We start from the raw sequence: 481,090 nt of genomic DNA on the forward strand, positions 1-481,090 counted from the left end.
ACTACTGAGCCCGCGTGCTGAAAACTGCTGAAGCCTTTGCACCTAGAGCCCGTGCTTCACAACAAGAGAAGCCACCACAATGAGAAGCCCACGCACAGCAGCAAAGACCCAACACAGCCCCCCCGCCAAAAGAAAAATTTATTATAGACCTAAATGTAAAATTTCAAACTGTAAGAAGAGTACACAGGAGAAAATCTTTGTGACCTTGGGTTACAAAGATTTCTTTACCACAACACCAAAAGCAAAATTCATTATTTTTCAAATTATTCAAAAAAATTTTTGGTAAATTGGACTTAGGCAAAATCAAGAACTTTTCAAAAGACATTGTTAAATGAATGAAAAGACAAGCCACAGACTGGGAAAAATTATTTGCAGATAAACATATCTGGTAAAGGATTTGTAGGCAGCATCTAAAAAGAACTCTAAGTGTGATAATGAGTAAAGATCCCAATAAAAATGAGCACAAGATTTGAACAGACACTTCACCAAAACAGGGTGAAAATATACAGATAACACATAAGGACATGAAAAGATGCTCAACATCATTAGCCATCAGGAAAAAGCAAATTAAAAATCACAATGAGATCCCACCACAAGCCATAAGAATGGCTAAAGTTAAAGAGTGATCATACCAAGTGTTGGACAGGATATGGAGCAACTGGAACTCTCGTATGCTGCTGGTAGAAATGTAAAATGGTACAACCCCTGTGAAATAGCGTGACAGTTTTTTTTAAAGTTAAGCATTCACGTACCACATGTTCCATCAATTTCACTGCTAGGTATTTACCCAAGAAAAATGAAAGCATATAAGAATATGTTCACACAAAGACCTGTACACTAATATTCATAGCAACTTTATTCATAACTAAAAACAACACAAATATCCATTAACAAGTGATTAGATAAACACGTTTGGTATATCCATGTAATGGAATACTACTCAGCAATAAAAAAGGATGAACTATCGATACATTCAACAACATGTATAAACCTCAAAATGATTATAATAATTATCCTGACTGGAAGAAGCCCGACAAAAGAGAGTATATACTGTATGATTCCATTTATAAAAAATTCTAGAAAATGCAAACTAATCTATAGTGATAGAAAGCAGCTCAGGGGTTGCCTGGGAAGGGCAGGGAGGCAAAGAAGAGCAGGAGAGATTGACTGAAAGGGAAACTTGGGCCAGGGGTGTGTGTGGGGGGTGGTAATTGACGTTCATTGTCTTCATTGCGGTGATGGTTTCTCAGGTAGGAGTGTGTGTGTGTGTGTGTGTGTGTGTGTGTGTGTGTGTACATATATATGTCAAAACATCAAATTGTACACTTTAAATACGTGCAGACAGTAAAGCTACTTTTTAAATTGAGGTCAAATTGACATGTAACATTATATATAAAGCTATTTTTTTAAAAGGAAGAAAAAGCCCTGAGCTTGTTATTTCTTTCTTTAAACACTCTGTGCAGTTTGAAGCAGCTGGCCCCCTCCCCAGGTTTTATATTCCTTATTCTCACTATAATGATTTATCTCATCAGCAACCCTGTCCTCCAAAGCCTTGCCTTCCTCCTAGGTGACCACATGTGATAACTGTACGCCGTGGTGTGCTATGGACGACCAGAATTCTATCTCCTCATGTTAATAGGATCACTGTTGCCTTTGGATCCAACCAGGTCAGATATCCAACCTCAGATTCTCATTTCTTTGAGAGTCTATTGCTGGCCACCATCCTGGTATCCATCAGTCTATCGATGAAGGTTAATTACAGAGAACTGAATTCATAATTAACTGAAGCAGAAAGGAATGTGTTAAAAGTTGCTGGGGACAAGTTCAAGGAGGAAGGTGTCAGTCATTCCTGAATATGGGAATTACCTCAGTATGTGGGGAATGATTTGATTGTAGAATAATTAAATCTACATTATAGAAGTACCTTTTTAATGGTGTTTCGTGCCCCCCACAACACATAATAATTTCCCAAACCCTCGTCTTGTGAAATTTCTAGAAAAACTCCAGGGATAGAGAACCGGGGATCAATGGCTTATTCCAGGGATAATTCCCTGGGGTAGGGAAAGAACAAGGTAAACCTGGAACACCTTGTTGGGCTAGAAAGCAAAGAAGCCCTCAAAGATTAATGAGGACATGTCAAAAGAACACAGGACACTGCACATCTATAAGAATGGCTAAAACGAAACAACAACAAAAACTTGACAAGTTCACAAGAAGAGATTCCAGCCGACTCCAGGGTGGCTCAGGGACCCAGCCAGCTGCCGTGCAGGGAGACACCTCACCAGACAGCACCTGGGTATGGATCGAAGATACAGCATCAGCCTCCCTGGAAATCTTTGAGGAACCTGAGGAAAGTGTCCTGGTAGAAATCAGGAGCCCTGGGTTCTGCTGCTAACCTGCCTTGTACCTGCCCATGGGCAGGTCTTTTCCTCTTCTGAGCCTCTGTGTCCTGTGTGTTCAGTAAGGGGAGGGGGCACCCTAAGTGTTTTCAAATTGAGTTTTCTGCAGCCCTAGGAGCCCTTGGATTGCCTTGGGACACTGCAAGGAGAGCCAGGGTTAGGGGTGAGCTCCACCTAGAACAGTCCTGCTTTCATCTGTTTTATGTTTGGCAGATATAACTCTCAGTTGACAAACTCAGGAGGCACAGAAAATATCAATTCCTCTAGTTTCTAAATTTCTAAATTAAATTCTGACTCCCATGACCTATTCCCAGAAGCTGGATGAAATATTCACCCCAAATATTCTTGGATTTCTCCTCTCAGATTGTGCCTCACTTCCAGGACACGGGTGTCCACTAAAAAGCCATGTCTCTGTCCAGTGGTCTCTGTGAGTCCAGCTGTCTCTGCTGATTCTGTGCCACTCCTGGGACATGGGTGCCTTTTGGAAGCTGACCAATGTCCCCTCTGCCTTTCTCTTCCTCATCCCACAGACCCCTTTCTCTAGCCCACCCTTCGCCCTGGGAAAACTCTCCCTAGCCTGGGGGGATTCCCTTTTGTGTTTCTTTAAGACATTCATTCAGTCAATGCCAGTGAGTCCCCGTCATGGGTTGAACTGTGTTCCCCCAAAAAAGATATGTTGGAGTCCTGACCTCCAATAACTCAGAATGTGACCGGATTTGGAGAAAAGGCCTTTAAAGAGGTGATTAAGTTATAATAAGTCTATAATCCAATATGACTGCTGTCCTTATAAGAAGAGGAAATCTGGACACAGGTAGGCACAGAGGGAAGATGACGTGAAGAGACAGAGATGACGACCATCTACAAGCCAAGGAGAGAGGCCTGGAATGAAGAGTTCCCGCACAGCCCTCAGAAGGAACCAGCACTGCTGACACCTTGATCTCAGACTTCCAGCCTCCAGCACGGTGACAATACGTTTCTGGTGTTTAAGCCACTCAGTGTTTTGTGGTATTTGTTTGCAGCCTCGGGCTGCAGGAAACTCAATTTGAAAACACTTAGGGTGCCCCCTCCCCTTATTGAATGCAGATTCCTTCTGCCTCTTTTACTTCCCTTGCAAACCCTTTAAGTCCTCCTGAGCACTGTTAGCTCTCCTAACATCTGATTGAATGGGAGAAAGGGATAGGGAAAAACAAGTAAATATTTCATAGTTTCATTCAGCTACACATACACGGGCGAGCAGAGAATCAGAGGCTTAACTGCTTAAAAAATCACTAGGCTGATGAGTTGATGATTGCTGTCGTTGGGTGATGGGTCCATGGGGGTTCATTGGACTATACTCTCTACTTTTGTGTATATTTGAAATTTTCCATTATAAACCATTAGAGAGAAAAAAGGAGAGAAAGAGAAGGGAAGCATCACTGCACACCACTGGGCCAAAAGATGATGCAGGTGCTTCCATCTCTAGAGCTCCTCACGGTAGCATCTGCCCCTCTCCTTATCCCTACCAGCCAGACTCTGCTGACAGCATCAAGAATTACCCCGCGCCCCATCCCCAGCTGAGGCCACTGTCACCAGAGCCCGCGCCCAATTTTTAGCCTGGAGACTTCCTTCTCCAGCCAGGCTTCAGCACTGAGGCCTTTGCAGCCCTGGAGCAGCTGCAGCTGCACAGAGCAAGGATGGCAGACAGACCCTCCTGGATCTCAAATACACAGCAAACCTCATCACCACCTGGGCTGCCTCGCTGGGTCCTCTTGGATGGCTCCTCGCTCCAGCTCCTCTCTCTCCTTTTAGGAGTTGTTTCCCCTGCATCCTCTTATTATCACTTATCGTACCAAATAACTACCCCAATATTACTAATGATCACTCAAATTACATCCTGAGACACAGCTACAGTGCCTCATGCCCATGACTCCCCATCATCAAAAGCTCTCCCTGACCCTCAACTCTGGGGCAGGGTGAAAGAACCCATAAAAACAGTATTACTAGGGCTTCCCTGGTGGTACAGTGGTTAAGAATCCGCCTGCCAATGCAGGGGACACGGGTTTGATCCCTGGTCAAGGGAGATCCCACATGCTGCGGAGCCACTAAGCCCGTGTGCCACAACTACTGAACCTGTGCTCTAGAGCCAGCGAGCCACAACTACTGAAGACCGTGTGACTAGAGCCCGTGCTCCGCAACAAGAGAAGCCACCGCAATAAGCCCGCACACCGCAACGAAGAGTAGCCCCTGCCCGCCACAACTAGAGAAAGCTCGCGCACAGCAACAAAGACCCCACACGGCCAAAAATAAAAAACAAATAAATAAATAAATTTTAAAAACAAACAAACAAAACAGTATTACTCGTGGCATTTTAAATGAGCTCAGGATACTGCTGGGACCAGGGTCACATTACCCCTGGCACTAAGGTTAAGTAGTCAATAAACAGCAGCCCAACAGTTCTCAGCTTCCTCGTGCCCCTTTCAGGGGCCACTCTTTGTTTTCCCTTTTAATTCCTCTTCTAAACTCACTTCTTCCTTTAGAGCCCACTAGTGCTGAAATTTCCATTGGCAAAATGAGAAAAGGAAAATGGGCTTTTCATGGGATTGATTTAATGAAATTTAAGAAAACTGTCCTTTTATTTTAGGATTATGTTCTTCTTATTTTCTGGTCTTAAAATATCTTTTCTTCCATGAAGCAGTGATATCAGTGTACCGCAATATATAAGTTGGGGTTTAATTGCAGGTATAGCAGTCACTCTAGCTATTTTAAGAAGGAAATAATTTAATACAGGGATTTAGGACTTTACAAGATCGTTGGAAGGGCTGGTGGAGCAGAGGTAGGCTGGGCTTCTCGGAGAAACTCCCAGAAGAATCGGCCTGCCAGGAGCTCTGCCATGATCAGGAATCTGGGGAATCAGGGAGCCGTCTGCCGGCTCCAGGACCACATCACCCCCGGCAGTGATCCACAGATCCACATCAGCAAAAGGGATGCCACATGTTGGCCCCTTGACACACCAGAGCCTGGGCCTGGAATCTCTGCTACCGCCACCTCCGGGAAAACCAGATGTTTTTGTCTCCCCGCTAGTCAGGAGAAACAGCAGCAGCGCAGAAGCACGCGGTTGGCCGCGCACTGCCTTCTCAATCTCAGGCCAGGGCATCTGCCTGGCAGAGGGTGGGTCACGTGTGCACCTGGAGCTGTAAGGCCTGCTGCACAAAGGATGGAGCTGCTTCAGCCAGTCTGCAATTCTGTTGCTCAACTCCCACATTTTACTCAGGTGTGAAATCCAAAATTTCCAGTGGGCACAGGGTGGGGGTGGGATCAGTGCTCTAGAGCGTCCCCGTCAAGGACAGAAATTAAACTACTTAGATACGTTATCTAATAAACATAGGAAGAGGTGCTCCTCCTCATGAGTCACCAAGAGGATATGAATTAAAATCACGGTTAAAATCATTACTGCAGGGCTTCCCTGGTGGCGCAGTGGTTGAGAGTCCGCCTGCCGATGCAGGGGATGCGGGTTCGTGCCCCGGTCCGGGAAGATCCCACATGCCGCGGAGCGGCTGCGCCCATGAGCCATGGCCGGCTGAGCCTGCGCGTCCGGAGCCTGTGCTCCGCAACGGGAGAGGCCACAACAGTGAGAGGCCCGCGTACCGCAAAAAAAAAAAAAAAAAAAAAAAAAAATCCCTACTGCACACCCAGTAGCATGACTGAAAAGAAGAGTGACAACACCAAGTGAGCGCAAGTATGCAGAGCGAGGAGAGCTCCTGTTCACTGCTGGTGGGAGCGCATGCTGGTACAAACACTTCGGAAAATTGTGTGGCGGTACCTACTAAAGCTATAAGTACAGATGACTTCTGACCCACTAATTCCACCCTAATTCCATCAAATAAAAACAGGCATGAGAATGTTCATGGCATCACTATTCTTAAGAGCCCCAAACTGAAGACAGCCCAAATGTCCATCGACAGGAGAATTAATAAATAAGCCGGAGTACATTCACATAATGAAACACTGCAGAGCAATGAGAACCAACAAACCACAATTGCGTGCAGCTGCATCAGTGGACATTAAGCCAAAAAAGACAGACACACAAGAGCGCATTCCACGTGTTTCCAATTAAACAAAGTGCAGAAGCAGGGTCTTGGGAGTTAGCATAGCGGGTCTCCTTGCAGGTAGATAGGAACTGGTAGGGAACATGAAGCAGGTTTCTGGGGTGTTGGTCATGGTTTTTTTCTTGACCGGGATGCTGGTTACACACTGGGAATTTCTGTCTTGCTGTACACATGATACATGCACCTTTTAATGTATATATATATATACGTCAATTAAATTTACAAAATGAAACAGACAACTTAGCTTTCAATCTTTCCCTAAGCACCTTCCCACCCCCCACCCTGATAATAGTGATGGTTCCATTTACAGAACACCTACCGTGAGCCAGGCACTGCAGGTCACACTGCTGATTCTCACTATCTCTGGGCGAGGTGAAAGGTCATTTTGTGGATGAGGCACCAGAGATGAAGAGTAATTACGCAGCTTGTCCAAAGCCATCCAGTGGACAAGCGGTTGAGCCATGAGTCAAACCCACAACCCTACAGCTTGTGCCTTTCCCCTTCAGAAGCCCATTGCTCCTCCAGTATACTTGGTCTCTTCTCCTGGTCTGCAGCCTGGCTGGGTATGTGGTTCTTTGCCAAAGATTTGGCTGTCTCCCTGTCCCCTCCCCTCCATCCCCTCCCCTCTGCCCCATTTCCCCTCTGCAGGAAATGCCAGCAGCTGTCACCATCGCCAAACACCCTAGAGGGCAACATGCTGTTCCTTGATGACAAGCCCCAGGGAGCCACCGACCCTTACTGTCACCACAGGAGGGTGGTCTAGCATTCCAGAACTTGTCCTTGCCCTTGTGCCAGCCTCTCCTGGGAGCATCTGGGCAGTGTTTGGGAGCTCTGTCAAGCCAGGGCCTACAGGAGCAGGGCTGGCAGATTTGCACCCATGACTAGTCCCCTGTGACCATGTCTGGGTAGAGTAGGCTGAGGCCAGCAGCAGCCAGAGACCCTGGGTCCTCTCAACCCTCACACCCTGACTGGCTCTTAGAGGAAGTTCCTGATGCCCTGGGGAGGCCCCTCCCAGAAGGCCTCGGGCGTGGCCTGGAGGGCGAGCTCCTCCTCCTTCCCCCCTCGCACTGGCGATGTCAGTGCCTGGCGTCTGTGCGGTGAAAGGAAGTGCTGGGTGCTGAGCTAGGCATGGAACTGTAGGGGCAGCTGTGACAGAAAAAGATGGCGGTGTCCCTGCCCGCAGGTAGCTAACAGCCTTGGTGGTGACAGCACCTAACATTTGTCGAGCACTCACTGTGTGCTGGCACTGTTTCTACCTCTTTATAGGCGTTATCGCATTGAGGACTTAAAAGAACTCTTTGAGACAGGTACTCTGATTTCCGTTTTACAGATGAGGGAACCCAGGCTCAGAAGTTGAGTGACTTGCCTGGCAGGCCCTCTAAGCTGGCCCAGTCTTCCCCTCCCCCTCACGTTCACTATCCTTGTGTAAGCTCCCACAGTTTGAGCGCAGGCTGGACTTACCGCCTCACTTCTAATGACTAGAATAGGGTAGAAGTAATGAATGTTGCTTCTGAGACTGAGTTATACAAAGGCTGTGGCTTCCATCTTGGGCACACTCTTCGTTTTCTGGGATCACTCGCCCTGGGGGAAGCCAGCTGCCTGGTGGGGAGGCAGCCTAGTGGAGGGGTCCCTGTGAGTACATTTGGAAGCTGCTCCTCCCCCAGGAGAGCCTGAAGATGACTGCAGCCTCATAAGAGACCCCAAACCAGAGCCATGCAGGAAGCTGCTCTCACGTCCCTGACCCACAGAACCATGAGATAGTAAATGTTTGTGGTTTGAAGCAGCCGAGCGTAAACGGATCCTGGGGGGAGCTGTTACGTAGCAACAGCTGGCTAATCCCTTTGCCTGCGCTCATGCAGAGAGAGCTGGAATCGGGACCCCGGTGTGTCTGACTCCAAAGTCCCCACTCTTAACCGCTCCTGTTACTGCTTCCCCTGAGTCGTGGAAGGACCACATCAATGCCTGAAGTGAACTGAGACTGCCTAGAACTAATGATGAGTCTGGGAGCTGAGGAACTTAACCATTCTGTGCCCCAGTTTTCTCATATATACCATGAGGATGATAATAGTACCTAATTTCATAGGGTTGTCACGATGATTAAACAAGTTTATATATGTGAAGCTCTTAGAATGTAGTGAACATTCAAAAAGAGATAATATTAGTATTAGAGGAAATAATGTGTGCAAATATTGAATGAAATAAGATTCGGCTCAGTTCAAGCTCCTCTTAAAAATCAGTGTTCTTGGGGCTTCCCTGGTGGCGCAGTGGTTGAGAGTCCGCCTGCCGATGCAGGGGACACGGGTTCGTGCCCCGGTCTGGGAAGATCCCACATGCCGCGGAGCGGCTGGGCCCGTGAACCATGGCCGCTGAGCCTGCGCGTCTGGAGCCTGTGCTCCGCAACGGGAGAGGCCACAGCAGTGAGAGGCCCGCGTACCGCAAAAAAAAAAAGTAAAAATCAGTGTTCTTGTTTGCAAAATGGAGATAACAATATTGTCAGTCCTTGTCGTCAGGATTAGGTGAATTAGCAGTGTCTGGAATGTACTAGAAGCTTCATAAATGGCACCTGAAGCATGATGATCATGACTAATGTTCTAAGGGTGGCACGTGGAGGATAAATGACTAGTGAGTACTGTTGCAGTCCAGCCCCTGTTGACCCCACTCTCCTGAGACACCTCACATTCCCCTGCGCTGGGGTCTGGGAGCCGGCTGAAGGTGGAGGGCGGGATGAGGGTGTGGGCAGAGAGCCTGTGGTTCATGGGAAATCCATGAAGACGCCTAGACCTTTCTTCTGGTCCTTGGGAATGTGCTCCCTTAGAGCACTGGGCTGGCAGCTAATAGGTCCCTCAATCCTCCAATCATGGGATTATGTTAACAATCCCAAGAAGGAAATTGGTTCCATGAAAATCCCCAAGTCCCTGGGGCTGAAAGGCTTAATGAGTTCCCAGCACCAAGGACGCCACCATTTCTCATTCCAATTGATCTTTCTTGCGATCCCATGGTTTGTGTACAAAATATACTCCAAAAGAAATAAATAAGTAAATAATATAAAAAAAAGATGGGCCTTACTCTGCAGCCCTATGTGGAAATGTTTGAGAAAATGTGATGACCATCTTTGTTCAAAGATTTGGAGATTTGGGAAACATGTTTGTATAACTTTCCCAATTTGTCATTGAGTTTTTTAGCATAGTGAAGAACCAGATACCATAAAGAAAACACAAAACACGTAGTCCCCAAAATGATACCAGAACATACTTTTTAAAAAGTACAGGAACTTCCCTGGTGGTGCAGTGGTTAAGAATACGCCTGCTAATGCAGGGGACACGGGTGTGAGCCCCTGTCCAGGAAGATCCCACATGCCATGGAGCAATTAAGCCTGTGAGCCACAACTACTGAGCCCATGTGCCACAGCTACTGAAGCCCACGCGCCTAGAGTCCATACTCCGCAACAAGAGAAGCCACCACAATGAAAAGCCCACGCACCGCAATGAACAGTAGCCCCCACTCACCACAACTAGAGAAAGCCCGCGTGGAGCAATGAAGACCCAACGCTGCCAAAAGCAAATAAATAAAATAAATAAATTTATTTTTTTTTTAAAAGTACAACTGCAGAGCAACCCAAATGTTGCCTTTTTCACCGAGATCCAACAACGCTGGCTATGAACTTCAAGCAGGAAAGACTTGGATTGTGATCCTGTCTGAGGCAGATCACTTCCCGTCTCTGGATTTTCTCATCCATAAAGTGTCAGGCTTAGATCTATCACTGGTTTTCAAGTTGGGTACCTTGGAGCTCCTGGGGGTGCCCTGGGAGGGGTTCCACCCCCTAAAAAATCAGAGCTTCTCCCCTTTTGTTGGCCTCACATTTTAGGATTCAGATTCTGATTTTTTTGGAAAAGAGCTTTTCCTGCTTAGGGAAAAAAAAAAAAAGACTTGAAAGCTACTTTCTTTGGTCATCTCTAAGGTCCTATCTAGTTCTGGTAACATTAGAGTCTGTGTTCAAGAGGAGGGAAAGGGCGGTACAAATGGCATAGGAAACACAGGAGTCAGACTCAAAGGAGAACTTCTCTAATAGCAAAGAGCATGGAAGGAATAACATGGAAGGAGAGCTGAGGAACTTCCATTTGCAGGGATCTTTGAGAAGAACAGCAGAGGGCTTAGATGCAAGGAGGTAGGTGAGCTGATTCCACGGCAGGAGGATTCCACTGCCCTGTGAAATTCCTACATGGGCTGAGCAATTCCTGGATGGGGAAAGGCCCTGCAGACCAGAAGGCACAGTCTCTCTTCTACATTTCTTTCCTTCTACCTGAACTCACGTCTCCCAGCTTTGCAACCTGAGTCACACATTCAACAAACATCCAGAAGTGCCTACTACATGCCAAACCCAGTGCGAGTTCTGGGGATGCAGCCGTGAACAAGGCGAACATCCCTGCCCTCTCGGAGCCTACGTTCTAGAGGGCAGCACAGAATTTGACCTACAAACGGCAGTCATTTAGTGCCACCCATACTAGGGCTCCAGGAAAGAAATACAGAACAACAAGAACGATCGCAGGGAGCTGGGACCCAGGGGTTACTGGGGTGGGTCTTCCTTGAGGAGTGATATTTGAGAGAAAGGTGAGAATTAACCAGGTGGAGAAGGAAGAGGACCCCATCCCACAGAGGGAGCCACAGGGAGGGTCTTCCAGCCTTTCCCTCTGATGCACAGACGTGCTTCCAATTTCTACATTAACCAATTTGCGCCCTGGGTGGTCTCACTCTCTGCGTTATCTTCCCCACCTGTCCTCTGGTGCGTGCTTCTCAAACCTGAGTGTGCATCAGAATCAGCTGGGCGCTTGTGAAAACCACGTCCCTGGGCCCCGCCCCCCAAGTCCTGAATCCGTGTCGATGAGGTGGAAGGGGATGAGGCTGGGGGCACAGCACAGAGCACCCTGTGGCCTTGGGGCAACAGTAAAAGCGATATAATTAGTGTAGTCACGGAGCGTGCGGGTTCTGGAACACCCTCTGGCTTTATGTCCAGGCTCTGCCACTCACCTGCCAGGTCACCATGGCCCAGTTACTTAACCTTTCTGTGCCTCAGTTTCGTCATCTGTAAAATGGGAGTCCAGCAGTATTGACTTCGTAGAACTGTTGGGAGAAATACACAAGTTAATATACATGAAAAAATATGAACAGTGCCTGGCACATTGTACGTGTTAAATATTAGCTACTGTTATTCTCCATGGGTCGCCCTTGCGTTAGGGGCCAGCACATGGGTGAGTCACTCTGCATTTGGAGGAAGTGCCTCTGGGTTTTCATATTCCTGGGTCCCCAGGCAACATTGTCATCGAAGAAATACCAAAAGAAACCTACCCTGAGGTAATGCTGCCTGAGGGTAGAGGACATCCTGGGGAGACTTGGGGGTGTTGAGCATGGACCAAACCCCTTCTGCTCCAGGCCTTTTTCTCTCACCCTAAAGCCTCAGATCAGCTGCCTTGATTTCTATTTATTCCATATTGTCAGCTTTTACTCCGGCACCTGTGGATCTGATATCACCTGAGCACCTCTCCAACATATGGTCCCTCCCCTGTGCTTGACTAAATCACATGGTGTCAGGGGCTGCCTGAGAGTTCCCAGAACTCACCCCCTCATTGTTCAGAGGAGGACACTGGGACCCGTGGCAGGGAGGGAGAGAGTGACACAGCAGGGACTCTGTGATGTGGTCCTTTACAGAGTCCAGTGTACTTTCACCAAGCTGGTGCCTCCCAGTAGGAGGAGAGGCGGTTACCTTCACCCCTGGCCTTGGTCACGCCTCCACTGATGGTTTCCTTCAGCCCATGACTGGGCTCCAGCTGGAAGACCCCGGGCAGATACGGGGTCTGGGCAGGCATTGGAGCTTGTCATTCGGAGGAAGGAGGGGAACACGTGGTCTGAGGCCCTGGCTTGTCCTACTGGCCTGGCTTCCTCGGATGGAGCCCAGCCTGGGCCTGAACAATGTCCTCCAACCAGATGAGACCCGTCATTTAAGGGAGTTCTTGCCCTCAAGGGCCAGAGGCACTGCCACCTCTGGGGCCCCTGGGGAGCAGCCTGTGCACTTGGACTCCTTACTTCCCGGGACCACGAGGTGAGGAAGCGGCTGAGGTTCCCGCAGTGTCTGGCAAGGCGGCCACAGCCTCTGCTCTGCCCTCCACTGAAGCAAACTCAAGTCCCTTCAGCCATTTAACGAGCAGGGCAGGGGCTCCTTTAATCCTCCCAGAAACCCTGTAAACTAGGTATTATTTTGTCCCTATCTTATATGTCGAAGAGGCTCGGGGAAGTGGTGAGGGCAGAGAGTGGAGCAGGAATCAAACTCAGGCCTGACTCTGAAGCTCCGTGTTGCTCTGTCTCCAAGTAACCAGGCAGAGGTTGGGGAGGTTGGTGCTGGGCAAAAATAGAACCACACAAACCAATAACATAGGGCACTAGAGAGCGGTGGAGAGAAAAACGGAGATAAATTAGGGGGACTGAGGATCAAAAGAATGAGAAATTAAAGAGGAGAGGGAGAAATGACATCTTCTTTGTGTCCCTACAGCAGGGTCTATACAGCTGCTTTACACCTGCTATATGCAGATACATCCGGGTATAGTAGGAGAGAGACCCTAGATGTTTGAGCTACACATCCAAAACACAAATGAATGCACGGCCTGGTGGGGTAGCCTGGAGAACCTGCCCATCCAGAGGGAGAGCCTCCACCCTGACCCTGCCATGTGCCCTGTAGGACTGGGGCCCAGGGTTGCCAGAACTCCAGGGCATTTTTTCAAGAGAAGCAGGAAATTAATTTTTAAAAATGTGAACCCTCTTAATTTAAAAATGTTAGTAACCAAAACAGTTTAGCATATCATTTTAGAAAAGGAAAAAAAAAGCCATGTTCAGCTCACAGACTGCAGGGGTGCAACCTCAGCTTTACTGCACTTGTTTCCATGAGGATCTCACCGCCAAACTGTGAGCCTTTCCAAGGCTTCAGACCGCAGGAGGAGCAGTGTGGGCTGGGGGGATCGAGAATCGAGGGTTAGGAGACTGTGAGGAAGAAGCATCCAGATTTCTAGAAGGGAACAAGACTAAGCGAGACCAATGCATTGCCAAAAAGATGCAAAAGAGCCATTCTGCCTTTGACCCTGGAGGTGCCTTCCACCTGTTCTCCGCGGCCACAGCATTGCCAGAGCCCTCAGCTCCAGGCGGAGAACATGAAGCTATGGGCGCAGGAGGGCTGAGTGGGGCAGAGAGGGAGGGTTGTTTGGAGGCGGTGGGAAGCAGCTCAGCCTGGTTGCTGAGAAGTGAATCACATTTCCATGTGATGGGTGCAGTTCACACTTTGTAAGGGAACAGGGAGCAACCGGAGCCTGACTTTTCTAAATATACCAGGGAAGCCAACTTGCCTGGCTCTGAATCGAGATTCCTGACAGGAGGCTCGGCGAGCCCTGGGATCCCACATTTGCAGGCTGCATCCCAGGCTGTGCTTCTCCAATGAGGGGAGAGGGGCTGATGCTGGGAGCTGGGACTTCCGGAAGAAGCCCACAAACTTCCATTCTTGGTTTAATACCTGTAGGTACTCTGGGAAACCCTCACGGGCCTGGGTTAAGCTGTACCACCTCGGGGTTTCTGCGGTCAGAGGGGCCACTGGAACCCCACAGCAGGCCTCCTCCTCCTGTCGCCCTCAGCCTTCCCAGGGCTGCCTGGCACAGACCCCCCCGGTTGTGTCCTCCAAGCTTCCGGGTACGGGCAGTGTCCCTGACATCTTTTCCAGGGTCTGGGAGGGTCCATCTCCCCCGATTCTCCAATCTCCTTGTAAGTCTGCACCTGAAATCACAGTGTGGGCAGCTGAGGCTCTGCCTCCCTCGACAGGAAGCTCAAGTCCCTGGAGGAGCATGAAATCCCCTCACCGTACACCCAGAAGTGGCCTGCAGGGCCGTGCTGTGGGCTGGGAATGCGGGGTCCAGCTCTGCCACTGACCACCCGTGTTCCTGTCTCTCCTTGGACTCAGTTTCCGGACAAGTGGAGGCTGCAGGTGACGATGCTCTTCTGAGGCCCCTTCCGGTTCTGACATGTCATGGTTCCCTCGTGTACAACATGGGCTGGAGGTTTGGGAAGGTATGAGGTGGGTGGTGTTCAGTGACAGTTCTCCGTGGAGCAGGTGGGGCTGCTCATCTTCTCCTGACTTTGAATATGAAATGAAGCAGCCTCAAGCAGCTGGCAGGCTATGAGAAGCGCCTGGAGCTTTCAGCTTGATCAGCTGTCCTAATGCAGGGGAGAAGAGGCAGAGGTAATCAAACAAATGTAGGCTTTAGCCTGTGCACAGAGATGCCCATGGCATGTGGGCACACATCTGGGCATCCTGGGCACTGTAGGCCGGGCCCAGCCCAGCTCCGGGGAGGAGCTCTGGTCCTGAGCTGCTGCGGATAAGCAACCCCCAGGCTGTGAGAATTCCTCGTAACCAAACTCTCAGCTGTCATCAGCTCGGCTAATGAGAAGCGCCTGAGGAAAAGGCCGAGTCTGGTGGGGAGGTAGGGTTTTAAGCTCAGACCCCCAGGGCTCCGACTGGAGGTGTCAAGCAGAGTGCTGCAGCCTGGAACCCAGGAGGTGGAGCCCTTCCTGGACCTCCACCTCCCATTGCATCCACTGGGCTTCTCAGGGAGCCTGGTTCAGGGGGTTGCCAGGGGACCCAAGGGCACCAAAAGTCTCCAAGGAGCCGGCAGCTGTACGCTTTGAGAGACTATCTGGGTGGGGTACCCCCCGTAAGTCATCCTAAATGAACCCCCTGCCCCCTGCCAATGCCCCTGTGCTCCAGGGAGCAGGGAGACAGCATGGTGGAGGGAAACCACTGTGCGCTTTGGGATCTGTGGAATTTGGATCGAATCCTGCATCCATCCCTGTTCAGAGGCCAAGCCTGAACACATGAGCCAAAGCGGCAGGCCCAGCCCCTTCTTACCACATTGACTTCCTAAGTTTCTTTAAAGGACTTACTGGTATCTGAAACGACCCTATTTAATCATTTGTTTTTGTTTCCTGCCAGTCCCCCAGACCCTGGTAGAAGCCTAGGGACTGAGAATACAGTGGTCCACAAGCCCGGAGGAGTTCCCACCCTTGTGGAGTCTGCAGTCTTGACAGGTAAACAGGTGAGAAAAGATGGCAGTGAGAAATGGGAGGGAAATATAAGCACTGTCACAGTGGCCTCAGAAATTACAATATTGCATGAGACATACTTCACTGTTGCCTGAAACTCTCACTTAACGGGGCTCCTGGTTTTTTCTGGCTCCCTGGCGCTGTGGGAGCATCCAGGAAGTACACCAGGGCCGGTCCTAGGACCTCGGACAGGCACTTCCTGGAGGCCAGGCCACAGCCACTCCTGAAGGACACGAAGGAATTCACCAGGTGGAGAGGGAGAACCTCCCAGCAGAGGGAATGTGCTGGACAAAGACCAGGAGGTGAGAGCCAGGCGCCCCAAGGGCCTGATAGGTCTTCATGAACATGGGGTGCAGAAGGGTGGAGACAAAGCCGACACAGGTCGCAGAAAGTCACTGGGTCAGGTTCAGGGGTCTGGACGTTGCACCAAGAACAGTGGAGTTACTGCAGGCTGAGACAGAGAACGCGTGATAATACTTGCATTTGAAAAGGCTGTTTTGGCTCTGTATGGAGAATGGATTTGGGGGGAGGGCAAGCGTGGAAGCTGACAGCCGGTTGGGAGGCCACTGCTGCCGTCCAGCTGAGATGGTGGTGGCCCAGATAAGAGAAGAGGCAGCGGAGGAGGGACGTTGATAAATTCTATTGATCCTCTGGAGATAGAATCAATAGGATTTAGCGACTGATTAAAAACTAAGTGAGGGCCAGTGAGGGAGCAGAAGAGGGGAGATGACCCCCAGGTTCTTGGCTTGACCAGCTGGTGGATGGGATGCCATCCAGTGAGGTGGGAAAGACTAGGACGGGGGAGGAGGAAGGGATTGTGGCAGGGGGAGGCGGGGAGTTTCATTTTGGATAGGCTGAGCTCTGGGCGCTTACGGGATGCCCAAGTGAAGGGGTCTAGTAGAGCTCTGAGACGGATGCAGGCTTGAGTCAGAGGCCTGCAGTCATCAGCACAGAGAGGAAACGTGAAGCCGTGGCAGCCCTGCTCCTCCTCTCCAGCTCCTGCGTCAGACTCCAGAGGGGCCTGGCTGGGCGGTGACAGGGGGCACCGTGGCCTGAGCCTGATCCCTTCCTGAGCACCCAGTCCCATGGGCAGCCCTCCTGGGTTCTCACCGATGCCCAACATATGGGAAAGTGACTCTTGCTGCCTCATCTTCTGATTTCTCTTAGATGGTTACATAACATGTCTCAACTTTAAAGTGTTCACAACTGATTCAATTTAAAAAAGTAATGTGGGGGCTTCCCTGGTGGCGCAGTGGTTGAGGGTCCGCCTGCCGATGCAGGGGACGCGGGTTCGTGCCCCGGTCCGGGAGGATCCCACGTGCCGCGGAGCGGCTGGGCCCGTGAGCCATGGCCGCTGAGCCTGCATGTCCGGAGCCTGTGCTCCACAACGGGAGAGGCCACAGCAGTGAGAGGCCCACGTACCGCCAAAAAAAAAAAAAAAAAAAAAAAGTAATGTGGGCCAAAGAGAACATGTTCAAGGGCCAAATCTGCTCCGGGGGCTGGTGATCAGGGGCCTCAGATTTGAAGTAAGGAGTTAGGATGGAACCTTCAGGGTCAGGAGCCCTGAAGGCAACGTTCTTCAGAGTAAGCCCCTGGACCAGAATCCCCCGGGAGCTTGGGTGAAAATACAGCCCCAGTCTCTATCTCCAGTGATTCAGATTCAGGAGCTTTGAGGGAGCCAGGTATCTGATTTTGTCAAGTACCCTGGGCGATCCTTGATGCACTCAACCTGTGAGTCAGGGGGTTTTGGCAGAGACTTGAGCAAGTTTGGTCAAGGAGGCAGGAGGCAACCAGAGGAGCGGGCTGTCCAGAGCAAAGATCATTTCGAGAACCATGTTGGCTTCCTGGGAGGCATTCCAAGATCCCTCTTCATTCTCCTCAGCATGTCTTGGCTCCTTCCCAAGGAAGAGGAATGCTAATCTTTGTGCTCAGTTTCGAGATTCTGATGCAGCTCCATCTGCTAGCGAGAGGGAGTGGAGTCAATGGGCATCATTAGGAGGTTGGTGTACAGGGGTGTGGGTCTCTCTTCTGGCTCTTCTAGCCATTAGGTGGTGCGCAGAGCCAAATCTGCTCTTTCTCCCTGGATGCTTTCCTGTCCTTCCCAGCCCAGGCCAGCCTGGAGCCAAGCATGGTGGCACAGGCATTCCATCTGTGAGTACTTCTTCCCTGGAGATGGTGGTGTGTTGGGTCAGGCTTTCTATCACAGTGGTAGGACCTATGAACAACAGGGTGAGAGGTAAGCTGAGCAGGTCTCACGATTGCCTTTAGTCTGAGCTACTTCTCTTACTGGTTTAGGAAGCATGAGTGTTCTATGAGGAGCTTACCAGAATGCTCCCCTGGGGCTCAAGCCACAGTTAACCATTACACATTTTGTTGGCTGGTTCCCCCTTGTTTCTTTCACATACACCTTCATTAGAGATGCATGGAGAAAAAATGAGAGTTCTGGGCCAGGACTGGGTATTGCTGGGGCCCCCAGTCTACTCCAAAACCATATCATTATTTCTAACATCCAGCAGGTAGTACCCCAATTTCAACCGTACGACAAGGACCACAAAGCATACACTGGATTTCCTAACAAGGAGGTCACTAGTGACCTGGAACAGAGCCGTGTCGGTGGCATGACAGGAAGAGCCAGGCTGGGTGCGACGGGAAGAGTGGGAGGTGAGAAGCAGAGGAGAACAGGAGGAGAGAAGGTGGAGGGCTGGGGTCAAAGCCAAGATGAGGAGGCACTCCATGGGAAGAGACGGCAAAGAGGAAGTACAGAGAGGATGGGATGGCTGGAGTGAGATCCCTAAGTGTGTGTGTGTGTGTGTGTGTGTGTGTGTGTGTGTGTGTGTGTGTGGTGGAAACATCTAGAACACAAGGAGGGGATTAACTTTGGACAGGAGGAAAAGAAAAGGGTATGCTCAGTATAGGTAAGTCTATAGACGTGGTGATAGAAAGTTGAAGGAATTGCTACCTGATGGCACATTTCTCTGAAATTGGGGGTGTTATCCTGGGCTGGGAGTGAGTCAGAGGTTTAAGGAGGATGGAGTCTAAAGGGAATCATGGGCAGTGCCAGCCATGCAGCCCCAAGGGTGAGGCACAGCGAAGGGTAGCAGCTGGATGATCCCAGCTCAGGGTTTTGCCAAGAGGGTGCAGTGGGAGGGCAGAGGGGCACGGGGGTTCTGATAACAGTGAGAAGAATGGTGGAGTCTGGCAGGAGAGTCTGATGGGAAGCCTGAGGGGTCATGGGCAAGAGAGATTGGGGAACAGGGAGAGATGGGGAACAGTGAGAGAGCTGGAAGCTTCAGAAAGCCATGGATGGGTGTGAGCAGCAGAGGGCAGGGCATAGCCCCGGAGCTGCCCTGGCGGGGGGGGGGGGGGGCGGGCAGAGAACTGGTCCCAGCTGTCTCACTATGTGGCCCTGGAGAAGTCACGTGCCCTCTCAGAGCCTCAGTTTCCTCTGCACAGAGAGTGATGGCTTCTCTGGCTCCCAAGCATCTAGGTGGTGAGCTGACATGGGGAGGATGCCACCCAGAGCGAAAGGAACTCTAAGGCCTTGTCAGATAACAGGGCACACCAGGACAAAGCAGCCGTCACCTGGTGACGTTCAGGAATGAGGGTAAAGTCAGGGAGATGATTTCCTGACACCAGGAGCCTCAAAGAGGACATGAGCCTGAGTAACGGGCTGACAGCAGGCACTTAAACTGGGGTGTAGGCACAGGGGGAGTGACAGTTGGCTGATCCAATTTGGGGCTGTTGGTCCCAGCTGGGTCTTCTCAGACAGATAAGTTCACATCCACGGGTAGGCTCCCTTTAGACGCACCAGAAAGTAGCAAATGGTAGACTCCATCCAGGGTTGCTGACACCTGGGTTCTCAATCTCATGTGTAATTCATTACCTATTTGAGATGGTGGTTTATTAAAAACAAAAAACAAGGAAAATCTTCCCAGATCCCAGGCTAAGCCCTCGTGCATCTCTTTTTCTGTTGCCCCCAGGACATGTTAACATCCTCTGATGGGGAAAGCTGCTAACAGATTAGTATTTTTCATGGTGTTCAAGGAGCTCTAGCCCTGAAGATGTTTCAAGGATAAAGACTGAAAATAGCTTTCGAAAAGCCTGCAGTAGCACCCCATCTCTTGGAGAGTCACAAACTGCATTCAGGTGCAAAAAGATCTGAAAAGCACAGCAGGAGAGAAAACTTTGTTTCAACTTAAACTACAGAACCGCTCCCCCCAGCATATCCATACTCCCATGCCCTCATAACTAATATTCTGTGGCTTTCACTTTGACATACATTGGCTAAATAAACCACCTGCTGTAAGACTATCCCTGTCTGCCCTGGCACAGTCAACTAGTGTGGTTGTAGAGGCATTACGTGTGCCCTTGGTTATCTATTTGGTATGTCCCAAATCGGTGTCATTTAAACAGCTCTTGAGGAAGACTTTAAGGCTGTTAAAGAGACAATAATCCATGGCATGAATAGAAGTATTTTAAATCTATGAGAAAACTCACAGTCCAAGAGTCAAGTTAACTCACACCCACAGAGTGTACTGGACATGCTGCAGACAAGCATTCTCGGGGCCAGACACGGCCTTATAAGGTGGCCTGACATTTTTTCATGGCCCCGGCCACCCTCCAAAAATATCCACAGACAGAAGAGTGGGAACTGACCTTCCTGAACGTTTCAAAGATTAACAAGCAGGCTCTCCATTAAACAGGAGCACTAACACCTGCTTTACGACCAGCTCCAAAATCTCTCATTTCAAAGCCAGGCAGCCTGCAGGGTCCCAGCCGGGGAGGTCTCCCAAGGCGGAAGACAATAGCTGGAGCCTCAAAGCACGCATCCGAGCTGGGGTTTTTTGCTCTAAAAAGTGTTATTTCCTGTACCCCTCCAGAATATGCTTTAAGATCGGGCTGCCTTTAATTTATATGGACAAGAGAAATCTGTGACTAATTTGCTATAGTGCGCCTTTCTGCCCCTTCCGCGCCCTTGGACCGAAGCTGTGTTCCAAACGCCTTTGACTCCCAAGGCCCCGGATCGCTTGTGAGGTGCTGCCCTCCAGCGGGACAGCCCAGCTACGACAACACGGAGGCGGAAATCGCCTTTGGGTTTTAACCAAGTCCAGCATCTGGAAATGCATCTGGATTGCATCCACGAAAGTCAAAGATAGATGTGGAAGCACTGCCGTTGTAATAAGTCCATGTTCTGGAATTAGTGAACAGAAAACACAATTTCCAAACATAAGCAGATTTATGAAATGGGTACTAGGTGCTTAAGTACACCGCCTCTCACATTTTATTTTTGCTCATCAAGTGACTTTTAAGGTGAATTGCCTTTTTATGGGAAAAAAAGATTATTTTTGGTAATGAGACCTACCCCTATAACAATAAGGGGTATCGGGGTATCTCTCTAAATTTGAAAAAAAAAAAAAGATTAGTTTCTCACATGTTTAAAGTAAAAGTGTTGGTCAAAAATAACCCCAGACAGCTCTCTCTTCTAACTCTGGTTCCCAGTTGCCGGCAGGGGAATGTTTAATAGGTGTGGCTATTTTTGCTAATAGTTGTTTAGAACAGTTTCTTCACCACTAAACTGTATAACAACGAACCAGTCTATTTGTAGTGCTGGGATTAAAAAAAAAAATGAGGAATTGCAAAGCTAGTCTTCATTCTTGTTAAAGGGAACAGAACAACACAGCAGTATTTTCGGAACGCTGTGTGTAACAGTAGGTCTCTTAATTATACCAATGGTAATTCCTCAGGCTGGGGCTTATGCTAACACAGTACACATAATTGCCATAAAATATGACAATGACAAATTACAAAGCCCTGGCTGGTTTCCCATCACCACCCTAAGACTGAAAGGTTGTGTTTTCTGTGTAGCCTCTACTATTAAGTTTACCTCCGTTCTTCAATTTCAGTTGAAATAATTTTCTTTCTTTTCATAAATGAAAGCCTGTCTCCGAAGCAGATTAAACTCTATGTGAGGAGAGAGGTGGTCCTAACCACTGTGCTGGTAATGCCTGTGACCAGACAGTGTTCAGAAAGAAAATGTTCCTCTTTGGAACAAAGACCACGGTCCTGGACAACGGTGACAACTCTGAGAAAAACTTGGCAGACTCAGGAGGGGGCATGTCCCTGCTGGAGGCACCCTGAGATCACCCAGAGAAATAACTAGAAAGCGATCGGCACAGGGACGCATCAGCACTTTCATTATGAGGTGAGGAAATCTAGGGTCTAGTACTAGCAGGTCAGAAGTGGCTGAGCCGAGTACCCTTCTCAGTGTCTTTCTGCCCACCTGTTACTGTGGACGTCAGTGTGTAAAGTAGTGCCCAGGATTGCTCTGTATTTGGAGTTGTTTTCAGGAGGAGGTACTCAACCACTTGACCAAGTACTGGTTTTATTATAAGATGAACATTGCTGGGCAACAGTATTTCCCCTCTCCACTTACATTAGAAAAGTTAGATTAAAACACACACACACACATTGTAAGAAAAGGGCCCTCAATCTTTTACTGATTAATTTTTTATTTTTCTTGGTCACCTATATGAGGAATCTGTCTTGTCCTTCTGCAGCCAGGTTGGAGACTGGCTTGGTAAGCTTGAAGACTGACTGGTAGGAAGAATGACTTTTTGGAAACCTCTTAATATAATCTGTTTATTTTTCCTGTAAGTGTAGAACCATTAGTGAATAGCAGAAATAGATTTTAAAACTGTAAAGAAAGAGCTGGAATCCGTTAACAGAACTGTAACTCTTCCGTAATCCTACAACACCATTCTCAGGCCAATGCAGTGTGAAAAATCACTAGACTCACTGGTCAGTATTTCAAATCCAGGCAGGGCACACACCAGTTTATTTTGAAATGCAACACAGATCAGTATTTTATGAATACAACTTATTACTACATTATCAGGTAAAAACAGCTTCCAAATGCATGCATAGAAAGTTAAGCATAGTCTTTGAACTCCTTATTTCTAAATATACAAAAAATACATTTAAATTATATAATTTTAGTGAATCAAAGACTTATAAAATTACAGTTTTGGTTTTCCCAACATAGAAAAAATATAAAAATGACTATATATATGGTTGTATAATTTTTTACCCAAATTTCAAAGGAGCATTATGTACTGATATTGTCTTATAACGTTTTATCTGAAACTCAGAATTGAAAATAATTTGCAGGTTGTACCACATCAATGCCAACCTTTTATTATAAACGAATAACCAGAAACATGAGTGGAAGTGAGGGCACAATCTCTTCACATGCCTTAACGCTACATTGTCTAAACCCTTCCTGTCAGAAGTTTGCTCCAGAGGAACGTTTTCATCAGGAAGGATGTGCTTTATTCCATGACTAACTCTCCACGGTGCCTTTGATGATAGTCAGTACGTGTTAACCCAACCTTAGCAAATAGAACACAGCAAGATGCGGATTAGCAGCTCGTGTCTACAAAGCACTACCGCGTACCTCAAAGAATTTTCTGCCAGAAGGTGGTACCCGAAGTGGGGGATCTGAAACACCCAATCAGGTGGGGGGCTGGGCAGTTGATGCCTTTGACTGTGCCCTGAAATGAAAACGGTAAGTCTGACAAAATACCCACCAAAACACCACCTTCCTCATTCACACTTTATAAGAAGATGTGACATCTGGTGGGGTTAAATGTTCTCAATTCATAAGAGAACACCACCACTTCCAAAGAGAAATGAATTCATGTTAGAGATAAAGAAACCAGTTACTGAGAGAGGTGACTGAAGGACACGGTGGCATGGCTTACTTATCTTCAACGAGCATTTCAAATGTTGATGGACAAAAATGCACACTGGGGTTGAGACCCTTTTTGAGAAGGGAGTTGTTCGCTGCGTTCTTGTTGCCAAAGTTCAATTTGATGCATAACCACTATTTGTGACAGGCTGTTTTTCACAGTGACAAATTATAATAGAGAGGCCCGAATAAAAGCCCCAAGCCAGCAATCCTGGAAAACCTACATTTCTCATCCCATCTTCTACAACTATTCCAAAAACAAATGAAAAAAATCTTACTCAAATTAATAATAAGGCTAATATAACCCAAATTGATTCTATTTTATAGTAGAAATACATTTTTGGAAAAATAAAAAGAAAAAGCATGAAAAATAATCTTTCCCACATATTTTATTTATCAAATACAAGAATAGATTCTAATCTCAACACGCCCAAGTTAAGAGTGCTAACTTTAAGAAGCAGAATTTTAATGTTTAATTCAAAAATAATTTATTACACATCTACCTGCATTAAATTATAGGCTGCATATTTTCTTCTCATTTTCATCTTAATTTTCAAGCTTCTATGAAAATAAGCATTTAAAAATTAGTTTTCCATTACGACACTTCTAATATTAGCAATTATATTTTAATTGATAATCAGTCAGTTAGCTAGACTTTTACAGATCAACCAATTAAAAAAAACGGGGGTGAAGTTTGCACAAAGAACACTCTGTGTTTAAAATCTAATGCACATCTAAACTTGGGCTTTACATTTTTATCCAACCCTTTCCTGAAGAGCCTTAAATGCACAGTTTAGCAATTAAAGTATGGCGACATCATGTTAATTAGACAATGTCCATATGTCCAAAGTATTTCTTGGCTGATCCAAAATGTGGGGACAATACTACTTTTAGCTCATGACTGCCCAACTGGAACATTTCACTGCCTCTGGACTTACAACTTGGTGGGAATTACACAGGACCATAATTAGGAAAAGTATCCAAACAGAAGAGATGAATGAAAATGTGAAGGTAAAATAATAAGAGCATATGAACCCATTCCTGACTGTTCTTCCAGACTCCATTTTTAGAGTAACGCCTTCCGTGTGCTTTTGTTAATGGATTCTTTACTCCTGTGCGACTAGACTGGCGTCAGGTCCCTAAGTAAGAATTGCTCTTGGCAAACACCCTGCTCAAGGGTGTTCTGAGAATGGTACTGTGAAAGGTACTTGTCGCTGACTAGTGACTGAGCTTTCCCTTTCTGAGAACTGTCATTTTGTTAAAATATGATTGAGGCTGAGCCCCAGATAAAGTAGCTTCTCTACAATATACACATACTTATTAAATTCAGGCACACTTCGTAGTGGCAGGCAGTAATGACTCGACTGAAAACAAACAAAAGGGTTCTAGCTGTTTTCTGATTATAGGCACTACTCCAAAGTTTCACAGACATATATACATTGTATAAGTCATTCACTAGATAGGGGGGAAGGTCCCAGCCATAACTTCAGAGCATTCCAGAGGACAAATGGCTTCCAGCATGCAGTCAAGCACTTTGAGAGGGAATGCTAAACACACTGCAGACTGAAACATAGCTGCTGCAAGCTGGGCACTGAGCGGGCACAACTTCATTACTCAGACTGTAACGCTCAAGTATTTAGTATTACAGATCTTTATTTATCAGACACATGAAGGAAACAGGAGGATAAAAAACGCCAAACCCCTTTCCAGCGCCGTCATAAGTACTGGGAACTTCTGGTGGAAAGAACATGCTGAGATGGACCAGCAAGGATGTTTTATGTAACAGCTTTTGTTTTGTTTTTTATAAAATCCCAGGCCCACGTGACACTGGATTTTGGTTTTTGTTTTGTTTTGGTTTTTTTTAGTATTTTAAAAAAAGTTCTTACTTATTTTCTATGAAACGTACTGGGAACAGAAAAAGTCTGCAGCATCTTTTGTCATTGGAAAGTTTGTTTCTGGGGGTGTGCAGGAAGCAGGAATTATTCAAATTTCTTGTGTTCTTCAGTATGAGAAAGGACCTTTCTTCTCTGGTGTATCATGTGGAAGTATAACTGGGGAAAAACTGGAAAGAAAAGAAAGAATTCATTAAGGAGATGATTTAAAATCACATGTTCTATGTAAAGCACATGGACTTGAGGTCCTCTCTGACTCTCTGACCACTTTCTCTTTCAGCAACTAAGGAAGGTAACAAAGTGGGCTTGGAGAGAGAGGAAAAACACAGAGGGACTGACTTTCCCGCTTTAGCCGAGGGGGAAGGGTAGTGTGGACTGGAATGACAGACACTACTGACATTACCATTACCAATCAAGATGCCACAGAGCCGCCAAATGATACTCTTTACACTCTCTCATATTATCTTCACATTTATTCTCTGATTCCCCAACAACTAGGGGAAGAATCTAGTGATGGAGTTATTATTCCTGTTCACAGAGGAGGAACTCAAGCCCCAGAGAGGATGGGCGCGTGCCTGGGGTCTCACAGCACATCACTGACAGAGTCAGGACCAGGCTCAGGGCTCCTGACTCTTAGTCTCGGCCTCTCTGTTACTGCACTGTCATCAGGGAGGATCTCCTGAAAGTACTTCCAGAGAAAGGCTGTTCTTTGAGTGGGAAGACTGAAGAGGGGGAGGAACGCTGTGACATTTGATCTGAACACCACTGAGCGAGGTCTGGATGAGGAAAAAGTCCATATGAAAAGCAAGCCCTCAGGCACCGGAGATTCTGTTCTTGGTCATTTAATAGATTACTTTAAAAAGGACTGGTTCTCAAATGAATAGGGTGGTCCTGCCTCCCTAGGGAGTCTTTAGAAATGCGGGTGGGGGGAGAGTATTGAAGGGGGTAGATTACTGGCATTCAGCACAAGGGGCCAGGAATGCCAAAATCCACAAAGTATGACAGTCCCCCATGACTAAGAACTGTGTCATCCCAAATGCTTATAGTGTCCCTGCTGGGAAATGCCAGTTTCAACTACCTGACCTTCACAAGGTCACTGTAAACTGGGGGTTCAAAAACCATGTGAAAAACTCCAGTGAGATGGTCTTGGATGTACACTATCCCTCCTTCCCTTCCCAACCGCTCCAATCTCTATTTTTTAGACAGTAACCTGTGTTTTGGGGGAGGTAATTTCTACTACTGCCAACTCTCCTCTCACAGTTTCTTCCTTTTTAAATGAATTCCAAGTTGGCCAAATGTCAAATGATCCTCCCAAAGTACTCCAAGACATCAGTGGGTGTGTGCACACAGATCTGACAAACTGCAGAGGAGGCCCCAGTGCCGAACTGGGCTGCCATCCACTCCACTCACTATTTGCAGGCAGGAAGTTATTCACAGAAAAGACCCAGCTTGTGCATAAAATTCAACAGTGAGAGAACTATTTTGGTATGAAAGCCAGAAAATTTGACAAGCTCTATAATCTAAAAACTGGAAGTAAAGATATAATTAAACCATAAGGAATGCTAATTGTAATCATTTGAAAATGTGTGGCCAGTCACATTTCTACAGACCTACTTTAGTAAAGGGAAACTTTGAGGCAAAGTACACCAAGGACTTTTCCACTGGCTGCATTAGTTATTACGCCACTCATAAGGTGGCTGTAGCCCCACAGGCTCTGAGGGAGGACAGCGATCCAGAAGCCATTCATTAGGCCCTTAGTGGCAGCAAAGACGGCCAAGTACACCTTCTTCATCCCCCAGGCAAGGGCCTGCTGGCTACAGAGGGTCAGGTCAGAACTGGAGAGCCGATATGGCCCTTTCATTTTTTTACATCTTCCAGAGGTTTCTCAGTGCTCAAGAGAAAGAATGTGTGGGGGAGGCCAGGAGAATGGGGGTACTTGGGTTGGAAATTCTCTACTGCTCTGAGAGTGACTCCCTGGTGACCAGAACTTGGGTGACACTGTCTCCATCTCAATTACCCACAAGTTCACACTGAATTCAACTACAGTGGCTGAAACAATTCCAGATGCATGGCTACTGCTTTTAACTACACTGAAAATCTCCACCTGCCAACGGGCCATTTAGGAGTCTACCCTCTGCTCTTACAGCTCAGGACATGGAGGGTGGAGATGGCGGCTGTGCACGTTATGTGTGTCTGGCTTGGTGTGTCGGAGTCGGGGTAGGGAGCTGTGCGTGTCACTGGACCCACCTTCCTGTAAGGAAATGGGCTCTCTTAAGACTTGAAGGCTGAGAGCAACTGGAAATGCTCTGCTTGGGGCAAGTTTCTTCTGCTCCTCTAAAAATCAGAGGTGCGGTTATGGTTACTGACAACGTGGAGAGTGCCCTGCTTCTTGGCGCCCTCACCCTACTCATTGTTTCTCATTTCTCTCAGCCTTTTTTTTAAGGCTATAGCTAACTTTCTACAGCCTTTTTAAGGCTATAGCTAACACCCCTATAGCTAACTTTCACCAATTTGCACAAGGATGGGGGGAGGCGATGTAAACAGGACTTAGATGTCTACTGAGTCCTGTGGATACTGTACATATTCATACTGCATCTGCAGCAGAGGAGGAAAAGAGCATCTTGCAAGGGACTCCAAAGCACCTCGATATGAGAAAACTCCCGTGGCTGCGGCTCATGGGCCACACACAATACGGGCTATGTGTGCACCAATGCAACAGCAGGTCAGGACCATAATGAAGAGGCGCTGCTTTATGTAAGATATGTATATCATTAACTCCCCATTAAAGAGGGTTAAAAGAAACGTAAGTTGTAGAAAGGAAACCAAATTTGGTAAAGAAAGCTGCATTATCAACAGCAACCTCTCCTAACTCTGCATTTTCTTCTCATAAATACCAAGTTTTGGAAAGTTGGAAATGTGCAGCTGGCTGGAATGAACTGTACAAACTGGTCTCAGTATTAACAACCTAAACAACTGAAAACATTCAGGGCCATTGGCTCAGGCCAGAAGCATAGTGAGTGCCAGCAGACACAAATATGGCCTGCATGACCATCCTGACCGGGGTGGGGAGTTAGGGATTTGGAGGGAACCTTTTAATCCCTGTCCTTGTTCTACAAGAGTTAAGCTGCCTTAGAAATGAAAGAATACAGCTTTTAACCAAGCCAAGTTCTCTTATCAAAAAGAGGCTGAGAATGGAAGAAGGGGGAAGGATTGAGGTAAAAGCAGACGTCTGTTGAGAGGAGAGCGCTGCCCTACTCCCTGTAAGACAGCTGGCTCTAAGGTCTGTGTTTTCTCTCTTTTCAGGCCAAGAAGGACAATCGCAGAGAACTGGGCTTGTTTTCCTTCAGGAATCTTATCATCCTATCCTCCTGTGCTTGACCAGGCCCCTTCGCTACGCTGAGAGGTCAGCAGGCAGAAGCAAAAGGCTGGGCAGCACTGCTTGCCCACCAGAGCACAAAGAAGACTCCGAGGTGCAGACAGACACGGGCTGCCCTGGAGAACTGCTCCTGGAACAGAGTCCCTCCTCCTCTTCCACAGACAGAAAACCTTGCAGCAACTCTGAGGTAGGGGCCCCAGATTTCTGACAATGACGCAGCACCTTGTTATTGGTTTGATTTCATGATATTCTCCTTGCCCCTCTCCCAGTTACCCAATACAGCATCTATCGCCATTCAAAGACTTATGTTGAATTTAAATAAATCCTGTGGTGCTCGCTGGGATATGTGTTAGCCTGGGTGTGGCAAAACTGCAATTAGGAACTGTTGCTCTAGAGACTGGGAACGAAACTCTAGGGGAACAAAATTAGAAAGGTGAAAAGCTCTAAGTTAATTTTTACTACTTAAATTTTTACACTCTTCCATATTTATCTTTTGTTTGAAAATCAGCTACCTTTTACATTGGAAGAGAGATGGCCTTTAGCCACCATGGTTCTAGCACCAGAGAGGAGGACTTGATCACTAATAAGAGTAGAAAATGAGTCATGTAGCAGAACTGCATCCAAGAACTTCTCCAAGATAAACGTTCACATGAAATCGGGGTGGGCTTTTTTTCTCACAACGCATGAAATGCAATTTTCCACAGGGGGACACAAACATGTCACCTATGATTGTTAAGATGATTCATTCTGTGGGCTGAAGAAAAATCCAACCCTCCAGTCTGAATTCAACCTGAGGTTTAGGGGAGAACATAGCATCTCTCTCACAGACTAAAATAAGATTCAGAGTCACAATGCCTATGGAAGTAGCTAAATGAGAAGAAACATTAATTTTACGTGTCCTTGGGTAAAACAAGATCCTTTTGGATATGTGGAAATCAATCATAGGATTGCAACTGAACATCAGAATTTGAGAAAAGGAGTAAACAACTCTTCCTCAGCAAACGTGACTCATTTCAGAGAAGCCTCAAACATGGCTTTTTCTCTCTGTTCATGTGCTGATAGACATGTTTGATTATCCATATATTTAAACCTTCAGAATTATTAAAATAATTGGAAACCATCCTGAAGATAACACTATGTCCTATTCAGATGGCTCTGTTTATTTCCAAACAAGAAAGTAAGAAATATAGAAAAAATAAATTAATCTATTTTTATTTTATTTGTTTCTAGTTAACTATCAATTCCTTAAAAGTGAAGTAACTGTCTATTTTGATACAGTAAAAATGTAAAAATCTCTTTACAGTGTTTTTCAAATACCACAACAAGCAGTTCTCAAGAGACAGAAAAACTCAAGGTAAGGTCTTTAATGGTTTTCCACTCAGTACTCTCCTCCAATAGACAGTTAACCTATCCTGGAATTCACTGTTTAAAACACACACTGAGAAGGACTGCATTTTGGCAGCTGTATTGAGAAGGGTTCATCTTTATTCAATTACTACCAGAGAAAATTCCCTCTGACAGTCGGCATTCAACAAAAACCAAAGCGTTCCCAATAAATTAGATTTACGGTGTAAAAACAACCAAAGGCATTTCACTCTAGTTATTCTTGAGCCAATTTCTGAAACATAAATAAATATATGCATAAACATCTACTTACTTGGAATGTAGGAGATCATTATCAGAATTAGGAACGCGTAATAGTCAAAAGAGAAATTGTATTTGTTAGGTAAACTGATGGAGTATAGGCCAGACTGTCTGACAAAGGGCAAAGCGGCATATATTGTGAGCAATTCTCCTGACACTCCCATTGGGTACAGCACAATGAAAAGAGTGTACCTAAAACAAAACAAAACATTCATTACTGAGGTTCGAAGCCAGCTTTAGTAGAAAGATGCACCCCCACCAATACTGATTACTTGGTAGAAAGCTATCGTTTATACATCTCCCTGTTTACCCACTGCTTAAATTCAGGTTTTACAAGCCAGTTTTTGAAAAGGGCCAAAGCAAGTATGCTTCTGAATGTTCTAAAAAAATGTGTTTGGTCAGCCTCAAAATTTGGCCTAAATAAACAACTCTTCAAAACAACTCCCTAAAATAATTGAGATGATGCCAAATATTGGTGAAGTAGGGGCACTGAGTCATGGTTTATACTGAAGGGTCCTGCCTCGTGGGGTGGGGGTGAGTTTGGGGGGGAAGGTGTCGGAGCATGGTGTCTAGGAATCCCTACAATCTACACCAAAGTCTGGTCTGTGGACTGAAAAAAACAGCACATCCAACGTGTGTATACTGCTACAACTTTTCAAATGTCTGTACGTGCTACTGTGAAAAATAAAATATATCCTAATTTTAAAAGACATTAAAAATTTTTATGATAAGCCTTTAGTCATTACATAATTTTCCAGTCAAAAAAACTACAATTACTATCACATGGGTGACTCCACACAATTTTTTTCACTTTAAAAAAAGGAGTTCCTCAGGTTTCAAAAACAATTCAGAGAGGTTCATCCTATGGAACTAACGGGAAGCCATTCTGAGGTGTAAGTATTGCTAAAGACATCATCAGCTCAGATTCTAAAAAGCCTTTGGCTGTTTGTGGCTGACAATAAATACTGGGCTCTCAATGTCCAGGTACAGGAATCGTGCTGAGAAATCTGTGACAAAAGAAAGACATGTTCTCCATTGCTACCTTCAGCCACGCTGAGGAGGATGGTGGAAAAGGAAGACTCTTCCATGGGCCACAGAAGACAATGGACAAAAGAATCTTTCTCTAATTGTAAAATCAGGGTTTGGTCAATAAACTTTCCCTATAACCAGGATAGACAGCTTTCACAAGTCTGCCCAGCTTGGTTAGAAACTGCTATATTTTTCCCATTTTCCTAATACAATTGTTTATTGAAAAAAAAGAAAAGAAAAAGGAGAAGTTCACATGCTTGAAATGTTGGAGACATTTGGTTTATGTCTCTGTTTAATCACTAGACTCATAAATTGTCTAGGAACCATCGTTGCGGAGCACAGGCTCCGGACGCGCAGGCTCAGCGGCCATGGCTCACGGGTGCAGCCGCTCCGCGGCATGTGGGATCCTTCCGGACCAGGACACGAACCCGTGTCCCCTGCATCGGCAGGCGGACTCTCAGCCACTGCGCCACCAGGGAAGCCCCCCAAGGACAATTTTGATCCTTTGGCTTTGTCACTCCTTCCTGTAGTCATTTCTAACTCAGAAAACTGCTCACAACTGTGTCACACATTAGTTCAGCTAATTAGATGAACTATCAGCCTTTTACACAATTCATAACAAATATTACTGCTAAAAATAATCAAAGCAAACTAAACTGATAATATGCTAAAACTGCCATGTAACATTTGTTATTAATTAAAAAGTAATTTAAGAGTTATCTTGTTGGCAAAATTGAGACAAGAATTGGACTTGGTCCAAAATCCATCAAAATGGCAGAAGTTCATCAGTAAAATTTTCTATGGACAAAAAATGCATGGTATATCAAATCTCTTTTGAATAATTTAACTGAAAAGAATTGATCCCAAGGAAATAAGTAGAGATAAAAAATTTTAAAGTGTTTCTATTAAAGTTATGTACAGTCACTTATTCTGATGAAGTCCACAGACCAGATTTCTACCTAACCCGTCTCACACAATTTCATATTTATTTACTTATTTATTTATTGGCCACGCCGTGCAGGTTGCAGGATCCTAGTTCCCCGACCAGGGATCAAACCCAGGCCCACAGCAGTGAAAGTACCAAGTCCTAACCACTGAACCACCAGGGAATTCTCACAATTTTATTTTTAGAAATAAAAAATAGTATTTAGGCAATAAAGGAAAAATACAGTGATAGATCACTTCAAAAGTTAGTCTTCATTCCCTGTACTTCTTTACCTGGCCCATTTGATGAGGTACGGCAGATGGTTTAATAGACTGAATGTATAAAAGGAGTAACGGATAATTTCTGTGATTGTCCAGGCAATAACAAACAGGAGGACACTGTCTTCACTCTGTACCTGTAGGAAAAGGAAGACAAAAGCAAAAGCAAACACATAAAACATCTTAACAAAGAAGCACTCACCATGTGGGGAGCCGAGTCCCTCACCCCCCTTACAGAGCTGGTGGGTTGAAGAAGTCGACACAGCCCCTGGTCTTTATTCTCAATGGCCATAGCACAGCACAGAAAGAGCTTACCACATAAAGGAACACATGCATGCCTATGACAACAATTGTGTAGAGCCAAGTGAGAAGGAATGCGGCTTACTGATGAGTAAGAGAGACAGGGAGGGGAAATTATATGAGCTGTAGCCCACAGGGAGAAACACACACGATGAGTGAGTTTCTGCATGTTCGTTTGCTGACCTGATGTGGAGAATGTGAACTGGCGTTAGTAGGAGCCAAGAATGGTTAGGTAAGATGGCAGAAGGGTGAACTGGTGGAAACCTTGGGTTCCATTAACAAGAATTTTAATTTGATTTGCATGACAACTTGGAATCCAAGGAAGTTTCAAAGAAGGGCAATATAATGATTAAAACACAACTGAAGCTAATTCCCTGGGCAGGATGAATTCACGTGAGGGAGTCTGGAGACCAGCTACGAGGCAGGGCCCATTTATTCTCTCCCACTGGTGACTTCTGCCTCCATGAGGCCTGGTTTAACTCAAGGATTACAGAAGCTTCCATGCTGATCACAGGAGGTGGCTAAAGCCAGAAGAGCTTTGGAATACTTAGCCTCCTCTGAAGTTGTTTTCATGCTGAAAAAAATATATACTTTTTTTTAACTTTAAAAAAAATTAATTAATTAATCAATTAATTTATTTTGGCACGCTGGGTCTTCGCTGTGGTGTGTGGGCTTCTCTAGTTGTGGTGCACGGGCTGTAGAGTGCATGGGCTCAGTAGTTGCGGCATGTGGGCTCTCTAGTTGCGGCATGTGGCATCTTAGTTCCCCGATCAGGGATTGAGCCCGGGCCCCCTGCATTGGGAGTGTGGAGTCTTAACCACTGGACCACCAGGGAAGTCCCCAAAACAATATACTTTAAACAGAGCTCCTTACGTATGTTTTTTAGGGGATGTTCTCACTAGATGCCTTAGACTGCAAATCTTGCATGAAAATTTATTACCGTGGTATTAACTTTCAGCACCCCCTCTTCCCACCCCAGCTAGGTTATGATGATCCTTGGCACTTGGAAACCGATAATAAGAAACAACCTTGCACACCAATTCACTTATATTTTCTTACATCCGAAAAGAGCAGTTAGAGAGTTGAATGTGAATAAGAAATTCCACTGAGGAAATCAAACAAATTTCAATTACAAGATGGATCGTCTCTGTCTTACTCCTAACATCTAATACAACAAAGGTATGGCATTCTAACCTTAACTTTTGCTTCTCTGCATTTGCAATGTTAATTTAGCACTTACATTCTTCCTCAGAAAGTGTACATGGAGTGATCCACCTACACAATGAAATAAGTAGTCATTTACATACCTATTAACTAAATTGCTCTCACAAAGAATTTCATAAATCCATAGTTACTACCCTCTAAAAATAATAAGAATTTTATACTGTCAAGAGCAAGGGTACTTTTTGTTTTCCTGGCACTCTTATATTAGCCAAAGTAAAGCAAAAGTTAAACCCCTCTAAAGCTTTCATGTTTCATTTTTCAGTCTGTCCCCAAATCCTTGCTTAAAAAACCCATCTATACTAAAATATAATTTCAGAGCACACTTTGCTTTTTGATAGACTTTGTAATCCTCCTCATCTTAAGGAGATATGTTTTTACAGCTATGGGCTGAAGCCCTCCTTAAAGACCTTTGGGTTAAACAAGAAGTTCTTCTAATATTTTGCATCGTAATCGTCTTGAAAGCAGCGAGCTTGTTTTATTCATTTTTGATTCCCAAAAGCACTTTGTGACTTTCTCAAGTAGGAGCTCAACAGATATTGGTAAAGCAAAACAATTCAATCATAATCAGTGGCCTGCTTTTTGATACCTGATATTAGTTTCTACGGAGTCTTAGAGGCCTTCAAATAAGGGAAAAGCAAACAAAGAAGCCCCCCCCCCCCCGCCGCCTCCCACTCTGATCCAGCCTGCAGGTTATTTGATTCACTGTCCCACTGCCCCATTAGACTATAAACAAAAGAACTGTAACAAACTCAGACTCAGGATGAATGTGAAAACAGTCTGTTCCCAGAATCCAGCTGTGAAGACCATGTCACAATTTTAAAAAGACTAAGGATGGGGAAAATGATCATTCTGTACAAATGATATCTTCAGATCAATAGGAAGTACAACATGTTATTAGGGAGGGGCTCACATAAAGTCAGAGATCAAGCTTATCTAACTTGCAGATAACTATCCAATAACACAAAATAGGGGTAGAATGGAATGAGTTAAAACCAGGAAGATCAATGAGCAGGTTTGGGCTAGGTTGACCAAAAATGTCTTGAAGCCATGTTTCAAAGCTGCATGTTCACAATCATGGCACACACGGGGGAATGGACCGGGGGCAGCCTGGCTGGCCAGGAAACCTTCCTTTGCCTGGTGCGGTGAGCTGCGTGTTAGACCCTCCACACCGTAGACAGCAGGTTTCAGCCCCCTGCTCTACAAAGGGAGAGGAGGCGTGGGGAGTGGGTGGCTTGTGTAATTTAGCCAAGGGAGTTTACAAAGAAATTCAAGCTGCAGAAAACAAATGGGTGCAAGAGAAAAACCTTTACAAACAAATAGCATCATCTGTTTGCTTGAAAAGGCTCAGGGAGCATCAGTATATGAAAAGCTGTCATTTTTATTACATTCAAAGAAAAACAGCTGGTGCCACATAAGAAAATCGCTATTGTAGAAACCCTATTCTTCTTAGCATTTTGGAACCTACTGCTTACCACTCTGGTTATTTCAAAGAAATCCCCTGATCATGCTTTCTCTGGTAGGTGTTCTTTCCTCTTCTTGATACCTTTTTCATTTGTGAAGAGAACAGATTTTGGTAAAATCTCGGAGGTGAGAACTAGAGCCTCTTCTTGGCAGAACTGTGAACAGTATGTTTATCTCAGTCTCCTCTGGTTGCCATAATAAAATACCATAGTCTAGGTGGCTCAAACAGCAGAAATGTATTTTCTCGCAGTTTTAGAAGTCCGAGCTCAGGGTGCCAGCATGTTTGCTTCCTTGTGAGGAACGTGAGAGAGAGAGGGAAGTTCTCTCTAAAAATATGTAAAAGGTATCATGTGCAAGGATATTAGTGCCTTAGAGGCATGAATCTCATCGTGAAGATCCCACCCTCACGACCTCATCTAAACCTAACCACCTACCAAACGCCCCCCCTCCAAATACCATAACACTGGGGGACTTAGGGTTTCCACGTATGAATTTTGGGGGACACAATTCAGTCCAAAGCGTCGTTTCAGACCAGGTGTTGGCAAACTTTTCCTGAAAAGGGCTAAACAGCAAATATTTTAGGCTCTGTGCCATATGCGGCCTTAGTCAGGTATTCTTTTTTGTTGTTTTTTTACACGCTTTTAAAAATGTAAAAACCATCACAAATTGCAGGCTACATGTAGCCCACAAGTCAACCCTGTTTTAGATTCATTTGACTCCCCCAACTTTCCCTGTCTGTTAACCTCTACAAATATCATTCTTCAGCCTTCCTTTGGCAGACTCTGCGTGTGTGTGTGTGTGTGTGTGTGTGTGTGTGTATGTGTTGTGTTTTGCTGGGGGGTGGGGGAGGCAATATATCTATAACCAATGGACGCTGTGGAAAAAGGATGTAGTCTTAAAAGAATACATATAGGCAAGTTTTTCATGTTATGTCATCTTAAAATCTTAGTAATCTCCTTATGTTTGTGATAAAATATATATAACTTAAAATTTACCATTTTAATCATTTTTAAGTGTATATTTCAGTGGCATTAAGTACATTCACCATGCTGTGCAACTATCACCACCATCCATTTCCAAACTTTTTCATCATCCCAAACAAACTCTGTACCCATTAAATAATCTCTCTCCATTTCTCCCTCCCTCCAGCCCTTGGTAACCACCACTCTACTTTTAGTCTTTAAGGACTTACTCATTTCACAACACTGTAAATCAACTATACTTCAATTTAAAAAAAAAAAAAAAAGAACTTGCTCATTCTAGGTACCTCAGTTAAATGGAATCATGCAATATGTGTCCTTCTGTGTGTGGCTTCTTTCATTTAGCATAACGTTTTCAAGGTTTATCCATGTTGTAGCACGCATCAGAATTTCCCTCCTGTTAAAGGTTGAATATTATATTGTACGTAAATACCACATTTTGTTTACTGACGAACATTTGCATTGCTTCCACCTTCTGGCTATCGGAATAATGCTGCTGTGAACATGGGTGTACAAATATCTATTTGAGTACCTGTTTTCAATTCTTTTGGGTATACCTAGGAGTGGAATTGTTAGATCATATGGTAATTCAATGTTTAGCTTTTTGAGGAACTACCAAACTGTTTTCCACATTGGTTGCACCATTTTACATTCCTACCAACTGTGCAAAAAGATTCCAATTTCTTCACATCTTCACCAACACTTGTTATTTTCCTTTTTTCTTCCTGACAGTAGCATCCTAATGAGTATGAAGTGGCATCTCGTCGTGGTTTTGATATGCATTTCCCTAGTGACTAGAGATGTTGAGCATTTTTTCATGTGCTTGTTGGTCATACGTGTATCTTCTTTTGAGAAATGTCTTTTGCCCATTTTTAATTTGGGGGGGAATAACCTCTTTTTAATAATTATGATCACAATAGCAGTAAAAATAATTATACCTAATAGTTACTGAACTCATACTACCTGCAAAGCACTTTCTAACATACATTACCTCTTCGAACCCCCATTTTACAGATGAGGAAAGTGAGGTTTACAGAAGTTGAATCCAGGTCTTGTCCCAAAACTCTGAACAGTTCTGACTTGTCTTCTTGGGCTTTAGACATACACACACACTCCCCTGTTGCTGTGGGGAGAACATCTCTCTTGCAATTGAGGATGGGGAGGTGAGGGAGAGGCATAGAGATGGCAGGTGTAAGAGATGGCTAGTATGGTTGGAAAATCAGTGACATGTTGTAAATAAGTAAACTGAGCAAATAAATCAATATATTAAAAAATGGACTTCTCACTGTTGGAATAGGTATTTACAAACACGGAAGGGAGACGCTAGAAAGAACACCAAGATGTTGAATTGTAATTGGAGGAATCGGTATGAGCTCATGATTTTATGTGTGCGTGTGTGTGTGTGTGTGTGTGTATACACATATACACATACAGCGATGTAAATACTTTTAGATATACACGTGTATGAGTATATATGCATATAGATGTATTGATACATATATGTATATAGTAGCTTTCTCTACTGAGAGGACCAAGAAGCAATAACATCCCAGTAGCGAGGAGCACCTCAACTACCAGATCTTCGTTCCTAAATATACCATCCTCCACTAAAAGGAACCAGGCTCCTTGGCATAATGGCTGATTCCAGGGCTGGGGCAGGGGAAGTACAAGATGATTCTGGAAATCTTTTTATCAGAAAGTAAGGAAATGCTCAAACAATGATGAAGACAAGTCAAAAGGACAAGAAGAAAGGGTTCCCACTGACCAAATCACAGACAATTTTAGCATCAAAGTAAATAACAGATTACAATCCACTGGATTATATAGGAATTCACAAGTCCAAACTGATACAAATAAAATAAATAAATGAATAAATGAGAGAAAGGGAAAGCTATTCCTTACAGTAGGATGCCAACTAATACATGGAAAAGAAATGACATAAGTAGAGAATCACCATTTGGTAGCCATCACAGAGGTGGCTGATAGAGACCAGGAATCATTCCCGAAAAATACTGATCAATAAAACAGGGAAAATGGTGACTTGAAGGTGGAGAAAGCTGGCAGGCACCAACAGAAGCAGGTGATTGAGGTCAACATCACCAGGGGTGGGATGGGTATAGTCATGGTGCTGCCACCTCATGTGATACCCTGAGAAGAGCATGGCACCATTTCTCTGGTATTTCTGCCAAGAATGCATGGCTTGAACTGGTTATGAGGGAACACTGGATGGATCTAGGCTGAGGGTCACCCTAGGGAAATTAAGGCCTATACTCTTTAAAACTGTTAAGGACATGAGAGACAGATCAGGACTTCTTAGTCTTAGACTGAGGGGTCTAAAGAGATCTGACAACTCACTGTATATATGGCAACACCCATGTTTCTCCTTTCCCTGTGTATCCTGGTGCTTAGCACAATACCTGGAGCATAGAAGATACTTAGCAAATATGTGCCATCCAGGAAGGGAAAAAAAAGGACACTTAGTTTAGACAGTTAGTGAAATGTGAATGAGGCCTGCGGATGGGACCATAGTATTGTATCAGTTTTGGCTTCCAGACTGGAGGGTTGTTATGCAGGTGATGTAGGAGAGTGTATGAAACATGTACTTGGGTGACAGGACGTCATGTACAGCTTGCTCTCAAGGTTCAGAAAAAAATGAATGATAACGGGTAGATAAATATAGAGGAACAGGTGACAGGAACAGGAACAAATGTAGTAAAATGTCAGTAGTCGGGGAATCTGAATGAAGGAAACATGAGAGTTCTCCGTACTGTTCTAGTTCAAATTTTCTGTAAATTTGAAATTACTTCTAAAGAAATTATTTTAAAATATCACCTGACAGCTAAGCAACCACTTTGGGGACATAATTAGAAGCAAACAATATCATCTGGTTTCTATAAATTGCTTTTGATATGAAGCCGCTAAATCTGCTGGAAGAGGCGGGCTCCATAACCATAAAAGAAGATACAAGAACATTTATAACGAAGACTACCAATAAGAGCACACTTGAGAAGGAACAACAGGTTTATTGCTGATCCTAAATTTGTATCGACATCACTATTGTCTTACACTGTAAGTACCCCAAGGGCAGGTCCGAAAACTCGCTTTGAAAAGGGGGTTAGGTTACTTAAGAAGCAAAATCAGACTTTCAATAAATGCTTTAGATTAGGATAATAATGATGATTAAGATAATGATAACTCCCATTTAGTAGGGCTAATTATTCCTTAAGTATGGTAAAAGTAATTATGTCTAAATTTTCACCAGCTAACTGTGAAACCATTTTAGTAAGTATAAAAGAATTCATTCCTATGGGAAGTCAATTATATCTCTCTTTTAAAAGTCAATTATATCTCTGCTTCAGGACATAGAATTCAACACAGTTGTGTAGAAATTTGTCACTATAATTTTGGGAAAAGATTAGGTTACATTATAGCTAATATGTACCTAACATTTATTGAGCACTTACTAAGTGCCAGGCACTGTTCTAAATGCTTTATATGTATTAACATATTGCATCCCCAAGACCACCCCATGAGGAGGAACAACAGGGCCTGGGAGACTAGAACAGCTCCTCAGGAGCTAAAACAGCTGGGCAACGGAAGCGTGACATGGTGCCAGCACCCTGTCTTTCCCGCCTTGTCAGTTATCCCACTCTACCGTACTGCTCAGTTCTGCTCCTGAGCAAGCCCTGTAAGGGCAGCACCTGTGATTTCTCCTTCCCATGCTTCCTAGTGCTTAGCACAATACCGGAGCAGAGAAGGTACTGAATGAGTATTCTGACCCATCTGCAGCCTGGCCTGCATGTTCTCTGCCTTGGTTGGAACAGCCTTGGGTGAGGAGGGCAGCTCCCCAGGGAGGGTGAGGCCACAGGGCTGCTGCCTGGATGGTGACGTCAGCAGAAGGTTCGGGCTGGGGCACTGGACAATTCTGACGACAATCCTGGTCCTTTCCATAACTTTCTGAAGCTTTTTTGAATAAAAATGTAACTCAGTTATCTGCTTAAAAGGAATGGCATCCTTGACAAGAAGTTGAAATGTAATAAACAGTGACATGTGGTGGTTTTAAAAAAAAAAGATGTCTGGATTAGCGTCTTTTCACATGGTAATTTCATGTGTAAAGTGTCCTTCATGATTTAGTGTTTATTAAAAATCCATGATAGGATACACGGTAAACAAACCAGAAAATAATATTCCTTTTCTATGGAAAATGCAAGTTATATATTAATGTTCTTCCCCTTTAAAGGAGAAAAAAATGTGCATCTACATAGATTTTTCTTAACCTATAATGACAAAGGGAACTGGTTAAAAAATTATTTTCATTACAACACAATAACTAAGGACTAATTTTTGATATGGATGATGGCCTAGTTAAACGTTTTGGCCTACGAAAACAAGTCTTGGTCATGAAATTAACTTTTCTGAACATGCAATGAGAAAAATGTATAAGCATGCGGTAAACAAGCAATGCATGATCAATTCTATATTTATGACAGACATGCAGGTCTGAATGCTAATATGTTCCCATTAGTCCAACTTTAATGCTACTATCTGCTCTGCCCATTTCCTGGGAAACATGAAGGAAGAGTGGCAGGTTCCTACCACTAGCCTCTTCTCCAATCATTGCAACTCTTGAATTAAACAGACCTCCAGGCTTCCAGGCTGCATATCCTCATCTCTCCCAGCCTCAGCTTCCTCTCATGGAAACTGAGGCAATATTTGCCTTTGCATGGTTGATGTGAGGTCAGAAAAACCTATCAAATGCTTAGTAAAATGCTAGCCATTTAATATACAGCAGTTATTACTATTATTCCATGAAAGAAAAATTCAATTCAACAAATCTGTATTAAGTTTCTACTATCTATGCTAGCCACTGCTGGGACCCAGTACAGGTTGGTGGCTGCCTCTTAGGCTTAATTAATTACCAAGATGATATTTTGTTTGTTGTTGTTTTGCTTCCTGTTGGTAAGTGTTAAAGGCATTAGCCTGTACCAACTCTGGGAGGTCTAAGGATCTCACCAGCTGCTAGCCTTTCCCAATGATCTTCCTGAGTTCTGTTTGATTTTCTCACCTCCAAAGAGCACATTATTAACTGAAAAGTTTTCATGCAACTATTTCCTTCAACCAAACTCAAACACGAGGACTGCATCAGAATGGGGTCATAATTAGTCCCACCTTGATCATACATACCCAATACAGTCTGAGTATTCTACGAAGCAACAGTCCTTTAACTACAGCAAGACAGCCCGAGAACAGTATTCCCAGCAGTAGGTTACTGTGGCCGCATAGGGAGAGCTGGGGCATACTCACCCCACTGTCCGCCCCAGACCTCTAAATGTATCATCCTAGAGTGCCTACCCAACACTCTAGAGGGGACAGGATTGATCACTGTCAGAAATGTAACTGACATGGTCAAAAGAACACAAAATTGGCAATATACACTGTGAAATGTCAAGGTTCTTTTGTTCTATGATGGTTTAAGAATTGCAAAAATGTCAGTAAGACAGAAAATAAAAACAAAGGCCCCAATGAAAACAAACAAACAAAGAAAAAAAACCCCAAAGGTTATGAATACCATCTCCTGGAGCATAAATATTAAAACAATGTCCCATGATCCTGGTCCACAGATACTTTGAGTTTGTACAGTGCTTTAAAAAATAGTTGAGCCAGTTTTTTAAGTTAGAGATTTCACATTAGAAAAAAAAAATCTGTATTTCTGCTTTTTCTTAAAAGAGCGACTGCATAACACTCGATCGATTTGCCAATCACTAGCTGAGCTGAGCACGGCCTTTCTTCTGAGATGATGTACACCCTCTAGTCATCATATTCTGCTTGAACTTTCCTTTAACACCCACCTGTGGCACAGACATCTGGTGCCAACTGATAAGCTCTGCTACAGATGGCGAACTGCTACACAAATGTAACATGACTATTTGAAAAACTCCAAAGTTTTAAAAACTATTAAGTAGTATATAAAAACTTGGTTAATTTGATTAGTTTTTACACTTGAAGCTCTCAACATACACTTCTTTGAAGCAGTAACCTCAATAAAAGATTCCCTAAATTTGACCTAAAAAGACAGCACCAATGCAGAAGGCAAAAGAGATGCATGATTATCGGATTTTGGGTTATCCTGGTAATTTTTTTGCCAGAGAAAAATATAGTAAAGGGGAGAAGATGCAATACAAACGATTATGGCAGCAATTTAGAGAAAAGTCAAGTTAAAAGTCTTTAATGCATCAAGCCTAATAATTAGTCTCCTCCCTCCCTTCCAAATGCAAGCACACCCTCAGCATGCTTCCACACACAACCACACATGTGTATCAAGTCACGTCTTACAAGCTCCCAAAGCGCACCAGGGTCACTTCAGACTGGAAAAAGGTCCTCTCTCTGGAAAATGCAGACGACTTAGTAATATGCTTTATTTTATCCACGATGCATCACAGCTTTTAAATGAGAGCTTCTTGACTATATAGGGCTTCTTGATATGGGTAGGTAAAAAAGGCTATTGAACCCTCTTCCCAGAAGCAATAGAAATACACTTCATATATATTTCACAGGAGCAGGGGGATAGGGATGATTTCTTCAGGTTCCCCTGTCATCTTCAAGATTCCCACTGAGACCAGTTACCTGCTGCATTCACTGTGCAGGTCAACTATCAGGAGACTGAACGTACTGGTATTCTTGTCCATTTATATATTTTTAATTAAGTTATCTAATTCTCCATATTAATGCTGAAAATACAGTTATACTGAAAAAAGCTACAGCATATAAAGGACCGATTTGGCAAAGGAGCAGATAATTTAAGAGACAGTTCCTCCTCCTACATATTAAAAAAGTTTTCCAATGAATATTTATCAATGCTTTAAAAATGCCACTCATTGTACCGTGGAGCACAGCTGTTTAAAAGCAGTTTATAGCTAATAATTTTTAACTTTCCTTGACTTTGCTGACATATTTTAGCAATGCTCACGATGTATGCCACCAGCTCACTTTTACAGTGTGAAATGAGAATCTCTGAGCTCACTGGGATAATAATGTTGACTATATTTCTATGGTATCTTTGAACTCAAATGGGAGAGAAAAGGCCTGTGAAATGGTTTTCAACAAAGGCATATGTGGGACATGTTATCATGGTGAATCCACTGCAAAGGCCAAACTGCAGGTCTCTCAAAGGTAGGGTCTATATGGCCTCTTGCCTCACCAGTTAATCAACTGCTACCTCTGCAAAAGATGAGAATACCATCCACACTGCTTCCCACACCTGCAATCAGGATTTTTATGACAATTTAATCTAGAGTACTAAACAAAAAATCCCCAGATTTAAAGAACACAGCATACCAAGTATACCATATAAATTTCCTTTGGCTACTTTTTTTTTTTTTTTTGGCGGTACGCAGGCCTCTCACTGTTGTGGCCTCTCCTGTTGCGGAGCACAGGCTCCGGACGCGCAGGCTCAGCGGCCATGGCTCACGGGCCCAGCCGCCCCGCGGCATGTGGGATCTTCCCGGACTGAGGCACGAACCCGTGTCCTCTGCATTGGCAGGTGGACTCTCAACCACTGTGCCACCAGGGAAGCCCTGCTTTTTTTTTTTTTTTAAATCACACAGTCATGCACATATGAGATAAAATATATGGAACCTAACTGACTGAAATAAAGAGAATGGTAAATAATATTACACTGAACAACTACAGCTACACTGTCCGATACAGTAAACTCCAGTCACATGTGGCTATTTAAAATTAAATTACATTAAAATTCAGTTCCTCATTCACTCTAACTTCATTTCAAGGGTTCAATATGTGTTCACATACAACTAGTAGCTACTATATCGAACAGCACAGACACAGAACATTTCTGCCATTACCAAAAGTTCCTTTGTACAGTCCTGGGATAGAGGAAATATCCAAAAGAAAAATGCTGGTAACCAACATGTTTCTATCACTATACAGGACTATACAGTTACCCTTTTTGGCTTGAAATAAACACCTGAATTCACTTCACTTTCAAACCATGGGTGAAAACTGGTTTGAGTGTCAAATTCACTTATTGGTAACTCTCCACTGACTGTACAACTTGACAGCACACTTCTATGACACAGGCTTACTTCCCTGCATTATTTATTCTTCAACTCAAGCTGATGACATATAACCAAAGCTGAAACCACTTAGGCTCCCAGCCTGTAAATCTCATCTCAGGTGCTTCTTTGGGAAACTACTATTTTACACGCAAGGTAACCTTTTTTTCTTTCATCATTCTCATTCCTATTCCATGACAGTTTCCTAGTGCCAAAAGTCAGACATCTTTGTTAATCTCAGGACTCCAAGTATCCAGATTTGGCTCTAAACAGGCTTCCTACTATTTCTAAGTAGCAGCAATTACATATATTAAGATACTACCCAATAGTATGAAAATGTCTTATGCTTGAAGAAGATTCATTCCAACAATGAGCTTCTGTGTCAGAAATTCCATTATCAGAAATAGAAGGAAAAAAAATTAGGAGGAAAGTAGGAGACACCACTGATACATCCAGAACGTCAATTAAATGGGGGAGAAGCGTTTTAGCATAATATTTTAAAAGACTAACTGAACTGTAAATGCACTGGGAAACCCAAGATCTGGAAGTTCTGGGGCAGAGGGAAAGGAAGAAACCAATAGTGCTCAGGCCTGAAAGGCCTGGCCACCTGCAGGGCAGTCTGGACTGGGCAGGCTGGGGCAGGTCTGGCTTTGAGTCCCAGAGGAACCTCATAGAGTGGGGCACTTTCCTTTGGAGCTGACAGGTCAGGCCCTGGGCCTTCCTGCCCTGAATGACATTCCCCCAAATGAAGATAACCGTGCAATCTTCCAGGGAGTTTGTCTGGTTTAACTGCTCCCTCTCGTGCCAGAATTGAGGAATGGGAATGGATGATGTCAGATTTAGCCCTTGGGGTAAGAAAGCAAAAGAAAAGGTCCCGAGAAACTTCAAGTGTGAGGGTGTTTGTGGGGCAGGGTCACCGATGGAGGAGGGTGCAGTGGAGGAGAGCCAAGAGGAGAAAAAGATTAACATTAAACACAAATGAAACTGATTTCCTGATTTTGCTGGGCCTGGAACCTATTCAACTATTAACTGACAAAGGGAGGCTATGTTCTTGTAGGATGTAGTGGTAACACTCATTTGTATGGTTTAAGATGTTTTATTTTATTTTAAACACAACTGACTTAATTATCAAAGAACAGAGTATAATACATTTTGAACAAAGGAATGCCACTGAAGTTTTCCAAGGACTACAAAAGAACTAAGACAATGGGAGAAAGATGCAACATGGAACATCAGAAGTGAGCCTACACTGAACCCAAAAGGATCTAAATATTTTGCAATATTTTGCAATAAAATTTTTACACATGGTTCAAGAAAATGTTGGAAAGGGACAGAAAAACACTGAGGGAAAAACAGACAACCTGATTTTGCCAAAATCACCTATGCTAAATATATTCAATGTCAAAGTGAACCATCCAGCCTTGGGAAAAGTAACACTATCTTTAAGTGTCCATTATTAACAGATGCGGAAGTGGCATTAAAGTACTGCTACAACTGTCTTGGAGTTGTCTAAAGTCTGACAGTGTCTGATTAGCAATCAAATAATGAGGCTCCCCACCTTTAGGAGAGGTGCTAATTTTAAAAGTGAAGGTGATGCAAATCCACCTACAGAAATATTTAAAATAGAAAGTAAGGGAACAGATGGAGTAGGGTGGAGAATTTTAGACATTTAGCACTCAAGGGGCCAAAAGATACTGAATGTCTCCCAATGTCCTTTGCTAACTGAGATGGAACGTCACTGTGGAAATGGCCTGGGCTAGAAGACAGTGGCGTGGCTTCTGGTCCAAGCACAGTACCCAAGGAGGGAACAACGTGCCCCAGATGCAGCCTCTCAGCTCCTCATCTGAATGATATGGATAAGAAGGTGCCCTTCCTGCCTAACCGAAAGCCCATGTTCATGGATGGCCGTTAGGGACAAGGAGCACGTGCAGCCACAGGAAACATGCTAACAAGAGAAGCAACCTCAAGAGGCAGCAAGAGCATGAGTGCACCGCGAGCCCAGCTGGAGGACCCAGCAGAGAAGGAAAACCTATAATGCAGCACAACAGGAAAAGGATCATGGAGTATCCTCCAGGAAAACAGTCGTGGAGTATCGGGGACACCACTGTACTTAGTCCTTTAGCTTCCACAAGAGTGAAAAAGGAGAGGAAAAGAGGAAGAAAAAAAAAAACTGTGTGGCATCTATGAAGGAAGTAGCAATCCTTCTGAAGTGAAACTGCTTTATAAGGGGTTTCAGAAGCTGCTCAGCAAAAAACTGCATGCTAGAGACCTTGATTTCTAAACACTGCTGCCTTGTTTTCACGTATTCCCCTCAGTTAATCTCCACAAAAACTCTGTGAAATGAGCAGGACAGATACCAGTATTACCATGTCACAGATGAGAAAAACAAGGCTCAGAAAGTTCAAGTGCTCTGTCCTAAGCCACAGGGTAAGTGTCGAAGTGCACACTCACCCACTCCTCATGAAAATGATGGCTGTTAAGCCTCCATGTTCTAGAATACTGAATTGGACTTACCTAGAAAATAACAAAAGTGTCCAAGGAAGATGACATTTCTTGAGAAAACCGAAGAAGAGAGATGTTTGCGCAGTATTTCCTTGGGTGGAAACGATAACAATCTACCTGGAATAATGAATGATCTACTTGGTGGCGCTGGCCAGGCAACAAGAAGCACCTGCCCAGGATGGAGCCCTTCCCTCCAACTCGCCCCCCAAACAAATGATGCTTTAGCTTCTTTAATGCCATGGTTTCAAATCTGCCTCTGACTTCAAGGTGGGCCCCTCAAGCTTCCTCTTACATGCAAGTGAGCCTCAGCTCCACAGACACTAGATTTTGGAGAAGGCACCAGAAACTCCACAGTCCCTCCACTTAGCTGGGTAAGGGAACTCCAGGCTTTCATTCTCTAAGAATGAGACTATGGCTCTCAGATTTGGGACAGAGATGGTGAAATTTGGTTAGGTCTCGAGGAAACTAAGCAGAAGTGGGAAGTAAAATCAAGAAAAAAGAAGGGCAAATAAAATTACAGCACAACACTAAAGTTTCTTAGAGCATTTCTCAAACCTTAGAATTCATCAAATTATCCAAGGAGCTTAATAACAGTGATGATTCTCTGTCTCCACTCCCCAAAATTCTTTATCAAATGTGGGGCGGGGCCTGGAAAGTGCATTTTTAAGAAGCTTTCTGGTAATTCTGTTCCAAATAGTCCATAAACCCCAGTATGAAAAATAGTCTTGGAATTTTCATGGGGAAAGGCCAATTAATTGGAGAGATTTAATCAGAGTGTCCTAAAATGAGCACTAAAAAACCAGAGAAGCACATGGGCAAAGCGCTGCAGAAGAGCACCCAGGGCCTACAATTGATTTTGTACATTTCACATGTAAACGATCTGAGTGGAGAATCATATGCAGGTGGTGTGACAGAACCGCTGAAGAGGAAGAGTGCTTCTGGGTCTGAGATGGGGGTTTTCAACTCCACACGGGATGAAGAAAGTATGGTTAGCACACAAAAATAAGGATGTGTTTACATCACATTTCTAACCGGTGAGAGCAAGTTCTGATGCAGTGGGAAGACTGTGAATTCAGAAGTCTGCTTTTCAACTCTGCCATTTGACAGTCATTTGCCTCTCTAGCTTCCAAACTTTAAATGGAACTACAACCTACCTCAAGAGACAGTTGTCAAGAGTGGATAATTATAACATATTTTAATAAAGCCCTCTGTAAACTGTAATGCCTCAAACAACAACAAACAGCATAATGGTATCTTTATCATAACTGGAGGTTACTAACTTTCTTAAACACTGATGGCAAGCTTTTTGTAGGCATCTTGCTGAGAAGTTAGCAGAGACGGCAGATTAAGTGTTACAGAGCCCAGTGGCATGCCAGAAAGAAGTGGGAAACAGCTGACTGGTGAAATCAGGAGAATTTACGGAGCATTCCAAAGGAATGTGGGCAAACATCCTTTTCTCCAATGGTGGCAAAGGGTGAGGAAGAAAGGAGAGAAGGCTCAGCACTCCAGAGTATAGTCTATTTTACACAAATTACCGCTGGTAAGGTGTCGAAGGTGTTTGTTGCGCTTAGGCTAAAGTCAGCGAGAGCCCAGCAACTTCTTACTCAACCGCTGCCCATGCCCTGGGACTTCTGCTCCAAGAACATGGCGATCTTACACTAAGAACTCCGGAGAGGATGTGTGTGGGCTTCTCCAAAGAGGGCTGGGCCAGGAAAAGGGACAGTGGCCTACCTGTGTGTCCAGGAATCTGGGGCTTGGCTTAGCTACTTTTGGACAAGGAAGAATATGTGCCCTGTGGACTTGTCTGTTTCTGAAGGGGGGTCATAGTGAGGGACAGAAGGTGGCATCTCCCACTGCAATTCACTCTGAAAAATGTCAATCTTTTTTCAGTTCAATGAGGAGACAAAGACACAGACCCAAACAGAGGGTGAGGGGAACAAATGCCCATAGAGGCCTGATGTGGCAGTAGCAGTGGGCAGCCTGGCTAAGGAATGGGAAAGAAGCCAGTTCAGTTCTGGAGGTCAGGTGGGAAAACTGGAAAGGAAACAGGTTAGCTAGAATTTCTGATTCCCTCCTGTATCCCTCAAACCCTATGTCCCACCCTGAGCTTGTCTGTTTTATCAGAAATTTTATTTTGCTTATATAAAAAGTCCATTTAAAAGGAAAGAAGTGGGAAGGTTATTTGCTCTGTTAGGTCAAGAAAAAGCTTTTGAGCATAGAGACATTTTTTCTTTAATATCCTGCTCATCAAGGTGTCCTGCTAGTGATGGTGGGTCCTTATACATCATTAAAGAAAACCATCCGATCACCTTTTAGTTCTATGATATACCTGGTGACATCTACGTGACTAGCATTCCATGCAGTAAAGAATTATAATGACAAGTAAGGATGCATGTCCTAACAGGCGTCTTAAAAGAAAATATACCTCAAATATGAAAAAAGTAGTATCTAGTCTTAAAAGGTATACAGGCTATACCTTAGTACATCATGTACAATTACAGAAAACAGGGGAATGAGCATAGAAAATATAAGCAGGCCAGAGAGGGTGGAACAAGAGTCCAAATCCAAACGTAATGCTATGAAAATGAAGAACCTGTGTCCACTTTAGAGGGAAATATGATGTAAAAACAAAGTGAGAATGAAAGTAGAGTACTGTGAAAAGAATTTGAACATTACTATGAGAAAGTGATATATATTTTATGAAGCAGTTATTTCTGAGGTCAATTTCCCTATGCATTGGTTATGTGATTCCCACCATTAAAATAAACAAAGCTGGATATAAAGAAAATACAGATATTTTAAAGATGTTTCGGTAAAACAGAAGAATGGAAGTTTAACAGGGAAGCCATATGTAATGTTGTATAGAACAAACTGAATTATAGCTAACACGAAACTCTACGCAGGAAAAATAGCCTTTGGCCAAGAGAAGGGGGTGAGGAACAGGTCACAGACAGCAGACTGGCCTCTGAAACGCCACAGCAACAGCTATTAGCTATTAGCAACTTGGGGTGGGCCAGGAGGGAATCTACTGCCATAAACAAAATGATGAATGGGTTCTTTTCAAAGAAAAGGGGAATGAGGAGAAAAGAAGTGTGATCTTGGAACAGCAAATACTATTTACGTGAGAAAGGAGTAAGTCAATTAATCAATAGGGTATATGTGAAAAGAAGAGGACCCAAGAGGTGACAGAAAGACAATAAAATTTACTACAGTCCTAAGAAAATGATATGTTAACAATAGTAGAAATTGGGTAAGTCTGGTTGCAGAGAAACAATTATGAATATGCAAATCTAACAAGCATATAACTTAAATTACTGTAAGGCTCAAATATGACACTACCTGTGAAACCATCTGTTAAATGTCAAGTCTGTGCATCTGTCAGGCAGGAGGTTACTGAGGGCAATGGGCAGGTCAACATAGCTGTAATCCACAGAGACATTTAATAGCTTTCTAATCCAAGCTGTCTTCCTGCTCTGCCCAGGAAATCCTGGCAAATGTCGGTAACAGCAATATGGTAACAACTGCTTAACTTGAACTGTAATCATTTTTGATTTACCTGTCTGTCTATCACCCTGTTTGTCAGAAGTGCTAATAAGCAGAGGAGTGGTTTTTTTTTTTTTTTTTTTTTTGCGGTACGCGGGCCTCTCACTGTTGTGGCCTCTCCCGTTGCGGAGCACAGGCTCCGGACGCGCAGGCTCAGCGGCCATGGCTCACGGGCCCAGCCGCTCCGCGGCATATGGGATCCTCCCGGACTGGGGCACGAACCCGCGTCCCCTGCATTGGCAGGCGGACTCCCAACCACTGCGTCACCAGGGAAGCCCGAAGAGTGGTTACTGAAGCAGAGGAGAGGAGCAGCAGAGGTCATGAACAACCCATCACCTGGAGCATTAGCTCCTGGACACCTAGGGTCTGACTCTACTGGCAAACTGATTAAACACTCCAGAGTTGAAAACGCTCTATCTTCATTTAATTATCGAAAGTACATAATTACCTATTTAAGAATATAAATGAATTACTATTAGGAAGAAAGTTTAAGTCACTTAAGACTATTGGGAAATTAAAAATTCGGGTTGCTCGTTAAAATGGAAAGGACAGAGTGTATACACAAAAGTAAAGGAGGAAGAAATACAGGTTAAAAATGATTTATAGAAAGAACTTTGAAACCAATGAAAACGATAACTTTTCCTGACTCCAGAAACAAGAATGAGGTCAAGGGGCAATATGCTACATTCGGATTTACTTGCCTGTTTTTGACTTTTTTTTTTTGTTTTAAGAAATGTGATTACTCTAAAAAGTGATCATGTAAAAGTATGAGATTGTTTTACATTCTTCCTACACAGAAAGTGTCGACAGACATCTTCAAGGAGTGAAAGAGCTTAAAAGAAAAAGTCTGTGAATCTATAACAGAAACAATAACTTAGCTTAGTCAATTTTGCTTAAAAACTCATTAGCTATGTGCATTTTTCTGTATGTATATCATACACCAATAACAAGTTAAAAAAATCATTAGTTAAAATACAAATGAAACTGTCTAAGTAAATTCTGAAAAACAAAATGTTTTGACAGGGATTTCAGAGTAATAGAAGACAAAGAAAAAACCAGAATAATGCTAACGGATTAGCACATTTCATGAGGCTAAAGAACCCAATAATGCTGGTGATAAGTTACTGGGACTGGAAACCTGAAAACTGAATCTTCCTGGTGGCTACAGGTACTCTTCCTCACGATGACATTAGCAAGTAATAACTGACTTTTAAAAAGCCAAAAACATACTAGAAAACAATTCTCTTCCCTGATACCAGAAAATGAAAGCTTAGTTGTGGATTTACACCCATGGTAAATCCCTCCAGTTCTTACAAGAAGCATCCCTGGGCCTGCCTGGGTATCCACCACTCCAGACCCCCAGCAGAGGGTATCCACCACCCCAGACCCCCAGCAGAGGGTATCCACCACCCCATATCCCCAGCAGAGGGTATCCACCACCCCAGATCCCCAGCAGAGGGTATCCACCACACCAGACCCTCAGCAGAGGGTATCCACCACCCCAGACCCCCAGCAGAGCGTATCCACAGATCCCTGGGCCTGCCCAGGTATCCACCACCCCAGACCTCCCAGAATCACTAGACTCAGCACACTTGGGAATTCCATTAACCCTGGTGGGCTGGGTGGAAACAAGTTTGTTTCTCCTGGTCCTACAAAGATTGGACTGTTCTGGGAATGCATTAATGTCTCTCACTTCCACAACGGTCCCACTACAAGGATGAAGATGTCCAGAGTTTATGGTGCTTGATCCAAACAAGAAAGCAGAAAAATATAACTGAGGTGCAGACCACATCCATACCAGCCCAATCTTCAAGGGAACTGAGATTTCAGGACTTTGTGTAATAAGTCTTCTCTTCACAACACTGCATATTTGGGGTATGTTTCCCACTAGTAACCCAATTCCTACAGTACGAGGGATTTTTATCTGGGCTATACTGATATGACCTGGAGTTCCATCTTTAGCCATAACACACATGTGAGAAAGAAAAGTTGACTAACATTTGTTAAAGCTGATAGATTTTATTTTTGTCAATTTAAACACTTACCTCTTTGACGCTATGTGTTACTGCCCATATTAAAAAAACTCTTGACATCACCTGGAAAGAAGTCAGGACAACAGAAGATGGAACAATTCCTGAAAGAAATTTTAGGATGGGTAAATAAATGTATTGTACTAGTTTCAAAATGTAATATTTTCTAAAACATCCAAATTTTAATGTTTAAAGCCAAAACTATCATGAGCAACTGAAACTTATCTACATAGACTATGTTTTTCTATGTAGTCAATATTAAAACTTTTTTCCTCCCTCAAAACAATAAAATTGTTAATGGCAATAGCAAACCACAGAATCTAGGTACCTTTCGTAGGCCTTTCAAAACCACTTATACAGGTAGAGAAAATAAAACCACTGCTTAACCTTTAAAATTAGACATTGAAAGTTCCTTTTACAATACGCGTTTCAAAAATGAACAGGCAACTATGGAAGGAAAATCAATGGTATTTGTGTCACTGGAATATTGGAAGCTCCTGGATATCAGACTTGATATGATATACTATCTAATGGTTAAATTGGCATCTTTTATAACCCACTTGAAGATTCTGCCAACAAGTGGACAAAATCAAAGTTTATATACCATTTCTTCTTACCTTGTTCTTAACAGTAAGCATTGGTACAATTATCTTCACAATGTTCTCAAGTTATAACACTGGAATCATGTTTAGTTATTTCAGATAATCATCAAGTTCTGCTAAGTTTACATTTCTTTGGCTTCTCCCTTCAGTTCCTACAACCACAATCTAGAGACCAGCCACCACCATTATACAAAATTCTTCCCTCCTTTAATTCATCTTAAACCCAGCAATAAGTCATTATCTGAAAACATTCTCCTATCTTTGTTAACTTTACACTGGCAAGGAACTGCTACAAAAATAAAATCTGGAAGCAGAATTATGGGTATGCAGTCCAGCAGCCTCTCCACCATTTCTCACTGGTCTTACTGCTCCCAGCAACTAGACTTAACAACTTTCTGGACCTGTCAAGTTGCACGTGGGCAGCTCCACACCTGCCAGGAACCCCTCATCACGGGTTGTAAATTCTTCTTCCGCTTTAAAACTAACCTCACCTTCAATACATTCAGTGGACTATCCCTGATCAATTTTCATTCTTCTAAGCCCTCTAAAATACACTCAGACTTCTAGACATTTATATAGCTGGACAAACTACAACTTGCCAAAAGGCCATGTGCAAATCATATAAAGCTCTATAGGTTTGGCTATGAAAGAAAATTATATCTTAGAATGAGTTTTAAAGAAGATCTGGGCTTTGAAGAGGTAGGATTTGGTTCTCAAAAGCAAGTAAAATGGACATGTCAAGCACAATGTTTGGCATATAAAGATGCTCAATAAACCTTTGTAGAATGAATAAAAGAAAAATATAAATGTACGGACATATAAATCAATGGAATAGAACTGAGAGTCCAGAAATAAACCCTCACATTTACAGTCACTTGATTTTCAACAAGGGTGTCAAGACAAGTCAATGGAAAAATATTTATTTTTCAACAAATGGTGCTGGGACAATTGGATATCTACATGCCAAAGAATGGAGCTGGGATACTTTCTTACACCATATATAAAAAGTTACTCAAGATGGATCAAAGACCTAAATGTAAGAGGTAAAATTATAAAACTCTTGGAATAGAGTTATTTACATAGATGTAAATTTTGTGACCTTGGATTAGGCAATGGTTTATTAGATATGATACCAAAAGCACAAGAAAAAAAAAGGGCTTTATCAAAATTAAAAACTTATGTGCTTCAAAGGACACCATCAAGAAAGTGAAAAGAAAACCCCCAGGTAGGAGAAAATATCTACAAATATATATAATAAGGAAATATATACAAAATATATAAAGAACTCATAATTCAACAATAAAAAAAACTACACCATCTAAAAATGGCAAAGAATTTGAATAGACATTTTTCCAAAGAAAATATGCAAATGGTCAATAAGCACATGAAAAGGTGCTCAGCATCATTAGGGCAATGCAAATTCAAATCATAATGAGATACACTTCACGCCCACTATCATTAAAAAGACAGATGATAACAAGTGGAGATGTGGAGAAGCTGGAACACTCATGCATTGCTGATTGGATTAGAAAATGGTGCAGACACTCTAGAAAACAGTCTGCCTCAAAATGTTAAATACAGAATTACCCTATGACCCAGCAATTCCACTCCTAGGAATATATATACCCAAGAGAAATGAAAACATATGCCCACAGAAAAACTTGTACATGAATGTTTGTGGTGGTATTCATATTAGCCAAAAAGTGTAAATATTAAAAATGTCCATCAACAGATGAATGGATAAATAAAATGTGGCAAAGCCATATAATGGGACATTAGAAATAAAATAAATAAAAAGTAATAAATAATAAATAAAAGGAAATGAAGTAATGATACATGCTACAATATTAATGAACCTTAAAGCATTATGCTGAGCGAGGAAGCCAGTTACAAAAGATTACATGTTGTATGATTCAATTTACATGAAATGTCCAGAGCAGGCAAAATTATAGAGACAGAAAGTAGATTAGTGGTGACCTGGGACTGGAAAGTTAGGAAGAAAATGGAGAGTGACTGCCAATAGGTACAAGGTTTCTTTTCGGGGTGATGAAAATGTTCTAAAATTGATTATTGTGATGGTTGCATAACTGTAAATACTGAACTGTACATTCTAAATGAATGAATTGAATGATATGTGAATAAACCTTTTATTTAAAAATATGTACGAATGAAGTACAGAGCCTGATGATATAATATGTAATACTGCCAAAGAGGCTAATTAGTGAGTCAAACATTAAGTGTATATACTTAGCCAGATCGCATTTCAAATAAGAAAAACTAAAAAAGATCGACAAACAAAAAGTTTTCCTAAATGAGTTATTAAGCACTTGCCACTCAAGGAAAGATCACCACTCTTTCTAGCTTCTTTTTTTTTAACTCAAAGGCCAGCTCATCACATAAAAACATGATTTATTTTTCCTTTTATTTCTGCTCTTTCTTTTTTTTACCACTGAAACAATGGGCTAGACTGCTAATGGTCTGAGCAGTGCTCCAGGGTTGCTGCTATATTTGGGCAGGGATCAAAAAAGTCCAGGATCTGGGGGCTTCCCTGGTGGCGCAGTGGTTGAGGGTCCGCCTGCCGATGCAGGGGACGCGGGTTCGTGCCCCGGTCCGGGAAGATCCCACGTGCCGCGGAGCGGCTGGGCCCGTGAGCCATGGCCGCTGAGCCTGCGCGTCCGGAGCCTGTGCTCCGCAACGGGAGAGGCCACAACAGTGAGAGGCCCGCGTACTGCAAAAAACAAACAAAAAAAAGTCCAGGATCTGGACCTCAGATTTCCAAGTTCAAAAATCTAATTTTATGCCACTCACGAGCAAGAACTAGGCTCTTGGGAGACTGACTCATTAGTCAAATCCCAGTTATTAAACCAAAATGTCAATTTATTCACTTGTAATAAAGGCACAGCCTTTGTAATTACTAAATGTCTGGGCTTTTAGAGACCCTCATCTAGGGGTGCTTTTTTCTGCTGTCAAAATCAGAATGCTTTGTAAGTGTGACTTTAAACAGAGGCATTTGGGAGATCTGAAGATGAATATCACAATTCAGTTATATACAGCTTTATTAATTATCCCTTCTCTACTATAAAGCTCCCTTTTCTAGGAAACATGAATATTTATATATGTTTCCCTTTCAAAAGTGCTAAACAAAAATTATCTGATTTTTTCCTTAAAAGTAAGTTTTGGTAACCAAAAACAAAGATTTACTTTTCTGGTAAATTTCCCATCAGTCTTTTCTTCTAAGTATATTTTTAAATACAGTTCAACTTCTATTGTTTATACTCTTTGTGGTTTGCTTTTCTCATTTAACATTTTAAGAAATTTTCTATCTTACAACAAACATATTCTCCAAAATTTTTAACTTGATTCATAATATTCCTTTGAGTTGAATATGTTTGCTTACCTATTCTCCTTCTGTGAGACATTTAAATTGCTCCAATTTCTTGACACTATAAATGAAGTAATGCAGTATTACAAATAACACTTAAAATTTTTTGAGGCTTAGACCTTTTTTTTTTTTTTTGCGGTACGCGGGCCTCTCACTGTTGTGGCCTCTCCCGTTGCGGAGCACAGGCTCCGGACGCGCAGACTCAGCGGCCATGGCTCACAGGCCCAGCCGCTCCGCGGCATGTGGGATCTTCCCGGACCGGGGCACGAACCCGTGTCCCCTGCATCGGCAGGCGGACTCTCAACCACTGCGCCGCCAGGGAAGCCCCTTTAGACCCCTTTGTTAAAAAAGGATTATTTCCTTGGGACAGTTCCCAGAGGTATAATTACTAGGTCAAATGGCATGAATGCCTTCAAAGCTCTTGAAATATACCGCCAAACTGCTTTCCAAAAAGTTTGTATCAATATACACTCCCGCCAGCAGCATAAAAGAGTGCCTGCTTTAGCACAGCCCCAGAAGTGAATTTAAATCTTATTAAGTTAGAGAATAAAAAGCCGATCGATGCTTTCTAATTTGATGCAGATGCAGAGATGTTTCTGGCTTTGCCTGCAGGTGCTTCTGCATTCCCTATCCAGGGAATCTACCTAGTTAGGCACCTGAATCTCTTCCAAGTGATGCCATCCATACCAACTCTCACTTAGCTTCTACAGCATATGAACCTACCTCAACCAGTCACCCAGCAATTAGCACTGCTGGCCCTCACCTGACAGCCCAATCTCAAAATGCCTCCTCTAAGAGATCAGTAAAAAGGCCAGTGGGAGGAACGAACCCTTTCATAGGGAAGATCATATGAAGTCCAGGAGCTCCAAGTTTATCCTTGGATTCAAGCCAGACAAACAATAGAGGGCCACACAGATGAAACATATTATTTTAGCTCTGAAAAGAACTGACATCACTGAGTTGGGTTTATTGTTATCATCAGGTCGGTTTCATAAGAACTGGTTAAAAAAATATTACCTTATCTGCTGTAGGAGTGGTATGCAGTGTAATATCCACCCTATCACTCAATGCCCCTTCTATAAAGCCTCAAGTGGGAAGTCTGTTTAAAAACTTAATGTTAAGAAGTGTTTGCTCCTCTCCTCTCCTCTCATCATTTCTCTCCAATGATAAGAATTATATAACTCAGTTGCCCTTTTCAACTTGATAGTCAGAAAGTTTCAAGCCAAATATGAAGCATACTACAGTACTATATTTTGTGTTTAAGTTACCACAAATCCTTGTGGAATGAGGAATACAGATAGGTAAGACAGACCAGATCCTCTTTCTTTTCTAGACTTCTTACAGTCAATCCCACTGTGTTAACATTTGTTATACCATTACCCTTTATTTGAATACAATGTTCATTAACAGCATGTTCAAACTACCCAAACCGCACATTTTTTTTTATTGTTGACTGCTTCAATTGGTTTTTTCCAAATGACGGAGAGATTCTGCAATTTTATCAGTAAGCTATTACTAGATCAAAATTCATTCAAAATGATTACTAGATATCTATTATTTGTTAATTTAATTCAACAAACATTTTTGGAGTACCTGCTCCGTGCCAGGTACTGTTCTTCATGCTAGGGTTACAACAGTGAAGGAAATGCCCCTGCCCTTGTGAACTTACACTCTCAGGCTATAACTGATTTACTTTGGGATAGCTTTTATTTTTAGCACGTTTTCCCTGAAGTTGATGTGAGGCTACTAAACATTTATAAACTGGAAAATGGCATGAGTGCTTCTTGGTTTCAGAAAGATATCTCTGTCAGCAGTGTGAATCTTTGGCAAGGCAAGGTTATAAATTGAGAAACAATTATGAGAATTTATGTTGAAAAGGCAGTGAACTTTTGAAGCAAAACACTGGCAGATAAAAGCAGCACAGGCACTTGTGTGAGTGCACATAACAAGCAAAAGCTGTATAAAGGGGATTCGGCAATCAGGTTCTTGTTTCTCCAGAACCAGGGTGCTCTGAGGACTCTCCAAACAGTTGAGCCCTGCAAAGCTGAGCAGCGCTAGAAATCCTCCCTGCCTGGTGCAGCCCTCACATGGGCCAGGGTAGTGGGATTGGGAGACTGGCGACATATGACCAAGACCAGTTGAAAGTTAAGTACAGGAAAGGCAACACAGGCTGGGAGCAGAGTAGCATAGTGTTCAGACGGAGCCCACTACCAAAGCAAGAAAGGACACACAAAGTTGGGGCCAGAAATTCAACTAAATGATGGAAATTGAAATCAGAACCTCCCTACCGAAATTCCAAATCCACGAACTAAAAGTAATAAACATTAAATAACAACAACAAAAATCACTAGCAGCAACCAGAAAGGAATGGGGTACAACTTTATGCCATATATTTTAAAAAGTGCTAGCCAAGAAAGGATTATTGCACACCTCCTGCTTTGTTCCCAACTCCCAAAAAGTGATATTGGTGAATCAACAAAATCGCAAGAATTTTCACTAACAGGCCTAGATTGGGAGAGAAACACCAATTTCTGACTGGAGTGTAACAGATGTGGAGGCTGGAAAGTGATGGGGAAGTAACTAACTGGGAGCCACCTCACAGATGCTAACTAAGCCTTTCAGACCCCCCAGAGTTGGAAGACTGGTACAAAGTTCCCTATGAGGACAGGATATACTTTCTACAGGGTTGAGGAATCCCAGGATGAAGCGATTAAATCTCAGAAGAGAAGGAAGAGCTCACCTGTTTTTAAATAAGTAACTCGTTCACACTGTTCAAAGCTTTTAAAGTATAAAAAGATACACAGAGAAAAGTCTCCCTCCCAGTTCCATCCTACTACCACTCAGGTGCCTTTCCTACAGGCAACCAATTAATTTTTTGTCTATCATTCCAGAGATATATTTTAGGTATACAACAGCAAATATGTAAGTCAATGTATAAAGATATATTTATACACACTCTTTTCCCAATTTTTTCCACAATGACAGTCTTTTCTTCTTTTAAAAATATCCTGATGATCTTTCTATATCAATACATGCATACACTGTTTTAATTACTGAGGCTTTATGTTTCAATATCTGTGTACTCTCCTAAGCCCTACCACCATGCCCTCAGCATGTAGAAAAATACATAAATCAGGAAAACCTTCATCCTTAAACTGTAGCTTAGAGGGGAAGACAACTGAATCTTAAATACTGTGGAAATGCAGTCAGGGAGGATTCAGTAACACAGCAAATAAAATGGCTGGACAGGGCTGCTTGCCCTTTAGCAAGACGAAAAGACATGGCAACCATATGAACATAATGCAAGAAAAAAACAAAAATAAAGCATGCATTGACGGCAGGAGGAGAATTCAGATAGATTCGAAGCACAAGAAGGATCTGAGGCACCACTGCTGGCTTTTAAGATGGAGAGGCCATGTGCAAAGACTGGAGAGCAGCATTCAATTGCTGAGAGCAACCTCAGGCCAAGAATCAGCAAGGAAACGGGACCTCAGCACTATAACCACAAGGAACTGAAATCTCCCAACAGCTTAGAAGCAGATTTTTCCCTAGAGTCTCCAGATAAGAACCCAGCCCAGCTGATACCTTGATTTTGGCTTTGTGAAATCCTAAGCAGAAAACACAGCTGAGCCCACTCAGACTTCTGACTTATAGAACTATGAGCTAATAAAGAGGTGCTGTTTTAAGCCAAAAAGAAAAAAAAAAAATTAAATCAAGAATAAATAAAATAAAGCTTGCATTGCATTTAAGGGAAAAGTCAAAGATTAAAGCAACTGGAAGGAAGATAATAATTACAGAAGACAAAGACCATCCAACACAAGAATAATTGTTATCCCCAAAGTAGAAAACCCAATATATGGAACAGAAAATGTATTTAATGTATTTAAGTACATTAATGTATTTGGGTGTAATCCAAGAAATGAAAGAACTAAATCTGTACTGAAAGAATACACTGTATCTCAGAAAACAACTGATAGTGAATAAGTAAAACCAAGAACTTTCTTGGTTAAAAAAACAATACTTTGGGATCCAGGAAAAAAAGCAAGTTACCTACAAAGTGGCAAGAAAATCAGCCTGGCTTCAGACTTCTCCACAGCAACATTCAATGTCAAAAGACAATGAAGCAACACTACAAAGGTCTGAGGGAAAGAAAGTATGTTCAAGAATATCACACCCAGACAAGATGTCATTCTAGTGTAATGGCAAAAGGTAGACATCACTAAACGTGAATGAACTTGGCACATAATGCCTATGTGACTGACCCCGAGAAACACATGCTGTCAGAAATTCAGCCAAACAAGATACAAATCAAAATAAAGAACTCAGGAATGGAGAAGTCATGGCAAAAGGGCCCATAGTAGGCAATGAATCCATTCATATATAACACTAAGACAAAACAATTATGGTAATTATGGTTATAGAACAGAGTGTAAATGCTTATAATATTATTAAATTAGTAACAATTTAAAAATGGAGTCAGGGAAGAAGAGATAGAAGAATTAAGAGATATTGCCTAAAATATTGCTAAATGTAATTCTAATCTAAATTTTTCATAATCTTTTTGTTAAACTTTAAGGGGCCTTTTAGTAAATAATGTATCTCTCATGGTTAAAGGTTTTACACCATATTCTTTTTTATAAACTCAATAATTTTAATGAAAAACAGCATGTATAGCATGAGCTATATAACTTGATTTTTCTTTTTTTTTTTGTTGTTGTTGTTGTTGTTGTTGTTGTTGTTGTTTTGCGGTACGCGGGCCTCTCACTGTTGTGGCCTCTCCCGTTGCGGAGCACAGGCTCCGGACGCGCAGGCTCAGCGGCCATGGCTCACGGGCCCAGCCGCTCCGCGGCACGTGGGATCTTCCCGGACCGGGGCACGAACCCGTGTCCCCTGCATCGGCAGGCGGACTCTCAACCACTGCGCCACCAGGGAAGCCCATAACTTGATTTTTCTATCCATCTACTTTTTCTTCCTTATATTAATATACATGTGAAAAGAATGCTCCCTGGGATGATGTTTATCTAATATAAATGACGATTAGCACTACTGGTACAATTTTTTTAAAACTTTATGTACCTTTACACATTGTTTGAACTCATAAAAAACATGAGTTAAAAATTTAAATTAAAAATCATCATTCTTAACAAGAAATGAAACATCTGACATCAGCAAAAGATAATTCTGGAATTGAATTAATTCCAATCTTAAATAGGAATTTTCTTAAATATTTTCTCTTACAGTACAAGCTATTCTTAGGGAAACAAAATATTTCTGGCCAAAATGAAGAGAAAAGTGGGAGTATGAAATTCAAGGAAGAAGATTACTGGCTTCTTTTGTTTTTTAAAGAAGGACTGACAGAAGATCAATTTTCTTTTCTTTTTTTCCGGAACATAGAAAACTGGCCATGCCTCTTGGGCTTGCAGCACCTGACCCCCCCAGAAAGCAATTTTCAATATATTTATCATAACCACACTTACTTTATTGAGCTCTGACAAAAGAAATTTGTGTCTTACACTGAAATCAACAGCAAAATTATGGTATTTATATGATAACCTCTGGATTTATTTGAGATTGGCATTTCGAAAAGATATACTAAACTGTAAGATGGCATTACATTTTGTGTTAAAAGGATAATGTTACTAAGTGCTTATTTTTTACCAAATTGAAATAGATATAAAGGAGAAGCATAAGAAATCAGGTACAATGATACTTCATGTGTCTAGCATTGGGAAAAACCGTGTAGTTCGAATGAAATCTTTTCCCTTTATGTGACAAAACTTTAAATACAGAGGTGCTTCTCACACTGGGGCATGTATACCCCAAATATGTGCTTTAGGGTCCAATCCAGCGACATGCTACTAGCAGTCAACTTACTCAAACTCAACAGTATGAACTCAACCAAAAGAAAATAAGATAGAAAAATACATTCATGCGGGCAACTTTACCCAGCATTTCAGTGTGAATGTGTGCACCGGAGTGAGTGGTGGTCTCGGTCTCCTGGCCATGTTGATTGTGATTTTACTGTACAAAGATAATATAATATTCATCTAATGAGGCCCCAAATGCGAGCCAATTATTTTATCCGGCATTCAAATGAAGGAAAAGTAAACACTTGCAACACTGGAGGGAAAAGTGCCTGTGCTGGACTCACTGAGAGTCGATACTAAGTTGTACTGTTGTATGAACAAGTTCAGGTGTTTTTCATTGGAATTTTACCTCTACATAAGCAATTCCACTTTAGAAGACAAAGCCACAGGATATATATAATGCATCTTCATGGTTCATTAATTTTCCCTGAAATTCGGGGGGGGGAATCCATTTTTACATTAAAACATAAAGAAGGGGACTTCAAGTGTTTCATATTTATGGCAAGTTATCTGGTCTTTACTCTCAAACCCCTGGAGAGGAAGTATACTCCTCACAGATATTAGGCAGACTTGAGAAAAGCTGGAAAAGCACTATGATACATAATAAAAATATAAGGTAGGAAGTTGAGTGCATGGAAAAAGGGATAGAAAAAATCTCTTGAAACCATGGGAGAAATCAATACCTAAATGGATGTGGTGAAGGCCTGTACACTTGCTTGGGGCAGAACACAAACTTGGCTTAGAGGTCCTTTATGACTAATGTAATGAGAGAAAACAATCCACGTGTAATTTCAGTGTACATGAAAAAAACAGAACCAAGGGGCTCATTTTTGTTTTGTGTTTTTTTTTTGGCCGCGCCACTGGGGCTGCGGATCTTAGTTCCCTGACCAGGGATCAGACCCACGCCCCCTGCATTGGAAGCGTGCAATCTTAACCCCTCGACTGCCAGGGTAGTCCAGGGGCTCGGTTTGAGCATGTACTTATACGTAAAATGGCTTTGACTACAGTAGTAGTTTCAAGTTTACTGGATGTCCTCTATACACTTTTCTGTTTGCTTTCACTGTTTCCTGTTTCAGATAGTTGGCTCTCAGAGTGTCTGCCACTAGCTTGCTCTTCCACTTAACTGAGGTTCTTACATGTAAAAAGTAACAATAAACTGGCTTTAAGAGATCCAGAGGCCTCTGAAGGAAATGAGCTCTGGAGGGTTTTATCAAATATCCAGAGGCTTTCTTTCATTTGTTTGTTTACTTTTGGGGTCTCCATTTTTTAACAAAGTTACTGGAAGTCTAATCTCTGAAAGAGAGCAAAATATAAACATTAAAAAAATGACACATTTCCAACCATTCTGAAGATAACATATTATAAAAGGGTGACACATTTTGAAAAAGATGAAAACATAAAAATATTAGAAGCCATTCTCAAAGAGGACACAACAAGTCAATTATAAGTCATGGAACCTCACTCAAACCTCTGTATTATAGTTAGCATTCCAATAGCAAATTGCCACCTGATTAGTTTTACTGTTCATAGAGCTGTAGGTGTTTTAGATCAGACTGTTAAGTGCAGCCTCGAAATAGGGATAGTTCATATATATTTCACCAGCAAAACGACATCATAAGCTTTTCTTAAAAAAAGAAAAGATTTATTAGTACCTCTATTTTTACACTTACCAAGTTTTGTCTTAATATACTTATGAAAATTCTATTATGTAAAGCTTTTTCAAAAGGCTGAACCCAATCTGATTGTCACTTACTGGAAATAACAGAAGATTTAATGTCAAGTTTGAGAGTATAATCATTTCCTTACTACTTGAAAAAACCAACAATCACAGGATTTCACTTAAGCAAACCAAGAAATACACTTCTGCTAAACCATGTTTTTTCTCAGAGTTCTACCAAACCCTGTGAGTAGGGAAGGAAGATTGAAGACGAAGTTTAACCTTACTAGAAGGTTGTGAAAGAAGGCTTTCTTGGGAAAGATTCTTTATTTAAAAGAGCAAGTAACCATAAGGGTTATTTAAGTATGGTGATGTTTAGCTAAGAAAATCTTGGCTGTCAGAGTTGGAAAGGATCTAAGAGATCAAGTTCGACTCAGTTCTTGATAGATGAGGAAACTGAGGTGTGAAGAGGTAAAGAGACTTGCCAAGCTTACATGATAGTTGAATACAACAAATTAATATTAAACAAATTTATGTTTAAAATTTGGTGGTTATTCACAAAGAAGGTTAATTATTGGTCAATATGTAGCTATAAGAGAATTAAAGTATTAGCAACCAATACGACAAAAGGTTAACATTCGAAGCATATAAAGACACAATTGTTTTTGTCTTTTAAAAAATCAAGACCTTAATGGACAAATAAGCAAAGGGCATAGTAGATAATTCACATAATAAAAAACATAATAAACAAACATGGAAGTATATACAATTTCATAATTAGCAAAAAAAGTAAGAAACAAGAGTAACCTATGATTTTTTATGATTAACTTAGTGAATATTAAAAATAATCCTTTGCAATTCAATTTGGCTTTTTTTTTTTGGCCCTGCCCTGCCCTGCAGCATGTGGGATCTTAGTTCCCAGACCAGGGATCAAACCAGCACCCCCTGCAGTGGAAGCACAGTGTCCTAACCACTGGGCCACCAGTGAAGTCCCAATTTTGCAATATTTTTGTTAAAAGAATCTTCATACTCTTTGAATTAGTAACTACATGTGAAAATGTATGCAAAAGGCATAATCCAAAGACTAAAAAGTTCACATATCAACAGATATTGGTTGAAAAATTAATATTAAAAAATGGGGGCAATCTAAACATTTTCCACTGGGAGGCATGACAATACATCTAATTCAATGAGATATTTTGTAATTTAAAAATATCAGTGAATACTAGATAAACGTGAAACACCCTGTCATATCAGAAAGTAAGGACACTAAAAAGGTGACTGAGGTTCTATCATAAAGGACTCGGAAGACAATCTGAAGATGCTCCCACTGGCCAAAGATGGCCAATTTGAGCATTAAAAAGAAGAAATACAATGGACTGAAGCACACCGGATATGTTAAAATTCATGAGTTCATGATGATAAAATAAGAAGCAAAGACCTTCACTGTCCCTTTGACACGCTCTGATTTGTGTTGTATGGAGGAAGGAGTATGTGTGTGCGCGTGCACGTGTATATGAACATGCATGTGCGCGTCCATTAGTATCAGTGCCTGCCTGAGTCAGGAAAATGACATCTCTGGTTCTGTATGAGGACAACGGTGTATAAAGCAACATGAAATGCTAGCCCTCATTTTGTTTTAACTTACAGACTAATGTCAATTGTTCTCAGAACGGGATTTTTTCCTCAAAATTGAAACTTTTTCCTTTTGGGTTTAATGAAGTATTGCTAGTTGAAGCCAGTCTGACATGGTGACAGAGCTGTTAGACTGATGAGAAGTGTTGCTGCCTGATTTAAAGCCAAACCCTGAACCCTTTTAAAGAATAAAAAATATTGTATATGGGAAAAAACCCCACAAACTTTTACTGGTTTTCTTTAGAGGATTCTGGGAAACCAACACATTATTCTGAAAACTGGTAAAGGGAAAAAAATCAAGCTTGAAAAAAAAGAATATATATATCTTGTTATGTCACAAGAACCTAAGGAAAGCAGTTTGGGAAAGGGGGAAGGGAACTGGATAAGTGGAGAGCCAGGGTGGGACAGGGGCTCACTTTTCACTGTATACCCTTTAATGAATTACCTATTTGAAAAATAAACTCATTTAAGTATCACTATAGAGATTATGTAAAAAAATGGAAAATGGTTATATTAAAGGGAAAAAACAGCAATCAAACGGTAGCCACTCTGATTTTAATAATGTAAAAACCGTATATGCACGTAGACCAGGCCTGGAAGGAAACACAGAAAAACAAAATTGCTGACTAGACTTGCAGAATTTAGGGCATTTTTTCCTTTACATTAAAATGAATTCCCTTGTTATATTTACAATGTTATTTGTCCAATAAATAATGTTAAGGTGGCATTTAAATGGGAAACATAGTGTTTTCACTCTGTTACCCATACTTGTAGGAAAGCCCAGATATTTGAACCTTGAGCCCATAATCAAGGCACTAAGAACCATTTGCAGGCAACTTGACTCTTACTGTAAGCAAGAGATCTAAGAAGGATAAAAGAAAGGGTATACTGAGGGCTGTTCATACAGTAGATGTTAAAAGTACAATGACTCTGCCCAGCTCTATTTCCCATTCCTGTACTAATGCGGGGGTGGAGGCGGGGGTGGCATTCACTGAGTAGGAGGCCAGCAGAACATGGAAAGAGCCTGTTGACAGCGCATAAAAGACACACACTGAAAACGCTACTTGCAGGAGGAGTCAAGCTTGTCAAAGTACTGCAGAGGCTGGGAAAGTGAAGAGAAGAGAAAGAGCAATTATAACCTGAACCTAACAATTCCTCAGCTAAATTTAACTAGAGAGGTGGAATATATCTACAGCTTGAAAATGATAGGCAAATGAATGTTCAGGTACAAAAAGGCCCAACCTACACAGAACTTTAAAGGGTCATTGTAAAAAAAATTTCTATTTTCATATCAATCATCTGCTATTATTCTGAATATATTTCAACTGTGAATCCCTCAAATAAATAAATGGACTTAAGGAGGTATAAGGAAATCCTAGGCTCAGAGCAAAACCTTTTATTTCTTGTTATAAGTCAAAATTAGTAAGGATTTATTAATGTCAAGCTTTTCCAGAAACATTACTTTAAAAACTTTTAGCTATGAATAATGAAAATTAAACAGTCACTTCCATTTACCTTTTCAGGTTTGAAATGAAATTATTTATTCGAAGCCTTCCAAATTTTTATGTCAAGAGATATATCAGTTAATATACTTATTTACACTGAACTGTGTTCACAAATAATTCCTAAATATATTACTTAAACACCTAAAATACATTATCCTAAAAAACAAATACTTTATATGCATTAAAATATATATCTAAAAGGTAATGATAACTATTTCTGGGTAGTTAGATTAAATTGATTTTTACTTTCCTCTTTACGTCTTTCAGTATTAGCTGATTTTAAAAATAATGTGCATGTTTCACTTTTATATAGAAATAAGGTTATTTTAGAAATAAGGCCTTTTCACTTAAAAAAAAAATCACCACAACATGATTTAATAGCCACCATATTACAAATTCTGTTAAGAATAAAAATGGGTAGAAGTTCAATCAAAACAATGTATAACTGTTTCCACACACAACTGATTTACAATTATTTTAGCAAAAAAAAAAATCACACGTAATCAAAAATCTAAGTTGCAAACAGCTTTTGGAAGAGTTTATTTATTCAGATACCCCCTATTCTAATAAAGACTTTGCTGGGAGGAGTTGATCATATATAAAGTCATTACTGAGATGTATGATCACATATATTACTTAGGGGTACTGAGATTTATGACCATACATATTGTCTAGAAGTAAACCAATCTATGTTTTTGCTTTTCAAATCCAACTTTAAAAATATAAGGCAGATTAATTATTCACATCAAGTACTCTAATATCACTATATTCTGTTGCCAAGTGGATGGACTCATGCATTGCTCTACTGGCTCAAGACTTGAGCAACCATTCAAATCCTTTGTGGCAACCACTACTGGTTGATTATTCAGTGTGCATTTTCCTCACTTCCTTACTAACAGAGTACTGCTCTTATATGGAATAGCAGTGTACCCTGCTAAAACACTAGCTTCTTTGGAATCCCCTGCAGTTGGAAGAAGCCATGTGGCACAGTTCTGACCAATGAAAAATAAACAGTTTCTGGAAAGCCTTGCTGTGCAGCCACTTTCTGCCTGTAATATGACATGACACCACATAACTCATCACAGCCACATTATAACTACAGGACCACACGCACCAAGACAAAAGTGACACACTTCCGTGAACGGTAGAGCAGAAAGACAGATTTCTTGTTATACGTGAAAAAGAAACTCCTATTTGGCTAACGCACAGTAGTCAGAATTCTGGCACGTATAGCCAAATGCAATCCTACTTATATACTCTTTCTTTTGCAGTTGAGAAAATGGACCAAAAATCTGAAGGGAATTTGAGTAGACTTAAGAAGTCAAAGTATATCAGAGTGCAGGACAAGGTAACACTTTTAAAAAGAAGCTATTCCAATTACACTTTCCAGTCATGAAGACTAATGGCATCTGTAAGAAAGATGGTGAAAGTTTGGTGTAATATTTTCTTCTGGTTAACAATTTCCTAAATCATCTATAAACCAGATTTCATATCTCAAAACAAAATCACAAATATTTTATGTCCAAAAACAAAAGCAAAAAAATCTGCTCTCTTTTGCAATTATGACATGTGGTATTCATGAGCATCTTTTAAAAACATTTTCCTGGAGCCAAGAATGTGGCTTGCCAGGTCAAGATCTACCAGATATAACTGCAGTATTTACTGCAACATTTAACTATCATAAATAGTTCATTGCCCTTAAATGAATCATTTTTCTTTAAGTGTTGGAAATGTGATTACCCTATTCCCCCTGCACAGATTATTTTAAGGAAAAAGTCTACCCATAAGCACCATACTCTAAGCAAATCACCCACAGATCTAAGAGGAAAATGTTATATGAAAGGAGATAAACTCTAGAGAGCTAGGAAATAGTATTTTACTTGATTCTTCACAGTAAACAAAGTACTATGAAGAATCACTTTGTTTTGAACTCCAAAGAAGTTTAATAAATATTTATGGGCTGAATGTGTGAATGAACCCTAAGAATAATCAACACAGATCCCATATCCCAGAGCAGGTTCCTGTAAAGTTTAGGAGAAACCCCTTTTGAGGTTAGAGTTTCAGAGTGGAGAGGGATACCATTTCCTCATGGTGTGTCATTATGAAGCTAAATCTCTCACAGGCTATTCTACTACAGGTGGAATCTACACCGAGTGTCACCAGCTTATTTTGCTCCTACCATGTATCCCTGAAGTACCTGCCCAGATGACCAGAAACTCTGTATTAGGTGCTATCTGTTAGACCATGATTTACTTTAAACTATATAGAAGTAAAGGGAGAAACAATTAGGCTATGCTGTTGCTCAACCTACAACAATAATACAAAAATCTACTATTAATTGAGAGTACTCTATGCATCAACCATGGTTCTACATCCTTTACTTATATTAACTAATTTACTTCTCACAACTCCTATGAGATAGGTGCTATTATTTTTCTCTTTCTTTTTTTTTTTTTTTTGGCCGCCGTGTACAGCATGCAGGATCTTAGCTCCCCGATCAGGGATTGAACCAGGCCCTCAGCAGTGAAAGCGTGGAGTCTTAACCACTGGACCACCAGAAAAGTCCCTATTTTTCTCATTGTATAGATGAAGGGAACTGGGGTCCAGAGAAGGTAAGTAACTTGCGCTAAATCACACAATGAGTAAGTGGTAGAAGCAGAACCAAACCCAGGCAGTCTGGCTTCGGAGTCCATGCTCTTAACCACTAAGCTATACTACCTCCAACTATAGGAAGGAGAAAATCAAGCAAAACAAGCCCGTGGATGGTTTTAAAATATGCCCACAAATTCTTTGATACTCCTCCCTTTAAGAGGTAGCCTACTTTTCCTCCCCTTGAGTGTGGGATGGACTTAGTGCCTTGCTTTGAACAAAAAGAAAAAGGTAGGAGTAATAGTGTGTGATGTTAGGGACTAGATCATAAAAAGCACTGTGGCTTCCTCTTTGCCCTCTCTCTTAGATCATCCACTCTGGGGGACACTAGCTGCCGTTTCATAAGGGACTTTCCAGCAGCCCTATGTGGAGAGGACCAAGTGGTGAGGAACTGAGGTCCCCTGCCAATAGCCATGAGAGTGAGTTATCTCAGAAGCACATCCTCCTGCTCCAGTCCAGTCTTCCGCTGACTGCCGTCCTGGCTGGCATCTGACTACAACCACGAGAGGCTGAGCTAGGACCTCCCGGCTAAGCTGCTTCTGAATTGCAGACGCACAGAGACTATGAGAGAGGAAATGTTTGTGATTTTAAGTCACTCAGTTTGGGGGTAATTTTAATGTATCAATAAACACAGAACCTTTCATCAGAACCATATTTTCAATATAAAACATTTTAATACATTTTGTGTAAAATATATAAAAACTTGTATAATTAATATGTGTAATTACATAATTACACAAATTGTATAATTACATAACTATCTGTAATTATATATAACTATATGTATAAGCACATATAATGTACATGTTATAGATATAAAATATATACCCACATATATGTAACTACATGTAATATGTAATTATATAATTATATGTAAGTATAAATTAAGTAAAAAATGATTTTGAGTGTCTGCTCATTCCGTGGAAGCAGTAACCATTTTAATCACTGCAGAAGGGTAGAACAACATATCCCCAATGTCCCTTCAAAAGCTACTCTATTTACTTAATAAAAAATTAAACAACATATATTAAACATATATACATGTAGAAAGATTATTCCTGCCTTATATCGTCACATACTCTTTACTTTTCCTCTTTTCTTATAAGTCAATAAAGAAATAATACATTCCAGCTCCAAAAATCTATCATAAGAACAAACTGTCTATTTGATTCCTAACAGTCTATTTAAGGTGCTAATTTGCCATTATTTATAGACTTGATTCCTTTCTGAGAAGCTGTCATTAACAGAATAACTTAGGAGTTCAAAACATTCTTTATTCAACTCAACTGCCTCCTGGAATTGTTAGTCATACATCTCAAGGTTACAACTATGAAGGCTATGAAAAAGAGCCACCATTACATACACCGAGATTAGCTGACGCTCACTGATTGATATTCCGTTAAAGCCCTCATTCCTAATCATTTAGGTCTCTTTTATCAGATTGGAGTCTTTCTGAAGGTGTTTCCTGCACCAATGTTTTAACTGTCTGTGGCTTTCAAAGCACTCCAGAGCTGTCATTTGGAAACCCATGTATGCCCAGAAGACAAGGGAAAGAGAGAAAACAGTGAGCTGGCTTCTAGTCTAGAAGTATTTGATACTTTGTCCACACCATTCTCCCTGCTTCAGGCTTTAGAAATGGTACTCTGGCCTCAAGCTGTCTCATCCTAACTCAAATTCTCTAAAGGAAGAAGAGTAGAGGCATGACCATACCTGGGCAATGAGGGCTGAGGAGAGTCTGAGAACAGGAAATGCAGGGGGAACAGATTAGGACGAAAGTGGAAAAAGAAATGGAGAAAATGAGCAAAACTGAAGAGGCAGGAAAAATAGAGGGGAGGAAGAAAAGGCAAGGAGGAAAAGAAGGAGGAGTAGAGAGATTTCAGAGGAAGACATGAGAGCACAGAGAGAATAAAAACATGGAAAGGCAAAGAAACAATGTTCCTTCAAGGAAAAGAGAGCAAGTGTGAGAGAGAGAAGGGTGTGGGGGGGATAAATGGTGAAAAAGGCAAAGAAGCGGGGGAGTCATAGCTTACCTCTAGGTCTCTCATTAGGCAACTAGTAGAAACTGGGAATGCCACTAACAGATCCAGAGAATAAGAGAAAAAGCAGGTCTGAGATAAAATGATGACTTAAACTTTATACATCTTGAGTTTGTGGTGTGCATAAAGGAGCCAAGTGGCAATGTTCATCTGGGCAGCTGAGTTGGAAACTCAGAAGGCTGGTGTGGCCCAGAAGAGAATATGTGGGAGCCAATGAAGCTATGGGGAAGGTGTGGTGAGGTCAAAGAGGGAAACTGCACAGGGAAGAAGAAGAAGGCTAAGGACCAAAGCCCAAGTACACCAATATTTGAGGGACATAGAGAGAAAGAAGAGCCCGTGAAAGAATCTAAGGACAGGTGCAGGTGACCTAAGCCATAGGAAGAGAGCTAGGAGAGGGAATGGGCAGGTGGAAGAGTGAACTGAGAAGCAGCAAGGGAAGTGCTGTCCTTACGGAGAATGAGGTTTCCATTAAGGTAAGAAAGTTGAGGAATTATTCTGTGAAGACAGAGGTGAATTTGCTTCCAGTGGAAAAGGGTTCCAAAAAGCATTGTCATCTCTCCTTCTGTGCTCCCATACCCCTTTGAACTTATCCTTTGGGCAAAACTTTTGTCACACTCTGCTTCATGCTTGTGTCCTTGGCTTGAGAACAGGATGGGGTCTGCTGATATTTGTATTCTCGGTGCTTAGTCAGTACAGTGCTTGTCACCTGGCACAAACTCAATAAATGCTTGGAGGTTTTCTGAAGGGCAATGGGAAGTATGCGTTAGTAAAAGTCTTAAAATACGATATGACCTTTGACACATTTCTATAAATTTATCTATAGAGACTAGTCACAACTGTGTATAGATTTAGCTACAGATACAGTTATTTGCAAACTTTATTCAACAAATACAGCATTGATTAAAAATCACAATGTCTACATAATGAATACTATACAAGCTCCAAAAATTTTTATTGACCATCAATAACAAATAAACCTATACAAAACCTAAACCCTCAGCACAACTAAAAGATATAGACAACTACAGACTCAAATCACATGTAAGTAGAACTATAAACACCAAATTCCAGCAGAGCCATGTCTTGAGCCTCTACTGCAAATCTTTATGGAAAGTGAGAGTCTGGAAAAATGGCATGTTAGCAAGAAGAGAGGAACAGAGGGCTGAAATTTGAGGTAAAAATTCCCCCAGGAAGAGGCAGTCCACCCTAGGTACAAAAGCACTGAGAAAAACACTTCGTTGATTAGACTAACGACAGAGAAGGGAATTACTTAAGTCTGTGGGACCCAAGTGGCAATTTCAAAAAGGCATCACTTCTAGGGAAGAAATGGGTAAAAGGGAACGGAGAGATGTCTTTTAGTGAATGGATGGTGAAGGAGGAAAGAGACAGGAGGAAATCTGCACTCCTGTAACACAAATGAGAGCTCAAAACAATTGACAGGCGTACAAATCCTATTCCTACTGATCTCCTCAAACAAAAGGCATCCTTTGAAGAGACTGCACTTCATATGTTTACAGATAAAAGTGTCCTCAAGCTAGTAATCTTATAAATCAAACCAAACTTCCAACACTAGCCACACAATGAATACATAAAAGCAACTTACAGTCGTACAAAACTACTATCAGAAGAAAACAAAAAAAGAGGATCAAACATTTTAGCTAATGAAAATGCACTCAAAAAAAAATCACAAAGGAAACTTTAACACAACACTCCAAACTGAATATTATTAAATAAGCATTTGAGTATATGAAAAATTATTTTTAATCAGAAGTTCAAAAACTAAGAACAGAAATGGACCAAACCAGGCAGAAATGAAACAAAAGCTGAACTCAGGACAGAAATAGAAGAGAAAGACAAAATGATATCTGACCTAAGGACTACCTAAATTTCAGGTGATCAAAAGAGAATACATTCTCTTTTGTTAAATGAATACATTCTCTTTTGTTAAATGAAAATTTAACAAAGGGCACTGAAGAAAGGAAGCAAAACAGCGAAGAGAATAAAAATGAAATTAAAGTAAAAGGGATCAGAGAGAAAATGGCTGAAAAAGAAGGGAGGCAAACAAGATCTAACATACAGATATTTGGAGCCCCTGAAAAAAAAAAAAGTAATGAAACAGAACTAAAATTTAAAACTATAATCCAATAAAACTTTCCAGAAATAAAAGAAGGCCTGAATTACATATCAAAAGAGGCTACTAGGTACCTGGGAAATTGCCCTGCAACAGTCAACTCTAAGGCATATCCTAGTAAAACTATTAGACTTTAAATATAAAGAAAAAAATCCTCAGTGATATCAGCAGGTTGGCAGAATAGGATTTTTCAGCATGAAACATCAATGTGAAAAACTATCCTCACAGAAACATCAATTTGAAAAACTATCCACACATTAAAGTACTTTCACAATAGCTAAGGATTCCAGGTGAGAGATTACAGCACCTGGGTGAAGCACAGAAATAAGAAAAGACTCACTGAAGACCAGAATAGGAAGGATGACCTGCATCACCCTTCACCATCAAGCCTGGGTAGCATAGTACAGAGGGAAATACCCTCCGATGGGGGAAGGAGAGTGAAGTAAACACCCAATTTCACCACAAACTCCAGCACTAAACCTATCCCTGCAGCCCCTGGCTCCAGTCCAGCCCTCGGGGCCCCAGGCTCCAAGCTGGCCCTAGTGCCAGGCAAACCTCCATGGCCACCAGCTCCAGACTGGCTTGCATGGACCTAGGACCCAGGTCTATGATCACAGACCCAGGCTCACTCCAGTGGCAGACTGGCCCCTATGGACCCAGGATTCAGACACACCCCAGCGGACTCAGGCGCCAGGCCCACTAATCTGCTGACCCAGGCACAAAGCCAGCTCGCCTGAGGACTCCAGCAGCAAGCTGACCCACAGACCTCATCAGATAGCCTGCCCAGAATTTCTGGCCAGGTCGACTGGTGAAAAGCTTTCCAAGCTGAAGCCAGTTTATAAAAACAGACGGCAATGCAAGGCTAAGGGCATGAATAAACAGGGAAACATGACACCATCAAAGGAACAATAAAGTACTTGTAACTGATACTAAAGAAATGGAGATCTACAAACTGCCTGACAAAGAATTCAAAATAATCACAGAAGAAGTTCAGTGAGCTACAAGAAATGCAATTAGATAACAAAATGAAACAAGAAAAACAACACATGAACAAAATGAGAAGTTCAACAGAGAAACAGACATCATAAAAAAGAACTAAATAGAAATTCTGAAGCTGAAGAACACAATGACTGAACTGAAAAATTCCACAGAGAACTTCAAGATCAGACTTGATCAAGCAGAAGAAAGAATCACTGAGCTTGAAGACAGGTCATTTGAAATTTGTCAGTGGAACGAAAAGAGAAAAGAATGAAGAAGTGTGATGAAAGCCAATGGGAAACCATAAACTAACCAATACATACATTATGGGAGTCCCAGAGGAGAAATGGGCAGGAAGAGAAAGAAATTATGGCATTATTTATTTAAGGAAATGATGATAGAAAACTTCCCTAATCTGGAGAAGCAAACAACATCCAGATCCATGAAACCCAAAGAACCCCAAAGAAATTATATATACAGAGATCTTCACTGAGATACAATATAATCAAATTATCAAAAGTCAAAGACAAAGAGAATTCTGAAAGCAGCAAGAGAAAAGCAACTCATCACAGTCAAGGGAATCCCTACAAGACTAACAGCAGATTTCTGTTAGGCCAAGAGACGATGATATATTCAAAGTGCTGAAAGAAAAACAACCCCTGCCAACCAAGAATACTATATCTAGAAAGAGTTTACCCTTCAGAAATGAAGGAGAAATAAAGACTTTCCCAGACAAACGAAAGCTGTGGGAGTTCAATATACTAGACATGCCTTAGAAGAAATGCTAAAAAGAGTTCTTCAAGTTGAAATGAAAGAACACTAACAACACGAAAACATATGAAAGTAAAAATCTTACTGTAAAGGTAAGAATATTGTCAAATTCAGAATATTCTAATACTGGAATGGTGGTATGTAAATCACTTTTAACTCTGATATGTAACTTAAAAGACAAAAGTATTAAAAATAACTATGGCTACAATAATGTGTTAAAGGATACCCAACACATAAAAGATGTAAATTGTGATACCAATAACAAAAAAACATGGGTGAAGTAAAAGTTAGAGTGTAGTTTTTGTATGTGGTCAATGTTAAGTGGTTATCAGCTTAAAAGAGACTATTTTACTATAAGATGTTTGATGTAAGTCTTATGGTAACAACAAAGATAAAAACTATAGTAAATACACAAAAGATAAAGAAATCAAAGATACCACTATAAAAAAAAATCAAATCACAAAGGAAGACAGGGAGAGAGGAAGAAAGGAACAACAGAACTACAAAATGGTCAGAAGGCAATAAACAAAACGGCAATAGAAATAGCACCAATAATTACTTTAAATGTAAATGGATTAAATTCTCCAATCAAAGGACAGAGAGTGGGCTTCCCTGGTGGCGCAGTGGTTGAGAGTCCGCCTGCTGATGCAGGAGACATGGGTTCGTGCCCTGGTCCAGGAAGATCCCACATGCCGCGGAGCGGCTAGGCCCGTGAGCCATGGCCGCTGGGCCTGCGCATCCAGAGCCTGTGCTCTGCAACGGGAGAGGCCACAACAGTGAGAGGCCCGCATAACGCAAAAAAAAAAAAAAAAAAAAAGACAGAGAGTTACTGAACAGCTTAAAATACAAGATCCAACAATATGCTGCCTACGAGAGAAACACTTTAGCTTCAAGGACACATAGGCTGAAAGTGCAGTGATGGAAAAAGATAGTCCAAGCAAATGGTAACCAAAAGAGATCAGGGGTGGCTAAAGTACATCACACAAAATAGACCTTAAGTAAAAAGCTGTCACAAGAGACAAAGAAGATCATTACATAATGATAAAGGAGTCAAATCAAAAAGGATATATTAATTTTGATTATATACACACCCAACATTGGAGCACCTAAACATATAAAGCTGATAACAAAATTGAGGAAAGAAATAGCCAGCGGTACAAAATTAGCAGGGCAAAAAAAAAAAAAAAAAAAAAAAAATTAGCAGGGCACTTCAATACCCCACTTCCAACAATGGACAGATCATCCAAGACAGATCATCAATATGGAAACAGCAGACTTGAACAACACTACAGATCCAAAGGACCTAACAGACACACAGAGAACTTTCCATCCAACAGCAGCAGAATACACATTCTTTTTCAAATGCACGTGGAACATTCTCTAGGATAGATCACATGTTAGGCCACAAGACAAGTCTTAACAAATTTAAGAAGACTAAAATCATATCAAGTATCTTTTCCAACCACAACAGTACCAAGCTAAAAACCAATAACAGGAATAAAATTGGAAAATTAGATTCAAAAGGGAAATAAAAAAATATCTTGCGACAAATGAAAATGAAAACACAACATACCAAAACTTATGGGATGCAGCAAAAGTAGTTCTAAGAGGGAAGTTTCAGCAACAATGCTTACATTAAGAAAGATCTCAGCTTCCCTGGTGGTGCAGTGGTTAAGAATCTGCCTGCCAATGCAGGGGCACAGGTTCGAACCCTGGTCTGGGAAGATCCCACATGCCGCGGAGCAACTAAGCCTGTGCGCCACAACTACTGAGCCTGCACTCTACAGCCTGCAAGCCACAACTACTGAGCCTGTGTGCCACAACTACTGAAGCTCATGCTCCACAACGAGAAGCCACCGCAATAAGAAGTCTTCTCACTGCAACAAAGAGTAGCCCCCACTCGCCGCAACTAGAGAAAGCCTGTGTGCAGCAACAAAGACCCAATGCAGCCAAAAATAAATAATAAGTAAATAAGTAAATCAAAAAAAAAAAGATCTAAAACAACCTAATTTTATACCTCAAGGAACTGGGAAAAGAAGAACAAACTAAGCCCAAAGTTAGCAGAAGGAAGGAAATAATAAAGATCAAAGCAGAAATAAACAGAGACTAGAAAAACAATAGAAAAGATGAATGAAACTAAGAGCTGGGTTTTTTTTAAAAGATAAAATTGACAAATATTTAGCTAGACTAAGAAAAAAAGAAAGAAGACTTAAATAAATAAAATTATAAATGAAAAAAGAGGCATTATAATGATATCACAGAAAAACAAAGGATCATAAGAGACTACTAAAAACATTTATATGCCAACTAGATATCCTAGAAGAAATGGATAAATTCCTAGAAATACAACCTATCAAGACTTAATCAAGAAGAAAGAGAAAATCTGAGCAGACCAATAATGAGTAAAGAGAGTGAATCAATAATCAGAAACTTCCCAATGAGAAAAGCCCAAGACCTGATGGCTTTACCAGTGAATTCTACCAAACATTTAAGGAAGAATTAATATGAATCTTTCTCAAATTCCTCCAAAAAACAGAAGAGAATACTTCTAAACTCAGAAAATAAAATAACAGGCCAATACCTCTGATGAACACAGATGAAAAAATCATCAATAAATACTAGCAAACCAAATTCAGCAGCACATTAAAAGGATCATACATCATGATCAAGTGGGATTCATCCCTGGAATGCAAGAATGGTTCAACATATGCAAATCAATAAATGTGATACACCACATTAACAAAATGAAAGATAAAAGTCATATGGTCATCTCAATAGATGCAAAACAGCATTTGACAAAATTCTAAACCTTCTCAAAAACTCTCAACAAATTAGGTATAGAAGGAATGTATCTTAACATAATAAAGGTCATATATGACAAATTAACATCATAGTCCATGGTAAAAAGCTGAAGGCTTTTCCTCTAAGGAACAAGACAAAAATGCCAACTTTCACCACTTCTATTTAACATAGTACTGGAAATCCTAGCCAGATCAATTATGAAAGAAAAAGAAATAAAAGGCATCCAAATCAGAAAGGAAGAAGGAAAATTGTTTTTGTTTGCCAATGACATGATCTTATATATAGAAAACTCTAAACTTCACCCCCCCTCCCCAAAAAAACAACTATTCAGTAAAGTTGCAGGACAGGAAATCAACAGAGAAAAATCAGTTGTGTTTCTACACATTAACAATGAACTATCCAAAAAAGAAATTAAAGTCAATTCCATTTACAATATCATCAAAAAATATATAAATATTTCAGAATAAATTTAACTAAGGGGATAAAAGATCTGTACACTAAAAATTATAAAACACTGATAAAAGAAATTGAAGACACAAATAAATGGAAAGATATCCTGTGTTCATGGATTGGAAGAATTAATATTGTTAAAATGTCCATACTACCCAAAGTGAACTATAGATTCAATGCAGCTCCTTTCAGTATTCCAATGGTGTTTTTTACAGAAATAGAAAAAAAAAATCCTAAAATTCACAAACACAAAGGACCCTGAAAAGCCAAAGTAATCTTGAGCCAAAAAAACCCCCCAAACAAACAAAATACAATGCTAGAGGCAGTATACTACCTGATTTCAAAATATACCATAAAGCTTCAGTAATCAAAACAACATGGTACTGGCATAACAACAAACATATAAACCGGTGGAACAGAATAGAGAACCCAGAAATAAATCCACACATTTATGGTCAAAAGATCTTTGAAAAAGTTGCCAACAACACATAATGGGGAAAGGATAGTCTCTGCAATGATGGTGCTGGGAAAACTGTATATTCACATGTTGAAGAATGAAACTGGACCCTTATTTCATGCCATGTAAAAAAAATCAACTCAAGGTGGATTAAAGACTTAAAATACAAAATCTGAAACTGCAAAGCTACTAGAAGAAAACATAGGGAAAAAGCTTCTTGACATTGGTCTGGGCAAATTTTTTTGGATATAACCCTCAATGAACAGGCAACAAAATAAAAAACTGACAAATGGGATTGCATCAAACTAAAAAGTTTCTGTTCAGCAAAAGAAACAATCAACAGAATGAAAAGACAACCTACCTAGATATCTGCAAATAATATATTTGATAAGGAGTTAATATCCAAAATATTGATATATGAGGAACTCAACTCAATAGCAAGAAAACAAATACCAAAACAGAAAATGGACAAAGGACCTGAAAGGGCACTTCCCAAAGGAAAACATACAAAATGACCAATAGGTATATGAAGAAAGCTCATCACTAATCATCAGGGAAATGCGAATCAAAAACCACAATGAGATACCACCTCACACCCATCAGAATAACTATTAAAAAAGCCAAAAGATACCAAGCGTTGGCAAAGATGTGGAGAAAAGGGAACTCATACACTGTTGGTAGGAATATAAATTGGTATAGCCATTAGAGAAGATAGTATGGAGGTTCCTCAAAAAATTTAAAATAGAATTACCATATGTTCTAGTAATGCCACTTCTGGGTATACATCCAAAGGAAATGAAGTCAGTATCTTGAAGAGGTGTCTTTACTCCCTTGTTCATTGCAGTATCATTCACAACAGCTAAGATACTTAATCAACCTAAGTGTTTACTGATGGATAAATGGATAAAGAGAACATGATACACACACATATATTATCCAGCCTTAAAAAAGAAGGCTGTCATTGCAACAATGTGGGTATACCTGAAGGACATTATGCTAAGTGAAATAAGCTAGGCAAGAAAGAGAAATACTCCATGATCTCACTCATAGGTGGAATCTAAAAGAAGTCACACTCATAGAAGCAAAGAACAGAATAGTGGCTGCTTAGAGCTGTGGGATGGGGAAAAAGGGGAGATGTTGGTCAAAGAATACAAAGATTCAGTTGTGCAGGATGAATAAGTTCTGGAGAACTAATGTACAGTATGGTGACTGTAATTAATAATATTATATTGTATACACGAAATTTGCTAAGAGAATAATCTTAAATGTCCTCACTACAAAAAAAAAAGATAACTGTGAGGTAATAGATATGTTAATTAGCTTGAGTGTGGCAATCATTTAACAATGTATATTTATACTGAAGCATCACCCTGTGTATTGTAAATATATATAATTTTTATATCTCAATAAAGGTGGAAAAACAGAAAAATTTTTATGATTTTCAGGTAAAAAGAAAAAATATCTTTTTTTTCCTTTTGGCTGCATTGCATCTTCATTGCTGCGCATGGGCTTTCTCTATTTGTGGCGAGCGGGGGCTACTCTTGGTTGCGGTGCATAGGTTTCTCATTGTGGTGGCTTCTCTTGTTGCAGCGCACGGGCTCTAGGCACACGGGCTACAGTAGTTGCAGCATGCGGGCTCAGTAGTTGCAGCACACAGGCTCTAGAGCACAGGCTCAGCAGTTGTGGTGCACGGGCTTAGCTGCCCTGCGGCATGTGGGATCTTCCCAGACCAGGGATCGAACCCGTGTCCCCTGCATTGGCAGGCAGATTCTTAACCACTGCGCCACCAGGAAAGTCCCCAAAAGACAAAATATCTTAAAAGGGCAAGATATTAGGTTGGTATCAGACCTCCCAGGAGAAACACACAAGCAAGGCCGAGTAAAGAACATAATGAATGTCAAACTGGAAGTTCTGGCTAATGCAGTAAGACAAGAAAAAGAAATAAAGTATACAAATTGGAAAGGAAGAAACAGAACTATCTTTATTCATAGATGGCATGATTATCTATACAGACCTACCCAAAGAATCTACCAAAAAACCTCCTGGAACTAATAAGCAAGTAGAGCAAGGTTGCAGGATACAAGGCCACTACATAAAAAGCCAATTGCTGTCTTATATGCCAGCAATGAACAACCAGAATTTGAAAAAAAAAAAAAAAAAATTGTAGTAACATCAAAAAAAGGAAATATTTAGGTACAAATCTAACAAAATAGGTACAGGATTTTTACGTGGAAAACGTCAAAACAATGATGAAAGAAATCAAGTAAGATCTAAATATGTGGAGAGCTAGTCCATGTCTGTGGACTAAAAGACTCAATATTGTTAAGAGGTCAATTCTTCCCAACATGATTTATAGATTCAACACAATATCAGTCAAAAATCCTAGGAAGCTACTTTGTAGATATTAACAAACTGATCCTAAAGTTTATAGGGAAAGTCAAAAGACCCATATAATACTGAAGAAAAAGAAGAAAGTTGGAGGCCTTGTATCTATTACAACCAAGACAGTATGGTATTGGAAAAATAACTGACATTTAGATCAACAGAACAGAATAGAGAGCCCAGAAATAAACCCATGCAAATATCTGATCTTCAACAAAGGCACAAAGACAATTCAATGGAGAAAGGATAGTCTTTCTAATAAATGGTGCTGGGACAACCGATGTCCATATGTGAAAAAGTGAATCTAGAAACAGACTAGACATTTTTCACAAAAATTAACTTGAAACAGATCACAGACCTATTTGTAAAGTGTAAAGCTATAAAACTTCTGGAAGAAAACAGGAGAAAATCTATGTGACCTTGGGTTTGGTAATGAGTTTTTAGATACAACACCAAAAGCATAATCCATGAAAGAAAAAAATTCCTTCATAAAAGCAATTTTTTGGTTTTAAGCTGGTTAAGTGTAAAGTTGGTTGGTTTTAAGTTAAACTTTGGTTAAGTTGGACTTCATTAAAATTAAAAACTTCTGCTTTGTGAAAGAGACTATTAAAAGAATGAAAAGACAAGTCACAGACTGGGAGAAGATATTTGCTAAACATACATCTGATAAAGGATTTACATCCAAAATATAGTAAGAATTTTAAAATCTTAACAGGAAAACAAACAACTCAATTAAAAAGTGGGCAAAAGATGTGAACAGAAATCTCATCAAAGAAGGTATACAAATGGCAAATAAAAATATAAAAAAATGTGCACATCATTTGTCATTTGAGAAATGAAAATTAAAATAAAGGAAACTCGGACTTCTCTGGTAGTGCAGTGGTTAAGACTTCAAGCTCCCAATGCAGGGGGCCTAGGTTAGATCCCTGGCCAGGGAACTACATCCCACATGCATGCCGCAACTAACAGTTCACATGCCACAACTAAGGAGCCCGCATGCCGCAACTAAAGGAACCCACGCGACGCAACTAAGGAGCAGGCGAGCTGCAACTAAGGAGCCTGCCTGCCATAACTAAGACCCAGCACAACCAAATAAATGAATATTAAAAGAAAAAAATAAAGGAAACCACTGCATATATACTATGATGGCTAAAACCCAAGGTAGCAACTGCTGGTGAGGATGCAGAGCAACAGGAACTCTCATTCATTGCTGACAGGAATGCAAAATGGTACAGCTACTTGGAACAGCCTGGCAGTTTCTTACAAAAGTAAACAGTCTTGCTATATGATCCAATAATTGTGCTACTAGGTACATAGTCAACTGATCTGAAAATGCAAAAAAAAATTTTTTTCCCACACAAAACCAGCACACAAATATTTACAGCACCTTTATCCATAACCATCCCAAACTGGAAGCAAACTAGATATCCTTCGATAGGTGAATGGATAAACAAACTGTACATCCATACAGTGGAATATTATTCAGAAATAAAAAGGAATGAACTTTCAAACCATGTGAAGATATGGATGAATCTCAAAAGCAGATTGCTAATTGAAAGAACGCTGTGAGGCAGGAACTGTTATTAAAATACTAGTGGAAAGATGTTCACTATGAATGAAGAAGAAAAAATTCCTTTCCTAGGAAAGCTGTACAAAACTATAAAAGACATACTACGTCATACAGATATTCCAGATATTCCAAAGTGTTCTTGCTTCCTTCATTAATACACTATTTAGCATTCAACTCCTGCTGTGGAATCATACATCAAAGAATTCTTTTGCTAAACTTTCACTTTTTGGTTCAATGCAATTAACTCGGTCACTAGATGGTGTTTCCAGCTTTGCTGGACTAATCTTGCTTTTGAAGCTAAGAACATAAGTGGAAGGTTTACTGACTTCAGACTGTCACAAACCATCTGACCAGAGATCTTCTGAAATACTTTCTTTGTCTCTAGCTTTACAATTAAGCAAATTAAGGTAATTTTTAATTTTAGAGATACCCTGTGCCTATAATTAAGAAATATTTATGAGATAATCTCCAGGGCAATGCAGGAAGTTTCAGCTTTTTGTTACCTAAAATATTAATGATCAAGGCATGAGAGAGCGATGGAAAAACATCCACTTCTCTTTTCTCTCTCTCTTTTCAGTTTCAGCTATTGATTCATCACTATTTTTATTGGACGTCCTCCAGAAGTCCTTACCTTCAGAGTGTCTCCTTACTAATACAAGGGTGCCATCTAGTGATGGTCATGGGTAAATGTATGCCATAGAAAGTGTGTGTGTCCATCTCCCACCCCAATTCAGTTTTCTGCTGGGGCTTTCAAGATGCATTGAGAAAGCAAAATAAACAAATGGGACCTAATTAAACTTAAAACCTTTTGCACAGCAAAGGAAACCACAAAACGAAAAGAGAACCTACTGAATGGGAGAAAATATTTGCAAATGATATGACTGATAGGGGTTAATCAAAATATATACACAGCTCATACAACTCAACATCAAAAAAACCAAACCAGCTGATTAAAAAATGGGTAGAAGAACTCAAGAGACATTTTTCCATAGAGGACATGCAAATGGCCAACAGACACATGAAAAGATGCTCAACACTGCTAATCATCAGGAAAATGCAAATCAAAACCACAATGAGATATCACCTCAAATCTGTCAGATGGCTATCATCAAAAAGAACACAAATAACAAATGTTGGCAAGGATGCGGAGAAAAGGGCAGCCTTGCACATTGTTGGTGGGAATGTAAATTGGTGCAGCCACTGTGAAAAACGGAAGAGGTTTCTCAAAAAACTAACAGACCTACCATATGATCCAGCAATTCCACTTCTGGGTATATATCCAAAAACCCCCCAAAACACTAATTTGAAAAGATACGTGCACCCCAATGTTCATAGCACCATTATTTATAACTGCCAAGATATTGAAGCAACCTAAGTGTCCCTTGACAGATGAATGGGTAAAGATATGGTATACATATACAATGGAATACTACTCAGCCATAAAAAAGAATGAAATCTTGCCATTTGCAGCATCATGTATGGACCTGAAGGGCACTATGTTAAGTGAAATAAGTCAGACAGAGAAAGACAAATACTGTATGATATCACTTATATGTGGAATCCAAAAAATGCAATAAACTAATGAATTTAACAAAAAAGAAACAGACTCACAGATATAGAGAACAAACTATCGGTTACCAGTGGGGAGAGAGAAACAGGGAGGAGCAGGATCAGGGTTGGGGATTAAGAGGTACAAACTATTGATACCATGTATAAAATAAATAAGCTATATGGATATATTGTATAGCACAGGGAATATAGCCAATATTTTATAATAACTATAAATGGAGATAACCTTTAAATTGTGAATCACTATATTGTACACCTGTAACATACAATTTTGTACATCAACTATACTTCAATAAAAAATGCACTGAGAGGGAAAATATACTAAATCTATCAATACTATACTTGAAACAAGTTTCCTAATACTCATACATAGGTATATTTAAACATCTAGCGCATCCTCCTTTTCTATTATTGCCCAGATAACTGACCATCTCTGAAGCTACTTCATAGTTAGTTTCATGGAATTTCAGATCATCCAGCTGAAAGGAATGTTAGAGATTATCTATTATCTAGTCAAACTCCTACTTCTTCAGATGTGAAAACTAATGCCCAGAGGGAGGATGCCTGACTTGCTACACAGATAGTAGTGTTTCCAATGGGGTTGGTCTGCCTTAGCTTGGTTCCTGATGGACTGGAAAACAAGATAATATTACCTTACCGAGAAGATATTTTAAAATATCTCAGTAACAGGCTTCCATTCAAACCAAACCCCTAGCTGTTCCTGCAAGAATGGCAAAGGGTAAAATTCCCTGATCTAGGCTCTATTCATGGCTTTCCCTTTTCCAACTGGGCACAGAAACCCTCAGGGATTATGTTTTGCCCACTAATAATCAATGGAAGAGCTGCTACAGCTTACTGAGTGCTTGCCAGGTGCCAGGCAGTGTGCGTGAGCTCTGGGTAAGCCCCTCACCTTCCCTGCTCAGGCACGTTGGGCTCCTGATGAGCATATGCCCTATTTGTCCCTTCCCTTCATCTCAGTACATTCAGTCACAGCCAGGAACAACTTACGGAGCTGGATGTTCCAGGCAAAGGGACATTTTATGTACAAAACCATGGAGTGTGAAAATGCAAAGTTTATTCAGAGAAAGTGGCTGAATCTTTGGGTATGAGGAGCAGAAGACGCAGGTGCTAAAACTATCTTTCTTTCCTCTTCTCTCTCTGTCTAGAGGGGAGGAGGCAAAATGTGATCAGGAGGCAACAGAATAATCAAAGCGCCAAAGTAGAGGGAGACTAAGCTAGACTGGTCTGAAGGGCTTGGCTGATTTGGGAAAGATTATGAACATGGTCTTGGTAGAGTTCTGGTGTCAGGATGCTGGGAAATGACTGTACTCAATAAATGACAAAGACAGAATAGCAAGGAGTTGACCAGGCCTCTAACCTCCCCACTGCACCCAGACAGCCCACTGCACCCAGACAGCCCTCTAGGCAGCAGACACAGGCCGGCCTGCTGGGAAAGGTTAAGTCCATTTCCCCACCTCAAAGGGCATCTCCTTCCCCTGTCAGTACTACCACTAAACATGCCCCCAGGCAGAAAGCAATTTCTGAATCTAAATCTGCACCATTTTGTATTCTGTAAGCCAGGAAAACTGGCTTGGGGAAATGGGTCCCAGGGTTGAACACACTAAGAACAGGGTGGAAGAGAGCCAGCAAGGTCCATGTGACCCTGTGTCAGTTCCCACTAACAAAAGGGGACATAGATCTCAGGATCAGAAATTTGTACTTTGGGAATATGGCTATTTTTATACTGTTTGTACTTTTGATACTCATTCCCTTTTTGTTCTTTCTCACTTTTGGTAAAGTTCATTTAAAAAATGTCAACTAAGCTAAGAGGCACCAAAGAAGGCAGTTTTGTTTCTGTGCCCAGCCATACCCATGAGGGCTGGGCGCAGGGGTGAAAGCAGAATTCCAGGTGAGCAAATCTGGGGGAATAACTCCTTTCCTCCACAATGCTTTCCTTCCAGAGTTCTCTTCTGCTGCAACACGGAAGGTTCTGGGTCTGGCTTTAGTAATATGTGAGGGCATGTCCTTCACAATATTGCACTGTAAATGAGTAATAAAAGCTTGAACCTCTGGGGGGCCGGGGAGGGGGGGCGGATGGGAGGAGGCGTTGCAGTTTGGAGAGGATTTAGTTCATTCTCACTGGTGGGAGGGATAAGATTTCTGGTAGGAGACTGGGTCTTCTGGTGCTTGTCTCTCCGGCAGCTGCCCCTTTCCTCCCTGGCACCATTTGTTACTTAATAAAATCAGTCCGAAGCAATATGCTACCTATTAATATTAGGGTGATTACAAATTTCTTAAAATTAATTGTTAAGAAATAATTAAGTAAAAGGTATCATCAGTTTACGAGAGGAGTGCAAGCTGGAATGTACAGCAAATATTTGAAACCACAAATCTAGGATACCTACGTGAAAGGGCTTCTGTCCTTGTCTGTTGATGATATCAGAGTGCTAATACTCAACTTCAGACATAATACCCTCTGGGCTATGACTGAGATCCTGTTCTACAGTTTTCAATCAAGAGAACTTCCAAAGTTATTTATATTGACAGTAATTTCCAACACAAAGGTTCACCAAACACACAATGTTACATCTTATTAAGAGTATCATCAGGGGCTTCCCTGGTGGCGCAGTGGTTGAGAGTCCACCTGCCGATGCAGGGGACACGGGTTTGAGCCCTGGTCCAGGAAGATCCTACATGCCGCGGAGCGGCTGGGCCCGTGAGCCATGGCCGCTGAGCCTGCGCATCCGGAGCCTGTGCTCTGCAACGGGAGAGGCCACAACAGTGAGAAGCTCGCGTACCGCAAAAAAAAAAAAAAAAAAAAAAAAAAAGAGTATCATCAGTTCTAGTCTCTCTACCTCTAATTTCTATCCCAACAAAGTGGGGTAACCATACTCTGGAGTTAGCTGAGAACCACCCATATCCAATATGCCTCTTCCACAATCTAATCTTGAGCACAACACAGAAAAACAGGTAATACTTCTTTCAGTACAAACTGTACCATGTGGTTAAAGAAAACCACAACTCTTCTTTGCAGTCTTGTAAAAGACATGTCTCAACTGGGTTTTTAAATTCTCATTTCCAAAAGGAAAAACACTGTGTAAATAAAAGCATTATGAATTTTGGTCTGAGGGCTGCGACCACAGTGTTTAAGAAATCTTATCCCAGAAAAAGACAAATACTGTTTGATCTCACTTGTATGTGAAATCTAGGAAACAAAAACAAAAAACAAAACTCATAGATACAGAGAACAGACTGGTGGTTGCCAAAAGCAAGGGGTGGAGGTGCGGGGAACGGGTGAGGGTTGTCAAAGGTACAAACTTCTAGTTATAACATAAACAAGTCCTGGGGATGTAATGCAGAGCATGGCGACTACAGTTAATAATATTGGATTGCATATTTAAAGTTGCTAAGAGAGTAGACCTTAAATGTCCTTATCACAAGAAAAAAAATTATAACTATATGAGGTGATGGACATTAAACTTATTTTGGTGATCATTTAACAATATATACATATACCAAAGCCTTATGTTGTACACCTGAAACTAAAACAATGCTATATGTCAATTATACCTTAATTAAAAAAAATATGTCCCCAACATGTGCTCAAAAGGGCTATCACTTGTCCCCTTTCCCTCCCTGCAAAAGAAATCTTGTTCCTGCATTATCAGTGGAGAGCAAACAACCCACTTTAAAGAAGTTGGGACATGGAAACCCATTTGGAAGGACAGAGGCCTGACTTTCTTACAGAAATGAATCCCTCACGTGGAATTTTAGTTTACTATTTCTGGAGGCTATTTTTGCCAAGTTGCATTGTCACAACCATGGACAAGAAGCAACTCCAACCCATACTAAGAACAGGTGGCCCTGAAGCACTCACTTACACAGAAATTACAATTTAGGAAAAATAAGAATATGGAAGAGTTACACTTATATAAATCTAAATATGGAACATTACATTAGGGACAGAATAAAACTTTTAACATTCTATGACATTATTATTGTTAATAATAAGAACTATCATTTTATTGGGCAATTTTCAACATTGCTATATCTTAGACATTAAGCTAAGTGTTTCTCATGTGTGTCCTCTCGTGTTTTCACAACAACCCTAGAGGTAGGTATTATTATCCTCCTTTTATTGAGGAAGAAATGAAGGCACACAAAAGTTGAGTTACATCCTGAAAGTAACAGCTAGTAACCAACCCAGGTCTGACTGAGGTCTAGACTTCTCATCAACAATATGTAAACTAAAGACATCTCAAGGCATTAAAACAAGTTTCTAAAAGAACAAGCTATCACAGTGAAAAGTTTCAGAAAGCAACAGGAAAATAAACCATCATTCCAAAAGTAAACTTAAGTCGTATGAGTAAAAAAATAAAGGGTTGCCTTTAGGCTAATGTTAGAAACAGCCTATTTATTAGTATTCTTACTGATTTTTTTAAGAAACTGAAAACATTTTGAAACAAGTTTCAGAAAATTTCACCAGAATTTAGTAAGATTATGATCAAAAGTTCACTGAGCTCCCACTAGGAGCCATGAACTGTTAGGTGCTGGGATACAGAAATCAATAGGAGACAGTTCTCATTCTTGGAAAAATTCAGTGATCTTGGTGGGAGATATAGGTATAGTGACAGACCATAATACATTGTGGAAAGTGTGATAACAGAGTGAGTTGCAGGGTATTACAGAAAAGTGAGGAATGGTATGTAATCTAGCCAGAGGGTGGTAGGAGAGTTTACTGGGGGAAGCTGCCAGCTGCAGGGGATGGGCTACCACTCCGGCAGAGCACAAAGCCTGGGCACAGACCAGAGGCAGGAAGTAGTGCAGTAGTATGGGGGGCCGGGGGGACACAAGAAGGTCAGGGTTGCTGAAGCACAGAGTGGGAGGCAGGGAATGGACATAGGTAAGGCTAGGGAGGTGGGCAGGGTCCAAATCATGAAGATGTTTAAACCAGCGAAGGGTTTTAAGCATGGAAGTGACATGCTCAGAATCATCCTTTAACTCAATCCCTCGAGGACTGTAAGCATGGATTTGGAGGCACACAGCCACAGGTTCAACTTCTAGCTCTAGGGCTTATTAGCTAAGTGAACTTTGGCAAGATATAAAACCTTCTAAGCCTCAGTTCTGTCAACCGTAAAATGAGAAGTAAGTAGATTATGAATGTAAAGCACTGAAACATAGTAAATGCTCTTATTATAATGATTGCTCTTATTATTACTAATATTAATATTATAAACCTACAAGTTCAGGGAGTGTGATATGGGAGTCCAGATGAGACATACTCAGACCCTGAACAGGGCTGGAAAAAACAGGACAATCTGAGAACTATTTAGGAAACAGAATTGAGAAAACCTGATGACCACCTGGCTATGGGAGTATGGGGAAAGGAGAGGAGACATCATGGATGAGCACTAGGTCTAGAATGGGTGACTGAATGGATCGTGGTTGGAAGCTGGTGGAGCACCTGACAAGAAGAAGGAGGCTGCTGAGGAGAAGGAGGTGGACATCTAGGAGTGGACATCCAGGAGCTCATGGGGTGAGTCTGGAGCCTGGGGTGCGGGTGTGGCTTGGAGTTAAAGAACTGAGGGTCTTAAGTACCTCAACCCATGAGAAGGGAAGAGATCACCCAGAGGGCCTGTTCAGGCAGAAGAGCAGTGTGCTGGGCCAGATATTGGGAACACCCACAATTAAGGGGCAAGGGGAGAAAGAAAAGCCCCCAAAGAAAGAAAAGAACCACAGAGGACCAGAAAAGCCAGGAGGGCTCAGTATGATGTAAAATAAAAGAACAGGATGTCACAGAGGGGGTCATCAGTGGTACCCAATGTAGTTGAGAAGTTCAGTACATTCCAAACATTAAATTCCTCAGAATTTAACAGAAACTCGTGCTGATTTTAGACCAGAGGGCAATTTTAGTAGGACAAGGGGTACAGAAGCACAACTGCTGGGTTAAGGTATAAATGGGAGCGTGGAAGTGGAAAGAGTATACCAGAAATCTGGTAAAAGGGATGAAGAGGACTTATGTAGTAATGAGGGAGGAAGGCAGGGTCAAAGGTTAGGTTAAAAATTATTTTTAGGATGGAGCATTCTGAGCATTTTGTGAGCTGAGAAGGAAAAGGCAGATGACAAAGGGTGATGATGCAAGAGAGAGAATCACTGATGGAACAAGGTTCTTGAGAAAATAAGAAGGAATTTTAAAGTCCTGTGTGTCAGGCACCAAACCAAGACCTAGGGACACCTGTCCACAAACCATCAGAGGGGAGTGTGACATAGATGCTACTCCTCGGAGTGCATCCTGCCAGAGGCGCTCAGAGGGGCGCCCATCTGAGTGTGGCTTTCCTGAGCCTGAGCCTGTGCCTGTTCACCTCTCTGCTCCCACCACCCACCAGTGTCTGGCCCCACCTGGTAGGCATTCAATCATGTTCTTGGTATGAATGAATAAATATACTTGTCAGAAACTTTATTTCCAGGGGTAGAAATTTTATAGAGGCATGAGAATATATTCTAAGACAGATAAAAGGAATTTGTGTATTAAAATACAAGGCAATATTAATTAAAATAATAATACACATGCTTGGAAAACATGCATCTAATAAGAGCTTTGTACGGAGGCAGCTAAAGGTTAAGAGAGGGGGGAGACTGGGGGCACAGGGTTCAGTCATATGGAGAAGGCCTGAACTGGTTCCAGAACTCTCTCTGGCTGAACATATCCCCCAATCTACAAATTTAAGCACTTAAGAAGGGACAACTTTTTCACCTCAAAACTCTAGATAAAGGACTAAAAAGGAAATGTATGTAAGATTATTCACTAGCTGAAACCCGTTCACCGTAAAATAAAGTCAGTCAGGTGGGCTCTGGCTCAGACTGGCCAGGTCCCAAGTGAGGCTGTGCCATTTACTGGCTATGGGACCAGGTCCCTTGACCTTCTCTGGGAAAGCAGACCACATGACAAATGAGTCTCCAAGCTCCTTGCAAATCTCTTGCTTAAAGGTGCTAAAGCAGTTTCCTAACCTTCTGAATCACGTTCCTCTGAGAATCTATGAAAGCTATGAATTCTACCCACCTTCCCAAGCAAACACAGACACATCCATACAAAATTTTGCAAATCATTTGAGAAATCTCTGATTGTAGACCTCCTCCTAGTGAGAAAATAGCCGAGGTGCAATTCTTTATAAGGAAGATGTTTGTCTTCCTTAAAAGTAATAGAGCCCAGGTATCATAGTGATCCCTTTAAGGCCCATGGTAGAGAGTTTGCTGTGTGTCCACCTGAACCGTAAGTCCCCTCATCTCTGAATTCCCCAGTGCCCCGAATATAGTAAGTACCCACTTAATTTATCCATTATGTTGATCAGGGCCATAATGGTTTGAATGCATAGTTCTGGAGTTTTCAGACTTTTGGTGCTTCTCAGTGAGTAGCAACTTCAAATCCTCCGTTGGAGAGACAAGTCCACATGCACAGCAACCGCTATGGGTTTACTCCACAGGGTCTATCAACTTTCCAAAATTGATTTCTGCTTAGAGGAGTCTAGTCGCCCCAGACTAGAAGCTATGCCTTAGTTCCAGAGCAGAATTTGATGACCCTCCGCATTCCCCAAAGAGGAATCACATTGTATCTGCTTTTAGCAGAAATCTCTCACATTGATATAACCCTTTGTACTTGTACATTCCAATCCCTCTCACATACATTAAATATTCATCTGAGAGGTAGGCAATAAATGCAGTACTCCATTTTAAAAAATAAGGAAAGAGAGTATAACATTTAAGTAATCAGAGAGGGCTTTCAACAGAGCCCAGCACTCCAAGTCACATTTTTATAAATATGCCAGGTGTTTCTCTATTTACCCTTGTACTGAGAAGGCAGGAGAGGCCTCTTTAAATTGACAAACAGCCATGGCATTTAATAAAGTGTTCAGTGATAACATCTAAATAGTACCCATGATTTTAGAAACCAAAAGCCTAAGCAATTTTATATGTAATGATTAAATAGGTTAGTTTTTCAATGTTCAGTAAGAATCTAATCAACCTATCATTCATGACTTAAAAAAAGAAAGCAGAATCCACTCTACATAAGTTGGGGGGCAATTCCATACTCACCTACTGCACAATGTAAAATCTAGAGAGAAAAAGGGGGGAAAAGAGAATTAGTAAAGATCAATAATATTATAGTTTTATTTCATACAAACTAGCCTTTCAGAAGAATAGAGCAGTGTCTGCCAGCAATACTGAATTCGAAAAATGAACATTCAATTTTTAAACTTGGCTACAGACTATTTAACAAAATGTAAATTCTAGTTCAGTTTTTTGTTTATTCATTTTTAGTTTGTGTATCTATGGAAGATTTCCTAAGGAATAAATCTTACCCAGTAGTTTAGCAAATGTCAAGGACCTCTTCTATAATACATCAAATGGTAAGAGCAGCCAGTGTACAACAACTCCCATGTCCCATTTGTACAGAACAGAACTATCACAGACTATGGAACACAAGATCAGAAGAGCCTTTTCCTACCCGGCAGGTCCTTCAATGCAGACATTTATTCTACAAAGCTCTACCCTTGGACCCCATCTTATCTCATTCTGTGATCTCATTATAGGGGTATTCCCAGTCTAATCTCTAACCCCAGATTTCTTTGAACTCCAGGCCCACATTCCTTTGGACATCTCCATCTAGGTGTACCAGCAGCAACTCAAAGATGGCATGTGGGCTTCCCTGGTGGCGCAGTGGTTGAGAGTCCGCCTGCCGATGCAGGGGACACGGGTTCGTGCCCCGGTCCGGGAAGATCCCACATGCCGCGGAGCGGCTGGGCCCGTGAGCCATGGCCGCTGAGCCTGCACGTCCAGAGCCTGTGCTCCGCAACAGGAGAGGCCACAACAGTGAGAGGCCCGCGTACCACACACAAAAAACAAACAAACAAACAAAAAAACAAAAAAAAAAGATGGCATGCTTCAGCAGGAAGCTCACCCCTCCTTTCCTTCATACCTACCATGCCTCTTGATCACCAACCCCCCCCACTCTCAGATTCAACTGCTCTTTCCTTTCCTTCACTCCCAAGTCAAACAGGTTTCCAAGTCCTGCCAATGCTTTTGGCATGTATTCCCCAGTTTTTTATTTCCAGCGCATGGGTGAGACTGCTATCTCCTCTCCATCTCAATGGCCATCTAACCAGCCAATTAGGTTCTTCCAAATCCCCTTCCAATTCATCCTGTATCTGGCACTGCTTTAACCTGGGTGGTGGTAGTAAAAAAGTAATTTGAAGCCATCTACAAGGTTGATTTAATGACCAAAGCTTTTCTGGATGATAAGACCTAACAACCATTGCAGTGCATTTTGGAATACATTTCTCAAGCCGTCATTGTGTTGTCTGAAACTAACAATAACCCTGGCAGATGGGCAGGACAGATATCTCTACTTGCAGATGAGAAAACGAAGGCTTAGAAACACTGCTCAGCTTCACCAAGGTAGTAAGTGATGTAGCGGATCAAGAACCTAGATTTTATTCCTACTATACTGCTTTTTGTATCATTTCACTGTACATTAGTTATACCTGAAAAAGCTATAACTTGACAAGACTTAGCTCTATCTAAAAAATGCCTAGCGACTTCCCTGGTGGCTCAGTGGTTAACAATCTGCCTGCCGGGCTTCCCTGGTGGCACAGTGGTTGAGAGTCCACCTGCTGATGCAGGGGACACGGGTTCGTGACCCGATCCGGGAAGATCCCACGTGCCGCGGAGCGGCTAGGCCCGTGAGCCATGGCCGCTGAGCCTGCGTGTCTGGAGCCTGTGCAGTGAGAGGCCCATGTACCGCAAAAAAAAAAAAAAAAAAGGAATCTGCCTGCCAACGCAGGGGACATGAGTGCCAGCCCTGGTCTGGGAAGATCCCACATGTCACGGAGCAACTAAGCCCGTGCGCCACAACTACTGAGCCTACACTCTAGAGCCCGTGTGCCACAACTACTGAGCCCATGTGCCACAACTACTGAAGCCTGTGCACCTAGAGCCTGTGCTCCACAACAAGAGAAGCCACCACAGTGAGAAGACCGCACACCGCAATGAAGAGAAAAGCCCACATGCAGCAATGAGGACCCAATGCAGCCAAAAATAAATTAAAAATTAAAAAAAAATTAATTAAAAAAAAAAGAATCCGCCTGCTAATGCAGGGGACACAGGTTCGATCCCTGATCCAGAAAGATCCCACATGCTGCAGAGCAACGAAGCCCATGTGCCATAACTACTGAGCCTGTGCTCTAGAGCCTGCGAGCCACAACTACTGAGCCTGCGTGCCACAACTACTGAAGCCCGTGTGCCTAGAGCCTGTGCTCCGCAACAAGAGAAGCCACTGCAGTGAGAAGCCCGCTCAATGCAATTAGAGAAAGCCTGTGTGCAGCAACAAAGACCCAACGCAACCAAAAATAAACAAAAAACAAACCAAAAAAAACCATGCCTAATAAGACTCTGTGCTCAAGTCTATGATTTCACTAAGTTTTTTCTGAAGGGAGGAGGATGGGGGTGGCTTGGATTAAAAAAAAATCAAGCTGCACAAATATGTCGATAACTGATAAAAGAATTACCAGACTGCAAATCTTATATTTTTCAAAAGAAAACACTGCTAAGAATCTCAAATGTGTGAATATTACAAGATAAGCCAAACCTCCTGCTGCAAAGTTGAGGAAAACTAAGATACGTGCTGACTGAAATGAAATGGAATGAAAGATGAGTGATGAGCATCCTTTGAGACAAGACAGATGATAGTGCCTAGATAGAAAACCTATTCTATTCATGTATGTGGCAAGACATCCAGGCTGCTGATTTACAATAGGACACTGCAGGAAAGGATGGATAACCTTAAGGCCTATCATGTCTTCTTTGTGTGACAGAACAAATCTTAGTCCTATGAGACCCAATCTCCCCTTTTTAATCACATATTTTATAATGCCTCCTTTACTAAATATAAAATTCATAGATGATACAACTTACCTGCACAAAAATTAAAACAAATAAAGTGTCCTAACCAATATGTAAAGAAGAAATAAAAAGATAGTAGTTTATTTAAAAAAATATGTATTTCCACAGATAAATGCTTGGGGACACAATGACATAATGAAGCAGTCAGATATATGTATCAACTTATGATGAATAAGTTTGGATTTAAAAATAAGAATACAAGAAAGCACTTTGGATAAGAAAAGGAAAATAAAAGAACAGAGGTACAGACCAACCCTAAAATAAAAACAGTATTAAGATAATAACGGACATAGGGGAGTAATCTTAACTGAAGTTAAAACAACACGGCAAGTAAATAACAAAGTAGAGAAAATGAGGAAGTACAACATTATCACAAATGAAGCTAGGTCTTATTTATTTGTAAGTGTGGTGTCAAAATAATCCCCTAGATTATGTCATGGGATAGGGTAGGAAGAAAGTATCACAGAAAACATCCTTCTGCTTTGAAATCCCACTGGGACATACAATCTGTGCCTGGTCTGTAAAAAGAACTTGGAAACAATATTCTCTGAATGGTGTGACAAGGAAAAGAAGATGGATTAGACAAAAAAACAGTAATGCAAGATGTGATAAAGTAGTTGTTTAACTGTGGATAGTTTTAGGAAAAAACTGAACTGTAGTGATTCAAAAAAAGGCAGTATAAAATATTATTAAAATATATTAAAGAAATCGAGGGGGCTTCCCTGGTGGGGCAGTGGTTAAGAATCTGCCTACCAATGCAGGGGACACAGGTGCCAGCTCTGGTCCGGGAAGATCCCACATGTCGCGGAGCAATTAAGCCCGTGTGCCACAACTACCGAGCGTACGCTCTAGGGCCTGTGAACCACAACTACTGAAGCCTGTGCGCCTAGAGCCTGTGCTCCACAACAAGAGAAGCCACCACAATGAGAAGCCCATGCACCACAACAAAGAGAAAAGCCCACACGCAGCAATGAAGACCCAGTGCAGCCAAAAATAAATTAAAAATTTTTAAAAATTTAATTAAAAAATAAATCTGCCTGCCAATGCAGGGGACACGGGTTCGATCCCTGGTCCAGGAAGATCCCACATGCTGCGGAGTGACTAAGCCCATAGGCCGTAACTAGTGAGCCTGTACTCTAGAGCCCATGGGCCCAACTGCTGAGCCCACGTGCCATGACTACTGAAGCTCACGCACCTAGAGTCCATGCTCCCCAACAAGAGAAGCCACTGCAATGAGAAGCCCACGCACCACAACGAAGAGTAGCCCCCACTTGCCGCAACTAGAGGAAGCCCGCACGCAGCAACGAAGACCCAATGCAGTCAAAAATAAATTAAATAAATGAATTCATTAAAAAAAAAAAAGAAATTGAATGAGATCCCTGCATTTAACGAGTCTCCATTAACTTAAAGTCTGAACAGGAATCTCAATCTGTTCCATATTTTCAATCAAAAATTTCATTGCTTTTGCAGTTATAGCACCGTTGCACTGGAATCCTTTTCAACTAAATATGCAAGCTGAAAATGCTATAATGTTTACAGAACAGAATGTGCAGAGTGAACAAATTACTCAATTATTTTGAGATGATACCTTTATTTCACTTAAGCTCCCTATTCATACCAACTGTGCTAGGTAGAATCCTAAAGATGATTCCCTAAGATTCTTGTACCTTGGTTATCCAATCAAACACTAAACAAGGTACCACAGGGCGGGAATTTTGCAAATGTAATTAAAGTCCAAAGTCAACTGATTTTAAGGCACAGAGATTATGTGGGTAGGCCTGATCCAACCAGGCCAGTCTTTTAAAAGCAGAGAGTTTTCTCCAGCTGGTGGCAGAAGAGGAACTCAAAGATATTCAAGGAACAAAAGATATTCAATATGCCATTTCTCACTTAGAAGATGGAGGAGGCCATGTGCAGGGACTGGAAAGCAGCCTCTAGGAGCTAGGAGTGACCTCCAGCTGATAGCTAGTAAGGAAATGGGACCTTAGACCTACAACCACAGGTTAAGTGGATTCTGTCAACAAGCTGAATAAGCTTAGAAGCAGACTCTTTCCCAGAGCCCCCAGATAGAAGCCAACCCAACTGGCACCTTAATGAGACCCTGAGCAGAGAACCCAGCCAAGCCCAGTTTCTGACTTATAGAACTGTGAGCTAATAAATGAGTGTGGTTTTAAGCCACTAAGTCTGTGGTATTTTGTCATGCAGCAAGAGAAAACTAAGACAATGACCTTCTTCTAACTTAATAAGCTTTTTGTTTAATTTCTCGTAAAGATTTTTAGTATGAATATGTACTACAAAACTATCAATTTATATTTGGAGAGGGATCAGCCCATGGTATATACAAAAGTCAGGGGGAATACAGACCTCCACTGGGTTGGACTGTCTCAGACAGCGCAGGACATCTACTTATAGCACCCCCATTCATTGTGGCAATCAAAATACCCTCTCAGTTTTCTAAATCGCACTCTAGAGGGGTCACACTGCTCTTGCTGAGATCTACTGAGAATTACTGAACTAAAATAAGCATACCTCATTCAGAAGACTTGCCATGTTCAAAATCTCCCTTGAAAATATGTCATCGTGCTAATGATCCAATGTCAGCTGCTAGGAGTGTTCACGCGGTTGAATGCTCCCCAATATGTCTGCCACCAGTGTCTGTGTTCCCTGGGTGAGCCCCCCTTCCCCAGCCTCTCCAGGAGACTCCCCAAAGCCAGCAGGAGACTGGGGCATGAATGGAACTGGTAGAATTTGTACACAGGCAGCCAGGCTCCAGCGCTGGTGTTCTTAACCACTACATATATTATTGATTTTGAGATCTGTGCCTTACAAACCATAAATATTCAGAACTTTGAGCAGTACATTTGCTTCTCTCCTGTGTCTGGAATGAGAGATAACCAGAAGTACAGATTTAGACTCATTCATGAGCAGTTTCTAATGGTTTAGCTGGATGGTCAGGGACTTGGAAGGAACAGGATTGGAAGATAGTGACAAGGAAAGTTGGGGAAGAAGTATGTGGATGGATCTCTTAGAATGGGCATAGACATTGAAAATATTTGTCTCACGTGAATGCTCACCAAATGGCATCTACTGTAAAGGAGACTCTTAATGATGGTGGACAAAATGATGGACACTATTAACGTCAACTAGACTCTTCCCAGCCATCCCAGTGTTTCCTCAATAGACCCATGAACAAATTGGCCACGTTAACAAGAATGGAGGCTACGCACGGGCTCAACAACATGAACTTCCTTTTAGCAAGGCAGACCTGGTTAACCCTACTGCTGAGCGCCTAATCTGCCAATAGCCGAGATCAGAATTAAGGGCCCTATAAAGCATCATTTCCCAGGCGGACAGCACACAACCTGAGGGTAGGTCGATTACATGGGATTTCTTCCACCAAGGAGGGAGCAGACATTTGCCCTCACTGGAATAAACACATACTCTAGATATGGATTTGCCCTCCTTGCCCACAATGCCTCTGCCAGTGTCGCCATCTATGAACTCACAGGGTGCCTGATCTGCCATCATAGCATTCTACAAAGTATTGTGTCTGATCAAAGAACTGACTTCACAGCAAAAGAAATGCATACATCAATGGGCTCAGGCCCACTGGATCGTTTGCTCTTAACCACATATGCCATCACCCAGAAATGCCTGGCTTAGTTGAAAGGTAGAATGATTTACCGAAGACTCAGTTATGATGCCAACTGGGAGACAGCACCTTGAAAGAATAGGGTTCTGCCTTACAGGACGCAGTTTATACTTTGAATCACAGATGCTGTATTCCTCATCACCGGATTACACAGGTCCAAGAATCAAGGGGAGGAAGTAGGAGTGGCTACTCTCACTATTATACCTATTAACCCACGTAAAGAATTTCTGCCTTCCATCCTGGCAACTTTGAGCTCTACTTGTTTGGAGAGCTTAGTCTCCACAAGGTTACTGGTTGCACCAGGTGACAACAATGGTTCTACTGAATTGGAAGATTAGACTGCCCTTTGGCATTTTGGGCTCCTTATTCATGCTACTGCACCAATAGGCAAAAAAAGGGGGTTTATCTATGGAGGGAGTGGTCAATCCTGATTGCCAAGGGGATATCATGTTGCCATACACAATCGAGGCAAAGCGGACTATATATGGAAGCCAGGGGGTTCTGAGGCACCTCTTAGCATTTCCAGTAGTAAACGTTAATGGAAAACTACAGCAACCAAAAAGAGGCAGAATGACTAAGGACTCAGACCCCTTGGGAATGAAGGTTTGGGTCACTGCTGTGGGTAAGGGAAATATGGAATGGGTAGTAGAAGAAGGAAGCCACAGGTATCAACTATAACCTCATGATCAATTACAGAAAGAAAAACTGCAAAAAAAAAAAAAAAAAAAAGCAGTAAACATCTCTCTCTTGAACCCTTTCCATTTCCACCCAGTGGCAATAAGCTCATTTTAGTTTCAAAATTCAAGCTCAATGTTGAATGTCATCTTTCACAATAGGTTACTTTGAAACATCTTTTTTGTAAAAGTTTCTAAGATTTGCACTAAGGAAATTAATTTTGTAAGTTACCAACAAGTTTGTTCAGTTTCATTTTTTAAAAAGACTTCCATTTTTTAACGAGTAGTTTTAGGTTCACAGCGAAACTGAGAGGAAGGTACAGAGCTCTCCCATTTACCCCCTGCCCCCCACTCAAGCACAGCCTCCCCACTATCAAAATCCCCAACCAGCGTGGTATGTTTGTTACAACTGATGGACCTGTACTGACACATCACTGTCACTCGAAGTCCGTAGCTGAGGGTTCAATGTTGCTGTTATACCTTCTATGGGCTTGGACAAATGTATAATGACATGTACCCACCATTACAGTATCATACAGAGTAGTTTCACTGCCGTAAAAATCCTCTGTGCTGTGTCTATTCACCCTTCAGTTTCATTTTTAATCCAAGGTAAAATAACAATAACAAAGTCCAAAAAAGAGTAACAAGTCTCAAGAGGAATACGAACCCAAGCAGCTTTAGTTCATGGATTTAACATTATTCAGCTATAGTAAGTTCCAATTTCTGTCTTTCAATTCAAAATTCCACATTCCTGGAGAAAAGTCTGACCAGCCCAGTTTGGGCCAGGTGTGCAACCCTGGATCAGCGAGCTATGGCCTGAGAGGCAGAGTCAGGGGTAGAGATGCAGCTGGTATGGGTCTAGTGGTAGAATTGTGAAAATTTCCAGAGAATAAAACCCCCTGAGCTGGGCAGCTCCACAAAGCATGTCTACTACACTCATGTTATGGAGAGGTCTAGAACTAATTTGGGTTATGTTTACCAGTATTTGGTTAGTTTTGAAAATTATATGTATTTATGATTTCATCTTTTTTTCTTAAAACTTACCTATATAACAACATGTAGCCTTGAAAGACATCGATACGTTATCAGCAGTTATCATTATCTTATGACCGACATGTTTTTTCTTCTTTATGTGTATCTGGGTTTTGCTACGATGAATATATAGCACTTATGTTATAGATGATTATGATTAGAGGCAAACACCTTTCCCCTCTCCTCTGGCTTCATGAGAAGGCTTTTCTTCCAAATATTTCTGGTCTCTCTCCACCCATTAATCACTTTACTTGGGAAAGGAAGGATGACGCATCTGATCAGTAAATTGGCAAGAATGGGGCATGCGTACCTCAGCTCCACCCTAGGGCTTCCACAGAGAACCCCAAGCTCTCTGGTTTTCTCCATGCTGCCCTGGCCCCTGCTGCCTGGGGGAGGCAGAGTCTACCTCTGGAGTTCAGTTAGCAAACCTGCTTGACTTGCACACTAACACACAGCCTCCCGCTAGGCCTTTATCACTAATAAAGGTGATTTTTAGGGTCCTTATACAATTTGAGTTATTTCCCAATGTTCAGAACATAAGCAAGAAAAAGAGGGTATTTAGTGCGCTCTCTCAAAGGTTTCAATCCAAACATGTTTTCAAAATCCTTTTATATCCATTTTTGAAGGAGGAAATAGGTGAAATTTCCATAATCACTGTTACTTTTTCTGTCACTTAATCTGACCTTTTTTGCTGTATTTGGCTCTATAATTTATTAATTCATTATCTGCTTTATTTTCATATTCTGACTGTGAAATGTTGAAGCCCCACAGCACTTAGAACTGGAAAAAAAGTGTTAAGGTCATCTAATCCAGAATATTCATTACAGAGAGGTTGAGACCAAGTGGCACAACCAAGTCTTAGTACCCCAATTTCTTGTCTCCAGTGTTCTTTTACATATACTGTGACACTTCTCAAGTACAATTCTATTTTTACTTCTTTAGCCATTTCTGCCAGCTTTTCTATGATAATCATTCAGCCATTAATAAATTCCACCAACATGTGTCTACCATGTTCCTTCTGCGTGACAAATTGTAAATGCGGCAAGTTTCTCTTTGGCTTCTGCTCTGAAATCAACTTTATCTTAAGCAGGATGGTCCTGTTTTTCTTGCCTGCTTGGTCGTGGAAGGCTGGTTTGTCCTTTAGTAAGCTTACGTCAGTCTTACAGGCAACAGATTGTTGAATTTTGCTTTTTAAACGAGTAACCACCATCCTACTTTTTTACTTTGATAAAATTAATGAGTCTACTTGCAAAGACATCAGAAACAATGCATTTGTGTGTACTCAATCATCCTATAAGTTTATTGTTACTGCTACTGTCTTTTTAATTTAACAGATGTAAAATTCTGTACTTCATTTTAAATCAAAAGATAACCTATCTAAGCTGTCTATTTTCTTCTTTTTTCAAAGAACTTTTTTTAAAAATAAATTTATTTATTTATTTTATTTTTGGCTGCATTGGGTCTTTGCTGCGTGTGGGCTTTCTTTAGTTGTAGTGAGCGGGGGCTACTCTTCGTTGTGGTGTGTGGGCTTCTCATTGCTGTGGCTTCTCTTGTTGCGGAGCACCTGCTCCAGGTGTGTGGGCTTCAGTAGTTGTGGCACGCAGGCTCAGCGGCTGTGGCTCGTGGGCTCCAGAGTGCAGGCTCAGCAGCTGTGGCCCATGGGGCTCAGTTGCTCCGCAGCATGTGGGATCTTCCCAGACCAGGGCTTGAACCCGTGTCCCCTGCCTTAGCAGGTGGATTCTTTTTTTTTTTTTTTTTGTGGTACGTGGGCCTCTCACTGTTGTGGCCTCTCCCGTTGCGGAGCACAGGCTCCGGACGCGCAGGCTCAGCGGCCATGGCTCACGGGCCCAGCCGCTCTGCAGCATGTGGGATCTTCCCGGACCGGGGCATGAACCCATGTCCCCTGCATCGGCACGTGGACCTCCAACCACTGCGCCACCAGGGAAGCCCAGCAGGTGGATTCTTAACCACTGTGCCTCCAGGGAAGCCCTCAAAGAACTTTTAAATCTTATTTTCCTAATTCATTTTTGTTTTCTATTATACTTTATTACATATTTATTACATATTATATCTTTCCTTTTTAATTTAAAGATTCACAAAGTGATATGTAAATGCACACTAAAGTATATAGAATAAAAAGCAGAAATTCCCTTGTATTCCCCCCAAATACCACATCCGTCCTCAGAGGTAAGCACTAGTAACAGTTTGATATGCACCCTTCCATACCTTTTCCAATATCTGCAATTTGCTTTTTTTCTTTTGATTTTCCTAACCTGAAAACATCACCATATTTTAATAATTATTCTCATTACTTTTGTCTTATGAATTAAAAAGTTTATAAACTCTGTTGTGACCTAAAATTTACATCACAAGGTTTGTCTTCCTTTGCTTTCCCTCCTTCCCACTTCGTTCTACCCTGGGAGAATCTGAAATATTTTATGAAATTACATGTGGATACCTTGCAATCTGTATGACGGTCTAAAGCTATGCTGTCAATGCAGTAGTCACTAGCCACATGTGCCTATTTAAATTTCAGTTAAAAGTAAATAAAACTCAAGATTTTCAGTCTCACCTGCCCCATGGGCTCAACAGCGGCTAGTATATCAGACAGCACAGATTTGGAATATTATCGTTGCAGAAAGTTCTTCTGCACAGTGCTAGTCTAAAGAATTGGTTAATTTTATTGGACTTCCCTGGCGGCACAGTGGTTAACAAACCGTCTGCCAAGGTCGGGGACACGGGTTTGAGCCCTGGTCCAGGAAGATCCCACATGCTGCAGAGCAACTAGGCCCGTGCGCCACAACTACTGAAGTCCGCACGCCTAGAGCCCATGCTCCACAAGAGAAGCCACTGCAATGAGAAGCCCGTGCATCGCAACAAAGAGTAGCCCCTGCTCGCCACAACTAGAGAAAGCCTGCATGCAGCAGTGAAGGCCCAACGCAGCCAAAAATAAATAAATAAAAAATAAATTTATTAAAAAAAAAGAATTGGTTAATTTTATTTACTTATATATCAGTTAAAAACCCTTTGATAAGGTTCTTTCAAAGTTCTATTATTTTGGTAGGTGTTTTCAAAATGTCTCCATCTGTAGGAAATTGCATGGTCTGTTATTCAGGAATCTAATGCTGTCTCCTAGCTTCATATGAATCTTTTTATTTTTCAAAGTCTAATGTCCCAAGTTGTTTTACTATTACATTTTAAGATCTCTTCTCTGCTAGAAATCACTTATCTTTCTTTTAAGTTTAAAAATTTAACAAATAGGTGCCCAGGAAGGGAAGGGATTTTTTTTCTTGAAAAACAGTGCCTATGTACAACTCCATATACTCTCAATAACCGCACTGAGAGGGGCTTTCCGTTCTGAATAGTTTTCTAGAATTTTTCCTGATTGTCTTTGAGCTATACTTTCCAATCTTTTCTACTTCTGGTAGCCGTACTTTTTGACAGGTTGTATACCCTCATTCTGTTTTCTAGATACCTGGGTTCTACTATACTATTCATCTGTTAAGTTTCACTACTTTCCTGTATATTTTGTTTTTCTGTTTTATTGATAATCATTCATGCATTAGCTAGTCCACCAACACATAATATCTCTGATATGCCTGGCACTATGTATTTTGTAATGTTCTTTTTGACATTCAAATAGTACACTCTAAACAGTCCCAATGGTTTCTGCTCTGTAATCTGTTTTAGCTGAGACTATAACTAGGAACTCCCGCCTTTCTTGAATCTTCAGTATCACTTATTTCTCTGCACTGTGGCCTGCTTCCTGCCCTGAACCGCCACCATTGACATTTTTAGTTCTCTTAAAAAAAAAAATTTTAGCACACTCTTTTCTATAGCCAATACCTATCTTCTCTGAATACCGTATCAATTTGCTTGAGTTGTTAAGCAGTGAGGCCTGTGTGGGTGGACTCCTGTTTCCCACAGTCTCCCTCTTCCCTTCTAATGTTGTGACACTTATTAATTATACCCAAGTTCTATTTCCCTCTGGTTTTCACACTGTTTCTGAAGCTGGTTTGTCTGGGTTTGCTGTCATTCCTGTTTGTGTCAGATAGCTCTACTATGACTTGCTCTGCTAGCTTTTCAGAAGTCTCTTTTAGAGGGCTGGTTTCTCAAAACAAGTCCTCAGAATAAAGTTAGTCTAAAATGTGCATATAGCTTGTGTTTCAGAAGTTCCTTTTTAAAATTACTGAGAAATTAGCATGTTTCCAAAAGGAAGAAAAATATTACAGATGATGGTTATGTCCCCAGATGAGTTCAGAAAGGCAAAGTTAATATATAATGTGCCTAAAGTATTAGTAATATCACAGAACCCAACCACCTAGTATCTCTGTGGGAAAAAATCATCCAGTAGTTGAGGCAAAAAGACAAAAACTGGCAGGGAGACAAGATGGGAGCCCTCTTCCTACAAATTCTTAAGATTTTGCTATATTTTAGAGAAATATCCAAAATCAGTTTCCTATTATTTCATTAAAGGATCTGAGGAGAGTTGTGACGTGAGGCATGAGAATTAGACCAGAATACAGAGATGGGGCTTAGAAAACAACAAAAGCTATCTTCTCTCCTTCACTGCTTCTCCAGAACCAGTTCTGCCATTTCAGACCCAGTCCTAAATCAACTCTAGGAAAAGATAACAAATGACACTATTTTTCTTTATTTTATTTTATTTTTCGGTAGATAAGAGGGTTCCAAGCATTAGGAGGAGATAGAAGAGAATAAGAAGGAAAGGAGGTGCCTGTGGTCCATTAGATATTCCAAGATGGACGGTGGCAGGTAAATGATATTGAATATATGTACTGATGTACATGTGTTGAAGATGGTCTGTATTAGTCTCAACAATTAATGTCTCTGCAGAGCAGTCCTTAACCTACTGGAATCCTCACTGTCAATCACAGAGGCACATCCAATTACGAGTATTTGAAAATGTCTTTGCTGCAATTACATTCTTATGTTAACTAAATATATTTAGAAATCCAAATTCTCTTAGAAATAATTTTAAAGCGCCACAATGTAGGATCTTTAATTTCTAAACTTTAACTCAGTTCTTAACAAAGCTGGAAAGATAGTCTGTCCTTATCCATGAACATCATGGACCCGAAAAAAAGAATAAAGTAAAAAGAAAATTTATCCGGCTCATTATAGATGAATAGCATTTTTTTTTTTTTTTGCGGCACGCGGGCCTCTCACTGTTCTGGCCTCTCCCATTGCGGAGCACAGGTTCCGGACGTGCAGGCTCAGCGGCCATGGCTCATGGGCCTAGCCGCTCCGCGGCACGTGGGATCTTCCCGGACCGGGGCACGAACCCGCGTCCCCTGCATCGGCAGGCGGACTCTCAACCACTGCGCCACCAGGGAAGCCCCTGAACGGCATTTTTTAAAAATTGAGATATAATTCACATATCACAAAACTCACTTATTTAAAGTGTACATTCAGTGATTTTTAGTTATGTTCCCAAGGTTGTGCAACCATACCACCATCTAATTCAAGAATATTTTCATCACCTTAAAAGGAAATCCTGTACCCATTAGCAGTCCCTCCCCATTCTCTCCTCCCCACAGCCCCTGGCAACCATTAATCTACTTTCTGTCTCTATGATTTGCCTATTCTGGACATTTTGTATAAATGGAATCAAACAACACATGGCTTTTTGTTTCTGGCTTCTTTCACAAAGCATGTTTTCAAGATTCATCCATGTTATAACAAGTACCAGTAATTCACTCATTTTATGGTATGGAGATATATTTTATTTATCTATGAATGGCATTTTAAAAATATACTTTTGCTACCTATGTTAATTAGCTCTCAGATTCAACTCAAGACACATTGTAGTTATTCACACACTGATCCCTTGGCCCACAAAGTTATCAGTATTTTACTTTCTAACAATTTATAAATCATCTCATGCCTTACCATCTTCACTGTATTGCGTCTCATTACTTTGGTAAATACTTCTTGGACTTAATGCCTAGCACCACTTTTCTATAAATTGTCCCTTCCCTCCAACTTCTATATGGTTAATGTGACCCTACTCTTGTCTACAGGTCCAGGAATAAGCACCTGATTCAAGCTGGACATATATAGGCCCTTTGCTAGGAATATGGAAATGGAAATAATATTGTTTTTAATTAGCTGCTCTCGATTGCAGAAACTACAATCTCAGGAGTTTTCTGTTACCATTGTCTGCCACACAGACTAAGAAACCAAAAACAAAACCCAGTCTGCAAGAAGAGAAGAACCAGAGAAAAAGAGAGAGAGACAATAGTAGAGATAAGAGACAGAGCAAGACCTCCTGGGTTCCCTGTGGTGCTCCAGTCCCAGATTCCAGGCCATTCCTAAAGCCCAGCTGCATCCCCACCCTTGGATTCCATGGGACATACTATACACTTATAATAAATTCCCCTTACAGTTTAAGTCAGTTTCTATAATCTCCAGCCAAGAGTCCTAACATAGTCATCTACCCAGTAGGATTTTAAGGTCTTTACTAGCAAGGGCTCAACCTCCATGGCACCCATTACAGTGACTCAAACACATACTTATTTAACTATCACCTGTGGAATATTTTGAAAAACTATCTATAAAAATTACTCAAGACATTCTTGGATACGTGTGTGGAAAAAAATTAGGATTTCTGTCTACTTTATTAAAAAGCTATATTATTGGGACTTCCCTGGTGGTCCAGTGGCTAAGCTTCCATGCTCCCAACGTAGGGGCCCAGGATCAATCCCTGGTCAGGGAACTAGATCCCGCATGCCGCAACTAAAGGTCCCACATGCCGCAACTAAAGGTCCTGCATACCGTAACTAAAGGTCCTGAATGCTGCAACAACAACAGAAAGATTCTGCATGCCACAATGAAGATCCCGCACACAGCAATGGAGATCCTGTCTGCCGCCGCAACTAAGACCTGGTGCAGCCAAAGAAATAATTTTTTTTTTTTTTTTTTTTTTTTGCAGTACGCAGGCCTCTCACTGTTGTGGCCTCTCCCGTTGCGGAGCATAGGCTCTGGACGCACAGGCTCAGCGGCCATGGCTCACGGGCCCAGCCGCTCTGCGGCATGTGGGATCTTCCCGGACCGGGGCATGAACCTGCATCCCCTGCATCGGCAGGCGGACTCTCAACCACTGCGCCACCAGGGAAGCCCCAGAAATAAATATTTTTTTAAAAAGCTATATTATTGTATCACAAACTCAATATATCTTTGCACCCATTTTGCAAAAAATCATTTAATTTCCTCAGAAAGTCTTTCTGTATTACACTACTACATGCCCATTTACACTTGCTTAGTAAATGTTTTATATTTTTAAAAAGCAAAGTGTTATATTTTCCTAAGAAGATTTGAAGTTTCTTGAGAACAAGTAATCTCTATTTCCTCTTAAAGCAAATTCCCACAGAACCTACTAAAGAATAATCACACAGATTACTATTCAGAATATTCATGCAGAGATATAAGTGAGTAGCTGACCTCCCTGGACTCATTTTTTCCTCCTATAAACACGGTTTATTGTCAAGCACGAATAATTTCCATAAGGACAACTTATCTGTAATTAAACAACACTAAGCACATTATTATACTATGTAGGTTAGGTAGGCAATAAAACATTCCTTAATGGACGGCTCAGGAGATGCAGCTCTAGCAAGCCTGCTCTCTTGTCTCAGGTTGAGGGGTCTACTGCCATCACTGCCATCTACAAAGCTAATTCTCTGCACATCCCAGGGAGTCTTCATTCATTTTGCAGAGTTCTTTTCCCAAAATCAAATCCAGGATTTGTCACCTAATTGGGTCTTAGTGGGGATAACAGAGATAAAACCAGAACTCCAAAATATTTTCTTAAATCCCTATTAAAAATTTTATAGGGATAAATGCGCTAATCCCTCCAAGTCTAAGATCTGGTTCCTGAGTAGATTTTGCATCACACTATTTAATGTCACAACCTTCCCTAAGATATCCTTAAATTTTAAAAATTATACCTCTAATATTACCAAGTCTTACAGAGATAGAATCCCCTTTAAATTAGTAAATTATTGAAGTATTCCAGTTGGATACAACTTACTATATCAAGCGCTCAGGCAGTTTCTGATGGTCTTGACTCCAAACTTGGTTCTCTGTAGCTTGAGAACTGTGCTGGCCAAAGCTCTGACAGACAAGTGATACTTATTTACTACTGCCCCTTTCCCCCCAAAATTTAAGCCTCTAAGTTTACAATATGGCCCACACAAGGATTTGCTAGTCTCCTCAAACTCAAACTGTTAGGGCAGAAAGGAACTTTACAAATCTACTTCAAACTAATTATTTTACAAATGAGAAAACAAGGTGGACAAGAGATAAATGACTCGCCCAAATTCACAAAGTAAGTTGGTAAAACCAGCATGCTTAGAATAAGGGCACTCAGCCTCCAGCTGTACGTTCATTTCATCATACCATCTAACTTAAACATATAAGTATGGACAGTATTGAAATCTCTCTGCTTTCTGGGAGAAAAAAACCCAAAACCTACAACTTCCTGCTTTCAGAAATGAGGGTGAGGGCTTCCCTGGTGGCGCAGTGGTTAAGAATCCGCCTGCCAATGCAGGGGACACGAGTTCGAGCCCTGGTCCTGGAAGATCCCACATGCCGTGGAGCAACTAAGCTCGTGTGCCACAACTACAGAGCCCGCGCTCTAGAGTCTGTGAGCCACAACTACTGAGCCCGCATGCTGCAAATACTGAAGCCCACATGCTGCAACTACTGAAGCCCATGCATCCTAGAGCCCGTGCTCCTCAACAAGAGAAGCCACTGCGATGATAAGGCCACACATCACAACGAAGAGTAGCCCCCAGCCTGCCCGCAGCAACGAAGACCCAACGCAGCCAAATATAAGTAAATAAACTAATTAAAAAAAAAAAAAGAGGGTGAGAGGTTGAGGTAACATCTCATTTCATGGAGATAAATGGTCTTTTCTTAAACAGCCTTCCAAATGTCATGATGGGCTTGGCCTAAAGGCTAGGTAAAATGAAACTGAATATCAGATCTTCTGTGCAACCCGAAAATTTTTCACCATAATGAACTATGGCAGCTATGGTGTGTGCCCAAAGCTACCTCATTCCCCCTTTTCCATTAACGAAGTCTACAGTCCCTTGGCCAGAAGTATGGGCATGTGTCCTAGATCTGACTAATCAAGTATTTCACATCACTGGCAAGAGTGATTGGTCTAGGTAAGACCAACCAGAAACCTTCCCTAACGCTGAAAAAATAAGCTCTCTCCCACCAGGTGGAGAAGGCAATCTGCAGTAGGAGAGCCTAAGACTAATATTCAAAGAGAAATAGAGAGAAGCAGTGATGAGAGATGGAAAGAGAGTGCTGCAACATCAAATCCTTGGTTCTCATTCCCAAGCTGGTTCCTTTGATTTTGTAAGTTAACCCTATTATCTTTATCAACTACAGAAGCCAATAAATTTCCTTTTGCTTAAAATAATTTGAATTGCAAGTCAAAAATCCTATCATATACTTACCCCAGAAGACAGGACTGGATATATATATTACCCTTAATACAGGGAAATTAATAAACTATTGTTTAAAAAGGTTTTTGGAGGCTTTTAAACAGGCTCTACTATTTCTTATATTTATCATTCCTGACATCCTACACTCACCAACTTCACTGTTCCCATTATATGCCCGGTCCCTGTAAGTATCTGAGTTTGCTAACACTTCCCTAGGAAGTCCCTAGAATTTTTAAAAATCCTAATATAAGCTTGTTTCATTTGATTGCCAATAAAAGTTAAATGTAAAATATATTCCAGGTAATACAAGTTAAATGAGATCTTATTTATGTAGAATGTCAAAAAGATAAACCAGGTATCAACATTATACACGGCGTTCTACGAGGCAAGTTTTCAACATTTAAAGCAAATCCAGCAGAAACATGGCTACTTCAATATAATTTAGTAGCTTGTTTTTAATTTTAAAACAACAGAAATCAACAACAACAAATCTCAGGACCCACCTCCAATAAGGCTCCAGTTTGGAAGAATTTCAAAGGCTTTTCAATGGAATAATAAAGGCTATGATAGCTACCCTTAGCCAGGTATGCTCTGACCAGACCAACAGCTATAACGAGCCACCTAAGAAAAAGAGCAATCAGAAGGAAAAAAAAAAGTAAGTAGGATTATAATAGAAAGATGTGGCAATCATAGATATTACTAAAGGTGACCTCAAGATCTGTGTCCTAGGTTTATCGATTATCACTCTCAAACGCTAAGCTGTATGTAATGCACAGAAATGTTGCACCTCCAGTAGCACCCTACGAAGAGTGCTTTTTGCAAAAGCACAGTGGCACCTCACCCATCTGGAGCTCAGCTTTTTGGCAACCTTGCCCGTTGAGAACAAGACCAAAAGGAGGGAAATAAGCTAAATTGGTCCTTGAGCAGCTAAATTAGGTGCCAGGAAGTCCAAGACAAGAGAAAAAAACTATTAAAGGAAAATTTTAAATGCCCTGTGCAGTTAAAGGGTCTGTAATAACAACAGGGTGGAGAGATGTTTTAAACTATTTTTAGAAGTATCTCATTGAACATACCCCTACCTTAAAATCTATTCTTTTAAAAGACTGCAAATGACATATGAATAAATGGTTTGTTTTTTAAAAAGAATAAAAGGTTTTTAAGCTGAGATTCCCAAAATCAATTTAGTAAAGAAAGCCAGATCAATACAAAACACAAAACAGGGAAGCACTTAGGCATATGGCTCTGAACTCTACATTTCTGTTCTACTGTCCTCCAAAATAAATTTCTCAGGCCTTGTAGTTTTTTATTTGTTAAGTTCCATAATTAAATGAGGTATATCATTATTAAGGTGTGTCTCCTTGAAGGTGCTAACAGATTTATTTATGTGTAAAATCTTAACTAAGCAGTGGGGTATGTGGTCTATGTTATTTCTAGAAACTATCATACAAATACATCTAACAAGAGTTTGTAAAAAAAAAAAAAAGAAATGAATTCCTTAATGGTGTAACTGGTTCAGCATTTTCAGTAGCCTAGAAAAAAAGCTTACTTTACTCTCATATCCCCAACTTTTCTTCTGGTTTAAGATACCACTCCTGACCCTCCACCCCATTCTCTATGTTCATGGTTCAGGAATAAAGGCTTCTTTTCGTCTTCCCCAATGTATCTTAAAATCCCTCTTCAGTACAATGCTCTCATCAAAGCCCTTGCTAAGATGACAAGAATTTTTATATATAAATACACACATATGCACTGATGAATATTCTTTTAAAATCATTCTGTGACCATTTATGTGATAAAGAAAACGTGCATCTGTAATATGGCTTCTAAACCCAGAACTACTACTAACAAGTTCTGTGACCTCAAGTCAAAACTTCTCTGAGCCTAGGTTTCAATACTGGCTGTTTCTAATACTAGCCATAAAGCCTATGATCCTCTCAAGATGTGTTTGCGTGTGTGTGTGTGTGAAAAAAGCAAGGTGCTGAAATGCTAATCATTAGCATTCATATTTTTAAAATACCTATGTACACATATTTGCTTGTATCAGTATCTGAAACATAAACAAAATTATCTGCCTTCCAGGGAGGAAATCTGGGTGGAAGGGAAGGTAGAGGGAAGATTTTCACTGTATGCCCGTGCATACATTTTCAATTTTGCACCTGGCCAATGTATTATCTATTTTAAAAATAAATAAAACTGGATGTTCATTATACAGTTCTTTCAACTTTTCTATATGTTTGAAAATTTTCATAATAAAATGTTAAGAATTTTTTTTTACAAATTTATAAAATTTAAAAATATATAACAGTCTGATCCTGTGATCCTTGTCATCAAAAATAATGGGGTCAGAGAATTAGAGGAATCTTGGAGATCACCTAGCTCAACTCTTTAGTTTTTACAGATGAAAAAACGGATGTCTTGAGAAATAAAATGATTTATCCAAGGTCACACAGTTAGTGTCATAACTACAACTAAAAACTCGCTGCGACAAGGGATGGACTGAAATAAAGGAGAAACAAGAGGGGGTAAAATCTGTTTCCAGGGTCTATTACGCTTCTCCCCAGTAACTCTGCCTTCCATCTCTAGTGTCTTCCCCACCTCAATCCATCCTACAAAGTCTAAACTCACCTAAAGCACAGGACTGCTCATGTCACTGGGCAAAAACTTTGAACGCTGTTCCACTACCTTTCCCATTAAAGTTCATCCTGGATTTTGAAAACAGCCGCCGAAATAAATGGTCAACTCTGCAGACACAGCTCCCTCCACTCCCTTTGGGGAGAACAGCTCGCCATTCGTGACTTGCCGCCTGGGCTCTCAGCGCTGCAGGATCGCCCGGCACAACGCCCCTCAGACATGGACGTGTGGCTAGCCCATACGTCCTCCCAAGGCCCTCCGGACCAGCGCCTGGGCAGCCTCCCCCGAGCCCCCTTGGAGCACTGGAACTCCAGCTCGGTACCTGGGAACTTGCTCGACCCCCAGCAAGCACCCAGGCGGATTCAGCCTCGACTGCCCCCGGAGCCCAGGTGCCGGGGACCGGACTCCCGCCACCGGGGCTGCGCTGCGCGCGGCGGGCCAGCCGGGCCGCTCCTCCTGCTGCAGAGCCCCCTCCCCGGCCAGACTCTCTCCCCGCCTTCCCGAGCCCCAGCCTCACCCCGCGGTCATCACCACATTGTAGATGACCAGGTACGCCGTGGCCAGAGGCCCCGGGCCCTTTTTCTTTCGCGAGCCGCTGGCTTCGCCGGCCCCGGCCCGGGCCCCGCCGCCCCCATTCCCTTTCGTCGCTGCAGTCGCCGCGGCTGCCGCCATATCAAACGCCGAGAGCACGCTCTCCTCGCGCGAACACCTCCGCCCAGACTGGCCACTGCGAGCGGGGTGGTGGGAAGGACAAGGGAGAGGCGGGGCCGAGGCCGCGGGGCGGAGCCAGGGACAGCGCCCACGGCTGCCGCCATCTTGGAGGAGGGCAAAGACGCTCCCGGCCCTCCCGCCCCTCCGCTCGCCTCAGTCGCCACCGCCATCGTGGAACAGGGTAATCACCGCCGCTTTTGCGCTTCCGGTAATAACCTCCGGCGCCATCTTGGATTAGGTCAATGTTGTGTTTGGCCTTATTCGACAGGCCAGTTGTTTCTGCCGTCTGGCTGTTTCGTCGTCCCTGGTTATTCTCTCTCCTATAATTTCCGCCTCTGTGTGGGATTAATAAAATGATGCTTTCATTTTCCCTTCTCATCTTGACTTCTCGCAGTGGTCGTATCTTCACCCCTATACACGCGGTCGAGTAACCTGCCATTTTGGGTCAGGGCAATTTACGCTGATTTCGCTTCCCATCATCCCTAGAGGCCGGCGGGAACTGCCATTTATCTTAACTGCTAGCCGGGTTGAAGATTCTGTCTCTGAAGGTTTATTCCCTGCCTTTTGATTTTAAGTTACTTGTACAGTGGAGAACGTCAACGAGAAGTATGTCCCTTTTACTATCCGATTAAAGTTGCCCGTGTGGCCTAGGATCCAGTGTCATTCTTGAGGGCCTGGAGGATGCCCAAATGCGTCTTCCAGCCCGAAGCCGCGTGGGCTCGCCCGTCGCCGAAGCCCGTCGTCGAAGCAGGACGAGGATGAGACGATTAGGCTGCCGGCTAAGGGTGAGGTGTCGAGTGGAGCGAGAAGCTTTCCACCCACAGTATTCCAAGGTAGAGGGCTGTTGGCTTATATGGAAAACATGTCTGCTTAAGGAAAGCGGGACAGCTTGGGGAACCTGCTTCAACCAGCTGACCTCACTTTCCATTCACTGCTTTGTTCTAGTTTTGGTTTGTATTAGAAGTCTCCTAACCGTCAATTTTCTCATGCCCAAATCTCTCTTTAAATTAATTACTGTACATGTGGTGGTATACGATACTTATTTATTCTTTCCAGTAAGTATTTATTTTATGGAGCGTCTGCGAGATTGCACTGGGGTTCATGGCACTAAGTGAAAGACCAAGTCCTCGGTCTCCCAGACGTTATAGAGGGAGCCAGGTGAAAATAACTGTGTTAGTTGGTGAAGAGTGTTATCAGTTAGGAAGTTGTTTCAGTAATCCAGGCCGTAGCGAGTAGTGGTTTGGGCCAGAGTGGTCGCAATTGAGGTGATGAAAACTGAATTGAATTCTGGACATATTTTAGAAGTAGCGCTGATAAGATTTGTTGATATGTTAGCTGTGGAGTGTGAGGTAAAAGACATTATGAGTAGCTTGGAATAATTGAGTTGTAGAAGAAGCTATTTTGAAGGCAGAAATCTGAGATTTTATCTTTTACTTGCTGAGCTTGACGTCTATTAGACATTCAAGTTGAGAGGTTGAGTAGACAGATATAGACACTGAGGTTCCAGGAAGAAGTGTGGACTAGAGGTATAAATTTGACAGCCATCAGGGCGGTGATGGTATTTAGAGCCGTGAGATATCTAAAGATTGAGAGGTAGTAACTAAACGGTTGTCAGTGTCTCATCCTTACAGCCCCACCGATTGTGTAGAGATCCTGTTGTCTGGTTTTCCTGACTTCTTTAAAGTGCAAGTTGGTGTACTCACGTTGCAGACTGTGATTAGAGGGAAAAATTTTTGCAAAGGAAATAAAGAAGCGAGTCATTTTGCAGAGCAGATAATCACTATCTAAAAGCTTCTTTCATTCATTTAACTGATATGTTTCCCAATATAACCTGCTTAGTGGGAAAGTAGGAGGCAGGAATGCATAAAGCTCTGTCGGAAATCAATTTAAAACTCAACGTATCTTCTTACAGTCACTTAGACTCCAGTCTGTTCTCTCCAGTATAGTCACAGTCTTTTCCAAATACAAACTTGTTCATTTCTACTACCTTCCCCCCACTCTCTTATGACATTTAAATGGCTTTTAATGGCAATTATGGTAAAGTATAAAATATTTAATGTGACCCACAATAATGTGCGTGGTCTTAACTCCTACCTGCTTCTTCAGTCTCACGTCACACCATGCTCTCCCTAGACATACTACCTTTAGCTTAGTTCTTCCAATGAGTGATGAGCCTTTCTGCCACAGGGGCTTTGAGCCTGTTGTTCTCTCTGCCTAGAATCTCCATCCCTACCTTCCTCCTTCTGATCTAAGTTTGCCATCACTTTCCCTAAACTTCTGGAATGAGTCATTCACCTTGTCTCCACGTACTTCCTCTCATGACACAGGCCACAGTAATTTTATATTTACTCATGTGACTTCTCTCCCCAATAGACCACAAGTTTCATTAGACAGGAATAGTGGTATTTTCTTGTAGTAGTGGTTTGTTTGAGTTGTTTGTGTTTTCCCCTTCATTGCCTGACACATTGCCAGCAACATGATTCTGTCTGGATCAAGCATGATTTCTCTAGCAAAAGTAATTATTTCAAGCCTTAGGACTATCATGACACAAGCAGAGCTCATTAGAGTTCTTCTGTGAAATTGATATGAGGATGCTGGAGTGTAGTGTTCATCTTTTTGTCAGGATTATTAAAAATAAGAGGTTGCGCTCCTGGCTCCAGACAGTCACCTTCCCTTCCATGTGGGGAGAGGAGAAACCAAGCAAACACGAGGGACTCTGTGTTTTGAGGGCTTTGGGTCTTGATTCCAGTCCCTGAGGTCTGGTACTTGATGCTGTTCCTTCAATTTTGTGGGTTTTCTCGTTATTCTCCCCAGCAAGAGAGTCAATATATTTCTTTTGCTTAATCTAGCAGTCCCAGAACAACAACAACAACAAACCACAGCTCTATCCCATTTGTTCCAATAAAAGCCCTGGAAAGTAATCTCTTTAGTTTGACTCACATGCCCATCACTGAGCCAATCATTGCAACCAAAGGGGATACAATATGCTGACTGGCCAGGTCTTTGTCATATACACATAGCAGGAGGAGGGAGGCTTCACCCAAACTATATAAATTGAGTTTATACATCCCCCACATTTGGGGGGTATAGTTCCCCCAGAAGTAATAAGGGAGTTGTTATCAGAAGAAGAGAATAGATGTTGGGCAGGTATGGTAGGCTGAAAAATGCCCCCCCTCATTGATGTCAAATATCTGTGAATGTTACCGTATTTGGAAAATACATTAAAATTAAAGATCTTAAGATGAGAAGATAATCTTGGATTATCCAGTGGGCCCTAAATGCAATCACATATCCTTATAGAACAGACACACAGAGAAAAAGAGTCACACAGGAAGAGGAGGAGGCAGTGTGACCACGGAGGCAGTGTGACCACAGAGGCAGAGATTGGAGTGATGAACCACAAATCGAGGTATGTTGACAGCCACCAGAATCTGAAAGGTGCAAAGAATGGATTCTCCTTTAGAGCCTCCAGAGGTAGTACAGACTTGCCTTGCAATACCTTGATCTCAGACTTAGAGAATTGTGAGAGAACAAATTTGTCTTAAGCCACCCAGTTTGTGGTAATTTGTTACTGCAGCAACAGAAAACTAATACAGCAGATAAAAACAACAGATACTGAATGCATATTATATGCCTCCAAGTATCTTACTCCAAGCCGAGTATTGGGAGAATTGCTACATTCAAAGAATAATTGAGAATGTTAAGCAGGTTAGAGTGGTCTAAATAAACATTATTTCTGAGGACTACAAAGCAGTATTGTTGTGAGGAGAGAAGTCAGGAAAATCTTCTCGAAGGCATGTCTCAAACATAATCATAGGGATGTGTTATGAAAAGGTTGAAAGTCATTAAAGTGAGAGAAGATAAAAGGTAAAAAATGTAAGAGGACACAGCCATGTTGTGTCTACAGAAAGCTAACAAGGGTGAAGGGATAAAAATAAGTCTAAATAAATAGTTGGGACTTGATTGCTGGACTGAGGAATTTAAATTTGAACTAAGACATGGTAATGAATCAGGTTCTTAAATAGTTATAGGTTGAAAATATTATCCGAAAAGAAAAATCAACTCCCATTTATTAGTTTCCTATTGCTGCTGTAAAAAATTATCACAAGTTAGTGGCTTGACACATCATGGAATTTATTGTCTTAAAGTTCTGTGGATCAGAAGTCCAAAATGATTCTTTCAGGGATAAAGTCAAGGTGTTGGCAGGGCTGGTTCTTTCTGGAAGCTCCAAGGGAGAATCCATTCTTTACCTCTTCCAGCTCCTAGAAGTTGCTGGCATTCCTTGGCTACAGTCACATCTCTCCAGTCTCTCCAATCTCTGATTCTGTTGTTGGAATACCTTCTCTGATTTTGATTCTCCTGCTTCTCTCTTACAACAACTTTTGCGATTACATTGGGCCCAACCTGATGGTCAGGGATACTCTCCCCATCTTAAAATCCTTGACTTAATCTTATCTGCCAGTCCCCTTTACCTTATAAATAACAGTCTGGGGGTTAGAGCATGGACATATTTGGGGGCTATTATTCAGCCTACCACATTGCATTACCAAAAGAAAGGGAGGGAGGGAGAGAGAGAAAACCCCAAAGACTTGAAAAATGATAAACATTCTTTAAACCATTGCTGAATTTGCAGGAAAGTAAAGGGTATCTCCAAAGTGGGGATCAGAAGTGGAGTGAGGGCTTATGTTGGGCATGGTAAAGAATAGGAAATTGAAACCAGAACAGTGATCAGTTAGTAAAAGCAAAAGCCAGGATTTCTCTGAAGGTAAATGCTAATGCCAGTGCTAGGGCTGAGACTAATCAAGTGAGTTTTCTAGGGCTTTTTCTATTTGGGCACAACCCATTGATTTCAACATACGAATTTTGAGGGGGTCATAAACATTCAGACCATAGAAGTTGCCTTCCTTGACAAAAGGGATTTTGTAGGTGTGATTAAATCAGGGACCCTGAGATGAGGAGATCATCTTGGATTACCTGGGTGGGTCCTCTGTAATCATAAAAGGGAGGCGGAGGAAGAATCAGTCAGCCAGAAGGCAGTGTGACTACAGAAGAAAGTCAGAGTGAGATGCAGTGTTTTTGGCTTTGAAGATGGAGGAAGGGGCTTCCAGAATCTGGAAAACACAAGGAAGTAGGTTCTTGCCTAGAGCCTTCAGAAAGGAATGCAGCCGTGCCAACATCTTGATTTTAGCCCAGTGAGTCCTGTACTGGACTGCTGATCTACAGAACTATAAGATAATAAATTTGTATTGTTTTTTAAGCCACTAAGTTTGTGGTAATTTGTTACATCAGTAATTGAAAACTAATACAGTAATACATCTGTATCGATAGCAGCCAAAAAGCATTACTAGAGGTAAAATCTTTCATAATAAACTGTTCTGTTCACCAGGAGAACAACAATTTTAAACAGGTATGCATAATTTAAGAGGTATGGCCTCTGTGCTACTGTTCCAATTCTATGTAGAGAATTATAAAACATTATTGGATGATGTTAAGGAAGACCTAAATAAGTGGAGAGATACTGAGTTCATAGATTGGAAGACTCAATACAGTAAAGATGACAGTTCTCCCCAAATTAATTTATAAATTGCATGCAATCGCAATCAAAATTTCAGCAACTAGTTTTTGTTGTTTGTTTTGATTTTTGTGGAATTTGAGAAGCAGATTGAGATTTTATATGGAAATTTTAATGGTCCAAAAATTACCAGGATATTGGGAGAACTTGCTCTCCAAGGTAACTACATTTATTGTAAACTATAGTTTTACAATTAAGACAGTATAGTATTAGCATAAGGATGGCAAATAGACTGATAGAACAGGATAGAGAGTCCAGGAACAGACCCACACATATATAGTCACTTTATTTATGACAGAGATACAGTAGGGAAAAGATGAACATTCCAGTAAATGATTCTGGGAGAAGTGGATATTCGTATGGGAAAAAAAAATTTCCTACCTCAGACTATACACAAAAATCATTTCTAGACTTAAAATGTGAAAGTCAACATTTAAAGCTTTTAGAATTAGTATAGGAGAATATCTTTATGACCTCAAAGGTAAGGAAAGAATTTTAAAACAAGATATAAAAAGTACCAACTGTAAATGAAAAGGTTGCTACTTTGACTATATTAAAGTAAAGGATTTTTGTTCATCAAAAGATAGCATAAAACAAGCAAAAAAAAAAAAAAGCAAGGTACAGAGTGGGAGAGGATATTTGCCACACATGTAATTAATAAATGACTAGTCTCCACAACGTATGAAAACTCCTTCAAATCTGTAAGAGATAATTACATTGAAAACGTGGGCAAAAAATATATAAATCACCAGTAAACATATGCAAATATGTTCAACCTCTTATTAATCAGGGAAATGAAAATTATAAGCACAGTGTGATACCATTAGCCATTCTCTGGAGTGGGTAAAATGAAACTGTTTGATAACACCAGCTGTTGGTGAGGGGACTGCAAGTGGCGAGTTGGCACATTCACTTTGGAAAGCAGTTTGGCATTATCTAGGAAAGTCAAAGATACACATATCCCATGACTGTTTTTCTAATGCTAGGTTGATGGCCTTAAAGATTCCCTAGGGTACATATATCAGAATATTCAAAGCAGTATTTTTCGTTATAGTCCCACACTAAATGGAACACATCTATCTACGGTAGAATAAATAAATAAATTGTATATCTTACGATGGGATACTTTACAGTGATGCAGGTGAACAAATTGCAGCTCTATTCAGTTATAGCAGAGAAATCTCAAACAATATTGAGTGAAAGAAGTAAGGCACAGAAGAATACATACAGTATGATTCATTCATCTAAAGTTAAAAATCAGGCTAAATGAAAAATTATATTGTTTAAGGGATTCATACACAGGTGGTAAAACTAAAGAAAAGCAAAGAAATTATCATCACAAAAGTCAGGATAGTGGATACTTACTCAGGATAGGTAAGATAGGTGGATAGTGGGGAGGGAGGAATTTATGACCGAGAGGGGACAAGTAGCAAGGATTCGGAGAGTGGCAGGGAGAGGAGTTCTGGGAGTAATGGAAATGCTTTATTTCTTCACCTGGGTGGTGGTTATATAGGTTTTTCCCTTAGTGATAATTCATTAAGATGTATATTTATGTTTTGGGTGCTTTTTGCTTATACTTTATATGTTAGATATACTTTATATGCTTGATATACATAAATGATATATAATGAAAAATAAAGAGGAGTCCTGATAGTAGGAAATACTGCATCAGGATGATCATGTAAGAAGCTATTGTAGTTAATCTGGGTATAATAAAGATGTTAAGGGGGGACATCCCTGGTGGTGCAGTGGTTAAGAATCCGCCTGCCAATGCAGGGGACACGGGTTCGAGCCCTGGTCCGGGAAGATCCCACATGCCGCGGAGCAACTAAGCCTGTGCACCACAACTACTGAGCCTGCGCTCTAAAGCCCGGGAGCCACAACTACTGAGCCCGCACGCCTAGAGCCCGTGCTCCGCAACCAAAGAAGCCACTGCAATGGGAAGCCCGTGCACTCCAATGAAGAGTACCCACTGCTCGCCACAGCTAGAGAAAGCCCAGGCACAGCAACGAAGACCCAACGCAGCTAAAAATAAATAAATAAATATATATTTTTAAAAGAAGATGTTAAGGGGACAGCATCGCTGGCACCTCTTTTTTTTAAAAAAAAATTATTTAGTTATTTATTTATTTTGGCTGCTCTGGGACTTAGTTGCGGCATGCGGGATCTAGGTCCCCAACTAAGGATTGAACCGAGGCCCCCTGCATTGGGAGCACGGAGTCTTACCCACTAGACCACCAGGGAAGTCCCTGGCACCTCTTTTAAAGGGAAGCTGCTGAGGCAAAACCCTGGTGACAGATAGTGGCCATGTTTTGTACCCTATTATCTTCATCCCTTTGACTACAGATAGGAATACATATACAGATGATAAGACTATACAACGAAGCAATGAAATGTTTATCACACATTCAGGATAGTGGATACTTCTGGACTTGAGCTGGGCACCTGATCCAGGAGTTATTGATAGGGAGGCACCCCTCTTCCTCATCTTTTCATCTCCATAAAAAAAGGCAACTTCTGTACAAAAGAGGTTATGTACTAATCAGATTTCCAGCTTCCTGAACAATGGAGACCAAAACTGGTTAGTTAGAGAGGAGTGTATTGAAAGGACATTGGATAGCTCACAAAATTGATGGAAAAGCTGAAGAATAAGGTTTGGAACATCGACAGGAGCCAAGGGAAATTAGACATCTAAAAATAGAGACCAAATCAATACACAGGAAGAGTTTGGTTAGTATCTAACAACTTCTCTCATTGGCACAGCCACCATTGGGCATTGGATGCTGCCATTATTGTTTCCTCTGTCACCTCTGGAAAGATTCTAAACTGCCATTTACTTCTCTGTGTTATTCACTCCAGAGTCGAGGTTGTAGGTAGGAGCATATTGTTGGAAGCTGACATGCCCAAATTCTAGAGACAAGGCAGATGGGAAAGGGGCTGTTTGCCCACACTTGAGCTTCTTTATTGGAATTACCTCCAAATAGGAAGTGTGTTTAGATACTGGGTGGCCAAAAATGAAAGACACCCATCACAGGAAATATCAGAAATAAACATATCTGGCCCCACAGGGAGGAGGAAAGAGTAATATGATTAAGATCTGTGAAATTCTTTGGGCCATGTTTTAACCGGGGGACGAGAGATTCTGCACAGTCAGGAAAGGCAGCCAGGCTGACTCTTACTTCTGCCCTGCAGTGCACCATTCTCTCTCTTTTCTAGTTTCTCTGTCTGTGATTGGGAATAAGGAGTAGGGTGTAATTCTGATCAGCCCTGTGCTACTGGCCAGGCTATCTTCAATTCAGGAAGCTGAAAGTCCAGATGTCAGCAATCTCCATGGTTGGTCACGTGCCCCAAAACATACCCTTATAGGGCTCTCTCTTTTTCTTTTATTATTTTTTTATTGAAGTGTAGTTGATTTACAATGTTGTGCCAGTCTGCTGTACAGCAAAATGACTCAGTTATACACATATAGACACTCTTTTTTTATATTCTTTTCCAATTTGGTTTATCACAGGATATTTAATATAGTTCTCTGTGCTATACAGTAGGCCCTTGTTGTTTATCCATCCTGTATATAATAGTTTACATCTGCTAATCCTAAACTCCCAGTCCTTCCCCCACCCCCTTCCCCCTTGGCAACCACAAGTCTGTTCTCTGTGTCTGTGAGTCTGTTTCTGTTTTGTAGGTAGGTTCCTTTGTGCCATATTTTAGATTCCACATATAAGTGATACCATGTGGTATTTTTCTCTTTCTGACTTACTTCACTTAGTATGATAATCTCTAGTTGCATCCACGTTGCTGCAAATGGCATTATTCCGTTCTTTTTATGGCTGAGTAGTATTCCATTGTATATATGTACCACATCTTCTTTATCCATTCATCTGTCCATAGACATTTAGGTTGTTTCCATGTTTTGGCTATTGTGAATAGTGCTGCTATGAACATAGGGGTACATGTATCTTTTTGAATTATAGTTTTGTCCAGGTATATGCCCAGGAGTGGAATTGCTGGATCCTATGGTAATTCTATTTTTAGTTATCTGAGGAACCTCCACACTGTTTTCCATAGTGGCTGTACCAACTTACATTCCCACCAACAGTGTAGGAGGGTTCCCTTTTCTCCACACCCTCTCCAGCATTTGTTATTTGTAGACTTTTTAATCATGGCCATTCTGACTGGTATGAAGTGGTATCTCATTGTAGTTTTGATTTGCATTTCTCTAATAGTTAATGATGTTGAGTATCTTTTCATGTAGAGGGCTCTCTGTTAATGGCCAGATAGGAGATGGTGCTGAGGTCATTCCCCACCTTCCTGAATTGTTATAGTTTCATTATCATACAAAACCCTGCAGAAAAGGAGGGGTGAGTGATAGGATTCAAACTCTAAATTCCACTCTAAACTTCCAGTTAGCCCATAGAATGGCCAGTGATATGACTAATATGAAAAGGTTATATCACATTATTCTTTTGAGAATTTGAGCTGACACCTGAGCAGATGTGGAGAGAGGAGACGCTCTATGAGAGACTGTGAGATAGCTGCTTTAGTACTTGATGACTTTCTATGATCAGCTTCAGGCCATAGGTCTCCTTATAAATGGTTAATAAACACACCAATGAAGATAAATAACATTTATGAACAAATGATGATTAAAATGATGAGATAGATGCCCCCTTTTTTTTTCTTCTTCAGAATGTCAAAGATAAAAATAATACTGTTAGCAGGGATATAAGGACATGGGTATTCTTAAATTTTGCTACTGAATGTACAGACTGATAACACTGTCTGGAAGGCAGCTTGACAATACATAGCAAAACCTTCAAACCATGAATGTCCTTTGACCCAATAAGTACACTTCTTGGAATTTATCTTAAGGGATTTAGCTCAACTTTTTTTTTTTTTTAATTTTATTGAAGTATAGTTGATTTATAGTGTTGTGTTAATTTCTGCTGTACAGCAAAGTGATTCAGTTATATATATTCTTTTTCATATTCTTTTGCATTATGGTTTATCACAGAATATTGAATACAGTTCCCTGTACTATACAGTAGGACCTTGATTTTTTAAAAAAATTTTTTATTGGAATATAGTTGATTTACAACGTTGTGTTAGTTTCTGCCGTACAGCAAAGTAAATTTGTTATATATGTGTGTGTGTGTGTGTGTGTATCTCCACTCTTTTTTTAGATTCTATTCCGATGTAGAGGACCTTGTTGTTTATCCATCCTATATATAATAGTTTGCATTTGCTAATCCCAAACTCCCAGTCTTTCCCTCCCCCACTCCCCTTCCCCTTGGCAACAAGAAGTCTGTTCTCTCTGTCTGTGAGTCTGTTTATCTTAAGAAATTTAGGGTGTGAAAAAAGATTTAGTTAGTTATAAATGCTCATCACAATGCTATTTACAGTATCCAACTGTTGTAAATGATCTAAATGTCCAGCAGTACAGACTGGTTAAATTATGATAGAGGTTTAAAATAGTATAACATTCAGACATTAAAAATGATTTTGCAGAAACCTAATTTCAAATGATTCAGCAAAAATAAAGTGTGTGTGTGTGTGTGTGTGTGTGTGTAACAGAGAGCACAAGTGTGAGAGAAATTGTGAGCAAAGGGCAAATGTGGAAAATGATGTGATTGTTAAGACAAAAACTATAACAGGTCAGAAATGTCTACTCTGCCTGCAAGCTAACAAGGTGGCCTGGCCCCCACCCCACACACTCTCGTATTTTCATGTATATTTTTCTTTCAGGGCCCAGCCGCAGCAAGGGGCTCCAGATTTTTGTCCCTGGAGACCATTACTGCCAATTCTTGGGGTCTTCCTCCCAAAGGACAGCCTCAAGGCATTGTTCTCTCTTTGTGACCCAGCCCAAGTTCCAGTACCCTGTGCTGAGGAAGCTGGCCTCTTCACCCAGGTCCCTCAATGAGGAAATGTTCTCTTCTTTTGAATACCATGGGGGACACACATGGTCTGGGGCCTGGTCCAGGTGGATGGAGTGTGGGGTTTCACAGGAAGAGGAGCAGGGCAGAGCTTGCTCTCAGGGTGTACTTTGTGGCTTAAGGTATGTGTGTGGGGGTTAGTCTGGGTCCAGATAGAGGGGCAGGAAGAGGATGTATGTATGTATGTGTATGTTTATATATATAAAATAAAATATACATGTTATTTATATATATATTATACTGTTACATACACACACACACACACACACACACACAAATAATGAGCCGTCTGAGCCACAAAACAAAAACAGTTTATCATTTATGGCAAAAGCAGCAGCCAGAGCAACATCTTATGTTGGTTACCAAGCCCCATCCACACAGGGCAACATAGTGAGGGCCAGATGGTACACCTGCATATGCAGTGGGGTGCATTACAGGAGAGGAACCCTGTAATGGCATATTGGGGGTGGTACATTCTGATCCCCTTCAGCTCCTTATACAAATACTGGAATTGATTGTAAATGCTTTTGATCAGAAGACCTGAATTGTCCAGAAAAGTGAGATGTTCAGAGTGGATCATCTCCGAACAATATGGAGTGGATCATCTCCCAACAGTATTCTACTGAAGGGTTTAAGAGTGTTTATCGAACTATTCTATCAATCTTTCTCCAAGTTTGAAAAAATTTTAAATAAAAAGTTGGGGAAATAATGCAGAGATGCATTTGATATGGAAATTGTTTAGAATATATTAAGTAGAAAAGTGGACTATACATGGTGTGTACTAAGATCTTATTTTTATAACAGTTAGGTATATCTGTCTATAGAGAGAAAAAATCTATAAGGGGATATACCAATATATTATTAGTGTTTATCTTTGGCTGAGTAAGGGCATTAGGTTTTTTGTTTGTTTGTTTTTGCGGTACGCGGGCCTCTCACTGTTGTGGCCTCTCCCATTGCGGAGCACAGGCTCCGGACGTGCAGGCTCAGCGGCCATGGCTCACGGGCCCAACCGCTCCACGGCATGTGGGATCTTCCCGGACCTGGGCACGAACCCGTGTCCCCTGCATCGGCAGGTGGACTCTCAACCACTGTGCCACCAGGGAAGCCCTAGGTTTTTTTTTTTTAATGTTCTTTCTGTTTATATGTATTCTGCTTTTCTTTCCCCAATGAGTGGTTTTGTGAGTAAATTTTTTTCTTTAAGTTTATCAAAAATGAATCCCTTTATGTCTTCTAATGAGGGTAGATAGCAGTGACATGTTGGTTTTTTCTACCCCCATCTTGGATGTACTTAAATTGCCCTGCAAAGTGGGGAGGGAAGAGAGTGAAAGATAAAGAGAAGAGGAGAGAAACCTAGGAGAAGAGACAGGTCTGGGAGGATTTTTCAAATGAAATGCTGATCAATATGAATTCCCTTATTTACCTTACCTACCTTACAAAATCAGTAAATTCTTTAATATTTTTGTGTGAGTTGAATATTTTGGTGGGAAACTCAAAAGGAAGAGGAGACAACAGTAGTATTGGTTACATTTTGGGTGCTGCCTGGGATTTTCAGAGTAAAGTGCACTGCCTAGCTATATTTAGGATTAAATCATCGCCTAGAATAGTGGTTTTCAAACTATTAAAGATTATTGAGGCCCCTAAAGAACTTTTATTTATGTGGTTTATAACTACTTTATATTATCCATATTAGAAATCAAAACTAAGAAAAATTTAAATCACAAGAATATGTAAGCTGTCAGAGTGATGACATTATCACACATAATGACACCAGAAGTAAAAGCAACAAAAGCAAAAATAAACAAATGGGACTATATCATACTAAAAATCTTCTGTTACAGCAAAGGAAACCATCAACAAAATAAAAAGGCAACCTACTGAATGGGAGAAAATATTTGCAAATCATATATCTGATAAGGAATTAATATCCAAAATATATAAAGAACTCATACAACTCTATAGCAAAAGAACAATCCAATTAAAAAATGGGGGCTTCCCTGGTGGCACAGTGGTTGAGAGTCCGCCTGCCAATGCAGGGGACACGGGTTCGTGCCCTGGTCCGGGAAGATCCCACATGCCACGGAGCAGCTAGGCCCGTGAGCCATGGCCGCTGAGCCTGCGCGTCCGGAGCCTGTGCTCCGCAACGGGAGAGGCCACAACAGTGAGAGGCCTGCGTACCGCAAAAAAAAAATAATAATAATAAAAAATGGGCAGAAGATCTGAATAGACATTTTTTTTTCCAAAGAAGACATACAGATGACCAACAGGTACCTGCAAAGATGCTCAGCATCGTTAATCATCAGGGAAATGAAAATCAAAACCACAATGAAGCATCACCTCCTGCCTGTTAGAATGACTTTATCAAAAAGACAAGAAAGAACAATTGTTGGCAAGGACGTGGAGAAAAGGGAACCCTCGGGCACTGTTGGTGGAAATGTAAATTGGTGCAGCCACTATGGAAAAAAGTATTGAGTTTCCTCAAAAAATTAAAAATATAACTATGTGATCATATAACTATATGATCCAGCAATTCCATTTCTGGGCATTATCTGAAGAAAATGAAAACACTAACTAGAAAAGATATATGCACCCCCATGTTCATTGCAGCATAATTTACAATAGCCACGATATGGAAACAACCTCAGTGTCCATCAACAGATAATGGATAAAGATGTTTTTATATATATATATATATATATATATATATATATATAAAATTTTCATAAAAAAGAATGAAATCTTGCCATTTGTGACATGGATGGACCTCGAGGGCGTTATGCTAAGTGAAATAAGTCAGACAGAGAAGGCCAAATACTGTGTGACCTCTCTTATATGTGGAATATAAAACAACAACAACAAGAACAACAAAAACCCAACCAACATCATAGATACAGAGAACACATTGATGTTCTCTTTGTTGGGATTGTTGCCCGATCCCTGTGTTTTCTGAGTTGCTACTTCTCACTCTCAGTTGTGCCTGCTGTCCACCAGTCTACAGCTTCTCTAGTCTAACTTTATTTATTTTTTCCCTCTGGTCTAACTTTAAAAGACCCCTTTTCCTGCCAGCGTTCGAGGAGAGACTGTCAGAGGGCCTGTCGGCTAAGGGAGGAGATGGAGGGGGGACAGTCAATCTAATTCCTGTTTTTTGCCTTGTTCTGTGGTAGGACTCAGCTTGCTTTTTGACGGTTTCTCCCCGAAGATGCTTGCAGTGTGGAAAAACTTGAAACGAAATTACTTACCAATTAGTTTATCCCAAAATTTTGTCAACAACTCAAGTCTAATGTATCACCTCTCTTATTCTTTGCCCTGTGGGTTTAATGCCTTTTGTGCCTTTACTTTCATTTTAGTGAGGTTTTGGGAGGCAGGAGATAAGTTCAGGTGTCCAATCTGCCACGTATGACCACTAGCCTCAATTTAGTTTCCATAGAAACAGCTTCTCTTCCCTTTAGCACCCCATTTTTATTGATTTATATAATAATTAAATTATGTAATTACAGTTGTACAACTGGCATAAAGAAGTTTAAGAACAAATCCAATTGACTCTTGGTAAATAATACTACTCAGTGGCCATCAGTTAGTAGAACAGAAGTGTGTGGGCTCCAGTTCATTTATTTTACAGAAAGAATGAAAATTGTGGTTAGGTTGGGCAAGTTGGATTAAATGGAAATTAGTTAACTGAGCTTCTACATTAAATAAATGAATATAAGACATTCATTAACAGGGTGCATTTTATTTTATTTTTTTAACATCTTTATTGGAGTATAATTGCTTTACAATGGTGTGTTAGTTTCTGCTGTATAACAAAGTGAATCAGCTATACATATACATACATCCCCATATCTCCTCCCTGTTGTGTCTCCCTCCCACCCTCCCTATCCCACTCCTCTAGGTGGACACAAAGCACCGAGCTGATCTCCCTCATTAACAGGGTGCATTATTAAAAGTCTAAATGATTTGGCTTCTTGGACAACCAATTTAACTTTAAATGACTTTATCTGTGTTTAAAAACTCCTTGAGCAAGCAGATGCCTTTCCAGAATCAGGCTCTTTTCTGTACTTTGAACGTGGGTACTATTGATGTGTTCAGACTGACTTCCTGGACTCTGGACCCTTGTCTGTCCTAACTCCTATATATCCCATCCTACTTCTGCATTGATTTCCTGGTTGGACTTTTGACCTGCAATGACCTCAATGCATCAGTGAGTTGATGCCTTACATTCCTTTTGAGGCTCCCCTTCATAGGTACATGGTTCCCTCAGTCTCTAACCTTTTAGGCTTCTTCAGAGTAAAACTGACTTGCCTTCCTGTTGGCCTTCTTCTCTGCAGGAAGTCAGGTTTCAGCTTCTGTGCTCTAAGTAAGTTACCTGCTCATCTGTTTGCTTTCCACCTTCCAAAATTCTGGTATTTTTCATCTTTCTTCTCCCATATTTGTCTTTGAGGGGTTTATAGCTTTAATAAAAAGTATTCCTTCACTCTCGGTTTAATGGGGTTCTAAAGAGAACCGTTACTGCTTGTCTTCTGGAGTTCATGTTTGGTCTTCTCTCGACTATGGTAGCTTCCCATTTTCTAAACCCTTAATCTCTTGATTCTCCAGAAAATAGGAGCATTTTGAGCTTTCTAGACAACTTAAAAAAGGTGTCTACCTAGTCTTTTCCTGGGACTGCCTAGCAGAGCCCTATTTGTTCTGTGGTTAATATACTGCCAGAAACAAGTCAATGTGAATTAGCTTTTGTAAATATGAATTAAAAATTAGAGAACTTCTGGGGATTAAAGGTTAAGTGTGTGTTTAAAGTCAAGCCAACTTTGAGAAATTTCCTCTTGATTGGAAATTAAGACTCATAAGGTCAGATGAGCTTTTCTCTTTTGACTATGAAGAAGAGAGTATTTAGAGACTGGAAGTTAAAACTTTTCCGGAGACCAAGAAGGCAGTTGTAGCATTTCCTAAACTCAGAGCAATTGTGTTTCATACAGCTGTATGTGCACTTTCAGTTACAAAGATGTTTTTCCGGAGGTGGGTGGAATTTCAATAATTCTTTCCATCTTTCATTAGTGTATAACTTTTCCACATATTTGTTTTGTTTCTACAGAAGTATTATCAATTCCTTGCGGGTAGAGGATGTTCCTGACACATCTTAGCATCTCCGAGTGCTAGAAGGATAGAGCTGACCGTAAGGATCAGGTACTGTGCATGAGCTCTTTTAATTTTTATAACGATCTGTGAAGGAGGAAATATAATTTCTCTAATTTTATAGGTGAGGAAACTGAAGCACAAGCTACACAACTCCAGTGAGAAGCAGAGCTGGAACTGATTCCACTTGGCTGATTTCCCAGGTCAGCTAGATCCTACCCCTCATATCCTGCAGTGCTTGCTTTCAGTGAACAGGTGAGATGCTTTCTGGAGAGACAGATCTGGGACTTCATGGAGCTTACAGAATAGGCTGTATGACTGCTTGCTAATAAATGTCTGTTAAATCTGACCAGAGGCTATTGGTCATTGTAACATACCATCTGGAGCAAGACTGTGAAGAAGCCCTATAGCTTAACCTGTCTCTTAACTGTTGGAAGCTACTGATGTCTGCCCAAAAGAAGCTAATAATAATGAATTGACTTTTAGGTTAACTTGTAACCTTCTTCTTCCTTAGTTATCTCCAGCTGGAAGAAATCTAGTCCCAGAGAGTCAAATAATGATGTCTTGTGAAGAGTTCTCATGTACTTCTGTGTGGTCACTACTGGGGCTGTGATCTCTGACATGAAGCCCTCCTTGCAATGTACAAGCATTTGGAACACTGGCAAGGCCTGTGAGCTAAAATTTCAAACAACCAGCAGTTAGAAACTGACTGTTGTCTCTAAGTGCTGTAGATCTCCTGGGTATTTCCAGTTCCAATGGGAAGGGAGTTATGATCAAAGCCACTAAGGTTAAAATGACTGTAGCTATCAGGATGGCCCCTCCCCCTTCCTTTTGGTTCACTGTCGGAAATCTTGCCCCAGGGGTGCTGTCTCTTTCTCTGCTATCTCAGTTGTCCCTGTTGGATGCTCCCCTGTCTCAAGTAGCTACAAGTTCCAAAAGCACCAGAGATTTTTTGCCTAACTGGTTGCTTCATATCACAAGTAATCTGGTAATTGCTTGTGAATTGCAGGTCTCTATTTCGATTTTGTAGTGAGAAGCACAGAACTGGTACTTTTTAAATGTCTTAAAAAGTGAAAAAATATATGAACATAAATAATCAAACACAATAATGTAAGTATTGAGTCTGTGTTATCCAATATGATTGATGAAACTATAGACCATACTTTCCAGACTGATTTCATGTAAACTTTTATGTTTTAATTTCACAATTTGAAAAGTGATATGCATAGTTAAGGTAAAATTTGGAGTTTCTCTTTTCCTCCTAGTCCATCTAAAACAGTGCTGTCTAATAGAACTTTATAGAACGTTTTAATCTGTGCTGTCCAATAAGATAGCCAGCCACTAGTCACATGTGATTATTGAGCACTTAATGTGGCTAGTGCAGCTGAGGAACTGAATTTTAAATTGTATTTATTTTCATTAATTTAAATTTAAATAGTCACTGGTGAGTCATGGCTACCATATTGGTCAGAATAGATCTAGAATACAGTGATGACCTTATAACAGGATAGTCTAGGCTATGTTACAGCCACAAAGAATGCTAAAATCTTGGGGATTTATAAGAACAAAGATTTATTTCTTGCTTGTGTTATGTACTCATTTGGGATTGGCTTGGGACCTAGGTGGATAAAGTAGCCACCATCTGACATGCTGCCAGTCACTATGGAGAGTCTTGCACCAGTACTTAAATTCTCTGGACCAGAGGGGATGAACATCACTTCTGCTTCTACCTCGCTGACTGGAATTAGTCACACAGCCCCATCTCCCATCTCACACAGGGAGTCAGGAATGTGGTCCTAATCATGTGCCAGGGGGCAAAGAGCCTCAGTAATGACTGTCACAGACATTAGCTTCCTTTTCGAAATACAGAGGCATTCCCAAGGGTTAAAGAAAGTAGTATTACCTGTGTTTTCTTGAAAAGTGGAGAGTTGAGTTTCTTTAGAATTCAGTTATTCTTTAGCTCATTGATACTCAATAGCACAGATGTATTAAAAGCACAGATTTTATTAAAATGTGTAGAACTCAAACTTGATAAAAAGACTTTAAGTTAGAGCTGACAACAGTCAGCATGTCTTTTTAGTTATACATAGAAATTCATTTAATATGAAGCTCTGCGATGTAAGGAATAATCAGTGGATTGTTTTTTATATGTTTGGGAAGAGAATGGAATGGAAGGAAATTGTTTTCTTTCAGAATATAAGGTACATTTTTCACTAGCGAGGAATTAAAAAGTCCTTTTCTTTAAAAATAATAATTTCCTCACTAGGAACATTTGTGGATTGTGGTTGCCTTAAAAAAGTGAAACAATTTAAATATTATCTGGACAATGGATTCTTTCCAGACTATACTGTGGAATCATAGAATCATCTAGTCTAACATTTAATAGTATGTCTTGATTCTTTCTAGAATATCTACAGTATTGTTTGAATACTCGAGGCCTGGGGGGGCCCACCATCTGATATCTGAAAACAGACTTCCTGTGAAGCAGGAGTGATGGTTTCCTGAGAACAAATGCTTCACTATCAAGACATGGAAAGATAGCACTCGGCTGCTAGTAACAAATTGCACCAAAGTTACAAATGCAGACCAAGCCTTGGTAAATATTAATGACGATGATGATTTTGTGACCTACTAAAAATGTCAGATTTTAGCATTATGAGCGTACTGTAGATACTAGAATGTAATTGAACCAAAATGATGCTCGAGAGAAATTTTGAAGTAAGTGTGCAAATTAGGCTACGCAGTATAAACTAGAAGTGCCCAAGTCATTCTGTTCCTTAGTAAAGCACAACCAAGTAAGCCTTTTTTTTTTTTTTTTTTGGCTGCTCTGCGAGGCATGTGGAATCTTAGTTCCCTGACCAGGTATCGGGCCCATGCCCCCTGCAGTGGAAGCGTGGATTCTTAACCACTGGACCACCAGGGAAGTCTCTCCCAGCATGTAAGCCATTTATGCAGCAGAGCATTTGTTTTTAGTTTCTGACATCTGTTTGGGTCGTCTACAACTGGTGGCATGGAAGGGAAAAGAAGGCTGCAAAGACTGAACAAAGAGCATGCACTGTGGTAGCCTTTATTTAAAAATTGTGAGCTAACTACAGTTGTAGTGTTCTCATTTACCATTCTGATGGCATAATAAACTGGGAGAACATTAACACAACTTCAAGAAGGCATCAAAAAACCTGTAAACAAACATACACACCACGCATGCGCGCACATATACAGCATACATGCACACAAAGATTATAGTCTAAACACAATCAAAAGTGATGAAGAAAAGCTTTGAATGCTCTAAATCAAATTTTAAAACACTTTATTATAATAAACTGTGGCAATACTGTGGCTATATGAAAAATGTTGTAACTGCTTAAAAAGCAAAAAGAAAAATACTGGCAATTTGAAACTAGCAGCAAGAAGCAGATAAAAATAGAATGGAAGATAACATAAGACTAAGTAACATCAAAATTCTAATGTTGATACTGTGTAGGATTGCACTGAAGTAATTTAAAATTAGTTCTTAAGGAACTCGCAAAAAGTCCCTTGAAATATTAAACTGCTGCGCTTTACAAACAGTGGAAAAGAAAAAAGTATTTGGAATGTTACACACACACAGAGGAAATGTATTAGGCATATCAGTTTATGGTCTTTGTTTATGCCCTTCAAAAAGTTTTATAAAGAAAAATTTAAGTGCCAATGTAGTGAAAGAAAGTTAAAAATTCCTAAAGATGCAAGTCTGAGTGCATTTATCAGGTTAAGAATATATTTCAAGGTCGGGGGCAAGGCATGACTGATGCACATTCAAGAAGAAAAGTCTCGTGGAATCCATAAGGTAAGTAGAGTTCTCTGGAGCACGTTTAAAAATGAAGGTATATTAAACTCAGACTATCCTGAATGAGATTCCAAAGTATGTGGAGTTCTATAGCTGAAATCTATTTCATAGTGGCCAATAAATAATTAAGACTAACTTTTCAGCAAACTGTTTTTTCATACATTCAAACACAAAAATCTTTACCACACATGCAGAGCTGATATTCTAAAACAGCGCAGGTATGAATCCTGGTTTCAGAAAAACACATTAACAAGGATTTTTTTTCCATTTTTTTTTCCATAGGTTCCTGTAGAAATCTTCAAAGAGGGGATAAGTTTAGATTTCCTACTGATTTTGGAAGAAAGGAGATTCTGTTTTTCCTAAGGAAGCCAGTCATCCATGAGCAGGAGACGTGTCTTCAGAAACTAAGAAGTGTAATATCCCTAATGCTTAAACTCATGGCAAGTCCAGATCCAGAAAAACTGGCAGGTAGAACAGGGGATGGAAATGAAAAGTTCAAATGTCTATAGTATACTTTGGAAATATTGTGCCTTGTAAGTTAAAATGGCTCAACTGCCTGCAGAATGAAGTGCTACAGGACTGGAGGAGACCCGGTTCTCTGGAGTAGGAGCTGGGAGAGACCCCCATCTCCAGGGACCCTCTGGGCAGGGCTGTGACCTTGTTTTTTCATGAGTGCTTTCAGTTGGAGAATTTATATGACTTTGCCCAGATAAAGCTTCCTTATGTTACTTTTTCTCTAAAATTGGTTGGTCAGGCAAGTTACTGGTGATTTCCCAAAATGAAATCTAGCTGTACTAGAATCTTAAGGTGCCAGCTAATTTAAATTAATGCCCCTCAGTAACGCTGCTGGGTATCAACCACTATTGCTGAAGAATCAACCCCCAAATGACCTAACTAAGTAATCTATCACACTAGGTGCTTCTACTGTCTTGGGTTTTTTGAGCTTTAGAGAGATAGTCTTTGTAATATGACTTAGAAACTGCTTCTCTCTGGCTTTGTTTCATTCTTCCTCCTCTTCTTCTTCCCCTTCTCCTTCTCCTTCCTCCATGGTTTCCACAATGAGCTCTGCTGTGCAGGTGGCTTCTCCAAGACTGTTGACAGCCTTGCAAGTGTACTTGGCATCATCATCCCCGCAAACATCACTAATGATTAAAGAGCAGTTCCCATCCTCATCATAGTCTATCTGGAAGTGGCGGGACTCCCTGATTGACTGGTCATCTTTGAACCAGACGACCTCAGGGTCTGGGTATCCTGTATCATAGGGAGGGAACACAGTTGCAGAAACTATTATTTAAAACTTATTATCAGTTCATGCAAACTCTTGAGCTACCTCTATTGATTAAGGGGGTAAAGGGAAAAAAAATTATGATGTTGGCTTTTACCATCTATTTTGATATTTACATTTGAATAGGGGCATGTATTGTAAACACTAATATCTGAAACGCCACATAAGGTATTGTACAGGCATCCCGTTCCCCAGCCATGTAAGGCTTGTACCACCTCCCACCTTAACACAGATATAGCTAACTCCCCGGAACACTGTCCCAGTTCCAACCACATGCCTGGAGCTAAATATCTTCTTGGATTAAAAGAAAACTTTTTTTAATCTTGTATAAAAGAACTTAAATAAATTTAAATAAATAAGAGTTAGAAAAAATGGGCACAAGGGATCTTTTGGGGGTGATGGAAATGTTTAAAAATTGGATTGTGGTAATGACTGCACAATTCTGTATATTTCTAAAAATAATTGAATTGTATACTTAAAATGGGTGAATTTTATGGTGTATAAATTATAATTCAAAGATGATAACAGACCTGTAAAACATAAATTAGGGGAACTGACAACACTGCTAGGAAAAAGAAAGCAGTATTTGTCTTAGTTTGATCCAAAGACAGACTCATTCGTCTCATTTTATGCATTAGTCATGTTGCTGCAAAGTTCAGCATTAAAATATATGTTTTATGTCTTTAAAAACATAATAATACTAACTGACTGGTTTTTAAACTTTGGAGAAGTAGTTTTACAGGACAAAATTGTAGCCCCAGCTAGAATACAAATTACACATAAGAATTCTAACATTCTTTTCGAGTAGAATTTTGCTTTTAACGAACAGCATCCATATGCTTTACTTTCTCCTCAGCATCCAAAGTGATGCAAATACCAAGAAAATAATCCCAAAGAGAAAAGTAAGCAAAAAGATAATTATTATGAAATAATATTTTCTAAAAAATAAAGGAAAAAGTAAAGAACTTAAGACCCAAAGACAGCGGTGATGGTGAGAGCTACAAGCAGTGGCCCAGGACTCTCAGCAGAACCCCCAATCTGAGCACTTCCACACTAGCAAAGGCAGCACATCCACTTTTTAAAAAAAATTGAATGAAAAAAGAGAAAGATTATGGTAGGCGAGGCATTTATAAGGCATCTTGGTAATATAGTGATGCAGGAGAAAAATTGTTTTTTCATTCCTACCTTTGGGTTACTTTACCCAAAAGGCATTATCTAGCCACACTGCTGGAGAATCTTACAAAGTGGGAGGCATGGTTCGTTATCACTGCTGTCCTGTGCTATGCTGCCTTGGGGAAGTTGGTCTGACCGAAATGGGAGATAGCCCTCCACTCTGGTTGGCACACAACAGTCACAGACCTGAAGCAAAGAGGCCTGTCTTATCTTGCCACTTAGCTTTCTAGAATGTTGCAGTCTGTTGAGACTGAAATGCTATGTGTCACCAACACTGCTAACTTCTCAGGTGCTATGCTAAGATCCCTTAGGGTCCCTTGAGCTCTAACAACTCATTCTGGCCACGTTATTTCTAGCAGGCAGAGAAACATGGGGAAGACAGCACAAGGGCCTGGATCCCAACTTCCCTCAGTTTGAAGTCACACCGCAGGCTGTCTCTGCACTTACCAGATCCACAACTTTTCCCTTGACTCCATGACATCTTTAAAAGACTTGAAAGGTTTCCCCTTTCCACATGTTATCTCACAGTCTCCAGAGCCACTCAAGGCATTAGACACTGTCTTACAGATGAGGACTAGAGGCTCAGAAGAGCTGAATCACCGCCCAAGGTCACAGAGCCCAGTGATTAACAGCAGAGCTGCCTTCTCTGCATCCTATGCTCTGTGCCAGCCTTCCTTTGAGAGCCTTTGGTGGGCAGTTCACATGCTTCCCATAAGCTTGCAAAGCTCATTTCATTAAGCACATTCCATAGCCAAATAGGTCCATGATAAACCACTTTTAACTTGGGTGTAGTGGCTGATGTAAGTAGGTGAAATATCCGGTGCGCCCCCAGTGAGTCACTGAGTGGCCCTAATCTTAAGCAGGTAGAGTGGGGCAGTGGGCCAACTCCTCCTGACCCATTTTCCCTCACAGCCTGGCTGCCCCAGAACTGACATTCTGCCAAGGGCACACAGTAGGGGCCCACCAGCCAACCATACCCCTTTTGTAGGTAAGGGAAGAACAGCTACAAACTTACCTTCGATCTTGCAGTCAAATCTAGCAGCACTTCCCTCCACAACTTCTAAATCACGAATGGTCTTAGAAAAGTAGGGTTTTACATGGGGCTTTTCCTCAGCGACAGCCTCAAGGAAAGCTTGGGAGACATCTTCTAGAAGACGGGGAAGAGGACATGGTAATTTCTTTATTCCTTGTTCTCTCCTCTTCCCTGGTTTAAAAAAGCTGACTTCTTTTTTTCTTTTTTAAGTTGTTATAATTTAGCAAATAATGGCGCTTAGAGGACTGAATCATAAGCACACCTTTCTCCTGGGGACTGGCTGGCCTGCTGCCAAATGATTTTGGCAGAAGAGAGAACTGTGACCAAACGGGAAATGTTTGGACTCCCTCCCTTATGCTGACACACTGAAAAAGGAAATAATCTTTAAAAAAGTTATCTGGCTGCATTTCATGCTGCTTCAGGATTCAGTTGAGAGTATCGAAGAAGGACGGAAGCACGCCATCCCACCTGATCTCTGTACCCCCTCTGCCCTCCTCTGGAAGCAGCAGGCCTTCATCTGCTCCTTGGAAGGGAAGAGCCAGGTCCTAGAGGCATCTGCAATTTGCCAATAGCTCTATTCTCCACACGGATACTGCCTTCACAGTGTATGACTCTGGACCAGGGTTTGGGATTGGTCCAGGGAAAAGCTGTAACTTTGAGTGGCTCCTGATCCTCTCCTTCCCCTTCAGGCTATTTCTGGGTCACCTGGAGAGTGGCAGGGCTGGAGCAGGAGGGACCAGGCCCATGTACAGCAGTCTCGGTCCCGGGCTGCATCAGAGCAGCTCAGCAAGCAGCCTCACCGATTACCCTGTCTTATGCACAAAGGGAGCTAGACTCAGCTTCTCACCTTTGGATACGAAAAGCATCAGGCAGTGGTGGGAGGTGGAGGAGTGTCTCAGGCCAAATGAGGCACCTCAGGATAAGGGCCAGACCCTACATGCATCTGAAGCAGGAAGAGGCCAAGGCCTTCACTGAGGAGATGGATGGGGCAGCATCTCAAAGACGGTGGGCAAGTAACTAACCCTGTTGGTGTCTAGGAGGGGCCCTGCCAGTCACTGTCTACCCAGTTCAAACGACATATTCCAGCATCATGAAAAATACCAAACAAATATGGACTATATGAGTCAATTTTTGTTTAAAAGGAAAACGCAAAGACACGTTAAAAAAACGGATATTTTTAAAAAGTACACTGCTATATGTGATTTTTATTTTATGTTTGCCTGTTATACAAGCATCGCTTTTGTAATGAGAAAAACGAAACTTTTAATAAAGCCTTTGCTAATTCTTATCTAAAATATAGGGAAAAGGTTAGTGGAGATCATCTAGTTCTATTAGACAAATAACTCTCCTTCTGAAAATAGTTAAACCTAAAGTGAAACAATTAAAGAATACTACATTTAATAATTATTGTCAGGGCAGTGTAAAAGTAGTTTCAAATTTTTCCTTGTAGATTGTATTATTAAAAAACCCAATCCCCCCACCTTAAGAAAAAAAAAACCTCTAAATGCCTGTCCATCCCCCATCCCTTCCTTTGTCACCATCGGGCTGGAGAAAATCTTCCTGGAGCTCCTTACCTTCAGATTCTAGTTTTTCTGCATTGAGTGGGCTGGTTGGTGACCCTGTTGAAGATTTCCTGCCACTGAGCCCTGAGATCATTGCCATAGAGGAGAGTCTTCCAATGGCTCTCACAGCATTGCCCGTTTTCTGGAAAATAGACACTGGCGTTGGACTCAGGCGGTGTCACTGGTTCCAGCTGGGCAGCAGGGCTCAGGGAAAAGAGCCCAGCCCAGGAGAAGCAGCTGTCCTTGAAACAAGGGCCTCCTGCGTGCCGAGGTTCTGCAGAGGAGTGAGCCCAACCTTGCTCTGCTCAGCACTATCAGCGTGTCAGAAGATGTTCGGAGAATGGAATGGGGCCTGGAACCGATGTGTGCGTTAATGTGACTAAACAAGGTCAACATGAGACAAAAACCCTTTTCATACTGTGCTTCAACTCCCATAAAAGGGATAGTTTATATAAAGCAACTGCAGGCTGAGACGGCTCCAAAGACTTAACTGCTGACAGGGCCCAGTGGAGGCTGTTTCTCATAAAACAACGCTAGTGATAGGATTTTAATTGGCCAAGAGAATAGTTACTACGGATCCCACAGGTCCCGCTGGGAAAAGAGAAAAAAAAAAAAAAAGGCCTTCTATTGACCATAGGCAAGTCGCTTAACCTCCCTGGGCTTCAGTTTCCTTCTCTGTATAAGGAGGGGGTTGGACAGGATGATCTCCAAGGTCTCATTTAGTTCTATTTATGATTCAGATACTTAAAGAGATTTCGGGAAATACTCTGGCTGGCCCCAGCACAAGTCTACAGTTCTTCCCTGATGTACACCCAGCATCAAAAAGCAGCACCCAAAGAAATGAAAAGCACAGCACTTTGCTTTTCTTAGTCAAGGCACCTTGGGAGAGGACAGAATTTTTACTGAAAAAGATGCCAGGACTTGAAAATTTTCTTTGCATTGTGAAAATTCTACCAAGCATAGGATTTAGGTCAAGAAGTCCCCAATTATACACATTGTGTCTGTGTTTCTCACCTTTAAGTAAAGATTCTCACCCCTTTTCTAAGGTCAATGGAATGACTAAGACAAGAAACTAAGGCATAACCACTGCTTTCCAGCCCTGCACCCAAAGCGTCTTTTGAGGCGTCCAGATGCTGTGCACCACAGACTAGCTGCTGAGAGAGGAAGGAAACAGCCTGACGAGGGACAGGCTAGTTCTCTAACCACTCATTACTCTGCTAACGTGTGCAAATCACTTCCCCTCTCTGGGCCTCACTGTTGGACCTGAAGATTCAAATCTCCCTGCAGCTCTAGTCTTCTACAGAAAGACTGTGATTCAGACACGCAAATGTGCAGCAGGGAACGCTCCCCTTGAGCCCGTGGGCTCCCTAATCCCAAACACCTGGATGCAGGACTGTCTCCACTTGTATGGTGTGGAAGAATGAAGTCTTTCCTCTTCTGTTAACAAAATGACTAATAGGAAGCTATGAGAACAAGGCAAATCAAAGCGTTACAATATTTCAGAGAAGGTGGCAAATAAACGAATAGACCACACATTGGGGGAAATTTTCCATCAGATGGAGCAATAGACCATATAATTTCTAAAACAGGAAGAAATGTAAGTGCGCAACAGGGAAAATCTTAATAACCCACACATCAGAGGTCAATCTTTGGAAGCTGCTTCATGGGAAAAACTAGTTGGTGGGGAAGTTATTTGTCAGAACTATATGTTCTAGCCTTCCAGTTTCATGCCTTTGAGCTGAAAATTGGTTGCTGCTTTACTAACTGAGACCTTTGGAAATTTTTAAAACATCAAAAAAGAAAGATTCAATTCTTGATAAGTTCCATTCTTGTCTTGAGGAGGCCTTTTTCTTGGTGGAGGGCAATTTGCCAAGGCTGGGTTCCTGTGTTCCAGGCGGGCAGGGTCTGTAACGGCTTCCCTAACAGAGCACAGACTCCCTCCCCTGGGAGAGCCAGCGAGGGTGACTAACCAGCCTGGTTTCCCAGGACTGAGGGATTGCTCAGGATGAGGGGCTTACAGGGATAAAGCTGAGACAGGCCCTGGAAAACCTCGGCAAGGTGATCACCCTAGAGCCAGCCAGCCATCATGGGCCCTACATAAACACCAACAGCCCCAAGACTACAATTTCCCCTGAGAATGCGTATTATCTAAATGTGATGGCCAAGAGTACTCCGTGCTATACTGAGTCAAAAGCTTTCTTCCCCAAGGCCCTTTGGTCCATACTGCTGAAGTCTTTGTGGTTCTCAGAGAATAAAGATGGCTGCCCACAAGCCTCCAATTCCTAGTCCTTTGCTTCCATTTTGCATGCAGAGGCCCTGTTATCCTGCTCAACTTACCCACCCTCAATGCTATTACTCACCACCACGTCTCTTCAACATTCTTTTGATATAAATAAAAAACCTACCCTCTTTCAGAATAACTTCATTCTAAAATAAATAATACAATGAGTCATCTATCTATTGCTTGCTTGTTGGGGCTTGTTCCCATGTTACTTCCTTCCCCTTTTATGAAAACCACACCAGGGGCTTCCCTGGTGGCACAGTGGTTAAGAATCCGCCTGCCAATGCAGGGGACGTGGGTTCGAGCCCTGGTCCGGTCCGGGAAGATCCCACGTGCCACACAGCAACTAAGCCCATGCACCACAACTACTGAGCCTGTGCTCTAGAGCCCATGAGCCACAACTACTGAGGCCACGTGCCACAACTACTGAAACCCCCGCGCCTAGAGCCCCTGTTCTGCAACAAGGGAAGCCACCGCAATGAGAAGCCCACGCACTGCAACAGAATAGCCCCCGCTCACTGCAACTAGAGAAAGCCCGCGCGCAGCAACGAAGACCCAACACAGCCAAAAATAAATTTAAAAAATCCTTAAGAATGTCATAAGCTTTTAAAAAAAAAACCACACCAGAATGATAGCAAGGAAGCTTTTCTTACGCAGCTGTAGAGCGCTGTGGGCCCCCTGTGCTTGCCCTGGCCCTCTCCCTCCACAGCACACCCCATTCTATCCCCCTCCACTCCACTCCGCCTCAGCACACAGAACCTCAGCTGCTCTCAGAGGGAACCCCCTATTCCAGGGGTGCTAAGGTTCTGGTATCCAGAGTTTAAAATGTGGAAAACATTTTCCTAAGGAGGAGATGTAACACAAGGTGGTCAGATGCAGCTGAACTATTACCAGTGACAATATGCTTCAGGGACATTATGTGTTGAATGGGATTTTGCAGACTACTTTTCTATGTAATTTTGTGAAACATAACCACTGTTTCTGTGGAAAAGCCATTTCCAAATGCTGCTACCTATATTAAAATAGGAAATTAATGTTCCTTTTCTGAATTCTGTCCTTTCCCTTCTCACTTTCAGAAAACCTTATGGCTGATAACACTGTAAACAACAAGAAAAAAATGTGATTCAGATATCACCACAAATTATGGTTTCCGGACACATCTGACTGAAAAATTCCATTTATTTCCTCTCCCATTTCCTTATCTCTTCTCTGCGCCTATCCCCTGGGTTTAGGCTCTTCCTGGCTTTGGTTCACCAGCAGATGTGTGGATGCCTCCAGAAGCCTGAAGTAATAAGGCTGCCCTTTAGCCCACGGCCTCATCCAACCAAAACCCAGTGCAATTCCCTCCTCTGAGAACTGCCCCACCCCCATACCAGTCACCGTATCTGCTCCAGAAATACCACTATTTCTTTGAGATCTACTGGCCACAGGATCATTAATAAAGCCAACCTTTGATTTTGTGGTCCTCTTGTGGCTTTGTTTTTTTTTAAAGAATATTTGCTCCTCTGATTTCACTGGACCCTAATGGCACCAGAGGGTAAGGTAAGCGGCACACGTGTTCCAACTCACCAGGTACTTGACAGAGGCCAGGAGATCCACCCAAACCTTCAGGCGGGGCTAACCAAGAACTGACTCCCACTTCGGGGAGGCCGCTGAGATGTGCAGGGGGTGAAGTCTCTCAGACCCACACACCCGAAGCCCCTCTCTCACCTTTGCTCCTCTCACCCTTTGTGTGAACTTGGACTTTTCAGTGAACTGCGGTTTAGTCATTCTGTGTGGCAAATCACCAGTGTCCCAGTTGCCCCTAAAATGGTGGTTTCCTTGTTCTCTGCCACAAAGGCAAGGTCCAAATGCCCCAGTCCCCTGAATGCCCAGCTAAAAGACTGCTCCTGTCAGGCCAGCATGATCAGGGTGAGGTCCAGTTCCCACCTCTGCGCCTTTTCCTCCGTCTGTGCTGTTATCCCCTCCTCTCTGTGCTCTACTCATGTTCCATGGCCAACTTCAGACTCCTGTCAGACTCACATCCACCTCTGGTGTGACTGGTTCCATTCTCTGTCCGCACTCACATATATGGGAATGGAGAGCTATAGTGAACATTTATAATTCTTGGTGTGTGTTATGTCCTTTTATGTCTATTTGCTTCAGGTCCCTGTTACACTGTACATTCCTTGAGTATAGAAACCATGCACCCTCCAGTAGCCCAGGAATTTTATAATACTAGTAGTGATAATAGAAATAAAATAGATCATGATAAGTTCTCTATGGTTTTGGAGGATCATTTTCTCCATCTGCTAACAATCAGAGGCGATTTGTGTCATTAAACTGTGTGCTGTTAAGACTCTGTACGCTGGAGCCAGTCTCTGGGTTTGAATCCTGGCTTTCCCACTTACTAGCTGTGACCCTGGGTGACCTTCCTAACCTTTCTCTGCTTTGTTTGTCTGAGAACTGGGGATAACAATAGTACCTGCCTCCCAGGATTAAAAAGCTACATAGAGGGTGCTTTGAATGTTCCCTATACGTGGCCAGCCCTCCGTACATACTGGCTACCGATCTCATCTGTGAACACTTACTATGTGCCAGGCCATGTGCTAAAGGCCAGATGAATATTCTCTCATATAATTCTCACAACAGTGAGAATCTCACAAAGATTTGGTACCACTAATATCCCCATTTTATAGATGAGAAAACGAAGGCACAGCAAGGTTAAGTAACTTGGCTAAGGACATGTAGCTAGTAACATGCAACCTCTCTATGTCTCTCCCATGTCTCTCTTTGTGGAACATGTGCCCACCTCCTTCACTGTAAAGAAATGCAAGACCATCACGCTACCTATAAGGAGATCACATTCCCCAGGGCTGCCAAATAGTCCTAAAGGTGACATTGCTCGTCCCTAGTCACGAAGACATGGAATGTCAGTCTTGGTCCCAGACTATTTCAGAAACAAATGTAAACATTTTTGGAGTGAGGCCAGGGCAAGTTGGGAATGAGGGTAGCTTGAATAAAGCAATTATGAGGGGCGACATCCCAGTCCAAAGTGACCCCTCATTACCTGCCATTTTCTTCTTGCCATGTACTTCTTCATCCGGTCCTTGGAGAGTTTCTTGGCCTCCATGTTCTTGGTGTCTTTCATTAGCCATGTATGCTGAAGGCACTGGGTGCAGTCCAAGCGGTTTCTAATAGAGGCAGAGATCAGAGGGTTTCTGAGCAGAAGGGGACCACAGAGACTGCTGGTCAGATCAGAAACGGGAGGTCACCTGTCCCTAGTTACACAGGGCAGAGCCCAGGGCTGCTGCTCCCAGTCCATCCACCATGGTGAGAATCACTGTGCTCTTGGCCTTTTTCCTCTCTTGGTCTGGGTTACACTGACTAGACCCAGAATACTTTAGTGTTGAGAAAGCCTAAACACCAGTAAGCAACTGGAGTCTCATGACCTGCCCTTGGGGTCTAGGGAGGCTAAGTGCTGGAGGGCAGACATGTCTGGGAATGACTGGCACCGTATTCCAGGGTGGGGTCATTCTGCTGGTCACGTGGGGGCTGGGAACTGTGGAGGCCCGATCCTTCTGCCTCCTTGTCTGATGGAGAGAAGAGTGAAACCTTAGGCCCAAACCTTCGAGAATCAGTGAACTCTCAAATCTTATGGTGTGGTTGAGTATCAGGTTTTTCCCATTAAAACTCAGAGATCACATTCTCTGGGCCTGGGGTCACAGCGTAACTGGCCAGTGGTGGAAGGTACCTGGCCACACTCAGGCAGGCAGCTCCTACATGAGCTAGATACAAAATAAGCATCCAGCTTTGTACAACCTATGAATTATGACAACCTTAGAACTGCACTGAAACTCATTTAATCTTCTGAAAGCTCTGGGAATCTAGAAATATTTCAGGGCCATCACCTTAATTGTCATAGGACTAATGAAGCCCAAAATACCAAGTGCTAACATATGTAGAAAAATGAGTAAAAGTAAATTTGCTAACTATAGCAAATGTAGTGGTCTTTAGTTAAGGGGATATGGATTATTTTAATTTTCTTATATTCAAAGTTTGTACAACTTACATGTATTAACTTATAATAGAAAAACATTTTTTAAAGTGCTGATAGATGGAGATTTCTGGTTGAAGAGATGCTGAGTTTGAGTTTATGGGAATCTAGTGTCTTGATCTATATGAAATCAATTCTTTGGTGAGTCCATTTTACGAGCACAGAGAAGCCAACACGTTTCTGAATAAACTCAAGGTCAGGTAAGAAAATAGGGTATACGCACAATACCTCATTTACCACATCTTGGGTGAATGAAGCCTGGTTGACAGAAGCCATCCTTGGACCAGAGTTGTTAGGAAGGAGATCCGCACCTCCCTGAGGCACCTGGGGAGCGGGGACCCATCACACGGGAGGGGCATCTCAGCCCCCCGCAACATCTAGATCCTCCTTGGGTCACGCCTGCTTCTGAGGTGAAGACTGGGGCAGCAAAGTGCTAAAAAGACCTCGCTGTCAAGGAGTGTGGAATGTCTCCTCTGGAGGAGTTTGGCCCTGAGCTGGCTAAAAAGGACTGAGAGGTGGGTGCGTAACCAGAAAACCAGACCGAACCACTTAAGAGACCCTCTAGCCTCGCTCCTTTAGCAACTGTGCTCTCATGTCCCAGACAGGATTTCCCCCAGAGGGGGCAAGACGACCGACAGCCTCACAGGGGTCTGCGGGCCAGGGAGACAGGGCAGAACCTAGGCCACAAAGTCCCCTTGGTGCACATGCAGAGCCTCTGGGCTGACTCCTCCCGCCTTCCTCCGGCACGCCACCCGTTTCAACACCACCTTCTGGGGAAAAGCTTACAGCTACTTGTATTGCCAAATGCGACTCCCCGGGGCCCCTGGAGCCAGGCCTTGCCTCATCTGGCCACCTGTTCACAGAGTGGGTGAGGCGCCCGACAGCCCGTGGCCCCCCGCCGACACCCCACCACTCCCTTGCCCTGCTGCAGGCCGGCCCTCCCGGCACGTGCACGGCCCCTCTCCATTTCCTACCGTAACGGTAGCTGCTTCCCCTCGCCAGTGAATTCTCTCCAGCCACACCAAGACCCCCTCAACCTCCCCTCCTCTGCTCTAGCCTCCTCTACTGCTCCCACCTCCATCCTCTTCCCCCTGAAATACTGACTGAGCACCTTGGGCGTCTGACCTTTCCTCACAGCCTTAGGCCGTCTATATGCCTGAACACTCAGCCCTCCTGACGTTCACAGATGTTCTTTATTGTCATCTGCTGACCACCTGGGCAGCTCCAGGCAGCCCCAGAAGGTGGAGGAGAGAACCTCACAGTCTGCACGGTTGCAGGGGACAGAGTTGGAGCTGGGCCCAGTGGCCTGGGGTCACAGCCTAACTGGCCAGTGGTGGAAGGTACCTGGCCACACTCAGGCAGGCAGCTCCTACATGATCTAGATACAAAATAAGCATCCAGCCAGAATAGCTAGGAGTATGGTCAGGACCGGCAAACAGGGTACCTCCCCTGCAAGCCCCAGAAGGGAGGCTGAGGTTTCAGCAGGGCGGCTGCAGGCCACAGCTGTACACGGAAAATAAAAGGGGCTGTCGTTATTCACACACAAGCTGCCTCATTCCGTCAACAGGCAGTCAAGCGCTGCTTTTCAGGTGAGGTTTCTGTGCTTCGAAAGACAGGAGAGTGTCGGGCACCAGGGAGCAGGACCCTCGCGCACGCAGTGCCCATCCTCCCCTCCTCGGGTGCGGAGGGGCCCACGACAGGGAAAGAGAGTCCCTGCCTCTGGACCCCAGTCCGGGGAGTGGGGAGGCCGAAAAGACTGAAATCGCGACCCATTACTTCATATCTTTCTTTAGCAAGCTGCTGATAAAGTCCTTGGCGTCATCGGAGATCTCATCGAAGGCCTCGTCGTCAAAGTCCCAGGTGGCTGAGGTGACGTTGGCTAAGGTTTCGTTATCGTTGTCACCCATGAAGGGGGACAGTCCACTGACCCTGGGGGAGGAGAGAAGAGAGCAGTGAGTGGGGGAGGCCAGCAGGGAGGGCGGTCCCGCCAGGGGAGCGCTCCCTGAGGTCAGAGGTGAGAGCGCCCCACACGCCCCCACGCCTGCCTCCCCTCCCACCCAGGAGAGAAGGGGGCGTGGCTCTCAGCCTCTGCCCGCTGGCTCACTCACTGTACTTCTGGGGTGTCGCCCGCCTGTTGACACCACCTGCCTGTGAAGCTGAGGCGGAGGGACTTTTCTTCAGTTTACCACTTCCACACAGCACTGCAGGGCCTTCCTCCCTGCCTTCTGTTCTTCCCCAACACCCAGGCGAGAACTTCGCCCTGCAGAACCTTCTCCAAGGTCCTGGGGGGAGGAATGGCCTCCTTCGCAGGGCTCCAGGCATGCGCGCGCGCGCACACACACACACACACACACACACACACACACACACACACACCCCCCCGTGGACTGGTCACGTGGTACAGCACTCATCACTGCACCCTGTCCCGCCCTCCCACCTCTCACCATCAGCATCAAGAACAGGGCCAGCCCAAGTGGGGCTCGGCAAGGGTGTGTCCACGAAGGGTGGACCTGCAATGCGGGTCTGTGATCCATCTATACTTGACGTCAATGCGCCTGAGGCATTTAGGCCAAACCAGAAAACTTCCCTCAGAGGAACCATGGCCTGTTCATTCGCTGGGTGACCTTGGACAATTCCCCTCATCTCTCTGTGTCAGCTTCCTCCTCTGTTAGATGGACAACTTGCTACTTGGAGTGGTCACCACTGCCACCTCTCCCTGTTCTCCTTCTCCTGTGTCCTCATTCTCATAACAGCAGACATCTATCACATGTTCACTATGTGCCATGCACTGGGCAGAGAGCTAAAACAGATGGACTCATTCAGTCTTAACACCACCCTTTAAGGCAGGTAACTCATTACTTCGTTTAACAGATAAGGAAACTGAGGCACCAAGTGGGGGTAAGTAACTTGCTCAAGGATTTGCAGTCAATGAGCCTATTTCTTTTTTTTCTTTTTCTTTTTTTTTTTTTTTGCGGTATGCGGGCCTCTCACTGTCGCGGCCCCCCCTTTGCGGAGCACAGGCTCCGGACGCGCAGGCTCAGCGGCCATGGCTCACAGGCCCAGCCGCTCCGCGGCATGTGGGATCCTCCCGAACTGGGGCACGAACCCGTGACCCCTGCATCGGCAGGCAGACTCTCAACCACTGCGCCACCAGAAAAGCCCAATGAGCCTATTTCTTAACCGCTAATTTGTACAGTCATTTCTAGGAAGATGAAGTAAATCACAGCGTACAGCACTGGCAGGAGGCCTGGTCCGCAGTACGGAGCTTGGTCTGTGACCATAGCTATTATGCAGTTCTTCTGTACACAGTTCACCCCCACTGCCCCATCAATCTGTGATCTCTGGAATGACTCACTTACCAATAGCTTAAGCCAAATAAAATTTGGAAGGTAAAGTATCTCAAAGCCGAACGGAGCAGACGTCTGGCTTACTGGCCTCACTTCTCACCTCTGGCGGGCACCTCATCTTCCCCCCAGCTGTGCAGCCCGCCACTCACCCTGACCTAGGGCCAGCTTCATGGGCCTTGGAAGAGCCCCACTCTTGGCTTCATGCTCTGCTGCCATCATTTTGAAATTCTTAATGTTTACACAAGTCACCCCACCTTTTTATGCTGCACTGGGCCCTATGATTTATGTAGCTGGTCCTGCCCTGTCCCCACCTGAGCCCCATGAGATGGATCTAGGGCCCTCATGCCATCAACCTTCCAAGTTAAGGCTTCACTAACAACCCTTTCCCCAAATCCCTCATCATAAACAATAATGCAAACCCCTCGGGAGCTGTTTTGGCATCCAAGAGGCATCAGCTTATGAAATACACTTGGCCCTGAAAACTAAGTTTTGTAAAACAAAATCTATTGAAATATTGCAAGGAAAGCTTGCCATGGGAGGAACCCTCTGGTGAAAATCTTCATTAAAAAGAAGAAAAAGACCTTTTTCAGTGTGAATTATCTCACCCTAATCAACATATTTGTGCTTTTGAATAAAAGAGTTTTATAGATGGCATTAAAATATCTTAAAGCAAGACACCCATTTATGTTCTCAGAGGGCATGGAGATAATCATTCTCGATCATATCACAATGAGGGAAGGGTGGGACCTCACCAGGCCAGAGTCTGTGCTGTTATATGCTATTCCTTTCCCCTCTCTGGGCCTCAGCTTCCCCCCTTATACACCAAGGGTACTGGACTAGAATTCCTAGGGGCTCCCAGGAAGCCCATAGGCTTAACTAGTCCCATCAAGAAGCAGCCTGACTCTTGCTTGCCAGCTACATGCTTCATTCTGTCTCTGCACTTTCCATTTGAAACAAAGAGGGGAAGTCCTACAGCACTCCAAGAGATCGCCGGGAGTGGGGGGAGGGGGCAGGGAAGTAAACAACCCTGCTGTGGAATGCTGAAAGGCCGCCTTCTGTAAACCTCCTTTCCTAATTAGGAACTGTCATCCTACAAAGATAGGGCTTAATCTCTGTGATGTTCATAGTTGGGGAGAGCCTCCTCTCCTCTGGCCCCTGGCACTCCTCCTTCCTGGCAGCCCATCCATCTGAAATCCCTCCCAAGCCTTGGCTGGCTCCTCACCTGCCCCAGCTCCCCCAGCATTCCCCCTGATAAACAGTACGTCTCTAAAATAAAAAATATGCAGAGCCTGACGATGAAGACAGTATTTGAATTTTAGTAACGCCTTTCCGTGGTGGTGGGATTTTGCAGAATTTTTAAACTTCCTTTCTTGTACTTTTTCTTTATTGCTAGAATTTGCATAGGATCACATATGGTTGGGTTGTTCAACCCAATTAACAAACATAGTAACCCTAGCATTAAAAACACAGCTACTCACCTCTTTTCCTAGTCTTACCTAGGGTTTTAACTGAAGGGGATCAGAGTATACCTCCCCAAAATATGAACTTGGGCATAAAAATTGCCTTGAGCTGAAGGCAATTAGCCCTTTGTCCTCCCTTTTTCTGTCTAAAAGCAGGACGTAAATTTCTCTTTGTTAAGGTGACATAAATTTCCATTTGTTCTATTTGTCCATTTCTTCTCTTCCCAGGAAGAGGAGAAAGACTGTCATCTGCATATTAGATATCGCAGAACAGCCCCTATACATTTCCTAGTCACCTTGTCACAATTTACTCCCTCCAGAAGCTCCAAACCCTTTTTCCTTCGTCTAGTTATTTCTGTATAATTTATCACTCTTTGTTAAAGTAGTATATAAGCCCCAAATTTTAAAGGTAACTTGAGTCACATTTCTTTATGAACACCTGTGCATATGTACATAATTAAATCTGTTTTCTTTTTGTTAATCTGTCCTTTTAAAAAAAATTTATTTATTTGGTTGTGCCAGGTCTTAGTTGCTGCATGTGGGCTCCTTAGTTGTGGCATGTGAAGTGTTAGTTGCAGCACGCATATGGGATCTACTTCCCTGGCCAGGGATCGAACCCGGGCCCCCTGCATTGGGAGCGTGGAGTCTTAGCCACTGTGCCATCAGGGAAGTCCCGTTAAACTGTCTTTTGTCAGTTTGACTTGCAGACCCCCAAGAACTGAACCAAAGAGGTAGAGGAAAGTGTTTTTCTCCCCAACATAACCAGTGAATTTGTCTGGTTTTCACAAAATTGTCATCAGTGTGGGCAAGTTCTTGGATGGTCTACTTTTTCCTCACTTGACATTGTCTTTCACAAGTGTATACAGAGTCTCAATGTTCATTTTTAATGGTTAAATATTAGTCTTTGTGCTAATGAGTCAACTAAGGACATGACTGCAGGGTGTTCTAATTTCTTAATCTCTTACTGCAGCCAAACCTCACCAGGGAATCTGATGCGGAGGCGTGTTCTGCTTGGAGGACAGAGCATGAGGAGACAGAAGGCAGAAATGCCTCTTGAATTACACTTTCTCTGTGGTGCTTTTTAAGCAGATGATTCCACTGCATGAATGGCCAGCAAAGGAGGCCATACATCTTCTAGCAGAACTGCTGAGCGCTTAGGAAGGGGTTAGTATTTTATCCCATTTTATCCTTGGGATGCTCATTCCCTGGTGTGGTGGGAAGATTTGAGAGGGCTGGTCAGGCCCCACAGGAAGAGCTGGGCATCGTTTTGTGCAGTAGCCTAGGAAAGACAGACCCAGGGTTTAGTCATGTTAACCACAGCCCAAGTCCCTGGAGAGCAAAACCTGCGGGTGGTATCTGGGCCTGGTGTGGATGTGGGCTGCCTGGAGGTCTCAGGACCTGCAATAGAGAGCATGTCTGGACTCAGCAGCTAAGAGGGAAGAAGCAGCCCTGGGTGGAGCTGCTGGATCCCTCTGAAGAGCCCTGCATCCAAATCTGAGTCTGAGTAGGTACCTGATGCTTGGGCACTGGGACTTCTCCCCAGCTCACTAGGCTGCTGTCCCCAGAAGGTAGATTCCAGACGGGGATGGACCTGCCTCGCTGGACCATGGTACGTGCTCACAGATGAGCTGAGATGGGATGTCTGCAGCTGAGCACAGCAGGAAGATGGTAGGGAGGAGAAAGCAGGGCAGCAGCTTGGGGGAGGGGAGGAGAAGAAGGAATTCTGGGGTAGGGGTGAGGGCAGGGCACAGAGAAGGGTTTTGGTGTCTCCACAGGCAGTAAGGGAACAGCAAGTCCTAAGGAAATGGGGGGAGGGAGATAAGAGAGGGAAGGAGGTCTTAGAAAAGGAGGCGGGGCTTAGAATTTCTTCACCGTTGAAGTGTGGCCTAGAGAGCCTGGTCCTCTCTCTTCCTGCCAGAAACCAATGGGTATTGGTAAGAGCAGAAGTCTCCAGCAGATCCACGAAACCTGCTTCTCCCTTCAGAATCAGGGGTGAGAGGGTAAGGGGCCCCCAACCCCACCTGCTACATCTCTACCCTGCCTGGGGACCCTGGGCAGGCACTGGAGCCAGGTCTCCTGTACCGTGACAGGCTCTGCCCCGATGCCTCCGAGGGTGTGAGAAGGAGTTCCTTCAGCAAAGTCAAGACAACTTACGGGACACAGCTGCTCACTTAGGAGGTGCTCACCAAATCTGCGCTGGGGGATACACCTGTTACCACTCGTCCCCCAGCTCTCCATACCTCACTGGCCCCAGAAAGGAGATGGTGGGGAGCAGGGGGCATCCTCTGGCAAGGACTCCAAGCTCCAAAGAGAGGGACGGAGGGTGCACGAGGGCCGCCAGAGAACCTCTTCTGGGGGCTTCCGGCAGTGGCTCCAGAATTCTGCAGAGCAGGGGCTGGGAGGAAGCAATCTGGCTGCTGCGCCTTCCGTTCTCACACCACATGCCCTGCCGACAGCCCTAGCTGAGGAGAGAGACTCCCAGACCTCAGTCCCCACTGTGAGAGCAGCAGGAAACGTCCCGCAGGGCAGAGCAGCCCGGATGCTGGGGAGGCTACAGGAGGCTGTGTAGGGCTGGCCTGTGTCCGCCACCCCCACTGCTCACCTGCCCCCCTTCCACAGGCACCTCTCCACCCTCCTCCCGCCTCCGTCCGGATGCCTTCAGGCTGGTGCCCCATTCATCAAAATTATTTTCCCCCCATTTCAAAAAGCCCTTCCCTATTCCTAGGTCTCAGCTTTAAAAGTAATCTAGCAAACCATGTAATCCAAATTACTTCTTCCACCTCAAAGAATTTTCATTTTAAAATAAAGTGCTCTTATGAGCCAGTAATTCTAGTTCTAGATTATATATCCAACAGAAATGCATAAAGATATTCACTAAAGCACGTGTACCGGAATACTCACAATAACCCGAACTGGAATCTAGCCCATCGGCACAGAATGGATAAGTCAACTGGATGAAGTTCACAGAGTGAAACACTATACAGCACCGAGAATGAACAGCCTACAGCTACACACCATAATGTGAATGGGGGCCACAAACAAGGTGGGGCAGAAGCCAGACACATCTTTCTGTATGATTTCTTTTACATAAAGTTCAAAAGCAGGTGAACATGGTGCGTGATGTTAGAATGGGGATCAGGTTACCCCTGAGGAAGTAACCAGAGCCTGGGCACCGGGAGGGCTGCGGGCCTGGTATTGTGTGGTTTCCGGGTCTGGGTATAGGTGTGTTTACTGTGCAAATTCACTGAGCGTCTAGTCACCGGTCTGGCCCTGACCCGTAGGGAGACCAATCGTCCTAGTTTGCCCAGGATGGTCCTCACTGCAGCACTGAAAGTCCCGTGTCCTGGGAAACCCATCAGTGCTGGGTGAACTGGGACAGCTGGCCATGCTCCAGGACTGTGGGAAGTGGGCAGCCATGTGGGCTTCCCTGGCTCCTGTGACCTCAATGCCCAATGAAGATCGAACCTCTGCCATGCCCCACTCCCAGGTTTATTCTGAGGACCAAACAGATGGTCCTGATTCTACAGCAGTGGGAAAACCGATGGAGAGAGTAAGGCAAGTCTCCACGATGGCTGCAGGGGGACCCAGGGCCAAGCCAAGCCACAGGGCAGCTGGGTCTGAACAGAGGGAGCTGACCAAAGACCGTTTCCCAAGACCCTCTCCTGGGCAAAGGTCCGGCGTGACCCCATCCAGCCTGGGGCAGCCCCCACTGCCCTGCTCTCCTTGATTTACCAAGGGGCCAGCACTACAGAATCCGGCACAGTTTCCTTCACTCCTCAGCTCCCTTTCTCCTGGAGGGGACTGGGTAGGGAGAGGCAGGGAGATGCTCTCCTGGCCAGAGTTTCTTCTCTGCTGCTCTGGGGGAGGCTGTGTTGGTGGGGGTGACCCCAAGCAGGGAAGAAGATGACTCTCTGGGGTACAGAACCTGTGACACAGGTTCAACTGAGGTAGGCTGTCCTCATAGCCCACAGGGAGAGTAAGACCCCTGAGCACGTGAAAAAGCCACACTGGTGCACACACACACACACACACACACACACACACAATCACTCTGCTTCTGCTAAAGCTTTTGTAACAGTGGTTCCTAAACCTGGCTGTGCAGCAGAATCACCTAAAGCCGTTTCTCACACTGGGGTCTGAAGACCCCATGGATCTAAGAAAGTATTCTTAGAGGTCAATATTCAAGCTTTCTGTGAAAATGTTTAATTTGTCCTTTTGCTTTAACAACAAAAACTTTTTTACAAAATGACTACATGCGTATCTGCATTTTCAGGGAGACCATCCCATAACTGTGTGACGCCACACAAACTCAGGGGCTGCCACTAAGGCTAGTGCCTGCTTGCAGCCTCAGGCTTCAGAAACTAAATCGGTCAAATCCCAACAAGAGGGTGTGCTCTAGGGCCTGGTACTCAAAGTGCTGTCTTCAGACCAGCACCACCAGCAACCAGCGCCTGTTAGGAATGTGGATTCTCAGGTCCCCTGGAGCTTCTGAATCAGAACTTGTAATCTAAGCAGCCCAGGTGATTCCCTCATATTACTGTCTGTGAAGCACTGGTCTAGATTACTGGCCTTCCCTCTTTTCTCCAGCATTTTTTAACGGAATGGCTTCCTATTTTCCACCTAATTTCCCAATTCTAATTACTACACGGTAGCTTTCTGTTGTCTATGGGTCCCACTAAAAGCTCTATCATCAAAAGTGCTTATTAATTAGTTCGTATACTGGATGCAGAGATGAGGCTGGAATTTGGGGTCCCTCTGCCGTGAGGATGGGGTGCGGTCCTCTGAAGATGACGATGACACCCACAGCAGATGTACACCTGGCCTCTCTCCCTGCTTCTCTATGGACCCATGTACACACATGAAGGTAAATTCCACGGCACCAGCCACGTTCCTGTCCTCCTGACCAAAGGCCCCTAGGTGGCTAGCATCAAGGATGGTGAGGGGCCCAGAACGGGGCTCTTGCTGTGTAGAGCTAGACACTCCTGCCGAAGTGTGACGTGGGCTGTGGACATCACCGGGAGCACAGAAGCCAGGCAGGCCAGCGAGGAGGGGGTTGGGAGCCTACCGCCCTCCTGACTCTAGGCGGGCTCCCCATCAGGACCCGCCCTGGTCCCGTCAACAGCAGGGCAGCCTGGGGACCCTCCCCCCGTGTGCCCCAGGACTCACAGGATGTAGCAGATGACGCCGATACTCCACATGTCTGTGGCGTAGCCAATGGGCTCATAGTTGATCACTTCCGGTGCGACGAACTCTGGGGTGCCAAAGAGGACCTTCAGAGAGCCCGCGTTCTCTGCAACCAGGATGGAGAGGGATCAATCGCCAGAACGTCCCTAAGCCAACCCGAGGTCAGCAGATGCCTGGGAGGGACACAGGCGAGGCCGGCCTTCAGCGGCTCTCCGCTTGCAGGACGGCACAGGGACAACAGCCTCCTCGTGGAACAAGGGCATCGACACACCAGTGGAACCGCCCTGCCCCGGATGGAATGGCATGAGTTCCCTGAGACAGGGGTGGTGACTTGTGCTTGAAAATAATCTCTACCATTCAGTCTGTCATTTGTACCCTGCTGCCTGCTTTATGAGGACTTTCCTATTTAATGCTCTGGTCAAGGAGGATGACCCCCATCTCCCAAGGAGAAAAGGGAGGCCCAGGGAGTGACTCCCCCCCAACCCTGCCTCCCAGTAAATGGTGGTCAGGACCTAACCCAGGGGGTCTGACTCCTGAGCCATGTTCCTCCCCTCCCCCACCCACCTCTCCACGTCTAGTGTCACATCTCTCTTCCCAGGAGCTGCTGGGAGGTTAGTTGGGAAAAACCGTAACCCTGAGGTGGTGCCTCTGAGCCATAGAGGACCATCACTCGCCAAAATGACTCTTGGGTTGGGTACTCAGGCCCTGAGCGCCTTCCCCTAATGTGCCCTGCCTCCTGAAAGGGCAGGAACAGCAGTGTTGCTTCAGAGAGCCCTGGACTAGGCCCCAGGTCCTCATTCCACCCCAGCTCATCGTGGGACTTGCTGGGCAAAGCTACTGTGAACCTCGGTTTCCTGGTCTACAAATTGAGGCTCATAAAATCTGCCCTGCTTGCCTCCAAGCGCTGCTGTGAGAATCAGATGAGAGAAAGTAGGTGAAAGTGCTCTGGAAACTGTACAGTAGGGTGCAAATGGGAGGAAGCACCATCAGCAAAACGTTCTGCTGCTGAAGGCACCAGAGTGAAAAAAATAATAATGATAAAACAAATGAAAACACCTACAAAGTGCTTACCATGTGCGAGGCACTGCTCTTATCCCTCTACCTACATTAACTCAGTGAGCCCATAACAACTCTATGAGGTGAGTCCTACTGTTACCCCAATTTACAGATGAGAAATGTGAGACATAGGTTCCCACAGCTAGTAAGTGGGAGGGGCAGTCTCCACGGTCTGTGATCTCAGCTCCAATACAGGCCATCCCCTTTAATACTGTTGTGTCTAATACAGTGCCCGGAACACAAACAGCCATGGCCACTGCCATGACGTGTTGGTGACAACAGGAGAGGTGGCTCGGCCTTACCCAACCTCCTAGCCAGACCGAAGTCGATGAGCTTGATCCTGGTGCCTGTCTTGTTGACACACATGATGTTCTCGGGCTTGAGGTCCAGATGGACAATGCCCTGCTTGTGGATGTACTCCACCCCCTCCGAGATCTGCCTCATGTACTTGATGCACTCCCGCTCGGTCAGCTCAAAGTCCTCATCGATGATGCGCTCGAACAGCTCACCCCCGGACACGCTGTGGGGACAGAGGGGGTGCTCAGACCACAGGAGCAGGGAGCCTGGCTGGCAGGAAGCCTGGCCAGGGCAGGCTGGGGGAAGGGGTCACGGCCAGGAAAGCCCAGTGCATGGGGGTGCCAGGCATTTTCTGCAGCTTCCTGAGTCCCAGACCACTGCCCCGTTATGTCGGTCCCAGTCTTCCACTGTGTGAGGACGGCCCGGTCCTCCTGGTTTCCTGCTTGGGGGACACCGCCTGTGCCCACTAAGCTTTGGAGGGGTTCAGGGAAGCATCTACTAGGCAGTCTCAGAGGTGGCCATGAACTGAGAGATCTAGAATGATCTCCTAAGCAAAAAGGGTAACTGCCAGGCAACCTCTTTCCCCCAAATGACTATAGATGTAAGGGATTATCCTGTTCTGCAGCCATGTCTTCTGGTCATAAAGAATTGAAGTTTAAAAACTCACAGTACCCATAAGCATTTGTTTTGCATAGCCAGAAACAGAAAAATATCTTCAATAATACAGAGCATCAGCACATTTTGTAAAAGTCATTGGCTGTAACCTATTATACTTACAGTTGGGATCGATTTGCTTCCTCTGGCTAGGCCTATAACATCAGTTTACTCCTTCCAGCCATAACTAACTTGCCTCCCTGGCTCCCTGGCCCAGGCTGGGAGTGTAGGACATCCTTCCTGCCTGGATACACTCTGGATCCTGGCCATGGTGGTTCTGGGGCCTCTCTTCTAAGGATTGGCCAGCCAGCCTATTTCCCTTCAGTGCAAATGCTGAGTCACATGGGGCCTCTCTGTCCCCCTCTCCCAGCCTTCCAAACCCACCTTCCTCGCTCGCTGCTCTGGAACCTTAAAGCATCCCCTTGGTAACTTATGCAGCATCCAGACATCAGTAAGTTCTTTTTTTACAATGGCCTGTGATCCACCAGCTGAACAAGGTTGAGTGGGCTTCCTTCGGAGCCTGTCCTCTTCCAAGGGCCTTCCCTCTTCTAAGGGAGTCATCACAAAGATGGGAAAGAGCCGAGTTTGAATCCCGTCTCTGTGGCTTGGGCAAGTTACTTAACCTTTCTGAGCCCCAGTTTCCTCATCTGTCCCTCCATCACAGTAGTTAGGAATGAAGGAACCTTTGTAAAGCATCATGTCTGACACACAGTGGGTGCTCAGCACATACTAATTATCATCTGACAACCTGCTGCGGGCCAAGTGGATCTTGTTACTGACTCCTGAGGGAGAGACAAGGACGCACCATGGGGCCCAGCACACGGAAGCCTCTGTGGGTCTCCATCACCACAGGACGAAGACTTCTGGGAGGGCTGAGCGGGTAAAGGTCAATCTGTGCCAGTGGCCGCTGGGGAGCGCTGGAACCAACGCTTTAGAACCAACCGAGAAGGAGGTCCTTGTGTGGCCAGCAGGTGGCGCCTCTGTCCTCAAGCCCTTCATTTCTGTTGCCCGCCACCCAGGCTCTAGGTCAAACTCTAATCTCCGTTCTTAGGTTCCTAGGTTTCAGGCCATTCTTAACATCTCTGAGCCCCAATTTCCTCATCTGTAAGATGCAGATAAAAACAGCACTATCTCACAGGGTTGCTGTGAAGATTGAGTGAATTAATACAGGTAAAGCGCTTAGAAAAGTGCCTGGCATATAGTAAGTGCTCAATAATGTTAATTATCTTTTTTTTTTTTTTTCCTTTTTAAAGAACCAGTGGGGGCTCTTGTTGAAAATACAGACTCCCAAGCTTCTCCCCTGAAGATTCTGATTTAGAAAATCTCGGAAGGGTTGTGATCCATATTTTTAATGAGTACCCCAGGTCATTGTTAAAATCAGACAAGTTTGAGAAATATTGGCTTACTCAGTTACCACCCCTGGGAAGCCAGCTGAAATTCATGTCCTCCGAGAAATCACTCCCAATTTCATCATATGATCTTTCCCTCCCTGGGTTCCCACACTCTCATCAAGTCTGCACTTTCCCCATCAAGTCTGCCTTGTCTTAAAGTTGTTTGTGAACATGTCTGGAAAAGGTACGGCTCATCTCTAGACCCTTGTTTTTACCTGGCAATATCTGGCACAGACAAGGTACCCCAAAATGTTTGGTTTTAAATTTAAAATATTCTGGAAAAGCAAGAAACCATTTTTTGCAGTGTCCTTGGGAACGTCTGAGGCAATGAGTGGTGGAAATCTGAGCCGTGGAGATAATTACTGCTGCATTTCTAGACGTAACCTATTCAGTAGAGGTGCAAATACAGGTTCAAACCTATTCAGGTTTAGTTGATGGATTTTGAAAACTGTCCTTGTGGCCCATTTTCAAGGATGGAAGGGGTTACATAAACGGTTCTATATAGGTTTCTTTTCAAAACGCTCAAGACTGTGGGTGGAAAGAAGCTGCCACCCACAGAGATGGGATAAAGCCATGGGCCAAGACTGGGCGGAGGAAATGCGTGCTTAATAAATTAACAGTGACGAGTGAGTGAATGAATGAATGAAAACCTGCCTTATTCCAAGGGATCAAATTTATCCCCCAGCTGTAGACATTGGCCAGCGCTCACTGGCAGCCAGAAGGACGACACTCCATGGGGCTCCAAACCCAGGCCCTCTCCTCCTTGTCTCATGCCAGCTAGCTGCTTATCCTTTGATCAGTTTTGCCAATGGTAGCATGAAGGTGAGATGGGCAATGGATGGATGACTCAGCTTAAGCTGCACATCTGCTTCAGTGCTCAGGGGCCCACCAGCCCTTGGACTGTCCCAAAAGGACCAGCCCTGACTCCAGGCCCGGAGCCTGAAGGAACTCCTGTATCAGAGCAACACTGCTACAACCATAGGGGCTTGTCTCATAATCGGAGGTCAGAAAGGCTGAAGACACATTAATTCTGGGCTCTCACTGTATCTGAGGCGGCTGATCTGAAGGCTGGGGCCCTGCAATACATTTTCATTTTTCTGTATCACCAGGGATTGTCCTTCTCTTAATCTCAGTTTCTCCACCGAACAAGGAGAAGAGCAATCGTACTGCTGAAAGCCAGCCTTTGCCTTCTCAGTGGCCAGGTCTGTTTAAGCTGGAAGGGAAGTACAGATTGAGTATGAACCTGCTCCTTCTTCTTTGGTCGAGTTCCTATCAAGGGGCAAGCTCCTTACCCCAAGTGCAGGAGAATCAGCTGGCATCTGTGAGTGTAAGACTCACTCCTGTCCACGGGGGAGGCGTGGGGTGGAGGGATGAAAGCCAGACCAGCTGAGGCCCTTGTACGTTTTCTCCCAACATTTTCCGTCCAGCTTGCCAACTCCCAATTCCAAGCTAAGTATGGTATTCTGCCCACTGGTTCTGCTGCCCAGCCTCACCCAGGCTTGGTTGCCTCCTACCCGCTCCTGCACCTTCTCACGAGCTTGCTCAAGGTTTAAGTTCCAAAGACAAGACATTTCTTCACATGTCCCCACACGCCCACGCTGCCTGGACCAAGCAACCTGTTCTACAATAAATGTGAAAGGCTGCAGCCCACAGGGCTATTGTGAGGGTATAATGAGTGAGGCCATGGACGTGGGCTAAATCTTTCCTAGAAGTGGGGAGGGAAGTTTGAATTCGGGGCTGAAAACTGATTCTAAGAGACGAAGGAAGATTTTCTTTGAATCTGTGTACAAGTTCCACAGAGCTGCAGAATTTTAGAACCAAAAGGGAGTATAATCCAAATATCTCTCCTCGCTGAAAGGATTTAATAATTACAAAATCACAGCTCGACAGTAATAGAAGCTGACCCCAGGTTTCCTGAATAGTAGGATTTGTTCCACAAACCAGTTGGGTGCTAAAGTGCTCACAAAATAATTTTAAGTGAAAAAAAGACCAGGATATAGAAAAAGTCAATGCATCATACTCCTAAGAATAACTCGCAATTATACAGCCTGTGCCTGACACACGTTATTCCATCTAATCCCCACATTGTACACGAGATGGTTTATAGCCTCCTTTTACAGATAATAAAACTAATGATTGGCACAGTTGGGCAACTTATTCAAGGTCGTCAACAAGAGGCAGAGCAGGGATTGAAGTGAGGTTTCTGACTCAAGTCTGTCTCTTAACCACGACTGCCTTTCCTGAGGAACACAAACTGAAAGGAAACACAGCAAAGGTTCACGGAATGAGAGGAGTCACTTCTCAAACTGGGGATGCCTCACTGGCTTCACCTTTCCCGGGAAGGAACACCGAGATGTTGACACAGTCCTCTCCGAAGGACTGAGATCCCTGAAGCTCGGGATGAGCAGTTCAAGGATGCTGCAGGCACTTTCAGAGTATTGCTAAAGCTTTCAAATCCCCTTTGATCAAGCACTCCCACACTTCTGGGAGTTTACCCTACAGATGTACACAGGCATGAGTGTAAAGCTATATGTACAAGGTTAGAGACACTGCCTTTTTGCAAAAGCCAAAGCCTGGAAACCATCCAAAACCCTATCAAAAGAAGACGAATAACCTGTGGTCTATGCATGCGCTGAGATCCCAGGGAGCAGGGAGAGTGAGGAAGCCCCCTGGCTACTGATGTGGGCCTCTCTCCAAGATACACTGTTGAATGGAAAGAAGCCAAGTATAGAATATTGAGTGAAACTTGTCTTTGGGTTAAAAGGTGGGAAGTATGTGTATATATACATACATACATACATACATACATATATATATTCATATATGAATATGAATAATATAAATAATATATGCTTGCATTTTCATAAAGAAACTTTGGAAGGACACAGACAAAACCCACAAAATTGGTTACCAGTGGTGCTGAGGCAGGGTAGGAACAGGGTAGACGGGAGACAGGGGTAGGAATGGGACTTCTCATTGTGTATTCTCTTATATTTTTTTATATGATTGTATCATATACTTTTAAAATTCAGATTAAAAAAGGAAAAGAAATGATTAAAAAATACACATTGGGCTTCCCTGGTGGGGCAGTGGTTGAGAGTCCGCCTGCCGATGGAGGGGACGCGGGTTCGTGCCCTGGTCCGGGAAGATCCCACATGCTGTGGAGCGGCTGGGCCTGTGAGCCATGGCTGCTGAGCCTGTGCGTCCGGAGCCTGTGCTCCGCAACGGGAGAGGCCACAACAGTGAGAGGCCCGTGTATCGCAAAACAAAAAAAAACAAAAAAAAAACACACTATGGAGCATGTTTGTGTGTGTGTGTGTGTGTGTGTCTGTGTGTGTGTGTGTGTGTGTGTGTGTTTGTGCACATTCAGACCAGCACTCAGAGGGGAGAGAGGTGAAGGACTGGGACTCGAAGAAACAATGGAGTCCAGGAAAGCTTTGGCTGGATGTCATCTGGTCCTCCCCCTGCCTCTGTACAGCCCAGCTCAGAAAGCGCTACTCTTTGGTGAGTGAGAGGTCAAGAGAGAACAAACCAGCATGGACCAGGGGCACACAGAGCAGAGCAGGAGGACGGGAGTGAGGCTTACACTCCTGCATTCTGAGCTCCCAGCCCTGGGCCCCCTTCTCTCTCACAGGCCGGTTGGGAAGCTGCCCTGTCCCCCCTCTTCTGCTCTAAAGCCACTCTAGGTCAGAATGCCCTGAATGAAACCAAGGAGCCGAGGGGTAGCCCTGAGCCTTTCACAGGGAGGTGAGGGTGAGAAGGGGGCAGGGGTCCTCAAAGACCTGCCAGTGTGTTCTGGAGATGAGCAGAGGGGGCTGGTGGGCAGTGGGTCAGGGTCGGCACCATGCACAGATGGACTGTCCCCAGTGGTCAGCACCCGGCCATACGGGCTGCTGAGTGTCGTGCACATCACACCCTGGCCCACAGTGCTCTCCATCTCGGGGCGGAGGGTGGTGGCGGGACAGCGGGGGAGTCCCACAAGGGGATCCTGGGCCGCCCCGCGGCGGGACACTCACATTTCCAGGACCATGACGATGTTGGCCTTCTCTTCGAAGGCATCCACACACTGGACCAGCTTGGGGTGGTGGAGGCAGTTCATGATGCTGATCTCCTGCCGGATGTTCTCCTTCTCTTTTGCTGAATATGCCTTGAAGAATTTCCCTGCCCAGATTTTTCCAGTTTTCTTCTCTACAAGTCGAAAGACCTGTCCAAATTTCCCACTGTGAATGAAAGGAGGAGAGAAAAAGCAATTTAGCCCAGCTTTCCACTGACCTGGGATTGGCAAGTGATGGACCGTGGGACCCATCTGGCCTCCCTCTTTTTCTAAATAAAGTTTTACTGGAAAACAGCCATGCCCATTTGTGCCCAGATTGTCTGTGGCTGCTTCTGGGTTTCAGTAGCAGAGCAGTCGTTGCAGCATAGACCACATGGCCCACAAACCCTAAATATCCATTATCTGGCCCTTTACAGAAGAAGTCTGCCAGTCCCTGCTCTAGGTCAGTGAAGCACACTGTGGATGCCGTAAACCTACTCTCCATCACTTGTCAATGTCAGCCCGGGTCTGGCCCCCAACCCTGCCCTAACCCTGTCCAGTCTTGCTGTTCTTTTAGGACTGTCATCTCCTTGGGCTGAGGCCTCAATCTTGGCGACAGACTTCTTTCCCTTTCCCCCGCGAAAGGACCCGTGACGTCAGGTTGGGGAAGTCCTCGCCAGGTACCGGGAATTTCAGAGTGGTTGCCTTCCTTCCACGCCTTTCCAGTACCGGGGGCCTGGAGACAGTCTAGCAAGGTCCCTGTTTCCCACTGTAGGGATGGCAGTGGTGGCATTCCGCTGACACCACTCCCGCCCCAGAGCAGGGTCCTCGTTCTTCAGGACTGCGATGAGGTTGGTGTCGCTCCTTTATTGGACAGAAACCCTCCGGAAATAAAGAGCTGAGCCCCATTCCTCTCTCTTCCACCTCCCCTCCTCCTCCAGGGATAGTGGGCGACAGGCAGCCCTGGGTGCTGCTGCTGGTGGGCACAGCCTGGCTGTGTCGAGTGCCCAGGGTTGTGGTCTGAGTCCACTGGTGTCTCTGCAGCCCAGGGAAGAGCCTGAGCAGAGACTGTGGCCTGAGTTCACAAAGCGAGGGGTGATGACAGGAGGTGCATGTCAAGGGGGCGCGTTCTCCTGAAGCACTAGAGCTAGAACTGCTGAACGGCGAGCACGGATCAAAGGGAAGGGATCCTAAGGACGGGCCGGGCCAGACCCGCTGCCCTGGGTTATGTCCTATGTGAGGGGTGGATTGCAGAGGGGGACGGGCCTGCTCAAGCTTGCGGAGGGATCCCGGGGCACAGCAGCTCCTAAGAGAGCCCTGGCCGGGTGATGCTTTCACGGGTGCCAACAGGTCAAGCCCTCCCGGTTCTGCAGGAACCTCAGTCTGGGGAGTTGGCAGAACCCAGGGAAGGACAGGAAGAGGAAGCAGGGAACTTAACCTCGGGGCCTGCGCCACCCTCACCCTGGGCTCCGGAAGGGTGCTTCCCACTCCACTTACGATCCTAGTCTCTCTTCGATGTCATAGAAGTCAGACACTTTCTGGTCAGTATTGACCACGACGGTCCGATAATCGACCTCGGGCTCCTTTTCATCTGCAGGGTGGGGGTCGGGGTGAGTGTGAGTCATCAGACCCCTCACCCACCCCCGCTCCACCCCTCGAGTCTTCCCGAGGACGGGGGCCAGCACTCACCATCATCTGACACCTCCACTTCATCCTTCGGCTCTAGGGGGAGAGAGGGCGTGGGCGATTAGTAACGAAGGCCCACCGAGAGCAAAGCATGCCGGGGGCCCTGTCGGACTTCAGCCTTCCCAGGCACAAGGCCACTAAGCCCAGAGCTCTGGGCACCACCACGGGGTCAGTGGGTCCACGCTGCAACAGGGCCACGTATACACCGGCAGGCGCTGACCCTCACCCAGCCCCTCCTCTGCCAGCTCTCCCCTCCATCCACCCCCCTCTAGCCTTGAGGTCCCCTAGACAAGCCCTTCTTCACATCTTTTCTAGTCTCTCTGACTTTCAGAACCTACACACAACTACGACAGTCCCTTTCTGCTCCGGCTCAAAAGTCGGCAACTTATAATTGCTACTAGTGTCAGATCCATTTATCCATTTGCTGAGAACTCTTTCTGGAATTCCAGCTAGGTACCAGCTATTGTGCCAGTGATCATGGGTGTACAAAACAAAATACAGATGGCATGATCTCTCCTCCTTTCTTGGAGCTTATATATAATTTCGTTGGAGAGGCAAAAACACATATCCTTGAAATATCCATTACGAGTGTTATATAATCAAGCACAAATATCGCAGTACAAACTGAGTAGACCATGGAGAAAGGTGACACAAGTGGGGCAAGTATAAAGTCAGAGCAATTAGTCTAGGAAGAAGGAGCCCTTGAGTTGTGTCTTAAAAGAAATGATGGAACACAGCGAGGAGGTGGGTGACGTCATGCAGGAAGCCAGCAGGTGTTTATGGGTATGGCAAGGAGGGACATGAGCAGCCCACCCTGGCCGTTCACAGATGTTTCAGTCGTGGATGGGGGGTCGTGAGGGGACAGGCTGGTGGCCAGAGGAATCCACCCACTTCTGAAGTCCAGGCTTTCCTTTGCTTTGGTATAATTAGTCCCTAAAGAGCCACTGCGGCTTCTTGACCTTCGCCAAGTGCCCTTCCCTTCCGGGACCTCAGTTTCCTCATCTGTAAAAGGAAAGCACTGTACTTCTAGGTGGTTTCTCGGGTCCTTGGCTAGCCCTGGACGCCATGCTTTGCGATGTGCTAGGTGCTACTCAGCCATGATGTGGGGCTGTGTCCCGTCTGACAGCGGGAACCAAGGGAGGCTTCCTGAAGAGGTAGCAAGACCTGAGGAAGCCAGAGAGGGAGGCCAAGGATTTCTAAAGTGTGTGTGTGTTTGTGTGTGTGAACCACTGGGGGAAAGGGTGTGATTTGCTGAAGCTCCCAGCAGAGCAAGACTGAGGACAGGAAAGGGACGGCAGATGGAAGGAAGGCCAGGGCAGACGGGGCCGAGGGGTTGGTCAGACACTGCCCAGAAAGGAGGGCTTGTGTGGGAGCGGGCCCAGCTCTGTGTGCTTCGCAAGTGGAATGCTGGCGGTGAAGGTGTGGGTCGGGGACCAGGTGCAGCTTGAAACTGTAGACAGTGAGTCTCTCTGTTAGGCTGAGGGCAGAACAAATGACTGAAAGCTAAGCAGGCGACCTGAGAGAAGTCACACAGTTCCCATGCAAGATAAGTACCCCTTGCTGGAAAAGAGTTTTGAGAGAGTTTATGAGCATGTGACCGGGAACAAGAGAGGCTATGATTTGTTTAGAGTTCTTAAAATGCTGTTGATGAAGTTTAATTTTAAAAAACCAACACAAGTGGGATTGGGAGGAATATTTGTCACAGAAAGGAAAATGCCATGGAAAAATAAAAAAAGGATAAGGTCGATGGGGACTCTCAGATTAGTGGTGGGGTTCACAGATACTGTCGGGATGTGAGTATAACTGATCAAGTCTTCTAAATCACAGATTTGAGAGTTGACAGTGACACTGTCAAATTCACAGATGACCAAAATGTACTTGAGAGCAACACACCTGGAAGGTAGTAATGGAGTCATGTGTTCAGGGAGAACTGAATCATTCAGACTTTCAGCATGACAAGCCCCAGGGTATCTAGTTAGAACCAAAAGTGGGAGCCCCATTCCTCAAGCAACTGCTCTGGCCAACAGAATGCTGTCACTGGGGACGTGTGCACCGGCTGCAAACAGGTGTTATTACTCTGCCCTTGGTAGAGCCTGGGGTCATGTGATCCTAGAACCCTGGCTGTTGGCACTGATAAAGTCTCAGTGGAGCTGGAGGAGGCGTGGGCCATTGAAAGGAAGAGCTGCCATGTGAAGATGATCAGAAAAGGTTAGGCCTCTCTGGTTGGGAAAGAAGCCTAGAGCAGACGTGATAAAAAACAAAAAAATCACAGTAGCCAAGGGTGAGATTAGGGTTATGAACTTTCACCAACTCATGAATACTATAACGTGGGAGAACAGTTTAGCGTTATACCTCACATAGGAGGAACGCTGCAGGCATCTGGAAATCACATCTCAAGAGCCACCGGAAGAACGATAAATAGGTTCAAGAGATGTTTAGGTTAGTTCAACAATGGTATGTCAGACGGGGATTTAAGGAAAGCAAGAGATTCAAGTCAATTCAACAATCACTAACTGAGCACTTGTGGATGCCAGTCACTGCATGGGGCCTTAGAGACAAAACATTAATGATAATACCCACATTTAGTGGCAGGGAGGCCCCGTCGTCCTGATCCGTGGTGCCCTAGCTGAGACAGTGGTTTGACCTCTCCTGACCTTTTTGTCCCCATGCCACATATCCTGGTGTAGAATGAGCAACAGGATGAGAGAGTACAGAGAGACAGGCTCTCCTGGCCTGGAATCTCTAGGAGGAACCGTCTGTCCTCTCCTCGTGAAGGAACAGAAGCAGCGCTGTGAGCCTATGAGGGGCTTTCCGATGACCTGTTTCCCGGAGGCATCTTCCAGGTGGCCCTGAAAGGGCAGGCAGTTCTAGAACTGGCCTCTCGCCATCTCTCTGACACCAGTTAGAGATGGAGCTAGCCTTCTTGCCCTCCTCTCAAATACCACACCTACCCTCAACTCCTGCCTCTCTCCTTAGCAGTCAAGATGCAGCGTGCTTTCCTGGTACCAAGGCTGTGGGGTCCAGCTCAATCTCAGGGAACCCAGGCCCCGGTCTCTGGCTCACTGTTACACAGCAACCCTTCCTCTGTGTGGAACTCGGACCAAGGCTCCAGGCTGAGACATTTCCCTTCCTCCTTTTCCTTCTCGTCCTATCTCCACTCTATTTGGAAAGGAAATGGCCATGAGAGGAGGAACCCCAGAGGCGTGGGGGAAAGGCCACAATTCAATTAGCCAAGCTCTCTGAGCATAAAGAGGTAGTAATGAGAGAGGCGGCCACATGGTGTCCATCTTTCCGTTCAGGAAGGAGCTAAACTGCAGTAGAAGGGACTTCAACGAGATACTTTTTTAAAAATCCACTCAGAAAGAGCTGTGAGATCCAAGAGCTAAGTGGAAGAACTATTTGGAAGATGGTTCCAAGATATTTCTGCAGGCAGATGACACCATCCCCCTGGAGTGGTGTTTCGGGGAGGGCCCGCTGAGCGCTCTGGCCCTCACGTGGCACGTGTCTAGCCGGCTCCCTGGACAGAGCGGTCCCTTTGCACGGCGGAGGGCTGCTGGGCGCCCAGCGGGCACTAGAGGGCGCCCGCGCCCCGGGGAGGGCAGCCGCGGCAGCTCAGGGTGAGCGGTTGATTTCCGCTGCTTCTCTGGGGGCTCTGCATCTCTACCCTACTCTGCAAGCAGCCTCTATCACAGCTGTTTGCTAACAACTATACAGACTAGAACAAATTAGGATTAGGAGCAAGGACGGAGCGGATTTCAGAGTTAGAGTTGAGTATGGTGGGAGTGGAGATCCAGACCTGGTTGGGATGGGAGAGAGCGGCTGCGTTGGGTGGGAGGGGGAAGGGGAGGTGCTCATTTACTCAGGTTTGGGAAGACGAGGAGGGGTGCTGTCAGGTTACGGGTCCTAGACTTAGCGGGGTGGGGGGCTCTGGCATAAGGAGGCCACAGAGCTGGGTGGAGACCCGCATGCTATGCTGTGGCCTCCACCGTATCCCTAGAGCCCCTGCAGCACCTGGAACACAGGAGGGGCACTGGACACACTGAGTGAGTGAATGCAGAGTGAGGGCGGGGATGGAACTGAGAGGTCCGGATGAAGCCCAAAACTGAAGTTGCTGAGACAGAGGCTGGAGGGGCCGTGGTAGCGGTGGGAAGGTGAGAGCCAACATTAGCTGTGCTTAGAGGGAGGAGGGTTAATTGGCACTGACTTTTTATGACCACCAGACCCCACGGGCTCACAGAAATGAGCTACTATAATCACATCCCTCTTCTACACATGTGCACACACACACACACCCTCCACTTCTCTGAGAGCCATTGCACTTTTAAAGAGGAGAGAGATGATCAACCCAGGCTATAACTGACAGGCTTCTGAGCCGTCCACAGAGCTTCACTTGGAAGCCACACCCCCTTACCCTCACCCTCCCATCCCCCCCTTCATCCTCTGCCCCTCAGAGGATGTTCTGTGCTGTTCTGCCCCTTCCCCCTCCCATCAGGGACAAGCCAGCTGGACCTGGGGGTGGGAGCATCTTCCAGCCTGGAAGCCCTGGGTGGCCCGAACCCCTCCCCTGGATTGCAGGCAATTTCAACATTTCCCTTTGTCTGCTTCCTGCCAGGACGGGGCCCAGGAAGAGAATCTGAGGACCACAAAAGGGGGTTCAGCTGGCCTCAGGCAAGAAGGGAGAGGCCACCTGCCTGGACCCAAGTGGTCCCAGCCCCTCCTCCCCACAGACCGTCCTCACAGCCCTGGAAGCTGCTGTCCTGGCCTCCTAAGAGCCACACGCGCAGCTCCTGTGGCCTCTGGTCCTCTGTGTGGGGCTCAACAGGTATTCTACAGTCTCTCCTGGTACATGCCCTAAAAAACCTGGAAGTTTTCCCTTCCAGCTAATGCACATCTCACTGCCACGTTACCCCTTTTCTATCACTTTTCTAGGAGGTTGGGAGTCATCTTCTTGGACAAAGTAATATGCTAAAAACGTGCAGACTGGAACCTGGCTGCCTCTCCTGGCACGCCCACTCGAACCAGTCTGCTTCCCATTCTGCTCATGTCAAAGGGCGGCCGATGGCAGTTTTGTTACTGCTTCTCCCAGAAGACATCTGTGAGCGGCTGGTGGGCAGGAGCCCCATGAAACTGCAAAGAGGTCTGGCAGGGCTCTCTCGGGCTGGGCTCCACGATCCACGCCGCCACAGCACACTGTGGCTCTCAGAGAGACCTGCCCTCTGGGGGATCTCTAGGGCTCCCTGGGCAAAGGCCCCCAAGACAGGGCTGCACAGGCAGAATTATAAATTTGGTGTGTTTTCCACTGGCAACCTCCAAACTTTCTTTCTGGAGCCCTCATTTAATTTGAAAGTAAAGTTTAATATCTGTTTTATGCCTAAATTTTGAAACTAAAGAGGGGTATCAAACTGTAATGACAGTTTCCATACGTATGATGCCTCTGGCTATATGGTGATTTCAGGACCTGCGCCCTGTCCAGCTCCTGGTCCTTTAGTCTTCTCTCTACCTCACATCTTACAGCTCTCTCTTCTCCTAGAAGTCTTTCACTTGTTTTCCCTCCACCTTCCTCCCTGCCTGCAACCTTGCCTCCATCTTAAATTCACAGCACTCGTTTTCTTCTCTTCACATGAAACTTCTTGAAGTAACGTTCCATACTCCTGGCCTCTCCTTCTTCCATTTATTCCTTAGCCCCAGGCCAACCATTCTCGACCCTGTGGAAACACTATGGACTTTGCTCTCAAAGATCACGGCTTATCAAAGGGCTGAATCCAAAGATCTTGCATCCTCATCTCTTTCCTCTTTGCCACTCGCTGCTTCCATGTTTCTGCAACACAGCTCCAGCCTCCCCTTGGTTCTCTCCCCTCTCAGTCCTTTCTCCTGGTCGTGCAGGCTCCTTCATTTCTGTATCAGTGTAGACTTTCTTTACCCCCCTCTCCGTGAACTTACTGATGCCCATGGCTTCAATTACCAATTAAATAGTGAAGACCCCCCCGCCCCAAACCTGTAGCTCGAGCTTAAACCTTTCTCCTGAGCTCTGGATTCAACCATCCAACAGTCTGAAGACACCTCCCCACGGATATCCCTCAGACACCTCAACTCAACAGGACCGAAGCCAGAACTTCCACCTTCTCTGGGACTCCCTGCTATCTAACCTCCAAGTCACTGGGAGGCAGCCTGGCCTCCTCCATTAGTTTAACCAACGGAGCTCAGGCTCAGGGTCAGACAGCTCTGAGTTCAAGCTTCAACACACCATTTCCAAGCTCTGTGACCTTGGGCAACTAGTTTCACCCCTCTAAACCTCAGTTCCCCTATCTGTAAAGTGGGGGTAATGACAGTATCTACTTCGTTGAGTTAGATGCGTGACATAATGCACGTAAAGTGCTTAATGTATGGTTAGCATACAGCAAGTGTTTAATATATGTTAGCCACCATGAATCATAATAATCAACCTCTAAATGGCTCTTGAACTTGTCTTTAGTTGCCCAAGCTGGGACCTGGGAGTAATCTTAGATTCTTCTAACTTTTCCCTTGAATTCTCTGCCCCAGATGTCATCAGGAATGGTCAATTCCACCTCCTAAGGAGCCCTTACTATACCTCTCCCGGACTACACCACAGAGGCTCAACTGGTATTTCACTGACTCCGATCTCATCCCCCTAGTCCACTTCAGTGCTTCTCAAACTTTCAAGTGTATATGAATCCATGGGGGGTGAGGGTGGATAATGTTAAAATGAAGGTTCAGAAGGGACTAGGGAAGTGGGGGGCAGAGAGTCTGCGTTTCTAACAGGCTCCCAGGATCCCAAGACTAGTGGTCCAGACCACCCCTTGAGTTCCAAAGGTCTATTCTTCCTCTAACTCTCTTTCTAAAAAAACAGATCTAATTGCATCAAGCCCCTGCCTGAAAACCTTTGATGAACTCACGATTTTACCCACACCCTCCTTTTTGCGTTGCTCCCTCCTGTTCTATCTCACACAGCATGTGCCCTGGCCACACACACGAGTCTCCAAATGCCATGCATTTTTACCACTTTGTACCTTTGCTCACACTGTTTCCTCTGTGAGGAATGCCTCTCCCAATCTGCCCTACCTCTTGGAATCCTATTCCTTTTCCCAAGACTCAGCATAAGTATTACGTCTAGGAAGTCTTTCCCAACCTTCATGGCAAAATTATTCATGCTTTCTGCAATTTGTTTATACTGGTCTAATAGGATGCAGCCCATCTCATTATAGTTAGCTGTCCTCCTTGTCAGATTTTATGCTCCCAATCTTATCGGTCTTCCCTGACACTGAGTTCACCCTCAAATATGAGTGCAAGAGAGGAGGGAGCTGGATGAGCGGGTAGGGCAAGACGTTGAAACTATAGGTCTACCTGAGCTCCCGCTTCCCAGGACTGTGCTTCTGATTAACACACCATCGACCCTGCTGGGACTGTACCAAAACCGGTGCTTCAATAGTTTTTGAAGGATCATAGGTACCTCTTTTAGAGTATAGATCAGCATCACAACATTGGAAATCAAGATCCCAAAAGACTCTGCCAGCCATCAGTGATGTCCTGTCAGTTCCCTTGTACCCATCTCAGTTCAGCCTTCTATACACACAAGGTAAGTCATGCACATTTATCGCAAGACGGGGATGAAAGGAAGGCAGCCTACCCTCAGGTTTCTCTCCCACCACTGTGAGTTCAGACTCCTGGCTCGGCTCACTGGTTCCATAGACGTTGATTGCGCGCACACGGAATTTATACTCTCGGTCAGGCAGCAGGTCGTGGATGTTAAAAGAGGTGCTGCGGCATGTGGCTAGTTCCTTCCACTTCTTGTCCGCCGAGTCCCAGATCTCGACGCTGTAGGACTGTACGGCGCTGCCCCCATCGTACGAGGAGCCGTACCAGGACAGGGTCAGCGAGGAGCTGCGAATGTCAGAGGCACAAGGCGTGCCGGCTGGGGGGTCCGGCTTGTCTGGGGAGAGAGAAGCACAACATCACCCAACTCTGCAGGACTGCAGGGAGAGAAGTTCTTTAATTGGCTCTGTCATGAGGGAGAAGCCTGGAGAACAGGAGCTGCGATCCCTGGTCCTGGCTCTCCTTCCCTCATCCACACGGCCACACCTAGGTACATACCTGCCTATGTGGAAAGCCCCACAAATACCGATTTGCTTAGAAAAAAACTCTTTTTTGGTTAGCTTCCAGTCTACATGTCATGGTTTCCTGTGCTTTGCCCAAGTCAAAAACATATTTCTCAGTGTAAACAGACCTAGGAAGCTGCCCAGGAGGCGTGCACTGCTTCCCATCAAAAATATGCTTTGAGAGAGAGTTCAATGTGTGTGTGTGTGTGTGTGCGCGTGCGCGTGCGTGTGTGTGTGTGTGTGTCCTTCAGGCCTGAGGTCAGTGACCTGTGACATAACCAGGGGTCAGTCTCCACTTTCTCTAGGACCTGGGAAACACCTGCCCCGCTGAGAGTCAGTACAGCACAGTGAGCTCTGAAGTCACACACTGGGTTTGAATACAGCTCTGTCTTCATTCATTACTTGTTAACCCCTCTGTGCCACGGTTTCCTCGTCTGTAAAACGTGCATGATAATAGCACTGGATCACAAGGTTGTTGTGAGATGTTCTTAGAAAAGCGTCTTGTTTGAGTAGCCTTTACTGTCATCATTATTGCAGAAGTTTATTTCTAACTTTATAATATATAAAAAATTACTCCTACCCTCTCTCTGTCATCCTCCTAGGACTGGTATAAAATGAGATAGAGAATTTCAAAGCGAACCACCGTAGCAAATCACAATCATCCCTGACTGAGGGCCAGAAAATGAGCTGAGGACACAAACTAGGAGCGGCCCTTTGTCTGGCCGCCTTCCCATTCAGACCAGTAATGCTAAGAACCAGTAACACTGCCAACTTCAAGGCAAATCACGGTAGTCAGTGTGTTCATTAATGCGGTTCTTTAGTTCTGCTGATTTTTGGCAGGTGTTCATCTGAACAGAATTCGATTCTTCAGATTTAGTCTCTGCAGGTGGTTGGTTTAGTTACAGATACCAGTGTTCACTAAGCCTTCATCTCCTCCAAGACCATCTGAGTCCTAGAGCTCCCCAAACTGGCAATTAAAAGCCATGTTTTATGCTCTGTGAATTTATAAGCTATGTGAATTCCAGCTAATTCCTTAACTTCCAGGACAAGTTTGTCTTTTTCATTTGGAAAATGGGGTTAATATATATCTACCTCTTAGGGGTTTTGCAAGCATCAAATAAGCAAACCCAGGTAAAAGTACTTGATTTCTACTCTCCTTCCCCTCAGCAAGGTAGGAAGGCCAAAGAAAATCCCTGCAAATGACTTAAGCATATTGAGAAGAAAAAGAACATTCTGCCTGTGTATGCGTCCATGCATGCACACACACCTATACATACATACACACACACACACAAACACATACATATATACCTATACACACATCCACACCCACATATACATATACACACACATACTCATTTCCCCCTCCCCCAAGCCCTGCTGCTTCTACATCCAGCCAAGGACACACTGCCCGGAAGCCATCCATACCCAGCAACCCCAGCCTGGGCTGACTCGCCCTAGAATGACTCTGGGACTGTGACAGCCACTCCCCACCGGTGGCAGTCACGCTGGAGGCCTCCTATGATGGAACCACTTTCACGGGTTGTTCAATATGTTCTCTTAGAAAAACTGTTTGTTCTGAAAGATATGTTGGTCTTTTTAGAAATATCTCTGGTGTTGGCTAAGATGTTTATTACTCTAAACTCTCTTACAGGCAAGTGGTTCAAGTCCTCTCAAGACCCAGCTAAGGAAGTCAAAAGGCCTAAAGAAAGATGAAGGACAGACTCCCTGCCTCCCTCCCTCAAAGGAAATGCCTGGAAAACCGACTGGACACGTTTAATGTCCTGTAGTTTGAGATGACGAATACAGATACACTCCACTGACTGATATTCTCCCCTCCTGCTTTGCTCAAGAAAAGAAAACTTGGAGAAATGGGTATTTTGGAAGAGGTACTATTAATCCCCTACCCTGTTCCAAATTTAGTCTCTTGGCTAAAAGAGAGAGAACTGACACAGGACATATGTCACTGCCTGCAGCATGAGAGAAGATGCAAAGTTTGGGGAGGGTGGCTTTAATTCAAAGTGAAACCTCAATGCTTTCAAGGAATTTGATGCCATGTTAAGGAGTTCAGAACAGACGCAAGTTTGAAGTCATAGGAGATTAGGAGGCCCCACCCGCATGCCTGCCCCGGGAGCCACGGGCTGAGCCTGATGCTTTCTGTTCTTTCCAACCTACGGCGCTCCACATGGAGGCCGGATGAGCTGGGGACGAAAACCCTCAGGACAGAATAGACGTCCTCAGAACAGCCTGCTCTCAGGGCCAAAGAAACAGACGCACTCAGTCTGGGAGGGAGGCCTGGGCATGGCCTGGCAAAGGCCAGGCGGGCTCAGTGTCCGGGGCCCCGAGCTCCATGCTTCCTTGGAATTCTTTCGTGGCTCCCTGGAGACTTGACTAGCAGAATGGGAAACGCTGAGTCTAAAGGAAGGGGCTCCGATGGTACCAGTTCCAGGATTTTCTCTCCAGCAAATGTTCTCACTCCTGGGAAAACGGAGGATCTCATCTCTGCTGCTTCTCTGGAGTAACTGCGCTGGCAGTCCCTGCGTGCCTGTGTGTTTGAAGATGGTCTGTGACTGGGCCTAACCCCACCTGGTCCTCCCTCCACTGGCACCTCAGCAGCCACCTGCAGCTTTGAGAGAATGGCAGGGCTGCAAGGGCCCCCAGGTTATCTATCTGGGTAATCCCGGCCCTTCGGGATTAGGCAAGGCACTTTGCTTACCAAGAATACCCAGCTGGCCAGTGACGGAGCCAAGAGGAGATTTTAAAAGGTCTCTGAACCCTCACTCCAGGGGCCTGTTATTTTCCCAGCTATCAGGCTGAATAAGATCAAGAATGCATCTTGCTTAAGCCCAAGCCAAGCATTACGATGAGAAATCTCCTGCCCTTAAAAATCATGCAAGTTCCAAGCTCAGAGAGCATTGGGGGATTACTGGGTATCTGGGATCCTCTCTGCTTTGTTTTTCTCCTTTAAAGATACGCAGAGTGGCCTGTTTTTCTTGTGTTGGACAAGTCGCATGAAGGACTTCATCTGGGTCCAGCTGCTCTCTCCTGCCCGAGAGGCCCCTCCCTCACCCCTCCGAGGCTGAGGCTGGAGGCCCACTCGTGGGCAGAGGTCCTCTGCGCATCACAAATCCCTGCACTATCTCTTAACATATAATAATAATTAGCCTTCAAAATAGCTAAACATCACTCATTTAAAGTAACTGAAGGAAAGACTAATTTTTTTGAATGAATTTATGTATTTATTTTTTTATTTTTGGCTGTGTTGGGTCATCGCTGCTGTGCGCGGGCTTTTCTCTAGTTGTGGCGAGGGGGGGCTACTCTTCCTTGCGGTGCGCGGACTTCTCGTTGTGGTAGCTTCTCTTGTTGTGGAGCACGGGCTCTAGGCACGTGGGCTTCAGTAGTTGTGGCGTGCAAGCTCAGTAGTTGTGGCTCGCGGGCTCTAGAGCACAGGCTCAGTAGTTGTGGCACATGGGCTTAGTTGCTCCGTGGCATGTGGGATCTTCCCGGACCAGGGCTCGAACCTGTGTTCCCTGCGTTGGCAGGTGGGTTCTTAACCACTGCACCACCAGGGAAGGCCAGGGAAAGGCTAATTTTTATCATCATTTAAAAAAATAGGAGTCAGAGACTATCTGAAAAGAAAGGGGTACTTTAAAAAACATACAAGAAGAGACATTTACCGCTAATTAGTAGAAGTTGTGCTAAACTGGCCTTATTTAGCTGGCTTACAAGTGGATGCTTCCAAAGGGCTTGTAACTGTCTGGAGTAGGCCAAACAATTCCTGTTTCATCTCATTTACATTTTACATCTACTTAATCAACCCTGATCAGATAATACACAGATGTCGCTAGAGACATGCAGGTAAACCTGGGCTTCATCCAGATTTACTTTGGACTGATTCTAAATCCCCAGGCTCTGAATGAATGTGGATTTGCTGTACCCATCAACGCGAGTCCTCATTTTATTGAGCAATTCTATTCTTAGCTTTCCAAGGGGGAAGCAGACAGAAAGCCCTTCCCCTCCATTCCATTCCCCTCCCAGGACGGCATTTAACATGCCGCTCCTGCCAGCTGGCGGACAGCCACGCCAATGGCCCTGTCAGCACCGGCCGAGGAGAATGAGAAACTCAACCATAAAAGGCTACAACTGCAGCCCGTATGGTGGTGATGGGGGAGGGGAGTGGGGGGCACCGTGGGGAGCGTGGGGGCAGGGGGCGCTGGCCACAGAAAGGCAGTTCCATGGACTTGACCCTAACGTTCCCCCAGCAGGAGCAGATGAGAGAGAACACCAAGGAAAACTGGAAACTACTACCAGCCGACGGGCGGGGCGTGGCACCAAATCAATACTTCAGGTTCCGGTCTAAGTGGAAAGGCGAACCGGATCAATAGCACCAATCCCCCCCCGCAAAGTGTTCCTGACTCCAGGAGGAGACAATTAAAATAGGAGTCACCACAGAGAGTGAGGGGGTCAAGGGTCTCTCCTGTCTTTTATAGATGAGAAACCTATTCCCTGAGCCTCTGGTCCACTGGCCTTCCCAGAGATAAAACTCCTGACCTAAGGAAACTAAAGAAAGGGGATCAGATCAAAGAACACCAGGTGAAATCCAAAACTGGGCAGAAGGCCTAAATAGACATTTCTCCAAAGAAGATATACAGATTGCCAACAAACACATGAAAGGATGCTCAACATCATTAATCATTAGAGAAATGCAAATCAAAACTACAGTGAGATATCACCTCACACCAGTCAGAATGGCCATCATCAAAAAATCTAGAAACAATAAATTCTGGACAGGGTGTGGAGAAAAGGGAACCCTCTTGCACTGTTGGTGGGAATGTAAATTGATACAGCCACTATGGAGAACAGGATGGAGGTTCCTTAAAAAACTAAAAATAGAACTACAATACGACCCAGCAATCCCACTACTGGGCATATACCCTGAGAAAACCATAATTCAAAATGAGTCATGGGGCTTCCTTGGTGGCACAGTGGTTGAGAGTCCGCCTGCCGATGCAGGGGACGTGGGTTTGTGCCCCGGTCCGGGAAGATCCCACATGCCGCGGAGTGGCTGGGCCTGTGAGCCATGGCCGCTGAGCCTGCGTGTCCGGAGCCTGTGCTCCGCAGCGGGAGAGGTCACAACAGTGAAAGGCCCATGTACCGCAAAATGAGTCATGTACCACAATGTTCACTGCAGCTCTATTTACAATAGCCAGGACATGGAAGCAACCTAAGTGTCCATCGACAGATGAATGGATAAAGAAGATGAGGCACATATATACAATGGAATATTCCTCAGCCATAGAAAGAAATGAAATTGAGTTATTTGTAGTGAGGTGGATGGACCTAGAGTCTGTCATACAGAGTGAAGTAAGTCAGAAAGAGAAAAACAAATACCGTACGCTAACACGTATATATGGAATCTAAAAAAAAAAAAATGGTCATGAAGAACCTAGGGGCAGGACAGGAATAAAGACACAGATCTACTAGAGAATGGACTTGAGGACACGGTGAGGGGGAAGGGTAAGCTGGGACAAAGTGAGAGAGTGGCATAGACATATATACACTCCCAAACGTAAAATAGATAGCTAGTGGGAAGCAGCCGCATAGCACAGGGAGATCGGCTCGGTGGTTTGTGACCACCTAGAGGGGTAGGATAGGAAGGGTGGGAGGGAGGGAGACGCAAGAGGGAAGAGATATGGGGACATATGTATATGTATAGCTGATTCACTTTGTTATACAGCAGAAACTAACACACCATTGTAAAGCAATTATACTCCAATAAAGATGTTAAAAAAAAAAAAGAACACCAGGTGAAAAGCTTTCGTGTGCACCACGTATGAAGGCCCGAAAGTGCTCTAGGACCAGCCTGCTATCCATCTGCTGCTCCTTCGCTGTCCTGAACGCCTGCCACGTGTGTGGGGGGGGCAGTGGGCTGAGCATGACGGACAGTAGGAGGCCAGTTAGGAAGCTAGTTTGATATTTCAAGAGAGAGTTGACCAGGGCATGAAAAACACAGTGATTGAGATGGAGAGGAAAAAGTGACCTTGACAATCAGTCTGAAGACAGACTCTGAACTCAATCCTGGGATGTAGGAGATAAGAAAAAGGGAGTGGATTGGGGATTAGGAGGGCAAGGTGACCTCAGAAGAGCAGTCCCAGAAGACTAATGGGGCCTGGGGGTGAGGCTACAGGGAGTTGAAGATCGTTGCCAGGGAGGTGAAGAAGGAGACGCAGAGGAGAGACTGGCTCTCTCAGAGGGTTTGGCTGTGAAGAGAGGGCAGGAGAAAGATGCTAGGTGGCCAGAGTGAGACGAGATACTGCAGGAGTTACGCGCGCCTGTGCGCATGGCGACGATGGGAGAGCCCTGGCAACATTTATGGGAGAAACTGGGGAGAAGTTGAAGAGAATGGGGGTGGCGGGGGTTGGAGCCCTCAAGAGCCTGGGGTCCGGAGCACAGGAGAAAGGTGGGCAACACCCAGAGCCTGGAGGGTGGAGTCAGCACGGGGACAGATAGAGAGACGCCTGCAGGTGTGGGACCACCAAGCTAAGCAAGTTCATGCCTGATGCCTCCTATTTCTCAGAGAGGCCAGTGGCCAAGGCCTGCAGGGTAGGGGGTCTCGAGGAATGGCTGTCTCAGGGTGTGGGAGAGGGCACTGACCAGCGCTGACGCCCTGGCTGAGCCTGGACATTGACAGAGCCCAGCACTGAGTCTGCAGATTGATGTGGTCTCTCTGCCGTGCCCTGAACTCAGGCAGAGCGGCAGTGAAGTTGAAAGGCAGCACTGATTCAAGGTGAGGGTTTGCGAGGGGACTGGGGTTGGGGGCAGGCAGTGGACCAGGGGGAGAAGGGGTCGCAGGGGCTAGCTGGAGAGAGTTGGAGTGGTAGAGCTCAGAGTCTGGCTAGAAAGGGAAACTGGGAGGGGATTCATAGGAAGAGGAAAACGCTGTGTGTGCAAGGTCTGGGATTCTCAACAAGCACGAAGGGCAGCAACAGTGTGAGAGCAGGGAGTGGGAGAGCGGGGAGAAAGGGAGCCTGTGGGCAGAGGGAACGCGTGCTGAAGCAGCGGCCCCGGGAGATGAGGCCTGGAAGTCCATCATCCCGCCTTCCCTACGCCGCAGCCCCAGACTCACCCACAACGGTGAGGTTGACCTGGGCCTGCCTGCTGCCCAGCCTGTTCTCCACCAGCAGAGTGTAGCAGCCACAGTGCTCCTGGCGTGCAGCCCGGATGGTGAGCTTGCTGACGTTCTCACTGTTCTCCACCTTGATGTGCTCACTCTCCTGGATCTGGGACAGAGAGTGGGGCAGGCACTGGAGACTTTGAGCCAGAAAGGAAGGGGGCTCCGACCCACACTCCTCACCCCTGGGGATGTGGATACAGCTGCCCGAGCTGTGTGGGGCTGGTCTTGTCTGGGCTCTGAGCTTCCCCCTAAGTGGGGAAGACCCCCTAAGGTCTAGACTCTGAGCTTCCCCCTCTCCTGCATCTAGAGCCAAGCTGCCCTGACAGGGTCGAGATCTGGGACAAGCAGGGAGGGTACTGAGCAGGGTCTGGTGGCCAGGAGTGAGCTGTCACTCTCTGCTCCAGACCGGAAACAGGGCACATTCCAGCCCCCTCCACTGCTCTGGGATGGGATGGTGGGAGAACAGATTTGATCAAAGTCACTTACAAAGCCCACCCAGTGGGTTCTGACCTCTTCTGTGCCGTCAAATACCACAGTCACCAGCCAGATGTGGCTATTCAAATTTTAGTTGAGTGGCAAATCATCCAAATGTCCATCAACGGATGGACAGATAAACAAAATGTGGTACATCCAGAAAACGGAATAGTATTTGGCCATAAAAAGGAATAAAATATTGGTTCATGTTACATCATGGATGTGCCCTGAAAACGTAACGCTAAGTGAAAAAACCCAGACACAAAAGAACACATATTGTATGATTCCATTTATATGAAATGCCCAGAATAGGCAAATCCAAAGAGACAGAAAGCAGGTGAGAGATTGCCAGGGTCTGGGGGAAGGGGAGAAATGACTATGAATGGGTCTGGGGTTTCTTTTCGAGGTGATAAAAATGTTCTGGAATCAGAAAATCGTTATGGTTGCCCAACCTTGTGAATATATGTACACTTTAAAAGGATGCATTTTATGGTGTGTGAATTATATCTCAACAAAGCTGTTACAACAATTTTTAATTAACTGAAGTATAAAATTCAGTTCCTCAGTTGCACTAGTCACACTTCACGTGTTCAATAGCCACATATGGTTAGTGGCTACTCTACTGGATAACAGACATGGTACAGTTACATCACTACAGAAAGTTCTGTTGGATGGAGCTGGGACTTGGCTCAATGTCTCTGAAGAGGGTTGAGATTCCATCTTACTTCAGACACCACTAGCCCAGACAAAACCCAAGCAAACATGCTTTGGGATAAGGCCAGCTTCTCTTCTTCATCTTTTGAGTCCAACTCTTCTTTCCTCCCCAGTACTAGCCTCCCACCTCTGGGCCTTAGGACAATTTGAATGGCTTGGAAATAGAGCAACAGAGGGCTCAGAAGAAGTCATCACACCTTCTGTAGAGGTCCTGATCCAGGGCCAGCCTGCCGGTCTGGGGCCCCTGCTCATCAGGCACATGGGCACACACTACCAACGTGGGATCAGAAAAATGGCCAGGCTCCCCAAGTTTCTCTAAAAGGAACTGGTGGTTTGGAAATTCAAACATTTTCCTCTAGGACTGTTGTTATAAATGGAAGTTAGATTTCTGGGTCAGTAAGCCAAAATTCTGTTTAACGTACAACTGATCTACTCAAATACTCAGGTGCACTTTTATCTCTCCAGCATGCGGTAAGTTTAAGTGGTCGCCACAGATAGGGTTCAGTGAGCTGGCACAGAATCACAGAAAGCTCTAGAGTCTGAGAGGTCATTTAGGTCACTGGTTCGATTTTCCTGACTCCAAGTAGAATTCTAGACAGAGATACCCAAATCAGGTGGGGGCCATAGGTGGTTTCTGTTTTCTCCTTCATATTCTTCTCTATCACACAAATTGTCTATAAAACAGGCATCCTTGCTAGATGTAGAAGAAAAGGTTATTAAGAGCTCAGATTTGGTGAGTGGGTGTGAGGGGCTCTCCCATTTCTCAGGCCCCTGTGATGAGCAGCGATGCTGCCCTTCATCACAGCTTTTCTCATCCCTTTCGGCCCACGATGGCTCTGGAACTTGTGTGGGCTGTTCTCGGGCCACTGCCCTCTGTTACTGACCTGCTTTCGGAACTTCATCCAGGTGCAGGTGATGGGCTGGGTGCCGGCCACTTTACCCAACAGCTCCACAGGCTCTCCTGCACGCACCTTTTGGTCCTCAGGAAACTGGATGATCTGAGGGGGCACGGCTGGGGGAGGACAAGGGAGAGAGTGAGCTCCGAGGAGGAGGGAGCCTCAGACATTCTAATCTCATTCGACGCTGCCAGCCACATTGGTCTGTTGCTCCTCTCTCACCTTCCGGAACCTTCAGGGTAAGACTGAGCAATGACCACTGCTTCAGACACCTGGGCTGACGGATCTGCTAGGTTTGTTGGTCTCTTGATCCTGATTCCCTCAGAAGTGACCCACACAATTTATAAGGCATGATTCTCCGTTCGTTGGTTGTTGTGGAATTTGTGCCTTACCCTAATTTTTTGAATCTGTGACCTTACTCCTTTATTAGTTACAAAGCATCTTGCCTTCTAACCTCCAGGTCACCCTGGCTGACAGGCTCAATATGGTTCATATCCTCAAATGTCTTTCCATGGAAAACAGACAGGGTTTCCTATCACAGGGACATACAGAGCAGAGCATGAAAACAGCACAAAGTGGATTATCTCGGTAAGGGGCAGACTGGAGGACAGAGAGGTGAGCAGGATTTCACAGCAGGGATGGGAAAGTCACCAGTATCGTGTGATGCTGTCCATACCAGAGAAGCAGGAGAAAAGGCAAGTAGTGGAAGAGGGTGGAGGACCAAGGTGTACAGAGACTCTTGGGGAAATTTCAGCCTGAATAATGCAGAGCTTGAATCGGGGAGCGGGGTGGGACCACATCCCCAGTGGTCAGTCTAGCAGAGCAAAGGGTAAACCCCTCAAAGCAGATGACTCCCTCGCCCGCAAATGTTGCTGTGACCAATTACCTGCCTTCGGAGGTGTCTTGGGGGCAGGTTTCTTTTTCACAGTTGCATCACCTGAAACAAAGAAGTTCACAGGTTATTTTCTGTTATTATTATTTTTTTTTACAAGGCTCCTGAATCCTAGGAGGGCACAGTCTGATCCACTGGCCCCTCATCCAGATGGAGCCCTCCCTTGAATATGTCTTTCTGGAGACCTTGCAGTCGCACATGGACAACCTCATGAGCGACTGAATACCACTTCTCAACAGGGCCTCTGGAGGGGTCCCCGGAGCCTCCAGGGAGATAAAAACTCTGAAAAATGCTTAAGCTTCCATTGTCCATTTCTATGATGATAACCCCAAACTCACTAACTCTTCTCTTACCCTTTCAGGAAACTCATAAGGGAAATTATGTCAGATAAACTGACTAAATTTAGTCCTTGGTGTGGATCCAAGGGTCTCAGGCTTCCTTTGGGTCACAGACTGTGGACCGTGGCTTTTATTTTTTTAATGTTTGTTGAATGGATCAATGAATGAACAAACAAATGAATGAACAAACCAATGGTCTCCTTCATTCTTACCCCACCCCATTCTCCAAATGACTCACATAAGAAAACTGACCCAGACAGACCAGTTTTGCCACACTAACCTATTCATTTGTCTAAATAGCAATATGGCGAATATGTAATAAGCTATCTTCATAGCTTATTTTCATATTTCTTTCAGGACTTTGTTCAAAAGTCATCTAACGTACTTACCCAAGTGAAATGAAAACCTACATGCACACAGACACCTGTATATGAATGTTTGTAGTGGGTTTATTTGTGATTGCCAAAAACTAGAAGTTATCCAAATGTCCTTCAACTGGAGAATGAATGAACTGTGGTACAGTCATACAAGGAAATACCACTCATCGATAAAAAGGAACAAACTTCTGATATACGCAACATGAATGGATCTCAATGATTTATCTTTCTCTTCCGCTAAAAGAAGTCAGACTCAAAGGCTGTGTACTGTATAATTCTATTTGTAGGACATTTTAGAAAAGGCAAAACTGTAGGGACAGAGAAAAGGTGGGTGGGGAGGGGTTGACTACTAAGGGGCACAGGACATATTTTAAGGTGTAGAAACCATATCTTGGTCGTGGTGGTAGTTACAGGACTATACGCATTTGTCAAGAACTGTGCAACAGAATGGGTGAATTTTACTGTATGTAAATTATAATATAAAAAATGGGAAAGAGCTGCTTAACCAGTGAGATCCTCCCTAACCACACTATATCAAATAGCTGTGGTTTTATAATAGATTGTCCTTGTTTTTAGGAAATATATACTGAGGTATTGAGGTATAGAGGATACCACATGCGCAACTTACTTTCAAACTGTTCATAAACAATAATGTGTACGTGTGTATGTATACATGTATATGTGTTTGTGAAGAGGTAGAAGGAAAGAGAGGTTGAAAAATAGAGGAAGAGAAAGAGAGAGAACATATGATAAAGCAAAAATGATAAAACATTAATATTTGAAGAATGTGAATGAAGGGTATACAAGAAATATTTGTACTATTTTTGCAACTTTTCCATAGTTCTGAAATTATTTCAAAATAAAAGTTAAACAGAAAGTTAAACAATGTTTTATCCAGCCAACATGATGTAGTTGTTCAAATGGAGAAAGAGAAAGCAGTGTCTGTTGAGGAGATGGCTGGGAGGTGCGACACAGGGTGGACCTGAGGACTCGAGATGATCTAACCTGGAGAGAAGAGCCCCATTGATCAGGAACCGAGTGACTCAGAGTAGAGAGTCAGGGTGATGTTTGGTGGAGGGTGGCTGGAGCACAGGGCTGGTTTCAGAGAGCAGTGGCACGAAGATGGCGTGACAATTTAAAGAAGATAAAAAATTCAGTTCCTCGGTCACACTAGTCACATTTCAAGTGCTCATAGCCATGCATGTTTAGTGGCTTCCATATTGTGTAGACAGAGAGCACTGCTATCATCACAGAAAGTTCTATTGAACAGTGCTGGTCTAGAATGTCAAGTTTGAGAGTTAGGTCTCTGTCCTGAGTAACAGGAAGTCCTAACACAAACGGCAGTCCAACTGGGCTAGAGGACCCCTGGAGGTCTTTCTAGTTCCAGGGCACAAGAATATCCAATTAGGAGGCTATTGCCATACTCTTAGGAGAAACACATCAAGGTCCAGCCTTGGCAAAGGCAGCAGAAAAGAAAATACAAATAAGAGATGGAAGAAAAGTTAAAAGAATTCCGGGGCTAAACAAGAGGGAGGAACAAAGATTTCTCAGGGACATCTTCCTTGAATAAATGGGAAAAATTTTATCGATGGAACGTGGAATCTAGGAGTGAAAGATGAGGAGTTTGGCTTGGCTCAAGAGAATGTGGTCGATGAAAGAGTTTAATCTGTGTCTATTGGCTAGAAGCCCAGGATCAGAATTCTAGAGATAGTTGGTGGAAGCTGAACGACAAAGATTTTAGGATCCAACATGCAATCATTAATGGAAACTGTGAGGATGGGTCAGTTCTTTGGGGAAAAGAGTACAGTGAAAGATGAGAAAGGGCCAGGGTCTGATCTGAGCTGATACTCTCAGGGAGGAGCTGGGCTGAAGGAGAGGGGCTGTGGAAGGACTGTTCCTGAAACCCAGGGTGGAGGAGGATGGGTACTGGGAGGATACGACCAGCATCAGGTGATGGGTGGTATTTGAGAGGGCAGGTTGTGTGGGATGGTGGGGTCAGAAGTTGCTCTAGAGTAGATTCTCAAGGACACAGCTAGGGAGTCAACTAATCCATCAAGAATTCTGGAGGTGAAAGGGACAAAGAGAAGCAGGTGAAGAAGAGGAAATGTCAAGCTAACGTTTCTTCCAAGGTGAGAGAGAAGAGAACAGGTGTGAAAGCAGAAGGCTAGGACTAGGTGGAGAGGAAGAGCGCAGAGACGCTGGCAGGGAAGAGCCGGGGAAAGCCAGATCCCTCGGGAGTGCATACTGGATGGGATACGGAACCCTCAGAATTGGCCGAGCCACAAAGCCCCTGCTTCCCTGCATCCAGGGCAGCTGGAAGGGAGACGGCACAACTGGAAGAGAGCAGCCCTCAAGGGAAGGAAAGAGGGGCTCCTACCAGAGCCGGGATCTGACCTCCTGGGAGCGGGAAAGCCATCTCTTCAGAGGAACTGTGTGGAGGGCTGTTGTTATGGGCTGAGTGGTGTCCCCCGCAGTTCATATGTTGAAGCCCTAGCCCCCAATACCTCAGAATATGACTATATTTGGAGACAGGAACTTTAAAGAGGTGATCAAATTAAAAGGAGGCTGTTAGGGTGGACCCTCATCCAAACCGACTGGTGTCCTTATAAGAACAGGAAATTTGGGCACACGGAGAGACACCAGGGATGCACACGCAGAAAAAGGGCCGTGTGAGGCAAGAAGCCCGCCACCTGCAGGCCAAGGAGAGAGGCCTCAGGAGAAACCAAACCTGCTGACACCTGATCTCAGACTTCCAGCTTCCAGAACCGTGAGACAATACATTTCTGATGTTTAGGTCCTCCAGTCTGCGGTACTTTGTTATGGCAGCCCTAGCACACTGTAGCTGCGGATGAGCTCTGGGGGCAGGGAAGGAGACTGCCAGCCCCTGGAGTGGTGGGCTAGGAGTTAATCAGAAGGCAAGGAAGGGCACAAAGTGAAAGCAGATGACTCCAAAGTGCCCCCCTATACTATTCTTGGGGGCTCTGGGTAAACCTACCTGGCCAGAAGTAGAGCCTGAACTAATAGCAATATTTCTATGTTACAGTTAAATAAGATTGAAGGCCAAAGTTTTATGGTAGTTCTACAAATTTTGAGCGCCTCCTGTTTGAATTGGTTAGCATTTGAAACTGGTTTGGTTCCTATCAGTAACAACTATTTGAAACATTAACAGTGTTCTGTATCCTCTTCTATACATATTTTATAGGACCATCTGCTGAAATCCATTAACTGCGTTCTGTGCTTAGGAGAACATATTTAATGGATTAGGAAGCAGAGTCACTGGATTCTAATCCTGGTTTCTCGTAGAGAGCTAGACTCAGCAAGTTGAGTTTCTAACCCATGATGTCATCATCCTTTTTCTCACTGGGTTCTTACCCCAACCAAACACAAGCAGGGCACTTCACGTTGTTTCCATTTCATGAAAAAGGAGATGGATTTGAATAAAAGTCAGATGACTTGCTGGGTTTATAAAACGACATGTGGCCAAGTGAGAAACAGGACTTAACCCTCTTGCTGCCCAGTGTATGGCTGCTTTCCTCCTGTTTCCTCTTAACTCCAGCTGACAATCTGCCCCGTCCTCAAACCAGGTCCTTGAAACCTTTCTCTGTCCCTTTGCAGAAATGCAGTGGGTGTAGGCTCTGGCACTGGACTTGGGTTTGAATACTGCCCTGTTACTTCCTAAGCTGTGTGACTTATAGCCTGTTATTTAACCTCTTGGAGCTTCAGTTTCCTCATTCAAAGACTGTGGGAAGAATAAATAAAATTTGCTGTAAAGAATTAAGCTACATTGTAAAGAAGGTATAGCAATAAAGTGCAAGCTCTAACACCAGCCCTACCACCCATTCACCTTTCTTCCCCAAACACATCCCCAGAGGACTGCTCTGTACTTTCCTTCACCTGTTTAGTCTCCACACTGTTGATCAGGTCAGCTTTATACCTACACGAGGTCGCTCATGCTGCACCTGAAGCTCCTTCCCCAGTTCAGGTCCTTAGTAGAAGGAAAATTCTTGCTGGTCCAGATGCCCAAGCTCTCAGTACTTCTTGGGTCACTAACTAGTTTCTTTTCCTCTGGATGCACCCTTCTTATTATCTTATTATTGCTGTCAGCCCTTTGTCCCTCACCCCCTTCTCCAGCACCCCAAACTTTCTGTGCTAGCCATTGCCAGAGAGGAGTATCACAGAAGGAAAATAAAATCCAACCATCTTTGCAAACCTCAGACACAGGGTGAGGCAAGGAGGGCAGAGTGTCCTCCCTCTCCTTTTTTTTGGCGGTACACGGGCCTCTCACTGTTGTGGCCTCTCCCGTTGCGGAGCACAGGCTCCGGACGCACAGGCTCAGCGGCCATGGCTCATGGGCCCAGCCGCTCTGCGGCATGTGGGATCTTCCCAGACCAGGGCACGAACCCGTGTCCCCTGCATCGGCAGGCAGACTCTCAACCACTGCGCCACCAGGGAAGCCCTCTGAGTTCCTTTTTTTTATCCCTCTTTCTGCTGCCCTCATTTTTCCTGGAGCCCAGACCTCTCTCCTGGGCCCACCCATACATCCCACTACCTGACACCATTTCCCTAGGCACATACCGCAAACCCAACACATCTAAAGCCAAATCCAGGTTCTTCTCCCCATACTGCTTCTCATCCCCATTTCTCCCAAGGCCCCCTCCCTGCCCATATCCGGTCATGAGCTGACATCTTTCAATTCCATCAACAAGATAACCTCCTTGGTCCCACTTCCACATCCCCACTGTCACCATTCTAGTCCTAACTGTACCACCTCCTAGACCTCTGGTCCCCTTTCCCCACACTAATACATCCATCACTCAGTGGCCAAAATGGTCTTTCTCAAATGCAAGTCTGATGTCACTCCACTGTTGAAACCTCTCCAGTGGCTGCCAACTGCCTCTTAGGATCAAGTCCAACTCACCTGACAAGGGCCTTCAAGATTTGTCCCCGACTTTCAGACCCAGCCTTCTTTCTAACTCTTGGGGAACACCCTCACCCATGCCCTGTATGCTCAATGTCAGTGGTTCTCAAAATCTAGTGTGCATGATGATCACCCGGGTGACTTGCTGAAAACACAGATTCCTGACCTTCCTGGGGTGTGGATGTTGCCGGTTCCTGTGCCAGCTTCTGGGGGGCACTGCTCTGTACTCTACACTGAAGGCCTTTCAGTTTCTGCAATGCCAGGATTTTGTTGTCAACTCTTTGCTGACTCTTGCACATTCTGGGACAGGTCTCAGCTCACGCATCACTGCTGCCAGGATGGGTTCCACGCCCCTCCAAGGCAGTTCAATCAGTAGTCATCACAAGGCACTGCAATTGCAGAAACCTGCCCCCAACACGCATACACCCCAGCAAGCTCCCTGGGGACAGGAACGAGGCCCATCCTGTTCATTTTCTGTATCCCCAGGGCGTAGCTCAGTACCTGGCACAGGCTTGAAAACAGCTCTTAAAGGAATAAATGGAACCCCCGAGGATCTCTGTTAACATGGGAATTCCCGAGAACACTCCAACCCACCCCTGGGCTCTGATGCTCAGAGATAAAGCCCATTGGCTTGAATCCTTGTGCAACTTTCCACAAAAAAGGAGAAGGTCCCTTGCTCTGTTACCAGTTAGATCAAAGCTGCCAGGTGCTGGGCCTGCTACCCCAGACAGGGGACTGAGGCTGGAAGAAGTGAAGCAACCCAATAAGAACATCACAAATCAAAGCACTGAATTTAGAAGGTTTCTGGGAAACATGGGGCTGGGCTGGGAAGGCTGGCCTCCAATTATCTGGGTAATCCATCTTCTGCTTTTGCCCCAGCCTGCCCCCACCCACCTAGTCCTGGCCTCATGAACCTTCCTCTGCCCTGGGAGGGCAGAGGTCAGCACCCCACAGAAGTTTCCAGACTGCTCAATCTGAAGACACATGAGTCCCTCTCTCCAGTGATCTCCAGAAAGATCAGAGCCAGCAATTGGGAGATATTTACAGAGCCTGAAGGCGGGTCTTACAGCTTCAAAAGGGTCTGAGATAATGGAAAGCCAAAGGGAATTGGGGAGGTGGCATGAACAGCCTAGGGTACAGGGAGGTTCCTGGATCTCCACCTCTCCGGGGACATTTCCTTTTTTAGGTAGCTAGCTAAAAATAGACATCAAACCCTTCACAATTCCCAAAATCAGCATTAACTTTCTGCCACGAGCTCCCGAAGGGGACTCGGGTTGGGTGACGTGTGGAGGGACAGCACCCACGCTGCAGGGCTGTGTCAGAACAGGACGGTGGAGGTGAGGACCTGGGGATGGAAGGCTGAATCTCACTGTCCTGCACTGGGGGAGGCTCAGGGCTCCAGAGGACTTGAAACCGCCCCCCCACCCCCCAGCAATGTCCCTCTCCCTCCCCCCACACACATTAGGCCCTTTCCAACCCCTCCTTACAAACCTGTGGAAAAATATTAGTCATTCTCCCAGAATGAACATCTCTGGGCAAATTTCCTATACACATCCCCTCATAGCAAAGGCTGTCACGTAAGAAGATTCCAGAGGAACACTGCTCCTCTTGTTACCGCAAACACCCAGCCCTGAGCCCCCAGGGCACAGAACGTCAGGACAGTTGTGAAAGAGGCAGCCCAGCATGGCCAGGACAGCAGTGTCAGTGTTGTTTGATGGGCATCCTCCAGGCCCTTCCCTGGGAGGATCCATCCTGCCATTAAACTGGCTTGTAGGAGACAATGGAAGAGCTGGGAAGGATCTGGAGGTAGCAGCCCGGGAGTGGAAGCACAGGTCCACATGCGTGGTGTGGTGGAGGGTGGCATGACCACCATCACTCCTCAGAGACCAGTATTTTGGTTGGGAGTAACCAGGAGTTGGTGCCAGCTTTCAAAGACATTCATGGAAATAGTCCCGCTTCTCTCCCGGGCCCATATCTTTCCCTGTCAAGCAAGTCTCGATGCCAAGTCTTAACCCCTCCAGCATTTCCTTCCAGCCCTCTGAATCCTGGAGAGCGTTTGATCAAAAGAAAGATTTGATCCTGGAGAAAATCTTCTGGATAACTGGACACTGCTTTTGATATCCAAAGACGCTTTCAAAGATGACTTTGGGGTTCAGAGAGAGACACATACAGGAGTCCAAGGCCAAGATATCTAAGAGCATCGTAATCTGGGATAGTAGTCAGTGAGGTCAAAGTGACCGGTATGAGAGGTGAAGCTCAAGGTCAAGGCCAGGCGTGGAACATAAAGTGGTTCAGCTGTATCCTCCCCAGATCCCAGAAGCAGGGGAACTCAAAAATACATTTGAAAAGTGAAATACCTATTATATCCCTACTTCACACCAGGCACTGAAATTTCAGAGATGGACAGGCACTGGTTCCTGTCCCCTAGTTGTAAAAGCGCCTTGTGGATGTTCCTCTATCTCTTTCCTAAATGACTGTCAGCTTTATGGACTGATAGGAGGAACCCCTGAGCCTGTTATCGCACTGGCAGTGCCTCTCTGTATTTTCTCAAACCATCCTTCAACCTCATCAATGCCTGTCTCACACAAAATTCCAGTCAGATCCCCTCCAGCTGGACACACTAAGCCTGGACTCTATGCACATGGCCTCCTTCCCATCAGGATATCTCTGCTGCTGTGTGTTCATGCTTGCCGGAGCTTCCACCCTTCATGTACCAGATGATACAAAGGGTGTTGGCCAGCCCCACCTGCGCTGTATCACTCCAAAGAAAAGCATTCTATTGAATGTCTTGATGTCAGAGCTGGAAAAGGCCTGGGGGGTCAGTCGGAGAAAGTCCCCATTTGACAGGTGCAGAGGGAGGAAGGGCTTTGACTGAGGCCACATGTTCAATTAGAGGCAGAACCAATACGTTCATTTCCTGCTCTCCAGCCCAGGGGCTTGTTTGGCTATGCCCTGGGCCTGAGCACTGCCCCACCGGGCACAGTAAATGGGCATCTGGAGGTCCAACAAGGAAGGGTATTGCTGTCCACCCACGCCCCCCATCCCCGTCACAGTGGGGATACTTCTCCCCCAGGCCCACGCACGTCTCTCTTGTTCTCTCTCCAAAGGTGGGAGACGACCCACTCTGGGCTGGAGGAGTGCACAAAGTTTTCCAGGAGTGCTGAGACTGAATTCCCATCAAGATGGGGGAAAGCAGCCATAAAGGATAGAGGGACAATAGACAAAAACTGAATATGGGACCGTGGGTTAAACAGTATCGGTTCAATGTTAAATGTCCTGATTTTAATAATTGCATTGTGGTTATGTTCTTAGGAGATACACAGTAGATATTTAGAGATCAAGGGCATGATGTCTCTATTTGTAAATGGTATATATATGTCTATATGATGAATGGTGAATATATATGAACAGATATAGTGTATATATAGTATATATACAGTGTATATAGATACATAGATATGAATATTTGATGAATGGTATATATATATATATGAGTTTATACACAGAGAACGACAAAACAATGGAACAAAATGCAAATAATTGATGAATCTAAGTAAAGGGTGTACAAGAGTTTCTTGTACTATTCTTGCACCTTTTCTGTAAATTTGAAATTATATCAAAATAAAGTTAGAAAAAAATTCCCATTGAGAGGCATGCAGCAAAGACCCTGACAGGTCTCAAGATCCAGGGAAGCACGCCGGCTGTCACACTCTTCTCCCCCAGCTCTGATGGTAGCAGATCTCTGTCCCCACTGGTGGACAGTGTCCACTGTGTGGGCAGCACAAGGGATGGCCCTGAGACTATGGAAGGCACAGGGTGGCGTGGGAGGAACGGAGATCAGGGTTGCCCTCACAGTGCCCACATGTAACTAGCTGTGAGCTGTGAGACTCTGGGCAAGATAGTTTAGTTCTCTAAGACTCAGATTTGCTCATCTGTAAAATGGGAACAACTATTTGTAGCTCAGTTGAATAAGACTTGCCTGAAGTGACATAGATTGAGTGGCTAAGATGATGCCTGTTGCATGGGTGCTCAAAAAACTCTTGTTTTGTGTGACGGGCAGGTGACTGAATCGGAGGCCCTCACGATAATACCTGTGCATTCCTCCCTCCAGTCTCCCCTCACAAGAGGAGTGTTACAGCTCCTCCTCAACGAAACCACATTCCTCTCCTCTTTCATAACCTGGCCTAGCGTCTCCCTCATCCCCAAACCTTCCCAGATGACCCCCTCCTCACTTCTGTACCTGTGAGTTGGTGTCTGTCAGGTTAACTTGTACTCTCGTCAGTTTTCTCTCATCCGGCCCCTTGGGTTTGGGCAAATCAGCTTGGCTTTTCCCTCACGCTCCCCAGAGCTAGGCAGCAGCGGTGCCCCTGGGGGCTCTCAGGCCAGTGTAGACAAGCATTATCTACTTTCACACCTGACAGCTCCCTCACAGGACCAAACATCCGAGCTGGGGAGGGGAGGGCATGCAGACAGGGATCTGGCCACCATCTATTTGACTAGGAAACCACTCAGCCTTCCCTCAGTCACTGGAGGAAAGATGGATTTCCTGCTTAGATTAGGTACTTCCCAGCCCTTGATGAAAATGAACACACATACACAGTCAGACCACTCAGCAACGTGAGAATCTGGGCTTTCTCATGGAAACAGAGATGTCTGGGACTGGGGACGGCAATGCTAAGAGAAAAAGGCAAGTTGCAGAGGTGTACAGGCTGCATAATTCCATTTCTGTGAGAAAAAAATCCAACTGAGATATTTGCATGTGTATATGTGAATATTCAGAAAAAAGTAATTGTGCATTAATTTGAGGAGGTGAGTGAAATTAGGGGTAAGATGAAAGAGGGCTTTCACATTGTACTTGGTAAACTTCTGTACTAGTTAAAATGTTGAAACAAGAAGGCATGCATATTTAACTTATGTAATTGATAAATCATATAAATTATCCCCCAAAGTGAGAAAAGAACTGGGGGTGCAGGCCTAAAAGACACCCCCTTCATTCCCTATCTCTGGGCAGCTGCCTTCTCAGGAGCCTCCTGGGAAGGAAGCCCCACAGTGGTACACAGGCACCCAGGAAACTCTGCAGGTTTCGAAGGAAAAGTGCTGCTAATGCTCTCAGTGCCCCAGGGAGTGACAGGCTGGGATGATGGGGGCCAGGAGGCGTGGGCCGGCAGAGGGATTCAACATGGCCATTACTATACATAGAGACACACACCTCCATTCTTTTGGGAGTAAGACATCTGTCTGTAACTCCACCGTGAAGGCTTTCTACACAGAGTGAAATTCCCCTTCAGCAGACAAGCAGTGTCAGCTGGAGTTGATGCAGTCACGAATGTGTCTGTTTGCCACGGAGATGAAGCACTTGCAGTTGCCCGTTCCTCTGAACAGCACTGCCCACTGAGCCCCCTTCTCTGCACCCTTCGGAGGGGAGAGAACCACGGCGCCCAGACTCCACCAGAGCATCTTGCTCTCTCCCTAAAGGCAGGTGATGGAAATGCCCTGAGGACCTGGGCCGGGGGCCCGCGGTGGTTCCACATTTAATGGAGTTAGAAGAGTTAGACCCGGTTCTGCTTCTCAAGACCAGCGGTGCCAGGGCACCGGGCTTCCCTCTGGACAGCTAGTTTCCAACCTGGCTGACAGCACCTTGGAATGGCCCAGGAGCATAAACATACACTGAAGCTGGGATCCCACTGCCAGAGATTCTGATCTAATTAGTCTGGGGTGCAGCAGGGAGCAGTGGTTTTAAATGCTCCCCAGGTGAACCTAACATGCAGCCAGGGTCGAGGGCCCCTGCCCTGGAACTGCACGATGACAGCTTGGCTGGGGTTTTCCACAGCCTTCTCTTCTCCAGGGCAAAGAGCCCAGGTCCCGGGTCTGCTCACTGTCTCCAGTTTGTTTTTCTCTTTCACGGCTCTCCTCTGACCCCACCTCACTTCCCTCGGGATCTCACCGGAATAGATGTGCCAGAGCTGAGGACAGGAGGCTGCTGACCTCCCAGCTCGAACTCCAGGCACTCCTGCTTCTGCCCCCAGGAGAGGAGAACAATCGCATCAGACCCAGTTCACCAGCACTTGGCGCTCTTATGAGACCCCATGTCTCTCCCGAGGACTTTTTCCCGTAACTAAATAGAACACAGGCCCAAGAAATCCTTTCGGAAGATAAAATCATTAACCCATTCTCACCAGGTTTTTCTTAGAACTGTTTATGCATTGTCAACAACTTATTATTAAACGTCGACTTTTGATAATTGGAGGCTCCCAGTGGTTAAATATCCATGAGAGGGCCTCCCTGGTGGCACAGTCGTTGGGAATCTGCCTGCCAATGCAGGGGACACGGGTTCGAGCCCTGGTCTGGGAAGATCCCACATGCCGCGGAGCAACTAGGCCCGTGAGCCACAACTACTGAGCCTGCGCGTCTGGAGCCTGTGCTCCGCAATGGGAGAGGCCACAACAGTGAGAGGCCCGCGTACCACGATGAAGAGTGGCCCCCGCTCGCCGCAACTAGAGAAAGCCCTCACACAGAAACGAAGACCCAACACAGACAAAAATAAATAAATATCCATGAGAAATTATCATTCCACTTTGGCTGCCCTGTCACACTGAAGGCTGAGCGTGCTCCCCACCCCCAAAAGCTTGGCTGGTAAAAACTCCTCAATGGGAAGGTAAATAGGTGAAGAGATGAGGACAAAACTAAGTTACAGAACACTGCCTTGTAACGGAAAAAGAGAGGCAGCCTTTGAATTAATCTAGCTCACTTCCCTTTATTAGTATCGGTCATTAAGAGTTTGTCTTGTCTTTTGCTCTTTTAAAACACAGAGTGTGTTGGGGATGCCCAAGCAACCCCATATCTTTTGTTAAAACTGGAGGTTTCGAAGCATGCTTCTAACAAAATTAGACCGATAATTAATCAGTAGCGGAAGCCAGGGCTGCGTTATGACCTTTGTGGAGTCTAAGCACTTTTGCCTCTGAAAGCTCCTTCCCTTCACTAAAGAAAAACAAAAAGTATATACTTACATACATACATACATAAATTATATTTTACAACTGCACTGGTATAAAGATGAATATATTAATGTTATGAATTAAAACATTTTCTTTGACCTAAAAGTTAAATTTTCCCCTCATTTTATAAGATATTGAAATATTTTTGTGGGCCTAAAAGCACCGTGGACCCTAGGCACAGTGCCTAAAAGCTTGTAACGGGTTCTGGGGGAAGCCAAGATGCAAAAAGAGGGAGAGAGCCAGGCAGAGTCATAGGAGAAGCCCCTTCCCTGCTTGGCTATTAGACCACAGCTGCAAGCTTGTTCTAAGAGATGGTGGTAAGGCCTTTCTATGAGCAGGTCACGGCGCTGGCATCCTGAAAGGTGCACCCCTACGCTGGCCCAGCTGGAGGCCCACGGAACTTAAAAAGGAGGAAGGAGGATGAGACACAGACACGTCACCGTGACCCTGGGAAGAGGACAGCCAATGGCAGAAGGGGGATGCTGAGTGCTATGGGGGCTCACGGGAGAGAAGAGTTCCTTTCAGCTGGAGCAAAGACGAGCTCAGGGATGAGATGACTTTTCAGTGGGAGCCTGTCCCACAAGAGAGGTGCCAGAGCAAAGGCACAAAGGGAGGAACACAGGGATGTCCGGTGCACACAGAGGAGCTCAGTTTGGCTTGAGGATGAAACGGGAGTAAGGAGCCGGGGGGCAACGCTTGGAAAGAAAGGCTGAGGCTGGATGTCAGAATGTGTGCTCACACGTGGCAGGTGTGCCAGGATGGCAACGTGTGAGGGGTTCACTTCCACGGGACTGGTGGGCTCTGGGGACCGCTGGGCACTCCAACCAGGAGTGATCTGATCAGAGCCACTGTGTTAGAAGGTCTATGTGGCAGGAAAGACTCAACTGGGAGAGATTAGGGGAAGGTCTCCCAGGGTTCTTGGTGGGAAGCAGAAGAGGCCTGAGTGACGATGCCACAGGATGTGGATGTGCAGCACTACTCAGGCCTTGGAGAGGTGGGAGGGGTGAGAAAAGGCCAGTGGCTCGGTCACCGGGAGCTCACAGGGCACCAGGGTGGTGGCAGGGTCCAGGCTCCGAGGAGCACAGGCAGGGAAGCGGCCGGCCCTCAGTCCCGGCTTTGCCTGGAAGGGCTGAACGAGTACTTACTCTCTGTTCCTAGCACGGAAGGAAGAGAGCTCTTTGGCCTCCGGGCTTTCATCTCCGGGACCTTGGCGTTCTCACTGGTGGGGGCATCTGGAACAAAACAGGTTAACGACAAACATGAGTAGGCAGCTGCCCAGGGGAAGAAGCAGAAGAGGCATCGCGATAAACATCCCACCTCAACCCCAACAGGTCCTCCCCGTCCCGGCTCCACTCTGAGGGCCCTCAGCGCCTGCCGGGCAGGCCAGGCACCTTCCTCTCAAGAGCACCAAAGAAGGAGTGTCCTCGCCACCCAGCCTTATAAATCAGGGGCAGAGCACAGCTGCCCTGAAGATGGATGGACAGGCTACCCTGGGAGCTGGGTAGCGCTTTCGCCTCTGCTGCAGGCACGGGCCGCCAGAATCGCATCACTGGCAGGGCTGGGGGACAGTCAGAGCCCCTCTGCTCACCAGTGCCTATCTTTTCCCTTCACTGGGTCTTAACGCACTTGGGCTAAACATTCTGGATTTCCAAAAGCCCACTCTGTGTAGAGAGGTCTCTGGAACAGGGGACGCAGGGGATGGGCTGCTGCCCTGGGCTCATGGTCTGGAGGGGGCTTGCAGCCTGTTGTCTCTGACTCTTGTACCGAGGGACACCGACAGTCAGACCTCCAGACCTCCAGATGAAGGCCTCTGAGCAGGCGGCCGGCACGCCTCACGGGCTCTGGACTGAGCCTTGGAGCCCTTGTGGGGGCTTCCGCACCCTCCCCAAATCAGAGCCACTGGAACCCTGCAGCGGCAGCCTCTGGGCAGAGCTGAAATGCTGCCCGGGTGAGTGCACCACTCCGCGGGGCTGTCCTCCGCTCCCCCTCTTCCCATTCATGCCCAGTGTGGAAGATGCCGGGGGAAACCCTCCTTTGTCAGGGCAGCAGGGTGACATAGCGCTGGGCTGGGTGGAAAAGGCCCTCACTGGGCCGAGAAGAGCCTGGCCTCTAGCAAGCTGCTGGGACCGGGATAAGAAGGGGCTGGCTGCACCGCTATCACTGGGCTCCAGCATTTTCCCCACAAGGAACTCTCTTCAGGGACTAAGCTGGGAGGGAGCCTCCCCCTCCCAGCCCCTTCCTGTGCATCCTTTTCCTGCTCCTGAAGAGGAAGCGCAGAGGGAGAAAGGAGGGGTGGGACTTTCCAGCTGCCGCTTGGCCACATTCCTGTGGCCTGTCTGGGGAGGAAGGGCCATCTCCCTGTCCCCGCCTCCACGGTGGGGCAATCCCAGACTCTAACACGTGCTCTCGCCTAGACTGGGCTTCTGGGGCTTTGCGGGGTGGGCTCGGAAGCACAGAACCAGGGGCTGGGCGGGTACACTTCCCTTGACATTTGTAGATCAGGCTGCCATAAACCAAGGTCATGGGGTGAGTCTATGGTTCCCTGTCTGGGGCCCTCCCTTCTTCCCTTCCTTCAAGACCAGCACTTCTGACAGCACCAATGACAATTTAAAGAAAGGCGCACCCAGAAATGTCTTTGTTTTCCCCCCTTTTAAGGAAGAGGAGGCGAGGCCAGAGTGTGCACAGACAGTCCTCTCTTCCTTGGCATGAGTACTCGCTTTGCCGTCTTTTTCCCAGTGAGTTCCGGGGCATCGGAGGAGGGAGACAAGGAAGGACCAAGATTTTTTTTTAATTGACGGGGAAACTGAGGCATAAGCAAGCAAAGGAGGAGAGGCCCAGTTTTCCTGGGCTCCTGAAAGAAAGGAGATGCGGACTGAGATTCCTTCTCTCCTCGTGGGGTCATGATGGGCTTTGCTTCCAAGCATCATTAGAGTAGGGATGGAGAGAAGAGGGCTCTAGCTGCAGCTCTGTCATCAGCAATCCTGGGATCGTGGGCAAATGATTTCAGCTGCCCTGGGTCTCTGTTTCCACATTTGTACAAGGGAAACTACACTTATTTTCTCTGCCTCACAGCACTACAAGGCTCTAGGGAGAGAATGCGTGCGACAGTGATCATTTACCTGTTCATTCATTTCTCCTGTTCGCCGCATTTCCAAATCTGCTTTAGAATCCTCCACCTTCACAAAGCCCTCCCGGATGGGCCCGTGCTGTATGTTTCCTGCCTCCTCATCCGTCCTCAGCTCTTGGGTGCCTGCTTTACACTGACTTGTGAGTACACCACCCCGTCATGTGCTTTGAGCCTTGTTTGTAGATGTTCCTTATCTTTCCATCTGGCCGTGAGGAAAGGGGCTCACGTTTCCCTGGCTGACCAGGCACACCCCCAGACTTGGAGCCCCACAGGGGTACAATGAGCCCCCTCTTCCCTCTGCAGCACCCCCGCCCCCTGGGGGCTGTGCCTGCACCACGAGCCACTAGCCATCGGTCTGTCCGTGAGAACCGCAGCAAGGAGTGTGCTGAGAGGACCACATGCTTAATCAGAACCAGCTTTGCGCTCACATGGCTGCCCAGGGGATAAAAATAATAGTAATAAAAGTTTAAGAGCAGCATGTATTTTCTGTCTATTTTAATCAGTTTGTGATGAAACTGAACTCCATTTCTAGATCTGGGCCCCAGGGCTGGAGTCCTTTGCTGGTCTGCTGGTGCCCCCAAAGAAGCAGTGGGGAGGAAGGTGGTGGTGTGAGGAGGGGGGGTGGCCTCAACATAGAGAGGAAAACGTGTCCTTATATGGACAATGCCTCACCCCTTCCACTCCTGGGCTAGCTCTGGGCTCAGCCTTCCAACGCAGCATTTCTTCTTCTGTCTCCCCCGAGAGAGGTCATTCCCAGAGCTGCAACCCTAGATAGGGGGAGTGAGGTCTTGGGAGGCTTCTGGGGGGTGGTCTGAGCTTCCAGGAGCCCCAGGAGGGGGCAGGGCAGAGGGGCTGGCCTCTCTCTCTCTCTCTCTCTCTGGCTCGCTCGCTCTCTCTGCCCAGGAGCGAGCAGCATGCTGGCAAAATCAGGAGGGAGAGAGCTCTGGTCAGGATGAGCGCCTTCCTGGCTCTGCAGGCCGGTGACTGTGAGTCCTTGGGCAAGTTCCTGACCTTCTTCACCAGGAAACAGGGAATAACAACACCCCAACAGAGGAGCGAATGAGATGCGGAGTAAGAGGTGGCATTTGTTGGGTACTCAGGCCGTGCCTGGCACCATGCTAAGTGCTTTACACCCCTGTTTCGGGTTGAACCACACCATTCGCCAATATTCAAGTGTTTCTGACCTACTAAAAGAGCAATTTTATTTAGTTCAACCTAATACATTTTAGCTGCCTGAGACCATATGAAGAACAAATGGGGGTGGGAGCAGACTGAGGCCAACAAAAGAAGTGGGGGTCGGCTCAGCCACAGTCACCAGGGCTCCCTGGCCATGGAGGCAGTGGACCACAGTGGCTAGGAGCCAAGGTGTGGGTTTAAATCCCTACCCAGCGAGTTATTAGCTGCATACACCTCAGATTAGGCTTTAAACGCCCTTCTTACAGTTGCAAATCGCCCCGAGTCACCAAATCCATGGCTAAGGCTCAGGCTTGCCTTATTTTACTTGGTAGAGCCTTTTGATACAATGATCTCCATCATTCCTTTCTTATTGAGATGATCACCCTTTGGCCTCTGGGACACCCCCCTCTGCTTGATTTCTTCCTGCCTCACCATGGCCAGTCCTTCTCCGTCTCCTTCGCAGACCTCTGTCCTGCCTTACTTGTCAGTGTTGGGCTCTCTCCTTCCCTCCTCCATCCACACCCACCCCTGGGGACCTCATCTACTCCCGGGGCATTCAGTGGCCTCACAAAGATGCCTCCTCATGTTCTGCCTCCAACCCCGACCTCCCTCCTCAACTCCAGATTCATCTAAAGGTCAACCTACGCGACAGGCCCACTTGGATGTCTAATGGACACCTGAAACTTCACCTACACGAAAGTCTTGACTGTCCCCCACCCCTACCCATCCTGATCTTAGTAGGTGGTACCACCATTGACCTGTGCTCCCTCATGAAAACTAAGGGTCATCTTTGACTTCCCTTTCTCTCTATTTCCAGTTCATCAGCAAATCTTATCAGCTGTACTGTCAAAACATTATAAATCTGGTCATTTCCCACCTCTTCCATAGAGTCTAAGCTGCCATCATCTCATGCCTGGGCTATCGTGGCAACCTCGAATCTGCTCTCCCTCTTACCCGCCCTGGGTCTGGTCACCGCCTGAGTGATCCTTTACAACGGCCAGGGCTGTCCCACCGCACTTATAATAAAATCCAGCGTCCTGGTCACAGCCTACATGGCCTTGCAGATCTGGTCCTCCTCAGTCTCATTTCCTACCACTCTGCCCCTGGGCCGGGGCTCGGCCACCCTGGCCTCCTTACCTCTCCTTCTGGGAGTGTCTCCCGTACAGTCTCAGCTCAGGGTTTTGCTCCTGTTCCTTAACCTGTGCCGTGCTACTGCTGGGACGCCTTCCCAGATGCCTTCAGGCCTCTGTTCAAATGCCTCTTCCTCAGAGAGGCCTCACCCTCTCCAACAACAGCACGCTCCCCCATCACCCTGCTTTGCTTTCTTCGCAGCATGTGTTGTTGCCTGAGATCGTATGACATATCTGTTCATCCGTATTTTTGTCTCTCCCTCACTCGAATGTAAAGGCTCTGAGAACAGGAACTTGTTTCGTTCACTGCTTTTAACCCCAGCCCCAGGAGCAGAGCGGGCACTGACATACGGGTTGAGAGAAGGCCCATGGGGACGCCACCCCCTACCAAATGCACACACCAGCCTCCACGGTTACAAAGCCCCTGATCTCACTGGTAGCTGAGGCCCGATGCCCTTGGCAAGGTGGTTGGGAAGGGCGGCCTGATCTGCCCGGTCTTGGGATTTGGGCCTACAAAGGGCTTTGCTTCCTTACCTCTCACCTGGGTCTGAATGAGAGGGAGTGGGCCACTCAGGCCAGAGGTGCAGAAGGACTTCCCAGCAAGAAGGGCTGTTAGTAAGGAAGACCTGGATCTCTCGGAAAGTGGACACTGCCATGCTCCTCACTAGACAGGGAGGCCGTGCAGGTGGTGGAAAGGAGCAGACTTCGGAAGCAGACACACCTGGGTTGGAGTCCTGCCAGGGCAACTCATGCCAGGGAGTCATGTGCCTCCCTGTGCAGGGTGGCTCGAAGGGCCTGGGCTTTGGGATCAGAGACACCCAGGGAAACGGCATCTCCTGCTTACTGTCTGAGTGACTGGGGAAGGCTGCTGACCCTCGCTGAGCCTGGGTTTTCCCACTGAGAAAGATGCCCTGCCCAACTGCTGCATAAACTAAAAATGCACAGGAGTTTCTGGCCACGGCAGGCCATGGCAGGTCTTGAAGGTCAGCTTTTTCTCCTCCTGGGTGAGTTTTCTGACAAGTCCTTACCCACCCCAGGCTTCAGCTGCCTTCTGTGGTACAAGTTGACATGTCTGCTGCTAACCTGGAAGGAACGGCGGTATGACCATAATCAAGTGCACAGGGCTTCCCTGGTGGCGCAGTGGTTGAGAGTCCGCCTGCCGATGCAGGGGACATGGGTTCGTGCCCCGGTCCGGGAGGATCCCACATGCCGCGGAGCGGCTGGGCCCGTGAGCCATGGCCGCTGAGCCTGCGCGTCCAGAGCCTGTGCTCCGCAACGGGAGAGGCCACAACAGTGAGAGGCCCACGTACCGCAAAAAAAAAAAAAAAAAAAAAAAAAAAAAGTGCACAGAGCACGTTTTTTCTTATGGAAACAACCCAAATGGCAGGATTAAAAGAGCCAGATGTGCTGCATTATGAAGGCTACCTCCCTCTGTCTTTCCTATAAGAGGGAAGTAGTAGTGTGGCTAATACGGAACAGCCAGTGAGCCAAAGTCATTTTCATGAGGTCCTGAAATATATCATTCTATTAGCCACAGATATGTAGTCTAAATGGTGTCCAGCACAGGCTATGTGAGTGATAGTGAGTGACTGTCGGGGGCAGGGCCAGCCTGACATCAGCATTAGCTGTGGTCCCCACCCCGAGACGAGAAGGACCTTGCAGCCCCTTAGGAGGGAAGCAAGACTGGTCTTATCCAGAGGTTTAGCAGGGCAGCTGCAGATGGAGAGCAATGGAAGACCCTGCCCAACAGCTAGGCTTCAAAGTTCAGGCAAGGTTACTTCTTAGGGCAAGCGGTTCTTCACTGTCTTTTAATTCATGACTTCTTTTAAGAATTTGTTTAAAACCTGTGGACCCTTTCTTCAGAAAAATGCTCTAACCCACAAACACATAAAAGTTTGCCTATAATATCAAAGGGTGCATGGGCCCATTGGGACCTCTAAGCCAGGTACTCTCGCCTAAGGGTGCGGGGAGAGCTGAGAGGATCGGGGACATTATGATGGCCAAGATTAGACGGAGACTAACTTAGGGGCAAAGAAAGCCCTTTAAGTTGCAGAATGAATTCCCAAACCTTAAAAAAAAGAATCCCCAAATGTATTCTCTAGGGAAAAAGGACATTTTTAAAAATTTTAAAAAATGAGCCATTTGCTCTTTCTGGAAAAGGTGCTGACACTTTGCAGATAAGGAGAATGAATTGCAGTCCTGCCTTCAGCTAGCCATGTAAATAGGAACCAAAGAGGCTAGGGATTCCCAAAGCAGATAACCTCATTAACAGGCAGGGCTTCCTTCTGGAACCAGCATGGGTCCCAAGTGTGGCGCTGCTAGAAATAGGTTTCTGGGGTCAAGTTCCCAGAAACACTGTGTTTTCAATTGCAGTACCTGTCTAGAAAGAAGCAGAACTCTGACCTGGGTGGGTGACAGGAGTAATCAGAAGCAGCGGCCCCGAGCCTCAAAACATGTGTTTCAAGCCCCCTTCTGAACTGACCATACGCTTTGACCCATGGAATCTGCTCCCTTAGACTCCAGAGCCCCTGTGACAAACACATTCACAGAACTCCAGGGAGACACCCACAATATTCTACAGTTTCAGGTTTACTGTTGGCTACTGACAATTTAATTTGTGTTACCATTATATGTTTTTTTTAAAAAGACTTTGGTTTTTAAGACTCTCTTTTCTTTTCTCCCACTCATTAGGTATCAGGGATCTCAGCTTTTATGATCAGGAAATCATATTACAAAATCCAGAATGGAGACAAGGATTCTACATCTTGTGGAACGGGGGTGAAACAGGTTAGGGGTTTAGAAGCCAAGTGATTATATTCAAAGTCAGAGGAACAACAAAACTGGTCTTCAAGATGCCTTATTTGGACACTAGCTTTTAACGTGTCACTGATAGTTACTAACCAGGCATTTCAAGGGCAAGAAATTGTTTCCCCCAAACTACCTTTTTAGACAGTTCCAGGCAAGTAACGAAATACCAAGAAAGGGCACTGGATTGCAAGTCCCAAGATGGGACTCTGGCCCTGGCTTGGCCCTCAATAGAGCAGGGAACCTCACGAGGGAAGCTTTCCCTCTCTGAACAGCCTGGGTGTCCCGTCCCAAGTGAGGGTGGTGGCCTAAACCATCTACTTCCAAGCCTCTTATTCTAACCCTACACAGAGGAGAAAAGGAAAGTCACAAACACACTACCTGCATTTCTTTAGGACAAATCCCCATTCCTTACAGCTTGGATTCGCCCCTTCCTCACAAGAAACACCACTCAGACCTGGTAAGCCTCTCCGTCCCCACGCGTCTCTTCCTCTCCCTCTGCTGTATCATGAGTACTTTTCTCTAACTGCAGAGGCAGGCCTGTCCCCGTTACCGAAGCCTCAGCCCCTACTCACCTCCTGGAGGAAGTGTCCCCACTTGGACCTCGCTCTGCTCCCTCTTCCTCACGGGTCTGTCCTGCTGGCACTGACACTTGTTCTCTGCGGCTTGTAAAGTACTCTGTAGTCATTTTCCTGTGGGTGTGTCTTTTCTCCTCCTGCCCTGTCTCACCCTTTCCTGCCTGGCATGTGGGGGTCAGGACTGGGGAAGGGGGACCAGCAAGGTGAGCCGCCCTCTTCCCAGCCGGGGGCAGGGCTGTGAGGTCACAGGGGACCACCAAGTAGAGCTCCCACTTTCCTTCCTGGCTCATTGTTTTGCAAAAGATGGTTGGTCACCCACAAAGTGAACCCACAAAGCCTCAGGTTGGGATGGCAGCCTCGGCTGCAGCCCCGTTCCGGTACGGTGGGAAGGGGGCGCTGAGAAGCGGGATTCTACGTGTGGCAGGGGTGGGTGGGCACGACCTACCGTCCACGGTGACTTGGCAGGAACACTCAGCCTGGCCGGCGCTGTTCTTGGCTACGCACTTGTATAAGCCTCTGTCCTCGGGCAGTGCCTTCTCAATGGAGACGGAGCACAGTGAGCCTGGGTGGGAAGAGGAACGTTTGTTGAGTGGACCAGGTCTGAGCCCAACACCTGCCGGGCACTTGGAGCATCAGAGCAAGTGTTATTCACACGCCCAGAAGTCAGAGGCCCTGTGGGAACCAACCTGCTCGCCCCACCAGAGCCAAGGCACTTTGCTGATAACCCAGATTCAAAATAACTGATCCCTAAGTATACCCAACCGCCCCCGACCCAGGCAAGTTCTCTCACGGGGATGTGATAGAAAGGCAAGAAGAGAGAGAAAGAGCCTCTGCCTTTGGAGAGCATCAGCACAATAGAAGGGGCAGATGGACCCAGGCCCTCACACTGGATGTCACCGAGAGAGACAAGCAGTAGTCAGGCTCAGGTCCACAGACTGTGGTAGGGACACTGGCAGGTGAGGACACTCTGCCCTGCTTACAGCAATGCTTCTGGGAATGCATCCTACAAAAGGGCATTTTGAACAAAGAGGTGAGCGGGGGAGGGCAGGAGCCCCTGTCCAGCAGGGACACTGGCCTGTGGGCTGATCTGTTGGGAGGAGACAGTGACCAGCCTGGGACCCTGGAGCTGGCTTTTCAGGAATGGTATCTGAGCTGAGAATCATGGCCGATGAGGGGCGCTGGGCTGGGAGAGGGCCTCTGTGGGGCTGCCTCTCTCAGTGCAGGGTCCTTTGGTCCCCTCAGAGAGTGATGGCCTTCTTTTCCACGGGGCTACCCTTGCCCCAGCACACCTCTTCTGGCCTGGTTGGGGGAAGGAGAGGTCAGGCTGGGCATGAACAGAAGTCTGGTCCTCACCCATCCTAGCTCTCTCATCCCACGGCTGGCTACTTCCCTGGGGGACACGTTTGGGGAGTTTCCCTTAGGGTGTGGGGAGACACCAGGCTGAGGACTGGGCTCGCTGGGCCAGGCAGGAGCAGCAGTACCCTCGTTCCTGCCATCAGACACACACACAAGCCAGCAGCACGGCGTCCTGCCCAAAGCTGCCCTGTCGTCAGGGCAGCCGTCATCATACGAGGAGGAGGATACAGCCAGAGCCACGTGCATCCTGCCGCCTGGAGCCACCGGCTCCGGCCACCTCCCTTTCCGCCACACTGCCCAGCACAAGTCACTGGCTCTGAGCGGGCAAAGCTGTGTGCATCCCAGGTGTGTGTGCGAAGCAGCATGGCCTTTGATCTCAAAAGTCCCCGCACCCCCATGAGACAGATGCACAGACTTGACCAACAAATACCAGGATATTCAGAGAGAGGAAGGGTGATGTCAGTTCTGCCCAGAGAACCTCACTAAGGCTGGAGGAGACCTGGGTAAGGTCTTCAACAGGGAAACCTCAGTCCTGCCGACCCCTTGGGGCAGGATGGCTGATCTGCGCCCCTCCCTCCTACACTCTGAGACCCCACCTCTCAGAAGGACCTCACTATGCTCTCCCACCGGGGTCGGCAAGGCCTCAGGATCTCTTCCCATTGTGGCTAGGAGACAGAATTTGCAGACGCTGCAACAGAAAGGATTTAGGTTGGATTTTTAGGAACTCTGTGGTGAGAGTGAGAACTATATGAGGCACAGGAATCAGGGAACGAGGGTTACTATCTTCTAGAGAGAGACACTTCCATTCATCTGGGAGGGCAGGGGCATGCGCAGATGACCTCCGGCCCCCAGACGTGAGGCTTAGAAGAAACGGACCCCATCTTGCCATTTTCCCTCAGTCTGAGGCTAAGCCTCGGGGAGCAGATATCCCACTGCCAGCAGACATCCTGGTCGAATCCTTGATTGTCTCTCAGCTTCAGTCCCCCAGCTGCCTTCAGCCTTAAACCCAAATGGGACAAAACAGTAGTGAGACCCCCGGGAGAGGTGGAGCATGTAGACCACAGCCCTTGCCCTTCACGGGGGGGAAAGCATCAGAAAGGCAGTTTTTCCAAGCCGTTCAGAGCCTGGACCCCTGGCCGTGCGCGCGGGCTGGGGGAGGGCCCCCGGCAGGCCTGGAGGCTGGGCTGGCCCAGATTGAAGCATCTGGTATTTCCTGTGGGACAGCTTATTCCTGACCTCCAGAAGAAAAACTGTTTCCCAGAGTTTTTTTTGAGAAGGCTCAGCCTGGTGGGGAATTTTGAGAGGAAGGGGAGGGGGATGGGAACCAGGGATCCAATGAAGGGCTCAGCTGGACCGGTCCCTGGGAGAGCCCCTCAAGGCCACAGAGTCTGAAGACCACCCCACCGTCTTGTGCTTTCTCTGAGTGTGTGGGGAGAGGAGGTGCGGGGTGTACGAGGTAGAGGGAGGGGTCCCAAGCCCTAGAGGCTCTGTTCTGAGGCTGCCCTCAGTCAGCAGTGTCTCCCGACCTGGTCCCCCGGCATGCCGGGACAGTACAGCTCAGCTCCAGGTCACCTCCTCAGGGATGGTGCCTTCCTTGCCATCTCTAAGCACCCCTGGCCGTAGGTGGACCTCTTCTGTGCCCTGAGTTCACCTTTATCAGAGCTTGCCTCCCAAGGCCATTACTGAAACACACGCCTCTCTCCCACGCTAGATCATGGAGGGCAGCGACTATTATGAATGTTTTTCCTGAGCCTGGAATGCAGTCAGTTTAAAAACAAAAATTTGCCATTCTGAGAATGTCCAAGGCATATTTCTGGAGCAGGTGATCTGGTAGGATCTATGCAACAGAAAGTCACGAACACTTAATCAAACAACCTACCACTGAAAAAGATAGTATAGTTTCTAAAAGGAAAAAAAAAATGCCTAACTCAGAATTCTTCAAGTGGATTATGCATACAATGAAAAGGGCTAGAATACAGCCTCGCACATAGTAGGTGCTGTATAGATCCTTGTGTTCCGTAGGATGGACTAATACAGGTTTTGAAAAAGCCTTTGCAAGATCCCACACTGAAGGCAATTAAAAATGAATCATCGGTTGACAGCAGCAACAAAAATGAATCCTCATTCATAGGTGGAGAGAAATGTTTGCCAGGGACAGAAGCCTGGCCCGGGGACAGGAAACAAGGCATAAAGATGAAAGCACTTCTCAGGAGCAGCGCAGAGCCCACTGGCCAGCCATGGGCCTCCCAGTCCTGGGCCAAGGCCTGAGCAGCACTGCTGCGGGTCCAGAAAGGGCCTGGTGAGGCCACCCTGCAGGCCTGGAGGGCAGGTCCAGCTGCTGTAAGTGAGCACCCACCGCCCTGCCGTTCCGGGGGACGCAAGAAGAGCAAGGACTCCTCCACAGGTCCCTCCAAGAAGGAACAGTCAACTCAACTGCCTGCCATCACACCTCTCCTGCTCTCCTTGGTGCTAGACAGAGTGGACATAATCATGTTTTGGGGGGCCTGCGGGCTATGAGCCCTATTCAAGTACAGGGTTCAGAGAAGCACCCCTGAAACCTATCAACAGTGCCCACCAGCAGTAGGTCACAGACACACACATTGATGGGGGAAGGGCACAGGAGTCTGTCATGGCCAAAGGCCCCAGGGACAACAGTCTGGGAAGGAGTCCTGGGGGAAGTGAATCTTGATCTTAGATGAGGTAACAGAAGGGGGTTCAGTGCAGTGGAGCAAGTACGGTTCCGAGCCAGGGAGGCGGGGGTGGAGGGGGTGCTCAGTAGGGTGTGAAGGATGGGGAAACCCACTTAGCAACCCCCCTTCTCCCTACAAACCCCTCAGAACACCAGCTGCCTTCCTTGTTTCCACTGGTGCCGTCACTGTGAACCAGTCACCCACACATGGACACTCAGCGCTCCTCCACCCCTTCCTCTCCTCTACCCCAGCCGCCCACCCTTCCAAGCCAGGCAACAGGTTCTGTTAATTCTGCCTTTGCTTCTTGCACTGGTTATCTCCTGTCTGTGCCCATGGCTACCTTGTTGGTCCAGGCCTCACCACCTGTCTCCCCACCCTCTTCGGTAAGCTCCTTCCTTGTCTTTGGGCACAGAATCAATCAAAAGCCGTAAACCCCAGCTTTGTGTCTATTGCTCTCCATTCCCAACTCTTACATGGCTCCCTGCTGCCTTTAGGATTGAGTTCCTTCTTAGTATGATAAAGGATGCAATGGGGCCGATGCTGGGAGCCGGCCTGCCTTGGCTGCCGCCTGTGCTCCTGCCTGGGAAGCCCACACCCTCCCTCTCCTGCTGCGGGCCCTGCCTGCCTTCACACTTCAGATCGAGGCCCTGCTCTTTCACCGCCAGCCTCTCCCTGCGGCCCAGCACTCAGCTCCCTCTCCTCTCACTCCCAGCAGCCATCATCTGCACTTGGCTGGAAGAGGTTTATCACTGTGCGTGTGTGTCCTCTCTTTCCAGATCTATCAGGAGCAGATTTACTCATACCTCTCGGAGGTCCCACTCCCTGCAGCGGAGCCTCCTGAAGTGGTCACTGACGAGGCTCTACCACAGGTTTTCTCCTGGGTCTGTGTTTGACCTGGGCTCTTGTAGACTTGGACAGGGAAGCACTAGAGAAGGGACAGTGGACACAGTGTGGCTGCTGCTTTGAGACCAGGCCTTCTCCCTACCAGGCCCGTTTCAAGGTCAGCTTCCTCTACTGCAGTGAAAATACCAGAAACTCACAAGCCCAGAGGGCACGGCCAGTCTTCCAGCCTCCTGACAACTGTTGACAGTGTTGCGGAATAAACAGCCATTAGCCTTTTCCCTTGATAGACAACACTCTCTGGGGAGCTGATCAGGGAAGGACCCAGGATGCTGACACGCTAACAAGAATTAACTAAGAGGTGATACAGCACAGCGGTCTAGGCGTTGGAACTCAGCTGCCTGCCTTCCAATCCCAGCTCTGTTACTAACTAGCTGTGCAGCCTTGGGCAAAGCGCTTAACTTCTCTGTTAGATGGGCAGTATAGTGGTTGTGAGGATTAAATGAGTGAAAAGCATAGTAAGATGCCTCAGTCAGTGTCTCGCACGTGGTGTTCAATTAGTGCAGGCTACTCTTATTTTTCAAAGGAGAATTACAAATATTTAGAACCTTTTTAACAGTTGGTTTGGGGGCTATCTCCATAATTCCCCCCCGCCCCCCCTGCCCCAGTCTCTCTCTATCCTCTCATTGTCCTGGCCTTCATTTAATCATGTCTTCTTCCCCAGCTTTAGACCTAAAGGGTCCGTCTGAGGTGCTTTCTGTGGGAGGTGACACTGGAGTAGCCAGTGTAAAAGGGTCTCGGCGCCCAGCAGCTATGCTACATCAAGGCACCCTGGGTACGAACAGCCCATTCTAAGGGCTCGGGTGCGTTTCTGAGACCAGAGCTGAGGTGTGCTTACACTGCTTTGTCCAGTTGATTGTTTAGAAGCAGCTCCTGGTGGCTCTGCAGGTTCCACGCAGGTCCCACAACAGCTGCACAGCCATGGGCATCGCCCTCAGCCGTCCCAACATCAGCTTCCCCGAGGGTGGTACAGCCACGGACCTCACAGCGTGTAGGACTATGGGACCACACATGTCCCCACGACGGCAGCTGCCCACCTTCGGTCCCGCCCCGAGAGGTCACCACAGGGTAACCTAGGAAATTCTCCTGGTCGAGGTTTCGGGTCAGTTTTACCCGAAACTTTCCAACAGGGAGGGGCCCACAGAGGTGGCAGGGAAGGCTGGGCATCCACTCCCCTGGACATCTCATCCCACCGTGGTGATCCCCAATACCTTCCTGTGTGTGGAAAGGCCGAACTAGCAGAGGCAGGGGGATGGATGAGATGACTTCTGGAGGCCCCTACCAAGCTGAGGATTTTCATGTGGAAAAGCTATCGTGTCAACACATTAGCAGAAAAGACACCCTTTTTTTCTCTCCTGGCTAATTTCCCCTTTACTCCTTCAGCAGTTAGATTCAGAACGCTCAGCTGTTCCAGATTTGCTGTCTGAGCTGCAGAGTGAAGACAGAAACTCCATCGCGAGGGCAGAGGGATGCTATTTTCAAATGCTTCATTAGGGTTTTTAAGAGGAAGAAAGAAAGCCAGATGAGGGGTGAGGGAGGGGTGGAGGGGGGTGCCGTCAGAGGACGGGAAGGAAGGCAGCACAGCGGGGGGAGTGCTTCTGTCTCAGCTGATCTGGATTTGACAGGACCTGACTGCTAGGGCCTCTGCCCTGACTGCCCTCTACCCCTCAAGGTTAAAATGCCACGACCCCGGGAGCTTGTGCCCTGCCCTGTCCAGAGCTACCAGCATCAGCCTCGAGTCAAGCCAGACTCTATCCTAGGGCCGGCCACCAGAGTGGAAGGCTGCTGTCCTTGGAGCTCGCATCCAGGACTGGGATTTACGGAAACATTTCAAACCAAATGAGGGGTCAGAGAAAATACCCGTCTCGTCCCCATCTCTTCTCTAGGTTAAACTGGCCCATCTGAGAGCTCCAAACCCTGAAAGGCCCCAGATGGCAGGATTTAGGGCCCCCCCTCTTCTCTCCACAACCCAAGAATGTGAAATACCAGCAAACGAAAGTCTCATCCAAATTAGGAAGCGAGTGGCTCTGTCTGCCTGTGAGTGTGTGCCGTAGGGGCTGCTTGGGGTTTTGGCTTGCCCCTCGGGTCCCTTCAAACACACAACGTTATCAAGACTTAAGTTGTTGACCCCAAATCACATCCCGTCACTGCACACCCTGACCTGAACCTAAAATGCTGCTTCAAAGGCAGTTCTCAGCCCCAAGCCTCTGGTCAGCCCTAACCCCAGTGCCCCCATTTCCAAGCCTATGATCGGAGCCTTCTCTGGGCCAAAGCTGGGCATTAGCCCAGGCCTGCTCTGAGGAGCCACGCCTAGGGGTGCCATGAGGGGGCTCTGCCAGACAGATGCCGAGATCTGGGAATGCGCCTGGGGGACCAGGCACCCACCCCTGTCCCCCAGCCATGGAGTGTGGCGGGCACCAATCCCGTGAGTGAGGGGCACAGAGAGTGGCCTTTCCCACCCAGGCTCTGGGCTACTAACACCATCAACAAGCCAGGGCTCCAGGAGCTGATGGTGGCTGGGACAGAGCTACCCTTCCTCCCGGCCCCAACCGTGTTACCTTCTTGGGAGAGGACAATGAACTTGGTAGTCTTGAGCGTCTTTCCATTCAGGGTCCAGGTGATGGTGGCCGGGGGGTCAGAGGACACCTGGCACTGGAGCAGCAGTTTCTCACCCTCCACCACACGGAGATCTCGTAGCTTCTCCTTGAAGGCTGGGGCTGTCCCTTGGCTCTCGGGTCTTTTTTCATTATCTGTGGCCCCTGCATGGCCCCTCTTGCAGTTCACATCATTCTTAACCTCCTTCTTAAGTTCTTCATTCCCAGCTGGTTTTGGGGCCTCGGATAACTTGGCATTGCCCAAGGGTTTGGGGGTCTCAGCCGACTTGACATTACCCAAGGGTTTGGGGGTCTCGGCCGGCTTCGCATTACCCAAGGGTTTGGGGGTCTCAGTCAGCTTGGCATTACCCAAGGGTTTGGGGGTCTCGGCCGGCTTGGCATTGCCCATGGGTTTGGGGGTCTCGGCCGGCTTGGCATTACCCAAGGGTTTGGGGGTCTCAGTCAGCTTGACATTACCCATGGGTTTGGGGGTCTCGGCCGGCTTCGCATTGCCCACGGTTTTCAGAAACCCTGAAGGCTGGGCATTGCCTACAGGCTTGGGACCTTCTGCTGCCTTGGCATTCAAGGCTTCAGAGCTGTTACTGCCATTCTCTGCAGGTAGCGTTTTCTTACTGCCCAACACCGAGCGGAAACCTGGGGTGGCAGGTTTTGGAGGTGGCACCTTCTCAGGCACAGGGGTCTTGGGGGTCCCCTTCTTGGCCAGGACAGAGCGGAAGTCCACCTGCTGGGGGCTATGCACCTTCCGCTCTTCCTCTGACACGGTCTTCGGCTTCACCTGCCGCTGCAGGTTGGCGCGGAAATCCATCTGCTCGGCTGGGATCTCCTTCAGGTCCTCTTCAGACAAGGTCTTGGTACTCACCTTCTTGCCCAGGAGGTCGCGGAAGTCCAGCTGCCCCACCTCCTGCTGGCGGATGGCCTCCTCGGTGTGCTGCCGCGTCTCCACACGCCGCGTGAGCACCCCACGCACGCCCTCGCCGTCTCCCTCGTCGGGCCCGCCCTGCCCTCCTGCTGGCCAGCCGGGCCTCAGGCTCCCGTAGCCGCCACCGCCACCACCATCAGCGCCGGCTCCCCGGCTGCAGAGGCCCTCACCGCTGGCAGGCTCCCTTCCCCTGCGACCAGTGAAGGGAAAAAGGAAAGTAGCAGGAGGAAAAGGGGCTGGGTAAGAAAGAGACGTCGGGGAGAGCACATCCCCAGGGAGGGAAGGAGGGCGGGGGGGAGGGGGCTGGCCAGGCCGTGTTTATAGAAGGGAACTGTGGTGAGAGGCGCTTGCTTGCTTCGTTGGTTGTTACATCGGTAATGACTTCAGTAGCCTTATAAGGGTGCATGCCAAAAAAAAATAAATAAATAAAAAATTTCACCCCCCTCTCCTCCCCGGCTCTCCCTCCCTCATCCCCCTTCCAATCTCTCCCTCTTGGCTCGGGCAGCCTCTCCTGGAGGATACAAACAATCTGGGGCTGCTGGGCCGGGCCTGCTGGGACCAGGAGGAAGGTGGGCGGGTGGTGGCACGGGGCCTGGCTGGGCAGCCCCTGGGTGGTACTCACCGCAGGACAGCTCTGGCAGGGCTGCTCTGTAGCATCAGTGATACCTGGCAACTGCATTCACCAACCTGGTTCCTGAAGAATTCAAGGGATCAGTACAGATCAAGAGGCTTTCTGGGCCAAGGGCCTGCCCAGCCTAGGGCTGTGAGGAGGGCGGGGCAGGCAGGAACTTGGCCCTGGGCTGGCTGGCTGACCCCAGGGAAGACAGGACCCTGGGCTAAGCTGTGACCCTAACACACCCACACCAGACCTAGATTTAGGGCAGGGCCCTCCCCCACTTTGGTCACGCTTTATTTTTCCAGCTCTTGTTTAAAAAGAAAAAAAAAAAAAAGAATCTTCTGGGCAATAGCTACAGTAGGCATCCAGAAGTAGGACTACTTTTATGTAAGTATATTACAAAAATTATACGATCAATCCATCACTCAGTCAAGGAAGAGTGAAGACTAACACAGCTAGGGGCTGGGATGGAGCCCCTTGGTCTAGACTGTGTGGCCCCGGTCAGCCTGCGCAGTGACCCTGAGTCTGGCTCCATGCTCCCTTAATACAGAGGTGGTTATTCCTTCTCCTCACAAGGTGCCCCTACCTGTAGATTTGTACTGAGCAGCAGCCAGTAGGGTGGGATGGGAAAGTTACAGGTCTTGGATTCAAGTAGACCCAGGTCCCAACCCCTTCCCCTGCTAGCCAGCTCTGTGAGTTTAGGCAAAATTACTTAACCTTGATGAACTTCATTTTTCTTGCCTATAAAAACAATGCTGGGCTTCCCTGATGGTGCAGTGGTTAAGATCCTCCTGCCAATGCAGGGGACACGGGTTTGAGCCCCAGTCCGGGAAGATCCCACATGCCACGGAGCAGCTAAGGTCCCCTTCACCTGCTCATGAAATGAAAATACCCTCCAATCCCTACCCATCAGCGAATGGCCTCAGATCAGAACCTTTCGTATTAAAAACCTAACAGGTATCTCCCTACAAGGGTGACCCATTTTCTTCTTCCATTGGGTGGAGAGGGCTCCGGATTCTTCAGCCCATTGTTAAAGCTCTTCATGACCAGCTGAGGCCCCTCTGCTCAGGAAAGGGGCTGCAACCAGGCTTGCTGTGCTGGGCTTACAGCAGATCAGCCCTCTGACCCCACAAGGCTGCCACCTGCTGGCATTTCTGGGCTCTGACCAGCCAAGAAGGTTCTGCTCAGACGAGGGGAAGTGGAGGGGCAGATCTGAGAGGCAAAGGTGACTCTGCCTAATAATAACCACGTTGTATGCAGCACCTTCCAGCCTTCATGACTTGCAGCCACTATCTTTCTTCTCCCCACACAGCCCAGTGAGGCTCAGAGCACTGCTCTGCTCATTCACTGCAAAGGGAAGAAAGGGAGGCCCAGGAGTTTCCGGGATGCAGTGTTGGGCTCTTGGGGTCTCGCACTCATTCCCTGCATTTGGCCATCTTACTTGCACTTCAGGGGCTGACACATGCCCCAGACCCTACCATAGACACAATCCATCTCACTTACTCATGGCAGCTCTGAAAGGTTGGGGTCAGCATTGTTTTTTGTTTTGTTTTTATTTATTTATTTTTTGCTGTGTTGGGTCTTCGTTGCTGTGTGTGGGCTTTCTCTAGTTGTAGCACACAGGGGCTACTCTTTGTTGCGGTGAGCAGGCTTCTCATTGCGGTGGCTTCTCTTGTTGTGGAGCACGGGCTCTAGGTGCTCGGGCTTCAGTAGCTGTGGCACGTGGGCTCAGTAGTTGTGGCTTGCGGGCTCTAGAGCACAGGCTCAGTAGTTGTGGCGCACGGGCTTAGCTGCTCCGTGGCATGTGGGATCTTCCCGGACTGGGGCTCAAACCCGTGTCCCCTGCATTGGCAGGAGGATTCTTAACCACTGCACCATCAGGGAAGCCCAGCATTGTTTTTATAGGTAAGAAAAATGAAGTTCATCAAGGTTAAGTAATTTTGCCTAAACTCACAGAGCTGGCTAGCAGGGGAAGGGGTTGGGGCCTGGGTCTACTTGAATCCAAGACCTGTAACTTTCCCATCCCACCCTACTGGCTGCTGCTCAGTACAAATCTACTCTGGGACGTGTGTGTGTGTGTGTGTGTGTGTGTGTGTGTGTGTGTGTGTGTGTGTGTGTGTGTGTGTGTGTGTGTGTGTGTGTGTGTGTGTGTGTGTGTGTGTGTGTGTGTGTGTGTCTCTGTGTGTGTGTGTCTCTGTGTATGTGTGTGTGTGTGTGTGTGTGTGTGTATCAACTGCAGGCATGTGGGCTCCACCTGATGGGCACCTGTGCCTGCAGGCCCATGTTTGGGAACGTGTGTTATGTCACCCCCACATGGACAGAGAGCTGAGCATGTGTCCCGTAGCTCTGCCGATGCATGTGGGTATCTACCTTGCTTTGCCTGGCCTCCCTCCCAATGGAGGACCAGCTCCGGGTCAGGCCCCAGCAGCCCACTGTGTGGCAGATGACTCTTGAGGGTCCCGGGGGGGGTCACTGTTCACTCCTAGACACTGGGACCCACATGACAGGAGGAGAGGTTGATCTTTCGTGCTCCCTAACCCTCCTCTCACCTCCTGGTCACCTTCCTCAATGCTCAAGCTCTTGGGGGTGCAGATTCAAGGTTTGGGGAGTTTGAGGGCCCAGGGTGCTCCTGTGCTCCACAAACAGCAGTTAGGTGTCTCCTCAGTGTCAGGCCCTGGGAAAGCTGGGAGGCCCTCAGAGCATCCTGAGAACTCAGCACAGAAGGCTAACAGGTCTTGGGTCAACCATGGGAGGTCACTTGGGGGTGAGGCCCAGCCCCCTGGCACCCCCCTTCTGCCAGGCTGCTGGCCAGTAGAGCCCACTCTGTTCCCGCTTTTCTTTCAAGCACAGGGTACGGGGCCTGGGGTTGGCGTGGGGCAGGACAACAAGATGCCCAAGGGCCATGTTTTCTGGGGAGCCCTTTTCGATACCTCCCCAGATGAGTTTCCTCCTCTCACAAGTAGCACACAGCCCAGGTGCAAAACTCAGGAGCAGACACTGACCAGATGGCCCTGCTGTGCCCTCGCCAAGCCCCTCAGAGGCTCTAAATGGTGGGGTGCCCTGACCCCCAAGCTGGAGTAAGCTCTATCTCCCCATGGGGGAAGCAGGTAAGCACTTCTGTTGTTTCCTATTACCTGCCTTGAAGGAGGCAGGTACAGGTGGCCTTCCCCTTCGTTGCCTCACCCTGAGGTACCCAGGCAGTCTGAGGGGGCAGATGGGAGGTAGAGAACTTGGGATACCATGGCTGGCCCACTATGTATATCATTCCTTGGCATGGGGGTCACTATGCCTGCAGCCACAAACTTAAGTCTCTGCTAGACTTTGAAGGCTAATCCTGGGTTCTTCTGGAGCCTGCAAAGGTCAGAGAGGCCTGTTGCCTGGAAGCCACACCCCAGATAATCTAACCAGCTGATCAGCCTCTTCGGCCCTCTTTTTTTTTTTTTTTTTTTAATTTATTTATTTGTTTATTTTTGGCTGCGTTGGGTCTTCATTGCTGCGAGGGCTTTTCTCTAGTTGTGGTGAGCTGGGACCACCTCTTTTTGCGGTGCGCGGGCTTCTCATTGTGGTGGCTTCTCTTGTTGTGGAGCACGGGCTCCAGGCACACAGGCCTCAGTAGTTGCAGCACGCGGGCTCAGTAGTTGTGGCTCGCGGGCTCTAGAGTGCAGGCCCAGCAGTTGTGGCGCACGGGCCTAGTTGCTCCGTGGCATGTGGGATCTTCCTGGACCATGGCTCGAACCCTTGTCCCCTGCGTTAGCAGGCAGACTCTTAACCACTGCGCCACCAGGGAAGTCCCTTTGGCCCTCTTTGGTGCCTGCACATACTGTATTCAGTTACAAAGTCAGGCCTGAGACTGAGGCGCGACCCCCATGTACAGCCCAGGTGCTGCCACAGAGGACATGCGGCTGTCGCCCTGTAAGCTGTACCCTTTACAACTAACAGAATCCTTTGTGTTCCCTGCCTCCTAAACCCTGAATAAGAAGCCCCAGTCTTTGGTTACAAAGCCTTGGACGCTGTCCCACTCTGAATCACCCACCCCTGGAATGGATTTTATATGTAAAATTAGTTTAAAGAACTAATTTCCTCGCAAGTATCAATTTTTGAAATATTTCAGCTGGAATTTGGAGCTGACTTTTTGACATTTCCCCTTTTAGTTCAGAAGACAAGGGCTAGGGGAGGGAAGGGGAGGTAGAAACCAACCACCCGTATGTACCCCCAACTTCAGCAGGACAGAGAGTACCTGTCCCACCCCCACCCTCAGCCTGGCTTCCTCCCAGCCTCCTAGTCTCCCTCCTTGAAAGGCATTCTGTCCTGGGTCTAGGTCTGGTTTCTCTCTAGGTCTGGGTCTGAGAAAAGCCACAGGGCAGCGGGCCCCCTGGCAGGCCTGGCACACACTCCCCAGGGCAACTTTCCACGGACTGGCTCCTTCTCACTGGGGACAAAGCCAAGGCCAGGGCAGCAGCCTCCCAAAGGAATGAAGAGACTGGACTCTGGGGAGGGAAAAGGGGCAAGGGCTGCACGTGTGGGGACCCTAGTGCGATGTCCCAGGCTTCCCAAGTTCCCAGTGCACTGAAACAACGAATGGAGGAGCATCTGATTTAAAGACAGAGCTAGGCTTCCAGTCTAGGCTCTGCTACTCACCTTTGGGTGGCCGTGACCCTGAGGCCTCAGCTTCCCCCATTATTAAACAAGGAGGTGGCTAGATAACTTCTGAAGTCCCTTCCAGCTAGGACAGTCTAAGTTTTATGACTGTCCCCAGCTGGGCCCAGACAGTCTGCCTGCTGACCTCCCAGTGCAACCCTCCACTCTGGCCTGGCAGACTTCCCACAGCCTTGCTTTGTTCTTTCCTACCCTCTCGTGCTCAGCCTATCCAACGAGACTTTACTCATTTGCCCCAGAATCCCACAAAAACCTCATCTCTTCTAGGATGTCTAGCTTGATTACATGAGTATTATCTCAAAGCACCACTCCTTTCATACAGACAAGCTCTCTTCTAGCATACCATCAGCTTCCACTGTTTGTACTGGCCTAGAGGAAGAAGGAACGATCTTCTCTCCATTTTGGAGGCAGATCGGCCTTCCTGATAATAAACGGTTCAGACACGAGGCAAAGGCCGTTGATGTGTTCTGAGCATCCTGCTGCTGGTGGCAGGATGACCAGTCAGCCCATGAACATCTCATCAGCTGACCACAGACATGTCATTAGCTCAGTTGAGGTTTGCTGAGCCTTGCCCAGCTAAGTAGAATTCCCTAGCAGATCCAAAGATGCCCAATGAATAATAAACGGGTATTTTCTTAAAAGTCACTAAGTCTTGGGATGATCTGTTATGCAGCAAAAGCTAATGATGCAACTATAAAGCACATGCCCAGAAAGGACCCAAGCAGACGGAGCACACGCTGGGTTTTGTCATTACTGTAGGATCAATGCTCCGTCGTGGCAGCAGCTTTGCCCTATTGCTACAGAGCTCAGAGACTTGAACATGATGGGCTCAGCACAGGGAAATGATTGATCCAGGAGAGCAAGCCCCTTGCAAAGTGGCCAGGCACCTGAGCCAGAGCAGTCCAGCCATCTTCAGGACGTGGCACAACCTGTTTGCAGAGTCCAGGGGCAGACAAGTGCTCTTCTTCAATGCTAATACCAACCCTAGGGGCTGGCGTTCTGTCTCTGTCAACCCAGGGTTGGCATGGAATTTTAAGAGTTAGAACATTTTGAAGGTAGAAGAACATTTCTGGATCACACTCATATAACAAATAGTTGCCAAATGCTGACTATGGGCAGATACTGTTCTAGGCACTGGGAACACGGCAGTGTGCCTTCATGGAGCTTACCTTCCCGTGTTCCCTAGAAAGACCTTGAAAGGGAGGAAGAAGGAATGGGGAGAGTTAACGTCCCTGCAGTGGTTTTAAATGTCTACAGATTCTTTGATACTCCTTTCTCCAAGAGGTGGAACTTAATTCCCCTCCGCTGGAGTATGGGTTGTACTTAGCGACTCACTTCTTGCAAAGAGAGTGTGGCAGGACTAATGGTGTGTGACTTCCAAGGATAGGTCATACGAGATACTGCAAGTTCCAACTGGTTCTCTCTCTTGGACCACCAACTCTGGGGAAGCCAGCTGCCATGTCATGAAGACACTCAAGCAGCCCTAGGGAGAGGTCCACACAGCCAGGAGCTGAGGCCTCCTGCCAACAGGCCTGTGAGTGAGCCATCATAGATGTGGACCCTGCAGCCTCAGTCGAGCCTTCAGAGACAGCAGCCCCTGCTGACATCTTCACTGAAACCTCACGTAGAACCCTGAGCCCAAACTCACGTAGCTAAGCAGCTTCAAATTCCTGACCCATACAAACTATGAGAGTATAATTGTTTGTTGTCTGAAGCTGCTACGTATGGGGGTAATTTGTTACTCTGCAATAGATAATGAATACATTCCTTCTATCCTGCTGCTTTTCCAATTTGAATCCATCTTCCCTCCTTCATAGTCTTCATATATCAAATAATGGGGAAACAAAAGCCAGGATGTAATAAGACAGAGGACTCTGGGGAACTGAGCTCAGAGGAGAAGGCTCTCAGTGAACCTCTGTTGTATTGAAGTGGAAAAAACAAAAGCAGAAGCACCAATCCTGCACTCTCTTTACCTTGAAGCCCAACCCCACGTTACTTTGTGATTCCTCTGGCTTCCCAGTCCCAGGTAGGGACTTTGCCGGGAGGTAGGAATTTGGGGGGTAGGGGTTATAGGAGGTTGGCAGGTCATGCAGACTCACTTGAGCAGGATCTCATACTGGCCGGCATGCCAGGGCTGCACGTTCTTTAGAACCAGGGTGAACACGTCCTCATTCTGTAGCACCTCGAAGTGGCCAGTGTCTCTGGAGAGGGCTTTGCCGTCCCGGAGCCAGTGCACAGTGGGGAAGGGGTCCCCAGCTATGGCACAGGAGATGAGGACACTCTGGCCCAGGCAGGCTGTCACTGAGCGGGGCTTGCTGATGAACCAGGGCTGGATGCCATCCTGAGGCTCTGAAGTTAGCAGAGGATTGAGTTAGAGAGGGAGGCCTTTCAGCAGAGAGCATTCACTCAACTCTCCATGGCAGTGAAGGTCGGAAGACAGAGTGTTACCCAAAGAACAGCTTGTCCAGAAATCACTTTTATTGAACATACAGGTAGAGCACATCCTTCTCATGGCAAATCTGTCTTGGTTACTTCTCACAGGATAATATTAACATGAATTTGTATATCCAAAGCATGGGGAGGTTGTCCAGAAGGTACAGGGGCACTGGGATAGGTGCCAATGATCTGCATGACATGTGTATGATTAAGGGTTGTCACTTGCTTCATGCGTGCTTAGTTTGTCTCTCCCCTTAAATATGGGTTCTCTAAAGGCTAGGACCATCATAGGCCGTAACTCATCTGTCACTGCCAAAGTGTTAGTGTGTTAGGAGATATCTCTCCCAGCACTCTCCGAAGCTTGACACCAGTACCCCAGAGAGGGCAGGAGCTTCAGAAGGTAGGGAAAGGAGGACCCACTCAGCCACAGCCTCAGATGTAGGATGGGGAGCTGCCACTGGGGCTGGGATGGGACCCAGGGAGCGTGGGGTCCGTGGTGGGGACAAAGTAGACTCACATGCTTTTCTCGCCTCCAAATCACCTTCGGAGAGACCATGGCAGCAATGCCTCCTGCCCCTGCCCCTGCCCGCCACTGGTCAGCGGGGCAGCCTCACCTTGCACTGTGAGCATGGCCTGGGTGCGGACCTCTCCTGCGCTGTTCCAGGCTTCACAGGTGTAAGTGCCCGTGTCCTCCGGGAACACTTCCTGGATACAAAGGCTGTGCTGAGCGCCTCTCTGTTCAAAGTGGAAGTCCTCTGACTCCTGGATCTCATTCCCGTTGTGAAGCCAGATGACCTCAGGGGGTGGGTTCCCTGAACGGGGAGGAGAGGCAGGGGAGCTCGTCAGGGAGGTGCTTCCCCGGGCTGTGCAGCAACTCTACTTAATACTATGACGTTGTATTGCATAAGTTTTCCCATCCATAACATATTCTAACCCTATCTATCTCAAAGGTTCACTGGGAGGATTAAATAAATGAATACCTTAGCAGCCCACTAGAAACGCTGATTAGAATAGCATCTGGCACAAAGAAAGTACTCAATGCATGTTCATTGTAATTACTTAACAACGGATTTGGGGAAACCAGGAAGAATCCAGAAGTGAAAAATATTACTTCAGAGATAAAAGAGGAAACCTAGAAGAATGGTTTTTAAAATTAGAATTCAAACTGCTTGATAATGCTGAGCGGTAGCTGGATCAGTGGGTTCCACACTGTTTCCTGCTGTGCACACCTCATACCTTGTGTACATGCCCAGGCAATGCCATGGGGACTTCACAGAAACTCCCTTGTCAGTTTTCACCAAGGGAAAGCTCCCTTAGCACTTCATTTTGCTACCATACAAATGTTGTCCACGGGTGAAGATGGGTACGAGGCTTTCCCGATGGGTACCAGGCTTTCTAAACCCAGCTCATGGTGGAGAGCATTTTCACTTTTACTAGTCTACTTCCCCAGGTAGCTTCTAGCCATTTGTTTGGGCATAAAACAATGGCCACCTGTGAGGGTTTCCTCTGCAGAAAGAGCTGAGCCATTGCACTCTGCTTCCAGGGGAGCAAGTCCCCGGGAACGGCTGCTGAGGGAGGCTGCGTGGTATCAAGCTCTTTCAAGGACAGAGGAGACCACCATCCGTCTCTGATGAGGTAGCCAGCACGTGTCTGGAGGCCAGGTGCAGGGTGCCTCTGATTTCTATCAACTCGAGGAGTATGTGCAGGGGAGGGGACCCGGCCTCTGCCTGCATTGTCCCGGGACAGCCTTCAGCCTTCGGGAGCAGGGAGTTCATCCTAGAATCCCTAAAAGGGTGAGCCCATGGGTTCTCTCCCAACTCATCTTGATCGCTTCTGCAACTCAAAAGGAACTGAAAAACCAGAAAGGACCTCCAGGCTGTCGCGGGACTGATCAGAGGCCAGCATGAGCCTGCGTCAGTAAGTCTGTCCCAGGATATTCCGCAGGCTTCGCTTGCCGGCTTCTAGCAAAAACAGTAAAATCTCTCACTGGGCTGTTCATCCCACACTCGTGTCACCCCACGCATTTGAGAAGGACCCCTGTTCTATCTTCTCACCTTAACATTTGAATAGAGCAACTGAGACTTACCTTCCAAGGGTTAGAAAGTTCTCACATCATCTGGTTTTGGACCTGTGTTCACAATCTTCCAGCTACATTGGCCATACTATGTTCTCAGTTAATCCCTCACCTCTCTAGCATGGCCATCTTCTTCCCTGGACCACTTAACCTCGAATCCAGAAAATCCAGCCCAGAGAAAGCAGAAGAGAGGGACCAAGAGGCTCCACTTCTTTGGGCCCACCGACTCACAGTCCTAGGCTGCCTTTCTGGTAGACAGTGATCTGAGCGGGATGTCGGGAAGCAAAGCCCATGTTGCAACCATGCCCGTTTTCACGTATACCCCGGGGAGAGAGATGCAGGGACAGACCTGACACCTGGACTGTCATGGTGACCTGGCTCCCGTCCATGACTCTGAGATCAGAGAGGCCTTGCAGGAAGAGGGGCGCGACGGGCTTGCTGGAGGCCGTGGGCAGGAGGTACTCACTCTTCTCGTCACTCTTCTTTTCTGCGTGGCAAAAGAATGTGGGGTGAACAGTCACTCATTCATTCCGCAGACACAGACGAAATGAGCACTCAGCACATGAATGTGTTGGGGCTCAGGTTCCCACCAGAAACTGACCGCTGCCAGATAAGGAGCTCGGGAGGCCCTGGAGATGCCTAGGAACAAGGCGTGCCCATTTCCCTGTGTGGTATGACAGTGCTCTTGCCTCACAGCAGGAAAGGATGAGGCCTCTGTAGGGCCATGTCCAACCTAGGCTCTGGCTTCCCAGGAGCGCTTCCAGGGGATGGAGGCTGGGAGTGGGGGAGCCAAAACTTGGAACCTTATGAGACTTTTTTCCCCCTTAAATTGTATTTACTCTTTTGAATAAGTGATACATTCATATAGCATAAAATTCAAAAGGTACAAAGGGTATGTGTACAATCTCCCTTCTACCCCTGTCCTCTAGCCAAACGTCTCTCCCCAGAGGCAACCGATTTTCAGTTCCTTGTTCACCTTGCCAAAGATGGTCCATGTGTATAACACACAATAGCATATAGGTATACTTTTTAATTTTTCTTCTCTTAAAAAGAATCATAGCACACTATACACGATGATTGGCATCTTGCTTCTTGATCTAACAATACAGCTATCCTTCAGTATCTGCAGGGGACTGGTACCAGGACCCCTTGCAGATACCAAAATCTGCAGATGCTCCAGTCCCTTATATAAGATGCATAAAACCTAAAATCCTCCTGTATACTTTAAATCATCTCCAGATTACTTATAATACCTGATACGATGTAAATGCTATGTAAAGAGTGGCCAGTGCGGCAAATTCAAGTTTCCCGTTTTGAAACTTTCTGAAATTTTTTTTCTCGAATATTTTTGATATGCGGTTAGTTGAATCCGCAGATGCAGAGCCCGTGAGGGCTGACTCTATATCTTGATGTTTCTCATAAGACAGAATTGGAGAGCTTCCTCATTGTTTTCCATGACTGCATGGTGCTCCTTTACCATCTCCTGAGATTTTAAGCACCTCAGGAAAGGCAAAGGTGCTACATAATTAGAATGACTAAAATTAAAGACGGATCAACCTAAGTACTGGGGTCTGGCAAGGATGTGGGGCAGCTAGAACTCTCCTACACGGCTGGTGCGAGTGTAAAATAGTACAGAGCCTTTTAAAAGCAGTTTGGCGGGCTTCCCTGGTGGCGCAGTGGTTGAGAGTCCGCCTGCCGATGCAGGGGACACGGGTTCGTGCCCCGGTCCGGGAAGATCCCACATGCCGCGGAGCGGCTGGGCCCGTGAGCCATGGCCGCTGGGCCTGCGCGTCCGGAGCCTGTGCTCCGCAACGGGAGAGGCCACAGCAGTGGGAGGCCCACGTACCGCAAAAACAACAACAACAACAACAACAACAACAAAAAAACAGTTTGGCAGTTTCTTAAAAAGTTAAACATACATTTAGCATGTGAGCCATTCATTCTACTCCTGGGTAGTTACACAAGAGAAATGAAAGCACGTATCCGTACATTTTTGAGTTGCACACAAACATTCATAGCGGTTTTATTCCTAACGGCCCCAAACCGGAAACAACTCAAATATTCCATCAACAAGTGAATGAATAAACAAATTATGATACACCCGTACAATGGAATACTACTCAGCACTAATGAGAGACACTACGACAGGGACAAATCTCACAAAAATTACACTGCACGAAAGAAGCCAGGCGAAGAAAGAGTACCTAATGGATGATTCCATTGACATAAAATTCTAGAAAATGCAAAATATAGTGACAGAAAGGTTGCTTGGGGCAGGCATTCTGGGGAGGGATTGTAAAGGGAAACAAGGAAGCATTTGGGGGTGATGGAGATGTTCATTTTTAAAAATTGTGGTGACGGTTTCATGGGTGAAGCCTTCAAATTAAACACCATAAATATATGCAGTTTGTTGTACAACCAAAACGGGGAGGGGGGGTGGTGGCGGAATCTCTCTCTGGGAGGGGGAAGGAGTGCACGGGCGAGACAAAGACAAAAACTAGAACAGCTCTCTGGGTTCGGGGCTGGCCTACTCACTCCCACTCCATTCGCTGGGGAGATCGGTTAACAAACAGGCTTCCCATTATTCTTAGAATCCTCCCTGCGCCGGGCTCTGACCTGCCTCGTGTGAGCCGCACAGGGGAAGGAGCCGTAAGGTTAGGTTGGGCTGGTGTCTGTTTCCCACACAGGATGGCCCTCGTGCAGGGCAAGCTCCCAGCTGCCCCGTCTCTGATCCTGCCCTTCGTCCTGTGAGCCAGGTGGCTTTGACCTTCAATAACTCTTTGTTAGCCTTCTTATTTTTGTCTTTGGGGGAGGGGGGCAGGGGTAGGGACCAAGAAGGCTATGGTATCTCTAAGTTAAACTCTAAGTTTGGGGGAAGAGGAACTGTGGTATTTTGAGTTCTTTTTAGCACAGGGCCACACATACCAGACCTTCTCCTGGAAGCCTGAAGCCATGAGGACACATTTCCAGGGTGCTTTCCATACCTGGGAAAGGCCTAACTCCAAACTGGCCACTAGATTTTTATCTGCTGGCACTGAAAACAAAATATGGTGCACTGCAGAGCACACCCAGCATGGCTTCTGGGAATGAGGCAAGAGAGAGAGGCTGGGAAGACCAGGTAGGTAGGAGGACAATTTTCCCCAAGGCACGTGCCGTGTGAAGGGTGTGGAGCCAGAGTGCAAGGGAAGACAGGGCCCATGACCAGAGGATGGGCTCTCAGAGCCATCCTGCCCCAGCCCCTGGCATCACTGCCTTTGACAGGGGGCAGCCTGGCAGCCTTGGCCTTGGCAGAAGGCCCCGGGAGTGGGCTCCGGGGGCCCAACATTGGAAATGCAGAGATCTCCTTTCTCTGACTGAGTGGCAGTAGCCAGGGAAGCAGGCTGCCTCAGGAGAGTTGAGGAATTTCCTGTCTTGCACAGACTGAGAAGGCTCGAGGACAAAATGTTTTTGCCTGTCCAGGGCCCTCCCTGTTCCCGCCTCTCCGCTGTCTCAGCCAGAGTCCCCAGCTTCGCAGAGCTCCCTGCAGACGGGCTCTTATTCCTAGGTGCTGTGGAAACATCAAAAACTCCAGCTCCCTTTCCTTCAAGCCAGTGCAGCTCCTCTTCGACCCCTACCGTCTCCTGGGTCTTCCTACTGCCCAGTTTTCTGGCCTGGGGCTTTGGCAAAACCAGGCCACCCTACGGGTGTCGGCCAGTGGGGACTAAATGCCTATCTACAGCTCCCTGTCCTGGGAGGGTGGCCTGGGCACTGACTCCCAGGTGGCAGCTCACTGGTTCTCTGAAAGCCACTGAAATGTAGGATCTGAAGCCGGGTCCTGGTCTTGGGCAAGTCACTGTCTCTCTCGGAAGCTCGACTTCTTCATCTGTATTTAGGGTAATAACAGTATCATCACAGGACCTGGGGGTTTGAAAGAGATAATCTGTGAAAATACTTTGTCCGGCCATCCAACATCAATAGTCGCAGGTGTGAGAGGCTGGCACGAGAGCTGACTCACACCTACCCGCTTGGGCGCAATTAGCTGGTGGGTTTATCAGCGAAAGAAGAACAAACAGAGCCTGGACCCTCACCCCAGGATTACAGACTCATTTTGATGTAACCTAAGGGAAATACTGTTAGGAATACAAATGTGTTACTGAAGTAAATCTAAAGCAATCTGAGAACAAAACTTCACGGCACTCCCTCAGAGAGCGATGAGAGAGAGTGCCTGCATCTGTGGGAACCGCCCCTGGCAGGCATTTAGTTCCAATGTCACCCATCGCCTCTGACCCTTTCTTGCCTCCCCAAAGCCCCACTGTAAGAAGGAGAGAAGAGGGAAGTGACTGGGGGGAAATGTGCAGAATGAACCTATTCTCAGACCTGCCGTTCAGGGTCCCATGGGACCACAGCTACGGTGAATCGGGCTCGTGGGTGGCTGAGGCATCCCCAGCATTCAACCTCCCCAGGATCTTCACAGAGTGAGAAAACCCACCCCCTACAATTACACTCTGCGCTGGGGTTCAGGAGCCAACAAGGATGTCAGTTTTGAGACAAGCAGCTTCCTCTAGGCGACCTGAGAGAAGCATCCCTAACTTGAATCCTGAAACCCCAGTCCTAACTCCACTGCCCCACTTTACTGGTAGTGAGGCCAGGACGTGCTCAGGTGAAGGGAGTTGCCCAAGGTCCCAGAGCCTGTGACAGGCAGACCTAGACCTCACCCCAGGTCTTCTGACTGCAAGGCCAAGGTGTTCTGGAGGTTGTCTCTTCCAAGGGAGCCAGCCACCTCCCGTGATGCCCATGCTGAACTCCCCATGAGGGCAAATGTCCTATGCTGACCCCCATTCTTGATCCTTGACAAGGCAGAAAGCTAACGCAGGGCAGGGAAAGCCGGGGAAAAGGGCAAGGCGTGTGTATGTCATTTAATTCCAAAGCCACACACAACTTCTTCTCGCTCATCTGTGGCTGACGGACCACGTATCAGTTTATGCTCACTCTTGTGTGGACTTAGATAAAACAAGAAGAGACAGATGGAGACAGGTGCTGTGAACTCACAGCCTGAGCTGCGTGATCTGAAGCAAGTTCCCTATCCTAAGCCTCAGTGTTCTCTCCTCTAAACTGATAAGAATACTACAGTTATCATCAGCTACTGACAATCATGCAACAGTGATAAGGTAATGCACACATCATCAGTATAATGCATGACAAATACTGCAGGGTTTTCAGATGATTCAAAGGAATAACACCCATAAAACAGCTACAAGAATATCTGACACATAATAAGTACAGGAATAAATGTTTTGTGCCTTTCTTAACCCAACTGACTGTTTTTGGTTGAGCAAACTCAACCTGACAATAACTACGATGAGAAAAGTCTCCCAAATCTGGACATTCACATGTAATCAGGCAGAGAACTGAAAGGTCTCAGCTTCCATTGAGATAACATTATAATAATTCCTTACAAAGTTCAGCACCTCACCATTCTAAAGGATTCTAAAGGATGTCTGCAGCTCTCAGTTTATCCTCAACACCCCCTGAAGTAGGGAAGACTGTGCCCTCATTTTACAGCAGAAAGAGCTGAGGCTCAAATTGGAGAAGGAACTGTTAAAGCAAATAAAGTTGAATCCGTCCCCTCAAACCATATATAAGTGGATTAAAGATAACATCTCTCCCAAACTTCATGTAGAGAAAGGATCTGTGCACATCTTAATGACTAGCTTCCTATAGTACATTTCTAGTGAAGTAAACCCACCCAGTGATGAAACAGATTCTTCCTCTGCTCCTTCCGAAAAACAACTGCTTCTTTCCTTCAAGCCAGTAATGTAAAAATTCCTTCATGATCACGTTGATCTACGAGTTAGTGCCCTCTATGCTCTTCAGGTGCACTGCTACGATAGCAACTTCCCGAAAGGCATGTTACTCCTCTTTTTTGTTCACTTCTATGACATGCAGATTATTGAAGAAGAAGCTTTCTTGGCTTGGGAAGAAGATAGAACCCAAGAGTTTCCAGGGAAAGGCAAGGCTTTGTTCCAGGTGAATCAGTGGCTAACCTGGCTAGAAACTGCTGATGAAGAAGTATCAGAAGAAGCTGACTATAAAAGAACCAGCCAAAGCCTTAAATTGTGGAAAACAGACTGTGGCTATGATGTAACTGCATTTGACCTAACCACCGTGAAAATTCATTCCGCTGTAAAGTTTTCACAATATTTAAAGCAGAAGCACGTCAGTCAGGATTTCCTTCTGCATAAGGTTTTTTTGTAGTGTAATGTCTTAATCGTAGTCTACCAACACATATTTTAGGAGTATCTTTAATGTTTAGATAGTATATTAAATGCAGCATGCAATATTACATCATAAGTTCTCAAGCAGAGGCAGTCTATTGCAAAGACCTTCTTTGCTGCCAGTTATCATAGGCTGTTTTAAGTTAGAAAACTGAAGAGCAACACTGAATACTGTAGAAATGCACTTTGCTCAGTAATACTTGAGTTGTTGCAATATTTGATTATCCATTTGGTTGTTACAGAAAAATTCTTAACTGTAATTGATGGTTGCTGACGTAAGAGTATATTGCCTGTATTTCTACCTCTAGTAATGGGCTTTATGTGCTAGGTTTTAATATCCTTGAGCCTGGGCAAGTGCACGAGTCTTTTTAAAAGAAACATGGTTTACTTGCACAAAACGGATCAGTTTTGAGAGATCGTAAATGCCCTTGAAGTGGTCTTCGTGGGTATGAAACCAATTGTGAGAATTTGAATTGGTCCCTCTTATTATAGTACTGAAATTAAGTCTACTTAATTTATCAAGTCACGTTCATGCCCTGATTTTATACACTTCCTTCAGAGAAGGAAGCTGGTCTGTCCTAAGAGCTGACATGGCCAACGGAGTCCTGGTCTGGATGCTTCCCTTCCTGTCCTGAGGACAAAGGCCAGTTGCCTAGATTCCACTGGGAGCTTTCTGTCACTGTGCTCATGCCCAGAGTCGCCGATTCTCCTAGAGATGTCTCTTCTAGGGTTGTGCTTTAGCTGTCACCTGGCACAGTCCTGGTTTGAGGTGGGGAAGGCGGGCCAGGGTCTGAGGTGAGAGGCCCCCAGTGGCCATGGAGCCTCAGGGAACCTGAGCCTCCTTCATTTGGGGAAGGCAGGCACTGGCCGTGGCACACCAATAGCAAGGGAGGAGTCCCTGGGACCCTATGACAGACTTGCTACCCAGCTCAAATGGGGCCAGACTAGATAGACCCCAGGGCTTCCCCACACCTGCGCTTCCTCTGCTTTGCTGAGACCAACCCCAGAGGGGCCCTTCTTTCTGGAATAAAGGATGGGCCAAGCCTCCTCGATTTATTGGCCTAGGACTAAAGATCTGAAGTGGACTTATCTGTTGCTCTGGTACTTGGTCAATTGGCCAGTGGCTCTCCACTCACTCGCTGACTTAACTCTGCTGTTAAACTGAGCAGCCAGGTACTGGGGGCTCTGTTCCATTTTGAGAGAAAGGAAAAGGACCTGGCCTGTCCTCCAGTGGGAAAGACAAGAACTAAGATTAAGAATGCTGGGACTTCCCTGGTGGTGCAGTGGTTAAGAACTGTCTGCCAATGCAGGGGACATGGGTTCGAGCCCCGGTCCAGGAAGATCCCACATGCCACGGAGCAACTAAGCCCATGCACCACAACTACGGAGCCTGCGCTCTAGAGCCCACATGCCACAGCTACTGAAGCCCGTGCGCCTAGAGCCCGTGCTCCGCAACAAGAGAAGCCACCGCAAGAAGCCCCCGCACTGCAACGAAGAGTAGCCTCTGCTCGCCGCAACTAGAGAGAGCCCGTGCACAGCAATGAAGACCCAACGCAGCCAAAAATAAATAAACTAAAAAAAAGAAGAATGCTTATAAGCAGTTTATTGACAAGTAAAAATGATGCCACATAGACTAAGCTGTAGCAAGACTTAAGAAAGGGAAAGAGGAGCGAGAGGAGAGAAGAGAGGGCGGGAGAAAGAAGGGACAGGGAAAGGGACTGAGGGAAAAGGAAGGAGAGAGATGTGGGGGGAGCATTGCTTTCTGACCCTACAGACCCTCCGAATTTTCCCTCCTTGGCCGTGTTTGCTCTGTTTTGACTCATCAGAAACTGTTTTTGAAGACAGTTCCTAGTCATGAACTTAAACATAAAATTCTTGCTCTGGGGAAGCAAAAGTATCAAACAAATGATTTCTCAGGGTCCCAGAGCAGCAAAGTAGAAAGCGGATGGGCTGAGGCAGCTGGAGGCCTAGAGCTGCTGCCTATTAGCTAGGTTATTGTGACTTGACCTCTGAGCATCGATTTTCTTCATCTGTAAAGCAGAGTTAATTCAAAAGTGGAAAGTGGAGTTGTTATGGGAATTAAATAAAACCCACCAGTTTTTCTAACTGATTAGATTTTGTCTATCAAAACAATGTTCCTCATTAGAAAAGCTAATTGATAGTGGTCTTGTTTCAACACTTATAGGAACTGGTATTAACCCAATACTAGATTTTGAAAAGCTCTTATTTAGAGGAAGTTCAGTACCCACACAACAGGTGCTATTTGTTACCTTTCTCATGAATTCCCATACAGTAACCGGTATAACCCTGCTCCTCAAACCTGGAGACACGAGTGAGGGCTTTGGCTTCTCTTGGGCTTGAAATTAAGAAGCCCCTACAGCCTTTGTCCCAGTGCTGGTGTGATGGCAGCGTCTCCCTCTGTACTGCAGTCATTCTCCTGTTCTTCCCTTCTGGGTCCTTCAGCTCTACGGGTTTAGCAAGAAAAACAATTCTGAATTTCTCCTCAGAAATTTTCTCTGGAAGTTTTCTCCACCTGTCAACTTGTACCAGCCCACACGCTGCTCTCTAGAGCACCCCCATGGTTATGGACCTGAATTTGCACACACATTGAGCAGTTTGCCTTGAAAATGGCCCTTAGCAGGCTCCCAGCTCACTCAAAACTTGTGTCAGATTAAAACAAAAAATGATAGAATGTTACCTTTCAAGTGTTTAAACAGATGACACATATATGAAACAGAGACAGAATACCCTACCATCTTAAGAGCCCCTGAAACCGTGTACAAGTCCCTGGGTCCTTGCCATGTTGTAACAAAAACAGAAATGAGGTTTTTCCTCTCTTGATAACAAGGAAAATAAAGGGAACAGTGAACAGGTGAGAGAAGAAACATAAACTGACCTGAAAGAATTAATCGATCCTAGTTTTACTTTAACTGTTACTAATCTGTAGTGTCTGTAACTAGATTTGTCCTTCACAAGCTAACCTCTAAGGCGCTCTGACATTATGTGAATTACATCCTGCACCTATCAGGCCCTAATTCCCTGTGAATTACATCCTGCCCCTAACACTCTCTGATCCTGTGTGAATTACATCCTGCACCTGGTGTTTATACTCCCTGAACTCTCTTGTAGCAAATCACCCCTTGTAGCATTCTGCATTTCAGAAAGGTGTGGGCCAGTAACTCAGACACAACAGACTGAGCTGCCGCAGGCAATTACCAGGCTGCCTGACACCAGCTGTGACTGTTCTGAAATAATGCAAGAAGAAAAATGCAAGACCTTCATTATTTTGGTCCTTATCACCTACCCCAGACTGTGAGCTCCACCTATAAGACCTCTTCTGATTCCCGGGGGGTTGGGGGGGGGCACAGTTCTTGAGGTGCTAGCCTACTCTTTGCCTGGCAACAAATAAAGTTTCTCTATTTCTTTTCCTCTGGAACTCTGTCTCCATATTTCCGCTTGGCATTGATGCACAGAGAGCCAAGATTTTTGGCATCACTCCCCAGGGCTTCTCACCTGGGGAGGGACCACTGCCTGTCACAGCTTTTACTAAGTCCTGCTGTCAGAGCCTCAGGCCCGGTCTCTCAGCATCTTCCCTGCTCTGACACCAGCGTCCCTGGATCCACAGGTTGTCATCAAATAAAGGTGGACATGGAAGGGCCCTCCCCTACTTCCTAGCATCCCCCACTCCTCTCAGGTGTGCAGCCACGTGGACCTTTTGAAGATGCATAGTTAGGGGGAGGGAAAATGATTGCATTTATCTCCAATCTGCTGAAGATTTTCCTTAAGCTTTGAACCTGAGCTATTTTGCTTAATCATAAAAATGCAAAATACCATTCCAACAGCAAATCCGATTCACTCCAAACCCTGTTATACTGCGGAAATTAAGTAAATTACCAACAAAAGGCAGTTCTGGAAGCACAATTCTCCCTTCTTCTTTATTTGGTGCTCAAAATCCAGCAAGGTCCAGGGATCATGGTCTAGCTTCCTCCTTTCCCTAAGTTCCAGGCCTGTTGACTCTAGAGGGCTCATCAAGGAAGCTTACCTTCACCCAGCCACTCCCCATCTGCAGAGCATTTATGCACGGTGCAAATCCCTCCCCGGGGACGGATGCGAGCTCTCTTCCAACAAAAGTCTGTCTCTTAACCAAATAAACCTACTTAGAGCATCAGCAAAAGGTCTACTTCAGTGGGCATAAAAAGAGATCCTTCCCCCCATAGCCTTGCTCTCTCTTTTGGCTTTTCTTCTCCCCATTGATTTCTCCAGAACCTAAAAAGCAAATGGGAAGAAGCGGCAAGAAAAAGAATGAAAGGAAACAATGACGTATGACATCCCCCAAAGGATCTCTGACCAGTAATGATAGGGTTGCCAGATGGGAGGCAGGAATCATTGCAACCATAGCCTTCTTACTGCCTTAGAAGTTATAATCAGACTCTAAATGTAAAGGTAAACCATCCAAGCCAGCTGACGTTCCCTCCCGAGGCATGTCTGGGAACCATACTCGCCACCACACTGTCAAAGCACACATCACATTTTGCCATTAGGAACGCAAAGCTGTAATTCTGGATGGCATTCCTGACCAAGAGCTCTGGGCAAATGAATGCTAGAGATGACCTGCGATGGCTGTAGAAGTAGACCACGATGTAGCTCTAATTGTCCAATTAGTAAAATAAGGCTCCAGACCCATGACACGGAAACAAACACATACTCGGAAGTCCTTCTGTGACAAGAAGGGCCCACACGGCGCACAACACCAGTTCCGTTGTATCAACTTGTATAAAATATTGGTTATAAAATAACTTAACATTGATTTGCTGGCCTTCATAGAATTTAGAGGACTTTGGACACATATTGTAGGCGGACTAAAGTTCTTAAAAAACAAACAAAAACGACAAGGTAAAACTGATGTATATCCTTTCCCCTCAATAAGTTTCTCTTTAGCTGACGTAACTATTAAAAATGTTTTCAATCTATGTGGAATCTTAAAAAATGGTACAAATGAACCTATTTACAAAACAGAAACAGAGTCACAGATGTAGAAAACAAACTTATGGTTACCAAGGGGGAAAGGGGGGGAGGAGGGATAAATTGGGAGATTGGGATTGACGTGTACACACTACTATATATAGACTAAATAACTAATAAGGACCTACTGTATAGCACAGGGAACTCTACTTAATACTCTACAATGACCTATATGGGAATAGAATCTAAAAAAGAGTAGATATATGTATATGTATAACTGATTCACTTTGCTATACAGCAGAAGCTAACATAATATTGTAAATCAACTATACAGTACTTGAATAAAAATTAACAAAAAAAGGGTTATCTCAAAATTTTTTTTTAATGTTTTCAGTGTTTTTAAACTCATAGAGGGAAAGATTATACAACGTCCAAAGTGCCTGCCAGTATCCTCCAATTAATGGCAGGAGGCTGTCAGTACTCAAAGCTGCCCCACAGTGAGCTTGTCACTAATCTGAAAACCAGCTGGGCTTCTACGGATGCTTTCACTGCCTAGTGAATGGCTGACTTCCCTGGTGCCTGTTGCTTTCATTAGAGGCTCTTTATCGAAACAAATACTCTAATCAATATGCTTTATTAAGTTTCATTTTTTATTTTAGAAATCAGGTTTTTAAATTTTTTTTTTAACTTACCCACATTTTATGTCCTTAGGTACCTTTAAGAGCCCAGCAGGTCTTCACTTAAATAAACAAACCATTAGGCTGAGACACTGTCTAAATGGGCACTATTAGCAGGTTAATAAATCCAGTCACTTAAGAATTTTAGCCTCGACAAAGATACTCTAGGGGGAGATAAATTAAAATATTCTAGCCTAAGGAAGCCTCCACACCAATGACTCAGTGCAAATACACGGAAATATTCACTCCCCTTCAGATCTTCCTGGCTTCTGCAGGAATTTAGATTAATCATCCTTTAGGCTCCATCTGGGTCAGGAGGGAAGACTTTCACGGCCTGGTTAACTACTAGGGTCATTTTTCCTAGTGTGGGAGGAGGAAAGCAGGAATATTTGTTGGGGGGCTTTTGAGAGCTAGTGTGTGGGTTTGCTGAGCACTCCCATGAACCCTGAGACCCCGGACATGTGAGGAGGTGGAGGGAACACCCCCTGCACTACCGGGCAGACTCACCCACCGCCATTGCTCTTTCATTCATTCACTGAACACATGCCCTGCCTCTCTCTGAACCCAGTCTCTACCACTGGGCCCCCCACTCCCTTTGCTCCAGACTCACTGTCTCTTAAATAGGCTGACTTGATTCCCAACTCAGGGCCTTTGCACTTGCTGTGCCGCCTGCCTGGAGCACTCTTTTTCCAGTTCATGAAGTCTCTGCTCAAAAGTCACCTTCCCCAAGAGGTTTCCTCCAGCACCTAACTAAGAAAGGATCCCTTCCACCCCCCTCTCTATTCTCGTTTTCGTAATAGCACTTGTCGGTATCGGATTAAGCCAGGTGTGGATGATTGCCCATCTCTCCATCAGAATGTAACCGGCAGGAAGACAGAACCTGTCTCTTGTTCATGGCCGCTTCCCCAGAACGATGCCTGGCACCAAGGAGGTGCTCAGTAGAGACCTGCTGATAAGTTAGCACAACCATAAGGGAGGTACAGCTGGTAAGAGAACTCACCCCAGAGGAAGTGACATTTGTGGGAGGGAGTTAGATTTGGGGAGGAAGAGGTTACAGAGGAGAGAAGGCAGAGAAAGCAGGGAAAAGAGGCTGCAGAAATCACATCAGAGCGATTGCCAGAAATTGCTGAGCCAGCAATCTCTGGATGATTGCAAAACCTTGGCGAAAGGTTAAAGAGGTGAGAAAGAGCACCCATGTCTGGCCTTCAACAAAGTATCTGCTGAGCTCTCCTCCAGCAAAAGTTGCCCGGGAACCTGCTCCTCCCTGGAAACCACACCAGGGGAGGGAGAGCCATTGCCGAATGGCGCCCTCTTGTGGCCAGAGCCCCCAGAACGGATGCTCAGGCTATGGCTTTAGCGTGTGGCCCTACACTTCCCTTCTCTGATTCTGATTCTCTCTTCCCTTTACCAAAACCAAACGACCAGACAGACAGACAGAAAAACAACCACCCAGTGTGGCAAAGTTGATTCTTTGGTAAGACCGCTCCTCAGACTTGCATTTTGAAGGGAGTTCATCTGTTTAAAGGTCGGGACTCCGTTGGACAATCATAAAGGCACCCACTTACTGAGCACGTCCCATGTTTGGAGATCATTAGCGTGTTTGTTAATGTAATCCTCACAGTACTTGGGGTGACTCTCAGTGTCCCCATCACACAGAAGAGGAAGGTGAGGCCCGGAGAGGAAACAGCAGCCCAGCGGCAGGGCTAGCAAGCCGTGCTCAGGACTCACACCTGGGCAGGTGCTCCAAAGCCACGCCCCAGCCGTGGTCTGGGGCCACACGGATGGGAGAAAAAGGCCAGGAGGCCTGGGCCGCTGAGGGAGAGGCCAGGACAGTGGTCGGCATAGTAGGGGACTAATGCCTCCACTGCCGTCGTCTCCCTCCCCTTGAGCTGCCCCAGAGACTGCAGCCAAAGAAGCGGCCGATAAAGAAAGAAAAACTCCACGGCTGAGGCTGGTGAGGGACGTGGGCCGCAGCCTCCTGGGGACCCTGGGAGCAGAGCCAGGGCTGTCACGGTGCCAGGCTCGGCCTGCCCCGACCCTGTGCAGGCGGCCCAGCACGGCAGCCTGAGCTCGGCCGCGTCTCAGCCTCCTTCACCATTTATGGTAGCTGAGCCTCTGTTTGGCCTTCACAGGCCAGTCCATCCCCACACTGGGAGGGGGCCCTCGCTCACACAGGGCTGCTCTCAGAGCAGATCCACGTGGCTCTGGCAGAGTTCTTGCCGGGGACCTCTCTGTTTCTGCTTTGAAACATGCTCAGATGGGCAACCACCCAGGACCTGCCCCTCCCACAGACCTGGGGGCAAGGAGGACAGCCCCCAGGCCGAGTGGGAGGGCCTCCTCGGAAGAAGCAGGGCTGGTCTCTGGCTGGCTGGCCAGTGCACACGGGCACTTCACAGGAATCGCAGAGAACTCAGAGAGGCTGGAGAGAGCCTCTGCAGCCAGGCCACAGCCAAGTCAGGGCACCAGTGCCATTCCTCTATCCCTAGGGGCGACAACGGCCAGCCCCGGGGGCGAGGGTCAGCCCCACTCTGGGGCCAGGGGACTTGCACTCTGCAAAAGGGCAGGACGTTTCAGTGGCTTTGGCGATCTGGGTTCAAAAGGCCAGTGTGGCTCACGACCTTGGGGTGCTTAGGCAGTGACATTGATTTCTTGAGACCCTCAGACCCTTCTATGTAAGATAGGAATAGCACTGCCCCCCACCCCTGGGCTGCTGCTGCCCACATACAGGGAGACTCTCCCCAGGAGGCCGAGCCCTGCGGGAACAGAGCGGGGAGGCATGTCTCCTGCTAGGCTGCTGGAAAAGCAGGGCACAGCGCATCTGTTCCAAGCACCCGGGCCCCAGTCACCGGGGGAGCTGGGGGCCCGGGCTCAGCTGGGGCTGGGGAGTCAGGCTTACCTGAACACCTGGGGCCCAAGAAGTCCTTCCCTGGCACTGTCACCATGCCTGCCGATACCACAGCCCAGACAGCTCTGTCCTGAGTCTGTGGCTCTCTAGGGACTTCCTGGGACTAAGCGCTTGGTGTTGAACGATGGGGGACAACCATAATAATCAGATTACTGGACACCAGGCTGGCGAGGTATAAGAGCAAGCCTGGGGCGCTGGGGAGGAGCAAGGGCAGAAGGAAAAGGGGGACAAACGGTGGCCCTCTGGAAGCCTCAATACTGGCACTCGTTACCCGGTGTCTCCCAGTGTCCCCCAGGGCGTGAGGGGTCATTTGTGAGAGCCTAAGTCCTCCAGGGATACTTTGTCTTTCAGTGCGTGCGGTTTTCTGCCTACCAGACTGGAAGCTTCTTGAGCCAAGGGAGTCTTTGCCTCTTTCCCCTGCATCTTCCCTCAGCCTTGGTGGGGTGAGGGGGTGGGGACTGGCCTTGCATGTCCATCTCCCATGGTAGACCCTGGTCACTGTGAGCTCCTGGAGGCCATCGCCTCCACCTGCCTTTAGGTGAGGTGCCCTTTCTCCAAAGCAGATGTGTTGGCAGGAAAGGTGCTTCCAGAGAGGTGCCCAGGGGCTCCTACCATGGACAGTGACCCGGGCGCTGCAGGACACCTGCCCCAAGGTGTTCTCGGCCAGACAGGTGTAGGTGCCCTCGTCCTCTGGGAGGGCATCCTGGATGTGGAGCTCAGCCACGCCAGCCTCGCAGGTGGAGTGAGCATACTGGATGGGCTGCCCTGTGGAGGGAAGCACAGGAAGGCTCAGGCAGGGAGCACCCAGTGGCAGGGTGTGAGCCCTGTCCTCAGCAGGGCAGCTGTTGTCCTGACGGCGATGTTCCCCATACCTGCTCAGCCCCACTGAGGGCTAATGATGTGGCGGGACCACCCCCAGCCAACTGGACGGAGGTCCGAGGAGGGGAAAAAGAGGCAGGTGCTAGCGAGGTAAAGGAGAGGGAGTGATTGTGTGTGTGCAGGAGCAAGGCCGGGGCTGGTAGGACTTGGGGGGCAGATTCTGGAGGCACTTAGAATGCAAGCAGGAAAGGGACAGAGTCCTGTGCATTCTGTTTAAATAAATAGTCCCCAAATCCACATCCTAGACTTCACGGAGTCCTGAGCCTGGAAAGAATCTGACAGGGTCATCTGGCCCATAGCCCAGCCTCAGGCAGAACAGACCTCACCCAGACTGCACATGAGGCTCCCGGCTCCTTTCAGATGTCTCCAGAAGCAATGATTCCACTTCCCATTGCAGATATTTACCAGAAGCAATTCTGCGCCCTCAACCTAACACTGCAATGACATGCATTTTAGGATTCACAGAAAAGATAAATACAGGGAACTAAGAAACGACTCTGCCCCTTTCTTCCAAGAGTCCCTTGCATGGAGGGCCCTTTATTCAGCTCACATAAAGTCCTGCATGGAGACAGAAGTGTGTGGCGTGAAATTCAGTGGTTTCTTTAATGCTATATGTTCCCGGGATTTTATCATTCCAGGATGTGAGCTTCCATTTCCAGGAAAAAAAAAGGAATCTCATTACTGAAGATCCTGGCCTTAGAGCAGGAATGTTTCCATTCACCATATACAAAGCAACTGTCAGTTCCTTCCCTTGTCAGCCCAGGCTCCTGGTTTGCACATCATAAAACTGGGGGTGGGCAGTGGCAGAGGGAGAAAGTGCAGCAAAAGGTCCTCTCCCTGCAATCCAATGTTTTCTTCTGCACATAGCAACACTTCACATCTCCATGACAGGCACCGCCAAGTCAGCCACAGGGCCAGAGGAAAGAGATTCCGCTGGCCCGACTGCACTTCATAGAAGTGGGGCTGGGGGCTGGGAGAGCCAGGGGCCAGGATCCTGCTACTGAGAGGACTGAACACCCGTGTGTGTGTGTGTGTGTGTGTGTGTGTGTGTGTGTGTGTGTGTGCGCGCGCGCGCGCGCGCGCGCGCGCGCGCATGTACCTAAAACCTCTCTTCCTTGGGAATACCAGTACATTCCATGACTGCCATCTAAGTGCCTCTGCTATTGAAACCTGTGCCAACAAGCTGTTTGAGAGCTCTCCTTTTACTGGAGCACAGCTCATTTTGGCTCCACAAGCATGGGGGGAAATGGTGGCTCCAGAAAGGAGTTGTTGGCTCAGGGCACTCAGAATTAGGCAACACAGAACTCCCAGCTCCAAGACTGGTGAGATCAGAGTCGGCGGCCAAGGGTCCCCGACTTGTGCATGATCGCCCTCTAGTGGGAAGAGTGTGAAAATGCCAAGATTCGCCAAGAGTAAGGTGGGGTTGCTTTTCAGTTTGGAGAGGTGTAGACCAGGGGTCAGCAAACTCCTGCTCGTGGGCCAAATCCTACTTGACGCCTGTTTTTGTATAGCCCAAAAGCTAAGGATAGTTTCTCATATTTTAAATGGTGGGAAAAAATCAAAGGAGGAATATTTCATGACGTGTGACAATTGTGTGAAATTCACATGTCCATAAATAAAGTTTTATTGCAGTACAGCTACACCCATTCATTGACATGTTGTCTCTGGCTGCGCTCTGTGCCATGACAGCAGAGTTGAGTAGCTGTGACAGAGACTGCATGGTCTGCAAATTTGGAAATACTTACCAACTGGTCCTTTATTGACAATGTTTCTTGATGTCTGGCCTGGAGTGTGAGCCAGGCGGAAGGGAAACTCTCTTGCTCAGAGCCCTTCCTTTAGTCCTTAACATCCATGCTCTGTTCCAGCTGCAAGGAGGCTGCCTCCTCGCTCAGTCACGGAATCCGATAGGAGCTCTGTCCGTAGAGAGGGGTGGAGACCCCAATTCTCACCTCTCTGCCCAAGAAGACCACACATAGGGAGACCCCAAGGCAACTTCTCTCACTGACTAAAGATCATTTCTAGCAAAGCCTAAGCAAACTATACCAATGAGGCAGGTTCACAGGCAACATGGCAATGGTGCAGAAATGACTGGGGCTATTTGGTGCACAGGTGACGGGCCGCTGCTCCCTTAAGGAGCCTATTCCATCAGCGTGAGAGCTGGCAGAGACCCGAACCTTCTGTTCCAGCCCAACTCCTCACCAATAAAGAAGACGATGCCCAAAGAGGTAAAGGGGGGTGTCCAAGGTCACCCAACCACTCGATATGGAGAAGGACAAGTGCAGATTCTTCATTCTCCCTGCAGATCCCCAAAGCAGACCCCACTCAATTTCACCAATTTTATGGACTGTTCTCAATTCTAATAATAGAGTACTCCCATACTTTTGGAATTTAAAGGCTTTTTTTTTTTTAAAAAAAGAGAAAGGTGATAATATATAATAATTTTTTTTCCCCAAAGGACCTTACTTGCCAAAAAAAAAAAAAAAAAAAAGTTGGGATGTCTCTATAGGACTATAATGTTAAAAAGAATTACTGGTCTATAAACCCCCAAACCACTTGCCGCTAAATAAAAGGCAAGATCCCATGAGCAACTGCGAGTGTGGTTCATTAATCTGTTGGTATATTTGTTCATTTATTGACTCAACAAATATTTATTGAGGCCCACTCTGAGCCTGGCCATATGAAAAGGAACTAAATTGCTTGTGCACCTAGGTGCCAGGCATCTCATTAACTGTTTTATATAAAGGATCTAATTTAATTTTCACAACTGCCACCCTGGAAGGTAGGTGGCATTATTCTCGTCCTGCAGACGAGGAGCTCAAGGTTCAGACTGGAGTAAAACTTGCCGAGTGTCCCCAGCCAGGCATTAGCAGACTCCCAGGTCCTGTGCTCTCTCTGTACCCCGTGCTTCCTTCTCATACATAAACGGTTCAGAGTGATATGTGGGGAAGCCAAGTGAGAATGCAGCCAGGGTCAAGGGCCCAGGCAGCTGGAGCAGGGGGGGACTCACCATTGAGCAGCCAAGTGATTCGGGGCACCGGGGTCCCCTGCACCGAGCACTGCAGCACAAAGTCCTGGCCCTCAACGACAGTGCAGTCCTTCAGGACACTGGAGAATGAGGGGGCCGCCTCCAACACGGCCAGCCCTGTGAAGGCAGAGAACAGACAGGCCATCTCAGATCACAGCTGACCCGTGCTGTTGACTGACCGGAGGCTGACACCTCACTGCCCTGGGCGCCCAGGGCTTGCTTCTTTGGTGGCCTGGCTTTGCCTGACCCATCATCACACAGGGAAGCAGGCAGCGCCACTGAGGCAGAGACCTGGAGCCTGAGGCAGAGTCACTGGCAGGGGCTTTTGCACTGTCACAAGACACCCCAGGTCTGGGAGTGCTCAGGACGAGGCTGGCCTCCTCTCCTCCGGGACACAAGTCCCTCCCCACTCCCCATCTTGTCTTGACTTTCATTATCCTGGAGCATCCGCAGAGCTCCTCCTTCCCCCTTTCTTGGCCCTATTCTACTTTCTGGTGTCTTTTATCGTCTTTGACGTGTCCCGTCGGACGATGCACACATTTTTTTTCTTTATTTTAAAAATCCTTGGCCGAAATGTTTCATTAGATTGAAAATGTGGATAAAATAGATTTTTTAGGAAGACATAAATTGCCTAAGCTGACTCAAAGAACAATTTATAAATTAAAAAAACAGACTGGCAACCTCTATGATCTAATCACAGAAATATCCCCTTATGGTTTACTCAAGAGATATATGTACAAGGATGAACACTGAAACATTGTATGTAGTAGCTAAAGACCCTGCACACTCTTGTGAATATCTTTTTCACTTGTAGAGACCACATGCCCATTGGTGAGGACATTTCAATTTTAAATTCTTATAATTATTTTTTCCAATTCCAGGACAGAATCAGATGACAAGGACTTACATGGGTTCTAGTTTTCCAACCTAGGCCAGTGATTCAGAAGCACTGGGGGCCTGGGACAATGCATTACTCAGTCCCCCCCATGATTCTGATGCGCAATCTCACTGAGAACCACTGAGCTGAACTTTCCGGAAGCCTTCTAAATAGGTGAGTTGGGGAGTGTTTTGTAGTTTGGGGGCCATAATTAAGAGCAATAGGGATAGAAAATCTCTTCTACAACACCCAGAACATGCTGCAGAAGAGTCAAGGTGGCTGAGAGCTGAGAAACGGCAACTGGATTTGGTGATGAGAAGATATCTCACTGGTACTTTTCAAGAGGCTATTCCATACAGTGATGAGGGGAAAACCATATTATACAGCAAAGGTTTAAGGGCAAAGGCTAATATTCGAGGGCTTACCAGGTACTTTTCCAGAGGTGACAATGCCACGAGACTGCTATCTTTAGCTCGTTGTATAGATGAAGTTCATAATTTCCCAGAGTCAAGCCCAATGGTGAAGCAAGGCTTTACACCCAGTTCTCTGACTTTACATCCACACTTCCTCTAGCCCAAGCTCCCCTAGAGGGAGAGTAGCAGTGGGAGCACAGCTACAAGTCAGGATGGTGCATCTGAATGGGACTGGTACTGAGGGAAGGGATGCCAGCCTATCTGGACAGGTGGGGGGAGGCTCCACCTCCACCCCTTTGGATGGCATCGAATTCCCCCATTAGAGAAATGCCTTTGGGAGTCACTGAAAACAATATGGGCTTTTGTGTCAGACCAACACGGGTTAGGAATATGCTAGTTTTTACAAGGCACGGGACCTTGAACAAGTCACTGAACCTCACTACAGCTCAGTATTCTCATTTGGAAAATGGGTGTAACTCTATCTCGTAAGCTTGTTGGTATAACTGAATGGGGCCATGCAAGTAAAGCTTTTAGCACGAAGTCTGGCACATTGAACAGGCTTTCGGTGGGGGATTAGCTGTTTTTATCAGCTAATAACTGGAGACTGGAGTAGCACCAAGTTTTGGGGTAAAAGAGTGAGAGAGAGAACGTGGGAGCTTAAGGGTCACTGAAGCAGAAGGAAGTTTTTTTTCTTTTTAGTTGAGGGGAGACCAGAGCACCCCCGTAGGGAGGAGAAAGAGGCCTCTAGATAGGGGGACAGGGAGAGACTGAAGAAATAGTGGGAGAGTTAATCATTATTAGACCCGATCTTTGTGGGGATGGGAGGGATGGAAAGAGAAGTCTTGGTAAGGGAAACAGGCAGCTTTTCTGCAGTGATAGGAAGAAAGAGAGGAAGAGGCATTAGACGACCGACATCTTGGTGAAGCCTTCTAGAGAACAGCTAAGGAGAAAAGCAGTCAAGCAGGGCTTCTGGAATGGCAGACTAAGGACTTCCATAAGTCTGCCCCTCCAGACGAGGAACAGGGGCGCTGGCAAAAGGACTCAACACCAGCTTTCTCAGAACTCTGGAAATTACCCGAAGGCTTGCAGCATCCTGAGCAGCCTTCATTCTAAAGCAAACACACACACAGCTGAATCCTGGTAAGCACAGCTAGCTTTGTGGCATGCCCAGTTCCCACCCCCTTGCCCAGCTCTGCGGTGGCTTTAAAACCCACAGCGTCTTTCACCCCCAACTTGCTGCAGGTACGGTCTCCACGCACAGCTTCCATTTAATAATAGTAGCTAACACTCCCACCAAAGCTTCTTGGTTTTTAACCTTTGGTGGACCCAATGTTAGGCGAGTCCCCCGCCCTGACACAGAGTCCTGGATGATAAAGCTCAGGTTCCCCGACCTGGGACCTCTGCCTACAGGCGCTCCCACCTCCAAATGAATGGATACTATTCCTTGCGGAGGAATCCACAAAGGTAGTAAAATTCCCAATTAAGAAGTGAGTCAATGGTATACAGTGAAAAGCAAGACTACCTCTCACCCCTTCCTGGACCCCCAGTGTCTCTTCCTAGAGGTAACTTGTGGACCCTTCCAGAAATGTTTATGCACACACAAGCATCAGTGTGCTTTGTGGACACAGATTTTTTTTCCTTTAACACAAACAGCATATGATACACACGGCTCTCTCTGCACTTGGCTTGTCCCCCGTACTAACATATCTTGGACGGGTTTCACTAGCAGGGTCTACAGGTCAGGCACATTCGTTCCCCTGGCTTCATAGCATCTTACTGTGTGAATGAACTAGTAAGCTCTTTTTTTGGAAACATTTATTATGGCAAATTTCAAACATACACAAAAGTAGAGAAAGCTGTATAGTGAATCATCATATCCCTGTTTCTCAACTTTCATAATGGCCAATCTCACTTCATTCATACCCGCCACTGAGTCCCACAACACATGGATTATATCTGAAGTAAATATCACAAATCATATCATTTCACCAGTAAATAACTCAGCTTATATCTCTAAAATATATGGACTTTGAAAAAAATCACCACGAGATCCACCATCACATCTTAAAAACAGCACTAACTCCTTTATACCGGATATCCTGTCAGTGCTCAAATTTTCCTGATGTTCTTACAAACAAAATTTTTTTAAGGTGTGTCTCCATCAGGATCCACGCAAAGTCCATGTACTGCAACTACCGGTGTCTCTTATGTGTCTTTTCATCTAAGTTTCCTACAGTTTGTTCCTTCTTTCCTTTTGGCTTGCAATTCACTTGTTGAAAAAATAGGTGAAGGTTATTTGTCTCACAGAGTTTCCATCAGCCTGCAGTGTGCTGTGGTCTAATAAGTTCCTCAACAGTATGACATGAGTCTAGGGTCCCTAAACACAGTTCTGTTACAGTAGTGAAAAAATGGAAACAATAGAAACAATCTAAATGGAAACAACACGGCCATGCCTAAACATCATTCTATGAAATATTATAAGGCCATTACAAAGCATGCTTTTTTTTTTTTTGCGGTACGCAGGCTTCTCACTGTTGTGGCCTCTCCCGTTGCGGAGCACAGGCTCCGGACGCGCAGGCTCAGCGGCCACGGTTCACGGGCCCAGCCGCTCCGCGGCATGTGGGATCTTCCCGGACCGGGGCACGAACCCGTGTCCCCTGCCTCGGCAGGTGGACTCTCAACCACTGCGCCACCAGGGAAGCCCCAAAGCATGCTTTTAAACGATGTTAAAAAATATAGAACGATGCTTATGTAATGTGAGCAAATTAGAATAGTAAGCAGTATACAAACAGCACAAAACTAAATGTGTTTTAAAAATATTAAGCTATCATTTACTTCTGAGTCATAAGATTATATAGAGTGTTTACATTCCTCTCAATGAACATGCACTACTTTTATAAACAGACACTATAACGAGCACAAAAGATGTGGCCCTCACATCACCTCACATCACTCTCGGTGTGTCGATCTGGTTCTCTGTGAGAGTTGGCAGCCCACAGCGGGGCTGGGCCTGGGGCCTGGGCATGTTTATTCTGAGGTGATTCGGATGCGAACTCCTGATCAGGAATCACTGTCCTGGAGCAGTGACTCTGGCCTCGGCCGGTGGGTGGGGGCGATGTTTCTGTCGGGTGGTACCCCCTGGGCAGGGGGCTGCAGGAGGTGACGCTTGTGCGGTGTGTGAGGCACCCCACAGAGGTCCTCCCTCAGGGAACCCGGGGTGACCTGGAGGAATGTACTCACTTTTCACCAGGAGGGTCCAGCCACAGGACACCCGGCCTCGGACATTGGTGGCTGTGCAGCTGTAGTTCCCGCTGTCCCTGGCCCGGGCTCTCAGGAGGCAGAGGTAATGGGTCCCCCCAGCTTCATACACCTCGATGGTGCCTTCTCTTCTCCTCAAGGGGGCCCCGTCCAGGAACCAGGTCACTTCAGGCTTCGGGATCCCTGAAACTACAGGGCCAGGTGAAGGACGGGAGGCCCCCGAGAGCACGCTGGACTTGTGGGGCGCAGGTAGGGGTGGAGAGGCTGAGCCGGAGGGCAGAGCCCAGTCCCGTGTGCGGCCGCCCTCCCGCTTCAACCTGCTTTCTTACCCCGCCACCCCACATCCCAAGGTGGAGGCAGGGTCCCTGGGGAGGAAGGCTACAAGGGGATAAGCTAGGCCTCCAGATCAGCCAGAGGGAGGAAAGAGGAGGGGCCCCTGCGGCTTGTGTGCGGTGGAGATGGTGGTGATGGGTTTCCCGCGGAGGGTGGTGAGAATTAGGGCTCAGGGTCAGTGCTGTCTCCAACCATGAGCAATGGGTCACTGCTAGGAGTTTCTCCAGAACAAGAGACATGACGAGATTGAGCCCTTCCGGAGGGGAGACCCCTGTAAGGTGCTTCCTGGGGTCGGGGGATACAGGAGACTCTGACCACTGAGCGGAAGGACGGGAGTGGCCCCCTGGGGGCTAAGTGTGGGCACCAGCGGCCTCAGGCAGCTCTACTCACCCTCGCATCTGAACTTGACCGGCTGGTCCTCACTGACTTCCTGGCTTTGGGGCTTGGTCTCAAATTTGGGGAATGTTGTGTCCCCCTGGCCCTCCGTGGGGACCTTCCTGGTAGCAACCTGGCCCACAGTGTCTTGGCTTCCCAGGCCACACTGCCTGGCGTGGAGGGCGGCTGGAGGGCGAGCAGCTGGCTTCTCCCTCTCTTCTCTGGAAGGAGACGGGGCACCCGAGACTGGCACTCTCGGTGCCAGCTGCACTTTTGCGGCCTGCAGGGTGATGGTGCTGGAAGTCTTCTGCAGGACGGGGGTCCTCAGGGCCTTTCCGGGCGAGTCCCCCACTGGCTCCGGCTCAGATTCCCTCAGGGGCTGAGGCTGGCTCCCTGTGGCCCAGGCAGGGGAACCACCTCTCTGGATGCTGGAGCAGTTCTTACTCTCAGCTGCAGCCTCCAAGCCATCCAGTTTCAGCCCCTGAGCGACTCCATTGGTCACTTCCTTCCTGATGTCTGAACTGGCCACCTTTGTTCCTCTCACAAGCGACCTGTTTGGTGGGTTGTGTGGCGGGGGACAGTGGGGCAGAAGAAGAAATAGAACAATCATCTGGTTATGCATTACAAGCCCAGACTCCAGGGATTACAAAAGCCCACAGATCAAGACAGAGTAAGAGCCGATGTCTTTCTATGCAGTTTGCTCAGTTTCCAGGCAGAAAACAAGCAGCCATTCTTCAAACCCATCCCTAGCCCAGTGTTCTATCCACACTTATTACATCTGCCCTTTTTCTCTTCTCCACGAGCCCCGACCTGGTTCGAACACGTGATGTACCCTGTCCACGCTGGCCCTAACCCAAGTTCCACGTAGCACGCACCGTCCATCTTTTAAAAACACAAGTTGAATGATGACATTTTAAGCTTAAGAATTTCCAACAGCTTTTCCACTCGATTAAGAGTAAAACTGAGCTGTTCAAGACGGCCTGCAGGGATGCCATGTGGGAGGTGGCTCTGCGTGGACGCCCCCCCCGCCCCAAGACACTGTCTCCAGTGCCTACCAGGCTGCAGCCCCTCAGGGTTCTTTGCGCCCCAGGCTCCCTCTCAACTCACCACTTTCACACCTGCAACACCTCTGTTTGGAACACTTTCTCCCTGGGGTTTTCTTCTCCTAGCTCATACTACTCCTCACAGGCCTGGGCTCCAACATCAAGCTTTCGAAGAGGGGTCCTCTGACACGTTACTCCAAACGAGCGCTTCTCGCACTTATGCTTAGCGCTCATGTTTTGTGTGGCTCTGCTTAAGGCCCTTCTCTACACCAGACAGCTCGCCATGCATACCCAGCATCTAGCACAGAGCCTCACGCTCAGGAAAGGAAGCTCTCCCGGTGAAGACGTGCTGGGTGAGCAAGTAGATTCTGGCCTTGAACGTGGAGGGCATCCTTGCAGAGCAGTGCCCTTCCTAATGACAGCTAACTAGTAAAGACACTGAGCAGGGTCTTCAAGAGTCTCGATGCTGATGGCAAGCCTGACACAGGATCTGGACAGCAAATTACAATAGGATAAAACTAAACACCCCAAATAAAACAGTGCCTCCTAAACAGTCAGTTCTCCCCCCTACATGGTGACTCAGAAATTCAGGGCGTTTCTTGATGACGAGCCCTCTTTTCTCTCAGGGCGTTTCAAGATGGAAACATGATGATCACAAAGGCTTCACATACCTATTGGCAATGTCCAAGCCTGGAAAAAGGGAGAAGGTAGAAAGACCGTTGGTGGAATGTTTTATACACCAAGAACAGCAAGTGATACAACCATCTCTTATTTATGACAGAGTTTGGCTTCCCAAACTCTCACTTTCCCCATCACCTATGGTCCTCCCTCCCTCTCTCCTTTCAGCTTCCCTGGTCCTGAACTTCTTGGGTTAATCTGATAAACTCCTCTGAGCCCTGGAGACACTGTTAAGCTTCCAGCACTGCCCTGGGACCTTTATGGCAGGCTCTGCTGCCCCGCCCTGGGCACTGGAGCTTCCTGTTCTCTAGCCCACAGAAGGAAACAAACACCACTCTACTGACAACTTCAAACCCAGAAAGTTTAACTTGCATGTGGTCCTCAAAAAGAAACCCCCAGTGATCATTTTTGACAAATACCTGCTTCATTTTAAAGTATACAGAGAAAGTGTAATTTTATTCAGTTCTTCAAAGAAAAAACATACAATTACTAGATATGTTTTTCTTGCCACACGATTTTAAAACATTTTTATCACGGAAAATTACAAAATATACAATAGTACAGAGAAGGATATAACAAACACTGAAAGCCTACACCCAGATTAGGGAAATATCAACCTTTTGCCAATCTTATCTATCCCTTTTTGTTTTGGTTATTTGAGGGGCTTTTTCTGGGAATATTTTCAAACAAAATGTCATTAAGTGCTTCAGAAGGAGACAGTTCTTTAATTCAGTGCCAGGGCAAGTAAAGGGAGAGGGACTAAAACACTTCTCCAGATGACTAACAGCAGGTCCTGAGCCTGTAGTGAGTTGTGAAGTCAAATGCTATGGCCAGGACCAGGGTTTTTTCTTTCTTTTTTTAAAATTGCCAACGTTTTCTTACGTGGTAGTCCTACACTTTATGTATTTTTAAATATTCATTTATTCATTTATTTATTTTGGCTGCACCGGGTCTTAGTTGCGGCACGCGGGATCTTTTTTTTTTTTCAGCATGTGGGATCTAGTTCCCCAACCAGGGATCGAACCCGGGTCCCCTGCATTGGGAGCATGGAGTCTTACCCACTGGACCACCAGGAAAGTCCCCAGGGTTTTTTCTTTTAATGGTGTAGAATGGAAGAGAAAATGCCAGCATGTACTGTACATACTATTACTCAGGATTGTTTCACAAAACTTGTTTTAGTTAAATCTCTCTCTCTCTCTCCATCTATCTATCTGTCTATTTATCTATCTATCTATCTATCTATCTCCTGGGTTGCAATGTAGAATAAATTTGTTTCTGTGGGTAGCGAACACACTTGGGCCAAAAATGCACAGAAAGCAAGAAGGGGTATTTTCTGAGAAAGGAAAGAGACGGGGAAGAGGAAAATCAAAGAAATGAGGGTAAGAAAGGAGGAGAGAGTAAGGTCGCTTCCCTCCCAGATCCCCAAATCCCACCCCGCTCAAGGTTCCCGCTAGAATGAAGTGACGTCAATCCCCTTCCCCCTCCACACACTCTGGCTTCCCCAGGCTGGACTTGGCAGAACCAAGGGGAATGTAAGGAAGAGACGTATTCAAAGAGATTTCAAGAGAAGAGTTTACTGGGGTTGATGACTACAGCAAGAAGAAACAGGAGTCAGAGGCGATGCTGAAATGCCCAGTCTGGTGGGAAGCAGAGTTATATTGAGGGAACACCTGATCTGAACGACAGGATGGATGACAAGATCAATTTCAGGCAGGTTAAATCTGAGGTGATGGCAAGACATTAGCAACGCCCACTCATCCAAAAGGCAATTAGAGATGTAAATAAAAAAGGAGTCTGGGGCTTCTCTGGTGGCGCAGTGGTTGAGAGTCCACCTGCCGATGCAGGGGACACGGGTTCGTGCCCCAGTCCGGGAGGATCCCACATGCCGCGGAGCGGCTGGGCCCGTGAGCCATGGCCGCTGAGCCTGCGCGTCCGGAGCCTGTGCTCCGCAACGGGAGAGGCCACAGCAGTGAGAGGCCCGCGTACAGCAAAAAAAAAAAAAAAAAAGGAGTCTGAGCAGGAAGGAAAAACTGAACACAGGTGTGCAGACACACGTGAAGCATCTTCCTCCATGGCCGTGTCTGTGCTACCCGCCTACCCTTTCTTCTGATTCAAGACCCTGCCCCTGGGGAGGGACACATGAGTAGGTAAGTGTGACACGTGTCACACACAGACACGTAATGAGCAAGCAGCTCCTTCTAGGAGGGTAGGGACTCCAGGAAGGGACGGTCCGGCACTAGCCCTCCCACCGCCTGATACCTTGGATGGAGAGCTCAGCAGACATGGAGGCCTTCCCTGACCCGTTCACCACCAGGCACGTGTACACTCCCACGTCATCTTGGTTGACCTCGTGGATTTCCAGGACTTGCATCCCATTCTTCTCAGACATAGACACACGGGAACTGGGCTGCAGGGGAACATCTCCCTGGGGACGGCATAGACAGCTTGGTCAGAGAAAACTGCTCACCTTTTGACTCTGTCCTACCTGCTGTCAATCCAGGTGGGACAGACACCAGGCATGCACAGCAGGGCCCTCTGCTCTGGGCTCTGTCAACATGCTTGGAGAGCAGCCTGAGGGCCACCCAAGGGTCCTGACTCGAGGAGCATGGATGCGCTGTGGTGTTCGGTCCAGCTGAGGGCAGGTGTATGGAACCTGTTTCGAAGGAGCCCTAGTTTGAGGTGGGAAATCCTATATTCCTCACTTTAGTTCTCCTCTGTCTTCCTCTTCCTTTTATTGATGTTCCAGGGTCAGTACAGGAGAATCAGGAATCAGGGAAAAGGCATCCTGTCACTCATTTTTATACAGGAGTTCCGTCTGTGAAAAAGCTCCTCTCCCTGGCCTTGACCCCCAGAGCTCCTCACTGCCCTGTTAACATGGGCTGCCCCCCCCCACTGCTGCCTCCTCTTCCCCCTCCCCCACCCCCCACCTCTGTCTTCACATTGTTCAGCCCTGAATGATTTATAAAGCACTCCCACGTGGAGCCTCCCAGCAGTATTTGTAGGTAGGTGGGATTATCTCTGCCTCATAGATAAGGAAACTGGGGTTCTAAGAGATCAAATGCTTTGCCCAGCATCTCATGCTTTGTCAATCAGGGAGCTGTGGCTTGAAATCAGCCCCAGACTTCAGACTCCACTCTCTTGACATGGTCAGGTCTGTTTTGACTCGGAAGTTTTATACTGTTTTGTGAGCGTGTGGATTACAGGACATCGTGGGCTGAGTAACACAGGGAGAGTGTGCAAACAGGGGCAAGAACGGGCATGGCTACCAAACACATGAGAACCTCAAGGACGCTCTACAGTTGAAGTGGAAGGGACTGATTGGGAAGACCGACTCCCCGTAGTCCAGGGATCTAACCCAGAGTCAGGGCAGACAAAACCTCACCTTGAGCCAGGAGACCTGTGGCTGGGGCCGGCCAGTGATCTTGCAGGAGAATCGCCCCATCTGTCCTTCTTTGACCACCGCTCGGCCCAGCTTAGTAGCAAACTTTGGTGGGCATTCTCCCCAGATGCTGGGACGGGTCTCCACCGCAGGGGCTGCAAATCTGTCCCTGTAAAGAAATCAGCAGAGAATCTACAGCAATGCAGATGCTTTTCTCTCTGTCCCCACCCAAGTTACTTAAGTTGGGCTCAGAAATCAGCAAAGGGCAACCTTCCCAATTCTGTGCCTCAAACACGTTTCTGAAAAGGTCTGTGGCACCGAAACCTATTGCCTCCACCTCCTGAGCATGCAGCCAGCCTTCAGTTACTAGCCTCCCGTGAAGTTAGGTGTGCTTGAATTCTACGGAGGTCCGGCCAAAGCCCAGCTTTGGCCCACAGACTGTGATCAGAAAGCAGAAACACCACGTGTCATTTCTAGGCTGGACCCATCAAAACCTCCTGTGCTGTTCTCCACAGCCTCTCTTGCCCACTCTTCTGGCTGGATGCAGAGTCCTGCTGAGGCTCCGAGGCCTAGGAGACGATGGAGCCACAAAACAGAAGGAGCCTGGGTCCCCGAAAGATGATAGGAAGGTTTTCCACCTGTGCAAGAATATGTGCACTGACTTTGCTTGAGTAAGAAATCACCTTTCCCTGTGTCGAGCCATTGCAATCTGGGGGCTTGCCTGTTACAGCAGCTACTGTTACTTACCCTCACCAATTTAGGCTTACTTGCCATACGAAATTCACATACTGACTGCCCCTTGTAAGTCTGCTTGTTTAAGTCTTCTGACTATTTGCCTTGGTTGTTAGGGACTCCTGCAGACTCTGGCCACATAGCCCACTTGCATTTAGCAACTGGACTCGTCAAAGGGGTATCCATAGAGGCCTCCAGGTCAGGAGATGCCGTGTGACTGACACATCACACCACAATAGGCTCCCGCTTTAGTTATCACAACCCAAGATGTTTGAGAAGACTTGCTCCCCAGGCTGTTCTGCCAAGGCCTCAGGAAACGCCAGTGACCTTACGCTGGGTTGGACATCCTGGAACTTACCCCAAGGCTTTGGAAACAAGAGGCTGACCGTGCTTCTTCACAAAGCCCCCTGCAAGTAGGAAACAAAGAGAAAGAGGCTTGAAAAGTCCGGTCTGAGCCACACACTGGGAGCAACAAAAGCCAGAAAGAGTCAGCGGGGGCGGGGCGCGGATAATGACGGAACAGTTCACCCTGACCGAGCCCATACTGGGTCAGGCTCTATGGTGGGCGCTTTACATGCGTCGTCGCACGGATTTCCTGCAATACTTTAAGGAGGCTGGTATTACAACATCCTTCTATTTTTTTAAACGGGTGAGAAAAAATGAGATTCGGAGACATAAAGTCGCCCAGTTGAGTCACAGAGCCAGTAATGGTACAGGAAAGCATCCCGGTTTACCTATTCTAGAACACTCCACCATTCTGCTGAGTGGTTATATGCCCCTGGACCTTCCACTCGGGGATGATCTGTGGCGATCAGGACCTCTCCAGAAAAGGAGCCAGTTGAACGGACAGGGGAGATGCACATGCATCTCTCTTACTACATCTACTCCTTTTTGACCCAATCACCACGCCACCCTTCCACGTAACGCCCAGCAAACAGCAGGGTCTGTCCCGCTGGAATGGAGCAGATCACAGGAGACAAGCTCCAGAGCAGCCAGCACCTCCCAGAACCTGCACCAGCGGGACGCTGGGCACTGCCAGTCCTGGGTGAGGGGCTGCTGTGCTGGGAGGGAAGCAGTTAAACAGCAGACTGTGCAAGGCGGCTGGGCTCAGCTCCTTCACCCAACTGCGGCTTCACCCAACGTGACCAGGAGGTGACTATACAGCAGTGGGGTGTTTTTGAGGAATGGGGAGGGGGAGAGGAGGGCATTTTTGAGATAACAATCAGCCTGGAAGCTGTTCTCTTTCTGAGACACACTGGGAATGTTTTTGTTTTTGGTTTTTTTTGGCGGTATGCGGGCCTCTCACTGTTGTGGCCTCTCAGGCTCTGGACGCACAGGCTCAGCGGCCATGGCTCACGGGCCCAGCCGCTCCGCGGCATGTGGGATCTTCCCGGACCGGGGCACGAACCCGCGTCCCCTGCATCAGCAGGCGGACTCTCAACCACTGCGCCACCAGGGAGGCCCGGGAATGTTTATTAAACTCCACCCAAGGCACGCATGGAAGGGGTAGAAGTCATTCCCTGATATCGGCAGGCAGCTGTAATGGGAGATCTGCAGGGTGTCTCCCGGAAAAGGGTAAACTTCCTTAAATTCCAGCACTGATCACATCTATGTGAATGCATAGGAACATCGGAATGGAAGGTGAAGGTCATGGCTGAGTACCTCCCTCAGTCATATCTGGTTGAAGGTTATACCAGGACCTTAGTGGAAAAGGGTTAATAACAACGCCTGCCTCACATGTAAGCTGTGATGCCACATGGGTTGACACTTGCTGTACCTGCATTCTGCTTAACATAACTATTTAGTGAGCCGTGTACAGTTTTCATCCCATAATGTGGGTTTAGTTGTTGTCATTCAATTCTCTGTTCAAGGTTAAAAGAATTTATACGCTGATAAAAGGAGAGACCTGCTCTGGGAAGGCCCAACTGACAACTGCAGTCAAGATGCTGGGGTCCCTCGGACACCGCTGGAGGAAGTGCTTTTAGAAGGTATTTGAGCAAATGAGAATCATCAGCTTTAAAGATGCTCTGCTCTTAGATCAGCATCTTCCTTTCTGTCTCTCCAGTTAAAGGAAACGATGCTAAAAGTAGGAAAGAAAGTTTACAAAGCTACTCACTTTGGTCTTGTTTGTAGTAGTAAATATTGGAAACAACATAAATGTCACACAGTAGGGAGACAATAAGTGGCTTAGTAAAATGTACAATTAGACATCGTATTCTGCCACCAAATTATGTTTAAGAATATATGAAACATGCAGAAACATGTTAAAAATATTATATCATTTGCTCTTCAGCACACTCCAGCTGGGCTGTGATCCTCTCCACTCCACGGAGCTCCATTCCGACCACCATCTTGCCAAACCCAGTGGTTAATCCTCTGACAGTCTCACTCAGTAGCACTTGACAGCAGGGGCCACGCCTCTCCAAAGCACTTTCTCCTCCAGACTCTCCTGCTTTGACCAGGTTGCCTATTCCTTCCTCAACCTCCTTCTCTTCTGGAACTTTACCTCGGAGAGCACCCTAGGGCTGAGTCTTGGGTCCTCTCCTCAGCGCTATGGACTCTTCCCCGGGGGGGTCTTAGTCCCATAGCTTTAAATAATATCCATAATAACTCCCAAGCCATACTCCCACCAGAACTTTTGATTCCTCAGAAGTATCCAGGCCAGTGCCCAGCACATAGTAGGTATTCAAATATTTGTTAAACGAATGAATTTTATGAAAAAAAGAGCAGCATGCAAAATTTTCTATTCAATGTGATCATAATCAGGTAAAAATAAGATACAATACCCGAACATAGTGAAACAACCAGAAGAAAATATATCAAAACGTAATCGCCTCTTATACATGCTCTATTCCACAGCATTAGGCACACACCAATCACCAAGACTCTCATCTAAAATATCCAGGTACCATTCACTGCACTTATCATGCTACTGTACCACTCATTTCACATTGGGGTAAAGATCTGATAAAAATTAGACTGGTCAATAGATAACCAACAAGGACCTACTGTACAGCACAAGGAACTACACTCAGCATTCTGTAATAACCTATAAGGGAAAAGAACCCGAAAAGGAATATGTGTACATATAAGTGAATCACTGCGCTGTACACCTGAAACCAACACGATATTGTAAATCAACTATACTTTAATAGAAATAAATAATTAATTTAAAAAATTAGACTGATCAACAGATGAATGGATAAACAATATAAGGTCTATCTATACACTGAAATATTATTCAGCCATGCAGAGAAATAATGATACGTGCTACAACAAAGATTAACCCTGAGAATTTTTGCTAAGTGAAAAAAGCCAGACACACAAAAAATGTATGATTCCATTCATATGAAATGTTCTGAAGCGGCAAATCCACAGAGACAGAAGGCAGATTGAGTGGTTGCCGGGGGCTGGGGGAGGGGGGAGTAGAGTGACTGCTCAATGGGTGTGGGGTTTCTGTTTGGGGTGATGAAAAGTTCTGGGGCTAGACAGTGGTGATCACTGCACACCATTGTGAATGTACTTAATGCCATTGAGTTGCATGCTTTAAAAGGGTTAAAATGGCAAATTTTATGTAATATGTATTTTATCACAATAAAAAAATTATACTAAGAATCTTTAAAACTCTTGGGAGCTAAATGTCTTAATCCAAAGGCTAAAATTCCTCTACTCCTTAAAAGATAGAGCAAAAATATGGCATTTCCTCAAAGAATACCAAAAGTGTGCTGTTTGGAGGTACTTCTGTATCAGAGTAAGAGCAGTTTATGGTACAATCCAAAGGCAACATATAAAGCAGTCAGCTAAAAATGGAATTGAGGAATGCTCATCTTAATGTGTGTCAACACCAGAGACATACATCAAAGCAAACAGAGAATTGGGGCTAAAATAGCTAACAGGGTCTATTTATAGGCAACAATTTGAAGTTGCAAATTGTCAGATAAGGCAAAACTAATTTTGTGAAAGTATGAAAATCTGGCAGAACAGCAAGGCTATGTAGAAAAATAAGTGGAAAGGGGATTAAGGTAGAAATGCCCAAAATAGAAGAGTAGGTTAAGAGAATTAGTGAAGACAGGATCGAGTTAGTGAGAGGGAAAAAAAGGCCAAGGCACCAAAGGTATTTAAACAGTCATCTCAGATTTTTCAAGAATGAGTAAAAGAGGATGCTAGCAGGTTTTAGGAATGAAAAGTTCAATAGCGGAGGTACTACTCACATTTTGTCAAAGACTGAGTAGACACAGAGAATGCTGCTGAAAGGGGAATAATGTGATCATGATGGTAAGAAGAAGACATACTTCTAAAAAGGTGCGATGATATAATTTATCATCCAAACAGAGACTCTGGACACTGAAAGGGGCATAATTAATAATTCTGCCCGGACAACAGGAGTAAAATCAGGACTGGTCCAGGCAAACCAGGGAGCAGTCACCCCACTTGCAGGCAACTTCAAAGGAGATTTTAAGGACTGCTTAAAATAGTGGTTCTTCAATCAATCAGAACAAATACCCACTTTTTATAACATGTATTTAGCAATGTCCCCTGTGCCATGTTGAATCAATATTTGCCGCTAACCATCCGTATATATAATTTCAAAAAGAAAACAAATGTAAAGCCCTGACTAAAATGTTAAGGAGAAACAAAAGGAAAGGGAAGTATAGTAATGTTTATTTCAATATGGAATTTCAATATTTCGATAGTGTACATCAATAGATGTTCAAGCATGTCTATTTCAATGTAAATGCCCAGGCACTTTAGAAGACATAACGAAATAGATGCCTGCACTGGCTCATATGCATGTTTGGATTTGAAGGTGAATGATCAAAAAACACACTGTACAAGTAGTCACGGAAATGAAGGAACACAGGTATACAGGTGGACGCTAGAATAAAAAGTAGTGTTAGCAATGTTATATGTCAATTATATCTCAATAAAGAGAAAAAAAGAAAAAATTAGTATAGTAAAAAGAAAGAGTCGTGTTAGGATAAATAACAGAGAAGACATTATATAACAAAGAAAGAATGAAACCTTAAAAGAAGATAACACAGCAAGACAAGTTACAGACCCCTGAAGTAGAGAAAATGGGGAAAAATGACTGTAAGTGTGGTGTCAAAACAATTTTCTGCTGTATGACATGGGATCCTTGAGACCTCATCTGTACTAAAACACTGATTCAGTCCCTATTATGCATAAGGCATTAGTTAGAGCTTCAGCAAGTAGACTGATGTGTGTAATAGAAGCTAGAATAAAACTTGAGCCTTAAGAGAAAAGCAAAGTGCTTCAAAGATGGGGGAGGGGACACCCCAGAGCAGGGCCTATTGAAGATCTTGAGTTTCAGTTTAAAGATGGATCATTGGAGGATTCGAAGGGAGGGAATGATAAAATCCCATCTGAATTCTTTGAAAGATATTTTCAGCAGCAATGCGGAGATTAGAGTGGGGTATGGGTAGAACTGGGGAGACCATTTGGAAATCTGTGCAACAGGACGGAGTGGATAGGACCACGATGGTGGCAGTGGGGACAAATGAGAACTGGCACAGCAGGATCTGGTGACTGACCAGGGAAGCGGAGGGAGGGAGCACTTGAGGATGACGAGGTGGCTGGGCTGCCCTGCTTCCAAAGGAGGTTTGGGTTATCACCTGTCAAGGTTTCAGCTGTGCCTTCCAGAGGGCACTAAAGTCCTAACCATAAATGTTAATGCACCTCGGCCAGGGGCTGCCTGTCACTGTATAAATGGGGGCCTCACCCTATATAAACAGTTCACTCTACAGCCTCCACTCAGGCAGGGAGCTCTGGAGGTCACTGCCACAGTCCACGTTCACTGGAATGTGCACATGTACATTATTCTTACACTATGACACTCAATAACAAATACAGTTGACCCTTGAAGAACCCGGTGGTTAGGGATGCCAACCCCGTGCAGTGGAAAATCCACGTACTCTATCTCTGCCTCAAAAATGAAGGAATTGATACATGACTCACCCAAGGGCAGGAAGCTGAAGCTGTTCTGCAGAATCAGGACTCAAACCCTAGTTCTTTTGATTCTGCATATTGTGATCTCTAATTGAACACAAACTTCCTCCCACACTAAGTTAATTTAAATATCTGTAAAATGAAAATACAGGTACTCTACTTATTGAAAAAAAATCCATATATAAGTGGACTCATGCAGTTCAAAACTGTTATTCAAGGGTCAACCATACATCCTTGCATAGAGGCTAAGGAGGTTATCCCAGGGCGCCTAGTAGACATTTCAGGAGTTCTATTTGGGTCCCCAGGAAACAGATGCACTAAAGAACCAGTTCTTCCTCAGGCGGTTGAAATAAAATATCCACCACTTAGAAGACAAATTACTTCCTGGTCATGGATGGATAAGGTAGTCATATATCCTACCCAATGAGTTCAAAGGAGTAGTGACACGAAGTTTTGTTTTGGAGGGGGGAATAGTTGAATAAATTGCGGCCAGCGATCTCTCAATTGTCCTACATAAGTACTCTGAAGAGGAATTTAGATCCTCTGCAGAGACAAAACAGCTGTTTTCTTTAGAGTCTTCTTTCTGAGGCCAAGGAGCACAGGCATGCCAGCTCACTTCTCAAGAGTCACTTTCCACTGTGATTCCCTCCCAAGACACCAAGCCAAGTAGCAGGTATTCCCTTCAGTACTTAAGTCATAAAGACTGATCTTGTATCAATTTATCAGGAAGGAAACCAAGAGAAATTTACCTCTGGTTTGAGCCGCTCCCCACTTGTGGGTCTGATGTGGTAGGAGTCATCTGGCTGTGGCTACTGTACAGGTGTCTGAGCAGAAGCCACCCAGTGAGCAAGTGCAGCATAGGGGAAGGTTACTTTAAGCATGGTTCTGGAGAAAGTCATTGTACTAATAAGCAACCCATTTTTGTTGGGGATCATGCAGAGTGATGGTGTATCAAAGACTAATGGAACACATGAAAAATCTGTGATCGTAATACTTGTAGTAAACCCATGTGTTCAGAAAAATGAAGGTAAAGTTAAAAAGATTCATGAAGCAAAGCAAGCACATAGTAGGTCTGTCCCTCAAGCTGTAGCTAAGGACAGCAGTTCATCTGGAGAGCTACATGCCGTAGGAAAATGGAAAAGCAACAAGTAAGGGCAGAATCGTCCACTCATACTCTGGAACGGATATGACTCTAAAAACCGCCTCGCCTCGTGCTCCAGACCTCCCACAGGCTCCTCCCAATCTGTCCTTCAGCTTTATTTCCCACTACTCTCTGCTCCTGCCCGTCTACTCACCCCACCCTCCACCCCAGGCCCTAACTCTTAACCACCTTCCTCTCATCCTCAGCATCAGAATCATAATCTGCCATCCCAATCTCACTCGCTCTGTCCGGGCTAGCCAAGCCCCCCCTCCTCCAAGAAGATACCGCAGACCATTTCAGCCTCCAGATGTCTCGTCCTCCTCTACGTTTACAGAGCGGAAGTGCCAATCATTTGGCAAACAAACCTGTGCTGCCTTGGGGTTGTGCTTTTACTTAGCTTTTAATGTGTCTACGTCTTAGCTGACCAACCAGGTTCTTGCAGAAAGGATCTGACAAAGCATTCATCTCCCACACGGCACCGCACAAAGCCAGCACTTCCTAAATGCAGCCTGATGTTGTTGCTTAATTGCAACATGACAATGAAATATGAGGTCAAGAAAGTCTCTTGAGAGCAATAACCAAGTCTTGCTGCTCTTAGATCCCAGCACAAAGTTAGCACGTGCAATGAGGTCTGATGAATGAAGAAGAGGCTAGAACTACAAGCAACTGGGAAAGCTCTGGGGGTGGAGATGGGAGAAATGGGTAGAGGAGTTAGAGATGGGAAGAAAAGATGGCGGCTGGCCCAGCCAGGGGTACTGGCGTGCATTTTGGAGGGAAAAAGAGGCAAAGTGAAACTGGAAGGTGAAAACAAAAGAGGGAAGGGAGAAGGAGATTTGGAAGGCGTGCTTCCAGAACAGAATGGGACCAAGTCATTTGTCATCTAACTCTTCCGTGTAGCAAATAAGTGAGGCAGTCTTGACACACAACTGTTTCACGGCAAAGAGATTGGAGGGGCAAAAAGAATAATCTTTATCTCTACCATATTTATATTTTTCCCATTGATGAGACAGAAAAGGACAAGAACTCAGAACATTTTAATATTCTGACTGGGTAAGAAAAAAAATAGGGCATATGCCCCTACAGAAAGAAGAGTCATCAGTGAGTATAACAGACTGAAAAGAGTTTATAAAGAATACAAATGGGAAATATAATTACAGATCTTTAAGAAGGTAGAAAATTTAGGTAAAAGAAGACAGTACAAAAGAAGAGGACAACAAAACAAAAGGAGAATCACGAAAGATGTTCTTGAGGAATACAATAATTTAAAACTCAGCCATTGTAAATAGACATGGGCTCAAATATATAATGTCATCAATTCAATCCAATGTGAAAATAAAGGGATCTGAGAAGTCTGACCCTGGAAAAGGGTAGTAGCAAAAGACATGGCGCAGAAGCATTTCCTACAAATTCAAAATCACCAGAGAATGCTGGTGCCAGCAGCACCAGAATAGCTTGGCTAGCGGTCACTAAGGCCAGTCTTCTCCCTTAAATCCCATGACATGGGGTCACTCTCCTTTCTGCCGCCACATTCTAGGTGGCCTGCCACCTGGCTCTCTTTTGCTCGCATGGTCAGGGAGCACTTAATTCTATTGCAAAAGTGATATTTGTTACCTATTTATAGTCTCTCTTTCCCCATTGGAAGTAAACTCCAAGGGGGCAGACAGCCTGTCTGAATTGGGCCTGACACAGAGAGAAACAGAGTGGTGAACGAGGCAATGGATAGAGGGATGCACTCTTTGCTTGTGTGAGACATTCCAAGATGAGGGGACATGTCTTTGCTTTTCCACAGAGACAAAAGTGGCAGCCTCAGAACCTATCACCTACAGGGGAGGGAGCTGGGGGAAGAATCACCCAGGAATGGAGGTGAAGGAGGAGGAATTTGCATGAAGGATAGTGTACTTAATAGAGAAGAAAGAGTGATGGTCAAGGCTGGATCCAGAAAGGAGGGAGGAAACAGGTCTTTGACTACCCCCCACCTCCATTTATTCATTTCAAAGAAAACTCCCAAGAGGAAGGAGCCCCTGGCCGAATCTATTCCCCAGCGAATACATATTCACTATTTTTAAAGTTATTTTTTCAGTTGTTCATTGCACTCTTAGGCGGAGTCGTTAATGGCTTGGAATTTATTTTTCAGAGATGAAAATAAACTTTATCCACTTCCTCTGAAACTATCGCTCTCCACTCTCTTGCTACTCCTCTTCCCCTAGAATAAGCCCTTATTTCTCAACATCATCTTTAAAGCTTTACTCACTGCCCAGTGCACCAGACATGTTGATCATGACTAGGGTAACCATGCAATTTATTATCCAAACTGGGACTCTTCTGAAAGTCAAAGGAGGCTCTATTTATAATTACATTGGTAGAGCAGGCATGCTGGGACAAATGGTCACCCTAAGGACACTTGCTGTGACCATGGGTCTGCAAAAGGGCAACCACTTGCCCAAATGCTCACATTTGAGAATCATTTGTACTAGGAAAAATATATCACATCTGTAACTGAATCCTTCCTTGCTACTCAAAGTGTGACCTGTGGACCAGCAGCACGGGCACCACCCAGGGGCTGGTTAGAAGTGCAGACACTTGGGCCCTACTCTAGGCCTACAGAACCAGAATCTGCATTTTAACAAGATTCCCCCAGGTGATTTGGGTGCCCTTGCATTTGCATTAAACAAGCCTATAAGGTGAGTATGAGCCATCCTGAGGCCCCGATCACCTCTGGGCCTCCAGTTTGGCTTTCCCCGGGTTCCTGAGCTCATGGCCTTAAAATTAACCCTCTATTACTCGAAATGACTTAAGTGACTCTCTGGTCCCTGAAACACAAAGGATCTTCTCAAAGTCAGACCACCACGTCTCGGGCAAATCTCTCATTTCAGCCCCGCCCCTCACTCCACCCCACGGCCCTAGGTTCACTCTGTGGATGTGATTGCCCAGGACAACCTGCCACCTTGTTCCTACACGTGGGCTTCTCTTTTTCTCCGTGTAAGCCTTGTTTATCCCTATTCAAGCTTCTAGAGCTGTGCTGTCCAGTACAGTAGGCATTAGTCACCTGTAGTTATTGAGCTCTTGAAATACGGTTGGTCTGAATTGAGATGTGTTACCATGTAAAATACGCTGCAAATGTTGAAGAATGTAAAATATCTCAGAAATAATTTTTATATGTTGAAATGATAGTATCTTGGATATACTGGGTTTTATATACTGCGTTATATATACTGCGTTAAGTTAAAGTATTTCATTAAATTCGATTTCAACTTTAAAAAAAACTGTGGCTACTAGAAAACTTGAGATGACACATGTGGCTCACATGATACAGTCAACCCTTTAACAATGAGGGGGTCAGGGGTGCCCACCCTCCCCGCCGTTGAAAATCCATGTACAACTTAGAGTCAGCCCTCTGCACGTTCGTCGTTCCTCTGTGTCTGCGGTTCCACACTGCAGACTCAACCAACCTCAGACTGTATAATACTGTGGTATTTACTATTTAAAAAGATCCCCATATAAGTGAACCTGCGAGGTTCAAACTCATATAGTTCAAGGGGCAATTGTATTTCTCTGGACAGTGTGGGGCTAGAGAACAGGCTGTGGCCCCTACGTTATACAGAAAGCTCCCAGAAAGCAGGCACCGCATCTCTTCCCTGCTCTGTGCCCAGTCCTCTGGAGGTAGGTGAGTGTCAGGGCTGGCTACACAAAGCCTTTCCAGGGCTCAGACTAGGGCTGCACAAGGTCATGAATGGTCCTGTCATGAAGATGCTTGCCCTCAAGGAGGAGAGTACATGCTTCTTGGCCCTGGTTACCAAAGGAAATCAGAGGAGAAAGCTTTCTCCTCTATTCTCCACACAAGGATTTCCCTCTGCAAGTAGTTCTCAGGATATTAATGCCACGTTTGAACATCACAAGGTTACCATTTACTGAGTGCCTACTATTTGTCAGTGCTGCACTGATCTTTACACAACCCACGGGGCAGCCATTAGCATCAGTTTACGGAAAAGGAAACAAGGTTCGGAAAGGTTAATTTCCCCATAGTCAGAAATGAGTGGAGCTAAAATCCAAGACCGTTGGATAGCACTGCCTTCTAAACTTGACCATTAGGGGGTCAAAAGGCTCCATACATGAGTCATACTCTTAATTCCTGAAGCTCTGCTCTTTCCGAATAAGAAGCATAAGCTTCTAAGAAGCAAAGCACAGGGAGCTGGCGAGAAGCAGGAGGGCTGCTGGATTCCCTTTGCAAGGGGTTGGGCTAGCCTGGCACCGTCAACAGCTTATCCACGGCATAAGAGACCAGAGCGGATCCTTCCAGGGCTATGGTCTATGGGGTAGTCCCAAACCACACATGGGCTGAAACTGGCCTCTGATGCAGAAGCAGAAAGTATACAGGGCCATTCACATTTAAAGGTACTGCAGCCTTTAGGTCATTCTCTACCTCCTAGGGTTAGAAGGCATAAAGCATCTTCGATGATCTCAAACTGAAACCAAAGGGGAGGGCGCAGGGCTGAGAGCCTTAGCCTTCTCTCATTTGCTACAGTTCTCCTGCCTTCTTTCTTTTCCTCTGCCCTGAGTACCATGACCTAATAAAAATTTTCCTGCTTAGTTGAGACATCAGATCTAATGTCCTCACTGATGGGAACAACAAAAAAAAAGGTTTCATACGACCTGGGTTTTATATAGCTCTCCTGTACTCCTAACCCACTCCCTTCCTTTACAATGGATCACAAAAAACAAGGGCTAGCCCAGGTTGTAGAGACCGCTGAATTCAAACCCTTTATTCTACAGAAACAGAGATCCAGAGTTTAAAGTCGCACATTGACCGGCAAAAGTTGGGACCAGAACCTGAACCTCTGATTCCCCGTTTCCCCAGCTCCAAATAGAAAATCAGAAAAGGGGTGTTATAGACTACATTTTTGTGTCCCCACCCAAATTCATATGTTGAAGCCCTCACCCCACACAATGTCACTGTATTTGAAGACAGGGCCTGTGAGGAGGTGACAAAGGTTCAGTGAGGTCCTAAGGGTGGGGCCCTTAGAAGAAGAAGAAGCGACATGAGAGTTCCCTCTCTCCACCATGTGAGGACACAGGAAGAAGGTGGCTCTCTGCAAGCCAGGAAAAGAGCCTTCACCAGAAACCAAATCCTGCTGGACTGATCTTGAACTTCCAGCTTCCAGAACTGTGAGAAAATTCATCTGTTATTTAAGCCATGCAGTCTGTGGTATTTTGTATTGGCAGCCTGGGTTGACTAATACAAGGGGATAAAGTAATTTTTATTTGGGGGCCTCAACTCAAACTTTGGGCATTGAAAAGTGTATACTGTAGGGGAAAGCACAGCATCAGAACTGGCCGAGACGAGGGTCATTCAGAGAGTGATCAGGGGCCACCTTCCATGTGCAATGCCCCAGCCCACAGGTACTTGAAGGCCATTAAAAGGAATGCGTCACTCCGTTAAAGAATTTGGGGAAAGTATCCAAACTATGCATATTCTATTCTGTGAAACAGCCTGTCTGTCCTTTCATGATGCAAGCGAACAAGAAAAACACTGGCCGAGGTACACCTCGCCCCCTTCTGGAACCTTCTCTGGCACACAGTGTCCCCTGAAAACCAGGTTGGGAGGATTGTTTTCTGAGAGAGGAGAAATGAGTCTGACCCTCTGGTTTATAAGTCCTTAGAAAGGCCTGGAAGGGTGGAGGGAACCTTGCCATATTTCTGAGGGTCTGACGAACCCACATGTCCTTTTAGACATCAGGGCTTTAAGCCGCCGCCAGTGGCCTGAACTGGAAATGTTCTCGCCAGTGGAGTGCCTTCAGCACGTGGGAGATACGCCGGCAGCAAAAGGAACAGTTTTACTTATGGTCACATGTTTTCCTGGAATTTTTAAAGTTAATAAACTTAACAGAATTTTATTTAAGTACGAAGGAAAAAGAAGGCAAAATCACTAATCAGTGTTAACACACTTGTATGTTTACCTCCTTTACATTTTTCTGAGTTTTACAAAGTTGTTTATGATGGGCATGTACTACTTTATAATGAGATAATAAACATTGCTCATTCTCTGAACAGTTCAGTATCTAGCATGCGCCAGGAAGTTTTCTAGATGCTGGAGATAACAGCAGTAAACAAGCTAAAGTCCTTCTTCTCCTAGAGCTTCCAGTTAGAGGCGGGGCTTGGGGGAGGTAATCAAAGGGGAGGCAGTGACAGTCCCAGGAGAAGAATTTCGGGTGGAGTGAGAGGATGGCGAGTCCAGGGGGTGAGGTGGTCAGAGAGGGCTCTCTAAGGAGGGGACGTCTGAGCAGAGACCTGAAGGAAGTGAGGGGCCGGGCTGCGGAAAGAGCTCTTCTTTACACAGGGAACAGCCGGGTGAAGGCCCTGAGGCTTTGCCCAAGGACAAGCAGAGGGCCAGTGTGACCACAGTGGAGCGAGCAGGGTGAGGAGTGGTAGGAGAAGGGTCTGGAGAGCCAGGCAGGAGCGGGATGCACTTTGTAAGGCCATGATGAGGAATCTGGTACCAGTCTCAGTGTGAGGGGAAGCGAGGGGAAGGCTGGAGCAGAAAGGGAGGTGATGTGTAGTCTGACATTGTCCCCTGGGATGCCTCCCTTGTTCCAGGGACCACATTGCCCCCATCAGACTAACAGGTCCTGAGTTCCGGGATGCGGATGCTTTCTCTTGTGCGTCCCTCTCCCAAGAGAGGGCTGAGGCAGGAGCTGCAGGCCTTGGGGAAACTGATGGCTCATTTCTCCCCAGGGCTTTCACCTCTTGGGACTCACCTTCTACCGTCAACTCCACTGTCACCTGGCGGGCACCACTACCATTGGTGGCTTCACAGGTATACTTTCCCTTGTCCTCCTCACGGACAGCATGAATCACAAGGCTGAAAGTCCCCCGGGTACCACAGTCCAGCAGGAAGCGGCCCCCACCGGCAATGGGTTGCCCGTTTCTGTGCCATGTCACTTGGGGCTCTGGGTAACCCCGGACCTTCAAGGAAAAGAAGAAAGGGTGAGAGCTTGTACATAAAGAGTACTTCCTATGTGGCAGGTATTGTTCTGGGTGCTTTACATGTATTAACTCTTTTAATCCTCGTAACATCCCCTGCAACAAATACTATTTTCATCTCCATTTTGGAGACGAGGAGATTGAGACGCAGGGTTTTGGTAGATTTCTCGAGGTCTTGAAGGTAGCAAGTGGCCGAGTCAGGCATCCTGGCTCCACAGCCCACCACACAAGTGTCTCTCAAGCCTGGATGCATGACTAGAATCACCAGGAGGAGATTTAAAGCAATACTAGTGCCCAGGTCCGACCTTGGAACAATTAAATCAGAACCCCAGTGTGTGGGGACTGAGCATGGGGATTCTAGAGCAGTGCTTCCTACTCTAACATGAATCACTTGTTAAAAATGCAGATTCTGCTTCTATAGGTTTGGGGCAGGCCTGAGATTCTGCAGTTCAGACAAGCTCTCAGATGATGCTGAGGCTGCTGGTCCCTAGAACTCACCTTGGGTAGCAAGGTTCTAGATCTGAGCTGCCCAGTAATGGCAGCCACTAGCCACACGTGGCAGCTGAGCGCTTGAAACGTGGCGGATCCCGAGTTGCACCGTAACTGCACTGTAAACGTAAATTATACGTGGGGTTTTGAAGAGTTAGTATGAAAAGAGAATGTGAACTACCTCGATAATTTAAAAATACTGATTACATATTGAAAAGATAGTCATTTTGGTATACTGGGTTAAATAAAATATATTGTTAAAACTAATTTCACTTGTTTCTCTTTACTTTTTTAATGTGGCTACTAGGAAAGGTACAGCTACATACATGCCTTGCGTGATGTTTCTATCAGGCGGTGCTGCCCTAGGCCACTCTTTCTCTACAAATAGTTAGCAGCTAACATCTGTTGAGCACTTTTCTAAATACTTGGCATATCTGAGCCTCACAGCAACTTGTTCAGAGAGAAGATACTTTCCCAAAGAGGGGGAAATGCAGAGAGAGACAAATTCCAGGAAATCACCTTGAGTTTCAGAGAAAGTTCCCCAAGGGCGCTGAAACCCCTGAAACTCAACAGGCCCTTTGGAATGGACTCATCTTCGGAGGAGCAGGGCTCAGACTGGCCCGTCAGTGCACAGCCTGGGACCTGAACTGGGGGATTTTAGCACTGGAAATGCACAGAAGACATCACAGAAACCTCCTGAGAGAGAAACTGTTGGCGTTACAAACAGGTTGTAACAGTAGCTTTTATCCACGGATCCACTCCAAGACAAGAGAGCAGAGATACAGATGAAGCCAACCCAAAATTCCCTGGATGACCCCAAATTACATTTACAAAGAAAGCCTTCAGTGACCCACAGCAATACTCCTCCTATACGCCCCAGCAAGGTCAGAGAGGAGGTTTTATCAGCACGTGGGAGAAAGGGGAGGGGAGGTGGCTGTGCCGTCACGCCTGGCCATTGCAGCCTCACCAAGCACGTATCCTATCTCAGGGTGATGCTGTTGAAGGGGACTACGTGCATATTATAATGCCTATTATAATATGAAACAAAGTGTCAACAGCGATTGCCTCTAGGTCTCTCTTTTCCTTTTACTTAACTATCATTTTCTGATATTCCTGCAAATAACACCCCTGACCTTTGTAAAACAGAAGAAAAATTAAATGAAAATGTGATCCTTTTATATTCGTGTGCCTGTATAATGAACGTATAGCACAACCATTCATTAATCTGTGGAGCCCCTCAGGGCACTTAAATCTAGAAATGGAAATAAAAGTGGTACACAAAAAACATTATGCATGTTTGAAGGCAGCAAATGCCACATGTCTGTATAAAACACATCACCTTGTGGCACTATCTTGGCACAAAGGTTCATGCCCAGGAATATCAGAAAATCACTGTGTTAAAGCATTCTTTTTCTCTGTGAAAGCATATTTTCAGGAAACAACTAAGGAAAGAAACTCTTTCCTACAGAAGGAAGCCCCTTGGGAGTCTGGTCCTATAGTGAATCTGCGAATCATCATCTTCTCCTCCATCCTGTCAGGCAGAGCCAGCCTCACCTCCAGATGACCAGGTGGCCTTCTGTCAGCATCAGAGAAAGGCAGTGCAGAACCCTGGGACTGGGAGGAGATGAATCATTAACTTCACCAAAGGCGTCCTTAGCATTCCACGAGCAAGTACTCTGGCCCCCTGCAGCGGTGCCAACTCTGTGGCCACCAGGGCCTGAGGCGTCAATGTTTAACTGGGGACATTACAAGTGCTCCAGACCTCAGGGACACAGATCCCTCTTTCCCTTTCCGTTTTCCTCTCATTTTCAATTTTTATTTATTTAATTTATCCTGTGCACCAGGTCTCAGTTGTGGCATGTGTGCTCCTTAGTTGCAGCATGCATGTGAGATCTAGTTCCCTGCCCAGGGATCGAACCCAAGTCCCCTGTGTTGGAGGGTGGGTTCTTAACCACTGTACCACCAGGGAAGTCCCTCTCATTTTCTACATACATATACATTCCCCTCCACCCCACACCAACAGATCCACCTTTGCAACACCCTTATATATTAAAATACCCAGTGATTTTTAAACATGCTGAAATTGGTACCACTTAGAAAGCTGTGGTTTGCAATGGACTTTTGTACACCCTGCATCTGAAGCAAAGGCAGGAATTTCTATGACCTTTTTCCGCTCCAAGGTCTGAATGATTTTCAGCTCCAATTCTTATCCTCTCAATAATGAAAAACTTGTTCAACCACTACCTAACGTTACCTAAAAATTACTCAACTTCAAGTAAACTCATTTTTATTGCCGGCCCACTATCCTGGGCTCCTGGGTGGGGAAAGAAGAGAAGTCTGGACTCACACCCGTGGTTGTGTGACAGCAGCCCTGCCCTCCCTGGACACCTTATCTGCCTTCACCATGGGCCTTCCACCAAGAAGCCACAGATGGGGGATTTCTTACAGCCCAGTCTAAGACCACAGTAAAAACCCAGTGATACTTTAGTTTTCAGAGGTCTTCCACATATAGAATCTTATTTGATTCTTGCAACACTACAAGGGAGGTGTCTTGGGTTGGGTTCCCAGGAAGCAGAACCTGAGATAGGGATTCAGGAACCCAGGTCTTAGTCAACAATCAGAGCAGCTGGGAATGGGTGTAGCAGCCTGGTGCAGGGGATCTGAGTGGGGTACCAAAAGTGTCTGTGACAGCATGCAAGGCCAATCATATTATTAAGCCCAGAGAGCAAAGGAAAGAGGCCTGGAGAAGTGGATGATTTGCCAGCAGTAAAGTGGCAGATCTGGGACCACAATTTTGGTCTCCAAGTTGAGTGGCTGTCTCTCTGTGCTTCACTGTAAATTCATTTTTTTGGTGACATAAATATTATAGAATCCAAAGCATTAATAAGGGTCTATCTCTAATAGACCCTAAGCCTCCTCTAGGCTACAGCAATATCTGCTCCCCACTTTGGGAGAAAGCCAAAGAACTCACAAAAGTCATGGCCATCCCATAAGCAAGTCTTGGGCTGTTTCCCTGGAGTAACAGGAGGACAGTGCTATAGACTGAATGTGTCTCTCCAAAGTTCATGTCGAAATCCTAACCCTTAATGTGATTATATCGGGAGATGGGGACTTTGGGGTGATTAGGTCAGAAGGGTGGAACCCTCATGAATGGGATTAGTGCCCTTACAAAAGAGATCCCAGAGAGTTCCCTCACCCCTTCTACCGTGTGAGGACAGAGTGAGAAGCTGGCCAGCTATGAAGCAGGAACCGGACCTCTCCAGACACTGAATCTGCTGGTGCTTTGATTTTGGACTTCCCAGCCTCCAAACATGTGAGAAATAAATTTCTGTTGTTGAAACCACCCCACCTGTGGTATTTCTGTTATAGCAGAAATACCCCAGTGGGCTAAGATAGACAGGGATGGGTGCCATGCACATGCCCAAGACACGCCTAGGAAAGTCAGTGTGGAACAGAGAAGACAGTGTAAGAGCCAGGCCTGAGTCCTGGGTCTGACTTGTATTCCTAGCCTCTTCAGGTTGTAATTCCTTCCTTTCATGGAAGAGAAAACAGCTCTTGATAGCTCAGGCTCCTTCCATTCCTGAAATAGTCTGGATCTAAATAGTGACCCACTTAGCTTCTGGGGGAAGATTCTTTCCTCTCCCTCCAGTCTACCCTGGGCCCCAGCCCACAGCCTTAATACTCTCTAATCCTCCATAAGGGAAAATCAAGTGACCACAAGGAAGAAGGCTTGTGAACATGAGTGGGCAGCCCTGACTTGTCACCATAATGAGTTTTTGGAAATGGCCCCAAAGAGGGTCATTCTAAGGAGAATCATATTTTTGCCACAGTAAACCACATTTAATTGGAGGTTGTGTTCTTGAACAAAAGCCTGGGATCAAGTAAATCAAGGGCATAGCTGACAATCTGTCATACAAATAAAGATATAGTAACCATAACCCCTATAATAATTTAAAATAGTAAAATTGTGCTCCAGTGCCATAAAATGTCCCCAGAGACTTTACGGCCTCAAAAGGCCTTTAAAAGGAATGGGGGCTCATTCTGTGTGTGTTGGATGGTGAGGCGAAAGCTGGGCTGCAGGCGGGCAGCTGCTCACTGCCATGTCACACCAGCTGGCCGTGCTGGAGAGTTTTTCAGAACCTGGTGCTGTCTCAAGATCTACTTAATGATTGAAAGTGAAACATTCTTAAGGGTACTGTCTCTTCATTTTTCTCTGATGTGTGTGAAGGGCTTGCAGTTAATTCCAGTTTGCCCAGGACAGGCTACCAGAGCATAAGCCCAGAACAAGGCCAGGTTCTCTGGCCTTCACAACCCCTACAAGACTCAGAGCAACATATCTGCCTTCTCAGCTCGGTGAGTGGTAGAAAGGGGGTGATTTTGCTGTTTTTGATGATCTCCTGCACGTCTTCTGTTCCTGGGTGGGCCTGTCCCTGTTTGCACAATGCGAGCCCACACAGCTGCAGTGCAGAGCTGGGCAGGACATGAAACTGAGACTCTGCCCACGTTGGGGACGGAGGGAGACCAAAACGAGTGAAACCAGGATTACCCTAAGGCCAGGGTGAAAGGAGACGGCCCGGCAGGAGACTGGGGAGTTGGGAAGATACACAAAGAAGACGTCAGCAGTGAGCTGAGAAGTCCTTGGGGCTGGGAACAATAGATGGAGGGGTTGTCAATAAGTATTTCTTTGAAACCTGTTGAGTAACTGAATTGACGATGGGAAAGGCTGAGCCTGAAGAATGGGAAATTAAGGAAACCTGCTGGACAGATGCCCCACCTCACCCCGCCGCAAGCTGGACAAGCTGATTCTGCAACACAACTGTCTCCATGCTTCCTATGATCGCCGGCCTGTCTGTAGCACATCACTCTGAACCTCTTCCCCTGTTTCAAGGCAGCTTCTTCTATAATAAAGAAATTCTCCTATGATAAATGACTAGAACAGGGCTGGTGATTTAAAAAGTGAAGAATAATGGGAAGTTAATCAGTGACGCTGAGGAATGCGTGGAAGAATTCTCTGTCCCATCTCCAAGTATAAGCTCACCCAGATAATAAATGGACATGGATGCACAGAAAGGAGAATTAAAACGTTAACACCCCCAGCAAATCAGACCACAGAAAATGCCTATGAAACTTACATCATGGGTGTATTATGAGAGTGGAGAGTGAAGGGTGAGCCATGGGCATGGCATGACCGAGCTTAGCGGCCTGGGTCTGTGTCAGCAACTGGCACACGGCCCATTGGCCAGGCGGAACTTAATGAAGGCTTTGAATAATCCTGTTAACCAACAGTCAAAAGCCTTAAGTGAACCCACAGAACCCATCAGGAAGAGATCATACCAGCTAAAAACAGCAACTAGTGAGAGGCTTAAACTGCTGGATGCTCCCTGCCCTTAAGTTCAAGTCGTGAAACAGCGAGGACCAAAGCAGTCCCATGAAACACAAAAGCAGAATGTAGAGCATCAGTCCTCAAACTGGCCCAGAGAATGCCACCTGGGCCATCAGGGAAAGATGCTCCAGGTCTCTATCTGTGATCAGCCACTCTCACTTGCTTTTCTTTTTTTCTTTTTAACATTCTTTATCATATTCTTTTCCATTATGGTTTATTATAGGATATTGAATATAGTTCCCTGTGCTATACAGTAGGACCTTGTTGTTTATCCATTCTATATATAACAGTTTTTATCTGCTAATCCCAAACTCCCAATCCATCCCTCCCCCACCCCTCCTTCCACTTGGCAGCTAGAAGTCTGTTCTCTAATGTCTGTGAGTCTGTTTCTGTTTCCCAGATAAGTTTGTTTGTGTCATATTTTAGATTCCACATATAAGCGATAGCATATGGTATTTGTCTTTCTCTTTCTGACTTACTTCTCTTAGTATGATAACTTCTAGGTCCACCCATGTAGATGCAAATGGCATTATTTCATTCTTTTTATGGCTGAGTAATATTCTGTTGTGTATATATACCACATCTTCTTTATTCATTCATCTGTCCATGGACATTTAGGTTGTTTCCATGTCTTGGGTATTTTAAATAATGCTGCTATGAACATTGTGGTGCATGTATCTTTTCAATTAGTGTTCTGTCCAGATGTACGCCCAGGAATGGGATTGCTGGATTATACGGCAACTTGATTTTTAGTTTTTTGCACTCTCACTTTCTATGGCGTTTTCTTTTCCTCTGGCCCAAGACACAGACAACCCCATATCCCTACATCTGCCTGACTGAGAACATCCCGTTTCTCCCACAGAGAGTAGGAGACAGGCTATAGCTTGGCAGTCTTGGGTTATACCTCAGGCCCTTCTGAATGTTTCAAACAAAAAGCTTGATTTCCTTTTATCTAGCTCACCTTATCAATGCATGCACCTTTTTGATTCCCTTTCTTTTTTTAAAAATTTATTTATTTAATTTATTTTATTTTTGGATGTGTTGTATCCTTGTTGCTGTGCGGGCTTTCCCTAGTTGTGGTGAGCTGGGGCTACTCTTTGTTGCAGTGCGTGGGCTTCTCATTGCAGTGGCTTGTTGTGGAGCACGGGCTCTAGGCGTGCAGGCTTCAGTAGTTGTGGCACGTGGTCTCATTAGTTGTGGCTCATGGCCTCAGTAGCTGTGGCTCACGGGCTCTAGAGCGCAGGCTCAGTAGTTGTGGCACACGGGCTTACTTACTTCACGGCATGTGGGATCTTCCCAGACCAGGACTTGAACCCATTGTCCCCTGCATTGGCAGGCAGATTCTTAGCCACTGTGCCACCAGGAAAGCCCCTGATTCTTTTTCAATGACACAAGCACCTAAAATTCTGAAGCAGTCCAACAAAGAAATAGAATTCTAAGTGTAATAGGGAAACTCTCACACTGATGTTTTCCTAGTTTTTCCAAATTCAGAGTTTTCCTATAAAAACAAGTGTTCTTCTGTTTGAACTCTAGTCCTTGTGGGATGGCTGTGGGATTCCAGCCTTACTGCAAACCTCTCTACTCAAAGCCCTGAGTTCTGGCTTTACCCCCATCATGATGGTGTCCAAGGACACGGCATCTCCAGCTGGTGAAGCTGGCCTGGGAGGTCACTCTCCAGTTTCTACTGCCAAGTTGAGATATACTCTCAGATATATTAAAATATTAATAAGAGGCGTGTGGTATCATAGAAGTTTAACAAACTAGTGCTGTGGCTTGGTTTTGTTTGATTTGCTCAGGATCTCCTGCCTACCTTTCCCGATGTAAGCTACTCCTTTGAGGTAGCAGACTCACTCCTCTACCCACCACAGGTGAGTCAGGTGGAGATGCATTAGGCAGCCGCCTCCCGGCCAAAACGCTCAGACTTCCAAAATGAGCATGATCCACGTCAGCCAATCAGAGCTCTTCCCTGCAATTTCAACCAGAATAAAGGGAGACCAAACTGTCTCTTCACAGGGACCTCAAGCTGGGAAGATGTAAGCCTGAAGCTGTCTGTCCACAGCCATATTTTCCCATCCCTGCCCCCTGTTTTCTTGCCTCCACCTAAGGGAAGGAAGCCATGTGCAAAATAAGACATCACATACACAGTGAAGAAGAAAAGAGAGGGAGGCACAGCCTGGCAGAGCTACGGCAGAGCCGGGATCCACTCAGTCATACGAGACAGTACATGTCTTTCACTTAACCCATGGAGTTGGTTTGTCCCTTGCAAACAAGAGTCCTGACTAATTCAGGAAGGTATATGGCATCTGGAATCAGACAGACCTGTGCTGGATGCTGGCTGCACCAAGCAACAGTTGCCTGACTTTGGGCAAGTTACTTATCTGACCCTCAGTTTATACAACTGTAAGATGGGATGATATCACTATCCACTTCCATGGACAAGTTTCTGACCAAATGAGATAGCATATGTACAACAGTATATTAACAAATCCGAAAGGTTAGATCCTCTGTCTCTCCTTTTCTTCAAAGTCAGTAATTCCTTATAATAAGTTACCTTAGAATCCATTCAGCTCCCAGCTTTAACAGCACGAAGCTGTATTTCTGCCCTAAGAAACACCACTACTTTGTGACTTCTGGGCTTGTTGAACCTCATCTTACACAACTCGAATTCTTATAGACAACTTTGAGGCATCACGCCCTTAATTAGATAAAAATCTAACCCTTTAAACTGAAACCACCTTCTGCCTTCGCTGAACTGGCTTATTATTTTTATTTAGAGAGCAAACCCCTTTTGAAAAGTGATCATTGATTTATGTAACATCACAAAGCACATTTTAAAACAAATATCCACTCTACAGTTTTGTCTGCACCATCATTCCACTCCTGTAATACCACGTGCAACTCTGAGACAGAGGCCATCCCCTTGATTTCTGCCTCACTGGCTTATGCAGCCCTGGAATGTCAAGGGCATGGGCAAATTTCGGGAAGGAAATAAATCTGGGGTAATAAATCTGAAGTTTCTGGCCAGTCCTGGTTGGATCTGGGGAGACAGAGACATACTTCACTGGCAGAAGAGATGGAGCACAGGGCTCCTCCCCAAATAATGCACAGCCCACTTGGCAACGGCTCACGACCCCTCGAAACAGCACAGCCCAGATGCCACAAGACTCAAAAACTGGCCACAGATTGTACTGGGAAGGTCCCGGCCTAGGAGGACTCTCAAAGAATATGAGGTGATTCTGTTTAAAAGCAAAGGTGGGCCAAAGTGACCAGGGGGTCCCAACAACCTAAGACTATCTCGGCTTGGCCCCCTTGGCTTAAACGGGCTCCCCTGGCAGCCGCTGACCACCCGCTCTGCAGGCACGTCATCGCACAAAGCCTGCATTCTGCTTGGACTCGCCCAGGTGGCAGCCTGCGAGGGAGGTGGGGGAGCAGGTGGGGCTTTGGCAGCAGGACCTTGCGGGCTGCCTGCATCCGTATGGCCAGGAGGGGGTCTCTGTGATGCTGTCAGAAAATACCTGGCACGAAGGGTAGAACGCAGCTGTGTGAGTTTGCTGCTCTATGGCAGGATGTCCTCCCCAGGCCCTGCTGCTCGAAAGTACCCTGATCTGCATAGAGAATCATGCCAGATAAGGAATTGAAAGCTGCTCCCTGGGCAACGTCAGTGTCTGACTGCCCACTGGGCTGAAAAACACAATCAAACATGCTGTCTTAAACTGTTTTCACTCTCACCAAGACAGGTACATGGTCAAAATGTACATTAAGTCATAAAAAAAAAAAAAAAAAAAAAAGCAGGCCTCTGCTCTACCCCTCCCACCCCCAATTTCCACTTCCTTCAGGAAATCACCTTCAAGTCTTTTAGCCATTTCTTTTGGTATTTTTTCCCCTGTATTTCTAAATAACAGCCTTACACAACTACTTATTTTATTCTTTTTAATTTTAGACTTTATTTCTTAACATCTCTATATGGAATATGAGTTTTCAGCTCTCAAATCTTCCCCCACATAAACCCTTCCCCCCACCCCCACCCCCAGTAACCACATCTGAATTTTTATTAAGCCAGTGTGTTAGTGTTTGCTTCATTCTAACTTTGCTCATTGCCAAGCTACATAGTATATTACTATTACATTTTTCCTGGAGTTAATACCTGCCATACTTTTGGTTTGATTCGTTTTTTAAGAACCCAACTTCTCAAGAGAACTATAAAATTCTTCTCAGCAATGGTCAAATGCATCAGATAATGAATTCATCAGTGGCTTTTATTTTTTTCTTCTTTGGAGAGAGCCCTTCTGGAATCTTCTGTCATTGTCCTCCAATCTAAACTCTATGCTGTCTAGGTCTGACACACAGTGGTCCAGGGACTTTCAGTCACCCATCCTCTTTAACCATCCACTTTGGTTAAACATGTCCCCTTCCAGTGGTTTCTTAAGGACAATTTAACCTTTCTTAAGGTTAAATTTTTAAACCTGGCATTTCCAAAAGTATCAATATTCTACTTTATACTCAACTTACAGTTTATCTAGGAAAGGAATTAGAGCAGAAAATCTCTTTCTCTTCAGAATTTTCAAGGTATTGCTTCATGGCATTTGCAGGCAATGATTCTGGCATCCAGTGTTGCTGTGAGAGGTACAACGCCAAGGCGGTCCTTCCTCTATGACCCGGTGTGTGGTGTGTGGTGTGTGGCGTGCGTGTGCATGTGTGTGTGTTTTCATTCCAAATTTGTAGAATTTTCTCTTTATCCCTGACAGTCTAGAGTTCCGTGACGATTTGCTTTGGTGTGGGTCTTAGTTCATTCATTGTATTGGACCCTTGGTAATAGGTCTTTTCATTACTGGCAATGCATATCTTCCAATTGTGAGGAATTTTTGTGTTTTGACAGTTCTCTCTCTATTGTTTTTTACTATGTTCTCTTTACAGAATTCCCGAGTTGGATATTAGCCCTACTAGACTGACCCTTTACATTTCTCTTCTTTTCTCATTTATTTTCCCCTTCTTTTTGTTCTCTCTGGGAGACTTCCTTGACTTTCATCTTCCAGCCAGTCTATTGAAGTTAATATTTTAGCTATCATTAATTTTTTCAAAAAATCTTCTTTCTCAGTTTTTCAAAACTGCTTTGAATAAACTCCTCTTCTTGTTTAATGGAAGCAACATCTTATCTCTGCGGTGAGGTGAAATGTCTTCAAAGTCTTCTGTAGTCTTCTGTTCCTACTTGGTTCTTTTTCTGGTTCTTTTTGTCTCTTTCATAACAGAGGCTTCCCTTGAACAGCTGATGGTCCTTCACTGACTCTTCACGCATGTGAGTGAAGAAATTAAAATCTCTGTGCACACAAGTGGGGCCTTATCGATTTGTTGGATCTCCCAGTAGTGTGAATGGGTAAAAACTCTCAACTATCCATATCTGTGGATCTTGTTTCTTGAGATGATCAGTTTTCACAAAGAGAAAATCTTCTGATTCCCTGCTTAGGTGGTGGTGGTTTGGACACGGTAATTAAGTCTGTCTACCAGCATTTGCGACTCTGACTGAGGGAAGGCCTTGAGGGGTCTCATCTCACACGGTGACTTTCACTTGGCCCCTTGCCCTTTCGAGTACAACACCTCACCCTGCCTGCAGCTGTGCCTTGTGCCCAGGAGTTGAGAGTTGGTCAAGTTCAGTCTGTCCTCAGAGAAACTTTGATCTTTCAGGTGGAGGGGAGGAGCAGTGGCCCGGCACATGGAGTATGGAAGGGGACTGGGGACCCTAACTGCTCCTTATTACATTTTCTTTTTTGCAGTACGCGGGCCTCTCACTGTTGTGGCCTCTCCCGTTGCGGAGCACAGGTTCGGGACGCGCAGGCTCAGCGGCCATGGCTCACGGGCCCAGCCGCTCCGCGGCATGTGGGATCCTCCCGGACCGGGGCACGAACCCCTGTCCCCTGCATCGGCAGGTGGACTCTCAACCACTGCGCCACCAGGGAAGCCCACCTCCTTATTACATTTTTAACCAATCCTCCAGTTTTCAGTTTCATTCCACAACCCAGGCTTTCAAAATACATGGTGCCTCCCACGTCTCAGCCTCTTTAGGAATTGTTTTGGCACAGGCAGGCTTACTTTTTCTTATTTCCCACTCCCTAGCCACAGGCACGGCACAACACAGAAAGCTAAAACCCGTCAGCCAATCATCTATTCATTTTCCACCATCCATCAATTCGTTGACATGGCTCATCAGCTGCTGTCTCTCTCTCATTCTATTTGTCCCCACAGATTAATAAGTTTTCATTTTCTTTTAATACAAACTCATTTTAAGGATGGTTATCATAAAAACAACAACAACAAAACAGAAAATAAGCAAGGATGTGGAGAAACTGGAATCCCTGTGTACTGTTGGTGAGAATGTAGAATGGTATACCTGCTGTGGAAAGCAGTATGGTGGTTCCCCCCAAAATTAAAAATAGAATTACCATACAATCCAGCAATTCCACTTCTGGGTATAAACCCAAAAGAACTGAAAGGAGGGACATGAACAGATATGTGTACACCCATGTTCACAGCGGCACTATTCACAGAGCCAAGAGGCGGAAGCAATCCAAGTGTCCATCAATGGATGCCTGGATAAACAAAATGTGATATATACATACAATGAAATATCATTCAGCCTTAAAAAGGAAGGAAGTCGTGACACAAGCTACAACATGGATGAACCTGGAGGACATTAAGCTGAGTGAAATAAGCCAGTCACAAAAGGACAAACACTTAGATGATTCCACTTAGATGAGGACCTAGTGTGATGATATTCATGGAGACAGAAAATAGAATGGTAGTTGCCAGGGCTGGGAGGAGGCGTGAAATGGGGAGTTAGTGTTTAATAGGTACAGAATTTCCGTTGTGTAAGATGGAAAAAGTTTGGGAAATGGGTGGGGGTGTTGGTCGCACACCATTTGAATGTATTCAGTGCCACTGAACTGTACGTACACTTAAACACGGTTAAAATGGTCAATTTTCTGCTATGTATACTTTACACGATAAAAAAATCAGTGAGTCATACATACGTGGATCTATTTTTGAACTCTGTTTCAATTATCTGTATGTTTTTACCCCTTTGCCAAATACTACACTGCCTTTGGTACCATAGCTTTATGTTAGGTACTAAAATCAAGAAATAAGTTTGAAAACATAGAAATCAGACCAAAGTCACTCCTCTATTTTAAAAATTTCCAATGGTTTCTCACTGTACTAAGAATAAAACCCAATTACCATGGCTTACAAGGCCCTGTGTGCCCTGGTCCCTGCCTATTTCTCTCCCCGCTCCATCCTTGCCCACTGTACCCCTGCCACACAGGTCTTCTCTCCTACCAGGAAATAAGATGAAGACAACTGGTACTCTACCCTGGAGCGGGTCCCCACCTGCGGGATGACAGGGGCACGCGATCGACCAGAGCACGCACGGTCAGTGCCGCAGAAGAGGCGTGGACGGAGGACTGAAGGAGCCCGTGGAGGATGGGGGGAGCCCCGTGGTGGCACTGCTGCTGTGAGCTGAGCAGGACTCCGGGGGCCACCTCCCAATACAGCGTCAGCCCCCAGGGAGCTGGGGTGGGGTGGCGGATAGAGCTGGGTAGGTGAGAACCAGCCACTCAAGTCTGACTAGGCAGGAGATGGTTCCCAGTAGCTCTGCCAGCCTTGAGGCAGCCCCTCAGGATCCCCACCCGGATGGGCTCAAGGAGAGGTGAGCGGAGATGGATCCCAGGCCAGGGCAGTGGGAGCACAGCCTGGGAGGAGCCCTGGGGCTCCAATCTCCCTCCACACACATCCCAGTGTCATCCGGGCAGTGATCCACAGCCACTTCTGCCTGATTCATTGCTCCTGCCAACTGAGTCGCATGCAGTGCAGCTCTTGCACAAGCTGTTGTTCAGGAATTTTAGGGCAGGGCCCCAGGGGACACAGGAAAGAGAGCAGAAACAAATGCCAGGACCCTCACAGAAGGTCCCATTGTGAACAAGCCTGTGCATGGTGGTGGCATGGGTGTCTGCTGGTGGCATGTTGGGGGCAGGGAACGCCAAAGGGGTTCGAGTCCTAGTTCGAAACACACATTTAAAGCAGATGTAGACTTCCCAGTCCGAACCACTGATATTTCTTTTCTGAAGAAGCATCTGGAAAAATGGAGGGAAAAGCTGCCCAGTTATTTAGTAAAAACAAACCCCAAACTTTCCTTTCCCCCCTCCTGCCAATGTCCCTTTAAAGTATGTGATCCTCAGGGATCCACGGGGGCTGGGGCCCAGCTATAATCACTGGCTAGAAGGCTAGGATACCTCCCCAGCCCCCAAAGCTGTGTGCTCAGGGTCAGTGGAGCCTGCTTCCGCCTGACCAACACATGGCTGGTCTAGAGGAATCAAAACCAACCCATTTCCCAGACTGCTACAAGAGAAGCTTGAGGGTTTCCTGTGTTGGGAGCTTTGCAGCCCAAATAGCCCTTCTCCCCGTGTCCTAGAATATCCCTAGTGAAAGGAGGAGGGTAAACAGTCTGCAAAAAGCCTGGGCATGCGTTTTCCTTTCTAATCACAGAGTACTGTAAGAAATGCGATAGGCGCCACTGTTAGAGCATCAGCGTCGAGGAGCCTGTAGGCTGGGCTTGGCCACGGCCTCAGTGTGGGTAACTGCTCAGAGGATTCCAGGTGCAGTCCATGAAGCTGCTAAGCATGAGTGGAGGTGCTGGCAGGCACTGGGGTCACCCTTATAAGTTAGGGCTCTACTGACTCAGAGCAAGTCGGCTACAGACAACTCCAGGCCTGAGGAACAGGGAAGAGGTAAGAATGGGTTTGCCAGTCCCTGGGGGAGTGTCAGGAAGCTGCAGTGAGAAGCAATTTACAGGGAAGAATGGTACCTCTGGGGTGCCTTCAGGGAAGAGGGCTGCTGAAAAGATGGCCTGGTTCATACTTTGTGTTGCAAAAAGGGTCAGCTTCAGGTTGGCTACTAAAGGGTCTGTAAACTTCTTGTGCCCCTAAGAATCCACTTTAGCCTAGAAAAGCTTAACTCTTTCTACTGCCACCACTCTCACCTTCTCAGAGAGACCCGAGCCTCTGGGAATTCTGGTAACACTTTCTGCCTCTCACCCGACACCTTCCCATGGTAGCTGCTTCACCCACACTGGGGCCCACTGTAGCCTGAGCAGGACAGGGAATTCCTGGTCCAGATCCCAAGGGGAGGCAGGCCAGTCTGCAGCCCAGAAGGAAGGGGCATGCCTGGGGTCCAGAGCCCATCACTCTCAGTGGCAGGAGGGAAGCGTGAGAGCAGTGTTTATTCCAAAGCCGTTTTCTGTCAAGAGCCTCTCAGCCGGGTCCAGGGCCGGGGTCCCATTTCCAAGGTTGGTGTTTTTCCCTTCCTTCTGCTGGACAGGGAGAAGTGGAAAAAACCAGCACTGCCTTGGCCCTCAGCTTCTTTGGAGCTGATTTTGCTCCCCCTGGCAGGGTCTGACATGCAAACCACAAACACGGGCCACAGCAGCGTCAGAGTCCTCAGCTCTGCTCCCCAGCTGGGTCACCAGACCCGCGTGACTCACCCAGGCAAAGATCCCTGACACCACTCAGGGCTCAGGCCACTGCTGCTCCTGTCCTCACTCCACACCTAGGCCACAGAGGGCCTACTTCTCTGAATGTACCTGTAGTCTGCGTACTGGGGACAAGGCTCCCGCTCTAAAGAGATAGTACTTATTTTCAAAGCTGAAAAGAAATATCCTGCAGCCAGGGCTAAATGCCAGTACAACCAATTCTCAGTTATTTCCCTGATGCAAAGCTCTATTTCTATTTGTCTACAGGATGTGTCCTACATCAGATTTATCCTCCTAATTTTGTCCTTTTAAAAAACGCTCACCGTACACCATTAGGTGAACGTGATAGATACCTTAGAGACCTGCGGCTAGTGGGACCAAGAGAGGAGCAGTTCCAAGACACCACACCCTCCCCCTCTCTGCCCCCTCCTCCAGAACCACTCACTCCCCACTAGAGAGTCTCCCCAATTATCCAGCGCCCTCTGATCTCTCTCACCGCCCAGCTTTCAGAACTTACACTATTCTCTAAAGTGACCGCATTTTAAAAACAAGCAGACATTTATCTGTTTAAAATCAGGCCTGTTCCAGGAAATCTGGGCCAAACTAATCACCATTACATCACCTTTCATATTTCTTTCTGCCCTACAGCAAGCACAGTGACCATACTTTCCATATAAAATCAGGACACATTATCTGACAAGAGATTCATGGGCAACCTCCAGGTGCAAGGAGGAGTTGGTGTTATAAAGTCTCAACATCAAAACACTGGAACTCCAAGAATATTTGGATGACTTTACTGGAAAAAATGAGAATATTTTGAATCAGAATGGCTGACAACAATCTGAGATGTCAGCAGCTATGACAGTAACACAGGTTATGCTTTTTTTTTTTTTTTCTGTACGTGAATGCCTACATCTGCTTTATTCATAATAGCCCAAGTTGGAAACAACCAACTATCCATCACACAGCTTATGCTTTTGTTTATTCCAGGCACATTCAGCATAGCTCCCTACAAGACTGTGAGTTACCTAAGAGGGGGAACTAGACATGTTACCTATTTTGAAGATCTCTCCATGTCCAGCGGGACTACTAAATCCACTACTGAGTGGACGGTTGACTGATGTCTCTCCTCTCCCATCTTTAAGTCCCAGCTCAACTATCATTTCAGAAACACCTTTCTTGATGTCCCAAACTCGGTCATGCTGTTATGCTTTCAGGGCACCCCATGTTCTTTCTTCAGTGGGTTTCATCAGAGTTCATAATTCATCTATATTTAGTTATTCTTGCCTGTCTCATAGCACTAGACCACAACTGCTTGTGGAAAGAACTACAGAGGTTTGGCTCATCAGTGAATCACCAACTCCTTGGCACGTAGTAGGTGACCAACCAGCTTTTTTACATTAATGACCTGGTCTCTCTGGTAAGTCCCAGGACTTCATATTTCTCCTTTGCACCAACATTGTTATTAATTACTTGAACGAAGACTGCAAAGCTGCTCGTTGAGAACTAGAGTTAGCATCAATACTGGGGTCACAGAGGCTAACAGAATCAACATGCTAAAAGAACAAATGTCCAAATAAACAGAAAGTTAGCAGAGAACAAGTACTGTGAAGGTTCTAAATCATCAGCTAGACAAAATCAGAGTGGCAGGGGCAGCTCATGTGTCAAAGGAGCTGGCAAGAGTCTCCTAAACTTCATCCAGTCTTAAGCTATACTACAGAGCATGGTGTGTGAACAAGGAGAGGGCAGCCGCATGCTGCCTGACCACCACTGCCAGGTGCCACAGGTTAACTGGACATGGATGAAGGGGCTCATGATCTGTGAGGTGATGACCATGCCTACTGCCCCTCTGGCACCTTGCCGGTGTTCAACAAATGTTTACTGAAGGAACATAAAGGCTAGTTGATGGAAATAGGTATATTTAGCCTGGAATAAAACACACCACAAGGAGGACATAACTGTCTTCAAATATATAAAGAGCTCTTGTATAAAACAATCATGTGCTGCATAGCTCCAGAACAGGGATGAACAGGTCCAAAATCTAGGCAGATTTAAGCTGATACAAGGAAGGGTAACAATACCTGAACAATGAAAGGGACCAAGTGTAACATGATAGATCTCCATCCCCAGAAGTCTTCACAAGGAGGCTGGAGAACCATCTGGCTGGGATGTTGTCCAGGGAAACTTCATCCCCTCTAAGATGACTTCCACCCCAAATCCTAGTCTTCTAAGAAATTAACAGAGCTGAATGCATAAAGGTGAGAGAGAACTTGAAAGAAACATTACATTTATGCTATAAATAACCTTTGTGCTATGAATACAGAGCTTGGAACGATCTGTTCCTTGAAGGGTTTAATGAACTCACCCACAAAACTATGTGGATCCAGCATGTTTTCAGGAGATGTTTCCTCAATCTTCTAATTTCTTCCACTGAACTTTTCAGGTTTCCAATTTCTTTTTTTAGTCAATTTTGGTAGTTCCTATTTTCTTAGAAAAAATACATTTCTTTCAAGATTTCCAAATGTATTATCAGAGCTGAACACGGAAATCTCATTTTGTCAACTCCAGATCTGTGGTTAGAGTCTCATTTCTAAATTTTATTTATATTTCCTGTTTTTCTCTGGTTGGTCTGGTTGGCCTTGCCTATTTCCAAGACTAGTCCTTAAATATATTCATTAATATCATTTTTCTACTTTTAATGAACTCATGTCTTTTATATAAATAAAAGAAATGGTCTCCTTTGGTTTGTTCTATTATTTGATTTTGTGAGTTGAATAATTGGTTCATTATTTTTTAGTATTTTTTGTTCTATAATAAAAACATTAAAGACTATGAATATACCTCTGATACTGGCTTTAGCCAGTTATAAACCAGCTACTCAAAAAGCAAGATTGTTTTCAAATCTAGTAGCTATTACCAGTTAGAAAAGGTACACACACACACACACACACACACACACACACACACACTTCATCTAGGAATAAACTTAAGATGTGCAAGGATCTATGTAATGAAAGTTTCAAAACTTTCTAAACAACATATGAGAAGTCTTGAATAAATAAAGAAAAATATTTTGTCCTTGGGTTAAAAGTAATCAGTGGCATTATACTATTAAATATGGAAATGTTAAAAAGCTATAATATTAAAATGTTAACTGTCTTGGTTCGGATACAAAAATACGTACATTGATTAATAAAGCAGTCCAGAAAATCCAAAAACAATCTCTATACATATGACTTTAGTACACGATAAAAGTGCCTTCAAATGAATGAGAAAAGAATAAATTATTAAGTAAATATGGATCATTTTTTTAAAAATCACATTTAAGATCCCTACCTCACACTACACAGAGAAACATCCTTTTTTTTTTTTTTTGCGGTACGTGGGTCTCTCACTGTTGTGGCCTCTCCCGTTGCGGAGCACAGGCTCCGGACGCGCAGGCTCAGCGGCCATGGCTCACGGGCCTAGCCGCTCCGCGGCATGTGGGATCTTCCCGGACCGGGGCACAAACCTGTGTCCCCTGCATCGGCAGGCGGACTCTCAACCACTGCGCCACCAAGGAAGCCCAGAAACATCCATTTTGATTAAAATGTTAAAAGTTTAAAAAAAAGCTAGAAAAAATGCATATATAATCTTAGGGATTCCAACTATGATAACAATGGCAGAAACTATAAAGATATTTAGCCACTTAAATTTAAAACTTTTGTACAAAAGTAAAGTTATGACCAAAATTAAAAGGTAAATGAATGAAAACTATTTGAATTACATATAGAAAACAAAGGTGGAAGTTCTTAATACATAAGTTTGTATAACTAAGGAAAACGAGTACATAAAGAAAAAAGTAAAGGGTATGGACAAGAAGTTCATGAGACAGCCAAACATATAAAAAATGTTTAATTTAAAAGTGATCAAGTAATGCAGATGTAAAGAATGGACTTGAGGACACAGGGAGGGGGAAGGGTAAGCTGGGATGAAGTGAGAGAGTGGCATGGACATATATACACTATCAAATGTAAAACAGATAGCTAGTGGGAAGCAGCCACATAGCACAGGGAGATCAGCTCGGTGCTTTGTGACCACCTAGAGGGGTGGGATAGGGAGGGTGTGAGGGAGACACAAGAGGGAGGAGATATGGGGATATATGTATATGTATAGATGATTCACTTTGTTATACAGCAGAAACTAACACACCATTGTAAAGCAATTATGCTCCAATAAAGATGTTAAAAAAAAAGTGATCAAGCATATGTGAAATAAAATGTGATACTGTTCATTATTAAAGTTTGTTAATTTAATAGGTAAAGTGATAACCAGTGCTTATAAGAGTATGGGAAAATTAAATTCTTAAACACTGCTGATGTGAGAGTTACAATTTGAACTTCATTTTTCTTACCTATGAAATTAACATAGTAATGGTGATCTTACAAGGCTGTCTTAACAACTTGGAAATAGCGATCAAAAGACTTTAAAAGATTCAATAAGTCTAATATCTGCCTTAGGAATTATCGAAGTTGTCCATGATGATGGATGTAAGTTTAAGTTATTTAAAAGAGCAAATATTGTAAATCCAAATGTAATGTCCAAAACTTAATCTATTTAAAATAACTATCCAGCCAGATGGTAGCCACTGGTGATGGAAGCTGGTCGTGGCTACAGTGGCGGGCACACCATCATGTCCCAGAAGGAATATTCCGTCAGCACTGTTTAAAGGAAGGAAACTGCGAAGCTTTGAAATATTCATTTTTGAATGTAAAAGATCAATTTTGGATGCCAGATCAATTTAGAGGATAAAAGGATACTGACAGGATGTTGAAACCAAGACGAAAACAGCAAAAGGATTTACTCTACTCATTAAAACAGAGAAGCCAAAATAGGAAGCATACCTTTTGTCACATCTGTTTCATTGGACCAGCTTTTCCTTCCATGGAACACTGGAGAATATGGATGAGTTCTGTTTTTGAATATGTATGAATGATTCTCTTGCTCTAAGTTATTTTTAGAAGAAAAATTTAATTGAACAATTATGGGCTGAGAGTGAATAAATCTGTTTCAAGAATTGTTCTAAGGCATATAAATTAATTAAATTTAAATAATTATGGTACAAAGATGGGATGAAATACTATACAGCTATTAAAAATTATAATTTTGCAGCACACAAGAAAACATTAAATATTAATTTACATAAAAGGGCAACTTATAAAACTACAGTTATTTAATATGTATAATATGGTGTTTAATAACCATATATGTTCCTCCTGGTATAAAAGGAGAAAAATTGAAAGGAAATATACAAGCATAGAAACAGCTTCTTTCTCTGGTGGTGGGATTGTTTTCTTTTCTATACTTTTCTGTATTTCCAACTTTTTTTTTTTACAGTGAATATATTTTACCTTCTTGAACAACACCAAAAACATTTAAAAACCTAACTTACTGAAGTTCAAATTATGCAAATTTTCTAGGAGCCCATTTTTTGGAAAGTAACTAAAAAAGAAAACGGCTGTGACTAAAAGTCCCCTCAGAAAGGAAGACTGAGGGAAGGGCACGCCATACTTGTCTGTAAGAAAATCCAGCTGAAATCGGCACGGCTGGTGACCAGCTGGAATAAGACCAAATGGGCTGCGGCTGTAGCAGAGCTGGCAGCATTCTCCATGGAAGGCCCTTTGCAGCAAAGGGTGGGAGGCTTCTGAATGGGAGCTTAGAACAGTGTCCTCACTCCCTAGCTGGTGTCCAGCAGGACCACTGAAAGGACTTCAAAGGACAATGAAGTCCATCCGTCACTCGCCCAGGAGACAGCCCACACCCCACACCCCTGCCCAGAGAACCTCACATTGGTTAACTCATCCTGCAAGGATGCAAGTCAGTGGTTAACTCCAAGCCTTGAGTGAAATAGCGACTGTGGTCCTGGCCAAATCCTCTCTCAGGTTTAACTGGTTTCAACCTCTGAGCTGGAGTCTGATCCTGAGTAGAGCCACTGCCCGTCCCCAGCTGAGGCTGCCAGGGCCTTGGCAGAGTCCTGGGGCTGAGCTCCATCCATGGAGCGAGACAGTTCTGGGCATGGAAAAGCAAGGGGAGGCTGGGCGCCAGCCTCCTCCCCAGCTGTTTTCAATAAGGCTCCACTTCTGAGGTTGCTGGCAGACCTCTGGAAAGATCTGAACCAACCTCACAAAATGTTTTCCATCAAACCCACAATTAAGTAATATTCTCTTAACTCATGAACTGCACATGAAACCTTTTTCCTGTCACTTCTTAGCTCCTCTCCTAAGCAACCTACCAGCAGGTCAGGCTGGGATTACAGAGCTTTTGTGGGGTCAGCGGAGACCACAGCACAGGCTTCCCGAGGCCATTACTATGCCTCCTCCTGCTACACAAGGATGGAGGGGTTGAACATTTGGCCTCACGATGTACAAGCCACATTATACACATCATTTCATTTAATCCTCCCAATGGCCCTGGAAGGTCAGCATTACTATGCTAATTTTACAGGTAACAGAAATGAAGTTCAAAAAGATAAGTCATTTGTACAAGATCCCCAATGCATGCTTTTTCCACTACAGCCTTCCAAGGAGGTCAGATAGGATTGTGGGCAAGAAAATTCCACGTATCAAAAAGCTATTCTAAGACCATCTGGTCTTTTGGCAAGATTTAAGCACCACAGCCTTATTTTGTAATTGAATAAATTAGTGACTCCTAGAATGACCTAAGATGGATCCCACCTTTTCCATGAGGTCTTCTGAGTGCTTCTTGCCAATAGCTTTTATCACATATTTTATAGTATTTTATATTCTGACCAAAGGGCATTAGGTCTTATTTACTGAGGAGGGTTTGTTTATTCACTCACTTGACAAAAGCTTGCAAAGCACCCTTCCCCGGTACTGCGCTAGTCATTTGTAAGAGATACACAGATGATTATGAACTAGTCTCGACTCAGGGAGTACCAACTCTCAGAGAGGAGATGGAGAAGACAACAAAGGAAATCTTATAAGACAAGTGCACACACACACACACACACACACACACACTCACACACACACACACACACACACACACTTTACCTCCTTAATCAGGCTGCATCAATGCTTAGTGAACAAGAACCGAGTCTTCAGTGTTTTCCTGCTCATAGGACCTAGCCCCGTATCTGCTGCACACCTATGTTAGAGTCAGTACAGTTGGCCTGGCCCCTATCTTAGGAAGCCTCTTTCTACTGGGGGAGACAGTATCCACCTCTAAGGGTCCCTCCTCTGGGATCCAATGAAGACAAAGTGACAAATATACTCTGAATAAGGATATGATTCAAAGGGGAAGATTAAAATTAGTAAATATTTGGGCCAGGACCTGATGCGTGGAGAAGAAAAGGGAAAAAGAAAAACAAGGAGTAGTTCAAGACTTGACCCTGTGTGGTTGGTGGAATCTCCGAGCCTGAAACTATGAGATCTAGCCCATCCCTTTGTCAGTCAGTGTCAAGGAAGCTGGCACTAGGAGGTTAAGGCAGGGGCAGAGGCAGACTGGGGCCTAGAGAAGGATTCTGGCTCAGAGAGCAGTTTGGCAGATACAGAAAAGAACCAGGCTGTGAGCTGAGGCAGGGAGAAGCGGGGGACAAACTGACACACTAAGTTTGTATCTCACAGATGAAGGAGCAATGTCAAGCCAAAGACCAGCCTTTGGGAAAGCACTGGAACTTTAAAAGGCCCAAAGCCTTTGTCCCTGTAGTCCCTCTACTGCAAACTAGTCAACCCCAAGGAAATAATATTAATTACTGAATTGAAAGCTTCATGTATAAGATGTTCACCAAAATTTAATTTGTAAAAGGAAATACTGGAAACCATCTAGATAACTACCAATGGAGGAATGATTCAGTAAATTGTAGCGTATCAAATTTAATGGAATATTAACCATTAAAACTGTATTGACAGAGTGACTTGAAAAATGATATGTTGGGTGAGAAAAGGCAGGATACAAAACAGTATAAACAATTTTTAGGTGGTTTTAGGACAGTATAAATGATCTTTAGAGAGGTGCTATGGGCAGATTAGTGATCATGTTACTAGTATAATGCCTGCCATTTTATTAGGGAAGTACTGTGTGTTGACATCAACTCCCCAACCAATAATGCTGTGAGGCAGCAATTATTATTATTATTATTCCCTGCTCTCTATAGAGCTTAGAGAACAGATCTTAAAGCCCGTGCTCTTTCTACCCCTCCCACTGCCCTAAGGCACGGAGGCTCTTGGTTCCCTACACTACATTTTATGACCATTTAAGCCCTGGCAAGGCCATGTTTACAAGCACAGGGTTGACCACTGCTCCCTGAAGAAGGCAAGATGAACTAGGCCTCCCAGAGGCATTCACCCACATTCTGCCGCAGCTGGAGTCCCGTCTCCCTACCCATCCCTCTAACCCCCGAAACCTTGGAGAGATCATGCCTGACTAGGGGGAACTGAAAGGTCCGGGGAGCATCACCAAATGTAGAACAGAGAGCTCAGGGCCACAGGGAAATGAGGTGTGGAGCAACTGGGGGGTGGCCTGAGCTGGTTTAGGAACAAAGAAGAGCAGATGGCTGGGTGATCTGAGTTCTGGGGAGGAGGGGATCGCAGAGCAGAGAACGACGACAGAGCCAGGGTCCTCCACTCTTCTGCCCAATAGCATCTCTCACTGCCTTTAAAATCGAGATAGTTCCCCTTATGTACACACAGAAAATGTGCACATATCCCCAGGTACATACCACAGGAGAGCTCCTACTAGTTATGTCCTGTGATTATATCTCCTGAGTAAATGAGCTTACTTTTGAAGGACAAAATGGGTCTTGTACCAGATCGTGATTCTTAGGAAGCTTATCGTCACATCTGAAACCCATCTCCATCAACTCTACAAGACTGTACAACACTCATTTCTGTGTGCTCGTCTTATCCCAGGTCTATTATTCCCTCCCCATATCTTCCCTTTGCTCTTTTCTGATCTCTCACCTCTATGCCAGTAAAGGATTCAAAGCATTATAAAATTTAATTTATACAAGGGCAATACCACCCCTAAGGGGGTGAAAATTGGTTTGGGGAGAAGGGGGCAAAAAACTTGACTCTTTTTTAGGTATAAAGCACTATATACATACAGTTCATAAAGAGAGAGTACATCCTTGAGAACCGCTGATCTCTGGGAGTCAACCCCGTGCTCGAGCAATAAAGAGAACACCTTCCCTCGACCCCAGATCGTCAGACACATCATTCCCAGAAGTAAATTACGTCCGGTCCCCTCCTGCCCCACAGCCTCAGCCCCACCCACGTGCAGCTGAGACCTGTAGCCGTGACCTGTGCTTCTACCTCTGAGACCAATGATTTCACATCAGTGGTGTGGAGAAGAGCCTGTGTAGGGCCGGTGTGCTCAGATGCAGACCCCGAGGTCTCACCTCAGTGGGGCTGGGATGGGAAACTCCAAGCACCCCAGTGGCTTCTGATGGACCCCACTTTGAGACACACTCTCTACACAGGGTCTCTACCAATGACTTAGGCACCTAGGTATCCAGATTTTTACCCCAAACTCCAAAAAACTCATGCCTTGACTGTCAAAAAGGAAGGGGTGGGGATGGGGGAGGTGACTGATTTGACTTTATTATAAGAGCTTTGCCCCAGGTAAGTCATTAATCAAGCACCAGCGTTCCTTACATGTGTGTGGGACCCACCAGTTCTAGGTCATTATGTTCATCACTTCCAGAACCAGTGTCTCCCCTCTCCTCTCTGGACTTAACTGTGGCAAGTCTCCCGGTCCTCTGGCCCCACAGGGGATGGCATTGACTGGGGTGGCGCCTGGCCCCGAGTGGCCTGGCTGTGAGGGCTGCAGCCCGGGGAACCGGCCTCCACGGCCTCGGCTTCCCCGCACTGCTCACGGATGAGGTGAGGCCAGCATGACAGGCTGTGGAAAGTATGTCCAGGTGCCTGGATCCCTCGGCCTCATGCCTTTAAAATCAGGATCCAGATTTGATTTGCTTTTCCTTGCCTTCCTGGCTCCAGCTCTTCCAGGCTCATTTTTCACTCCCCTGTCAGGCTTTCCAGGGCTGGGGGGCCGGGCGAGCCAAGACCTTCACACTCCACAGACAAGCCTCCCCCGCCGCCGTCCACGCAGGCTCCCACCCTGCTCCCACCGCCTCAGCCTACCCTGAATCCCGCAGGAGTTTTCTGAGGGGGACGGACCTGCATCTCTTAGAGATGCACTGGCTCAGGGACCCAGTGTGTCACCCAGTGAGAGAAAAAGACTGGGCCTATTTCTCATTCTCACACCACTCAGCCAGCCCTGTCGGGACACAGCATCTATTCACTGTCACAGTGCCCCACCCGCTCTCATTTCAGAGTGTCCTTGAACAGAGGCCGAGGTCCAGGAGCAACCCTGAAGGAGCCATCGGGTCTGACATCCCACCTTCCCAGATGGCATCCCAGCCGTCTGGGACGTGTGTGTGGAATGAGTGTGGAAGGGCCGATTCACAGCCTCAGCTGACTGAGAGTATGAATCTCTTTGAATGGAGAGACCGGACGGTCTCCTGGTCCTCTCTGTCATCTTTTTACCCCAGGTGCACCTGACACCCTGCAGAGAGCTACTGTTTGCTGAACTGAGTTCACCTGTAAACCACCCACTCAGGCCAGCCTGCCTGAGCGTCGAAACTTCCTGTAGCCCTGGGGGTCAGCTGGTGGGCACACGGATAAAACCACTAGGTCTCTACTCCAAAATCTTATTTAAATTTTATGTTTATGGAGTCATGGAATGTTAGAGCAGGAAAAGGCATCAGAGTCAGCTGGTCTAACCTCTTTATTTATAAATGAGGAAACTAAAGTCCAGAGGTCAGAGCAAGTTAGAGACAAAGACCCAGGTATAGGACCACCAGCCCAACCCTCCTGCTAGTGTCACACCCTTGGCCCTGAGACAATCCAGCTCCCTATGATGGCCAGCAAATTGCCAAGCAAAGAAGTTTGCAAAGGATGGGATTTTAGTATCACTAGGCTGACTGCAGTTGTATTTAAATTTAAATCCTTGTTAGCTATGATCTAACTACGCCTTACTGAATACCTGCCACGGCAGGGTACCATCCTTGATGCTATGAAGAATACAAAAATGAGTAAGAAATGGCCCTTAAAGAGCTCTCATTCTAGTGGCAAGCACATAAATAACCAGAACATAAAGCCAAAGACAGATAGTATAAGAAAGCTCCAGGTGATTCAGAAGGAAGGGGAACGTAACTGGCAGGGAGAAGCACGATGGGCTCCCTGGTAGAAGTGACTGTTGAAAGAGCCTGGGTATTACTTATATATCTGGGGTCTAGATTCCAGTTAGAAATATGACAGAAGTCAGGGAGACAAAGCCCAGGACCTGCTCAGGGATGGTGGGGTCAGGTCGTAGGGTGGTTGGGAAAAGCACTGACCCAGGGGACTGACCCACACTGTGGACAACACCGAATGCCAGGCAGGGAGCCTGGACCCCAAACCATGGAAGTCTCTGGGCCAAGAAGAAGAGCTGAAAGAAGAACTTTGCAGAAGATGAAGTCTGGATGGGGCTGAGTGAGGAGCAGCCGGGAGCCCTGGCAGGTTAACCCCGCCTGATGGGTGGGCTCTCACCCCTCAAGGTGTGCCAGCCATTCTTCAGCTCTGCTGTCCACTAGTGGATGGGCAGATTCGACTCACAGAAAGTGATTAGAGACCCGGCATCATTCTTCAGTCTACTTCTCCCTGACAACACTGTGCTCTGGGAGTCACTGCGCCTCCATTCATACATTTCATTCCATTTAATCCTGCCTATTCTTTCCCAAGAGCTTAGAAATGGGACACAGGGTGATCAGCACTTTCTACCTTCTAACAAACCTAGAAGGGCTTTGTACATTATAACTTTTTATCCAAATGAATAGTGTATTATTAAAAATCCATCCACTGATGGATGAATGGATAAAGAAAATGTGGTGTATATATATATAATGGAATATTACTCAGCTATAAAAAAAAAGGAAATCTTATCATTTGTGACATGAATGGACCTGGAGTGTATTAAGCTAAGTGAAATAAGTCAGACAGAAAAAGACAAATACTGTATGATCTCACTTACATATGGAACAGAGGGCTGGTTGCTGGGGTGTGGGTGGGGGGATGATTTGAGATAGGTGAAGGGAGTCAAAAGGTATAAACTCCCAGTTGTAAAATTAAAAAGTCCTGGAGATGTAATGTACAACATGGTGACTATAGTTAATAGTACTGTATTGCACATTTGAAAAGTGATGAGAGTGGATCTCAAAAATTCTCATCACAAGAAAAACAATTTATAACTGTGTGGTGATGGATGTTAACTAGACTTATTGTGGTGATCACTTTGCAATTTATACAAACATTGAATGATTATGTTGTACTCCTGAGACTAATATAATGCTATATGTCAATTATATCTCAATTTAAAAATAAGACATGATCAGAACAAAATATAAAGAGAACTCCAGGGACTTCCCTGGCAGTCCAGTGGTTAAGACTTCGCCTTCCAAAGCAGGGGGTGAGGGTTCGATTCCTGGTCGGGGAGCTAAGATCCCACATGCCTTGTGGCCAAAAAAACAAAACATAAAACAGAAGTAATACAGTAACAAATTCAATAAAGACGTTAAAAATGGTCCACATCAAAATATCTTTAAAGAGATCTCCAACCCCAAGATGTTGGAACTGAATAAAATAATAATATGTTAAATATGGGAACAACTGTCAAGATTGTTTGGTGCAACTCCCAACCTGACTTGTGGATCCCAAATACTACAGTCCTCAGAAGCCGATACAGCCCTCCTTAAACACGTCTGGTTCTGACCAGCTAAAACAGTACCTGGCTCATGGTAAAGTGCTCAATAAACACAAGGTGAATGAATCAAATCCAAACACTCCAAATCTACCTTATATAAAAGCAGAACATTCATGATGCAAGAGATTAAAATTTAGAAAACCCACAGACTGAACAAATAATCTCTTATTACTGGGCACCTACCAGGAGCTGGGACTGAGACACATGTTTTAAAAATTAGACATGTGAAATAGGGAACAAACAGTACAATATATGAATCATAGAACTTCAGATTGCAAAGGGCCTTAAGGGTCATCTAAATTTATTATAAGGAGGAATCTGAGACTCAGGGAGGTTTGGTGGTTGGTTGAAAGCTTTAAGGCAGCTTCATAGGAACCAGAACCCCAGTCCAGTGTTCTTTCCACAATATATTATGTTATCCATCCAATCAAATCCTAACTTGTAGAATATAACCCTCCTAGAATGTGGCAATGGAAAAGAATACAATGGACTGGAGGATCTGGAAAAGGTTTCAGAGAGGAGGAAAAGTTTAATTCTCCACTACCAAAATTGATAATCCATTAACTGCAAGATCACTAATGATGGGGATCACGTTTTCTTTTTCTTTGTAGTCCCAGGATCCAGAGCACAGAGGAAACTCAACTCATGTTGGCCAATTTTAAAGAAAGTTGTATCTTAATTAACTTCACTTAAAGTTGGAAGGAAGTTGTATATTACAAGGAATATGAACATCTCAGTTTCCATAGAAATTGTATCTATGTAAAAAAAAACCAGGCCTGCACAAGCTCTCCCATGCCCGTGTAGATTCCCACTGATGAATGCCAAACTGGAGCTGCACACCTGTCCCTCGGGCCACCATGAGCAAACACAGAGAATAAGAAAAGCCGAATCCGGTGTCTCCATCTCTCAGTGCTCATTTTGCCACACAATTTTGTTTCCATTTCAAAGCAGACAGTCAAGTAATTGGAAACATGTTAAAATAATAGAGGCCCAAAGGCCTTACTAGTAGAGACAGATGTATCCACAAAGCACAGTCTTCTCTTCCCTGAGAGGTAAACTGTCACCGCAAAATTAAAAAACACAGACACACAGAGAACTTACAACAACAAAAAATTCTATTTACATGGTTCCGATTCCTCTTCTAATTTTAGGTAGTGAACACATAGATGCTTTTAGATGGCAGTGCTCACACTGCATAGAGTCCATACTCCACTTCTCTTTCCACTTTGTGTTATGCACACACGTTTCCATTTAGGGGTATAGCTCCCCAAATGAGGTGTTTCTTTAAGTACCTCCTTTTGAGCAAAAACTAATTCCTTTTTGTCATTTTAAATAGTGCTCTGAACATCCTAGTATCATCTACTTTTCTCCTTCTCCTTTAAGAGTTGACTTATAGTGCCAAAAGCAGAATTCTTGGCAAAGCACATGAACAGTTTTACCATGCCTGTAACGTTCTGCCAGTCTGGGCCCAAAAAGGCTGAACCAACAATCGGTGCTCCCGGCATGGTTTCCTGTTTCACCTGTTTCCTCACAGCACCAACAGTGGGCTTTTGGCATCTTTTGCGTTGCTAGGTTTTCAGGTACATAAATACTTTAAAGGTAACTTAATTTCCATTTGTCTAGTTGCTGGCAGTGTTGGATAATGTATTTTGATGCAGTGCTATAGATTTTTCCACACTTAAACTTTATGTTCCTTTCAATGTAAACAGTGTATTCATCTTTGACCATTTATCAAATAGAATCTGGACATTGAACTCAGATAGATATACCAACTCTTTTTACTGGCAATTTTATTGTGTTTTTTAGAAATTAAAGAAGTAATTCCTTTCTACTGTTAAAAAATTTCAAGCTGTAAGAATGTGTACAAGGTAAAAGGTGAAAGTTGAAGGCATAAAATGACAGAAGGTTTCCTCCCCTCTCACTCTCTCCTCTCCCTGGAATAGTATCATTTTCCAGATATAACCACTGAAATCATCTTTCCATTCTTCTTATCATTAAACTCTGTAATTCTAGGTAATATACTCTGGGTCTCTTTCTTGATTTAAGAATTTAGAGAACACTTAGTGGATTCCCACTATGAATGATGAGAAATTTCACTGGCTTACACTGCCCCTCTCTCAACAGTCCTTTTTTGATTTTCAGATCTTCTATTGGACATTAATGACAAGATCACAAACTCAAACGCTTATAGATACCCAAGTATACAAAGTGGGTGGGGACAAGAAATGTCATAAGGCTCTTCCTGCCCATCTATAGCTTTCCCACTGTTAACATGAACATGGCTAGGGAAAAAGCAAAGTCATAACTGGCAACAGAGCAGAAGCAAGAAAAACTATAATCCTGCAGCCTGTGGAACAAAAACCACATTCACAGAAAGATAGACAAGATGAAAAGGCAGAGGGCTATGTACAGAAAGACAGACAAGATGAAAAGGCAGAGGGCTATGTACCAGATGAAGGAACAAGATAAAAAAACAAGATAGGACATTCCATCCAAAAACAGCAGATTACACTTTCTCCTCAAGCGCACATGGAACATTCTCCAGGAGAGATCACATCCTGGGTCACAAGTTAAGCCTCAGTAGATTTAAGAAAATTGAAATCATATCAAGCATCTTTTCTGACCACAACGCTATGAGATTACAAATCAATTACAGGGAAAAAAACGTAAAAAACACAAACACATGGAGGCTAAACAATACATTACTAAATAACCAAGAGATCACTGAAGAAATTAAAGAGAAAATCAATGAGACAAATGACAATGAAAACACGATGATCCAAAACCAATGGGATGCAGCAAAAGCAGTTCTAAGAGGGAAGTTTATAGCAATACAAGCCTACCTCAAGAAACAGAAACAAGAAGCATCTCAAATAAACAATCTAACCATACACCTAAAGGAACTAGAGAAAGAAGAACAAACAAAACCCAAAGTTAGCAGAAGGAAAGAAATCATAAAGATCAGAGCAGAAATAAATGAAATAGAAACAAAGAAAACAAGAGCAAAGATCAATAAAACTAAAAGCTGGTTCTTTGAGCAGATAAACTAAATTGATAAACCATTAGCCAGACTCATCGAGAAAAAGAGAGGACTGAAATCAATAAAATTAGAAATGAAAAAGGAAAAGTTACAACAGACACTGCAGAAATACAAAGCATCCTAAGAGACTACTACAAACAACTCTATGCCAATAAAATGGACAACCTGGAAGAAATGAACAAATTTTTAGAAAGGTATAACATTCCAAGACTGAACCAGGAAGAAATAGAAAATATGAACAGACCAATCACAAGTTATGAAATTGAAACTATGATTAAAAATCTTCCAACAAACAAAAGCCCAGGACCTGATGACTTCACAGGTGAATTCTATCAAACATTTAGAGAAGAGCTAACATCCATCTTTCTCAAACTCTTCCAAAAAATTGCAGAGGAAGGAACACTCCCAACTCATTCTATGAGGTCACCATCACCCTGATACCAAAACCAGACACAGATACTACAAAAAAAGAAAATTACAGACCAATATCACTGATGAATATAGATGCAAAAATCCTCAACAAAATACTAGCAAACAGAATCCAACAACACATTAAAAGGATCATACACCATGATCAAGTGGGATTTATCCCAGGGATGCAAGGATTCTTCAATATATGTAAATGAATCAATGTGATAAACCATATTAACAAGTTGAAGAATAAAAACCATATGATCATCTCAACAGATGCAGAAAAAGCTTTTGACAAAATTCAACACCCATTTATGATAAAATACTCTCCAGAAAGTTGGCATAGAGGGAACCTACCTCAACACAATAAAGGCCATATACAACAAACCCCCAGCAAACATCATTCTCAATGGTGAAAAACTGAAAGCATTTCCTCTAAGATCAGGAACAAGACAAGGATGTCCACTCTCACCACTATTATTCAACATAGTTTTGCAAGTCCTAGCCACGGCAATCAGAGAAGAAAAAGAAATAAAAGGAAACCAAGTTGGAAAAGAAGAAGTCAAACTGTCACTGTTTGCAGATGACATGATACTCTACACAGAGAATCCTAAAGATGCCACCAGAAAACTACTAGAGCTGATCAATGAATTTGGTAAAGTTGCAGGATACAAAATTAATGCACAGAAATCTCTTGCATTCGTATACACTAATGATGAAAAATCTGAAAGAGAGATTAAGGAAACACTCCCATTTACCACTGGAACAAAAAGAATCAAATAACTAGGAATAAACCTACCTAAGGAAGTAAAAGACCTATACTCAGAAAACTATAAGACACTGATGAAAGAAATCAAAGATGACACAGATGAAGAGATACACCATGTTCTTGGATTGGAAGGACCAATATTGTGAAAATGACTGTACTACCTAGAGCAATCTACAGATTCAATGAAATCCCTATCAAATTACCAATGGCATTTTTTTTTAACAGAACTAGAACAAAAAATCTTAAAATTTATATGGAGACACAAAAGACCCCAAATAGCCAAAGCAGTCTTGAGGGAAAAAAATGGAGCTGGAGGAATCAGACTCCCTGACTTCAGACTATACTACAAAGCTACAGTAATCAAGACAATATGGTACTGGCACAAAAACAGAAATATAGATCAATGGAACAGGACAGAAAGCCCAGAGATAAACCCATGCACCTATGGTCAACTAATCTATGAGAAAGGAGGCAAGGATATACAATGGAGAAAAGACAGCCCCTTCAATAAGTGGTGCTGGGAAAACTGGACAGCTACACGTAAAAGAATGAAATTAGAACACTCCCTAACACCATACACAAAAATAAACTTAAAGTGGATTAGAGACTTAAATGTAAGACCGGACACTATAAAACTCTTAGGGGAAAACATAGGAAGAACACTCTTTGACATAAATCACAGCAAGATCTTTTTTGATCCACCTCCTAGAGTAATGGAAATAAAAACAAAAATAAACAAATGGGACCTAGTGAAACTTAAAAGCTTTTAAAAAGCAAAGGAAACTACAAACAAGATGAAAAGACAACCCTCAGACTGAGAGAAAATATTTGCAAACGAAGCAATGGACAAAGGATTAATCTGCAAAATATATAAACAGCTCATGCAGCTCAATATTAAAAAAAACAAACAACCCAATCCAAAAATGGGCAGAAGATCTAAATAGACATTTTCCAAAGAAGACATACAGATGGCCAAGAAGCACATGAAAAGCTCCTCAACATCACTAATTATTAGAGAAATGCAAATCAAAACTACAATGAAGTATCACCTAACACCAAGTAGATGGGCATCATCAGAAAATCTACAAACAACAAATGCTGGAAAGGGTGTGGAGAAAAGGGAACCCTCTTGCACTCTTGGTGGGAATGTAAATTGATATAGCCACTATGGAAAATGGTATGGAGGTTCCTTAAGAAACTAAAAATAGACTTATCATATGACCCTACAATCCCACTACTGGGCATATACCCAGAGAAAATCATAATTCAAGAAGACACATGCACCCCAATGTTCATTGCAGCACTATTTACAATAGCCAGGTCACGGAAGCAACCTAAATGCCCACTGACAGATGAATGGATAAAGAAGATGTGGTACATATATACAATGGAATATTACTCAGCCATAAAAAGGAATGAAACTGGGTCATTTGTACAGATGTGGATGGATCTAGAGACTGTCATACAGAGTGAAGTAAGTCAGAAAGAGAAAAACAAATACCGTATATTAACACATATATGTGGAACCTAGAAAAATGGTTCAGATGAACCAGTTTCCAGGACAGAAATTGAGACACAGATGTAGAGAACAAACATATGGACACCAAAGGGGGGAAAGCGGTGGGGGGGGGGTGGCGGTGGTGTGATGAATTGGGAGATTGGGATTGACATATATACTAATATGTATAAAATGGATAACTAATAAGAATCTGCTGTATAAAAACAAACTAACAAAAAAAAACTGGCAAGAGACGCTTGCCCATCTGTTGGGAGATGACTGGGAATCGGAGTTGGTTGGGACTATGGCAACCTGGCAAAGACATGCTTACATGTAGGGGTAGTACCCTCTGACCAAGTGTGGCCAGATCTTATTTTTTGAGAAAAGCCATTCAGAAATGAATTGTATGCATAAGTTTTCCATTTGTAAATCTTAGCTCAAATGTTTTGAGAACACTGCTGACCAAACATAAAATGTCTGTGTACCAAATATGGCTGATGAGCTGACCATTTTTTACCTCTTTCATTATGGTTTTAAGTCATATACTCAAGCCTCTGTTATTTGATCCATCTGTTTTAGATGGTATCTCCTCACTTCCCACCATGTAAGATGAGGACAACAGTGCCCTTGTAGTTTTCTCTTCCTCTCTTTCCCTCCTCTACCTTACCATTCATCATTCCTTTACTTTTGGCTTGTCAAAGCTTACAGAGTTTACCTTCTGTTCTGTAACTCTAACTAACGCTTTAGAGCTTTGTCTATAGATTGACTTTTAAAAAAAGAACAGGGACTTCCCTGGTGGTGCAGTGTTTAAGAATCTGCCTGCCAATGCAGGGGACACGGGTTCAATCCCTGGTCCAGGAAGATCCCACATGCCGTGGAGCAACTAAGCCCATGGGCCACAACTACTGAGCCTGCGTGCCACAACCACTGAGCCCATGTGCCACAACTACTGAAGCCCGTGAGCCTAGAGCCCGTGCCCGCAACGAGAAGCCACTGCGATGAGAAACCCGCACACCTCAATGAAGAGTAGCCCCCTCTCGCTGCAACTAGAGAAAGCCCGCGCACAGCAACGGAGACACAATGCAGCCAAAAATAAATTAATTAATTAATAAAACTTTTAAAAAATGTATAAAAAAGAACAATTTTCTTGATAGCAATATTATATTGTGTAAATATTTTCTTCAAACATCTGGTGGCCATGAGTTAACTATTCACAATCTATGATTGAAGAACTAGTTCCTAAATGGAGGTTTTCCATCACTGTGTCTTTTGGTCTTCTTTAAGGTTTCCTTTGCTGTGCAAAAGCTTTTAAGTTTCATTAGGTCCCATTTGTTTACTTTTGTTTTTATTTCCATTTCTCTAGGAGGTGGGTCAAAAAGGATCTTGCTGTGATTTATGTCATAGAGTGTTCTGCCTATGTTTTCCTCTAAGAGTTTGATAGTTTCTGGCCTTACATTTAGGTCTTTAATCCATTTTGAGCTTATTTTTGTGTATGGTGTTAGGGAGTGATCTAATCTCATACTTTTACATGTAGCTGTCCAGTTTTCCCAGCACCAGCAATCCCACTACTGGGCATATACTCTGAGAAAACCATAATTCAAAAAGAGTCATGTACCAAAATGTTCATTGCAGCTCTATTTACAATAGCCCAGAGATGGAAACAACCTAAGTGTCCATCATCGGATGAATGGATAAAGAAGATGTGGCACATATATACAATGGAGTATTACTCAGCCATAAAAAGAGACGAAATTGAGCTATTTGTAATGAGGTGGATAGACCTAGAGTCTGTCATACAGAGTGAAGTAAGTCAGAAAGAGAGAGACAAATACCGTATGCTAACACATATATATGGAATTTAAGAAAAAAAAAATGTCATGAAAAACCTAGGGGTGAAACAGGAATAAAGACACAGACTTACTAGAGAATGGACTTGAGGCTATGGGGAGGGGGAAGGGTAAACGGTGACAAAGCAATAAAGAGGCATGGACATGTATACACTACCAAACGTAAGGTAGATAGCTAGTGGGAAGCAGCCGCATAGCACAGGGAGATCAGCTCGGTGCTGTGTGACCGCCTGGAGGGGTGGGATAGGGAGGGTGGGAGGGAGGGTGACGCAAGCGGGAAGAGATATGGGAACATATGTATATATATAACTGATTCACTTTGTTGTGAAGCTGAAACTAACATACCATTGTAAAGCAATTATGCTCCAATAAAGATGTTTAAAAAAAAAAAAAAAATAGTGCGAGGAACACAAGATGTGAACGCTGAAGTACTGCCTCCTTCACTTTCTGACATAATCTTGGCAAGGTCTGTAATTACTCTGAGCCCCTGGGTTCTTCCTCTATAAAAAATGGGGATATGAGGGCATTATGCTAAGTGAAATAAGTCAGACAGAGAGAGACAAATACTGCATGATGTCACTTATATGTAGAATCTAAAAAATACAACAAACTAGTGAATATAAGAAAAGAAGCAGACTCACAGACACAGGGAACAAACTAGTGGCTACCAGTGGGGAGGGCGGGGAGGGGCACTGCAGGGGTGGGGCGTGGGAGGTACAAACTACTGGCTGTAAGATAGGTTTAAGGATGTATTGAACAACACGGGGACTACAGCCAATATTTTGCAATAACTGTAAATGGAGTATAACCTTTAAAAATTGTATTAAAATTTCTTTTTAACTTTTAAAAATGGGTATAAAGCTACTTTACCACGAGGACAAAATGACGAAGACCATATGCCTGGCGCCAGTAGGCCTATCACACTCTGTCCCCACTCCTAATCGATAGGGAAGATAAAATGCTTTCCTTGTTTACCCTTTCTCCACAAAGGTGATACCAGAACAAAGTACCGCTGTGTGGGTGAGCACGGCTGGAGTGAGCCACAGGGAGCAAGGGAGGAAGAGGGGTCAGGGCTGGAGAGCTTGGAGCTGATTGGAAGGGCCTTGTGGGCAGCGCTGAGGAACCTCATCCCAGGTTCGAGGACTGAGGCAGGCAGGTGACATAGTCAGACCTGCACTGTCGGAAGGACCAACTGGAAGGACAGAAGTCAGGAAGCAAGAAACCAGTTTCCAAGCCACTGCAAACCTCATTTAATCTCCTCTAAATTCCTATAGTACAAACTATTTAATTGAACAATTTCAAGCATCTAATTATACTGTCATATCCTACTGTTTTATAGGTACACGTTTTTCTCAAGAACCACATCATTAAGACTTCTGAGGACAGAGAATTCCCTGATGGTCCAGTGGTTGGGACTCGGCACTTTCACGCTTTCACTGCCGGGGGCCCGGGTTCGATCCCTGGTTGGGGGTGGGGTGGGGACTAAGATCCTGCAAGTCATGGCCAAAAACAAGACTTCTGAGGGCAGAAAGCAGACCAGATGCTTCCTTCAAACTTCTCTAAGTGGTTGAGCGCTTCTGAGATAGAAGCGAACTGGGCAGTTAGTGGGGGAAGGATACCAATGTTGGTTAAAGTGGAAATTGAGTTATTCTCGCTTTCATGGGTCAGGCCTTCCCTGTTCCGTTCCTCCACCCTCCACGCCTTAAACATAAACATGTCTTAATGAGGCCAGGCTAGCCCGTTGTTGTGAAGCCCCCTTCAGTGAACGCTGAGCCCCTCAGTCTGGACTGAAACCTCATTTGGGCTGTACTTCAAGAGGCACTGAAGTATCAGCTCGTTTCATTCACAGCACAGCCAGGGCCTATCACTACGCTTGCTTTTTCTGATAAGAATGAATTCCAGGGCAGAAGGGAAGAAATCTCCAGTAATTTTAGTATTTTTCCTACCATCTCGCTCCTTTCACACTTGACTCCATGTTGGGGGAAGCAGCCCGTCAGCGCTTTAGCCGCCCTCGGGGGCAACAGAGCAGCTGGACGCATTTCAGTCAGCCCTTGACATGTGCGGGCCTCCACTATCTGTCCGTGGAGGCCCCCAGCACCCTGGGCCCAGCAACACTCACGAGGCAGAGGCACAGTCCATTCTATGCTGTCAGGGTCCTGCTATACCCGTGGGCGGACAACAGATCCCCACATCTGAGTTTCATCTACCTTCTTATCCCCCCAAGCAAACAGCTGCCCCTTGACCATCCCACTCAGGCCTAGGTAAGTCTTCTCATGGGAGTAGGCCCACCCAGGCCTTAGAAGTGGGCTCAGGGCCCCTTGGTAGAGAATTCCACGGTCCTGGGTGCTCAGAACATGGCAGATGGTGTGGCTCCACTGGGTATATCCCTTGAGCAGAGAGATCCCCTGCTCTTGGGCAAGGGTGCAGCCAGATGAAGGAACAGGGGTTTCTAGAATGTGGGCTCAGGTTGCCTGGGTCTAAAGGTGGTACTGATGAGACATAGATCCAAAGTTGTATGAGTTCTGATAACTATAATCTCCTTAAGCTGGCAGAGGAAAAAAAAAAAAAAAGATGGGGCAGGGTAGGTAGCTTTGCCCTAATCAGTAGACCCTGATCAAATAGTAGTTTTCTGTAATGACATTAAATCACCACTTAGTGCCATATGGTTGACTCTCTCTCATAGACTCTAGACCCTGTTGGTTCAAGCCAGATGGCCACAGCCAGGGCGGCACAAATTCCTCTAGAATGCTTTAACTGCACGGCCACATTCAACTCAAGCACTCCCCTCACTGTTGGTAGATTTGGTAAAGGTCTGAAAGGGTTTTTTAGTCTTTCTCTGTGTTATGTCTTCTCCCCTGTTATTCCCATCATTTAAAGAGACGATATCTCCACATGCATCTCATTAGGTGTTGTTTATCAGTTAGGAACACTTTCTATAAAATCTCCTGTGTGAATAACCACAGCCAAAGATCCTATCTAGGAAACTCTCTAAGCCTTAGGACTTCTGTCTCTTAGCTGCTGGTCTTTATGCTCCCTCCACAGCTGTAGTCCCCACCCCCTATGCCCACCCCAACCAATCCTTTGTATTCTGGCTTGTTCCCTCATGGTTTTAACATGGCTGCCTGAGCACCAGCCATCAAATCTGCATTCAAGGCAGGAAGCAGGGCAGGGGTGGAATATGAGATAACCAGTGACTTTTGGTTTGTTTCTTTTTTTGCGGTACGCAGGTCTCTCACTGTTGTGGCCCCTCCCGTTGTGGAGCACAGGCTCCAGACACGCAAGCTCAGCGGCCATGGCTCACGGGCCCAGCCACTCCGCGGCACGTGGGATCTTCCCGGATCGGGGCACGAACCCGTGTCCCCTGCATCAGCAGGCAGACTCTCAACCACTGCGCCACCAGGGAAGCCCTTGTTTTGTTTTAATCAGAAAAGCAAATGCTTTCCTAGGAATATACTAGCTGACTTCAGCCAAATGTGTCACTGAGCAACTCTTAGCTGCAAAGGAAAACTGCGCAATGACCTCTAGAATGGAAAAGGGAAGGGCAAAGAGGGTTGGTTGTGGGTTACACGTTGGTCCAAAATATCTGCCACAAAGTGGAAAAACCCTAAAAGATGTGATGGACTGAGACCCACAGAGCTGAACATCTCACAGTTAGGAGCTTCTCAGAAAAAGACAAGAACCACAAGGGGCACCTGTGGTCCTGTCTTAGGGTCACCAAGACTTTTCAATAGAAAGAGGAAGGTGGGGAGGAAGGGGTTCATTAAGTCTTTGGCCTAAAAAATAGGATAAAGGCGGGGGGGGCAACAGTTTTTACCTCTTTCAGGAATAAAACCAGAAAACACAAGGTTGAACCAATTTCTGATTACCAGCTTCAGAAGGCAGTAGGAAACAAACCTTTATAACTTCCTCACATCTGTGGGGCTCATTGTGTTTCTACAGTTATGGGAGGATCCCGTGCCCTCTGCAGAAGAAGCTGGGACATCCTAGGACCCTCCACACCCAGGCTTTAGGGCTTGAGCTGGTAGTGGCAACTTTCTAGAGTGTTTGGTTAACTGACCCTCTCGTGTATCCACATGGTACATCCAGAGCAATGGGGTGGGAGCTAGGACCCACCCCATTGGGGGGGAGAGGAAAGCAGACAGAGGCCCTGAGGGCTGCTGCAAGGAAGAGAAGGGTTCCTGCTGGCTGCGATGGGTGCCAGCCTGGGCCTAAGAAGTAGCTTGAAGGCTTATTTTAAAAGTCGCTCAGTTGTAAGAGATTCTGCAAGAGCCCAGTGACTGGAGACCTGAGGTCCTGAGGTCGCTGTGAAACTGACACCAGGACCGGCTGGTGCAGAATGAGCCTCTACAACAGGATGCGTCCCAGGGCCTGGACAGAGGGGTCAGCTGCAGGACAGGTCAAGTGGCCACAGCAGAGCAGGTTAACATGCCCTAGAGGCAGAGAACCCCTGGCTGTGATCAGGGGATGACCGTTTGGCGCTTGGTCTTTTAAAACTAGAAACTCCTGCTCTAAGCTCGTGTCACGCAGGTCACCACCACCCTACCCTTCCCTTCTCTGAGGGGGGCAGGTCAGGAACACCCGCTGCTCATCTGCATCTCTGTATCCAAACAAAAATTCCTCATTCTGGAGTCACTGGACGTGGCCCTTCCCCGATGCAAGGTGTTCCTTTGCTTCAGTGATAATACACACTCACAGCACGCTAGCTTACAGAGCGCTTTCTAAGACAGCCCCTCCCTCTGTGTTTCTCTCTGCAAGTTCTGAGATGGAGCCAGACATTCCACCTAACATCTCTCTGGAATTGTCTTCCTTCTGTGTACACTATACACCAGCATGCTCTCAAGGTGCTGTTCTGGGTTAATTCCAGGAAGCTGGTGAGTGGTAACAGAGCTCCAAAGGCTGACCTCTAAGGAACACATTCCCTTTGACCTATAGCCCACATGTAATATACAAAGTCAACTATTTCCTCAATATAAGTAAAATAAAATGTTCACATAGAGAATGCTCTACTTTAAGAATACTGCAGTCAGCATTGTGAACGCGTGAAACGCCATTGAATTGTTTAAGACAGTTAAATTTATGTATATGAACGTCACCTCATTAAAAAAAAATACTGTTATTACTACACTTCTTGACTTTATGAACTGCTTTGACCATTTTCTTCTTCAGCTCGCTTTCTTTTCACATCCCTGCAGGCCAGAAAATATAGAAACAACTAGTTATTTCTTCTCAGATAAGGAAACTGAGGTCCAGAGAAGGTCTGACCTGCCAAGTAGAGGATAACTGAGCAACAGAGATCTCCAGTGTGTGGACTCCTGGGCCAGTGCTCATTCTACAAAGGTTCCAGGGCAAACAGCCCAAAGGCTCCGCTCCTTCATGACCTCCAAAGTCAGCAAAGGAAGCAAGGCCTCTTCATCTGCAGAAGCTAAGTCATCTCTTACTCTCTGAATTTGAGGGAGGAGTTCATCTCTGACAAGCAACAGGGCAGGAGGGCGGGTGTGGATCAGTTTTGCTAAGCCGTTTTTCACAAGTTCATTTTGAATTTTTTAAGTGTAAGTCCAGTGTTTTATAACATATTCGCAAAGTTGTGCAACCACCACCCCTACCTAATTTCAGAACAGTCATCATCCCCAAAAGAAACACTGCATCGCTCAGCGGTCACTCCCCACTCCTCCCCGCTAGCCCTCAACCACACTCATCTACTGTTAGTCGCTATACTTTTGCCTGTTCTGGACGTTTCAGATACGTGCAGTCATTCAATAGGTGGCCTGCTGTGTCTGGCTTCTTTCATTTAGCGTGTTTTCAGTGTTCATCCATGTTGTCGTGTGCATCAGTACTTTACTCCTATTTCTAAATCCCCAGGGACTCTTCCTGTTGCTTCTTTCCTGCCAGCTGAGGGGATGTGGGGATGGAGGGACCACAGTCAGGGCAACAGAAAAAAGCCCTCATCCTGGTAGAGCCCAGAGAGAAGAAACAGACCCCTCAGCAGCATCACCAACATTCCCCTTCTTCAAGTAAAACATATGACGAGGAACGTCAGATCCACCAGCAAACAGTTAACTACACAGGCCTGCGCAGAGCACATAGCCCCTGAATACACTCCAGCCAAACGTGCCACTTAAACAGAGGCAAGGCCCAGTGTCGTCCAGGAAGAGTGATGCTCTTGACTCCTTCATTCCACAAGCTTTCAGGTCCCTGCTCTTAACTTGTAGACTCATAGCACAACCTCATCTTCTGCTCGGATCAAAGCCTTCTAGCTGCTAAAGCATTTCCTGGGGGAGATCGTCCGTGTTTAATCCAGGACAAATATTACTTGCAAACCCCTGACTTCCACGTGCATCTCTGCATCAAGCTGATGATCTGACTTCCTGGCGGCCTGAGCCAGCAGCTTACTAAAAGTCTCTCCAATGGGGCATAACCTCCATATTCTTACAGCTATTCTTCCCATCTTCCTCTTCTCCTTTCTAGTACAAGGTGGACGAGGAATTATCATTGCCTGCTTGCAGAGGAAGAAATGGAGGCCCAGTAAGGGCAAGAGACCAGTACCCATTAGCAAAAGGTGACAGAACTGAGATAAGGGGTCCTAGCTCCCACCCCATTGCTCTGGATGTACCATGTGGATACACGAGAGGGTCAGTTAACCAAACACTCCTTCCAGGTAGGAAGTGAGAGAAAAGTGAGAGTTAGTTCTCAATTGTCAGATCTGAGACTTCCTGCCACCAGCCCCCCTCTTCTTCTCCTAGAATCAGGTGCACGAACCCAGAACACGACCTCCATTAATAGCAAAACATCGGCGTCCCTCCCCACCCCCAAATTCTCCAGCACGGCCCAAAGTCAACCATAAACAAAAGAAATAGGGCCAGTGGGCGTATCTCCACTTTACTTGTGAGTCCAAAAGGAAAGCAGGCTTTCTGGCAGGTCAGCCCGCCGAGGAGAAGGCTGGAGCAGAAGCAACCACCCTGCCCCACATCCCCTGCAAGCCGCCCGCCCAGCCTCACTCCTTACCCTCCCTTCAAACTTGGCGGTGGCCCCTTCCTTGATGCAGAGGTTCCGAGGTGGCAAAATGAAAGCAGGGGCCTCGGTCAGGGGCATGGAGCCGACTCTCGAGGGATCCACAGTGAGGGAGGTTTTGGAAACGTGTGTCGAGGCAGCCAGCTTCACATCCCCCATGGCCTGCAAACAGGAAGATAGATCAGGTCAGACGAGACAAAGTACAGCCCGTCCTCCCTGCAGGCGGCTGACGTGCCCAGGGGGCTGGTTGGGGCTGCAGCGTCGTGGGCTTTACAGGGAGCTCCACTAGGTCAGGGGCCGCCTGGAGCTCCTCTCTGGGAATGAGAGTCCCTGTGTCCCCCACACGCAAAGCTGCAGGGGTGAAGCCCCGTCTGCCCCAGACGCCAGCTCCCAGAGCCACGTCCTGGTCTCCCCAAAACCCCGTGGAGAACTTCCAGGAAGGGGGCAGCTAGAGCAGGAACAGAGAAATCAGATGTTCCTCGGCGTTTTTACAATGGATATCTGAAGTCATACTTAAGGCACTGAACCTTCAGAATCTGTATCTGCGTTAGGCACTCAAGGTGAAAGTAAAAGCTGCTTTTGCCTGAACTGTGAGGGCTCTTGGGCTAAAGAAAAATGAGATCCACAGTCCAAGAAAGACAAGAGTTTAGGGTTCATACGGCAAGGATCCCGGGGGAGGTGAGGTGAGGTGAGAGTGCGGGGTTGAAAGCAGGGAAGGAAGCAAGGCTAGGGAGGACCCTAGCCACTTCTGGGGACCGGAGTGTGAAAAAGCCTCAAAAGCCATAGAACGTCAGAGAAGGGAGCATTTTAAGGTTATCCAGGCTCACTCCTCCATTTATAACTGAGGCCCAGAGAAGGTAAGTCACTCACTCAGAGAGACAAAGCAAAATGATGGCATCACTGGCAAGTAAACCTCAGGCTCCTGACTCCCGGTCCAGGGCCCCGTTGGGACTAGACAAGATGTCTATGGGGGCTGGCAGGTTGATTGGAACGAAGGGATTTCCTTAGGATTAATTCTAGAAGTGGAATTAGTAACAGGTATGAATCAGTTCCTGGTTGCAAATTACAGAAATGGACTCTGGCTCTCATAAATGGAGAAGGGATTTGTTGGAAAGACAGGGAGTAGGGAAGCTATCAAAGTCCACAGGAAAGGCTGGAGAACCAGGCTGGGAAAACAGGCAGCAGTCGAGAGAAGCCAGGTTGTCAGAGCCTCTAGCCAAGGTCACTGGACACCTGTTGCCACCCCCTGGAATATGTCCCAAGTATCCCTGCTCCAGATTTCAAGTCCAGGTAGGAGCCTCACCAGGCTGGGATGGTTCCAGGTTGGGGACCACATCTTACTCAGCATGGAATCCGCGGTACCTGGCCTATCACAGCCCTGCAACAAACATCTGCTAAACTGAAGAGGAAGAGTATTTCCAGTTTTTATTTTTCTGTTCATTTTCTTGGGATCGTCAGTCACAAGCCTATGTCCCATGCCAAGTGGGGTGAGCTGACAGAAATGAACAGTGATAATCTGGGCATGTAATTAGTTTGTTTAAATTTAATAACATCTAACAAAACTAAAATGGAGTTACAAGTTAAAGTAACAAAGACCTAGGTTTGTTTGAAACAGGGCACATCCCCTGCTTGACAAAGCCAGCTTTCTCTTTCACTGATGAGGTATTAGCTTTGCAAACAAAATCCTTTCCAAATGATAAGACTCACAGGTTCACTGTAGTAAGTAACAATAAAAACCAAATTTATGCAGCACTTACTATATACCAGGAACTATTCTAAACACTTTACAAATAATAGCTCAATTGCTCCTTACATCAACACTGTGAGACAGATGATCTCATCATCCCCATTTTATGGATTAGAAACCGAGGCTCACTGAGATTAAGTCATTTGCCCAGGGTCAGAGTATTTAGTAGGGGGCAGAACTGGCATTTGATCCCAGGTGTCTGGCACCAAAGCTCCTATTCTTAACCACTGGACCCTCTTTTTTTTTAATTAATTAATTATTTATTTTTGACTGCGCTGGGTCTTTGTTGCTGCATGCGGGCTTTCTCTAGTTGCAGCGAGCAGGGGCTACTCTTTGTTGCAGTGTGCGGGCTTCTCACTGCAGCTCTTGTTGCAGAGCACAGGCTCTAGGTACATGGGCTTCAGTAGTTGTGGCACGTGGGCTCAGTACTTGTGGTGCACGGGCTTAGGTGCTCCTCGGCATGTGGGATCTTCCCGGACCAGGGCTCGAACCCGTGTCCCCTGCATTGGCAGGCGGATTCTTAATCACTACACCACCAGGGAAGTCCCCCACTGGACCCTCTTGCTTCCTATTAGCAGTCAGAGTTGGCTGGTGGGAAGTGGGTCTGAGGTTGGGGTCATAAGCAAGAAAGCTGACAGCTGCTACCACACACACATAACACTGAGATCTTCCGTATGACACAGCATACCAATGACAACATTAAAAGGCATTTGATGATCTGGGATAAAATGTTTGCAACAAGAATGAAGGACTAGGATATTTTATATATAAGAAAACAGCCTGACAGATAATGGGTAGAGCTATCACTTGGACGGTTCACAGAAGATAGACAAATGACCATAACACAAATGGAAGGTGCCTAGCCTCAGTCAGAATCCAAGAGTGCAAGTCAAGGACAAGTTATTATTTAAAAAAACTAACCAAATGACATTTAAAAAGAAAGATAACATACAATACCGGTGAGACTCTGGGTACTCATATCCTTCTGAGGAGTATAAACTAAAGCAATATTTCTAGAAAGCAATTTGTCAAAAGGATTCTGAAAAAAATGTCCATCTCTTTCCCCAGTAATCCTACATTTAGAAATGTATTATTGGGAAAGAATCAGAGATACAGCCCCAAATTTATATATGAGAATGCTAATCACATTACTTATAGGAAAATAAACAGAAAAATAATCCAGTTAAATAGAAATAGAAAAAAAGAAACCAGTTAAATATCCAACAGTGAGAATTGGTTAAATACAGTAGAATATCAGGCAGTTATATGAGTGTATATTTACAAGGAAAATAATAATAGGAATTTAATGATATAGAAATTTTAAACTAAAAATAAGTTTCATTATGGAAAATTTCAAACAGAAAAGTAGAAAGAATGATAAAATGAGCACCTCAAATACCTATCACCTAGATTCAACAGTTAACATTTTGCCACATTTATATCATTGTGTTTGTGTATGTGTTTGCAGAACCATTTCAAGGTAATCAGGATATAATTTTAATGGCAAGAATCAGGATATAGTCATTCACTCAATTAAAATATATTTATTGGGGCTTCCCTGGTGGCGCAGTGGTTGAGAGTCCGCCTGCCGATGCAGGGGACACGGGTTCGTGCCCCAGTCCAGGAAGATCCCACATGCCGTGGAGCGGCTGTGCCCGTGAGCCATGGCCACTGAGCCTGCATGTCCGGAGCCTGTGCTCCGCAACGGGAGAGGCCACAACAGTGAGAGGCCCACATACCACAAAAAAAATAATAATAAAATAAATAAATTTATTGAACATCCACCATGTTGCAAGCTAGGGGCTAGGGATACAGCAGTGAACAATTACATGTGTGTGTGTGGTGAGTGTGATAACATGGGGTTCTTATATCCTGCAGAGCCTCCCAGGACCATACCCCAGAGGGGACACTGTTCCCTCTGCCCTCCTCCACTGCCACTGAAGTGAGGTGACAAATACACTCTGTGCTGCCAGCGCCAGGGGTGGGGTGGAGTGAGGGCAGGTATCACAAGGGTCGTCGCCAGCCGCAAGTCCAGGGCACTGCTACTTTCCAGCTATTAGCTGGGCAAGATACTTCAACTCTCCTGGCCTCAGTTTCCTTTTCTATAAAATGAGAATGATAATATCAATCTCACAAAGTTGAAGGGAGGATTTGAATGACAGTATATACAAAACACTTAGTACAGCATAAAAGGCACTCAATAATTGGTAGCTGTCAACATGGTCATCATCCAGCTCCCAAAGGGAAAGCAAGTTCCCCAACCCTGCAGGACAGACCCTTTTCACCAAGGATGGCAAGCCCAGGCAAGCCCAGGCCAGCCTGATTATCCTCAGGGCAAGGGTATCTGAGTGGGATTATTGTATAACAGCAGTGGGAAGCATATGGCAGACCATGAGAAGGTGGGTAGGAGGGCCTGGGGCCCCTTGACAGCCTCCGCAGCACTGTCCTGTGTGTCCTAGCATGGAACGGGCAGGGTGCATGCACCCGACATCATGCTCAGCCCTAATCTCACTCAATCTCCTGGTCCTGCAAGGCAGTTCTGATTATGTTCCTTTCACAAACGAGGACACCAGGGCTCAGAAAACCAACTACATTTGTCCAAGGTCACATAGCTAAGAAGTGGAAACCAAACTGAATTCTGATCGTAGCCATATCCTGTGGGCTTCCTGGAGGGCCCCCGGACCCAGACTAGGCATTTCCTGCCTTCCTCAGTAATGGGAGATGCGATAGGCAGAGGCTTGGGAGTTGCATAAAGGAAGGGGGGGGCGGGGGAATGTAACACCCCCTTCTGCTCTCACTTCTGGCTTTCAAAGACACAAGACGCTTCCACTCTGCTTTCGGGGGAGCTGGAAACTAAGAGTGGTGACATCGGGCTCAGAATCCTCTCTATAAATCCTCTTGATCTTGACCTTCTGAGGTCTCCCGAAGGCCCTGGATGCTATCATCAAAAGGAACATGCTCGGCCCCATACACACAGAAGACAGAAGTCTTCCACCCCTGGGCAGGAGGGAAGGTCTGGCTTCAGGTCAGAAACAGAACAGGCAAGTCAATACAGCAAGTGCCCTGTGAGGGGTGGGGGAGGGTGGGTAGGGCAGTTATTAACCACCACACAGGCAGAACCAGAGCCCAATCCCAGGCTGGCCAGGCACACCAAACAGCTCTGCTCGGCCCATCACCCGGCCCACTGCCATCAGCCGCATAAACATATTCCGTCCACACTGCCAATTAATGGTTACTGGCATATCTGGAATGCTCTACCAATAATAATTATTATAATAATTATAAATCAAACCAAACCATCCTTGTTCCCTTCTAACCCCTCATCCAGCCTGTTGACCACATTCCAGTCGAGAGCACCAGAGGGCCTGGGTGGCTTCTGCAATAATTTCTCTATCAGCAGAGCAGTACTCAGTGGCTGGAGTCAAATACACCTACCCAGGGGGTTTTGTTCAGCACCAGTTAAATGCAGATCGATAAGAGACAGAAGGTAAATGGGAGTGTTTTCTTAATTTCACTTTCAGATTTTTCATCATTAGTGTATAGGAATGCCAGAGATTTCTGTGCATTAATTTTGTATCCTGCTTTACCACTGCAACAAAAAGAATGAAATATCTAGGAATAAACCTACCTAAGGAGACAAAAGATCTGTATGCAGAAAATTATAAGACACTGATGAAAGAAATTAAAGATGATACAAACAGATGGAGAGATATACCATGTTCTTGGATTGGAAGAATCAACATTGTGAAAATGACTATACTACCCAAAGCAATCTACAGATTCAATGCAATCCCTATCAAGCTACCACTGGCATTTTTCACGGAACTAGAACAAAAAATTTCACAATTTGTATGGAAACACAAAAGACCCCGAATAGCCAAAGCAATCTTGAGAACGAAAAACAGAGCTGGAGAAATCGGGCTCCCTGACTTCAGACTATACTACAAAGCTACAGTAATCAAGACAGTATGGTACTGGCACAAAAACAGAAATACAGCTCAATGGAACAGGATAGAAAGCCCAGAGATAAACCCACACACATATGGTCACGTTATCTTTGATAAAGGAGGCAAGAATGTACAGTGGAGAAAGGACAGTCTCTTCAATAAGTGGTGCTGGGAAAACTGGACAGCTACATGTAAAAGTATGAGATTAGAACACTCCCTAACACCATACACAAAAATAAGCTCAAAATGGATTAAAGACCTAAATATAAGGCCAGAAACTATCAAACTCTTAGAGGAAAACATAGGCAGAACACTCTATGACATAAATCACAGCAAGATCCTTTTTGACCCACCTCCTATAGAAATGGAAATAAAAGCAAAAATAAACAAATGGAACCTAATGAAACTTCAAAGCTTTTGCACAGCAAAGGAAATCATAAACAAGACCAAAAGACAACCCTCAGAATGGGAGAAAATATCTGCAAATGAAGCAACTGACAAAGGATTAATCTCCAAAATTTACAAGCAGCTCATGCAGCTCAATAACAAAAAAACAAACAACCCAATCCAAAAATGGGCAGAAGACCTAAATTGACATTTCTCCAAAGAAGATATACAGACTGCCAACAAACACATGAAAGAATGCTCAACATCATTAATCATTAGAGAAATGCACATCAAAACTACAATGCGATATCATCTCACACCGGTCAGAATGGTCATCATCAAAAAATCTAGAAACAATAAATGCTGGATAGGGTGTGGAGAAAAGGAACACTCTTGCACTGCTGGTGGGAATGTGAATTGGTACAGCCGCTATGGAGAACAGTATGGAGGTTCCTTAAAAAACTACAAATAGAACTTCCATATGACTCAGCAATCCCACTACTGGGCACATACCCTGAGAAAACCATAATTCAAAAAGAGTCATGTACCAAAATGTTCACTGCAGCTCTATTTACAATAGCCAGGAGATGGAAGCAACCTAAATGTCCATCATCGGATGAATGGATAAAGAAGATGTGGCACATATATACAATGGAATATTACTCAGCCATAAAAAGAAACGAAATTGAGTTATTTGTAGTGAGGTGGATGGACCTAGAGTCTGTCATACAGAGTGAAGTAAGTCAGAAAGAGAAAGACAAATACCGTATGCTAACACATATATATGGAATCTAAGAAAAAAAAATGTCATGAAGAACCTAGGGGTAAGACGGGAATAAAGACACAGACCTACTAGAGAATGGACTTGAGGATATGGGGAGGGGGAAGGGTGAGCTGTGACAAAGCGAGAGAGAGGCATGGACATATATACACTACCAAACGTAAGGTAGATAGCTAGTGGGAAGCAGCCACATAGCACAGGGAGATCAGCTTGGTGCTTTGTGACCACCTAGAGGGGTGGGATAGGGAGGGTGGGAGGGAGGGAGATGCAAGAGGGAAGAGATATGGGGACATATGTATATGTATAACTGATTCACTTTGTTATAAAGCAGAAACTAACACACCACTGTAAAGCAGTTATACTCCAATAAAGATGTAAAAAGACAAAAAGAAGAAGAGACAGAAGTAAGAAGAGAAAAAAAGACGGAGGAGGGGATCAGAAGAGCAGTGGTCTGAGGGCTGGAAGCCACACGCCGCCATATACACACAATGCTTGGGCCAAAGCTCACCTCCAAATAAGGTTTTCACAAGTAGCAGAATTTATTAATCCTTCAAAGCAGCACTAAATTAATTTGACTTTAATTCGATCAAAAGCACTTTCAATTGTCTCCTGAACCCAGAAAGGAACACTTTCAACTATGGCCAAGAGAGAGGGCAAAAAGACTGAGGCAAAAAGACTCAGAGAAAAGTTTAAAATCAAGAATCAAGTTACACAGCAGAACAAGTTTAGAGCAACCAGCTGCCCCCTTCCCTACCCAAAGTGCATACATTTTAAATGATCGTAGTCCTTAAGCACCTGATCCGGCAGCAAGGCATCCTGGAGATACCATACCTTCCCTACAGGGAAGGGCTCCCAGTGGGCTCTGCACTGGAAGCCTGGCCGACAGCCATGAACCCCCGGAGCCACAGGCACACAGCAAACACAGCAAACCACCGAGGTGCAAATGCCCCAGGCAATGACAGCTTCCTCTCCCCACCTTAATCCTCTCTCTTCAGAGTATTCAAATCCTGACAAATTCCCTAATCTCTCCTAATCCTGGAACGAGCTGCTCCTTGGCTGTGGGCTGTGCCTGCTGACTTGCTGTGACCCACCGGAGCAGGCAGTGCGGCAGGGTCACACACCAGAGAACGGACACGCCTTACCGTGACCTCTTCCCCGGGCAGCTCTCCCATGAGTTGGGATGCGTGGACGGCCACCTTTACCACTGTACTGCAGAGATGCCTGTCCAAGGTCTGTCCGAGAAGGAAGACAGTGAAGGAGAGCCAGAGATGTAGCAGAGCCCAGTGCCAGACTGAAAAGTTAAGGGGCGTTCGTCTGACTGCTCAGATGTTGCAACTTGCCTTGCACGGAGCAGCCAATTTCACCCGGTCAGACGGATGTGTGGTTCCAATCCTCCCGGCTGGGGTGACTTTTGAAACCCCTGGCTGCCAGCTGCAGAGGCTCTGAGTGGAGTCCCGGGGAAACCCGGGATGGAAGCTCACAGGTTTTTACTTGTTCAGAGCTGCAGGTTCCAATCTGAGTGTGGAGCAAAGGGAAGACATTGTCAAGCTGAGAGCTGAGTCCGTGGAGGGGCTGGGCACACCCCCAACTCCACATCTGGCCTGGAACACTACCCATCCCTAGGCACATGTGGCCTGGGATTACCACCCAGGGCTCGTGGGACCCTTGCCTCCTGAGACTCAGCTCCCTCCTCCTTGAGCTGAAGAAGCCCTGTTTATGATCCCTGGAGTGGGAGCAAGCTCAGAGAGCAGATGGATGGGGGACTCCTGTGCTCCTGTCTTAAGGAATCTGGGCTGAGATTTGAACCATGCTCCACGGACTGTGTTCACGGTGTTGAGAACAGGACCTAGCAGCGTGGGTCCTGACCCCTGGAGAGCTTCAGGAGTGGTCCCTGGCGCATACTTCTAAAACATGGTAGCAAGGTGATGCCCAGTCCAGTCCTTCTCCTCCAGGGGACAGAAGGTATTTCCATAGTTCCAAAGGAATCTCTCATCCTATGCAACTCACACCTTGGGACAGACTGCAGATGTCCAAATCAGAAATGATGTGGATTTAAGCTTTTCTACTGGCTCATGTCTGATTCTTGAGTAACTGGCCTTCTCCTAACACCTAGCTGACCCCTTAGCCACTAGCTCAGCAGTTCTCAAACATTTTGGTCTCAGGGTCCCTTCATACTCCTAAAATTATTGAAGATCCCAAAGAGCTTTTGTGTGTGAATTGCTGCTATCAATATTTTACTGTATTAAATTAAATTTTTACTGTATTAAAACTAAGAAATAGTAGTTCATTTAAAACATCAATAATAAGCCCATGAGGTTAACATAAGTAACACTTTTAAAAGAAAAATACATTTTCTGAAACAAAAACAAAGTTTAGTAAGAAGAGTTGTTTGTTTTTGCAAATTTATTTAATGTCTGGCTTAACAGAAGACAGCTAGATTTTCATATGTGCTTCTGCATCCAGTTGGTTGTGGCATCACGGTGTTCGTACCTGCTGGAAAACTCCGTCTGAGAGAAAAGGAGAGTGAAAAAAGCAATGACATCTTATTATAAAAAGCAAATGACATCTTATTACAAAAATTATTTAGACCTCCTGGGCCCATGAAAGAGTCCCAGGGTCCCCAGGGCCCACTTTGAGAACCATTGCTCTACCCTATCTCCTGCTCTCCCCATCACCATCTGTTCTTCTGTCCTCTGCAAAGCACACAAGTGGAAGGGGAATAGTGGTTTTATAGGAGTAGTGGTGTGAGGCTTTGAGGGGCAGGTGGGAGAGAGGGTGAATCAATACCTAATTTGATTCCATCTGTTTTTCCAAGGGGAATGGTTGAACATATGTGGACCGGAGAGATGTGAAGATACTGATGAAGAGTACACCTTTAAGGCAACTGAGTTCTTGGTCAAGACTGGATATGCACCACAGACTCTGGAAGACCTTGCACATGGTAGATATTTGAATATTTTATGGATAATAAAGGAAGAAATGAATCCAAAAAAACAATGCTACTCACCCTGAGTAACAGAGGTGACTCCAGATCTAGGTCTCCTAGACAGAGGTCTCTGGGGAGCCACAAGAGACTGGAAAGTCATTTTGAATTGGACAGAACTAAGGACAGTAATTTGGACAAAATCATGGAAGGTGTGTCTATCACATACATCATAGTTGGCCGCCATGCAGTCATGTGGTTGTTTGATTAACATCTGTCTCCCCCACTGGAACATAAGCCACTCCACTAGGTCACAGGTCCTGGGTGGTTCGCTCACTACTGTATCCCTAATGCCTAGAATACGGATGAGCACACAGTAAGTTCTCGACAAATACTTGTGGAATATATGAATAAATTGAAAGTTGGGCTAAAAAAGCATAAAAAATCACTTCCAAACTATGGTATCACTTAATTTTGTTGTGGAGCAAACATGTGAACATTAGAGAGAGGATGTAGGGAAAGGAGTGGACGAACAGGTCACAACAACAAACAGTCTACCTCTCTGGGGCCTGTAGGCATTTGGTTCCAGACACATGGGTACCAGTTCTGGCTCTAAAGCTGGCACGTAACTTGTGAATCCTTTCCCCTCTTTGCTTCTCAGGCTGCCTGGGTGTGAAGTGAGCGTAATCATACCCGGCCCTGGGTACACTCTCTGGGTTTCCTGCTGGCATCCTTGAGAGACTTGGGCCCAGGTTTCCGGGTTCCTAAGGGATATCAAGTAAAGCCAGCCCACTCCTTCCTACTCCCCCCACCAGCTGAGTTCTTCCCTGAGCCCACAGGGCAGCCCTTCATTCCCCATGGCGTCCTGGGCCTTTCCTCTTGAAAGACACATTAAAGGAAGGTTGGGAGGACTTCCCTGGTGGTGCAGTGGTTACGAATTTGCCTGCCATTGCAGGGGACATGGGGTCGAGCAGCCTGCGTGTCACAGCTACTGAACCCCGTGCGCCTAGAGCCCATGCTCTGCAACAAGAGAAGCCACTGCCATGAGAAGCCCGTGCGCCGCAACGAAGAGTAGCTCCTGCTCACCGCAACTAGAGAAAGCCCGTGCGCAGCAACAAAGACCCAACGCAGCCATAAATAAATAAATAAATAAATACATACATACATACATACATACATTTTCTAAAGAAAGGAAGGCTGGGCTTCTACAGGCAGGTGACCTACCCGCTTCAGCCCGGCCACGTCATCAGAGGAGCAGACCACGGGCAGGAGGAGGGTGTCCACTCAGCAGCTCTACCCTGAGTGCCCACATCTTTGGCAGAAAGTTATTTTTAAATTTTCTTAAAAGGGGATCAAACCCAAAAAAACACAGCCAAATGAACACACAGTGTGAACGAGTGAGGCCTGCTCTCCTGGAGCTGCTCTCTTACTGTAGGGATTCTTGCTTAATTTGAGATTTAATGAGACCAGATGAGAGAAGCTTTCTGCAGTAAAAGTCACATGCAAAAAGAAATCAGAGCCAGAAACCCTGATTATAATTAAATTAGCAGCATGCACATTCCTATCACAGTCTTAGCCACATCCTAAAGTTCACTCAGCTCATTAGCAGTATCATCCCTGCAGAAGTAAGTCTGGGGTCACAGGCGTGTTTATTCAACCATCCCCTTCTCAAATACCCTGCCTCCCCCTCCATCCTGCTAAGCCACGCCGATGTGCCCGTGAGATGAGCACAGTGAGGACTCAGGCAGGAGCAGCCCCACCTCGGTCCGTGGGAGCCCAGGAAATCCACTGGGGGAGCAGGAACGGTGCTTGCGGCTTCCATCGACAGGAGGCCCCTCAGCAGGGAACAGACTGCTGTGCAGTCAGATGTGCATCCTCCACTGTGAAACTGTGGCCTGAAAAAGTGACCACCTCTGAAAGTCTTAGTTTACTCATCTGTAAAATGGAGCTGCTATTAATACTCTCCTACCTGCAGGGTTGCTATGAGGGTCAGCAATGTGTATAAGAAACAGCCCGGCCCAGTCTGTGCCAACGCAGGGGACGTGGGGTCAAGCGGCCTGCGTGTCTGGCACAGAATAAGAGCTCAATCCATGGTGGCTGCTATGGTTAATGTTGTTGCTGTCACTGCTGTTGTAAGATTTCTGTCAGAAGCTCAGAGCACAGAAGCAGCCTTGGCCAACAAGGGGGCCAGCTCAGGGAAATGGGCAGGCAGCACCTGACGGTTAAGTAGCTCAGGAGAGACGGAGGCTCCAGTGCCCACTGTGACTGCACCCTAGCCACTGTGTGACCTTGAGAAAGCCACTTCCCATCTCCGGTTCTCTCTCTGACCTGAAGGGCCTCTCTGGACCTTCCTGCCCTAGTTCACCTGTGTCTCTAGGACTGTTGCCAGCTCTCCATAGGATACCTGGGCAGGTAGGAAAGGTTCCAGCAGGGGGAGCCAAGCCCACAGCAGAGACAAGATGCTTTGGGACACCAGGAGAGGAGAAAGAAGAGACTTCTGTTCCAGGCCCTCCACGGAGGGCTTCACAGGCTGACAGGCGCATCTGGTCCTCGGCGCACACTTGTGAGACACAGGCACAAGCCATGAAGACTGAAGCCTGGGCCAGCGCTCGGAATGGGCATGAATGCAGTCATTCCGGCTTCGCAGCCTCTGGCCTCTCCCAGGTTGAGCTGCTGATTCTGTGAGGTCTGTCCAGAGAGGGGCTGGGGCTGAAAGAGCTGAGGGGAAACCCCAGGAAAAAGAGGAGAAAAAGGAACCAATAACAGTTCCTGTTTAGTGAGCACTTATTAAGTGTCAGGAGTGGACTAAGTACTTAAGGCGATTCCCTTAGCAGAGCGGCAAATATTAACAGCAAAATTAATAGGGCAGGGTGCTGGGGAGAGCCATTTGCTCATAAAGTAAGTGGAATATATTCCTTTTCTTTCTACCACTTCATTCTTCCTCTCCTCCCTCCCATTTAGCCAACATTTAGTCATTTATTTTGAAACTGGAGTCTTGGGCAGGGGGAGCACATGGAAGGGGTGGCAGGTGGGCAGGGGTGGTGGGTGCGCTATTAGGGATGTAGTGTCTGAGGGGTGAGAGTGGAGGAGAGGGAGAAAAGGGAAGGGTCCCCACTCTGTGCCCTGAGTCTGCCCGGCCATTCCTCTCCTGGTCTTTAGTGAAGCCTAGGAAAGCTCTGGAAAAGAAGGCCCAGGAAGGGAGTCCATGATTCTGCTCATCACACCCTCCCTGGAGGGACCCTGAGCAGCTTCTCCAGCTCCAGACAGGCATGTCCCATCTCCTCTTTCTGAGCCACTGGAAGCACATGCTGCCCCTCAGCTTTCTGCCGGGAGCTGGCCCTGTGGTGATGATCTGAGGGGACCGGCCCAGAGGATCCTGTGCTGGGAGGGCCCTTGGATTCTAAGGACACGGCTGCAAGTGAACTGTGAGTGGAGCTCGCCCAGGCCCGGCTACTGAACATGGACCCAGCTTCTCTCCCCACAGTTTAGGGGAGTTGCCAGCACCCCATGGCCTGTGTCTCCTGGGAAAACACTAGCCCTGTGGCTGGACCAATGCCTGGCTGATGCGAGGAGAGAGAATGAGAAAGACCCTTCTGTGGGAGGCCTGCCTTTCCCCGTGACAGGCTCAGGCACTGGCTGAGTCGACAGGAGGGTCTGCAGAGATGTGGATGCTGGTAAGTCCTAGGGCTGAGTTTGAAGACTCTCTCCAGCCACAGGCGTCCACAGCTCCTGCTGGACCTCCTGGGGTCCAAGCTGCCTCCAGCACATCCCTGCTTCCCCGAGCTTCCCTTACTGAGAGGTGTGGGGATCCTTCTTTGGCAAACCCTGACACAGCATGAGAATATGAGGAAAGCCAGCCTGCTTCACCAACTCCCACAGGCTCCGGGATTTGAAATGCGAATTTGTAATTGTTTTCTACTTACTCCCACAGACGAAACCTGCCTCTTCCAGCTGAAGCCAAAGGCCTGGCCAACAATGTTTCTAGTTTCTCTCCCACTCTTGGTTAGCATTGAGACAAGGGGGCAGGTGCACGGAGAAGAGGAATGAGGAGGGAGCCAAGACCGGGTGTCGCCAACGTGCCAGAGGAGGGAGGGTGCTAAATCCTGGTGAGTTTTTCCCCTGGAATGTTTAGGTTGGCTGCCCCAACCAGAGAGAAATGATCAATTCCTACTCTAGGGTCAAGCCCAGAACTGAATCGAGAACACTGCTGGGGTAACCGCCACTCCTGGGACACTAGGAACAAGAAATTGACAGTCTACGAGTAAGCTTGGTGGTGATGCCAGCCAGTGGACTTGGGCAAGCCATCCCATCACAGGCTGTGGAGTCAGACATGCTGCACTTGAACCTGCTTCTGCCACTTAGTAGCCAGATGACCATGGGTGATTTACTTAATCTCGCTAAACCTCAATTTTCCCATCCGTAAATCTGTTCTGTAGGGCTCTGTGGAGATTAGAGGGAAGGTCAAGTATCTAACACAAAGTAGATACTCAGAATACCCAACACACTGGAACTGCAATGCAATTTCTAGCCATGCCTGGCACATAGCAAGCACTTAGCAAATGATGACTCTCTGGTAACAGTCAACTAGGAGGACCAATCAGAGATATCACATTTCACTTATATGCTCTCGTTCATTGAAATATTGCCTCAGGGACTTCCCTGGTGGTCCAGTGGTAAAGAATCTGCCTTCTAATGCAGGGGACATGGGTTCAGTCCCTGGTCAGGGAACTAAGATCCCACATGCCGCAGGACAACTAAGCCCGAACGCCACAACTACTGAGCTCACGTGCCTCAATGAGAGAGCCCATGTGTCACAAACTATAGAGCCCACGTGCTCTGGAGCCCTCGCGCCACAACTAGAGAGAGAAAACCTGCACACCACAACTAGAGAGAAGCCCATGCCTCAATGAAAGATCCTGCACGCCTCAGTGAAGACCCCGCGTACAACTAAGACCCGATGCAGACAAAAAAAAAACAAAGAAATTTAAAAAAAAAAGAAATACTGCCTCAAACATAGCCTCATCTATCACAGAGAGTAGATTACTAATTCACACTCTTACAGTGACTTCTTTTACTCAGTTATTTGTCATTGGCTAGACAATATGCATTGCTCTCATCCCAAATTCTAGCTTCCTGGTTAGAACAGTGGAATACGGCTGGATCGCAGAATGTGAGGGTTGGTAGGGGACCTAAATCATCTAGCCCAACCCCCTCACTTTACAGATGAGGAAGTGGGCCCAGAGTGGACTTATGTATCCTCAAAGACCAGAGGAGGGCAGGGATCTCTGAAGTTTCCAAGGCACGAGAATTCATGAGAATGAATCATGATCATCTAAGCAAGTGAGCCCTGGAGTAGAAAGCTGAGCTGGGCAGGGGAAGATGGTGGTACATGTCTCAGTGCAAGGAAACTCACCTGGGAAAGGCATGGGTCAAGGGAGGTTTTGAGAGATATAGTCATTAAATTGATTGAAACTAGGTTGCAGAGGGCCTAGAGGGTAGCATGTTCTTAGATAATGCTACCAAAAGCTTTTGCTTTATAATAAACTTCGAGCTACTGACAATTTATGCAATGCTTTCCCAATCAAGATCTCATTTCAACTTGACAACATATTGAGATACGTTACAACCCCATTTTATTGATAGGAAATCTGAGGCTCAAAGACCAAGTGACTTGCCTACAGTCAATGGCTAATAAAGCAGAACTAGAATCCAGTCCTTCTTACTCCAAATCCTGGCTCAATTTGGTAACATGCTTGGGAAGGATTCAGCAAGATATGTTGAATCTTATCATAATAAACACCATGCCCAAAAGGAAATTTCCAGTATAACAACTGTGTTGATATTCCCTCAGATTTTATTGGAATGATATTTGATGGGTACAGATTTGACTAATGTAGTCAATCCCTTGCCCAGAGAAAGCCCCTTTTATTTGTCCCAAAGAAATGGGTGACTTCATTTCAATCCCTCATGCCTGAGGGAGAGACCATGCTTACTGGCTAATCTCTGGCAAGTCTATGTAGGACTCACGCCACCATCAGTAGATATGCCTCACCCCACGCACAGAGATGCTCTCTCTTCCCGTTCACAGGCCAGACATCTCTCTGTTCTCCCCCAAAGTGTGCTGCTCTTCTCCAGACTCCCCTCGGTTCTCCTCCCTCTGGCTGGGCACAACCCCAGACCCTGGCCTTGGGTGCTGCATTAGAATGGCCAGGAGGATGCTCTGGCAGTGTGACAAGCCCTGTGTTTCCACAGGCAGTTCACCCCTTGCCCTTACCTGCCCTCCCATGACATGAGGACCTGTCCCCAGTACAGCCTCCAGCTCTGGATGAGAAACAATGGCTTAGTGTTTCCTGGAATTTACCTGGGGTGGTGGAGGGATGCCAACCCAACCCAACCCAACCAGGTTTATCAGCCCAAGGGAGGAAAGTCAGGCTCAGACACAGCCCTGCTCCTCCTTCAGGCTTCTTCAGTCTTCACTCTGAGGGGCTGCATCATCTTTCCTCCTCTGCTGGTAGCACCCACCTAGCACTGTGCAGTCCCACTAGGGTGAGGGGCACAGGGGAGCCTGTCTCTCGAGGTTCCTTTAGGATTCTTGGGTACCAACCTCAGAGAGCCCTAATGGCCCTTTGTGGAGGAGACTTGCTCACCCTGGGAACCTGAAGTGTCAGGGCTGGAAGGGACCTTAGAAATGATGCCATCGGGGGGACCTTCAAGATGGCGGAGGAGTAAGACATGGAGATCACATTCCTTCCCACAAATACATCAAAAATACATCTGCATGGGCTTCCCTGGTGGCACAGTGATTGAGAGTCCGCCTGCCGATGCAGGGGACACGGGTTCGTGCCCCGGTCCGGAAAGATCCCACATGCTGCGGAGCAGCGGGGCCCGTGAGCCATGGCCACTGATCCTGCGCGTCCGGAGCCTGTGCTCCGCAACGGGAGAGGCCACAATAGTGAGAGACCCTCGTACCACAAAACAAAACAAAACAAAACAAACAAACAAAAAATACATCTACGTGTGGAACAACCCCTACAGAACACCTACTGAACGCTGGCAGAAGACCTCGGACTTCCCAAAAGGCAAGAAAATCCCCACGTACCTGGGTGGGGATTTTTCTGGCAAAAAATTGTACCTGGCAAAAGAAAAAACAGAGACAAAAAGTAGGGGCAGGACCTGCACTTCGGGGACGGAGCTGTGAAGGAGGAAAAGTTTCTATACACTAAGAAGCCCCTTCACTGGCGGAGACAGGGGGCGGGCCGGAGGGAAGCCTCGGAGCCACAGAGGAGAGCACAGCCACAGGGATGCGGAGGGCAGAGCGGAGAGATTCCTGCACAGAGGATCAGTACTGACCAGGCTGAGAGGCTTGTCTGCTCACCCGCTGGGGCGGGCGGGGGCTGGGAGCTGAGGCTCGGGCTTCAGAGGTCAGACCCCAGGGAGAGGACTTGGGTTGGCTATGTGAACACAGCCTGAGGGGGCTAGTGTGCCACAGCTAGCCGGGAGGGAGTCCAGGAAAAAGTCTGGACCTGCCTAAGAGGCAAGAGACCATTGTTTCGGGTGTGCGAGGAGAGGGGATTCCTTCCCTGTGTGCCCACAGAAGGCAGAGCACCGCCTAAGTGAGCTCTAGAGACGGGCACAAGCCACGACTATCAGCTCAGACCCCAGAGACAGGCATAAAACACTAACGATGTTGCTGCAGCCACCAAGAAGCCTGTGCGCAAGCACAGATCGCTATCCACACACACACCCCAACACCCCACTGGGAACCTGTGCAGCCCTGCACTGTCAGGGTCCTGTGATCCAGGGACAACTTCCCCGGGAGAACACACAGGGCACCTCAGGCTGTTGCAACATCACACCGGCCTCTGCCGCTGCGGGCTCACCCCTCATTCCAGTTATGACTACCGTTCCCCTCCCACCCCCAAGCCTGAGTGAACAAGAGAGCCCTAATCAGCCGTGGCTTTAACCCCCTCCTGTTTGGGCCAGGAACAGGTGCCTGAGGGAAACCTAAATGCAAAGGTGGGGCCAAAACCAAAGCTGAATCCCAGAGCTGTGGGAACAAAGAAGAGAAAGGGAAATCTCTCCGTGCAGCCTCAGGAGCAGTGGATTAAATCCCCACGATCATCTTGAGGTACCCTACATCTGTGGAATGCCTGAATAGGCAATGAACGAATCACCCCAAAATTGAGGCGGTGGACTTTGGGAGCACCTGTAGATTTGGGGTTTGCTGTCTATGACTGATTTGTTTCTGATTTTTATGTTTATCTTAGTTTAGTTTTTAGTGCTTGTTATCATTGGTGGATTTGTTGATTGGTTTGGTTGCTCTCTTTTTTATTATTATTTTAATAATTTAAAAAATTTTGTTTTTAATATATTTTTTTTCTTTCTTTTTTTCTCCCTTTTCTTCTGAGCCGTGGGACAGACAGGGTCTTGGTGCTCCAGCTTGTTGTCAGGCCTGAGGCTCTGAGGTGGGAGAGCTGAGTTCAGCACACGGGACCACCAGAGCCCTCCCGGCCCCACATAATAACAATTGGCAAGAGCTCTCCCAGAGATCTTTGTCTCAACGCTAAAAACAAGCTCCACCCAACGGCCAGCAAGCTCCAGTGCTAGACACCCCATGCCAAAAAACAAGACAGGAACACAACCCCAACCATTAGCAGAGAGCCTGCCTAAAATCATAAGTCCACAGACACCCCCAAACACACTACCAGACGTGGACCTGCCCACCAGAAAGACAAGATCCAGCCTCATCCACCAGAACACAGGTCCCCTCCATCAGGAAGCCTACACAACCCACTGAACCAACTTTAGCCACTGGGAACAGACACCAAAAACAACGGGAACTACGAACCTGCAGCCTGCAAAACGGAGACCCCAAACACAGTAAGATAAGCAAAATGAGAAGACAGAAAAACACACAGCAGATGAAGGAGCAAGATAAAAACCCACCAGACCTAACAAATGAAGAGGAAATAGGCAGTCTACCTGAAAAAGAATTCAGAGTAATGACAGTAAAGATGATCCAAAATCTTGGAAATAGAATGGAGAAAATACAAGAAACATTTCACAAGGACCTAGAAGAACTAAAGAGTGAACAAACAATGATGAACAACACAATAAATGAAATTAAAAATTCTCTAGAAGGAATCAATAGCAGAATAACTGAGGCACAAGAACAGATAAATGACCTGAAGATAAAATAGTGGAAATAACTGCTGCAGAGCAGATTAAAGAAAAAAGAATGAAAAAAATTGAGGACAGTCTCAGAGACCTCTGGGACAACATTAAATGCACCAACATTCAAATTATAGGGGTCCCAGAAGAGAAAAAGAAAAGGTCTGAGAAAATATTTGAAGAGATTATAGTTGAAAACACGCCTAACATGGGAAAGGAAATAGTCAATCAAGTCCAGGAAGCAAAGAGACCCCATACAGGATAAATCCAGGGAGAAACATGCCAAGATGCATATTAATCAAACCATCAAAAATTAAATACAAAGAAAAAATATTAAAAGCAGCAAGGGAAAAGCAACCAATAACATACAAGGGAATCCCCATAAGGTTAACAGCTGATTTTTCAGCAGAAACTCTGCAAGCCAGAAGTGAGTGGCAGGACATATTTAAAGTGATGATAAGGAAAAACCTACAACCAAGATTACTCTACCCGGCAAGGATCTCATTCAGATTTGACAGAGAAATTAAAACCTTTACAGACAAGCAGAAGTTAACAGAATTGAGCACCACCAAACCAGCTTTACAACAAATGCTAAAGGAACTTCTCTAGGCAGGGAACACAAGAGAAGGAAAAGACCTACAGAAACAAACCCAAAACAATTAAGCAAATGGTAATGGGAACATACTATCGATAATTACCTTAAATGTAAATGCATTAAATGCTCCAACCAAAAGACACACACTGGCTGAATGGATACAAAAACAAGAACTGTATATATGCTGTCTACAAGAGACCCACTTCAGACCTAGGGACACATACAGACTGAAAGTGAGGGGATGGGAAAAGATATTCCAGGCAAATGGAAATCAAAAGAAAGCTGGAGTAGCAATTCTCATATCAGACAAAATAGACTTTAAAATAAAGACTATTACAAGAGACAAAGAAGGACACTACATAATGATCAAGGGATCGATCCAAGAAGAAAATATAACCAACATAAATATTTATGCACCCAACATAGGAGCACTTCAATACATAAGGCAAATGCTAATAGCCATAAAACGGGAAATCGACAGTAACATAACAATAGTAGGAGACTTTAACACCCCACTTTCACCAATGGACAGACCATCCAAAATGAAAATAGGGAAACACAAGCTTGAAATGATACATTAGACAAGACGGGCTTAATTGATATTTATAGGACATTCCATCCAAAAACAACAGAATACACTTTCTTCTCAAGTGCTCATGGAACATTCTCCAGGATAGATCATATCTTGGGTCACAAATCAAGCCTCAGTAAATTTAAGAAAATTGAAGTTGTATCAAGTATCTTTTCCCACAACAATGCTATGAGACTAGATACCAATTACAGGAAAAAAACTGTAAAAAATACAAACACATGGCGGCTAAATGATAGGCTACTAAATAACCAAGAGATCACTGAAGAAATCAAACAGGAAGTCAAAAAATACATAGAAACAAATGACAATGAAAACATGACAACCCAAAACCTATGGGATGCAGCAAAAGCAGTTCTAAGAGGGAAGCATATAGCAATACAATCCTACCTCAAGAAACAAGAAAAATCTCAAATAAACAACCTAACCCTACACCTAAAGCAATTAGAGAAAGAAGAACAAAAAACTCCCAAAAGTTAGCAGAAGGAAAGAAATCATAAAGATGAGATCAGAAATAAATGAAAAAGAAATGAAGGAAACAATAGCAAAGATCCATAAAACTAAAAGCTGCTTCTTTGAGAAGATAAAATTCATAAACCATTAGCCAGGCTCACCAAGAAAAAAAGGGAGAAGATTCAAATCAACAGAATTAGAAATGAAAAAGGAGAAGTAACAACTGACACTGCAGAAATACAAAGGATCATGAGAGATTACTATAAGCAACTATATGCCAATAAAATGGACTACCTGGAAGAAATGGACAAATTCTTAGAAAAGCACAACCTTCCGAGACTGAACCGGGAAGAAACAGAAAATATAAACAGACCAATCACAAGCACTGAAATTGAAACTGTGATTAAAAATCTTCCAACAAACAAAAGCCCAGGACCAGATGGCTTCACAGGCGAATTCTATCAAACATTTAGAGAAGAACTAACATCTATCCTTCTCAAACTCTTGCAAAATAGAGCAGAGGGAGGAACACTCCCAAACTCATTCTATAAGGCCACCATCACCATGATACCAAAACCAGACAAAGATGTCACAAAAAAAGAAAACTACAGGCCAATATCACTGATGAATATAACTGCAAAAATCCTCAACAAAATATTAGCAAACAGAATCCAACAGCACATTAAAAGGATCACACACCTTGATTAAGTGGGGTTTATCCCAGGAATGCAAGGGTTCTTCAATATACGCGGATCAATCAATGTGATACACCATATTAAAAAACTGAAGGATAAAAAGCATACGATGATCTCAATCGATGCAGAAAAAGCTTTTGAGAAAATTCAACACCCATTCATGAAAAAAACTCTCCAGAAAGTAGGCATAGAGGGAACCTACCTCAACAAAATAAAGGCCATATGTGATAAACCCACAGCCAACATCGTTCTCAATGGTGAAAAACTGAAACCATTTCCTCTAAGATCAGGAACAAGACAAGGTTGCCCACCCTCACCACTATTATTCAATATAGTTTTGGAAGTTTTAGCCACAGCAATCAGAGAAGAAAAAGAAATAAAAGGAATCCAAATCGGAAAAGAAGAAGTAAAACTGTCACTGTTTGCAGATGACATGATACTATACATAGAGAATCCTAAAGATGCTACCAGAAAACTACTAGAGCTAATCAATGAATCTGGTAAAGTAGCAGGATACAAAATTAATGCACAGAAATCTCTTGCATTCCTATACACTAATGACAAAAAAGTCTGAAAAAGAAATTAAGAAAACACTCCCATTTACCACTGCAAGAATAAAATACCTAGGAATAAACCTAGCTAAGGAGACAAAAGACCTGTATGCAGAAAACTATAAGACACTGATGAAAGAAATTAAAGATGATACAAACAGATGGAGAGATATACCATGTTCTTGGATTGGAAGAATCAACATTGTGAAAATGACTATACTACCCAAAGCAATCTACAGATTCAATGCAATCCCTATCAAACTACCAATGACATTTTTCACAGAACTAGAACAAAAAATTTCACAAACTGTATGGAAACACAAAAAACCCCAAATAGACAGTTATCTTGAGAAAGAAAAATGGAGCTGGAGGAATCAGGCTCCCTGACTTCAGACTATACTACAAAGCTACAGTAATCAATACAGTATGGTACTAGCACAAAAACAGAAATATAGCTCCATGGAACAGGATAGAAAGCCCAGAGATAAACCCACGCACTTATGGTCACCTCATCTTTGATAAAGGAGGCAAGAATATACAATGGAGAAAAGACAGTCTCTTTGGTGTACAACAGAAACTAACACAGTATTGTGAAGCAATTATACTCCAATAAAGATCTATCAAAAAAAAAGAATGAAATTAGAACACTTCCTAACACCATCCACAAAAATAAACTCAGAATGGATTAAACACTTAAATGTAAGGCCAGACAGTATAAAACTCTTAGAGGACAACATAGTCAGAACACTCTATGACATAAATCACAGCAAGATCCTTTTTGACCCACCTCCTAGAGAAATGGAAATAAAACCAAAAATAAACAAATGGGACCTAATGAAACTTAAAAGCTTTTGCCCAGGAAAGGAAACCATAAACAAGACAAAAAGACAACCCTCAGAATGAGAGAAAATATTTGCAAATGAAGCAACTGACAAAGGATTAATCTCCAAAATATACAAGCAGCTCATGCAGCTGAATATCAAAAAACAAACAACCCAATCCAAAAATGGGCAGAAGACCTAAATAGACATTTCTCCAAAGAAGATATACAGACTGCTAACAAACACATGAAAGGATGCTCAACATCACGAATCATTAGAGAAATGTAAATCAAAACTACAATGAGGTATCACCTCACACAGGTCAGAATGGCCATTATCAAAAAATCTACAAACAATAAATGCTGGAGAGGGTGTGGAGAAAAGGGAACCTTCTTGCACTGTTGGTGGGAATGTAAATTGATACAGCCACTATGGAGAACAGTATGGAGGTTCCTTAAAAAACTACAAATAGAACTACCATATGACCCAGCAATCCCACTACTGGGCATATACCCTGAGAATACCATAATTCAAAGAGACATGTACCACAATGTTCACTGCAGCACTATTTACAATAGCCAGGACATGGAAGCAAACTAAGTGTCTACTGACAGATGAATGGATAAAGATGGGGCACATATATACAATGGAATATTATTCCACCATTAAAAAGAAACGAAACTGAGTCATTTGTAGGGAGGTGGATGGACTAGAGTCTGTCATACAGAGTGAAGTAAATCAGAAAAAGAAAAACAAATACCGTATGCTAACACATATATATGGAATCAAAAAAAAAAAAAGTTCTCATGAACCTAGGGGCAGGACAGGAATAAAGACCCAGATGTAGGGAATGGACTTGAGGACACAGGGAGGGGGAAGGGCAAGCTGGGACGAAGTAAGAGAGTAGCATTGACATATATATACCACCAAATGTAAAATAGATAGCTAGTGGGAAGCAGCCGCATAGCACAGGGAGATCAGCTCGGTGCTTTGTGACCACCTAGAGGAGTGGGATAGGGAGGGTGGGAGGGAGGGAGATGCAAGAGGGAGGAGACATGGGGATATATGTGTACATATAGCTGATTCACTTTGTTATACAGCAGAAACGAACACAACATTATAAAGCAATTATACTCCAATAAAGGTGTTAAAAAAAAAAAAAAGGCAAAGGCCACAGAAAAAAAAAAAAAAAAGAAATGATGCCATCACACCCCCAACCCCGGAGTGGAGCAACTCATTCCTGGAACGTCAACTATACTCAAAGATCTGGGGGAAGCATTTCTATATGAGAACCAATGTGTTCACACTGTTGTACCAAATGACAACTATAAGTTGATTTTACAAATTACCCTAAGACTTCAAAGAAATGTGATGCTTTCTGCAAGCTGTTTCAGGCTACACCCCAAGCCCCTACCCTCAGAATACTAGTTCTTCCTCCAATTCCCTGGGGATGGCAGAGTCAGAGAAGCACTGCTCCCACCCAAACCCTGTATCACAGAAAGGAAACCTCAGGTCCAGCCCAGTGAAGTGACCGTGAACCACAGTATCTACTATTACTAATAAAAATAATCCATTTACTGAATGCTTACCACGAGCCAGGTACTCTACTGAGAGTTTTACTTAACTTTCCTTTTCAAAGCAACTCTGTAAGAGGTATGATTTTCACTTTAAAGATGAAAAGAAGACTCAGAAGTTGAGCAATATATCCAAAATCGCAAAGCTAACAATGACAGCTACTTCTTAGCAGCTGGATTTGAACCCATGCCTCTGAGTCCAAGGTTCAGAGCCTTGACGACAATGTCACACCGTTAGTGATGCAAGAGGGAGGAGCTGGGAGTGGGTCGGAGTCCAGGGTGCTGGTGTCTTGTCCTAGATTATTAGGCATAGCCCCAGAATACAAGGGTGCCTTAGCTTACCCTCAGCCTATCAGTAAGAAAACTGAGGCTCAGAGAGAAGAGCGCAACTTAAGGCCAGAGCCACCAAACTTCAGAGACAGCATCTGCTAACAGTGGGCTCTGTGGGAGTATCCTAAGCTCTCTGGGGTTAGAAGACCTCTAACATCCCTCCTGAATGTACCAGTTATAACCTGACTTGCACATCCTGTCAGCCTTTGTGAGCCTGAGCACCTGCGGGGGCCTCATTCACTTTGGTCTGCAGACAGCAGCTCTGACAAGTTACCCTTAACCTCCCGCCAGGGGGCTGGACTGGGGTGGGGGATGGGGGTGGGGTGCGTGCTAAGGGAACTCGTTTGACAATTGCAAGTCACTCCTGGTTCTGGACTGATCAACCAGCCTGCTAGTCATTAGCTAAGCCCTGTATGCCAGGAAGCAGAATGTATGCACAGTAGCCAAAAGCCACAGCCACAAGCACGCACACCCCTCTCAGCAAGGAAATTCCAGAAGTTCATTCATTCCTGTGGTTCGCATCTATAAGAATCTTCTTCCAGATTCCAACTTCTTAGGTCCCTGATGTCGTCTAAAAAGCCTACTCCACATCTGGACAAAAGCATGCTGAAAAGATGCGACTGTTGTGACTGCTTAGAATATTTACATTATCTGTGGTATCCATGTTGATCGCCTGAGCCAATCAAGCCAGGTTTATCAACACTGTGCTCCCAGCAGGGCCGGAAGAACCCTGGCTGAAGGGTCAGAACACACAGTCTGTCCACACACCCATCACTGTGTGTTTATCCAGCTCTGTCCCGGACCCCATGGGGCTCTGTGTGTTGGGAGGAAAAGGGAGCAGAACATCACGGGGTGAAGAGACAGGAGTTCGAGAAAGTTGAGACTCAGGGAGCAGCTTTGGAAGGGCCAGCACTCCTCACTTTGGCCTTGAGGAGGCCTCTGGACAGCAGGAACCATCAGCCTGCTGGGGGAGAGCCCCCCCACCCCGAGAGTAGTTAAAGGCAGCTCACAGCCTGCTTGCTTCTCCCCAGCCCAGCCCAGCCCCTCAGCTCCCACCCACCCTGTTGCAGCTCCTCCTGAGCGTGTTGCAGGTTCTTGAGTCTCGCCTCCAGCTGTGGCTCTTTAAAGCTGAGCCACTCGAGGTTCACACAGGCCCCACCTGATGTTCTAAGCCTGTCCCGGCTCCCCCCGGAGCTGCTGACTGGGGAGCCCCTCACACCTCGTCTAGACAGGCTCCGGGACCCAGGACATTGGCTGGGGGCGGGCAGGCCACCGCCTCTCACCTTCCCTTTCGTGCTCCTTGAATAGGCGGGAGAAGCCACTCAAGCACCAGGTGTGCAGGCCCTCGGCCATCCTGCTGTCCCCTAACGCTGGGCTGCGGCTCAAGGCCCTTCCGCACCACGCCTGCCTGCCTCCCTTCCTCCCTCCCAAAGGACGCCCTCTGCTTCTCTGTCTCGGCAGGCGATTAGGGATGTTGCTGAGAACATCCAGTTCTTAGCATCTGCAACAATGGACGATAACGGAGAGTGACGCATTTTCTCCTGTAAGGACTTTTCCCACCAATCATGTCTCCCTCCCTTCCTCCTCAGGCGTCACTGAAGACACTGACAAGGCTAACATGTGTCTCTTCTCCTCTCCCACACCAAACCTGCTCCGGACGGACGCTGTTGAGAAAGAAAATGGCGACCCCTGGGAACCCGGAGGAAAGGGCATGGAGAAAACTGATGGGCAATGGAGAGCACGGTGCATCAGCAGGAACACAGCCAAGTGTGACTGACCCTCTGGAGAGAGGACCGAGCTCACAGGTGTCAGCTCAACTGGCCCCAGTGGGGAGGAGAGGGCCCCTGTCCCTCCCATCTTCTCTCGGAAACAGGGGCCCAGCAGGAAGATCAAGGGCTACCCCATGTGTCAGCGGGGCTCACATCTGGCCAGGGGAGCACAGACCTTGAAGACAGGGGACTTGGAATCCTATTGGGGAGGCCAGATCAACAAAGGAGAACAATATAACCACAGGGGCCAGGAAAGTGGGATTGGAAGTAAAACAGCCTGGTGGGCCCTGGCCTGTTCACTGGGACTTGGTAAACCCTTCCCGTTTTCCACTCCTGAACCCCACAGTTCTGCACCCTGCTCAGGACACGCAGCCAACACAAATCAGCAGTTCGTTTCTTAGCATTTGCCTAGAGGGGAGCATGGGCCCAGCATTTATTGGGTGTTAAGTGTTCTCTCTCCCCCGCAGTAATAAGATGGGTACAGGACTCTGAAAGGAAGTACGCTGTTTACCATCACTGCAAAGCTTTGAAGTGGCCATCCTAGCTGTTAGAACATTTTCTCCAGGGCAATTTGGGTAAGCTTCCATCCCCTGTACGTAGCAGCCAACCAGCTCGGCCTCTCCAGGTGTGGTCGATGAGGCCAAAATAGGACTACTAAATGTGAGTATCCATACCAAATAGACCTATTCAATTAATAATGCACTTCTAACTATTCTAATGAAATAATTTATCATTCACGCTGGAAGTAAGAATCAGTTTTACTCTCACTCTGGTGTTTTATGATTACTCAATTCGGGATTTTTCTGAGAGAAAGCAGTCCCCTGGGACTTCCTAGAGTCCAGTGTTTGATGGGGGGAAATTATTTATACTGAAGAACTCTGCTCCCCCTCACACCTGTTAGCTGGGGCTTGGTTCCATCTCCCCGATGGCTTTGTTCCTCTTGGTTTCTAGGCCAAAGTGAGCTTCTGGGAAGCTGCAATTTGGCACAAGTGCGTACTTGCTTGGGTGTCCTCTCTCTCAGCTGATCTTTGCAGGTTCCTGGCAAGTCTCTCTCTTAGCTGAGACAATGCTCCCCCCCCCACCCTCTTCCCGCACCTCTTAACTAGAAAAATAAAATAATATCCAGGTTCCAGAAGGTAATTTCTTGCTTAAGCCCAGGAAAAGCCAAAGAGAGCTAGCTTATCCCCACATCTGCCACCTGCAATGCTCAACCAAACAACAGGACAAACCATCTACGAAAGATCTAGCTATCTCTTCACTTCTGCAATCCCTGAAGCATTTCTTTGCCTGTTAGTGTGCACAGTGAGCTGCATCTGTATGGCTTCCCCATGGACCAGAAGCCCCTCTGAGCTGACACTATGAGGAGATGCTGCCTAAAGGACGTCCCTTGAGTCCACTCCCCGAGCCCCGCGAGGTCCAGCTGGGCATCTCTGGGCACTCGGGGTCGGACCCGTCCTCCTGTGGGCACAGGGGAGGGGCCTCCTCCACAATTGCACTTTTCTTGCAAGCTGAACCTAAGGCCAGGCTCCCAGGCTGCATCACAGATGGTCAGCTTGGTGCTCTGCTCTGAAAGGGGGTTCCCAGTAAGGCAGCCTTGACAGAGCCAACGGAACATGGGGTAGACACCAAGAAAGAAACAGAGCTCTCCCAGGCCGAGTTCTTGTTGGCTTCAAGTTATTTTCTACCACTTCAATGTACTTCTGCACTAGCCATATATAGGCTTTTCTATTAAAATTCCAGGACTTTTCTAGGGAGAACTGCTCCCAGGTGCACAAATAGGAGGACGGCTCAGCTGACAAATTATCTCTTCTCACTGTAGATACTCTTCTGCTCAATGAAAACTTTAACGGTCATGCACTCAATTTGTGGGATAGGTAAGGAAGGATGGAAGTGAAAGAGGAGCTCCTGGGTCAGAGTGAAATATGAATTCTAGCTACATGCTACAGCAGCTTAGGAATAACCACTGTGATTATCCTACCACTAATCAGGACGCAGAGCTGTATTCAAATGGGCCACGTCTCCATCAGGCCTGGGCCTGCCTCAGCATCAGGGAATCTTAACTCACCAGCTCTTATGCACTAGAGGAAACCGGCAGAGCAATTACCATCAACCTATATTGTCCTCCTCCTTCCTTTTCAATAACTAGGGTGACCACATGACATATTACCCAAACCAGGACTCTTCTGAGAGTGAAGAGAGGAACTACTAACACTTAAGCCGGGACTGTCCAGGGGAAATAGGATGTGTGTGACCACCTACTCACTCCCACCATCTCCCTAAGTCTGGATGTGACACATGACTTCAAGGATGTGTTCCCTGGCCACATTCACTCTGTTCCGGCCAAGCTGGTACTTCACATGCCCTCAGTCCAGGAAACTGTTATGTTATTTCACGCACTGGGTTACATTTGGACATGTTCTCATATCTGTCCTCACTCCTTTTCTAGACCATCAGTGTCTTAGTTTCTGACTTGTTTTTTTGAACTATAGTTGATTTACAATACTGTGTTAGTTTCAGGTATACAGCAAAGTGATTCAGTTATATATATATTTTTCAGATTATTTTCCATTATAGGTTATTATAAGATATTGAATATAGTTCCCTGTGCTATACAGTAATCCTTGCTGCTTATCTATTTTAGGTACAGTAGTTTGTATGTGTTAACCCCATACTCCTAATTTATCCCTCCTCCCCTTTGGTAACCATAAGTTTGTCTTCTATATCTGTGAGTCTGTTTTTGTCTTGTATACTGTCTTGTATATAGATTCATTTGTATTATTTTTTAGATTCCACATATAAGTGATATCGCATAATATTTGTCTTTCTCTGTCTGACTTACTTCATTTAGTATGATATTCTCTGGGTCCATCCATGTTGCTGCAAATGGCAATACTTCATTCTTTTTTATGGTTGACTAATGTTCCATTATATATGTACCACATTTTCTTTAACCAATCACCTGTTGATGGCCACTTGGGTTGTTTCCGTGTCTTGGCTATTGTAAATTGTGCTGCTATGAACACTGGGGTGCTTGTATCTTTTCGAATTAGAGTTTTTGTCTTTTCTGGATATATGCCCAGGAGTGGGATTGCTGGACCATACGGCAGCTCTGTGTTTAGGTTTTTAAGGAACCTCCATGCTGTTCTCCATAGTGGCTGCACCAATTTACATTCTCACCAACAGTGTAGGAGGGTTCCCTTTTCTGCACTGTTTGCTGACTTTTTGCATGAACTTTAAACTCACTCTAGTTCCTTTGTTCCATCCACTTTTGTCATTGTTCATAAATAAATAATATTTGCTGAAAGTCTGGTTGTAAGTACGATTGCAAATGATTGCAAACTTTTTTCCTAACATAAATACTGTCGTTTTTTATATATTTTTCCAGTATTTTTCTATATATGTACTTTTTAAAACAAAATTATACATACACACTATCATTGCCTTCAACTTCATACTTTTGTTCATGCTAAACCACAATATTTTTCCTGGTTACGGAACATTCTTCCTAAGTCTCATTTTTAATAACTTTGTAACATTCTGTCAAGTGGATGAACCATCATTTACTCAATCACGTCCCTGTTATTTACCATTTAGGTTGTTTCCAATTTCACTAAAACAAACAACATCACAAGTCACAATTTCATGAACATAACTTCTCCTTCACTCTAGATTATATCTACTCAAGATATATTTCAAGAATTTCGATTACTAGGTCAAAGTGCTTGAAATTTTTATGGCTCTCAAATCCAGGTCCTCTTAATTTCTGTCAATGTACTACCTGGGGTGACTCCTGGCTCCCCAAATATTTTGCTCTCCTTCCTCAGCCCCAGTTTGATCTTGAGCTCCTTGATCTGGTGCCAGGGCCCAGGTATGAGCCAGGTCCAGGGATTCCCGCACAGTTTGAAGGGATGTGCACTTAGATATCTGACCAAGTTAGGCAAGGCTTGGGAAATGAGGCAAGTATTGAGCAAGACAGGGAAGGATCCCACCCCAAGGAGTCATGAAGTTCAAAACAACTATTGTTATCAAGCAAAACATGGGGCCTCTGCTCTCTCTCCTCTGTAATCCTGCCAGTGGGGGCAGCCCCAGATGCCTCTGAGCCTTTTCTGCCCAGCTGAGTCCTACCTTAACCTCAAGGTATCCTCTTCTCTAAGGCCTTCCCAGCAGGATTTATGACACAGGTTCTTGAGCACAGACTCAGACAAACTTTCCAATCTGTGATAAAATACAGAAAATGAGGACAATACGTGGAATTTTTCATACAGCTCACTGCACATAGTTTAAAAGGCCATCCTTTAATCTCAGTTTATGTCCTTCACACTTGCTCGGAATTAATGTATTCTTTCATTTATTTGTAAAATTGTCCGTGGCTTTGTGTAATTAGTAGTTCGTTTACTTATGGCATATGTTTTGACAGCTCACTACCTGCCAGGTGCTATTCTAGACCCTCGAGACAGAGCAGCAAACACAAGAGACAAAGGTGCCTGACAACTAGCTTTTCTGATTGTGATATAAGTGCCTGACATGTAGCTTTTGATTGTTGAAGCCTCCACTTCAAAGACAGCCATTTGGAATAAACACAATGCCAGCTACAGGACTAGATAAACAGCCAGGCCGCCCCACCCATGAGGTTCCCTTTTTTTTAGAGAGAGCTCTGGTGACCTAGATAACTGACCGTTCGACGGTTTTTCCCTTCCTGTGCTTTAATTCCTGCTTTTATGCTTTAAATTCACCAATAAAGAGTGAACACTTGAAACCCTAGGTCCTCCAACCCTCGACCCCAATAAAGGCAGAACCCCAGGTCTGCTCCATCTCGTGCTCTCTCTCCCTCTCTCCCCCCACTCCTCGCTGTGTGGTCCCGGGGAGGCCTTGCACCCTCAGGGACCTGTGAGCAATAAGCCTTGTCTTTTCTAAGTTCCCTGATGGTTGTTACTGAGCTGCAGCTTGCAGTCTTAGTAAGAACCACAAGGGTCGGTCCAGCCACAACACTGGCTCCAGGTGGAAAAGTGTCTGTGGGGGACCACCACAAGCAGCACGGCCCAGGGGAGTGCCCCCAGGCGTCTCTAGCTTGCAGGATCACTATCACCAGGCCGAGAAGACCCTGAAACAGCGCCCTTGCTCTGACTGTGGAGGCTCTGTCTCCGCAGCGCCCTGGAGGGTGGGGGGAAAGGGCTCAGGTTTGGCCATCGCTGTATCTCCATGGTGGTGTCCTGCACAGTCACTTCTTATTAAACACTTGCTGGGGATGGGGTTTCATAAAGACACTGACACTCCCTGGAGCATCAGTGGGGACACTTGTGTGCACAGCAGAGGGCCTGTGGGCAGTTTGAAAAAGGGTGTGAAATTAACCAACTCTGGGGCCACAGTGCCTGGCTTCCGATCTCAGCTCTGCCGTAGGACCTTCAGCAAATGTTTTCTCCTCTCAGCCTGTGTCCTCCCTTGTAAAATGGGCAGGATTGTAACAGTACTTGCTTGAAGAGGCTTGAAGATGGAAGCCCTCCGCACAGTCCTTGGCACACCAGAAGCCCTCAGTAAATGTGACCTAGTTGTAGCAATAACAATAGCATCAATTGGGTGCTAAATAAACCAGCTAATAGGTGACTGTGTCAACATTAAACCAGGTGAAAGGTCACAGCCCAGAGAACCAAACTGAAATTGAAGGTACATTTGACAGGCCAGAAATGTTAAAGATATAACAGGGAAAATTAAATTTGTATATGAAGGAAGAAAAAAACAAACTGGCCAGACTTTCTCTTCCTTCTCCACATGTCAATGATAGAAACTGATAGAATTTCATTTATGTCAGTGATAGAAACAGGGCAAAATGCTCCTACCACATCCAGGTTTGTTCAATGATGGGCACATGCCAGAACTCAACCACAAATGGCCACGATTAGTTGAGGGGAACGGAACTAGGGAATAAACACACAAGTTCAGGGACTTTCCTAAAGTATGGACATTCCACAGACAGATAATTTCCAGTGCCACCCAGAACTCCGGAATTTCAGAAATCTGAGGGAGGGTGGGATGGGGTAGAAAACAGAATACTGGCCACAACGAGCAGCAGGACAAAGGCCCAAGTGTGCAGAGGTTGCTCTTAGCTCTGTGATTGAAATGCAACGCTGTGCAAATTTAATGTCGGCGGCTCAGATAAAATAATGTCAGCAGACTAGATAATTAAAGCTTTTTGGCTCACTTCTTTGTTCTCTTGCTTTCCGGAGGGAGGTCGATAGAAAAAGGAGACGGGTCCAGTAAACCAAGAATTCCTCAGAGTTTTAAGTATATTTTTAGTTACTCCCGACATCTGGGATAGCAGAGACATTATTTCGGGATCAGAGATCAGATCCTGATCATGCCCTTTACATGGGGCTAAACATCACTCTCTAAAATCCTTTGATGAGAATGCACTTATTGCAAAGATACGCACAGGCTAACTGAGACCACATTTAGGGTGTCTGTCGCTTCTGACAGATGTTTCTGGCTGAGTGGAACAGATGCCATTAAACCAGCTGCCACCATTCCTATTTTTCACCATCTTCCCAAATTCCTTCCTGGACCTGCATCTGGACCAGACCTGTTCCACTCAGGACTGGAGCTGCCCAAGACCAGGGGAGTGACCACGGGTCCACAGCCAGGTCCTTACAGAGAAGCAATGGACCCAACCGCCTGGTCCCACTTGCTTTTTAAAGCATGGGCTACTCGACAAGGAAAGAGTAAATCACAAAACCACAGACACAGTTAAGAGTGCAGGGAGATCTTCGAACTCAACCTCCCATCCAGTAGAGGAATGCTGTTCTGCCCCAAACTGGGCAAGGGTGGGACTGATATGTTTGTGGACAATTGCCAGGACCTGGCTGAGCCATGAGGCTGCTGATTACAGGGATGGAACCAAACCCATCAGGGATGGAGGGAGGACTTAGGCAAGATCCTGGTGGGTCCCTCTGTAAGAATGCCGGGAACTGCAGGACTAGGGATGCATCTGAGACTAACCCCTCCAGCCCCCTTAGGGCAGGCTGGGGTTCCCTAGAGTTAGAACTCTCCCCCACCCCACTCATGCAGGAACTCTCTCTGGGCATGTCTGACAGGTGAAAATGCTCAGAGAGGGGACAGGAAGGGGTGGCAGGGGAAGGAGTTCCAGTCACTGTGTACAGCAGGGTCTGCTGAGCCATGATATGGCTTCGCCTAACTGGACCCAATTCTGTCCCCTGGAGCCACATGAACTCTACCTTTCTACAAGACATGGCTACAAATATCTGAAGACAATCATCATTTATCCTTTATCCTTCTGCAGATGAAACACACTCGACCCTTTCAACTGTTCCTACTTGCCATTGTTTCCAAACCGTTTCACATCCTCTGGGTTCATGCTAGTTTCACCAGGACCCCCTTGGTGTGACCCTGAGGACTGAAGAAAGCACACAGGAGCACAGTGGATAAACCACAGGTGTGAATCTCGGCGCCATCATCCCCCATGCCTCAATTTCCTCTGCAGTTTCCTCTGCAGCACCTGATAATCTTAGTCATGAGAAATGCGTAAGTCAGTTCATAGAGAACTCTTAGAACTGTGCCTGGTGAGGCAGCTGATACGCAGCTAATTAAGTCTCAGCTATTTCTTGGCACAATGCTTAGCGTAAGAAGTATGCAATGCATATGCAAATCCTGCAGCTGATACTCCATTACTCACCAGCTTTCTTACTCATAAAACAACAGTACCACCTCTCAGCTTTGATGAGGTAAGTTGTGAGAAGTCTCCTGGTCAGTGCGTGGTGCAGAACAAGCAGGCCATATACACTAGCTTCCTTCCCCTTTGTACGGATGCAGCAGCTAGGAGCCATTCTCTATGGGTCTCTCATGTGCTGTATATCCGACAAGCACAGGCACTGACTGCCTTTGCTCCAGATTATCTTTTCAAGAATATGTGTATCATAAACAACCTTGGAAGAAAGAGTGTCTTTCTTTGGAGCAAAGAACAGGCATGCTTATTGTCCATTATAAAAGGTCTGAGTTCCCTAGTCTCAGGATTTCTCTCCACTGTGTGGGCAGGTGTCACCCTATGGAAACTGGAGCTCAAAGAACCAGTGAGAGAAAATGCTGGTTCTCTGGTCACTGTCATTGTTATGAATCATAAAGTCCTGTCCCTAAGCCATGGAGCTCATCTTCTGCCAGCATTCACGAAACCTTGGCAGCAAACTCACTAGCTTGCCAATTGGTGAAATCTCAGACCCTCCATAGTGATTAAAGACAACCTATAGAGAAGAGACAGTGACAAAATAACCACCCCCTGACCCCTACAGTAAAGATATTAAATTATCATCAACCTTATCATAGTCTATCTACACTTAGCTGATTTTCTAAAAATTCTAAGTGAAGAATTTTTATTTATTTCCTTATTTATTCATTTCGATTTTCATCTTCTTGATTTTAATCGAAAGTTCCATTCATTTGAGGTGTCTTCTAAAGTTTTTTTGAGGGGAGACATCTTCTGAACTTGAAGGCCCCCCTTTCCAGTGCCTCTGTCAGAGGTGCACAGACCACAGTCTCTCCTCCCGTTCCACTCACTTCTCCCACCAGACCAGGTAGACCCTCCTTCTAAATCTAGGTTCTCATCTGTAGCATGAGACACAAGTTTGAATTGTATAAAGCTCTTGACAGGTTTCTACCTTCACTCAATTTGTGGCTAAGAGCACGGTGAGTTCTACAGTCATCCTAGGATGCTCTTTGTTCTCCCCTTACCCTTTACTGAGAGCACTGGGGGAGCCTCTATGTTAACACCTCCACTTCCAAAAGGTAGAGAGATGTGTGACCTATGGGATGCGACACAGCTGAAGATCAGCAGGACACCAGCTGGTGTAGTTAGGAAGAAGAGGTAAGAACACCCAGGACCTGCTGGGAAATCTGGCCTAAAACCCCTGAGGTTGTAACCCAGAGCAAGTGGAGATCTGAGAAGGCGGCTGTGTGAATGGGGTAGGGAAGTGCAAATACTGCCATGGATGTGCTTCAGACTCATCTCTGGCACTAAGAAAGACAGGGGCACAGTTAGGGACAATGTTATGAAATGCAATTTCAACTCACCGCAAGGAGCTTAGTAGGAAGCCGGTAGATATGAAGCTGTCAGTGGTTCCAAATCTTCTTCAGACACCGTAAATTAGTGGGACAAGATCTTTACTCCCATCCTCTACCACTGCCACTACCACTGTCCCTTATTTTCAGATCAAGGATTCATGCCCGTGACAAACTCTAGCTCACAGGTACCCACTGACTATTCAGATAAGCAACCAGTGATTTTCATCGTTTTGTCCCTTGGGTACTTTCTTGCATTTTATATGTACCCTCCCTCTCCACCACAAAACTGGGTATATCTGGGTCTCAGCATCTGGCATTAAATTATAACATGATTCTTTTCAAAAATAAATAAAAATAAGTGAGCCAATAAATCTCTTGAACTACAATGCTTTTTCTCTTATTCATCTTTTTAAATTGAGGGGGTTTTATTTTTAGATTTTACTGTCTGAAGATTTCTTACAATATTTTTAAGCATGACTGGGTATACCAAGATCTCAACATCTGGTCATAAGTTACTTGCAGAACTGTGGCATAGTTTTCTTTCTTTTGAAAAATAATTAATCTGTGATGGATTTAATGGATATCAAATGAATAATAACATAGTTTCAGCAGTAAGCTTGGACTTTATCAGGCCCCATGGTCAAGGATTACCCAGGAAAGTTTAGTAATTAGGTTCCCAGGGTAACTCCAGGGGATGGATCCTTGGTTTGCAGGCTTATTACCAGCTTAAACTCTCATCCCACACCCCAAGTCTCCCTTGTGCTATAGAGGGCTCTCAACTTCTGGTCCTGCCTCCTCAAGGTGGCCTCCCATCTCTTCAAAGCTCTCACAGTGTCCCATCCAGAAACTGCTTTTATGCTTTCCTATGATTCAACGGTCCTCTGGTTTCATTATGTCTGTGTAAGAGACAGGACAGGATCCAAATCTCATCCCAGACTCCCGATTGTCAGAAAACTCATCTCTCTACCTACACAGATTAACTCCTAATGTACTCAACCCTTAGGGGGTTTTGAGGCTGTTCCACAACAGACTGTCCCCAGTCAGAGATGGCCAGACCTTCACACCTGGTTACCCCCACAGGTACAGATCAATAAAACCCAGTCAGTGGAATACTACTCAGCCATAAGAAAGAATGAAATAATGCCATTTGCAGCAACATGGATGGACCTAGAGATTATCACACTAAGTGAAGTAAGTCAGACAAAGACAAAGTTCATACGATATCACTTACATGTGGAATCTAAAAAATGATACAAATGACTTATTTACAAAACAGAAACAGACTCACAAAACAAACTTACAGTTAGAAAAAGGGAAGGGGAGATAAATTAGGAGCTTGTGATTAACAGATACACACTATATATAAAATAAACAAGATCCTACTGTATAGCACAGGGAACAATAGTCAATATCTTGCAATAATTTATAACGGAAAAGAATCTGAAAAAGAATACATACATGCGGGACCTTCCTGGTGGCGCAGTGGTTAAGAATCCGCCTGCCAATGCAGTGGACATGGGTTTGAACCCTGGTCCAGGAAGATCCCACATGCCGCGGAGCAACGAAGCCCGTGCGACACGACTACTGAGCCTGCGCTCTAGATCCCATGCGCCACAACTACTGAGCCCGTGTGCCACAACTACTGAAGCCAGCGCACCTAGAGCCCGTGTTCCGCAATGAGAAGCCCGTGCACCACAACGAAGAGTAGCCCCCGCTCGCCGCAACTAGAGAAAGCCCGCGCGCAGCAACAAAGACCCAACACAGACAAAAAATAAAAATAAATAAATAAATATTTTAAAAAAGAAAGAAACATTTGCTAAAGGTCCCTGCATCATCTATGAGGGGCCCACTGGCTCAGACTTTAAGGGTCCCTGGAGAAGGGCACCGAGTTCTGGGCAGCCTCTACACCGACCAGGTTAACGGCTGTGCTCATGAGGCCCTGTTTCCTCACTAAGGAGGAAAAAGAGAGTACTGGATGATTTCTGCAGCCCCATCTGCTCTAGGTTTTACAACAGAAGTTTGACTGTCCTCTTTTCCTCATTGCAAACTTCCGGGTCCTGAGCATAAAGCTGGTAACTACACAGAAAGGGCTTCACGCACAGCCCTCTCAGCACCAGTGGCTCTATACTTTCAGCCCCATTTTAGCCGAGGCAAACCTGCCTTTAAAATAAAGCAACTTGGGCTTCCCTGGTGGCGCAGTGGTTGAGAGTCCGCCTGCCGATGCAGGGGACACTGGTTCGTGCCCCGGTCCGGGAAGATCCCACATGCCGCGAGCGGCTAGGCCTGTGAGCCATGGCCGCTGAGCCTGCGTGTCCGGAGCCCATGCTCCACAACAGGAGAGGCCACAACAGTGAGAGGCCCACGTACCTCAAAAAAATAAATAAATAAATAAATAAAAAATAAAGCAACTTGCGTTAATTTCTCCATCCTTTGATCTTCTGCCTCTGCTGCTTCACAAAGTCATGGCTTTAAGGCTTCGCCTTCCAAGGGAGCCATGCTCAGACATACAGTGTTCACTTTGATCCAGCCTCCCCTGAATACTAAAATAATGCCTCCCATCTCAGATGCAGGTTCTGTATTTTCTTTCAGGCAGCAGTAGGACACCACTACTTTTTTTCTTTATCAGCCACTTCAGAGTCCAACCTCACTGTCATTTTTTTTTAATTCCTTTAAAGTTACAGGATTTATTTTCTTAATGAAAGAGCAGCCCCTACATACTTTTTTTTGCCTTTCCAAGTAGTCTAAGAGGCTACTCTCTCACTTCAGTGATGGGGCCATAGCTCAAAGCACCTTTAGAACCATGGGGAAAACAATCAGTGCTATAAAAGCACAGGCCACGCTTCCTCTCACTAATTTCTCTTTCCCTTCCTCTTCCTTCTCACACTCTTTGCTTCACTAGAATTGGTTGTGGCCCCATCAGCCTCCTTTGCGCTGAGAGTGAACAGATGGCCCCCTGGCTGACACTGGCTGAGGACCCCTGACACGCTATAAGCCTGAGCGTCAGCATGGCGGCAACAGAAAACCCATCTCCCTCACTGGCTAAACCTGCAAAAAGCAATGAATCCCGCCCCCCCTCAAATAACACATAGGAAATCCCAAAAGATCACTGACATGTTTGAAATACTATTGAGAAATATATTTCAGAATATTATTTGAAATTTGATTCACCATTGGATAGCTGCCCAAAGAAGTCCCCATCTAAACACTCACTCTATGTTACCCTAACACAGAACTTCTCACTAAACAGAGTGGAGATGACCACGTCTGTGCAGCTCTTGGTTAGCACCCGGAATAGCTGGGCGCACATTAACACGGAATTCTACCTGTGCGCCAACCCCAACGAGGTCTGCTTGACAAGGAAACAGAGGGTCAAAGCGGAAATCAAAACCGAATGGAGGGACTTCCCTGGTGGCACAGTAGCTAAGAATCCACCTGCCAATTCAGGGGACACGGGTTTGATCTCTGGTCCGGGAAGATCCAATATGCCTCCGAGCAACTAAGCCCGTGCACCACAACTACTGAGCCCGTGCGTCTAGAGCCCGTGCTCTGCAACGAGAAGCCACCGCAATGAGAAGCCTGCGCACCTCAACGAAGAGTAGCACCGGCTCGCTGCAATTAGAGAAAGCCCGTGTACAGCAACGAAGACCCAATGCAGCCAAAAATAAATATTAATTAATTAATTAATTTCAAACAAACAAACAAAAAAAAACCAAATGGAGTTCATCACAGCAGCCTCCTGGAGCAGTGGAGGAAGAAGCTTGGGGCAGTCGGGAAGCTGGAGCACCACAGTTCGGCAGTACGAATAGCTTCTAGCAGAGGCCATGGCACCCAGCAGGCACTTAAGCAATCTTGATTCCTGGCTGGCTCCACCGATGGTCCCACTGACTTGACCAGTTCTAGAATTCTGACCGGCTAAGCCAAGGTCAACAGATAATGCTAAAGCATGTTGACTTCACCCCCACCTGCCTGGGCACCCGGCCAGGTGTCATCTCACCTTGGGCGCTGTGGTCCCCTCCGGCAGCTCCTCAGGGCGGACTGAGGGGGCGGGGTCAACAGCACAATTTAAACTCTGCCCACTCACCGATGTCTCCTCTGCTGCTTGTTGGGCTGAGAGGACAAGGAAAGAAGTCCTGGAGGTCTGCCTCACCGTGGGGAGCCCTCAGCCAGGACACTCGTGAAGTGTTCTGGACTGCAGCAGGGGCAGCCTATCTGGCAGCCACCTGGCCAGTGCCCGGCAGAAAGGAGGACAGGAAAGCCGAGGCGGGGACAGACATGCAACAGGGAGTGGAAGCGGCAGCCGGAGGACCTCATCACCAGAGAGGCTGTTGGAAATGTCCCAAGGTCAACAATTGTTGCTTTTATGACCACGTGTGGGCGGCTATGGGTTTAGAGTTCAGGAACAATGGTTACGAGGAGAACCAGAACAAGGTGCTTCCTTCCCCTACAGAGGACAGATGCAGGGGAGCCAGGGAGGAGGGTGCAGTGTCTGGGGAGAGTCCCTAGCAGGGATGAGGGAGGAAGGACACCTGGCAGGCCTCTCAGGAAGCCATTGGGGTCTCTGGAGGGGCCCGGCTTTGGTGACATAGCCAGGGGAAGGGGATGCCCACAGGATGGGGAGAAAGTACCCACATCTGGGAGAAGACTGTCCTCAGGGGTGAGTGAGCCCCCGCCCCCCACTGTCCCAGGACCCAGCCCACGTCCCATGCCCCGCAGAACCCACATGCAGGCAGCCCACGGCACCCACCCCTCAGCCTGGTCCAGGCTCCCGAAGTTCACCCCTTCTCCCCCCTTCACAAACCTGTTTCCCTCCAGCAGCAAATCTCAGATATTCCTTAAGAGCGAAACAAATACTTATATCAAGCGTATGCAGTAAATCCATTCTCTCAAAGGAACAAATGACTTATCTCTGAGCCCATTATGTGTTGCCCTTCCAGAAGGGGTATTAGTAAAAGATTCTTTGTAAACCCAAGGAAATCAAATGCTCATGACGGAATTTCAGCAGAGGAACTTTCAGGCGGAAAGGTCCTTACACATCCCTTCTATCACACAGGAGAACTAGAGGGTGGATGATCAGTCTAGGGTGGTGGTCCCCCCCACTTTGAGGTGTACATTGAAGAAGAAATGGGAGTGACTGGACCCTCTGAAGAGGGGTGGGATGGGTTGCAATTCTCACCCTGTTACAGTGCCACGGCTAGACGTTCTTTCCCACCCGGACAGGGAGCTTCAGCAGAGAGCTAATCCCAAGGGTGCCAGCCCCACCTGAACCCACTTGCTGCTGGTAACCCGTGTGGCCACAGGACCAGGTGGGAGCTGAAGCAGGATGGGTGCTCCTGTAAGTAATGGTTTCTGTGTCTCTCATGGCCTAAGCCAGTCGGTCCCAGCGGAACTGCTCTCCACCCAGCAAGCTCAGTCCGTGTGCTGCCCCTCTACTCAAGGATTCTCCACCCTTGGTAAAGGGCTCAGGCACCTGTGGCTTGACCCTGACTCCACCTCCAGCTGGAGCACACCCGGCACCTCATCCTCGCCAGCCACTCTTCCGCTGGCTGCCAGCAGGAGGCACCTCCTCACCTGTTCTCCTGTGCCTCAGGCCCACATCCCACCCTGTGCCCACGGGAGCCGGGGATGCTCCGCGGAGCCCATTCTTTTGTCCAGCGGATTAGGCCACTTCCGGCTATAATCCTTTCACAGCTCAACCTGCATCAAGGATGGTTTCCAAAAGGACCCGAAGTCACTCACAAGAAAATACAAAATTAAACTGATTATTTAAAAACTAAAACTGTATAAAAGCTGATAATATATGGAAAATGGTTTTCTAAACTAATTTTACAAACGTATCAAGCATTACATCTGTCCCCTAAGTTTCATGACACTCATAGTAAAAAAAAAAAAAGGAAACAGAATGGGTCACATAATTCTCCTTGCTGTGAGGATGCAAAGGCACTTCATCAGGAAACAGTGCTAATCTCTGCAGAGAGGGAACTGAACATCACATGAACGATTCCACCCATAGGGTTTTCAGAAAGAAATGCTCACTGTTCGGCCCCTTTTTAACATCAACACTTATGAAAGTAAGAAAAATATTAAAACATGACTTGAGATTTTTGCAGGGAACTAAAGCAATGTCATTTGGGCAGGGGTCTGGAAGCTTAAATACAAGGCACAGTGATTCTCAGGGCACCTCACCACGCATTCTGCAGCAAAGAGGGGAAGAGGAAGTTTCGAGGGGGAGGGGCACTCGGAAATGTGGTGGGATTATTAATTCCCATATGACTTGGGGGTGGGAGGACAAGAATGCTAAAATCCTACATTAAACAGAATACTCATTATAAAGAATTATCTCATCTAAAATGCTAATAGTACCCCTGCTGAGAAACAGTGGAAGGGGAATCAGTAATTAGCATGACTCTTTTAATGCCTTAAATACCAATTAAATCTTCACAGAGAGTTGACAGCAAAGACTACAAGAATGTCTGCTCTGGGAGTACAGATGAAGGGGGATGCAGGCTTCTGATGTGTCAGTCCTGCTGGTGGTGACATGCCGACCATTTTATAAAGGGATTGGAGCCTGATGAGTACTGTTGGTTAGAGAGAGAGCTGGATGATGGCGAGCTATACGCATGCCTGTGGAAAGGGACAAACCTCTCCCGTTTTTTCTTTCTTTATATGTCTAAATGAGGACACAGTTGGGACATCAAAACTGCACATCAACACATCACAGGAGAAACTAGTCTAGAGCACTGGTTTTCAAAGTGTGGTTCCCAACTAACATCACCTGGGAACTTGTTGGAACTACCCCACACCGGCTGAATAGAAGAAACTGAGTGGGTCCAGCCAGGTGTGTTTTAACAAGCCCTCCAGGTGAGCCTGATTCAGGCTCAAGTTTGAGAATAGCCAGTCTAGAAGGTTTAGGGCTGAACATGGCCATTGGTCACCAGAGATATTTTAGAAATGCTGGCTCACCCCTGTGCCTAGTCTCTATTAGACTCTGACAGGGAGGGGGATATTGCAACATGTCTGCTGCAGGCAAATGATCAGGGACAGAGGGTCTGAGAGGGAAGACCTAAGTGATGAGAAATGGGAGCAAAGAGTGAATTATCAGGGGCCAATTTAAGTCTCAAGTCAGATTAACCACCCTAGAAGGATTTTGTTTTATTGAAACATAGTTGATTTACAATATTATATTAGTTTCAGGTACAGATAGTGATTTACAGCATTTACAGTGATTTACAGCATAGTGATTTAGTATTTTTATATATTCCATTTAAAGGTATTACAAAATAATGGTTATAATTCCCTGTGCTATACAGTATATCCTTGTTGCTTATCTGTTTTATACATAGTAGCTTGTATCTCTTAATCCCATACCCCTATCTTGCCCCTCTCCTCTTCCCTCTCCACATTGGTATCCACTAGGTTGTTTTCTACAGTGGTGAGTCTGTTTTACTAGATATATTTAATTTTTTATATTCCACATATAAGTGATAACACAGTATTTGTCTTTTTCTGTCTGACTTATTTCACTAGCATAATACACTCTAGGTCCATACACATCGTTGTAAATGGCAGAATTTCATTCTTTTTTATGGCAGAGTAATATTCCATTGTATACAGCACCTTCTTTACCCATCCATCTATTGATGGACATTTGGGTTGCTTCCATATTAGCTATTGTAAATAGTGCTGCTATGAACATTGGGGTGCATGTACCTTTTCAAATTAGTGTTTTCATTTTTTCCAGATATATACCCAGGAATGGAATTGCTGGATCATATGGTAGTTTTATTTTTAGTTTTTTGAGGAACCTCCATACTGTTTTCCATAGCAGCTGCACCAATTTACATTCCCACCAACAGTGTACAAGGATTGCCTTTTCTCCACATCCTCACCAACATTTGTTATTTGTAGACTTTTTGATGATAGCCATCCTGACATGTGTGAGGTGATAACTTGTTGTTTTGACTTGTATTTCTCTAATAGCGATGTTGAGAATCTTTTCATGTGCCTGTTAGCCATCACTATGTCTTCTTTGGAAAAAAATCTATTCAAGTCTTCTGCCCATTTCTTCTTTGGATTGTTTTTTTTTTATATTGAGTTGTATGAGCCATTTGTATATTTTAGATATTAATCCCTTGTTAGTTGCATCATTTGCAAATATTTTCTCCCATTCAGTAGATTGTCTTTTTGTTTTGTTGATGGTTTCCTTTGCTGTGCAAAAGTTTTAAGTTTAATTAGTCCCATTTGTTTATTTTTGCTTTTATTTCTTCTGCATGAGGAGCTAGATCCCCCAAAATATTGCCACAATTTATGTCAAAGAGTTTTCTGCCTATGTTCTCCTCTAGGAGTTTTATGGTTTCATGTCTTATATTTAGGTCTTTAACCCTTTTTGAGTTTATTTTTGTATATGGTGTGAGGAAATGTTCTAATCTCATTCTTTTACATGTAGCTGTCCAGTTTTCCCAGCACCACTTATTGAAGAGACTATCTTTTCTCCACTGTATATTCTTGCCTCCTTTGCTGTAGATAAAGTGACCACAGGTGTGCTGGTTTATTTCTTGGTAGAAGGATTTTGTTTTTAATCAAACTTGTACTTCTCTTTGAATAGTCAATACATTTATATGATTCAAAAGATTCAAAGGGTATGCAGTAAAAGGTCTTTCACCCTCCCCTGCTCCTAGGTATTCAGCTCCAACTTCCCTTCCTCAGAATCAGCCATGTCATCAGTGTCTTCTAGGAATATGTTATAAAAATACATATATGTTTTTGTCCCCACTTTCTTTCTTAAAAACACACTGTTTTGTACCTTGCTTTTTTCACTTAATATATTTTGGGGATTATTCCATATTAGACACATCAAGAACCACCTAGAAGACTTCCAAGTGTCTGGAAACATACAACACCCCAGAGACATGTGTGCCTTCCCTAAAGAGAAGGAACATCTGCTAGGCATTACATGATTCCTGTGGATTTCTTAGTGAACCCTCTATAGAGAAATTGTCCTGAAATTCTCGGTTTGGAGAACTCTCCTCAGGCCCTACTTGTATGCTGTGTTATAACAGAAGGAGGTAATATGGAAACTCTGAGGTCATTAAAGTCCAAGAATAACACTACCAGATAACATTAGCAACTAGTGGGTCAGACACCCTATGATACACAGCAGAGAGAGCTTGAACCCTGGAGAGAACTCAAAGCAATGAGATGACTTGAACTTTTTGTCTGTAAGACTAATAACCATAAAACACATTTTATCTATAGGAATTCACAAAACACATGAAAGGATAAAGACATGAACTAGTGAAGAATACTTAGGTCAGTTTTCAACACTTAGAATCAGATATATAACAGAATAAAATTTTATATATATATATATATATATATATATATATATATATATATATATAAAATCCCTATCCTTCTACAAGCTTCAGTTACAGTAACAGTTCCTTCAGAATTACTTTTTGTTCTGTCCTTCAGCACTATTAGTAGGATTAGTGATGTTGAGCACATTTTCATATACCTATTGGCCACTTGGATGTCATTTTTGGAAAAATGTCTATTCAGGTCCCTTGCTCATTTTTTAATTGGGTTATGATATCTTTGTGGTGGGTTTTTGTTTGTTTTGTTTCTGCTATTGAGCTATATGAGTTCTTTATATATTTTAGATATTAATCCCTTTTTAGATATATGGTTTTCAGATATTTTTTCCCATTCTGTATGTTGCCTTTTCATTTTGTTGACAGTTACCTTTGCTGAGCAAAAGCTTTTTAGTTTGATATAGTCCCACTTGTTTATATTTGCTCTTGTTGCCTGAGTTTTTTGTGTCATATCTAAAAAATCACTGCCAAGACCAATGTCAAGGAGCTTTTTTCTTATGTTTTCTTCTGGGAGTTTTAAAGTTTCAGGTCTTCTGTTTAAGTCTTTAATCCATTCTTATTTGACTTTTGTGTATAGTATAAGGGTCTAATTTCATTCTTTTGCATATGGATATGCAAAATTTTCCCAACACCATCGGTTGAAGAGACTCTTCTTTCTCCATTGTGTATTCTTGGACCCCTTGTCAAAGATTAGTTGACTGTATATGTATGGGTTTATTTCTGGGCTCTCTATTCTGTGCCACTGATACATGTCTGTTTTAATGCCAGTACCATACTGTTTTGATAAGTATAGCTTTGTAATATAGTTTGAAATCAGGAATTGTAATGCCTCCAGCTTTGTTCGTCTTTCTCAAGAGTGCTTCGGCTACTCAGAGTCTTCTGTGGTTCCATACTAATTTTAGGATTGTTTGTTCTATTTCTGTGAAAAATGTCATTGGAATTTTGATAGGGATTGCATTGCATCTGTAGATCTCTTTGGGTAGTACAGATGATTTAACAATATTAATTCTTCCAATCCATGAACACGAGCTATCTTTCCATTTACTTGTGTCTTATTCAATTTCTTTCATCAATGTCTTATAGTGTTCAGTGTATAGGTCTTTCACCTCCTTAGTTAAATTTATTCATATGTATTTAATTCTTTTTAATGCTATTGTAAATAGGATTGTTTTCTTAATTTCTTTTTAGGATAGTTTATTGTTGGTGCCTCCAGCTTCTGACACAGGTTTTAATGAAGACAAGTTCCTTCTGCAGGGAGGCACCCCTTTCCAAAGGCCACATCAATTCAGAGAGAAAAACCAAAACAAAAGCCCCACAGCAAGAGACAGGAAGGAAGGGAAGCTATTCAAACTCCCTGTCCCTCTCTTCCATAGCACACAATAGCTGAGTCCTCTACTGGAGAATCATGGCTCCAAAAGAATCCCTCTGACCTGGTGTTTTCTGGTTTTAAAGCCTGCGTTTGAGCACTGTCACTATGGCGACAAGTCTGGGATGCTCTACTCTAAGTGAGGAAGCTTATCCTTCAAACATGCTTCTTGAGTTAGCAACAAAGGAATTCACTGAACCTTAACTAATCTCATATTCTCCTGGGAGACCTCTCTCAAGAGGCACTTTCCTCCCCTTGCCCTCACAAACCTCCCAGGTTTACACTGTTCGGCCAACAACCACATTTACATAGAGATTTACAGTTTACTGTCAACCACATCACCCCAATCAAGCCCTGAGGAGTCCTCTTCAGTCACATGAGCCTCTTCTACAACAACTAAACAAAACGAGGCCCTTGGTTTTAGGGAGCCCTTCCCCGGAAGGCTAGCAGACACAGGCCCTGCAGCTGAGATGGGACAGAGGAAGGAGCGGGAGCGTAGGGAACTTACCCACATGCCTTTTTCTTTTCCGGAGGGAAGAATCTGCAGTGGCTTCTAACCCTGGCAGGCCTGATGCCCACTCCCCTGAAGCTCTTCTCAGTCTGTTCCGGGCTGTTGTTCTGCCTTGGCTCATGTTCTACATCATTCCCAGCCCCAGCTCTTCCAAGAGTGGCTGTCGGCTCTGGGGAATTTATCCTCCCTGACTTCAGAGGGGTCTTCCTTAAATATGAGTTCTTAGAGTCTGCCCTGGCTTCCTATAACATAGGTGTAAAAGGAAAACTCTCCTTTACTTTTCTCTACTCTGTGATGACATTCTGCTTCACTTCTGGTCACCAAATGTGTAGAGGTTTGCCCCTCAACAAGCAATTCTCTGCAACACCAGCTCAGTGTCCTACAATTGAATTCAATTCTGACACTGTCTACCCGGAGAGCGCATCAGATCCCACAGACTGCCCCCACTTCAGATACCAACTGCAAGTCCAGGTTGTCACCTGGACTTCTGACTGACTGGCTATAAATCAGAGGCTCCCACGACTCCCCTCCTCGAGTTTGATCACTTGCTAGGACAGCTCACAGAATTCAAGAAAACAGTTTACTTATTAGATTAATGGTTTATTACAATGGATAGTAAAGAACATGAATGAACAGTCAGATGAAGAGATACATAGGGTGAGGTCCGGAAAAGTCCCAAGCACAGGGGCTTCTGTCTCGTGGAGTCTGGGGTATACCACCCTCCTGGCACATAGGTGAAACAACCCAAAAGCTCTCCAAACACCATCTTTTTTGGTTTTGATGGCGGCTTCCTGTCATAGGTACGAATGAATACATCATTGGCCACTGGTGATTAAGTCAACCTCTAGCCCTTCTCTCCTCCCCAGAGGTCAGGAAGTGGAACTGAAAGTTCCAACTCTCTAATCACCTGGCTGGCTCTGCTGGCAACTATCCCCCTTCCTATGGTTTTCTAGGGGCTTTCCAAAAATGACCTCATTAATATAAACTCAGCGGTTGAAACAGGTTTCTTATGAATAACAAAAAACACCCATTTCATCTTTATGCTCTAGTGCTACTTAAGGAGTTAGGAACAAAAGATGTCCATATAGTTCTTATCACTTAAGAAATTACAAAGGTTTTAAGAGCTATTTCCAGGAAACCTAACAAATTTATTACATCAGCGTATCACAATAGGCCTACCTCTTGTTAGTTTTATAACCTTGAGGAAGTGATTTAACTTTTCTAAGCCTGTTGCCTCTTCTGTAAGATGGGGGCAATTACATCTATCCAGATGGTTCTGATAAGGACTGAGGTCACAGATACATTCTACAATTCTTAGTTCCCTCCCATCCCAGCCCACTCTGCCCTCAGGGGGTAGGCAGTCTCAAATCCTAAGGAGGTTCATAACAAAGAGACAAAATGATGTACCAACCTCGCATTGACCTCTCTACCTTGTGACTTTGGTCATTTCTGGGTGATATGTAATTCTTTTCCTCCGGTTTTCAAAACAAACAAATAAGGGAGGCTGTTCAACCTCATTTGTCTTTATTATGAGAGGCAATGAGGTAGGAACAAAGATCATCCTAGGAGATAAAACTTGGTTCCAGTCCTCCCTGCTCACTGAGTTCCTCAGCCTCTCTGGTCTCCAGGAGTTTCTTTTTAAATACCTTACCTGTCTTACCTCCCAGAGGAAAGGGGCTGGATACGGTGCTCTGTTAGAGCCCCTTCCTGCTCTAAGATCTCTGAACTTTAAGGGAGTACCAAACATGAAACAGGAATAAATCAGACTTACCAGAGAGACTGGTCTTGCCCTCTAGGAGTGTTCTAAAGTGTTCTAAACTCTGCCCTCACTTCTTAAAATAAACATTTCATTTCGGAATAATTTTAGATTTTTAGAAAAGTTGCTAAGATGATGCAGAGAGTTCCTTTAACCAATTTCCCCTAATTTTGACATCTTACATTACCATGGTACATTTGTCAGAACTACAAAACCAACATTGGTACATTATTTACTAAATTCCAGATTTTATTTGGATTTCATCAATTTTTCTACTAATGTCTTTTTTTCTGCTCCTGGATCCAATCCAGGATACCTCATTGCATTTAGGATAAAACAACTTTTAAATGGTGAAAGATTTCCAACATAGCGACAAACAGATCTTCAATAAAAAGAACATCAGATACACTGGAGGCTATTTTTGAGCCCTCTCTTCCCATTTTCAAGCCCTTTCCTTTCTCCCTAGAGAAGCATCATCACAAACTCATTGTTTATCATTCCCTGGCATGTTTGCATGGATTCCTAAAAAGAAAATATAAGCATAAACACTATTTATTATTGCTTTTCAGACTTTAAAACTTATATAAATATTATTCTTTTCATATCCTTCCATACCCTGCTTCTTTCATTCAACTATGTTTTTGAGATCCATCTGTTAAGAAATATAGCGATAGTTCTTTTTGCTCCTGTGCATAAGATGTACAGCATTTCATTCTATGAGTACACCACTATTATCATTCTCCTACTGATGGACATTTAAACCGTTTCTTTCTTTTCTTTTCTTTTTTTTGCTGCAATAGATATTTTAATGCATTTGCTGAAACATAAGAAAGATTCTCCATCTAGGACTAGAATTTCTGCATTAAAAGGTGTAACCAGCTTTCTGGTGGAGATGACCTTCCCATGATAACATGACTCTCGCAAAGGATCTCATTCATCCCTCTCCAGAAGAGGAGAAGAAGAAACACAAGAAGTGCCTGGTACAGAGCCCCAATTCCTATTTCATGGATGTGAAATGCCCAGGTTGCTATAAAATCACCACCGTCTTTAGCCGTGCACAAACAGTAGTTTTGTGTCTTGGCTGCTCTATTGTCCTCTGCCAGCCTACAGGAGGAAAAGCAAGGCTTACAGAAGGATGCTCCTTCAGATGGAAGCAGCACTAAAAGCACCCAGAATCAAGATGAATGGGAAACCATCCCAATAAACGCATTTTGGATACATCCTGTTTATTGTCTTGTTTTACTGCTAGGAAGCTCCTACCTTACGTATTCAGGGGCAACTCTAGAGTCAGTTGGGGCAATCTGTGAAATCAAATGAAGGCAGTTTCCAAGTCAAAAGTCCACAGGGCTGAATATAAGGACTCCTTACCAAGAAAGAGGAAAGCTGTTGATGCCAACACCGCAAAGAGGGTAAAGAGGAAAATCTGGTAAGAACCCAAGAACTTCTGGAGGACACCTTAATCTTCACACTGATCGACGCATTGGCAGAATAAAAGAAGATAATAGTTATTTAATACATCCAGGACAGACGCTGCATTAAAAATCTTGTGTGGTCCTAAGAGTATCTAGCTGAAGCACTCAAAACCTAGCCCTCTAAGAAATTCTTTTGCTTCTTACCAGAGAAAAAGGGATGAACTGTACTTGGCTCCTCTACCTCTTTTTGGCTTTTTACCTCTCTAACGTAATAAACTACAATTATTGAGTCTCTCATTTCTTTTCAGCTTACAAAAGAATATTTCAATCCTCTGCCACTTTAAAGTGCCTGTTACCTTTCCTGTGCACTTTAACTCCAGGTAACATGCTTCCCTTCACCAAGTTTGTGACAATGTATGGTGATTCAACTGTTACTTTTAATCCCTCTAACCTAAAACATTTCCTTGGATCACCAATGATCTCTTATATCCAGAGGCCACTTGTCCTTTTTTATTCAGGTGTCATTTCTAGGGAACATTCTGATTTGTATATAACCTTGTCCTCAATAAATCTTCAGACCTGTGTCTTTGAAGCATTAAAAAAAAAAGGTGTAACTAAATTGTTCCTTAAAGCTGTTGTACTGATCTACACTCCTTTCAGAAGTGAATGAGTCTGTTGTTCCACGTCCTCATCCATACTTGGAAGGGCATTCATTTTATAAATTAATTTGGTGACAACTGGCATCTTTATAATGAGTCTTCCAGTTCATGAACACTGCCTTTTTTCCCATTTATTAAGACTTTTTTCTTTTCAGTAATTGTAATTCCTCCAAAAATTTCCTGTACATATTTTGGTTAGGCATACCACTAGGTATCTTGAAGCTTTTATTACTATTGAAAATGGGATCCGTTATTTATTAATTTTTCTAATTGGTTATTACCGGTGAATAAGATTTCTATATGCTGATTTTGTGTCTAGGGAAACTGGCAAGCTCTTCCTATATATTTTCTACTTAAAAAAACTCAAGAAAATCATATTGTATGCAAATAAGGACATATCTTTCCAACATTCACAACATTTTTCTTATCTTGTTGCATTGGCTAGAATCTCCTGTACAATGCTGAATATGAATGGTGAGAAAGGGCATCTTTATCTTTTTCATGTCTTTACTGAAAAGAAGCCTAGAGTCTTATTGTTAAGGATAGTTTTTGCTGGAATATTTTGATAGATGCTCTTTATCAAGTTAAGGCAATTCCCTTCTAAGTTTCCTGAGAAGTCTATTCAATCGTGAACAAACACTAAATTCTGACAACTAACTTTTCTGTTTCTTACAGATTGTAGGTATTATTGATCTGTTAACATGATTTATTACATTAACATATTTTCTGATGTTGGATCATTCTTAATTTCATGCATAAACTCTACTTAGAATGTAAATATTTGAAACAGATTTGCAACTATTCCATAAGCATCTATGTTTATAAATTGGACTGTTTTATAATTTTCCTTTCTTGTATTCTTCTTGTCTGGTTTGGGTATTTAGGTTATATTATCATTGTAAAAGTAGATAGCTTTTCCTAATTTTCTATTCTTTTAAACAGTTTGTTAATATTAGGATTATCTACTTCTTAGAAGTTGAATAAAGTACAGATGTAAACCACCTAAGCCTGATATTTTGGAGAGATGAGGTCTTGGTTATCAGCTTAAGTTCTTTAATGATTTTTGCTTTTTGGTATTTTCTATATTTTTTAAAGTAGTTTTGGCAAATTATATTTACCTAGAAAACTATGTCTTTTCCCAATCCAAATTTTGTCATAAAATTCTTCAGAGTATAATCTTATGATTTTTATTATCTATTACGCATCTGTAGTTATAGTTCCCTTTCTTTCAAAATATTATTTGTAGCTCTTTTTTGAAAAATAAGAAACTTAACTAGGGATTTATCTATTTTATAACTCTTTTTGATCCTCTAAATTGCTTTCTATTTCATTTTGTTTGTCCTCTTAGTTTCCTTACTTTTACTTTTCTAAAGGCTTATTTTCTTCCTTGTCTATCTTCTTGAGATGGACATGCATCGACAGTAATAGTCATCCACACAATATGTATTCTCCCTTTGTTCTTTATTAGCATAACCCCTATTTAGTTTGGGAAATCAATATGCCAAGCTAAAAGACAAACAAATTATGTTTTTCAGACTCCCCTGCAGCTAGGAAATGCCATATGACACACTTGTTACCAATGACATATAAGTGGAAATTATTGGGTAGGGCTTCCAGGAAAACTCTTTAATTACAGGTAGCAGACTCAGCTGGTACATGCCTCTTTCATAACCTGTCCTTTTCTTCCTCATCATGTTTGGAATGTGCATACAAAACTGGAAGTAGAGCAGCCATCTTACAACCATGAGGCAGCTAGCATGAGTATGAAAACTAAGTTTAGATGAGTCAAAAGTTAGAAGAGCCTGGGCTATCATGGCATCATGGAACCTCCATATCTGATTTGAACTGTCTACCTCCAAATGAAATCAAGTCCCCCATAAAACTGTGTTCCTCTGAGACAGGAGGGAAGAGGGCAGGGCACAACCATTAAAAGAATGATACAACCATTAAGAACAGAATATGACATAAACTGGTTAGAACCTATTAGGCCCTAGATGGTGGAAGATTTGACTTCCAGTAGACCTTGACCCTCATTACACACTCACTGTAATAATTAGCATGCTAAATGACATACCCACAGGCACCATGACAGTTCCAAGGCCAACCATAAAAGGCCAAAAAGTGGGCAGTGGCCCAATTCCTGGAAATCCCCGCCCCTTCCCCAACATAGTTGGAATACTTCCAATTTATTAGCCTATGAAATTACCCAGCCCACAAAAACTAACCATCCCATATTTTGGGGCTGCTCTTGCCTTTTGAGATAAGACTGTATTCTGTCTATGGTATGTGTATCTCTCTAAATAAATCCATTTCTTACCTATCACTTTGTCTCTCACTGAATTCTTTCTGCTATGAGACATAAAAAACCTAAGCTTCATTAAATCCTGAGACCAGGTGTGCGATTTCAATGAAAAGACAGTGGGTTCAAGTCCAAGTCTGAATTTTGGCTGGGTTTGAGTCCCATTTGAGGTGTGATTGGGTTCAAGTCCCAATCTGAGGTGTGCGGTTTCACCTCTGCAAAGTTTATGATTAACCTCTCCAACCAAAACTTTATTTCCTTTTTTATCCTGCACCAGTTTCCCTCAGGATTGAGGAGTATCAAAGAAAAGGGGGGACTGAAACTGAGCAGGACCCTGCAGCGCCCTCCCAGGTACAAAAGCCTTTCTGTGTCCCCTGTTTCCTGTTTGTAGAAAAAGGCTTTAGTGTCCTAGGCCTTCCCTGATTTCCAAAGAGCTGAGCCAGTTATGATTTAGGGAAGTGAGGGAATGCAGAAACAAAGGAAAGGCAGTCAAGAAACAATTGTTCAGCAATCAGAGTCCTAGTTCCTCTTCAAGGGATATAAGTAACCATCTGATGCATATCTTTGAGTTGTTCTGCAGGAACTAAGACTCCCACCCAGGTGGAGGATGGTGACTACATGCTGACCACAAGCACAGAGACCCCAGACTGGCTGGAACCAGAAGGTTGGTGATTAAGATTCCTGAAACACAACACTGTTTCCTCACCACCAACCAATCAGAAGAAAATCATGCCCTCCACAACCTTCAGCCCAAATGTTGCCTTTAAAAACCTTATAGTCCAGCGAGCCAGGAAGATGGATCTGAGAAAAACCTATGTCTCATATCTTCTTGGTTGGCACCCTCTTATCAATAAACTGCTCCAAACTCTGATGTTTCAGTTTGTTTGGCCTTACTGTGCATCAGTACAGGAACTTGAGTTTGACAAAACAAACTTCTTGTTACATGACAAGATTAAACCTCTAGGTCATTTAACCCATGATCATTTACACACAGCCAAATGCCATTTTAAATAATACAATATTCAACTATCTTTCATTTTATTTATTTATTTTTATTTTTATTTTTTTTGCGGTACACGGGCCTCTCACTGTTGTGGCCTCTCCCGTTGCGGACACGCAGGCTCAGCGGCCATGGCTCACGGGCCTAGCCGCTCCGCGGCATATGGGAACTTCCCGGACCGGGGCACGAACCCGTGTCCCCTGCATCAGCAGGCGGACTCTCAACCACTGTGCCACCAGGGAAGCCCATTTTTTTTATTTTTAATAAATGTATTTAAGGTCATAAATTTTCCTGAAAGAAAAGCTTTCTTGACTAAACTGAGAGATCAACTGTGCTGGTCCAGACCAGAAAGACCACCTAGCCAACCCAAAAAGTAGTGATATAAATGAAAATGGCCATGGTTTAAGTCCCTAAATTTGGGGGTGGTCTGTTATACAGTAAAAGCTAACTAATACAGAAATTGGTTTCAAGAGTCGGGTGCTGCCATAACAAAATCCTAAAACATGTGGTGCTGGCTTTGGAATAGGGCAGTGACCAGAAAATCAGTAAGGAAACAGACTGCAAAGGTGGCCAAAATGAAAAAACAAACAAACCCAAAAACCCACCTGCTGTAGCAGGTCTGGAAAATGACGACTCATACTATGTAGAGACAGAACAGTTGGTAAAAGTGAAGTTGACACTACCTTGAGAGGAAAAAAAATGAACCTAATGAACTTTCGGTTACAGCTAAGTAGATCTCCAGAGAGAATCTGGAAAGTGCCACTTGGGCACTCTTCACTGCATGTGATAAAATATGGCAAGACAGAAGAATGGGCAAAAGAAGGAAATGTTCAGTTTGCAACCAGAATTTAGATGGAATACAGCGGGCCCAGGGCCTGCTGTGTTGGAAAATAAAACTCTCATCTCCAGTCTCCCCATATCTGAATAGTCTTCAAGTACAAGATTCTTAAAGTAAAAGGAGACCTTAGGACAAAGAGAAAAGCAAGGGTATGGCCACTTGTTAAGATCTCTGAAAGATTTAAGATAGTGCCTAGTATACTTTCTCAACTAGACAAAAAGGCATGACAGAAGCCTAATCCCAAATCACAGCGAATAAATCTAGAGAAAAAATAATTGTGGGTATAGCTTTTGTTGAATAAAGCAGACTATAATCTGTTACACCGAAAGCCCAAAATGTTTAAAAAAACAAAAACAAAACAAAACTATACCAGCAAAAGCACCATCAGTTTGGACTAGAGGGAACTAAGATTGATTAAACTGCAAAGAAGGCTCTAGGCTCTCAACTACCCATGGGCAGGAAGCCAGATGAGAAAGCTGCTGAACTGTTAACATGGCCATTTCTTATGGAAAGGAAAGATTTCTCAAGATGAGGAACCAAGGGACTAGAGAATGGAGTCTAGGGCCTTGGAGAACAATGGAATGGGAAGGCACTCCCAGGAAGCAGAACTAAGCCCTGATCAAGGGCCTAGGGGGAATTTTAGACCAGTGATTTTATGTATCCTCTGATCTTCCCCCCTTTGAAGGGATGCGTCTATTCAGTTAACCTGTCTCTGTCTCACCACTGTACGTCAGGTGTGCAGGGAGAAGGTGACTTGTCATTTTAATTCACAGATCTCTGAATCAAGAGGTGCCTTACCCAAGGATCCTCATTCATCCTGATGTGATAAGATCATGAGATCGCAACCTTCCAGCCTGATGCTATATGTAGGATGAGACATGTAAACTGGGAGAAATGTGAATAATTTGTGGCAAAGGAGCAAACTGTGGTAGATTCTAAAAGCAGCCACACACGTCTATACAATGGAATATTACTCAGCCATAAAAAGAAACAAAATTGAGTTATTTGTAGGGAGGTGGATGGATCTAGAGTCTGTCATACAGAGTGAAGTAAGTCAGAAAGAGAAAAACAAATACCGTATGCTAACACATATATATGGAATCTAAAAAAAAAAAAAATGGTTCTGAAGAACCTAGGGGCAGGATAGGAATAAAGCAGCAGACATAGAGAATGGACATGAGGACACGGGGAGTGGGAAGGGTAAGCTGGGACAAAGTGAGAGAGTGGCATGGACATATATACACTACCAAATGTAAAACAGATAGCTAGTGGGAAGCAGCCACATAGCACAGGGGGATCAGCTCAGTGCTCTGTGACCGCCTGGAGGGGTGGGATAGGGAGGGTGGGAGGAAGGGAGATGCAAGAGGGAGGAGACATGGGGATATATGTATACGTGTAGCTGATTCACTTTGTTATAAAGCAGAAAATAACACACCATTGTAAAGCAATTATATTCCAATAAAGATGTTAAAAAAATTTTTTTAATTAAAAAAAATAAAAGCAGCCACAAATTCTTTTCCTCCTACCAAGGGGTGGAGTCTGTTTCTCCACCCCTTGAATCTGGGCTTGGCCTCGTGACTTGTTTTTGCTAACAGGACATTAGTAAATGTAATACAAACAGAAGATTAAAAAGTGCTTGCAAAAGGAGGCTTGCTCTCTGGCTGCATTTGGAAGCCTGGACTATCATGTGAACAGCCTCAGTAGACAATTTGGAAGATGAGAGGCAATTTGGAAGAGAACTAAGGCATCCCAGCATGCAGGCCGTCAACTTCCAGACATTGAAGCTATCCTAGATCATCTAGCCAGCCACCAGCCCATCACAGCTGTGTGTGATGGTCAAGATCAGCTGAGCTGGCTCAGATTTTTAAAACTACACAGCTACCCTGAAGATTCTAGAGCTGAATAAGATAGTGTTTCTTTTAAGCCATTAAGTTTTGTAGTGGTTTGTTATGCAGCAAACCTCAACTGTTACAATTATAATTTTTTTTTTACATAGTCCATAATTATCATCTTCCTGACTCTGAATATGGCTTTAACATCCCTCCCCCCAGAATAGCCTGCCCCATATTGTTATTGTCGCCTAATTTTCATTTTAATCATATTTTTAAATCACACACACACACACACACACACACACACTCACACACACTCAGGAATTTTTTATAGGTTAACAGTTAAATGAATATAAATATATTTAATCAATTTCTGTGTTCACTGTTGTTTATTATATTGTGCATCCGTTCTCATTGTTTGATTTTTTTCCTTCTAAAGTATATCTTTTAATAGTTCTTTTAATGAGAGTCTTGAGTTTATACCTTTGGTCTTTATTTTTCTCTCACTGCTGTAGGATAGTTTGTCTAGGCATAGTATTCTAGGTCCAACACTTAGAAGTTGTAAGTCTGTTTTCTTACTTCTCCTGCTGCTAAAACATCTATTAGTCATTTATTTATATATGATTTTTCTTTTTTTTTTCGGTACATGGGTCTCTCCCTGTTGTGGCCTCTCCCGTTACGGAGCACAGGCTCCGGACGCGCAGGCTCAGCGGCCATGGCTCACGGGCCCAGCCGCTCCGCGGCATGTGGGATCTTCCCGGATCGGGGCACGAACTTGTGTACCCTGCATCGGCAGGCGGACTCTCAACCACTGCGCCACCAGGGAAGCCCCATGACATATTTTTAACTCTGATTTTTAACTGGTTGCTATGGACTGAATGTTTGTGTCCCCCCTAAATTCATATGATGAAGTCTCAACTCCCAATGTGACTGTATTTGGAGACCGGACCTTTATGGAGGTAATTAGGGTTAAATGAAGTCATAACAGTGGGGCCCTGATCAGATAGGATCAGTGTCCTTAGAAGAATAGACAGGAGAGAGCTCGCATTCTCTCTCTCCCTGCTACGTCAGGACACAGTGAGAAGGCGGCCATCTACAAGCCAGGAAGACAGTTCTCACCAGAAACTAAATCAGTTTTGATCTTGGACTTCCCAGCCTCCAAAACTGTGAGAAATAAATGTCTGTTGTTTAAACCACCCAGTCTATGGCATGTTGTTATGGCAGCCCAAGCAGCTTCATATACTGGTCTCCCCCCTGCCCTTGATAGTATGCAGTTTCACTGCAATATGTGTAACTGTGGGTTAACTTTTATTTAACCTCCGTAGTATTCGGAGATACTTTTGATCCAAGAACTCATAGTTAGTCAACTCTGGAAAATTATTAGCCATGTATTTAAATATTGCTTCTCTTTCATTCCCTCTGTTCTCTCTTTAACTTTTATTATAGAATGTTGAAGCCAGTCAATTTATCTTTCATATCTCTAAACTTACAGGGTAAGTTTCTCTGTACTGCTTTCCAATCTGTTAACTTACTTCAGTGGTATCTAGGAATCAGTGTACCCTATCTATTGTATCTTTATTTCAATAACTGCAGTTTTCATTTCACATTTTAATTTTTTATATATATCTGATCTCATTTATGCTTTTTTTTCATAATTCCTTATTTTTTAATGAAAGTTATGCCTTTTTTTAGGGCAGGGCACATCCTCTACCTACTTATTATAAAGTTATTTTCAGACTAGTCTATAAAATTAATTTCATTTGGGATAATTTCTTATTCTTACAGTTGATTCTGTTACCTCATTTATTTGCAATTTTGGAGTTGCAAGTTCCTTTTGAGTCTGTTCTTCTCACTTTTGTTACTTTGTTCCTCTCTCTCTGACCCCATTTCTCCTTGACCCTCCGAGCCCCCAGTGCAGAAGCACGTTGGGTGTTACAGTCCCACAAGAACATGGCAGCCGCAGTCACAGAACCAGCAGGCAGCTGGGCTCAGTTCCTGGTAGCAAGGCTATGTGCTTGTTCTTGCCTTCCTTAGCCCACAACTCCTGTCCCAGTCTCCTCCTTCCCTCTCACACACCCAGCCTTCCTTCCTGACTTGGTGAGCTCTTCTTCAGCCCTGGCTTCAAGCCTTACTCTGGTTTCTCAATGCCTGCAGAGCACTCTTATTTTTTGGGTCCCTTTATTTCATAGGAGTCAAACTCTTCATAGCCACTGCCTCCAACCAACCTACAGCACAAGAAACTTCAGTCTCTGATCACCTTTTTGCAATTCTCTTCTTTTATGATCCACAGAGATGGTTACTTCACATCTGAGGCTGGTGATGTCCATTTTTTGTTTCTCTTTCCTTTTGTCCCTCAGAGATATGAGTTTGGGGAATCAGTTTTCAAAATGTAAACAAAATGTACATTAGGAATCTGGTCCTCCTTCCCAAAGTTGCACGTGCCCCCAAAATGAAACTTTAACAAAGGACAAGGGGATCATATGTGAATGCCAATCATTTCTCTCTTGAGCCAGAGAAGCATCTCCACCTCACTAAAGCCTCTCTGTCCAAAAGGCAAGCATGGTGAGGACGGCAAAGAGAACCACTGCTCTTGGCTACCATATACCCTGGAGATCTGGGAACTTCTCCTTTTAGATCTAAGCTATTTATTGATCAAACGAACCAGAACAGAGGACTTTGGCAAGAACTTGAAAGACTAATATAATCTTTCCCATTCATTCAAAAACTTCAGTTAGAAAGAATGGGATGGAAAGAGGACACAGGAAATACTGTGATGTGGCATATTCAAAACTACAAGTCCATTCTTTTTGGAACAGAACTTGCTACACTGGGGCATGGGCACCTGAGTCTTCAGTGTCTGTGACGTTGTCCTTACAGTTACTGGACAAATAAAGGGATATAACTTAGTCTGGAATTAATAAGTGGAGAACGCACAACACAAGTAGCTTTCCTTCCCCTTGACCTGGAGAGAGACGTCTTCCTTGCCTATAAGCATATAGGGAGAAATTTCACTTTCCGTTGGAACAACTCAATTTGGCATTCCCCTATAACATACCACCACAACAACTCTCATCTGTTTATCCACCGGGAACTTCCCCGAATTGGCCTCATCAGGGTACCAGGTGGGATGAGATGGGGCACATCAATTTCAGCACTAACTTCCAGGGGTTTACTTTTGTATGTGTGCTCATCTGGGGGGTTGCTTTCTGCCAAGTCTACCGTAACACAGCCAGTTTTCCATTTAGCTACACGACTCATTCCAATGTTTATTGAGCATTTACTGATAAGAACAGCTCCTATGTAATGGGGCCCTCTGTTTGCATGACAGTGAACTTTACATACTCATTTAATCTTCACAGCTGCTAGTCATTCAAAGTAGGCACTGTTACCTTCATTTTTCAATAGAGAAAACAGGCTTAGAGAAGTTTAGTAGTTTCTCAAAGTCACACAGGCTGGAGCTTGAATTTGGATATGACTCCAAAACCAAAAATGTTTTTGTTATTGCAATCTGAGGACACCCGTTCTTTCCTATAGAGAAACTGTGTGTTCCAGGCTATGGCCCTAAGTTTTCTACACTGAGGCAAGGCCAGCCTAAAACAGCCCACTCCGGAGCTGTCCCCTGGCCTGTACATATTCATTTTCCCCTCCCACCTCCATTCTGCCATTTGTGCTTCTGGGGCCTATGACCTAACAACTCTCAGCTACAGGCAGAATCAGACAGAGGCAACAAGAACTTTTGGGTCGCTATTGGTATTGGATTCTGGGCCCTTCTCATTCAGGGCCCCGAGGTTTGGTAGTTTTCCTGCTGCCTAAGCTCTGGGGATTTGTCTCCTTGTCAAGCTTATTTTTATCACTTGCAGTGGTGCCCAGATCCCGTGGTATTGGCCTTGGCCCTGAGGATGGTATATAATAGGCAGAAAAATGCAGTGGGACTTGGAAGAACTGAGAGGTCTCCAGAAAGGGAGAGGCCTCGAAGTACGAAGGAAAGGAAAACTGGAGCTGGTTTCCCAGAAATGTGGATGGGCTCTAACCTTCCACTCACTCCTTTGGCCTCTTTAGTAATTCCCTGGACAGCCTGGGAGAGTCATGGGCCTCAGCTCACCAAAATGCTTCTCCCCACTCCATCCTGACACCTAATGTGCTAAGTGCTTTGTGGGCATTACTTCATTTCATCCTTATGACATCCTATGAGGTATAGGTGTTATCTCCATATCATAGATGAGAAAACCAAGGGAAAGACAAGTTTTATAACTTACACAAAATCGCACAGCTAGTAAATGACAGAGCTAGGATTTGAAACCAAGCAGTCTGATGCAGAGGCTGTATGCTAAACTACTACAGAAATAGCCTCATAGAAAAAACAGAAAAGATGGATGTAAAATATGTGTCTATAATTAGTCACGGGGATTTGGGGGGATTGGGCAAGGCTTGGTCAACACCATATTTGACTGGTGAAGGGCTAGGCTCTGTGACCTCCCCACACACTGTCTTCTAAAGGATGCCCGTTCAATTGGAGTGGACAGAAGGGTTCTTGGCCCACAGCACATTTGACTCACGGCACTCACTCAGTAAATGTTAGCTAGAGTAGAAGCCCTTTTAAATAACCTCCACTTACCAGAATACCCTTTTAGGCAACATTCTCCATTCCCTCTGTACCAGATACACCATGCTGAATGCTCAGGGCTACTAGGTATTCTCTAGTATACCTGAACCTTCTGCTCCTTCCAGGTAAGCTGTTTGCAAGAGTCAGCTGGCTTGTCCCCAAAACCACTTTTTCCAATTGTATTTACTACTTAGATTATATAAGTGAATTCACATATAATTCAGCCTGATTCAATCATACCAAATGCCAGCCATTTCCAGAAACCTAACCCACGTTCAAAAGATGAGGTGTCATCATAACACAAGATGTTAGAAAGACTGTCCAACTATCACTATCATATAAAGACTGTCCAACTATCACTATCATATAAAGACTGTCCAACTATCACTATCATATAAAGACTGTCCAACTATCACTATCATATAAAGACTGTCCAACTATCACTATCATATAAAGACTGTCCAACTATCAGTATCATATAAAGACTGTCCAAGTATCACTATCATATAAAGAGGTTCTATAACTCAAGAAGAAGAAGACAAATCATTTAATAGAAAAATGAGCTAAGGACAAGAACGATTTACAAATAGCGAGAAAACATGGCAACGTGCCCAATCTTACCAGAGGTAAGTAAAAATTAAATTAACAGTGAGATAGCATTTACTATCCATTAGACTAACAAAACTTTAAATGACTGATGTCATCTGGTTTTGGTAAGGTATGGGCAATCAAACTGTTACCAGTAATTTCTTGTAGGCAGTAGAAACAATACATTCATATACATAAATACATTTTTAAGGGGATTTTCAGTGTTTTCGGATGCAGCTAAATAAAAAGCAAAACTCACCCTCAGAAGGAAGAAGGAACTGTTCTAAACCTTAAACACTATTCTAAAACTGAAATTCGAAAAACATTTACAGCAATGTGGCATCACCAGATGAAGAGGTGATAATACGCACCCTCCTAAGAGGACTACTGTGATTTAGACGAGGACTTCCTAGTGTGGTGATTCAGACGCCCATCTCCCAACTCTGCTGGCCTATCTTGGCGGGTGTGGCAGCGCCCATCCCCAGCAGGCCCGGCACAGGACACCATGCTGTTCAGCAACACCCCTCTCTCTCTTCCCCACTCTCTCACGTACAAGGCTCGGGTTGCACTGGGGTGGACAGTTTGCCTCTCACATTCTTTGATCAGAACATTGCTGGGTCTCCAACCTCTCATGCCTGAAACAGACTTGCTGGTATTTGAGCCCTTAGGACACCCAGCGCCTGCAATAAAATAAAGACTCAGCTTCTCTTGGAGACCCACTGAGCCAAGGACATAGTGTTCTATCTATACAATGAAATGCAGATTTCCCAATAAAAGGCAAAATTCTTGACTTCGGGAGGTTGAATAGGATGGAAAAGAATTCCAGCTGGTTAAAGTTAGGGCACTGAAAAAAGCCCTGTCTGAGAATAATTCTTGTGTCTGAGGCCAAGATGCTGTCATCTTGCCACAGGCTGTTAAAATATTCACTCACGGCGTGCTCCAATCCTCAAAGCTGTGCCCTGAGACAGTCTAAATTGGTCAATAAACACAGTGGTTCAGTCTTGCTGCCTTCTCTTCTGAAATTAAGAATATTTTAGCTGAATTGGTGCCAGGGCAAAATGTACAGGAGGCTGTATTTAGTTAAAAACTGGTTGGACACAATGATTACATGTTAAGATCATGAAAGAAATGTCAAGAATCCTCCTTCCTGCTGTACAGCTGAAAGAAGAAAGCCATAAAACAGAGTCAGCTGTGTCCTGCGGGCCTAATAAGGTGGGCTCTGGGGTGAGACTGCTGGGTTTCCTCCACAGCACCATCACTTCCAGCTCGGTGACCCTGACTAAGTCTCCTGGCGTCTCTGTTCCCCCATTTCCTCGTCTGAAATATGGGGATGCTAAAAGAGCTCACCACATAGGGTCATCAGAAAGGGCAATGAGTTAATCCATTGAAAGCGCTGCTCTCCAAGGAAGCACTCAAATGTTAGTTATCACCCCTGGAAGGGAGAAGTGGTGGGCTGGAGAGAATGCTGAAGGACTCGAATGTCTATCACCGGTTTGACAACCCCTGTAGAAGGCATTTATTCATGTGCTCTGCCCAAGCTGTCCTCTGGCCATTTCATGTGTTCAGCCATTTACCTCTGACACTTACCTCGTAGCCCTTTGGGTGTGTGTCATCTCCCTAACTAGATGGTGAACTCCTGGAAGGCAGAAGTGGTGTCTTCACCTAGCACAGAGTCTGGTCCCCAGTAAGCACTCAACAAATATCTGATTGACCCTGCTAGCTGTTCATATGCAGAGTGAACTGGACTCAAAATTAATCACACAAACTCCATTTAAATGGGCTTTTCTAGAAGCGCAGCTAAACTTTGCAGGATACATTCATCAAAACCAGAGATAGAGATGGGTCTCTGTGATCCACTGGACAACGGCACTAGAAGGTGCCACCCCTGCCACAGGCAGGGTGCTCTCTTACTCGCTGTCTGGGAGCTCTCGTCGCTCTCAGCAGGAGAATCCTCCCTGCCCACAGCAGAGCTCCAGGCCCGCAGAGACCCCGTGCAGAATCCGGGCAGCCGTCTGCATCTTTCCCCAGGAAGTCTTTAAGGCCCTGTTGGCTAAGCCCCGGCCATCTGGACCGGCTCCTGTGCCACCTGGAATATTTAGAGACCAGCTCCAGTTCACAATCCTAGCTTCGTACTCTGACCTCCTGGCCACGTGTTCTCAAACTGCCAAGTTGTGCAAATTAAGTTGGAGAATCCTGTGTCTCTCGAGGTCATTTGTTCATTCAGCAAGCTTCCTAGAGGGTCTTCTATATTCCAGGTACTAACCACGTTCTTAAAATACCAAATCGTAATAAAAATGACTAACATGCCATTTACTGAATATTGAGTATGTGTCAGATACTGTGTTAAGTGCCCTCAGTCCATTGTCTAATTTAATTCAGGGAGGTTGGTATTATTCTCATTTTACAGATGAGGAAAATAAGACACAGAGATGAAGTAACTTGCTTGCACTCCCATGGTCAGTGAGCTGCAGGGCTGGATTAAGGCCTGAAGCCAAGTCGGTCTGAGAGTAAGCACTCTGATCACGAGGCTTGCTGACTCTCCCTGCCTCACTTAATCTATTTCTCTTCTCTAGCTTTATGACTCTTGCTCACGTCACCCTTATCACCTATATTCAAAAGATCTAAACAAATTGGATCTTGCCTATTTCACGGGCTCTTCTGGACCAGGTTTGATGTGACAGGCTATCAAACCCCTGACGCTAAACAAACAAGGTGAAGTTCAGGTTGGGCCGAATAAGTTCAGGTTGGTGCCTTTCAGCACCTCTTGCATCCCTCCTCCCTTGTCCACCTCCCCCTTCCCTACTTGTCCTTCTCTCCTTTTTCTATCTGCTTCCCAATACACCCATTCAGGTATCCCACGGGCTCCCCAGCTCAACCCCAAATGAAACTCACCCTGCTTCCTGACTTCTCTGCCAACGCTTTACACTTAGCTGCCTGGTATTCACGTTGAAACCTCAGAGTCATCAGCATGAGAAGGAAACAGAGCATACTGAATAAAAATACAGGCTCTGGGTTCAAATTCTGGATCTGACCCTACCAGCTGCAGGACCTAGGAACAAGTTACTTAATCTAGCTCTGTCTCAGTTTCCTGATCTGCAAAATGAGGATAAAAACAGCACCTACCAAAAAAGAAAGTGTTTTGCCACAAATGCGGCAGGAACAACTGGATATCCATTAGGGGAAAAAAAGAATTTTGACTCCCCCATTTCATATGTTACACAAAAATTAATTTGAGATGGATGATAGATCTAAACACAGAAATTAAAGCTATAAAGCTTCTAGAAGGAAATATAAGAGATGATCTTTGTAATATGGGAGTCAGCAAAAGTTTCTTAGGATATGGAGAAAAGAACAGCCTTACAAAGAAAATGATAAATTAGACCTTGTCAAAATTTAAAACTTCTATTCATCGGAAGACACTGTTAAGAAAATGAATAGGCAAGCCACAATTAGGAAAAAGATTTGCAAATCACGTATCTGACAAATAAGGAGTATTCAGAATAAATAAAGAATCCCTAAAATTCAATAAGAAAAACCACAATTTTTAAATGGGCAAAATATTTGAACAACACTCAGAAAGCAAGATATAGGGATCTCAGAAACATTATACCACGTGACAGAAACTTCAAACCAGAGAGTACATACTGTACAATTCCATTTATATGAAGTTCTAGCAAAGGCACAGGAATCTATGATTTAAAAATCAGAACAGTGGTTGCCTCTGAAGAGTGGGGACAGGGACTGACTGAGGAGGAACATGAAGGAATTTCCTGGGATGCTGGTAATGTCCAAATCTTGAAAGGGGCTTGGGTTGCACAGTTGCATGCTTTTGTCAAAAGTCAGACAATGGTACAGTTAAGATCTGTGCATTTCACATATGTAAATTTTTCTCGAAAGGAAAGTAATGTAAACAACTATTGAGCTCTAATTAATGGTACGTGTGCTTAAGTATTTAGGGGAAAATGTACTAATGTCTGCAACCTAATTTGAAACGCATCACAAAAACAAGATGGTCGGATGGATAACAGTAGGATGGATAGATTCGTGACAAAGCAAACACAGCAACATGTTAATTTTAGAATCTAGGTGGAGAGTATATAGGTATTCACTGTACATTTGTTTCAACTTTGCTGCATATTTGAAACTTTTCATAACGAAATAACAGAAAATAGTACCTACAATATAAGACTGCTTTACCATCGTTTACCCTCTTTCCTGTCACCACTCACATGGTCTCCAACACCTGCTACCTTTACATCACTGACATTCCTCCCTTTGCTGGCTCTCCTGCAATCTCCAGCTAGGTCCAAGCCATGGACTCATACCTGGATTGCAGACCTACTGTCCTCCCTACTGCTGGTGTTCCCTCACTCCAATCCATCCTGAATGTCAATCTTCTCACTCACAGCTCTTATTATGTGAACGCTGCTGCTCAGCAGCTTTTGATGACTCTCCCTTAACAATCTCAAAACTCTCAGCCTGCAACAAGGCTTTTGCATTCCGGCCTCGTTCTATCAACATGATTGCCCTATGGAAATACAGAAATTCTTGCCTACAGTCAAATGAGATAACTACTTATCCCCTAACACAACACACACTTCCTATCCCAACACCTTTGCCTCCTCTACAGGAACCTATTCCTGGGTGTCCAGGGGCCCAGCTACAGGTCTCAGCAGTTCAGCATATGAACAGAAGGTGGTCAGAAAACTTTGGCCTTGACAGGTATGAGTTTCAAGGCCTCCTACAGAGACTCAGCAGTGTTATGCCAGCACAGAAAGCACCTACTTCCTTTATTCACTTGTTCGTTCATTCATTTACTCTCTAACTCACTTGCTAAGTACTTACTATAGCCAGATAATCTGCTAGAGGCTGCAAAGGCGGTAAAGTGACAGGACCCCAGCCTGAAGAAACCCAGTTAGTGAGAGTAAGATTGAAGAATAGTCAGAATTCATGGTAAGTCCTATCCTGAAGGTGGCAGTACCAGAAATCTCACTCAAGGTTCATTCCAGATTGAGTCTGGTGAAAGGGTAGTGAGATCCCTGTGGCAGTTTCAAAGCATGGTCTCAAAATCTTTGACACTCCTCCCACTGAGAGAGAATCTGTGTTCCCTCCCCCTTGAATCTGAGCAGGCTTGTGACTGTCTTGACCAATAGAGTACAGGAAGAGTGATACTGTGTGGCTTCTGAGGCCAGGTCATAGAAGACCAGGCAGCTTCCACCTGGCTCTCATGGAATGCTCATTCTCCAAAGGCTCCTGGGGACACTCCCTCTTGGAACCCAGCCACCATGCTGTGAAGAAGCCCAGGCCACATGCAGAGGCCACATGTAGGCACTCTGGCTACATGGGCCCCAGCTGATCCCAGCCTTCAAGTCATCTCAGCCTAGGCACCAGACCGTAAGTAAAGAAGCCTCCAGTGATTCCAGCTCTTAACCATTTGAGTCATCTGAGCCATCCAGGTCTTCAGAAAACATCCCCACCATGTCCTGTTCAAATTCCCGAGCATAATAAAGAATAATATTTATTAGTAGTACTATGCTGAACATAATAACGTTGTTTTATGCTGCTATGTCTGGGGGTGTTTCGTTACCAGCAATGGATGACTGGAACAATCCCTTCAAAAACAAGTGCTACTCATGGCAGGGCCCTGGGCAGCCTGAGCCGGGGCCCTGAATCCAACAAAGAGTGACACCCCCAAAGATTGTAACTGGAACACCCCTTTAAAATTTTTACGCCATTTATCAAGTTTATAATACCTTCAGTCATTCAACATTCAACAAATAATGTATTAATTGCCTAGATGTGACAGTTACTGTTTAGTATTAGATAAAAATCCCTGCCCTCCGGGAGCTTACTACCTAGTGGAGAAACAGACAGTAAGTGAGACAAGTAAGGAAAATATAACCCACGTTGGATAGGGGTTAAATATAAGGAGAGAAAATAAAGCCGGGAGACGGGTGTGGGATCAATATTTTAGAGAGGGTGGCCAGGAAAGGCCTCATGGAGAAGGTGACTTGAACAAAGCCCTTTTGGAAAGTCCTGGGATGGGAATACCAGGCCCCCATGGCTGTCTCCTTCTAAGCACCCTTCCCATGTCACTTGCTCATACCCCATCAGCTAGATAGACCTCATAAAAATCCACAGGGTCAAGGAGCTTCTCCAACACAACTCTCAAATAAGAATTATGTGATGCCAAAGCAGGAAGGGCCCTCAGAAGCCATCCATTCTCACCCCCTCACCTTTCAGTGGAGAAACTGAAGCCGTGGTGTTCCAGCTGGCCTAAGACTTAACCTGAGACGTGCACGTCTGCCCAGCCCTGTGCTCTTGCTCCTACTCTCCACTGATTACTGGAAAACCCTTCTCCCTTGGTAACTAAGCTCTTTCTCCCTTGGTTGCATCACCCCAGCCAGTTGCACCTGATCCTCCCCATCTGTCACTGACATAGTCTGAGACCAGTCCCCAGAGTGGGTGGGTAAGGGAGTCCAAGATTAGAACCAGCACTGGCCCAAGACAACAGCCAGCATTCCCACCAATAGTGCTACCAATGCCTATAACACCTCCATCGACAGCCCCTCCACAATGCAGTCAGTGACACAGAAAATGGATATCTTCCACTTTCTCTTCTTAGTCGCTCTGTTGTGCATTGAACTGGGTCCTCCAAAAAGTCATGTTGAGAGACTGGTTCAAGATGGCGGAGTAGAAGGATGTGCGCTCATTCCCTCTTGCGAGAGCACCAGAATCACAACTAACTGCTGAATAATCATCGAAAGGAAGACACTGGAACTCGCCAAAAAAGATACCCCAGATCCAAACACAAAGGAGAAGCTGCAGTGAGATGGTAGGAGGGGCGCAATCACAATAAAATCAAATCCCATAACTGCTGGGTGGGTGACTCACAAACTGGAGAACACTTATACCACAGAAGTCCACCCACTGGAGTGAAGGTTCTAAGCCCCACATCAGGCTTCCGAACCTGGGGATCTGGTAATGGGAGGAGGAATTCCTAGAGAATCAGACTTTGAAGGCTAGTGGGATTTGATTGCAGGACTTTGACAAGACTGGGGGAAAGAGAGACTCCACTCGTGGAGGGCACACACAAAGTAGTGTATGCATCAGGACCAGGGGAAGGAGCAGTGACCCAATAGGAGATGGAACCAGACTTACCTGCTAGTGTTGGAGGGTATCCTGCAGAGGCAAGGGGTGGCTCTGGCTCACCGTGGGGACAAGGACACTGGCAGCAGAAGTTCTGGGAAGTACTCCTTGGCGTGAGCCCTCCCAGAGTCTGCCATTAGCCCCACCAAAGAGCCCGGTAGGCCCCAGTGCTGGGTCACCTCAGGCCAGACAAACAACATGGAAGGAACCCAGTACCACCCAACAGCAGACAAGCAGATTAAACTTTTACTGAGCTGTGCCCACCACAACAACACCCAACGCTACCCACCACCAGTCCCTCCCATCAGGAAGCTTGCACAAGCCTCTTAGATAGCCTCATCCACCAGACGGCAGACAGCAGAAGCAAGAAGAACTGTAATTCTGCAGCCTGTGCAAGGAAAACCACATTCACAGAAAGATAAACAAAATGAAAAGACAGAGGAATTTGTCCCACATGAAGGAACAAGATAAACCCCAGAAAAACAACTAAATGAAGTGGAGATAGGCAACCTTCCAGAAAAAGAATTCAGAATAATGATAGTGAAGATGATCCAGGACCTCGGAAAAAGAATGGAGGCAAAGATCGAGAAGATGCAAGAAATGTTTAACAAAGACCTAGAAGAATTAAAGAACAAGCACCAAGAAGAATTAAAGAACAAACAAACAGAGATGAACAATACTATAACTGAAATGAAAAATACACTAGAAGGAATCAATAGCAGAATAACTGAGGCAGAAGAATGGATAAGTGACCTGGAAGACAGAATGGTGGAATTCACTGCTGTGGAACAGAATAAAGAAAAAGGAATGAAAAGAAATGAAGACAGCCTAAGAGACTTTGGGACAACATTAAACGCAACAACATTCGCATTATGGGGGTCTCAGAAGCAGAAGAGAGAGAGAAAGGACCCGAGAAAATATTTGAAGAGGTTATAGTCAAAAACGTCCCTAGCATGGGAAAGGAAATAGCCACCCAAGTCCAGGAAGCTCAGAGAGTCATAGGCAGGATAAACCCAAGGAGAAACATGCTGAGACACATAGTAATCAAACTCACAAAAATTAAGGACAAAGAAAAATTATTTAAAGCAGCAAGGGAAAAACAACAAATAACATACAAGGGAACTCCCATAAGGTTAACAGCTGACTTCTCAGCAGAAACTCTACAAGCCAGAAGAGATTGGCACAATATATTTAAAGTGATGAAAGGGAAGACCCTACAACCAAGATTACTCTACCCAGCAAAGATCTCATTCAGATTCGATGGAGAAATCAAAAGCTTTACAGACAAGCAACAGCTAAGAGAATTCAGCACCACCAAACCAGCTCCACAACAAATGCTAAAGGAACTTCTCTAAGTGGGAAACATAAAAGAAAAGGACCTACAAAAACAAACCCATAACAATTGAGAAAATGGTAAAAGGAACATACATATTGATAATTACCATAAAAGTGAATTGATTAAATGCTCCAACCAAAAGACACAGGTTCGTTGAATGGATACAAAAACAAGACCATACATATGCTGCCTACAAGACACCCACTTCAGACCTAGGGACACATACAGACTGAAAGTGAGGGGATGGAAAAAGATATTCCATGCAAATGGAAATCAAAAGAAAGCTGGAGTAGCAATACTCATATTAGATAAAATAGACTTTAAAATAAAGAATGTTACAAGAGACAAGGAAGGAAACTCATAATGATCAAGGGATCAATCCCAGAAGAAGATATAACAATTATAAATATATATGCACCCAACATAGGAGCACCTCAATACATGAGGCAACTGCTAACAGCTATAAAAGAGGAAATCGACAGTAACACAATATTAGTGGGGAACTTTAACACCTCACACCAATGGACAGATCATCCAAACAGAAAATTAATAAGGAAACACAAGCTTTAAAGGACACAGTAGACCAGATAGATTTAATTGATATTTATAGGACATTCCATCCAGAAACAGCAGATTACACTTTCTTCTCAAGTGTACACGGAACATTCTCCAGGAGAGATCACATCCTGGGTCACAAGTCAAGCCTCAGTAGATTTCAGAAAATTGAAATCATATCAAGCATCTTTTCTGACCACAACGCTATGAAATTAGAAATCAATTACAGGGGGGAAAAAACGTAAAAAACACAAACACATGGAGGCTAAACAGTATGTTACTAAATAACCAAGAGATCACTGAAGAAATCAAAGAGAAAATCAAAAAATACTTAGAGACAAATTACAACGAAAACACAATGATCCAAAACCTATGGGATGCAGCAAAAGCAGTTCTAAGAGGGAATTTTATAGCAATACAAGCTTACCTCAAGAAACAAGAAGCATCTAAAATAAACAATCTAACCTTACACCTAAAGGAACTAGAGAAAGAAGAACAAGTAGAACCCGAAGTTAGTAGAAGGAAAGAAATCATAAATATCAGAGCAGAAATAAATGAAATACAAACAAAGAAACAATAGCAAATATCAATAAAACTAAAAGCTGGTTCTTTGAGTAGATAAACAAAATTGATAAACCTTTATCCAGAATCAACAAGAAAAAAAGGGAGAGGACTGAAATCAATAAAATTAAAAATGAAAAAGGAGAAGTTACAATGGACACTGCAGAAATACAAAGCATCATAAGAGAGTACTACAAGCAACTCTATGCCAATAAAATGGACAACCTGGAAGAAATGGACAAATTCTTAGAACAGTATAACCTTCCAAGACTGAACCAGGAAGAAATAGAAAATATGAACAGACCAATCACAAGTAATGAAATTGAAACTGTGACTAAAAATCTTCGAACAAACAAAAGTCCAGGACCAGATGGCTTCACAGGTGAATTCTATCAAACATTTAGACAAGAGCTAACATCCATCCTTCTCAAACTCTTCCAAAAAACTGCAGAGGAAGGAACACTCCCGAACTCATTCTATGAGGTCACCATCACCCTGATAGCAAAAGCAGACAAAGATACTACAAGAAAAGAAAATTACAGACCAATATCACTGATGAATATAGATGCAAAAACCCTCAACAAAATACTAGCAAACAGAATCCAACAACACATTAAAAGGATCATACACCATGATCAAGTGGGATTTATACCAGGGATGCAAGGATTCTTCAATATACACAAATCAATCAATGTGATACACCATATTAACAAATTGAAGAATAAAAACCATATGATCATCTCAATAGATGCAGAAAAAGCTTTTGACAAAATTCAGCACCAATTTATGATAAAAACTTTCCAGAGTGTGGGCATAGAGGGCACTTACCTCAACATAATAAAGGTCACACATGACAAAGCCACAGCAAACATCATTCTCAATGGTGAAAAACTGAAACCATTTCCTCTAAGATCAGGAACAAGACAAGGATGTCCACTCTCGTCACTATTATTCACCATAGCTTTGGAAGTCCTAGCCATGGTAATTAGAGAAGAAAAAGAAATAAAACGAATGCGAATTGTAAAAGAAGAAGTCAAACTGTCACTGTTTGCAGATGACATGATACTATACATAGAGAATCCTAAAGATGCCACCAGAAAACTACTATAGCTGATCAATGAATTTGGTAAAGTTGCGGGAAACAAAATTAATGCACAGAAATCTCTTGCATTCCTATATACTAACAATGAAAGATCAGAAACAGAAATTAAGGAAACAATCCCATTCACCATTGTAACAAAAAGAATAAAATACCTAGGAATAAACCTACCTAAGGTGGTAAAAGACCTATACTCAGGAAACTATAAGACACTGCTGAAAGAAATCAAAGATGACACAGATGAAGAGATATACCATGTTCTTGGATTGGAAGAATCAATATTGTGAAAGTGACTATACTACCCAAAGCAATCTACAGATTCAATACAATCCTTATCAAATTACCTGTGACATTTTTTACAGAACTAGAACAAAAAATCTTAAAATTTTTATGGAGATACAAAAGACCCTGAATAGCCAAAGCAGTCTTCAGGGGAAAAAACAGAGCTGCAGGATCAGACTCCCTGACTTCAGACTATACTACAAAGCTACAGTAATCAAGACAACGTGGTACTGGCACAAAACAGAAATACAGATCAGTAGAATTGGATAAAAAGCCCAGAGATAAACCCACGCACCTATGGTCAACTGAACTATGAGAAAGGAGGCAAGGATATACAATGGAGAAAAGACAGTCTCTTCAATAAGTGGTGCTGGGAAAACTGACAGCTACACATAAAAGAATGAAATTAGAACACTCACTAACACCATACACAAAAATAAACTCAAAATGGATTAGAGACCTAAATGTAATACCGGATACTATGAAACTCTCAGAGGAAAACATAGGAAGAACACTCTTTGACATAAATCACAGCAAGGTCTTTTTTGATCCACCTCCTAGAGTAATGGAAATAAAAACAAAAATAAACAAATGGGACCTAATAAAACTTAAAAGCTTTTAAAACCAAAGGAAACTACAAAGAAGACAAAAAGACAACCCTCAGAATGGGAGAAAATATTTGCAAATGAATCAACGGACAAAGGATTAATCTCCCAAATATATAAACACCTCATGCAGCTCAATATTAAAAAAACAAACAACCCAATGCAAAAATGCACAGAAGACCTAAATATACATTTCTCCAAAGACATACAGATGGCCAAGAAGCACATGAAAAGCTGCTCAACATCACTAAATATTAGAGAAATGCAAATCAAAACTGCAATGAGGTATCACCTCACACCAGTTAGAATGGGCATCATCAGAAAATCTACAAACAATAAATGCTGGAGAGGGTGTGGAGAAAAGGGAACCCTCTTGCACTCTTGGTGGGAATGTAAATTGATACAGCCACTATGGAGAACAGTATGGAGGTTCCTTATAAAACTAAAAATAGAATTACCGCATGACCCAGCAATCCCACTACTGGGCATATACCCAGAGAAAACCATAATTCAAAAAGACACATGCACCCCAATGTTCATTGCAGCACTATTTTCAGTAGTCAGGTCATGGAAGTAACCTAAATGCCCATCGACAGACGAATGGATAAAGAAGATGTGGTACATATATACAATGGAATATTACTCAGTCATAAAATGGAATGAAATTGGGTCATTTGTAGAGACGTGGATGAATCTAGAGACTGTCATACAGAGTGAGGTAAGTCAGAAAGAGAAAAACAAATATCGTATATTAACGCATATATGTGGAACCTAGAAAAATGGTACAGATGAACCGGTTTGCAAGGCAGAAATTGAGACAGAGATGTAGAGAACAAATGTATGGACACCAAGGGGGGAAAGCGGTGGGGGTGGTGGTGGTGGTGTGATGAATTGGGAGATTGGGATTGACAGGTATACACTAATATGTATAAAATGGATAACTAATAAGAACCAGCTGTATAAAAAAATAAAATTCAAAAAAACATAAGTAAAAATAAAAGCAAAAAAAAAAAAAAGTCACGTTGAAATCCTAACCGCCCCCCACCTCCCATCCAACCTGTGAATATAACCTTATTTGGAAATAGAGTCTTTGCAAGTTAAGATGAGTTCACACGGGAGCAGGATGCTCCCTAATGAAATGACTGGTGTCCTTACAAGAAGAGGGAAATTTGGACACATACACAACACACAGAGACACAGAAGAGAGACAGCCACCTGCAGATGGAGGCAGAGATTAGAGTGACGCATGTGCAAGCCAAGGAATGCCAGCCGTTTGTCAGCAACCCACCAGCTGCTAAAGGAGACGAGGAAGCAGTCTTTCCTAGAGCCTTCAAAGGGAATGTGGCTCTGCTGACACTGTAATTTCAGACTTCTAGCCTCTAGGACTGTGAAAGAATAAATTTCTGCTGTTCTAAGCCAGTGTGTGGTAGTTTTGTCACAGCAGCCCTAAGAAACTAGCACCCTTGCATATATAAAAAGTCTGGAGGTACCCGTGGTCCCCATACACAGGCTTTCTCCCTGTAATTCCAGGTCAGGTGCTCAGAAGCAGCTCCCACCTCCCCCTTCACCACTCCTCATCCTTCATATCTACCAACAGTGCATGTACCGAGTCCACCCAGGGAGCCTGCAGGAAGCAGGTGAGAAGCCAGTCATGCCTAGGGTTTGGGGTACAATTTGCTGACCACGTTGATCTATGTTTTGCTATGGGCACAACCTGTTTTATACGGTTTGGCTCCAACCAGTCTAGGATCTGTTGGCCTTTTTACCCTACTTAAGAACGACTGATGGTCCCTGTAACAGGCTGAGAGGTCACAGGGAAGTACCATCCACAGAAGACCGATCACTCCCATGGGTCCAATAGCAAAACAAATTAAACAAAATCATCCCAGTAATAGGCTCTTTGGCAATATGGAACAAAAGCAAAAAAAAAAAAAAAAAAAAGAGGATCGTAATGTACCTTTCAACCTGCTAATGCTATTCTTGGAATACCAAGGAAATGACACAACAGAAAAAAAACAAACAATTTGGACAAAGATAATTATAGCAGTGTTACTCATAATTGTGGAATAAAAACTGGAAACATTAATTGCAGAACAGTTAAAAGAGAGTGTCATAATAATACCTAACATTTCCTGAGCCCTTACTATACGGCAGACAATACACCAAATGTTTTGCTTGGATTATCTTATTTCACCCTCATAAAAATCTTATGACAAAGCTGTGTTATCCCTTTTTTAGAGATAAACCTGTTCAAGGTCACACAGCTAGCAAGTGGCAAGGGACCACTACTTTATGCCCTCTGCTTAGAGCAGTGACTTTACCATGGCCATGTGAAATAGGACACGTTCTTTTTAAATTCCCTGAGCCTTAGGCCCTCAACTATAAAACAGGAACAAGAATAACATCATAAGACTGAAAAAATTAAATGCAAAATGTGTGAACCATTAAGTAAACTATAAAATCATTATCCAAATGAAAAGTACTTACAGACTCAATGACAACTGAATATCTCATGTGGTGGGAGTCCAATTGTAGCCTATCTTGCATGCCGAGTTGAACAGTTAGAATTTTATCTCATGTAGTAGAAGATTAACACTGTTTTTTAACCAGGGATGTTACACGTTAGTGTTGTTTTGAGGTACGATAATATAAAATCATCTCAGGATGACCAAACTGGAACTTTATTTAATTTCCAATCCTCTAACAAGTTTTATGAGCTCTCTAGTAAAAGCCTTGGTCTGATTCCTCCAGAGGGTGGGCAGGGTGGGCCTGGAAGCAACAGTTTCCTTGATTCACTGATTTCTGGCAGGAGACACAGGGGTCTCATCCCCTAACAACCGTACTCAGGGGTCTAGAATGCCTGCAAAGGAAAGCAGAGACCCCAGAGCACACAAAGAGGTGGGGACGTCCTGATGGCATTTGGGGAGAACTCTCCTCACCCCTCCCGCACGTCACTGGGCAGTAAGGATGGTACAAATGTGTTCTGTCCACAGTGAGGGCCTACACATGTCTAAAGGACGGTTATTACTGTCACCAGGTCCTAGGGGTCTGACACTGTCAAACACCAGGCAATTGTGCAATCGGTTCCACTCACCAGAGTCTGGCACAGTCCCAGGACCCTGTTCCCATCCCAGTGAACCAGGCTGAATAAGGCAAAAGCACCAAACAATCCAAGGCCCCAGCCAGACCTGGCAGCCGGCCCCTCCCTACTCCAGAGCAAAATCAGACACTCAGCCCCTGAGTCGCCCCTCCCCAGCCTTCAGTCAAAAAATACCTGAGAAGGGAGAAAGTGACTAACACCCCTCTCCATACCCTAGATGTCTAGTGGATTTTCCCATCATGTTTGTAACCTGTTTTGCATTTCTTTTGCCCACCACTCCCTGCTTAACATCCTTCAGAGTCCCCCCTCATCTCTCAGGAGAGGGGGTGGGGTGTTTAATGTAACCCTCGCAACAATGCTGGGAGGTTGTGAGCATCTTCATTTTAGAAATGAGTGAAGGGAAGTTCAGAGTAGTTAAATAGTTTCCCAGGCTCACCCATCTAATACGTTGCTGAGCTGGGATTCAAACCCAGGTGTGCGAGCTGCAAAGCCCGGACCTCCCCATCAACCACACACCTGCTCTCCCAGTCAATGAGAAGAAGTAGCCGAGATGGATTCTGCAACCCGCCTATACAAAATGTGTCTGGTGCACCAAGTTGCCACGGCACTACGTGGTCAACACATAGCTGCCAGAGACACAAAGGTCAGGCGTGTTCACATTCAGGAGCCAGACGGGACCCCCTCCTGCTCCGGCTCTCCCACACACTGGCACACCCTCTGTAAAAGGAGACCAGGGCCCTGGTAGGGGTCAGTCAAACCCTTTCAGAACACCAGCACTAGGCTGGCATCTGGATGCCTGACTTCCTGTGTCAACCACAATTCTTAGGAAAAGGAGAGAGTAATTAGAAAGCAGTGCCCCACAGACCAAACTTAAGTCATGTTTCCAAAATAGACTCCGAAATGAAAGATCAGCCTGTGCCTGCAGTGACAGCACTTGGGCCCAACTCCTCCACACATCCCCCATTTCCTCTGAGCCCCTGAGGGGACCATAAAGGGAGGTCAGCAGGAGCACCATGGACATGCACAGTTCTTTCCATGGGCTGCAAATATTTACTAACCATCCACTATATGCTTGATGGGAGATAAGAGGTGGTACTATACTATGACCTGCTCCTGAGAAGCTCCCAGCTCGGTGACAAGCTAAGAAACAAAGACACGGATAGGTGCAGACCAGATGCTCTAAACTAAGTGAAGCTTATCTCGGGAATGCAAGGCTGGTTCAACATTTGAAAATCAATCAATGTAATTCACCATATTAACAGACTACAGCAGGGGTGGGCAAACTATGCCCCATAGGCCAAACTGTCTGGTTTTGTAAATAAAGTTTTATTGAAACACAACCATGACCATTCATTCACATATTATCTATGGCTGTTTTCATTCTACAAAAAAAAATGGCAGAGTTGAATACTTGTGACAGATATTATATAGCCTGCTAAGTTGAAAATTTTTACTACTGGCTCTTTTCAGAAAAAGTTTGTTGACCCTTGATCTAAATTATTGGGAAAGAGCCATTTCACCCATAAAACTACAGCAACTCCAACCCCCTCTACTCTCTGTTCTACAGACCAGGTTGGGAAGCAGATGTGAGCATTAGGGTCCCAGACTCTCAGGGCTGGAAGACCAGGCCATTGCCTTCCACAAGGAAAACAGTCCAAGGTACGACTTCCACTCCTCCCTCCCACTGGTCCCACTCGCAGGTAAAAACCTCAGGGCTCTCTGGAAGAATCTGGCACAGGCTTTTACTAAAGCTTTCATAATAAATGCTTGTAGATGCAGAAAAACTCCTTCTATACCTCCATGTTCACCTTCCCAACCCAACTACCCCCAAAAAGGAGAATTCTGGAGGTCTCAAATCAATGATCTAAGCTTCCACTTTAGCAAACTAGTAAAGGAAGAGAAACTAAACCAAAGCAAGCAGAAGAAAACAAATAATAAAGAGAAGAAATCAATGAACTTGAAAACAGAAAATTAACAGAGAATGATCAAAGAAACCAAAAGCTGGTTCTTTGAAAATATCAATAAAGTTGACAAACCTCTGGCCAGACTGGCAGAGAGCAAAAAAGATACAAACTACAAATATTAGTAATGAAAGAAGAAACATCACTATAATCCCTAAAGACATTAAAAGGATAATAAGCAAATATTATCAACAATATTTGCCCATAAATTCTACATTTTGGATGAAACAAATTACCCCCAAAGCACAAACTACCAAAAAACACTCAAGTTGACACGGACTTATATATACCACCAAATGTAAAATAGATAGCTAGTGGGAAGCAGCCACATAGCACAGGGAGATCAGCTCAGTGCTTTGTGACCACCTAGAGGGGTGGGATAGGGAGGGTGGGAGGGAGAAGCAAGAGGGAAGAGATATGGGGATATATGTATATGTATAGCTGATTCACTTTGTTATAAAGCAGAAACTAACACACCATTGTAAAGCAATTATACTCCAATAAAGATGTTTAAAAAAATCACTCAAGGAAAAAATGATGACCTAGATAGCCCTACACTTATTAAATAATTTAGTTTGCAGTTAAAACTATCCCAGAAAACACACCAGGTTCAAATGGCTCCACAGGAAAATTCTACCAAAAATTTAAGAAATAAACAATAGCTACCCTGTACAACTCTTCCAGGAAATAGAAGTGGAGGAAACACTTCACAACTCCTTTTATGAGGTAACCAATACCCTGACACCAAAATCAGACAAAGACATTATAAGAAGAGAACTAGCCCAATATCCTTCATAAGTATAAATGCACACACACAAAAAAGCTCAATAAAATGTTAGTAAATTCAACCCAGCAATATACAAAAAGATTAATAATATATCATGACCAAGTGGAGTTTATTCCCGGAATGTAAGGCTGGTTAATCATACAGAAATTAATTAATGTAATTCAGCATATCAACAGACTAAAGCAGAGATCAGCAAACTATGCAGCCTGTCTTTGTAAATAATAACTACTGGAACACAGACATGCGCATTCATTTATGTATCGTTTATGGTTGGTTTCATGCTGCAATGGCAGAGCTGAGTCATTGATTAGAGACCTTGTAAGAGTCGAGTAGAGACCTTATGGCCCACAAAGGCTATAATATTTACTCTCTGGCTGCTATGATCTGAATGCTTGTATCCTTCCAAAATTTATATGTTGAAATCCTAACCCCCAAAGATGATGATATTAAAAGGTGGGACCTTTGGGAGGTTCTTAAGTCATAAGGATGGAGCTCTCATGAATAGGATTAGTGCCCTTATAAAAGAGACTCCAAAGAGATCCCTAACCCATTCTACCATGTAGAGGACACAGGAAGAAAGTGCTGGCTATGAACCAGGAAGAGGACACTCTAAAACTTGACCATGCTGGAACTCTGATCTTGAACTTACCAGCCTCCCGAACTGTGAGCAATAAATTTCTGTTGTTTATAAGTTACCCATTCAGTGGTATTTTGTTATAGCATTCTAAACAGACTAAGGCACTTGCCCTTTAAGAAAACATCTGCCAACTCTTGGACAGAAAAAAAGATATACATGATCATTTCAACAGATCTACAAAGAGCACTTGAAAAAAAATCATTATCCATTCAAATTAAAAAATCTCAACAAGCTAGGAGGGAACTTCCTCAACATAATAAGGAATATCTACAAAAATCACACAGCTAGCATCAAACATAATGGTATGAGACTGAATGCTTGCCACCTAAGATTGGAAATAAGACAAAGATGTTTATTTTCACCACTCCTTTTTAACATTATACTGAAGATCCTAACCAGCACAACAAGGCAAGAAAAATAAATACAAGTCAAATAAATTAGATTGAAAATAAAACTGTCTTTATTCACAGATAACATATTACCTGCATAGAAAATCCCAAAGAATCTTAAAAAAAGCTACTAGAACTAGTGAGTTTAGAAAGGTCACAAGATACAGGGACTACCGTGGTGGCGCAGTGGTTAAGAATCTGCCTGCCAATGCAGGGTACATGGGTTCAAGCCCTGGTCTGGGAGATCCCACATGCCGTGGAGCAACCAAGCCCGTGCACCACGACTACTGAGCCTGTGCTCTAGAGCCCACGAGCCACAACTACTGAGCTCGCATGCCTAGAGCCTGTGCTCCACAACAAGAGAAGCCACCACAATGAGAAGCTCACTCACCGCAACCAAGAGCAGACCCCGCTTGCCACAACTAGAGAAAGCCCACGCACAGCAAAGAAGACCCAATGAAGCCAAAAATTATAAATAAATAAATTTATAAGAAAGGTCACAAGATACAAAGATTAATATACAAAAATCAATTGTTAGAAAGAGAAAAGCTCAGGGAAATAGTTAAGAGGCAGAGGAGGGTTGAAAATTGGTTCTATAACTCAGCCTCCTAAATTACATATTTTTATGGTGTTGGTTAGCTTCAAACAATTATATACCAATTATATTAATTTCCAAATTCTATAGGTACATATTTTGGTACACTTTATCCTCTGATTTAAATCTTTTTAAAATTCACTGAAATAACATGTCAATTGTATTTACAGTTGACCCTTGAACAGCATGGGTTTAAACTAAGTGGGTCCACTTATACATGAATTTTATCAATAGTAAATACTACAGTACTACATGATCCTCGGTTGGTTGAATTTGCAGATGCAGAACCTCAGATAAGTAGGAATCACAGATACAGAGGACTGACTCTAAATTATACACGAATTTTCAACTGCAAGGAAGGTCAGTACTCCTAACCGCCAAGTTGTTCAAGGGTCAACTGTACTAGCAATGAACAACTGGAAAACAGAATTTTACTGAAAGTGCCATTTACAATTACACCAAAAATATGAAATACATAGCTATTAGTCTAGCAAAATATGTCCAATATTTACTATGCTAAAACTACAAAACACTGATGAAGAAATCAAAGACCTCAATAAGTGCAGAGATGGAGTTTATTTATGTATTAGAAGACCCAAAATTGTTAACATGTCAATTCTCCCTAAACTGATCTATAGATTCAATACAATACTAATGAAACTTCCAGCAGGATTTTATGCAGAAACCAATAAAATGATTTTAAAATATATATGAAAGGCAAAGATATAGAATAGTCAAAACAATTTGGAAAAGGAAGAACTAAGTTGAAGGATTCACACTACCTGATTTCAAAACTTAAAACAAACCTACAATAATCAAGACAGTGTGGTATTGCTGAAAGGATATACACATAAACCAATGGAACAGAACAGTCAGAAACAGACACACACATATATTCTCAACTGATTTCCAACAAAGATACAAAGGCAATTCAATCCTTCAAGGAGAAGGATAGTCATTTCACTATGGTGCTAGAGAAATTGGACATCTGTATGCAAAAAGAACCTCTATCTATACCTTGCTCCATGTACAAAAACTAACTCAAAATGGATTAGACCTAAATGTAAAACCTATAACTATAAGACATCTTAAAGAAAGTACTGGAGAAAATCTTAATGACTTCATATTAGGTAATTCTTAGATACAACACCAAAAGAATATATTTTTTCAATTGATAAATTGGACCTCGGCAAAATTAAAAACTTCTGCTCTGCAAAAATAGACTTTGTTAAGAGAATAAAAAGACAAGCTATAGACAATGAAAAAATATTTGCTAAACACGTCTGGACTCATGTCCAGAAAATGAAAAATTATATCTCAAAACTCAATGAAAATGAAACAGAGATGCTAAACATTATTATTCATTAAGGAATTGCAAATTAAAACCACAATGATAAAAGTATACCTATTAGAATATCTAAAAATTTTTAAAAGTCTGGCAATACTAAGTGCTGACAAGGATATGGAAACTATAACCCTTGTACATTGCTAGTGGGAATGCAAAATGGTAGAGCCACTTTGGAAAACAGTTTGCCATTTTATTATAATACACCATATCACCCAGCAATCCCATTCCTATTTACCCAAGTGAAGTGAAAATCTATGTTCACATAAAAACCTGTACACAAATACTCAGAGTGAATTATTCATCATTACCCCAAACTGGAAACAGCCCTAATGTCCTTCAACTGGCTAATAGAGAAATACATACAATGAAATAACACTCAGTAGCATACAGGAATGACCTACTGGTATACCCAACAACACAGATAACTCTCCAACACACTGATAAAAGTATACCTACTAGAATATAGGTATGAATATCAGAATATAGGCTAAATGAAAGAAGGTAAACTTAAAAGGCTACGTACTATATGACATTCTGAGAGAGGCAAAATCATAGGTACAGAAATCAGACCAGTGATTCCCACTTAGGGTCTTCAGGTGGTAGAAGAGTTGACTATAAAAGTGCCCAAGGTGGGCTTCTCTGGTAGCGCAGTGGTTAAGAATCTGCCTTCCGGGGCTTCCATGGTGGTGCAGTGGTTAAGAATCCGCCTGCCAATGCAGGGGACACGGGTTTGAGCCCTGGTCTGGGAAGAACCCACATGCCGTGGAGCAACTAGCCTGTGAGCCACAACTACTGAGCCTGTGCTCTAGAGCCCATGTGCCACAACTACTGAAGCCCGCATGCCTAGAGCCGGTGCTCTGCAACAAGAGAAGCCACCACAATGAGAAGCCCGTGCACCACAACAAAGACCCAATGCAGCTAAAAATAAATAAATTAATAAATAAAAAATTTTTAAAAAAAGAATCCACCTGCCAAATCAGGGGACACGGGTTCAAACTCTGGTCCAGGAAGATCCCATGTGCCACAGAGCGACTAAGCCGTGCACCACAACTACTGAGCCTGCACTCTAGAGCCTGCAAGCCACAACTACTGAAGCCTGTGCACCTAGAGCCCATGCTCTGTGACAAGAGAAGCCATGCAATGACAAGCCCATGCACTGCAAGGAAGAGCAGCCCCTGCTCGCCGCAACTAGAGAAAGCCTGCGCACAGCAATGAAGACCCAATGCAGCACCCCCAAAACTAATTAATTTAAAAAAAATTTTTTTTAAAGTGTCCAAGGCAATTTTTGGAAGTGAGGGAAATATTCTGTATCTTGATTGTGGTAATGCTTATATGACTATGTTTGTCAAAATGCAAAGTTGTACACTAAAATAAGTTAATCTTATTATACATAAATTATACCTCAATTTTTTTTAATGAGAAAAAAATGTCTTAAAAAAGATTCTGGGGACTTCCCTGGTGGCACAGTGGTTAAGAATCCGCCTGCCAATGCAGGGGACACGGGTCCGAATCCTGGTCTGGGAAGATCCCACATGCCGCGGAGCAACAAAGCCGATGCGCCACAAATACTGAGCCTGCGCTCTAGAGCCCATGAGCCACAACTACGGAAGCCCACGCGCCTAGAGCCTGGGCTCCGCAACAAGAGAAGCCACCGCAATGAGAAGCCTGTGCACCACAATGAGGAGTAGCCCCCGCTCGCCGCAACTAGAGAAAGCCCGTGCACAGCAATGAAGACCCAATGCAGCCAAAATTTTAAAAATTAAAAAAAAGAAAAGATTCCGCCATGATGCAGCATGGAAAAGAAAAGTTACTGTGTAACTAAAACAACACCTACCACTTGTCAAGCAATGGAATCAAAGGCAATAGAAACTGCCACATGTATCAGAATAAAGCATAGACTTTTCAAAGATAGGAAAAGTTGGTGTCACTAATTCACGTGCAACACATGATCAGCTGGGTACTGAACAATAGTTTTTTCAAAGCTTCCAGTTAACTTTCAGAAGAAGACTTTTAGCAACATTATTTTCTTATAGGACATAAACCAGAGCTAAAAGTTTAACCTAAATGAAACATAGATAAAACCCTGGTATACTTTGGTACTCCTCAGAATTATTCTGTCGATCCTAAAGGGGCTGAAGATGCCAAAATCGTGGGCACACACAAAATCAGCCAAGGGCAAAGACAGTTAATAGTTCTATCTCACTTATGACCATAAATGCAAAAAAAAAAATTCCAATAGAGTATTAGAAAATCAAAGCCAGCAAGGTGTTTACCAAAACTATACATGACCAAGTATTTATTCAAGAATTTATCTCAGGAATTCAAGGATGGCTCAACATTCAAATATCATGAGCACACATTATCAAAAACAGCATTTTATCTTGAAGTCTTGTGTAATTCTGATAGACAAACACAATTCAGAAGGATCTGAATACTTTGATTGTGATAATGATAAAGAAAGTGAATATGAATAAAAGCATATGGAAATTTAGAAATTCTTCTAAAATTGTGTATATTAAAGGAAGTGTTTTTTTCCCCTAAGAATCTAAAAAGTGATATGAATCTTACAGCCTATGGTAACTTGAAATCAAGAAAATATGGGAATGTTATCTCCTTTCACTATACAACTATTACCTTTTTTTTTCTCTTCAACTAGCCTGAGTTGGTTTCTGTTAATTTTGAAGAATCTCTCCTAATACACAAATCAAAGAAATAATTACATAGTGAAAAAGCAACCAAGATTGATTCTCAAATCTGGCTGACATTGGAAACACCTGGGGAGCTTTGTAAAAACAGATTCCCTGACCACACCCAGGTCTAGGCTGGGGACTAGGAGGCATGGATTATTTTGCCAACAAGGCTCCCAAAGGAATTTTTGTTATTAGTGGGATCTGGAAGACTGCTATTAGGAGATAAAGGCTTTAGGCATGTCTTTCCCTTGAAGTTTTTTCTGTGTGGTTGTAGATATAAAAATTTTAGCATGAATAAAACTAAACAAGTAAACTTTCCATAATAATATATGACTTGTCACCATCAAACAAATTTTACAGGGACCAATTCAAGGTTCCTACGGAAGTTCAAATGAGGAGGGGAACTTGAAGCTCAGGAGGTCAAAGGCAGTCTCCATTTTGGGGCAGGTGCCTGACACGTATTAGGAACTTAATTCATTCCCTGAACAAATATTTAAGGATAGAAGAACTTGTCAGACAAAGAGGCAAGCGAAGAATATTCCTGGAGAGGATAAACTCATAAACGCAAAGAGATAGGAAACTGGGTTCAGGGACAATAAGTTAATGAGTCTTGTTGCCTTGGAGGTCAGATTACAGAGGCCCTTGCGCTTCAGGTTAAGGCTTTTCTGTGAGAAGCAGGGAGCCACTGAAGGTTTCTGAAGGTGGAGTGACACAGCCAGACTGGGCTTTAAGATTAACAAAGCAATCAAGTGTAACATGTATTTGTGCCACAGAGAAGCCAGTTTATGGTCCAAGTGTGAGCTAGCAAAGGTCTGGTCGTGAGCAATAGCAATATGAAAGTAAAACCCAGGGATTCTCTCTGCCTGGGATAACCAGAGCAGGGGCTAACCACAAGAGGAGGGGCTGCGTGGCCGTGGCCATCTGCAACCAGCTGGTGCCCTAGGTGACTGCCCAATCACAACAAAAGCCTGAGAACTCCCTAAAACACTTCAGTTGAAACATCATGGGGTAAGATTAGTAGCAACTGCGTTAACTGTCTCATGCCCAGCATGAGGCCCTACCATGAAGACAGAAGCTTCGGTAGTAATAAGAGGAAAGTTACGGGCACACTGAAACAGCCTACTGCCTCTTCTTGAACATGTCCATTTCCACAAGGTTACCAACCAAGCGACTATGCTCTGTTGACACTAAAACAAAAATATGGACAGAGAACTGAACCTGGATAATGAGGAAGGGTAGAAACAGGTCCGTTTTAGGCACATTCTCTGAACAGGCTTAGTACTCCGCAGGAAAAGTGCATAATGTTTAGGAGAAAAATAGAACAGTTATGCCTAACCATGAGGTAGATGAGTGAAAAGTACCTTCTCTGGGAGCAGATGGGAGATGCCTTAGGATCTTTCTTGAACACTCCCACTCACTCACTAGCCAGGCCTTCAACCCAGCACCTGTGGCGTGTCAGGTACTACGACTACTTACTGGTCTAAGAGTAAGGACACGGAGATGAACCATGGCCTCTGCCCTCAGGAACTCGAGGCCTAGTGGGCCACCACACCTTATAACTGCATCGCAATAAAAGTTACCAAGCATTTGTTTATCTGCCCACGGCCTCCTCAGGCAAGCAGAGAAGGGGTCCACGTGTTCATGGGATCTCTGAACCCCTAACTCCAGGCTGGGCTCCATTTATATATGCCCTTGCAGAGACCTGGACAGCGCTGGAGCTGACTCCAAACCACGGCCTCTTCCTGGTTTGTCACACAGCCTCAGGAGACATTCTACCTAGTCCAGCCCTAAAAAAGGAGAAGAGCATTCCTGCCAGGGTCAGTGCAGATGGCCAGAGCCTCCAACTGTTCATAGGGTGAAAATTCCTGTGAAAGACGGTACATTCCAGAGTCAAGGCAGACCCAGAAGACAGTGTCAGCCACAGGTGTCGAGTCTAGCTATCAGGCGGGATGCGGGCTAGGATTTCAGGGACGGGTGGAAGCTGTGTGGGCAGATATAAGGCACGCAGGGGCCCTGGCAGCAGAGATGGCAGTGATCACAGAGTCAGACCAGATAAGGAACACTCACCTCTGCTCCTCAGGGCACCCTCAGACTGAAGAGGCCAGCCTTCAAGGACTTCGGAGAACCTGGTGGGACAGATGATAGAACCAACATGCATCCATTTCTCTGGCCGAGGTCAGGCCTTCCCACCCCATCACCATCCCCCACCAGGGTGGAGTGATAATAGCTCTGGCTGTTCCCGGTTCTGCCACCAATGCCTTGGCCTCTTAGACGAGGGCGTCCACCTCACGATAATGCAGGTGTCAGGTGGACTGACAGAAATGAAGCATGAGGAAAGAACACAGAGCCCCGGGAACCCAAAAGTCTTCATGGGATGGGCTTTCACTCTGGCTACAGATTTGCCTCACATAATTTTTGATCCAGTACAAAGTGAAAACAGAATTGTTCCAGGAATATTCTGGGCAGCAGAGGGAAAACACCCCCAAAATAAATCTCAGGACAAGCTGTCCTGCATGGTTGAGAGCTCACCACAGGGTCAAAGGTTCTTCACCAGGTTCTAACAAAGGAGGAGCTGAGAGCATCTGGACACTGGAACCAAGTGTTCCCACCTTCTTCTCTTCGGGCCTGTACCCACCCTCCCTCTTCCTCATCTTCGAGGCCTTTCCTTATCACGCCAGCCTCTGAAATTCCCCCAAATGAGTCTGTGCCACAGAACTTATCCCTGTTTTCTAATTATATACTTCATACATGTTAGCTGTCTCCCCACAAAAACCCGAAGTCTCTTGGGCATACTAACTTCCTTTTATAATCCTCCACAGGGCTAGGTGGAGAGGAGGTCTGTAATTCATGTTTGTTGGCCGATGTACAGGTCATTCCACAAACCTAGCGAACACTACTCAATATGTAGAAGAACGGGTATTCCTTCTTTTGTGCCTCCTTATATCCACATATTCATTTCATTTTTATGACCACCTTCATTGTCAGAAGAAGAAACTGCAGTCAGCCCACAGAGGTTGAATACCATACCCAGGAACATCCAGCCAGTAAGGGAACAGGATGGCTCTGAACCCAAGTTTAACTCCAAAGATCACATTCTACTCTCACGCTGCCTGTCCTGCCAGAAATCTGAAGGAGAGCTACTCTGTACCAGAAATATCAATCTCTGAAAACAAAAAACATAAACAGCATCCTCAACGACGGAAGCTCAACAGTGTAGCTATTTGGTTCCTGAAAGATTATGAGAACTAACTCATAAGGTCCCGCGTTAACAAATCAGCATCCATCCGATTTGGGGGCCCAGGGTCCGGGGTGGGGGGAGGAGGGCGGAATCAAGCAGCAGATCCGAAAGAAAAGGAAATCCTCTCCTCATCCCGTTTCTTTTGTCTCCAGACGGCCCAAGAGAAGAGGGGAGGGGAGAAAGGGGGACAGAAGTACCAACAATGGGGGGAGGGGACAACAGTGGGATATTCAAGAAGCCAGATCTATACATAAATTGCCACAGCTCCCTTGTAGGGTGTCCATTGTACGCATTCACCCTCAGATAAAAGGGACAGTGAGCAGCGGAACAATGTGAGCCTCTGGAAATCCAGCCTTATCCCCACAAGCTACAAACAGGGAGCAATTCTTACTGGCTCGCCTCCATTTCACAAGGGCTGCAGCCCTGACAACAGGTGCATCCAACAGGGCAGGAGGGACGCATCTGCTGACCTGTAGTGACAAATACTGAGGTCCACCCACCTTGAGAGTGTAAGAACTGCATTTGCTCAACCTGTTGGCTTAAAACAAACGGAAAAGTATGAAGCCAAAACTCAATAAAGAGACAAGGGCATTCATCTGCGGAACTGCACAGGTGGGAGAGGCTCACACGGCAGACCCTGGCCCAGCACATTCACCTTTCAGTGCTTGTGGAGCAGGGGGCTAAGGGAGCAGAAGGGAGGGGGCAGATGTCACGTGGCACAGGATCCTGTCCTAGTGACTCTTCTGCGCTGCTCTCACTCTGGACTCCCAGCCCCATGCCACCCAAGTGTCCACATGCAAACAGTCCTACCTCGTGTCCTCTGGGTACACTCTCTGCGGGTCAGAGGAGAATGACAAATAGTCAAGTTGGGAGAGGACAACGTCTTTTATTCGGAAAGGTTACTTTCTAAGGGTTGTACTCTAAATTTCCCTACATTTACAGAAAGGATAGGACAGGAAGCTTTTAAGAATGAACAATTTCCCAATCAGAGTATGTTGGTTCGAACCGGGGGAAGGGCAGTTAGGCTTCCAAGCGGCCCTGGTGTATATTTCCAGAATACGAAGAAGTGTTGTTCTCAGAAAGATACTAAAAGTCCACATGTTCATGGGATCTCTGCACCCCTACCTCCAGGCTGGGCTGCATTCTCAAACTGTCACCTCTTGAACCTCTTAAAAAGCAAAGCGCCAATAAATCAACTGTTTCACAGACTCATTCTCATATCTTGGGGGGGAAGCAAGGGGTCATTCTTGTAGACACTGAGTACACGGTGACCCCAGAGCATTCACAGTCTGTTTCTCTGAGGCTGGGGCAGAACTCCCCAGCTACGATCAAAACCCCTCCTCCACTTGTGGCACTGCAAGGGCCTCTCAACCCCAGCACCATCTGGGGCCAGCCTCCTTTTCTGACAAGCCTTCCCAGCAGACTCCCCTGCAGCTGCCAGCCAGAGGCCCCTGCCCTATAGTGACTACACCTGTCTGTCTAAGGTCCAGGCTGCAGGTGAGTCCACCTAAGCTTACCAGTTAGACCAGGAACTTCCCCAGGGCCTAGTCTGCTCTGTACATGTCCCCCAAGATCTAACCCCTGAGGAAAGTCTCCTGATAAGAGGATCAGCAAACCTCATATAAAGAAAATACTCCAAGGCCCCAGCTACCCCCTCCTCAGTTATTTAGTTACTGCACAAAAGAAACCAAACACACAGATCCTTTGCCACTGTGGGGTAGTTTTCCGAGCTCATGCCTAGTAGTGCACGAGGACCAGCATTTTTTTGTATCATGAGTGAAGGCACAGAGAGGCACATCTTGGTGAAAAGGCTCTTGTCCCCAGAGTACCCACTACCCCATCCAGTAGCCAGCGTCCAGCCACTCCCCACCCAGGGCCAAGTGCCCAGGCTCCTCCCTGCTCTGGATGAAGGCTACTGGCCCACCTAGGATGGGAGACAAAGGGCCAACCTCACTCTGGGCATGAAGAAAGAACATTCCATACCAGCCTAGGGCACTATGGTGCCAGCAGCATCACCTTCTACATCCCTGCAGTACGCAGGGCAGGGAAAGAGACTACGACAGAGGATCACCGAAGCGAGAAGGGAAGGGGGTCAGGAATTTAAAAGTAAAGAGATGGAGGGGAAGAGGGAAATAAAGTGAAAAAAACAAAAAATATTTTACTAGAACCTGAAATGCCTTTTAGGCACCCAGAAGCACCTACACTTCCCCCAGAGACTTGCATTGTGGGTCCCTGATGCTTTGAAGTGTGAGGGGTTCCCTAAATGGTTCTCTCAAGCCCCTCATTTGCAAATAACTCATTGACAAGTTGTGCATTTTGACAAAAGATTGCACTAAAGCAGGGAAGAACCTACAGCCCCAGCTGGAAGGGGGATGCAACACTAGGCAGGCTCCCGAGGTCTTGGGGGCTGCGGGGGCGGATTGCACATACTCTGCTCTTTGCGCTTGGAGAGAGGAAGGATGGTAAAACCAGCGGCCTGAGGCCTGGCACTGTTCCCACCGCCCGGGTGTTCCCCCACCAGGGCCCAGCTCCTTCAATTGCAAGGGCTATTTTTACCCCTTCTAGGACTCAAAGAAGCTGGGTCTTTCTCCCTCAGGTTACTATATAGAGGATGTGCCCTCCCAACAACAACGAGATGCTCTCCCCATCAGCCCGTCTTCACATCTGCAATACCACTCCTAGAAATTCAGCCCTTTGGGTCTTGAAGAGTGTAAGTAGCCACAGTTCCCAGGGAGGAGCTCTGCCTTAACCATAGACAGCTAACACCTGGGAATTAGTTTAGCCTAAACTTTCCAACCGCAATGATCTGCGAACAAGGGTCCTTCAACCATGAAACTCCGGTCGAAGACAAGGAGGCACAGCAGGCGAGGGGCTTCAGTGAGGAGCAGGCAGGGAGAGCAAGACTGTGACGCCCGACGCCCCAGTTTTGCCTAGGACGCCGGGGCTGCCGCCACTGCCCTATCTTCCCTGACTCGCGTTTAGGCTAGAAGGACTTTCACGTGGCACCTTCGCCCCCGCAGCTGGGAGAAGAGCCCACCTCTCTTCCTTGAAGGCTAGCGGCTATTTGCAGCCCTCAAATCAAAAGCGCCCCCTTCGGATGACGCCTATAGAGACAACGGCATAACTGTCCCCAAGCACCTCACCTTTCAAAAGAAAACCGTGCTGCCTGGAAACGCTGGGGTCGCCGCCTTACGCGCCACACCCCGCCCCAACTCCTCGCCGCACGTAGGAACCCCTCTCGAACAGTGGAGCCAGGGGCAGGCTCCCGAGGGAGGGTCCCGACCCCGGGACCCCCGCCCTCGAGGAATGACTCCCAGGGACCGCGCCGGGACAAAAGCGTGGGGCGGGCTCACTCACCCGCGCGGCGAAAGCGGCCCGGGAGCCGAGGCACGGCGCTCGGCGGGGGCGTCCCGGCCACCGGCGCGCAGCGCAGGTTCAGCGCTCAATCCGCCGCCGGCTGCGGACCGGGCGGCGCTGGGAGCCCGCGAGGCCAGTCCCGCACGGGACGGGGCGGGGCGAGGGTGAATAGCCGGCGAGAAAGCGAGCAAGTGGGAGAGCAAACGCGAGTGTGCTAGCGACTGAGAGCACGGCGCTCCGAGTCCAGACCCAAAAGGCCGCCTCTGGCTCACACGCGCTGATTTGCATGTCATTTGCATAGCGCTCTGGGAATGGACCTGCGGTCCTTCCGCCACGCCTACCCGCCCTCCTCCCACTGGTCGGGAGAGGAGAATCCGGAGCGGAACCGAGCGCTGGACGTCGGTTTACCTCGCCCTTCCCCCGCACCGCCCCAACTCCTCCTTGCACACCGGACTGGTGGCCTTCAGGGTGTTTTCTCATGTTTTCCCGTGGAAGACCACTTGATACACAAAAGAAGAACACACTGGAAAAACTCTGTAGACTTTAAAATTAATTTTTTCTTTGATATGGCTATCAAAAACAACAACGAATCGAGTAGATTCCCCCAAATGAATGCAATTTTGGTTTTTGGACAAAGTATCGCGAAAAACTTGCTCATTTTCAAAATTGGACACAAGGTGCAATTTTGTTCTGCCTAGATAACACAGTCCTTAAAAAGGCGGGTTCTGGGGCTTCCCTGGTGGCGCAGTGGTTGAGAGTCCGCCTGCCGATGGAGAGGAGACGGGTTCGTGCCCCGGTCCGGGAAGATCCCACATGCCGCGGAGCGGCTAGGCCCGTGAGCCATAGCAGCTGAGCCTGCGCACCCGGAGCCTGTGCTCCGCAACGGGAGAGGCCACAGCAGTGAGAGGCCCGCGTACCGCAAAAAAAAAAAAGGCGGGTTCTGGAGTTGAGAACCCTACCGCTTACTTTACAGCTGCAAAGTTTGGGGCAAGTTACTAATCTCTGTTACTCTGTCTTCTTATCTCTAAAATGGGACAATCTGCCTCATAGGAATGTAAAGGCTTCACTGAGATAAGCCAGGTAAAGTGCTTAGGATAGCGCCTAACAGTTACTTTTAAACGTGCGAGTATGATCTATATCTACTTAATGGAGAGGCAATCAGACCAAGGCGAGGCAAAAAAGAGGAAGGTAGAGGTAGAGGAAGAGGCTATAGATGGCAAAGAGAGAACGGCCTAAGATTAGAGACAGTCTCTCAAAGGTTCAGGCCAGGGTTCCCCCACCCAATTCTGCTGTTAGGCTAACCAGACCCAGCTCTGAGAAAGCATTTCTATATCTTATTTCCCCTCAGAAGATCCAGCTGTGAATGCAATTTGAAACGTTATCATGGGATGTTCTGGATAAATATTAAAAATGTTCAACTCAGCTACTTCTTAAAAAAAAAAAATGAATCTAAAGGAAGCAAAGTCTGTTCTGTGGTGGAGAGTCCCAGATTGGGAGACCTGAGTGTTAGACCTGGTTCTGGCACTAGCTTTGTGGAGCTTGTGGGAGTCACCATCTCTGGCCCTCAGTTTTCTAATCTGGAAAATGAGGAAGCTCCTTGGGATGTTTTTTGTTTTTTTGTTTTTTTCAGGCATCTTCCAGCTCTGAAACTTTAGCCCCAGGGTTCCTCTGATATTTTCCTTTGTTGTGTGTTAAGAATCCTTCATTGGTTTGGAGGATAACTATACAGCCTTTTCAAAATTAATATTTTTCCTCTTGCCTAATATTTAGTTTGCATCTGATATGAAATATTTTGTAGAGCTTCCTGATCTCTTCATTTGGACCCTTTCCTTCCCCCCCCAAACTGTTTATTCCAGGTAAAGGAGTACTTATGATGCTTTTTATAGTAAAATAAAACACAAGTACAGAAAAACCACACAAAACAAGTATATAGATTATATAGACTGGTGAATTTTTATGAGGCAAACATCCTTGTAGTCACCACCCAAGTCAGCAAACAGACCTCTGCCAGCCACCCCAGAAGCCTCTCCATGTGCCCCATCCCTATCCCTATCACTTTTGCTAGTTTCTTTACATAATTATCTCCCAAGTTGCATCTTGCCCATTTTTTTTTTTAACTTGATGTGCCTTTTAAGCCTTTTGTTACAATTTATCTGTTGAAGGACAATAGGCCTTTTGACCTGTGGAGTTTCCCACAGTCTGGGAACTGTACTTTTTATTTATTTATTTTTTTTGCGGTACGCGGGCCTCTCACTGCTGTGGCCTCTCCCGTTGTGGAGCACAGGCTCCGGACGCGCAGACTCAGCGGCCATGGCTCATGGGCCCAGCCGCTCCGCGGCATGTGGGATCTTCCTGGACCGGGGCACGAGCCCGAGTCTCCTGCATCGGCAGGCGGACTCTCAACCACTGCGCCACCAGGGAAGCCCTGAGAACTGTATTTTAATAGGGTACTTCAGCATATTCCTCTGTCCTCTGCATTTCTTGCAAACTGGCAACTGCCCCAGAGGTTTCACCAGTCTGAGGTTCCATCCGTCTGGCAAAACTGCAGATGGTGGTGTGTTCTTTCATCAGGAGGTTGGTAATGTCTGGTTTTGCTCTTTTTCTTTTGAGGCTAGCAGGTGTTCATGCTGAATTCCGAGAACCCTGAATTAAGTCATTGAGGGTTGCAAAATGATGATATTTTAATTCTATAATTTTGTTTTTATTTTTTAGCTGAATAAGTTTATAAGGAGATGTTTCCTCTCATCCAGTATTTTGTTACCATGAGATAAGTTCTTAAGAGAAAATTTGGGTAAATACTTGCTTTTTTCTTTTAATTTACCAGTTTCCAAGATAATGAATTGGTTCTCTGTCATCCTCAAAAGGTGACTTAATTAGGTTTCTTAGTGTCATTATAATTCATGGATTTACATCTAGTTGATGTGTTTCAATCTACTGTAATTCTAATCTTTATTAAAGCTCAAACTGTCCAATCTTTGGCCAGTAGGTATCTTCCTTTCTACCTAGTATGACAAGATGTTCCAGGCTCATTTTGTACATTTGCTGCTCCAGACCTGGAATCAGCCATTTCTCCAAAAGAAGCACTAATTACCTTTATTTATTGATACCTTTATTGATATGGACACTAGGGGGTGTTCATTGCTACTAGGTGGGTAACTGTTTCTAGGTCTTTTCAATAGGTAAAATTGGGATAGAATACTTCATGAGTTCATGTTACTATTTCTAATTCAATTTCAGGACTACAGTGTTTTCAATTAACCCCTTCTAAATTACATCAGGATCTCAGAAGAAATTCCACATGGAGAATTCCAGTTCTCAAGAATTTACGGATCCACCAGAGGGCAGACAGCAGAAGCAAGAAGAACTACAATCCTGCAGCCTGTGGAACAAAAACCACATTCACAGAAAGATAGACATGTTGAAAAGGCAGAAGGCTATGTACCAGATGAAGGAACAAGATAAAACCCCAGAAAAACAACCAAATGAAGTGGAGATAGGCAACCTTCCAGAAAAAGAATTCAGAATAATGATAGTGAAGATGATCCAGGGCCTCAGAAAAAGAATGGGGGCAAAGATCAAGAAGATGCAAGAAATGTTTAACAAAGACCTAGAAGAATTAAAGAACAAACAAACAGAGATGAACAATACAATAACTGAAATGAAAACTACACTAGAAGGAATCAATTGTAGAATAACTGAGGCAGAAGAACGGATAAGTGACCTGGAAGACAGAATGGTGGAATTCACTGCTGCAGAACAGAATAGAGAAAAAAGAATGAAAAGAAATGAAAACAGCCTAAGAAACCTCTGGGACAACATTAAACGCAACAACATTCTCATGATAGGGGTCCCAGAAGGAGAAAAGAGAGAGAAAGGACCTGAGAAAATATTTGAAGGGATTATAGTTGAAAACTTCCCTAACATGGGAAAGGAAATAGCCAGCCAAGTCCAGGAAGCACAGAGAGTCCCATACAGGAGAAAACCAAGGAGAAACATGCCGAGACACACAGTAATCAAATTGGCAAAAATGAAAGGCAAAGAAAAATTATTGAAAGCAGTAAGGGAAAAACAACAAATAACATACAAGGGAACTCCCATAAGGTTAACAGCTGATTTCTCAGCAGAAACTCTACAAACCAGAAAGGAGTGGCATGATATACTTAAAGTGATGAAAGGGAAGAACCTACAACCAAGATTACTCTACCTGGCAAGGATCTCATTCAGATTCGATGGAGAAATCAAAAGATTTACAGATAAGCAAAAGCTAAGAGAATTCAGCACCACCAAACCAGCTCTACAACAAATGCTAAAGGAACTTCTCTAAGTGAGAAACACAAGAGAAGAAAAGGACCTACATAAACAAACCCAAATCAATTACCAAGAAAATGGTAATAGGAACATACATATCGATAATTACCTTAAATGTGAATGGATTAAATGTTCCAACCAAAAGACACAGGCTCACTGAATGGATACAAAAACAAGACCCGTATATATGCTGTCTACAAGAGACCCACTTAGGACCTAGGGACACATACAGACTGAAAGTGAGGGGATGGAAAAAGATATTCCATGCAAATGGAAATCAAAAGAAAGCTGGAGTAGCAATACTCATATCAGATAAAATAGACTTTAAAATAAAGAATGTTACAAGAGACAAGGAAGGACACTACATAATGATCAAGGGATCAATCCCAGAAGAAGATATGACAATTATAAATATATATGCTCCCAACATAGGAGCACCTCAATACATAAGGCAACTGCTAACAGCTATAAAAGAGGAAATTGACAGTAACACAATAATAGTGGGGGACTTTAACACCTCACTTACACCAATGGACAGATCATCCAAACAGAAAATTAATAAGGAAACACAAGCTTTAAATGACACAACAGACCAGATAGATTTAATTGATATTTATAGGACATTCCATCCAAAAACAGCAGATTACACTTTCTTCTCAAGTGCACATGGAACATTCTCCAGGATAGATCACATCTTGGGTCACAGATCAAGCCTCAGTAAATTTAATAAAATTGAAATCATATCAAGCATCTTTTCTGACCACAAGGCTATGAGATTAGAAATCAATTATGTGGAAAATCCATAAAAACACAAACACATGGAGACTATACAATATGTTGCTAAATAACCAAGAGATCACTGAAGAAATCAAAGAGGAAATAAAAAAATACCTAGAGACAAATGACAGTGAAAACATGATGATCCAAGACCTATGGGATGCAGTTCTAAGAGGGAAGTTTATAGCAATACAAGCCTACCTCGAGAAACAAGAAAAATCTCAGATAAACAATCCAACCTTACACCTAAAGGAACTAGAGAAAGAAAAACAAACAAAACCCAATGTTAGCAGAAGGAAAGAAATCATAAAGATCAGAGCAGAAATAAATGAAATACAAACAAAGAAAACAATAGCAAATATCAATAAAACTAAAAGGTGGTTCTTTGAGAAGATAAACAAAATTGATAAGCCCTTAGCCAGACTCATCAAGAAAAAGAGGGAGAGGACTCAAATCAATAAAATTAGAAATGAAAAAGGAGAAGTTACAACTGACAATGCAGAAATACAAAGCGTCCTAAGAGACTACTACAAGCAACTCTATGCCAATAAAATGGACAACCTGGAAGAAATGGACAAATTCTTAGAAAGGTATAACCTTCCAAGACTGAACCAGGAAGTAATAGAAAATATGAACAGACCAATCACAAGTAATGAAATTGAAACTGTGACTAAAAATCTTCCAACAAACAAAAGCCCTGGACCAGATGGCTTCACAGGTGAATTCTATTAAACATTTAGAGAAGAGCTAACACCCATCCTCTCAAACTCTTCCAAAGAATTGCAGAGGAAGGAACACTCCCAAACTCATTCTATGAGGTCACCATCACCCTGATACGAAAATCAGACAAAGATCCTACAAAAAAAGAAAATTACAGACCAATATCACTGATGAATATAGATGCAAAAATCCTCAACAAAATATTAGCAAACAGAATCCAACAACACATTAAAAGGATCATACACCATGATCAAGTGGGATTTATCCCAGGGATGCAAGGTTTCTTCAATATACGCAAATCAATCAATGTGATACACCATATTAACAAATTGAAGAATAAAAACCATATGATCATCAAAAAGAAAAAACTTTTATATATTAGCAAATAAAATCCAGTAAAAAAAAAGATTTATATATAAAGTAATTGACCAAGTAATGTTTATATCAGGAGTGCAAATTTGGTTTTACATTTGGAAATACATTTCACCATATTAACAGAATAAAGGAGAAAATCCATATGATCATCTAAATAAAGACAGGAAAAAACATATAACAAAAATTTAACAACAAATTGATAAGAAACACTATCACCAAATTAGGAACAGAACTTCCTCAATCTGATAAGGAACTTCTACAGAAAAATATAGCACTGACGCCATGCTTAGTTATCACACTGTATGTTTTTGCTATAAAATTTGGCACACGGCAAGATTGTCCTCTCTCATCACTCTTATTCAACATTTCAGCAATAACGTGTAAAAAAGAATTAAAAGACATTCAGACTGAACAGGAAGAAGCAAAGGTGTCTTTATTTGTAGATTTCATAATTGTTATTTTAAAAATGCTAAGAAATATACACCAAAACTATTATATTTAATAAATAAATTTACCAACATTAGAGAACAATAGGTTAATATACAAAGAGTAATTTTATTTTTATTTACTAGCAATAAACAATTGGAGATAAAACCTATTGAAAAAAAGAATTTATTTACTACTTTGTTTTATTTCATATTAAACACACAACAATCACAAAGTAACAATATTAATACTATCATCACCAATTCTAATTGTTGAAAACAGTTAATTTTTGCATATATTATCCATTTTATTATAGTTGGGCTCTAATAGTTGTCAGCCTCTATAGCTAGCCCATGTGTACTATAATCTTCCTCATTTAGCCCTCATTTAATCTTTTTTTTTTTTTTTTGGCCATGCCACACGGCATGCGGGATCTTAGTTCCCCAAACAGGGATTGAACCCATGCCCCCTGCAATGGAAGCATGGAGTCTTAACCACTGGACTGCCAGGAAATTCCCAGCCCTCATTTAATCTTAGTTCCATAGGTAAATATATATTTAATCCTCATCATAAATTCCTTATGTCTCTCTAATCTAGCCATTTTGGTTGTCTGAAAGCTTGTCCTCTGTAGATTCCTTAGAATGGGCTTATGGAAAGAGTATTCCCTGAGTTTTTTTATGTTGATTACAATATATCTATGCCATTTATACTTGAAGGTCAATTTTACTGGATATTTTACTTGACTTGCATTTTCTTTCCTTGAAAATCTTAAATATGTTTTGACACTTACTTATGGCATAAAGAATTGCTGTTAAAAAGTCTGATAGTCTACTTTTCTATCCCTTTTAAGTTATATGCTCTTTTTGCATAGATACTTAAAGAACTTTATCTTTTTTCATTAAAGTCCAGTGATTTTACTAGAATATGTATATTGATTATTCTGGTTTGCTATTTCTCAGGTAGACAGTGTGTTCTTTTAAAATGTAGCTTTAAACATATATATTAAATTTCTCTATATTTACATTATATATTTAATTTTAGGAAAGTTTTTCTGTAATTATAATTTTTAATATTTGTTCTGTTCCCTTGCTTTAAATTGCTTCCCTGGGAACTTCCATCATCTGTATGTTGGACCTCTTTTGCCTGTCTCCAATATTTGTTCCTTTCCCTCAAATACTTTGAATTTCCTTCTTCATTTCTTTTTTTTAAATTAATTAATTTTTATTTTTGGCTGCCTTGGGTCTTCATTGCTGCGCACGGGCTTTCTCTAGTTGTGGTGAGTGGGGGTTACTCTTCGATGTGCTGTGTGGGCTTCTCGTTGCAGTGGCTTCTCTTGTTGTGGAGCACGGGCTCTAGGTGCGTGGGCTTCAGTAGTTGTGGCACACAGGCTCAGTAGTTGTGGTGCATGGGCTTAGTTGCTCTGTGGCACGTGGGATCTTCCCGGGCCAGGGCTCGAACCCGTGTCCCGTGAGTTGGCAGGCAGAGTTTTAACCACTGTGCCACCAGGGAACCCCCCTTCATTTCTTTTTGATTTTAAAATTTTCTCTCCTTTTCACCTTCTCTTTCAATGTTTTGTTTGTTGTGTTTCTTTGCTTTTGTGTCACTTATACTTTAATCTTCATTTCTCAATTTTTTTTTTTTACTATTCTAATTCTTCTTTGAATTCTGATCCAATTTCTGAGTTTCTCTAATTCTGATGTATGTTGTTCTTATGTCACTTTCTCAATGACTTTCAGCTCTCTTAGGACATTAGAGCTTTGATTTGTTTTTTGAGCATATCTTTCTGGCAGGTATTCATTGTAGGGATGTTAATCTGATCTGATCCTTATTCCCTTTTTTTTCCTTAGTTTTGCCGGAGAGTTGACTTTGACTCTTTTCTGTTGTTCATTTTAACATGAATTTTATTTTCCTGAACTTCTAGAAGGAGATTTAATCCAGATAGCTTTTTTTTTGTGTATGTGGTACGCGGGCCTCTCACTGCCGTGGCCTCTCCCGTTGCGGAGCACAGGCTCCGGACGCACAGGCTCAGCAGCCATGGCTCACGGGCCCAGCCGCTCCGCGGCATGTGGGATCTTCCCAGACCCGGGCACAACCCACATCCCCTGCATCGGCAGGCGAACTCTCAACCACTGAGCTACCAGGGAAGCCCCAGATAGCTTTTTTAACTTCACAGAACTCTCCATTTTGTTGTTTCTGTGGAATGTTAAAAAAAATTTTGGTGGCTGGACTTCTGAGATTTCCTGGCTTTGCTCCTCTCACTCACTTTTATCTGGCTCTTCCTTTTCCTTCAACTCTGTTTTCCCTATCATGTCAATTTTTTTTCACTTTTTAAAAATTGTGGCAAAATATACGTAAGATATACCATTTTACCCATTTTTAAATGTACAATTTAGTGACATTAAGTACATTCACAGTGTTGTATAACCACCACCATTATGTATTTCCAGACTTTTTCATCATCCCAAACAGAAACTCCATGTACATTAAGCAATAACTCCCCATACCCCCTTCTCTCCAGTCTGTGGTAACCTCCATTCTACTTCCTGTTTCTATCAATGTTCCTAATCTAATAGATACCTCATATAAGTGGAATTATACAATATTTGTCCTTTTGGTGTTGTTATTTCATTTAGCATAAAACAAGGGTCATCTATATTGTACCATGTATCAAAACTTCATTTCTTTTTATAGCTGAATAATAATATTCCATTGTATGTATAAACCAAATTTTGTTTATCCATTCATCTAGTGATGGCTGCTTGAATAGTTTCCACTTTTTGGCTATTATGAATAATGACATTATGAATATTGGCATACAAGTATCTGTTTGAGTCCCTGTTTTCAACTCTGTTGGGTATATATCTAAGAGTGGAATTGCTGGGTCATATGATAAGTCTCTTTATAACTTTTTGAGGAACAACCAAACTATTTCCATAGTGTCTGTACCATTTTACATTCCCACCAACAATGCACAGAGGTTCCAAATTCTCAACATCCTTACCAATGTTTTTGAGATTTCTTATTTGACCTATGTGTTATCTAGAAGCATATTGTTTAATCTCCAAGTATTTGGGGGCATTTCCCAGCTATCTTTCTGTTATTGGTTTCTAGTTTAATTCCATTGTGGTCTGAGAGCAGACATTGTGTGGTTTTTATTCTTTTGAATTTAAGGTGTGCTTTAAGGTCCAGAATGTGGTCTATCTTGGTGAATGTTCCATGTGAGTTTGAGAAGAATGTGTATATTTCTGTTGTTAGATGGTCTATAGATGTCAATTTTTTTCCAGTTGATTGATGGTGTTGTGAATTCAACTATGTCCTTACTGATTCTACCTGCTGACTTATCTATTTTTGATAGAGAGGTGATGAAGTCTCCTACTGTAATAGTGGATTCATCTATTTCTCCTTGTAGTTCTATCAGTTTTTGCCTCATGTATTTTGTTGCTCTGCTGTTACACACATACATGTTAAGGATTATTATGTCTTCTTGGAGAATCGACCCCTTCAGCACTATTTAATGCCCTTCTTTATCCCTAACTTTCATTGCTCTGAAATCTGCTTTGTCTGAAATTAGTATAAATACTCCTGCTTTTCTTGATTAGTGTCAGAATAGTATATCTTTTTTTTTTTTTTTTGTGGTACGCGGGCCTCTCACCGTTGCGGCCTCTCCTGTTGTGGAGCACAGGCTCCAGACGCGCAGGCCCAGCGGCCATGGCCCACGGGCCTAGCCGCTCTGCGGCATGTGGGATCCTCCCAGACCGGGGCACAAACCCGTGTCCCCTGCATCGGCAGGCGGACTCTCAACCACTGCGCCACCAGGAAAGCCCAGAATAGTATATCTTTATCCAACCATTTACTTTGAATTTGAATGTGTCATATTTAAAGTGGGTTTCTTGTAGACGGCATAGAATTGGGTCCTGTTTTTTGATCCACTCTGACAATATCTGTCTTTTAAGTTGGTGCATTTAGACCATTGACATTCAAAGTGATTATTGGTATAGTTGGGTAATAAGCTACCATATTTCTTACTATGTTCTATTTGTTATCCTTGCTCTTTTCTCTGATACTCACTGTGAGAACCAACTTTAGGTATTGGAGGTGAAGCACAAAAGTGTAGGCCACTTCCCCACTCCATGTCTGGGTGTCTCTAAATTTTTTAACTCTTAGACTCCTCTACACTGAGCTTCCATCAATTTGTCAATTGATGTCAATTTGACGATTGTCAATTTGTCAATCCAGGTTTTTCCTCCCCTGGCGCTCATTCCTGCAGAGGTGTCTGTTCATGGGTTTTTGCAGTAAGCTGTGATCCTTTGTCTCCATCTGTTTGTCTCTCCAATATTGGAAGCAATGGTTTGCCCTGTGAGATCACTTCTCTTACAGATCTAAGAAGTGTTGTTAATTTTTCAGTTTGTTCAGCTTTTTATGTGTTGTCAGGGTGGAGATGTCCATACTTCTTACATTCCAGACCAGAAACTAGAAGTCTCTCATCAACATTTTAAGTTTTCTGGGATTTTTTTTCTTTCTTTTTTTTTTATAATAGCCATCTTAGCAGTTGTGAAGTATATCCCATTGTGGTTTTGATTTGCCTTTCCCTGATGACTAATGATGTTAAGCATATTTTCATGTGCTTATTGGCCATTTGTATATCTTCTTTGGAGAAATGTCTTTGAATTATTTTGCCCCTTTTTAAATTAGATTGTTGTTTTTTTTTTTATCATTGAGTTTTAGGGGTTCTTTATATATTCTGGATACTAATCCTTTGTTGGATATATGATTTGCAAATATTTTCTCCCATGCTGTGGGTTGCCTTTTCACATCATTGTGTCCTATGATGCCAAAAGTTTTAAATTTTGATGAGATTCAATTTATCTATTTTTTCTTTTGTTGCCTGTGATATTGATGCCATACTTAAACTATTGTCAAATCCAAGGTCATGAAGATTTTCTCCTATGTACGAATTTTATAGTTTTAGCTATTGCATTTAGGTCTTTAATCAATTTTGAATTAATATTTGTAAATGGGGTACGGTAAAGGTCCAACTTCATTCTTTTGCATGTGGGTATCTAGTTTTCTCAGTGCCATTTGTTGACAAGACTGTTTTTTCCCCATTGAATGGTCTTGGCAGTCTTGTCAAAAATCAATTGGCCATATATGCAAGGGTTTATTTCTGGACTGTCTATTGTATTCCATTGGTCTATATGTCTGTCCTTATGCCATCCCACACTGTTTTGATTATTGGGAGTTTTGTATTACGTTTTAAAATCATGAAATGTGAGACCACCAACTTTGTTCATCTTTTTGAGATTGTTTTGGTTATTTGGGGGTCCCTTGAGATGTCATATGAATTTTAGGACCTTTTCCCCCCCCATATTTGCAAAAAAACATCAAGATTTTGAGAGAGATTGCATTGAATCTGTAGATTGCTTTGGATAGTATTGTCATCTTAATAATAGTAAGCCTTCCAGTCCACAAACACAAGATGTCTTCTCATTTATTTTCTTTCTTTTCTTCTTTCATTTCTTTTTGTAATGTTTTGTAGTTTTTGGTGTAAAAGTCTTTCACCTCCTTGGTTAAATTTATTTCTAACTACTTTATTCATTTTTGATGCTATTGAAAATGGAATTGTCTTCTTAATTTACTTTTCTGATTGCTCATTCCTAGCATATAGAAATGCAACTGATTTTTGCTTATTGATTTTGTATCCTGCCCTATTATGACAATTTTATTCCACTTCCAAAAATTTATCCTTAATGTGAAGTCCTGTCCTGAAAGGGAATCCTGGCTGGTCAGTTTTAAGAGTTAATGGGGGCTGGACTGTACCAGTCCTTATAAACTATGGCTAATGACTAGAGATCAAGAGGGTTTGCATAAAGTTATTGGAAATATATCACTTAACCTGAAAAATACCATGGTCCAAACACACAAACCTAGTGCACGATGGCTGATTTGTCAAGATTAAATAAATCAGCTTCAGAGAAAAATTTTTCTGTTTGTCCCCTTTGATGTCCTGAAATAATGCAAGTTAGCCCCATCGCCCCACAGCAAGACACTAGTTGTAGAAAATATTCCTTTGCTTGATGGGGATGGGGTTTCCATTTATTTTTACTGCCTTCCTAGGAAGTTTAATCTGCAAGTCCTGGCCTCCATCTGTCTGTGCACATCCTCTGCACTTCCTTCCTGTCTTTGGATCCCTTCTCTGGCCTGGTCCCCTTCATTGCTGGGCCCTTATTAGGAAAGCCAAAGGAGAAAGAAAGGGAAGAAAGAGAAGGTAAAATATAATTGATTAATCTCTGACAAGTGTCAAATATTAAATAGCTCACCTTAGTTTATGAATTCATTAAATCCACCTAGATCAGCATTAGTGGATTAAGGTTAAACTCAGTTTTCTGCATAATGAGAATCTGTGGCCAGATGATATCATCTATTAAAAATCCTTTGTTTTTCAGAAGTAGAAATGGAGGTTAGAGAGTAAGTCATACATTTCCACCTCAAATTTGTTGTGTGAAGGGAGTATAGTTTAGTGCTAAGATCTTCTGAGTCAGCCACTTGGTTTGCATGGCAGCTTTGTCATTAACTAGTTGTGTGACCTTGGACAAGTAAATTCTTCTGGGCCTTAATTTCCTAATTGTTAAAAAATGAGATACAAACGAAATAAACCCTGTCTACTTCATGGTGTTGTTTTGAAACTTGAATGAGAAGATGCACTGCAAATCATATTAACTCTGGCCTCCAGTGGGCTAAAATTCTTTCCATTATCTATGAATACACAAAGTGAATGAAGGAGTATATTTATTGTAATTATTTATCTGTGGAAATAAACAACGACAAAAAGGTATTCATTGCAAAACCAAAACAATCAAACAACATCATAACAGCAAAATGGCATTTCTAAGAGGGAAAAAACAAACAGAAGAAAAACTTCCTTGGGAAATTTTTACCCTGGATTATCCCAGCATGTTTTATAATGGTCTCCTACATGTCCATGTACCCACTAGAAAAACTGGCTAATTAAGTCAAGAGCCCTCACGTGAGGGCTGACATTAGGATGTTGGCTAAAACAGCAACATTCCAGATTCCTCTTCTTTGTGGGTCTTCCAGGGCTCATCTGGTTCCCTCCCCCAACCTCTTAGCAAGACCTTACCTAAATGATCTTAGAGAGATGCATATCCACCTTTCCTTCCTGATAATATGAGAAGGAGCTTTCAATTCAATTACAAGTTCCAGTGACTGGACAGTCTGTCTAAAAAGTTCTTTCTTATGCCTTTATAATCTTCATGCTGCTAATAAAATTCCATTCAAATCATGTTAGTGACAAAAATTCTAAATACTATAAATAAATTTAACAAGATAGACTCAAAATCTATATTGAAACAAACTGAGGGAAAAAACTATTAAAAGACACAAAATAGGATTTTAATAAATTGAAAGTCATATCATGTTCCTAGAAGGAAAGACAATAAAAAACTGTTAATTCTACAAATTTTAATATATAAATTTAATGTAGTTCCAATTAGAATTCCAACAAGGTTTTTCTTGGAATTAGATAAAATGATTCTAAAATTCAATAGAAAAAGAATGCCAAAGAATAGTTAACACAACTATAAAAATGTAAGAAAAGACAGAGTGGGTATGTACAGGGGCTTACTAAGATATCAGTTGTACTATAAAGTTTAAGTATTCAAATCAATATGGCATTAGTAAGGGTGTATAAAAATGTATTTGTGGAACAGAATAAATAATTGATAATTATATTACAGTGGCTATTGTTTGTGTGCCAAACTGGTAGTTCAATGGGAAAAAGATGAATTCTTTTTTTTTTTAAAGTGCAGTCATAACAGGCTACCCATCTGAAAGAAAATAAAAATGGACTACTATATTATACTAAATTCAAAAGCAAACTACAAATGGATTAAAGATTTTAATGTAAAAGAAAAATATTTTTAAACTTGAAGAAAACTGTCTACGAGATTATATGTACAATCTATGGTTTGGGGAGACTTTCCTTACCAAGAACTAAGAAACTATAAAATAAAAACAAGTATATTTGACCATATACAAATAATTTTTTTTGGTTTGGCAAAACGTACTAAGACAGTTAGTTGCAATCAATATGTCTGGAAAAATGTTTGTGCTACTATATTCTCACAAAGGATTACTTTCTATACAAAGCACCCTTAAAAATTGGTAAGACAAAATCAACAATGGGAATAGAAAATTGTGCAAAGGATACAGACAAACAATTCACTAGTGAGTAAAGCCAAAGGGCCCAACAAACACATGAGTATGGTCAAATTCATTCATATGGTAGAAATCAGGGAAATAAAAATGAAAGTAACATAAAATTGCTTGACACCCATCACACTGGCAAACACAAAAACAGCCATAGCAAAGCTTCCACTGATCAAATGTGGGACAATTTAAGTACCAATAAGAGTCATAACAACAGTGGATTAAAACACATCAAATAAATTTAATCCATGAATTCATAACGATACTGAAAAACAATTCACCACTGAAGGATACTAGGGAACCAATTCATTATTTTGAAAACTGGTAAGTAACTGGAAAGAATTAAGCATTTTTCTTATTTATGTAAATGAACTGTTAGGCAACCAAATAGCAGATGGGAGGGAGTTTTTCTTTATAGATGTATTCTGTGTCACAAATGAAAAAGGATAGAGTTGGACGGTCATCATTTTGCAACCCTAATGGATCTGGACATTGACAATCAGTGGTTGCTAACATCACAAAGGGAGAGACAACCAGACATTATGTGAGTCCCAGTAGAGGAACAGACACCATCTATGAATTATTCTTGTCATAAAGGTCAAACCTGAATTTGACCAAGCCTCTAGATTCCACTACCAATTCACAGGAAATAACTAGGATAACATTCCACTACAACATAGGGATGCAACCTACAAAATTCAGACTGCAAGAAACTTCACGGCACTGACAACTGAGTTCTTTTAACAAATAAATTGTAAGGAACAAAAAGATGGAGAGAGAGACTATAAATTAAATGACACATAAAACACTTTAATTCGTTGCAATTTGTAGGCCTTATTTGAATCCTTACTCAAATAAAATGTAAACACTGGCTGAATATTTAATGAATAATTATTGTTAATTTTTTAGATATTATAATAATATTGTGTGATTTTATCTTTTAGACAAACTTTTTTTTTTTTTTTTTTTTTTTTTTTTGCGGTACGCAGGCCTCTCACTGTTGTGGCCTCTCCCGTTGCGGAGCACAGGCTCCGGACACGCAGACCCAGAGGCCATGGCTCACGTGCCCAGACGCTCCACGGCATGTGGGATCTTCCCGGACCGCGGCACGAACCCGTGTCCCCTGCATTGGCAGGCGGACTCTCAAGTACTGCGCCACCAGGGAAGCCCTAGACATACATTTATACTTATATTTATAAATGAAATAATATGGCATCTGGAATTTGCTTTAAAATAACATAAAACAGGGGGAATTAGGGACAGAATCAGCCATGGCAGATGGCGGTTGAGGCTGCCAGATAGGAACATGATAATTCATTATATTATCTGCCTACTTTGTGCATGTTTGAAATTCTCCACAATAAAAAGCAAACACACACACACACACACACACACACACCCCCAAGCCATCGTTCCTATTGCTGACTGCGTGGTATGCATGAAGGCAATTCTCACACATGGCTGGCAGAAATGTAAAGTGTTACAACCTTTGCAGAAGGCAATTTGGCAAGATCTATTTTTTAAAATACATATATCCTTTGTCCCAGGAATTCTACTCCTGGGGCCCTATTCCTCAGGAATAGAAGTAGAAATCCACAAAGCCACATTACAGGTATGTTTACTGTGAAACTGTTCATAGGGGAACCCCATCTACAGCCATCTATAGTCTACAGCAGATTTGGTAGACTGGTCCACACTCCCTCTAGTTAACCCTTTTCTTATGTGTCTTTCTATTTTGCAGAGGCTGAAAAACTAAAGACATGGTTCCCAGACCGCCTTGAAGCTAGTGTTCTAGACTGTGATTTAATTTCACCAGTCAGATGTACTAGTGCAGCTCTGACAGACGCAGTATGGGTCTGGAGTCAAAAGTTCTGGCAGTAGCTTCCTACCCCACCAAGTTGCAGGTAGGGTGTCATGATTCTGGAACCTGCAGCTGGGACAGCAACTTCCTGACTGTATGGATGTTGTAGTTCCCTTGGGGGGCAGGTTCTTTGGGACCGTTGTGGGAGTCATCCCTGGAGGCCCAGCCTAGAGCCTGCTATATGGGTCCCTCTAATGATTTACTAAGTCCCAAATTTCCTACATTAAATCATTTTCTACTTAAAATAACTAGTTTCTGTTATATACAACTGATCCAAAGTATTGAATAAATTGTAGTATTACATCTCCATATCATAGAATATTAAAAGAATGAATTAGGTCCATATAAATGACATACTAGTCATCTAGAGGGATTTTCATAGGTACTTCTAAGTGTGAGAAAATAAAAATACAGAAAAATGAGTATCTTATGACCCATTTTTGCAAAACAATGATCAACTCCCTGAAATTTCTATAAATACAAGGATCCATGTAGGATTTTATGAGCATGGAGAAAATACTGGTTATGAATATAGGTTACAGGTGTGTGGCTAGGGAATACAAAAGGGGCTAATATGGCGATAGGAGGTGTAGAATGAATGTTGGTGAAAAAAAGCAAGCATGATATGATCTTACATATATACATTATTTGGTCAAAATAAAAATTAAGCGACACATAGGTTTGAAGTAGAAGCTTAATAGGAATCAAAGCAGAGAGAAAAACAAATTACAAGGAAATATTTGAAGAAATAATGACTGAGAATTTTCCAGAATTAGAAAAGGATGTAAGATCACTGATTTAAAGAGCTCATAGAGCACTAACAGGATTCATTAAAAACAAAAACAAAACACTGTCATATTCATTAGAGTGAAATTTAAGATCATCAAAGCCAGAGAAAATTTTAAAGGCTTCCAGAGAGGAAAATTATATCACCTTGAAAGCAACAAGGCTCTGGTCCATGACAGTCTTCCTCAGAGCCACTGGGAGCCAGAAGGCAACAGTGTAATGTGCAAAGTGCTGAAGGAAAACAAGTTTGAACCTAGGATTTTATATCAAAGCCACTATGTTTTAAATCTGATATTCCCTCATCCTACTGTCAATTTTGCCTTCGTTTCTGAGGTGGCTTAATCTTTTCCTTCCATTTCTTTCCTAAACTCTGCCAGCTTCTGCTTCATTTCCTCCTGCTGTCTCATCGCCTTGTCCCTAAGTTTTTGCTTCTCTGTTCAATGTTCTTGATTTTAATAAATATTCGTTAAAATCAGTTTTAAAAGTTCATGGCCAGAGACTTCCCTGGTGGTCCAGCAGTTACGACTCTGTGCTCCCAATGCAGGGAGCCCGGGTTCGATTCCTGGTCAGGGAACTAGATCCCGCATGCTGCAACTAAAGATCCTAAGACCTGGCACAGCCAAAAAAATTATTTTAAGTTAAAAAATTAAAAAAAAAAAAAAAGGTTCGTGCCCAAATATTTAGTCAAAACTTTAAGGCAACTTTTTTTTTTTTTTTTTTTTTTGTGCGGTACACAGGCCTCTTCACTGTTGTGGCCTCTCCCATTGCAGAGCACAGGCTCTAGATGCGCAGGCTCAGCGGCCTTGGCTCATGGGCCCAGCCGCTCCGCCATGTGGGATCTTCCCGGACCGGGAACCCGTGTCCCCTGCATCGGCAGGCGGACTCTCAACCACTGCGCCACCAGGGAAGCCCTATGGCAACATTTTTTTGAAGTTTTTATTTACTTATTTTAAAATTTATTTTTGGCTGCATTGGGTCTTTGTTGCTGCACACGGGATTTCTCTAGCTGCGGCGAGCAGGGACTACTCTTCCTCACGGTGCGCGGGCTTCTCATTGTGGTGGCTTTTCTTGTGGAGCACAGGCTCTAGGCACGTGGGCTTCAGCAGTTGTGGCAGGCAGGCTCAGTAGTTGTGCTCGCGGGCTCTAGAACACAGGCTCAGTAGTTGTGGTGCACGGGTTTAGTTGCTCTGTGGCATGTGGGATCTTCCTGCACCAGGGATTGAACCCATGTTCCGAGCATTGGCAGGCAGATTCTTAACCACTGTGCCACCAGGGACGTCCTTGATAAGGCTTTTAATTTAGTTTTATTTTTCTATTTCTTTTCTCTTTTCTTTCCTCAAAATATTCTAGTATAGATCCTCTGCTTGTCCTTCTTGATGACTGATTTTTTTTTTGAAGCAGATAAGGAAGGTTTTCCTGGATCAGCTATTTGCAGAATGCTTGTGTATAAGAAGGGTTGGAATTTTCCTTAATCTTCAGTTTTGTGCAGTGATTTGTTTAGCGTTACTTCTCTACATGGCAATAGGCATCTATATTTTCCCCCCAACATAAAGCTTATCGAACTTCTTTCCATTGTCGTAAACTAAGGATTTACAACGTTTCCCTCTGGGCGAGCTGTTCATCATTAAGAAGCGTACTCTGCTAGCTCTTTCTGCTACCTGGAACCCATAGCATCCCCTCTCTGTTTCTTATCATATGTACCCTGCTTGATAACTACTGCTTCTGGCAGTTCTTCTAGCTCATCTGTGACTTGGTTTTAGAGCTGCCTCCTAGTTTTCCTCACAAATGGCATTTGTACATCTCTTGTTTTTGATTTCTACAAAAGAAGGGGAAAGGACAACTTTACACTTCCATCTTCACATTGAAATCCAATGGAAACTATAGTTTAAATGTGAGGGTGACAAAAAAAAATATTCGAGTCCTCAGAAAGTCACCACACAAAGATACTCTTTAAAAGTGATATCATCAAAAAAAAAAAAAGTGATATCATCTAGAAGAAAAATAAATATGGAGGACACCTAAGAGATGAGTATTAGAGGAAAAGAGAAAGAACAGCAACCCAAAGCTAAAATTCTATATGACACCAACATGGTGTGAGTGTCCATCAGCACTATGTGTCTAGTTCCTTTGGTTGCAAACCATCTCCTTGGAAGTTGTAGTATTTTGAGCTGGAGAGTCTTTGAGATCATATTTCCTCATTTGGCAGGTCCTTGGGCTCTAGGTCCCTCAGAGGCACACTTTGTCTTGTGTTTAAATACTCAGTGTGGCACACACTAGAGAGCTAATGAATTATAAATGGTTGAAGGTCACAAAGACTATGAAGACAGACTCACTTGGTCACCTGACTCCCAATCCAGGGCTCATTCTCTTCTAATGCACCATTATTAAAATGAACTTTCCCATAGACTTAAATATCATTGCCTTTTCAAGTGTCTTACATTCATCAATGATCTATCATGACCTTTTCTCAAACTTTGGCCAGAGATACAAAACGACAATTTAAATTCTCATACTCTTTATGGGTAAGTTAGGGGACAAGAGGAGCTGCCTTATGTGTTAGTCATCCATCATTACAGAAATCTGACCAGATGGCTTTTTAGACCAGTTGAGATGGTGGGGAGGGAAGAGGTGATGACAAGTGGTCTGAGTCTCTGGTGAAAAAAAATGATCATTAGCTTTGTGGCAGGGGAAGGGTGGAGTGGTGGCATAGAGGTCACTGCTCTAAATGGTGAAGACCTACTTACTCAAATATTTATTGGCTTGTTCTAGTTTGTGTACCATCTTCCACCAATCTATCTCCCTATCCTAAGACAGCAAGTTGGATAGTATTGACCTAAAAAAAAGAAAAAGAAAAAAGATTAATTTTCTCTCCATCTATTGAGGCTCTGGATTTAAAATTTTATTTTTCCTTTACTCCTTTCTTCTTGCCAAACCACAAACTACTACCCTCCAGAAGGATCTGTTCTGCTTGTTTTGGAGCTGCTGACTCTTAAAATACTTGATTCTGGTCTCCAACCCCATTCTGGGGCTAGAGCTCACAGCCAAGTGCAGAATAATCTGGAAAGGATGGTGGGGTGAAAATATGTACCTTGGCTGTGTGCTCCCTGCTGGGCAGTGGACCTCATTCCTTGTTTTAGATTTGAACAAATGTGTCCGTCTCCAGCTCCAAAGGGGACCACATCTTCCTGCTGGAGAGTCTGTGATACTTCTGCATGTCTCCTTGAGATCTCCATGGAAAATGAGCCCTCTTACTCTCCAGCGGAACAGAAGATATTGCTGGGGTCCTGGAAATGTCCGAACTCACTGTGAATGCCAGTGTTGATGGGGGAAAACTCATGTAACTTTCTCCATCCATTTTAAAAGCAAGTTTAGATAATGACTTTTGATGGAAATGGCCAAGTGGGAAAATTGTTTTACTAGCATTATGCCACATGTTAAACAGAGAATTTAAGAACATTGTGTGCCTTTCATAAAGCAAAAATGAAACCTTAAGTGTCTAGCACAGTACACGCCCATATACATGTAGACCAACTATATATAATTAGTGATCATTAACAACTATTTACCACTGACAGTTTGCAAAGCATTTTTACTTATCTAATCCTCATGATAAATTACAGAAGGAATTCCTTTATTATTAGACCATGCTAGTAGAGAGAGAATGGCATACAGCTAGATTCTGGTGACAGATTTGGGGACCCAGGGGTTCAAGTGGTCATGAGAGTCACCTGATATCAAGGAGACAGCATAGTGAAGAAAGTAGACTGAGAATCACAATATCTGGTTCAGGTGTTAGCTGTGGGGCCTTGAGCAAACGTCTTTAATATTTTTGTTTTCAATTTCCATATTTCTAAATTATCCTTGCACTGGTGACAGTTTAAGTTTCTGCCCTATCTCCCCTCCTAAAGATCTAAGAATCTGTGGCTTCTCCACAGCACAAGCAGTAGTGTGCAACTGTTTGCTAAACAAGTGAATTTTGCTTCAGAAGTTAATAATAGGTATAAAGAATAAAAGTTACAAGGAGGCTAACGCTAGGAGCTTAGATGTATGTAATAAAGCTATAACAAGCTGTTGCATGACCTTGCCCACACCAGGAGGAAATTAACTGAAGCCTCGATGACCATTTGTCAGGGATTTAGTTAAGTCCAGCAGTAGTTATTAACTGCCTACTATATAATAGGTACCTAGTGTCACGGGGTGTCAAAGATGAATAAATCCTGGTCCCTGCTCTTACGTACACAGGGTAGGAGAGGCTGAAATGTAAACTGATGCATCAGTAGAGGTATATGCAAGGTGCAGAAGTTGTACTCTGGGTTTGAAGAATGAGTAAGAATTTGTCAGGAGCCTGAGGAAAAGGGTGGTCCAAGCAAAAGGTACATTTGGGATATTACCAGTAGTAGGTATCACTGTAAAACAGATTTCCTCTTCGGGTATGAGAGTGAGAGAGAAGACTTTTATAGATAGAAGTGCTTTCAAAAACCAATTTTAAGCCCTTCAGAAGTCCCTAAGATCTTACCATCTCTGATAATAATTCTCTGGGAGGTCATACTCGGGCCAACTGCTTTAAATAAAATATGCCCAGTTCTCTACACATGATATACTAAAACACCAATATATAAGTTACATAGTCATAGAACACATTTGTTTAAGCAACTTTAGGCAAAAGGAAAGCAAGAATTAACAGATTTGAAAAATGATTAAGGGAGTCTTAGCTCATAAATCAAATTCAACTTTAGTGTAATGCTTAAATTCTAGACTCCTAAAAATAAATTTTGAGAAAGGGCCTCTTACTCTAATAATTAAAACTTTAACCACTTCTGTCATTCTTTGTGACCTTACCCCATTTTTTTCTTCACAGCACTTACCCTTTGCTTGCGTCACACTGTAACATAAGCTCCTTGAGGGTAGAGAATACCTGTCTTGCTCACTGTTGTGTTCTCAGAACCCAGAAAAGCACCTGGCACATATTAGAGCTTTCATTTCATTTATTCATTGAATGAATGAATGAACCTTTAGCTGAAGGGATTGCCCCATAATATGAGCACTAGATACACTTAAGTTGTGATTTGGCTGCATATGCCCTTTCTACCTAACTAGGCTTTGCAATTCTGCCCTACTTTCCATGTGGTTGAAGGCCTTTATTTTTAAGGCACTTGACATAAATGCCACCATTAGTAAAAAGTAGAGATTTCTGGACAATTCACTAAACTCCAAGGGTGGCAAGAATAACAGAAAAATGTGCACCAAGTATTTCTTTGGCTTCTTTAGCCCTGATTCTAGGATCCCTACGCTTGGTCAAATAGAATCAGATTCTAATTTCCATCTTCAGTGGTATTCACAAATACTAAATCCATAATGAACAACCTGTACATTATCTCCACAGATCCAAGAAAGGACCGTAGAATAGTGACAAAATGCTGGAGAATAGTTCCTTCCTATTCTACAGCCAGTACCTATCAGGAGACCCTGAATTCATCCTTTCAGAGGTTAGGGGACAGTCCATATGCTTTTCACATTCTAGGATATCAGAAAAGGTTTTGTGAGAACACCGGGATTTGGGACTAGAATGACCCTACTGAGACGATGATGAGGCAGTTACAATGACTCCTAGTGTGAAAATCAGAACTACTGAGAATGGGCCCTCTTCCTCTCCTTTTTAGCCCACTCTCCATTATCACTACCGTTATCAAGACTTACACTGGAATTTAACTCTGAACTTAACCAAGAACTTGATTTTTCATTTTAGACAGTGCTTGCTCAGTGAGACTTGAACTGATCAAATTAAAAACCTTGGCGTCATCTTTGAGTTCTCCTTCTCTTTCATTTCCTATTAAGTCACCAAGCCTATTGAAAACGTTTCCATTTGTCTCTCCTTTTTCACTCTTATTGCTAAAGGCTTATCAATTTATGTCTGGACTACTGCAATGGCTTTCTAAGTAGTCTCTAGCCTCTCTCTCCTCTAATCCTTCTTATTTACCATTACTCTATGCAGTTTTAAGAACATCCAGTTTCATCTGGTGATCCTCAATTTAAAAAAAAAACACCCCCAGGATACCCTTACACCCAATGATTTCATAATGTATAATGGTCATTCCTCAGCCTGGAGCTCAAGACGTTCTACAGTCTGACCCCAGCTCTTCTAAATTGTGTTACCGTCATCTATTACTACCATTACCATAAAGGAACGTCAACCCTCTATTTTAGTCAGGTTGCTGTACCTAACATTCTCTGAATATACCACTCAGCCTCCACATTCTGATGATGCTGACCTTATAGGGGGTTAACATTTTGAGGATATTTACAGAATTATTCAAGTCCTATACATTCTTTAAGATCCAAATGAAGTTTCTTCTCTTCTACGTCCTCCTCTACCATTTTGGGACTTCTTTCTACTCTAAACTTCTATGAAACTCACTGTCTATTCCATCCATTTTGCTAGGGTCATATTCCATCCTAAAATTTAACCAAATTCTTTCATGTTTCTATGCCATGTGTATGTCTTTAATCAAATAAACAGTAAGCTCCTGGTAAAGGTCCCCCAAGGATTTTTCTAGTCTCATTTGTTCTTCAATCAAATTATTAACCCTTAGTTAACTGAACCCATAAACATTAAAAATGTTTCTTTGCATGTTAGGATGCCCGTCCTATATTAAGGGTAAAAGAGGACAATCTTCTTGGATATCATATAATAATCTTAAGAATTTACTTCTGCATATGAATAACAACTGAATATTTAGGAATACACAGATGACACAAATTTCTCCCTTGCTTTATTATTTTGTATTTCTGAACTGTACTTCTGAACTTATGTGTTCAAGGGCTGTGAACTGTTACCTCCACATACAACAAGGAATTAATTTATGAATACTGGAAGTAAGAAATTAAAAATATTAATGGACAATTCTGTAAAAATAGCTTAGAATTCATTTAATATTTAGACCTAAGAAATCTCTTTCTATAAAATCTGAACATGTCAAAGAGACTATATCTGGGCCCTTTAGAATCTGTAGCCCCAACACTTAAAAACTAGCAGGAAGAGGTTCTGGGACCAGCAGAACACTCTTTAATGCTAAAGCCTGCCCAAGCACTAAATACAATGACACCAGGGAGGTGACTTGTATGGCATATCAGTGACAGCACACTACGCAGTTTTCTAAGAGTTAAAATGTGCTGTTTACGTGGAAGGAAATGATACCAAGTAGTTAGGGAGTGCTAGTTTAGAGAAGCACAGACCAACCTAATTCATATTATTTATAGAATAGAAAATGTTCTCAGCTAAAGTGCTGAAAAAAAGAAAAAATTGGTCCAGAAAGGCAGAATTACAACCAGTGCAAGATTTATAAAATCCATCATGTTCAGAGACTTCCCTGGTGGTCCAGTGGGTAAGCCTTTGTGCTCCCAATGCAGGGGGACCAGGCTTGATCCTTGGTCGGGGAACTAGGTCCCGCATGCATGCCACAACTAAGTTGCGGCATGCATGCCGCAACTAAGACTTCGCATGCTGCAACTAAAGAGTCCGTGTGCTGCAACTAAAAGATCCCACATGCCACAATGAAGATCCCATCTGCCTCAACTAAGACACGGCGCAGCCAAAATAAATAAATAAATAAATATTGCTTTTAAAAAGTCCATCATGTTCAAATATAATGACAAAAAACAAACACTTCTTTATTTAAAAAACCAAATTTCCAAAACTAAAACTTCTTTGTTAGCATTTATTAGTCTTTTACTTTTTAATGGTCTTAAATGTATTTGTGACAAAAATAAAGTGCCAAAGTTTTAAGAAACCATATGCTAACTTAGGATGTTATCTATATTTTCTTGGACCAATCAATGATTTTTTAAAATAGAGATATTGGCACTTTTTCTCTTAAAATAAATGTTTATATGTCTCACCAATAACACCAGCCTGTAGCACAGAGCATTCCACATAAAAACACAATGCCATTAAAAACCAAACAGGAATCCTGAAAGAGAAAAGAAACTCTAGTTTTAATATAGTAAATTGTACCCAGAGACTCCCTTCCCATTATCCTTTAGAATAACCAGAGTCCTTCCAACCTGCACCCTTAGCCCAGCAGAGTAAGAATAAACTCTTAATTGATAAATACTAAATTAAATATTATTTACAATACTTACAATATTTTCCTAGTTACACACAACCTTCTTCTCTTAGCAAATGTCACTTTCTTAAGATGACTTGTTTTTAAAAGTTCCAGTGTCAATATATTCCAATAATAAATTTACTATTCATACAATTTATTATTTCACACATAATATAAAACTTTAAAGAAATTTAAAATATATATTCAATGTAGCCAAGTTCTATTCTTAAAAACAACTTTTCTTCTGAGTTTACGTCTCCAGAAGACCAGTCCTCAAGGACTTCTGGAGTCTAGCAATGTTGGCATCCAGTGCTGCAAGGCCATTTTGGAAGTCTTGTTCATCACTAGAAGTGAACGTTGAAAAAGAAGTGCTCCAGTCAGAGGTTAAATCAGAATTTAAAAAGCTACCATCAGAGACTGCACTACTTTTCACTTGAATGCTGCTGTTCTGACAAGTGGAGGGGCCATGACACGCAGCCAATTCCTCTGGCTCCTCAGTGGCAGGAGGGATCTTGCGAATGGCTTCCTTTATTATCCTGAGGAGTTGCTTGTCCTCCATATCAGCTGTTCTGGAAAGTTTCTCAGGTGCAACTCCTTCCTCTTTGGAAGAGGAACAAACTCCAGGTGCACACAATTTATTTTCTTTTTCAGCAACAAGTCCACTGACCATCTGCGGTGGAGCAACACTGATCTGTAGCTGGAGGGATAATCTCTTAGATAGTGGTGATTTCTTTTTAGAAGTGCTTCTAGCAAACGGAATGTAAATTGTCTTATCCAAATTACACTCATCTTCTATTAAAGTTGTAATTTCACTCTCCTCATCAGAATCCTGTTTTGAAAGGGCAGGAATGATTCCAGGGGCTGATGCTTCCATGTTCCTAGCATTAGTATGCTGAGGGCCTTCAGAGGGCAGAACATTTTCATAGGGTCTATCTGGCATTGTGTTTTCCTCATTGTTAATTGTAGAAAGTGGCTCTGAACGTGTAATAATAGTGTGAACTGGTTCTAACTTATTTAGATAGCTCATTATGGAAGTGTGAGCAGGGATTCGGTCATGTTGAGGTTGTTTTTCATAAATGTTCAGGAGTGATTTCGTAAGATTACTCCCAGACTTGCAACGAGCAGTGTCCATACTAAGATCTGAGAGAAGCTTTGCCATACTGGTCTGTAAAGTTCTGTTAAGAAGAATTTAGTACACTAATTATTTCTTTGTACCCATTTCTTACATTTATTTAAATATACCTCATCTTTAAAAGAAAGTATTTGAGGCAAGCACCTGGTTCTTAATACAGGAAAAAGCAACTAAAAGCACAAAATCACAGAATATGCTCTGGAAAGAGTAAATTAAAATAAGAAATGATAAAAGATCTTGGTCTGCATCAAATCGATTATTATTATATCTAAAAATAGAGGCTCAGAAAAATTTCTCTCTTAAGGTACAGAGATGCTTTATTTTTGAGCAACATTGCAAAATGGTAAATATATTACTCATTTGTTAGTGGATTCTGTTAGTAATTAAATTACTTTCCATTCAAAATATATATGCAAAGGACGCTGGAATAGTGCTGGGTAAAAAAAAGAGGATAGAGATAATTATCTAGTATAATTAGGTAGCAACAGCTAGGCTCCAGGAAAAGTGTGATATAAGGAAAACCACACAGGGTTTGAAGTCAGACAGAAATGGAATAATAGCTTCACACTATCGCTAGCTGTGATCTTGGGCAAGTCACTCAACCTTCCTGAATCTCAAGTTCTTCAATTGCAAAATGAAGGTAACTACTTCAGAATTAGAGTGAACATTAAATAAGATAAAATAATAAAACATAAGGGTAAAGTGCCTAGCACAGTTTCAGGCTAAGTGGGTTTTTATTTCGTGGCAGCTTTTATTAGTAGTCCTATTAAAACCATTTTATACCAAGGCTTTAGTCTATTTGAATTGAATCATAATACACTCTTAAATACAGGTAAGAAAAAGAAACACACCAATTTTAAAAAAAGATACAAGGAACATCAACAGGTAATTTTAAAAGACTACAATTAGCCAATAAGCATGTTTTAAAAGTTCAACTCTTATCAGAGAAATTCAAAGTTTTTAAATGTGATTTTTTTTGGCCTATCAAGCTAACATAGGAAAATAAGAATATCCACTGTTAGAGAAGCTTGGAGAAGCAGGTATTACTAGTGGGAGTGTACACTCTCTGAGCAGACCAGCAATATATCAGAAGCCGTAAAGATTTGTATATCCCACACCTTTTGACCCACCAAGTTGCACTTCTGGAACTTTCTCTTACTGATATTCACCAAGAGGCTGTACCCAGAGATATATTTACAAAGATGTAATTTATAACAGAAAATAAATGGGGTTAATATCCTCAAATACTGTGGACTGATTTAGGTAAACTATGGTCTTACTGCATCACAGCCATCTATAGCCATGTTGTAAAGAATATTTATTGATAAGAAAATGTTTATTATACCAGGTTAAATTTAAAAGACAGACCATAAGCAACACAATAACAACATTACTTTTGTAAAAACAGTTACACACATCCAAATAAAATACTAAAAGGAATCTTTATACGAAACCATTAGCAGTGATTATATCTTTGGATACAGAATGAGTGATTCTTTTCCTACAAAAGGAAAAAAATAGTTTTTTCCAACCTGGCTTTCACTGTCATCTTAAATATGCTATGTTTTGAGTTCTGATTACCATTCAAATGGCAATGGCTCCAGCCACTTTTTCCTCATACCTCTTTCAAGAAGCTAATGAGCTACTATTAAAAGATTAAAAAATATGCTACAGAAATGTATATTTAAAGAAATGCTGTAATGAATAATGATCCACTAGTTAATTCAACAAGACCGCACACTGCGATTTTTATTTATTTTTAGTAAAGAAATCCTTATGTTGAAGTTCCTTTCCAGACTTAAAAATGTTATCTCTGCTGTGCACAAAATCTGCAATACAGAAAGGAAGGAAAGGACAATGTAATAAGAGTTTAATCTCTGGAAATTAATAGCAATCACTAAGCTTCGCATGTGTAAACAAAATGTGACTCACCATTGCCTTTGAAATTAAATCTCTGTAAGTAAAAATAGGCCAAAATTTAAAAGGAAGCAATACAAGCACCTAGATAGCTACAAAGTAGTTATATTTGTGTTTCTATTATATGAGACTCAGCTAAACACACTGATTTTTAATGCTTGGAAAACTGGCACATTTTCATAATAAGAAATGTAAAGTGCTTTCTTGGCTATTTATAATAATTTAAATAACTATCAGCACTTGTAAGAGTGCTCTCAGAAGCTATTAGAAGAATATTTACTAATTATTTACTGAAAATATATTAATTTTCCTCACATTTTAATGGTTTTATAACATGTATTCTAGTAAAATCTTTAAAAAGTGATAAAGATGTATTTCAAAACTATTGAAGGGGGCTTCCCTGGTGGTGCAGTGGTTGAGAGTCTGCCTGCCGATGCAGGGGACACGGGTTCGTGCCCCGGTCCGGGAAGATCCCACATGCCGTGGAGCGGCTGGGCCTGTGAGCCATGGCCGCTGAGCCTGCGCGTCGGAGCCTGTGCTCAGAGAGGCCACAACAGTGAGAGGCCCGCGTACCACAAAACAAAACAAAACAAAAAACTATTGAAGGTTGAAGAAAGAAATGGTTTAGGAAATCTGTTTAGAACTTGTATGTGAAACTTCTAGTTCCATCATCCCTCCCCAGTAGTCTGAGAAAGGCATTAAAAAATTTTGTGAAATCTCTGAGACTATTTAACACACACACAAAAATATATACCTATCTGAGGTGCATGGCTATAGGGAAAAGATATGGGATAGATGAACATGAAGATTTATCTGTATTGTCAGATGTCATTGCTTTACTCTCTAACGTCAAAAGTAAAATTTAAATGGTCACAGTTAGCCCAGCTATAGGACTGGAGATGTTCCTAATTAATTGAATTACATAGGGTACCACCAAATATATCATAAATCACCAGTGTGGGTGAATTTTGACATCTGAGCTCCAAGAGCATTTTTTTTTGTTGTTTTGCTCTTTAATTTAAAGGGCAAAACAAAAATTGCCATCAGTGGGTATATATACTTAGCATTTTGAAGCTAGTACTGAATCTTCAGAAAATGCAGTGGCAGAACTATAAGACACTGTGCTAAGCCTGCCTACTATGTTTCTATAATCATTTAGAGTCTAGTTAGTCTGACTAATAGCTGAAATAGTAGTCATGAGGCAGGATTTATGCTCAGCATAAAAAGAAAAGGTCCTTAACAACAATGGAAAAAAACTGACAGGAAAGTTCTTGAGTCTTAAGAAAAGGAGAACAAAATGTCTATATCTAACATTTTAGACACAGTCTTTTCTAAAAGCAGATAATATATAAGAATTAATGACCTTTCTCAGTTTCTATGTTAGGGTAAATGTTAAGGCTCCAATTGGCAAACGAATCCATTGTCGTTGCAAGGCTAAAGAGGGATTCTGAAGTCTTGGCTGAAGTCCAGCTCACGTCCCAACTAGGTGTGAAAGTCAGGTATGTGCCTTCATTTCTTTGGGCTTCCATTTATGCTAATTTCTAGAATAACTGTACTATTACTTACTCTGAAAACTGTTCTTACATTTTTGCTATCAATTTTCTTCACAAATGTACCACACGTTTATCCTTAAAAAAAGATGTTATTTCCCTTCATACATCATCAAAGAACTAGAATAGCTTTTTGCTTAACGATGTGGATATTTAGCAACTAAAATGATTAAATATTTCTTGTGTGTTTCACACTCATATATTTGGACCACAGTATACAATAAATGTTTGTTGAATAAATGAATAAGCAAATGAACCCATCCATTTATCCATCCATCTCCCCGGGGAAAAAATGCTAAGGTTTACGTAGACTAGATTAGGCATGGGGTTGTCACCAGGAATAAACTGTTTTAGTTAAGACCATACCATGTATGAGGGTGAAAGAAAACCTGGCTAGGAATTAAGAGATGTGAGTTCTAGTCCCAGCTCCGTTATTAACTCTCTATTAATATTTAACTTACATGGCCCTAGTTTCCCCAACCATGAAAATGCAGATATTTAAATCTTCCCTCCATAGATGAGGACAAATGAAATAATAAAGAGAGGACTTTGAAAAAAATCCAAGTGCTTTATAAAAAAAAGATAACATCAGCTTCTAATGTCATGCCCATAAAGGAGCTGGGTTTAGTAGTATGAAAAAGAAATTGAGGGAAGAAAACTCCCAGGGAGCTAGATCTTCTGCTTGGGGCCAACAACCATGCCCCTTAGAATGAAGAGATGCTGCCAGTGACACCTAAGCAACCATTCATGGAACTTGACCATGTTACCTTGCTGTCCTGTTTCTCTTTTCCAAACTGACTATATACCATATGTACTTTAATACATATGTTAAAAAATATGTATTAAAAAAGTTATTTTTTAACTTAAAAAAAGTTTACTGATATATAATTTATAAACTATAAAATACGGCATTTTAAAGTGTACAACGTAGTGGGTTTTTTGCATATTCAGAGTTGTACAACCATAACCTCTACCTAGTTTCAGAACCCTCACAAGAAACTCTGCGCCCATTAGCAGTCACTGCCCATTCTTCCCCTCTTCTCCCAGCCCTTGCCAACTACTAATCTACCTTTTGTTTCCATGCGTTTGCCTATTCTGGACATTTCTTAGAAATAAAATCATATAATATGTGGCTTATTGTGATTGGCTTCTTTTACCATAAATATTTAAAAATAACAGAATTTTTACCCCAAATTACTCCTCAGAAAAAAGAAGACGTTTTTCTTTGGAGACCTTATAAAGACTTTCATAAGAAGGGACATTCTCCTAATTACTTCACTTTGAACAAGAGTGGTATAAACCAATTTTTAGAAACTCTGCCTAGAACCTAATTAATTATAATACTACATGGATACAAGAAGTGTATTTTGTTTTTTTCACTGTTCAATAAAAGTTTGAGTGAAATTATTCTGTGAAAGATGAATGAGGAAAAAAAGTGATATTTCTATATTAATAATAGCTTTTATAAAGTCACTTCAAATATGTTTACAAAGCAAAATTAATATTATATATATTATTATTTATATATATATTTCATCTATTTCCCTAAAAGTTTATAGTTCAAAATTGGGGAAAAAAGCTTGTAATTCAAAATGGGTCTTCTCATTTGAAGTACGAAGAAGTTTGTTTTCTATTCAGGATTGTTTTATGTTTAGAACTATGAATTTCCAGGATCATTCAAAGGCATGGTCAGATCTGATGATATTCAGGCCTAAAATAACTGACTACTCTAGGATTTAAAAAATTTGTTGAAAATCTAATTCTCGTGAACCATCTCAAGAGAAAACTGAACTTTATAAGTGCATATCATTTAAAAATTGAGTGAGGTGGTTTTATTTATTTAAGACATGTTAAGGAATAAAGGGATCTTAGAAGTTGCTGCCAACTCCCTCATTTTACTGATGAAATGAATGAGGCTCAAAGAGGCTAAATGACTTACCCAAGATCTTATGAATGAGGGCTTACTGTGCTAAGTGCTTTTCATGAATGATTTCTTAGTCCTCCTATCAACCCTAATCATGTCCCCACTTTACAGGTAAGGTTTAGAAAGGTTAACTATCTTGCTCAGAGTCATACAGCTAATACATGGTAGAGCTAGGATTCCACTCAGGTTTCTCTGGCTTCAGAGAGCTCTTAACCATTTTGCCAAATAAGTCTTTAGCTCCTCATCAGAGGCCTTTTCACATGGTTTAAAAAAGCAGTTAGACATGTTTGGAATTTATCTTAACTGGAACAGAAGAAAACATCATTAGAAATTAGCAAAAACATTGAGAAAAGGGTAGGGGTAAGAAAGCAGGTCCAAAATTATTTTGAAGTTCATAAATACATCTAACAAAAGGCATAAGTTATTCAAATGATGTCAATATTACCTGGTTAATTCTCTAAGTCGAGTCACCTCAGCATCACGCTGACGTAATGTTATTCCCAAAATCTGATTTTCCTTTTCTGCAGCTTCTAACTTAAACCGGCAGCTTTTCACATTGACTAAAGCTTCCTCCAATTCTAAAACAACGGAAAAGTTTTAGTTTCCCTATTACTTTTTTTTTTTTTTTTTGCGGTACGCGGGCCTCTCACTGTTGTGGCCTCTCCCGCTGTGGAGCACAGGCTCCGGACGCACAGGCTCAGTGGCCATGGCTCATGGGCCCAGCTGCTCCGCGGCACGTGGGATCTTCCCGGACTGGGGCACGAACCCGTGTCCCCTGCATCGGCAGGCGGACTCTCAACCACTGCGCCACCAGGGAAGCCCCCTATTACTTTTTAAAAAGTGACCATAACTGTATTTCAAACACATACCAATTTTCATTCTTGTTGTCTCAATGTCAAATTGCTGTTTATTTTCAAGTAAAGTTTGATCTTTCTCTTTAAATATACCAGCAAACTTTTTGTTTTCATCTTTCTGACTTTCTATCACTTTTAAAAGCTCTTCATTTTTACTCTGTAGTAATTCTTGGCTCTTTAGTGACTCCTGTAATTGATTTTGCAGTGACTTGTTCAATGATTGAAGAGAAAACACTGTAAGACAAAATCGATCAAATAATTATTACCCCAGATTAAAACCCACAAACCTGGAAAAGCTGTTTTTTTAAAAAGAAAAGGCTTAGAATTTATTGATTTTGCTTAACAATTATATGCTTGAGCAGTTCTATGTAAATACTAAATGTATTTAAAAAAACTGATTGGCAGAAGTCATATCTTTCTTCTCCAATTGATATTTCAGGCATTAATTTTTTTACCTTTTTTAACAAAAAAATAATATATATACAAAGTAAAAAAAATTCAAACACCATGAAATACCAATGATACCAAATGAGTCTCAATGAAAAGTCTCCCTTCCCACCCCACCTCCACTCTCCCCCAAGAAGCAAGCAATATTAACTTTGATATCCTTCTGGAAAATACTTTTGCATATAACATATATTTAAGCATAAATGAATCATACTATACCCGTAGTTTCTAACCTTCCCTTTTCCCCCCTCCATAAGATTGTTATGTATCAGCACACAGACCTATCACATTCTTTCTAATGGCTATAAAATGGCACCTTTCATTTAACAGTTGCAGCCTTGAGTGAAGTGGAATCTGGGCATACAGTGGTGAACAACAGAGACATGGTTCCTGCTCTCATGGAGCTGATAGCAAACAAGTAATTATGAATAGTAATACATGCTCTCAAGGCAACAAGAAGGGAGATGGTAGAGAATAAAAAGAGATAGGCTGCTTAGAATGGCAACCACTGATCTCACTTTCCATCTTGGCCTCCTCTCTCCCACCCATCCCCATGGTTTATTCATAATGGAACCAGAGTGATCTTTTCCAAAATTACTCTGGTGAAGTTGAATGCGTTTATGAAGTGCGTGTTCTGTTGGGTGCTCATATTTTTAAAATTTCTTTGTAAGAGATATTTTTATATATTAGGAAAATCAAGCCTTTGTCATATCACACAAAAAAAATTTCCCCATTTTGTTGATGCTTTTTGAATGTATTTATAATTTTGTTGTGCATAAAATGAAAAAGATTTCTGGGACATGCTTTATCAATCTTTCCTTTGTAGCATGTGAGTTTTTGTTGGGCTTAGGAAAAGTTCCTAAGAATACAAAAAAAGTTCTTATCTTCTCCTCTAGTACTATTAGTTTTTTTTTTTTCTTTTCTTTTACTTTAAGCTCTGTGATCCATACGGACAACTTGGCAATATCTGTCAAAACTGCAACAGTATATATTATACCCTTTGACTCAGAAATTCTACGGCTATAATCTACAAAAACAGTCACACATGTGCACAAAGATATTTGTACAAGGATTTTCATTGCAGGATTATCTGTACTGGGAAAATGGGGAAAGTACCTAGATATCTATCGGCGGAGGACTTTAAATACATTATGACAGAACTACATAAACAGAATATCTACACAGTTCTTAAACAGAAAGAAACATATTTATATATTTTGATAGAGAAAAATGTCCACTACATATTAAGTGAATAAATACAAGCTGCAGGAGTATATACAGTGTAATCTCATTTTCACAAAAGAAGTACATATATAGTTCTATTAGTGCTCATCTGTTAGTAGATACGCAGTATTTATGAAATAAATCAATTATATATGAACAGGAGATATGTGAAAGGAAATACAGTCTTTTTTAAAAAAAATAGAGGTATTGGGACTTCCCTGGTGGCGCAGTGGGTAAGAATCCGCCTGCCAATGCAGGAGACAGGGGTTCGAGCCCTGGTCTGGGAAGGTCCCACATGCCACGGAGCAACTAAGCCCGTGTGCCACAACTACTGAGCCTGTGCTCTAGAGCCCCTGAGCCACAACTACTGAGCCCTCGTGCCACAACTACTGAAGCTTGCACTCCTCGAGCCCGTGCTCTGCAACAAGAGAAACCATCACAATGAGAAGCCCGCGCACCACAACGAAGAGTAGCCTCTGCTTGCCGCAACTAGAGAAAGCCTGTGAGCAGCAATGAAGACCCAATGCAGCCAAATATAAATAAATAAATTTTAAAAATAGGGGTATTATTGGGAATTCACAGCATGAATCTTTTATTTTTGTGTTTCTGCACTATTTTAAATTTTAATGAGTATTATTCTTACTTTTTTCATGTTGATTCTTAACAAAAAGTCCACTTAACACAAAGTAATTAAGAAAGTTCAATTCTTTATCAACATCTCCAGAGCCACAAAGAATTTACCATCAGTTCTTAAGTTCTTTTACCTACATTCAAGGTTGCATTCCAGAGAACCAGATGACTTTTGAGTTTTTTCTCGTTCTCTAAGTTGCTGGTTCAAAATTCTCAATTGCCTAAATGAAATAATGAAGAAACATGAATGCAAGAATCCCAAGCTCATTTAACAGTATACATTTGACAGCCTATTAAAATAGACAACACAAATAGTGGCTAGAACAGCAGAACTCCATTTTATCCCCCATATATAAGACAAAAACAAAATAAACAAAGCAACAAAACCACACTACTGCTATTATTAGAAGGCCTGAGATAATTTTTAAAAGATTGTCTGGGATAGCATAAAACCACCCCTCACTAGAAAAAGGTTAACTTATTTTTCCCCTTCCCTTTTTTGTTCCCTTTTCAGTGATTTCGTTGTTTGTTTCTATTTCTTTCATTTCTGTCTCCTCTTGCTATTTTCTTCTTCTGTCTTCCTTCCCAGGAAGTATTTTTATTACTGTAGTAATTATCTACTTTTTAAAAGATCTGTCATAACTACGAACCAGAATACCTACAGGGACCGACTGCTATCAGACGTCTATCTGCTTGGCTTGTCATGCACTGTAAAAATTGGAAAACACAAATTTATGCTTCTACTAATTTATTAGATGTAAAAGTTAATGTCATTAAGTAAAGAGAATGCTAATAAGCAGCAACTCTTTCCCAAAATGAACTTCACAATATGTAGCTGCTTCACAAATAGGAACATACAAAAGGAAGTGTTTACTTCTAAGAAGTTAATAGTTAAAAAAATGTATCTCTGGTATCTTTCCAGAATTACTTACCTGGAAATAATCAGAACTAAAGTATTATTGTTACAAAATCTAAAATTATAGATCCTACCTCACATCATTTGTATGTATTAATTCAGAATGGATTAAAGAGCTAAACATAAAATATAAAAATGAACAAAACTTAACTATACAAGTTTTAGGTGGAAATCTACATAATCTTAAAAAGTGGGAAGGGCATTCCTAAGCAAGACTCAAAATCCAGCAACCACCAAGGAAAAAAACGACGGATTTAACTACATCAAAATATAACAGACAAAGGGTCTGTAACATTTAAGAACTCCTACAAATCAGGAAGAAGGGCAATAAAATGTGACAAACGATAAGAATGGGCAATTCACATAAGAAACAGAAATGGCCAATAAGCATATGAAAAATGCTCAGCTTCACTAATATGAAGAAATGCAAATTTAAAACAGGAGATATTTTATGGCCACAGGATTGACAAAAATGAAAGGAAATAACACTTTTTGTTGGTGACGGTATAGGGAAAGGGATTATTTCAATTGGTGGGAGTCTACTGGTGTAACCATTTTGGATGTCAATTTGGCATTATCCAACAAATGTAAAATGTTCAAAATCTGTGACAAAATAATTCCAGCTCTAAGTTATCTAGCCTCAGAAATAGTTCTATATGTGCAAAATCATCTATAATCTTGTAGATATATATAAGGATGTTCTCAACAGCAGTATTTAATAGACGTTGGAAACAAAATACTACATAAATTATGATATATCCATACTATGAAATACTAATACACAGGTATTTAAAAAAAGAGACTGGCTTCCCTGGTGGCGCAGTGGTTAAGAATCCACCTGCCAATGCAGGGGACACGGGTTTGAGCCCTGGTCCGGGACGATCCCACATGCTGTGGAGCAACTAAGCCTGTGCGCCACAACTACTGAGCCTGTGCTCTAGAGCCTGCAAGCCACAACTACTGAGCCTGCATGCCACAACTATGGAAGCCCACATGCCTAGAGCCTGTACTCCGCAACAAGAGAAGCCACCGCAATGAGAAGCCTGTGCACCGCAACGAAGAGTAGTCCCCGCTCGCCGCAACTAGAGAAAGCCCACACACAGCAACGAAGACCCAACGCAGCCAAAAATAAAAATAAATAAATTTATTAAAAATAAATAAATAAAGAGACTGTCATGGAAAGATTTCCAAGAGACCTTATATAGTGAAAAAAACAAGCTACAGAACAATAGTATAACATGATTTCATTTTTGTTTTAATAAAATTCAGCTTTTCTGAAAAGGTTTCTCCTATACAACAAAGAGGGCAGATTTAGAAAAGGCAGCATAGACTGGTAACCCATAACTCCAACTGGAGTGCTTCTTCTGATATTTTCCAGAAAAACAGCAGGCCCTTGTACACACCAAGTGTGTGACAGACGCTTTCCCTGACAATTCTGTATGTCCCTGGTCAGATTCTTCTCTCCTCTTCTCTTTTACAAGTTCATGGGCCTGAGCTGAGAAGCATAATAAAACTGCTCCCATATTTAGGAAAACATTCCCTCCAACCTAATTGTACCACTAGCTACTCTCTTCCCTCTCATTCCCAGTTTTTGGGCCGGACTTTTAAAAAATGATTGTTCTATAAAAATGATACATGATAATAAATAAAAGTCTTTTAAAAATGGATAATGTTACACATGCTATTTAAAAGTATTATGTATTATATTTAAGTTTACTTTTCATAATGGAAAAGAATATGAAAAAGAATGTATATACATAACTGAATCACTTTGCTGTGCAGCAGAAACTGACACAACATTGTAAATCAACTATACCTCAGTAAAATAAATTTTTAAAAATTATTCGTAAACAGCCTAAAGGAAATAGGATATGAAAAACATTGATTTTGGAATTTTTACTGTCAAGATTACTAACAGTCTATTCTGAGCCCATAATTTCAGTTGTTTTAGTTCTATGTATAGATTCAATGTTCATCTCTAATCTACTCCTTTACCTGAACTCAGCTCTTGGTTGACTAGACTTTGCCATTCAAGAATCTTTGTTTCAAAAGGAGGCCAAGGGTGCTATATTTCCTAAGTTTTCCCACACTTTAGAATATGACTATTACCTTTACACTAAAAGGATCACTGGACCACATATCTTCTTTTCCCTTAGAACTTTGTAAATGATGTTCTATAATCTTCTGACAATTAATATTGCTGTGAAAAGGCTGAGGCCAATCTGATATTTTTCTCCTTATGATTTGCTTTTTCTTTTGAGCGTCTGTAAAAGCTAAATTTTTTTGTCCTCAAGGTGTAGTAACTTCACCAGCATGTCTTGGTATTGATCGTTTTGCATAGTTTTTCTGAGAACTTCTATACCCTATTGATCTGCTGACACAGATCTTTAGATTAGTAAGTTTCCCTTTATTTATCTATCTTTTAATATTTAATCTATTCGTTCTCTTCTCTTTTGCAGGAACACTATGCCAATTTTGCATCTCTTTTGTTTCTCTTCCATGTATATCATGTTCTTAAAAATAATTTTTAGATCAATCTTTCTCTATTTTTTTGGTATGATTTCTTGAAGCTTATCCACCACGCATTCAGTCATTTAACAAGTATTTATTAGAGTGAGTGCTAGGCACAATTCTCGGCACTAGAAATACAGCAGCAAACAAAAAAGACAAAAATTCAGCCTTCTCAAATTCATTGAGACAAAAAAGAGCATAGAGGTTATCAGGGGCTGGGGGCAAGGGAGAAGGGGAGTTACTTTTAGTGGGCACAGGGTTTATGCTGGGGATGAAAAAGTTTTACGTACAAACAGTGGTCATGGGTACACAGTATTGTGAATGCGTTTAATGCAACGTACACTTACAAGTAGTTAAAAAATAAATATTATGTCATATTTTACTGCAATAAAAATAAATTAATAAAAAATATTTAAGGGGTTTATAAAGAGAAATAAGATAAGGCTTACAGGAGACAGTGAACTATGAATTTAGTAGCAACTGAAACAGAAATATTTGGGGGGGGAAGCAAAACACAAAAACCAACAAAACAACAACAAAATTCAGCCTTCATATTGCTTAGCTTCTTTTTTATTTCTTTATTTTTTTTGCTGCATTAGGTCTTAGTTGCAGCACATGGGGTCTTCATTGAGGATCTTTCGTTGTGGTACACGGGGTCTTTGTTGTGGCGTGTGGGCTTCTCTCTAGTTGTGGTATGCGGGGTTTTCTCTCTAGTTGGGGCATGCAGGTTTTCTCTTTAGTTGTGATGTGCAGGCTCCAGGGAGTGTAGACTCTGTAGGTTGCGGCATGCGGGCTCTCTCGTTGAGGTGTGCGAGCTCAGTAGCTGTGGCACGGGGGCTTAGTTGCCCCGCAGTGTGTGGGATCTTAGTTCCCCAACTGGATCAAACCTGCGTCCCCAGCATTGGAAGGCAGATTCGTTACCACTGAACCACCAGGAAAGTCCCCTGCTTAGGTTCTAATGAAATACATTATCCCTGACTTGATGTTTGTTTGGTGTTAATTTATTTGTTTCTAACAGGGCTTTCATTTCTGTAATTTTTAGCTTTCTTATTTTTCCAAGGTCACCTAATCCAGTTTTCTTCTCCTCTTACTGTCTCTTCTTCTTTAAGCACTCTCTCTTTTCAATCTCTGTCTTCCTGCTTCTAAGAGAGACTCCAGTATATTTAATTTCCTTGAACCTATAGAATACTGTTTCAAGTTTTCCTGGGTTTTCTTCGGGTGAACTGCCTTGTGATGTTTATTCTTGACCTACCTTTGTCCCTTTTGTCAATTTGTTTATTTTGAATGTTATACAAACATCTCTCCCCTTCCGTAAATTCTTTCTTCCCAGCTTTTGTGGTATCGCTCTCTCCCAGTTTTCCTGATCCTTCTCTACTTGTTCCTTCTTGGGTTTCTTTCACAGGCTCCTCTTCCTGTGTTCTTTCCTTAAAAAGCTGTTGTTCCCCAGCAATTCCCCTTTGGCTTTGTTCACACTCTATACCTTCTTGGGTAATTTACCACTTACACGCTGAAAACAAATCACTTGCTTTTAATTATTATTGTCTCCAGTGTCTACACAGTGCCAGACCTGTAGTAAATGCTCAATAAAAATGTGGTCAGTGAATAACTCCCAAGTCTGTTTCTATCCTGGATCATACCATACACGTCTCCAGATGGTCTAAATGATACATCCAGCATATCTAATTCTTAACTCATTGGCTCTCCCATTACATTTTCTAACTAAAAATAAAGTGACAGATTGGTTCAAGATGGCAGAGTAGAACGATGTGCTCTCACCCCACCCCCTCTTGCAAGAGCACTGGAATCACAAATAACTGCTGAATAGCCATTGACAGGAAGACACTGGAACTCACCAAAAAAGATACCCCACATCCAAAGACAAAGGAGAAGCCATAATAACACGGTAGGAGGGGTGCAATCACAATACAATCAAATCCCATAACTGCTGGGTGGGTGACTCACAAACTGGAGAACACTTATACCACAGAAGTCCACCCACTGGAGTGAAGGTTCTGAGCCCCGTGTCAGGATTCCCAACATCAGGATCCAGCAATGGGAGGAGGAATTCCTAGAAAATCAGACTTTGCAGGCTAGTGGGATTTCATTGCAGGACTTTGACAGGACTGGGGGAAACAGAGACTCCACTCGTGGAGGGCACACACAAATTAGTGTGTGCATCAGGACCCAGGGGAAGGAGCAGTGACCCCAGAGGAGACTGAACCAGACCTACCTGCTAGTGTTGGAGGGTCTCCTGCAAGAGATGGGGGGCAGCTGTGGCTCACCAAGGGACAAGGACACTGGCAGCAGAAGTTCTGGGAAGCACTCCTTGGCATGAGCCCTCCCAGAGTCCACCATTAGCCCCACCAAAGAGCCCGGGTAGGCTCCAGTGTTGGGTCGCCTCAGGCCAAACAACCAACAGGGAGGTGACTCAGCCCCACCCATTAGCAGACAAGAGGATTAAAGTTTTACTTAGCTCTGCCTACCAGAGCAACAGCCAACTACCCACCACCAGTCCCTCCCATCAGGAAACTTGCACAAGCCTTTCAGATAGCCTCATCCACCAGAGGGCAGACAGAAGAAGCAAGAAGAACTACAATCCTGCAGCCTGTGGAACAGAAACCACATTCATAGAAAGACAGACAAGATGAAAAGACAGAGGGCTATGTACCAGATGAAAGAACAAGATAAAACCCCAGAAAAACAACTAAATGAAGTGGAGATAGGCAACCTTAACGAAAAAGAATTCAGAATAATAATAACGAAGATGATCCAGGACCACGGAAAAAGAATGGAGGCAAAGATTAAGAAGATGCAAGAAACGTTTAACAAAGACCTAGAAGAATTAAAGAACAAACAAACAGAGATGAACAATAAAATAACTGAAATGAAAACTACACTAGAAGGAATCAATAGCAGAATAACTGAGGCAGAAGAATGGATAAGTGACCTGCAAGACAGAATGGTGGAATTCACTGGCACAGAAGAGAATAAAGAAAAAAGAATGAAAAGAAATGAAGACTGCCTAAGAGACCTCTGGCACAACATTAAACGTAACAACATTCACATTATAGGGTTCGCAGAAGGAGAAGAGAGAGAGAAAGGACCTGAAAAAATATTTGAGGACATTATAGTCGAAAACTTCCCTAAAATGGGAAAGGAAATAGCCACCCAAGTCTAGGATGCGCAGAGAGTCCCAAGCAGGATAAACCCAAGGAGAAAGACGCCAAGACACAAAGTAATGAAATTGACAAAAATTAAAGACAAAGAAAAATTACTGAAAACAACAAGGGAAAAACGACAAATAACATACAATGGAACTCTCATAAGGTTAACAGCTGATTTCTCAGCAGAAACTCTACAAGCCAGAAGGGAGTGGCATGACATATTTAAAGTGATGAAAGAGAAGAACCTACAACCAAGATTCCTGTACCGGGCAAAGATCTCATTCAGATTCGGTGGAGAAATAAAAAGCTTTACAGACAAGCAAAAGCTAAGAGAATTCAGCACCACAAAACCAGCTCTACAACGAATGTTGAAGGAAATTCTCTCAGTGGGAAACACAAGAGAAGAAAAGGACCTACATAAACAAACCCAAAACAATTAAGAAAATGGTAACAGGAACATAAATATTGATAATTACCTTAAAGGTAAATGGATAAAATGCTCCAACCAAAAGACACAGACTTGCTGAATGGATATAAAAACAAGACCCATCTATACGCTGTCTACAAGAGACCCACTTCAGACCTAGGGACACATACAGATTGAAAGTGACAGGATGGAAAAAGATATTCCATGCAAATGGAAATCAAAAGAAAGCTGGAGTAGCAATACTCATATCAGATAAAATAGATTTTAAAATAAAGAATGTTACAAGAGACAAGGAAGGACACTACATAATGATCAAGGGATCAATCCCAGAAGAAGATATGACAATTATAAATATATATGCTCCCAACATAGGAGCACCTCAATACATAAGGCAACTGCTAACAGCTATAAAAGAGGAAATTGACAGTAACACAATAATAGTGGGGGACTTTAACACCTCACTTACACCAATGGACAGATCATCCAAACAGAAAATTAATAAGGAAACACAAGCTTTAAATGACACAACAGACCAGATAGATTTAATTGATATTTATAGGACATTCCATCCAAAAACAGCAGATTACACTTTCTTCTCAAGTGCACATGGAACATTCTCCAGGATAGATCACATCTTGGGTCACAGATCAAGCCTCAGTAAATTTAATAAAATTGAAATCATATCAAGCATCTTTTCTGACCACAAGGCTATGAGATTAGAAATCAATTATGTGGAAAATCCATAAAAACACAAACACATGGAGACTATACAATATGTTGCTAAATAACCAAGAGATCACTGAAGAAATCAAAGAGAAAATAAAAAAATACCTAGAGACAAATGACAGTGAAAACATGATGATCCAAGACCTATGGGATGCAGTTCTAAGAGGGAAGTTTATAGCAATACAAGCCTACCTCGAGAAACAAGAAAAATCTCAGATAAACAATCCAACCTTACACCTAAAGGAACTAGAGAAAGAAAAACAATCACATCTTGCGTAACAAATGAAGCCTCGGTAAATTTAAGAAAATTCAAATCATATCAAGGCTCTTTTCTGACCACAACGCTATGAGATTAGAAATCAATTACGGGGGAAAAACACAAACACATGGAGGCTAAACAATACATTACTAAATAACCAAGAGATCACTGAAGAAATCAAAGAGGAAATAAAAAAAATACCTAGAGATAACTGACAATGAAAACATCACGAGCCAAAACCTATGGGATGCAGCCAAAGCTGTTCTAAGAGGCAGGTTTATAGCAATACAATCCTACCTCAAGAAACAACAAACATCTCAAATAAACAATCTAACCATACAACTAAAGAAACTAGAGAAAGAAGAACAAACAAAGCCCTAAGTTAGCAGAAGGAAAGAAATCATAAAGATCTGAGCAGAAATAAATGAAATAGAAACAAAGACTACAATAGCAAAGATCAATAAAACTAAAAGCTAGTTCTTTGAGAAGATAAACAATATTGATAAACCATTAGCCAGATTCATCAAGAACACCAGGGAGAGGACTCAAATCAATAAAATTAGAAATGAAAAAGGAGAAGTTACAACAGACACTGCAGAAATACAAAGCATCATAAGAGAGTACTACAAGCAACTCTATGCCAATAAAATGGACAACCTGGAAGAAATGGACAAATTCTTAGAAAGTTATAACCTTCCAAGACTGAACCAGGAAGAAATAGAAAATATGAACAGACAAATCACAAATAATGAAATTGAAACTGTGATTAAAAATCTTCCAACAAACAGAAGTCCAGGACCAGATGGCTTCACAGGTGAATTTTATCAATCATTTAGAGAAGAGCTAACACCCATCCTTCACAAACTCTTCCAAAAAACTGCAGAGGAAGGAACACTCCCAAACTCATTCTATGAGGCCACCATCACCCTGATACCAAAACCAGACAAAGATTCTACAAAAAAAGAAAATGACAGACCAATATCACTGATGAATATAGATGCCAAAATCTTCAACAAAATACTAGCAAACAGAATCCAACAGCACATTAAAAGGATCATACACCATGATCAAGTGGGATTTATACCAGGGATGCAAGGATTCTTCAATATACACAAATCAATCAATGTGATACACCATATTAACAAATTGAAGAATAAAAACCATATGATCATTTCAATAGATGCAGAAAAAGCTTTTGACAAAATTCAACACCCATTTATGATAAAAACTCTCCAGAAAGTGGGCATAGAGGGAACCTACCTCAACATAATAAAGGCCATACATGACAAACCCAAAGCAAACATCATTCTCAATGGTGAAAAACTGAAACCATTTCCTCTAAGATCAGGAACAAGACAAGGATGTCCACTCTCATCACTATCATTCAACATAGCTTTGGAAGTCCTAGTCACGGCAATTAGAGAAGAAAAAGAAATAAAGGAATACAAACTGGAAAAGAAGAAGTCAAACTGTCACTGTTTGCAGATGACATGATAGTATACATAGAGAATCCTAAAGATGCCACCAGAAAACTATTATAGCTTATCAATGAATTTGGTAAAGTTGCAGGATACAAAATTAATGTGCAGAAATCTCTTGCATTCGTATACACTAACAATGAAAGATCAGAAAGAGAAATTAAGGAAACAATCCCATTCACCACTGCAACAAAAAGAATAAAATACCTAGGAATAAACCTACCTAAGGTGGTAAAAGACCTATACTCAGAAAAGTATAAGACACTGATGAAAGAAATTAAAGATGATACCAAAAGATGGAGAGATATACTATGTTCTTGGATTGGAAGAATCAATATTGTGAAAATGACTATACTACCCAAAGCAATCTACAGATTCAATGCAATCCCTATCAAATTACCTGGGGCATTTTTTACAGAACTAGAACAAAAAATCTTAAAATTTGTAATGTAGACACAGAAGACCCAAAATAGCAAAAGCGGTCTTGACGGAAAAAAAGGGAGCTGGAGGAATCTGACTCCCTGACTTCAGACTATACTACAAAGTTATAATAATCAAGACAATATAGTACTGGCACCAAAACAGAAATATAGATCAATGGAATAGGATAGAAAGCCCAGAGATAAAGCCACACACCTATGGTCAACTAATCTATGACAAAGGAGGCAAGCATATACAATGGAGAAAAGACAGTCTCTTCAATAAGTGGTGCTGGGAAAACTGGACAGCTACATGTAAAAGAATGAAATGAGAACACTCCCTAACACCATACACAAAAATAAACTCAAAATGGATTAGAGACCTAAATGTAATACCGGATACTATAAAACTCTCAGAGGAAAACATAGGAAGAACACTCTTTGACATAAATCACAGCAAGATCTTTTTTGATCCACCTCCTAGAGTAATGGAAATAACAAAAATAAACAAATGGGACCTAATGAAACTTAAAAGCTTTTGAAAAGCAAAGGAAACTACAAACAAGATGAAAAGACAACCTTCAGAATGGGAGAAAATATTTGCAAACGAATCAATGGACAAAGGATTAATCTCCAAAATATATAAACAGCTCATGCAGCTCAATATTAAGGAAACAAACAACCCAATCCAAAAATGGGCAGAAGATGTAAATAGACATTTCTCCAAAGAAGACATACAGATGGCCAAGAAGCACATGAAAAGCTGCTCAACATCACAATTATTAGAGAAATGCAAATCAAAACTACAATGAGGTATCACTTCAGACCTGTTAGAATGGACATCATCAGAAAATCTACAAACAAACGCTGGAGAGGGTGTGGAGAAAAGGGAACCCTCTTGCACTGTTGGTGGGAATGTAAATTGATACAGCTACTATGGAGAACAGTATGGAGTTTCCTTAAAAACTAAAAATAGGGCTTCCCTGGTGGCGCAGTGGTTGAAGTCCGCCTGCTGATGCAGGGGACACGGGTTCGTGCCCCGGTCCAGGAAGATCCCACATGTCGCGGAATGGCTAGGCCCGTGAGCCATGGCCACTGAGCCTACACGTCCGGAACCTGTGCTCCGCAACGGGAGAGGCCACAACAGTGAGAAACCCGCGTATGGCAAAAACAAACAAACAAACCAAAAAACAAAACAAACAAAAAAACTAAAAGTAGAATTACCATATGACCCAGCAATCCCACTACTGGGCATATACCCAGAGAAAACCAGAAATTAAACAGAGACATATACCCCAATGTTCCTTGCAGCACTATTTACAATAGCCAGGACATGGAAGCAACCTAATTGCCCATTGACAGACAAATGGATAAAGAAGACGTGGTACATATATACAATGGAATATTACTCAGCCATAAAAAGGAACGAAATTGGGTCATGTGTAGAGATATGGATGGATCTAGAGACTGTCATATAGAGTGAAGTAAGTCAGAAAAAGAAAAACAAATATCGCGTATTAATACATATATGTGGAACCTAGAAAAATGGTACAGATGAACTGGTTTGCAGGGCAGAAATAGAGACACAGATGTAGAGCACAAACGTATGGACACCAAGGGGGGAAAGTGGCAGGGGGTGGTGGTCGTGGTGTGATGAATTGGGAGATTGGGATAGACATATATACACTAATATGTATAAAGTAGATAACTAATAAGAACCTGCTGTATAAAAAAATAAATTAAATAAAATTCAAAAACTAAATAAAAAGCTAAAAATAAAAAGTGAAATAAAAGCAAACTATCTATTCTTCCTCTAGTAACTTCCATCTGGAAGAATTATGTTACCATATGTCAAATTATCAGGCTAAAAGACTGAAGGCCACACTCCAGCTCCTCCTATTGACATCCACTTCAGCTTTTGTTCTGTGTGGGTACACAATGGTCTCATATTTGAGTCTAATATCAGGAAATGGTCGTGAATTCTAAGTTGCCCTTTGAATATTAAAGTCCCTCTCTAGCTGAACTGGAACCCCCACAGCCCTCACCCAGTAAAGTTTGGAACGTGCCAGGCCTTTTGGTGGTCACAGTGAATAAGGCACTACAGACATTTTATGGGTAGGGACCAGGAAGGCTAAATGTTGAGCACTGTGTCAGGAGTCTCACATAAAAACTGCCCAGACCCAAATGCCAAAGAAATAATGCACCTAGCTATTTTTTTTTAAGCCACAAGATGGCAATAAACACCAAGAAAGTCCTTAAAGATTAGTTTTCTGGCCATAAAGGAACAGGAAGTTTCAAAATGCCCAAAAAAGAAAGAAAAATTTTTTTTGATTGAAAAAGCTGAAAAACACTTTTGAATAAGCCTATGCATTCCAACTTTCACTTGTAATGGAGATTATGGATGTTTCTTTCCAAATAAAGATTACCAAAGAGGCAAAAAAATTCCTATACTTGTGCTGGAAATCTCATTCTGCTAAAAAGAGTATCTGACAAATTCCTCATTTTTCAATAATTTCAATTTTAGAAGGTCAGGTAAACAATGGCAGTAGCATGCTATTTAATCTTTGTCCTCTAAGGATACAGCCAAAAAGCTTTGATGCCAAGTCTGAAGAATTAGGTGAGACGTTAAACTAATACCCTTAAAAAAAATTAACAACAAGCAGAGACCAATAAAGTATTAAGTCTCATTTTCTTAAGTGGCTTATAAATTAGCTCCTAAAGCAAGTTTAAAATGTTCTAAGGAATATAAATAAATAACAACTACTGATATTTCCCATGGTCACAATGTTAAAATAGATAATATCTGGAGACTAAGTTTTAGTATGCTTGTTTAAGAAACTATTTGATAGTCATACCTTTAAAAACATATGTGTTTATTTTAAATGGATTACAGTATGTTCTTTTGTTCCACAAAATACACATAAATACTGAAGCATAAATAAGTTAGTCTCTACTTCCTAGCAGAAGCAATGCAGAAGCGTAGAAATTAAGATCAATGCACTCAAATCAAACTGCCCAGCCAGGTTTGAGTCTTGTCTCTGTTACATCTTAGGTATGTGACCTTGGGTTAAGTTACATAACCTCTCTGTGCCTTGGTTTCCTCATCTGAATAAGAATAACATAATACCTACCTCATAGAGCTGCTGTAAGAATTTAAAGAGATGACATATAAAGGATAATATATGGCACATATTATATTATGTCTTATGGCCTGGCACATAAGAAACATTCAATAAATGTTAGTAGTAGTATTGGCTGTTACCATTATTATTATTCATACTTGGTGTTGCTTTTGAAAAACTAATGCTATTACAGGGATCAGTTAGGTCAGGACTAAAGACAGTATTATTAGAATTTAAACCAGAAACCCCACCATATACCACAGTATCTAAAGACTAATGACCTTTAGAGAAATAATCCTAAACGAGTAAATCTCACTAGGTGTCGTGCCTTTGCAGGCTCCAGATCCATGAATTTAAGCTATCCTCCAACCAGGAATCCTATTTTGTTGCTTTCCAGTTTTTTAAAATTATGCAGGTCCTTGCAGTTCCCATCTGATACAATGTCTATAGCTCACGCAACTATAATGCCCTCTCAGGGCACACTCACACACTGCAGTGCTGCAGAAGCACCTGAAAGTGTCCTCCAATCCTCTGCAAAGTGTACTGATAGATACTGGAGCAGGGGCCTTGGTGATCACCACCGAAATGTTCAAAGTTAAGATATTATTGATAACGTGTAAGTGATTTCTGTATTTCTGGTTTATATCTTTTCTAAACAAATTAAGGCCATAATATCAACGTAAGTTAAGATAGCCAAAAGAAAAATTATCTAAGAATTTAAATGAGTTTTTTCCTATGTCTGAATGTAGTGGGGTGACTGGTGTTCACCCATATTAGGTTCTCCTTTCCTTTGGAGTATATGGAAGTATGAGAAAATTTCATGTCCCAGATCTTTATATTAGGCAGGGCCATATTCCTCATTTTAGCCTATAAAATACAAGTAGAAGTGAGACTATCATACTTCTGGGCCAGGGCATGTAAGAGTTGGTTTGCCATATCCATGTTCTCTTTTTCCTAAATAACATATACTGAGATAGTAGATCCTAAGACGGAGGGAACCTAAATCCTGAGTCACAGGATAGCCTCAGATGACCCATGCTGGTCTTGGTGTGAGGGAGAAATAAACTTCTGCTGTGCTATGCCATTGAGATTTTGGAGTTTGTTACTGTATGGCCTAGACTGGCCTGATAAATACCTTGAGGTAGTTCATTTTCCTCTCCATTCACTACCAACCAAGTGATAACAGATGTAAAAAAATATGTACTAGTGGGCAGAAGTAACGGAAGAGTTAGAGAATGCCAGCAATATTTGGAAAATAGGGAAGAAAAAGTAGAAGCACAGTAAGACAGTATATATCTATTTTCCTTATGAAGCCCTAGATATATCATTAGGCACTTTTGTTCTGGCCACGGGACATCTTTGCATGGAGACAAAAAAATTCAAAGAGCAATTCTTACCTGCGTAAATGAGCATTTTCACTTCTTAGTGGTTGCATGGCCAGTGCTATTTCAACCTGAATATTTGTGTTTCCATTTACTGTTGGAAGCAGAGATATATACAACTCCAGTTCTGTAATCAACCTCTGAATTTCTGAATCTTCTATAAAAGGCAGAAGAAATGAGTAAAGACAATATCATAAATTATTTTTGGATAAGATTATTCATATGTATTACTAAAAAAGAAAATATTTCAGAAATATACATACATGCTATAAACAAACTCAACTCATTTATGAATTTATTATACAAATCCTATTTTCCTCTTTCCTGCCACCTGCATTTCCTTACTGAAAAGAATTCTAAAGACATTAAGTTCAGTAAACTAAAGATTAATCTTAAGTCACAGAATTATATCAGTGATTTTTTCAGTTAAAATGTCTAGTAGGAAGATGGTTTATATATATCTCCTAGTTCACATTTACCAAAAGACTATATTAGACTCCTATAATTGCTAAAGGGTTTCCTATAATTAATTACAGTATTAACATTTATAATACAACCTTTGATCCTGGCATAAACAAATAACTCACTTTAGGTGATTCAATTTGGCAACACATTGAGGAAAGGTCTACTAAGATAAGATTTTATTATTTAATTTTATAAAGTAGGTTAACACAATCAGCTACACTTCATTTGATGTAGCATCAAAAGCAGTTATCATTTTTGTTATTAATTGTGGGGAGTGGATGGTTTGGGAGGTGGCAAACAGCCACAGGGAGAAGGTAGATTTTAGATCTTTTGTCCTTTTATTTTTGTCCCCTCATTTCTATTCAAATTTTCTGTGAACTGAAAACATTTGATAAATATAATATTAACTGTCTGATATCCAAAAGAGGTAAAGTGTATTCTAGTTACAAAAATTTACTCAATTCCATGAGTATTTTAACACCCTGATGGAATGTTTACACGCACATAGTAAACAACTGTGCCCAATTACAGAGCAGACTTCTACCAATCCTCCATAGAGGGGTTTTACTTGTAAGCATTGGAGGCCGAGACCTGGGCTCCACCATTTTCTAGCAATGTACCTTAGTCAAATTACTTAACTGTTGAAGCCTAGGTTTCTTCATAGTTAAGTGGAGATAACAACAGTACCTCATGGGGTTGCTGAGAGGATTAAATGAAATACTGTTCTGCAAGCCTCAGTTTCCTCATCTGTAAAATGGGGACAATAACAGTACCTCATAGGGTTGCTGTGAGGATTAAACGAGATAATGCATATAAAACACTTAGCACAGTGCTGGGCACATGGTAAGCACTCAGTAAATGATATTGTTACTATTATTATTGTTGCCAATGATTAAGTATTTGGTTAAGAAAATAGTAACAAACTTAAAGTCTAAAACCATAGGAGATTTTAATATATTAAACCACTGGATCAACAGTGCTACAATCCTTTAGATAAATTTTAACATTTGGTACTTTTTTTGTCAGCCTGCAAATATTAGGTATTCAATCAGTGCTTCCACAATTAATTACTGTGTTTTCTAGAAGACAAATCTGTAACTCACTCCAAATGAAAGCCATTATTTAGAATATGCACCTATAATGAAAACATATGAATATGACCTGGCTCAAATGTCTCTTAACTCCACCCAAGACATTTTTCTTGATTTAATTAAAAAATCCCAAGAGTGAATTTAAAAGGGCATAAAAAGTTTTAGGTTCCTTCTCAAAGTGAGATTTGTTAAACATTATAACAGTTGGTTATTAAAGAAATGATGAGAGGAAATTTTCTGCACCTTTTTAAAATAGGAAAGAATTATCATTCTATTCTAGGGAGTTAATCATGTTTAGGGTCCTCTAACCCCTTAAAGTTTATCTCTATAACTGGTTGAATCTTTTCAAGGTCCTTTGAATCAAGCAGAATGAATACACACTTTCAAGTAAAAGACTGTTTGATATTCCCTAGCACATTTCAAATCCACAGGAAACAAGAGGAGCAAAACCTAAAAAATAAGAATAAAACAGACAAAATTCATTTCCTCATTAGCACAAGACATATTTCTATGGAAAATATCACAAACTCCATGTCAGTTATTCTGAATTTAAATGACATGCCACAGGGACTTTCCTGGTGGTGCAGTGGTTAAGAATCTGCCTGCCAATGCAGGGGACATGGTTTGATCCCTGGTCCAGGAAGATTCCACATGCCGTGGAGCAACTAAGCCCATGTGCCACAACTACTGAGCCTGCACTCTACGGCCCGTGCCACAACTACTGAGAATGTGCACCACAACTACTGAAGCCCGTGTGCCTAGAGCCCGTGCTCCACAACGAGAAGCCACTGCAGTCAGAAGCCCACACGCTGCAACAAAGAGTAGCCCCTGCTCACAGCAACTAGAGGAAGCCTGTGCACAGCAACGAAAGACCCAATGCAGCCATAAAAAATAATTTAAAAAATTAATTAATTAATGCTAAAATTATAAAAAAAATAAAATAAATGACGTGCCACAGAAAATTATAAAGAAAGTCTTTATCTACCTTGTTCTGCTACCAGGGCCTTGAGCTCTCCCAACAAATACTTGATAGTTCTAACTTTTTCAGCACTCTGGTTCACATTTTTTGCATTCTGCACATCCTTTATTCTTGTATCTTGCACGGGTATGTTTAAATCCTTTCTTTCACTTCTAACCTCTCCAATTTGTTCTTTAACATATTTTTCTTCTTCAATAGCCAAGAAATCTGGCTGTAATAGGGTGGGGCTGCAGCAAGTCTGACTGTCTGGATGAGAACCCAACAGTTTCGTGTATGTTTGGAAACCCTTTAGTAGGTCCGGTTCCTTAGGAACTCTTTGTTGTGGCAGAATTCCATTAGCAAGACCCAGCTGCTGAAATGTTGGAGTAGCTGGTTTGTCAGTTTGGGGCAGGCTACATGGAACTCCAAGACTAGTACTGAAGGAATTCCTTAGAACATCATCAGTACAGTCCACAGGAATTGTTCTACCTTGTGATATAAACTGGTTGTCACCATCAGTCTGAACTTCCTAAAGAAAGAAAAAAACAAGTTAAGCCTTCAAAAATGTGAGCACTGACTTGTAGGCATTAACTATAATAAATTCAAACGAAAAATGTTAGAAGATGACATTTGCAGGATAGAGTTATAGATTACCAGTAAATAAACTGAATTTCCCCTCAGCACAATATTCTAGCTTTTTAAAGCCTCTGCAATATGGGAACATTATAAAGCCATGACTAAAATAGATCGTTTACAAATATCACACATGGTTTAAAGACATCAAAAATTAGTCTACTTTGGGACTAAACAAAATCCCACTTTGGGAAATTACAATGTAAGAAAATAAGGTGAAAAAGCTTTTGCACAAATATATTTAGAGAAATGTTATAGTGGTAAAAACTTCCTTAAATGTCTAACCATAGGTGAGTAGTCACACAGACCATGGTATATTCACTACACAGAGTATTAACAACTTATTAAAAATTTCAAAAAGGTAAATTACAATAAAGTGTTAAGTGAAAAAAGCAGTATATAAAACGTTATAAAATTTAATTATGATGATATTTTTAAAAGAAAACTAACTTAACAAATTAAAACCAGAAAACAAAACCTACACAGAGAATTAAATAACTGGAACATGCTCTATCAACGTGTCAACAGCAATTATGCCTGGGTGGTAGGTATGGGTGATTTCTTTTTTCAAGTAATCTCTTTCCCTTTCCCCCTTCACCCTTTCCCCCTCCCCCAATTAATAAGTAAAACTTTTCTAATACAAAATAACTTGAAAAAATAATTGGTCTTTACATCCTAGGGCATTAAGATACAATCAGCAAATTCAATTTTCTCTCAAGATGACAATTTCTAAAAGCAAATTACTACTTATATAGTATATAAACTGTACTCACAGAATGAACCACTGGAGGGCAGGGTGGTTGCTGAAGTAACTGGACTGGGGTAGAGGTGGATAAGCTATAATTAGAATATGAAGATGCCTGAGATTCTAAAAGGGAAAAGGGAAAAAAAAGTCATTCACATCTCAGACTGCTTATACAATTACCAGGCAACTTAATTAGAGCTTATAATCATGCCTTTTAAAACGTCATTCATACTAACCAGAACCAGACACAGTGTGGCAAGGTGCAGTAGGAATTCCTTTAGGGTTGTTCTTTGAAGCCAAGTTATTCATCAGTGACATTTGAGTCTGCACATGCTCACAGAGGGCTTGGTATATTATGGGTGAATACATTCTATAATGATCTTGTAGTGACCAATTTTGTGGTATATCTGATGAGTCTCTTTCACTTCCAGCAGAAGCATCATTAGGAATCTCTTTCTTATTATCTGAAGATACTAATGTGGAAGAAGGGAAAAAAGTCCTTGAAATACAATTCTTCAAAAACCTTTACCATAAGATATTAGGGAAAAAAGGACTCTCAGAAGTAGCTATCACCCCTAAAGAAAATCACCTCAAATGATTTTTTTTTTTTTTTTTTTGCGGTACACGGGCCTCTCACTGTTGTGACCTCTCCCGTTGCGGAGCACAGGCTCCGGACATGCAGGCTCAGCGGCCATGGCTCACAGGCCTAGCCGCTCCGCGGCATGTGGGATCTTCTTGGACCGGGGCACGAACCCGTATCCCCCTGCATTGGCAGGCGGACTCCAACCACTGCGCCACCAGGGAAGCCCTCAAATGATTTTTTTAAAGTAAGTAATGAATTAGGTTCTCCAGTCAAAAATCATCTACACTATGTCTTTAAAATCTTTATTAAACACTACTAATAAAATCTCTCCAATTATAAAGACCTCTCTTAGGGGGGTTACTTCTCTCTAAAATCCAGTAAAACTCTTTCACCTTGCTCCTTGTCCAGCTCATGCTCTTGAGAGGGGGAATGCAATAGAAAAGACAGATACCTTGTACAATTCTGATGCTTTGACAATAATAATAATAATGATAAAGATGAATAAATCAGAGCTTTTAGAGTGAGAATAAAAGTAGATTTAATCTACACATTGGGCTCTCAGACAAGAACTTAACCTGACATTTAAAGTCTCCAAAGCTTAACCATGACATACTTTTCCAACCATCTTCCCAACACTCTCAACTAAGAAATTTTTCATTCCAGTCGGGCCATTTTAGACACCTAAAACAAGCTTTTCTCACTTTCCCAAAACATCACTCATGATGAACCATTCTTTCCAATTCAATTCTACCTACTCACCAAAGCTCATCTGAAGGCTTCTCTCTTCCACGAAGCCTTTTCCAGTCATTCTAGTCTAGTGACTGCTCTCCACCATCCCAGAGCACATATTGTCTATACAAATCATATATCACTTGCATATTGTACTATATTGCTTATCTTTCATTCTCTTGTCTACCTGACTAAACTATAAGATTCTTTAGGCAGGACTGTATTTATACTTCATTACTTTCTCCCACAGTGTCTTGTATTAATCTATGTACAAAGCAGTACAAAGTAGAAACCTGGTATTAATAAACTAATACATGACAAACAAGAGTTTTCTACATAGCACTACTCTATAGATCACTATCAAAATCTATTTCTTTGTCTAATAAGATCCCCTTGCCAAATGTTTTTTTAAAGACTATTAATAGAAATGAGAGTGTTCTTGGTAGATCATAGGTTATCAGAGTACAAAGTAAGTTCAGAAAAATATACAGCTTTTGGCAAAAGCTTACCAAAGCTAAATATATATTCTATGACATAGCAATTACACTTCTGGGTATATACCTAACAGAAATGAGTATTTATGTCTACTAAAACAGTGGTCCCCATCCTTTTTGGCACCAGGGACCGGTTTCGCGGAAGACAATTTTTCCACAGACCGGGGTGGGTGGGGGAATGGTTCAGGCTGTAATGCGAGCCATGGGGAGTGATGGGGAGCCAGAGGGAGCGGTGGGGGGCGGTGGGGGGCGGTGGGGAGTGGTGGGGAGCCATGGGGAGCGGCAGAGGAAGCTTTGCTGGCTCACCTGTGGCTCACCTCCTGCTGTGCGTCCCGGTTCCTAAGAGGCCGTGGGGGGAGGAACTGGGGACCCCTGTACTAAAAGATGTGTATGAGAATGCTCACAACAGCTTTATTTGCAGTAGCCAAAAACTGAAAACACCCAAATAGCCATGAATAGTAGAAATGGATGAATTGTGGTATAGTCATCTGAAACTATACAGCAATGGAAAAGAACAAATTACTGATATACTCAAACTACCTATATGAAATTAACAGATATGATGTTGTGTGAGAGTCAGACACAAGACTACATAGTGTACAACTGCATTTACATGAAGTTCAAAACTAATAGAACTATCCAATGGAGATAGAAGTCAGAAAAGTGGTTACTCAAGGATGAGGAGATAGGTGGTGGTGAGAATACTGAGGGGTAGAAGCCTGGTAGGGTACTGAAAATGTTCTATATTTTCATCTGGGTGATATGGGTGTACCCCATATGCAAAAATTTATTGAGATTTATGCACTTGCTTTATGAAAGTTACTCCTTAATTATTTAAAAAGTGAAAACAGTTAAATTTTTTAAAATGGTATGGAATTCCCCAAATACATATACAATTTATTGAAAATAAAAACATTGCTAAAAGCATAAAACTTACAAGTAAAAGCAAAAAGTTAAAGGCAGATGAAATATTATAACCAATAAAGATAGAAAAATACTACTAAATTAATATTTGACTATGAAAATGGTTGGAGATATTGGATGCTTCCATTTTGACTTGGGCTATACTCTTCCTTTTGAGATAATCTATTGCTGTGAACATACTTCCTTGGCCTGAATATGAGCTCTAACAGTTACTAGCTGAATAACTTCTGGCAAATTATTCAACCTCTCTTGGCCTCCTCTTCCTCATCAGAAAAATGATGATAAGAGCATTATCTGTTTCATAAGATTGTTGTGAAAAGTAAACAGCACATGTAAAGTACCAATGTCTAGCACATAGTGAGAACTCAATAAATGTTATATCTATTCCCAAATGGCTACAAAGTCTTAATACGGACAAATAAATATTTCATATTCACAATCTTCCCAACTGCTATCAATAAAATATCTCTAACCATGTGCCCTCTGAGGTGACATGCAGTAACAATTATTCTTCACTCCCTGAATATATGAGCTACAACAAATTGGTTAATAAACATTTCTGTAAAAAAAAATTATTTCTTAGTGGAAATACAATTTTATAATAAATCAAATGGAAAAGCATCCTCCTAAAATAGTTTAACTTTGAAATCTAAAATGATGAAGGGTGAGATCACAGGCAGCCCACGGCCATCCAGCACATTACTCTTCCTTTCCTCCTGATTCCTAGGTCTCTCTTCTGCTCCTGGGTTTCTTTTGGTCCCATAGGATAAGAATTGTCTGGTTTGAGGAATTCTCAGATTTTACACTCATAGTTCCCAAGCACTGGCACTCATTCACTTTTCAAGGGATGGTTTTCACAATCTCTGATAAAGAGGAGCTACAATATTATGCCTTTGCCAGCAGATGGCATCATCCAACATAAATTAATAAACCTCAAACACTTCTTAAAATTCAAAGCTTTAGAATTAACATGACTTACTTTGCTCCTTTATTAACTCACTCTAGGTGAAACTCTACTGAGAATGTTGTATATCTGTATTTAAGAGACAAAACCTTAAAGCAAATTATCTAAGACAAGTTAAAAACCATAAATGGATACACAATTTTAAAATTAAAAAAAAAAACACCACCAACAACAAAATAAGCCTGTTACTATACAAATGAAGTATATTTTCTTGCTCTTGTTCACTATAAAAAAGCACCCTACATAAACATTTTACCAAACAGCTTAGGACAGCAATGCCTAACTGGTGTCAGGTGATAACTATTTATTCAGTCCACAAAACTTTTTCTGTCCTTGAATTTTAGCTGCTGTACAGCACTGTTGCTTGGATGTACAAGCATTGTCTGACAGGTAAGATAATTCCTGCCACCCAAATACAGAACAGACATCTACTGCGGATAAGAGCTGCTGGATGCCTATTATAATGTGAAATACGTGAAAGAACACCTGGCCTTGATACGGGCAATCAAAGCTCAAAATATTCTGCCTGTAGCAGTTTATTTCCCCAAGGTGAGGGCAGAAATATATACATGATACTGAAAGTAGGTCACATGCCCACAGCATTCAACACAGTTATCAAGATGTAAAAAGTTGCTTATTAAAAAAATGTCTTTTTTCTTTGAGTGTCAGGAGCACTCTCAAGCAAGCTCTCAACGCACCTCTGGAACTGCCTTTCTGCCTCCTTCCTCCCAGTATGCAACGGGGTGGGAGAGCGTGACTCCACAGACGCTCAGTGATCAGGGAGGTACCAGACAGAAAGTAAGTAAGGAGCCCAAGCCCCAGAAGACAGTTAACACCAAATAGTAAGATAATGTATGCTAAAGTTAAAATGATACATAGATACCAGTTAACATGCTGTAATAGATTCCTAAAGTTCTAGTTATGATTATCTCACTTATGCAGAGATGGAAAAGAAAGCAAGTGCTGAGTTTGGTTTTTGTGTATTTTGAGCACTGTGCCAACAGAGCAAAAACCTTGTACTGGTTAACAGCTGCTAACCACAAAAAAGAAAAAAAAGATGATCCTTTCTAGACAGTGCTACAGTTTGGTAAACTAAAAAAGAGTAATTTAAGCAAAGGGAAAGAGGCTTCTGCTTCTGAAGAGTCAACCTTAGGAGTAAGTCAATGAGAACCACTTCTAATACTGCAACCCTAAAGGAGACTGTCCTATGGGATATAGGTCTTTCCGAGGATGAAAGTGTAGGGGAAATGACAATAAGATTATATCCTGATCACGGGCCAGAACTGCTGATTTGACTCTAATCCAAAGAAGAATTTAATGCCAGGGGCCCAGAATGCTAGATCTCTCTCATTTGCTTCCCCAAACCTGTCTTCTACCCGTCTCCACCCTGCTCTGCTCTCTCTCGGATGCTAATCTGTATGGATTACATTTTAAGAGACATTCCTTCATGGGTCTCTTCTGCTCCTACATGTTTTGCTGGGTCTACCAAAAAAGTAAGGCCTTGACCTAAGCTCTTTGCCTGGGCCATTTCTCAGGGTTGTGTTTGTACTGAGCAACTTTGAGGGATAAGGTAATGTTTCCCCCTGAGACAAGTACAGGCTTGCTTACTACTTACTACAAAATCAGTGGATTCCCCAAGCTCAGCGGTCGTCAGCTGAAGCTTAAACCTACAGCATGTGCAGTATCCACCTGGGTCCATCCTATCATCCCAGTGGGAAATGGCAGCAAGGGAGAACCAAGACAAATATGCTGCTGTGCATGAGTAATAAAGTCCTTTGTCTCTGACCCAGAGTCTCGTGTCTCCTGTCAACATGCATGACACAGTAAGGCTAAATTATTAGTTGTAAGAATGAAAATCAAATCCCAGACCAGATATACAACAGGGTTCCAGTTGGGTCCAATCCAATGGGAGTCTCAGCATTATCATGGAAAGGAAGAAGCACGAATTCAAAGTATTTATTCCCAACTCCCTCTCTATGAGGCCACCTTGGGCTGGCTTTGTCACTGCTCTTCTCAAGGCAGCCTACTCTACACAACAGTATCTCTTGAGTCCCAGTACCCTCTTCCTCACCACATTCCTTAAGGCCTAAGGATAATAAAAGCTCTGTTCCTGCTGCTAGCACTGGGCTAGTACAATCCCTGTGGTTTCCGTATACTCTAGTCACATCTTTGTAATGAGTTTCTTTGTAAATAAACCATCTTAGAATTATCTTAATTTGAGTGTAGCCATCTATTTTCTGTTGGAACTCTGATAACAAACAGCTAAGCTGGGATCCAACAAGTTGCTACCACGGCACCATTGCCAGCCATGTACACTCTAAATGAGAGTTCCCTGAGAAAGGGAGCCCTGGACAAAAAATAACCTGCCTTGAGAAAAAAAAGTAAGAGACTGGAGGAATAGGTAGATGGCGCTACCACTCCTTTCTTTGTCCACTGGGCCCCCAAAATGGGCTTCTACTTTAAGAATTAGACCAGGGGTGAGCACACTTTTTCTTAAAAGGCTAGAGAATAAACATATTACGTTTAGCAGGGCCGACTGTCTCTGTCACAACTACTCAACTCTGCCACTGCAGCACAAAAGTAGCCATAGAAAATACATAAATGAGGGACTTCCCTGGTGGTCCATGGTAAAGAATCCGCCTTCCAATGCAGGCGACACAGGTTCGATCCCTGGTCGAGGAACTAAGATCCCACATGCCGCTGGGCAACTGAACCTGTGCGCCACAACTGCTGAGCTTGAGCACCTCAAGGAGAGAGCCCACGTGCTGCAAACTACAGAGCCCACGCACCCTGGAGCCCACGTGCCACAAGTAGAGAGAGAAAACCTGCACACCACAACCAGAGAGAAGCCTGTGCACCACAATGAAGAACCCGTGGGTCACAACAAAAGATCCCACGTGTCTCAATGAAGATCCAGTGTGCCGCAACTAAGACGCAATGCAGCCAAAAAAATATAATAATAATACTTAAAAAAAAAGAAGAAAATACATAAATGAATTAGTATGGCTGTGCTCTGATAAAACTTTATTTACAAAATAAATGACTAAACATTATTTATAAAGCAAAACTGGCTGTAGTATGCTGACCCTGGTTTAGACCAATGTTGTCCAATAGAAATATAATGTAAACCATATATGCAACTTTAAATTTTCCAGTAGCAATATTAAAAAAATTAAAAATGGGTAAAATTAATTTTCATGTTTTATTCAAATCAATATAGCCAAAATATTAATATTTCAATAAGTAATTAACATTAAGTTATTTTTTGCGTTAAATATTCTAAGCATACTGTGTATTTTACTATTAAGCACATCTCAATCTGGATGGTAAATTTTCATCAGAAATCCTTGATCTGTATTAGATTTAATAAAATTTACAGTTGAAAAAAGTAGATTCATGTACCTGTTATTCCAAACATACTTAAAAGTTTTCTAATAACTGGATCAAGTACCAGTTTTCAAATTAAAATTAAATTTAAGTAAAATTAAATAACATTTACAATTCAGCTCCTTGGTTGTACTAGCCATACTTGGAATGTTCAATGGCCACATTTGGCTACAGACTGCCATCTTGAGCAGAGCAGGTCAAGACAATACGAGGCTAAATGTGACTGGCCTCCAAGATAGGTTAGTAAGTTGTTTCCTCTGCCTTAGTTCTCTGACTCAGGACCACCTGCAACATCAACCTCTAGTCCTATGAATGTTCTGCCCTCGTTTTCTCAGCCTCTTTGCCTGGATCCTGATCTCTTAATACCCAGGGCTATTGCTATAGATAATTTTCTAGACTTCACTCCTTGCCTAAGCTGAATCTAAGCGTGCACTGCTGTGTTAACATTTTTGGCCCACCTGAACTGTGGAACTAGCTGGTTCCATTCTTGACCATCTGAATTCCCATTGTGGACTTTTATTTTTTCTTTTTAAATAAATTTATTTATTTAATTTTGGCTGTGTTGGGTCTTCGTTGCTGCATGTGGGCTTTCTCTAGTTGCAATGAGTGAGGGCTACTCTTAGTTGCGGTGCAAGGGCTTCTCGTTGTGGTGGCTTCTCTTGTTTCGGAGCATGGGCTCTAGGCGCACGGGCTTCAGTAGTTGTGGCTCGCAGGCTCTAGAGCACAGGCTCAGTAGTTGTGGCACACAGGCTTAGTTGCTCCATGGCATGTGGGATCTTCCTGGACCAGAGATTGAACCCTTAACCACTGCGCCACCATGGAAGCCCCATTATGGACTTTTTCATTTCCATTTTGGGCTATCTTGTTCTACAGGCCTCTATGGAACAACATAATCAAAACTTGATTATTCTAAACTGCTTGCTGAATTATTACACTTAATTAAGTCAGCAAGATTAACTGTGAGGGTATAAAACATCCTTGGCCACAGTCACCATCAGTCAGTGGCAGGCCTTCTTTCCTTACATATCTTATCCAACTTGGAATTTTACCTTCCTATTACCATGTCTTCTAACTGTGCAGCTCAAAAATTGAGCTATTGAACCTACTTAAAATATATATATATATATATATATATATATATACATAAAGTATTTTTAAAACAATAAATATACACATGAAACCCAACCAATTTGTGAATATCTATGAAAACAAGGGGCAGGGAGAACAAAGATAACTCTATATACCTCCCAAATGTCAAAGTGAGTTTGAACCTTTCCTCCTACAAACCTAGCCACTTTTTTTCCTACTTTTCTTCTTGGAAAAGTAACTACTCAGTGATTAGAAGCTGAACAGAGGGGAAAAAAAGCACAAGCACACACACACACCTGAATAACCAATGTTATTAAAATGAATCCAACTGCATAATCCCAATAATTTATCAAAACCCCCAGAATTAAGTATTATATTTAAATAAATAAGAGAAAAAAATACTTACAAATTTCCTTCCAGACTACAGAAGGTACAGTATGTTTTTCATGTCCTTTCTTTTTAGATCCATATCGTTTGCTTTCTACAGGTCTGGGGTTATATCTGTTTTCTGAATATGCTATTTCTGAACCTACTATTAATTAAAACAAAAATTCATTAGCATTAAAAGAACTACTTAATTGAGAAAAGGTGATCAGCAAAGAAGCATTTAAAAAATAAAACCTGAATCTTCATTTCTCAAAATGTCCCGCAGCAAAGCAGCACAACCATCAAGCCCTTGTACAGTTTCAGTCTGCAAAGAGAAAGTCATTTAGAAATTTGTACACAAAATTTTAATGCAGGAAAAAAAAATTCTGTAATTTAAAAATTTCCCTATTTAGAAGCAATTTATTATTGGTAGCAGACTTGTTTTAAAGTAAAAAGTCTTCATTAGAGCAATTAATACTTTACTTTTGAATTTTTATTCCCACTTCTTAGCTTTTACCTGAAAACTAATTAAAATAGCATATATTGTATCTATTCAGTTTAATCTTACCTGACTTTCTGAATCAGAATGAGTGGGATAGCCAGAATCTGCATTAAGACGAGATATCTTTCTCAAATGGGTCCTAGAAAACAAGTTTGTTAATATCTTTACATATGACACAAAAAGTTGTTTTCCCAAAATATATTATAAATAGACATTCTCTTTCCAGTGAAGGTTGGATAAGAAAGTTTGTCCATGTAAAAGATGGATTTATGCAGGACTTTATGAAGATTGTAAAGACTAAAATGATCAACATGGGTAAGATATGAAAAGTCCCTCCCCAGACTTTTGTGAAGGTAGAGACCCATTTAGTTCTCTAGGGTAGGAAAAATTTAGTCTAGCCCAAACACTTGAAAATCTCTTGAGATTTCCTGAAGTTGTAAACTTCTTTACATACTTACCCTTTCTTTCCATTTGTTAATTTAGCAGGTCCAGTGTGCTTTCCTGAAGATAATACCTATGACATAATGCATTATATTGTAGTATATATACAAATATTTTTTCTATTACATTCTCAGTATGCTATTTGGACAAAACCTGAAATGTTATTCATTGTTTCCGTTCCCTTTTTTACTGTGGTAAAACATACACAAAATAAAATGTACCATTTTAGCCATTTTAAAGTATACAGTTCTGTGGCATTAAATACATTCACATTGCTGAGCAACCAACACCACCATCCATCTCCAGAACTTTTTCATCTTCCCAAACTGAAATTCTGTACCCATTAATCATTAACGTCTCATCCCCTCCTCCCCTAAGCTCCTGGTAAACACCCTTCTACTTTCTGTTGCTATTAATTGGCTATTCTGGGAAGTTCATATAAATGTAATCATACACTATTTGTACTTTTGTGACTGGCTTATTTTGCTTAGCACAATATCTTCATATTGTAACATGTACAAAATTTCCTTCCTTATTAAGGCTGAATAATACTCCTTTTTTTTTTTTTTTTTTTTTTTTTTTGCGGTACGCGGGGCTCTCACTGTTGCGGCCTCTCCCGTTGCGGAGCACAGGCTCCGGACGCGCAGGCTCAGCAGCCATGGCTCACGGGTCCAGCCGCTCCGCGGCATATGGGATCTTCCCAGACCCAAGCACGAACCCGTGTCCCCTGCATCGGCACGCAGACTCTCAACCACTGCGCCACCAGGGAAGCCCCAATACTCCATTTTATATATGTAACCATGCTATTTTTAATAAAACCCACAATTACAACTGAACTCTTATAATTTGTTCTATATAGAATGTCAAGCAAACAACACATACATTTGTGTCTTAAGTCTATTTAAGCTGAAAATGAAGTTGAGATATTATTTTAATCAGAAGTATCTACTATAGTAAGTTTGGACTATACTCAACCGCTGAACATGTTTTACATTCCCCAGTTCTTCAAAACATACAAGTTAATTCAAGATACAGGGCAGAGTCCATAACTCTGATTTTATTTATCCATGTTCTTTAGAATGCCTGACAAGACTAGCACATGAAAACTCTACCATTCCTCTTTATCTATATCTCATTCTCTCAATCTTTCTTTTTAAACACATATGTTGCTTTTTTAATTTTTGATTTAAAAAATACCTTAGGTGGGCTACCTTTTGTGTAGAATAAAGAAAAAAATTTGCTTCTACATGCATCCAATACCTTGAGAGTTACAAAAGAAATAGTTAATTGTAGTTGCCTCTGGGGAGGGAAACAATCTGGGAGACAGAGCAAGAAGGGAGACTTTCATGGTATACCTTTTTATATCTTAAAAACTTTATATCATATAATCTCTATTCAAAATATAACTTTTAAAAGACACAATTAAATTCCCTACTCACTCCCTCATTCTAGCCTTCAGGTGTAGTCACTGTTGGCAGTTACACTTAGGATTTTTCTTGACATGTTTACATATTTCATTCCAAGACAGCTTTGAGCACTAACTATTAAACTTTCTGGAGTTATACAATATTCTATTATTTGCTTGAATATGTACACTCTCCTTCTAAGAATGCTACTGAGAATACATTTTTTTAAATTGGGTTGATAAAAAGTTTTACTTCTCCTTAAGATAACTTCGAATATGACGGAGTCATAAAGCCAGCAGTGGGAACCAACACTGGCGGAAGTAAGATCCCATGTAACATAGCTCCACTGGCCCCTGCATGACCCCCTCAGGATCTTTCCTTTCACAATATCTATGTCGGTGTCCTGGCCAGGACCACAATAAAAAGCCAAACCATTGTGCTCTAGGTCTAAAAACAACTACCACAATAATTATCTTTCAAAATTAAAATTAGTATACTATCTGAGATAAATAATGGCATAATTGTAAGATTATATACAGCATTTCTCCAAAAAACACACACATTAGGTTATATTACAGAAAACCAGGTAGAGAAAATTAACCAAAATAAAGCACCCTGTAACAGTATCACACTGGCACATTTCCTTCAAATTTATTTTGTATTCTTTATTTTGAAATAATAGTACAAATAATTGTATACATGTCACCAAGATTCCCCAACTGCTGACATTTTACTACATCTGCCATGTTCTCTCTCAAAAAAAAAGTATGTAATTACGTTTTGTCTGAACCATTTCAGATTAAGTTACAGACATGATACCACTTTATATTTAAATATTTACTCCTGGGACTTCCCTGGTGGAGCAGTGGTTGGGTAGTCGCCTGCCAATGCAGGGGACACGGGTTCGATCCCTGGTCCGGGAGGATCCCACATGCCGGGGAGCAACTAAGCCCTTGTGCCACAACTACTGAAGCCCACGTGCCTAGAGCCCGTGCTCCACAACAAGAGAAGCCAGCACAATGAGAAGCCCGCGCGCTGCAATGAAGAGTAGCCCCTGCTCGCTGCAACTAGAGAAAGCTCGTGCGCAGCAACGAAGACCCAACGCAGCCAAACATAAATAAAATAAATTTATAAAAAAATATTTATTTCTAAATATTTCCTAAGGACAAGGTCACTCTCTCATATAACCAAAGTATAATTATCAAAATCAGGGAATTAACACTGAAACCATACTATAATCTAATCTACAGATCTTATTCACATTTTGCCAATTATCCCAACACTGTACTTTATAGAAAAAAAATTCTGGCCCCCATCCAATCGAGGATCATATGTTGCCTTTTAAGTTGTCCTATCTCTTTAGCCTCCTTTAATCTGGAACAGATCCTCGGGTTGTCATTCATTGTCTTTTACAGCCATATGTCTTTTACAGACATATTTAAAGAGTATGAGCAGTTACTTTGGTAGAATGTCCCTCTGGACATTTAGACTTGTCTGCTTTCCCATGATTAGTTTCAGGTTGTGCTTTTTTGGCAGGAATACCACAAAAGGGATGTTGTATCCTTCTCAATACAATATGAGCAGGCATATGATGTCAGTTTGTCCCATTACTGGCGATGTTAAGTTTGATTAAAGATGGTGCCTATCAGAGTTTTCACTACAAGGTTACTATTTTTACCTTTGTAAATATTAAGCATTTTGTGGGGAGATACTTTGAAATTACACAGACATCCTATTAATCAAACTTTCGTCCAGTAGCATCCGTTGAGGATTCTTGCCTTAATCATTTGTCAAATGGTGATTTTTCTAACTTACATCATTCCTTCTACATTTATTAGTTGGCATTCAACCTTAGTGAAGTACTTCTTCATTTGTTAGTACGGACTTACTGATTCCTGTTTTACTTAACGGGTTATGATGCATTATTATCATTATTTATACTAACGCTCAAATTGTCCCAGATTCTGTCAGTAGGAGTGTTTTTAAACCGGCTCCTGTATCTTTTTAACATGTCCCCATTATTTTTTGAGCTAATGCTTACAATAACCTGATCCAGTTTTTTTTTTCATTGTGGTAACATGAAATCTACTCTCTTACCAAACTTTTAAGTGCACAACATAGTATTGTTAACTATAGTATGATGATTATAGCAGAACTTACTCATCGTGCATAATTAACAGTTTATACTCATTGAATCGCAACTCTCCATTTCCTCCTCCCTCCAGCCCCTGGCAACTACCATTCTACCCTCTGCTTCTATGAGTTTCACTATTTTTAGATACCTTATATAAGTGGAATGATGCAATATTTGCCCTGTGACTGGCTTATTTCACTTAGCATAGTAGCCTCAAGGCTCATTCATGTTGCATATAGCAGGATTTCCTTCCTTTTTTTAAGGCTGAATAACATGCCATTGAGTATCCACTAATCCATCAATGGACATTTAGGTTGTTACCACATCTTGGCTATTGTGAATAATGTTACATGAACATAGGAGTGCAAATATCTCCTCAAGATTCTGTTTTTAATTTTTCTGGATAAATATCCAAAGGAGGACTACTGTATCACATGATAGTTCTATTTTTAATTTTTGAGGAAACTTCACATTGTTTTTCATAGCGGCTGCACCCTTTTACGTTCCCATCAACAAGTGTACAAAGATTCAAATTTCTCCACATCCTCACCAACACTTGTTATTTTCTGGATTGTTTTTTGCTGTTGTTGTTTTGTGCTTTTTTTAATAATAGTTATCCTAACAGGTGTGAGGTGATATCTCATTGCGGTTTTGATTTGCATTTCCTTGATTAGTGATGTTGACCATCTTTTCATATACCTGTTGGCCATTTATTTGTACGTCTTCTTTGGAGAAATGCCTATTCAAGTCTTTTGCCCATTTTTCAATCAGGTTGTTTGGTTTTTTGCTGTTGAGTTGTAGCACTTCCTTATATATTTTGTTTATGAACCCTTTATCGGATATATGGTTTACAAATTCTTCTCCCATTCCATAAGTTGCCTTTTCACTCTGTTGTTTCCATTTTATTTTTATATATCTAGGTCTCAGCCCTAGAGTTGACCATTTTTCCCAAAAGTCATGGTTCCTTTTAGTGGACAACAGTATTTAAAAACCAAAATCTAGTCAATAGCTGTGCTATTTGCTACTGGGGCTTCATATGGATTATTTATTTAGTCATCATGACTAGATAGTTGCAATTTTGAGTCTTGTGTTTTTACTTTTAAGTCTTTTTCCATATTAACATAGTCTTCAAATTTTTTAATGGTTGTGTAGTATTTCCTTGAGTGGAAGTAATATAATATGCCCTTGGTTTGTTTCATATTTTTCACAGTCAAAAAACAAACCTGAAATGTTTTCATATACTGAAAATAGCCTTTCACATTCAAGATTAAAAGCTTAATTATTTGATAACAGGTTATTAGTTGTTTAAAGGACCTAGATACAAACTGCAAAACCACTTTCCAAAACAAGTGCCCCAAATGGCAATGCATGACAGAATCAGTTTGCTTTATCTCACATTTACTCCCGCTAAGTATTATCATTAAACTTTCTACTTTGCTATTTGAGAAAATCGTAAATATTTCTTAGGAGTCATATCTCCTACCAACAAGTGCAAGATAAAATTACATTTGTAGAATAATTTAGTGTACTAAAGCCTTTCATTTCCATTTAATCCACACCCTGTGAGTTGTTATTACTTCTGTGAGATGGGAACCTAAATTTCAGAAAGGTGGCTTGTTCAAAGTCATATATCTAAGAGATGTTTAAAAGAGTAATGTTTAAAAGAATGGACTCTGGCACCAGCTATGTGGGTCTCAATCCTGTCTCCACTGCTAACCAGCTGTGTAACTGCAAGGAAGTTATCTGAAGTCTCCATCCCTCAATTTCCTCATCAATAAAATGAGGAGTGTTATCTACCTCCTAAGATTGTTGTGAAGATTAAATGAGAAATTACATGTAATATCTGTAGTAGTGCTACCCAAATGTTAGCTGCTATTATTATCATTGAGATGGTAATAAACTGTTTCTAAGGGGGCTAAATTGTGTTGCACAATTTATGCCAAGTGTGAAACAGATGTTTTATCAGGTTCTCTCATTTAATCTCCCCAATTCTTTGAGGCAGAATTTTACACCTATGTTATAGATAAGGAAAAGGAGGCTCGGAACAGTAAAAAGTACTTTGCTTACTATCACTATGACAGTAGTGGCAGAATTGGAATTTGAATCCGGAGGTGACTGCGACTACAAAAACCATGTTTTTCCCCCTTGCTGACTGCACGTATTCTGCATTCATTCAATATAAAAGAAAGATCTATAAGGGTGGGGCTGCTCTGGAAGTACTCATGAAGAAAATCTGGAGCCAGGTTTTGAAAAAAAATGTAAAATTCACGTTAATGGGGAAGACAGCATTAAAAGTGAGTTGATAAATGAAGGAAGACCAAACAAAGGGATGCATGTGTGGATATACTTAAGGAGGAGTAAGATCACTCTAAGTAGAGGGTCTGAGTGAGGACTGACTGATTCCTATTGGTTGACTGATTACCTGAAAATACAGAGAAACTGTTTAGTAGCGGAGGAAGCCGAGCAATGTCTCTAGGCTGAAAAATGGCTTGATAAGGGTTAGCAAGGGCACAAAAGGGGCGCTGAGGGGCACCCAAACGATGGAAATGTGAGAGTGTTAGAGAAGACTTCTGTAAGTGGTCCTTGAGCTGAGGGACAAGAGACGGAAAGTGAAGATTTCAGGCAGAGAAGGGCATTCTAGTCAGAACAAAGAGGAAAGGCACAGAGGCCTGAGAGAACACGGGCGTCCAGGGCACTGGAGAACACACAGGTGAAGAGCTCTGGGTATTACTGGAATGGGGGTGGAGGCTGGTAAGGAATGCACGGGCCCGATCGAAAAATGGCTGTGTGGACAGGCCAAAGAACTGAGATTTTATCTTGGAAAAAAAAAACAGGAAGAAGTGTTCCAGAGCTGGATTTTAAGCAGAAAAGAGAATCGATGAGGGGCGTGCATTTGAGGAGGGGTAAGGCTAAATGCAGGGACACTAACTGGGAGAGTTGTGGTTTTTTTTTTAACTAGTAGTAAAATACCAGCAACTGTGACGGAAGATCCAGCTAGTAGCGGCACTTGTTGGAAAAGCCGAGAACCTGTAGTTGATGCAACAACGTCCTGAGACTCCGAGAGGTCAAGTCACCCACCCAGCGGCGGAGGCTGGACACGAACCCGGGGCCCACACCAAAGCCAGCGCTCAGGTGGACCCCAACGATTACAACAGAATATACATCTAAGGGCAGAGCGGCTGTGTTAGGGTGTTACGATTAGGTCCCCACCCCACCCCCGCCTCGTCTCCTCTCCCAGCATTTATTTTTAGTGCGGCAGCACTGTCTCCGTTTTTACTTTTTGTCCCAGGGAGCTCTGCACGTCTCCCGGCCCGAGGACTCCCTCCGTCCCTCTCCACCCTCACAGTGGACTCCTCAGGTCCGCAGACCTCACCTGGCCCGGTCGAGATCCGGACCTGACCATCTCTCGCAGCTTCAGAAAAGCCCATGCGGAGGGAAGCAGAGCCGCACTGTAAAAGGAATTAACCGCCGCGGACTCCCGACCCCCCCTTGGCCCGCCCCCCAAGCTTCCGCTTCCGGGAAGGAGCCCGCCGAACGCCGCGCCTCATTGTCTCCGGCGCGCAGACAAACCTCTCCTACCCGCAGTCCGCAGCCCTGCGCTTGCGCAATAGGCCCCTGTCGGACCCCGGCTCGTCACACTCCGGCGGAGAGCGAGAGACGCACAGAACGCCGGCGAGCTCGGCTTGGCCAGGTGCGGGGCGGAGCGGGGCCTGGAGGGGGCGGGGCGGGGGGCGGGGCCGGGGCAAGGCCGCACCGGGAAGGGCCGGGCGAGCAGCTGGAGCGCTGGGCTGAGCGGGATTTCGGATCACCTGGGAGACCTGAGTTCTGCGTCCTGCGTCCCTGCAGCGAGGGTTTCCATGGAGGAGCGCTGCCCTGCATCAGCTGGGAGAAGTGGCGAAGGGGACCCGCCGGGACCAGAGGAAGGGACTGCTGTAGAGGGCGAACAGGTTTCTGAAGGAATTCCTCTGGCTCTGGGTTTTGACTGTATTTTTAGTTGATGTTTAGTATACCATTTTGAATGTATTTGTTCTTGATAAGCAATAAAAATCAATCCTCGGTCTCGTTATCTCTGCGTAATTCTGATGACAGTTGCAAATTTTTCACTTTGTGGCCCTCGATCTCAGAACGGCGCTCATTAGTTGCGATTTTGGTTTTACTTCCAAGCATAGTTGTTTACTCTTCCGTGGAAGTAATCACTGTTAATAAAGAATAACAATATTCTTACCATTGGCATGCTGCACGAATTTTAATGTGAATGGCTTTGTTCTTTTAAGGCATTTAGTTTTGGGTTAATGTTTTAAATCAAGTTGGGGAAAAATTAATAACCCAATTGATTTCATTTTTTTAAAGGAAAAAAATCTACGTTTTGAAAGTCTTAATTAGAATTAAAATAACCCAGAAACTGAAATCTGTCCATCAATATATTGCACACTCATACTGAGTGATTTGGGGAAACTAGGTATTTAATAAATTTAGCTTTGAATTAGATTAAATTGTGAAAACCTCTCCCTTCTTCATCCCTCTTCTATAAGTGTTTCACATATTCACCTGAGGTTTCAGATGTTTTTCCTAGTTGACTTGACTTGTCAAAACTTATTCTGGAGCTTCCCTGGTGGCGCGGTGGTTGAGAGTCCGCCTGCCGATACAGGAGACACGGGTTCATGCCCCGGTCCGGGAAAATCCCACATGCCGTGGAGCGGCTGGGCCCGTTAGCCATGGCTGCTGAGCCTGCGCGTCCGGAGCCTGTGCTCCGCAACGGGAGAGGCCCCAACAGTGAGAGGCCCCAACAGTGAGAGGCCCGCGTACCGCAAAAAAAACAAAAACAAACTTATTCTGATTTTTCTTAATTAATACCTGCTTATTTTAAGAAAGCATGTATTAATTAATACATGCTTATAGATAAGAAATAAAAATCGCCCATGATCCCACTACCCAGGGAACACCACTCTTAACATTGGCGCGTTCCCTTCTAGACTTTTTCCAATTGTGTACAGACAGTTCACACTTATGATGGTCCGACTAAGGATTTTTCAACTTTATGATGATATGAAAGCAATATGCATTCAGTAGAAACTGTACTTTGAATTCTGGATTGTGATCTTTTCCCAGGCTAGCGATATGAGGTAAAATACTCTCTCATGATGCTGGGCAGTGCAGGGAGCCTCAGCCCCCGGTCAGCCACGCAATGAGGAGGGTAAACGATGGATACTCTACAGTGTACTGTGTCTGAGCATGTTTAATGTAGGCTAGGCTGAGCTATGATGTTCAGTAGGTTAGGTGTATTAAATGCATCTTTGATTTATGATATTTTCTTTTTCTAAATAGATCTTTATTGGAGTATAATTGCTTCACAATACTGTGTTAGTTTCTGTTGTACAGCAAAGTGAATCAGCCATATGCATACATGTATCCCCATATCCCCTCCCTCTTGAGTGTCCCGCCCACCCTCCCTATCCCTCCCCTCCAGGTCCTCGCAAAGCACCGAGCTGATCTCCCTGTGCTATGCGGCTGCTTCCCACTAGCTATAACTATTTTACATTTGGTAGTGTATATATGTCCATGCCACTCTCACTTTGCCCCAGCCTCACCCCCCGGCGCCCCCCCCCCGTGTCCTCAAGTCCATTCTCTATGTCTACATCTTTATTCCTGCCCTGCCACTAGGTTCATCAGTGCCATTTTATTTTTTTTTAGATTCCATATATATGCGTTAGCCTACAGTATTTGCTTTTCTCTTTCTGATTTACTTCACAACAGTGCACAAGGGTTCCCATTTCTCCACATCCTCACCAATGCTTATTTTCGGGTTTTTGTTTATTTTTTTGTTTTTTAAATTTATTTATTTATTTTTGGCTGTGTTGGGTCTTCGTTGCTGTGTGCGGGCTTTCTCTAGTTGCGGCGAGCGGGGGCTACTCTTTGTTGTGGTGCGTGGGCTTCTCATTGCAGTGGCTTCTCTTGTTGCGGAGCATGGGCTCTAGGCACGTGGGCTTCAGTAGTTGTGACACGCAGGCTCAGTAGTTGTGGCACGTGGGCTCTAGAGCGCAGGCTCAGTAGTTGTGGTGCACGGGCTTAGTTGCTTCACAGCATGTAGGATCTTCCTGGACCAGGGCTCGAACCCGTGTCCCCTGCATTGGCAGGTGGATTCTTAACCACTGCACCACCAGGGAAGCCCTATTTTTTTGTTTCTTTAATAGTAGCCATCCTAACTGGTGTGAGGTGGTATCTCGTAATTTTGATTTGCATTTCCCTAATGATTAGTGATGTTGAGCATCTTTTCATGTCCTTATTGGCCATTTCCATATCTTCTTTGGAGAAATGTCTATTCAAATCCTTTGCCCTTTTAAAAATTGGGTTGTTTGTATTTTTGTTGTTGATTTTTAGGAGTTCTCTACATATCTGGGTATTAATCTGTTGCCATATATATGATTGCAAATATTTTCTCCCATTCTGTGAGTTGCCCTTTTACTCTGTTGATATTGTCTTTTGAAAAATGAAGTTTTTTTATTTTCACGAAGTTTCCAATTTGTCCCTTTTTTTCTTTTGTTACCTATGTCTTTGGTGTCACATCCAAGAAATTATTGGCATATCTAATATCATGAAGATTTGCCCTATGTTTTCTTCTAAGATTTCTATACTTCTAAGTCTTACATTTAGATCTTTGATCCATTTTTAGTTAATTCTCATATATGATGTTAGGTAAGGGTCCAACTTCATTCTTTTGCATGTGGATATCCAGTTTTCCCAGCATCATTTGTTGAAAAGGCTGTCCTTTCCCCATTGAATGGTCTTGGCACCCTTCAAAAATTATTTGGCCATGTATGTAAGGGTTTATTTCTGGGCTCTCTATCTATTCCATTGGTTTATTTATCTGCCTTTATACCAGTACCAAACTGTTTTTATTATGGTAGCCTTGTGGTAAGTTTGAAATCAGGAAATGTAACTCCTCCAGCTTTGCTCTTCTCTTTCAAGATTGTTTTGGCTATTCAGGGTACCTTGAGATTCCATATGCATTTCAGGATGAGTTTTTCCATCTCTGGCACTGGGGTTATGATAGGGATTGGAATTGTGAATTACTTTGGGTAATAGTGACATCTTAAAATATTTTTCAATCCATGAACATGGGATGTGCTGCATTTATTTATGTCAATTTCTTTCATCATTGTTTTGAAGTTTTCATTGTACAAGTTTTTCGCTTCCTTGGTTAAGTTAATTCCTAAGTATTTTATTCTTTTTAAGGCTATTATACATGGAATTATAATATGTATAATATTATACATAGTGGAAATTTCCATATTGTACATACATGGAAATGTCTTAATTTTCTTTTCAGATTGTTCATTGTTAGTTGTACAGGAATGTTACTAATTTTTGTGTGTTGACTTTGTATCCTGCTACTTTGTTGAATTCATTTATTAGTTCTAACGTTTTTGTGTGTGTGTTGAATCTTTAAGATTTTCCCTGGGCATGCATGGTCACATTCTAATTTTCCCTGTATAGCAACAATAGTTGCTTTTGAATATCCCAGTCTTTAATGTCTGACTCTCAAAAGAGGAAAAAGAGAAAAATGAAAGGAGGAAGAAAGGGTGCCAGCCCTTTAAATCCCGTGAGTCACTTCAACCAGAGGGGGAGGGGCTTACAACAATGGAGGGATGTGCAACAACAGTGGCCACCCACCTCTTTGTCTGCACCTCTGTGATCAGAAACATCAATCAATGATCAGAGCACAGATATTCAGTATTTGGAGGACAGGGAGATTTTTGCCCTCCCTGGCTCCCGCAAGCTGTGTGCAAGGATGGCATCACTCAGAATTGCGTTTCAGCTTTCGGTTTTGTTTAGTCAATAGGAGTCACCTGGCAGAAGATAGGAGGGAAAGAGGAGAGATGTTGGAGAATTCCTCCCCTCTTAGCACCATTCTGGCTGATGCCTTGGCTCTCTGAGACTACAACTCAGAGAAGCCACTGGGCTCCAGTTCTCTCCAGGCTCCAATAAAACATTTGCTCCCCTTGTCCCTTCAGGGTGATAATGTTTTGCTACTCTCTGGGTGTCTGAACACTCCTTGTTGGTTTCCTCATCCACAACTCTGTCATTAGAAGTCTAGCTGAGAGTGTTTTCTGTTTCCTACCACGATCAGACTCATAGAAAGCCACCATATTGTCCAGAGGAAATACGTTAGTAGCTAGAATAGAGGGTGGTGTGTGGGAAGATGTGAGGGAACAGATGTGAGAGAAGTATAGGAGGTAAAATGAACAGGACTTAGTGATAAATTTGGGAAGTAAGGCAAAGGGGAGGTATTTACATTGGCCTTGGTTTCTAGGTTTTGCATCTGGATGGGTAGTGGGAGAGATGATATTTAGGAGGGAAGTTTATGAACTCATTTCCCCCCAACATTTTATTATGAAAAAGATTACAAACTAGGAACTCTCATTTGGGGGCATGTAGATTAGAAGTGCCTTGGAGTCATACAAGTAATATCAAGTAGGCTACTGGTCCTTTGAGTCTGGAGCTTGGTGGAGAGATATGGGCTACAGAAACACATTTCTCAAGTCATCTGTGGTAACTGAAGCCATAGGCTTCTGAGTTTGCTCTCTGGTTACTTTCTCAAGAAAGCCTTTCCTTCCACCCCACTCCCGCAACCTAGTTCATGTGCCCCTATACTGTGCTGTTACAGCATCACTTTTCACTTATGTGATTAGTTATTTAATGTCTGTCTTCCCAAGTAGAATTTAATATCTATGAAAGCAGGAAACTTATTCAGTGTAGCATCCCTAATACGTAGCACAATGCCTCGCACAGAGTAGGAATTTTTAAATTGTTGAGTAAATAAATGAACCAACCAGCGCTTGGGCTGCTTTTTTGCACTGGGGCTGCCAGCCACTTGAATGCTCCAAGACTCAGGATTATTCAGGACTCAGCCCTTTGAGCCTGATAGCGAAGTTTTTTTTTTTTTTTTTGCGGTACGCGGGCCTCTCACTGTTGTGGCCTCTCCCGTTGCGGAGCACAGGCTCCGGACGCGCAGGCTTAGCGGCCATGGCTCACGGGCCCAGCCGCTCTGCGGCATGTGGGATCTTCCCGGACCAGGGCACGAACCCGTGTCCCCTGCATCGGCAGGCGGACTCTCAACCACTGCACCACCAGGGAACCCCTGATAGCGAAGTTTTGTATCATGGTTAACAACTCAGCTTGGTCTAGGCAGTATTTTGTAATTTAGTACGTTGGACCAGTGGCTTTATCCAATCAGCTCGCCTCTAAAGTGTGAAAACCTTTGTTCATGTTTAACCATGTTCCAGTTTATAGGAAAACACCAAAGTTGCAAAGTATATAAAAATCCAAACTAAAAACACAGTTAAGATCTGTAGCTAGGAGACAAGATTCACAAAAGCTGTGGACTGAATAATAAATTAAATGTTAGGAACACGAGCTCAGTTCTGCTTGGAAAGATGAGACTGCCCTACTGCTTTTCCTCAAGCCATCTGGTGACATCTGGAATTAATTCTAACACAAGGGTTCCTAATCTTTTGAAATCCTATTCAATTTTGAGCATTTGCTAAAAGCTGTATAGTTTTTCCTCAGAAAAATGCTAATGTGCACATTTATGAAACATTGATGTATACAATTTTATCAGAGGCATTCAGGAGCCTCTCCAAGAATTTCAGGTTAAACATCCTATTCTTACATAATTCAAAACCAGCTTTCCACACTTGAGTGTCCAGCGCCTTCTGCTACAGGGCCCTGGTGATCTTGGAAGCTGTTGGTTAATTAACAAGGGAGAAGGAGGTGCCAGGTTGAATAGCATCAAGGAGAGAGAGGGCATGGAGCACGGAGAAAATGGAATTGAGCCATAATCTTTGCACTTCCAACAGAAGCTTTAAAAGTATCTGCAGTCTTCACTTTAATCAAAATAGCTTCATTTAGGAAAGAAAGAGCCCACTTCTTTTTCTTAAAAAAAATCTTGGTTTTATTGCTTCCTGAGTGTTGTTCTTTTTAAAGGAGAAATACAAACCATATGTTACAGGGGTCTCAGTTTGACAGCTTAACTGAGGTCATCCTAGGATTCGGATATTTCTGGTCACGATAGGAAGGCCAGTGGGATGGGTCTGACGCAGCAAGGATCAAGAGAGCCCCTTCGGAATGATCTCATCTAGGGAAGTTACACGAAGTAGCTGGTTTGGGACAATGTGTCAGGTTTGAAGGTCAAGTGTGATTTTACTACAGCACAGTGCCAGTCACTTATTGCCCTGCAGCCCCTATGGACTCGTCCCTTACCGAAGGAGAGAAACAGTAGTGATTAAAATGCTAAAAATTATTAAAATCTCTGTAAGGCGTTGTGCGGAGATTGCTGGCACCCATCCACATGCTTTCAAAGGTTGCTTATTGGGGCTTCCCTGGTGGCGCAGTGGTTAAGAATCCGCCTGCCAATGCAGGGGACACGGGTTCGAGCCCTGGTCTGGGAAGATCCCACATGCCGCGGAGCAACTAAGCCCGTGCGCCACAACTACTGAGCCTGGGCTCTAGAGCCCGCGAGCCACAACCACTGAAGCCCGCACGCCTAGAGCCTGTGCTCTGCAACAAGAGAAGCCACCACAATGAGAAGCCTGTGCCCCACAACAAAGAGTAGCCCCCCACTCGCTGCAACTAGAGAAAGCCCACACGCAGCAGTGAAGACCCAATGCAGCCAAAAATTAAATAAATGAATAAATAAATAAATTTTTTTTAAAAAGGTTGCTTATTGTGTACAGATGTGACTTTCTACCTAAGAGCTTTTTTTCTGGAGCAAAAAGAGCAAGCTCAGGCCATGAGCTGGGCAGGCTGTTAATGCCAGCAAGTTAATGGCCCTGGAAGAAGCCCTCGGTCAATGACAGATGGGAACAGGGTGAGGAAGCAGCCCTTAGCCAGTGATGGAGAACTTCCTCACCCCTCAGGTTGGGGTAGCTCTGGGGTGTGTTCTGCACTGTCTCCCAGAGTCCTCCAGCAGGATTGGGCTCCAGGGATAACTGGCTTGATAACACACCTCTATTTGCTTTCTTCCATTCACCATCTTACTTTCCCTACTCCCTTTCCACTGTTTCTGGGATTACCTCCCAAATAAACTGCATGCACTTAAATCCCTGTCTCAGAGGCTGTTTCTGGGGGGAACCGCCATACTAACATAGGCAGTGTGCATACAGGGCAACACAAGTTTGGAATCAGACAGACCTGGATTCAAATTCCTTCTTACCAGCGACAATGAATAGCTTAATTTCTCTAAGACTGTTTTTTCATCTATATAATGGGGCTAATCGTACTGACTTCGTAAGGTCAGGTCATAAAGAAAAATTTGAGAATGTATGTAAAGTGTTGTCCACAGTGACTTGCACATAGTAAGTGCTTAATAAATGTTGGCTAGTATCATTACCACAGTATTCTTAGTATTGTTAACACAGCATAGCGCAGGTAGAGGGAAAGGTTTTACACCCTTGGGGTGACTGCTGAAGCAGGCTGATTTGGGAGACATGCTGGGACCTGATGAGCATCTGTGGCTTAGCAATATCAGTGGCTTATAGGAAGCATCGCCACAGTGAGCCAGAGCAGGAGAGGAGGAAAACGGCGGACACCAAGTGGTGGCTTTGAAGACAAGCAATGGGCAGTGCCCCACTGGTATTGCCAATCGCGCTTAGTCTCAACCGATGGCTATAGTATCATCAATGATTTCATATCTGTGAATGAAATCAGGATTCACTCTGATAGCTGGGGTTTCATTAGCTTCCCTCTTCAGGGATTATGCTCAGGGCTACTGAGGTTTGGTTTCTAATTTCAAGCTGTTTTTCTCAAAGGTACAAAGGATCTTTTAACTTTTATTATTTTATGAACTTGTTGTCTTAGGGTTTTTCACATTGGGGCAGTTCCCTCTGCTTCCATTCACTCCTCATTCCCAGGCCAGATCATATTTAAATTCTTTGACTGCAGTGAGAGAGAAACAGAGAGACTGAGGCAGGTTAAAGTATTTTACTCATTCTCTAAACCTGGTTAATTACAGCTCAGGGTTTCACCTGCAGTGCTTCAGGCTTTCAAACAGCCAAAGGTCCCAGAGTGGATGCAACTGATGGGCCGCTTTGGCTGACGGCAAACCGCGGGGAGGAGTAGTTGTTCCCCGCCCCCTGCACGTACAGACAGATGACTGTGGGGGTAGACTTCCTTTCAGCCCCTTTTACGGTTTCACTCTAGGTCAAAATCAAGGGCCTGTGGTGATATCCCATCACAATCTTCTTTTACTTAGTTAGACACTAATAGACAAAAATGTCCCCAGTTCAGTAGAGAGATGCATATATATGAAAAAAGCAACCTAAACATGATTTTTATACAAAAAACAACTCTGAAGAGGGGATAATACTACAGATAGGAGGGACCGGGCAACCTGGGCACACCTGGCCTTAAGAACAATAACCACACAGCCTGTGGTTCTCATTGCTTCCTGGGAGAAAGAAAAATCTTCTGGTGACCTTGTCAGAAGGTCTTATGCAGGGGATTTTCCTGAGAGGGTCTCATTACATCTGGATATGGTGTCAGACACCTTAATGTGGACACTTCAATAATCATCTCTGAAATGCTTTTTTAGTATCTCTCAGGGCCACTTACGTTAAAGTGATTTAAGTTCATGTCTTATCTTCACGTTAGACTGTGAGCTCCTAGAAGGCAGAATTCACACATGATTTATTTGTATAGGCCCAGAAGCCGGCATAGTTCCTGCTTAGGGTTGCTAGGTGTAGCAAAAGAATAAAACAGAAATTCCTAAAAAATTATTCTTTATCCAAAATTCAAATTTAACTGGGTGTTCTGTATTTTATCTGGCAATCCTATCCCTGGCATACAGCTAACCTCAGTTAATATTGGTGAGTGAGTGAGTGAATGAATGAATGAATGAATGACCATCAAAGCAACAAACGAAGAAATAAACGGGTAAAAACATGGATTGACCATGTAAAAGCTACTCGTGTAAATTATGCCTAACAATTATAAAACATCAAAACTGTGTCTGGATAACATTCTACCTTTGAAAATCTGACAGCCTGGCTTTCACCTGAGATGCATTTTCTATCAATGCTTCATCAGCTACTTTACTCAGTATCCATGTGGGAAGAAAACCAATCTTCTGTTAATGGACGTGTTTGGTTCCAACAATTTTACATCACAATTCCACACATTTCTGATTTCATATGTTTGCCTAATCGTTTATTAGTGTGTACCAGTTTCACAGGAAAATTGACATTGGATGGTGTATGTGGTTCAGTCGTTGTGAAGCACACTCGTCTCTGTATCTTCCTTTAAAATTTCCAAAACTGTGCTTTTATTCCAGCCGAACACTGGGGTTTTGGGTAAAGTCACTCACCTTGATTAAACCATCAGGACCAATACTGTTTGGGAAAAAATAGATATTTGGGGGTTAGCTCATTTAACAATTAATCTTAAGAAAGACAATATATAAATAACTCTCTCTC

The 481,090-nt window shown here is 43.9% G+C and overlaps 5 protein-coding genes, 1 long non-coding RNA gene and 1 pseudogene across 19 annotated transcripts in view; 3 read left to right on the forward strand and 4 right to left on the reverse strand.

Annotated features, from left to right (window-relative positions):
* Window positions 1-22,418: 22,418 nt before the first annotated feature.
* Window positions 22,419-114,200, reverse strand: HACD2 (3-hydroxyacyl-CoA dehydratase 2). Its single transcript, XM_030858442.2, has 7 exons — window positions 113,998-114,200; window positions 111,353-111,470; window positions 93,151-93,169; window positions 52,632-52,720; window positions 32,520-32,641; window positions 30,286-30,464; window positions 22,419-25,422 (listed from the first exon to the last, which is right to left on the reverse strand). Exons 1-7 carry the CDS (start codon window positions 114,150-114,152, stop codon window positions 25,340-25,342), a joined length of 765 nt encoding a protein of 254 aa, XP_030714302.1. The 5' UTR covers window positions 114,153-114,200; the 3' UTR covers window positions 22,419-25,339.
* Window positions 114,201-114,319: 119 nt separating this feature from the next.
* Window positions 114,320-140,345, forward strand: LOC115854447 (uncharacterized). 3 transcript variants are annotated; one of them, XR_004040010.2, is made up of 5 exons: window positions 114,320-114,399; window positions 130,777-130,868; window positions 130,942-131,072; window positions 133,224-133,413; window positions 134,923-140,345. It is a non-coding gene; the product is annotated as an uncharacterized lncRNA (long non-coding RNA). The 3 variants fall into 3 exon arrangements; XR_009563720.1 differs by having other exon boundaries at window positions 114,329-114,372; XR_009563719.1 differs by lacking the exon at window positions 114,320-114,399 and adding an exon at window positions 114,690-115,024.
* MYLK (myosin light chain kinase) lies at window positions 133,869-309,883 on the reverse strand. 12 transcript variants are annotated; one of them, XM_060298163.2, is made up of 32 exons: window positions 309,719-309,883; window positions 266,739-266,946; window positions 253,237-253,285; window positions 252,150-252,309; window positions 251,027-251,192; window positions 248,761-248,779; window positions 247,062-247,597; window positions 246,321-246,527; window positions 241,773-241,907; window positions 238,499-238,651; window positions 223,438-223,575; window positions 221,629-221,826; window positions 220,678-220,927; window positions 213,937-214,000; window positions 213,602-213,609; window positions 212,331-213,499; window positions 205,272-205,388; window positions 197,156-197,242; window positions 183,377-183,427; window positions 182,479-182,606; window positions 180,359-180,512; window positions 172,764-173,066; window positions 165,122-165,154; window positions 164,930-165,023; window positions 163,416-163,619; window positions 157,360-157,577; window positions 155,984-156,107; window positions 147,787-147,939; window positions 145,024-145,147; window positions 139,706-139,835; window positions 138,114-138,245; window positions 133,869-135,891 (listed from the first exon to the last, which is right to left on the reverse strand). In XM_060298163.2, exons 1-32 carry the CDS (start codon window positions 309,881-309,883, stop codon window positions 135,641-135,643), a joined length of 5,928 nt encoding a protein of 1,975 aa, XP_060154146.2. In that variant the 3' UTR covers window positions 133,869-135,640. The 12 variants fall into 12 exon arrangements, with proteins under 12 accessions (XP_060154146.2, XP_060154143.1, XP_060154139.1 ...); XM_060298160.2 differs by lacking the exon at window positions 213,602-213,609 and adding an exon at window positions 171,238-171,240 and having other exon boundaries at window positions 197,156-197,250; window positions 205,274-205,388; window positions 212,331-213,496; ... (1 more) ...; window positions 247,491-247,597; window positions 252,150-252,315; XM_060298156.2 differs by lacking the exon at window positions 213,602-213,609 and having other exon boundaries at window positions 212,331-212,594; window positions 212,736-213,496; window positions 213,929-214,000; window positions 252,150-252,315.
* Window positions 225,777-235,802, forward strand: LOC132597223 (eukaryotic translation initiation factor 4 gamma 2 pseudogene; annotated as a pseudogene).
* A 49,146-nt stretch (window positions 309,884-359,029) lies between the features above and the next one.
* On the forward strand, window positions 359,030-359,287 carry LOC115857396 (small ribosomal subunit protein eS27-like). The gene has a single exon (XM_030864344.2). It carries the CDS (start codon window positions 359,036-359,038, stop codon window positions 359,285-359,287), a length of 252 nt encoding a protein of 83 aa, XP_030720204.2. The 5' UTR covers window positions 359,030-359,035.
* A 66,886-nt stretch (window positions 359,288-426,173) lies between these two features.
* Window positions 426,174-471,132, reverse strand: CCDC14 (coiled-coil domain containing 14). Its single transcript, XM_030858615.2, has 13 exons — window positions 470,995-471,132; window positions 464,099-464,154; window positions 463,707-463,779; window positions 463,394-463,463; window positions 463,179-463,304; window positions 454,839-455,075; window positions 454,631-454,725; window positions 453,252-453,753; window positions 450,726-450,867; window positions 436,445-436,527; window positions 434,021-434,239; window positions 433,597-433,729; window positions 426,174-427,803 (listed from the first exon to the last, which is right to left on the reverse strand). The coding sequence occupies exons 1-13, from the start codon at window positions 471,022-471,024 to the stop codon at window positions 426,879-426,881; spliced, it is 2,691 nt and encodes an 896-aa protein (XP_030714475.1). The 5' UTR covers window positions 471,025-471,132; the 3' UTR covers window positions 426,174-426,878.
* A 9,807-nt stretch (window positions 471,133-480,939) lies between these two features.
* Window positions 480,940-481,090, reverse strand: part of ROPN1 (rhophilin associated tail protein 1) — a 25,116-nt gene continuing 24,965 nt past the window's right edge. The window contains exon 6 of the mRNA XM_030856542.2: window positions 480,940-481,006. Within this exon, the coding sequence (XP_030712402.1) occupies window positions 480,940-481,006 (67 nt within the window). The remainder of the gene's footprint in view (window positions 481,007-481,090) is intronic.

This window comes from Globicephala melas, chromosome 4, assembly GCF_963455315.2.
Source record: "Globicephala melas chromosome 4, mGloMel1.2, whole genome shotgun sequence".
NCBI lineage: Eukaryota > Metazoa > Chordata > Mammalia > Artiodactyla > Delphinidae > Globicephala > Globicephala melas.

Bases quoted from the DNA above. Each gene is read 5' to 3' on its own strand.
- LOC115857396 (XM_030864344.2), top strand. From the start codon at position 359,036: ATGACTCTCGCAAAGGATCTCATTCATCCCTCTCCAGAAGAGGAGAAG.
- MYLK (XM_060298155.2), bottom strand. From the start codon at position 309,883: ATGGGGGATGTGAAGCTGGCTGCCTCGACACACGTTTCCAAAACCTCC. The intron at 163,620-164,929 runs GTAAGTGGAGTG...TTTCATTCACAG, and splicing joins ATCGAAGAGAGACTAGGATC to TGGGAAATTTGGACAGGTCT. The intron at 138,246-139,705 runs GTAAGGAGCTCC...CCCGTCTTCTAG, and splicing joins AGAAAAACTAGAATCTGAAG to AAGATGTCTCCCAAGCTTTC.
- HACD2 (XM_030858442.2), bottom strand. From the start codon at position 114,152: ATGGCGGCAGCCGCGGCGACTGCAGCGACGAAAGGGAATGGGGGCGGC. The intron at 111,471-113,997 runs GTGAGGCTGGGG...TCTTTTTCTTAG, and splicing joins AATGTGGTGATGACCGCGGG to GTGGCTCGTTATAGCTGTTG. The intron at 32,642-52,631 runs GTAAGTGTTTAA...CTTTTCCTACAG, and splicing joins TAACACATAGCGTCAAAGAG to GTACAGAGTGAAGACAGTGT.
- CCDC14 (XM_030858615.2), bottom strand. From the start codon at position 471,024: ATGGTCAGGTCCGGATCTCGACCGGGCCAG. The intron at 454,726-454,838 runs GTTAGTATGAAT...TTTCCCTTTTAG, and splicing joins CCACACTGTGTCTGGTTCTG to AATCTCAGGCATCTTCATAT. The intron at 436,528-450,725 runs GTAAGAATTGCT...TATTTCATTTAG, and splicing joins GAAAATGCTCATTTACGCAG to GCAATTGAGAATTTTGAACC.